This window comes from Conger conger, chromosome 14 (genome assembly GCF_963514075.1).
Source record: "Conger conger chromosome 14, fConCon1.1, whole genome shotgun sequence".
Classification (NCBI taxonomy): Eukaryota; Metazoa; Chordata; class Actinopteri; order Anguilliformes; family Congridae; genus Conger; species Conger conger.
The window spans coordinates 14,170,887-14,622,161 of NC_083773.1; the positions used below are offsets into that span (position 1 = coordinate 14,170,887).

A 451,275-nucleotide genomic window follows, 5' to 3' on the forward strand; every position below is an offset into this window, starting at 1 on the left:
TGCGCTTGGTTGTGTGCTTGGGATTGATGTGGTTTTCACAAACTGGCTTGAGAAAGCTGCAGAGGCATGGAACCGTTCCTTTGTCCCACTTTCTGCAGCCGGCTGCCAGATCATCTTCAACTCTTTAGCTGGATCTTGTCAAGTGGCAGCATAGTGCAGTGGTTAAGTATCTGGGCCAAAAGAGGGCTTTATTTCCCAGGTGGAGCGCTGTTGTTGCTGTACCTGTCAACAAGGCACTTAGCTGGGAAATGAAAAGCCCAGCAGAATCTCCCTGGGAAGGGCTGTCTGCTAAATAAATAATAATGCATCTGCCAGTTAACAGAAGCAGAGGAAACAGCCATTCATCATTATTGTGCAAACCCACTCACCCTCTTTCAGGGTTTACACTTTGCACTCAGCACTAACCTCTCTGCCCCTGCTTACTTAGCAGCTCAAGTGTTTCAGTGTAGCCTATTGCACACACGCGCACACCCACACCCACACACACACACACACACACAAACAAACTGCTGAGACACACCTTGCTCACAAACATACACACCCACATATGCGCACGTAGCCCACTCCTGTGTCAATGCTCCTGTGCCACATTCTACACAATTAGTGTTGGCCAGCACACTGACTGTCTTTCATGGTATACAGCTCGTTAATGCTAATTTCTGTAGGCTGGAGAAAATACACTTGTTATTTTAAGACAGGCCAGAAATGGTCTCAGGGCACAACAGGACAAGAAAAAGATATAATTTTGATGTTGGGAAATTATGGAAGCCAGGTGGATTGGCTGTGTACTGTTCCAAAGTCAACACTTACACTACTAATTGGATCCAGGTGTGATTGAGAATGAGAAGGAGGTGCACCCCCCAGCTCCCTGCAACACGCACACACCAACCCAATGTCAAATTTCTTACCTATAAATAGCTATACTTATAGGCAAGTAATTTGATGCAGAGACACTAAGTTTCAGCAAGTAGAACACACATTTTGGAAAACAAACTTTTGAATTTTAGGGAGCATTACATGGACTTAACTATGTGGTCCTTAATTTGGGCTTGGTTCCTTCCATGCTACTCTGAGAGTCACCCAGCTATGCAGTATGAGTGACAGTGAGCTGAGGTCAGGGGTGGAGTAGCTACCGTCCCCTACTTGGAGGGAATGCACAGCACAGCAGAAATGCATCTCACCTTTAACTGAGGTCTATAAATACACTACTCTTACTGTTCACTGCCATGTGTGTCAACTGGAAGGCTTTGATGAGCTTGGCTTCGGATGGTTTTCAGTAGAGATACGTAATAGACTAACATTTTCGCAGCTGATAATATCTGGTACATAGTAATCTTATGGATGATCTGACTGAATTAGTGTCATTTCATTTCTGTAACATTGCTCATATGTCAGATGAGGCCATTAGCCAACAGCAATATCAACAATGAAAAACTTGATTTATATTGCACCATGTCATTTATATTGCACCTTGTCATATAACTCAAATCACTTTATAAAGCAGCGTTTTAAAAAGACATCAAAATACATATCAGTTCATTGTAAAACCACAAAACAGTCATTTACAATAACACAACAAAGGAAGACAATGAAGTGCCAATCACAACCGTTCTGCTAAGTGATAGGAGGGATAAAAGCAGAGAACATGAGCTGCCAATCACTCCTCTGTTAATTTGCCAAACTTATTATCAGAGTGAAACAACCCAAAATGAATCCCTGAATACCAAGTTTAAGGCAATTCATTCAAGTCCAGCTTTCACCATTCATTTCAGAAATGTCGACTATCAAGGAGCAAAGAAATGGAAAAACCTGACTTGCTTAGGCCAGGCTGGGCAGCCAGCCATAGCACCGAGAGAGTGAAAGAGTGCAGCTCTTAACGAGAGACAGATGAAATGAGCTTTCCCCTTTCTCCTATTGTTCCTGCGTAACCATGGTGTTTGTATTAATATTTCTCTTGCCACCCTGAAACCTTGATAAACTTCCATTCAAGTGCCTCTTTGAGGGGACTGTGGGAATCAGGAAGCAGGGCAGTGAGTGACAAGAACAGAATGCCACTGGACTCCTGATGGAGAGGGAGAAAGGGGAGCCCAGGTTTAAGTTAGCAGGAAGGTGCCATTTCCAAATAATCTCCCAAGTATCGCCACTGACGCACATGATATGCACTTCTCATCTTGATTTCCCACTACCTAATTGGTATATCACTGTTCTGATAGGAATAAGAAAAGGATGGTAAAGAAATTTATTTGAAAAGTTGCAAGTGCAGTTCATTAATTTCCTGAAGCTTTTCTGTGTTATCTGTTTGTTAACTATTTCTGGGTCTTTTTGCTGAACCCACAGCATTACATTTATTTCATCTGCAGATGGTGGTAGCATGTGCTCTCATCGTTCTGTGCATAAAGGCATCCTAAAATCATTTCACTGTGGGTTTTCCTATAGCTTAATGTCACCACATGCTATGTTACATCTATAGTTTTATCAAAATAAATGTAAAAATACATATTTAAATGAAAAGGATTTAAAAACACACAGGGGGCACAGATATTTGGTAACACAACCATTCCTGCTCGTTCTCCAGGATGGATGAGAACTACAGCATCATTCCCCATGGGGTGAACTTCCAGGACCCCATCTTTCCCGACACGCCGGAGAACCACCGCATGTTTGCCAGCCTCTTCCAGTTTTCCAACTGCACCCCAGGGACCCAGGTGCACACATACAGCCCGGAGTGGGAGGCCCAGGAGGACAGCCGGGTAAGAACCACCCACCCCTACAGACCCAACTGACCTCACCAAATTCAACCACTGGTCTGGAAATAAATCAATAAATCAAATAAATAATAATAATAAATAAATAATTCTGTAAAAAATAATAAATAATGAAATGCAGTCAGTCCTTCTCATGAGCAGGGTACAGGATAACAAATAGGTCATCTGTATTCACAGCTTTGTTTAGTTCTGCAGGGTTCCCCTCAAACTGTCATATCGTCCCTTGATCTGGACCTCCCACCAACACATTCATGAGGAGCTGCAGGAAGGCTGTGCTTTCAGGTTTATTTTCAGCTGCCTGTGTGCGGCTGGGGGGTGGGGGGTGAGGGGTGGGGAGCAGTGGTGGTGAAGCGTGTTGCTATGCACGCCTGGTGAGACCTCTATTACTCTCAATCAGGCAGTCTGAGTTCTACTCTGCTATCAGGAGCTGGATCCTGATGGAAACTCCAGCTGTGTTCTGGCTATCACGCCACACCACAAAAAAACATTCCACCGACAGTGGCTTTTGCTCAGGAAAAACCTTCAAAAGGTGGTTTAGAAACTTCACATGCACGTAATGTGTTCTTATTGGCTCCGGACATTAGGATCCTGGTTGGTTGAAAAGACAGGACTGAAAATATTTGGGCAGGGAAGAGCTCCATTGACATTATAAGTTCATTGTGGTGGTGATTATTTTACTATAGCATACCAGATTGTAATAATTTCATAGAACTGATGTTGTTACAGGTACTGGCCATTTCTGTATTGCAGGGCTACATATGCCGGTAGTCCTTATGGATTGTGTTATGTCCTGGTGTAGGGTTTAATTGCTGTTAATTGTCATAGTATTAATTTGCGTGTGTTGTTTAGGGTACAGGTTGGCTGTAATTGTCCTAGTTTAGTGTTGTGTATTTTATGTGTTTTCCCACTTAGGGTTTCGCAAGAAAATACACAGAACAGGAAATCAAGAAGGGTTTGCATCTCAAAAACACCAATTAGTTGAAGCATTTTTGTAAAATCCATACAGTATACATGTCCATACTGTGAGCCACATACCTTGATTTTTGGATCCCTAGTGAATACACTTCTGACCATTTGGTACGCTTCAGTACAGTACTGTTAGTTCTGTATGTAACTGTATTTTTTATGGTTAATTTAAAAAGGCCCAGTGTCCTATTGCATTGTCGTCACTGGAGTCCATGTTGTCGATTTATGCATTTGTATTGAAATAAACAAAATCAACGGCCTATTTTTGCTTTGCACAGTCAGTAACGCTCAAGATTGACGTCAGCTTCTGCTTTCAATCAGAGGTTGACTGCACATGAAAGAACTCCCGTGGTAATAGGACAAGAAAGGGTTGCATTTACATGCAGAAAATGACGGCATTTGTTTTCATAGATTTAATCAGAGGTAACACAGTGCCATGGCAGCAAAACCCTTACTTATAGTTCAACAGCATGCTGAAGTTCAACCCTCGGACAGATGGAGAACATGCTCATGATTACTGCAACAGAATGGACAACTTGATAGACGTATTTTCCATGCGACAACATCAGCTTTACATGTACACCAGAATTACACCAATGAAAATGGAAATGGATCTCCTTAAAGTTGTTTGCCAGACTAGCTTTTAAATCTAAATGATCTTCTACACTTCAAGGAAAGCCGTTACATGTCTGTCAAACTTTGGTAAAATGCAGCTGCAATATTTGGACTGGGTTTGCCTTTCAAGCATCAGAAAAGTAACTTGAGACATGTCTCTGTAATATACAGAATATGCTCATCTTTTTGTATGGGATTTGAACCACTCTAGTCCTTCATATTAGAAATACATTTCCATATATTCCATTATTATCCTTGGGATAGGTGTGTTCGGGGGTTAGCACAGCTACATAATGTCCAAAGCGAATGAACTGAGAATGTAGTTTGTGAAGGTTCTTGTTCTGACATGTAAAAGCACACAGACACTAAAATGAGATGCTGCCACATCTGTTAGATGAAGGTCCCTCACATATTCCTCAGGTGTCTGCTCCTCTTAAACTTTCTGCAGAACCTTCAGTTGAATGTCACACATCCCAGTGAGCGAAAGCCAGAAATCTAGGTTTAGAGACATTTTGACATAGACAGACTAGGTTAATCCAAATATATAGGTTTTACCTGGATTTACAGTAGCCTATATCCTGGTCGGCAAGAAAACTTTCACCTTTCAACCAAATGTAGCCAGGTTTTAACATGAACGCCTAGACAGTGTTTCACCACAAACATGTTCACCAAGATCCTGCTTGACAATGTGTACAAGTTGATTGTTAATCCTTTTCCGTTATGTGCTCCTTAATTCTGTCCCCCTTTATGTCAATATTGTTTTATTAAGTTCAACAGTTACCTCGCTATTCCAATAGACGACATATAACACTGTTACAGAATTAATTCATTTATTTTATATGTTCAATAATATTTTAATATTCTGTACAGTGCACTGTACACTACATGGCACATATGGAAGTACAGAGGACTGTCTTGGAAATACGTACTTAGGCAAATGGGCATTTACAAGTGTGCACATCATCTGTGGGCAGAATAAGATCTTTGGAAAAGATTATGGTTTTGCAACATAGCGCTGTGGTGGCAGCCCACAAAATTTATCTGGACGTTCTGAAAACACGCTGCTGTGAATCGTTACTATGGTTACTAAGGTTAGGGTTAGGGGTCTTTTGCTGTTCACTCATTATTTCCTCATTGACTCTGGATTGTCATGTGTTTATCGTACAGCCCATGTAACCTCCAGCCACAGGCATGCATATTAGAAGGAAAACACTTAACTACCATCTCATAGAAAATATCACCATGCTAATAAGAGACTGTGTGGCCTCTGGTTGGACAGACCAAGGAAGGTTCCAGAGTTCCAGCACATTAGTCTAGGCCCCAGCACTTGTGGTTTTTGCTGCTTATCAAAACCAGCAGGAATGATAAATTACTCAGGAAATAAAAGCTGTTTATACACACGGCAACAAAGAAACATTAAAACATAATTATAAACATAAGCCAGAGCCTCCATTCTAAGCACTTTGCCATTACTTTTCTAGAGAAGTTAACCCTTTACCCACAATCCACTGACACCCTGCTATGCCATCTCTGTCAGCACATCTAGAACGACTCCAGAAAAGCCAGTGAATCACATTTCACAGAGCCATTTTTCTATATATTATACAAATTTACAGAACCTATATTTAGCACTGACCCTCAGTCTAAGCAAAGTCCTTACTTTGGTTTTAAAGCTGTAAACAGTCATTACTACAGTAACAGAACAATCGATAAGCAAACTCACTCAGAGGCTTTTAAGATTTAAAATAATTATCATGAAAAGAGAAGACATCATGAAGGACCTGACGTAATGCCAAATAAATGTTTTAGTCTCATTGCATATCTCCTCCAATAGTGTTCCCGTGTATGTGCCCTCTCTGACTGCACAAAGGTTGAGGGTGTTGCTATGGTGTCATTTGTTCAGTTTATGCAATTCAGAAAAAACTGAGTGCTGTTTTTGAAAAGCTGCAGTTACACTGGCAGCTCCCAGTTAAGCAGTGATCATTTCACAGAACCAGCTTTCAAAATTATAACCAGAGACTTGTTGGGTTGGCCAATACAACCGTTAAAGGACTGCTACCTCCCGTGTTGTGCCTCCACTGCACAGTGGAGCTGGAGTTTCCTTTCCAGGGCACAAGAAGCCTGGGCAAAGTGTATGGAGGCCCTGTGTTGCCCAGGCAGCAGGGCTCCCCTCTCGGCCTCCCTGGCGTGGTCCAAAGGAACGGAGAACCGGTACATTTGGCGTCAGTTTGGCTGCAGGTGTTGCCAGAACTGCCTGACAGAGTCTAAGCCGTGTTTTTCTGTCAGGGTTTGCTCCCTTAGCCTTTTCAATTCCAGAGCATACCTACAAGGCAGCAGGGGGTGTTATTTGACCCATAGGTGGATTACGGGCGATAGAAACATTTGAATTTTATTATTTAGGCCTACCATAGGCCACTTTGATATCTTACAGTGCATCCGGAAAGTATTCACAGCACTTCACTTTTACAGCCTTATTCCAAAATTGATTAAATTCATTTTTTTCCTCCAAATTCTACACACAATACCCCATAATGACAACGTGAAAAAAGTTTTTTTGAGATTTTTGCAAATTTATTAAAAATAAAAAACTAAGAAATCACATGTATATAAGTATTCACAGCCTTTGCCATCAAAATTGAGCTCAGGTGCATCCTGTTTCCACTGATAAACCTTGAGATGTTTCTACAGCTTAATTGGAGTCCACCTGTGGTTTGCACATTCAGTTGATTGGACATGATTTGGAAAGGCACACACCTGTCTATATAAGGTCCCACAGTTGACAGTGCATGTCGGAGCACAAACCAAGCATGAAGTCAAAGGAATTGTCTGTAGACCTCCGAGACAGGATTGTCTCGAGGCACAAATCTGGGGAAGGGTACAGAAACATTTCTGCTGCTTTGAAGGTCCCAATGAGCACAGTGGCCTCCATCATCCGTAAATGGAAGAAGTTCGGAACCACCAGGACTCTTCCTAGAGCTGGCCGTCCATCTAAACTGAGCAATCGGGGGAGAAGGGCCTTAAGTCAGGGAGGTGACCAAGAACCCGATGGTCACTGTCAGAGCTCCAGCGTTCCTCTGTGAAGAGAGGAGAACCTTCCAGAAGGACAACCATCTCTGCAGCAATCCACCAATCAGGCCTGTATGGTAGAGTGGCCAGACGGAAGCCACTCCTTAGTAAAAGGCACATGGCAGCCTGCCTGAAGTTTGCCAAAAAGCACCAGAAGGACTCTCAGACCATGAGAAACAAAATTCCCTGGTCTGATGAGACAAAGATTGAACTCTTTGGCGTGAATGCCAGGCGTCATGTTTGGAGGAAACCAGGCACCGCTCATCACCTGGCCAATACCATCCCTACAGTGAAGCATGGTGGTGGCAGCATCATGCTGTGGGGATGTTTTTCAGCGGCAGGAACTTGGAGACTAGTCAGAATTGAGGGAAAGATGAATCCTGGATGAAAACCTGCTCCAGAGTGCTCTTGACCTCAGACTGGGGCGACGGTTCATCTTTCAGCAGGACAACGACCCTGAGCACACAGCCAAGATATCAAAGGAGTGGCTTCAGGACAACTCTGTGAATGTCCTTGAGTGGCCCAGCCAGAGCCCAGACTTGTTGTCATTATGGGGTGTTGTGTGTAGAATTTTGAGGAAAAAAATGAATTTATTCAATTTTGGAATAAGGCTGTAACATAGCAAAATATGGGACAAGTGAAGCGCTGTGAATACTTTCCGGATGCACTGTATCTGCCTCACTGCATGATTTCTTGTGGTCATAACGAGCTAGGTTTCTGTAACAAAGTGCGATATGAAGACGTGCTCACAGTGGTTTTCTAAAATCAGTTAAGTGGATTCTGTATGTGTGTGATGTAGCGGACACTGCGCTGTATATTTTTATGGGTATGTATGTAGCTACCTGCCGTATGTAGCAAGCTAGCTACAGTTTTGATGGGCAGCCACAGAGGTTTAGGCTGGGGTACTGGTCGGTCATCAACACTGTAGTTTGATAGTGCTTGATGACAGACTGATATTGAGTGCCATGTCAAGATGTGTGAAATGAAATTATGGGTTGGTTCCTGTAGACGGCATTAGTAGAATTTCTAGCTCCAGGTCCGGTAATTCTGTAATGCTAGGTAGCTATTATGCTAGCTAGCTATTTTTAGCGATCTGAATTTCTTTGTTTTGTCATCTCATATGCATGCTGTCCATTTCATTGCATCTGTAGCCATGAAGACCATTCTTGATAGATAGATGTAGCCAAGCAGGCATTTTTTCTACATGTTTATTATAGATATTTGGTAGATATGTAATTTATGTGATAGTTAATGGTTATGTTTTCAGCCCTTTTACAGTCACTACAATAAAATAACCAAAGACAAAATAATATTTTTTTCATGTCATAGGCACAGAAAAATGTAATGAACATTGATAGATTTAAATGCTTATTTCCAACCATTTTATATTTGTCACACATGTTTACAAACACTGTCGCTTGCTGACTGATCTTGCATAAGAGTGTATCCATTCACCACCCCCTGCAGCTGCTGTGCTCGTCTGTGCAAAAGGCCCTGTTTGAGGAGGAGGAACGGGTCAAGACCCTGTCTCAGAAGGTGCGTGTCCTGGAGAAAACCAACAACCACCTGCGGGACAAAGTGAAGAACATGAAGCGGCTCCTGAGGCAGGCCAAGCGCGAGACCAAAGAGCACACCGTGAGCCTCAAGAACTTCCAGGACCCGGCCCTCCTGCAGCCGGACCAGGCCCCCCACCTGCAGCAGGAAACCACCCAGGACGAGAAGAAGCCCCTCAGGAAGACTTTCGCCAAGACGGGGAAGAACTGAGCCTGCTACAGGGACTTAAAATCCAGAGACAGTGCTGGACCCACCGCTAAGCTTGGGAAAGCTGCAGTAATCACATGCAGACACGCTCCACATATGTCAAGTGCAGCAGGCAGTAAGAAAACAGCTAGGCTGAAGGCATGTATCTGGTATCCTGCCATTAGCCATGGGGGTGGGTGAAATAGGTCTTTATTTTACTCTTCTGTTTCTTTTCTGTACATAGGCCCATTAGTCCCATTTTCTCCTCTACCTTAGTATTGATACAATCTGCACTGCAAAAAAAGGTATTTGCACAAAAAAGACATTTATAGTCACTGATATATGCCCCCCCCCCACCCCACCCCTATTTAGATTCCCCCCTCCTCTAAATGTTCCAGTGTATTTACAATTATGCCACTGAGTTTAACCAGTTTAACTGTGTAACTCTATATGTAACATACAGTACATATCTTCTGTCTCCTAGAATTTTGCTTTAAATTACTGTAACGTAGGTCCACATTACTCTAACCCGCAGTTAATCTATAGAAAGTAACAGGAGCTTTTTAATGGGCATGGGCTTGGAATAAAATGTGATTTCCAAGTGGTTTGTCAAGCAAGGCCTCTGCTCCAGTGGCTTATTCTGACACACTGGTAACCTAACTGTACTCCCATTTAAGACATGCATGATGGGAATGTTGCAGTCATCCAACACTGATTTTCCTTGTATGTACTAAGCAGAAATGGCCGAATGGTGTCCCGTACGTATTTCTGCCCTAGCTCAGTGATGTGAGTTGTTGAGACAGTGAAGGCCAGTAATTCACTTCACTGTGGCAACATTACACAAAACCTTGCCAAGAGGAAATGTGAGCTTGCTGACAGGGGCTTCTCAGAGCCTGATGAGATGATGTCTGTTAGCCACATCTTCTTCAATGCATCTTCCCCCCTGGGACAGTTTCCACGGACAAAGCCAGGACTGAAACCTGCAAACCCTGGGCTGTTGTGTATAGTGTTACACCAAATTTCAGGCACGCACTGTTGTCCAATACAGGCCTGTCCTGAGGAAACATCTTACACTGGAACATCACTACAATTCAAATGTCAAGAAAAGTGGCAGCAGTTAAATCATTTATATATATCCTTTTCCGAGGAGGGAGGTTTACAGGCATATGCTACATGACAAATACATTTTTATGTTTGAAAACATATGAGTGCTGAGCACCCAATAAAATGCAACCATTATTCATTGGAAAAATCTTGTTATAGTCATATCTATTTCTGTTTCTGCACGGAACAAATTGCTCATGCTTCAGATCACTATGTTGTATTTTTTACTTTTATTTTATAAGCTTCCCATTTAACAGCAGCATGTGCAGTGTTAATTACTCATAACAATGTTTAGACCTTCTGTATTAGCAGATGAAGTGTATTTATATTACTTGTGATACACAAAATACAGTAGAAAACATAGCATAACAAGCAGAATTTTTGTATTAAAACATCCAAATAAACCTTCATTTTTAACACGTGGTACAATTTTTTTACTCGCTGCATTAGCACATTTTCACATTCCATACTCTTCCAAATGATTCATCTGTTGTCTCAGAAACATAAATGCCAAAAACATATTGGGGCACCCATTCAGGACTAGGTATGCGGTGCCGCTGGCCTGCTGTCTGCCAGACACGAAACCTCAGAGATCAGATGTACAGGCTCCATCTGTCTCTCGGAGATTACTGACCCAGGTCCAACTCTTCCCCAGTGTCCCACACCAAATCAAAAGTAAAAGTAGTGTGCCCCCAAGGCCAAGTGTCACTCTCACCAGCTCAGAGCACAGGTCTAATCTCTGTCCCAGGCCACTGGGCCCCTACCTCTCCCGCACTTTCACACTGACTCTCAACCCAGTGTCAGAGCAAAAGCCAGGCTTGCCTCTGGCTTTCTGACGGAAAAAAGTTTCTTTCTGCATTAGGCCTCAAAAAGAGTATGTAGGCTGTAATTTCTGACTTCGCTTATAATCTCTGCTTTAGATTAGCCTGTTCTCTCATCTGAAGGATTCTTACGAAGCATTCGAGGTTTTGCAAAATGAAAATCATCATTATAAATAGGGAATTAGACCAGGTGTATTAAGAAAAGTTCAAGGTGAATACAGACAACCAATGATGATTAACATTAGTGTTAATGTTCTTGGCCTTTGAGAACCAGTCTTCCTTTACAATATTTCCTGCTCTTCCTCTTTGGTTAATCTTATTTATACAATATGTGTATGAGAGGAGTTGTTTAACCTGCCCTTAAAGCTAAGGACAATAGTCAAAATGAATGTGCTGAGGGCAGCTCAAGAGAAAATGAGTTAAATAGTGCAGTTCACGGAAACAGAGTTAATGAAACAGCTGTTCTCCGTGGGCATTGCTGATCCTTCGCAGACTAAATACACTACGGACTCCTTTTACTGGGAACATTGAGGTCACCGTGCCTTGTGAACACTGTGAACTTCCTCATACAAAGGTTACAGTATTTAACCAATTGCCCCCTTTTGTGATCCCAAATGTTTTTATAGCTGAAAAGAACATCACCAAATTACTTCCAAGCAGTTCTGTATTCCTCTGCGCGGTCAGTAGAGGAGAAAGACCCACATGCTACTTCTGTGGAGGAGGTGATCTATGAAATGCAACTGCAACGCATGCTTAATGTTCCTCATGGGGCAGTCAAGAACAGACGGCCTGGACTTCACCAGCACATGTAACATAGCAGTGCAGATATTCAAATCCATTTTTCATCCTGCATTACTGTGTAAGAGCACAATTCAATTTCTGCAGAGACCATGTGCGGGGAAGTATTTTAAGATGAGGTCACGTACAAAAATTAGGAAAGAGGTCAGCCATGCAAAGGTGCATAAACGTAACAGTTCAGACTGGTGCAGGGTTAATACTACTCAGCTGTACATGGCTCCTAGCTTTTAACAGTGCATTTCAGATAATGCAAGGAAAACAGAAACACAAATGAGAACAGGCAATTCAGGCCAATTATATATTTGCTTAATGACTATTTCTGGACTGGTTCAAATATCGTCCCAGGAATGATATAATTGCACAAAACTTTAATTTAAAATAATCACAACAGAAAAGTTCAGGACTACCGTGTGAAATTGTGCAGTATTCTTGTCATTGGACAGAGTATGTCCACAACATTATCTCAAAATGCAGTCTGCCTGAAACTATACTGCATCTAAATGACCACCAACACACAATGAGCTCATATTCAACAGAACAAACTAGAATGTACAGAAATGTGTTACTGCGTAAAAGCAGACACAGTCAACTGGACAAATAATGCTTCCTGTATGTACTGCATTACATTGTGTAGTCTGAAAGTTGCGATTAATAATCTTTGGCATTTATAACTGTGCCAATATAAAATAAAGCTACTGAGCCCTGACTTTGAGAGCATACAACACAGTAAGATAAATCATCAAAGGTCCGGATTTCTCTGCAAACAGTCATCTACCCTGATGGGTTGAGCTGCAGCACAAACTACTTATATCTGAAATAGTCTTGGCAAATCATTCTTTACATTACATTTTCAGCGCATTTTTTCCAGGAGAGTATGAACCCGATACGTTCCATATGGTAGCACTTCAGATCCTCACAGAGAGGACTTGGGCATGTGTGTGTGTGTGGGGGGGGATAAACTTTAATAACCACATTCATAACATGTTCAAGCTTCCTGATAGCGCAGAACCGTACCCAGCAAACCAGACAGATATGTGTGGGAGAGATTTTCACCTCTCCGCGTACATGTTATCCTCAAAGTGACAAGTGCAAAATAATAACTTTCCTAACACCCTGTCCTGAAAAGGTTCTACATCACACGATTGCTTCTCAGGAATCTGTCATAGCGTATGGCAGCCATCCCAGGATGACGCGTACACTGTGTGAAATTGAGAACACAGACAAGCTGCAAAGCAGATGTCAGACAATATGGCAGCAATGCTGAGGCCTTGCTCAGTGACTTTGGCTAATTGTAGATTTTTCCATATTTTTTAATGAAAGGTGTATACTTTGGGACTGCCGTGTGGTTCATTGTGATAATACACTTGTTTGCATGCTCCATGGTTTTATAGAATCATGACTGTGGCATGTCCCCCATCTCCTCAAGCAACAGTGGATTGAGTCGATTGAGTGACTCTAGTCTGTGTATGCCAGCTGCCTTCTTCAGTAAGTGTGCAACTCACCTGATGGACTGCAGAGGGGTAGAAGACAGTGAGAGTAGGATGCACTTCCGAGGAACCACAGTCTGTGCTCTCCTCGATTGTCGGATAGCGAGCCAGACCAATCCCAAATTGAGACAAAAGAAAATAACACAATACAAAATGTATTTAAGAAATTTTGTATCATATCATTGACTATATCATATCATATTGGTTTAAAACATAACAAGGCTGTCAAAATCCTTTCCGATTGTTTATGGAGTTGTAACAGCCACTTAAATGCAGTGGAATACATACTCAGTCTTTTGACACAGTGAAACAGAAGGCATTTGATGTTTGAGAGTTCAGCCAGCAAATTGAGACTGCTAGAGCAGCTCCATCCAACGACACGTTGACTTGTCTTTCCTCCTACAGCCTTTCATCTTGTTGCGCCTGTCTCTGGCAGTTCTGATTAAGGACATGTAAAATTATAGTCCAAGCAAAGACAAAGTGAAGGCACTCCAACATGGCAGCAGTCAGAAGGATCCAGGCTCTGGTCACATCTGGTTTTGTTAGTAATTGCTCAGATATGTAAGGAGGCTGCCAATATTCTCTTCTGTCTTTTTGTTTCTAATTAATGACAATGTAATTTAGAGGTCTGTGCTTTATTGCTGCCTGCGGCATTCCAATGTCATATTTCCACATTCCTGAATATTAGATATAACCAATGTACAAAAATCCAAGAGTCCAATGGAAAACATGAAATCAGCCTTTTCGTCCAATAAGGCTTCTCTGCACAATTAGAAATAATTAGAATTAGTCTGAGCCAGATATGATGCCATTCACTTTGCTGGGGATACTGCACAATAATTACCAGTATTCATGGTAGTTAAGTTCCAACATGCAGGGCTATAAACTGGGTCAGTCCAGCTGAAGGGACAGCATGGGTGTGTCCCAATGCTCCAAAAAATGGATCCTCCTTTCCATCACTCGTCTCCTCCTCCTATCTGGAAGGAAAGGAAGATTCATTCCTTTCCTATTGGGACACACCCCTTGTTAGGTGTGTGAGCTGTGTGGACCTGTCAGCCACCAGCTCTTTGTTAAGTAGGGCCTCCATGGCATAGCCTACAGTTCCATATGCATTGTTTATGTTTTTTTTTTGTTTTTTTTTTGTTTTTTTGTAGATGGGAGGCACGGATGGTGCAGTGGGTAGCACTGCTGCCTCACAGCAAGGAGGTCCTGGGTTTGAATCCTGGTCACTGGTCCACAGTCCAAAGACATGCAGGTTAGGCTGATTGGAGAGTCTAAATTGCCCATAGGTATGAGTGTGCGAGTGAATGGTATGTGTGCCCTGCGATGGACTGGCAACCTGTCCAGGGTGTATTCCTGCCTTTCACCCAATGTATGCTGGGATAGGCTCCAGCCCCCCTGCGACCCTGTTCAGGATAAGCGGGTGAGGATAATGAATTCATTAATAAATGTTTTGTAGATGAGTGTGTAGTGTATAAATTCACATTTGTATATATTCTGCCATGATTTTCTGGGAATTCCCTGCACTTCTTTGTTGCTACAACCACTCACAGGGTGTTTCTTCAAAGCTGCAAATATGTGTTTCCCTTACTTCCCCTCTGGATGGTACCTGATGCATCACCTCCACTTTGTTATCCAAGAGGTGAGATTGGGGTGTGTATGTGTGTATGTGTGAAGCAACACCCCGTACTTGAGGAATTTTGATTTTGCAAGTCTACATCTGCACAGTGGTTTCTTGATCAAACTGGACTTACAAATTGTGCAGAGGATGAGTGGGGAGTGACAGAACCTCTTTGGCATGAAGAATGTCTGAAGAACATGAACAACATGAACAACATGAACAACATTTGTACAAGCTCTTGCTTCAAGCTGTACAAACAGACAGGACAGACAGTGTATCCAGACAGACAAAGAGGGAAGATTTTGTATGTTTAAAAAATATATATGTACTTCATTTTATTCACAAGCATGAGTACTTGACCAGGAGTACCAAATAATGCATCTTGTCTGACTTCACCAGTCAAATTTTGTCTCACAACAACTCAAAACAACAACAATTTTGAGAACATTAGGAGGTGATTAAAAGTGAAGAGAGGGGTGGTTGCGGTGTTGTGATAGTTTTTGCATTTACAACCTCAAGGCTTCTTTCCACTTCAACATCCAATTAAAAGAGCTGAGTGCCAAGACAAGCAGAGTGGCTGTGTGTTAAATGGGAGCTGCAGGCATTCAAGTCTTAATGAAGGAAGGCTCCTAGCCAGACCACTCAGAGGTTCATTAGTTCATTCCCAGCTGAAGAAAAACTATAAATAAAGATTTAGCTGGTAGACTAGATGTCTGGAAGAGAGTTGCTTTTCCTTTTAGTCTATTACTATCAGTTTTAACACCTTACAAAGTGCTTGCTTCACACCAGCCAAAGTAAAGAAGAAGAAGAAGAGAAGAAGAAGAAAAGGAAGAGAAGGAGGAAGAGGAAGAGGAGGAAGAAGAGAAGAACAAGAACAACAGCCACCTTTAGTTCTCCCCAGGGATCTGCTACAACTTTGTGTATTGTTTTAAGAAACTTTGCAACAGTCTTAAGAATCCTAAGAATTCCTAGTGATGCATTGTTGAAATTAAGAGGAAAGACAAGCAGGTTTACTGTGAGAGAGTGGTAGGCATTTGGGTGGACCTCTAGAGCCAAGGTTATGAATGTAATTATTATAGTCCAGAAATCTTCATGCTGGTAGTTCAGGTGTATGCTGTCAGGGTTCTCCAATTCCACTTTCAACTCTCATCATATCTCTTTCAGAGTGGAAAGAACAATTCCATCGTATACCCCAGAACAGAGTTGGGGGTTTTCCTGTGCTTAATTGCTGCCAGTTGACTAATTATCAGATGGTTACTGTACAGCTTGAAATGATTAACTTTCTTCTCCCTCCATTCCACTGAGTTTTAATGCTTTGTGTTTCTTTCTTAGGTCCATGTGACTCATGCCAACAGTAACAAAAGCAAGAACATGACTTCATCTATTTGTTGTTAGCTGTACCGTAATTGAGTTTTATCATATGTGCAGGCTGGGGGCAAATAATGCTTACTTTGGTGTGTCTTTTTTCTGTCACAGTTGTTTAAAAGAACTCAGCAGCAGAGCAGCTGGAACCATATTATTTTGTTGTGAGCCGGTGAACTGGGGTTGACAGGTCTGAACAAGAGCAGGCCCAGATTGATAATGCTGTGCAGAACCATGCCCAGATCTAATCTGTGCATCAGCCTTAACACCTTGTGCCACTTCTGGTGGAAAACTAAACAACCACACTGCTAAAATGTTCTATAAAATCTGTACATCAGTACAAACACAGCATACTAAAGATCCCAAAACGTGCTTGGATTCCAGTAGAACCAAACACAAATGGTGACATTTTCTCCTCAGTTATTTTTTTTTCCTAAATCACAAAAACATCCACATCACCCTTTGAGCACAGGTTAATAATAAAATAATATGTAATAATAATCCCAAAATAATAATCCATATTGAATAGATTCCATAATGGCAAGTATCATTTATTTCTATTTTGTATTCTAATCTCTTATATCATGCATCTGTTATCAACCTCAGCTGACTGTAATATACTGGCTCATTAATCTAGAAGCTTACTTTATGTCATAGGAGCTCTTCTAATTTCCTAAATTCTACAACAAAAACACCAAGTCAGACAAATCTTTTGCTATTTTTACCTTCTTTTCCATACCTCCGTTTGGAAAATTGTTTTTGGAGAACTGATGTTATTCAAGCAGATTATATCTGGGCTTAGAGCTCATTTGGGAGATGTTCCTCTCTCATTACCTTTGGCCTGCTGTCAGCTTTCTGTTATGTGAACCCCTCAGGCCAGGACTGAACACAAAGCAATGGCAACCAAGGTTCCCACACAAGCTCGCTCCACTTCAGAAGCATAACCACGGAACATGGTGCCAGGCCTGGCCACTTCCAGGTCAGGTCAGTCCATTCCACTGTGGAGAGAGGATGAAATCATCAGCAAACATAATGGACACATGGAATCTGCGGGGTTGATGATTAAACACACCGTCCTCAGAAACCTCCTGCCAGTCCCTGGTGTCCTGCCTACTCTTTCTACTTTTGTCTCCTTGTCCAAAACATCCAAATGAAGAGAAAGCTGTCATCTAAAAAATATTATTTCCCCCGCCAAAGTACACGTTAAACAGAATCCCTAACTCCCTGTTACTCTTGGATCCTCACTGCTTCTTGTGAGTCATCTTAGGCAAGACTTTGGCAAAGGCAAGACGTGGAGCAGGGGCTTCTGGGACCTAGCACCTAGTCTTTGAAAATAGTCTCTTTTATGCAAAGTTACTGTGTAGCTTCCCACCTGGGACTCCACTGCTGTCCATCACAGACCTTCATTGACCACATTCACAGATCCCTCATGGTCCCAGGAGCTCTTCTCCATTATCTCCCAGCACGGGTTTATTGGTCCTTCATGGCATGTAAATTAGCGTTCTGAGGCCTACCTGGCAGCAGCTCTGAAACAGCAACCTATTTTCCCAGACCATCCGACCGCTAGGAACCCGAACAGGTTTAGATATCCTTCCAGTGCCAATCCTTCACCGTCTGTCTCTGTCACATCCATGAACAAGAAACAGACTGCCTTCTGGCAAACTCTCGCCAGTTTCTCACCACCTTGGCCGTTAAAAAAAAACCCCCCAAAGAATCCAGGTTGTTCAGAGGAGGCAGTTAAACACAGCAGAGACAATAAAAAGGGCCATTTATTTTCTCTAGGGCAGATGTGGGATATCAATCATGGACTTTACATATAAAAGGAAGTAAAACAATCAGACAGATCCTTGACACTCAATGCCTCTGTCAAGCAATATGATTTATTTTCTCCAGTATCTTCTAGTGAGAAAAGATGTAAGAAAACAGGGGTATCATCTTTTGGGAGTATATAAAGCATGTTCATCTCTCGGCTTAATGTCACTTAGATGGGTTTTAATGGCCCATTAATCTTCACATTAATCTTTTGATACCATCAATATATTTAGAAAAAGCGCAGACAATCCAATTCCACCACATTCAAATCCTGTGTGTGTGTGTGTGTGTATGTGTGTGTTTAACATGCTACTGGTGGTGATTTCACATCACAGCCTCAGCTCCTGGCATTCCATTCCCTCTTTCCTGGGCTTTGATCAATTGTTCAGAGAAAACATCCTGAAATGTATTCTGAAGGGATTGGCAGAATGTGGGTGAGTAATTACATTTGTCTGCAAACCTGCTTTTTCATTACCTTTCCTGCGTCTCAGACTCATTGGGGAACCTCATCTAACTCTTGGGGGTTTCCTCATCCCAAATCACTTCCATGAAGAGCGGGTTACCAGGCCTTTAACATTCATGAAATGGCTCAAGGTGTCAGAACAGCAGATGGAGACAGATCTGACCTGACAGGACCCAGACTGGATAAACGGGAAACATTGCATTCTGGGCCACAGAGTCCACTTATTCCTTCCCTCCAGGTTCTACTCCTCCATCTCAGCTGTGATTCTGCTTTGACTCCGCAGGCAGACAAAGGCAGCAACTTGCCTTCACAAGGACTTACCCTGAGATCAGTTTATTTGGCATGCTCATGAATTTAGATTTATTTTGGATAGAGCTTGGACCCCCTGTTGTAAAGCTTGCCAAAACGCTCTGGGAAGAAAGGAAAAATACAGAACTCTGTTAACAAGCAAGCTTTTTTTCCCCCATCACGACATTGAACCTTCCAGCATCCTATCAGCATCTAGGATCTGAAAAAAAGACAGCACGGCAACCACGGAAACAATTACTTTGCTCATGTGCTGTATACATTACTGTTGCTCAATAGTGCAGCTATACAGTCCTTCTGGACCATAACCTGGTTTTCATCATGGCGCATTTAACAATACAATCCTACACATACCAACATAAAACAAAAGCTCTTACAGTACAGCTTACCCAATGAGAGAATGACTGAGGAAACATCTTCCAAAACTCTCCCTGCTAGATGTTTCCTTTCTGTGTTGATGTTGTGTGTGCAGAACTCCAAGGGAGCCTAAATTAACTCCACCTGCTCAGCTGCCCCCTGCCATGCCCAAGGGAAGTCCTGCACTTTGTTTTCACAGCATCACGGACAGACCATGCATATCAAAATAAAACAGCGCACCCCAAGAAACCTGCCCAGCCTCAAATTTCAATACCTCATGTTCCATTGAATTACAAGGTTAGTGAAAACCAAGACCCTGTCCTGTTGGACAACTCTAGGGAACACATACTACACATGCAATGCTGACTTCAGGCGTTCAGGAGGTTGGATTCCATGTTATTGTGTGTGAATGACAGGTCTGTGCAGGCATGGCCTGACTCAAGTGATCAGGCTCCTTGGTGGATGAATATTTTAAACTAGACTGTGATTTCCCTGTTGATCAGCAGTGTTGTCAAATTATCTTTTCAGTTGCTATGGTGAGCCAAACAAACAGCAAGAAAAGGCAAATTAAATCACCCATATGTTTTCTAAACCTTTATAATGGAATCCTTGCCAAATGAAAATCCTTGGATGAAAGACTCAACAAATATTAACTTGTTGAGAATGATTTCTTTTGGGTTTTCATTTGGGCTTTTCATGGAAAAGAACCATTTACATATTTCAGTTGCTTCGAGCTGTTTAGTATAATATAAATGCCAGAAAAAATAATTTGAAAAAGAAATGTCTGAGACACAAAGAACTGTGGTTCTATAAAAACAATCTTTTTTTTTGTTTTGGACGCTCTTCTGTGCCAAGCCAGCCCAATTTCCAGAGATAAAAATACACAGTAGATAAATACACAAATATGAATTTACACAGTGAATTATTCACACTGAGTATTCAGCACAATGCATAATGCATTGCTTTTACTGAGACATGAAGAAACTGTAGTAATAATAGTAGTAGTAGGAGTAATAATAGTAGTAATAGTTGTAGTAGTATGCAGTAGTAGTAGTAGTAGTAGTACTGTTACAACTGTGTGAAAGAACACCCCTCTCATCAAAGATTTCAGCAGGCAATAACAAATCTGAGAGTAGATGACCTTTTACCTTAGTTACAGATCTCAATCAAAGGGGATGTATACAGATCAGTTTCATTATGAATATGTTCCCAAGCATGTGTGGGGAAATCACAATATGTCACAGAACCACAACCCAGGGATGGTGCCGCTGCCAGCAGGAAATATGCTATGGCAATCAGAGAACCAATGGTAGGAGTTATCTTCCTATTATCTCCTGTAACTAGTGGAAGTACAAGGACATTGAGTCTATCATGTGCTCAGGCCTGATTATTCATATACACACACACCAGTGCATAAAATATGTAGGCAATACAAGACATGATCAGATTTAAAAATGAGGTGTCCATACAAATAATTCTTAGTCATCCTATGAAAATAAAGTATATTGGCATTTCTTGCTGTGATTTAAGATACATTGTATATGCTGTAAATTAAAAATATTTTTAGCAATTTCCATCCATCCATCCATTATCTGAACCCGCTTATCCTGATCAGGGTTGCAGGGGGGCTGGAGCCTATCCCAGCATACATTGGGCGAAAGGCAGGAATACACCCTGGACAGGTCGCCAGTCTATCTCAGGGCACACACACCATTCACTCACACACTCATACCTACGGGCAATTTAGACTCTCCAATCAGCCTAACGTGCATGTCTTTGGACTGTGGGAGGAAACCGGAGTACCCGGAGGAAACCCACGCAGACACGGGGAGAACATGCAAACTCCGCACAGAGAGGCCCCGGCCGACGGGGATTCGAACCCAGGACCTCTTTGCTGTGAGGCGGCAGTGCTACCCACTGCACCATCCGTGCCGCCTATTTTTAGCAATTTGAGTGACAAAATTAATTACTGGGTTAGCTGGGTAAAAATCAAACTGGGATGCTCCCCCCAACCCCCTGTCTGAATTTGGATTCTGCCCCCTCCCCCCCCCCCCTCACTTTCATCTAAAGTTAGGGGCCCGCGAATGTAACTTAATGCAGTGCCCCACCACTCCTCCACCTGTAGCCGGTTGAGAATACCGCCATTTGTTTCTTGTCTTGAATCAGTGACGACTGGCTGATGACCCCGCACCTTTGTTTCCCACCATCCGCCGAGTAATGTGAACTCAGGACAAACATCTGCGCATCGGCCAGGCAGGCCAGGTCAAGCGCTCGCCCCAGCAGAGGCTCTGACAGACACAACGTGCCCCCATTGCCCCTGAGCTGCTGAGTAACATGGAGACGATAGGCTCCTGACGACAGCTGCAGGGTCACGAGGGGGCTCCCCCCCCTCCCCACCGCGGACCAAACCAAGAGACGCTCTCATTGAGATAACATATGCATAGCCACAGTTACATTAGCGCACCACAACCTGGATTAAACAGTGGGCTTTTCTGTATTTCATTTATATCAAAGGTATGCAGATGCATAGATTCACTATTGACTATATGGACCATTATAGTCAGGAAATTGATAGACTATAAAGCTTGGTGAATTTGAGTTAGAACGATGATTTACTTTACTGGAGTTTTTAAACCAAAGGAGATTCATTTTTAGATCACTTCTGGCTATTACCTTACACCTCCAAAGCCATTCTACCTCTACTAATTTTATTCCCGTTTTCAGAATTCATTTCATGTTCTATTTTAAAAATATTTTTTATTATTATTGTTCTTCTCTCTCACTACCATTGATGAAAACAATCTTGTCTTACGGCCAAGGGTGACCCCGCCTCTGTACTCCTAGCTCAAGATCAAATATATCAGTACACAGCACAAGGAAGACTTTTTTTCCCCCAGAAGCCAAATGACATTCTGAGGCATTCAATCTTTCTGCACCACCCTCAGCGCAACACAGAGTGACAGAGGAGGGAAAGGTCACAGGCTGTGCCATCAGGTGACAGCCAACATTCCCTCTGCAGGAAGAGTTTCACAGGCAGGTGGGAATGTGGCCCCCCTGCCCCTGTTTGGGCTGGACAGGACAGCCAGTCATTCGGATTTCTGACCCCGGTGACCTGAGAAAACTCAAGTCAGACTTTCTTTGAATGTTTAATCAATATAATTAACCAGTTAATGATCGAGTATGACAAGTATGGAACACCATATTTATTTTTTCCATCATACACGATTTAAAAAGAAATTAAGATCATTGTATATGTGCTTTTAAGAGGAAAATGTGATTCAAAACTATTATATTCATGAGCATGTTTTAGTGGGAATGGAGCAACAGCATGAACTAAAAACAACAACAGATGAATCAGAATCGGTTGGATCTTTAACAAGAATATCACATGTTGCACAGATCCATGTTTGCTCAGTTCATCTGTTCATGAATAAGCTGTTTTTCCTCACAGTTTGATTCTGCTGATGGCACAGTGTTTTTCAATAATACCACTTCTCCATGCCCAAACTGAAGGCATGCATTGAGTAAGCTTTAGGCCTGCATTGAATCAGTTGGATTTAGGGCATGTTTCCTTTCCACACAGGTATCCCCTATTCAAAATAAGGAATATACTAAAGTTGGGCTCACCCAGAACACCACATACATAATTGGTTAGCCCTATACATACCTGCTCAATGGCTTTTGCCAGAATAATCCTTAGTGACGTTGCAAGTGCGTTCTTCAATTCTAAGGGAAGCGCTGCACTAAAGTACCCTGAATTGTTACAGGTTATAAGCAGGTGTGTAAAAGGACAGCGCATAACAATGTAAATGTTCTAGCTAAGGTCATGTAGCAAACAGGTCATATAATGCAATTAAAAAAATATACATATATATATTACCTGCAAAACAATGTTAGCTTTTACACAGCAGAACAGTTTAAACACTGTAAATGGCAGTTTAAGAAAAAGACCAGACCAGTACCATGCACTATATCTTTAATATATCCAATGCCAGTGGTGCACATAAATCACTAAATTGCCACACTCAGTCTACCCCTTTCACAAGACTGCATGCTTTTGACAAATGTAATGGTCTGACACTTTGGTTAGATGCTGTCTGAAGGCAATTCTCTTTTATCCTTGCAGTACTGACATAAATTTAGTGTAAGGACAGACTAATGGGCAACTTTATGAATCTGCCCATTAACAATGTATACATTTATTGTGCCTGTGAAATCTTGGTTAAATATGAAATATTGACAAACCTACAAATTCTAGTGTCTTATGCATAAAATTGTCTATCTTTATCATATCTTCAAGAAACCCTTTCTCAAAGCTTTCCAAAAAATATCCAGGAGGTGAAAAGAGGAGTACAACATCCACTGCTACCTGCGTTACCCTGATAGCCCTCTCCATACTGGTTTAAAAATAGAGTGAACTGGGAGTGGCAGTCCTGGAAGTAAGAAAATCTGTTAGCAAGACCACTGCATCCTGCCCAATGGGAAGAGACTGCTTCTGGAATGGGTAGCTCTTCTGCCGTTCCTGCCTTCATATTCCCACCACAGCAAAGAGAGAAGGACACATGTGGTCACATGAGGGTAAGGACGCAGGAGGAGGGGCTAGGAAATTCCTCCGTGGCTGTGTGGGTTCACTGGTGAAGGTGGAGTGGACAGAGAGCTCTATGATTTTGTGGCTGGTTCTCTCATCGGGGAAAGTAATACCTCCTGTGGTCTGATGGGTGGGAGAAGGCTTCTTGTGGCTTCACTGGCTTTCCTGTGTCCTTTAAGTATTGGCTTTCTGCCTCTCTTTGGACACACACTCTCTCCTAACTTCATGCTGAACCACAGCCCTATTTTCTTCTCATTAGAGATTTATCAAAACAAGGGCGTCAGGACCCACTGCTACACACACCACTCCACCCTCGCCTCCAGTTCGACATGTAGCCATTCCCCACGTAGCATAAATAATGTTTCAGCTTTCTCCAAGTCAACAAGTAGACCAACAACGGTGCAGAACCAGCCTCTGCCCCAAGAACGGCACGTGGCACCCAGGCCTATGACAGGAGGTAGTGGCACCTGGGAGCTCACTTGCCAGGAGCTGGACTAGAAAATAGATTCCTTTGTAGAGGAATCAAAAAATGTGAACAGCCAAAACACAGTGGAAAAACAATGCTGTCAAATCTCCTCATCTGAAAACAAGAGCAGGAATGGCCTCTTCCCATAGCTTGTGACTTATGTTTCTTGAAAAGACAACAAAAGGCACAATGCATAGACAAGAAAGTTTTATTTTAGTGGCCATTAACACATTATCAAAATTACAAATTGTTGGCTTTAATGCTCAATAATAATACTCAATAACCCATGATGCATTGCATCCATACATTTGTAGCTCAGAACAGCTTCTACAAAAGAGGATGGTGTGTGTGTGTGTGTGCGTGTGCGCATTTATAACATACAGACCACATCTGAGTAAAACTCACTCAAAAAAACAGAGAAATGATAAACTGAATTTGCCATGTTCTAACCAAATAAAAAAATATCTGAATTGGGAGAAGGCCAGATGGAAAATCATTTTCATTTTAAAACACTTAAGACAGCAGACCACCAGCCCTTCAGAGAAATTATACACCAAGATCCTTTGTAATCCTAGGACAACCTCCAAGTGTACAAACACACTTGTGTACCCATGTGTATGTTCTCATTTCTCAAAGCCTACATTGGTACTCATATCCAAACAACCACATACTTTAGCCTTCAAATGGGGACATTCCTTGTCACCACTAATAGTAAACAGATAGGCCTGTTCAAACTACAGCCAGTAAATGGTTTCAGCTCTTCACTTCCATATTACATGTACTGTAACAAACCTGTGGGGAGAGGAGCAAGGGATAGGTGGGGCCATTTTCAGTGATTAACAGCACAACCCATTGCTGTACATTTTATCAAATAAGATATCGAAGATAGCACATCACTGCAATACACTTCTCCCCAGTGACAGCTACAGAGAAACCAGCTGGGCCCTTCCTTTCCCTTTGCACATGAGCGGAAAGTCTTTAAATGCTTTGGCCAAGCCATGGCTGCACAGTGGAGTCACAGCTGTGATATCATGTCCTTTTTCTCTCACACAGCATGCGGTGCTCTAGAGATGGATCTTCGGGAGAACACTAAGTTAGGACCAGCACCAAGACACACTAGGCTAGGACTAGCACCTAGACACAGTAGTCTACAACCAGCACCTAGACATAGTAGCCTACAACCAGCACCTAGTCACAGTAGGCTAGAATCACCTTCTACATGCACGGAGTACCGACGGGCACATTCTCTGTACTCTCCTCAGTGTACAGGTACCGCAGCTATGGGTATGGCTGGGGTGATTCCAAAAGGCTCGGGAAAATCACTGCACTTCTCACAACCAAATGATACTAATACACATCAACTACAATGAACAGCATCACACTAAAACAGTGCACTAAACACACCATTGAATTGGCCTGTAAATAAGAAGAAAAATCTAAGAATAAGCTTCTAGCATGAAGATTCCTCACTTGACTAGATTTCTGACAACCGGGTATAATTATAAGTGTACTGTATATATATATATATTGAATATATATTCAATTTATATGTAGTAGAAACCAGGATAACTGCACCTCAGAGTCACATATATTGTTTTTTTATTTCAGTTCATAGTGGGTATTATATGAAACAAAGCAGCCCCTCTTTTAGACTACGTGGCAGTGGAGTCCCCCCACCCTACAGTCAGGTGACACACCACCACAGAAAGACCATCTGGTTTTTATGTTACACAATAAACAGGGATAAAATCGAAACCTTCGCTACATTATGACAGTCTTGTGGATACATGCAGATGCTCATAACTGGAACCCTTTTCTGGACTGACACAGAATAAAGAGTCCAAACCATGAATTTGGACAGTTCTGCATTTTGAGGTGTTGGGCTGGCCACTCTGATGACACATCTCTCCAGAGGAAGAGGCCAATCTAAAGGTGTGGTCAATAAGTAGCTTTGGTGATTGTACCATTTCAAAACCCTTAACACGATTTATCAAGAGAGCAGGACACTCAAAATAAAGGACCTAGCACGTGTGTCATGTGTACCACTGGTGAATTGTGCAGGACCCTACCTGAATGCTGAGTGGCTGACAAGACAGAGGCTCAGCTCACCTTAGAGCTTGCCCATTCTGGTTAAAAGGCTGTATTTATAAATGTGGCCTATTGCATTGGGAGACAAAAATGAAGGTGTGAGGAAGTCAGGAACGTGAATCAAATGAAAGGATGAGAGGAGACGATAGGACATAAAAATTATTCTGTTACATTCTTTAATTCAAGCAACATCTGTACAGCTGCAATTATGCAGAGGAAATAAAGAAATAACAATGACAATATATTACTGTAGGGTCCACCCCAATAATAAATATGAACAGTATTCTTAACCTGAAGTTCCAAAGGCTTATGTCATGCAGTAACTTCAATAAACGTGCCAACCTTCCACCTCCTGTACAAGAGGGGTGCAATAAGCACGTCAAGCACTTTCTCCATCACCCATTAATTAAAATTTCGGTGACACCCTGTCACCAGGAAAATATTCAGTACCATCAGAATCATATGGAACAGCATGTGTTACCAGTATGTGGCAAACAGGATGAATCATATTCAGATGCTTCCATGAAGACACACGCATTATTAAACACCAACCCGGAGATTCAGGAAAGTGCCAAAGTGACAAAAAAAAAAAAGAAAAGAAAAGGGGCTGGCAATGACACAAAGGCAAGTTTCTCTCTCTGTCCTCGACTCCGGTGATCGACTGTCATCTTAAAGGCGTTGATTTATGCAATCTGGAATGATTTCACACCGCCATGACAGAATAATGAGTAGGAAGCGGTCACTTCAAACAAACAGACTAGATGACAATGACATGCTCGTGTTTGGGTGATGGAGGGACTGATAGTTAGGCTGCGATGGTTTATAGGCTTCAAAGGGCTACATTGAAAAGTGTCATATTACTTACAGGGAGGGTAATAGCTGAAATGTTTATGGTACTGAGGAGGATAAAATTATGCTTTGCATTTATTTGTCTCTTGCCACATGGAAATATTACAAAAAACTGATAGTCAGGGTGATTCTTTAAAAAGCCCAACGAGTATAGGTTATATATACAGGCAGAGAGAATGCTCATCTTGATTTGAAAAGAAGAGGAAAAATACCAGAACACAACCACTTGATACAGCAACCCTGAAGGCACTGAGCAATGTGTCATACCCGCCTTTCATCTGTGCCTTGCTAAGACAGCATGACGTCATTAATATCTAATCAGAGCTGGAAATAGCTGACCCACAAGCCCATGGAGATGCAACGACACATCCAACACTACATTCAGTGAACCTTTCAGTCTGCCTGCTGCACCCAATTAAAAACACAGGACAGAAGAACGGTTTTAGATTTTCCTACAGGAGTGTTCTTACTCACCTGCATCGAGGATGTTTACGGACACTTGTGAGGGGACTGAACTGCTTACTGCAGGAGAGGACTCCTCTGTAATGTTATTTTGGGGCAGCCTATAGCCTAGTGGCTAGGGTGCTGGACTGGGACCTAGAAGGTTGGTGGTTTAAGCACCAGTGTAGCCTCAATAAGATCTGTGCAGCTGTTGAGCCCTTGAGCAAGGCCCTTAACCCCACATTGCTCCAGCGGGGATTGGCCACTGCTTAATCTAATAAAGTCGCTTTGGAAAAAAGCGTCAGCTAAATAACTGTAATGGAAATGCTTCAGGGAAGAGATACAGGAACCATGTTTGCCAGCTCATCATCTCCAGGGTCTTTGTTTTTGTTTGGAAAAAAAATAAAGTAATAATAAAAACCCCTACATAATTAGATGAAAACAAAACAGATCTACATTTAAAAATGAAAAACATTGTTTGAGCTCCAACTCCAACAGAATTACCCATGATACACCAAGGAGGTAGAAAGTTCCTCTTCCCCCCCCCCCCCCCCGTATCAACGTTCTCCTAGCGACTCCCTCCACTGGCACAGAGTCCCTCCCCACCCTGGATATTTTACACAGCAGCGCACCCTGGTGGGGGCAGCTGGAATATCTCAGTATTCCTGGCCAGACTGGGGTTCTGGGCTGCAGTAAAACAGGGCTGCCATGGCGACGCGGTTCTGCTCAGACCCGGCTGGCTGGGTTGCTGTGGAAAGTGCAGTTCTGGACGCCATCATGTTCAGGGCTCCCACAGTCGGTTTTGGCACAGTCCCCAACACGGTCTGAGGCTGAGGAGACATGACACAACAGAAAAGCAGACCAGGTCAAAAGAAAACATGTTTACCAGTGTCCAATAAAAACATGGAAATAAGTCAGACTATGGCACTGGGGCTAACACTTCACATGCAGTTTTGATGTACTGGGTGGGGCGCAGTCAGGGACACTCACAGGTCTCTTCATCTTCCTCTTCCTCAGGCAGGAGCAGGTTTCCATGGCAGGGGCTGGTGGGCGTGATCTGGCTGGGGCCCTCCTGGCTGGTGCCTAGCTGGAGCCTCCTCATGTGTCTGACCACCGCCGTGGCATTGAAGGCTTGCTGTATAGCCACAGGACACGGTCATTTACACACACTTCCCATACACACGGCAGAACAGACAGCCTCCTGCCGCTTGCTTGCTATCGCCCTCCTTTGGCTGTTAATCTCTATTTGACAGAAATGCGTTCATAATTATGATTCTATTACTCATAATACTTTTTCACACATATTATATGTAATAATGAAGCAGTAACTCATGACAGACAGTGGACTATTGTGATTTTATCACAGCTAAGGGGTGTTGTTCCCCCTTAGCTGTGATAAAATCACAATATACCAAGGCCTGGAGTGAGTTATTGCTTTTTTAAAATGGTTACCAAATACAATACTATAGATATTATAGACACAATTTGATTAAGAGTTTTCATTAACAATTTCACAACTACAATAATTTACAAGAAAATTCCTGCTCACACAGTGCCAGGTGGTTTCTATGCTACAATGTTTGTCCTGTTCTGCTAAACTAGCTAGCTTCTGAAATAGGACACACATACCTTTACTGCACTCATAACTGCAGGCAGGTAAACAGCAGGACTACCCACACACTCTGCTTCCTTGTTGAGTCCCAGTGCTCACGTGCTGAAGCACAGAGGGTGTTTGTTCTGTCAGAGAGCGCTGCTTACCTTCCATTTGCTCTTGGCGAAGTTCTTCTTTATCTGAGCGCTGACGGATTCATGGATGTTCTTGTCCAGGGCAGTGTCCCCGGCAATCCTGTAGGGAAGGGGAGGAGGAAGCATTCAGATAAGGCTGGACACCTGTATGCACACTGCTACACCTTTACACAGCTGCCTGCGAGACATGTCGGCTTCCGTGTGAAGATCAAGTGCTGCTGTATTCTTCCAGATGATCTTTTCAGCCATTCATTTCTATTGTATTTGATTATAATCATCCACTAACTACAACAACTTCCTGCAGCATAACTTTCAGATGAAGGTTTTTTGTCATAATACATTATATGATTGAATAATCCTCAGTAGTTCTGTCTGCAAAATAACTGACATACGGTCAGAAAGCATTTTATGTTCAACGCCTGAGGCACATTGTGATGCTAATGAAAACCAAGTTCTACTCAGCAAAGCATTAATTCTCAGTGTTTAACAGGTGGCCCCATTCCTCCAGGAACAAGTGATATACACACCAGTATATATACATCCAAACTGGATTAGAACGCTTTAGGAGCAGGGCTAGACCCCTATGATCTAAGCGAGCATATGAAATAGTGTTTTAATAACAAGGCATACCAGGGGTGCAGCAGTGACTGGTCACATGTATACCGCTTCCTGGGGTCTTTCTCCATGAGATGAACAATGAAGTCTTTGGCTGCAGACAAGAGTAACTGGTCACAATTCACAAATGTAAACCTTTCAGCTCCCACCGAGATGATTTACAAATATGTACCCTGCATTTCGAAGCGTCAAGTTAGATTTAAATTTGTAACAAGCATCCATCCAAATGTCAGAACTGGCAGCCAGAGCACTCACAGGCCGTAGGCCGGGGCCAGAGCTTCAGAGCTAACCCCTCTGCCTCCATTTTACACTGCTCCAGCATTCTGTTTAGCACCTTCCCTGGGCTCTGCTTATGTTTACAGACAGCAATGCTGCATCTTAATCTGACAGACACACTCAACAGTTTGGCAGGGCTTCCGGGCTGTGCGGCAACAGATGATATTTTTGTACGAAAAAAATAATTTGGTCAGATTTAAATAAATACAGACGGTGAAAACACTGTGTTGGTCTTTCAACTGCAGCACACCAAGAAGGTCTGTGTGGTCATGACAACACACTGGGAAAACACAAAAGCATCGTACCTGAATCTGAGATATCGTCCCAGTATGGAGAGTCAAACTCATACTCTGCCTTTAAGATTTGCTCAAAGAGCTTGGCATCATTTTCATCATAAAATGGAGGATACCCACATAAACTGTGTGGAAAAAAAATAGTCGAGAGAGAGAGAGAGAGAGAGAGGAAGGGAGAGAGAGAGAGAGAGAGAGAGAGAGAGAGAGAGAGAGAGAGAGAGAGGTCATCAGGAGTCACTGGCAACAACTACAGTGAGCTCCATAATGTTTGGGACAAAGACAAAAAAAAATTCTCACAGTATACACCACAAACAATCTGGAGGGGGGCTCCAGAACTAACTTATAGCAACCATAAAGTGGGCTTGAAAGAGGGGCTGAAAGTCATGCTTTGGACTACACCCATTATCCCTGAAAAGATACCCCTTAAGTTACCACGTAATCCAAGGGGTGGTGGGTCAGACGCACAGAATGGAGACTAGCACCCAAACCTACACAGGCAGTGACAGTCACCATGAAAGGCCCGTTAAAGATGGGATATGCCACCATGGATCATAAGCGATGACAATGAAAATGAAACTGGAGCGTGAGGTGTAAGCAACAGCATTAGAGTGCGTGGGAAAGAGAGCAGGAGGAAGGGAGAAACTGCGAGAAGGAAAACAAGAAAGAGAGTGAGTTTTACAGTCTGAGTGAGAGAGAGAGAGAGACAAAAACAGAGAGAGAGCAGACAGACGGTGCTGTGAACCCAGCACATGCTGCTCCAGACTCACAGAATGTACGCGATGACTCCTATGGACCAGCAGTCCACCGCCTTGCTGTACGGCTTCTGAGCCAAGACCTCCGGAGCTGCCAAACACAACCATTAACACTGTTTTCATTTCTCCAATTCTCCTTCACATCAGAGCGCGGAGCAGAAAAACAGCGTAAATCTGCCCCTGCTCAAATAATAACAGCTTATTATGACTTTATGGTACTGGAAGAGACACAAGACCTATTAAAACACACACACAGCTGTGTAGCATACAGTATTACTCTTCTATAAATGGTGTAACTTTAGTTAAATGGAAACATTTAGCACTGATATACAATTGATGGTATTTTAACAAGCATTTTAAGCACTGTGGATTAATTACTGAAAATATATTTTGGTCTACACTGTATTAGTTTCAAACCAAAATCACCATGGCTGTTGTAAGAGTAAGGCGCACTTAATTAACAGCTTAATATGCACATCCCTTGCTCCGTACCCACGTATCCAGGGGTCCCACAGGCTGTGGACATCACACTGCCGGACCCCTCGATCTTGGACAGCCCAAAGTCGCTGATCATGATCTTGGAGTCTTCGTCCATGCTGTAGTACAGCAGATTCTCTGGCTGCAAGGAAAGCACACGACCAGGGTGACTACAGAAAACCACACACAACTGTGAATATTCATACAACGCATCAACAGGAACCGTTCCAGGTCCAACAGTATTGAGGCTGAACCGGCAGTTACAATCATCGGCCTGCATTGTAGGAAGAACACGGTGCTATGGAAACCAGCGTCACTACCCGAGTCTGCATTCCACCTCAGATGAGGGAGACTCTTCTCACAAACTCTATGGAGGACTTAATCATCTCTCCATATAAGGATCAATCTACATATGCTTTACCTCACTTCCTGTAAACAAATGAGCCAATTACGGATTTAAAGTGATAAACGCCATTTCGACCTGCTTCGTACAATATACATTATATCAAGAAAAGCGCTTGATAGAAACAGTCCAGCTTTCAGAGTTGCTGGGAATCCATGTGCAGGAGAAAACCAAGCTAAAAAAAGTCAATGAGAATAACTGCAATGCAGACATGCATGTTATCAGGTGCTCAGACTCCGGTCAGCATGGCCTCACATGCACCACAAAGATGACCGGGACCCACAGGGTCGGTGGTTTGATCCCCGGTCGAGCCACAATAAGATCCGCACAGCCGTTGGGCCCTTGAGCAAGGCCCTTAACCCTGCATTGCTCCAGAGTAGGATTGTCTCCTGCTCAGTCTAAACAACTGTATGTCGCTCAGGATAAGAGCGTAATGTAATATCTAATGGTGCCAGATCACAGCATTGTTAAGACTGCACACGTCTGTCATGGATAATAGTTAAAAATTCACAAAACCTGAGTAAAATAGCTGAACGGTATTGTTTTAAACACAGACTGAACAGCTAGACAACTTCTCTCAGTTAGAAGGCGTATTCCAATTAGCTTCAGACATTTAGAGGCTTAATGGTTCACAATCTCAACCGTTCTTAACCCCTTGAGTCAAACGACTCCATCTCCCTCAAAATTACCACCACTGCAGTTTTACCCTTCCCCTGACAACAAGACTGCCTCCGCACCCCCCTCTGATTGTCCACGACCCTCAATCTGCTCTCCCCTCCTCCCCCCACCTCACCTTCAGGTCTCTGTGCACAATGCCCATATCATGGAGGTACTTCACAGCATCCAGGATCTGTTGAATGAGTTTACTGGCATCCTTCTCCGTGTAGAAGCCCTTCTCCACGATTCTGTCAAAGAGCTCCCCGCCAGACACACTGAAGGAGAAGAAAGACCGCAAGTTCAAATACATAGACCTTCTGGAGAGAGTCTGTAAATCATGTTGACAGACCACCTCTCTGGAGAGTCTGTATTGTAAATCATTAACAAATATAACTCCCTGGAGAGAGTCTATAAATAATCTTCAGACAACTATGTATCTTCTGAGAGCATGTATATTTCCCTAGAGAGTATATATCAGATTCAATCACCTATAACTCACCATCTTCAAACAGCTATACATCAAAGCGCTTCTGCAAATCATGTCCAAACATGTATATTCCTCCACAGAGAGTCGGTAAATCACATTTAAGCACCCCTACCTCTCTGGAGAGAGTGTGTAAACCACATTTAAGCACCTCTACCTCTCTGGGGAGAGTCTGCAAACCACATTTAATTACCTCTACCTCTCTGGAGGGAGTCTGTAAACAACATTTAATCACCTCTACCTCTCTGGAGGGAGTCTGTAAATCACATTTAATCACCTCTACCTCTCTGGAGAGAGTCTGTAAACCACATTTAAGCACCTCTACTTCTCTGGGGAGAGTCTGTAAAGCACATTTAATCACCTCTACCTCTCTGGAGAGAGTCTGCTGGTAGCATGGTCTCTCTCTCTGCCCTTTCTGAAATCCTGTCACTGCCATGGTTCGTGACTCATGTCTGGGCTAAAGAGCTATCGCTGGGAGCGTAACCATGCCTACAGTATCTGCTATAGGCCTTCACTCCTTCAATACTGATGTGTATTGAAGTGCGTAGATGTGGAGTGCATGACTGTCAGTGGATTGTCCCTGAAAGCTATGACAGTTTGATCCATTTAACACTGTGCCCAGGGGTAGAGGATATGCTATGACCAACATCCAGTAACCTGCCTACACTATGACTAATGGTAGGCCTGTGTGTTCAGCTCAGCTCAGATAGCAGCGGGTTCAGATGCATCGTCATGCTAATGCACTGTGGGCATCAACAACAACCCCCTACCCACTCCTGCACGGAGGAACGAGTGAAAGAGAGAAAGAAAGAAACAGTGTGGGAGTGACAGACAGGGTTCCAACACTTACAAATGCAATATTCTCTGACTCATTCTTGACAGCTGAATAAAACGCCATCGATTTATTATTTTTTTTTGTTCAAACTCATTTAGGTAACTTTCTGGCCACTAAAGGTAAAATTATTGAAGAAAAGGACATTTCACAAGTACAATTTTCAAATGACAATTTATTCTAATGTGTGATTCTGATATTGAGTGCCGGCCATTTTATTGCTTTCACATGACTGGGCTTTGTCATTAACCAACAATGGCTGACAGCCTGCATGGGCGGACTCAATGGGCCCACAGGTTAGGCTTAAGCCCCTGACGGCTGTTTGGATCACTGTGGGATTAGCTCATCCCTACAGAGCAGCAGGCACACGCAGGCCATCAGTACCATGAACAAGACATATCTCCAGACTAGCCCCAACTCACCTGATATGTGTACGTATGATAGCGGATAAATTACCTAAAGCTTCTCCTAACATGACATAAATCTCCGATTTCACACAAAGTGAAAGGAAACATTTTTTCAAATTTTAACAATTCATGTTAAAAGGTAGCCTACACATGTTTTAAATGTACATGGCTCATCTTTATAGGTCAGGACTGGTGGATATAAGCAGACACCTTGGGTTTGCATAAATGAGCAGATAAGAAAGGATACGGTTTATATGTCAAAAGCTCAACCTGTAACTAAGGGCATACTCTGGCTAGCTGAGATGCAGTGCTTCACAGGAGAAAAGGAGAGGGGATGCATGTGAGAGAAGAGTACTGAATAATGCAGTATGAAATGATGGAAACTAAACTGATGACGCTCTGACTAAAGTACTTTTCACTCTGAACACTAACAGACTTAAGAAAAGGTCTAACTAAGAGCAAGAGATGCTGAAGTGTGCAGGACTAATGGACACACTTTCCCCATACGCACACAGCCTTACTGCCAGACCTCATCGGACGTCTCCCCCCGCCACCCTACGCACCGAGCATTCTTTGTGATGGGAACACACACCATCTCAGTTTAGTCTAAGACCTTCAGCTCTTCAGGCTGACACGGTTTGTTCAAAGCAGGATTAGTTGTCTGGTCAATACCACTCTAAACTGCTGTGAACGGTTACTTTCTAAGGTTTCTTACTTTAATTATTAAGTAGCACATTCAATCCAATACATCTGTCCTCAAATTGCTACTTTTTTTAAGACCTCCCAGCACCAGTTACAGAAACTAGAGCTACAAAATGTCTACGATAACACAAATAACTTGAGCATTACAGCAATTTTCTCACCGTTTCTACAAACCACAGATTCAGGTTTGACAGCAATGAGATTCCTACAGATACTATACAAGAACACTGGAACACGGATGTGGCAGTTGGACTGAAGTTATTTGACAACGGCAGAGACAGGGAGCGCTGCTTTTATGTAATTACGCAAAAACCGAGTCATTCTTAACATCTTCTCAGCACTTGTGGCTAAAAATATTGGGCCCAGGCTCTTTCTCTGAAGTGCAGTGTGGGGACGGCCATCTGTTCTCAGCCAGCTCCAGAAGAACAGCCATCTGTGAATGCGCTGCATTTCTCTCCCTCAGAATTTATGTACTTAAAGCCACTTTACTCAATGCATCTCTGCAACTCAGAGGCCTCCGTACGGGGCCTAACCCATCACCTCCATTTAAGCATGAGAATGATACAATCTGGCTGTGCCACTTTATGGCACCCGAATGTGTCCAAGGCCATTTCACAATGACATAAATCAGACCTTACCTGTTGCTCAACATTGCAAACACCTGAATAAATTCTCCACAACCTTTGTAGTCAGACTCTACATTGTATTACATCCATATCTTATAGCCTAATGCTGAGCCAGAAAAAAAAAAGTCATATCCATAAAACAATTTAATATTCAACCCTCTATAAAAATTACAGCCTTAGAGCTCTACACCAAGGCATAGGCTATATGTATGCATGTAGTGAGGTTTGACTACTGAGATGAGACACCCAGTTTTCCATATACCCAAGCTGACAGGCTGTGTTGGTATGAATGCAGAGTCTGAGAGAGACAGAGAAGAGAGGGGCAAAACTCACAGCTGCATGATGAGGTAGAGGTGGGATTTGCTCTCAAAAATGTCCTCCAGGGAAACAATGTTGCCATGCTTTATTCTGGAAGAGAAAGAGAGAGATAACAGAATCGGATGAGTGGGTACAGTCACTCTACCAAGTAATAGGAGTGTCCTCTTTCACAGGTGAATCTCATATGGCTACAGGTGAAAAGCGATGGCTGATAACAAATGTTGTTGGCCCAGCTTTAACAATCCCCTGATTCTGGCTCACTTAAGGCCAGTTTACAGTGTTGCCTGACTGAGATCACAGAACGTTCACGGACGTCCTATTGCCGCCCCACATAGAAATACTTTTTACTGTGCTTATAGTTTTTGCTAAGGACAATAAGTGGTTGTTCCGTAATCTAGAGTATAAACCAAGTGCAGCCATTGGTCGCACTGATGTTCTGTCACTGGACTAGGAACGGGCCTCAGCTGGGACAGAAGAGATGCGTTTCTCCTGTATGGAGGGAGACTGGGTTTTCAGAGAGCTGTGAAGGAGGATTCACAAACTGCCACCTCGGCCGGTCCCCGATACCGGTCACTGTGAAGCTACAGCTGAAGTGTCTTTGACGACTTTACACAACGTGAAAGAGAAAGTGCAGTCGCCCTGGGGCACGCCAGCGCTTTTATGAGTCACAAGTTATGAGTCATAACTGAACCCAATAGAGCATTTTTATGGGTAGACCGAGAGAGTGCCTTATTGCTGAACTCCACCTTAGGGAGGCAGCAAAGTTATCACACCTTGAAGGATCAAATTATTCTACATTCTTCTTTCCTTGGACTGTTTATTTTGCCCATTACTGTGAATTTACCCATTACTGTTCATTTACGAAGACTATTTTTATGAGCACATAATACATAACCTGACATCCTAAGCTCAATTTATTTTCAAGGAACAATACAATATCCGGACCATCACACCGTTGTGGCATTTTGTGCCGCAGGAGGTTTGGAGCGAGTTAGATAACACGGTGAGCCGTGATTGGTGGGACGTAAGATTCCGATGCACTTGTGAGCCAGGCGTCTGACTCACGGCTTCCGGAGGCGTCTCTATTCGTCCCACGGAAACGCACGCACACGCACACACACCCGCCCGGCCGTCGACTGAAAGGGGCTCTGCGGACACGCTTCTCCGCGCGTCACTGAATACACCCCCTCCCCACCACCACGATCAGTGCTGTTCACCGCTGGAGTGACTGAGGCACACACAATGCCACACAAGGCCAGGCAGCTGCGTGACTCACGGCCGAACTGAAAGAGTGCGAGACGTGGTGTGAAACTCCTGTGGTCTGACTGTGACTAAGGGCAGAGATTACCTGATAACATTATCACAGGAAGACACCACACAAAAGTACCACCGCCCTCCAGCTCAATCGGCTCATCGTCATCCTGTTCCAACCTCCGTGCTCCAAACAGGGTACCACTAATAACTGCAGGGCGCAGCTAATAGGGGCGGAGAGGCGTCTGCTGGCCATTCCTGCGTGATGTTAAAGCACCAGGCAGTAAAGCACACTGAGAGCTGCTTATTTTGAGACCTCGAAGCAATTTGCAAAGCAGGCAGGGCCCCCAAAGCCTCTCTCAGGAAATGCAATCAATGACGCAATTTCTCTGTAGCTGGGGAAAGGTTAATGGTTCCCACATTCCTATGAAAATTCATTTTCTCATGAAATAAATTTGCTACAGGCCACTCTGAAATACTTTTTCAAGCTGCTGAGAGCAGCCCATTTAGAGTATTCATTGGTTTTTTGCGTGACACATGGTTTTACCATTGAGTGGCAGTGAATCCCATTGTACCACACCCACCCACCACCAGATGTCAGCATTACCATTCCCAAGACAGCCACTCACACCAGGTGGAGAACCAGCTTTAAGTGGTCGCATCACCTCGCCTAAATGTACACGCCCAAAATCAAAAGCAGTATGTGGACCCCACCTGAGATACACAAAGTCCTGACAAGATAACTTTCACAATCTCCAAATAAAAACCTTTTTAAAGCTGGAGCTTAAGCTACAACCAGGGGCGGCCTGTAGCGCAGTGGTTAAGGTAAATGACTGGCACACACAAGGTCGGTAGTTCGATCCCCGGTGTAGCCACAGTAAGATCTGCACTTAGTCTAATCAACTGTACGTTGCTCTGGATAAGAGCGTCTGCCAAATGCCATTAATGTAATGTAATGTATTGCACAACCAAAAGGTTATTGGTTTAAATTCTGGGAGGGTGGGGGAAACAGTGGCTAGGCACTGGACCTTAACATATTCTGTAGAACACTGGGTAAATTGAGTCCCTGTGACAGCCTATACACATCCCTTGGGGAGAGGACATTAGTGCCGTGTAAATGACCATGCTTCAACAACGCTTAGTCTCATGTTACCTCATGTTCCTGAATCGGACACTGTTGTGAATGACACACAGCTCTGGGTGAACTGTAGACAGAAAATGCCCACTGGCTCACAGCAAGGTACTGTAAATGGGAAGTTCACTAGCAGTGCTCCTGGTGTGTGGGTACCTTAGAAACAACTCCAGAGGCACAGCTGGTGATTCCAAATTAGGCAATGGGGGAGAAAAAAAGGGTTAAAAACCTCTCAATTGATTTTTAAATTACATGAGTCACATGAGTGGTTATCCGTATTCAATTATAATCAACCGCTGATCAGAGCTATGCAGAGCGCCCGGATTGCAAAAACATAATTCAAGGATTATGTTTTTGTTATCCACGATTAGAGGACAGCAGATTATAAATGGGAAATGTGGAATATGTAACATCAGTAAGAATAACACTGCCACTTTAAGCCCATCCTAAAAGGCAGAAATGTAGTGAGGAGAAGCAGACGCAGGTGAGTGGAGGATTTCACACCTGGAGCAGGAACTTCTTCTCACTGCAAGGGCTGCAGTAACAGCTCTCTGGGATGCCCCATAGGTACGCAAGCAGTACATGAGTAACAGACAGGAGAGCCCTGGTGAACACAACAGCTCTTACTCCACTTTAATCAAATACCGCACTATCCATCCAGGGCTGAGCAGCCAGGCAGGGAGCCTGTAACGCCCCGTTTTGATGGGTCAGCCACTTTCATCAAAGATAGGGGATATTCTCACAGAGACAGGGAGATAGAGAGAGCAGGAGAGAAAAGGGCGAGGAAGAAGACGTAGATAAAAGTAAGAAAGGGAAAGAAAACAGACAGACAAAGCGAGAAAGAGGGAGGAAAGAGCAGAGAGAGCGAGAAGGAGGGAATGGTGTCATCACACCGAAATAAAAGGTATTCTCACAGAGGAGAGAGGTGTGTCAATGCCTCACAGTTCTCTTGGGGGATAAAAATGCATTAGGTTATTACCGACAGAAGCCCTGTCATTTTCAGTAGAATTGATAGATTTTGTTAGAAGAAATTAAAAGCTTCTTAATTGAATTACGCCTGTGCTAAAATGCATTTGTTTGACATGCATAATGAGCAGTGGCAAATTAAAAGCTCCAGACGACGCTGGCCATTGGCTCTGCACAGGAAAGGCTCACACTCACACTCACACACAGGCACACACACACAGAAATGCAGCCCCAAACCACATTTTGGCCTCTTTTCACAAAGTGAAAGTACCAACAATCTTCGCATTTGGCACTTCCAGTCAGATGTAACCAGGGTGACTAGGCACAAATCTTCCAGGAGGCCATTCCAGAGTGTATGATGCACTTCAGCAGCTGCTGCGTACATTAATTAAGCCTAAAAAGCGAAGGAAATCTAATTAACCATCTTCTGCTCCTCTCCTTACCAACCCCCTCTCATTTCCTCTGCGTTACGAGGGTATTTATAGAGAGCAAAGTGGGGTTCCTCTTTTAGAGAAACTGCATTTGCAATAGGTTAATAATTTCATCATAGTGCAGGAACTTCCAGGGCCGGCGAGAAGGCAAAAGCAATGGCACCCTGAGCAGCCGGCAGTTTGGGGCAGAGGGTAAAGGCATTTGGGTCATGCGTGCGTGCTGAACCTGGGAGCCTGAAAAGGTAGCTAACCGTGTCTCCCTGCTCCTTCAGCACACTGCTGTAGGCTCGGCCTCGCTGTCTGCCGTAACCCTGGCAACAGGGACACTAAAAATAGAAATGGCTCCTTTAGTTCTGACATTTCCGGTACATAATTCCAGAGATTTTAACAAAAGATAAAGACCCTATCATTACTATAATTGCAGTTATTATTTTTTCTTTAGATCACCAAACTCTTCCATGTGCAGAAGGAGGAAGCAAGATGGAAGATACTCATCCGCTTATATGGTGTGTGCATCGACTGTATGTGTGTGCAGTGTGGGAGAGGGAGACAGAATGAAAGAGTGAGCAGGTAGTGAGTGATTGAAATTGAGAGCATGAGAGTGAGACAGAGCAAGAGAATGGGGGGGGCAGAGTGAGGATGTTCATGGGTGTGCGATTGTGTGCGAGAGCAGTCACACTCACTTGTGCAGGACAGCGATCTCGTTCTCGATGCTGTTCTCCTTCCCCTCTAAAGCTTTCTTGGGGATGCACTTGATGGCCACCAGCCTCTGAGTCCTCTTCTCCTCGGCCAGAACTACCTCCGAGAAGGCACCCCTGTAATGCACACAGCAGCCTTGGGTCAGGGGGACACTGCTTATGAGAGTCAGGATAAAGACACGGAATGATAATAATAATAATAATAATAATAATAATAATCAACAACAACACCAACAACAACAACAACAATAATAAAAGTTATTTTATCAAGGGCCCAACAGCTGCATGGATCTTACTATGGTGACACTTGGTTTGAAACACCAACCTTCTGGGGTTTGAAATACCAACCTTCCGGGGTGTATAAGTATGTAGCATGTAACCAACCTTAGTCACTAGTCTAGATGCTATGTAATTATAGGCAGCACAAAGGCTACTGAAGGACTATCAGTCAAGCCCATTGTTAGCAGGGCGAGGATGGGAACAGGAACCATCACAGATATGAGTGAAAAATGCGCAGGTACCAGGGAACTGCTTTCAGCTCAGACAGAAGTGAGACCAATCACAGCACTGGGACTTCCCTAAAACAGGGAGACCCCACAAGCCACCAAAACCTCAATGTCACATCCTATTTTGCAGTCAACCTTACATGAGGGTGGAGGGTGGAGGGGAGTCGCAAGTCAAAGAGAAGTCCTCCGATGCCTGGAACTCAATACAGTGTAGTCATTAAGCTCCATGTACAGTTACTGCCGGAGCCAGGGCTGACAGAACACACAAGTTTGGAAAGGAGGGGGACCACCAGCAAGTCTCTCCTCCGAGGGATAGGGCTATAATTAGCACTCTAAGAATTAACAGGCTTGTTATTTGTTTGTAGCTATCATGCTAAGAGAATGTAACTCTACAAGACAAAATCCCCTCACTTCTACAAATGACCCAGTCAGCGGTCTGATCATACGGCTGCTGATTCTGACGGTATAAACGGGAGTACTGGGGAGAGAATAGGGCCAAAGCTCAATAAGATCCTGACCAAGGCGTTTTTCTGCTAAGGAGCTCATCTTGTCGTCATGGTAGCTCTCTTGACAGAACATCACTGAGAAGTGGCAACTGGTTATTGGTAGAACTCCTTGTGAAACCTGACACAATTTTGGTCAATTTCTATAAGCCATGCATTTACAAACTAGCAGGGTCACTGTCAGAATTGCATTTTTGGCAATAGGCACATAATTAAAATGAGAACTAGTCCTTTTGTCCGTTTTGTTGGTTCACTATACGGAGAGATTTTACAAGGCTGATTTATATTGTGAGAACAGATTCAATAATCATCACTATAGAAATAAAATGTACAGCAATTCCATATATTTTTCACTCTTTCGTAAAAGTAAATAAGTGCAATTTTTTTAAAGGATTAGTGCAATATCAGAAAGCAGCAATACCTTGTGTATTTGCCCAAATATTATGAGGTGTTGCAATATCTTGATTTTTTATTTTATATAATTTGAATATTCTTCAGTATCTTCAATTGTCATAAGAGCAGACACTTCCACCGCGCACACACACACATAAGGAGGTTTGTTTCACAAAGCAGATTTAACAGCCACGACGGCATTGTCTTGGAGCCACCACTACATAATAAATTAATTCACATCGAGCCAAATAAAACTTAATTTATCGAAATGAGTGTGATGTAGACGCAGATTCTCATTTGACACGACAGCTAGGTGAGATTTCACTGCTGTCACAGTCAAACATCAGCACACCTTCATGATGAGGAACAAGCTTTCTATCCATATAAAACATTTATTCTTACAGTAGACACATGGCTGTATGTGGGATGCACCAGAGACCCTCTTTAAAAATCATGGTGTTTAGAGCTCTCATTTTGTGTATTACAAAAGAAATCCCCTGATAAGCGAAAGAAAAAAAAACAAGGTCAACCAGCAACGACCTGATTCAAAAGTAAGATCAACGTGGCATCGGTACAGACAGAAAGGGCAAATGCCAGGAAAAAAAGAACTCAAGATCCCCCATGCAGATTTCACAGCTGCCAAAGCAGTTGTGAAACCAGCCAACTGCTCTCCATCTCCCATACCACATAGAGACATGCCAATAGAAAAGGCCACTCTTGACAAATATCTGTGGTTACCAAAACACCCTACTTTCAACATGAGAAATACAATTACAACAATGAAAGATGTGCCCCTGTGCGTGTGTGTGTGCGCGTGTGTGTGTGTGTGTGTGTGTGTATGGATGCAAGAGGAAGGAGGCGGGGGGTAGAGAGCGGAACAGAGAAAAACAGAAAATAATAAACGCAGGGAGGGGGGCTAGTAAGGGGCAGAGATATTTGCATCACTTCCTGTCTGTTACAGGTCAAGCTGCAATTTATACAATACGTGCCATTTCCGTCCCTCAACTGAACTTTAGCAGAAGTGAGAGAGAGACAGACCAGGGTGATGTTGTGTAGTCTAAAGGCAGTGGAAATTCCCCCAGTGTGTTATCTAGAGTGGGGAGATAAGGGTGGGGCCACTGCAGGCAATGAGCTGGACGTATGACCAGGGGCGTGGGGATTGTGGGTTTCATTCTACCCCAGAGACGCTTAGCAAGAAGTTGAACTCAGTATCCAGGGACTATGCTCAAACATGCAGCACATATTTCACAGATAACCATCCAACCAAGCCAATACTACACCCTTGTTTTTCATTACTTATCTCCGATTTCTGTCCAAAGAGGATAGCAAAGAACTGCTCAATCACTGGCTGTTCCAAATAACTCTTAAAGCAACAAAACATACATACACATACTGTGAACAGAAAACATGTATAAAATCAGATAATTTTTGTCTGTTTAATACCCAGAGGGGAACACGTGTTCTCTTTGAAAACAGAGCCATCTACACGATACTTACAGTGCCGTAGTAGGAACTTGGTACAGAGGGCAAATGGGGCTCTGGGCACAGGTCCAAACAAGAGGGGCTGCTCTTATTCACTCCACGGAAGGGTCCGGAATGGTGCTGCAGCAGCCAGTGACCATGCTGCCCAGCGAGCACATGCTTCTAGATAACAGGCCCTGGCCATGTACGCACATGAGCCTGTGCTGACCAGAATGCTCTCTGGTGACGAACACCTCTGGAGCCTTCTCTCTGCATCCAGGACACATGTTTTCACAGGCCTCGCGAAGAACAGACACCGAACTAGAGCCAAGGTCCAATCACAACAATCCTTTCCCACCTCAAAGGTGGCTTCGACAAGTATTTTTATGGGTTTGAGTAGAGCATGAAGATGGAGGGCACATGTTTGTCAGAGCAGGAAGAGGAGGTTTGGAGGAGTATTTTTAAGGAGTATTTTAATAGAGCAGGCAGAGGGGAGCGTGCGTGGCGTTTTTGGCAGAGCAGGAACGGTGAGCAAACTTCTCTGTTTACTGAGCTGTTCCCAACAGGATACGTCCATCCTGATCAGGAGACAAGAGTATGCGAAGGACTGCCGTTGTCATAACAAGGCTGGAGTAAGATCTGCCAGGCTAATGATCACGCCATACTTACTGCCACAGCAGAGCAAAGTCATGACCACACCAGAGAATCTATAACCTAAAGAACCACTCTGGCACTGCAGTCCTGGTAACAGCATGAGGATGAGGGTTTGTCACACAAGGCCACACAGAATTCAAATAATCTACAGTATAATCAACAAATCAATCACAACAGTATTCTGCTCCATGAATGCCTCCATAGTCATGTGAGTGTGCGTGTTAATACAGTGTCTGTGAGCGCGTGCGATTCAACACTCTACTCTTCCAATTCTCTGGAAATTAATTTCTTTTTTCCAACAGGAGCAAGCCCTGACTGGATGAATGGACTGACAAATCTTCATTGTGGATCTTAAGTCTATCTGCTGCCAAGCATAGCTGATGAACTGGTCTTAGTGCAAATAAAGTCAGTCTTAAGCATTTTAGTCTTGAAATGAGATGCAGAATCCTTTTGGAAAAAATATTTGCTCATGAAATTGTCTTACCTCATTGCCAAATCATGAAATGAGCAAAATGCTCACTTCATTCAACAAAAAGAGTAATGGAAATAAGATTTGAAATCTTGACATACAGCTAAAATACTTCTTAAAACTTTAGGTTTTTGCACTGCTCTGGGTAGCTAGGGGATACCTGCAAATATAGACTGCTGTGTGTGTGTGTGTGTGTGTGTGTGTGCGTGTGCGTGTGTGTGCACATGCACGTGTTTATATGCGTTTTTCCCCACTGTGAAAAACATTCCAGGAATAATTGAGATCAGAAAATGAGACAGTGAAAGGGGAGCACTGTCTTTACAGATAAAAAATAATACTCTCCAGTATTCTAGTAGCTCTATCTGGGATACTGCAAGAATGTGCAATGGAGTTGGTGTTCAGTGGGAACAACTGGAATGCATTCAAGACTTCTCCATTCGAGTCAATTCACCTTCCATCCAGTGTACACAATGCTCAGAGAACCAAAGCGATGAACAGAGAAGTACAATATACAGTTATGTGAAACAAATAGGGTTATCATCTGCAGGAAACAATCGCTTTCCAATCCATTCAGAAATAAATATCACTATGTTGTTCAGTTCTCTCTACATGCACATTAAACAGAATTAATTTCACCAAATCAGTGTTAGGCCATTTGATAAAGAAGCCATTCATTCCACTTATCGCTTCCTTATCAAATCGCCCTCTCGTTTTGAAAACAGCATTATAAAACGAGGCGTTGCCGTGCCTTCGTCTCCCACGGTAACCCCCAGAGGCTCAGTGGTGCCTGCTCTCGCCAGTGATTTTTAATGACTGCAGAGCATCAAAAGAATTTAAAATAACACCAGAGGAAGGGGGAAAATCGTCATTAATGAGTCTAGTCACTCTCCAGAAACAAAAGGCCACACTGTACAGCACTGGACTGAAATGGAGGCAGAGGGACACTCCGTTTATGAAGGTGATATAGAGAGAGAGACAGAGAGACAGAGAAACACAACTGGAATATATGAAAATTATGAAAAAATATGAAAATACTTTTGGAAAAATGCAATGAATAATTTACCCTGCACATCTGTGTTGGAAGAAAAACATGTATGGGTGCTCAAGCCCAATGGGTAGAAAATAACAGAAATTTGCCGCCAACATCTATTAAAAATGTCACCAACATCTATTAAAAATGTCACCAACATCTATTAAGAATGTCATTATTAACATCAGTCTCTTGCGATAGCAAGAGGCATCCTTCCGACAGTAAAGGAAAATAATCTACACAATCTGCAATGACCATTTCCCTTCAGAAACTGCTAATCACTTAGGGGTTTTCTGTCTATCACTAACCATCAACGGATGAAGTAGAAATGGGCATAAGCAAATTTAAACGAGTGTAACCAAATTACCTATGCCACCATGAAAGGCCATGGCTGTTATCATTGCAAAACAAGGCCATTGGCGCAATGAACAGTTTCCTACAAAGTCACTGGCAGATATTTACCCACACATTAAAGTGCCCTCATCCTGGACTACTTACGGTAAACAGAGGAAGTAAGTGCTGATAAACAAATCCATTACATCGCAATCACTTAGCAGAAGCTCTTATACAAAGAGACATACAGAAGAGAACATCGGTAAATATTGCAGCCTATACTTACAGTAAGTGTGCTTAATTACACACAATACACTTGAACATGTACAAGAAATATGGGCTTATTGCTGCAGAATACTTTGTGATGGCAAGATGGGAGAAAAGGCAGGTTCATGGGCAGGTTAGCGTGGCAGGCAGACGACATTCAGGGACATGGCGGACATTGCCCAGGTGGGTGTCCAGATGGCTCTGATCATTTCTCCTCATACGAGCCGAATTAATTCATTCAAGCGGCCATTTCCAACTGCTCCATTAATAGCGGCTTTCACACAGCCAAATGCATCAGTCTGTCTGTATAGTGTGTCTGTCCTCACTGTTCAAACAGAGTGCTCAAGGCAGCAGGAACTAATGCTATGTCATCGAAATGTTATACCAGCATACATTAACATATTGTCTATTTTACAGCAGAGTGCAGACCACTGTACTTTTTCTCCACTCTAGACCAACCAAACTGACTCTCAGACTCTCTTCCCAGCCACCCTCAGTGACCATCAGCTTCTCAACACAAGGAAGCTCTATTCCCAGCACTGGTACTTCTCTTACCAAGCTAGAGAAAACAAAAAAGTACAGAGCAAGCTATTTGATTGTCGGAACATTTGCATGCAATGCCTTTGCTCAGAAAAGATAAGCAAGACTTTCGTAATCAATCGGGAAAGTATTCGGTCTGCGAAAGCCGCATTACTGAACAGAGGCGTATGGTGAGAAATTTCCTATTGGCCACATTCCATGGCAACACGCCTACTGGGGGCAGCTGACAGAGATCTTTCACTGATGTGCCAAACTATGCTTGTCATCTGTTCTAACAAGTCTCCTGAACCTGAACCACTCTCTCACATCCAGTAATCTTCCTCCTCCTTCTTTCCACTCACTCTTCTGCTAGGAGGCTTCATCCTTCCATGTTCTCTGCCTGAGCAAGAGCAGCAGTCTCATTGGTCTGCTCATTACCCATTCAGCAGCGAGGACAAGCCTAGCAGGCTGAGAGCACTCTTCTCTGTCAGGAGGTCACATGACTGCAGAACTCAGTGAAACTACACTACAAAAGACCTTACAGAATAGGTAACGTCCATAGACACTGGAGACCTGCTGTGCTGGAGCAGGTAAAGGGGCAGCAAACAGCATCAGACAGCTCAGAACGAGCCATTCATGAGTGCGATACAGGCCTGTGTCAGAGGCCTGTCTCTAGGGTGTTCCAGCTGGGGTCACGTAAGGACAAGCTGCAGAGCTGGAGAGAGAGAGTCAGAGTCAGTTGGCCATGGGAGCCACACCTCAGAGGTGGAACAGGAGGGTGTGTAATGGAGTCAGATGGCCACGGGGCCTACACCTGCAGGAAGAGGCCTGCAAGCTTTGCAGTTCAAGGCTCTAGCACCTGCCTCTTTACATACACCTTAACCCCCAACAGAATCAACATATATTAAAATATGAACAAGTGCAGGTGTATTGGCACTTTTGAAATAAGACCCATCCACTCAGGTATATTAGCTATATCACATTAACTACAATGGTGAATGCCCTCACAATTTGGAAAGCAGGGCAAAGAGTTGGCCTTACATAATGTGAATTAAAATCAGGTTGGTCAAGAAAGTGGGTCAAGACTTTGCTGAAATTGGCAGGGCATTTCTTTTCACAGTTATTCTCGGCAGTTTGACGGCAGACGCCCTTTAAGCAAACAAGGTGTGGCAGATGTCCTCCACAATGCTCAACCACAACTTTTTCACATCTCCCTCTTCTGCTTCTGAGCAGCCAAAGACACTCAGCATATACTCCTAATGTGCCTGTGGAATTTGGAGGAGAGGAGATGTGATCAGGGGAGAAACACACGGGATGAAAAACAAACCTGGAGGCCTGACTGCCTTCACATCTCATTTAGCAGCCCTTGGAGGACCCGCGACTGTTACCGAAAGGAATAAGGAAACAATTAAGATACGCACGGAAAGCCACTAAGCTAATTCTGAGCCCTGTTATTGCAGAATTGAGATAAATATGCTCACATTCCTCTACTGTCAACTATGCTAAACTATGTTTTGAGTATAAACCCAGCCTTGGGAATCCAAGCGTGGAGTCCCGTGAAAAAAACAACCGTTTATCTTTAAGCCGCATCAGCACTCTAAAAAACTACTGAAAGCCTATTCTTTCACCCTGTTTTATCAATGGCTTAAGTCTCCTAGGTACGTGAAGAGAACCACCCTTTTTCAGGACCAGAACAGAGGCCGACCCTTCCAAATAAACTGCAGGGCAGAGAAAATTGTGGTTTCTTGGTTTCATAACATAACATTTAATTCATTCATTCATTCATTATCCTAACCCGCTTATCCTGAACAGGGTCGCAGGGGGCTGGAGCCTATCCCAGCATACATTGGGCGAAAGGCAGGAATACACCCTGAACAGGTTGCTAGTCCATCGCAGGGCACACACACCATTCACTCACACACTCATACCTACGGGCAATTTAGACTCTCCAATCAGCCTGACCTTGGACTGTGGGAAGAAACCGGAGTACCTGGAGGAAACTCATAGAAACACGGGGAGAACATGCAAACTCCACACAGAGAGGCCCCGGCCAACCGGGATTTGAACCCCGGACCTCCTTGCTGTGAGGCGGCAGTGCTACCCACTGCACCATCCGTGCCGCCATTAACATTTAATATTTTACAATAATTATAATATGTATGAGAAAACCATATTTGTGATTTGTGATTTTCATTCATGATGAATTTCCAATGAATTTCTGATTTAAAGACATCTGTCCCAAGCTCACAGTTCACTTCACACGTCAGTTTTCTCTTGGGCTGAAGGGATGAGAACAGTCTTCAGTTGAGACTGAACATGGACAATGCCATTTGGGAAGACTCAATCTAACACATAATCGCAAATCACTGTTTGCCAAGAGCTTGATTTCAAAACAAATACGGAGTAAAGTGCAGTACAGAAAGCGGAACATCAATAGAAAACCAATTAATTGCTAGATATTTTAGATATAAAGTGACATTTAAACAAAAATGTCAACAGCAAACAAATTAGGCATTCATTCATTTACTGATGTATACAAAAAGGCTACTCTGGCAATTTGGTATAAACTCCATTCTTTATAAAATATTCACAAATTAAACAAAACTTTGGACACTTTGGCTGCTGGGGTGCGGCCATTAGTGTTTGCCAAAGCTGGATTATATAATCAGACAAATAGGCAGTCTTTGTTCTTTCTAAACTATGCCTCAAAAAGTAAGTAGTAGTGCAATAGATGATGCACTAAAGACATATGCAAAGAGGGAAATACTATGTGGGCATTCTCTGTCGTTGCAGAAAACAGTACACAGCTCATTAAGGAAGAGCTGGGTGTACAACAATATAGATAAAGTTGAAAGTATCCCTTCAAATGCACAAAATGAGAAGGGCTCAAAACCAACTGGGAACATGCAGGCATAACCCCTAAATGAAGTCACATGGGAGATGCTGAATGCAGGCAGGGCTGTGGGTCACAGGGGCCCTCAAAGCAGAAGGTTTCCTAAAAACACGAGCTCTGATCGGCACCCTGTGAGCAGTGCTTCAGCACCTCCAAAAACACCAAAAGCAAATCGGTTCCCAAGGACACACTGTGAGGAGATAGTAGGCTTTTGTCCATTTACACAGACATCAATTCCTGATGAGATACACCTGTGAAATAAATGCAACTCTGTGGTGTTGATAATCTTTCAGGTGCTGTGGGAAAATTTTAATCGGCTCATGAAATATAGCTCATATGGCATTAACTGTGTAATTTGTGCAAAGCATTAATATGTGCCCACTTCTACTAATGTACAGAGAGAAGCTGTCTACCAGTGTAAATTTCCACTGAACTGTAGCAACGTGAGCAAATAAGTGTCATAGGGCATGAATACCAGGAAGATAAGAGAATCATAAACATTTGTTTCAAATATCACATTAATGGCATTTGGCAGACGAGAAGATATCATCACGAGCTTGCAGAAAAACAGGAGCCCACCAAACCATGAAGGAGGGGGCTACACAGGATTGATCCCAGAGCTTAGAATTGTTTCTCTTGGTGCATGTGTTGGCTGCTGACTGGAGGGAGACAGGGAATGCCCCACTCTCCCCAGCAACAGAATGTGTATATAAGCTGTAACGATGTATAAGGCATTGCTCTCCGCTTTGGAAGCGCTGGACCCGATATGCATATTGTACAAAGCTGTTGAAACTCTCACTTGTGCAGAGCTGTTCTTGTATTGCAGATTTGTATCAAACAGTACAAATATGAATACAATCACACCTAGAATGAATCCACCTCTGCATAAAACCAAACTGGAAAAAAAACGAAATACAGATACGGGGTCTGAGCAATGACGTGCCTCAAATGGTAAGTAGAGAAATACCAAGCCATTTGGATTAAAAAATGTCAAATAGCAAATCAAATTTCTTAAGAGATTATGACGATTTAAAAATGCAATGAGACCATTTGCTTGAGTGGTTTGGGAAAGTGGATAATCGTAGAAGCGAAGAGCTTGTTTGCTCCTGTTGTATAATAGGCATGAAGCATTACTGTGGTGATTGAGAAGAGTGGGTCCAAAGCCACCACAGCCAGAGCCACAGCCACAGCCACAATCCACTCCCACTGCTCTGTGAGGTCACAGACACAGCAGCAGTATTAGACGTTGATTATGTCTGGGTGGACAGGAGTTTGGTCTAGACACGGTGAACATTTAGTTCTCGATACAAAGCCATCTGCTGACAGGATTGAGCACAAACACATGGGCACACACACGCCAGACCTGGGTCAAATATGTAATTGTCTGATTCAAATACATGTCTATGCTTTACGGAGCTTGGCTGGTGTATTTGAACCTATGAAATACACTCAAAGTACAAATCCCGCCTACTGGGCCTTTTGGTTGGTCAATAGATCACAGAAAAGCATTTAAATAAAAAAGAATTACGTATTTGACCCAGGTCTGACACACACACTAACATTTTCCAAATGAGCTCAGACCCACAGTTGCATCCTGTTACCAAAACACTAAGAGCAGCCTCGATGTCTCAGTAAACAGCCCAACTGCACCAGGTCACTCATGCTACTCTCTCAAATCCCTCTCTCAGAAACACAGACATTACTGGGCTCTGGTTACAAGGCACAGAGAGGTGAAATGAGTGACTGCTCTGGCGACAGGAGTGAAAAGGGGAGATTGGTGAAAGAGAAGGTCACTACTACACAGACGTGTGTACTGACATGCCAGCCAGCCTGTTCATGGATAGCTGGGCAAGGGAACGATGCTCTCCACTTTAGAAAGGAATGCATGTCACCCGAAGGCACAAAAGAAACAAAACGATATGCTCAACATCAATCAGTCGCAAACGGAGAGCAGCGCTGAGAAAATCAATTTTCACATCGCCGCTTTGATTTACGGCGCAGTTCGCGGTGACGACAGGTGAGGGGGACTGTGGGGGGGTATGGAGCTGGCCAAGACCAGGCAGGGAGCTGGGAATGGAGAACGGAAGGCGTTAAATTAGTGGCTGGGACAGGTCTCACTGGATTTACTGTCGGGACAGTGGCCACATCCCTACTGCCATGATGCAGTCATCAGTTCTGTGTGTGTGTGTGTGTGTGCGCGTGTGTGTGTGTGTGTGTGTGCATGTGTGTGGATCCAAACCTCACATCTCAGTGCCACTGTGCTATGCCCATTCCGGAAATGTCTACTAACAAACCGACTTGGTTTGGCTGGTGTGCCTTTCTTAGTTAAAAATTATGAAACGGTCACCTGGAATTCCATCTGTGCGCCAGTGTAAAAAATGCCAACTTATGTAAATATCGCTAATAAGGAGAATTAGCTCCAGGCTGTTATACAAGAGGCAGGCACTGTGTAGGTATAGTGTGAGCCATTCCTCTTAAAAGTAATGAGCAGTATTGTAATGAAGGCATCTCACCGCTCAATTAAAGCAGTTGCCCAGAAAAAGCAGGTGGAATTAAGTGGGCAATCACAGTTTCAGCTGCCAATCAGTAAACAGCGAGCTTCACTGGAATTTCAGCTGCCAATCAGTAAACAGCGAGCTTCACTGGAGTTTCAGCTGCCAATCAGTAAACAGCGAGCTTCACTGGAGTTTCAGCTGCCAATCAGTAAACAGCGAGCATCCCCAGGCTGTAACGGACACAGAGGCTCCGCCCCCCTGCGTCTCCACCACTCTCCCTTCCTCAGTGTTTCCCCATCTGGCCTCAAAGGGGCGGAAACCACAGTGGCGCTCAGGCTGAGCTCAGCAGGGTGGCTGATGGTGGCTGGGTGCTGGGTATGGAAAGGTGGGGTGGGGTGGGGTGGGGCTGAATAATTGATGAGGTGAGACACAAGCATGGTTTTCTCCATACTGAGACAGACAGCTGCTTCCCTCTCCCCCCCCTCACACTCACCCACACAGTCCCTCAGACGGCTTGATTGGCCACAGGAGACAGGTCCAGCACGCACAAGAACCGCACGTAAACTGGAAGGGCCGGTTCTCTTAATTATACATTTTTATGTTCTTCAGTACTCCAGACTGAATGTTGCTTTGTCCTGCTGCGTCCATTCAGAATTAAAACCATTCCATTCTTCACGGTGTATGAAAAAGCAGCCAAGAGTTCAGCTTGGTGTTTAACAACACACACGCTTTCAACCTAACTCCTCATCACAGGACAAGAGCTGTGCGCTTCATTAATGCAGTAAACACATCAACACTGGTCCAAACAACCACTAGAAATCATATGGTAATATTTCTTATAAGGATGTAGAATAGGATTGCTGCTTTGAGATAAAATATCTACTCAGATTGTGTCATAGATGCTGTAGATAAAGTGTTTCGGCCTGGTGCTCGGAGCTAGCATGCTTTGAGGGGATGGTAAACCTGAAACTCAACAAATTTTTACAAAACAATATCCCAGGCAGACAGCCTGAGTTACTGCTCTGAAAATAGCCCATTGATTGCTGGCTGAATGCCAGCTGAGCTGACAAGTACAACATCATTTTTCTCCCTCGACGCTGCCCATCAATCACCTCCACCAGAGTCAGCGCTTTCATCCCCGCACCGCCATTAAATAACAGAGTCCGACTGGGCCGTCCGTCAGGCCATCGATTTCTCAGGATTCCGGTTCCTTCTCCGCCGGGCCGGTCGCACAGCGGGCTGGACAACGGCACGCTTCTCCCCGCCCGCTGTGCGCGGGCAGGCGGGGAGCAGGGCGGGAACCTCGTCATTCACCATTACGGAATTCTCCCCGGACACGCCGCCAGCTGCTGCAGGTTTCCGGGAAAGCGGAGCGGAGGATCACAGCGAGGGCCAGCGTGAGCCCGCCGTCCGGAACCCCGCCGACCGCATGCAAAATGGATTTGGGAGTTAATTTAATCGCCGCTATACACAGTGTGCAGCCAACACATTCACGTCAGGCAACATCCTGTTTCCTTACCGCCTTTTCTTTACCGATACAATATGACACCCGAGATACACGGAGACGGCGATACATGCCAGCGATATACACGCACGCAACACACAGCGCGCTGTTTGCGATGAGTCACTGCTCTCCTTCTGAGATGCATCGCCACCCTGCTCTGCCTGAGACAGGAGTTTGATTTACCGTATGAATGTCTGTGCGTTAGCCCCCCTCAACACAAGTCTTTGGACTCACATCGGCATGGAAAGACTGGATTTTGAATGCACACCGCAATTCTGAGTAGGACAGATCTTTTATGGCTTTTGGTTATCAGCGTCACCGCCGCACGCAGGCGAACAGGCAGAATATTAAGGCTGAAGCTTCACACGAGGTTTAGAGAAACACCTCTACAGTACAGAGCTGCAAGATCCAGCACGTTTCCTGGCCTCATCATCACCTCAAGAGTAACGGCATCTGTACGTAGGAGCCGATGGATCCTCTTTCGAGAATCGCTGTGCCGGTCAAAGTACAGGCAGGTTTAAGTGAGGAAGTACCGGAGAAAACTGACAATCTTCCAATTCCTGATAAGCACAAATTATACAGTTAAAATTTCAGGCCTAATCACTCGGAGTAACATTAGTCTGCGTGTATTCTCCAGAAATGCTTCCTTAAAGTGCTCATTTGTAAGTACTTAAGGGCTCAAGTAGCTCACTCAGGAAGTTGGATCAACTTGTTGAATTGTATTCAGGAGTTAACAGGACAAATATTTACACTACTTCAGAGTGTGCAATGGCTCAGAAAGGAAAAAATGCCTTAATTCATTCTTATCGTATTTTATTACATTACATTACATTACATTAGTGGCATTCGGCGGACGCTCTTATCCAGAGCGACGTACAGTTGATTAGACTAAGCAGGAGACAATCCGCCCCAGGAGCAATGCAGGGTTAAGGGCCTTACCCAAGGGCCCAACGGCTGTGCAGATCTTATTGTGGTTACACCAGAGATTGAACCAACATCCTTGCGGGTCCCAGTCATGTGCCTTAACCACTACACTACAGGCCGCCCTAAAAAAATTTAAACAGAGAAGTTTGCAAGCATGCTTGTGAGTTTACAAATAAGGTAGTTGTGTCAGTATATGTATGAGCTCAAGTGTGTAATCTGTATTTGTGCTTATTTTGGGGGAATGTATTTAAATGGGTAAATTCCCTTGTGTAAATGTATATGCATACATATAGGTGGGCATGTGTATGTTTTTACCTGAATGTTTATTTAAAATTGGTTTTACATTTTACTACATTGTTTACACCCTGGCAAACCAACCAATTATCTTTTGATCAACAAAAGCCTCCATTTGGCATTTAATGAAGGATCAAGCTCTGTGGTCTCTATTAGCAGAAGAAAGGAAAAAACAATGCAGCTTTAATACATAAACATATGCCCAGCACAAGCTGATCAGGCTATTGTGTTGTGCTGTATGCAGCTCAGGATCATTTCCCAGCATTGGTAGTAAACGCAACCACATGAACAGAGTGTGGAACGGTGCCATAGAGGCCCAGGCCCGAGGGAGAGAGAAAACAGCCAGAGCTGGGGCCGGAGGAGCGGGGAAGAGGAGGTGCTAGGGTAAAAGAGAACTGGGAGGGAAACTGTTGTGGCAACTCCACGATATTGTACCTCAGGGAGCAGTGTCTCCCCCATTCTGCCCACTAGCTCCTATACAGCACAATGGAGGCACAGACACAGACACAGGCACAGGCACAGGCACAGGCACAGGCACAGGCACAGGCACAGGCACAGGCACAGGCACAGGCACAGGCACAGGCACACACAGACACAGACACAGACACAGACACAGGAACAGACACACAAAGTCATGGAATTTAAAACACTTGAATCACTTTATTTTTGTTTTTGTTTTTTGGAAAGGCAACATGAAAAGGGGGACAGCTACATCACTGAAAAGCTGATACATTCACCAAATTATTAATAGGAAAAAAAAACAACTTTGTTTCCATAGCGACTATTATAGTCCATATGGAAAGTGTCTTTTCCCGTTGCCAAGACAACCAGCCCACTATAAACTCCAAGCTATGCAATGCAAGGAGCCAGTGCTCTTTCCATAAACAAGCTCAGACAACTCACAGGCTGGGGGAAAAAAACAAAAAAACAACTGATCTCTCTCATCTTTCTCTGTAATCAACTTGAAAAAGAGCTGCCTTTATATATGGCAGAGACGTGGGTCTGAGCCCTGTATATCTTTACAAACTGATCACCATTATGAATTTACCAAAAAGACTAATGCTTTAACACCTTGCACCACCTATGAGGTAGATAGGGAGACGGGGCAGAACAGGAAAGGCTGAGGTCAACATCCTGTCAAAAAGACTTGGCAGCATGGACCATCACATAAGGAAGCCCACCTCACAGCATCGTGAGGGCTATAAACAGAAACCTGAAACCCAGCGCTGTAAATTATCTGCACAGTACACAACCTGCTCTATTAGATGCAAAACAACAGACAGGGAAAATACCCAGAAACACACTGAGGGATCAGCAAACAACCCTTTCCTGCACGCACACACACAAACAAACGCACACGCACGCACATGCCTGAACACATGCAAGCACGCACACACGCTTATGAGGAAGCTTTTAAAAGCTTGTTTTTTTTTTTTTAAGAAGCTTTTAAAAACATAATTCCAGATTCCAGATTACACATGAAAGGACTGTACGTCTACCACATTAAATGAGTCCTCCAGTGCAGCCAAAATGACTTGCGCGAATCTGTCCGGCCTTATAATTACACAAGAGCACGCCAGCCACTAAATGAAAATAAAATGTAAACACATTAATTATTACAGTGGGAGGACAAGGAGCACTGTTCTTCAGAAAGACAAGGATAGACATTACACATAAGCCATTTAAACGGCAAAGCAAGATAATGGGTTTACCCCGATTCCATTAGCAAGACACCGCCGAGAGACTCTACTGGCAACTGAGGACGACTAAATAACAGGGCAGCGATTAGTACCCAGGAACAAATCGGCTGGCATCCCCAATCAGTTTAACCACTCCACCAATAACTCCACATTCCCCACACTTAGACACAACTATGAGGCTGAATTAATACCATTTTAACCATTTCAGCCGAGGCGTGATTTGTACTTTCAGCTGATGACGCTTCCTTTGAGCTTAATTTGTGAGTGCGTTGTAACTCGTTAAGTCAAGAAAAAAAGAGCAGGCCAAGGATTGGCGGTCTTGCGGGAGGGTGGATCACTGTACCTGCTCCAGAAGACGCGATAAGAAGCTGCACTTGATAAGAAGTGGCAGAATGAAAGGGCAGTTCAGTCACCGTGACGCCCAGCGGAAACGCCTTCCTCACCCCTTCAGGAGAACAGGCGTTCCATTGGGCTTTTGTTGATGATTGACTGGAGGGGTCTGGAGCGGCCTTGCAGAACAAGGTAACTGGGATGTGACGAAAAGCGAAAGTAACACCTAACCGCTTCATGTCAACGATTATTATTTACAGGACTGAAAACACCACATATCGTCTTTGCAAGTCAAGGGAAACTAGGACTAGGCTAGACCAGAGCGAATTACAATCTCGTGGGTTTGATTCTGAGGTCAATGCACTCAGAGGATAGGGTGCTGCCACTACACCTTTGCTCAAGGTGATTAACCTGAATTGCTTCAGCAAATACCCAGCAGTAAAGAAAGATATGTAAACATTGTAAGGTATGCAAGTCCCTCGAAGGCATGGTATGCAAACATGGGATAGGTTACCGAAACTGTCAAAACAAACACTAACTTTTTAACTGTGGACCTCATGAACTAAACAAATTATCCCATTCTGTAATCTTCTTTTAAAAAGTAAAGTGCCTTCCATCAACACAGTTGTAATCCCTCTTATGTCAATGCTTTTTAAAACTGAAACCTTTTTCTGCATGGGCTTGTGTGAAGAGAAGACAAAGCACGTGTCTCAACAGTCTGACAAATTAAATACAGTTTGCTTGGAATCCAATTTTGGCTTCCACTCACTTTCAACCAGGATAAACAGGTTTCGGTCCATAAAAACAAACATTATTCAATTGTACATATTTTAAAAAGGCATACAACCATCAAAATAAAAAATTCATTTAAATACTTTTTTTTTAATATAGCACCAAAATGTCCAACATGACTTCCAAACATCAGGCCAAATCTTGTCAGTTTTCAAAATGTCTCGATTCAGTTCTCCACTGATATACTGCTGTCAGAAGCCCAGGGGGCAACTTAGGATAATCACCAAGAGCAGTTTCATTTATTCTTGCGGTTTGCATCATTCATAAATACAGCATTCACTAAGGGCAGAATCTTTCTCTAGCTGCTATGAGAGACAAGACCACCTTCATGGCGCACAATAGTGACAGTACACAAACATTAATGGGCTGGCCAATGATAGGCTCAGCTCCTAAAAACCCCAGTGTGCACAGACCTGGCTGAAGTGAGCTGCTAGCCCAAGCCAAACTTACACGCCCCACAGCCCTGGCTCAGTTATCCCGCTCTACAGGGAGCAGTGTGAAATTCACAAATCCCAACAGAAACACACCGTATCCATGTGCACATTAATCTCAGTGTTACTCCAGCTATGAGGTAATCTGGCTATGGGAAAGACCAGGCCTGGATCCCAATGGCTTTCAACACTCAAGCCCGGCCTAATATGGTTACATATGTAATATGAAATAAGTTAGTATGCCTGAGAGACTAAAATAAAAAACAATTGACAAACATTTCAGCATTTGCTTAATTTTGGATACATGCGCTCATTTTGGATACATGGAAGATAAATGAATAAATTAATTTATTAATGGTCATCTTGAAATGAAAAAGGTGTCTCTCCCGCTCCAGTTCTCCACTGCTGAGACGGATTTCCTGCGTCACATGATGCTAATTCTGCATCACCTCGCTGGATCTGCATGTACATCCCCGGCTCTCGGAGCGGAGCGCTGCTAATGCTAACAATAGTCGGCGACAGCAGGGAAACTCCAACCAGCAGCCTGACACTGAGGAGCGCAAGAGCGCCGGTCTGGTCAGCACAGCTTTTGCACACTACAAAGAATTTAACCAATGGACTGTGCGTTAGCGCGACGGTCAACGGTCACGCCTGGACTCTGTTACTCGACGGTGTCAGCCAAGTGCCGGGGGAGGTGGTTGTTATTGGCCATTTTCGCTCACACTGATGAGTTATTTCCTTCCACCACTGATGCCGTCTTTCGGTCTCGGTCATGCCACATCATCAGCACTGCCTGACGGTAACGATGAGAAAGCACCAGTCGCCACAGTTTGACGGCATCTGGTGAAAACATGCCGGTCCCCACAGTGTAATAATGACCATCACAGATGCACCAGTCCCTAGAGCCTGGCAGAAGGAATGAACAGATGATGGAGGTGATGGATGAACGAGGAGCAAAAGAAAAACAGCCATTTATTTTGGGTTTTGGCACCCAGGCAGAACGCGGAAGTCCATGAAGACCAATTATTCAAAAGGTACTTACGTCCCCAGGACTTCTTTGAAGTCGTAGATGTCCTTAATGTCGGAAGTTTTCTTTTTCCAGGTGATTCCATCATCTCCCAAAGGCATCTTCCCGTCAGTGCGCTCGGTCACAGGAAAACTGCAGGAGAGGAGAGAAGGATCGTTCAGCTAAATGCTTCTTCCCAATGCCCGCACCTCTACTGAGAATACATCTGCAAAATAACAGGAGTGCAACCCATAACAAAGGGGAAAAGAAGAAATAATATTATAAAAAATGATTATTTCCAAACTGATATGATCAGCTATTATATACTGTGCAGCATCTTGAATGCTACTGTGGCCAATATGTTTGTCCCGTAATGATTCTTTTAATGCATTTCTAATTATGTTAATGGACGGGGATTCATCAAACAGGCAGTCACAGTAAATATCAGTCACTACTGATATGGTAATAAGCTGTTACAAATAATGAAATAATCATCATCATTGAATGCAATCTGCCTTCATGGATAGGCTCAATGTTCACTTTAGTGTGGAGTCATACATGGCAATTGTTTGGTATTTGAATTTTTGAGTTTTTCTGAATTACTTCAGTAGATGTTTTTTTTTTCACGGAGGTCAGGAAATGCATTTTCAAAGATAGAGAATATGATCCTTCTGGATTACAGCAACAACCAGAATCAGGTGGCACAGGAATGCAGACCGTCGAGTTTAGTCTTCCCTCCCCTAGAAGGTTAACCGAGAAATACAGTGTGACATGCGTTTCCACCAGCTGTACTTCAGATCTATGCAGGGCAAAACCCTAATCACCACACAGGCCCTATGCAACGCCAAGCCCCGGCAAGGTAACCGCCGGACAATCCAGCATGGACCTCCAATATAGACAAGAGGCTGTTACAGTTTAGTCTCTTTTCAGGGAATGTTGTGCATTTACAACAAACCCTTCAAAAATTATTCCAAGGCGTTTTTTCTAAAAGGCAAAAAGGAACACGGTAATCCCCTACATTCTTCAGAACCCCCTCCCCCAAAGAAATGAAATATGAACTTAAATTTTGATTAAGTTATTACATTTTTGTGAATCTAACACTCCCATCACTCTAAAAATATTTTGTTTACAGCATACTCTGAAGGAGGAAAAATCTGAGCATATTTCACATTTTCAATTCAGCTATTGAAAGCTAGCAGCTGCTTCTTGGCTGTAGGGAAAGAAACTCTACTAAATTTAGTTTCCTTAAAGGGTATCTGCAACAGTATGTGAGAGATATGTCACTCCTCCAAGAGGTGCCAGGTCTCCTGCAAAACTGTGCACCTTCAGGCCTGAAATGGCAGCAGGGTTCCAGGAAAGTGCATTTAAGGAATTTGTATGGGCAGTGCTTCTGGCATGGGTGCAGGTGGAACAGTGATGACATGAGGCATTACTGCTCATTCCAAATTGGGGAGAAATACAATTTGTCTACTTTTGAATTGTTTGCTCAAATCTCCAATGCCTCACACCCTGCAAACAATGGACTTTCCTGCCACCAGCGACCGCCTTTCTGTTCTCCCTTCTGCTCACTTTCTCCGTCCTCCTTCCTCTTTTAGCATGACACATTCATTTTCCATGGGGCTTCTCTGCATGAATTTGGTATAAATATGAAATGCTGTTTGGGGTAAAACTTCTGCCTTAACTGTACAATAAGTACTTCACGTTGTGGTCACGGAAAACAGATATGCTCCTTAAATACACATTAGGAAAGAAGAAAACAACCTATTTTGAAATAAAGGAAAATACATTTGGCCAAAGATGGCTGACCAGTCTCAGGGAACTGGAGTAATGCAAGAGCATATCCAGTCTTCTCTGAGCATTTTCCCTGATCAATTCTGGCAGGGTAGTGCCTCTTGTTCTCTCTGGTTTAGCTATATTAGGGGCTAAATTAGTCTTTGGGATGGGAGGGGTAGACTCAGCAGTTTAAAACTAGTTGGGAAAAGTAGTGTTTTTCACAGACAGAAATAACACTGCTTGCATCAGCCCGTATTCTGGGATTTCTCAGCAATACTACACTGAGGACTGCAGCACGTGATAATAGGGTTACTCAAGCAATGACATAATGGTTTCTTTTTGGAATAGGGTTCTCTCCTTCTTCAACAATGAAAAAAATGTGAAACAAGCAAATCGGCCATGCCTCGCGTCATTGGTTGGTTTGCTTTCAGACGGCATCTGACAGAGTGCTGAGCCGTTAACTCATCCCAGCTTTCCAGAGCCTTGCTCCACTGCATTCCCCCAAACGAGATCCCCCTGCAACCATGCCCAGCCCCCACTACTGAGCCGTTCAACAGAAGGGGATCTGCAGGCTAAAGCTGGATGTGTCCAGATCAAAAATAATTTCTAAAATTATAACTGTAAACTGTAATTTCCATGTCTTTGTCATCCGGCTTCTCCAACAAATGTTCTTCTCTATTAACCTACACAGACAATGAAACATCCAAACATGATTCTGTTGCTTGGGAACACCGTGGGAAGGCTTAGAACGAGCCACAACCGTATGAAAGGAAGAACTGCTGAGTTCAGGTCAGCAGCAGACAAGCCTATTTACCGACAGCCTCCTCATGAGCACACAAACTATCAGCAGGTGAATAAAATTCCCCACAAACTACAAATGACCTCCAGCTGAGTCGTTGTAAATGGGGACTTGTGAACGGTGACGATTCCCTGAATCAGTGCACTCTGATGTGGCAGTGCCACCTCTCTCCTTACGCACAGCTCTCTCTCCCCATTGATAAGAGGTTAGCAGCGCAGCGTCCAGTCGCACATCCTTGGAGGTTTTCTGACACCTTTTTTTTGGTCGTCTGGATTTGCCGCTGACCTTTCCATGGAAACATAAAGGGGAATTATGGCACCTGGAGAAACCAAATTGCAACCCCAGCATAAAGGTGCAGAGTACACAATGTTTGTTTTAGTCACTATGTTGGCAGTACATTCAGTGATTCCAGGAAAGCTCTGTGTGTGTGTGTGTGTGTGTGTGTGTGTGTGTGTGTGTGTGTGTGTGTGTGTGTGTGTGTGTGTGTGTGTGTGTGTGTGAGTACTTGGCTCCTGACCTAGGCTGACATTACAGCCTGGCTTACGTTTCATTTATGAAAGGCAGCAGCTTTGAATGGAACAAGCACAAGCTCAATTAGCAAAGCAGGTAGGACATGGTCTATGCAGATGCCCTGTCAGTTATTACAACGTGTCCTTTACTCTCAACACAGGAAGTCAAATACAGAAGTTGTGACATCCTCATGACTGTCTGTTTAAGCATGGTTGATAGACACAAAGCACTCACATTTGCGCTCTGTGAGATTGAGCCAAACCTGATCCCAGTACAGTAGGACTGCTTGTTTATTGCATGCATTAGGCCATGTCGTCCTTCCAAACTGAAACTGCCTGGACTTCATCTACAGTCCAAGGTTGAGGCTTTCCCTGGGACGAACACTCCTTTTTTTACTCCATTTAATGTTTATGTTACTGAAAGTAATTTACTTTCATATCTTATTAACCTATTAAGGCTAAAAGGGTGAGCTGATGTGGGTCAGCATAACAAAAAACAACCAGAACCTGTGAGTCAGCCTGGTGAATAAAACTCTTGAGCCACCAAAGAATAAAACCAAAGTCGGATAATGTACACCATGTACCTGCTGTTTGACTCAAGATTGACCCACGTCACTAGTAATGCCATGCACATTTACCAGTAGTTTTAAAGATCTGAAGTCTCACGAATCAGGCGTGAGACAAAAATATTGAGGACCAATGTCACACTTGCATGGCTATGTTTGAAAATATCACACATTCCAATGAAAAAACCATGCTGGGTTTCAGATGGTGAATTTAGCACTACTGAAAACCACAAACTAGTGAAATTGATTTTTTTTTCAAATACAGGGAGATTCGTATGGGCTTCACGGTTAGGTTTTTTAAAATTTTTAGTCGCCTAAATTAGGGTCAGTTGTCGAAAATTGGAGCAAAGAATGTCATCATTTTTTAATAGTATGTAAACATAAGCACCAGGGAGGAAATGGACCAAGAAGGATCACAAAGCACAAGGAATGTAGGATTTCCTACAACATAAGCTAACATGATTAGCTCAAAATCTATTGTGCAATACACTGCTGTGCATATTGAAAATATTAGTATATAAAAAGTCCAACAGAAGTGTGCAACTAGCTATTGCCTGTGTGTTGGCAGAGCCATATTCAGGAACAAAAGTTATATTTTCAGTGACCGTTTAGCCTCAGCTAAGAATGTGTTAATTATGGCTGACCATAATTCTCAACCCAAAACTCTTAATGACATGCTTTTAATTTACATTCGTATTAATCTAAGGCATTGGCTAGGTCTTGGAATTTTCAAACCAGAGACTATCCATACAGTGTTCCTACCCAAAACACAGTTCCTTCATTTTCTTTTTCAGTTTCCTTGGCCCACATGAACTGAATTAATTAATTTGTCTTAACTTTTATATACGGTCAAGGGCACATTCTAAGATGAGAGAAATGTTTCGTCTAATAAGGGCTAATACTGCAACCAAGCATACAAAACTGAAATAAAAAAACAGTGGCGCACAGGATGGTGCAAAGATTGTTGAATTTCATAAATCACCACTAAGGGTTTTGTGCACTGCACAAAAAAAATATTTCTTCTCATTTGTGCTCCAAATAAGAGGGTATAATACTTGTAGATCAATGTAAACAAAGTATTCGAAAAGCTTGACTAACACTGTTACTGAATAAGCGCATGCATACATGTCACAAATAAATGACAAATGGATATGAGCACTACAATGATCCACTGCACATGTATCGTGGCAAGCAAAGATGACGGACTGACGGACAGAGGAGCTGACGGACTGAACCAAGTAGAAGTACAACATCAAATAAAAGTAAATTGCACTAGAGAAGAAGAATGAGATTTTTTTCAATGTATTAGCCTAAATGCTATGAGCCTCAATCTTCAAGCTCCATTCTGTTATTTTAAACGTGCAACAAAGAAAAACACAGTCGGAGTGATAGCCTATTTCCATAAAGCAGGAAACCCTGGTCCTGGAGAGCTGCGGGGTGTGCTAGTTATAGTTTTCACCTTAAAGTCAGCAACCGATTCAGACCCAAGAACCAAGGCGAGGTTAATTAACTGTGGTAACTGTGAATAGCCTAACTGCTGTCGTAAGTGCTGAGTGACAACGAAAGCCAGCACACCCTGCAGCTCTCCAGGACCAGGGTTCGCTGTGTCTAACTTTAAAGAGGAAGACTGCACATACAGTACACAAACTATTCAATCAGTTTACATACTGTAGGCCTGTCTTTTTGTATGCCATGTAATCAGCCTTACCAAGATGCTCATCTCACAGAGTGCACATTTAATAGGCCATTACCTGCATGTAAACATGTTTGCATTTTGTTAAACAGGCATGCAGAGCATAAAGGTTGCTTCCACAAAATACCAGCAAAATTGCCGTTGTGGATAGAAATGCCACAATAACCCATTTGAGAAAACATAGAGTATAGCCTAATTCTCAACATGGGCAAGACATTTTTCTCAGCTTTAGCCTAATACAGCAAAGTAAGATGGTTAACAATTAAAACCAACAGAGCTATAAACTAAATAAATAAAAATGAGTATGAGCACATGCAGGCTGAGCACTCAGCAAGACTCTACAAAGAAAATGGTACTACATTTCTATGTTCTACCGACAGCGCCTGTTGACCAGGAAATGCTCACTAGCACCCATTCCCTTTTAGAAATCAAACAATGTATTGGGGAAAATAAAAGATAAGGCAAGCTTGTAATAAACCATGTGTTTAAACACATGGTAGTATTCACTTTGCATGCAGCATTTACTATGTCAAACATACAATGTAAAAATAAGAAGAGCTTATTGAAGAGTACTCACTGATTTCCCATGGCTGCGCAGTGAACAGAAGAAACAAATACTGTGACATCACAGCCAATCAAAGGCTGGGTCTGGTTAATACTAATATAGAACAGTATGACTCAATGGGAGGTTTTGCAGCAAACATACAGCATCTGCCTGCTAAGAGCAAGGAGTCAGGTGCCCCAGCGAGTGCAATCCCCCACCCCACCCCCACCAAACCACTTCATAAATACAGGAAATGGGGACCCTGCTCTAGAAGAGCACTCACTCACCGCACAGAGTGAGCTATAATAGGCAAGACCCTATGCAATTACAGCAATACACATCGTCCTTCAGCAATTTAACCTATCCTATACACATTAGAGTAATGACTGTGAGGTACTAGTAGTGACATATTTATTTAGGGCTAGTGTCTTGTGTTTTCTTCAGTCCGGGTCATTTAGATAAATAATACAAAGTCAATGTCCAATAATTTGAGAGACTTCTGATATCATTGGAGGCTCTGCAATATATGTGAATACCAAAGGGCACTGTGTGAGAGAGTTTCATAACACAGTCACAGCCAGGTGGCTTATCTCTAACCACTTACTGCATGCGTCAATCACTTCAACAAAGATGCCCATTATGACAGTAGGCCTTCTGGTCAGAGTACACTACATACTATTTTGTATACTGGACTAGGAGTCAAACAATGACTCAACAATTACAAATTTGCACATCAAATAGAAGATCATAACCTCCGGAAGCACTGTATTTAAATAAGACAGTTGTTGTCCAATGTTTTGGCAGTCCTCTGTTTTCTACCATGCCTCTCTGACACGGAAAGGGGCAGAAGTCCCTAAAGAATGAGTAACTTCCTCAGACATCTACAAGATATCTTCTTGACTCACAGTGCTGTTTAAGAAAGTGTTACGCCCTCTCAGTACAATATGAGCCACTCATTCCTGCTCATTGCCAAATATAATATGTTTTTAAAATAAGAGAAATAGGCTATTAATGAATACACTACAGTAGGCTATCCATCTGGTTCTGACTAAACTGACTCAAAGGACATACTGTATGTTACTGTATGTGAAGGACACACCAAGGTTTCATCACTGGCTGTAGTCACACAAGTGCTGCTGTGTTTAAGATATAGTTTACAAATTACAGTGCTTTAATACTTACAATTTAGAGGATTTGCAAGGCACCATTTGTGCTTTTTCAGGACAGACACTCACACTGCTTTGCACTGTGATGGGTCTTTGCCCCCCCCCCCAAAAAAAATAAAAAATAATAATAATTATTATTATTATTATAATTATAATTATAATAATAATAATAATAATAATAATAATACATGGGACGTTTCTACCACACACAATATATTATTTGGACTGTTACACATAAAGCTGTGAGGATACGTGTTACACATAACGCCAGCCAACACCAGGCCAGCACTGTCGACATGGTAAAATCTCGATTGAAGCAATCCAACAATACATTGTGGGCTAAGAATATCCTTTTCATTCATCTTATTAATTGATAGACTGAAGACGCCTTCTGGTAGCCAGCGCTGTGGATGATGTGTAAAGTGCCTAGAACACTGACAATGGAAGGAATTCCATGGATTCTGTAGGCTACTGGTGGTGTAACTAGACATTAGCTAACAATGGTTACTTTACACGGCATTTCCTATTCACCCACTTTCAATAGGCCCACCAATCAATCGATCAGTCAAGACAATCAATCAATCAATCAATCAATCAAAACAAATCCTAACGTTGAGCACTAAATCCAAACGATAGGATCTGCCACATGACTATAATCCAGTTTCGTTCCTGTAAGGGAAGGACTTGGAGCCTAGTTAGGTTAACTTTCATGCATATAACTTCAATCAGTCAAACGACTTGTTGTTTTATGTGGAATTAAACGGTTCATTTTTCTTTTTTGGCCAAACTAAAAAAACAAAAACAAAATCCAGCTTTACGTTACGTTCTTAGCTAATAAAACATTTCACCGTGCCCGTTTGCTTCGTTGCTCACCACAGATAAAAAACTGGCCGGAAAATAAATTCCAGATAGACATATCAATTAAGTTATACAGTACAGACTATGCAGATGGCTGTATAGCTAGTTAATAATATTCCTTCGCGTACGTAACCTTACTTGCTTGCTACCTTGCCCACATAATTCACTCGGTTCTGGCTAACATTACCCCATGTGGTAGCTACACTGCATAAAATCCCTACAAATTATTACCTACATGCACAATACAGGCTATTTAATCTGCAAAATGACACGCCGGGGATAATTCGATACGTTCATTCATTTTATGCTGATAGTTGATTAGAGTACTGATTTTCAACGTTAACTGGAAGGCGAGCAAGATTGAAATCTAGATAGTAGTTCAGTTTTGACCACAAAGCTACCTAGTTTGTCCAGAGGTACAGGTTGCATTGTCTGGACCGACTGAAAGGAAAGGCTCATTAATTACCAAACCATACAAATATTTTCGATAAGCACACATTACAGAAACATTAGTTATTGTAGCCAGTCTGCAGCATTAACGTACATCCAAAATTTCACTCAACGAATTAGTTACCCAAACAACTAACCATTTGACATAGCTACCCAGGATCTCCCCAAAAATCCTCACCTGTAATTGCAAGACCTTGAAAGTATCTCCCTCTCTACGTCTCTGCAATCTTCGTTCGCGAAAACTGGCTCCTTTGACAACCCACCAACACTTTCCTGACGTCATATTTATCAGCGGAGGGGTGGCCACCATGCAAAGAGGCGAGTTCCTTGCAGTTCTGGGCCAATCTCTGGGCTCCTTGTGGCACCAGGTAACTGTGGCGCTATTTATGATAGGTCCGTTTTTAACTTTAGCGCCTTTCCCTAGAAAAGGTGTGCACATTCATAGATAACCAAAGCTAAGCAGTAAGCAATGTAAGCATGTAATATAAGCTACATGATACATTTCTGAATCTGCCATATTAAATGTATGTCTTAACAAAGCGAATTTAGATAGCATATATATTTATTTTTGAACACCGTATAATTATGTAACAATATGACTGTCATTTTGTTAGATAACTATATGGTGTTCCGAAACAGCTATTACGAGATTCACATGGTACTTGATATCACAATAGATGTAATATATTCGTTTTAAACGGTACTATTGTAATCTAGCCTATATCTTCTATATTACTAACTGGAATATGTTATCTACTGAGTAAGACAGAATTGAGATAATTTAATAATACAACAAATAATCAAAATAAACTACACATTTAGAGTAAGTTTATACTCTCTGTGTAAAATATTGTCGTACGTTCCACGTGTCATGCATAGGTTCTATTTTACGTGCTGAAAACAAATAGTCTCTATGGGGGTAATGGCTTGTTTAAAAAAACCTCATGAGTTACAGTAAACCACGACAACTTTGGCTGTATTGATTACGCCATCTGGCGATGCAACAGCTGTAAGTAAGGATAGATATTTCCATTCGTTATTTGGTGAACAAGGTTTGAAACGTTTGTGATCAATTCACTGGTGTCGACTGGAGATAAACAATCATCCAATAATTCATTCTTAATTTAATGTAATATTCGTCTGTGTTGACAATCATCTGCTATACATACGGTAGTCTACAATAGGCCTAAGTTCATACAAATAATAATAAATAATAATAAATAATAAATAAATAATAATAATAAATAAATGCTTTTCCTACTTAAAGTAAAATTAGAATTATATTATATAATTATATAAAATGTTGACATGAGCAAGGCATTTTTAAATAATTGTGTAAAAGATGTCCGTTTAAAGAACAGGACATGTTGGTTTGTGTTCAGATAATAATGAGATAGTTCAGATCTTTTTAGTTGAGTCGTTAATTTTGTGAAAAGACAGGAATAATGTTTTGTGAATATCGTTAAATGTATCAAACTGGCCCATCTAGCCAACGTTGACCCACACGGCATTTGTTTCCCGTTTCAGCTATTCTGGCCCTAGATGGCGCTGTGATGAACACGTAAGTTTATTTCCCCCATAATGTCTCTACCGGAGTCTATGGTGAACTTGGTTGCCTGGTTACTACCAAGCAGTAGGCGATCCCTCCTGTTTTGTTTTCTACTGCTGTTGCTGGTCTGTGTATGAACCACACAACTGTGTACGAGCTGTCAGGCTAGTTAGCTATATTCGTGTGTTGCACTATACATAATTACAGAGTGATAGCTAGCTAGGCCAAACAATGAAATCCATAGAGCTAATTGGCTAACGTTTGCAAACATGGGATAACATTTGGCGTCCCCCTTTTAAACAACGACTGATGGTTCTTTTCTGAGCTGGCGCTAACGTAGTCTAGCTACAGCTGTAATACAGTCATCTAATGCATGACTATGGAGAATTATAACTTTATCCGAATCGTTGGGAAAGGTAGCTACGGTGAAGTCAGTCTGGTCAGACACAACGCTGACAGAAAACAGGTAAACCGATTACTGAATTCAACTAATTAGCTAAGTTGCAATCATTTAATTGGCTAGAATTTCGTGGCACACTGCAGAATGTAAGTTATCGACAGAGTCCCTTCACTGTTGGATGTAACCCATTCCACCACGTAGCGAATGTGTAACAAGTTGACGTGAGATTTTCAAATCAGCGTAGGTAACCAACCCAAGCAGCTATGTCCACTAAATTAACACCAAACCAGGTGATGTTCTCAACGTTTTCATTGTTCACGTTTTTGGTGGATGGAAGTTCATTTATGACTTCCCCACAATGACAACCACCGACGTAATAAATGCACAAAACAAAGAACAGTTATGCGTACTAAAACATTCAAACAGAGACATAAAAGTCAGCATTGCTCACTTTGTGTTTTGTTCTGATCTCAGTATGTCATCAAGAAGTTGAACTTGACGACTTCGTTAAAGCGTGAGCGGAGAGCAGCAGAACAAGAGGCACAGCTCTTGTCCCAGTTGCGGCACCCGAACATCGTTACATATAGGGAGTCCTGGGAAGGAGAGGACCGTAGGCTTTACATTGTCATGGGCTTTTGCGAGGGGGGTGACCTCTACCAGAGGCTGAAACAACAGAATGGCGAGCTGCTCCCTGAGAGACAGGTGGTTGAATGGTTTGTCCAAATTTCCATGGCCCTCCAGGTATGTTTGTCTTGTTTTTGTACTAGGTTTAAAACAAAAATTGTAAGTATTATTCAGATGTATTAAATTGCATTATTATGGATCCTGCCTCTTTATTGATTCATAGTATTTGCATGAAAAGCACATCTTGCATCGGGATTTGAAAACCCAGAATATCTTCTTGACCAAGACCAACATAATCAAAGTTGGAGACCTTGGGATTGCACGAGTGTTGGAGAACCACAATGACATGGCAAGCACCCTCATTGGAACACCATATTACATGAGTCCAGAGCTTCTCTCAAACAAACCCTACAACCACAAGGTATTTCTAAAAGTAAAAACATAAAACAGCGACACTGTTGCTCACAGACAGCAATCAGCCTTGGATAAGCAAGAAACCCTTTACATATTCACGCTATTTTGATTTCCACAGTCTGATGTCTGGGCTTTGGGCTGCTGTATGTATGAAATGGCCACTCTAAAGCATGCTTTCAACGCCAAAGACATGAACTCCTTGGTGTATCGTATCATAGAAGGAAAGGTGAGGATTTATTTCACAGCTATGTGGAGGATGCTGCTCAGTAATGTCTGTTTACAGAAAAAAAAGTTTAATTCAAATATTTTTATAGTATTTAGCAGCAGATTGATAAAACAATTTATGTAATTTGATTTGTTCCTTTATCCTTAATTCATTTTCAGCTGCCACAGATGCCAAGTATGTACAACCCCCAGCTTGGAGAGCTCATTAAGAGCATGCTAAGTAAGAAGCCAGAGGAGCGACCGGACGTCAAGCACATCCTCCGACAGCCCTACATCAGGCAGCAGATTTTCATGTTTCTGGAGGCTACAAAGGAGTATGTGATTCAGTGCTTATTTCTACAATGACCAAGTTCTGTTATTCTAGGATTTACAAAACTGAATGAATGAATATTATACAGTAATTGCAGCCCTGTGATCTGTTTCGACAGGAAAAGTGCTAAGTCCAGAAAGAAAGTTCTGAACAACAGGCCCAGTGACTCTGTGGTGCTGGTAAACGTAAAATGTGAGCACCCCTCTCAGTCGCCCTCCGATCATTACAAAAAGGGAAAACCGGTGAGGGGAAGTTTTGATTTCCGCCTTGCAGCTAATAGAGCATAGATACTGTCATGAAAAGGCCAATTAAATGTTTATCAAAGGGGGGTGGGCACTGTAATGTTGTTTATTGTTTTCCTTTTTTCCACAGAGGGAAAAAAAACATCCCCAACGTCACAAAGCCAGCAGCGGCAACACGGAACCCTCTTCTTCTCCAATAGAGTTGGTCACTAAAGCGCCTGCACAGGATTTTCTGAATGGCACAAATGCATCCATAGCAACCATCAGTAATGTCAATATTGATATCGAGCCCCTGGAAGATGAAGGGCAGCAGGAAGTGCCACCTCAGAGCATCAGTAACCAGCCCAAACCAGCAGAGAACAGAGGGAGCAGGAAAGAGTATCCCTCTCCAGCACAGGCCTGGGGAGGTGTGCCAGTGTCCGGTGTCATCGGTAGGGAGGAAAAGAGGGTATTGAATGGCTCTGTGAAGCACAATTGTCCCCTCCCGTCAGGAATGAGACCGGCCGACGAAAGCAAATGGACGGTCGAGAGTCAGCCTCCTCCTGTAAATATGGACAACAAAGATGACACGGTGAACCTGCTCCAGGATGTGGAGAGGGAAAACCAAAACAAAAGCCTTGAACTGAGGGTAGGGACCGACATAACGTCATTGGCAGTGATTAGATGGTGAGCCGTAAGTAATGCATATACTTTTTCCACTTGATTTTTCTTCTCATGTTGTCCTGTCACCTGTCTTCTTTTGAAAGGAAAGCTTGGACTCAACAGAAAAGCTATTGGAACCATTTATTCCTGTCTCAGTTGCGGTAAGATGCAAGTTTTTTTACTGGTTCTTTTGGTTCTTAATTTGGATTGAGTGGAGTACCATCATGTGAACAACACTAAAGAGGTTCTAATTCTCTTTGACTGAGAATGTCAGTCTGTTCAGTCTAAACATACAATACATACAAGACTGCTGTCCGAGTTCTCATGCTGTGTCAGTGTGTGAAATGATGTGATCAGTGGGTCATGATTCTTGACTTGGAATTTAAGGAATCCCCCCATGAAGATCCACTTCCACGTGTCCCAGAGCAGGATGTGCCCCAGCTCCAAGCCCCCTCTTCTACTTCAGAATCGTCCCTGTCCCACCAGCACACACAGAGGGACAGTGAGAAGCCACAGACTGACCAAGATAGGGTGGGTATAGAGTAGAGAGTCACTCCACATGCCTCTCTCAGCAAGTGGAGTGACAGCAAATGCTTTTTAAACAACAGGACTTCCAAGAGAGTGAAGGCACCATGCCATGCCGAGCCAAAAGTTATCATGACAAAGATGTTATCTAACATTGCATTGTAGCTGTTTAACACTGGACTGCATTTGTGTTATTTCTCATTTTACCCCCTCAACCCAAGGTAAAGATGGTGTCTTCCAGACCTTTGCCACCACCCCCTGGAGATTCTTTCACAGCCCATAAGAATAATAAGCACAGGGGCCATGCAGCTGAGACAAAGAGTGTCAGTTCATCATGTGCCTCAGACTGCAGGTCTAAAGACGGCTCCATATCATCATCATCACAGGTCAGCTTATGGTAGTAATGGGAGGCTATTATTTCATGAAACCTGAACCTATAGTAGCTCCACACATGGCATCCAGTCTCCCATAACTAGCATCTGATGCTTGTTTCACAGCTAAGCAAACGGAACAAATTTCAATTTTCACTTAGGTTTTTGTGAATTTTTAAATTTTAATTTAAGATTTTAGTGGAAAAAGTCCTGAGATTGCGTGAGAAAATAAGTTATTTGTTGGGACAGGGAGGCTCTGTTTTCAGAAAGGACATGGTTTAACTTTGGTATGTGTTAAATTTGTGTAAAATGTTGGTTTCAGGATCGTCCCCTGACAGCAAGAGAGCGAAGACGACTGAAACAGAAGGAAGATCACTTCAATTTAGGTAAAACCTAAAGCTTTAACTAAATGGTAAATGGTTGGCATTTATATAGCGCCTTTATCCAAAGCGCTGTACAATTGATGCTTCTCATTCACCCATTCATACACACACTCACACACCAACGGCGATTGGCTGCCATGCAAGGCGCCGACCAGCTCGTCAGGAGCATTAGGGGGTTAGGTGTCTTGCTCAGGGACACTTCAACACAGCCCGGGCGGGGGATTGAACCGGCAACCCTCTGACTGCCAGACGACTGCTCTTACTGCCTGAGCCATGTCGCCAATCTTCTCCAATGAATCAACAGACAAGTAATATCTGAGAATTGGTTCTTGTCATTATGCAATTACACCATGGATCCCACTCTCTCAAAGGTGTCCCTGTTCCAAGTCAAGCCTTTGAGTCAAATGCTATCCCTGTGGAGAGGAAGGAGATAGATTCCCAGAATGCAGCAGTCTGCCCTTCTGTATCTGACACTGCCATCCATGCAAACAAGGTAATCATCACGTCCGGTCTTCACTACACAAGCATATACTGTACCCTGTGGACAGATTATGAAAATACCCCAGGAGGCAGGAGAGGGGTTGCTGCAGTCAGTCAACAGGGAGACTAATGTTATTTGTAATGTAATATTTTAAAAGCAGATTTGTTCATACCCTGGGTGGTTTTTCTCTTTCCAGAAACAGGTAAGGTCACAGTTGCAAGCTCCAGAAGAGGATGAGAGTGGCTCCTCCACTTGCTCCACTGATCACTCTGAAGGGGACTACAAAGAGAGGTAAGACTCCCAGCATTATCAGAATACCTCTGGCCTTACCCCCTGTTCACACAGTGAGCCATTTGGTTGTTGGGTCGCCCATGTGTCCCCTTAGTGGTCTCGTGCAGCTATACACTTTTGCAGAGAAATAACAGCATTAAGCAATGTATACATGAGCTGTATATTTGCCATATAGCCTATCCTTTACATTTCTAGAATTATGTCATGACACTGACAATTATAATTTTTTACTGCTATGCCTAGGTAGCAATATCTATATATTTCAGTAGTTAGCTAATGATCTCTCTGTCTGTCCTTTAAGTTTTTTGCTGCTCCATTGCAATGAGTGAAGCCGGGGTTGGACAATTATTCAGGAAATGAGATCATACCAGTTAGAAAAATAGGAAGCGCAGAACTCTGATTGGTTTGGCTGGCAATGTATGCATGCAACTTTTCTCTGGCAACTTTTGTCACTCAGTTTTCCATTTTCTCGGTTTGCTGGCCGTCACACGGCTTCATAGAAGATGAATGGACTTATGGCAACTGGTTGACCAAACCACTTGCTGTGTGAATGGGGGGGATTATTTAGATTAACAATGAAAAATTCACTGCGATGGACTGGCGACCTGTCCAGGGTGTATTCCTGCCTTTCGCCCAATGTATGCTGGGATAGGCTCCAGCCCCCCTGCGACCCTGTTCAGGATAAGCGGGTTAAGATAATGGATGGATGGATGGATGGATGAAAAATTCACGAAAGCCTATGAAAAATGCAGAATATCTGTGCATATAGAACAGGTGTTTTTTCTCCAGCTATATATATCTAAAAACATTTTCGTTGTAACGTTGTGTGCCATTTCTCTGATTTCTTGAGCTAATTTTTCATATTGTATTTTTTCAAGTATTTTCTAGCACAATAAAAGCACAATAAAAGTTTGTCTTTCTGTCTTAGGAAGAAGAGTAATGAGATGCAAGACCTTGTCCACTTGATGACCCAGACACTACAAATGGATTCCAGAGATCCAGCATGCGAGCCCGACGGCCCTGAATCTGGCTCTACACAAATGCCTGAGTTCAGACTGAATAGGAGGTACAGAGACACCTTGGTTCTGTATGGAAAGGCCAAAGAAGAGCAAGAGGAGTTTCACCTCAGTGAAGTTCCCTCAGGTCTGTAACCCCTTAAGCCTTGATGACCTGCAATACAGGACTTATTAGTCTTAAGGGAGCTCTAATTCTAATAATTAACAAACCTAATGATGTGTACATTACAGGAGGTGAACAAGTGTGAAATCATGGCAGTGACAATGGCTCTACTATTAAAGCATTTCATACAAACAATAAATTCAAGTATGTCTCTACTTACCCAGAGTACTATCTATCCATCCAGATGATGTGACTAATTTCCTAGATTTTACAATTTTTACTGCTACAGACCACTCGTTTTCTGGGAATCAGTGCGCCGAAAATGTACATTTGAAAAACTCAACAGTCTCTTCCCAAATATAATGCAGCTGTTACTCGTGAACATCAACAGAGCTCAAAAATGCACATTTTTATTCTACTACTGGAACTTACCAACTGTGTTCGTGCATATGTTTCTTCCGAATCAAACCAGTATTCAGGGGCAAAGTGTCCATGTCTTCTTCGTAGTTCGACATTGCAAGCTAAAGGAGTTCCTATATTGTCTTGGCAGTTTAACTAACTAATGCAGCAAACAGCTGGCTAAAACACTGATGAAAATGATGATTCTCTGTAGTCCAGGCATCTTGGGGATTGTGTGTCCAGTCATGAGCAGGAAACTCCTGCTGCTAGGGAGAGGCCAGAGGATTGGAAAGTATATTATTATACAAGTGCTACTATGTCTGTTCCTGTTCCTTCAGATCTTACTCCTGGGTCTGCCAAGATAAGGAGAGCAATTGAACGCTTAAGAACTGATGTTGTGAGAGGTCTGGGGATTAAGCTTCTGGACAGAGTAATGGACATCATGGAAGAAGACGATGAAGACAAGAGAGAGGTGAGTACAACCACCCCTGTGGTCTGTCAGCAATATTGAGGCACTGTGAATTAGTCGGAGAGTCACTCATGACGCTTCCTCTAAGGAACTGAAAAGGGTGAGTTGCAGAAAAGGCTTTGTTTCGACAGTGCAGTTTCAAGTGATGCAAAACATAGCCGACAATAATCTGACCTTTCCCTTTTAGTATAAATGGCAAATAATCAAATGGAATCTTGGTATTTTCAGTTCAAATTTGGACCATTCTTATGTGGTACTAACTTTGATACACACCTGATACCTAGCCATGTAATTTGTGTCACTCCTCCAATGTGCACGAAAAGATTGGATTAGAAAAACATAACATTTTAACATTAATGCCTACTGCCTAAACAAAGCTAAATTAAATCAAAATTTAGGCGGTTTCAATGTCACAAGATTCGGTGGAAGATTTACACACCAAGCACAAGTTATTTTACGGTATTCTTTCTACATTCCATGTGCACTTGTTCCTTGTGTCGGAGAAATCTTGTGGCAGCCAACCCTTGAGTTACATTGTGTGAAGCCAAGACCAATTGGATTGATAACACGTTCAGGGCCAGTTTTACAGCCACAGATTAAGTCTAATCTGAGATTCTCCATCAATTTAGTCCAGGACTAAACTTAATCTGCATCTTTCAGCCTTTACTGTAGCTGTCTATTCCTAGAGCTGGCCGTGCTGAGAACCGAGTACTTTTAGTTTGCACTTTGTTAAAAAATAGGTATCGGAGACCAAATATTCAAGGTCTTGGTAGTAGTGTTTCTATGCATCATGTGCAAAGTAGGAACATTTCTTAATTCCCTCCCCTGCAGCTTCTACTCCGGGAACAAATGGGAGAGGAAAAGTACCAGGCCTACGCTGTCATGGTGCGGCAGTTAAAATTCTTGGAAGATGTTGCTTTCAAAGAATAAGGAGTCTGAAGAAAGAATCTAAAATTACAGCGATGCAACCTGGCAGTGCCTTTATATGACTGGTGTGTATGGAAAGGACCAAATTCACACACGGCTAAAATGGAATCCCTCTGAATGTGCAGTTTCTCATTTCATGCAATTGTGTCTTATAGATTTCTTTGTTATATATTAGAAATGACAGTACACTTTGAATATTGTTGTAGATACATAGAATATATCTGATAGTCTATATTTACAAATGAGAGTAGTGTGATTAATCTGATTTCACATTAAAATGAAATATCTATAACTCCAGAAAACCTGTAGTACTTGAAGTAAAGGATTGGTAGAATAGCTTGATGTATGTCAACACAAATGCAGGAAAATACTGTATTGGACACATTCTGTTCAATATGTGCTGTTACCATCTGTATCAAAAAGATTACCCTATTATTATCATGTTTTGGATTTTCTTTTCAGTTGCAAGAAATACTTCTTTAAAAGCATTTCATGTGTTGGGTCAACCTGCTATGAACACACTCATCCACAGTGGAATCAGTGCAATAAATAGATTGGTATGAAGAAAAAAAACACAGCAGTGCTCTGTGGTTTTCGTTGGTGGAATTTATTAGACACATGGATTAAAAAAAACATTTTGGTGAAAGAAAACGGTGAATGATTATCCAGGTGTAGCCGTTATTTCCCTGTGTGTTGGACTTGCAGGGTAATAAAGCCGGTTTCCTTGGGATAAACACCATTAAACTGAACGGAGTAATGCACTACTTGTGCTTCCGCGGCTTCTTGGTGTTTTCCTGAGTCTTCTCTCGCCCATCTCCCGGTGATTCTGGCAATACAGGCTGCCAAGTCAAAGGATTTCTCCGGTACATGGGCCAAGGTGGCAGAGTGAGCTACCACAAGATGAAAAATAAAGAGAATTAGATATACATATTAGCTATGTAACAGAACTGAGTGATAGCCACTGATGATAACTGAACGACACAGCATCCTTAAGGCAAGCCTGAAAGAGAGGCATTATGCAGACCGTATCAGTGAGGGTGAGGTAAAAAACAGACTCCTGCAAATAAATCAATTTACTCACCAAAGAAGAAAGGGCAAAACCTGCCAGTACTATGTACACAGTCCAGCCAAACTGTTCAATGATCAGGCCATAAATAAATCCAATAATCTGGAAAACAAAGTGGTATGAGTTAGTAGTTGACAAGATAAGACAGTAGCCATTTTGTAAAAATGTGCTCTACTTACTGCAGAAACGAGTATAATCCCTTGGAAAATCTGTTCTGCTAGTTTCTGTCCTTTGTAGTCCTTTAAAAAAAGAACATTCAATGGTAAGTTGCTTTGTTCAGATGCCTCTGCCAAATGCCAAAACTGAAATTTTGTACCTTTTTAAACATTCCATTTTTTTAATGTTATTTTTTTAGTGTATGTTTCTAGTTGGCCTGTACAGTTATGTTAAATGAAGCATGTTTTAAATAGGTACAGAAGTTTATGATGCCAGCTTTACAATGACTGGTGTAGGGGACATTCGGGGGTTTGAGGGGGTTGATACACTTCAAACTCCAAAACAGGTGTACAGCAATGTTATGTCTGCAGAAATTGAAGAAATTAGTTTTATAGCATATATATTCGGTATTACTTTCGGTATAAACATTCATAAGAATCCATAAGCATAACAGAAAATTAACTATCCGCATAAGACGGGTAGCTACTACTAGCCTCTATCATAAAGAGGGGCCCCACAAGTTCTACAGCTGAGCTCATAAGGGACACAGCTTTTTCTGGAATAAAATTGACATTTCATCTTAAATGCTATAGCCAAACCTTATAGGGCAGATTTTCACAGTTGTACACAAACACGGGCTACAACCTAGCTACTACTAAACTTATGTAAATCATGCCAAATTAAATAGAATGTATCTTGTACACAAGGACATGTATCTATAACCCTCATTACAACACCATGTTGATAAAATCGTAGGGCAAAATTACTACAAAATTAGGTAATCTTAATGCTCTTCTATAGCTAGATATCGAGAATTAACCATCAGCACATTTAGCGATGTTATTAGGTTGTTCATATGCCATTTTTTCTTACAAATCTTAGCTATGTAGCCATTTCTTCCATGGAATATCGAGTTTATTTCCGAATTCGCCGGAAAACTAGCCATCACTACCAACTAATGAATAAATGGAACCATTTGAACAAAAGAAAACAGAAAAATCTTACACTAAGCTTGACCTACCACCCGAGTTAAAATATGGGCAGATGTGCAGCTGATAACTCAGCTTTCAAGAGAGAAAACTAGCCTAGCTCCATCTCTTTCCCACGCATTGTGCTGCCTACAATAGAATAACAGACACAGCCTATTTGTCAAACAGTTAAAGCGAAACGCCGCACAGTTTCACTTCTTACCATGTGTGTAGGAATGGAATTGAATATAGACAACATCATTTTTCCAAAGGCAAGAAACCGCTAGATATTAAGATGAAACCAACTGGCTAAAGCAATGGGAAATGAAAACTGTCTTCCGGTTTGCGTTCAAGGACCCTGAAATTACTGGCTATAATTGTCCTGAACACAATACAATATAAATGGCAAATGGCAAGTTTATTAAAGTCATAATTTAAGTCATGACATGTTATAATAAAACATATAAAACTGAAAGACCATTATGATACAATTTAAATAATATCGCTCGTAAAAAAAAATCTAGGCATTTAGGAAACCGCACATTTGGTGGGCCATTGAAGCATAGCTAGCTAGCTATAGTTAGCTAAAAGAAACTCGATTGTTGATGTCGAGTTGGCACTTTGGCTTTGAAGTTAGCTAGCGGACTTGTGAGTATCTTAGCGTTTTTAATAGGTTGCGCCCTTGTAATATAAAATGTTGGATATTGCACAACATACAGCATTGGCTGTTTAATAGTATGCATGCTGTGAGCCTACCAGATCCCTAAGTTTGACATAGACTGCGAAGAGAAGCAACTTAACTGGCGTGTTGGTATTGATGAACTGCAATAAGACGTACTGTTAAATGAAGGGAAGCCATAAATATGTGTATGTATTATTATCATTGTATTATACAGGTACCTAGGCTTGTATATGGGGCAAGATGACCGTACGAAGAGGTAAGAATATATGTATTGTAGTGTAATAGTGCTCTCCCTTATCTTTCACGACTCCGACCGATAGTTAACGGATGTACTGGATAGAAAGGTGCTGGGCGTAGAACATGTATTCATAGGTAGACACATACTGTGTCATATACGTGTTCCGTTATTCAGATGGGTATTATTAATTAATCGTTTTCAATGACAAACTGCTTACGGGGTTTGCGAAATGCTCAATCCCCAGACTATTGTACAACACTACCGTGGGGTATTAACTGACTGGGTAGTCTTTCCCGACTGAAAGAGGGTATTAAGATTTCTACAAGCGCGTTCGCGGGATTGATATAACTTTGTTTAATTTTATGTGGCCATGTGCCCCTCCTTAAAAACATTTATTGGTCCACATATTGTGAAATTATTTAATTGCTTCTTAATGTTAGCTGTATTCCTCAGAATCTCATAATTTTTTATACACATTCCTTACTTTTCCTAAAAAGTAAAACTGAAGCTGGAGTTCCAGATTCCAAATGGTTATTGAGAAATAAATTATCAATAATCATCCTAAATGGGCACCTATTCCTAAGACATCATTTCCAGATGTCTGTATGGGTATAATATGGATAAGAATCTCATTCGTTTTGTGAGATTTCCAGGGCAACCAAAATACATGATTCATACCTTAAAAGTAAGTCATCACTGAAAAGCAATGGTTATGTATACTGGTTTACATTCTCAGCACAATAAAATCATGTGGGCATATTTGTTTTCCTCATGCTTTCATCATGTTTTCATCATTTAATGTTGATATTGTTTGTGGGAATGGATATCACCCTTGTGTAACACCTTCATGTTAAATGATAAATATACGTTTTATGCTGTTATAATGTGTACTTGAATGTGATAATCTGGCCTCTCTAAAATACACAACGCTTTATGTATAATGCATTGGAGATGGAACAAAACCTCAATGTGCAAGATTATATTACCCATGGTTTATAGTTGTAAAATGTCGCTCCCCTTTCCTCTGTCCAAGGAATGTACTGCATTGAGAGATGTTCCATAATTAGGATTAAGAAAAATGTATGAAGGGGAATGATATGAAACAGGTGCCTTCTTTTATTTTTGAATGTGTCATGAGTGTACAATTATGCCCACATATGACTTTTCATTCTTAAATATTTTTGTTGTGTTTTGTTTCCATGTGTACTAAATTAACATTTGGGACAAAATTGTACAAATTTTGTGTTCATTCTGGATAGTTACTATAAATTAACTCAGATTTTGATGTCATGATGTCATTTGTTAATTATAATACACAAAGACTACCTGAAGGAAGCATGTGGGAATAGCAAATGTAAACTTGTTAAAAACCTAAATCCTTTTGAGAGACCCTGCAGGGTTTCCATTTTAATGGTGTACCATCTTTGGTGGATTACTTCTACTCATTGTTTTCAGAATCTGACTATACGTATCAGACAACACCTATTTTTTCAGAGTGCTCCTACTGTTTTCTGTTTGGCAGTGAAAGTTATCTTTCTGACATTTTTATTGAATTCTGTGCATTTTCTCTCCTTTTATCTGCAGTCAACATTGTAATTCTGGTGCTGATTGCCATCGCATTTCTTATAATTGTACACCGAAATCTTCTGAGCCTGAGTGACTTCTTAAAGAGTGAAAGCACAGGTAGTGCCATTTCCTATCTGTAACTCCCAAAGAAATTTCTGGAAATTTCTAACCTCTTATGTATGGCATTGAATTTTACCATTTTTCTTTCTCCAGATGCATTACCTGGTGTGTTGCACCCTTTTGACCCTGACTTTTCCATCGATTCTCCACGAAAATCTGAAGTTGCCAGAACTGGCGAAGAAATTCCTGTCGTGATCACGGCACCAGAGGAGAGACTGGGTGCTGTGGTAGCAGCTATGAACAGCGTATACCGTAACAGCAAAGCCAACATTGTTTTCAATATTGTGACCATGAATAACACAGAAGATCACCTAAAGTAAGTGTCACCAGCACAGCACCGCAAGGTTTAAGTATCTGAGGTTTAGTGCATGAACGCTGATGCAGTGCATCACACTAATGCAATTTGCATACATTTATTTTCAGAACTTGGCTCAGCAAAACTCACTTGAGTGAAGTCAAATATAAAATTATTCAGTTTGAGCCAAGCATTGTGAATGGAAAAATATCAAAGGATCCTCAGAAGGTTGACACTGTGAAGCTGGTAAGATTGCTATTTTCGCCTGCTATTGTTTGAGGCCTACATTCAAAACCACTCATTCTTTTTGAAAGTAAATTTTAAAAGTTCATTTTTTTGTATTTTTTTATTTCCCCCCCCCAGCTGACATTTGCGAGATTTTATATGCCCATGTTCGTTCCGGATGCAGAGAAAGCAATCTATCTAGATGATGATGTCATTGTGCAAGGTACAGTCATGTAGGATTATACTGAGAGTGGCCAAATATGCACAATGGGACTGGCATAAATCTATCTGAGACACAAATATATTATACATGTATAAATGTCAGTATATGCATATATTATGTATACACAATATATATATATACCTGTATATACTTTCATACTTAAATGAAAGGTTGTTTGATCAGGTGTCAGTTAGGCCACACTGCATGGTTTATGTTTTTGTGTGTTCCTCAGGTGACATCCAGGAACTATTTGACACTAACCTCAAGGCAGGGCATGCAGCTGCATTCTCTGATGATTGTGACTCTGCATCCTCCAAAGGTATCATTCGAGGGGCTGGAAATCAGGTAATAAATGAGAGGACTTGCTTTACAAATTTTATGTGCACTCAGCAATCCGATAGGAATATGGAGTCAAAATGCTGCAGTACTGATGGTGAGCCTGAAGGGGCCTCGAATGGACAGTTTTTGTCATAGAATTTCTTTTTTTTTTTTTCTCTCTTTTTTATTATTATTATTATTATTTTTTTATCTGCAGAACAACTACATTGGCTTCTTGGATTTCAAAAAGGAAGCAATTAAAAAGCTTGCTATGCGGGCCAACACATGCTCTTTCAACCCAGGGGTCTTTGTGGCCAATCTGACTGAGTGGAAACACCAGAACATCACCAGCCAGCTGGAGAGATGGATGGAACGGAACTTGGAGTGAGTCATCGCGATGTGACTTTTGCCTTTTAGCAGACAGGAGATGTACCAGTTTTTCTCTTTGGAATCCACCCCTACCTGAACCAGCTATGCCCTGCATTAAAATATTATACTTCTTTAACTTCAGTCTTTAACATAAGTCTAAGTTGTTGTAGGAATTTTAATGTATTTCTGTAAGAAAACTCTCAGAGACAGAGACAGTAAAATAATTCAATCTTTACTATGCATAGGGTCCAAGTTACATGCAAAAACAAGGACAAAGGTTCCAGGACCTTTGTCTGGATATATGTAGGCACAGAGCGCAACAAATGTATGCCCCTTCATTAGTATTCATTAATATTTCTGATAATCAATATTCAAAGACAATCCACTGCTCTTCTCTTTACTATAGATTGTTTATTCATATCTCCCCCTTCAAGGTATGTCATGCAGATGCATGTTCTCAAAACATTCCAGCATGACGTATTCGCAGGGGCCTGTGCAATTAACTGCGCGTCTGAGAATAATCTATTTTATCTTGTTTTAACTCCCTATTTCTAGGAAGATAATCCCCATGGTAGCTTCCGTCATGAGGTATTATGTTTTTGGTTCTGCAGGCACTCGGGCACCAAGACAAGATAATCCAGAACACACAGTTAATGGCTGTGGCCTTGCGGGCCCATGGTACAGACAGGGAGAGACGTCTCCACTCACAGTTACAGAAAATAATATTGAGTAGCACAAAGCAAGTTATGATACTTTAATAGGTGTGTATGCTCTGGATCATTCCAGCATAAGCAACCAATAATAGTATAAGAAATTAGTAAAGGATAAGCAATTAATAATATGATAAGCAATTAATAATGAAATAATCACATGAATATATAATTTCAACAACATAAGTAGGCGTACAACTAAATGCAAGCAGCACACTTCACAAACTCTGTTTGGTGTGTTTTAGTGATTGTTGAACTTGCCAAACTGTCTCTGACAAAGAAGAAAATTCTTGCTTGATTTATTTGTCTCAGTTGAGGATGAATGTTAAATGAATCTCGGCTATCATTGTGCTTCTTTCCTCTAGGGAAGACCTCTACAGCAGGGCTCTGGCTGACAGTGTCACCACGCCTCCCTTGTTGATTGTTTTCTACAAGCGTCACTCCAGCATTGATCCAATGTGGCACGTCCGGCACCTTGGTATGTAAAATTGGACTGCACTGGAACTGATGTTAATGCCATGATGAAAATAATCTGGTGTAAACCGATTTCTATACTGCATGTTTGAGAATACATGCATGCCTCTTTTTTCCAGGATTCAGCGGAGCTGGAAATCGATACTCCCCCCAGTATGTCAAAGCTGCCAAACTTCTACATTGGAATGGACATTACAAGCCCTGGGGCAGGACTTCGTCTTTCTCTGATATTTGGGACAAGTGGTACATTCCCGATCCAACTGGAAGGTTTCACCCCATCCGAAAACATACAGAAGACAAGTAAACCTTTGGACTATAAGCTACACGGTTTCTCTTTTCCTCAGCCTATTGTTGAATTCTGAGGAAGGTTTACTTGATTCAAGAACATTACACCATGTGAAATTCACAGATTCTTGTGTAGGATTATCACACATTTTCTCAGTTTACTGGTGCAGTACCGATCATATAACTGAAGGTGACCTACTACTGTGCCCCAGGGAAATAGTTTTTTCTGTGGATTTCACAGGTTTAGAAGTACTCCATCAAAATGTTGACCCTTCTGCTCATCAGAAACTTAAGGGACAAGGAACAAAAACAGCAGGGTGGAATTTAAATAAGAAATCTGCTTGTTTAATTTAGCCATTATAGTTGTGGAGCTTCTGATTAGCTAGGAGGGTCAAGGGCCTTTTTAATTCCAGCCTGTTGCCTAATGTCTTGCACTTTATATTTTTACATATGTGGTGTTCATAGCCGGACCAAGTTTAATGCAGTTGCTGTCGTATTGCCAACATTTTACAAAGAACTAAAATCATGCATGAGATTTAATTTAAGCTTTTGTTATTGCATTTTGGCAGCTGCTTTGGTGTTAATGCGGTCACTGATTATTATTATTATTTTTTTTTTTTTATCATGAAGATATAAGGATCTTGACCACTTGAGCTTTTTCACTTGGGAGTTGTTGAACATGTTTTTTCAGGGAAATGTTCCCACTTTGCTAATGCGCACAGTTGTATGTTAAAAAAACCCAGAGAATATTTTGCATACTACAGGTATTTCTGACCATTGATTTAATATAAAAGATCTAATTTTATTATCCATATGAAACTGCATTATGCATATGCATGGTGTAAATTCTTTCCTAGAATTTTCAGGAAAGACCGCCTTTGAGGAGTGATTTTCTCTATTCTCTGGAACCATTCCTGGGAAATCCTGTCTCTGACATGACCCGGAGGTAACCTTTTTTTAAAAGCTAAATGTATGTGCATATGCTGTAAATGAAGTGCTACTGAAAATGTCTGTCGTTTATATATTATATTGCTTGCTTTTTGCCAGAAAATAATGTAGTATTTTCCAAACTATTGCAGTATCCATACGGGCTCAAACACGTTTTACACGGGAACTGGGAACACGGGAAATATCCTCAGAAATCTAAATGTAGCCTAATGCTATGCTATTGGATATGAGGAGAAAGGGGGAAAGGTGGCTGCTTAAAAGGCAGAGGGCATGATCTGCCTTTTACATGTACATTTTACATGTACTGTACATGCAGCAAAAAGGAAACGGGACATACATTTGTCAGGGTATCACCAAACTGCAGCCTGCTCATAATGCATGGTGGACATGTAGTCTGCCCCTTTACCAATGTATGAATTGACATTTCAGCCACTCAAAGGTTTTTTTTAAAGGATTTCCCTGTAATGTCAGAAGCTGCAATTAACAAGGTCTAATTTGGTTGCATGTGGAAGCAGCTCCTCCTGTAAATAATTTATTAGATCTTGTATTTTTTGGAATTGTACTCTTCAGGGTCAGTCTATATGTATTGGCAAAACAAAACCAATGTAAGGATGCTTCTAAGTCTGCCTTGTTGAACTAAAGTTGAATAAAGACCTGAGTACATGAATCATTTTGCACACTGGTGATGTAATTCCAGCTGGGACCTAAAAACAGATGGCACAAAATCTTTGGATTCAAATTACCATGAAAAGTATTTGGTTCCTGATTTCCTTAATTTCGTATTTGTCACACTGAATGGTTTCATATCTTTAGACAAAATGTAATATTAGAAGAAGGGAGCCCATGTATTTCCATTGATGGAAAAAATGCACCCATATGTCAAAGTAATTGTCCCCCTTAGTTAGTCAACTAAATTTAACTGATAATCAGATTAAGCTGATTGAATACAGCCAGGCTGGATTGCAGCCATCTGGGTTGAATCTAAACCTCACTCATGTTGAACTTTACCATCAGAGTGAAGTAGTGACCACAACGTTTCTACAAGTGCACTACTAAATTAATGTATTTATTCATTCATTATCCTAACCCATTTATCCTGAACAGGGTCACAGGGGGGCTGGAGCCTGTCCCAGCATACATTTGGCAAAAGGCCTGAATACACCCTGAACAGGTTGCCAGTCCATCGCAGGGCACACACACCATTCACTCACACACTCATACCTATGGGCAATTTAGACTCTCCAATCAGCCTAACGTGCATGTCTTTGGACTGTGGGAGGAAACCGGAGTACCCGGAGGAAACCCACGCAGACACGGGGAGAACATGCAAACTCCACACAGAGAGGCCCCGGCCGACAGGGTTTTGAACCCAGGACCTCCTTGCTGTGAGGCGGCAGTGCTACCCACTGCACCATCCGTGCTGCCCAGTGTAAATTCTCAAAGAAAAAAGTTGTCAATGTATCAGCCTGGAAAGGGTTAAAAGCCCTAAGGCTCTGGAACTCTACAGTCACAGAGTCATTATCTCCAAATGGGTAGCACTTGGAACAGTGGTGAATCTTCCCATGCTGCCAAAATCCTATTAAATACAAGGGTGTCGTGAACAGCCAAAGAAAGGTAGTCCTCTCTAGCCTCAGCTAGGATTCATGATTCCACAATTAAGAAACATCAATTCCTCATCTCATGTCTGCAAAAAAGCACCTGGATGATCTACAATCCCTTTGGAATAATATCCTATAGACAGATGAGTCAATAGTGGAACTTTTTGGAGGACACAGATCCCATTGTGTCTGGAATAAAGCAAATACAGTAAACACAGCAACATTAAAATGTGGTGGTAGTGTGATGATGTGGGGATGTTTTACTGCCTCGGGACCTGGAAGACCTGCCAAATGGAACCATGAATTCTGCTATGTATCAGAAAAGTAAGTCTTCAGTCCTATGTTCCATAATATTTTCATTTCAAAATGTGTTTTGTGTTTACTCAGGTTCCCTTTGTGTAATATTACATTTTGTCTAAAAATCTGAAGCCATTCAGTGTGGCAAACAAAATAGAGGAAATCATGAAGGGGGAAATGATAGTTTAGGAAGGAGTGGATTATCATTTTTGCTAATTTCCCTTATTTATGCATTATTGCAGCATATACATGCAAACTGTAATGCAGGTCAGTTCAATAACGTTTTAATTGTAACGTTACATTAAGTACTTATTTACATTTAAGTCTTCAAAAATTCAAAACAAAGCTGCAGCAAGCAGAACTAGCTTTTGTTAAACTTCCGCTTCCGTTTGCAGTTAGGAAAGGGTTAATTTTTTCAGTTAGCAAGCTAGGCTAAGTTTATACGCAACATTTTAATCAACAAAATGTTATTTCCTAGCTTCTTGTTACATGTTTATTATCATTCCAACTAGAAGGCAAGTTACATGTGTGGGTCTTGTTCTTTTGAGATGTATGATTAGCATTCGTTAGATATTCTATTTATTCTATTCGGGGAAGGCAGACTGCTTTCTGTATTACTGCTTGCTGTATTGTCTTTACGCTTGCTAGGTAGCCAGTAGCCAGCTGTACCTACACAGTCTACAGATGCCGAACGGATGCTGAGCGGAAAGATTAGCTAACCGTTGCTAGCTAATTGGCTGCTCTCCAGACTGGATAGTTGTTGCTAGCAATCTGACGCGGTCAATAGCTAACCAGAAGACTGGTGCGGTATCCACGGGTGAACTGTAAGACAGCTGGCATTAGACACTGTCTAACGCTAGCTTGCAGTATTTTGAATTTAATACAACACTGCAGCGTTAGATTAGCTAGCAATCAAATGATAAGAAATCATGTCCTCAGTAACGGTTTAGATGGTCAGCAACAGCATCTTTTCGGGGCCGTCACTGGCGTTTTGACAGCTGGATTTCTACATGAAATTGAAGCTAACGTTAGCTAACCACGTTCACAGCGTTGCTCGAGTCAAAATACAGCTACCAACAAAGATAGATGGGTAGATGTACGTTTAATGTGTTTTATGCTTGAATATATATATATATATATATATATATATATATATATATATATATATATATATATCAGATGACCGACCAACGTTAGACACAGAACAAAATACAGTAGCAATATCTGTTCGCCTGTGTTCTAGATTGGGCTAGGATGGAATCAAGCTGAGTTGTTATTTTACATTAATTTTGAAGTTGGATGTCTGTCTTGAATATGGTTGGTGCGTGCAGTACCTCTTTAACTGACTCATTAATTCATTCCCGTGAAGGTAACTTTGCTGTTGTCCTATGGGTTCAAAAAGGCGAAGAGCTACTTCCCCTTCCAGTAGTGTAAGTGGGGGTGACTTTGACGATGGTCAGACCTCCTCATCTACAGCTGGAAGCACTCGAAAGAGGAGAAGAATTTCCAACATTCCCCCTGTTGATCCAGTAAGTGGATTTACAAGTCTTGTTCCACCTTTATAGAGAGACAGTGAGCGCAGCAAGCAGAACGAGGTGCGTCTCATCTTCGTCAGTTTTACATATACAATCACTGCCCTTGTCTGGTGCATATGAGCTCAAGATGGTTCGTTTTCAATGTCTATAAATTAATACAAATCAAAACCGCCACAGAATTCCGATTTCCTGATGTGTCCCGACTTAAAATGCGCATAGGCCGCTGGTTCTTCCAACTTTTTCATCCAAATTATAAATACTTTTTAAAGTCGCGACGTAATTAGAAATGTACCTAGTACCTTTCAGGAAGCCCTCAATACACATTCTAGCATAGCCTCGTGGACTACTGATTTATTCCGTTTCCCCACTTCATACACATCTGTCGACCTTGGTATAAGAAACACTGGTATAGATAATGAAGAAGTAGCCTATGTCTCCATCCCCCTATTTGCCACCTGGTACTTATGGCCTGTTTCAATCTTAGTTGGACTTAATGCCATCATAATTAACAAAACATGTCTGCCTGCTACAGAATGCTAAATGGTCAACTTGTTCATTTAGCAGAAAAATCTTTCTTTTTATTTGCTTGCATTTGCCTTTGTGGCAGGAGTCCACACTTGCTACTCGACAGAGCATTTGATAATTACAATGAAGGCATGGAAAGCCTATCATGCTCATTCATAAGAAATAATAAACCTTTTTGTTTTGTGTAACGCAAACATCAATTTGTGAAATTAGTTTGGACATATGAATGAATGATTGGTTGTGTTGTACCGTGCCCAAGTTGGGAAAACTGGAACTTGTACTCGAGATGTTTATGCATACATGAAACTAGTTGCAGTAAAATGTAAAGAGGCAGTGTTTTATCAAGTGTCCTGTTTGTATCACTCCACATGCCTCCTGCCTTGTGGACTCACTGAATGCCTATCTATACCACTGCAACTGATCCAGTTGATTTTATGTGTTCTAAGATTGCAGTGTGCCATGAGCTGTATAACACAATCCGAGACTATAAGGACGACCATGGAAGGCTTCTCTGCGAGCTCTTCATCAGGGCCCCAAAGAGAAGGTGCTATACTCGCGGGTTGTAACATATTCCGTTTATTTATTTATTTATTGCTGTGAAATTATAGCAATTATTGTTCCTTAATAAAATGAGTGTTCATTGTTAGTGCCATGTTGTCTTCTCATGAAGGAACCAACCAGACTACTATGAAGTGGTGGCTCAGCCTATAGACATGATGAAAATCCAGCAGAAGTTGAAAATGGAGGAGTATGAGGATGTGGAGCAGCTCACAATTGACTTTCAACTCTTGTTCAACAATGCAAAGACTTACTACAAGGTAGCAGGTCCCACATGTATATGCAGTGTATCGCTGTGTTAAGCAAGTTTGGAAAATGACATGCTGTGAAATTTAGAATAAAACATACAAGTTTGGTTTTCTCACGATAGGTTGTGTCACTTTACTTTCATAACTTAGGTGAATAAATTTGAGCTGCATGATCAACCTTTTCCCAGCATTGAAAGGAGCATGTAAAAATCTTTGCGGAGGGAAAATGCAGAAAAGAAGATATGCTTTTTTCTGTAGGCTGAGAGCCCAGAGTACAAGGCTGCTTGCAAGCTGTGGGACCTCTACTTGCGCACAAAGAATGAGTTTGTGCAAAGAGCGGATTACGAGGAGGACGAGGAGGATGGGGAAGACATGCAGGAAGCTCCTGTGGCCTCCACTGAAGAGGAGGTGAGTACCTCCTCACTTATGACCTTTCACTGATCTGTGCCTTTCTGCTGTAACACTTTGTGAGGAAACATCCAGATAGATTGTGTACGCATGTGTTTCAATGCACTCTCGAGTGGCTTATTTCTTGACCCTGCTTGATTGACAGCCTCCACTCAGCTGTCTGAAGGAGGTTCTGGAGCAGTTTCTGGAGGCTGTGGTGACCTTTACCGAACCCTCTGGCCGTCTGGTCAGCGAACTTTTTCAGAAGCTGCCCTCCAAAGTGGTGAGAGCTATACCCATCTATACCCATCTATACCAAGCCTCACTGGATGTAATTTTGTTTATACTGCTCCATGTGATTACAAATACATTTTTATTAAATATTTTAAAGGTTTTAATTAATATTTGTGTTTCTTTTTTCAGCAATACCCAGACTATTATGCCATAATAAAGGAGCCGATAGATCTGAAAACCATTGCTCAGAGGATACAGGTATAGTGGAATTTTATCATGTAGCATACTGTAATTGGTTTATCACTTTAGCATTGGCACATGCACACACGAACACACACATAATCTTTTGCGCGTACACACACAAGTACATTTGCTGTTACCTATTACTTTATGTGGGAGTTATGGTTTCCATTTACCTGGAGCAGTATCGGGCCATTCAGATAACTAGTCACATTTCAGTGAAAATGTCTAGATATTCACTGCAGTTCACCATCATAAAACGGACCTCACATGTCAATCTTTGTGTGGCCTCAAAGCACCAAAAATTCAAAAAATTAAACTGCAATCCAAATATATAATCCCATGGGGAGTTGTTCATTTGTGCACAGTTTCATTGAGAAATACTTTTTTCTGTGTATATGAACTAACCTTCGTGTGCTGAATTGCCTCTCATAGTGTGTCTGTATTAGGGCTGAAGCTATTGATTTTTTTTTTTTTCATTCTGAATAATCAATATCAAAATGTGTATTCCTTTGAAACAACACTGAACAATTTCTTGATGCAGTCAAGGCTCTGAACAGTACTCTGTTTCAGTCCCCCAAACATTGTCTAGGATTGGCTGCCATGCCAAAATTCTAATTGATTTTTTAAAAACTCCATTCGTTAGATTATGTTGCAGACCCGTTCAGTGTTAGTATCTGTGGCAAATTGTTTTTCTAGATGGGCTACTACAAAAGTGTCAATGCCATGGCCAAGGACATAGACCTTCTGGTGAAAAATGCCAAAACATACAATGAGCCTGGGTCACAGGTTTTTAAGGTACTGTATATTTTTGTTGTTGTTGTAGTTGTTTATGTTGTGGTTGTTTATGTTAGTGTAATATTTTATTTATTTTGAGTTGTTATATTTGGAAAATAACAGGCTTTAAAAATGAAACCGATAATAAAAAAATTCAAAAATGTGAATTTTTTTCAAGAATTCATCAGCTTTTGTGCCTCCTAATATCACTCCACGATATGGAAATCCTGCGGCTTTCATTGGTCATTGCTCAGATGACTATGATTAGACTACTTTTTCACTTAATTTGCAGAATCAGTTGGGTATTAAGTCCAGTGACTCACTGCTGCATGTAAACATCATCATATCGGCCAGCCATTATAACCTTTTAGCCTCAGGCCAATACCTAGAAGTTAATTTTATAAATTGAGGATACATTTTCATTCAATACCAATGTGACCCTAGTATTATTTTTCATCCCTCACTATTCTGAATGGTATAATTGGCCATTTTTATGCAAATGTCTCAATTTTCCTCACTTTGCAAAGGATGCAAACACCATTAAGAAGATTTTCCTTCAGAGGAAGATGGACATTGAGTATGCCGAGCCCACTAAATCCAGTATCAGAATCAGGTATTTCTGTCCATCCTGCATTGGCTGAAACATCATATTCAGTTATTTTATCATACATGACCTGCCATATTCATATGTGTACATACATTAATTCTGAGACATACAGTATTGTGCAAAAGTCTAATGCTTTATTTTATTTACTTTAGCATTTAGCCTTTGTCTGAATCTCAGAAAATAATGCAGGCAACATATTTTATACAAAATTATACAAATACCTGCACAACTATGAACAATATAAAATCTTTCAGTTGCTTCTTGCTCCCCCAAACATTGTCCAGAGGGTATTGCATGATATGATTGTTTGTATTTATCAACATTCATGATGCCTTCAATCAAAATCGAATGACCCCAAACTTGCACTGATCCTCCACCATGATTGGCTGATGCCGTATGTACAAATACTGATGATATTATATGTGTGTAGACTGTAATTTTCTGCATTATTGTCTTACACTGAAAAAAGATTGCACTAAAACACTGATTTGACAGGAAATTGAATTGCCGAACGGGTGGTCTCTGACTTCTGCACAGTACTGTTGATTGGGAAAAAAAATAAATAGAGAAGCAAATTTTTTGGTTGGAGTAGGAGGTGATGCTGTGTCTCTTGTGATTGCTTGTGTGCATGTGTGTGTCAGGAATCGAAGGTCAGCACAGGGAGAACGCTTCCCATCCATCGCCCTGGCACTCCAGTACGGCTCAGAGAGTGACGAGGACGCCCTGCTTTCTGGTATGTCCAGCTGCAGTGCATTATGGGAATCACCAGTACAGTGGAGCTCAGTGGTCATAAATGTCGTGCACCTGAAATTGGTGTGTAATGGTTGGAAAGATAAGACGTTAAGCTCCTTTGTGTGATTTCAGGGGCCGTCCGCTATGATGAAGGAGAGACAGAGGCCGAGTGTGTGCACTCCAGTATGGACATGAGCAACCCCATCTTCCAGATGTACGAGGCGGTGCGGGGAGGGAGGAACAGCCAGGGACAGCTTATCGCCGAGCCCTTCCTGCAGCTGCCGTCCCGGAAGGACTATCCCGACTACTTCCACCAGATCAAGCATCCCATCTCCCTGCAGCAGATTCGGTAGGGCCAGCTACTCACCGGTTCATTGTTATGTTTTCACATGCTTTGAATTACTGGAATGCTGGTCATCCCAGGTAAGCTTCAGGAAGAGATTTTCAGGGAGGGTTTGACAAGAATGGCTCATCTACATAATTTTCAGGGTTAGAGCTGACGTTATTTATTTTATTTTAAAATGGATGCTCTTCATTATTCCAGAAAAATCATCAAGCTGTGTTCAAGAGCATCAATGAATAGAGTAATAACATGAAGAACAGTTCAGCTGGATTTCTACCATAATGGGGCCCTTTTCCCTCTTTCCCTCATGCCGTCAGTCATTGCCAGCTCACAGGAGCAGCATGTCTTTATTCTGTTGGAAGGGTGGATGTACCTATGTGTCGCCCATGCAGCTCTGTAACAGTGGGTGCTATGGTGACTTGTGACTTGAGTTTATTGGATTGGATCTTCTCTCGCTCTCTGCAGGAACAAGATGAAGAACAATGAGTACGAAAGCGTGGAGCAGATAGAGGGCGACCTCATCCTGATGTTTGAGAATGCCAAGCGCTACAATGTGCCCCACTCTCCTATCTATAAGCGCGTTATGAAGCTTCAGCAGATTCTACAGGTTAGCACCCTATAAAACCTATAAAAGGCTCCATTGCGCTGCGTGGTAAATTCTCATTACTGTCACTGCATCGACAGAGGATCGAAGCTGGGCTCCAGATAAAATGTGCAGATTCATATGTTCTTTTATTTCTGCATGACAGAATCATGGAGAGGCTCTCAGATGTTTCATCTTGTGTTTCCTTTCACCAAAATGTGGCATATGGTGTCACATTTCCCTTGTTGATTTTGTGTACTCAAGGTTGGTGCAGTTGCCAGCAGAAACATGTTATCTATAAAGACTTGACTGTTTACCGCTAACATTTCTAGCTTAGCACCACATTAGATATCACCAGACAAATGAGTCAACTGCATGTTGCACAGATCAGATTGGATTAGCTCAATGATTAGTAATGTTATTTACTAAAGAGGAAAACAAAAAAGATTTATCTTTGATCGTTTGGATTACTGACATACAACCCTAATGCTTACAAAAAACGATCTTGGGTGAATACTGGGAAAACTGGGTCACGGTTTCTGGACATGTGGGCCACAAACCTGAAAATCAGGAAACCAATGCTATGGATCATTTCCAGAGTTTTATTCAATTGGGTAGTAACCATTTACAAAATTAGCACTTTGTGTCGTACAGTCGGTGTGCTGAAAGGAGTGGGATGTTTCAGAGGTAACAACAAGATTGCATTAGTATCTGGTTTTTTGTTATATATTATTGAGAGGTAGAAAATGTTTACACATTCATCCGCACATGTATGTATATGTTTGGACTTGTGGCTGACTGGCATTTGGAATTGGATCTGATAACTGCTAGCACTGAAACATTTATGAGACTTGCTCTCTCCCAGTTCTTCCCTGTGTAATGATATTCAGTGGTAGCCTCTCTTCCTGTGTGCTTGGGGAAACCGTACTAGCTCCCGGTAGTCTCTCCTTTTCATGCTCTTACTGAAGGGTTGCATGTAAGATGGCATCTGGAAAATAGGCTGTCTTCTTGATCCTTATTATCCTAATATACATTAGGTGAATGAATGTTTTTCCTGAAATGCATTTCCTTTTTTTGGAATGCTCCTGAATACAGTCTGTCTATGGAAATTAACATCGGCGATTGCGCCATTGTACAGTTAAGGGTGCTTAATGTTAACATCTGTTTGCGGTTAATTATGCTTATTGTGGAGGTTCATCCTACCTCAGCTTGTTAAATATTCATGCAAGCTCTATGTGGGAAAACGTGCAGCTGCTCCGTTAAGTTGCTTAATATAAATGTGGTGTCAGAAATGTGTGTCTGTGCCTCTGAACTTCTCATCGTTAATATGTGTGTGTGTATGCGAAAGTGAGAGCAGAAACTCCTGAGAGAGAGAGAGAGAGAGAGAGAGAGAGTGTGTGTGTGAAGGAGATACAGAACAGTGGGAACTCCTGTGAGAGAGAAAGCGAGAGTGTGTGTGTGTGTGCGAGCGCGTCTGTTTGTGCCAGTGAGTTGAGCTGTTGCTTTGGTGGTAGGTGTTTTTACAGTTATAGAGGATTGAGGAAGGTGTTTGTGTGTGTGCCGGTTAATATTAATGCCTTTGTCTGAGTGCAGCCGGAGGAGCTGGTTGATATGACTGTGTCTGTGTGTGTCTCAGATGAAGAGGAAGGAGCTGCTGCATAGGGAAGAGGAGGACGGGGACAGCATGCTGTCATCCACTATGTCAGACACCGGCAGTGGGAAGAGGAAGAGGTACTTCATCATCCTTTCATACTCACAGACTCCCAAAAGAGACGGCTGTCTGCCTACGCTGCCTGTCTGAGACCACAAAACCAGGACATGAAGAACATTTTCTTTTCTTTTTTTCTTACTGATACTTTACTTATATCTGGAAGTTTTGACGTACTCAGTACATATTTGCACTTGGAAGAAGTTGTGCTGTGAATTCTAGCCGTCACGAAAAACATTAGTAACAATCATCATTTGTGGCAATATGAAATGCTGAATGAGTGAGAATGGTCATGTTTACAATTAGATTAAGCAGTAAATGATATTATTTAAATAATACTCATATTATTTAAGGATGAAGTGTGAACTTTGTTTGCTCCAGCCACAAGAAGAACAGTAAGAAGCGGAGGATGAAGCTGCTGTTCTCGGCAGTGACGGAGGCCCGCGAGCCCCTCACTGGACGCAGGCTCTGCGACCTCTTCATGGTCAAGCCTTCCAAGAAGGACTACCCCGACTACTACAAGATCATCCTGGAGCCCGTGGACCTCAGGACCATCGACCACAACATCCGCTCCGACAAGTACTTGAGCGAGGACTCCATGGTGGAGGACATGAGGCTGATGTTCCGCAACGCGCGCCACTACAATGAGGAGGGTTCCCAGGTATGCGCCCGATCACGGACAGGGACGATTGTCTTAGTCATACCGTGCCAAAAGTGTGGCTTTCTATTTGTTGCTCTATTTTATTTTACAACCATAGTGGCCAATTAAAGAGTAATGTTCATTGTCAGGTGTATAATGATGCTAACATCCTGGAGAGGATCTTGAAGGACAAGAAGAGGGATCTGGGGCCTGTGCCTGACGACGACGACGTGGCTTCACCCAAGCTGAAAATAAGTATGTGTCGCTTTGGCAACGGCAGGCTTTTTCTGCCAGTGTGCTTGTTATGAATGCTGTTGATAAGCAGATGCCAGTTTTGTCTGCTTTTGGATACTCTCAAGATTGATTTAAACTGTCAGCGTGACAGCTGAAAGCACTAAGAAAGCACATTGCATGCTGAACTTTACTTTCATGAAATCATAATCTCTGTGTTTCCAGGGAAGAGTGGCATCTCCCTGAAAAAGTCCAAGTACCTGACCCCTCTGCAGCAGAAGCTGAACGAGCTGTACGAGGCGGTGAAAAACTACACGGACAAGCGTGGCCGTCGCCTCAGCACCATCTTCCTCCGCCTGCCCTCCCGTGCCGAGCTGCCCGACTATTACATCACCATCAAGAAGCCCATCGACATGGAGAAGGTCAAGAGCCACATGATGGCCAACAAGTACCAGGACGTGGACTCCCTGGTTGAGGACTTTGTGATGATGTTCAACAACGCCTGCACCTACAACGAACCTGAGTCCCTGATCTACAAGGACGCCCTGGTGCTGCACAAGGTCCTGCTGGAGACCCGGAGGGACCTGGAGGGCGGGGAGGACACCCATGTGCCCAACGTCACCCTCCTCATCCGGGAGCTTGTCCACAACCTCTTCGTTTCGGTGCTGAGCCATCAGGACGACGAGGGCCGTTGCTACAGCGACTCGCTGGCCGAGATCCCCGCCCAGGACCCGGCCAGCCCCGCCAAGGCACCGCTCAACTTCGAGATTATCAGGGCCAACGTGGACAACGGTCGGTACAAGAGACTGGACGTCTTCCAGGAGAACATGTTCGAGGTGCTGGAGAAAGCCAGGCGGCTGCATAGGTGAGTCGTTCAGAGGAGAGCTCGTCTTCTCCAGCTGTTCTTTACCACCAAGTTTCTCCGGCTGGGGTTTATAATGGTAATTATGGGGTTAAGGGAAGTTGTAATTTAATTTCAGACTAGTGCATATCTTCTGGGGATATCTATCAGGAAGATATTATTTATAATTTATATGCTGCCCCCTTTTTGAAGGGGAAGCTGGTGAATAAAAGGCCTTGATGTTTGAAATCCAGTTGAGTTTGAATGCAGTTTTTTCTTGCTCTCCTCTCTCCTCTGGTGTCTTTCATCCAGTGTGTAGTTTAAACCCTTCAGGTGAAACAGATGACTGAAAAGCCAGTTCAGAGCTGACTGATTGTGGTTTTAAACCCGGTTGTGTTTTTCCTCTGGCAGGACGGACTCTGAGATCTTCGAGGATGCGGTGGAGTTGCAGCAGTTCTTCATCAGGATCCGAGACGAGCTGTGCAAGAACGGGGAGATCCTGCTCTCCCCCGCCCTCAGCTACACCACCAAGCACCTCCACAGCGACGTGGAGAAGGAGAAGAAGGAGAAGCTCCCCAAGGAGATGGAGGAGGACAAGCTGAAGAGGGAAGAGGAGAAGAAAGGTATTCTTTCACTATCACTTCATCCGTAGCTTCGGCTCTCAGTGCCAAGCAAGGAGTCCGAGTGACAACACTGTGCAGTAACGGACACAAACAGAATGGATGCTGGGAAGGAATAAATGTTGTCATTATAATGATGTAGTTCATTAGTAAGAACACACGGCACCTCCACTGATTTGCTACAGAGGCTGAGAAGAGCGAGGACCCAGCAGGATCGGCCTGGCAGGCAGGGCTCCAGCGCACGTACAGCCAGGACTGCAGCTTTAAGGACAGCATGTACCACGTGGGCGACTACGTGTACGTGGAGCCCGCAGAGCAGAACCTGCAGCCACACATTGTCTGCATTGAGCGTCTGTGGCAGGACGATGCTGGTAAGAACTCCTCCTCACTCTCTATGTGAGCTCCCTGGATAAGGCTTTTTAGTAAGTATTTAGGACTATGGTCGATGTGAACTGAATTGCCTGTTATTCTCATGCAGGTGAGAAATGGATGTATGGCTGCTGGTTCTACAGGCCCAATGAAACCTTCCACTTGGCCACACGCAAGTTCCTGGAGAAAGAAGTGTTCAAGAGTGATTACTACAACAAAGTTCCCGTTAGCAAGATACTCGGCAAATGTGTGGTTATGTTTGTGAAGGTAAATGCGCTGTATTCACAATGTTGAGTCAGGGAGTCATTGGGAAAAGCTCTTCAGAGATATTTATGATTAAGAGTGATTGTATTCTTATTACAGCTCATGACTGGTGTTCATCTTTGCTTGCAGGAGTACTTCAAGCTGCAGCCAGAGGGCTTCAGACCAGAGGACGTCTACGTCTGCGAGTCGCGCTACTCGGCTAAGGCCAAGTCTTTCAAGAAGATCAAGATGTGGACCATGCCCCTAAGCTCAGTCAGGTTTGCTCCTCGTGACATGCCTCTGCCAGTGGTCCGGGTGGCCTCCATGTTTGCCAACGCTACCAAGAACGAGCAGGAGAAGCCAGCGGAGACGTCTGAAGAGGGCAGGGGAGCGGAGGCTATCGCCATCATCGACAAGGTCAGCCAGCCTGCCTGAGCCAAAGGCCTGGTAGCCCATATACAGTTCATTTTTGCAATATGGTAGCAACACCACTATGGCAGACAATGACACTGGTGGTATATAATATGCTATTCTCATTGGTTAAAACTCACATTGGGATCTTGCACTATATTCAGATAGGGGTAGTTATTAACGTGCGCTGCCTCGTGTTCGTGTGGCTTTAGGAGAAGGAAGACGTGCCTGTGGACATAAGCAATGGGGAGCCAGGATGCCAGTACTACGAACAGCTCCGCTACAATGACGCCTGGATGAAAGTGGGTGACTGTGTCTACGTCCGGTCACATGGTCTAGTGCGTCACAGAGTGGGCAGGTGAGGCAGAGAGAAGTGGCTTTGAAATCAGTTCTCCTCCGGTTATTAGCATGGTTTAATTAACAGGAAATTGTATTACTTTGCTTTTCACTAGAAATGTTAAACTTGTGTAGGAATTGCTCATTGTTTGAAAGATGTACATGTCTGAATGGTAAGATGACACTTCCTGTTATTACAAAAATGTGCTTTATTTACAGAAGCCGTTTCACCTCATACAGGATCAGCTCTTACCGCTAATAGAAATATACACATTACCATTCATGAATCACTCTTTAATGTTAATTAAAGTCTTAAGTGCACGAGTGCTTTTCTCACTTTTTTACACAGATGCTACTATTTTTCTACGGTATTGTGCTTCATTGGCACTGAGGTAATTTTCTGATTGGACGGCAGGCTGAGTGGAGCAAGTAACATAAACGGTTCCTTTTGGCAGGATTGAGAAGATGTGGGTGCGAGATGGAGCAGCCTACTTCTTTGGGCCTATCTTCATTCACCCAGAGGAGACTGAGCACGAGCCCACCAAGATGTTCTACAAGAAGGAGGTGTTCCTCAGCAATCTGGAGGAAGCCTGCCCCATGAGCTGTGTCATAGGTACTCACCCCTTTACCTGACTTTACACAACCAGCCATGTGATCTTATACATATTTACACACTCCTTTCTGTGACCACAGTATTTTTGTTACAGGTACTGACCTGCAAAGCCTGTCTCACCAGTCCATACATCTTTAATAGGAACTCACCCCTCCCAAACCTGCCTGTGAAATTCTGTGCATGCAAATTAAGTTGCTAAACTGACTTTCCTGATTTAATTTTTTTCTAGCTTGATATGTAGTTGGAAGTAACATTTTGTCTGACTTAATAGTCCTCAATCTACCAAATAACTAGTAGCAAATTTAGGCATAAAAAGTCATCATGAAGATTGGCTTTATACAAATGCTGGTACTCATTTCTTCAACTGTTTTCCCCTTCATTTAATGTGACCTCCTTCCCCTGCCTGCTTCCATTGTGGCTACAGGGAAATGTGCAGTGTCCTCCTTCAAGGACTACCTGTCCTGCCGGCCCACAGAGGTGTCTGAGGATGATGTTCTGCTGTGCGAGAGTCGCTACATTGAGAGCGAGAAGCAGATGAAGAAATTCAAGGGCCTGAAGCGCTTTTCACTCTCCGCCAAGGTTGTTGACGACGAGATCTACTACTTCAGGTCAGATGACTGTACAGCTCACAAGTTGTGTCTCAGGGGAAAATGGCCTGAATGCAGGTTTGCCTGCAGTCTCCTTGTTAACAGTGCTGCCAGTTCAGCTGGCGTGGTAGGCTTCTAACAAATGGACTGTACTGTGGGTAGTTCACGCCAAATCCTCAAATTTTTCAAAACCAGTTTTCAAAAAAAGTTTTCTTGCTGCATTCATGAATGGTCACCTTGCAAACTGTCTTCTAAAATGGATGAATGGGTGCTGTCTTTAGTGAAGTCTGACAAAACAAGGTCAGACTATGGATTGATTAAATAGTTTACTGCCAAACCTCATTTTTAATTATGCTCATCCTATTGTTTCATAGAAGAGCCATAGATATCCAAACTACAATTAGGATTATGTTCCATTAATGGTGATGACTGCCCTACATCATTGCTTTATGTATTCAAGTTATCTAGCAGACTATTCAAGGGATGCAAGGGTACCATAAAATGGAGGTATGGACACTATAAGCCTTTCTCTTCTGGTCAGAAATCATACTGAAACCTGCACAACCTTCCTAGAAATCCTACAGGATTCATTAAATAGTATATACATTAACCTGGGATAAGTACTGTAGGAATCTTTCCTTGTTTGTGATATTTGTGGCATTTTAACGACTTATGAATCACGAGGCAGGTCGAAAACCTGGCAGTCAGTTGGGCATACTGCTCACCTCCACACAGTTACACTATGGGACATGGAGTGCAGAGATTGGCGAAAGGCTTCAGCCCAACGTTCCTTCAGCAGCTTTGTGTCATTGGGCTGGGACGGAAACGGGTCCTCTTCCCCTCTGTTACGGTCAGGAAGCTGATCGTGCCACAGAAGGAGCCATCGCCCCTGCTGGACCGCAAGATCGAGGAGCTGGAGGCCAAGTTTGCTCTGATGGGAGAGGATGAGCTGGACGAGCTGGGGGAAGAGGACGGGGAGGCTGGGGACGCATCATCGGCCCAGCTGCAGACCCCTCTGGCCAGCGACATGGACCTCATGCCCTTCACTCCTCCACAGGTCACATCTCTGTGGAAATGAGCATAAATCAGATTACTAGGCATATTATTATGACTGTTATTAGTTCTGCTTGGTATTTTTAGTTCTGCTTTCTCACTTTTTGTTCTACCTTTATGCTTATTCATTATGTGACTGTATTACTATATTACTGCGCAGTAATTTTACATTTATTTTCAGCAACTATGACATAATATGCTGTCAGATTGAAAGTCTTCAGAAAGTCTGCTTTGATTATTAATTTGAAAATGACTATAAAAATCATTTTTTACCTTTATTTTATAGACTCATGACTGTAGGTTTAATATGGATTAACCTGTCCTTCTTTGGCGCTTTGCAGTCAACTCCAAAGTCAATGAAGGGATTGTCCAAGAAGGAGGGCTCAAAGAGGAAAATCAACATGAGCGGCTACATCCTGTTCAGCAGCGAAATGCGGGCGGTGATCAAAGCCCAGCACCCCGACTTCTCCTTCGGAGAGCTGAGCCGCCTGGTGGGGACGGAGTGGAGGAACCTGGAGGCCACCAAGAAGGCAGATTACGAAGGTGAGGGGGAGCGATGACTCTGCGCTCTCACACCGGTCTGGGCTGCGTTTCTGTGGTTCCACCTGTTAACTGTGAAATCTGGGATTTCACTGTGAAAATTGAGACAATTTATTCAGTTTTCAATAGGGGCTCAAAACAAGAATATAGCAGCGGTCATTTTGATTGGTTGAAAAGGTATGATTTGGTTGACATGGCACTCTTGGGACTGAAAATGTTAAAGAGAAATGCTACTAGATTTGACTTAAAACCTTTGGTCAGGGTAATAACAGAGCTCAGCGTGTGTTGGTCGCGTCGTGCTGAATGGATGAAGGTGGAGGTGGAGGTGTTCACAGTGTCTGTTCTGTGTGTTGCAGAGAGGGCAGCCAAGGTGGCGGAACAGCAGGAGCGTGAGAGGGCGGCCCAGCAGCTGCAGCAGGGCTCTTCCCCGAGAGCAGGTACCCCAGTAGGGGCGCTCATGGGGGTGGTGCCTCCCCCGACCCATATGGGGATGCTTAACCACAACATGACGCCTGTGTCAGGTAACCCCTCACAGATGCAGACTGACTTTGTGGTGACACTGGAGCTGGAGTACGAAGCACAACTGCTCAAATATCCCATGTTTCTTCTGAAAATTATAGAACCACAGCCATGTCCTCATCTATTTTCCCATAACTGCATCCATGGAAACAAACTTTCACCCAAAATAAAAAATGCCCAATTTAACATGCAAACTGCTTATAATTTTGAATGTTTCTTTTTTTCTTGTTACATTCAATCAGTGCTTGTACATAATCAAATCATTAACTGCATGCCTGTCTCAATAATCATTGGTGTATAATCAGGTCTTTGTTGACTCTTTCCTCAAACTCGCTTATACTCCTGATCTATATGTTTTGTATTGATTGCTGTTTGAAGTGCGTGCCTTTAATTGGTAATGCATGGTAGTAGTAGCTAGTTGCATGACAGTGATGCATGGATGTGTTGTGTTGTTATCCCTCCAAGGCATGATGGGGGCCTGTGGTCTACCTATGCTGCCCTTGCAGGGCCCTGTTGATGGCATATTCGGTATGGGCAGCATGCCACCTCATCACATGGGGGTGCCTGCATTGCCCCACCACCTGCCGCCAGGTGTAGCTGGGTTCCCTGGCATGCCATACCTGGGTAAGGACACTTCCACCACCACCACCACTCTTCTTGACACGCCCATGCAGTTGCTTCTTGTCTGCCACTCTCACCCACTGGAGGGGCTACCTGTACCATAGGCTCAGGTAATTTATCAGACCCACCCAGACCACGTCATGGCTGGGTGGTCACAAAGTCCCAGCAACTGTGCTGTTTGAGTATAGTTATGTCTGGAAATTATACTTCCCAAAATGTTCGCAAACTCAAATGATTACTCATTTTGACACTGAAACTATTAATTTGAACCTAGTGTATGAACTAATAAAATATATCAGAAAACACTTACTTAATCTTTAAAAAATACATCAGTAACATCGCTTTCAATATAATGATCTGCTTCATCTTTTAAGTAAACAATGGCAAAATTTTACCGTACTGTTGTTATTCCACTGAACTTGAACTATTAGCATGCTTCACCACATTTGAGTATTTGTTGATTTTCAAAACTGGTGTGCTTTAAAGGGTGCATTCAGCATGCGCAAGTCAGTTCAAATTGGTACATCACCACAAAATATACACAGACTTTAAAGAAGTATGTCAGCAATTCCCCTACATCACAATTTGGATTATCGGCCCACATCTTCTTTAGCTGCTGACAGTTGACCACAGTCCGGGGGTTAAACTCAGCTGCCCACAGCCCTGCACTGGGTCTCTGTGGCACTCCATATCTGACTGGCTACTGCTGTTCCCACCACAGGTGCGATGGGACAGGGTTTGAATGGCAGCACTGGAACCGGAGGCCCATATGGGCAACAGGTGAGGTCCTCCCCCATACAAACAGAGAATAAACTGCTCAGTTCATTGTGCATGAACTGCTAACGATGATATGTGGCATTCTCCTGCAGATGGGTGTGCTGGGGCAAGGGCAGCAGGCCCCGCCACCCTACCCAGGGCAGGCTCAGGCATGCCAGCCAGCTCTCCAGCAGCCCTCGACCCCCATGTTTGTGGCCCCACCGCCCAGGTCCCAGCGTCTCCTGCACTCTGAGGCCTATCTGAAGTACATCGAGGGCCTGAATGCGGAGTCTTCCACTGTCAGCAAGTGGGACCAGACCCTGTTAGGTGTGTCAGTATTCAACAGATCTCCCAACATCTAAGTGGCTGAAATACCCAACATGAAAATTGTTTAGTGTCAAAGAATCATTGTGAGATTATAGACACATTTTGAATGCTTAACAAATGAAAATAACATTTTGTTTTCCTCTTGAGGATTTGGAACATAGGTAAGTTAAATTTAGGCATTTACGTTACCACATACGTGACCATAAACATTGGATATTGTTTTGATTTTTAATTTTGCTTATGTACTGGAAATTGGTTACACTTCACAGAGAAGTTAGAAAAACTGTCACTGTAGTGTGGCTCTTTATATATGCTTCCATAGCCCGTAGAAAAGACGTGCGCCTGACAAAGGAACAGGAGAGCCGGCTGCCATCCCATTGGTTGAAGAGCAAGGGTGCCCACACCACCATGGCAGATGCACTTTGGCGACTTCGAGATCTGATGCTACGAGACACACTCAACATCCGCCATGCTAATAATCTGCAGAATGTTTAGACGCTGTTCTGAGGCATTTTAAATGTTTGGGGCGCGTCGACATCACAAAAATCAGTAATGCTTCAACGTACATGATGTGTGTCAGCAGCAATGTGTCAAAATATGCTCAGTGTCAGTGTTCCGTTTGTTTTGTATTGTTGAATTTACTGCCTTTGTAAAAATACTTGTTATTGGTGTTATCCATTTTTTATATTAAATGTAAGAAAACCCCATATGAGTTCTTGTCTGTGTATCCCACTTTCAGTTTTTTTCTCGGAACCAATATCCGCATATTAATTGTAAATAATAATGCATTTACAGTAGTCGTGATATAAAATATCAAACCTGTTGCATTCAGAGACGAATGTTATAGCCTATAGATAAAACTGTGTAGCGTGGATAAAATACTGTAGTTATGAAACACTTGTTAAACGTAAAAAGCACATAACGACATGTGCTTGAAGTTGGTATGTTCCTATTCCTATTGAGTTATGAATGAATCATGACATAGCACTGTAGCGTGTCACTCCCATTATAGCTTAGCATCAGTTTACGCCATTCGCGCCTGCGGACTTGGGTTATGATCACGCCGTTAAATTGAGAAGATCAAAACATTGAAAGCACCTTTAGTAACGCCAGTCTATTCCAAAGGTAAGTCATCACTTTCAGTGTGGAAAAATATATAGCGGTATATACGGAAGCAATACTGTAACTTCGTATAGCTGTGATGGTCAACGATATAGGTCGTTAAGTTTTTTTTTAACGTTTTCGTTCCATAGAATGGCTAACGTTAACTAAAATACTTGCTAGCTAGCGGCTCTGAGCTTTATGCACCAAACGATCTGGCACGTTGGGCCGTTCTAATGTTGCACAGTGCTAGCTAGTTAGTTACACGTAATGAGGAAACTTTATATCGTTAGCTAACTGTCATTGTACTTGACTTAGCTAACAATTACTGGCTGTAAATATACCTGGTCAGTTCTGCCATTTTTCGGTTTGATCAATACAATACAATTAAAATCGTGATTTGGGCAAGTGAATCTGTCCTTTGAAAAGTTAGCGCGGGTTCCTTGCAGTCAGCACGCGATACCGATAGTACTAAGTTATAATGTGTTTTGGGTTGGTCATTTGGGCCAGTAGTTGATTTTTCGAAGGAATTGGTGGTTCTGGTTAGTTTTAAAAAGCCTTTGCGAAAAGAACCAGCTAAATTAACAAACTAGCAAGCTAAAGGATTTTAATCTAGCTAGCTGTGCAAGAAGGCAAAAGCTAAAGTCCCGCCTCCTATACTTTGTGATTGGACCTAAGTGCTACTTGCAGTATGGTATCGTATTATATTGGACTACAAAAGTGCTTTTTTGAATTTCAAAGCAATTTCATGGGAAGTAGCTAGCTAACTACTTGTTCTGTTGGTGAATTGGAAGTATCAACGAAGGTAATTGTGGATTCTCACAGCAGCAACCAGTATGTTTTACATCTTAGTTGAGCATGTGGTAGCATTAGCTAGCCATTTAGTAACGCTAGACTGACTTGCTAAACTAAAGATAGCGAGATTGCGGTTTACTATGCTGATTGCTGGTTAACTCCCAGGTGTTATTTCCCACTGTTAGCAAGATTAAAATGCTTTAAAACAGGCTAGCGCGAAACATTGCTAGATCTTTATCGTCGTTATTGTGTTCTGTAACGTAAGATATTGTAACTAAGATCACTCGTGGACGTGATTCATGCGAGTGTATTTTGTGTGATGAGAAATTAGCTAGCCTAGCTAAGTAACTTTTAGCTGTGTTCTTAGTTTCCATTATTCACGAGCTGTCACTAGGCAATATTTGTAACGTGAGTTAGCTAACTTTAAACGTTGTTAGCATTGCACCGGGGCTATAAAATGTCATGCCGATGAGTAAAGCCCATGTGTCACGCCCACATAACCAGCAAACTAACGTGCGGTAACTTTGCCAGCTAGTTCGTGCTTGTCTTCTACTGTTGTTATGCGTATGTTTTCATAAATTGTGTGTTTGTTGACTTGACAATGTATATACCTTCTGTAAACCACTATAACTATATTAAGGACTGACAATAGTCTTCGTCTTTTAAAGGGCCATGGACCTGAATGATACCAACCTGCAAACTCTGACCGAGTTTCTCCGGAAAACTCTTGATCCGAATCCCTCTGTCAGACGACCAGGTATGTGAAAGTAAGGGTCGGTTGAATGCATTTGGATGGACTGAAATGTAGAAGTAGGATCTCAGAAGTGTATACTAGACCAGAATTAAGGTCTGGTCTATGAAATTGCTGTGCAATATTCCTTTGTAATAGTTTGCCTAATGTGTGGTTTGTGTGTGTGTGTATTGTCCTTTTAAGCGGAGAAGTTTCTTGAGTCTGTGGAAGGCAATCAGAACTACCCAATCCTGCTACTCAAACTGCTGGAACAATCCCAGGATAATGTGATCAGAGTCTGTGCTGCAGTCACTTTCAAGAACTACATCAAGAGGAACTGGCGCATTGTGAGTTTGGCAGGGGTGGACATCAGTTTTTGATTATGATTAGCCATGTCTGGAGGCTGGGAGTGTAGAGTGGGAAATGGGGATGGGACTGACTGGATTTTTTTGTTTGTTTTTCCCCTCTGGCTAATTCTTCTCATTCACCTTTTTCCTAGATTGAAGATGAACCAAACAAAATCTCAGATGTGGACAGATCTACCATCAAAGCCAACATTGTAAATTTGATGTTGACAAGCCCAGAGCAGATTCAGAAACAGGTACATAGGCTGTGAGCTTTACTCATCCTCGCTGCACAGCCCCACCCGCCTGTAATTTGGGAAGTGGCCATTTTGAGATTCCATACCTTCTCACTGTCCCCATTGTACTGCAGCTGAGTGATGCCATCAGCATTATTGGCCGTGAGGACTTCCCTCAGAAGTGGCCGGAGCTCCTGAAGGATATGGTGACGCGCTTTCAGAGTGGAGATTTCCATGTAATCAATGGTGTCCTGCGCACTGCTCACTCACTCTTTAAGAGGTATGTGACAACACGAGGGATCTCTGTTGATATTACAGATTACTATTAATGACTAATACTCTGAATATATTCCTTTTGATTAATGGATGCATTTATATGTATGCCTTTTTACAGACATGCATATTTGATTTTGATTGTGTAGGTACAAAACTTCACTGTTCAAAAGTATACTTGAGTTGGTGTGATAATGGCTTTTTTGTAGGGGGTATTGTTTGCTCTGGAATATCAGCAGAGCAAAAGTCTCTCTGGTTGATTTGAGATTTCTTTTTCTCTCAGGTATCGACATGAGTTTAAGTCTAATGAGCTTTGGTTGGAGATTAAACTGGTGCTGGACACATTTGCCCAACCTTTGACTGTGCTCTTTAAGGTAAATTTCTCCACCTTGAATCCCAGCCCATAGATAAAAATAATTGCCACAGTGACAGGATGCTAATGCGAATGCTTGTTTTTTAAGGCTACAATTGAACTGTGTCAGAACCACGCTTCGGACGTCAATGCCCTGAAGGTCCTCTTCTCCTCCCTTACACTCATCGCCAAGCTTTTCTACAGCCTCAATTTCCAGGTGTGTCCTTTTGTGCTTTGACCAGCAGGACTCTGGACTGTGTATCCGAACAGTATTCTTGGATATTCTGGGTCTCTAACCCTTTTCACAGTGTCAGAAGAGTGGCTGTTTATTAGTTACTGGTAGCTCCACAATTGTGGTCCGTGCTTTTCAATACAATCCATCTTCAAATGGCTGCCTTGATCATCCATTTCACTGGCAATGTGCAGTTTATGTAGGTGAATCACTGACAGTTGTCACACATAGTTGCAATGTGACCTTAGAGCACATAAAATATTGCACTATAAATATGAAGCTGCTAATTATGGATTACCAATACTTCCCATTTGAATGGTTTAAGCAACATTAGAAATTTCAGTGCATATTCAAATGGACTATTCTGCTGCTTAAAATTTCATACATTATTTTTATTTCCCCTTCTCGATCAGGATCTTCCAGAGTTTTTTGAAGATAACATGGAAACCTGGATGACACATTTCCACAGCTTGCTGACTTTGGACAACAAGCTCCTCCAAACAGACGTGAGCAAAAGCAGTGCTTGATTTTAAAATGGTTTCCTTGAATTTGTATGGTACTCAGCTGGGCGCAGTGTCTGAGCCGTGCCCGTGTCTGCGCATCCCACAGGATGAGGAGGAGGCTGGCCTCCTGGAGCTGCTCAAGTCTCAGATCTGCGACAATGCGGCCCTATACGCACAGAAGTACGACGAGGAGTTCCAGCCCTACCTGCCCCGCTTCGTCACCGCCATCTGGAACCTGCTGGTCACCACAGGGCAGGAGGTCAAATACGACCTGGTATGGCTGGGTCCTCTTCTCTTTCCTTTTTTTCATATCACTCTGGCTTCCTCAACATTCCTCAAGGGTTTGAGTAGCACATTGTGACGAGAACCCTTTTTCACCCTTAGTAGAGATGTTTTTATGTGTCTAAATTGTGAAATATTATTGATGCATATGTTTTTTTAATATTGTCATGATATGCAGAATATCAGTATGGTGCTATGATGGGTCTTCTAATGGATGTTTTTCTGCTTCCGGTATAGCTAGTGAGCAATGCAATTCAGTTCCTGGCGTCTGTTTGTGAGAGGCCGCACTACAAGAACCTGTTTGAGGACCAGAGTATTTTGACCAGCATTTGTGAGAAGGTCATCGTTCCCAACATGGAGTTCAGAAGTGAGTGAACAGGGGAAAGCACAATGGATTGGTCGTGTGCAGGTCATTGATGTGGAAAGACTGCAGTCGATGCCAGAACAAGGATTGGGGGCAGGATGATTAATGGGCTTTTGTATAAGCTGAGCATTTGGCAACTATAAATAACTTGGTTTTCAAACTCATAAGGTATTATGTAGTTTGACACATCGGGATGCACGACCGTATTTAGTTATCAGATTCTAAAATGGTGTTGTCAATGCTTGCTCTTGGTGTAGCGGCCTGTTGCCAGCTGACCTGGTTACTTTCACAGGTGCTGATGAGGAGGCTTTTGAAGATAACCCAGAGGAGTACATCAGGAGAGACCTGGAGGGCTCAGGTATCAACCACTCACTCCACTCAGCAATGTGCTAACCAAACAGTAGCGATCATTCATTACATGCATGCACATTACTGTAGTCTTTGCTCAATCAACTCAGTGTTTTCAAATCCTCCTGGAAAGTATCAAGTAGCAGAGCCTTCAAGTCCTCATACGTTTTTAAGATAACTGTGCCACTGGTTGATGTCAGGCATACTGTGCCAGTGTTGAATTTAAATGAGGAAAACAGTGCCCACCACCGCCCCTCCACAGACATAGACACACGCCGCAGGGCCGCCTGTGACCTCGTGCGGGGCCTCTGCAAGTTCTTCGAGGGCCCAGTCACCACCATCTTCTCTGGCTATGTCAGCTCCATGCTAGCCGAGTACGGCAAGAACCCCGGCCTCAACTGGAAGCACAAGGACGCTGCCATCTTTCTTGTGACATCACTGGCTTCCAAGGCACAGACACAGAAGGTAGATGTAGTTGTGTAGGAACTGTGAACTCTGAATGGTGGGAAAATGGCATGCTGGGGTTTTGGCATGGGCTGTGTTAATTCCCAATGCACTACTCCCATTGTTCAAATGCGGAAAGGCACTTGGTCTGTGAAATAGAATTTTCTGAATGCTATTTATTCGTACTGCACACAAACTTCCCCTTTAATTTTTCAGCATGGAATAACTCAAGCCAATGAACTGGTGAACGTCACAGAGTTCTTTGTGAACCACATTCTCACCGACCTGAAGTCACGAAACAGTAAAGTTGCATTTTCCCTCATGTCTTTTCACAGATTTTGTGTGAGCGTGCTGATTCTTCACTCATGACCTTGTTTCCCTTCTTTCAGTTAACGAGTTTCCAGTATTGAAGACTGATGCTATTAAATATGTCATGATCTTCAGGAGTCAGGTAAGATGGTTCCTCTTCCTTCCCACCACTGTCTGTCTTCCTCTCCTGCCTCTGCCCCTGACTCCTGTCCTCCTCCGGTTTCCTCTCAGCTCCCGAAAGAGCACCTCCTCCAGGCTGTCCCACTGCTGTTGGCTCACCTGGAGGCGGAGAGCACAGTGGAGCACACCTACGCTGCTCACGCCCTGGAGAGGCTGTTCACCATGAGAGGCCCCGACTCCACTACCCTGTGTGTACTGTGTTCATCACTATACCCAACACACTGCTCTGAGCACTGTCAATCACCCACTGTACCCAACACCTCTACATACAGTATTCTATCAATCACATACTGTACCCCACACCTCTACATACAGTATTATATCAATCACGTACTGTACCCCACATCTCTACATACAGTATTCTATCAATCACGTACTGTACCCCACATTTCTATACAGAGTATTCTTTGAATCACCTTCTGTACCAAACACCTCTGCACTAATTAGTCGATCAATCCCATATCATACCCAACCACTTTACCAATCACCTGCTGTAGATTACTGTTCTACAGTATATATCATCTAGTTTACCCAGCCTCTCTCCACTGTACCCAGCACCTCTTCACTGAATTACTCTGCCACACACCTACAGTATTGTCCTCTCCAGGTTCAGACTGCATGCTGTGATAAACACTGCAGTTGGTCAGTCCCATTGAGTGAGTGTAGGCTCTGACATGCATGTCAGTGATGTAGATTTGTCAGGGCGATGGATATTTGAAGCTGTCTCTGTACTCGTGTCTGCAGTATCACACCTGGGGAGATGGCCCCTTTTACAGAACCGCTGCTCAACAACCTGTTCAAGGCCCTGGCGCTGCCTGGCTCCACAGAGAACGAGTACATCATGAAAGGTGCCCTACTTTCCTTTCTTTTTCTCCCCACTTTGAATTTTGCAGTTGTCTCAGTTTCCACCATACCAGTTGTACCCGGGTGTGTTTCTGCAGTGAATTGCTGTATGGGACAAGCCAAAGGACGCTATAAGAATAGCCAGTTGCACTTTAAGCTGGTCTTGCTGGGTTTTCCCCTGAATTGTGTCTGTGTGGGGAAGTGAACATGTGACCTCACACCACAATGTCGCCGCTCTATTCTGCAGCAATCATGCGAAGCTTCTCCCTCCTTCAAGACGCCGTAGTTCCATACGTGCCCACTCTGATTGGTCAGCTCACTCACAAGCTCCTCCTTGTTAGCAAGGTAGGCCACTTTCCATCCTGGCTACTTTTCCATAGTGTTTAACCACCCATGCATAGTTTTGGTACGGCCTGCAGTTGCTGATGTGTAATTACTGGGATAGGAGTGGCTGTATTTCATGTGTGTGTGTTTGCCTTTCTTTCAGAACCCCAGCAAGCCTCACTTTAACCACTACCTGTTTGAGTCCCTGTGCCTGTCCGTGAGGATCACCTGTAAGGCCAACCCAGCTACAGCGGGCAGTTTTGAGGAGGCCCTGTTCCCCGTTTTCACCGAGATCCTGCAGAACGACGTGCAGGGTAGGCAGGGGCCCCACACTCCTCGGAAGCCCATGAAATGTTCTCAGATTTAAAGAAAAATCATAATAATAATAATAATGATGATAAAATTACAAAAATCGAGTCATAGGCTTGACTTGTTGAAAATGTGTTGGTAGCTTTATAACTGCACAAAGAACCTGACCATACGGTCTTCTCTCCCTCTCCCGCTGTAGAGTTTGTGCCGTACGTGTTCCAGGTGATGTCCCTGTTGCTGGAGATCCACACCGGCTCCACCACCTCCACCTACATGGCCCTGTTCCCCCACCTCCTGCAGCCCGTGCTGTGGGAGCGCACGGGCAACATCCCCCCGCTGGTGCGCCTCCTGCAGGCCTACCTGCTGAAAGGAGGCGCCGCCATCGCTAGCTCCGCCGCGGACAAGATAGTGAGTGTCTGCGAGAGGGGTCTAAACTGCACAGCAGCTTGTGTCTCTCCAGGGCTAATGAAAAGCAGGTCAGCGCCACTAATGGCTGCGAGTTTCCCTTAGGGACAAGGATGTGAAGTTGTACTTAATTTAGTCAACCGATTTCCAGTCCGTACAGTACCCTGCCTATGACTGTGCATTGGAAGTGCTATATGAACGCCTGCTCTGTGGTGTAGGGAAGCTGTATGTAGCTGACCTGTGTTATCACAGGTAGGACGCCACTTTTAAATGCAGGGTTGTGTTTTGACCTCAAAAGGTAAAATGTTGACATCTCTAACCTGGATCAGCATGGTTGTTTTGTACTCGTATTGGGGTTTGTAAAGTGTCACAGGGACTTGTACTGCTTGGCTGACTTTCCCTCACTGCATGGTCTCCCACCTACAGCCAGGTCTGCTGGGGGTGTTCCAGAAGCTTCTTGCTTCCAAAGCCAATGACCACCAGGGGTTCTACCTGCTCAACAGCATCATCGAACACATGCCCCCGTGAGTTACCTGGAGCTCCTCCCACTGAATGCATCGCCCTACACTGATGTGCACATGGCACCTGTCCCTGTTAAGGATAGTGCTGCTTTCCTGCCCTGGCTTCAGTGTTTCACTGATTGTGGGTTTCAGGCTTTCAGTACTATTTTGAGTGCAAATGTGGACCAGGGACGAAGGGAAAACTGGTCTGCTCGCTGACTCGTGTTTTCTTCTGTGTTCAGAGAATCCATCACTCAGTACAGGAAGCAGATCTTCATTCTGCTGTTCCAAAGGCTGCAGAGCTCCAAAACCACCAAGTTCATCAAGGGTGAGTTCAGCTACAATACACATGCTTGCATGTATACAAACTATTTGCACACGCATGCTTTCATTTAGCCTCATGTATTACCTGATTGGTCCACAGGTTTCCTGGTCTTCATCAGTCTGTACTGTGTGAAGTATGGAGCTATCGCCTTGCAGGAGATATTTGACAGCATACAGCCAAAGTAAGTCCCTTTGGTCAAACTTGATGTAACAATTTCAAAATTCCTTTCCATTTTTTCTCAACACCAACTTAGCAATACATCAATGTACAGCATAATGATTTCATATTAGGCACAGATTTGAGAATGGAAAGGAAAGAGGCCTCTGGTGCTGTAGCCGGGGTCTGACTTCCTGTTCGTTTGTGCAGGATGTTCGGCATGGTGCTGGAGAAGATCGTCATTCCAGAGGTTCAGAAGGTGTCGGGCCAGGTGGACCGGAAGATCTGTGCTGTTGGCATCACCAAGATTTTGACGGAATGCCCATCAATGATGGACACAGAATACACCAAGCTCTGGTGAGGGAGCGTCTGCAGACAGATTTGACACTGGAACTTTTCACATTTTAGTGTAAGGATATGAGTCCAGTCATTGTAGGAACTTCAGTTGATATTTAAGGGATTGACGGCTACTTTCTCAGTTTCATTTTCATTTTTTCCTGGCCAAATACAACTCAAAAATAATTTTGAGACTAGTTAAGAGTTTCTCGCAGTATAATCCATGCAAATGATTCATGACTTCTGTACTTTTAATTGAAGTGCCATCTGTTTATGGATGCTGCAGATCAACACAAACCTACATCCACAGGTTTGGTGTCCTAGTGTTAGTCACTGCTGGCCTCTTGGGTAAAGGGGAAGATGTAAGAGTTCATAGGCTCCCAGTCCATGCTTGTAATGTAATAATTGATCTTGGTCATTGCTATTGTAAAGAAACAGGATTACAGGACGTGGCGTTAATGGTTGGGTCTCATTATTGGTAATTGGTGTGCAGGCCTCCCCTACTGCAGGCTCTGATTGGTCTATTTGAGTTGCCTGAAGATGACAGCACCCCTGACGATGAGCATTTCATCGACATCGAGGAAACCGCAGGATACCAGACTGCCTTCTCTCAGCTGGCCTTTGCCGGGAAGAAGGAGCACGACCCCATCGGTGACACCATCACTAATCCCAAAATCATGCTAGCACAGTCCCTGCACAAGCTGTCCACGGCCTGCCCAGGACGGGTAAGTTGCCTGTAGGGAAAAAAAACCCAAGTTTGCATGTCTGCCTCCTGAGTACATCTGGACATCAGTGACTGATTTACCGCACATACTACGGTTTCCCAAGTGGTCCACCTCAGACGCAGTTTACCCAGACTCCAGCTTAGCAATGGCTGTTTTGTTCTTGTTTTACACCGTGAAATCCAAATTTGTCAACAACTTAGTTTAACAAGCCTGGAGTGAGGTGAGTTAAGTGTGTTTTTCCCCCCTTTATCTGATAGGTCCCCTCCATGTTGGGCACCAGCCTAAATGCAGAGGCTCTGCAGTTCCTGCAGGGATACCTCCAGGCAGCCAGTGTGCAGCTGGTGTAATCGAGGAGATGCTCCAACGCTCATGACTAAGCACCGTCACTGGGATCCCAGGATGGATTGGATACAAATGGACTACGGAGAGGAACAAAAAAAATATGGCAACTATCAACTGATCATCGGCAGAGTATCTGTCCTTCAGGACCTGGACTTGTACCGAGAGCTTCCACTTCCTGAGCACATGGGGGAAATCGTGCTTTCAGTGGATCTGCATAATGGCCCATCAGTCTTTTCCTTTGCAGCATGAAATAAGCCATGCACAAACATTATGTACTTACTGTTTTCAGCATTAAATAAAAACAATTGAACATGGATGGAGGGACCAAACAATTGGAAATCATTTACTTGTCTGTGGCCACCTGTTAAATCCATTGGAAGCAGCCTTTCCCCTCCTTTGAACTTTGAATAGCTTTGTAGTTGATGTCACTTCTGTGCTTTATATTTTTATGTGGTTGTCAATTTGTCTAAATAAATAACATTTAATAGAAAAGGCAGAGAACTTTTCATACAAGGAAACCAACACCAGTGTTAAAATAGTTCAATTTTGGATTTGTACCATTTTGTTCTAATTGATTTATACACAATTCTTTGGAAAACATGCCTTGAGTCAGTAAATTGGGTGTTTGTACATTAAGCACAAGAATCAGATACCAATTTGCAATGTTGACTTGAATACTACAGAAATCTGTTTTTTGGTAGGTGTAAGAATTCTGGCATTGTATTCTGCAGCAGTCATTGATCCTCAAGGTACTCACAACTGAGTTGTGCCATTGTGTGATCACTAACAAATAAGCAGAGAAATCTAAAATCCGGTTACTAGCTTGCCTTATTGCTTAGCCTACAATGGTCTAGTTTTTCCAATTGGGATCACACCATTTAAAATAAATGCATTCACTTCAGCACCACAATCTCCACAGCATAGAAAGCAAAAGGTATGCACATCAGTAGTCAAAACATTACTTGAATTTCCAGCACTTATTTATTGTCATGGCTCTGGGATCCACACATTTCCAAAACACCACCTAGATAATGTACAGTACTACAAGTGCTCCATTTATAAACAGTGACTGCTAAACACTGAAACACTTTCACAATCATGTGAACTGGATTATTGTACACAAGGCTAAGTTTACATTAGAAGAGCATGTTTTGTATCAATGAGTAGCTGTATCTAAAACATTCATGAATGCACAATACAGAATACTATTAACACCATTGGGATCGCTAGGCAAATGCTAGATGCTCTAGACAGCAGGATCACACCATGCATTCCAACTTTAAAAGGGGACAATTCCAAAGTGGCAGTCCACCACAGTCTACATAAATTACAACTCTGGGTCACAGGAGTCTGGTCTTCAGTCAGATGAAGAGCTTCATCCTGGCTTGTCCCGTCAGGGGTGTTGGGAGACACCAGCAGGCCGCACGGCTTCCTGCCTATACTTTGGACAAGAAAAAGGAGGAGTAGAATTCAATTACACCACTTCAAAATCCACAACATTCATAGCAAGCACTGGTGGGCTAGTGCCACCTCAGTTGGTGTATCAGACAATTTTGGCTTAAAGTCAGGCAGTCAACACTGTCGATCTGCTGGGGAAAAAAGTTCAGTCATCATTACCACCATCAAATAAGAGTTCATCAATAGCCATATCAAATCTGGACCTCAAATGCAAATCTAGCCTTGGCTCCTTTTTCTCTCAGGTAATCGGCTGAATAATGTGCACAGCTGATCAGCCAGACTGTTTTCAGACCTGACTCCCATGTACAGGGAGGGTTGAAAACCAGTTCAGACAGAGGACAGTGATTAGAAGTTCCCTGATCTAGAGGCTAATCTATACCTACAGCCCCCCCACTTATTAACATAGCATAAAATAAAGTTTTATACTTGCATGTCACATGAGATTCCTCTGGTGTGCACCAAAGCGCCACCTTCGATCACTCCGACTCTGCCACTAAGGGAAGAAATGTGTAAATGACTAGATTCCACCACAAGGCCAACATTGATTTTCCACGCAGTTCAGTTGGTGCATCAGACACGTTTGGCTTAAATCAAGACAGTCAACAGGGTCGATCTGCTGGGGAAAAAAGCTTAGTCATCACAAGCACCAACCTCATGCCAAGGGATTTTTGATGCTGGTTTTGCACTTAATCATGAACTCCCATATTCCCTATGCGTAACGGATGTGGAAGATACTTACAATGCCAATGGACGTAGAGGGGTCACAACTGGCTAGCTTCACAGCACTCCTGAGGGTGGTAAAAACAAAGTGGTTGGCAAATAGCTTGCAGACACACACCGAGCACATTCTTCAGATGGTGCATCAGACAGGTTTGGCTTTTAAAGTCATGCAGTCAACATTGTCGATCTGCTGGGGAAAAAAGATTAGTCATCACAAGCACCGATCAAACATGCCAATAGCTCAGTAATTCCTCTGTTCTCACCTTGATTTGCAGAGGGAGGTAACCTCAAGTGCCTATTCCAGCCATGTACCACCGAAGTTTGATTTTTACATAGCTCTGTGGGTGAAACGAGATCAACGTTAGTTCAGAACGTTCACCACCAGCAGCATGCGCGCATGGTTACGGCTGGTGTTTCAGATATTTTGGCTTAATTTTCAGAGCAGTCAACAGGGTCGATCTGTTGGGGAAAAAAGATCAGTCATCACGAACACCAGGCATTTATATATCGAGTCAGGTTAAAGAGCAAAGCCATGCAATAAGGGCAACGACCATTGAGGGATTATTCCCAATATTAAATCCACTTAAGTGCGATAACGCAAAATGTAACCCGGATACACCAAATATAATGTGGTACAAAAAATTCAGGGAAAGACGATCAGTCATACTATTCGTTTTAATAACGGTTAATGGGCAGCATTAGACCTACCAACATGGACGCCAAAACTTGTTCCGTGATGGCCGCCATGGTGGCTTCCCCATCTGCACCACACACCAGATGCTCATAATCGGCTCTGTAAAACAGAAAACTTGGGTTATTTGTACAGCTTTGTGCTGATGGATGTTAAACAATATTGCCGATGTATGCATAAACACCGCGCCTGCTATCCGACACATTTGCCAACCTAACGTTAGCTACCGAACGACCGCAGACACGTGGCTAAACATTGTAACATTGGTGGAAAACATCCTTTAGCAAAGTCAGTAGTAGTTCTTCCTTAGACACATTTCATAAACTTCAGCAAAATCTGTTGAAAGAGTACCTATATTTTTAATGTAGTAGTTCTAGAACGTACCATTCTCAACTACTTGCAAGCTAGATTTCCCAAATCGTATAAAATAAATTCACAAAACTTGTACATTTAGCGAGAATGCAAAATAATAAATGCTACCATATTTACATAATATTAGTGCTCTTGGTCTAAATATATATGGCACACATAAACTGTCTGCAATGCCTTCTCCTGATACCCACCTCAGACACTCACTCGCGTGGAAAAGAGAAAGGAAACTCATGTGCGCCCGCTTAAAAAGTCAGAACGGGATGCTGCGCAGAAGCAATGCCAGAATGCATTGTGGTAAATGCAGTTCATTGGTTGTATCCTCAATCAGGGTTCCACTTAAGTCTGCCATACAGTAGCCCGATGCTGACTCTGGCCATGCTTCTTGTGTAATGTAATGGTCAAAGAATGACAAGAATTACTACTAATGTGTGTCACTTTTATTTAATTTATTATTATTATTATTATTTTTATTATTATTGTTATTATTATTATTTTTATTTTTTTATTATTATTATTTTTTCTGGAGGGGACAAATCAGTTTTCCATTTTTCTTAGTCCCCAACACTCTCAGGAGGAAATTCCACAGGCCCTTGTCTAAAACTGCTAAAAAGAACTTGTCCATAAGACAGCCATGGGGTGGCAGTATAACCCATGGAAAGGTATTTGTCTATTCTGCTGTACTGAGGGGATGGCTCGGAAATCCAAGAAGAGCAGGAGTATCGGAGCGAAGGGAGTGAGAGAGCAGTGAAGCAGCGACAGCTCAGCTGACTTGAGTGATGAGAAAAATCAGCAGGTGAGGTTAAACTGTGTTGTAAGATTTGTTTGAGAGGGAGGGATCATTCTAATTAATCCAATAAAGTTGACCAGGCGAGGGGCAGGCGAGCAAAGTTCTCAAGCTAAAAGAGGTAGGGGGAATAAAAGCCAACAATGCTGTGAGGGTTGGAGATACAACAGAGGGTAAAGGGAGTAAAGGAGTGATTGCAAGAGTGCAAATTAGTGTTAGCAATGAACAGCAGACTGTGCGAGGGGTACTGGTACTGAGAGTTTAGAGAATGAAGACAATGAAATATGTTAGAAGGGACAGAGAATGATGTGATGTGATGAGGGAGAGGTTGTTTGTCTTTTATTTGGGAGGGGGGGCTTGTGTCAGAGCTTATGTCTCAAGACTGAGATGTTACAATTGGCAGAAATTCAGTCACTTGGCAACTACATGTAAATATCAATGAAGATGTGCATGATGCGGGGAAACCATACATATAGGAAATGTGGTAAAAAGACTAAGTGTTGTGATTGTTGGGGAAATCGTAGTCTGGGAGCTGTGAGGTTATGAGAGGAGAAATCAAAGTACAGGATATAAGAATGGAGAGAATCATTTCTTATGCTGAAGGTGATCAGGGACCAGTCAGACAGCCACAAGTAATGTACTAACAGCTTATGTAAGAATGTCAGAGAAGGAGCTTCATGACAGGGTGTGTAATAGCTGATAACATTTATGGAGTAATTAATAGCACAGCTGATGTAGAATCAAGATTCAGTTGATAGCTACATTGCAGAGGACTGCAACATACCCTTCTAATTGGGAGTGGCATAAGTTCATGGTAGCAACTAAATTTAGCCTCCTTGTCATATGCCGTGTGCCACATACAGTGCACTCTGTAAATATTTGGACAGTGGTGCAATTTCTGTTCTTTTGTCACTGTGCTCCAGCATATTGGATTTGAAATAAAACAATGAATATGAGGTTAAAGTGCCGACTGACACCTTTCTTTTTTTCTTAAGGATGTTCCAAACACCTTGTTTGGGTAAGCCTACTGTCATTTTTCAGCTTCATAATGAATTCCTTTACTTTCATTGGAAAGTCCACCACAAACATGAGCTAACAATTTGAAAAAGAACAGAAATGGCATCTGACTGAGAAGGCGCGGAGAGAACAAAAGTTGGCTGTTATAATACACTTTAATCAATGTAATATCTGTTCTTACCTTCAAATATAAATCACAGATAAGTAACAAATCAGCTAGCTGGCATTGTTAAACCTAAGCCGCATGGAATGTATATTTAAAATCATTCAACAGTAACTGTTTGCTGCAAAAATAGTTTACTGTGAACTTGAACACACGTGAGCTTGAACTTGAACACACCTCTGGTCTACACCTAATTGTCAGTTGGCAATGGAGATGTTAAAGAATACATGGAAAACACTTTCCTTTGAAACTAAAGTGCATTTAATGCCTCCTCCCGACTTTCTGCTATTAGCGGCTCATGCTGTGGTGACAGACAGTGAGTGAAGTCTCAGGGTGAGCTGTCTGAACTTGCCAACTTCAGGTCAGAACTTTCCCTTTCTGCCACACATGAGCAGAAGCACGTACACACCTACAACTATTACAGAGTCTGCTTTCAGCTCATTGTTAACTGTAAGATTTTTTTTGTGCTGTCTCTGTTGACAGATTCATCTGCTAAATGAATTGCCTATGATACAATACATACTAAATATTCAAACACATTCAACATAAATCTAACTTGTCATATATTGTATTTGGGCACTTTCAATAACACCATTATGTTACAAACAATATAGCAGATGTCTTCAAGATGTGTAAAATGGTGATGGAGTTATCATATCAATCTTATCCAGAAAGGGCCGGTGTGTGTGCAGGTTGTTGTTTTAGCACAGGACTAAGACAGCTGATTCTATTCATCAAGATCTTGATTAAAGACCACGATTAGTTCATTAGTATAATCAGCTGTGTTACTGCTGGGTTAAAACAAAAACCTGCACCCACGCCGGCCCTTTTGGGATAAGATTGGACACCTCCGCTCTATGTTTTTCAGCAATGGCACCTTCAGTCAGCAACAGGATATCCACCTGCCAAAGTAAACATTGGAGGATGACTATGTCCAGTAAAGATTACAATCTCAGAGGCACTTGAACTAGGTCTTGAGCTTGTTAAACTCTGCTATTGTAACATTTGTCACCCCCTTCTCCCTTACTCAGTCGTGCGTCCGATGTTGAGTGTGTGAAATGCGTGGTCAGGTCAGGTTATGTGAAACAGACAGTGGCATTGCTACAGAGCCGGCAGTTGCTACAGCTTATGGTGTGTCAGCTGTGCTGATCAGTAGATCTGACCGAAGCAGCAGCTCTTATTTGATCACTGCTGGTGCTGTATTTTACAGGTGTTTTTATAAAGTGAGGCAACGCCTTTGGCGGTGCCTGGGAGGAAAGCCTACGTCATTGGGCAGGTATGAGTTTCCTTGCTGTCTGTGCAAGGCGTGCCGAAAAATAAACCTCTCTTTGTCATCCCAGGCGAAGGCATGCAATATGAAGGTGTGCCGCGCAGAACTGATGTCATTCAGACGATGGAAGACCCAGAGATGGAAATTCTGACAGATGAATGACCTCATCTGTACACACCCCTGGATGGCTCACTGTGAGTGACCTCGCCTGTGCACAGCTACCTGACCTTTCTCTGTGAAAGACAACACCTGTCTGCACCTACGAGACCGGAAATGAGCTGACATGTGCCTGAGTTTTTATCATCAGCCTTTCTGCTGTTTGTGTCCCCATCAGTACTTCAGAGCCAGCACAGCAGGGCATGTTTATACACAGTGTCTGTGTGGGGTTATATGGAGTGTGAGAAGGGTCCAGTGACAGGGGAACATGTCATGTCTGTTTGTGATATTTCTCCACTAGGGGGTGGTCCTGGATTGACTAAAGATCTCTCTCACACGCACTGCCAGTCTGTCTCTCTGTTGGGCTTGAGGTTACTTGCCGCCTTAGGATCAGCATGTCGTGTCATAAGCATTTAGTCAGCAATGCCTCCACTTTAAAGTCAGACATTTAAACAGTCTATCTGTGCTTGTGTATGAGAATGGGGGTGACCGGGCATGAGTCAGCCAGAGAGGCAAAGCTAATTTGTTATTTAGGTTAATGTGTAAACCAATGAGTCAATGTCTTTATATACAAATCCCATTTAAGAGCATCATGCTTATGTAGAAATTGGCCCTTTCCATGCTTGAGGCACATTCATATATGCACACACACACACACACACACACACACACACAAATGTTTACACAAGCACATTCATACATGCACACACGCATGCACTCATGGAAACATCCTCAGATGTTCTTTTGGAAAAAGATGGCACAGGAATGAAACATATGAATAAGTAATATCCTTTATTTAATTTTCAGTCAGCCAGGGGGAGGGGGAAAGGGGCATTGCTTTATAAAGAAATAAGAATAAGGAAGAGCGTCAGATATTTATACATTTCTTTTCTAAGACAGGTTCAGAGTAACATACAGTTACATCTCTGTAATGCTACATGCATTAAAAGACAGAATGCCATACAGAAAAAACTGTTCAGAAAGTCAACATGTAGAAACAAAGTAAGAGCCTTTACAAAACAAAAATTAGACTTATAAACAACATTGTAGAAGGGTTGAGGAAAGTGTGTTGTGTGAGCTGTGATTTCCTGGAAATAGAAGGGTGGCTTTACAGAAATTATTTATTTTGTAATTTTTTTCAATTTGGCTATAATGCAAATGTAATGCTTTAAAAGAAAATGTAAAAAAAAATCTCCTGTATTGTGCTTTCCATTTGTAACATGACATTTATAACTAACTATCCCTACAACCATTCTGAAAAAACAGTAGACCTTGCTAAGGCCTTATGTACTGACAAATGTACGGTTCATGTTTACTGACAACCAGACTGTCTCCAGGTGGGGCTCCCATATAATGTGTAGCATTTTGTGATATAAAGTAAGATTTACTCTTATAAAGTGCCCTTAAAAGAAAACAATGAAGCAACCACCCACAAAAAAGCTGTGACCAATCACAAGTTCCCTTTGTTCAAAGGCTCAATGTTGTTTCTTTATTTAGTAACATAGGCAGAGACACAGAAACAGAGTTGATTTTGTGTAGACTCACAGCACACCTTCAAAGGGATGGTTTTCTTTTTGAAAATAATTTATTTTTCCACTGCAAAAATGTATGAGTTTGCCCAACATGGTTTAAGGTGACATCACTTAATGTTTGAACCCTGCAGACCCACCTCACAGTGGCTATGTGGTTCTGGTATGGACTCACCACCACAAATGCTTGTCCACTGATGAAACATCAGTTGCCACAGGTGACCTTTGGGAGCATGGTAGGAGTGGTTATCGTCTGACTGTGTCACAACTTCAGTCTCATTAGTCTTGATTTTTCTATTCCTGTAACTAGTTGGGAGGGACAGGTGGTGTGGGAGTGGAAGGTTCTTCTTGCTTATGGTCTTGTCTGTACCATTTGTCAATTTATCCAATTACAGCTCAGTGAAAGTCATTCTATATTTGGAAAACTTTTTTTTCTTTTTGGAAAGAAAAATTCACAAGATGAGAGTTTGTCATTTTGATAATTAGAGTAGCTCTGATGATGTCACAGAGCCGTTTCCCCTGAACTGGCCTTGTAAAAAGGTCTGTGAAAGATGACACTGTTTTCCAATGAATATCAGCAGTTTCCAAAACTGTCAGGTTCCCATGACACACCTGACAAACAAGCACATGCTAAGAGGTTTTTGTGACAGATATTGTGACCAAATTGTTTTGTTGAAAGATTATAATCCATTGCAATGAAGAGGCAATGGAACAGTTTGTACACAGATGCCTGTGAGAGGTGAGTATGTGTGGCCTTTGTCGGTCATATTTTTACACTCCGAACAATATGCCGGAAGAGTGCAAAAGTATCAAGCCAAACTGATATAGCACTGAAGTGCACAAGCTCAACACCCCTCTTAAAAAAGATCATGGAAACTGTGAGTGGTGGCTGGTGGAACTAGGTGTGGGCCCGAGGAATTGAACATCCTTAAAATATCCCCATTGTTGGAAAGAAAGCTGACTCAATATGTCAATATACTAGGGTAATCCTGTTATTTAGAGATAGTAATCTGGAGATTTTCCCTGTCAATTGCTGTCATCTTCTTGATGGCATACTTTCCACTGAATAAACATCCCAGAAGACAGCTGGGTTAAATTCACTAGGACTATCACAGGCGGTGAGTGTCATGTTTAGAGGTGGACAGGTAGACAGGTGAGCAGGTAGGCTTTTCATGAGGTGGAGTTCATTAAACCACTGTCAGTCCATTTGCTCTTTTTTCCAAACCCTGCCCTGGAAAATGTTGCATGTGGATGTAAGAGTGTAAGACATGTGCTGGTCTTCATGTTCCTGCCTAGAATTTGGGCATGCTTGAGCATATATTACTATTATTGTTATGCATTTGTTGGCATACAGCCACTGTGTGTGTGTGTGTGTGTGTGTGTGTGTGTGTGCGCATGTGTACATGCATATATGTTTTGTCTATGTGTGTCTGTGTGTGTGTGTGTGTGTGTGCACGCAGGTGTACATGCGTGTATGTTTTGTCTATGTGTGCAGGTGAATGTATCTTTTCACAACTTCCCCTTCCCTGGGTCTGCCCCCCATAGCTTCACCCCAGCCCTCTCAACCTCATGCACAGGTGCCCTTGGTGATCGGTCACTACTGGGGAGAAAGCACACCTAACTGATGCATGTGATAGACCACTCCACCGCCACTCTCCCCTTGACTGACTGAAAGAAAGACTCTTTGGCTCTTCACAGTGTACAATGAACAGAATGACAGAGACAACAGTCTTCAACAAGCTAATTATTGTAGCAAATGATACATAGACTATCCTAGTCTAGACGTGCTTTAAAATAAAGCTATGTATTTAAATGCAAACCTACACGATTAGTGTAATGCACTTTCCTATTCAATTACCATTCTTTACAAAATATTTTAAAAATATATATTATGCTTCTTATTTCTACTTCTTTCCCCACCCCAGGTCCACGTGAATGATATGATTCCTTTTGAGGAAACACTCTTGTGTACGTATACGTGAAAGTGACTTATTTGAAGTTGATTTCAGTGCTTTATTTCTGGTTACTTGACTGTGGTGGGTAAATTTTTGGCTCTGAGGTGAAATATTTTTAAATAAAAAAATCAGAGAAAGAGAGACCTCCTACCTGTATGTGTGTGTATACAAGACACACACAGACAGTTTATGAGGCTATTTTATCCTGTTTATCCTGAATCCGATGCAGCATTTTAATTATGTAAACTGGAGTTTGTAAAAAAAAAAAAAAAAAAAAAAAAGTAACACCATGACAAGTGAATTAGAAAATAAAAAATGGACACTTTAAATTTGTACAGAAATGAAAAAAGATTATGCCAAAGTGGTGTTCTCACATGTGGGGAATAGACCAAGACTGGACAGAAAAAAACAGTCAAAAATCAAATGTTTCTCCCTAAATATACCCCTCTGTTCAGATATGATTGAAACAAATGAAGTAACAGATAAAGAAAGCACAGATATAGATTTTTCTTTTCTGCTTTTCTTTAGAAAATAAACAGACTTATTTAGCTTATTACTGCATATGTACACATACTAGAGTGTATGTATGTGTGTATTTCAATGCATTTTCTCTCTGTATATTTATATTTACAGTGGGGTGAAAAAAGTTGGGTACCCCTGGTTTAAATGGTTTAATGTTACAATGAATCTGTACGTGATTGAAAGCAAACCTGAACCTGAATAGTTTAACTCTAAATGTTAAACATGAGCCCTTTCTGCAAATTTTAAAGCAAGATTGCTTATTATTTTACTGTATAAAAAAAGGAAAATGGTCATGTGCAAGTTTGGAAACCCTTTTAGATTATTCTTTGTTACTTTTTAAAAAGATGATTACTAAGGCCCAGACCCAGGTGATTTATTCGTTAGGGCTTTAATAAGTCAGGTGAGTATAATTCCAGGGGTAAACTTTCCATTTGGAAGTAACTCCATGCCTTCTAATGTAGCCAACTGCAGTGGCTATTTCCACTGTCAGAAACAATCATTAGAAAATGGAAGATAAATGGAACAGTTTGCTAGTTTCTGGATGTGATGCTCTGACTTATGGTAGAACCTATGCACTTGTAAGTCGCTTTGGATTAAAAGCGTCTGCCAAATGACTAAAATGTAAATGTAAAAGTTGATGTCAAGGCAAGGTCTGGAAGACCAAGACAAATGTCAGATAGAATGGCCTGCTGAGAAATGCTCAGAAGAACCCACACATGACTGCAAAAAGTTGCAAACACAGGTCTAGCTGTCAACAGGACAACAAGACAACGTACTTTAAACAACAACAATCTACATGGCAGGGTTGCCAGAAAGAACAACCTCAACACAAATTGAAGTGTCTGAAGTATGCAAAAGAAAACACTGAGGAGCCTGAGGCCTTTTGAACCATGCGCTTGGGACTGACGAATATTGAGTGGAAGGAAGAATGGATACCACCAAATATCAAGAAATTCTAGAGGCTAATGTTCAAAGGTCAGTCCAGACATTGAAGTTGAAGAGAGGTTGGGTATTCCAGCAACAATGATCCAAACCATACCTTAAAATCAACCATGAAGTACCTCCAGGAAAGACGGATGAAGGTTTTGGAATGGCCACCACAGTCCCCAGACTTGAATATTATTTAAAATCTGTGGAGAGATCTCAAACATGCCATACATGCAAGGAGGCCAAATAATATTTCTGAGCAAGATGTGTTCAGCGAGGAAGGATGAGAAAAATTGCAAAAGCGAGAATTGAAAGAGTTTACAAGTTCCTATAGTTGCCCAAGGAGTTACAAAGTACTAACTGACACTGGGCCTTTTTTTTTTATTTTGGAACTTAAGAAAAAGTAATCTTGCTTTAAAATTTGAAGAAATGTATCATGTTTAACATTGTACCATTTAGAGGTTTGCTTCTGTTCACTTAATTATTTGGATATTAACAGTACAGGCTTTTTGACCAGGGGTGCCCACATTTTTGCACACTACTATAACACACACAAATACACCATGTGTATACATATACGTGCATATAACTAAGGCCAGTTTGAAGGAAATAAATCTCTATGAAGTAATCAGCAAATTTCTTCTAACTCAGTCTGTTCAATAGTGCCTAAATCTACATCATGTGACTGGTCAAGACAGGGTGTTCTGACCATGTCTCTCTCTGTGACTCACTGACACGCCCATTCTGTTCTGTTTTCTTGTCCCACAAGTCCAGTATTGTCCCTGCCTTTCTCCATGCCTTATCCCCATGATTGGGCTGCTGTCAGACTGCACAACGGTCACAACACTGCCCTCCTTGACAAAATGGAGGGATCACATGATTCACCCAAAGCTCCTGTCAATCACTGCGTTCATCACTGAGTTGCACGGTCTTCACTGAAGCCAGCAGATATTAATATTGAGAGCCTGGTTTACATGTCAATGGCTTAATTAGAAGCTTTTCATGCCATGCAATTAAAGCTCCTGACGTTTGTGTTATTCCTTCTTCTTCTTTTTTTTTACCAGTGTTCTTCAGTCAAGCCTCCCCTCTCTTGCTTCAGTTCCCTCTTTTACCACAGGACATTCTGGCTCAGATTCTGTCCCGGTAGCGGCTGGATGGATTTCTCTCACCCTGGCTCATGTGGTTCTCCTGCCCACCACCTGGCCGGGCGTCCAGTGGAAACATGCAGTTCTGACCCAGCATCTTCTGGGCCACCTCCAGGTGGTTTGCACCCCGCTGATGGCCGGCGTTGACACTGAACTTGGGGCTGGTGTTTCTAAGAAGACGCTTGGAAGGGCTGGTGTCAGCACCATCATGCAGATGCTCTTCATCGTCTGTGTCAGCGTCAATATACTTGCTGATCGATGCATCGTGGAAGGTGAAGATGGCAGGTGTCAGTCTCTCCGGGGATCTGGGCGGGGTCCTGCTGCTGGCCGTGGTGTAGACAGATGCCTCTGGGCTCAGGAGGGAGTGGTCAGAGAAGGCGGCGATGTCAGAGAGACCGATGTTTCCTCCCCCTTGCCCAGAGGAGGACTGGCTGGCTGCCACTCCCCGGAGCTTAGCCTTAAAGGCGCGCGACTTCAGCAGGTTGCTGAATCGTGAGGAGCCCCCAGGCTTGTTGCCAGTCTCCAAGGTGGAGCCTTGCTTTGAAGTATCACATGCAGTCAACATGGGCTCATGCTCCAGGGTGGTCTCCAGTGCGGGACTGGTACTGACCCGCCCAGGGTGGCTGGTGGCCGGGCTGTGTGTGTAGCGGGTGCTTTCGGGGAAGTCTGTGGCACAGCTGATGAAGCTGTCTAAACTGGACATGCTCCTCATGTCTGTTACGCCCCCGGGTGTGGCTAGCAGTGGGCCTGTAGGCCCCGGCATGCTGTCCATCTCTATCTCTTCCATCTTGTTTGTTGCCTTGGAGGGGTCTTTGCTGTTGAGGTTTGGATGGGACTGAGACTTGGACATCTTATTGTAAATCTCCTCCAGTGTTTGCACATTGAGTTGCTGCGGGCTCGAGAGCTGGGCCTTGCTTGGTGAGACTGGCTCCTTTGCATCTATAGTGCTGGCCTCCAAGGCCACCTGCTTTGCCGCCCACTTCCAACGGGAGGGGGACAGGTGGTTGTCCTGAACCTTCCCCGCACTCTCAGTGTTTTCACCGCTTTTTGCCACCACCACGTCCATGAGCTCCACGCTGCGGACAAATGCATCCTTTATGTTCATGGACACGATGCTGCCATTCCTTTTGGCCCTTTCCAAGGCCTCCCTTCGCTTGATGGCTTTCTCCTGTCTCTTCTGCTCCTTGTAGAATTCAGAGAAGTTGTTGACAATGATGGGGATGGGCAGGGCGATCACCAGTACCCCGGCAATACAGCACAGTCCCCCCACAATCTTCCCCAGAAGGGTCTTTGGGTAGATGTCCCCGTAGCCCACTGTGGTCATGGTAATAGTGGCCCACCAAAAAGAGGCTGGGATGCTCTTGAACTTGGTGCCATCCTCGTCCTTCTCAGCAAAGAAGACTAGGCTGGAGAAGATCATGATGCCCATGGCTAGGAAGAGGATGAGGAGCCCCAGCTCGTTGTAGCTCCGCCGCAGGGTGAACCCCAGGGACTGCAGGCCCGTGGAGTGGCGAGCGAGCTTGAGAATCCTGAGTATCCTCATGATGCGGAAGATCTGCACCACCCGCCGCACGTTCTGGAACTGCAGCACGCTCTTGTTGGATTCGGTCAGGAAGATGGTGACGTAGTAGGGCAAGATGGCCAGCAGGTCGATGACGTTCAGGGGGCCCTTGAAGAACTTCCACTTGTTGGGCGAGGAGAGGAAGCGCAGCAGGTACTCCATGGTGAACCAGGCGATGCACACTGCCTCCACATGGGCTAGCTGGGGGTTGTCTGCACTCTGCCCAAACTCGTCTGTGTCCTGCAGCTCCGGAAGTGTGTTCAGGGACAAGGCAATGGTCGACAGCACAATGAACAGGATGGAGATGATGGCCAGGACCTGTAAGGCAAAGCAAATTAGAGATGGGGCATTGTTATTACAGTCACACAGGCCACACATATCATATATAATATATACCATGAATAACATATGTATGCACACAGCCATGTATTTTAAAATTTATTGAATGTAGAGTTGATGCTGCATGATACCCTTGACAAATTGAATTATGATGTGAAACAGTGGCTCAATAGATATAAATACATGTGCAGTTTGTCTGTGGACAGGCGTGCACAATCATATGGATGGCCATTTGTTTGTGTGCATTTGTATATAGTGAGTGCATACTGAAAATAGAGATCACATACATTAGTTTAAATGACATTGAGGATGTTCTATTGCATCTTTTGTGGAGCTGATCATTGTGGAGCTGTATTTGAAATGATTAATTCATGACCCACTTATCAGAGCTTCTGCCTTCTCAATATCAATGAAGACACAATCACTAAATTGGCAGATTAGTACAAGCTGACATACAAAAACCCTGAAATGATCAATATAATTGAGTAACAAACATATATTAGAAAATGAGGTGGCATGGATGTAGAAATTATTTCACTCCAGAGTTGTTTTCATTAAGACTTAACCCTTTCCACTTTACACCCCCAAGAGGGCAATTTCCACTAGTCCTATAAAAGTGTCAATATCTCAAAAACTATTTACTGTCCACACATGTTTGACAACTTAAATTAAATAAGAAACTTGTACCATTCAGATATTTGAGACAGAACAAATTGTCAGAGCTTGTATATAGAGTGTACACAAAATATACACCAAAATATAAGAAATTACAAAGCTTCATATGCTTCTATAGTTTAGAACTGAATATCTCCATTTCTAAGTCAAGGACCAACCTAACTACTTTATATTTGTGCACAAACTTGATGTCAACTTGTTTACAAAATTTGGTAAAGATATCAACAAACATTCAAATTCAACATGAGTTGTCCAAAAACTACACTCAAGAGTCCCCAAATCTATCCAAATACAAAGCATCTGCATATCAGTTTGTCCAGACACATGAATGATCAGAAAGGCTTATTTTTCTATTAAAACTGATTATTCTTTTATGCAAAATGTAAATAGAATTAACCTTTTATAAAGCATGCCCAAAGTACCCAAAACATCCCCAAAAACAATTTCTCATCCTAATGCTTTCTAATCAACCTGCCTCACAATTAAAATGGAACTTTATTTCAAAATTAGATTAACCAGAGCCCTGTTAGCCTTGTTAGCCAGTACAATTACAGGTTTAAATATATACATTCCTGTACAAGAAGCTTACCGTGTTTTATAGTAATTTCGTACTGAAATGAAGTTTCGTACTACAATAGGAAGTAATTCAAGACTGCATTCACGTAGGTATAGTCCTGGCCAAAATATCATTTTCTCAAAAACGGCTGAACGAATTACAAAATAAGCTTCAACTTTAGTCAGAAAATAGTCTTCATAATCAGGTGGGATATTTGAGTTTTATTGCCCTGCTTTGCAAATAAGATAAGCATACAACCTGATGTTCTTTTTTATTATGACACAGTTTTTTTACGACATAAATATGAATGCAAGAATAATTTGAGACCTGGATGACTCAACCACAAGGGGACAAAGTGAATAGGGTTTTGATTGATACATTCAATTATCAGCTATGAATCAAAATGAAAATCATAACAATGGCAGGCCTAATGCTTCTGAGAGAAATAAACCAGGTGTTGAAACAATAACTATCACTGCAACGATTTCGCTATATTCATGGTGGTAAAGCTGCTGCACCTCCCCATCTGATACTGGGAGTAATTATTCATTTCAGAGGTCTGTGCAGGCCCCTGATGTGCTCAAGCACATGAGACATGATTAAAGCACACCAGCATAGTACGTTTTCTTCTCTGTGCAACAGAGCTCTCAGTAATTCTGTTTCTGTGTCTGGTGAGTGACAGAAAGGAACTGATTGGACTTATTTGCGGAGCTGGGGAGGGGACTGCTGTTGCTGGTGTTGCTGTTGGTAATAATGGTCAGATCGTTGTTGACGAGAATAGTAGGAGTTGGTGACTCTGATTGCAGACAGTCTTCCATCCCAGAGATTGTGATATGATGCATTGTGATATGATGAAATGTATCATGTATCACTGTTTCAATGCTACCTCAACCCCAGGCAAAGAGAACAGATTTGCAAGTTTGGGATGCCATTAGGGATATAATCATCTATTGATGATTGTGTCCACTGCAGTGAAAGACCACAAAGTAGAAACTGGACTTCATATGTAAATATGGGGCTCATTTCACAACATGAGATGTGCAAGATGCCACAGATTTATCCTGCTCATTTGGAGTATTTCACATAGAAATCACAATTGCAATTCACACATCATGTAGACAATCAGTAAATCAGTAAAAAGGCTAGTTCATAAAATAATGCCTTAAGTATACTTTTCCCATACCATTTCCCATACTCTGTAAACTACTTCTAAACTTTGTATCCTAATTTGGTGGACTTTAATGATGCTTTTCCCATCCCAAATCCTAAGCAGGGAACTTAAAAGTACACTTTCACTTTACTTCCAGAACTAAACTTTGATCACAGTTCTAAAATACTTAAAGTATATGTCGAGTAATTAGTTTTGATTATTGACTTTGAGACCCAAAGTTACTTTATTAGAGGAACACACACTATCCTGTTCCCCCCCCCAACCCCACTGCCTAACATTCCACATACTGAACCAAAAAGACCGTTTGATTTAAAAAAATGAACTAATTAAATTCATTCATTCAATCATTATCCTAACCCGCTTATCCGAACAGGGTCGCAGGGGGGCTGGAGCCTATCCCAGGATACATTGGGCGAAAGGCAGGAATACACCCTGGACAGGTCACCAGTCCATCGCAGGGCACACACACCATTCACTCACACACTCATACACTCATACCTACGGGCATTTAGACTCTCCAATCAGCCTAACCTGCATGTCTTTGGACTGTGGGAGGAAACCAGAGTACCCGGAGGAAACCCACGCAAACACGGGGAGAACATGCAAACTCCACACAGAGAGGCCCCGGCCAACGGGGATTCGACCCCGGGACCTACTTGCTGTGAGGCAGCAGTGCTACCCACTGCACCATCTGTGCCACCACAAATTAAATTGAATCCATTAATTTAACATGTTGGATCAGTGAAGGGTTTTAACAGTTGATGCGCTTGTGTTTGGTATTCAGAGTGCCGAACATTACACAAGGGTGTTGATTGTTAAAATAGCTGGATTTGAAAACTGACCATATTTCACCTTAATCTTCACTTCCCCGACATATAGCATGTTAGGATACAACATTTAGGAGTAGTTCATTACTGGTATATGTAAAATGTAGTCCAGGAAATGGGAAAATGTAGTTAAAATTATATTTGATGGACTTAAGTAGGTCTATACTTCAAACTTTTATGCACTGCTGTACTACTGCACAATCAAAGGAGACAGCATAGTTGCAAGGAAGAAATTTGCTTGTGCGAATCACAAAACGATTTTGTGAAACAAGGCCCAGGACAGGATGTTTGGCCAGACAAAGGAGAGGATGGCCGCTGTCAATCCCACACAAGGTCGCCGTCAAGTCACCGTTCCCGGCTGCAGGATTACGCCCCTGCACTGCTCAGCATGCATTATCTTTAATTAATCCTGGCATGAGCCTGGAAAGCCAGCCATGGCCTTCGAGACAGGACGGAGGAGAGAGTCCAGCCAGCAGGGTCACAGTGCCTGCTAGCTGTGTAAGACATGCATGGAGTGGATGAAAGGGTTCCACTGGAACATTGACCTATACTGGTTGGGAAAAATCTGGGACTGAGCAGTGTGTTTCTAACACTGAGAGAGAGAGGATCAATGGGAAGCTCAGGAACATAGTGGCTTGCTGAAGATGTAGGAGTCTGTGGGAGGGAATCTTATCTGAAGCCTCAGTAAAGAATTCAGCTTCAGTGTAGCTGAGAGGAGACCAGATGGACGGTGCAGGACAGAGCACTGTGGTCTACCCCTCTGTATTCATATAAACCTGCTAGGATTCGAACAAGCAGAGAGTTGACAGTCTGTCCTCCTTTTGTATTGATGCTTTGTTCCAGGCATGTCCAGTCTGAAAAGCATCGATGTGGGTGCAGTTGTTTGTTTTAGCCCAGCCCAAGACACCTGATTTTACATATAGGTCTTGATTGACCCGCATCAGCCCTTTTAAGACACACTGCTTTAGAAAGTAGAGATGACAACAGAGATAAAAGGTGAGAGGCACAGCACAGAGACACAGCTGAGAAGGCCAAAGAGCTGGATTTAATCTGCATTAAATAGGCTGGATAAGGAAATTCATATTAAGTGATAAATTATTTTTAAATGTGTCATGTAATGGTGGTTTCAAGATTCCCTTACATTTACTGCTCATCATCAATTATTGCTTGCCTTCACAATCTCTGCTCACTTTTACTCATACAGGACGGTCAACTGTAAAAACATTTCAGGGTCAACAGCCAGGGAGCTGCAGGTGAAAACACATCAACTGGTGTGCGCACTTTTTTACAGGAAACAGGTGTGCACAAGAACGTACAGTTATTTAAACTCTTCTTAAATTGATGCATCTCTTTCCTTCTTGGAGGTTTCATCTAAGCTGCCCTGTATTCTGTTCTAAACTCATTTTATTGTGGTTAAAAGGCAGCTAGGGAAGAAAGCTCAAACCCTGGGTAATTCATAGGATGGATAATTCAAGCGCTGCATTTATCAAAATGAAGTACTTTGTGTTCCCTTATGGAAATGTCCCAGTCCACGGCACTAATAAAGGCAGCTCAAACTCCAACTGGACATGTGTGTTAGTGCAGCGATGCTAGAGAACGCTGAGTTCTCTCAAAGCTGACAGAGCATCCCAGACTGTAGCCCCCTTATGGCCCAACAGCTTCTGAAGGGAGAGACAGCCCAGGCCTCCAGCCCCCCTCTTCAATACAACGCACATTTATGTTGAGAAATAGTCATTCAATTTCATCATCTTTTGAAGCTGCCTGAGACTCATATTTGAAGCAGCCCCAGTTACTCTGTGATGCAAAAGCTCATTTGGCTGTTGACCTGTATAGATCAGCATAGAGGTTTTTTAATGCAGAGGTACAGAATTTGACAGGTGTGTCATAATCAAAAATATGTCTGTGTGTGGGGGTGTACATGCTGCATGTGTGTATGCACAATGTTACATCATTGCCCTCATTACGTACAGATTTTGGGTCAATTATAACGCATACATTTACAGCAGTGTCTCTAAGTGAGTCTATAATGTTTAGCTGCATATTTTTTGCTCTGTTGCACGCATGTGGAAAATGATTAGCTTACAACACAATGTTCCATTAAAACATCAGTCAGAACACATTGCTTCCATTTTAACTGATCAAAGCAAGCACTAACAGGACATATGCTCATCAGATCATGGTGAGATATATTCTGGCACAGAGACGTGACTGAACTGCATTTAATGACTTGCATCATTTACCACTGGCGGTTGTGCAGTTAGACACCGCAGGTGCGTCTGTGGCTGTCGGAGACCAATTGAGGCATGACCAGCTGTCTTCAAGTACTTTATCCATTCTGGGCATGCAGCCAGTGACAGCGGAAAAACACCTGTACCCAGCACCTTCACCTTCGAAACACCACTAACAAGCATGCTGAACACAGAGAAACCCCACTAACCAATGTGTAGACCAGAGAAAAACTCCATGAGCCATTGTGTAAACCACAAAGAAACGCCACTAACCAGCATACAAACCTCAGAGAAACACCACACACCAGTAAACAAACAGCAGAGAAACAGCAATAACCAATATGTAGACCATACAGAAACAGCATTCATCTATATGTGGACCACAGAGAAATACTGCTACTCAGCACATCCACAACAGAAACCTTACTACCTAGCTACATATGTTCATTCATTTAACTCAGTCCTCCTTTGTTCTATGAAGCCCCCAGAGACACTAATCGGAATAACTGAGCATAGAGACATGCCAAGCCCAATCACCATTAAGTCAACCTAAAGCATCAGAAAACTCACAGCCATGCAAGGCAATTTCAGGACAAAGCCAGACCCATCTTTGGAGCCCACAAGCTCCAACCAGCAATCCATGTTACTCACAGAGCTAATAAATCACTGGCAAGCCAACACCCTTCAGTAAACTTCACTACACTGGCCTAATGCATGTTTATGCGTGTGCATTTAGGGACTGGAGTGGGTGTAACAGTGCCTTTAGTGTCTGTGTCTTGAAGCCATGTACTATTTACAGGTGAAACCTCACACACTATAGAAGTTGCTCTGGCTGAGTACCAGAATTATGGAGCCCCAGTTGCTGGGAGATTGGGGGCAGTCAGGAGTAATGACCAGGAGTGATGGGGCTGTTAGGCTCTGAGCTAATGGAGCCTGAGGATCTATAACGCACCTTCTGACCCCTATACACACCACGCCTCTTCTCCTTCCCCTGATCTTGGAACCTTGGTAATTAGACTGGAATGTCACCCTCTCCACCCTAATATTCAACATCTCAGGTCCTGTGAGCTATACGCCTGTCGCTGAAGATGCAGAGACAGGTGGGGTGCACACAGCCCTTGTGTGGCTGAGTGTGAAGGGGGAGTCGGCAGGACAGGTACCCCAGTTTCACAGCTTCTTTCAAGTACACTCCTGAGACGTCAGTGTCAGGAGATCAGTGCACAAAGCGATCCTTGCCTCTGCATGCAACCGTGGAGGAGTTTGAAAGACACATTCCATATCAGTCCATTTCTCCCTGTACTGTTCCTGGGCGTGGAGTCCTACATCGTGCTGTAAGACCCACATGGTGGGCCCCTGGAGCCCTGCGGCTGGGGATCTTTCAGGGGCAAGTCCAGCGGTAATGAAAGACGAGAGTGAGTCACGGGGAGGGTCTGCTCGCCATGGAGTATCGCGTAATGGGCGGACGGCTTGATTTAGCGCAGCTCTCTCAGGAGCCAAGCAAGGAACTGTGTCAAAAGCATCCTTTGGACTGCCTTTTTGGGGAGTTTCAGACCACAGGCGCCAAGGAGATAAGGGAAAGATGTACGAGTGGTTTAAGGTCAGTTAGGCTATAAGGACCATTAAAAACTCATGAGAAAAGAATGTTCGCCAAAACATTTGTGACCTATCTCATGACCCCATAGCTGGTCACTTCCAAGGGGAAAGACTCTGGACAATACCACAGTGCCCTCCTTTGGGCACTGCTTTCATTACGCCAGTGACTGCTCTCCTGGATGAAAACTTCAAAACTGTTGTTGAGATGGTCAATAGACCCGGTAAAACCTTGTAAACATTGCCCATGTGATCCTTGTAGTATTGCATTATGTCTTATGTAGTAATAACATGAATTGCATGTAAAATGGATACTCAGGAGGGAGGTTTCATGATAACTGCACCATAACAAGACATTAGGATAATCAGTTTGGTATGGATCCAGTAAAATCAAGGAATCGGATGAGATACATTCCATACCAAATGGAGTTTAATAAACCATCGTTTCAGGAACTCAAGGTAAAACTGGACAGTGGAATGTCCTCTCTGGTAATCCTTTAATAGTCTATTTACCCTTACTTAGCAACCCCCAAGGGTGGGGGTCTAAATTCCAGATTTGACAACCCCTCCAGGCTAATTTATGGCACTGCCGCCTGGATCAAACACATGATTTGGCATAAAAACAAGGGAGACAGACCAATCAGGGAAGATCGCACTCCACTTCCTACACTGTGCAGACTTTGTATATGCGTGTAGCCAAAGCAGGCTGGGTAAGACTATTTACTCTATACTTCTATTTTCAATTAGTCTATTCTGTAATTGGCTATTGGAATTATAAAGCTAATAACCTACCTGTCTGTGAATAAACTATTTTATTTGTAACTTGCGTGATCTCCATGACTCTAATTCATCTTGTACCTTTTTCAGCCTAAATTACAACTGAATACTCAGGGGGAAATGGTGGCTAAAGACCGACTGATCAGAGGCTTGGTACATTCGTGGTAGTTCTAAGCTGAGAGGCCGTCAAGATCGGCCCATAAAAGGATTGGTGGTGCATGGCTCTTGTAATTTGGTGCGAAGGGAACCCATGGGCGTTACGACGCTGGTTCCTGTCAAATTAGCTCTAAGGAGCCCATTTAATGTACGCCGACCTGGGCTCGCAACTATCATGTCAGTGTAGTGCATGTAGTGTGTTGGCTAGACCCTCAGCCTCTGAGTTCTCCGCCAAACTGAGATTTCAGCAATAAATGCTAATCGTGGGAGCATATATTGAGTAATGGTGGCGCCGGTAAGAGTCGAGTGTAGCCACTCCCGAGGTTCGCGTATGTTTCAAAACCAAATTTCTAAATTATATTTTAAATGGAGTCAGATAAACGAGTAAAACTATAGTAACCACTAAGCTTACAATATAGCCCCATTTGTGCACGGAGAATAATGAGAATTTTACTGATCCGTTTCAGGCCAGCCGTAAGCGGGATATGGGGCAGGTCAATCCATATCTGACCCGTGGCAACGGACCCAGTATATTCTTAAACGTAATTGTGCTCTGTTCTTGGACAGAGGATAATCATTAAAATCTCTTATTTACTTCACAACAGCCAAGGGAAAAACTCATCGTCCCTTCACCTCCTGCTATGCCCTCATTGGTCTAGCTGTGAGGGTTCTACAAATTAATAAATTAATTTACACCAGATGAGGTCCCGGTAAAAAGGGAGACAACTGAGAGATATAGGCAAAAGAGAGAGGGAGTGAGGGAAAGACCAAAGAAACAAGAGGGATAGTGTTTGTGTGATGTGTGTGCGTCTGTGTGTCAGTGATGGGCGATAACAAGTAATACCATAGCTAGTATGCCAATACCGATACTTTTAAAAGTGTTCTTGTGTACCTAAAAAGAGCAAATGTTTGTGATTTCTAGAGTTTAATAGTTGTTTACAAGAGTTTAATAGTTAGCAAGCAGCGGCGCGCAATAGGAAGTAACTTAAATATACGGGCAAAAATCAGTCCCCTAAAAATCAGACAAAAAATATTGGTGAGTACTGGCCCAATATGTGAAATCAACAACGTACCAGGTACCAGGAAGTGAAAGTAGGGGACTGTCCATCAGGTGGCAGCCATAGCCCTTCATGCAGGTATGGCCACAGCTGTGATTCATTGCAATCACCCCCAGCACGGCATCGCAGTACGAAAAATCGCTTAAAATAATAATATTGCTATATTTGTAATGTGTTGTGTGACTGTCTGTGACTGTGTGTTTCTCCACATGCCTGTGTGCGTGAGGAGTGGAGGGAGAGGGTGGCAAGGATCAGCAGTTCCTTTCCTACACAATTATTTGCTACACCATTTAATTTTTTTCACCTTTTCAGTCTCAACTTTTCTTAGAAAATAAATATTTAAATGACTGGTTAAAGAAAACATTTGCTATTATGGTAGGATCTGAAAAGTGAAACATTGGGATCTTGTGTGTGCCTGCGCATATGTAGGTATGTGGTGTGTGTGTGGGCGGGAGGGGGGGAGGGGGGGGGGCATTAAGAATGTTTGTCACTGGTTTAGGACAGCACAGGATAACTATAATAGGATTGAGTTTCTATATAAAGCCTGCTAAGACAGGAAGTTTTATTATGTCTGCTGGCTGGTCTGCGGCATGGATGTTTACTAATTTACCCAGAACCCCACAAACTGCCACCTCGCTTCATGTACCTGGCCTGCGAGGGAATTCTATGCACTCAAATCACCACAACACAAAACACACTACTGGAAGGCGTGGGAAAAAGAGAGCGGTGATAATCCTATTGTGTGCATTAGGGCTGTGATGGTGTAGAACCTGCACAGCTAGACCAATGAGGGAATAGCTGGAGGTGAAGGGACGACGTGTTCTTTCCTGGCTGTTGAATGAAAGATTTTAATTAACAAACTCCGCACACGAACAGAGCACAATTATGTTTAGGAATATACTGGGTCTGTTGCCACGGGTCGGATATGGATTGACCTGCCCCATATCCCGCTTACAACTGGCCTGAAACAGATCAGTAATATTCCTAATATTCTCCGTTCGTAAACGGGGCCGTTTTGAAAGCTTAGTGGTTACTCTCGTTCCACTCGTTGATCTGACTCCATTTAAGATATATAATTTAGAAATTTGGGTGTGCAACTTACGCGAACCTCGGGAGTGATTACACTCGACTCGTACCTGCGCCACTATTACTCAATATATGTTCTCGCGATTTAACATTATTGCTGAATATTTCAGTTCGGTGTAGAACTCAGAGGCTGAGGGTCCAGTCAACACAATACATGCAACACTGTCATGATAGTTGCGAGCCCAGGTCGGCGCAGCATTAACTGGGCTCCTTAGAGCTAATTAGACAGAAACCGGCGTATTAACGCCCATGGGTTCCCTTCGCGTCCAATCACAAGAGCCATGCCTAACCGACCCTTTACGTTGGCCGAAACTTGCTGGCCTCACAGCTTAGAACTATCACAGGGGTACCAAGCTCTCAGTTCGGTGTAGAACTCAGAGGCTGAGGGTCCAGTCAACACAATACATGCAACACAGTCATGATAGTTGTGAGCCCAGGTCGGCGTAGCATTAACTGGGCTCCTTAGAGATAGTTCGACAGAAACCGGCGCATTAACGCCCATGGGTTCCCTTCACATCAAACCACAAAAGCCTTGCATAGCCGACCCTTTACGGTGGCAGAAACTTGCTGGCCTCACAGCTTAGAACTATCACCTGTACCACGGGACTGCCGATCGGTCAGTCCTTGGTCCCCATTGTCCCCCTCAATATTCAGTTGTAATTTAGGCTGAAAAGGTACAAGATGAATTAGAGTCATGGAGATCACGCAAGTTACAAACAAAATAATTTATTTCCAGACGGGTAGGCAGTTAGCGTAGATTAAAACAGTCAATTACAGTCAATAGACAAATTAAAGATAAATAGAATAGAGTGAAATCTTACCCAGCCTGCTTTCGCTACACACATATACAAAGTATGCACAGTGTGGGAAATCGAGTGCGATCTTCCCGATACTTACATACACGCATACCTACATAAGACATGTTGTGTGGGAAGTCGAATACGATCTTCCACTGCTACACATACATACATACATACCCAAGACATGTTGTGTGGGAAGTCGAATACGATCTTCCCCGATTGGTCTGTCTCCCTTGCTTTTATGCCAAATCACACGTTTGAAACCAGGCGGCAGTGCCATAAATCAACCTGGAGGGGTGGTCAAATCTGGAATTTAGACCCCCACCGTTGGGGGTTGTTGAGTAGGGAAAATAAGATGATTACCAGGAGAGGACGTGTAGGTTTTCCCTTGAGTTATTGAAACTATGGTTAATTAAAATCCATTTGGTATGAAATGTATCTCATCTGATTCGTTGACTTTACTGGATCACATCCATACCAAACAGATTATCCTAATGTTTTGTTATGGTGCAGTTATCATGAAACTTCCCTCCTGATTATCCATTTTACATGCAATTCCTGTTACCATTACATAAGACTTAATGCAATAATACAAGGATCACATGGGCAATGTTTTCAAGGTGTTACCGGGTCTATTTACCATCTAAACAACAGTTTTGAGGTTTTCATTCAAGAGAGTAGTCCCTGGGGTAATGACAGCAGTGCCCAAAGGAGGGCACTGTGGTACTGCCCGGAGTCTTTCCCCCTGGAAGTGACCAGGTGTGGGGCCATAAGATGTTAGGCACATTCCTTTCCCGGGAGTTTTAATGGCCCACATGGCCTAATTGCCCGGGAACCGCTCATCCACCCACCATATATCTCTCCTTTATCATCTTGGTGTCACTGGTCTGGAACTCCTCAAAAGGTACTACAAACAGTATTGTCCTTTGTCCCTTTTGACACGCCCCAGAACCCCCACCTCACAAATGGCAGAGTCAACCCCCAGCTCACAGGCTCTTCACAGATGGCAGCCCCATCATATCTATGAATGCTGTAGTTGGGAGTTTTCATGATAACTGCATTATGCTGTAAATATGTCTTTGTGCCTCTCATGGTAATATACCTTTTGGATAAACCTGATTTGGGTGAATGAAAGGAAAGGAGACATCCCAGACTGTTTGGTTTCTTCTCCTTATCTCCGAAATCCAGTTCTCATCCATCTATAATTTACAGCCAGGCCCACCCGGCAGGGGGCTAAAACACCTGGCTTCTACAGAGACTTTTTGTCCAGTTTCCCCTCGGCTCCTGAATGGTTGTGATATCAAAAGGTAGACTGTTACAAAAACTAGACCATTACACCAGTCGCACTGAACCAATCAGAATAACACCAAACATCACTATATTCTGACCTGGGATTATCATGAAACATCTTTATACCATCTCCAATATTCCTGTTCTGGAATGTGAGAAAATCCTTCTCTAGCTCTCCCCCACAGGCATGTGTGCCAATGGTGGGGGCTAACAATGTAGGAGGGGGGAAGTCAGCAAGCTGACCAGCGCATGAGACCAAATGTTCCTTATGACCGGCTTACAGATTCCCCCCTATGGCCCCGAGGGACAAACAACACAGTTCCAAGGGGTCACTGTGAAAGCCGTGGCTGTACATGTAATTCCTTGCGGATGCTTGGGGTCTCAATCCCGACAGTGTTGGCACCTGCAGGGGGCTGAGCACCGAAACAGCAGGGCTAGAAGATTTTAGGGAGTGGAATGAGGCTGGTGATGACGGACTCTCAGAACACCCAGTCCCACCAGTCCCACCATATGTAGGCATCCTGGGCAGAGCTGGTAGAGGAGCTGGCCCTGGACGACCCGTTGCACCAGGTCCATTAGGTCAGTCAGAGACCACGCACACTGTCCAGAAATAGTGTCCTTCCACCACAGAGAGACGTCCATCTCCAGCGGAATTCTCCTCAGAACGCAGATCTGACCCATTACGAAGTCCTCAATCACTTCCAGTCAATCAAGTGACTCGCTGGAAAGGTCAGACCTTCATGCGTGAAGGAGCTCATCTCGCTGATGACGTACTACTGTGGGTGAGACACCTGGACGATCTCAGCATGGCCAGACAAAAACTGAACACCAATACATTTGGCACAAAATGGGAAAATATTGTTAGACATATAATAATGACAAGATGTTTCATGATAACCAGTGCGAGTAGTCAATATGGTCTTCATGTCCCTTATAGAGATATGCACCAATACGGTGATCTAATTTAAATACCTGATTCTTCACTACTACGCAGGTTGAGCGTATGGTAGTGGAATTTAGATAGACCTGTCTTAGGTGAATCAAAGGAAAAGAAACCAAGAATCCAATATAAACAGTACAACTATTTATAGTAAACATACAAACAATACATAAACACATTAATGAGGTGGATAAAGAATATTTATCTTTGTTCTGACACAATCCACCTATGCCAGCCTAAGGCCTCAATGAATTCCCTTACGACATGACTAGGGTTCTTGTGCAGACAAAAGTCCAGAATATCTTGCTGGCAGCAGCAAACCACCCCTTGGCATATGTTCTGCAGGCTAAGACACGCTCGATGGTATGGGTCTGATGGACAAGTGAACAGCTAATAGAATGGAGCGCCTGCGCTTCAGATCTAACAGCCGTGAATATATTTTTTGTAAACTATGAATGATATGTTTGAGACCAGTGATCATCTGGTTTACCAAACTTGATGAAATTTAGGATAATGAATTATCCTATAAGTATTTGGAATTCAGGAACTAAATTATCGAGCTGTGCCTGTAGCCATGCATACTACTATATTGCAGTATATCGCATGCAGAACAGAATACTGGGACGGTTAAAACTAACATATACCAAACACAAGATGTATAACGCAGCCATTTGCTTCAAAATATAAACATTTATGCAGGGTGAATGTCTGCACAAATCCATACGTCCAATCAAAGAATTAATTAAAAACAATAAAAATATACACATTTATGCAGGGTGAATGGCTGCATAAATCCGTAATCAAATGAAAGAATGAATCAAAAACAATAAAAATATACATTTATGCAGGGTGAATGTCTGCATAAATCTGTAATCAAATTAAAGAATTGATCAAAAACAACATCAAAACAAAACAATTCATACACTCTCTCAAGATAAACCATTGAGAGTGCAGGTTCACTGCTCTTACAACAAGAAACACCACACATGACAAACACTTAGGGAAGGAGAGACAAGACGCACAAAGGGAGCAGTGAGAGCTGTGAGGGGGGGGCAGTGAGGAACTGAGAAGTTTGAAACTGTGGGGGGAGTAGAATGACCCATAAATCAGTCCTTGCCAGAAAATGACCCCCCTTGTTAGGTTTTATGCCCAGAGGTGTAAATAAGAGGAGGAATTGCTTCTTCTCTTTTACTCTGAAATTTGCTTAAACATTTTTCATTTGGAACACCTTCCAAAATATAAGCCAATTCAGTGTTACTGGGCTATACAGACCTCTCCTGTGGTACACACCTCACCATATAGGCACAGATGCCACAAGTCACTGTAAATCAGTGAAAACTTTAAAGGGTTCCTTTCATGGCATTAACTGGTTTATCTAAGGTCTAGAAAATATTCTAATATATATATTTTGTGTTAGTGGGAGAAACCACACAAACATACAATTAGATTTAGGTACACACATGCTTCAGTTACTCTAACTGGCATCCAAGTAAGTATATTAGTATTATTAACTAACAATTCTTAAATGACATGCACAGACATGCAGTATACCGTATATAACAATATAAATTCTCTGCATTCACAGTGGTGCAACTAGAGCACACAAAGTGAAGCAGAGGAAACTAATATGGTACACCAAGATGCACTATACATTTGGCCTATGCCTAAATAATTTAATTTATCCAATAGGACAAATTATATAATCAGGGATTTCATCCTGTTTTACAACAGATGTATCCCCACTAGGGCAAACGCCTATGTGACATCTATTATAGAACATTCAGTAGATTTAATTTTACATATGTCTATAACAAATATTTCACAAACTATTGCCTATGCATTTAATTATAAGTATACAAATGTTGCCAATACAGGTAGCACATGCCAGAGGACTCGGTTTCCAGCAGCTCAGAAAGACAGAAATTCTGTGAGGCGACACCCGATCCCCGTCTCAGAGGTCTAGACATAGGCACCACGTGCAGAATATTCCCCAACCTTGTAGCAGCGCATCAGAGGGGTGGAGACTTATATCTGCTGTGGCACCCAGCGGCCCTATGACGTAACATCGGGCCTAGTATACAGAGATATCGCAACCACTGATACAGGCCTCAATCACTGAGACTTCAAACTGCTGCTCCCTACGGACGGATACCCGATAGTTTCAAGTCTTGTTATAAACACCATACTTGTTATAACCACCACAATCAAAGGGCTTGAGAAGTATACCCGCCGTGGAACACAGACAACCTGGGAACCTAGAACATGCCCCTGATTCAGCACCCAGTTGCAACTTATAACAATTTCTGCAATTATCATGGAGAAACTTGCCACCGTTAACGGAGCTCAAGCTTACTCCAAAATTAATATTATATATGCGCATCCTAACAGACCGCACACATATATGTATTATTATACAACTTTCCAAGCTTACCAGCACATAAACCACTCATCTCTACATACAGATCTAAACACTTTTACCTTCTCTGTGACATGCTTGTTTGCAAACATGTTGCTACCGAAGCCTACTTGCTCTGTAAGCTATTAGCCACCGCAACACAGCGCCGTTACAAAACATGCACATCAACATTTCTCTCTCTTTACCTCCTCCAATAATTACGTTACATACCCTGAGAGGTAGTAACCTGCAAATATGACTGGATTTTACGGTCCCAGCCCTGTATAGGATATGTCGATTCCCTAAACAGTGTACATGCAGTAAAATAACACAACTCTCCCAAACATATGTCGATATGAAAGAAATTGTGCTACTCACCACACCAAGGACCGCAAAACCAGATGGAAGAAAAAACCATACACCCGCGGTAACGGGTATCATGCCGGAATGCAACAACACCACCAGTAAGGACAAACTTCAGACACCTCACCCATTGTAAGCCTCGGCAGACGAATCTTACATGGATGAAGTTTGATCACATAATGAAATTAGATCACGTCGGGGTCACCACTTGTAGAACCTGCACAGCTAGACCAATGAGGGAATAGCTGGAGGTGAAGGGACGACGTGTTCTTTCCTGGCTGTTGAATGAAAGATTTTAATTAACAAACTCCGCACACGAACAGAGCACAATTATGTTTAGGAATATACTGGGTCTGTTGCCACGGGTCGGATATGGATTGACCTGCCCCATATCCCGCTTACAACTGGCCTGAAACAGATCAGTAATATTCCTAATATTCTCCGTTCGTAAACGGGGCCGTTTTGAAAGCTTAGTGGTTACTCTCGTTCCACTCGTTGATCTGACTCCATTTAAGATATATAATTTAGAAATTTGGGTGTGCAACTTACGCGAACCTCGGGAGTGATTACACTCGACTCGTACCTGCGCCACTATTACTCAATATATGTTCTCGCGATTTAACATTATTGCTGAATATTTCAGTTCGGTGTAGAACTCAGAGGCTGAGGGTCCAGTCAACACAATACATGCAACACTGTCATGATAGTTGCGAGCCCAGGTCGGCGCAGCATTAACTGGGCTCCTTAGAGCTAATTAGACAGAAACCGGCGTATTAACGCCCATGGGTTCCCTTCGCGTCCAATCACAAGAGCCATGCCTAACCGACCCTTTACGTTGGCCGAAACTTGCTGGCCTCACAGCTTAGAACTATCACAGGGGTACCAAGCTCTCAGTTCGGTGTAGAACTCAGAGGCTGAGGGTCCAGTCAACACAATACATGCAACACAGTCATGATAGTTGTGAGCCCAGGTCGGCGTAGCATTAACTGGGCTCCTTAGAGATAGTTCGACAGAAACCGGCGCATTAACGCCCATGGGTTCCCTTCACATCAAACCACAAAAGCCTTGCATAGCCGACCCTTTACGGTGGCAGAAACTTGCTGGCCTCACAGCTTAGAACTATCACCTGTACCACGGGACTGCCGATCGGTCAGTCCTTGGTCCCCATTGTCCCCCTCAATATTCAGTTGTAATTTAGGCTGAAAAGGTACAAGATGAATTAGAGTCATGGAGATCACGCAAGTTACAAACAAAATAATTTATTTCCAGACGGGTAGGCAGTTAGCGTAGATTAAAACAGTCAATTACAGTCAATAGACAAATTAAAGATAAATAGAATAGAGTGAAATCTTACCCAGCCTGCTTTCGCTACACACATATACAAAGTATGCACAGTGTGGGAAATCGAGTGCGATCTTCCCGATACTTACATACACGCATACCTACATAAGACATGTTGTGTGGGAAGTCGAATACGATCTTCCACTGCTACACATACATACATACATACCCAAGACATGTTGTGTGGGAAGTCGAATACGATCTTCCCCGATTGGTCTGTCTCCCTTGCTTTTATGCCAAATCACACGTTTGAAACCAGGCGGCAGTGCCATAAATCAACCTGGAGGGGTGGTCAAATCTGGAATTTAGACCCCCACCGTTGGGGGTTGTTGAGTAGGGAAAATAAGATGATTACCAGGAGAGGACGTGTAGGTTTTCCCTTGAGTTATTGAAACTATGGTTAATTAAAATCCATTTGGTATGAAATGTATCTCATCTGATTCGTTGACTTTACTGGATCACATCCATACCAAACAGATTATCCTAATGTTTTGTTATGGTGCAGTTATCATGAAACTTCCCTCCTGATTATCCATTTTACATGCAATTCCTGTTACCATTACATAAGACTTAATGCAATAATACAAGGATCACATGGGCAATGTTTTCAAGGTGTTACCGGGTCTATTTACCATCTAAACAACAGTTTTGAGGTTTTCATTCAAGAGAGTAGTCCCTGGGGTAATGACAGCAGTGCCCAAAGGAGGGCACTGTGGTACTGCCCGGAGTCTTTCCCCCTGGAAGTGACCAGGTGTGGGGCCATAAGATGTTAGGCACATTCCTTTCCCGGGAGTTTTAATGGCCCACATGGCCTAATTGCCCGGGAACCGCTCATCCACCCACCATATATCTCTCCTTTATCATCTTGGTGTCACTGGTCTGGAACTCCTCAAAAGGTACTACAAACAGTATTGTCCTTTGTCCCTTTTGACACGCCCCAGAACCCCCACCTCACAAATGGCAGAGTCAACCCCCAGCTCACAGGCTCTTCACAGATGGCAGCCCCATCATATCTATGAATGCTGTAGTTGGGAGTTTTCATGATAACTGCATTATGCTGTAAATATGTCTTTGTGCCTCTCATGGTAATATACCTTTTGGATAAACCTGATTTGGGTGAATGAAAGGAAAGGAGACATCCCAGACTGTTTGGTTTCTTCTCCTTATCTCCGAAATCCAGTTCTCATCCATCTATAATTTACAGCCAGGCCCACCCGGCAGGGGGCTAAAACACCTGGCTTCTACAGAGACTTTTTGTCCAGTTTCCCCTCGGCTCCTGAATGGTTGTGATATCAAAAGGTAGACTGTTACAAAAACTAGACCATTACACCAGTCGCACTGAACCAATCAGAATAACACCAAACATCACTATATTCTGACCTGGGATTATCATGAAACATCTTTATACCATCTCCAATATTCCTGTTCTGGAATGTGAGAAAATCCTTCTCTAGCTCTCCCCCACAGGCATGTGTGCCAATGGTGGGGGCTAACAATGTAGGAGGGGGGAAGTCAGCAAGCTGACCAGCGCATGAGACCAAATGTTCCTTATGACCGGCTTACAATGGAAAGGTGTATTTTTGCACTTAAGTAATTACATTGTCCCCATAGTGTTCCTAAAAGGTTAATGGTACACGGACTGACATTAAATGGTGAAGGTTTTCACTTGAACATGACAGCAGAGACTAGCATGCACTCAATCATAAGGACAATTGTCGTCTACAGCTCAGCATTTTCCTGGCCACGCTGCAAGGACAGAGACTACAGTCAGAGCTGTCTCGTGTCCTGCCCTGACACCTCACTCTCTCATCCTGACCCACATGCCCTGCCTCCTCGGAGGGCGTAATTGGACCATTAGCACATCTAAAGCACAGGAAACCTTTTCACAAGCCAGCTGCCACTTGGAAAACACATTACCATCAAGACAGACAGGGAGAGAAGTTGTGGTGGGGGGGGGGGGGGAAGCGAGAAAGCGAGAGGAAAAAGTGAAAAAGACAGGAGAGATTAAAGGAGTCAGAGAGAAAAATTGAGAGAGTGTGCAAGAAGTGTGTGAGAGAGAGAGAGAGAGAGAGAGAGAGATGAATAAAAGCACAGAGCCAAAGAGACAGAGAACGGTGAGAGAACCAAGAGAGTGATGGTAAAAAAGGTAAAACTTGAATATCTGAAATCAGAATTCTGTGAAATCAATGTACAAAGTATAAAAAAAACTCCACTACCAGCACTGAACAAAATATTGAAATTCAATTTTGGAAACATTAAAATCACCCAACCCTTGCCATTAGCCATAGCCATAGCCATAACCGAATGTAGGGAAAACACCCCCAGCCAGCTGAAAATAAAGCTCATTGCACTAACACCAGGGCGGCCTGTAGAATAGTGGTTAAGGTACATGACTGGGACCCGCAAGGTCAGTGGTTTGATCCCCAGTGTAGCCACTATAAGTTCCGCACAGCCGTTGGGTCCTTGAGCAAGGCCCTTAACCCTGCATTGCTCCAGGGGAGGATTGTCTTCTACTTAGTCTAATCAACTGCAAGTCGCTCCGGATAAAAATGCCATTAATGTAATGCAATATTATGTCACAACACCAACTAAATTATATTATCTATTAGAAAAACAATAAGGCAGGCCCTTATTAACAGTTAAATATACAGTATAACATGCATGGACAATATAAAGGCACCGTGAACACAATTTAGCCATAGAGACCAGCCAGCACCAGCAGACTTCCCAAAGAAGAAAGTTGGCTCACAGAACTGCTGAGCCAACTTCCTGTTCTTGTTCTTCATGGAGAGAGGAGGAGAGAGAGATTGAGAAGAAAGAAAGAGGGACATTCTGATTTTCAGGATGGGGAATTGCCTTCAGTGTTCATATCTTTGTGAGCCTGCTGGGGCCACACGGCTGAAACTGAGAGCCTTGAGTCAGCAGGGCCCAGAGAGGGATGGGCTCCTGACACAAACAGCCTCCTGGAACACCCGATTCTCTGGAAGGCTGCTTCAGTTCTACTGCCAGACAATGGAACTTATGTTACACAAGGTAACACAATAAAGGCTGTTCCTCATTCTTAACCTTGTCATTTAGTAAGGACATGGCATCAATAATTAAAAAATCTAATAATGGAATAATGGAGCAACAGAAAAAAAGAGGTGGTTACCCAGGAGTGTTCAGATTATGACACAGCAGGAGAGAAAGAGTGTTTCCTGCATATCACATCATGGACCGTAAGAACATGAGATGTGATCTTGAATTATTTTTCTCTTCTACTGCAAAAATGCATCCTGCTCCATGGTCACCTTAGATTATTTATAAAAGGGTGGATGGGGTGTCCATGTTCTGTGAGCATTCATGATTTATATTGTATTTCGATTCTTGTACTGCAATGCTGAAAACCAATATGAATACAATGTCTTTTTACATTTATATCTGAAAAACACTCAGTCACAGTCATGCGTTTACATATTGTAAGAGAAAAGTACTCCCTGTAGGCTGTAGGAAGATATATTGTATGAAATGTACATATAAAATAACATTTCTGTTGTTAAAAAACAACCTCTCACCAGAGAAATGACATTTCATTCACTGTAAGTGCCTTGTTTTTGAATGCCTCACTTGGCACTCATAATGCTTCTCTGCGCTGATGTCCCGATCAAGCAACTGCACAATATAATTGCACAATATGCAATGTCCCTGAGTGGAGTCAGGAAGAGGCACAGGATGCCAAGATAGGAGAAAATCACTTCAGACAATCATGGTTGTACAGGAGGACAGTTCATCCCCCTGTTTGGCTCATTTTCTCAAAATGCTTATCATGTCACAGGCCTCTTCTCTTCCCGGTTTCTGATAGGTCAGGTGAGATGGGTGGGTGTGTGTCAGATGCATTGTGATCCAGTGACCCTCTCTTGGACTGGACTGGATTACTTAAGCAATGCTCCACAGTTCCGGTGGTAATAGGGCTAACTGAGGCAGTCATTGATTAACTGTCTGGAGGAGGATCAGGGCCAGGAACCCACTCTCTCACTGCGTAGGCCCACCCAAGCACTGAAACGCAGTGGAGCCAGAGGCACAGAGGAACTGCAGTCAGCTTACTGCATCTTACAGCATGTATCCTTATCCTCAGACCAGTTTCCAAACGCATGTCATGAAATTGCTTACATTAATGGTATCTTCTAAAATCATTTTTGTCGAATAAATAAAAAATCCACTAATTTAGAATCAAATATAAAAAAAATTAATATGTGAGGCACATAACATAACACACTAAGGACACATTTAGAGAGCACTACAGACTCCCTGTACTTAGCCCTTATTAATCCTCTATTGGAATAAACAAAGTCAGGAAAAAGCCTCTTACATTCACTGCCAACACACACAAATGTGGTGAAAAAAAAAGAAACGTGTTAGGACTTAAAAGTAATGTAAATACCAAGAATGTGGAAAAGTTCTTCCTGGAAAAACACTATCCATCAAACTTAAAATCAATCTAAAATCAAAACACAGCCACTAATAAAGTATGTTATCGTACAGCAATCTGGAATACTGTTTTTTATTTAATAGCAACTGTTTTTATATGAAGGATTTTGATTTAATCCAGGCATGTAATTAACCAACAATTTACTTTATGCATTATACTTGGATGAGCAGGTTCCCATCTTGGTGTTTGAAATGCCTGTCGGTTGGTCAGTGCTCCAGATTCACAGTGCACATGACACACTCATTTCAGCTTCTTCATTCAGTTCTGGCCCTGTCCTCCAGGTGCCATTGAATACATAGAGCTGAAAGGCCTGAGGTTAAATGTCCTTGCTGTCTTGCAAACTCTCTCATGCGCTTACACACTGGCTTTCTTGCTCCGTCTGCTCCAGCAGGCTTTCTGGTGCGCTCAATTATGGTTCTCTTGCTACTTGCAGTCTTGTACTTAAATATATATATATATATATATATTTACAAGCATTGTATTTAGTATTTCAGTTGTTTTGCAGATACCGGTACCCCAAAGATTCTTAAATATTTTTCATTTTACCAGCTGCTGAAGAAATGCAGCCAATATGCATTGTCGGTTAAACTGCATGCTCAAGCAAACAGCCAAGTCACGATCACAGCTCCACTGCCCCACACCCCTCGAGGTGTCCACTGCCCTGATTGTGCTGAGCTGACTCTTTGATTGCGAACTTTGTGTTCCTGGAACATCTGACATGAGGTGATAATGAGGTGTGGACAGATGCTATTAGTAAGTGATGTTTGTCATTTTAAAAAGTTCACTTTGGAAGCCCTCACCACTCTGAAGCACTTTAGGACTTGTAAGCACGCAGCCTAAACACAGTTTTGAGTGCACCCTTTTCTCATAATGATGTTCCTCACACACACACACACACACACACACACACACACTTCTGTCTTAAGAATGTGCAGAGGGACTGCAGACTGCTCCATATATCAAGCTTCCCGAAGTGATCCATGGGCCAGCGCATCTCCTCTTCACTGTTGCAAAGCTCAGGGGGCTGTGAGCACTCACAGTCCAAGCAGGGAACCGTTTCCCAAGCTTAGCTATCACACTATCGCTCAGTGACCTCCAGCCCCCAGGGGTCTCCACACCCGGCCCGTAGCTGTGAACACATAATCAAAAGATCAAACCTCGCTATCTGCGCGAGGGCTGCCGCTGGCCGTCGTCATGGCAACCACCTCACGGCCCGCCAGGTGGCGATTACGGGAGTCGCTGGTCCGGAGCCGGTCTGTCAGACCTCCTCCACTCTCATCCCTCTTCCCCCTCTTTCCTCTTGCTATTAATCTATCTTGCTCAGTTCTTTTCCTGTTTATCGCCACTTCTCTCTGAATTCCCGTCCTGTTTATCTCTCTCCTGCTCATTTAAATCACTATCTCATGCTAGCACATTTCAGTCTCTGTCATGCTGATAATGTTAGGAGCAATATGTCAGTTACTATCAGGTGCTCCTATAGAAAAAAAACAGAATCAAACGCAGCACTGTATGAACAGCCAATTACCATCCAGATTAGGCTTCCCATGGTTGTTCAATATAAAGTCATAAGCAGCAGTGATGCAGATTGCTATAATGGTTTGGTACCAACTTCTCTGATGCTGTGGGTGACCATGGCAATGCGAGAGGACCCCAATTACCACATATCTTAAGATTCCCAACTATACCTGTTATTGGATTTGCAGTGAACTTCCTTATTTTATTTTCACATGGGTGAGCAAGGGACTAGAAACATTAAAACCCGTCATCAATAAATTATCAATCCAGTTACCACCTTAGACCTGCATATGCACAGTGCAAACACACACACAGACACACACACACCACACGCACACCCATGACACGGCTGCTAAACCATGCCAACACTTATTACATCTCATCCTGTGAAAGAGGTGGCCCTCATCAGCAGCACATTTTCTCACTTAAATAATTGATGTTTTGTAGATAACAGCGCTGCAGAGACACTGGGGCTCAGTCTCTATATTTAAATCACACCCCTGCCTGCACAGGTATAAATAGAACAGGAAGGCTCTCTTCTGTGTGGCCTGGGAACCTGCCCCAGAGTGGTGCCAGTGGGGCTGCCGCAAGGCACTGCCCATGAACAGGGTCTTCTCTCCCCCTGTAGAACCTCCTATAGGTCTGCCTGTGTGTGTATGTGTTTGTGTGTCTGTGTGTGTGTGTGTGTGTGTGTGTGTGTGTGGGTCTGAGTGGGTGTGTCTGTGTATGTGCGTGTGTGTCTGTGTGTGTCTGTGTGTGTGGGGGTCTGTGTGTCTGTGTCTGTGTGTGAGTCTGTGTGTGTGTGTGTCTGTGTGTGTGTTTGTGTGTGTGTGTGTGTGTGTCGGCGCGCGTGTGTATGCATGTGCGTGCGCCGTTGGATCCCGAATGTTGTCAGGGCTCAGAGATACAGATGGTCCCTTGGCAGGACGGAAGAGGAACAACCTGTAAAACTGGCCTATTTTTTTCAAACACTCAATGAAAATTTCAACAGATCCTTTTTAATTAATTATCAATTGAAGAAGCACAATCTTAGAGAGGAAGAAAAAGTCTTCCTGTCAGTCAAATTATTTTCTACAGTACACCTTCCAACCCAAAGAGATTCATTAGGAAATTATTTATTCTATTACATTTTTTATATTTTTATGTTTTTAATTGTGCTGTAGGCACAGAGATCGGAAAAGTAACAGCATTGGAAAACACTGTAATGGAAAAGGGAAAAGTTGCCAAAAAAATCATCTTGCAGAACCATTTTAAACAACATAGCCTTTTGTATAATTAATGGAAAAAAATTTAGATAACGGTGTCAAAACATCTATGATTGATGGAGCCATCAGGCTCTTAATATACATAGATGAGGCAAAACACTATGACCACTCGAAGATGAAGCGAATAACGACTATTTCCTAACAATGGCGCATGTCAAGGCCTGAGATATATTAGACGGTAAGCAAACCATTGGTTCTCAGAGACAATGCGTCGGATGCGGGAGAAATGTGCAGGCTGAAACCTGAACAACTTTGACAAGGGCTAAATCGTCATGGACGACTCCACCTTGCAACATAAAGGACTTAAAGGATCTGCTGCTAACATCTAACATACCACAGGGTCCCTTCAGAGGTCTTGTAGAGTCCATGCCTCGGCAGATCAAAGCTGTCTTGGTGGCATGCAGAGGACCAACAGCATATTAGGCATAATGTTTTGGCTCATTTGGTGAAAACAACAATATCCCACAGTCACAGGTAAATTAATACAGTATTTTACTACAAACCGGCATAAATGCCACTTCCAGTTTATGGTGATATATCCGTGCAGCCAACCAGCAATCTTGCAAATAATGAGGATAGGGTAGTGCTGTCGTCACTCCCAAGAAAGCGAGGAAACTGCAGTATTCGGGAGAAGCAAGAGGCAGTTATTGGCTGTACAGTGTACAAACACACATACCTGTCTGCATGGCTGTAAATAGTGCTGCATGTGAAAATATTGTCCAACCTGCACAAGGCAGAGCTCATGAGTTTTCCCCACACCTCTAATAAATTTAGCAAAACATGAATAATTGCCCCTGGTGCACCCAGTCAGTGCATACAGTACACTGGTCATCTATAGCTGGATGGGACATGCAAATGTCCCTCAACTGCCACCTAATGAAGTGCAGTGGAGCTTAACTGTGGAAAATTTGCTTTTTTCAGAGCAGAAAACCCAGTCAGATACTGTGGCTGATGCTGGCCTATTTACTATTTAAGTGAGCTGTAGAAAGATGCAAAAAAGGAGAGCCCCAACGTGCTTCAAGCTGGTCACCTAAACGAGGACTACAAGGTGCTCAACAGCCAGGACAATAAAGCTATAAAGACTCCTTACCTAGATAACATCATGGGGACAAGCGTTCCATATGTCGGACTAGTCCCCATGAAGCTGTACGGAGTCTTTAGAGCTGTAGGAAGAGTTGGTGTGCTAGGCAACCATTTAGCTCTCATTTAGTGCTAAAACAACAAAGCGTGTTATCATTACCGATCACTGTAGCTCTCAAATGTGTTTCCTACAAAGAGGAAGTACTAACCACAACAAACGTCATCCTTCTGTTCTTTCCAAAATGTGTGATGTCACATGGTCAGGCTCTGATTCCAGGAAGTGCAATAGTGAAACTTGTCTTGTCATACTGACTGAGCCAGCTTTGACTGAACCAGCTTGGCTCCTGCTGTGCAGTGGAAGCAGTGTTTTTGAGGTGCATTTTAAGGTATAAATGGAACCCAGCAGTGTCCCACCAGACTCCTACACTCCTCATTGCTTGGCAGACACAAGCCCTTCTTCTGTTTCTCTGTATCTGAGCCAAAAGGCCACAGAAGAGATGTCCTTCTCAAACTGTCCTCCTCAAAGACAGAATCTGATACAACCAGGGGCGTGTGCAGGAACTGTAAATCAACCTCTTGTGAGGGGGCGGCTTGCAAAAAAATGCTATAGTGACAGAAACACTATTTACTTGCTTATAATAAGAATTCATAAAAGCAGAAGACTAATAAGAAGAAAAGAAAAAAGAAAATGAAAAAATTACATTATCCCTCAGCAAGAAAAGGGGACACTGTATATAGAATAGAACAACGGGTCACATTGCCTCATTTCGAAGACAGGAAGGAATACTTCCTCTACAGAATATATCTCTCCCTCTTTGTTCCACATACATTTAATTATGTCACAGCCTGTAGCCAAGTTTGAAGAACGTTATATAATGTAAAGACATTAGTGACAAATTGAATCAAATGTTTTTTAATGCTCACAACTCGGAGCAAAGAAGTATAAACACAAATCAATTTTAATAGTCCTTCGTATTTATGAAGAGGTTTTATAACTGGACATATGTGTCTGAATGCCACAGGAAAAGCAGTGGTCTGTGGCCTAGGTGATGACAGGGGAAAACAGGCCAAGGTCAAAAACCAGGGGGTCAGTCCAATAAGGCAGAGGTACCGATATCCACAACAACCAAAGAAGAGTCCAGGGAAGCAGGCAGGGGTCAAAACCGGAAATCCAGATAAACAAGGGCAAGGGCAAGGGCAAGGGCAAGGGCAAGGGCAAGGGCAAGGGGGCTAGAACTGGGGGAAATAATAAAGGGCTCGGGACAAGATGAACAAGCAGGATGCAACTGAAAAGGACAGGTATAAATACACAGGGGAATGAGACAAACTAGGCGGGGCATGGGAGTGAGGGCGGTCTAACAAATAAACATCAGGTGAGACACATGAAAGGGTAATAGCACAATAACGAGCAGCGAACACTTCGCTGAAACTAAGAAGGTAATCAGTGATAGAATAGGGAGGCGGAGTTACAGAACAGAATTGAAACTGGAGACGCGTTAGAAAGTTACTTAAGTGATTTAAATTACAAATACCCAAAACTAATGAATGTTAGTTTGTTAGTTTGACAAACATATTAGTGTGTTTGTATAATTAGTACTGTACAACTTCTATGTTAGTTGGGATTAGTATATTAGTGCTATATACAAACATGAAATGGAGAGAAAGCAGGAAGTAAGGAATGCAAGATTGGAAGGAAGGTTGAACCCCCGGAACTACCGTAAACACCCGAATAGTGGGGCACGCAGACAGGGGAGTGACTGAGCAAGTAAACATTCAGACTCAGACATCACAGGGGAAGACGAGTTCAAAGACTAATGAATAGAAACAGAACACCAGACATGAATATGAAAAATTATAAATTACAAGAATAATGATAAACTAACAGACGGAACACAGGAACATAACACCAGTGCTTTTCCTGTGTGGCTCTTATCCTGTACAACACGACTGAATACCTCCCTCCTTCCCAGTAAAGTCATGCATGCCGTATCCTAACAAAACAGCAAACTAGGCAGAGGGCCAAAGGGCTGGCACAGGGCCAGAGAGAGGCCGTGGCACCCTGCCTGTGGATGGCCACGCCCACAGCATGCCACAGGTGCATAAAGAAGTGAAGGGGGGCGATTAGCGAATGGAATGAATCCCTAAATTACCACACAGGATGTGTGTAATGGGATGAGAGAGAGATAGAAAGAGAGTTAGAGAGTGAGTTAGGGAGAGAGTCAGCCAGTCAGTCAGTCAGTTTGGACACTTGTCAGCTGTGGTGTATCTTGCGGGTGCTGGACGCTGACTGGAAGCCCCTCTCTCAGAGCCATAAACAGATGTCAGGGGGAGCATGACACACTGCGCACTGGGCACATAAATCCAGCGGCGTGTAAACGCTGCGCCACTCAGGCACGACGCACTCAGCCGTCGCCTTCCTTACATGGAGACGGCAGACCCTGCCTGGTACGCTGCCCTCGAGGAGGCCGTCCGTCCCTCCCACTCCCCCTCCGTCTCCAAAAGGTCCTTCAGTAAACTGCTCTACTGCCACTGATGAGACCCAACCAGCCACAACACTTCATTCTGCTAAGGGAACCAATCAATGATGTTAATCTTTTCCTTCGTGGTCTCCTCCCTCCTCCTTCTCCCGTTGTTTGGCCCACACACCCCCGGTCTGTCCTCACGTCACTGGGAGAAGCACACGTACTACCCCGCGTTTTATGGAGAGATGACATTACGTGTGGAAACACAGCTGTTTAACTGATACAATAAGAAAGCTGACCGCCCCCGTCAGCGCCACCGGTATTTCCACAAGCTTACGTTTCAACCCAGGACATCCGTCATTGAAATAAACTACAGCTGAATTTGTTTAACATTGGTGACTCTCCTGGTTGCAGAGAATGAACCTCGTGAGAAATGCCTATCTAACTTTAATAGTTTCCTGCCAGTCCCAGGGGTAAACAGTATACTCATGCTCACAATCATTGAATCATTTAAACCCTCCAGAATTCATGGAAGTCTTCCTCAAAGAGGAGATCGTTTTTTTAATCAGTCAACAGATTCCTCCCCAGGAATTTTTTGTACTTATACGTATATGTACCCATTAGCATATTCTTCATTGGTATTTATAATAAAGTATACACGGATAAGGATTTGGCTGAAAATCTGCTGATTCTGCATTACCTTCCCTTGAATCCTCAACATGTTCTTTGCATTCATAGTCAGATTTTGCGCATTACTAAGGCGAACAAAGAGAAATGAATGGCTCACTTTCTCCCATCTGGGACATCTGGACCAAAGTAATAGTAATTAAAGATAATTTGATTTAGTTGATTTGATTTTTTTGCCATCATTTCTCCTCCTGGGGCAAAAAGACATAAAAGAAATAGAGTGAATTGCAGTTAGTTAGCCTAGCAAGCTTTTCTGTTATTTTTATAAACAACAGGGCCTGAGTGGTCCTCTTGCAATCATGTGCTTTATTAATGTGTCCTTATACTATGTTTCCTGACCTTGTAATAGTACTGAGGACAACAATTTCCACACAATGCTGTCAAAAGTCTTTGGGAAAAAGAGCATCATCAAAATGAAGTGTTCACCTTTCAAAAGTATTACTTGCTGTGATTGTGTATCATGTTAGTATTGATCCAACCTACCACCATGAAGGCTGCAGATGGCTACCTGTTATTATGGCAATGACACTAGTCTTCCATCAGCCCTGGGCTTAAGGGGGCCCAAGGGTCACGAGACAGGAAGCCTGGAATTTAATGAGACACAACGGAGAAGGATTTCTTGTTCTTTCCTCATTCCTCCACATCCGTGTTGGTGAATCCTGGAGTTTCATACATTGCTGTCATCTGACCGCATTCCAGCACCCCTCTGCTTTACATGTTGCACAACATCAGGATATGCTCTGCCACAAATTGTGGAATTCCCCCACCTCTGACATCATCTGGTCCAAAAGATTTCTGCTTCCTCCACTGCCCAATCCCCGATCCCCCTGCTTCCAGCACCATCCAGCCTGTGAACTGCTCCAGAACCCCCCCGGGACCCACAAATACAGTGTGGAAATACAATGCTGAGGGAGCCACAATTTCAGCACCTCACTGCCGTCAACCCACGGCCTCAATTCTCAATCACATCTGGCCTCGTTTCACTTTGGATTCTTCGTTTCACTGTCGGATAAAACAGGCAATCAATAATACCCTGGCACAGATGGCAATGATAACAGGTATAACTGTTTATTAAAATATCATTTCTTTTTAAAAGGTGAGGGAGTGAGACCTCCCCTTGATGCTCACCCAGTGGTCAGCTCAGTCTGACCCAGAGCGACAGTGCCTCACTGAAAACACTGGCATATCCCGGTTGCCCACTCACACTTTTCCTTGGAGCGGAAGAGAGCAGAGCTGTGCTACCTAACATGATTCTTCCTAACTGAATAAATTTCTCTCTATTATCTCTTACGTGTTCATCTCTATAGAATGATACTGATGGATTGGCACAGATTATGGCACAATGCAATAAGCACCAATCTCACAGGGCCACCCTAGTCTCTGAGGCCAATGTCTCTCTGTTTATCAGTTTTTGTTTAAAATTGAATCAACCATACGTAGATCTGATGAGTGAAGAATGCCCATGCCACTCCTGTCAATATCGCATAAAATGTATTTTTAAAGGAAGTTTATTATATAAAAGAATGCAAAGAGCTGATTTTTAAACGTTAACTGAACCAGACATTTTGCTGCTCTTCTGCATTGACCTAGAAAAGACTTTCCCGTGCTTTCTCTATCTCTCTCACATGTACAAATACAAATACACACACACACACACACACACACACACACACACACACAAACTCAAAATGTCTGACATTATATTGATCCTTTTCACTGTAGTGCTATCTTCAGGTTACACCTTGGCTCACGGGAGCACAGAGTTCCTGCTTTATTGTGCCTCTCCACAATTGGCCATTTCATCACAGATGCATTCTCCCAAGCCGCAACCAATCAGTCCACTGTGTACCTCCAGTGTAAAACCATGCAGGGGTCTGATATCACGCCAGATTTCATAATCATGATTATAATAATACAGCAAAAAAATATGAAAGAGCCTAGAATCAGGCTGCAAACTAAAACCATAGTAACGTAATAGCTTCAAACTATAAAACAAACTATGAGACATGGCAGGGTCTTATGTATCAGCACAATCTTGAGTTTCTTCCTTCCTGTTTGTGGGATTACAGGTCAGAAATGAGGGCCCACTTCCCTCTTCAAAGAGCACTCTGCCTGTCTCTGCCAGGCCCTGCCTGGCCGCTCTTTCAGGCCTCATCCTCAGATGTCAGTCAGACATCTATTTTATGCTCCATTTGATTTTACACCTTTGGGATTTGTTGGGAAGAGATGAGATTTAATGTTTCCACGTCCGTCTGTGCTGATCAATGAGAAATGTGCACACATCAAATGTGTGTGCATGTGCGTGCGCATGTGTGTGTGTGTGTGTACATGTGTTTGTGTGTGTGTGGGTGTTTGTATATAGCAGGGAGTGTGTCAAAGCACAGCGTATGCTGATACATCTCCCAGGTACAGGGCCTTCTGGTATTATTTAACCATCACAACACTGACTTCATAACATTTTTTTCTCACACAGTATTGTGCAAAAGTGTTATGCACATTCCGTAAGTAAAGATGCTTTAAAATAAATAAAATAAAATTTTCTATATGTGTGTGCGTGGGTGTGTGTGTACATGTGGTGGGAGGGAGGGTATTGATTCATAAATCCGACTGGGCTCTGCTGACCATTCACATGTGCTTGGAGACATGCACCGATCTCCATAGCAACCATTCTCTCTTCCCACTGTCCCTCCAGGCACAGCGGAATTCAGTCAGTTGGACCAATGACAGCCCCCCAGCTACTGATTTACTGTGCCTGGTGCAGAACCAGAACCAGAACTGCACACGACTGCATTTTCACTACATCCATATCCCTCGCAGGAAAACTGCCATCTGACTAGTACGACACCACAGACCTCATAAACCTTCCAGTCTCAGACAATGGCACTGAATGGTTCCATTGGGTTACACAATGAGAGCATGTGCAGGAGGTATGATGGATCCTTGTATGCATTTCCCTAAATGTCAGCCTAGCTGGCAGCGACATGAATAGCTGCATTCCCTGTATGGGTTCAGGCAGTGGGGTTCATGCTGTTCCAGCCCACACTCTGCACATAGTCCAGGCTGCCTGTGACCTCTCTGTATATATTGCTACATACGTATACTAACAGGATTGAATATAATCCTTAGAACACTAAGTTTCACAGCCTTGCTAGAAGACCCTCAATTACCCCCATTACTAGCCAGCTACTTCTCCTCCTCCCTCTATTGGATGCCAGTCATCAAGGGGCGGGGCTAATTATTTAAATTTAATTTACAAATTTTATATATTAAATAAATATTTAATTTCAACTTTAAGATACAGATAAATATTTATTTTCTGCTAAATATTTTAAATATAGATTTGTGGTAAAAAAAACATTTAAAGATTAAATCTTAAATCTTGGTTTCAGAAAACTAAACTAAACTAAATTACATATTTGTACTTTACTAAATATTTGCTTCTGAAACAGAGATATAATTATTTATTTATTTATTTAGAAAATCAGATTTAACATTTAAATTATATATTTAGTCTTTATATTTTGAGATTTATCGCAGAATATTAACTAAAAACTTTTAAATTATTATGTCTGCTCAATCTGACAAAACAATATTTTGTGTAGTCTGTAAGTATTCTGACATTTTTTGTTGTTTTCGCTCTATACGCCAACAATCAAACAGTTAAAATAAAACAATCACTATGTGGTTAAAGTGCAGTCTTTCAGCTTTAATGTGAGGGTACATCCATAGTGGGTGAACTCATAGATCATACCCCCTATTGTAGGGGACCAAATATAATTGGACAAATTACCACAAACTGAAATCAAGGCATCATATTCAATATTTTGTTGCAAATTCAAAATACATGAAAGTCAAAATACATAAATATGATATGTCCTCTCAGCTCAGGTATCCTGGAGGTTCTGGCAGTCTCCGATTAGCACCCACATGACCACACATAATATAAAATCCCTCTTTGTTTTACTGCAGTGTGCAAAAACCCAACTGTTGAACATTTTTATCCGGTGCATCATGTATATGCAACCTACCATCAAATAAACTCTATAACTGTTGACCTGAACTAAAGAGGAACACAAAATGAGTACAGGAGCATCCATTATTACACAATGACAGCCATGCTGCCATACAAAACCATCCTCACTTCAGTGTGGGCTTGAAAAACAGTTAAAAATCACATTTTTGTTCATTCTTTATATCTCATGGTCACATTAGTAGAAGTTTTGACTAGTGAGCCAACAGAAGTCACGGTGTGCTTGTATTCATAAATGGTGTAGGCTTCTCCGAAATGGAAAGCGTGGCATGTATGTAATATCCAGCATCTGTTTCAAGTCATTACTGCCGGTTGGTTGGTTTAGAGCACAATCAGCGCTCTGTTATTCTTGAATGCCAGCGAACAGACCAGTTAATGGGGGTAACACGAGTGGGAGAAAAATAGAGGAAATTATTTTGTATTCATTTATTCCTTATCTGCTTCCACACTGTGTCCCATTCAACAGAGCAGCACATGAAAGACTCACAAGGCAATTATTCAGATTGGACGATGCATTCATGAAAACGGGTGTAGATTCTATGGCACGGCACAGCGTGAAATGTGGCCACCAAATCAATCCTGTTGTTTTGCCTTTGAAACGGAGGGTACTGAGCAAAGCTGTCCTTGAGACACCACTGCAGCGTGGACCACAGTCCTGTATTGCCCAGGAACTGCTACCAGAGGGAATATTCTGGCCATTTATGAATGGCTTGAATATCACATAAACATAACTATGTCACTATGATCTTATACCATCTTGCTCGCATTATGTAAATGGATCTCTCTCTCTTCTCTTTCCTCTCTCTGTCTCTCTCTTCTCTTTCCTCTCTCCCCCTCTCTCTTCTCTCTCTCTCTCTCTCTCTCTCTCTCTTCCTCTCTCTCTCTCTCTCTTATCTCTCTCTCTCTCTCTCTCTCTCTCTCTCTCTCTCTCTCTCTCTCTCTGCCGTGGCGTGCAGGTTGACTACTGAGGCTCCCCCCAGCTCACTAATGATCAGGTCAGCAGAAGACAGCCCATACTGAATAATAAATGTGACTTACTCCCCTTTGACAGGTAGGGCTTAGGGACACATCCTCAAATGGTGGGGCAGTGCTTTGCCAAGTTGAGCATAACTGATAGATTGTTTTGACTAAGCCGGGTATTGAGTCAATGAAGTCCATTCGAAACGAGTGCAAATTGGGAGAGTGATGAGAGACAGGGCATACAGAAGGAGAGGTGTCGATTACAGCAGCTATTCCAGTTAGTCAGTCACTGCCCACCAAGCCTAGTGAGGTATGTGTGTGAGCATGAATGAGTGCGTGTAGAAAAAGTGTCGGAAGCATCTAAGGCTATGTGAGTTCTGACCTGCTTTGCCCTGCCCTAGTCGGCTTAAGAAGCAGGGTTCTCCCCTTCAGTAGTGAGTTTTTATGGAATGTATCTCCCTAGCAACGTGAGAACACACACCTGAGCAAACTGTTGTTGCCCAGGCCCTGCCAACTGTCCACTTCAGCATGTTCCCCAAAGTGGGTCAACCTGCTCCTGCCCTGCCATCACTGTCTGCCTTACACTGCATTTTAACATCGGATCTCAATACTAGCTATTCAAGTGCCCAACACATCTAAGCATAACACAGTAAGACATTTAAGTCATTAGTTACTTATACTCTTCTCCCTGGTGAACCACAGAATAACACTACAATGACTCTTATTGTATAATAAATATAATAATCAAAATAATATATTTGTTTTAGCTGATGTCCTTATTCCAGATGGAAAGAAAAAGTTTTGGATATACAGACCTCAAACAATAATATGTTTGATCACTTGTTTAAAAAGTTCCAATATTCAAATGTTATCCATTATTCATTTCCTGAAAAGGGAACCTTATCCCAAACAACTAAAATAAATATTTTATTTACAAATTATTTGTTGAGGCAGTTGGATATGTTGCTCGGGTAATTTGGGTTAAGTAATGTTGCTGAAAGGCTACTGATCCAGCAGCATGAGTTCTGCTTGTGAACAGAATGCACTCTGCCTTACTACTTCATCAATGTGATGACTAAACAAGCAAGAACATCTTGTGCTGAAAAAGTCCATTTGTGAATAGCAATGATTCCTAATCATCCCACGGGCTTTCCACTTCCTCCAACTTACAATTAAGGTACTCTGGGTTTTGTGTAAGGAATGAGAGGCCATTTCTGGGATATGGGGTGATTAAGCTCAATGCGGGCACTTTTTATTACCGATGGAGATTATTTTAATTCATGCTGAATACTGGGCTACTTCAGAAAGCTGCACGACTCGCTAGAAGCTGATTGTGATCTGTCCTTATTCCCCTGAGGATGACTGTCCGGCAGTTTATGTATGAAATCAACCAGACCAGTAACATTACACCAGCATCAATGAAGAAAGTCATTTATAGACCAGCTGAAACTAATACTTGAATACCCATTGGAAATATAACTCCTGAACAGCACTTTAAAAATGTTTCCTTCATTGAACATCTTTAGAAATGTATAGTTTGGATTTGCTATTTTTATGTGACTCCAACGGCAGATATATTATTATTATTATTATCATTATTATTATTATTTTGAAAGCAAATATGTCCTCAGTCCACACCCAGAGATCTAATTTACAGGACATACTGTCTACAGGCCAGTCCATTTCTGGGGCTATTGATGTCAACTGAGAGAACTAAGAGAGAACAGGGTTTATTTGGAGGTCAAATATTTTCTATGTGTGCCAAAATGTTTATTATATTGTTCCATCATTGCAGAATTAATGGTAAATGGTTGGCATTTATCCAAAGCGCTGTACAATTGATGCTTCTCATTCACGCATTCATACACACACTTACACACCAACGGCGATTGGCTGCCAAGCAAGTCGCCGACCACCTCGTCAGGTGCATTTGGGGGTTAGGTGTCTTGCTCAGGAACACTTCAACACAGGCTGGGGCGGGGGATCGAACCTGCAACCCTCCAACTGCCAGACGGCTGCTCTTACTGCCTGAGCCATGTCGCCCCCTGATTAGAAACAAAATTCCTAGAAGTCCTCAATTCTTCTACATTGAGTTGTTCGGAATTAATGTACCTGACTATGTTCAAGCTAATTGAAAGTCAGCATGAAGCTTGGAAAATATGACATGACATCTTGCTGGAAAACTGCTAAACTATTTAATCCTTTTAATATGACAGGCAATATGACATATCAGGCCTTGGTGATAATTTGATGAATTTGTTTGATCTGCAGGGTTGTCCATTGGGATTTCTGTAGTGCTCCATTCCTGTCCCCAGTTGCTAATCAGTGATTGATATCAAACACATGCTAGAAAATCAATATAGTAAATCTTCTTCTGGCAAACAGGTACGGCAACAAAAACAATAATGACAGAAAGCTGCTCTAGTTGTGCGACTGTTTTTCATTTGGTACAGTTTTTTTTCCAGCCCTTTCACAGGAGAGGGCTGTCTCTACCAGGAGAGAGCTTTCTGGCCAATGATCCACTGGCTGTTTCCCAGTCCGCGGCTGTGGTTCGGGGGAAGACAAGATTTGGACACTGCTGCTCACACATTGGTTTGTGTCACTTTGCTTTTCACAGTTCATTTAACTATCCCCAAATATAAAGATTGTATTCATACATACTTTAAGGATGATTTTGTAGGACCCACAATTTTTGTGGGATGTTGAGTTAAGGCTGAGGAGGTGAGAAACTATTTCAACAGATAATTGGAGAGTTAATAAAAGTGAGGCCAGCCAGAAGTGACAACCCATATGTAATCTGCCCAGTAACACATCTCACAGCACCAGTGATGTAGATGGTGTGGAGCAGGCAGGGGAGGGGAGGGACTTTCTATGTTTCTATGTACACTCTATTTACTGTGAGGCTGAGATAGACAGGGGGGTGGGGAGGGTATGTGTTCTCTTATGCTCCCATCTGTCTGCCACACTCTCTCAAAGCCCAGCGAGATATATGGGCATTGAACAAGCGAGGCAGAGAAGAATTTGTGTGGTGGATTTATAGACATTTGATGAGTGCCCTAGAACTGTGGGGAGCAGCTGCAGGGAGTGACGTCAACACGCTCCACTCCCAAGCCCACAGTCCCAACACTCCCAACCACAAGCAGCCCTGACGCCCCACGTGAAGACAGGGCAGCGGGGCAGAAGCCTTTACACAGTGACACGTTCAGTCCACCGGAAACCTTCAACCAGCAGACATTAATGTGGAGTGAACACTTCCTGAGTTAGTGCTGACGGGTGTTTTCCCCCTGCTGTGCTGGGACACTTCTCCTGCCGAACGGCTCCCTGGATTCAGTAACTCATTCCCAGACTTTCCCTCTCCACTTCCAGGGAGGGATTGATGGAGATGAATAAGAATGGCTGTCATATAGTGTCTCAGGGGATTGGTCATTCCTCTGTGATCAGACGTACCCTGAAAAGAGCGATGACTGACTGATAGGTGATGAATTTTACTCTCATGGGGAGGGAGTGTGTGGACTGGTGACCTGCTTCTGAAGCCAGGCGTTGCAGTTCTGACTTAATTTAAAAACAAACAGTTTTGTTCAGGCGTGGAGCAGGAATAAGCCCCAGGGATGCCTTTGCAAATGCGGACCTCAATGGCCTTGCTGAATGCAGGTCCTGAGCCGACCAGCATTCAACTGGATCTGAAAGCCACCTGTAAACACAGAGCAGACTACTTCCCACTGCCCTTCACATTCACAGAGCATGCCCTGTGAAGACTGTGAAGAAGTGTGTGTGCCCAGGCAGTGAAACGACTATACATAATGAATGCATAAAATTCAAGATAAACATTTAGTCTAGACTTTTAGCCATTTTCAGAAATTACCGACCCATTTGCAATTTATGAATAAAACAGTTAAAAAAATTAAGCTTAATTTATTCATGCGAAAAAAGGCTGTAATTGGCGATTAGATAGTTCCCTTCATATTTGTGTTTTCCCTCTTGTTTGATTAGTGATAGACACCCCATGTCTTTTTTTATAGAAAGGGTCCATGGGAAATGTAGTTTTTTTATGTATATCTCTGTTTTAAAGAGGTTACAGTTTGTTAATAATGAAAACTACAAAGACCAAAACGGAACTTGTCTGATTGCACACATGAGCTTGAGCAATGGGATGAAGAGCCCTGCTGTTATATTTTAGGTTATTACTCCAAAGACTATAGCTGCACCAGATGACATCTGCAGCTATAGATATACTAGATTGCACCGTCTCTCACCATTGTGAAGTCAAGCTTTATTAATGTGCAATTAAAAATTCATTGGCACTGAAAAATAAATGAAGAGGAATGTGCATATGGCAACGGCTTATTTTAGTGATGCTGCCCTTCAATTAGGCGGGAGAAAACAAGCGTGTAGCCATGATTAAAGTGTGTCCAGCTGCTTCCATCATCCCTGGCTCTGGGAGGGATGCTAAATAGAATTTGCTCTATTGTCATGTAAATTAATAAAATCTGCAGTGCCCACCTTGGCTTCACAATACATGCGTACATACAGCACCAGTCAAATGTTTAGACTTTCTGCTTTTTCCTATTAATGTTTTCTTTTCTGTTTGTATTTTTGTACAGATTGGTTTCATCATATAGTCATTATGGTACTTTTTATATGTAGTCTCGCATTTCAATGTTTGAGACAAATTAACATAATGTAAAAAAAGTGTTTTGTATTTCATATTGTATTTCATATTCATATTCATATTTCATATTGTTTGCATGCCATGACTTCCTGAAGTCTGTGACTTATCAACAGAGTCTGGATATCATATTTTCAGGTTGTCGTACAAGTGATACAAAAATCTCTTTGCATTTGAATGGATCTCTATGGGAACAGGGGGTAGGACTACATTCAGCTACACCATAACAGTATGGAATACATTTGTTGACTAAATGGCTCAAGGGTCCAAGGTATCAGATGAGCCTCAAACCATCATGCTGCTGCCAGATATGCTGTAGATATTACAAAGGACATTTCTCCTGACAAATTGTCCTGTTCAACTCAATGAAAAAATTCTTCAGGAGAAATAACCCTAGAAGTATCTACTGTATATCTAGTAGCAGCACAGTTGTTTGAGGCTGGTTTAATACCTCGGACCCTTGATGACTTAAAGTCATTTAGCCAACAAATGTGTTCCATACTCTATCAGGATAATTTACAGCTGAACCTAGTCCCACCCTCCAATTCCCATACAGATCCATTTAGATGCAAAGTATTATAGTACCGCTTGTACTTGTCTGTCTCTCACACACATACATGCACAATATTTTGCAATGTAGGTAAGATCATTTCACATAAACACAATGTTCTTGCAAGCTCAATAAATCAGAATTGATGGTGAATCCATGGTGATTCATCACTGAAATGTGAATGTATTACAGCTCTGTACACACTGAACCTCCAAATATGCCCGCAGTCCATTAGAATGCCAGAATATCACTAAGAAACGCCATTTAAATTTTAAAATAATAAGAAAGGGGCAAGAGGGAGCCAAATGCAGCCAAAAGTCTACTTTGGGATAATGAATGTGACATTTTCTTGGCATTTAGTTCAAGGTGTGAGTTGCAGTCTTGAAGGCATCTCACCATATAACATGTGACATTACCTCACCAGCTAATACCACAGGAAGTGTGCCATACAAGTAACCTTTCCTTTAACCACAGGCACTGTGGAACTACAGTGATGGGTACCATGGACCACAGACACTGTGTAACTACTGTGATCAGAACTATGGACCACAGACACTGTGTAACTACAGTGACTGGAACCAAGGGCCACAGGCACTGTGTAACTATAGTGATCAGAACCACAGACCACAGACACTGTGTAACTACAGGGACTGGAACCAAGGGCCACAGGCACTGTGTAACTACAGTGATCAGAACTATGGACCACAGACACTGTGTAACTACAGTGATCAGAACTATGGACCACAGACACTGTGTAACTATAGTGATGCGAACCACAGACCACAGACACTGTAACTACAGCGATCAGAACCACAGACCACAGACACTGTGGAACTACAGTGATCAGAACCACAGACCACAGACACTGTGTAACTACAGTGATCAGAACCACAGACCACAGACACTGTGTAACTAAAGTGATGGGAACCACAGACCACAGACACTGTGTAACTACAGTGATCAGAACCACAGACCACAGACACTGTGTAACTAAAGTGATGGGAACCACAGACCACAGACACTGTGTAACTACAGTGATCAGAACCACAGACCACAGACACTGTGTAACTAAAGTGATGGGAACCACAGACCACAGACACTGTGTAACTACAGTGATCAGAATAACGGACCACACACACTGTGTAACTACAGTGATGGGAACCACAGACCAGAGAAACTGTGTAACTACGGTGATGGGAACCACAGACCACACACACTGTGTAGCTACAGTAACTGGAATCATGGACCACAGACACTGCATGTGGGAGTGCAAAGTTTGTACCAAGAACTCTGCACCTGGAACCATCAAAAAAGTGTACCTACCTTAGAACCACCGAGGATAGATACTGATCTCAGTGAAATCAATATTTCTATGTACACTGCTCGTGTTGCATCTCCTCAAGTAGGTGTTTACTGGGCACCTTGCTTTTTTAGCTATACACACTGATGTTGCCAAGTAACTGTTCCATTGATTTTGTACACCACCTGTCCCTCTAGATCTACTACTGTCCATCAAATCAATGAAGTCCATCTAAATGTCTGACGCTCTAAATCCAAGATAAAATGATGGTATTCATGAAAATAAAAAAAATCCTTCTTGTGTTTAAAATAAGAGCAGCTTTCATTTTGTTGTTTATCCACTGATTATTAAATGGCTGCAGTAATGCATTTAGAATCCATTGAGTTGGAATGCGGTTTTACACCCTCCTTTTAAGCTAATTAGGTATTGATATATGTGCTGCTACAACTGAGGGAAGAGTGCATTTTTGTTGGATCAGCTTGGCAGAGAAAATGTTTACTGACAAAACCATCAAGTAGGTTAATATTTCTGCTAGAACAGCAATAAGACATTTTTGAATAGAATATCTTTTCACCCCTTGACTATTTGAATTACGGTAAATACAAGTGTGTTTCAGGAACTAAGTGGTATAATGCAAAAATAGTCTAATAAAACTGTTTAAACACTTTCAGTGAAAGCTCCACATTGCTTGCACCATGTTAGTCTGTGTGTTTCTATCTTCCACCCTACACACTATACACTACACATTGTAATTTGGAAATTATGGAATCTGTCCAAAACTAAAATTAGTGACTATCCCTGCATTACAGGGGTCAGCTACTTTATTTCTTCACATGCAACTAAGTGTGGTAAATTGTGATAAAATGCTAGATTAATACAGTACATATAATAACATTAAACTGCTGGAGCAATTCAAATACCATAAAACTAATTAATTAAAAATATAATATCTGTAACATTCTCAAGACCACAAATGACTACTTGTACGTCAACACAGAGTTGGATGTGCTATGCATTCAGATCTCTGTCATATAAAGACTCCCCTTATGGATGTACTGTAACATTTAATCAATATAGAAAAACACCAGAAATATTGAGATTAAATCTCCTTCCTAATCAACTAAAGTGCCTCAGACACCATTACAATTCACTCTAAGGTTGCTGAAATGACACAACGTGCCAATATACTTCCAAACTTCCTGTAAGCAGCCCCATACACTAGGGCACGAGGCCTCATAAAAGCAGTTGTGTGGTTTTACCGTTTACACACAGTACGCTGAAAGGGACTGACACCTCATGCAGATATACTTCCTGTGGAAAGCTAAGAGAAGACCACGTTCTGTGGAGTCTCACTGAGACGGTATTCATGGAAAAGCCCTTCCATCCGATACCCCACAACCCCATTTCCCTATTGCACCCTCTTTTTCCTGGAGAAAAATATTGTTTAAACAAACAGTGTATGACCATAAGTATGCTTTTCCAAATTATTATTTCAGTGATTTTTGTGTGGTTTTCTAACATCTGAAGAGCAAAGCGTTCACATGACACATTTATATTTAGAACTGTGAGGCGCTCCATCAGGACGTTGCTGTCTGATATAAAGCACACACTCATATCACATTGCTTCTACTACTATCATTTCTTGTTTGTTGCCAAAGCATTGTTGGTGTTGCTTTCAAGCAACATCCTCTATAATGCATAATATCTTTCATGACTTAATTCTCTGTTCTGAGGAACACACTGGGACATCTCCTTTGTTGAAAATGGCACATCCTTGATTCATTAATTGATTCAAAAGCATCAATTCAAAGCATCAAGTAAATGATTTGACCTGCTTCCCCCCATACAGTGTTGTTTTGTAAGTATTTTGACCATGACACACATATTGTTGTTTTGGATTTGTAATGAAACAATGTATTTCGTTAAAGTATAGACTGTAATCCATATATCAGACAATCTGTGTAGGGGTTACAGCCCATTTTATGCGCAGGGTGTGGTAACATTTGGAACAAATGGCTTCACAGGTGTTTGTGATTATTCAGGTGTGTTTAATTGCTTCCTTAGCAACCAATAACAAACTCCAAATCCAATCAAAAGCCTAGAATCAAAACTAGATACTGAAAGCTTGAGTATACCTACACCAAGGTAGCGATTATGCAGTTTATACATGATAAGACTTGTTTACTCTATTTTGTTACACTTCAGTGACAACAATAATTCCACAGCATGCAATTACCTTCTCATTAATACAAATGCATCTCTGCTCACACAGCTATCTTTCACCACTGAAACAACAATATTTACTTACTTGCAACTGCAATGAACAATGGTTTGGTAGTTAACATTTTCTTATTTTTAAACATCCAGTACATACCATTAGACCTAAATATCTGTGCTGCTACTGCTAGATGCATATACACCATCGTTTTTAAGTTATAGCGAGTATAGGGAAAAATTAAATTTTTGTTATGACAATCTCCAGCAGCCAAAACAATTATATTCATAAACGATTTTTAATTTGCATTTCTGCATTTGCAACAAATGCATTTTAGCATTTTATATTTTTCACTCAGTTTAAACATGCCAACAAAACGTTTAATGGTTATTAATTAATAGGTTTTAATATTCGTTGTTGTTGGTATTGTTATGCGACAGCCAAATGTATGGCATATGTCGTTGTTTTCCCACGATATCCAATCACCGTGTAAAAAGGTTGATGCTGTGCTGGCAAACTGCCGTAAATTGCTTGACCTCGGGCAGAGTACACGGAGTTAATGCGCCAGTTCTCCGCGATCCACTTAAATCGAGCTTAAACTCTCAAATCCTATGATAGACTCAACATGTTCAAAAGCAAATACAAATGTGAACTGATTAATTAACAGACCAACGTGGCGCATATAAAGTAATTTTACTTCTTAACTACAAGGTACCCATATCCACATACTCACTTTCGCTGCAAGTGATGAACTTGGCTTCTCCAGGAGATCCCAAAGTTTCCTTCGCTTCTCCGTACAACACGAGGCGTCAAATTCCTCTCCTTCTCTGTCCCTCAAAGTCTCGGCTTCGCGTTTAAGCTCCTCGTTCATTTGTTCTTTTTTCTGATGATAGCGAGCTTGGCAACAGGACTCCAGGTAAATCTCGTCGATTCCCCAGAAGTCCAGTTCTTGACTGAAAGACAAAGCACACATTTCCTCCATCATGTGTAACTTTCCGGTGCGGTAAAAATTGAGAATTGAAGTGAATGCCCCCGGGTGTCTGTCAAAGAAGTATTCGTTCTGCTCCAAATTGTAATCGTCGCATATCTCCATTATGGAATCATGAGTATTGCAGTCTCGCAGTTTACCCAATCTGGTTCGGGGTAACCTGTCCAGCGTTCTCCATAGAGCCTCGTGCACAAGACCACCGACATTGAGCCTCACACGGCGGGAACACGCCTTGCTTCGGAGAATCTCCACCGGCTCAGGGGGAAGCGAGCAAGCCGACCGAGATCCGGATTTATTCATCCCTGCGGAAGAGTTCATCCACTTTCTTTCGATTGGCAAAATTCTCTCAGTCCTGAAGACAAACCGCGGGCGTTGAGTTAGCGTCTACATTTGGATCTGTGTTTCTCCATTCTTGCGACTGAGAGGGAAGAAAAGATTGGAAAATATCAGCAACACTTAAAATGGATACCGGACCAAGATGACCTGCATTGAGAAAGAACATTTCTCAGGCAATGTCAGTCGGTTTATCCAATAATCGGAGGAGCAAATAGATAATTTAATCTGCTCCAACAATAATCCAGCAGCTTTCCCTGCGACCAGTGGGGTGGGGGAAGTCTAATGAGAGAATTCGGCTCCAGTAGCGAGCGCTGTCCAGTGAAGCAGTGCTGAAAACACCGTCACTATTGGAAACAATCAATTCGTTGCACTGTCCTTTCTGTTGCAGTGCTGAAATAAGTTAACTTCTGAAAATACTTCAATTGAAGTCATTCATTTTATCAGAGAACACAGCAATCCTTTTGTACTGTAAGATGTTCTCGGAAATGGGATATTTCCCAAAGAGACAATAGTCCAACTAGGCATGGTTTGTTTAAGAGTAAGAACATCTCGAAGAACCGTTCAAGTCTCAGTTCAATATGTGTTTCTGTATGAAAGAACGATTCGGAATGAAACGTGTTATATTCGTTCAAGCAGTGAATATTGTTGGCTTACACCATTTTCAAAAAGCCATTAGGGACCAAATAATTGAATCTCATACGAAAGCGACAGAGCTCATAAAGTGTCGATTTGTTAAGTGTCTGTTAGCTACTTGCTGTCTGTTAGCTATCTGTTTGTCACAACAAATGGGTAATGTATTATATGCACAGAAGTAGCTACGTACAAAGTGAAAAGCAAGTTACATCAACGTTAAATATACACACATAGACCAAGCATCCTGTATAGAAGACATAACATAGGCGATGCACTTAGGCTAATGTAAAATGTATTTGCATTGTCAGTGTTTTCTTTTCAAGCGACAGTAGTGTGAATTCCTCGCTGGCACAGTCAGACCAACCGTATAATATGAAGACAAACACATGTATTAACACCAGTGTACTGTGTATTGTAGTAGCTACACACATTATTTAGCAAACAGCATTGCGTTATCTGGCTTAACACACGTCAAGAAAAAGGCTTCCTGATCATGCCTGATATATATCAACTGTCCTCTCCACCAGGCTCAGTCAGGGAGAGGAAATTAAAAACACTTAAACGGAGATAAATGGGGGGACGCGTCATTGGTTTATTCTTCCTCTCACTCCTCTTCCTCAGACCCTGCATCTTAAGTAATCACTTTGGTTCCAGACATGTTTCAGGAGAAGATAAAACCTTACAAATAACCAGTCAGTTATTCGGACTGTGTTTCTTTTCAACTGGAGATAACTGCAAAAAGATCAACAAGTAGCCGTCGTTGTGAATCCGCACGGTTTTTGTTGTACCTGACTCTTGTATCTTCCCGTGAAGGAAGACATAGCAGCGGGGTTCTGAGGAGGGGTACCTCGCGGCAGCTCCACCATCCGGCTCCTGCACACTGGCGGGCGGCGTTTTTAACCCTTGCTGTCCAGGGTCGAGGGACTGGCTGTGCAGCTCTCACCTCCAGCTTAGATTGAGATACATATCTCCACTGATACCCGCATTACCACTCCGCGGATATCAAGATTCAGTCAAAGCCTCACACCATCCCTTAACGTTTTTCAGAGTAGGTAACTAACCTTAAACTGGATTGAAACATCAATATAGCGTATACATTTCTTATAGGCAAAACAAGCTTATTTATTTAATCACAGTTTTTATGCAGCTTGATTTGAGTAATTACATTATAAGTCGATTGAGGACTCTATGCGTGTTTCATCTTTGTAGAAAAAGCAGCTGGAACGACATTCGTAATGTAAATAATAAAACATTAAGAATTGATTATGAACGTGGATAAATGAGTTATATTTAACACCAGCTACTTATAAGTTAGAGAAACTCCGTATTTCCCACATAGTAGCCAAACCCCAGAGGCGACAGAACCGATAGCCTACAAGTCCTGACCTACAGGACCTGAGCTTGTAGCCTAATCATGACCAGAATTATAGCGCGCGCATGCAGCGCTCACAAAGAAAACAATAATTCTGACGAAACTGTTCTCGATCCCTCTGTCCAAGAACAGAATAACATTGTTTTGTGTGTACAGTACATGTATGTCTCTGATCTCGCCCAACTCCACTCATACCGTATAACCCGTTAATCACATAATTCACTCCGACGAAGGCAGCATACCGTGCACGCCCCCATCCCCCATTAGATGGCATTGTAGGAATTAATGACATGGAATTGTTTTTAAAAAGCATATCAAGCACTCCGCCCATCACTGCAAAGTATCTGTCCTCCAGTAAAAACTTTAGTTAAAAAAACAAATGCCCATATGATTAATATAGCTGTGAAGGCGCCTGTACTCGGTCATCTTCCACAAACCCGTAGAGGAACGAGACATTGTTACACCATAGCCTGCTTTGTTTCGAATAAAATACTTAATTTGGGAGAAAAGAAAAGGCATGGCTTTTATGAAAAGACCGATGGTTAATTACACAGGTCCAAGTCAGAAGTAAAATCCCGTCGCTTACCCATAAACATGTCCGGGACTCCGAGCGGGAACAAAAAGTCCAGATTTAAAGCAACCATCGTGCCCTCGGAAGTGGAGGTGTTCGATGAAGAATGAAGCGCCCGTTGGAAATAAAATCGTCTGACGTGTAAAAAAGTGGGTCAGAAGCGATGCTGTTGTTCCCATTGCCTTGAGTATAAAAGAACAGGACATAAATCTAAAGCCTCCAGTCATGTCCCTTGAGCTAGCCATTGTTTAACACTATCCGAAAACACCGGGTCTGCACAATTAATGAGCAGTCAGAAAGTGTTTAAACTACTGACTGCGGACTCGTTATTTAGAACGGGTCCTTCTTCAAACACATGCACTAGATAGCCTAGTTATTTGGCATCAGTGCTGGCAAAATGCAATTAAAATAGCAACTATTTTAAAGCAGTTGCTTTAATGCTATTCCGTGGTAGAATACAAATAAATGAGTAATAAAACATACAGACATGAAGTACAATAACAAAATAAATGTATACTCGTTTGAAACACAATAACTATCGTAAAATATATTGCAAAACAGACAAACGTGTCTGTTTATCTTCTCCACAATTAGTTCCCATTTGTGGTCATTGATTTCTGATAATGTGCACTTTAATCTCATTCTCTTTAAAAAAAAAAAACTTTAAAAAAACGTTAATAAATAAAAGTTAAAAAATATATTGTCTCAGAAATGTACCTGTGGCGTAGATTTCCTAATAATGAATAAAACACACTATGTAGAAAAGTAAAACAAACAATATTTATTATTTAATGAATGACAAAATATAAAAATAAGTACAAAATATATTATAAATATGGACATGTTTTTATTTATACAGATGAAAAAGCTGTTCAGCATAAAATGTTGATGTAAATCAACTCTGATAAAGTAGCCAACTTATAACTGTTAATAGTTAGAGTTGTTACAGTTGATTTAGCACTGACATGTTTGGCATGCAGAGTTGCTGGGCCCTAAAGTGTGCATCTTAGTTTGTAGCGTATTTCCAAATCTCCTTCTGGTTGTAGCACCCCAAATCCATAGCGACTGGCATTGACTTTTGGCATGGTAGAGTCTTGGTCACACAACTCCAGGTTCATCTGGGTTAGCACCGTCAACAAAAACCTGGACATCACAGGGGTGGGAGTGGGGGGAAAGTGAGATCATTTAATAACCTTCATGCATCGCTTGACTGTCACAAAACAAAGGCTAAGTCTAAACTTGGTATTTCACTTCCTTTCCACTGAACAATATCATTTCATTCAAACCAATATCATGCACAGGAAAAGCACAGCAGCAATTTATTAAGTAGTTATTTGAATCAAGTGATCAGAAAGAAATACCCTAATGCCAATTCATTACAGAAATAAAGTAACCCGGGACCATGAATTATGGCTCAAATGAGCTCCTCTTTTCATTTATTTTAATGGCTTTTGCTTCTAACTCAGGCAACCAGCCAGTATCCTTCAATAAGCTAATCGATTACTCCCTGCCAACACTAAAGCCCCTTCCAGAGGCTTTTGGTGACCTAAGAGTTGCCTGTTCTGCGATCACGTGGCGAGTGTGGAATGCTTACCGTTTGATGCTGCCGATGGCGAAGAGGCGGCCCACGCACTCGTTCTTCCCTGCGCCCCACGGCATGGTGTAGTACTTCAGCCGCTTCCCGCCCTTGTAGAAATCCCTTCTCTCGCTGCCGTTGGAATTCAAGAACCTGTCGTACTTGAATTTCTGCAACGGGAGACAGACGAGAAACATTCTGTTAGACGAATGTTAATTACACGCAAGTTTTCTACGTGGTTCGACAGGCTAGTGTTTCCCTGGCGTGCAACCAGTCACGCTAACATGCTGGCTGAAAGCTTAAGAGGTTGTTTCACAATCGGCGACCATAACGATTAGTTACGACTCCAGACCATTTCTGTCTGTGTGTACATTGGGGAAGTGTGATGGAGGACGAGCTCACACAGCAGTCTAACAGCTTCCCACGTCTATTATCTTTGTTTCTATTACAGCACACAGTTAATCATACAGCATTCAAATCTGGGTTTAACCTTTCCATAGGTAATCTGAGGCTGATGAGAACAGTGCCCACATACATGTCTACACTTTGTTATTATGTAACTGTACAAACCATTTGCATTGTTTTTAAGCCACTGCACTTGACTAAAATAACAATAGGTTTACAATGACATATGCGCCGACTAGCCCGGGGGGGGGTTGAGGTGGCAGGGAACGGCACAATAGCTTTAGCTGACGGGGGAAGGCTGAGTTCACAACCTTCGGCAAAGCCACAATCCTGTCCTGTTGTTGATCAGCCTCAGCTAAGGCATCAGTGCCCAGCGGTGGAGGCAGGTCTCACCTCGGGTTCCTGGTGGATTTCGGGGTCCATCTGGGGGCTGATGTAGGGGAACAGGCACATCCGGTCCCCCTTCCTGATGTCGTACTCCTGGCCGTCGGCCATGCGTAGCGTCTTGTTGTTCAGCACCTCTCGCGTGATGAAAGGGGCCGCGGTGAGCCTCAGGGTCTCGCTGAGTGCACTGTCTGTCACACAGTAACATAGGAACAGTCAGCTTAATCAGGGGGATAGACCCTTCAGTCCATCCAGGCTCATCAAACCAGCAGAGACTGTGAGGTCTTTAGCCTCTTCATTTATGTTGGGCATTTGGGACCAGCTTTGTTTTCTGTATTTTTGAGAGATTCATCCCAAAGTTGCATATAACACCATATCACACAGTAGCAGGTTACAGAGTAGACCGATAGTATGCCACAGCTTTTAGAGGATTAGGCAGAACCGGAACACTGCATGTTCAAATCCAAGATAGAGAACTGCTGCCAAGCCTTGAGCATGTTACCAAACATGTTCCTTTTCCTTTCCTTCTTCCTTTTCATAAGACTGCTGGTGTTCCATAAAAACGAGGGCTTTAAATCACTGTGAATGTTCCTTGTTAAATACTTTACTGTCAGCCTGCAGGAAGCAGACAAACGTGGCCGAGGAATGATTTGCAGAAGAGACGTATCTGGTTTTAATTAAAGGTCAGCTCTTATTCGCTGAGTGGATCAGGTTATGTGGCTCAGAGGTCAACTCCCTTATTGGGCACCTGCACATTGAAAAGCTGCTTCCGTGCCCTGGAGGACTAACACACACTTTTCCATTTAGTCACTCAGTCCAAAAAAAACCTAAAGACTAAATACTTTTCATTCATGACCTCCTGCAACCCGTGGTGACCAAAATATTTCCATGGAATGCAACTACACTAAACAACACGGGAAGTCTCTTAACTCTTAACAGTTCACGACAGCAAACAGTAACTTGGTGTGAAGACAAATAGGAAGCACATAGTGTCAAGCATCACATAGTGTCAAGCATCAAGTGTAAGTATAAAACATTTCTTCTCCTAGTTCTGCAGTAATGCTAATTTGGCTTTGGGGACATGCACAGGCCACCAAACACTCACCAAACACTGGGGTGTTCTGTAACTTGTCGAATGGGAGGTGCTGTGGTGAATCTGCTAGCACAGAGAGGCTGTCAAACTCCTTTTTCACAGCAGACATGGCCTCAGGGTTGGTCAACAGGAAGCCGAGCAGCCAGAAAGCAGCAGGACCAACATTACCCTGGAGGAAGCAGGGACCAGATTCACATCAGCAACAGAAAGCAGAAGTAAAAGGCAGATGATGCCTTGCAGTTTTACTAATATAATATTCAACTTGCATCATCTAAATATCTGATCCTGAGTCATATTTCTCTGTTGTACCTGAGTGAGGAACTGACTAATGGTTGGGCAAGACCCCCAACCCTCAGCATTGCAGTTTCCTTTAATGTGTAACCAAAGTGTGTGCAACACTTGAGTACATTTAGGTGTGTGCAGCGTGGAACGGAGCTGGGTGTGGAGGGAGCTCTGTTTTCTTTTCATTTTTTCATTTTATATCGACTTTTTGACCTAAAATACCACAATAATTGCATTTTACATTTACCGTCATGACAACAGCTTTCATTATCACATTATTTTGTGTATAACATATTAGTTTTCTCACTTACAACTCAACAAGCAAATTACTAAGCCAACATTGTACCCATGTGGCCCATAGCGGTACTGCAGCCCAGTGAGAGAGTACCTAGTGGCGGCTCTGGGAAATGGGCTGGTGGGATTTAGTGAATGTGATTAGCGTGGAAGCAGCACTGTATGAGACAGGCTGCCATCCTCTATTCAGGGGATGCATGGGGAAGTGATCCAGGGGACACACCAGCACCAAGGACATTCCTTCCGGCCTGGGAAAGGCCCTCTGAGAGCCCTTATGGCGCAGAGAACAGTCTCATACATGAACCCCGCCACGACCACAGCCTGATTCCTCATTCCTATACCTCACAACACTCTTCAGCTAGCCCTTACTGATAACGCCATGTACCGGTATTTATTGCTTCACATGTCACGTTACATTATGTTAAATTACATAAGGTAATATGAATGCGTCACTTTTTTATTTGTGGGTGTTTCATATTCTGTGCTGAGAAATTGATTCACATTTGTTTCTTCGGGGTGTTTAAGGGTAAGTACGCTAAAACTCAAGTGTGTAATTCGTAACATCTGTTCCTAACATAAATTACATAAAGTGCTCTGGCCTGAGTGAAGTTAGACAAACAGAGGATTGCTTGCGTGTTCCCGCCTGGTGATTTATTTTCAGATATGCTTTCGTAATGAGTTACAGTATGATGCACAGCAACGAGGAAGCCACATACTGCATCTGCACTGACACACGACGGAGTGATGACATTTGCATTGGAATGTCACCACAGCAATGAAGTCAACCAACTCCAGGGATTCCCTTAGGGCGGCACGCAATAGGAATAATGCCCCACCTTGTTAATTTATTTATTTTATTTCTGGGTGTCATGGCAACAAAACCCGCACCCAAAGTTCCAAAATGAATGCAAAGTGCGGCTGACCTGCGTGGCCCAGAGCTGAAGCAACGCGGCCCGTTTCTGCGTCTCCACGTCCACGCCCTCCTCCCGCAGGTGCCGCAGGTAGTTCTGCAGCCAGCGGTCTTCAGTCTTCCCCCTGGGCAGGGCCGCGGACAGTAGGCCCCACAGCCGCTGACGCACAGACCCGGAGATCCCCTTCTCCTCTGTGGCGGGGGAAACGGGCAGCGGTGAGACAGGTTGGGACTGGAAATAGATAAAGTCCGAACACCTCCGCAATCCTGCGTAAAGCACGCGAGGGGAGGATACGGTCACGGCCGCGAGACTGATGGTAAACACGGATAAGCCGTGAATACTGAGACAGACGGAAGGATTGGGTAACAAGAGTGATGGTGACACCAGGGAAAGACAAAGGAAATGTAAGGGAGAAAGTGGCAGGTGAAAGGGAGATGCCGTGCATGCAGGCAGAGTGTTATGTGTGACACGAGAGGGTGGGGCGCAGGCAGGTTTTAATACTGTTTTGTGTCTTCACTCATGGGTTGGCATGATTATTGAGCTTAATCTTGAACATACTCTTGAGAACGCTTAATAATTAAGTGCTTATCATGCCTATACATCAATACACTGTGATCATGGTGCGAGGTGTGTGTAATTGATATGTTTTTAATATACTGTTGCATCACTGAAAGCTGAATGCTCACAGCCAACATGGGAGCATCCAACCGAATAAGCCCATGTTGTGGATAAGGTCAATTCGTTCTTAAACAGAGTGCTGAAATATTCTGTTACATAATGTTCCTTGGGTATGTTAAAGCTGCTGTTCTAATAAGAGTCAGGTTGGCATCAGACCTTTTACACTCTTCTCCAAAGAAGGGGAACTACAGGGGGATCCTACACAGTAAAAAAATATATTATGTTAAGTGAACTTGAGAAGACAAGTTGTCAACTCTTCTCAAGTTCACTTAAACGTAAAATTTGAATGCAGCACAGACACTAACTTTTTTAAATGAAACACTTTTTTTTTTTTACAGCAGTACACAATGTCACCATGAAAATTGTACAGTCTGACGCACTTCCCTAGCACCTAGTCTGAATATCACCCATTTCAAATGGGATTTTGATGGCTTAACAACAAAAACAAGTAGATATGGTAAGACTATCAGCCAGAGAGCTACTCTGTCACCTGAGTTCAGCGTGTTTCGTGCCATTTTCGTCAGGAGGGCGTCAAACTTTCGGAACTCCTGGTAGACTGCAGACGAGTCTCTGTTGCGGTCGTTCTGCTCTGCTCCAAACAGCGTTAGGTATCCAGCCCTGTTCAAAGAGGTGGGGGAGTGCTTGTCATTTCAGGACGAGATGATAACCTGGGCTACACTGAAGCAATGGCACAGTATTGTCATTAATGGAATTCACATTAGTGCCTCTTCTTGTTGCTGTTTAAGTATACTGTATGGACAGTTGACTATCCCATAAATTTGTACCTTTACCTGTACCTTTTGTAATGAATGGAATACATTCATATTGACAAGATTTTTTCCTATTCCATTTCCAGTTAAACAGTACTTTGGAGCAGCCCTAACCCTGATACCCTGATGTGTGGGCCCAAAAATAATGTTCACATCAATAAATAATTAAATAAATCAATACAGCAAAAATAGCATTTTGTTTTGTATTTGGACTCCAGTTAAGTGTCATTCCCCATCATTAGGTAAACACCATTTCCTCTATTTACATGGAGTGTCTGGAGGTTTTAAACTGTTTATCCGGCGTGAGGGAACCCCAGGCCTCAGACTGACTGAATGAATGCTGTACCTAAATAGCAGGCTGTAGCAGAAGTTGAAGAGCCCGTCACGTTTCCAGTTCTCCCGGTCCTGGGGAGTCTCAGATTGCAGCAGGGCCTGGAGATTCCCCTCCATAACACTATTGAGGCAGGTAAGACCCTCTCCTTGGAAGTGCCTGTAGGCACAGAGGCGACAGGGCACGGGAACAACATTGATTTATTAACTGCGGCTCTATGATGCATGTCTTCCCATGCGTCACCGATTGAACATGCTAATGAATACGTCACCATTGGATGTTTGTGTACGGTTTCTATGGATATGTTATCAGATTATTATTTTCCTTTCAATTGTAAGGTTTGAGTCATTTTATTTGATCCAGGCAGGACATTATTCTGAGCTTTAGCTTTGTAACACGTACAGCACGACAAATACCCAAAGGTGTATTTGCATTTATAAAACAAAAGAGATGTTTCCGTGACTTCATTTTATGTTCATGAATATTTCCTGACTCAATTAATTTATTTATCACCAATACTCTCCTAATTATCTAAAGTCAATACTAATCTGCCAATTGACAGCTTATTAAAGCACTCCCCAAAAGCAACTCCAGCCACATATTTCCTCTTTAAAAATGATTAGCAAAAGTACAAAATAACCTGTGTTGCGTGATGTCTAACCACTGGATATAAAAAGGTTTTTTACTGTTTACCTATAATCCAGCCTCCTGGTTGAATCATCATCCCACACAGTATCCATTATGAATTGAGAGTCAGATTCATTCAGATAATATCTTGACTGTGATAAAGCACTGTGGCACAACTGTTGTAACGCAGTCCCTGCAAACACTATTCATCCTCCACTGGTGCAGTCCCAGCCACTCTAAAGCCTTGTTGAGCACAAAAACATTCCTTCTCATGAACAGAGTCTCAGATAACAAAACAAATGGGCCTGGCATTTTCAAGGTAGAGTGCACTTGTTTGACACCTACAGTATGCTGAGAACACAAGAGGATTAAAATCTAGCTTGCTTCATTTTTAACACAGTACATCTGTAGGCATCCCTGTGGAGTTCAATCGTTACACAAAAATCACAAAATCTAAAAGAAACATCACTACATCTGCAGACCACTCTAACCCCAGTGTGACAGATGGACTTTTATAAGGGAAGATGTAAGGGGCATTCATACAGGCAGTGCTGCAAAGAGTCAAAACCCACAAAAACCACATTCATAATAGAGCAAGCTCTTTAGACAGAATGTTATGCTTGTGCACATGTAAGACGGAATCCACGATACCCCCAATAATATAATATTAAAAATTAAGAACTGACAAAATCTGGACAGAAAATAATGTAAGTGGATTGCTTGCCACACTTGCTGCTTCAAGTAATAATACTTCACTTACCGCCTCATTAAGGCCTTCTCCGTGGAAGCGTTGTGATTGGGGAGCGACAAACTGAAGATCCTTCGCATCAGCACCTCGGCATAGCGAGTGAAGTCCAGTGTGACCGAGTCCTCCAGGACTGCATCGTACGAGTTTGGGTCCAGCAACACCGTCACATAGAGTCCAGCAACACGTACCTAGTAGACAAAGTTATTGGTTAATAATAATAGATAAATGTTCTGTCCAAGACAGGACCAAACCCAAAGAGCATCTGCCTGATTTTTACTTCAAGAATTTTACAAATGTGAATAAAAAAGGATGTGTGCATACGTCCTGTAGTGGCCTCAATCATGCAGAGTGAGTCTTCTAACTGACACAAGCTTCTCTCTGGACCCAATTCTTACCGTGAAGATGTCGCCATGTTTCAGCTTCATTCGCGTTAAAAACTTTGAGGCATCTCTTCCGAATTCAAGCGCGTGACCCAGCCACGGAATGACTCCTTTATCCAAAGGAGGTTCTTTCTTCGATCTGCATTTAAAAATCGTCCAATAGTTTTCAAAACACATTTGTCAAGAACATGTTTATTAACTTAAAATGAATTGCAGTTTTGGCTCGGATGTAGAACACCATGATAACACGAGCAAGACGGATATGGAATAAATATTTTAACTTTTATTTCAACAATGTACACAAATACATTACTTTTATTTGAAGTGTGGATATTTTTGTCCTTAGAAAAGCAAACAATCTGTACATATTTACAAAAAGTGGGGAGAACCATATGTTTAGAGAAACCAATCCTATGGGAAGACAGACGCAAACAATGACAACATATCAATATAAACACGAAAGAGTTAACATGGAGGCTAATTTAATAACACTATTGTGTGTCATGGCATAGCACTGTTTTATGCATAAAACTGTAAGATAACGTAAGCCAACAGTGGCATAGTATAGCAGTGATTTATTCCACAGCAAATAACGTAGGCTATAGTAGCTACTAACCCATTTTTGCGAGGGAATTTACTGAACTAGCTACTGTGCCATGTACAATCCAAGTAGATTGCCCTAGATGCGAAAATGCATAGCCTATCATCATTATGCTTATTATTATTATTATTATTATTATTATTATTATTATTATTATTATTATTATTATTATTTATTAGAGCCGAAATGTAATCCGAATCCTTGGATTATGTGTTCAGAGACACGACTGCGATCAATGTTTTAGTCACACAGATCGGTCAATTTTAGTGACGGTAGGTAGCCAAATTAAAAAAGAATGATCCCAAAACGAAACTACAGGTGACCATAGGCTTCGTATAGGATACATAACAGTAAAAAGGCAAATCTGCCTAATTGTTCCAGAGACACATTTAGTTATTCCAAAATGATAACGGCTGGATAACTTCAGATGACAGATGAATTATCATATTAGGCGACATACCTTGACCGATTAGAAAGCATCCAGAAGATTATAAGAACTCCATGGAAAAGAAGAAGAGTTGTCCAGATCATTTCGTTGTACTCAGCTCAGCTGCACCGATGAATGCGTGTTACGCTTTTGAAGACCGGGTACCTGTCAAGTTTCTCAATTCTGTTTAGGGATAATTATAGACTACAGAAGGGCAGGGGCAGCGTCATTTAGAGGGGCGGGACACACGTGCACAGTATTTGCAGAGCATCACCAATGATATAAATAGGCTAATCCCTGTTATTTAGCGGGAGGTAAAAACTATTCCAAAATGAAATATTTTCCCATTACGTCTGATATTTAGCGGAGGACAATAGACTATATATCTAGACTCACAATGCCGATAACGCACTCTGCTCCGAAACCTAAAATAAAAACTACAGGTAGACCTTCTGGGGAAAGGGTGAATTCACTTAATTTGGGAAGTACATCTCATGTACATCAACTTTTTCTTCCCAACTTTCTCCTTAAATGTTACGATCATGATCACGTAACTCATTGGAAGTAGGCAGGATACAGGTTATTGAAGATAATACAACACAATAAAGAAAAAACTTGTTTTATATAATGTATAACGTTTTAAAATTCCCCAAAAAATGTCCCAAATTACCTTCACGTGTATGGTAATTTCAGATACATGGTTTCAGGTAATTTGGGACATTAAAAAAGTACTCTGCACAAAGAAAGATTATATAACATTGACTGAGTGCTTGTAAATAAATGGATAAGAGGCAGAATGATGGAGGGATTTTATTAATGTTTAAATACTTTGTGTGTGTGTGTGTGTGTGTGTGTGTGTGTGTGTGTGTGTGTGAGAGAGTGAGTGAGTGAGTGAGTGAGAGAGAGAGAGAGAGAGAGAGAGGAAAGTAATTACCTTGGCAGAGTAATTACAAAATAATTTGCTATACATTGCAATTTGGCCTATATATATATATATATATATATATGAATAGCTAACATGAGGATTGTAAAAATGTGGAACATTATAGGTATCTTAATAAAACTGGTGATGAGGGCACTCTGAAACTGAATTCACAAAAAGTGTCCCACATTACCTGAATTCACTATAGGCTGTTTAGATAGGCCTAATGTTTTCTCACTTTACTCATTGCATCTCGATTAAGTTGAAGTACAATAATATTGTCCTGTTACTATGGCATGACCCTACTTTCGTATCTAGAACCCCATATAAGAAAATGGAAACAAAATAGTTCACAATTTCTGTTAGAATAGTAATCTCCTGTAATTATTATTTCACCCCACCGCTCAGATTTTTCAGAGATTTCATGATTTAAGTCATGCTTAAGTTAAAGGAAAAAACACAAAACTAACTATGAATAAACCATTTTATTCAATAAAGCTATATTTATTAAACTTTCAATTATGTAAATATGAACAAATCAAGGCCCTGAAATCCTTTCAGACAACTTTAACTTGAACTTACTCTTAAAGGTACGATTCATTAGTTTAACTAGTGCAACATAGAATCCAAATACTCACACCAAAACAAGAATAATTACATAAGAACTAATTATGTAACCTTACATAAGAAGAACAATTTCTGATCATCCTAACTGACATGATTCATTGATGACAGCAACAAATCTATTTTTCTCTGAGGACATACGCCTGTAAGTAAAACAAAACAGATTTTTCTTGGCATACACAATAACCAGTGGAGAACATAAAAATGGTGTCTCATGTGAACCTGTTAGAGATAACGGATCTGAAATATCTGTGTTAGCTCTTTCTTACATTTACTTCAACACCACTCATGAAAAAGTAAATGTCTTAAAACAGTACACTTTCAGACCACCCACCAATAAAGTTAAAACATGGTGCAACTATTCATGCTCTTTTGTGGCCCCTGCCGTGTCGTTGGCTCCTCGTGGTTCCCGGACATCTTCGGGGGTCTCCCCAAAAATCGCTCCAGTTCGTTTGAGGAGGTACACACCAGCATGTAGTCCCCCTATATTCACCCACACAGTGAGGGCCTTCCTCCAAAGTCCCCCCATCCTCGACAAAGCCTACAAAAAACAAAAATCCCTTTCAAAAATAAACCTACATCTGCCCATGTTGCAAACTCAGAGGTAACAAAACACAAAGAGTATTTATGCCACATGTTCCCGTTGAAAAGCAGGACATCATATGAAAGCTGTAAAGGGGTCAATAATACACAACTCAGTAATTTGTTAAAATCATGAAATGCAATTCAAACATTGACAGATGCATATTATACATTGTTTGAGCCAAACCAATATGGAACATAACACAACCTAAGACTTGAACCAGGCAAGACCAGTCTTCACCACAAGTGACCGCTTAATTAAAGGTACTGTTCGCTAACCAGGAATATTTCTTCTTACCTTGGTAAAGCATTTCTTATCTTGAGTCAACAGCACAGCCTTTCCTGTTCCAGGTCTGGAGACACGTGCCATCTCTCTCAAACAAGCAGGGTACAGATCCCAGTTCTTCTTCCTTGATCCCATTCTATGGTAAACGGACACACACTCGTAAAAAGTGAAGAGCAGATTTGAACAGAAATGAATGCTATATTTAAGTAATGTATAGGGCAAGTGTAAGCAAGATGTCTCTGTGGCCTGAAAGTCTACTATTGCATATGTCACACTAGATGGTTTCAGATCTTAAGAATAAATATTTTCCGTATTCAATTCAATATTAACACAATACAACACAAAAAAAAAAAAAATATATATATATATATATATATATATATATTAAATGAAAAAGGTATTATACACCCATATCACCCATATAAAAAAGTAATTGAGATATCTTCAATCACGAGAACATGCCACACAGAATGGTGTCTATAGAGTGAGCTCCATAAAGACATTTTTCATTGATTTGGCTCCATACTCAGTGTTCTCCTTCTCAATGATGTTCCAAAAAGTTTGCTTTGGTAAGCCCTACATAATGCCTACAGAATGTCTCTTGACAGTTTTTTGGACTCTAAAGGCAATCAAAAGGCTAGGATCTAGACTAGATACTGAAAGCTTTCTTATACCTGCACTAAGGAAGCGAGTGAACACACCTGACTGCTCAGAAAGACCTGTGAAGGCATTAATCCCAACTACTACAGTGCCCTAAAATGGGGGACTATATACTGTAATTTGTGAAACAAAAATGTATAAAATACCCTTTAATAAAAGCTGAAAATCTGAGCTTTAACCACAAGTGAATTGTTCAATTTCTTACCAAATTTTTTGGAGTACAGAGCAAAATAAAAAAAAAAAAAAAAAAGAAAAGGCTCTGAGCTCACTGCATACCAATGACATGTAAATTTTTGCACACAACATTTTCATGAGGGTGATACATTGCAGTACCTCTTTCCAAAGGGCATATCTGTGATGATGATATCTGCAGAGCTGGTCCTCATGGGTAAACGGCACAAGTCCCACTGCAGAGTGTCAATGGATAGACCCCAGGCCGTGCTGCATGCACATGTAAAAACATCTTAAACAGATCTCTCCTCACCAGGCATCTGGGTCAACATTTCAAACAAACCATTTAGATATCATTTTTATTCACAAGATGGTGTCCCAGTCTTACCTGCCCTTGATTTGTCTCTTCTTGTGGATATGGCCAATGTTATTGACCGTGCGGCTCACTGCCATGTCGTTGTTGTCTCCTGCCAGGTAGAAAGACTGCTGCCATTCCATGGCTCCCTGGTACATACAAAGGAAAGATCAACTTACGGAAAAGTAACACAGGCTACTGAGTGGAAGAGAGATACTCACAGTCATTCACAGGGATACTACGCCATCTTGCCCCAGTTTCAAGATGACAGCTTAAAAGGTATAAACCCTTATATGACCACAACAGTGAGCTCTATAATGTAATGGGGATATATACGTATATATATATATATATTTTTGTAGTCAGTTATATAAGATTTAAAACCAAGATCCATTTAAAAGTGATTTGAGCAAGGCCAAAAACGTACCTCTAATGGTATAGCTCCAGTCCCACACATCGGGTCAATTATAACATCAGAAACCTGAGGCTTGCAAAGTCTGTATTAAATGACACATAATGACACATAAAAATGACAGTAAACATATATTTTGCTATCCATTTCCACTGACGTGAAAAAATATGCAAAAATGATTAAACCATGCTGAGTTGTATGCAGTTGGAACCTAAGCTATTTGTCTTCAGATTCAGTGTTACATGACTTCCTAACCAAAGTGTGCAGTTAAATACTTTCCAAACCGAAGTTTGCCTGTAAAACAAATAATTTGTGGTTGCCACAACAACCACACCGTGTCTCCATACCAGGTGTCTGGAAATGTTTTGTAGAAACAGCAAATGAAAGTTGGCCTCAGTGTGATGAATATGGGGATATGGGTGTGGGCAGAATGGTACAGGCGTGGCACTGCGACCTGAGCATGCCATAGGCCAGGGTGGAGCGCAGGGTGGTGGGTCCGAAGTGTGTGATGTTCCTCCTGTGGAGACTCTCCTCCGTCAGAGCGATGCCAATCACCACCTCGCTGTCGTGGATGTTCAAGAGCACCTGGATTACATGGAAGGAAAAACAAACGTGAAGTAGACCCGTGTTTGAGCCAAGGAAAACAGGCTACTTCTCATGAAATGAATCACGTGACATTCCCAGATCCACACCTGTCACGCTATACTTAAGTTCCTATGGGTATACTGAGCCCTTACTCCCCATAATTTTTCATTCATGACATGTACAAATCGGTTCTGTACAGTTCTAACATGAAACATATTTCAACAAGGAGACCAGAGAATGAATATGCAGGCCCTTCGCTACACTACATGTAATGGAGATATGTGTATTGTGGGTTTTTAATTGCAGTTTGCAGTCTAGGGCAGCCTGTAACCTAGTGGCTAAGGCAGATGACTGGGACCCGGAAGGTTGGTGGTCCAAGCCCCCAGTGTAGTCATAATAAGACTCTGATATCTGTCGGCCCATAATGCCAGGGGGAGGTTGTCCCCTGCTTAGTTTAATTAACTGTAAGTCGCTTTGGATAAAACCGTCCGCTAAATAACTAATTTAATGTCATGTTTTACCTATCGCACGTCACAACAAAAGACACAACAAGCCTGTCAACACAGCCATTACCTCTATGTCAAACTTGGTCATGTCTGCCTTCCACTGGAAGAAGTCTTGCACGGCCCCACCAAAGTCCCGCGCAGCGTCATTGGAGGTGAAGTTGTGCTTGTCCCCTGCCCTATTGCACGTCACTCTGAACTTGACTGGCAGGTCTGCAGCCCCTTCCTCCCGTCCCTCTGCATCCTGGTCCAATCCGCCTGGGGCCTCGTTATCCAGGGCAGTGTCGCCCTCAGGCTCTCTGCTGCCATCTGCTGGTGATACAGGTTCCAGTCTGAGGCTCTCCATTTCCTTGGCGACCGCTTCTACCTGGTCTTTGCCGCTGTCCCCGCTGGCCCCGCTGGCCTTCCCCTTGGGAACATTTCCCCCTTTACGGCGCCACCTCTTCTTCTTCACGTCGTTGTTCAGCCTCCACACTTCCAGGGGATTTTTCCACGAGAGTTTGGAAGCAAGATTCTGGAAGTCTTCCAACGTTTCCTCCTGCAGGTAATGGGGACAACCATAAACCTCTCACTCATCACTGCATATGCATAATATGATGGAAACATTGATGAAGGTTATTATTATCATTATTAACAGCAATATCATAATAATATTACTGCTAGTTGCATTATAACAACTTGCAAAATAACATGTAACATCATAAGTTCCAGAATCAGTGTATCTAGGCACGACCTCATGACATCCTGGATATACAGGCTATTATTTAAAAAATGTATGTTTATATAGCCTATTTTTTAAGTAAAACGTAAAACAGACCTTTGTGTCTTTAAACTCATAGTTGGTATAGTGTTCCACCACCACAAATAAGTTGTCAACGGATTTCAGAAGATGCACCTACAAAGAAAAGAGAACGGTTCAGTGTATAGTGAGACTATTCTTGTAGCAGTGAAACTGCTAAACAAGTGACTGATTAAAACAAGCAAACAGATGTTCTTAGGAACCAAAACAATCCATCTGACACATACAGACATAAGACGGTGAGCATATTGTTAAGCAATATCAAATATAAAAAGCTACCAACACTCCTTTCTAAAATAATATTAGCAATCATGTCGTCATTGTTGTCTGGAGGATAGTCACTGTTCAGGGAAAGCACAACATAACACAATGTGATTTCACCATATCTGCAATTACTGAAAAACTTGATGCATTGTTATGATGCAAGTTTTATACATGATTATGCCAAAGTCTTAATCATTGCAGCAATAGAGATAAAATGCTGAACAGAAGAGGTAATTGTGATCGACTCTTACTCGAGGCAGATCTTCAGTAGTTATTTCGAAGTATATCCTTCCACGGTCCTTGCCAATTCTTACATCCGCTCCAATTTTTTCATTGACTTCCTCTGCAGCAGTTTGTTCGAACCCCGTAGGAACGGTTGCTCCAATAGTGACAATAAAGGCATGTGAAAGTTGCTCTGCAGAATTTCCCAGGCGCTGGGGTTCACTACCTTCTTGTATTGCTGACATAACGGATTAGAAGTACTTCGCTTTCCCCGAATAAAATTGGTCTATTATTGCCCAATAACTGGTAGCCTAAACAAGAGGAGAAATTGACAGATAGTATTAAAAAACAGCTACTTATTTTGATGGTATCATTCATTATAGTGACAGCTATATTTCGGTGGCTAAACGAACAGTTGACATCCAAACATTTTTTCTAATTTCCAGATAGCGTTAGCTAGATATTTTTCACTAGCTCTGGTAAGTTATTATTGGTAAAAATACTAGATAAATTATTCGCTGCCCAATTCTTACCCGGTGTGTGAATTGTGAAACCGAATCACACAGGTTCTTGTGCTACGTTAAGTTCTAATTTAGCTAGCTCGTTAGCGGATGCAACTCGCTTGATAATGAGCTTCTTTCTCACCTTCAAATCCAAACGTGGTAGTCTAAGTAACTCATAAGGCGTATGTATCTTCCATTTGCTAACACGAACACGACAATTGGGTCTAATCCGCATGCAATATGCACGGCTGCTACTGTCACAAGCTAGCAACAAGCGCACATTGCTTCCCAATATCACCTCTCATGTGGATAACAAACCATTTCCGGGTTAGCTAGTAGCTAAATTGTCTAACTTCTAATGTCGTTAAAAGTGTATACTTGCGGATTGATTATACTCACTTGAAATCAAATATCACGTTGAAGATATCGTTAACGATTTATACCTATACATATTTTCCTTTTTTTAACCAAAGTGGTTTATACAGTGCCCGTTTTGCAGCTTGCCTTGCAAGCTACACATTGGCTGACTTGGCTGTTTGGATATCTGTGCTGCACTAAAGTTAACATTGTCTGTGGTTTATAATTTACATGCTCTCTCCGAAACAGCAGTACTAAACGGAAATTCGCATTGGAAGATACGTACGCAGAATATCGTATTTTTTAGAATGCGGAATTGCGTCGCTGTTGAATGAACGGTGGGGGGCGCGTAGAGCATGCATATTATGCATAGCTAAGACCAATATCCGTCCGGCTGTTTCTCTTGGTGCTGTCTGCAGGCCATCGGCTTTCCACACTGTATCCACGTGTAATTAATTGTTATTCAGATGTTTTGTCAGAAACATCAAACATGACTTCATGTGAGGCTAACCATCGGATGTACAGTAAGTCACTATTACAGCAATTGCCTCAAAAATACCATAGATTAACTCCAACAGAAAATAGTAGCCTTATTAAACATTCTACCTAGGCCAGTGTTTGACGTGGGTCAGGACCCAAAGAGTCTGTAGTCCATTGGGGTTTGCAAGTAGCAGGCTATGTATATTTGACGGGCCCCTGAAAAGCATTTCCAGTGTGCGTAACGGTATTAAAAGGTAGCCTATTTCAAATGTGTGTCCCGATATTAAGAATGGCAAGAACCTGTAGAGCCTGCCTCCAATTACTATACAGCAGAGGTGGGCAATGAGGGCTGTATCAGTTTCTGGTTTTCATGCCAACTGCTGGTCTTAATTACTTATTCTAATATTTATGTCATCTGACATTTTAGCTACATTTCTTGATGAAGGCAATAATGACAGTCAACGACGGTTCTTGTGTCCCTGTACGATATGATTTCACTGTGATCTAATCTGAGAGAACTAGTGTTGCTGTATATGGCCAATTAGCTCTTTTAGCCAGAGTAATTGCTGGAAACAAAAACCTGCATACACACTGGCCCTCCAGGACTGGAATTGCCCCCCGTGCTATACAGTCTGCCAGGGCTTTGTCATCACGATCTCAAAACAGGAGGAGGCAACTGACATTGTTAAAGCCCCAGCTGGAATTACAAACTGTAAACAAATATGTCATTCTGGAACTAAAGCTGTGTGGTCCTTTCCTGGACAGATACCATAAAAGTTAATTTAATAGCTAGCTACTATTATCCCCTACAGTGTACAGTAGCATTATTTATTTATTTATTTGTTTGTTTATTTATTTATTTATTTATTCATTCATTCGGAGAGCAGTACTGCAGGTCACAATAAACATTCTGTTTTTCAATAACTTGGCGAACAAGAAGGTAGTGGCAACATAGTTTTCATATATTTTGGAATGTAGCCTATTGTCTTATTTTGTGTTTTTGATTTTGTATCTGCAGATTCTGGTGGCACATCAGGCATGTGTGTTATTTCCTGTTTGGTCCTAATTTAATTCTAGAGGATATGATCAGGCATTTTGATATGCATTGATAAAGGGAACAAAAATGTATATAAAATGTAGAAACACTATTTTCCACCAAATCACACAGGTAGATATTGTCAGTGCAGCTCTAAGTTTCACTGATCTCAAATTCAAAACTACAGGGTAGCTAAATGCCAGTACATAGACAGAACCTTTGGGGGACAACACTTTTATTTGAGAACTTGAGACTTTATATTGAAGTGATTTAGCATACTAAGCTCCTTGGCTGCCCAATGCTTTAAAAATATTAATAGAATAAAACTCCTCCTTTTTTTGTTTTTGATCTGGTTAAAAGTCTTGCGGTGTAATTTTGCATCCACTGATAGCAAGTTACGGGTTGCCATTTAGGTATGAATGGATTTTCATAGAATGATCTTGATGTTTAATGTTTGAATGATTTTCTGCCCCTACACTACAAAATGTATCTTAAATCATAGATTGCAATGCCTTTAACCCCTTAAGTATCACCCCTTTTCTTGACAGAAAAGTGTCATAGTCAAAATAAAACTATTACTATTCTTGAATCCTTTGGACTACAGGCATAATCCTGGTCTCTTCTTGTTTTCCAAGAGTCAGAATTACTCCAAATATTACTGAAACAAAGTTACAGAAGCTCAAACACAATAAAAGTAGAAGGGTTTTTTTTTTTTCACTGAAAATATTTTCTGTGTTTGACTGGATACAGATTATTGTAGCTGTGGCTTGCGCACTTAGAAACACAATGGAGCCAACTCACAGCACTGGACAAATCCACTTCCAAATTTGAGGACAATATCAGCAAAAATTTGCATTCTGCATTGTTTTTTACTTGAGTTTCAGTACTCAGTACTTTTACTTTTTGTTCCATGTTGTAAGCAACTATTTGCCAAAGGTGATGACATTTAAACATACTAGGAAAATCTAAGTTAGAAAACAAATATTTTACAGTACCACACACTGCAGAACATTTTTAAGTATACAAAAATATACCTTGAGAACGGCATCATTCAAGTTCTAGCAGAGTTCCTACTTTGCAGGAGTAATTTTGAATTGGCATAGTATAGTTAAATGTAAAATGTGGCCTGGAGAGGAAGTTATTGGTACCAAGTTACCAAGTTCCTTATACAAATATGCATTGTGTTAGAATCCATTCACTGTGAGACAGAATATATTTATTTTAAAAGAGAAATTGTGTGGAACTGTGGAGGACATTGACTCACTCTCACACATCAGAAAGAAATCCAAACCAGTTTTTATCAGCATTCAGACAGCAGACCACTGGTGATGGTGCGATAGTCTGTTCCATTCCAGGACATTTTATCTCTCCTGCTAGATCTTTAATCCCAGTTACAACAGACATCAGCACTTCTTAAACTAAATGAGAAATCAAAGGAAAGTTATTTTGATAAAATTTGCATTTGAGGGATCAGACAAAAAAAGAAATGTCTGTTTAATGAGAATACATACATACGTTCATGATTGTGACACAAAAATAATGAGAATTTTCACAGTGTGGGGGCATTGTATGAATTGTGTTGTTTCTTTGTGACAGATCTCATGAGGAATATATACTCAGTGAGCACTTTATTAGGCATTTATTAGAGTTATTTTTTTAGACTTGCTGTAGCCTATCCACTTAGAGGTTTAATACGTTGTGTATTCAGATATGCTCTTCTGCATACCACTTTTGTAATGCATGATTATTTGCATTACTGTCACCTTCCTGTCAGCTTCGACCAGTCAACGTGTTTCTGCTTGCAGAACTGCTGCTCACTGAATGTTTTTTCTTGTTTGCACCATTCTCTGCGAATTCTAGAGACTGTTCTGCGTGAAAATTCCAGGAGATCAGCTGTTTCTGAGCTACTCAAACCACCCTGTCTGGCACTAACATTCATTCCACGGTCAAAGCCACTTCACATTTCATCCCCATTCAGATATTTGGTCTGAAACAGCTGAACCTCTTGACCTCATCTGCATGCTTTTATGCATTTAGTTACTGCCACATGATTAGCTGATTAGATATTTGCATTAACACACTGGTGTACAGGTCTACCTAATAAAGTGATCACTGAGTGAATTTGTGTTTTAGATAAAATGTGCTTAACTGATGCTTTGCATTGTTTTTAATGCCTACCCTCTGCTCACACAGTGTTGTGTAGCTGGTACTACCTGGATCCTTCCCTAGAGGAGCGAACGTGAGGTTTTGCAAATCCCATAATAGCCGGAGTTACCTTGGGCTGTATGGGCCAATCACAACATTTTATGGATTCAGGGGAGAGTCTGTGATAGTGCATTCTGTAATGACAACACCTGTATTGGGGATAATGAGAAGTCACCCATCTTACCCTCCCTTCTGGCCTGCAGAATACAGTCCTGCATAAATGCCATCATTATTAGTGGTTAATGAATTGACTTAATTAATTGTCCCTTTCTGATCATTGATCAACAATCCAGAAGCACAGTTTTGTTAATAAGAATAAAGGTCTGAGATTTGCCTCAATTTCTTAGTACTAATGCAGAAAATATGTATTGCTTGTTAATATGCTGTCTGAGAGCCAACATTGCTCAAAATATTTCCACAGCAATTGCTTCTACAATCTGAAATGACTTGTCTCATGAAATACTTATGCTTGTATTAAAAATGATTTCAACTGAAACCCTGCATTGTGGTCCCCTGAGTAGGCATATACACTAATTTAAAAAGTTAAACTTTAGCCACAGGGGTTGTGCATGATGACAGTATCTGTAGACCTTGCGAAGACCTGCAGAAATTATGTGACACTATATAATCTTTGGCTTGGTATACTACAGATAACTAGCTTGCTGCAAGCCTGGCTTTTTTGCCAGATGGCTTTTCTGCAAGTTATAAATCAGACTGAAGTAAAAATTGTTACGCTCTCTTATCATTACAAGTGTGAACTAGCCAATTGGAAATAGACTTTCAAATAACTTTATGATGAAGTGGCATAACACAAGCGCATTATGCAGGTGACTCATGCATTCAGGAATTCCCTTCATTTATCATTTTATGCCGCGCCGAAGCACAAAGTTATCCTCAGATCTCCACCCGCCCACTCACTGCTTGGCCTCCATTGATTTTCTCAGAGTTTATTCACCTCTTTTTCTACCAGCACACCTCTGCTCATCTCCTCCTGTGAAATAACGAGCCCTCTGCTTGAGCTGTGCATGAGTGCCAGAAGGACAGATCCGTCAGCAAACCTCAGCATATGGCCCTGAAAATGATCCAGCATTAACCCAGGTAGTGTTGTGCCAAGCTGTTGTGCACAACCTGCTTCCAGGACAGCCATTACTGCTGTGCAGCATAATGCACAGGAAAATGACTCAGTATTTTGTAAATATATGATATCATAAAAAGAGGATTGGAACATGAATTGCATTACTATTCAACCCCTTTGCTACTGCAAATAATACATAAACCAGCTCAGGTATAAATTTACATGTGCAATATAGTATATCACTGATTGTAATTGGTTCTGTTATATTTAAAAGTGTTCTGGCCTTAAGACTGTCTGATGGTAATACATTTAAAATGAAATGAATGCTGTAATGGAAAGATGGGGATTTGTTTGTTATTTAATGTATCCAATGTGAGGCATATACTGCATATTGCTGCTATTAACCTTTTGCTGCTAATGCAGAATTCAATTTAAATATATCGACAGTATTTCATCAATAGTTCTGTAGACAATGGACCTTTATATCATTTCAGTGAAAAGTAAAATGCAGTGTCTTTGTGCCAGCCGCTGATTTAAGTATTTTTAATGGTGTATTTGTTTTGCTCTCAAAGCTGTACAGTCAATTTTGCCTTCTAAAAACAAACCACCCACATCCCTGCCATACCAACCAGTAGGACCAGCTGATCGGTGAAGGTATTGAAAGCTCCACTCTTTTCAACTCCAAAAGATGAAAAAAAAGTTTTGCTGGACTTGATTAAGAACTGTGAATGTTATTCAGAACAAGATATTTTTCTTGTCTTTTTGTCTTGACTTGCGCAAGCTTTGGGTTTGGGATGATGAGAACTTGCTGTTGGAAAGAGCTGAAACAGAAAAAAAATTATAATATAAACAGAATAATAACAACAAGCCTGACTGGGTCACATGACCTGGGTTCTGTGGTCCAGATGGGATTGTTTGTTGCTCTCAGTTGGGAAGGGGCCTGAAGGAATTGCCTGTGAGGCTGACCACACATGGCTTTCCCCTGCTCAATGTTTAATCTTAAACACCCCAGCGCCTCAGCTGCCAGACTGCGCACACACTCCCATTCTCACCCCATTTCTCAAAAAAGAAGGAAGTAAGACATACAGAGTGCTCACCACAGCCTATGTTATTTATTTGACACAGTTCTTTGTGAAAAGAAAGCCTCTCTTTAATTGGTCATGTTATGTTTGTAATTACAGGAAACTGCCGGAAGCTTGGAAGTGAATGTTAGCTACTGAGATATATAACTGGACATTTAAAGGCTCTATCTAGAATTTAAAGTAAATTTAAAGAAACACTAGACAGTAACAACAGTAACACTAACTACTATGTACAATCAAACACATTACTAGTTTTTGATTTGTCATTGTGCCATGGTGACCACAATAACTTTTAGTTTTAGTTAGATTTTTAGTTTCAATAACAATTGATTTCACCTGTCATTCAACACTTATCCCCTACAGCAAACTATGACTAGCCACTATGTGAACCAGTATAAACCAGTCTTCATACCAGCTCAGTTAATCATAGCTCACTTTTGAGTACAGATAATCCGACAAGGGAGAAAAAATAGAGCCTTGTCATCTAACCTTGTTTCAAAGCTTTAGAAAACAGTTCATCTATCTGCAAAGATCCACTCCTACTTATTAAATTTGGCTGGATTGTCTGGCACTGTTTGATTTGTAAAGAAGGATGTTGAAAGAGCTTTTGCTTTCTCTCCCTCTCTCTGATGAGGAACGAAGGCTGCCTCATGCCTCATTCTGCAGGATTTATTTATCTACAGGGGTCTGTAATTAATAATTAAAGACGTGCATTTACATGCTTAGAAAATGGACCTACAGTAGTGTGTAAAAATGTCCCTGGTCAACAAAAGCCTTTTTACAATTAATATCTAAGTGAACAGAAGCGAACCTGACCTCTAAATTGTACAACACTAAACATGACACATTTCTTCAAATTTGTAAGCAAAATTACTTTTTATTTTCATTTTTTACAGTTTCAAAATAATAAAAAATGCTGTTGTGTGGGTTCTTCTGAGCATTTCTCACCAGGTATCGGGCCATTCTACCTGAAATCTTTTTTGGTCTTCCAGACCTTGCCTTGACTTCAACTGTTTCTTTTATCTTCCATTTCCAGGTTTAAATATTGAGAGTTTTTGTAGCCTTCTCCTTCTTGGTGGAAATTAACTATCTTTAATCCTTGGACAACTGTTTAGAGGAACCCATGGTTGTTATCACCAGACAGAACAGCCAACAGTAGTTGGATGCATTATAGGCATGGTGTTACTTCAGAATAAAAAGTTACGCCCTGGAATTATACTCACCTGATTAATTGAAGCCCTAACAAGTAAATCTCCTGGGTCTGGGCCTTAGTAATCATCATTAAAAAAAAAAAAAAAAAAAGAATAATCCAAAAGGGTTCCCAAAACTTTTCGCAGGCCCCTTGCAACGAACAGGCATTTTGCACAGGCATTGAAATGAATTTAATATTTTTTAAATTTGCGTAGTGGTTAATTAAGGTACATGACTGGAACCCGCAAGGTCGGTTTTTTGATCCCCGGTGTAGCCATAATAAGATCCACACAGCTGTTGGGTCCTTGAGCAAGGCCCTTAACCCTGCATTGCTCCATGGGAGGATTGTCTCCTGCTTAGTCTAATCAACTGTACGTTGTTCTGGATAAGTGTGTCAGCCAAATGACATGTAATATTTAACTCTGTACCATTTAGCGTTAACGTTTGCTTTTGATAACATACAGATTAATTATAACAGGCATTTAAACCACGAGTGCCCACATTTTTGCACCCCACTGTATTTGCATCATTTATGGTCTAAGTGAGGGTGAAAACCAGACTCTGGGATGAAGGCAGTGTGCACAGTTGCAAGCTGTCTAGAATATGGATCAGTCAGCAGTGTTGGGCTTGTGGGCTCTTGTTGGTGCCAAGGAGAGTGTTTCTATGGTTATTCCTGCTTCAAATAATTACCTTCTGGAAAGGCACATGTATAGTCTCAGATTATTTTTTTCTGCAACATTCTAATGAATATAATGTGTAAATATTTCAATGAGCTTGATCAGATTATGTTGCCAATTAATTTCAATGTCTTTTTACAATTGTATTTACATAAAACACTGAACAAATGCTTTTTTTAGAGGATAGCATGCACATTGAGCCCCCTTTTGCCTAGCAATGTGATCACTGCAAATACAAATGCCTTGGTATACCTACATCTTGGGACTTTAAACCCCTAGAAATTGCCCTCTTAGTTTAAAGCATCAACTAAACTTAAACTAGTTAGCGAAAAAACACTGACAATAAAGTGTGGGCAAGATTCCCTTAAAGGCCAAACAATGAGTATAACTGCCTGATGCAAACATATGGATAGCCTGCACAACCAAAGACCCTATGCAGCTACAGCGCAGAACAATGTCATTATCCTAATTCATCAATATCACCGTGCAAAGGGGTCAGCCAGGGGTCACCCCTCAGATGAGGGGCGACAATCTCCCTTTGTGCTGTGGTCACTTCACCTCCTGAGGTCAGCCATTAGCACAATTAAACTCCACGAGACTCCATCTCTGCTGCCATACTCGCTGATCGTCAGGGCTGAGTGCGGCTTGAAGGCTGGATAAAGGAACTCTTTGCTGCTTCTCCTTTAACGCTCTCCTCTCCATTTCTTGCTGCGGACTTGGCACCAGCCTGAGAAGATGGAACTGCTGGAGAGGATGTTCTTCAAGGACAGCACATTCACGGACACGAGAGGCCTCTCAAAGGGATGGTGTACAATGAAAGACATCCCCTGGTGAGGGATTTGCTCTTTTTGAACGCATGGTGCTGACGGTCTATGGGGAATCTGCTTCTTCAGTTTATCCTTTGAACACAGCATTGCTCACAAAGGATGCACCATATACACTTTCTGCCTCTGCAGGATTGAATTCAGGAACCGCAAATATCAGAATCTCATTTGAGGAAAAACAGCAAAATAAATAATTAAAATAAAAATTTCAAATACATTTGCAACAATCTGCATTTCAAGAAATTAGCAATTAGGCAGTCTATGGCCTAGCACAGAGGGCCTTTAAACTGTTTCTGAAACCTGCTTTTAATGATATCATAGTTTTCTCTGGCCAGGGGAAAAATATTGAAAACAGTAATTTATCTCCATATCATTCTTTACGTGCTCAGTATTGTACAAGTGTCCCACATTTAACCACAGGTGTCCTCAGAACTTTATCAATGCACTAGTGCTAACTGCTATCCTCCTTCAGTACCCAAATATCCTTACCACAATGCAGGAATAGGGGAACATCCCAGATGTGAACTGTAAAAAAAAAAATATGGAGGCCAATAATTATTTTTTTGTGCATGTATAAGTTTGGTATTGACAATTGAGGTAACTATAGCAGTGTGTGTGTGTGTGTGTGTGTGTGTGTTTTGTGTGTTTTCTGATATCAATCAATGATATCAATATCTAACATACTCAGCTTACATATTTGTTGTTAACATTAATAAGCACAACAACATTTTAGTAGTTTAATATATAATGTTTGTAATGGTAATAGGGTGATAGTTCTGCTTGAGGATGCTGCTGTCATTCCTGCTCTTAGCATTTTCTCTTTCACAGAGCTTGGACACGAATGCCCTGTACAGTATGACTTATTTTAATGGAATGGCATTTGCGAAATGTCAAGATTGTTTGGGATTAGTGTCTATTCCTACATCAAAGATACTGCATAGCGAATTGAGGCAATAGCACATTTTCATTAAACAATTCGACAATTTCATGAAATACTTAATAATGTGCAAAAAATGCTTTCCTTTGATTTGGTTTGATATAATATACATTAATAAGTTCTACAATACAAAAGATAGATATATATATCCCTTGCTTTTAAAGTCTGTTTACATAAGCAGTCATGCTGTCTGCTCATTGGGGCACATTCACAACAATGCATTATTAATATTGGATATTTATGGAGCTTGAGATATTTTCTAGAATTATATTGCAGCCTATACCGATAAAATGTTCAGTTACAACAAGACAAAAGAGAGCTCATCGATAGTTAACCTCACAACCATCCCCATAACTGCAAAGCTCATAGTGTGTAAAAGACTTGCACTGTGTGCCAGTTTTGGGGAAAAGGTCAGTCTTGTTCTTCACACTGGCTTTTATACTGATATGGTTGATTAGGTTTTCGTTTGAAAATGGAATAAGTAACCCAACAAACGCCACTGTTCTCACTAACTGACTGACTGGCTTACTAACAAACTGTCTGAATCAGTGTGAAGCTCCTGCAATATCTGTATTTTACCACTAGAGGATGAACAGTACCTATTCTGCATATGGTTTCCATTTTGCAGCTTATTTTTAAATGATTGTTTTTTTAAATTTTGCTCATTTGTTGCATATGACACACCACTTACCAAAGGCATGTTATGATAATGAATAATAATCTAAATCAAAACTAAAGCAAACAAAATTAGCACTATGCCAAGATAACTAACCAACAAACAATTCTAGAAAGGAAGTAATCCCTGTAGAAACTGTTCTGGATCTCTAAATAATGATATATATACATATGTAAAGGAAAGACATAATGGAGAATAGAGAGAGAAATATGTCTTTCCTTTCCCCCCATTCTGACGAGGTTGCCCTCATTTATGCAGTGGAGGGATTTTTCAGATACCAAATCCCCCTCTATTGAGCCAGCACTCCTTTCTCAGCGCTATTCAGACCCTCTCTGCCGCGGTGCGCACACTGAATCCCCGGGCCTGACATTGAGTCCCGGCATTGGCGGACGCCAGCAGCAGCTCCTGCTCGGCCCTTTAGAGTGAAATAGTGAGGGGCCCGGGACAATGGCTCTTTGTGCCTCAGAAACAGTGAAGTCATAGTTTCCCAGGATTCTTTCTCCCTGAGATGCCTAGCAATGAGCACAGAAAGGAGGCAGTGGCGCTTCTGCTGACTTTTTTGTTGCGAGACAAAAGGCAGAAATCCTTTCCGACCGAGCGTCGCAGAAGGGCCACCTAGGGGCCTTGGCTGGGCCCCGTGGGCCCTGTGCCCAGCTGACCACCATCACAGGTGACATGGAGTGGGTTACTTTATAGGCAACAAGCTCTCTCATTGCACAAGAATGCACATTGATCACGTTCGCCCCAATTAACATAATGGCCAGAAGGGAAATTTTGTGTATGAAAAACATCTCACACTGAGTGGTCATTGAAGAAGTAATTCATTTTTTCATCATATATTTCTCCCATCCAAAAAAAAAGTTTAAAAATAATAATAATAATAATAAGGTAACACTTAAAAAAATGTCTAATATCTCCACAGACGGACATGAAGTAACAGACATCACTGACATGTGGATCAACAAAGAGGTAAAAAAAACAACCACAGGACCCACAATCTGTCATAAGCCATTTAGAATTCCAGAGGGTGTTCTCTCGTGAACCCAGCTGTAATTTCCTCCTGGGCAGGACTTCATCATCCAGAAAATTCCCTGAGACAGCAAAATGCTGCGAGACAGCTGCTAGGCCGTTCCCGTGTCGGTTATCTCCAGGAAAGAGGCATGCACGTAGAGACTTCCCCAGATTAGTGCAATTGCATGTTGAGTGTAACAGAGAAACATGCTGTCCTCTGCACAACAGACTGATTATTCCCTTGAGGGTGACATGTAATCTTTTTTAATTGTAATGTAATGCTAAGGATCACTTTCGTTAAACATTTCACAAATCTAGCAAATGTTTATGAGTATATTACAACCTGCTGGGATAACTTGGGCATGCTGCACATGGTGCACTCATTAATTTGAAAAATAAAACATAAAGGTCTTATGAATTCCTATAAAAGAGGAAGTGTCCCCACAGCTCTAATCTATGGGGCTGTAAAAACCAGCCTTTGTTAAAGGTATTGCTGGGTTAGGTGGCTCCCATCAATAAAATACATGCAGGAAAAGTGGCTGTATCCTCTAACCTTAGAAATCCCAAACAAATAATATGCTGTAAAACCATTAAAATAAATGTAATTAGTGGGCACTGCTACAAAACATAAAGCCGCAAACTGTAATTATATATCACAGACAGGGTTAATTGGGGCTAAATTTACCTGCAGGTCACAGTGAGGGTTCCCCTCCAGTGTGAGTATCATATGACAGTGTGATGGCTGGCATCGAATCACCCTCAGGCAAGTTACACCACACTGCTTCACACCCTGCTGATAGGAGCTGTCATCAGTTTTCAGATACTGGAACTGCCTGGAGTGGTACCCTAAATGTTGCTTTTAATGACAACGCATGCGACCCATGATTACAGCTGCCATTTTGTATTTAACACTTGGGACGTGAGATCTATGTTATAGACAGAACCCAGTCTGATGTAATGGTCAAATCATAGATATCATATTATTGTATAGAAATTGTTTTGGGGAAATTGCAAATAATTTAAGGTGGCAGTTATTTTCGTTGTACATTTGCCAACATGTTTTGCTTCATCTACCTTTGGAAACGTTATTGCCATTTACCTCTTATATCAGGAATACTGGTAGAAAGCAGGACACATTCCATAAATATATTTCCAGTGAGGAAAGTGATATATGGATTTTATGCCGATTGTTTTTTGCTGACGCATGGCTTAGAAATCTGGTGCTAAAACTTCAAACAATCAAAATTCTGAATCTTTGCCGAGGTGTAATTCCCCAAATCAAAATGAACCATCTGGGGATCTTCCACACGTTATGCTGCTAGTTGTATTGTTTCTTTGAAAGTAGAAGCACTAGGCTAGCTGAGAGTAATCTCTGTGAGCGCTCCTTGTGTCTGATATAGATGCCGTTCCATGGGAACGCCATCAACACTCACTGAAGCTTGCCAAGAGGATGGTGGAAATCCACAGTGAATTGTGGGCATGTGGAGAAAAGAAACAATAAAAAGCAAAACGAGGAAAAACAAAACAAACCATAAATAAACAAAAGAAAAAGAGCCACAAGACCTCACAGTCTGTGCAACTCAACTTTACAGTGGATACTGTGTGTTTCCAATTACAATCTGAGTGATGTCTATGTGTGCAAACAGTTGTAATCATCATCATTGCCATCTTCGTCATTATGTCAATCATTATGTCCCTAAGTTTCAGTATTTAATTACAGCTATAATTTCCAATACCGATGCAACATCAAGTTTATAGGAACAAACACAACTAACCTATTTACTACTGATCAAAAAGAATATAACAATGAGTGCAAATGCTTTTTGAAGGTGAGAGCATGGCCCTGTGTGTTCAGATTTCATCTGGGCCTCAGTCTCAACACTGATCCTGACAGACAGCCCACACAGGAGATACTGCATGCACCAAGCTAAGTCCCCCAGGAGTGGTCACTCCACATGCCGAGGCATTGGAGAATCCAATGCAAAGGCTGTTCACCCCACTCTCCCCAAGGCATCCACAAGTGCATATCAATCTAACATGGTCGCTCACAGCCTTGTATGTGCATTTGAAGTGTTTCTCCGACCACTGCATGTCTGAACTAATTTAATGTGCAGGGGTGAGCTAAATGAACGCAAAGGAATTCCCTCTCACCCAGGGAAGCATATCTGAGAGAACACCCCATCTGGCTTTGAATGCTGATGGGGTCCACTGCCATGGAAGTAATGTGCGTTTGTATGGCTGGGGGTGATGCAGATGGGAGGGGGGAGGGGGGTAACTACGGTAACAAACAGCATGGATAGTACTTATTATATTTAATTTTAGATTTGTTGTCAGTGAGGAGAACTTCTGTTCTGCTCTGTCATCACCAGCTGCCTTTTGTTTTTTCAAAATGGTCCCGGAGTCATGGTGAACTTACTGACACCTTGAGTGGAGCATGGAAAGGTGCAGAGAAGCAAAATAGCCAATGCTAGTCATTAAGCCCCATGGTGGATGGTGTTGGCTGTAATGTTGTATTTGTGTCCCGGGGGGGGGGGGGGGGGGGGGGAATTTCACCCCTCCGGACTGACCTTTGACAGTCTTTTCAGAGCCTCATTTTAAGAAGACTGTGAGACTGTGAGTGAATAGTTTGGGACGGTTGTGCCACGCTGAATGGAAATGTATCCCTCCTCATGTACATGCGTTAGGCATTGTTATTAGTTTTTTTATTGTTTGCTTGATGTACTGCAAACTCCATCGCAGCAACAAAGCTGGGTGGTAGAAGGAGGCACTGGGAGATAAATAATAGACACACTCATTGTTTTTGACATTTGTCCCTGACATTTGTCCCTTACAGAACGCAGTGTCATTTTGAGTTACGGGTTGAAAAACAGGTTCTGCACATGCCATGTGGCTTTGGCCAATGAGAGTGCTGATGCTGTGAGTGAGTTATGTATGCAGGTTTGAGGGCAGTCGCAGGACGATTTCTTCCGCTGTGTTGTAACAGAATGATTTTTACTAGGTTACTTCAAAAAGAATGAACGACACATACAGTGATGTCCAAAAGTCTGAGACCACCAGTGAAAATGCCTCTATTTTGCATTGTTTTCTAATTTTAGACAAACCTTTTAATTACAAATTATATTATCGACATTACAATTGGAGTGAAAAGTTGAAAAATGTACATTAATTTCAGAATTTCTTAGTATTGTAGTTTCCCCTTTCGCTTTAAAGGCAACATGCACTCGAGCTGGCATGGACTCCACAAATTTGAGCAAAACCTGATGATTCAGGTTATTACTTGAATTATTGACAATGTTCCAAAAGAACATCTTGTGATGTTACTGAATACTTTGCTTTTGTCAGTATTCAAGTGTCCCCATAAATATTCAATGCGGTTGAGGTCAGGTGATTGTGGATTGTGCAGCATTTATTTCTCTTCCTTGGTCTTCAAGCAGTACTTGCAAAGTTTTGAAGTAACTTTAATTTGTTTAAAAAAAAATTTCATCCTAAAACTTTCTGTTCATTTTCAGCATTACATGAAAAAAATTCCCCCAGATTTTCAATGTGGTCTCAGACTTTTGGATCCCACTGTACCTCAGATACCATTGAATCCTACAGACATTTAATGACATTGTTTTTCCAATTTCAAATATCTTACTAAACAACAATGTGTATTTTCTTATGATATGTTGGGACAACATATACAGTGTATTGGTTTCTGTCATATGAAACAGGTCATCACCTGATTTGGCCACATATTTGGCCTAGGTACGCCAGAGCAAAACTGTGACTCATTCAGGATGGGTCCAACCAAACCAAATCAATACATAATAAACATCAGAATTACTGTATTATTATGACGGCAAAATATACTGGTAAAAGAAGGCTACAAAACGGTGTTTTCTCCCACTAGCAAAGGCGAGCAAACACTTGCATACAGGGTATTACTTTCAATGTTCCAATGTGTTTTCTCTATGAAATTCTCGAAAATCCTTCAGATATTTGTCTCACAATTCCAAAACATTTTCCTTACTTGCCTGGTCCCATTCACAGCCACGAGGCTGTAATTATAAAATATAAGGGGGGTTGAGGGGGTCCTCTTGCAGTGGGAGGAGTCCAATGTGACGTCTGCCTCAATTCATTTCATCCTGCAGGGAAAAATTCTTCAGTGCGCGGAGCTATTCTAATGATGCACGTCTTCTGCTTGCGTACAGCTGCTCAATTATGGATATGAGGACATAATTTAATGTAAGACTTAAGAATGGAACTACAGACGAAGCTTCAGCTTTTACAATCCATCTATTTTCTTGGATGAATATAAGGATTTTTTTCTCCTAGTTCGTACGTTGGATGGCATGCTATTACAAGAAAGGAGGAGCCGTCGTTACCCTACTGTAGCACTTCACGCTAACGTAGACGCCTAAAAGACCTATGCAGGTGAGCGTGAGTGAATCTTCAAAGTTTTGCTTGAAACAATAGACCAGCTGATTACTTTACACCATAGCTTAATTTCACGTAGCGAAAGAATACATTGACGATTTGGAGCTTGTGGTTCCTTGCGGGGCAATCACAATCTTAAACGCGGTGAAACTGAAGGACAGAAAAAATACGAACAGATAAAAATAAAACCCTTCACCCTGCCACGTTTGAACGAGCAGAAGATTTCTAACACCCGAAGACTGGACTGGACCATACCGTTCATACCTCAGGAAACATGTCATCTCAAACTAAATTCAAGAAGGACAAGGAGATCATAGGAGAGTATGAGACGCAAGTGAAAGGTGGGTTTCCTTTAATAAAAACTTGAATTAAGCTTAGCTTCCCACGAAATGAGCTATGCTGTTTTGAAAAAGGGTTGTTTATTCCATTTAGCAGCATTTAAACGTGTGGAAGAGACAATATCAATTATGCAGTTGATTACCAGGGAGTAGGTTTTAGAACATTACTGCATATAATTTCATTAGCAACGAAACATTTGCGCACGATATTATTTCGCAAGCTTGTGGATTGCATTCATAGGAAGGCACACATATGTATCAATATCGAGGGATAGTGGCTGATAATCGCTTGTCAACCCGTAGGTTAGCCACACCACTTGGCCTTACCCTTTACTGGAGCCGCTTTGAATAGTTAAGATGTATCCATAGTCTAGCGTAAAAACAAGCGTCTCAACGTGTAATTTGGTGGCCCCGCGGTAATTAGGCTACTTGAAAAAAAGACGCATGTTAATATACGTTGTGTAGAAATTATTATTAATAAACGTGGAAGCAAGGTGAGAAACTCGTGCCAGCTTCTGTGGTATATGCGATAATTATTCGAGCAGTTATCCATTTTTAGAGATAGGACAGTAACCTAACGTATCATTTGACGTATTGCGGGATCTTTAGTGTCCTTGTACTGTTGAAGTAGTCTATTTTGTGTCCGTTCTGGAATCCAACATTGCAGCACACGATGTTGCTGGGTAGAAGGATTTTTGTACTGAAAGTCTGCCAGGCTCAGCGCGCATATGGGTGGACCTCCATAGCAAGCTCATATAATTGTTACCATTGTTACGGTCTGCGGCCCTTGTTGCCTGAAAGAAAACCAATAGAAACCGGGACAATCGTGAACTTAACCGGAAATATGAAACGTAAAATGGACAGCGTAGCCTACCGCTGTCAGTTCACAAGACACAATGTGAAAGCAACAAAACTTAGCCATCCAAGTACTATAAACCACCCAAGCTTCACCTTTACCAGAAAGCTAAAGTACACGAAAGGTTACAATTTACTATGCTTACCTATATACAGACACAATGTCTCTGGCAGAACGATGCGGTTCCAATTCCTGTTTTAATGTAGTTCCGTAGCCTGTAATGAGCTCGGTAAATATATACAGCTGGTTATTTAGCGAGTTAATTGGAATTATGCATCTTGCTGAAGGTTATAGTTGCAGTGCTCCACCTGATATTTGAACTTGGGGCTTTGTAGTTGCATATCTATTCCAGAGTCACGCACTGTGTGATGCAGGCAGAAACCTCTGCTTGTATTTGTCCACATGACAAATACACCACTGCACCTTTTCATACTGCTCTTGTGTAGACACTAGAGTCTAGCTGAGTAATGTCTGTTTGGCAACGTGGGGGTCCTGTAACAACAGCTCAGACTCTGGCTGGGTGGGGAGGAGCCTCTGGGGCCGAGATGTACAGGGCTGTCCCGGCGGCCTGTGGAGATGAACATCTGTCCAAAGTGGGAGTGCTTTTTCATGGCTGATCTCCCCAGAGATGGAGAGCACTTTGAGAAATGGGCTGCCTGACCCTATGGCTCATCCCCATGAAAGGTATCCATGTGGGCTCCCTGAGGCAAGGCTCGATTGTGTCTGGACTGGGATGTGATTTGTGTGGTATCCTGCATTGTTTTTTAAAAAGGGAAATAAAGGTGACAGAAATAAAAATTAGAATGCGGACCTTGTTCAGAAACTGTGACTATGTAGGTGGCTCTTATTCACGCCTTGTCACCACCTAGCGGTGTGGCATTTACGTATGAGTTTGTGGAAGCTGCTCATTCAGCCTGCAAGTTTAGTGTTTGGCAGTTTATCGATAATACCTGTGCGATAGCCACTACCAGAATCATGTGGATCAACTGAATGTGGAGCATTTCTGTGCATTTTTACCCAAGTACAAAAAGCCAAGTAATGTGACAGAAATCAGACCAATTTGGAAAATCATTTTTGCCAACCACTGCAACTTTTCAGTTTGCAGGCAAAATTGATTTTGACTCTGTAGAATGTCACTACACTGAGAGCTGGTATTTTAACTTGATACTGTGTGCCACAATGACAGTATTATCCCGGCCAATTTACGAAATTACAACCATGGCAAATCACTCTCTCCACAAATATGAATGGGTTATGATCTCATGTGTTCTATTTATTTATGTATTACATTTATTGTACAGTTATGCTTCTAGGAAAATCATTATGATGTATTTATAAGACACCACCCCTCCCCGGCACTCAGAGAGCACTTCATTAGGTATTCATTAGACTTATTTTTTAGACTTAAGTCTTCTGCTACTGTAGCCCATCCACTTAGAGGTTTGATGCGTTGTGTGTTCAGAGATTTTCTGCATACCACTGTTGTAATGAGTGATTATTTGCGGTACTATCATCTTCCTGTCAGCTTCAACCAGTCTGGCCCTTCTCCTCTGACCTCTCTCATCTGCAAACTCAAGAGTTTGTTGTCTGTGAAATCAGCAGTTTCTGAGATACTCAAACCACCCTGTCTGACACCAACAATCATTCCATGGTCAAAGTCACTTAGATCATATTTATTCCCCAGTCTGGTCTGAAAAACAGCTGAACCTCTTAACCTGCTCTGTATGCTTTTATGCATTTAGTTGCTGCCGCATGATTGGTTGATTCAATATTTGCATTAACAAGCTGGTGTACAGGTCTACCTAGTAAAATGCTCACTGAGTGTATTTTGCACAAACGGAGTTATACTGAGATAAACTCTGCACAGGAAGACATTTGAAGGTTAGAAATTACAGGAAGATTTGTAGTTCCTAGTAGAGCACCATACCATGCATTCATTATTGTTCTGTGAAATAACTGTCAGTGGAAGACTGGAAGCTTTGCCCGCATTAGCCTGAATGCATATTGTTGCATAAATGCCAGTGAACTGTGGGCCATTCAGAAATAGCTGTGCATGCTGTGCAGAACCTCAGTAATGATCTTGGTTTGAGCTTGACGGAATTACCGTGCATTTCAGATTCTCTTACTGCTTTATTCATCCGGCCCAAAAGGCTGGTGATAAAACATGGAAATATAAAAATGTTCCTCCATCTTCTTGTCTAGGAATGGTACCCCACCACACCTGCAGTGGTTTTTTGGAGGAATGAAGCCAAAGTCATGGTCTAAATATTTGTGTTGCACAATGTTTTAATTTCTTGTGCCAAATAAGACCTCATTAAATGCGCAACCACTTTCAGATTAGTGGGGGCAGCCTCTTGCTGTGGTTTTCCTGTATTCTGTTAATGTTGCCTGTTTGAACCCCTAGACCCATAGTAATTTTCCATCCTTGTTTTTTGGCATTTCATTGGTAAGATGTGTCACACATTTTTGAAGGCTTATATACAATAAGCCAGACTGAAGATCTGCAGGGCGCTTCAAGTGTACGGAATTATTTTACATTTCTCAGGGGGTGGTAATCAAAAGTCTGCCCTTTCTGGTGTGCACTGTGGGCATTTCACAGCTGTCATTGGTTGGACTAAGGCTGTTAAATGTTGCATGGCTTTACCCCACGTTATTTGAAAGGACAGCAATGTCGGGTCCAGGTACACCTGCTTACTCCTTATGCTGGGATCAGACTACACAGTATTTTTGTCTTTCACGATGGTCACCATGTCTGATTAGGCAATGATAGTGCCGTAAAAAAGAGTGGCGATGCTACAAGTATGACCCCGACCAATCATTGTATGGTGCCGTCATCATGTCATGTGCTGTCATCCCGTTCATGTGTGAGTTCATAGGTTGTCGGGGAGGAGGGTCAAGAAATTGTCAATAATGGCTACAGAAGTGCTATGTCTGATGCTGGTGGTCTTGTGCTCTGCTATTTCCCGCCAACATTTCTCTTTTTTGACTCCCTTTTTTGAGCGCCATCCCTCTTTCTCTTCGCCATGTTTACCTGTGTGCACCAGAGAGCACTCTGTCAGCCTATTGCTCAACGTCAAGGAACACATCGTTGACCATCATCAAAAGTGTCAAAATAGGCAGGAAAATATAAAAAATTCTGAAATGCTAGACTATTCGTCTGGTGTCGTGGGGCGTCCCAGATGCCACATCGCTGATCTTTGATTATTTCACACTACAATGGGTAAAGACGCCCGTTTGTCATTCCCGACATTCATATTCGGGCTTGACACTGGAAATTTGTTGGCGGCAACAAAATTGTGTCAAAATCTGCAGAATTTGTGTAGTCTGATCCTAGCATTATACACTCACAAACCCACACCATCTGTCTTGTCATATATACATACAAGATTATACCCCTGGTAAATAACTGGATATACCAGTTTGTGGAGTTTCCACAGGCTGACCAAACGATCTGTCCAAGTTTGGTTAATTTGGTTATAAGAAAATTTTGACGAATGGAAATCTTTAAAGTTTTTAGGAGAGCGTAGAAGCAAATTCAGCATTCTTTCCTTTTGCCTGTGCTAGAACATTCTGCTCGAGGCCTCACAGAGCACATTTCATTACAATGCATTGCTATATTACATAACTCTGTATTTCAAAACATAATTTAAAGTTGTTTTAATACAAAGCATTAATGTAAACAAATACTGACATATAATTAGGAATGTAGCGGCCTGTAGCATAGTGGTTAAGATAAAATGACTGGGACACCCAAGGTCGGTGGTTCTAATCCCCGTGTAGCCACAATAAGATCCGCACAGCCGTTGGGCCCTTGAGCAAGGCCCTTAACCCTGCATTGCTCCAGGGGAGGATTGTCTCCTGCTTAGTCTAAAAAACTGTACGTCGCTCTGGATAAGAGCGTCTGCCAAATGCCAATAATGTAATGTAATGTAATGTTGTGTTAGAATCCATAAGGCAATTGCAGTTGCTGTACTCCTAGCAGCTGAATTTTAGTTCACATTGCAGTTTTGTTTTGAAGTTGGTCATGTATTTTTTGAATGGCCTCACTCTGGTCTTATCCTGAGAGGAAGCCAGTGAGGATCATAGCGAAATCACAGTAAAATCTCTCTCAACGGGAAACATTGGCATGCTGTCAGGATCACACTAAGAAAAGACTTATTTGACTTTGAAAGAATGGGTGGGAAGGGATCGGTGCATTCTTAAAGCACACGGTAAAAAACACTGTAAATAATGTAAGCTGGCAGCATGAATAATAAACGGACGGAGATGGTGGTTAAGGCTTTGGGGGGTTGGGAAGGGAGAAAAAATGACTGGAAAGGCTCTGGCACTATGGGAAGAAGCCATGATTTTTTTGGGTTGCAATGTGTGAGGCAGTGGTCTATTTTCTTTGGTGAGGGAATTGACCCATATCTCTTTAAATACATTCACTTGCATCAAGCCCTCTGGTGGCCCCTCTGTGCCAGAATTGTGTCACTTAATAGGGGCAACATTTGCTCAGGAGGCAAGAGTGGTCATCTGGCAGTTGGAAGGTAGCTAGTTGTGTCAAAGTGTCCATGAGCCTAACCCCCAATAGCTCCCGACAAGCTGGTCAGCGCCTTGCATGGCAGCCGATTGCCATTGGTGTGTATGTGTGACTAGGTGAATGAGAGGCAGCATGCAGTCCATTTACCAATAGACAACCACAGGGCGGCTTCAATGGGTGGTGACTGACAACCAGATTGATTTCTGCCATAGTTGAAATCTATATGACACAGTGGACACAGTGAATGTTGCTCCATGTTGGGGAGATAGCATCTCACTGGTGACAACAAGGTGGGGCCGTGTGGAAGAAACCATTGATGAAATGTTTTTTTTAAACGTAACTCACTGCCAATCATCCCTCCTTGAGGAAGGCTAACATCAGTGCTCCTCTACCTCTTACACAGCAGTGTTAACCTGATAAGTGGGAGAGCCCTGCTTGATAAGGGCATGGAAAGATGACGGAGGGCTTGTTTTCTGACAGGAGCTGTAGGGGTGTTGTGGGCCGTAGATCAGCCACTGTAAGTTTGTGATTACAATGTAGCTTGCTTGATAGGAAGTCAAGCAGGCCTAAATGGTCTGAACACCAGTGACGGTGTTTAACACCCTCATCATTGCTACAGGCTGGTGTGAAACAGCCTTCGAATCGCGCGTGTGTATGTGTGAGCGCGAGGATGTGTGAATTCTCACTCTCATGCTTTGACTCCAGAGACTCAGTGTGTATAAACTCTCGCTCTTAAAGCTGAAGGCTAAGCTCATTATAATTGCGACTTGGATCCTTTAAGGCTCCTGTGCCAGCCTGGCCTGCATCAGTCAGCCGCCACGCTGCTCTGCTGACTGCGGCCCTTTTGTGCATTCAGCCGTCAGTTCTGCTGTTTGCATCGAGGGACGCCATGGGCACAGAGCTGTCATTTCATAAAACGGCCCTCTGTAAGGAGACAAGGACCTAAACAAGAACGAAGGGAGAATAATGCTAATTCATGGAGAATCGCTCTCTGCTCGCCCTCCGCTGTTGAAATATGTGGAGCCACCAATGCTGAGGGGATTATGGGATTGAAACTCGGCGCCTTTTCTTCAGTGGGCTGGATAACTGCGAGTGTGACACATTTAGAGCAGTGTGAAGGCAGTGTAAAGGCAGTGCGATGGCTTTCTGTTTGGAAATGACACATCTCACAATGTGTGTGTTTTGAAATCTCTCCTCTCGTCTTCATACTTCCTATCATTCAGATTGTTCATTAATCCCCTTCGCTGACAGTCCTAAAAACAGTAACTGCCATTGGCTATACATGCAAACCACTTCTTCAGGTCAATGATTTTCTGCCTGTCTTTACTAAAATATTGTACTGTAGGTAAATGATCTTGCTGTCCTTGCTAGGGCAATAATATTCTAGTCCAAAGCTTTGTGTGTCAGTCATTTTTGTAGCCTCTAGTGCTGCTTGTTTGGTCTTAAGCCTATGTAATTTAAGGCTATTTATTTATCTTAATTTTAACATCTTACATTTTAGCCAACTGCATTTATAATGCTTAAGACAGATTTGAAAAAGACAATCCAAGGGTACAGTAACATTGCCCTCAAAGGGTTTTCTACTGAAAAATAACCTGAGTACCTTCAGCTCTGCTGCTGTTTCCATAGCAGCCTGTTTCTCTTCCCAGCTAGCGTCTCCCAAATCCATTCCTGCTCGCCTAGAGAGCATTTTTGCCTGACAACCTTCACCACAGAAAGGCTTTATGGGTGTACGAGTATATCTGCACCAAGGATCATGGGACATATTATGACATAAGGCATGCCTATTTAAACAGGAATTTATGGCATCGTCTCTCACCTCTAGCAAATATGACACAGCACTTATGCAGTCAGTCGGATCATTTTGCTTTATAGCACTTATCAGCTTCAGAACCTTCAGAAATCCATAAATCTGTTGACATTTGGAGGTTGCGGCCTCTCTTCATTCATTGTCTGCCTAACGTTTACATTTACATTTCAGTCTTTTAGCAGATGTTTTTGATCCTCCTGGTCACCACCCATTGTTTTCCAGTATTTGCAGTTGTAATGCAGCAGTACAGACAGAGTTGGTGAGACCAGTGCAAGTTCACAATGGGACATATGGGCAGTCCTGAGCGAGCGAGGGAGAGAAAGCCTGAACCTACGTCCTCTGCCCTGGCCTGCTTTCTCCTTCCGGCGGAGGGGAACATCCATTTTCAGCTTACCCCGTTCAAATGAGAAACCCCAAGGTTCCGGCACTCTACAGTTCCCCTCTGTTCTTTGTTTTTCTCCATTTAAATGCAAATCAGCCAATTCGTCAGCTGAAACAGCTTGAACATAGATGGGAAAACACAGCCACTGCCATCTTAACAAGTCCCATCTCCGTTCACCATTCAAATTCTGCCTGCCCTCCAACTGCTCTCTCAGCTTGTGCCAATTCACATTCACACGGTGATGACAACTTTTTGCCTCTGAAGGAAGGAAAACATTTATTTTATACTGCTTGCACAGAAGTCCCATTTAGGATATTTTGTGTTTTTAAAATAGATCAACACAGATCTATACAACTTTTAATGACAAAATATCCCTCAGATGCATGTACATGTCCATGTCCTGGAATATTTACAGTTTACACTAGATTAGGGTGTACCACCTTATCCGAAAAAGTATGGGTGAATCATTTTGTTTCAGCCCAGAACTATGACACCTGAGTTGCTAATTATCTAATTGTAATAGTCTTTGATATGTGTAATCAGAGGCCTTTATTCTGGGCTAGAACAAAAACCTGCACCCACAGCAGCGGTTTTCAGAAATGTTTGGACACCCCTGCACTAGATTCACCTCTGCAATCGATTCACTCAAACCAACACCATTACATTGTGAAAAGAGCATAGGCAGTTTGTAAAGATCTCCACAGATCTCCCAAAAGGCACATGGTCTTCTGATGAAATCAGAAGATAGTGAGGGGTTCCAAATGCAACAGAACCAGTTTTGTATGTTTTTTTTTTTCTTAACGCTCTTTCGTCATAAATCAAGTTCAGCGAACTAGAGATTTTTTTTTTTCAGCTTCATAGTAAACACTAACTGTAGAGACTGGGAATCTACCATCTACTACTGTCAGCTGTTTTCATCTTACACACATGGCAGGAGAGGGAATGTAGTAGACATAAAAATCAGCTCTGCCTGTGCTGGCCGCTACGAGTGCCCTGAGCCTCAGCCCAGATTTCAGAGCAGCACTCCCCTGCTCACAGCGCCGGTGAGTCAGTCCGTCAGCCCATCAGTCAGCTCGTCAACACCCAGGCAGGCTGTGACAGCCCAGAGCAGGGTAAAGCACACACACGCGTAGGGACAGGGAGAAAGCGGAGCAGCTTATCCAATCGAGTGTAATCCAGCTGCCTAGCGACACCGCTGCTACATCCTCTACGTGCGGCATTCTTTTATTTTGACGCATAGCCCCAGGGGGGTGGGGTGCATAGGGCTCTGGGCATACGAGCATGGCACGCCGACCTACTCTCTCAATGTGGGGGCAGGGGGAGAAAACACCGGCTACAGATGTCTCCTCAACATTTCCTAATGCCACTCTCTCAGGTCATTAAGGAAATACAGAAATATAGTTCAGCGAAAGGCAGGAAAAACATGTGATAATGGGAGTGATTTATCCCTATGGAATAAGCGTGGAGTGAGCAAAGTTCATTCACACAACGGCCCAGGGGACGACAGACCGTGTGTAATTGGAGAAATCCTGAGACGCTGCCTTCAGAGCAGTACAGAGCTATTGAGCTGTTGCAAGTTTGACGAGGAGATGAACTGAATCATGGAATCCAGATTCCCATGTAGATGAAGAGATTGGCATGGGTAAAACGAGCAGAGATCAGCTTGCAATTATAATAGCAAGACATCAACAAGGTGACAGGTGTTTTGATTAATACTTTCTGTACACCCTGACACTGCATTGTACTGATGGAAACAGGGAAGAGAATGTAAATACATTGCAGTGTAAATACATCTTAATAGTATTAGTTATTTCAGTAGTTCATTGGCATTTATAAATACTATTGGGGTGGGATGGCAAAATTTTTTTGGGGGGGGGGTGGGTGAATGGTGGCAGAAGAGGTGGTCTAAAGGACACGACAGACTAAATGATTTATTTTATAGCCATTTCACTTTATGTATACGTGTGGAAAATGTGTATTTGCCAACTCAATATCATTCAGTGTTTATGTCCTGTAGACCCCAATCCATCACCGCTGCCTACATCAATCTCCCTAGTGCAGCAAGCCAGCATTTCACCCGTCTGTCAGCAAGGAAACTCTGATCCTTCCTTCCCTTTTTACACTGACATGTGCCAACACAGCCACACCAACCAAAGAATACACACGTACACAATCACACACACACACAATCACACCCACTCTTTATCTCTCTCCCTCTCCCTCTCTCTCTCTCTCTCTCTCTCTCGCTAACAGGCATGCACACATTTAATTAATGTCTGTTTCTTTCAGATCTTAGTTCCACGTTGTTCTGTTAAATGTGAGAGCAGGTGTACAGTGGATGTGTCTGAACTTTCTAATCTAAATTGGTAAAATAAGGCCATTGCCTCATTTCGAGTGCTGGGTTTGTAGCCTCGCCCCTGGTCCAATCTCTCTTAGCCACTTACTGTTGGGGCTATATGGTAGTTGCTGTGGTAGCGTCTTTCGAGCTGCTCTTTTTTATTAGATCTGTCCATGTTTGATCTCCTGGCTCTCTCCGCCTCTCCCTGACCTGCTGTAACTTGCGGGGTGATGCTGGCGGTCTTCCACAGCGTGTGAAGACTCAGCCTCCTGAGGAGTGTGCCTCTCCATTTCCCTCAGGCTCTCAGCAGAGACCGCACCATCACAGGGCCTTTGCAAGTCATTGTAACCTTGTGCAGGCTTTTTTGCAGCACTTGATTTAATCGCTGCGTCAGTGTAGCCACGTGGTATCTTTATTATTTGACTATACCAGGGGTCGGCAACCCTGGTCCTGGAGAGCCACAGGGTGTGCTGGCTTTCGTTGTTACTTGGCATTAATTGATCAATGAAAGCCGTTGATTACACAGTTAACTCACCTCACCTGGTTTCTTGGGTCTGAATCGGTTGCTTATTTTAAGGTGGAGACGAAAGCCAGCACACCCTGCGGCTCTCCAGGACCAGGGTTGCCGACCCCTGGACTATACAGTTTCATGCAGATTTTGCTTTCAGCTTTGAGGTTTTCAGTTTTACATCACCAATTTTCTACATTAAAAACCAGCTTTGTTGTGAAGCCAGAATGTAGAAAGACATCCATCCATCCATTATCTGAACCCGCTTATCCTGAACAGGGTCGCAGGGTGGCTGGAGCCTATCCCAGCATACATTGGGCGAAAGGCAGGAATACACCCAGGTCGCCAGTCCATCGCAGGACACACACACCATTCACTCACACACTCATACCTACGGGCAATTTAGACTATCCAATCAGCCTAAAATGCATGTCTTTGGACTGTGGGAGGAAGCCGGAGTACCCGGAGGAAACCCACGCGAACACGGGGAGAACATGCAAACTCCACACAGAGAGGCCCCGGCCGACGGGGATTCGAACCCAGGACCTCCTTGCTGTGAGGTGGCAGTGCTACCCACTGCACCATCCGTGCCGCCCCTGTAGAAAGACAGATATTAATAATTTTAAATTGGCAATTTGATCCAGCAGGTGCTCCTCACAGTTTGATAATGCTTTATTAGTTATTCAAAATGTAAATGGGCTGTGGTGCTGTAGTGATTCAACACTTGACTTGATATCTTTCTGGAAAATAAGTAGGCCTAGTTGTTATTTAGTGTGCATGAAAAATGAATTGAAACCAACTGAGGTAGGCTGCACTCTTGGTAACTGCCTTGGATTGTCTTTTTGATGTTTCAAACTTAGGTTTTTGTTTTTCTAGTCCATGGAATTCATTTTTACTCTGGCGAGAAAAAAAAAACATCTCAGGTCTTTACACCTGCCCATTTTGATCGCATCCAACACGCCGACTACGAGAGCGAACTGTTCGCTTACCATCTAATATATCCCAGACATTGACATAGGCCGTTATTATGAGATAATCAACGTTATTCACTTCATCTGTGGGTGGTCATAAGGCTTTGGTGCATTGGTGTACTGTACCATACCGTCAGTGCACTTAAGAGCTCATGTCATAGTCTAGTTTTGAGTTGGGTTGTGACCTTGTTTGAGATAACTGAGAATGAATAGCCTAAATCTAACATCTTTGTGCACCATAAAAAAATGTGTTCCAGATACAGTGTATAAGCTTAATAATAATATAATTACATACAGTACATCTCATGGGTCTGATGTCACTGCCAAGTATTCTTCTATTGTATGGGCACAGGGTCAAGTTTAGTATAGCTGTAACAGAGTAATACAACTGGCCATTCAGCTGATGGAAGCCAGATTCTCAAGAAAGCACCTACAAACCTCTGTGTGTTACCTCGCTTGCTGTCTGGGATCCATTTACTCCAGTAGATTTCAATGCAGTAATATAATATAATATAATATCATTTAATATAATACAACAGTGTAATATTCCATCCAATCCAGGATAGTGAACCTTCTATCATGTGGTGAAGGACTGATGTTTCAATCCCCTGTACAGCACAGTCAGAGTAAGAGTTGCTGCTGCTGTCTGTGGTTATCGACGTGTGAGTGCACGTTTACAGGAAGTGGGCCTTGCTGCAGTCAGAAATGCTTTTTCACACAATTGAGATCAGGTTTCTGCCGTTCAGCCTCTTAAATCAAACTAACTGCAACCATTCCGCAGGCACAGTGAAAGGAGCAGACAAAGCTAAGGTCTGATGAGCACTGGACACTGATGTGTAGAACATGAGTCTTCATACAGTATGGACTTCTGACTGAAGCAGCACACTGAGAACATCCATATTGTGATATGTTACTATTGCTTAAATCAAATAGGACATATTGTCGAGGACCCGGCCCTAGGCCCCCCTGATGAGAGATTGACGGGGGATGGGTTAGGAAGGAATGCATTGTTAACCCCTCGCACACGCCATCGAGGTGGTAGCAAGATAAATGTACAACCGTATATGGACACTGAGTCTGAAGTCAGAGGACTTTTAGAGAGCAAGGCTTAAGGTCTGACTGAGGCCAAGCGTAGAATGTGTTCTAGCAATATGCTCAGGGGATTTTGATCAAATTGATTTTGTTGGCTTATTTAGAAATCCTGTCATTGAAAATTTGTCTTAATTTATGATATGAACACCGAAACAATATTATATACATATACAACCCTTTACAAAGCTGGTGTATTTGGTTAATCTTGCCTGAAACATATAATTCAAATGACCTTTCAAATCATCCATAACTCGTTGGCCATGTTCACACCCTTGAGTGTATGACGTGTATGACGTGTATTACTGTATGTCGAAATTGTAAAATGCTTGAAGTGAGCACTGCTCTCTTTAAACCCTTCCCTTTTTATTAACAGAAATAAAAAATGGAATTTCTAGTCTGCATGACATTCATTTTTGTATTACCAAACAGTCATAGGTTTGGTCAGTTAACAGATAACATCTGCAAAGTGATAAAATTTCCCTCAGAATGAATAAAGTATCTATCTATCTATCTATCTATCTATCTATCTATCTAATGTATGAATAATGTATGAATTGGGTAAGTAACTATAGCGGTAGATTTAAGGTTGTATTAAGTTGGTCTGCCGAGCATCGGCCGGCCCATTGTAGCATCGTTGTTGTGAATGCAAGTGTAGTTTGGAGGAAGTGGTTTGGGATGTTGAATGGTCTTGTAACTTGAAGGTTGTATCTTTGATTCCCACAGTGGTACTGCTCTAACCTTCAGTAAGGTACTTCACCTGAATTGCTTCAGAAGTACTTCGCTGTATGTAACTGACTTTAGCAGACACACTTATACAAGTAATATAACAGTTTACAGCTTTTTGCACTGGCAACAGATATTTCAGCTGTGTTTTCTTTTCTTCTGTGGTTAACAGCTTAGTTTGAGAGCTATTGAAGACACTTTGAGACTATTTGAATGTCAGTATTTTTAGCTTACTAAACTTTGACAGTGAACTTTGTATTTGTGCTTCACATTGACTACAGTTTGTATCACTGAACATCTGCTGCTCTTTCCTTACCTTGTGCCTTTCTTGTCTCTCTATGCAAACTACAGCTTTTGTACATTGCTGTGTCACTGGTAAAAAAAAACTTTCAAATGTTCTCTCTTATTTGAAAAGGTACAAGAGATAAGATTGTTTTTGAATAGGCATGCATGTGGTATGATGATTACCTCTCTCATCTTTTTTGATCCTGTTAAGGCGCTATTGTAATGTACGAGTGGGTCTCCTGCTCTAGTGTAATGTTCTAACCATGCCATATTGCTAGTACAGGGAGATGCATTGTGGGCCAGCGGGAGTTCTGTTCCAGACTCCGCCTGTCCAAACTACAGAATAAGTGTCCTCCTTCGTCTCCGTGTCTATGAGATGAAGCAGGGAACCACTGCAGAAAAATAAACCGAGGCTGACATCATCTTGGAGAGAACGTGTGCCTCACCACACGCTCCCAAATTGACAAATGAAGTTGTAGCACATGCACAAAAATTGGAAAGTAGGGGGTAAAATGCACATATTGGGAAATGGCTTCTAAAAGCTCTTAGGGCGGTTTAGGATACTTATAAAAGAAAGCAAGATTAAGATGAACTAGCCTACATTGCTCCCTCTATGCAGGCTTAAAACAGACACACAGGCTGCATTTAGAAACTGCACAGCTGCATTGTAGAAGTGCTGTGAAAAAGTGTGACTTTAAGGAAGAACTATCAACCTGAAGGATGAGGTGCTGCTAATGTTAATGTTTAGTCTGTGCAGGCTCAGAACATGATGTATTATTATTTTTATTATTACACTGACCGTGTGGAGGAATATGATTTTGTTTTTCAACAGTGGCTCAGTTGTCCGTGGTCAAAAAGACTAGGTTGAAAAGGCTATGTTACAGCTGTTCAGGGTGAATTAAGAACCATTTATACCTTTTTTCATAGTAAATTAATAATGTTTTAATTAACAATTAAGTTAAAAAGTTATGTTATGCTCTCTTGGTGGATGGGGTAGGCCAGTCGTTTGAGACATTTATATAGAATGTAACTCTTGCTCTGATGTAGTGTCCTCTCCTGTAGTATCTGAGAGCTCACAGCACTGTAATCAACTGAAGAAGAATGGGCCTCACCCTCCCACACCTAAAACTACACCCTCCAATAAACAAACACATGAATGAATGAATGACATAAAAAAAAAGATAAAAACTGCCTCTCACTGAGAGTGAACAGTCTGGCATTGTTGGGAGGCACAATGTTAAGATGAGTTCTCTGGCCACAAAGATTCTTTGGCCAAAGGGACGAGAGACTGCTTGCTTTGAAACTATTCCATGATGTATTGTCACCGAAGGCTAAATGGCTAAACCGAAGCAGTAACTTTTGTAAAAGTAGACTACCAACTGTAGTCCTAAATGTTGAAAGTAAAAATAATATGCCATTGAAATCCAGAAGAATGTATGTGAAGGTAAAGCCATTAATAGTCTCCTAATTACCTCTGGACCTACGGAATTAACTGTTTTCCACAGCAGTGTAGCATGTGTTCCAATGGCTCTTAGCAATTAATGAAAAGACTTAGTCGTTTGGACACTGATTAGATCACAGCTGGCCTAGAACACTTCGCCGCCAGGGGACAGATGAATTTAAAGTTCCCATTACACGTGAAAGTTCTCATGAGCCTGTTTCCATTTCCTTCAGATACTGTTGATTGTGAGCTATATATCTCAACCCTGGCACAAACCTTGAGTTTTACAGGGCGTTGCTGCAAAAGAGCATGTGTGCTCAGTCAATCTACCCTGTATAAATAAAGGTTAATAAATAATATATTTTTGTTTTCAGCGAAACAAAAAAAAATCTGTCAGGGCTATGGATACAGAGTATAGCTTCAATAGTAATGTGACCCTGATAATGGGCTTGTGTTGGGCTGTATTCTGGAAGTGAACAGTACTGAGTGAATAAAGAATTTGCCAGGTTGGCTTTCATAATGGGAAAATGACTTGGATGAAATGGCTGTTGGTTTACGGCACTTAGCATAAACACATGCTAGTGCTATATTCTAAGGTTTGAGTATTGGCCTTGATTATGTTATCAGAGGGAAGTCCTTGGCCTACTGTCATGTTAGTTCCTCTCAACGACGCATATGGTGTTCAGAGCTGTTGTCACTGAGATACACTTCTTTATTCAATAACAGCTCTCCGGCACTGTGTGGACTGCAGGGTTTAGAGTAGTCACTGGCTCATTAAAATAGTCCACACACATCAGCTGCACTGTGCTTGGCATACAGTAGCTCACAGGACGAAGGCCAATTCCAAATTATGAAACCCAAGTGGCTGTCCCCAAATGTTCCCCAAGTGGCTGTCCACTAAACGGTCGACTGCAGACCTGGTTACTTTCAGACATAAAGTCGAGGTTTGCGAATGAATTATCAGAACAATATGTCTCCCCACTGTAAGCACCCATTGCTGGCTGTTTCTTTTACCTGGTGAACTTTGGGAGCCCCCTGCACTGTATGGTCTGAATTGACACATTAATGCAGGTCTGCAGGGAGCATTCCTCCCCCCTCTGTCTGAAGTGGGTAGCCAGGTCGCGGTGCTTAAGGTGCATTCCTGCAGACCCACATATGGAAGTGTTTATTTGAGCAGGCGCCTGCTCTCTCATTACCCCACCTATCTCTTACCCTGCTCCCCCTGTCCGTTCTGGAGAGGGACGTGCGTGAATAATGAATGAGGCTGAAAGTTCAGATTATTTTCTTTAAGGCAGGGCAGATTAAAGGCCAATTCCGGGAGGCACACAGGCATACATCAGCAGCTTTCTGTGGAAATAGCAGCTCATGAATTGTTCATTGATGTCATGATGTTTACCGCAAGCGATGGTAAAAATAGGATAAAAAAGCTTTCCTCACTTTTCTCACTTCAGTTATTTATGCATATTAGATTCCAAGGAAAAAGTAAGAATAAATAAGGTTAATAAGGTTAGATTTCCGCCCTGGACCCATTCCCTTTCCAATATAATATTTGTAAATATGAGTGATGGATAATACTGATTAGTAATGTTTGTACAAATACACACAATTGAACATCTTAACTGCAACATGTGTATCTGTATCTGCATAGTGGTTGGTGTGTACTGACAGACATTGACCTGTATGTCAATATCATGCACATTGGCTTGAGGGGCTTGAGGGCCATTAGTGTAACATGCTTGATCTGGTATGCTTCATTGATTAACCTGTGTTAATGGATGCCACATGAAACTTAACCTGTCAACTGTAAGTCACCCTGGGTAGTACGATAAATACCATCCAAAAATCTGAGCTGTAACATCAGTGGGACCCCTGCCACTCATATAGTCAAATAAAGAAGGCATTACTTGCTTATACCCATACTTCTATGCATGCTATACCATAATGCCCGTTGTCTGCTACCAGGCAGTTTTGTATAGCTGTGCTCCATCTGGAGATGCAGAGACAGAGCATTACATACATTACATTATTGGCATTTGGCAGACGCTCTTATCCAGAGCGACATACAGTTGATTAGACTAAGCAGGAGACAATCCTCCCCTGGAGCAATGCAGGGTTAAGGGCCTTGCTCAAGGGCCCAACGGCCCAACGGCTGTGCAGATCTTATTGTGGCTACACCAGGATTAGAACCAGAGCATTTTGGAGAGACTCTGTAATTGATCTGGTAACAGGTGAGTCACGGTGGACAGGTGTGCATGCACAGCTGCTTTTCTCTGTGGGAAGCGTCGCATCAAAGGTGCACGCCAGGTTACTGCCAAGACGGGTGCTATCTTTGTTGTTCACACTGAAAAGCTCACCCCTGTGCTGTTGATCTGACGAGGCTATCGCTTGAATTGTGCACTCAGCAATGTATATACCAGCAGCTGGGCCTCAGCCAGGTCGGGATGGAGTGTGGCGGGTGCAGTCTCCCCTGTTGCGCCCGTCTCCGAGAGAGAGCTCGTGAAGAGCAGTGTGCTGGAGCTCAGGCAGCAGGACCGAGCGCACACGGCCCTCTCCTCTCCTCTCGACCTCTAACGACTCTCCCCTCCTCCACTGGCTCTCCTCTCCTCCCGCCCTCCCTCCGTCGTTCAGCAGAGAGCTCATCTTTCCGTCAACGCTTTTCACCACCGGACTGGAGGAGTCCCCTTCCCAGGTTTCCTCTGTCTCTAGCAGACCAGCTTGCCCTCTCCTGAAACTCCTAGCCTGGAATGAGGGCTCTCTTTAACATGAGTGCTCCCTCTTACATTAAAAACTGCCTATGCTCACGCTGAGAAAGGGGGGTGGGGGTTTGCATGGGACACCCGTTTTTCCACAAATACCGTATGATGTAATAAGGTAATTTTAATGTGAGAAAAAACTGTTTTCGTATGAATTCATATGAATTCAGCCACAAATTGCTCCACATTTTTCTCTTGCCTCCAAAACAATATGCCTCTGAATGCCTCTCTTGTTTTGTGGGGATGTGCTCCTCCCCTTTATTTATAGCCGTAGAGGGTCAGGGAAGCGCAGGGCAGCCATCCCGGATCCGGCTCTTTAATGACAGGCTGCGTGCTGCTCGACGAGCCGCAGTTTACAGGAGGAACAGCGGAGGGCTAAAAACGTCATGTCACTGTGATGAGAAAGCCCCCAATGTGCCTCCCACCCCCCTGGAGTGAGTGCTTCCCAGCGGACCGATGCGTGTGCGTGCGTGTTGCCGGGGAGACGCGGCGGTCTCGCGCCCGGGCCTCCGAGCAGGCATCTGGAGACGGCCGACTGTTTGCTTTAAAAGGGTGCATCTCACGGGCCGGGGGCATCGAGTTTCCCCGAAGCTCCCTGCTCGTGTTACACAAGGAAACTGTAATAATCCTGCAGGAAAATCAATGCTGCAGATGGGCGTCTGGAAACCTTCCCTTGCACGGTGCGCGGCTCAAAGGGTGTCTTGCGCTGACATTTTCAGAGAAGAATGATTATTTTCTTTTGTTTTGTTAAACGCAGCCATTTATTTAAGAATCATATTACATAATATTTGGAAATTATAACTGTCAGGTTAGATTATATGTATGCAAATTGAATGACTGAAAATGGTCATTTGAGCCTGTATTATGAAATGGTGTATTTACCTCAAATAATATAATATTTTGTCACAGAGATTACATAATTGGTCATTAGCCTACTTACAAATTAGCAATTGGCCTAATTGCTTAGTAGAAAAACATCATAGTTTTCCATGATTAAATTGAATTGTAGAATTTGCCTGGCATGCCTTTTAAAAATCTACCCCATTAACATTCATAAATGCAGAAAATGGTGACCATATAAGGCACCATCGGTTGTATGGACTGACACCGCTGATATGAGCACAATGCCACTTCATTTTAATCCCTGTGAAAGCAATGAGCTTTTGAGCACAGCTAGGCGCAGAGTGCTTGGCACGCCGCAATGTTTCCGATGAAGAGGAGGATTAGAGAGGCTGAAAGGGAACTGGCTGAGCCCAGAAGAGGGGTGCTGAGACAAAGGGAAATTAACACAGCCCAGGGTTAGCACCGAGGGCTAATGACAAGCACTTTTATATTCAAATCAATATTAGAGATCCACAAGACCCACACATGTGCTTTTAAGATGAATGGTTTTGGTTCTATTCAGCAATATGGCTTTTACACTCAGTGAACACTTTATTAGGCAGACCTGTACACCAGCTTGTTAATGCAAATATTTCATCAGCCAATCATGTGGTAGCAACTAAATGCATAAAAGCATGCAGACATGGTCAAGAGGTTCAGCTGCTTTTCAGGATTGAAATGTGATCTACGTGACTTTGATTGTAGAATGATTGTTGGTGCCAGACAGGCTGGTTTGAGTATCTCAGAAATAGCTGATCTCCTTGGATTTTCATGCACAACAGTCTCTAGACTTTGCAGAGAATGGTGCGAAAATGGTGCGAAATAACCACAATACAACAGTGGTATGCAGAAGGGCATCTCTGTACAAACCTCTTCAGCAGAAGAATAAATCTAAAAAATAGGTCTAATAAATACCTAATAAAGTGCTCACTGAGAATTCTCTCAGATGGCACGGGATGCACCTTGAGGTTTAGACCTGGCCCCCTACTTGTAAATTTGTGCTGTGCCATAGCTTGTTTTTCTTTTTCACAGATACCATCATTTTGTATCAATGGCCATCTGAGGTGTTCAGTTTTCATATTCATTTCCTGGTTCATGAACCCAGTCTAGTTTATTTTGATACATGGTTGGAATGCAAAGGGTTCTGGGTGTTGTGTTGTCAGACATTTTGTGAATATCCTCTTTGTTTCTGGGGGTGTTGTCGGGGATTAGGTGTGTTGGATTTGGCTGGAGGCAGGCACTTTGTCTTTATGTGTGTTGTTGTCCCATACTAGCATGCTATAGGCCTCAGGATGCTGTCACCAAGGATACTGTCACCAAGGAAGTTAATTCCTTTTGATGCTGTTTGCTTTCCACTTTTCAGGCCCAGATGTGAAGAAAAAAAAGAAAGAAAGTTTCCCAATTTAACCTATTCACGTTGTGGCAGCTGTTTCTGAGGCAGATTAGTTATTCTGTACCCTGATTGGCTGATTCCTTGACATTCTTACTCTATTTTTGTCCATTCATGCAGCAGGGCACACAGGAACATGAGGAGCATGTTTTATGGACTTGCCATACCCCCAAAATATACCTGTATTTACAAAGCCATTCCTCTCTATTTGGTTAAAGGCTGAACACATGCATGCTTGTGAGGCTGGAGTGATGTGTTTAAATGTAATGTTCTGGCTCCATTGATCGTTCGCTCAGATTATCCAGGTTTACTGGGCCATAAACCTTGGTCTGCTGAGGCCATCATGCTAAGAATTACTGCACTTGCTTCAAAATAGGGCTACTAATCACAGCTTTAAAAGTCATTGATTGCCCTCTCTACAGACCTACTTAATCCTGTGTTATGTACTTTGAAATTTACTTAATTGTTAAGGACTAAAAGGCTCAAAAAGTCTCAAGTCCATGCTTTGATTATTTACCGAACATGGGGTGTCCATAAAATAATCAATAATCTGATTGCAGAGAGTCACAACCTGTTCACATTTCTGGAGTCATTTTAATTGTATTGCACTGGCTCACCAGTAGGGATTTACAGGACGGCTATGCATACACATTTGAAAAATAACTGCAGTTGGAAACCTAATGGTTTCTTTTCCACAGATGTGAATGCCATCGTAATTGTGTTACTGTTTTTAGCTCTCCGTGAATACAAAAGATGGCATTTTCATTTCAGAACAGACAATATTCCATGGAAAGTTTTTGCATCGATATTTACACTGACTCATCTAGCTCTTTGTGTACATATTTGTGGCTTAACCCAGTGCTATTGACACTGAAGACCTATAGTAATTCAACTGGGACTCCCATAGTGGGAAGCCATTTTAGAGCTGTCTCACCGGGGGTGGCTGATCATTTATATCATTATATTGTAGAATTCTATGAGCGCCCTGATAATAAACATATGATGCGTATGGTAATGTGCTGGTGTCTTGCATCGACATTGCTGCATGTCTTCTGCTCGCAGAGTCTATTTCACATTTCTTCCACCTCCACCCCCGCATTGAAATGGTTTTGCAACATCTTCTGCTTCGCTTTTGATCCTTGACAATGATAGTGTGATGCAATACCATGCACAGTTCCTTTTCGCTCAGCCTATGTCTAATGCAATGTTTGATGTCTGAATCACCCCATTTTTCCATTGTACCAAAATGAAGAAATTAAACCAGAAATACTGCAATGTGTTCCATGGCCATTCAAAGAAACTAGAAATATAATACGACATATTATCCTGCTTTATCTGATTCCTGGAGTGTAGCTAAAAAAAGAAGACCAGTTTGGCCTGCAAAATATATAGAGGTGCCATAGTTCTGAAGTGGAAGAGAAGGCATTTTCCTGCATATGGTGGCTTTCCCCTCCCCTTCTCTCCTCGAATCCCAAACAACTACTCCCTCCCTCGCCTCAAACCTCAACACTCCTACTGAAAACCCCAAACCACCACCCCGTCCCCCTCCTCCTGCTCCTGCCTCGTGCTCAGGTCCTACAGCGTTAATGAAAAGACATTAATGCATCCACGGGAGGTTAATGTATTCCTTTTCAACTTAATTGGCTCCAGGAGGCATTATGTAACCTCCTGAATCACAGCGTTGTGCTTTACTGTGCTGCCAGGTCATAGGGAAGGGTTCATACCGGTATGGTGAAGACCGTAAATCACCATCATAACAAAGCAATGATCCTGCATAATTACGCATTTTTAATGTGATACGGTCTTCATAACGTTCAGTGTTGTTTTTTTTTGGTGTACATGTGATCTTAATTCAATTAATTTAATATTTTAGATTGGGTTAATATACTGTATAATACTTATAGGGTTGGTTCAGGGATGCAGATTAAGCTTGTCCTGGACAAGACTGCAGAGTGCACACTAGCCAAGGGCAGTTGCTAGTAAAAAAATGGATCTACCTTTATTGTTTTTCTAAGTACCACTTAATTATATTCAAACATTCTCTCATTTTATTTAGCTAGCTATCTTTTGCTGACGTACAGTAAGACAATCATGAAACTGAATGTGATAGATCAAGCCCAGTTCAAAGCAAGCCAATCATGTGATAGTTCATCAAAAATATATATTGTTTCCCATAAGCCTTTGCGAAGCACAATTACAAAAAGATAAATATATCACTGATAATAGAAGCAACCGTTTTTTTTTTATTTGTCACCTCTTACAACATTAACATGTCAGACATTTGCTCTACTGCCAAACTAAAATAAATGAAAAACATTGGTTTGTAAAGATGGGGGAGATGAAAGGTATGCAAATGAAAGGTATTATTAGCATGAGCAAAGATCGTCTCTCGGTTCATCTATACAACTCATGTCAATTTTTTGTCACCGAAGCACAAACTCTCGCTTCTGCTCCTAACTGCTGCAGCAGGGATAACCACCATCAACACCACCACCAGACACAATCAGAAACCTGTCTAATTTTGGCAGTTTCGCTCTCGCCTGCTGCTCTTCTTTTTTTGCTTTCCTCTTCTGACTCCCGCTTTTGTGCTTATATTTCAATGACTCCATAGCTAATGTTAGCTAACGTAATAGACAGCAAAGTCCAGGTCATCTGACTGAGCTTTTCACAGTAGTAAGACAAAATGTGCAGGCTTTCACACTATAAGTAGCACATTTAAATGACCATTGAGCAATGATTAAACCACCATGGAATAGATCTGTTTGGTTTGGGTGCACTACAAGGCCGTTAGTAAGCTGGTGTTATTGTACGGTTTTTCATACTATCTGTCATCTCAAGTAATACTCTGAAGGCTGCTAAGGGCCCGCTAGAAAGATTCTGAATCCTATTAAGGGAGTGTTAAGATCATCGTCGCGGGCCCCCCCCCTTGCTCCGGGCCCCAGTGTTGTGCTTTGGAGGTGTTTGTCGCTGCTATTCCTCTCTTGACCGTTATAAGTTCGAAATGACATATTGTTCCTTTAAGTGAATGAACATTGCTAGATTGTTGAAATCATGTTACTTGAATGTAAAGAGAGGTGAATCGAAAGATGTTTGGAGTTCACACATGATAATGTGCCCAGTGTAGTAGAGACAGCTACTGAAATGGCATCCCCCACAAATATCATTGTCCCTGTGCACCCACAGAGCAGTAGTCAATGGTGAAATGGTAATGAGCAAAAATTCTAGGGAAGCTGATTAGCTAAAACCACCCTTTTTATGGTCGGAGTGTAAAGGAAAGAATAAATGTGTTCCATCAGCAAACATGGGAATCTCGTTGCCTCTGAGGTTAGAGGTTACTACTGATCTGCCACTGAAGTTGGAATTAGGAGGACAGAAGCCATGTTCACATGACTAGCTTGTTTGCGACTGTAGTACCACTGGGATCTTGGAGAAAGGTTCTGTGGCTCATGCTTACATTAGCTATTTTAACATAGTTGTTTTTTGTAATTATTACATTAGTTTTTGTCCTCATTCAGTTTTACATTCTAGTTGAAATTGAGTTGAAAAAGGTTCCTAATGAGGAATGCCTTTGAAGTTGTCCCAACTTTTACTGGTGTGTTTTTCAGCTCATCAGATTTGTTTGTTTTATAAAGCAAATATTATTTGGGAAAAAAAGGGCTTTTACTCATAGACCTGTCAGTTTGGCTGTATAGCTCACGTGATAACCTGTATATCTTGAAATATCTATTGGCCATAGATTACCCCTGCTCTTTGACAAGTACAGCCTGTCAGTTAAACACAGCAAATGTGTTAGACTATGTCTGCTTCCAGGTGAGAATAAAAAAAACCTTTCGGAGTATGGTGTACACACATGAGAATAATTCATGAAGGGAAAGCCTGCACAAAAGGATGCAATGGAAATGTCTTTCATCTTTCATCTGTTGACCATTTTCCTGGTGGCTGTAGGAAACCAGAGAGGAAGATGAAAACACCTTCGATGAAGTGAGATTTATTATGTTGGGGAGTAACATTAGGTTCTGGATTAACTTATCTTCTGAAACCCTGGCCCTGGCCTGATTTTCCCCTTTCCCGGTCGGTCATGCTTGTCCAATTATCTCTAACGTCCTGCAGCTGCAGCAATGGGTTCGGTGGAGGTCGAAGGTCGGGGTTCTCCCATTTCCTGCCATTGTTCTTCATGGTTCCCCCTCTTTTTCAGGCGGGAAGGCTGCCTGCCATACGCCGTCATTCTCAGGGCTCTGTGATTGAGTTATCACATAGAGCAGGTGTCCTGGGCAAAAACAAATAATGATCTGAAATGATTAATTCACACCCTGCTCTATGAAAGGCTTTATCTCTATCTCCATCGTTCTGCTTTCTCTGATAATCCTCCTGATATCATGTCTGCTCAGACCTCACTGATGTGTTCAAACTTTGTTATTGTTATCCCATGTTATTGCATACACGTTGATACACTGTGTAAAAACCGCTGCATCTGTGTTACCAATTTCTGCAATAAGAAAAATATGTCTCTACATCCTACAAACCTATTGCAGGCACAATAACTTGTTTTAAGGTTTCATAATATGATAAAATAAAACTCAGCAAATGGACATTTTAATCGCTCATTGGGTTTGAATACAACGGTGGCTGATGTGAAGGAACCGTTGCCATCATTGATATGGTATGCCATTATATAACTGGCAGAAAGGGCTATGCTACCAATGTTTGTTTGAGACAACCGTTTCTTTGTGCTTCACACTGTGCCTCTTATTCCATTTTATTAGCGCTTGGCTTATTGTGACGGAACAAACAACAAAACAAAGACTCTTCCTCACCCGCAGGAGTTCACCCTGACCTCAGATCTCATGTTTTATTCAGTGGGGCATTTATACACAACCGTAAAACGCTATGCCCAGGTAAATACTCCTCACAGATAGTGTATAGATGTATTTACAGTATATCTAAAATAGCCCCATCTGAAGTGACTGTCTCCTGCTGATGCACCACTCCCCCACCCTGCTGTCCATGTTCTCTGACTGTGTGGAGCCTCCAGGGAGGCCTCTTCCCTCTGGGCAGACCTGTGAATGTGTGGAGACGGAATCACAACTGTGTCCTGACAACCACCCGAAAGGATCTGTTTCCACCCAGCACCGGAGCTCAGCAGCTGTTTTAGTGATGCGTTATTCCTCTCTACAGACACGCCTTTCAGAAATAAACAAGTGTATTTCTTCAGGACGGAGAGAACCCTTGTTGATTGATGCGTGTCACAAAGCCCTATCTGTCTCGCGTGGGTAAATGCACAATGGATGAGTCCAACCATGCCCAAAGCTTTTACAGAATTCTTGAATAGCACAGCTCCACCAATTCTATTTTCTGCCACTCTCTTTTGTAACATGCAGTCATTACTGGATTGGCAGTAGCATTTTGAAAGTATTTCAGACATTTAAGGTGTTAAATGCTTAATTATTAGCTGTAAGGGGGGGGGAATACATTTGATTGATGGGCTAATTATTGTTGAGATGCGTATAATATGCTACATGATGCTAATTTGGCTGCGTAAATGAAAGGTCATCATATTACAGAACTAATGGTGTCTGCTCTCAGCGATGGCTTGTTCATTGTTAATAATAACGGTGCCCTTTTACTGAGAGTTGATTGGGGACTGATTGTGTTCATCTTTGTACAGATGAGCATTACTTACACACTGTGTTTGTAATGTAAAGAACATGACAATTGGTGCAATATTCTGGCAATGAAACCGACAGTAGCTAAACTGATTCCTACCACATATCCCTTTGGATGAAGCACTGGGGACTAGCATGTTGTTTGGGGTTAATCTTAGAAAGGTCAGATCTTTGGCAACCTGGTGTAGAGGTCTTTAATTGAATAAATGCCTTGTGATTACAAGTTAAGTCAGTGATGTTCACTCACAGAATTGGTGCAGACGCCTTGGGGGATGTCGCAAATGTCATGAAATTGACCTACTCTGTGTCTGGTCGCCTAAAAAAAGAAAATCATTTGCAGCTTTAATGTCTAGTTAAACAGGTTTGCTTTTCTAGCCTTCATCATATTTGCAGCTCAGTTGGTCTGATTTTCCCAATAAAAGACATTTAGTGCTCAGTGTTATGCTGAATAGAGAGAGGGAAAATTATTTTGGCAATGTAATACTCATGCAAGACCCAACATGGTCTGAGAGATAATTGGTACTTAATTGTTACCCTGGTCGTAAAAGTGGTAGGCGATGGAAAAGATGCATGCATGCAGCCACATGCATGTGCTTCATGAAGCAATACATTTATCGCTTCTTAAAAGTAACCAGTTTGGCTGAAGAGCTAAAGACAACGAATGATGGATGCATTTGTGATTTATGACTGTCATCGTGGAAAAGCTGTGAGCATTTCTCAGTGACACACTGTCAGACATGAGCACTGTGGCACTCCAAAGTTAGTTTCTGCAGTCACATTCTGTCTCTGGAACCAGTGTGCTTCTGTGCTTCTCTCTGTGCAGACGCCCAGCAGGTCTCCAAAAAACGTTCTGTTATCCTTTTCTGACCATTGGGCATGAGTGATGCCTCACTCCATAGCTGTTCCCCCTCCCTCATCCACACTCCCATCATCACACTGAGGGGCAGGGACCAGTATCAGTGTGGAAACGAGGAAGTGAAAGCAGTGAAATTCATGGTCTGCGCAATTCCTATACTTCTCAAAGCAAAAAGTAAAGGCCAAAGACAAGGAAGCTATGTTGAATTGAAGGCTCCGCATAAGGCACCTCCCCACCCCACATGCTGAGATAATGCATCGTTTCCCAACACACTAATTCAGCAAATACACCAGGAACAAGGGCTGGTAATGGTCATTTACATAATTGATTTAATCATTCAAATTTCCTAAGCAGGTCATGCATTACATTTCTTAATTGCTACATTCTAAAAAGAAAACAGCCACAAACAGTAATCAAGTATTTAATACAGAAAGCAAGGGATGCAGTCTCTGCCTAGTTTTGTGCTTGATCAAAGGCCAGGTTACTTTGTGGCTGGAGGCCAGCATAGCAAGCGTAACTGCAGAGTGCTGACTGCGTCTGCATGACCGTCTCTCAGCTTTCAGAAAGCACCTCCGGGGTTCAGGGTTCGAGCTTTGGGAGAACGCGTCACGCTCGGAATGCAAAATATTCCCAGGTTCTGTGTGTATCGGGGAGAGGGGAGTAGGCTCCTTTAGTGTGTGACCTATTTACCAACCCGTCTGTCAGATCCACTGCTGCTGCCGTTTGCTTCTGACCTCTTTTTTACGGGCGTATTGAAGTGTCCTTTCTGCCATTCATGGGGATCGTGTCAGATTCTCAGGGCGGTCCTCTTGGCCCTGTGTTTGTGTTACTGGATATGTGTTGCAGGGTTGGAGAAGTGAAATAAAACGGGCTGAAAGCCAGACTGGGCTGAGGCAGTTTCTGGGGCTGTGCAGAACGTCTTCACTAGTTGTCTCCACTCAGCCCCTGAACGGCTGTGGCCAGTGGGGGGGCGGGGGGATATTTGAGGTATTGGTCCGTAGGCCTGTGTGGTACTGGGAGTAACGCAGAGACCACATCCACATGGAAGTGCTGGGATGGTTACCAAGAGATGGCGGCCTGCTGATCAAATGATAGCCAGATGGGACTGGCTGGAAGATAAATGCTCTTTCTGGCTCTACAGGTTTTGGTTAATTTGTTAAACCAATATCAGAGGCTGCTGTAATGTCTGGTCCATGCAGGACTGTGTAAAAACATTCCATCTATGGCCTGTTTAGTAGTCCTCAGTAGCTCCTGCCTCATTCAAACCTTCCCCCTCCATATAGTTTGATATGCCATCTGTAATATACAGCTACAGGCAAAATGGACTGAAACAAAATGGATACTAAAGTAAAAAAACACTTTCTGTTTAGTACCCAGTGAAATTAGTTGAGCCAGCAGCAGTGAAAGACCTTCGCTGTGATATTGAGCCATGAATTTATCTTTCATGCACCTGTACAATAAGAGAAGCTATGCTAAATATATCTGAGCTAAAGACAAGGTCACTGTGGCAAGTATAAAGTACTTCAGATCTTGCTGTCTATGCTGTCATCATGCCTTTTAGTTATTTAAGCCTGTTGATAACCGTACCTGACCTAGGATCTAAGGCAGGGAGAACTGCCTCACAACCGGCTTTGATAGTGCCGTGTAGGGGCTTTGATGTAGCATATGCAAATGGTTTCAAACAGCATACAAAACCCAGCATGCACCAGAGACATCATTAAGCTTCTACTGCAGCTTGCTGTTTGGAACGTGTGTCGTTTCTGTCACGGTGTGTGCTCTTCAGGCTCTTTTGGTGACAGCACTCAGTCAGAGAGCTGTCATTGATCTTTTTATCCTTTTTTTTCCTTTGCACATTCAAACACAAATGGCATATTTGGGTTGGTAGAATCTCTCTAAGTGTGCATAACCTAGTTTTTGTCGATGGCTCCAGTAGAATATCTTGTGAAAAAAAAACAAAAAAAAAAACTGTGTGTCAGTTTTTCTTTTTAGTTTGAGTTCCTGTAAAATAGGTTGCTCCTGAGTTCAAAGAAAGGAACATTGTTTTGCTTTATTAAAAACAAAGCAGAAGCTCTGAGACTTGTGGAGAGAGTGAGGAGAGTGTTGTGTTTCTGTAATGGCGTCTGGTTCCTCCGCAGCCTCTGTGACCGGCAGTGGGCTGCAGCACCTACCCGTTGACATATGAGCTGGTGATTATACGTCTGCCGTTTGGGAGGGTCCTCCGTTTGCTGTGCGGTTTGGCAGCGAGTCTCAGTGCTGTAGCCTCTGTCTTTTCCACTGTGCTGTTCTGTACTCGGAGTGGAGAGAGAACACGTCCCTGCAGTCATTTGAAAAAGAGGTTGTGACCTTTGGGTCAAGCACAATGCGTCATAAGCCTTTTGGAGCTGGTATGTGCCTCATATTTCCAAGCCTGCTGTTTCACAAAAAAAAAAAAAGAATTTACTTAAAAGCCATGAGGCGTTTATAATTTCTGTCAGTTATAGATTAAGAAAAGCACATTATTGTGTCTGTACATATAACTGCATGCGACAGTATTATGTTAGAGAAACAGATGGCTGAAAGTGATAGTGAATTTTATGGCTCTTTCCACTGTTTAAATTAATTTGCCAGGGAAGCTAATACAGAATTATGGCATTCTTAGAGACCCTCAGAAACACTGGCTGTCATAGCTAGCGATGGATTATTTGGAGTGGTTTTCATTGTATGCTTTTTGGATATGAATGCTGATGGTTCCTGAGGTTACCATACTATGTGCTTGTTTCATAGAATCCTTCAAGGGTACTTGAGATCTCTCATTTTCTCTGTCTGTCCTCTCTCTCTCCCTCATTCTCTCTGTCATTCCCCTCTCTCTCTCGTATTATGACTACAGTGTGCACGACCGTGTTTATTGTTGGCAGTGCCTGAACCTCAGGCTCTGTGCTGGGTGGGTGTGCTGGGCCCATGCTGATATGTGCTGTTTGTAAATGTGGTAAAAGAGAGATGGTCAGCCAGAGACAGGACCACTGCCGCAGGGGTGGCGGACACATAACTCTGGAGGGCATTAATAATATAGTGCCCCAGCCCTGCTCTCTGTATATATCACCGAGAGTTTCCATTATAATATGACATCTCACAAGATCTAAATTCAGTCTAAATTCACTGTAATGTAATTATTGGCTTAATTTGGTTACTTGACTGCTTGTCAACATCCACAAGAGGTGAGGGATTGCTCACATTTCATTAGAGGTTTCATTGCGCTGTACTTTAGACACTGCAGCACTGTTGGTGGTGCTTCTTTAGGCTGCACTTGAGCTCAAAAGGACCGTTTCCTCGAAAACGGACATCGCGTTCTTCACACGACAAATGGCGAATGCTGACGCGCGTCTTTCCGTCTCCCGCAGAGATCCGTAACCAGCTGGTGGAGCAGTTCAAATGCCTGGAGCAGCAGTCCGAGTCCCGCATCCAGCTGCTGCAAGACCTGCAGGAGTTCTTCCGCCGCAAGGCCGAGATCCAGCTGGAGTACTCCCGCAGCCTGGAGAAGCTGGCCGAGCGCTTCTCCTCCAAGATCCGCAGCTCCCGGGAGCACCACCAGTTCAAGTGAGGAAACCTGGGAAATCCGCTGGGAACGGGAGGAGGGAGGGAGGGAGGGAGGGAGAGAGGGAGGGAGGGAGGGAGGTGAAGGTGGTGGTGCGAGGAGAGCCCGGAGACCGTGTCTGTAAACCGCACCGCTGCTCTGCTTCAACTGGGTCAAAGTTATTATCCAGTGTGTGTGCGCTGCACGCGTCGAGGTGCTCCACTCCCCCCCCTTCCTGCTATTCCTGCACTCTGGTCACCTACCCATCTGGGCGCACCCTGGAAGAAGTGGAGCAGTGCAATATGAGCTGTTTCAGTGTGCCAAATTACACCAGAAGGAAAGTTGTTAAACCAGGAAGTGTGGTGTGGAGGAAATAGTTATGCCTCTAGCATTGTGGGACATTTTGCAGTGAAAAATATGTCATTATTTTACCTGGAATTATTATATATGGAAATTGTAAGGGAAGTTATTTGCAACGGAAGTCTGTTAGGGTTTGAATACGGCCCCCGGGGGAGTGTAAAACCAGTATTTCCGCAAACTGCTTAAAAGCGTAATGATTATTTGTGAATAGATCTGAGAGCACACTGTCCTTAGCGAGGGTTACTTCACTTGTCTCCCGTGGACACAGGGTGGCACAGCGATGGCCCAGGCAATGCGAAGCCCCCAGAGCGGGCATTGCCTTCCATCAATGGCTCTTTCTCTGTGGTGGAGTCTGTCAGCTCACTCATTTCAGCAGCTGCACCACGCACAGCATGGGGGTTCATTACCATACAGCCAGACTTTGTCTGTTTTTCAAAAGAAAGTTGTGGCCTGCAGCTTTTAACAGAATTTAAATATATATATTTCTCAACAGAAAATATGTGTATGTGTTTTGGGTAACACTTCATTTGAAGTGCGTATGCATAATGCTTACGACACCTACATAAATAATACATGCCACCTGACATGAACATACATAACTATTCATCAATGTTGTTCCGTGTCAAACTGATGACTGTCACTTGACATAAAGGATGAAAGTGACATAATGACCCTTTATGACAGTTGACACCAAGTGGAACAGACATTCATGAATAGTTATATCCGGCGTCATGTCATGTTTATGTAGGTGTAATGTATGGATTATGCATACCCCCTTCCATTAAAGTGTTGCCGTATTTTGTTTATAAACCAGGAATAAACACACTTCCAGTGTGGAGTTGGGCTGTGGCTCTGTGGAAACAGATAGTGCAGTCTCTGCTTGAGTCTGAGGCTTGGCTGTGACCTGCTTTGTGTGTGAGTGCAGGCAGCACTCAGGGCCCTGGCTGTCCGGTGCGCAGTGGCTGAGGGGCAGGCGCTGGGACTGGCCTCTAATTGAGCCCAGATGTTGGAGAGTCGGCTGTCTGCAGCAGAGCTCTCGGGCGCACTGCGCAAAGCCATGTTCTACAGATGTTTTGGCACAATGCTTCTGCACGACACGGATGCAGATGTACCCGCTCACACATGCAGACATACACACACACTCACACACACACACACACACACACGCATATGCACACACACACACACACACACATATGCAGACATACACACACACACACACACACACACACACACACACACACACACACACACACACACACACACACATATGCAGACATACACACACACATACACACACACAGATACAGACATACCCACACACACACACACACACACACACATGCACACACACACACACACACATGCAGACATACACACACACACATATGCAGACATACACACACACACACACACACACACACACTCACGTATGCATGGTTAAGTCACAATTCCTACAGAACCATAATGCAGTTTGCATGTGTTCTAACGCTACGTGGATTTTGGTCGTGCACAGACTGTGTGAGCTGGCTCCAGATCAACACACCGGTGAAATGTGACCCAGTGGTGGCACTTTCATTACCACTTTACGGGAACCATGTTGCCATTTTCTATAAACTGCATTAACTTCAGTAAGGAAGATGGTAAAGCTGTCTCGTGCTGTTATATTTGACTGCAAGACTATAAAAATACTAATTTATAAATGAACTGCGTTTAGGCCTTAGTGAGGTTTTATTACTGTTTTTTACAATGACTTCGACCCTAATCTCACAAGCTTGTACTCAATTTTCAAAACCTTAGACACACACAACACTCAAAATGGTAAACACTTGTAACACAGCCCGTTCACCTGTTGAAAACATGCATTGTGCATTCATATCTTTGAAGAAATCTTGACTTCCTCATTGGTTCAAATTCCTCATTTTTCATGAAATACTATAGGAACATTTGTTTAGATCGCCCACACAAAAGATACCTACAGATTCACTGTTTAGTTGTTGTACAATACTTTACTATAGCTTTTTCTGTGTTCTATGTAAAGGGAATAGTGAACAATAGAAGAGAGTGGAATAATTTTTTAAAAATCTGAATACTGTAAAAATATATATATAATTATATTATATATATTTATATATATATTATATATTATATTATTATATATATTTAATTATATAATTATACATACTGTGGGTTTGTTTCACAGCTTTTTTTTTTTTTTTAACAAGCATTTTTAAAATACTTTTTAGAACTTTTTTTTAGAACTTTTGACAGTTAGCACAAGAGCAGTGTACATGGACCAAACTGAATTATTTTTTCATTGTTTTTACAAAACATCAGTCTGAACCACCAAAAACTATACATTTCTACAGTCCAATTTGACACTAACAGAAAATAATGCATCGACTGTAATGCCACTGGTTGTTAGTGTTTTTTAGATCACTGTTCTTGATTGACGCAAAAAATTCTAGAGCTTTTCCTTTGAGACATGCTCGCAGTGGTTTGGTAGTTTTGATCCATTTTGTGAATGAAATGAACTGACAAGCTGCATGTTGGTGCAGAGAGTTGTATGAAGAGTTTTTTGCAATTGTAAAAAACTGTAATCATAGCAACAAAATTATACGTGCAAAGTGGGAAGAAATCCTGAACTGCAGTGAAATAAACTGTCCTCTACCAGGACAACCCCCCATCTCTAAGATGAGAAACAAGGCCACCTCTCTGAAGGAGTACTTGTCGCCTGCCATTCCACTGACCACCTCTACTTCCTCTTCCTCCTCCTCTCATTCCTTGATCTCTATTCTAACATGGATCATCTGGCTGCTCCATGTTGTCGCTATGTTGTTGCAGGTGGATACACATCCTTACTCCTGCTCTTACCACTATGTAAAATCAATCATCAGTCATTTGAGCACCAGCTCAAACATGCATGTCAAAAAAGGTTGAAAACCCCTGTGACCAAAGATGGTGATGCAATATTACATTCAATGATAATGTGGTAAAATTTATCCTGTTCCAAAGTAATTGGTATCAATCGATTTATTTATCCTAAAACATTCATAATCTAAACATGGAATGTTTGTGCAAGTAATCTGTTTCCATAAAACTATGCTTTAGGAGTGATGTTACAGTTACTTATCATTTTGAGTGGTTGAATACATTGGTAGTTAGTTGCCTTGTAATGAATGAAAAGACAGTATTTTCAAATGTAATGTATGTATTTCATTTTGAAATGCTAATGCTTTGAAAGTTAAGTTGAGTCTTTGTGAACTAATGATTTGGTTCAGTGATCAAATGATTTTTGGTTTATATATATTGTATCCAAGCAACTGAAAAAAGTGTTTAGAGTTTTGAAAAATGCACATTTTGATTATCCGTTTTGAGTTTTGTGTCAGCAGTTTTGAAAAATGACCCCAAGGTTCTGAAATTAGTGTCAAAGTGATTGTAAAAAACCGGAATGTTTAATATTGAAGCCTTCACTGTAAATCTTTTGGTCACTTTTAATGGCTGAATGGGTCATAATGATGAAAAATGTCCTCGTTCTAGTGATTCGGTTTATTTGACATGTCCTGTGTATTGATTAGTGTGACACATTAGCTTGAGTGGAACATCATTGGTCATCTAATGAGCAGCATAGATTCTGTCTGCTTGATCTTTGTTCAGTCTGTCTTCTGTAGCTGCCTCTCTCTCTCTTTCTCTCTCTCTCTCCCTCTCTATACAATGAGATTTTTTATTATTTTTTCAATGGCTGATCTCTGAGACTTCAGTCTCTACCTCGAACCTCCGAACCAGCTCTACCATTCGTCCCCTCTATGTGTATACTGTACGTATCTCCAAAATCCCAATGCAAGAAAAGAGTGTCAACAAACCCAAATGGACAGAAAATAAGAGCCTGCAGAAGATTTTGTGGCAAAAAAATATTCCTTTGGTGATGAATAAGAAAAATAGAAGCAGCTGGTATAATCCTGGAGAGAAAGCTCACCTGTGAGAAGGAGATAAACAAGGGCCCGTGTTGATGATTAGCATTAGCATCCAGACTGGCTCATTAAAGAGCTTTCCGTATCTCTGTGCGGCACATGGGCTCTGGCTGCGCTCTGCACAGTCACAGCTGCTCCGTCTCTATCCCTTCATCAGCACCGCTCCCCACCCCTCTTCACCTTATTTAGCTCTTCTCCCTCAGAAACACTGCAGCCTGCAGATGAGTCCTTCAGCATCGCTTCAAAAACCTTTCGCTTTTATTTGCCTTTTCATGGATAAGCCGTGATATTTTAGATCGTGTGTATGGGTGTGATGCTTTAAAACAACTTTGCTTGAAGGAAATAAACTCATCGATGCATTTAATCTTGCCAATATGTTTTGGAACGGTACATAATTAATTTCTCAAATATGCCTGAGCTTTTGATTAAATGTGTTTGTCTTGGAAGTTTTTTTCCACATATTTGGGACATTTGCACCTAAAGACGTTGATAACTCTTCCACATTATCCAATAAAAAATGTTTCTGTAAGGGCAGGTTTCATGTGACTTTTCAAAAGCCTTATTCAGGTAAACAGCGCATATTGTGCGTGCGTGCGTGTGAATGAGGCATGTAGTTAACATGGTCATCACCATATGCCCGAAGTCCTTTTCAGTAATTATTCAGCGGCTCATGAATATGTGAGCGTTTACTTTCTAATGACTGTAAGCAGAATGTTATGAGTTATTAATGGCTCCCTTGCCTGAGCCCACAGGACAGAAGGGAGAGCTGGCAGCAGTCTGCTTGTTCCTGCGCTGCTGTAATGAGTGCGTCGCTGGGTCAGCACAGCTGGATGGAGCTGCAGAATAGCAGGCCTTCACTGTTCTTGTAATGTTTCAGGGCCTGCTGTATGCCTCGCTGACTCAGAATTGAGGTCCACAAGGTTCACTGCACTGCTGTTGTGCATGAGGCTTTACCTGAGCTGACCGTCCGCTGTGGACTGGATGAATGGTTTGGAGTTGTAAATGCAATCCGCACAATTGTACAGTGATGTGACGCGGTGAATGCTTGACCTGTACGCCAACTTTCAATGCAAATATGTAATCAGCCAGTCTTGTGGCAGCAACTCAGTGCATAAAAGCATGCAGGCATGGACTAGAGCTTCTTTTTTTCAGCTTGGTTTTTGTTCAAATCAAACACCAGAATGGGAAAGAAATCTAAGTGACTTTGACCGTGGAATGATTGTTGGTGCCAGACAGGGTCAACAGTCTTTACAGTTTACAGAGAATGGTGTGAAAAACAAAAAGCATCCAATGAGTGGCAGTTCCGTGGGCAAAACATCTTGTTAATGATAGAGGTCAGAGGAAAGTGGCCAGACTGCCTCAAGCTGACAGGAAGGTGACAGTAACTCAAATAACCACACGTGACAACAGTGGTATGCAGAAGAGCATCTCTGAACACCCAACCTGTCAAACCTCTAAGTGGGTGGGCTACAGCAGCAGACGACCAATACATCAAAAAAATGAATAAAGAATAAAGTGGTCACTGAGTGTATGCTATTATAAAGTAATGACCCTGGGCTGGTTTACAGGTTTACAGGTGAACAGCCAGGTGTCAGATACTCTAGGTCTGATCATTAAGTTCACAGGCATTCTAAGTGATGCCCTGGTTCAGTGGTGTCCACACGGCCTGGGATGTTTGAGTGAGGCAGGGCTGCACCCTCCTCCTCTTTCTCCTAATCCCTGGCTTCCCTTGGAGCAGGAACTGGGCTGATTTGGTACCGTACGTCTGGTTACCATCAAACTGTGACAGCATCTCCAAAATAAAGAGGCACTGAAGTTGTCCCAGATGCTGGAGCCAGCTTGGCAGCGCTGTGAAGCGGAGCCTGAAATGCATGTGTATGAACCCTCCTAGCTGGCAGCTATGGAATGGCACACCCCACCCCCCACCACTTTAATCCCCCTTCCCTCCCCTTCCATTCGCTCCCCCTTTCATGCTGGTTCAAAGATAAGCAGGGCCCCGTCACCATGGGGCTCTTTCAAAGGACTTTCACCAGACCCCAAGTCTCTGTACGAATCAAGAAATGTATGTGCTTCCTATTGTAGGTCTCTGACTTATTTTAATGATGTTTCTGATTCAGTAAATTGGTACTGTGAAGTCACAGCATTCGTTACCGAGGCAATACGCTCTTTATCTTTTCCTCTATCTTCTATCTCTCTCTTTCTCCTTCCAGCTCTCTCAACAGCTCTTTCCCTCTCTCAGTCTGAATTGATAAGATGTGCCAGAGAGGCTTAATGGGAGAGATGGCTGTGATAACACAGGGACCAGGAGGGACAGATGCTGGGGAGCTGAATTTGTGGGAAAGGGAACAGGCTCCCTGTTGGTTGGTGAGACCCCCAGAGCTTTTGTGTCCACCATGTCCTATTAATAAGGCCCAAGTGTGTGATGACTGTGTAATGTGGGTGCAGAAACATGTAGAATGGATAATTTTTAAGTTTTCAATGATTCACCCGCCAGCAGATGCCATATTGAGGGCTGGCGACAGCATCTTCACGGCTGTGGTGGACTGAGCAGTGTTCATGTTGCGTGACACTTTTGGTGTGTTCTCACTAAGACTCGTGAGCCACCTGTATCCTGCTCACTCCACAAAATGGCTTCAGGCCCACTTTAAGTAGAACACACAGAGCATAAGAGTCCAATGCAAGCACTGCCAGAATAAGACCCATAAGCAACATTTATTTAAGTCACACAAAAATAGTTTGCTGTGTGCTAGGGAAAACAGCTGTGCAGGCTGGAAATAAGTCTGTATTTTGTGCATTTTACACAAATATTTCGCAACCTGCCATTTTAATTGCCTTTATTGTCTGACATGCTATGTGGCCATTTTGCAACCTGGGATTCAAGGACAGTATGTTCTCTGGGATCATTGGCTCTCTGCTGTAGCTCATTAGTGTGTTCTGTTCACTGTTGAGTTTGTGCATTTGCGCTCATTTTTGCGCTCTCTACAGAGTGACCAACAATGCAGGGCAGTACGTATTTGGGTCTGGTTGTAAAACGTGTTGGGAGTTTTTGGGCAACGCAGAACTGCGCTTTAGCTGCAGGTCAGTGCGCCACCTTCCTGCAGTTGTGTAAATCTACAGATACATATTTGATAGGAGGCTGCATAGGCCGAGCGATGTCTCGTCAGCGCTACAGACGGGGGTGGGAGACTGCCGAAAAGCTGTAAATCTGGTCTGGCTGAGATGGGTACTGAACAGGCCAGGGAAACCCTAGAGCTGTTGTGATATAGGAGGTGATTTAGTCTTGGCTCCCTCCCGGGGAATTTTCAGGCCAGAGGTTGTGTCCCCCGCGACCCTTCATACATAAACACTTGTTAAGTGCCAAGCATCTTTAATTTTTAAAAGCCACTAGTGTGCAACGCTGAAGGGCTGGCAAATGTTGAGAAAAGTATTATTGCACGGGCTGGATTTTGTTTAATGGGAATGATTGCTAAAACAGCTTTCAGAGAAAAAGTGAAGGAAGAAGGAAAAGGAGGCAGTATACCTATTTCCTTTTCTTTTTCTTTCAGTTCTGATTTACAAATGAATAGGGCAAGTTTGGCTTTCAAAAACAGTCCGTTGTTATGACACAATGTTTGAGTTAATTTTGAGGATTGGTTGAATCTGCCAAACTGTTTTGCATTTAGCTGTATGTAAAAGTTGAGGACATCTGTTGATTGAATCCAGGGCTTGATCTGCTTGAGTCTTCTGCCCGCAGTAAAAGTTGTGGATATGGCAGAAAAGTAGAGGCTGCCTATATGAGTTTGAGTGTTTTTGTGTGTGTGTACCATCTGTCCTCTAGTTTCTCTGCTTGTTGTATATCTCTGTGAGTTGTGCTGGTATTAGCATCACTGGTATGAGCGTGTGAGTGCCCGTGTGTGCGTGCGTTCACACAAGTGTGTGCATGTGAGCGTGGGTGTGGTGTGTGTGTGTGTGTGTGTTTGTGTGTGTGTGCACGTGAGGTGGGTGGGGTATTGGAGAGAGAGCTGGCAGATTTCAGATTAATTAGAGGTGATTACCATTTCGGAAAACATTTGAGCAGCGCCACAGAGAAGATCCTTTGATGTTCAGACCCATCCTTTTTCTGGAGTAATTGCATGCCGGGTGCTTCTCCCCCTGGAGCTCCAGAGTACGCTCTTCTTTCCTGAGTGAGATGATTGATTTGCATTGAGTTTGGATTCAGGTGGGGGTCTGAGATACACTTCAAATGAAAGGGATGGTGAAAGCTGTTCATGTTCAGCGGAAGATATTGCCTTTGGTGATTATGGTTTCCAGCCTTAAGGAATTATAAAATCGATATTGTATCAGACGCGAGCATGTCAAGGGAAATGAACAGCATCTGGCCCTCATTATTGCCATCACAAGACTGAAATGTGCTGTGCCTAATCTCTCAGAAGCCAATTTAAGTCTTTCTCATCTCCTTCCGGTTTGTGTCTCTGAATGGGGAAATCGGCCAGGAGCTTCATTTCTTTCTCAGGGCAAATATGAGAATGTACAGTCCTATATTCTTGTATTTTTCATGTGTTTAACATCTGAATCCTGCAGTCAAAGCTCATAGGATAGTAACTAGAAGCTTATAGCTCCAAAATATATTTAAGATAAATGAACATTGTTTGGGTTGGTATAGAACACATTTATAATTATGTTCTTGGTGTTGCTTGCTTTCTGTGGTGCATTATTGGATGCTAACCTGTGTAATAATTTGGATGCCACAGTTGCACAGATATTTCCCTTCAAACAAGTGTTTTGGTATATAAAATGGAAACCATTGTATAGTGGAGCAGTAGAGGTATACTTTGCTGTATTGAGCCCGATTGAACACTTCTAAATTGTGTCTTCACCTCCTTCTCCAACCTCCCCAGGAAGGAGCAGCACCTCCTGTCTTCGGTCAACTGCTGGTACCTGGTTCTGAACCAGACGCGCAGGGAGAGCCGGGACCATGCCACGCTTAACGACATCTACACCAACAATGTCATCGTGCGTCTTTCCCAGATTAGCGAGGACGTCATCAGGCTCTTCAAGAAGGTCAGTCTTTATCTCTTATTCTGCCCAAAACTGCCATTGTCTGCCGAGATAACTTTCACTTAGCAGAAATTCTATTTTTACATGTATTTTACTTAGAAGTAGCCTTTATCCAGGCCCAGTTGTACAAGGTACATTGTACCCAATTATACTACTAGGTACCTTCTGGAAAGATGCGCTCTGTCATGCTCACAGGTGAAGTACACTGAGCATGCCCCTCACTGCTGCTTGTGATTACAGTGAATATGTGAATGTATTTAAGGACGTTTCTGTCCGCCGTCTGGGAGTGTGTGTGCATTTGGACGTGTGTTGGTGTGTGTGTGTGTGTGTGTGCGCGCTGAGGGCGTCTCGCATGGTCACAGGCTGCTCTTCAGTTGGCTGGTGATGGTGTGGAATTTCACGTGTGAGCAAGCATTACAGAGGGGCATGCTAGGGAGGATTTGGAATGCAGTCAGCACATTGCAGGCATTACTGAGGCCTTAACCAAACACACCCTGGGGTTTCCACCTGCCTGCCTACCTGAAGGTGATCTCCCAGCCAGCCAGCCTACGCCTCTCCCAGGCCTCGCCTCCCTGCCAGCGGAAATCGTGCGGGTGGACAAATCATATGCAACAGGGCAGAAAGCATACAGGCTAAAAACAATACAGGACACACTGTGTTATACAGGAGCCATTGTGCCATGGCTGAGCTGTGAGTGGTTGCTTTTGACCCTGGAGCTGGGGTTAGAGTTCATGCAAGAAAAGAACAGGCTCTTTGTGGAGATCTGGGCCTTTCTGCCACCTACTGGAAAGGACTGTCGTTACATTGGGGGAGCTGCACAGTCCACCAGGAATGAAGTCAGTGAGTAGGTGAATGAGGGTTTGTAGTAGCTAAACAGAAAGTTAATAATAAGATTGCATGATTGCATGATTGCCTGCTATTATTTTTCCTCTGTAAAAATGTGATGCCTCTGGAAGTGCAAGGCTGTATGTAATTAGCATTTGTCTTTGTTTATCATTTATCGCATGTATTAATGTTGGAAACATAAATTGAGATAATTAAATTCAAGGTTTATATTGGATACCGCTAACACTTGCTGCACGAAAAGGCCTTTATGAATCCTAACTACCTCAGTTCGTCAACCTGGCTTGCCAGATGGTGGATGTGATCCTGTTTTGGTGCGCTCCGTGTGAAGTGATCTTGGGCGTGTGGGCTGAGTGTCTGGTATGATAATGATCAGCCTTTTCTTCCCGTGGGAAGGTGGCAAAGGTCTGTTATTTGGCTCTGAAAAATAGTGTCTTTGAAGGCTAACTCGGTCTGTATTTTCAGGTGCTGCTTTTAACTGCATTAGCTGCTCATTAAAATGGCCCAGCACTGACAGATTCCATCATACAGGACACACACACACACACATGCACACACACACATACACACGCACTGATGTAAGATGATGCAGAAGTTACACAGGAAAGAAAACATGCAGCGCACGGCATTGTGTTGAATCTGTAATGTCCTTTGTGGCTACAGACTGTGGTGTTGCAGCGAAAGCCCTCGTGTTTTCCACAGAAGAAAACGCCCTCTCTCCTCTCTGCTCTGGCAGTGCAGTAGAGTGCAACGTACCGACTGCAGCAGTCATGCATACAAATACCATTCACTCTCTGCCAAATACCAAATACCATTCTCTCTCTGCCAAATACCAAATACCATTCTCTCTCCCACACAAGTGGCTTCCACTCATCGCATTCACTCACATACAGTTTCATATTCGGATGAAGAGTCACCGTTGACGGCCCTGAAAAGGGGTGGGAGGGAGGGGGAGGGGAGGGGAGGGAGAGAAAAAGAGATGGAAAGAAAGAGAGAGATGCGAGACTAGATGGGAAAAGGGCTGTTGGGAGTGTTTGGCAGTGTTTGGCCTGCAGCTGTACTCTGTGTCTCTGGGGAAGCGTTGCTGGGGTGCACTGGGGGGTTTTGGGAGGTATTGCACTGCACTGCACTCTGTAGTGCTTTACCACAGGCCCCCATATGACCTGCCAATTTGGCCTCATCAACTCTGAGATCAAAGTGATCTGGATCAACTGCCTGCCCGATAAATGGGGGGGCACTGTGTATACCAGTTCCTTATATTGTTTCATTTCTACTGGTTTTGTTTTGTGACACTCAACTACTTTTCTTATAATTCTGTGGTTTCTGTGTACTTGCGATTGTTCGTAATCTGAAGCTAAGCTTTTAACAAAACTGGCTCTACCGAATGCCTGTGGGCAGTATTGATCTGTATATATTAGAGTCCAGTGTGATGTATGTGCGGAGAGGGGCGCGGGAGAGAGGCTAATGAATTCCTGGAGTCACGGCGAAAATGCAGGCTGCGCGACAGCAGAATGAGCTACTGCATCTTCAACAGTTCAAGTGAAGTTAGTCGTGGGTGTTGAAAATATGGTGAGTAGGTAGTTATTTTTTAGCACTAACAGCAGAAAGGTGAGATTTGTCACTGTTCACATTGGGGCTGTGAAATACAGAGGAACACCGGAGACAGTGCTCTGTGTGCTGAAATAGATTTCACTCAGGTTCATTACCGTTCCCCTTTGCAACCCTCCACCCACAGAAGTGACTCCAGCGCTGCTTCGAGCGACACCTCTGCTAGGTTTTTATTCATTATCATGCATTAAGTAATTAAGTTTTGTAAACAAGTTATATCTTATTCTCTGAAAATATAACATACTTTTGAATAAAACTCAATATTTACTGTTGCCAGCTGGGAGAGGAGTATATAAGCCCTTGTATTCTTCATCTGCATGTCAGATTAACATCTGGGAAACACTCTCAGAAATAAAGGTATGAAAACTGCAATGCTTGTTGCTGGGGCAGTACCATATAGGTACATAAAATTGTACCCCAAGCCAGCAATATGAAATTTGCACTTCTTTTGCTTGGAAAAAGTACTAATTTGTACCCAAAGAGAACATTACTTCCCTATCTTAAACACATTAGACTGAAGTTGCCTAAGAACTCTCATTTGAGGCAGGGGTTAGTTGGTTACTCTGTCTGGTGAGTCATTTTATGGTGAAGCTCACCAGAAGTTCCTCTGTAAGGAAGTGAGTTATTTGACATTTGCAAGCCCCATTGCAAAACATAGAACTAGAATAATGGCAGGAAAAATGGAAGGTAAACTGGACCATTTAGGTGTGTAGAGAACTGCACATGAGCAAAAAATGTCAGTGAGTGTGGTGCTGATAAACTGACCTGCAGACATGTTCATGCAGGAGGAATATTAGAACTACCATAGGTCTGTGTGTCTGAGCTGCGTAGCCCATGTGTGAGTCTAGCAGAAAATGCAATGCGTTTGCCAGACTGCCTTCCAAATAAATGTGAAGTATACTGCAAAAATAAGCTCCTTTATTTTTATTTATTTATTTTGTTTGGATGTGACCTCTAATAACTGCGATAAGATCAGCCTTAGTGTCTGGTCTGAGCCTCATTGTTCTCCCTGAAGCTTTTTATCTCCCTTTTCCAAGGGCTTTCTTGGCAGCCGAGTCCTGATCTGACCCTTTGGGTGACTGAATGTTCTAGAATATTTATTCTGAATTGAAGAAATATTTTAAATCTGCAGCATTGTTATTTTGAGGACCAGAGCTCTGTTGTCTTGCCCTAAAGAACACAGTGGCGAGCATTGTGTTGTTTTTGCTTGTACCTACCCTGGAGAGACTTGTGTTAGTCAGTGTTAGTTTCACTTGGACATAGAGGGTTGTACTTCAGCTGTAGTTAGCAAATATGCTTTTGCTTCAAAAAGAAAAAAAAATCTTATTGGACGATTAGGCAGTGATGAATACAAAGGGTTTCATGATGAACTGTTTAATATCCCATTATCTCATTCGAAGTGTGTTATCACTAATGTAAACAGTGATGTTCTGCTTTCTATTATTTGAGGATCTGAAGAGCTTACTTGATGTGAATGAGTTTTGCATATCCAGTCTTTTACAGGGATATCTTACTCTTAATTTTATTTGGGAAGCAGCCAGCTTCCCATGATGCTCTGCTCATGTGGAGATGGCCATATGTATGAGCTGGCCTAGGGGCAGTAATGTGTCAACTTTATTTTCTGGCTTTGCTCTGAAACCTCTCCACTCTGTTTTCAGAGCAAAGATATCGGCATACAGATGCACGAGGAACTGGTGAAAGTGACAAACGAACTCTACACTGTAAGTAAACCCATCTTATTTCATTACCCTCTTATATGTGACATAGCTTTCCTGTAAACCACCAACAAATAAAAACCATATTTTCTTGTGGCAGACAAACTCTGCACTCTGTAAATCAATCTTCACTCTTTCCCTTCTCTGTGTTGGCAGTCAGAATCTATTTCACACAGTACAGTCCTGATCCTCATGTTTCTCTCTCAAACACCCTGGTCTTAGTCGCTGCCTGAGCCTGCTGGTGGATGTGTCTATGCCAGCGAGGCACACTGCTGTGCTGAGTTTGATTGGACCATGGTAATACTGCTGAGGATGGAATGCAATGCTGCAGTGTCCAACTGGGCCAAGTTAAGCCCAAATTAGTACCACATCGGATCCTGTTCTGTGCCAGTGCCTGCCTCAATGCTTTTCTCCTGCTGCCTGTGTATGACCTGTATCTATCCCTCTCACACTCTTCATTCATCTCTCTCTCAATCTCTCACTCTCTCTCTTTCTCTCTCTCTATCTCTCTCTCTGTCTCACTCTCTCAGTTCAGCTGAATTAAGTTTTAAGGCTTTCGATTATTATGCCGTCGCATGCAGTCTCTCACTCCTTATCTCCTTGTTCCACGACTCTCTTCCTATTTGTCCTCATTTGCTCTCTCCCTCTCGCTCTTGTTTCTGCCTGTCTCTCTCTCTCTCTCTCTCTCTCTCTCTCTCTCTCTCTGGCACCCTCTCTCTCTCTCTCTCTCTCTCTCTCTCTCTCTCTCTCTCTCTCTCTCCCTCTGGCACCCTCTCTCCCTGCGTAGGGCACAGGTGGTTTGATGCAGCAGCACAGTGCAGTTCTCTGTGGCCAGTCAGGCACAGTGCGCAGAGCAGGGCTGATACGCTTAATCAGCATGGAGCTCCCGCATAAGCTCCTCTCTGTCTGACCAGAGCGGGAGGGAAGGGCAAAACTCACACACTTTTTATCCTCTCTCTGAGATACTTTCTGTCAAGGAGACGCTGTACCCAAAGCTGGCTGGCCTCCAATCCACCACAGCACTCCTCTCCCCCCAGAGTACGCGCTGTCACAGAGGAGGGATTACTTATTCATTGAGTGTCACAAGCAGCGCGCCATCAAAGGACAACCTTTGGCAAAGATACCCATCTCCGTACATCCATCCATCTGTCCACCCAGTGGCTACAGATATGTGTGCTGTCATTAATTTACTGGCCCGTTCTGTGTGAATTGCCTTACAGTACATTGACTATGCCATGCTGGTTAGTGGTCAAGATCGCACGTGTAGCCTTATGTGTACCAGTTATTGAGCACTGAGTTTGAAGTTTGAAGTTTGAAATCTTGAGTTTGAATTTCTTATTCTATGGATATCTCACTAAATATGCTTCCCTGTATGCCATCTTTGCTTTGGTATGACTGAAATAGACACAGTTTTACTCAACTGAATACACAACCTTCATTCAGTCAGCTCAGAATGAGCTCTCTGAGCAGAGATAACAAGGATAGAGTAAAATTAACATAAATCTACTTCAAATGTACTGTTACTGTACTGTTAGAGGCATCATACAGTTTGACATTACTATACAATTCAAAAGCTACAATTTAGCTATCCTGCAGCTATGGGAGTGGAACACAATTGAAATACATGCAACAGGAAAGAGACCAGCCCAAAATGAGCTAAGCCATGGTTTGTTGTTCAAAGCATATTTCACATATGTATATATTTACAGCAGTAGTGAAAGTGAGGGCTTGAGATGCGGAGTTACATCATTGTTAGTAGACATACAGAATGGTAAAATCTTTAGAACAAAGTTTCAATGAAAAACATCAATAAAAAAAAACATATTTCATTCCCTGCTGGTTTGCGGCTGATGACATTGATTTGAAGACGGGGATAATGACTTTGGCTCAAATTATGAACGGAAGCTGGGAGAGGAAACGTGAGCGCAGAGACCTGCAATCTGTTTGCCACATCAGGAGGCCAATCACTCACCCTGCTTTACTGCGTTTCTACACCTGTCTCGCTATCCTCATCCTCATATTTAACTCATCAGTGCAGAAGTTATTCAGTGATAATAATGTCTGCTGTGCCTCTGTTTGTAGAATGAGGCTTTGAAGTTGCTTTGTATCTCCTGCTGTAATGGATTATTGAAATGTGCCACTCTTCAAATCCCAAGCCTCAGATTGTTACTTCTGTTGCCTGGGGATTCTCGTCCTACAGCATATACAGTATTGTGTTCCAACCAAGTCTTTAGTTACATTATTGGATCAGTTAGTATGTGAAATGTGTGCTCTGCAGTGTTTGTATGGATGAAACTGTTGAATATTTACTGTTGAATTCTTAATTCTTGTCCTTTGCCTTTTCCCTTACACATTTTATTTTATTTTCTTTAATTTTCTTAAATTCCTTGACACTTTTTGTTTGCTTTCATTGTTTTCATTTTATCAACAATTTGGACATTTGTTTAATGTATCCATTTTCTATCTCATAACTGCTTTTGCTTATTCAGTTCTTGTCTATCTTGGCCAGTGCTATTTGCTGTGGCCATTTTGTGCTTGGCTCAAAGCATTACTTCTTGCAGCTCTTTTTGGTAATGGGCACCATTGTCAATAAAAGAGCTATAATCTATAAAAATGAAATTGAAGTCTGCACTTGCAATCAATCCTCATTTTTCTATTCAATTAGTTCCCGTTGCGCAAGAGATTTCTGTCATCTTGGTCATGAATTGCCGTTGCCAAGAAACCCTTCTTGCCTTTGTGAAAAAAGTAGTGGAATGGAAACTAGTATATGAAATCTAGTGTACTTTTTGTGTTTCTTGAAATAGTCCTGTATTCTTCTGTAATTCTTTAAATGATGGGTGAAATGTATTACCTAAATTACCTAAATATTGCAATAGTCAGAAGGTTAATTTGACCACTCTTCCTTTGCTGGTCTACAGAACAGCAAAAATCTACTGTACTGTGTATAACATATACTGTATACTGTATGAATATAAACTCGGAGAAGAGTGTGTTAATGGTGTTGAAAAGATATCCAGTCCCACGTGGCATTTGTGTTTGTAGTGTTTATATTAATTATAGCGCCAACACGCCCGGTATGACCGTTTTCCCCCAGACAGCTGGGAAACGGGCTGGTGTTAGTGTTGGCTGAGTGTGCCTTATCCTCGGGGCGTTTCCCAGAGGCTGGCTCGGGCACTTAACACCAGCGTTAATGGCGAAGTCACAAAGGCTCGCCACGTCTGCCTAATGTCCCACGCCGATCCGCACACGCAGATGAACCTCTAACCAGGAGCATTCAGACTCACCACTGCGCTGTGTGCTTCCATAACTGAGTAATGATCTGAGGTAATTTCATTTGAAGGCAGAAACTCACCTTAATGTGGGGCAGGGAAAGCAGAGATGATAACAACACTCACTAAATGAAATGAAATGGCAGCCCCCCCCCCCCCCCCCCCCCCCCCCCCGAGCAGAATGCCTCACCATACACACAGTTGTTCCGCACATTTATCCATGGATTTAGCAAATTGCTTCTGTATAATGTTTGTTTCCGAATGGGGATCTGGGAGAAGCAGAATGCTCTATCAGTGGTTACGAGGGTGGGGCACGGTGCTTGTTTGTGTGTGTCTGTGTGTGTCTGTGTGTGTCTGTGTGTGTCTGTGTGTGTCTGTGTGTGTTTGTGTGTGTCTGTGTGTGTCTGTGTGTGTGGGGGGGGGTTGCACACGAGGTCAGAGAAAGGTCAGAAAAGGTAAAGCACCCATCTAGCCATCTTATGTCATTATTAATTCATTGTAGGAGGCCATTGTTGCAGGCTGCATAAAGTGACCATGGTACGAGCTGAATGAATCCACTCCACGGGCGCTGGTACTTTAGGCAGTGAGAACAATGGGGATGCTATAGCTGTAGTGGAGAGAACACTAACACTCACCATCGCATGAAACGGCCGAGCGTTTTGGCTGCGCGTTCTCTCAGATCCAAACACAAATGCAGATGTCAGGTTTAGCTGTGGCAGCCTCAGGCTCAGAGACTCAACCAGCCTTTCAGTCAAAATATGAGCAACTGGCATCTGCTGTGAGTGAAGCTGAACACCCCCAACCCCCCCTACCTCCAACTGTTCCCCCATCCCTGACGCTCACAGGGGTGGAGGGGAACTGTGGCGAGACTGAAGAGCTACACGGCATCTATTTGATATTATTTGGAAAGAAAAATCATGACCACCACATCATAATATCAAAGTAAAACTAAGCATAAAATATTCAATTAAGCATGGAATAACCCTGAGCTAGAAAATATGCTACTTTGTAGAAATTTGTGTTTTTCTATTGGTGATTTTCCTTACCGCTGGGTAAGGGTGCCGACTAAACAACATGACGATGGCAATTATTATCAGTATTTCAAATGTACTTTATGAAGCGTGTTTTGATTGGAGTGTAGTGTGTTTGGTTCCTGGGGGAAGGGTGCTCTGTTATATCCACCTCATTGAGTATGCAGACAGCTCCCGGGATGTGAGGGGCACTCAGGACACTGGGGGGCGAGGTGGGGGTGGTTTAGGGAGGCCAGCTCTCTGCCTGGCCCTCGGGAGAGTCCCCCGCTCCCTGCATACTGAACGCTCATGCATATTAACACGTCCCAGCGCTGTGCCCTCGGTCAGAATACTGATGTGCTTCTTTTCCGCAGGACTTAACACGGGCCCTAATGAATTAAAAACGGCCACTTACTAAACACGCATCGCATTACCAGGCAGGAGCTAACACGGTCTCACTGCTGGTCTGGCAGGCAGGGGCAGAGGAAGAGGGCTCTCTTTAAGCATGACCAGGCTTCTTAAGCACCCCTCTGTGTCATCCTGCCTCGACATCCAACAAACAGGCACTGAAATCTCATGCTCTCAGCTGGACTTCGAAAGAGACCTTGTTGCTTGTGCTTTTGTGTGTGCCTTTGGGTGCTCTCTGACTTATGTGTCCTATGACCCCCGACCCCAGGTGATGAAGACATACCACATGTACCACACGGAGAGCATCAGCGCCGAGAGCAAGCTGAAGGACGCGGAGAAACAGGAGGAGAAGCAGTTCAGCAAGTCCGGCGACATCAGCATCAGCGTGCTCCGGCACGAGGAGCGGCCGCAGCGCCGCAGCTCCGTCCGCAAGATGGAGAAGATGAAGGAGAAGGTGAGCGAGCGGCACGGCCATACTCACCTTCCGCTCAGCCCCCGTACCATCCATCCAAAGCGGCCATACTCACCTTCTGCTCAGCCCCCGTACCATCCATCCAAAGCGGCTGTATTCACCATCTGCTCAGCCCCCGTACCATCCATCCAGAGCAGCTGTATTCACCTTCTGCTCAGCCCCCGTACCATCCATCCAGAGCGGCCATACTCACCTTCTGCTCAGCCCCCGTACCATCCATCCAGAGCGGCTGTATTCACTATCCGCTCATTCCCCTGTGAGCGGGATCCAGAGCGGCAGTATTCACTATCCGCTCACTCCCCTGTAAGAAGGATCCAGAGCGGCTGTATTCACTATCCACTCACTCTCCTGTGAGCAGGATCCAGAGCGTCTGTATTCACTATCCACTCACTCCCCTTTGAGCAGGATCCAGAGCGGCTGTATTCACTATCCACTCACTCCCCTGTGAGCAGGATCCAGAGTGGCTGTATTCACTGTCTGCTCGCTCTGCCGTACTGAAAGCAGGATCCAGAGCGGCTTCATTCCCCATTATATATTTAGTGCCCTATAAACAAGTTATTTATGAGCTAAATGAGCTAACAAATTTTTGTCAATAATTTTGGAACCTTATCATCCTAAGGTCTCGGTGGGCTGGGAAGGGATGTTTTTAAGCGTTTTATTTTTGAGTTCAGAGTGGGTCCCAGGAGCATGCTGCTCTTGTACAGTCCCTGTGGGATTCAGGGGAAAGCTGTGTTTCTCACTGAGGAGCGGGGAGAGCTTGCTTCTGCAAGGCTGCCTCCTCATTGGCCGTCGCTCTTCTGGGGCTGCTGCTCTCATAGCTGAGGGCCGATATGGCAGCCTGCTCCGTCATTATAGCCAGCGGCTGTCAAAGGGGGAACTCCTCTTTATGCCTATCCACACGGTGGTGAATATTGAGGTTTTTAAAATGGCCGCCGAGCTCCCGCGGCTCTGGCGTGCGATGACGCACGCTGGGCGTCTATTCCAGGTCAGTGACCGGGCTGTTAGCGAGAGAACAGAGCGGCGTCTGCTACGGCGTTTACTAACCCCACTGATTAATGCACCGTACAGTCACCCTCCTAACGCAGCCCGCTATAGCACTCATTATAGCGTCACCATAGCGCTTCTGTATGCTAATGAGCTAATGGTATCTAAGAGGCAGCCGGTGCAGGCTTTGCCAACACCTCCCCCTGCCACAGCTCAGAGAACTGCCAGGGTAAAGCTGCACAAGTCACTCTATTTATAGCTCTGCTGTAGCTATGGATGGTTGTGCATTAAAGCATGGCAACCTGAGTGTTAGAGTCTGTGGCACCTATACTAGCGCTGCTGTATGTATATGCAAATATTATATCCTGGAGTGAACGTGTTGTGTTAATATGCTTTTACAGCACCAGAGTGTAAATACAAATTGCATATAAATATTTGATATGTTTACCATCTGGCCCATATTGGTTCAAGCTCACGGATGAAGTCTATTTTTGGAAAGATATTTTTCAGTTGTCAGTTTTTGAAATTAAGTTTATTGATTTTTAATTGCCTTTATAATGTTTAGTCAATACAATGACGCATCAGTCAATTAACATCAATGTTTAATGAGAGAACAGCTGATCAGTTTGAGTAGTTATTCTTTTTGATAAAAAATGTATATTTACCAGCTGGGCCCCTGGAGCAGATGGGACATGCTTACATAACCATGGCAACAGAAACTGTAGTCCATCTTCAGCCTACTGTATCCTGTCTGGCACCTTGTCTGCCTTTTGAACCATAGCTGGCCAGAAAGTAGGCTAATTTGATTAATTCTAACTGAATAATACTGTGTTACAAGTCGGTGTGTAGTCTGCAGTGGGGTTGTGTGTATAGGTGTTTGAATGGGCTTCTTTGTGTGTGTGAGTCTGTGTGTGTGAAGCAGACTCGATGTTTGGTCACCACAATCAACACAAGTTCTGTAAGACCTAAATGAGATTTGTGATGGGTATCGGTGTAATTCAACTCAGACGTCATGCATAACTATGAGCTAAGTGACACATCTCAGTTCTGTTCATATATTGTTCTTTTGTTTTTTTGTTTCTCCCCCAGAGGCAAGCCAAGTACTCTGAAAACAAGCTGAAATGCACAAAAGCCCGGAATGACTATTTACTGAACCTGGCAGCTACAAACGCAGTGGTGGCGAAATATTACATCCACGATGTCTCCGACATGATAGATGTAAGTATGGGGCACGCTGGTTTTCATACGTCCGCTGGGCTGGGTCCTGTGATCTTGGTTTTCTCTGATAAACACATGATCTTCCACCATTATTGGCTGTTTATTAGCAGATTAGTGGCTGCAGTGAAATATATTTTTCTGCAGACTAAATCCATTTATATTCCTGAATGTGTGGAATAAACATATGTATGGTATAGTAGGTAATGTAGTGATATATCAGAAATTTTGTCTTAAATCCATCTATTTAAGCATTACCACACAACACATCCTGTAATATGATTTTCGCTGATATGCTTGTTGAAAATCCCCTGTAGATGTGATCGGAGCAGGCTTCTTGGGCCTTCATGTAGCGTTTATCTCTGAACAGACGCACTGCCCTTAGGGATTCCGCAGAGAGACGGAGAGTCCAGCCTCAGTGTCTGTCACCGTCTCGCACACAGCCGAGCCAAGGACAACACGCTCTGGTGCTGACACACGGCCCAGGAGGGAGAGGGGTGGGGGCTTTGAGCCGGAATGGCGGGAGTGGACACACAGTCCTCCTCTCTGGGGAGGGAAAATGGGAAAGGACAACAGAAAGAAATAGTCTGACGGAGAAAGAGAGTGACTAAGATATAGATTGAAAGATCGGCTGGCAGAGAGATAGAGAGTGACAGAGATATAGACAGAAAGATAGAGAGTGACAGAGATATAGACAGAAAGATAGGGCAGGGGGCACAAGAGATTAAGTGGAAGCTACAGAAGGAGGAGTGAACAGTCGAGGGCCTGGTCTTGTGCAAACATATCTCCTGCAAAATAGATCCTGGAAGGTCTCTGAGTGGCCAGGGACTGCAGCACATACAATACAGCGCCACCCGCAGGCCAAACCCGAGAGTTACAACACAGCCCGACTGGGACGGTGCATGGGGCTGTGGCGTTGTGCATCTGTTGGAGACAGAGCGAGGTCACACCCAAACTAAGTGTGAGAAGAAAGTGAAATGGGTCTTTGTAGTGCATAGCTGCTGTATACACTGCACATACACACGGAGGATGTGGTCAGTGTGAATTGGGTCATGGTTATCTGCTGCTGTTATTCTCAGCCTGTTATGGACATTGCTGCCTGGATACTGGGTGTTTATTGTAAGCCTGTTGGTGAGGTGATGTGTGCTTCAAAGCAAATAGTAGTTCATTGATATGAACTGAACTGAAACTGAGATTATACTGGTCTCTACTCTATTTATACCAAAAAGGTTTCATACCAGTAAAAAAAAACGGTTAGACTTTTTGAATATTTAATTGTAGAATCAATTAAATATGGGAATATCAAACACTTCAATGCACATCCTTCATTGGCAGTGAAAGACAGTCATACCCTGACCTTGCACACATTCATTAGCCTGATCTGTAAAGCTGTGCGCTGATATCTGTGGAACAAAAGAAAAGCGCAGAGTGTAAGTGAGCTTTAGAAACGATCTCGTCTCTGGAGGAAACCCTGTTTGATGTGTGCGTACCCAGTATAGTGTGTTCGCTGTGTTAACTGGGGCAGAGTGATGTAAAGAGCAAAACGTGGCACACCGCTCTGCTCTGACCGGTTGTTGTGGCCACTGTTGCCTCAGTTGCAGTCTGGGAGATGTGAAGTGTTTTTTGGACGTGGGTTTCTACAGTACAAGTAAAACAGGCCTGTTTGCTCTGCCCAACAGTCAATACTGAACCCTTTATGTATGTCAATGTGCTTGTTTTAAGAGAAAGGTAGTTGAGTCTCCCGTACTTATTATTATTGTGCTTATAGAATATGAGTAACCACAAATATGTAGAATTATGAGCTGCATAATCTGATTCAACTTGTGGAAAATAGTCATATTGTTATACATGGCATGCTTAATTTCCCATTAAAGCCAGCACTATACTGAATCAGATTTATTTCATAATACGTATAAACGACCAGAGATGAAGAAATAGCATTGTAACATTTGTTGCAAACTTTAAGTCAAGTTTAGTTCTATTTGACTTCATTGGCATTCGTTTCCTCATTAAAGTCCATTTAGTGAATTGTAGTTCATGTAAGACCCTCCAGCGATGCAAAATGAATTATAATTCTAATTAGGATAGTTTGTACTGTTTTATGGTTCAACCAATTAGCCCTGTTACCTGTGTCTACTGTGCCGATGCTCCTAATTTTAGGTAGTCATCCTTTTCTGCTTTCACTATTTGCTATGATGAAATCTACTTGTGAATGCCGTGCTGACAATGAAACAATGTGTGGATACACAATAAATGAAAATAACATTACATAATGAATTTCTGCGTCTGAATACTAATCTTGCTTCCTCAGAAATGAAAACAAACAGCACTGGTGAAATGTGTGGTTTTTCAGCCTACTTCTCTGAATGTCCACCGGCTTTGCGTAGACGCTTAAGACCGCAGTTCCGTTAAGAGACGTCCGGCTTGCTTCCGTCTCCAGTGCTGTGACCTGGGTTACCATGCCAGCCTGGCCCGTACCTTGCGGACGTACCTGTCGGCAGAGTACAACCTGGAGACGTCTCGCCATGAGGGCCTGGACGTGATCGAGAACGCCGTGGACAACCTGGACTCCCGCAGCGACAAGCACAAGATCATGGACATACACAACCAGGTGTTCTGCCCGCCCATGCGCTTCGAGTACCTGCCCCACATGGGAGATGAGGTGAGGCTGCCGCCACGGCCCCGGTTTGACCCTTATTGCTCTTCATCCAGAGGGTTGTGGGTTTTAGCCTCACGGGTGACAATGCTATTCTTACATCCTTTCAATTGCTCTGATAAAACAATGCATTTGTGTTTCCTTTTTAACTCAAAAAAGAGTGACAATATGTGAAACTTTTTCTTGAATGTCACAGAAAAATGAAAGGTTGTTTCTTGTAACAGCAGTCATTACTCTGTAATCATTCTGTCTACAATAACCTGAAGGTAGCATATTAATGGAAGAAAATGAAATTGTTTTGAAAACACAGTGAGTGCCTTTGTTATGCGCAGCATTGGGATTTGTGGCTTTGAGAATTCATGGCTGTGAAATATCACTTCCTACTCCCAGTCATAGCACATATCATGCTCAATGCCAAGCTCTTGAGGCATCTCACATAACACTTTATATATTTCATTAATCTCTGTATCATAATCAATGTTCAGTCACAGGTATTGATTTCTACATGATGTATTTAGGTTCTAATTCACAGCGATTCTGAAAAGTTTCACAGCGATTCTGAAAAGTTGCCCAGCAGATAAGAAGTTGGTGCTGTGAATGAGAAAGACACTGGCGTGGTGTAGAGGTGGAACGCACATGGTGCCTTACAGGTGTGTGTCTGTGCTGTCTCCGCCCAGGTGTGCCAGGTGAGCGCCCAGCAGCCCGTGCAGACAGAGCTCCTGATGCGCTACCACCAGCTGCAGTCCCGCCTGGCCACGCTGAAGATCGAGAACGAGGAGGTGAGGGTCCAGGGCGACCGCCTGTGCACACTGTCTGAGCTGCTCTGTACCCAAGCAGCCCAGGAAAACGGTTAGACCTGTCAACAGTGCAGAATGAGCCTCATCCGATCCGCGGCTAGCAGCCTGTAGTCACCATAGCAACATCATGCCACCTGCACTTACGTATGTTAGGCTGTGTGTGATGTTTGTGAACTTTTTGTAACGCACATTTCCGATGCCTCTAGACTAGGGCTGCACGATATATAAATATTATATTTACATCATCGAGAAACACATCGCAAAAGACTGTGATGAATAGTATTTATTTCAATTATGTTCTGTTAAATTGATTGGTTGTTCATGTGCAGTTTGTTCAATAAAAGCATGTTGTAAATTATGTATTTAAAAAATATCTTTTCAGTAGGCATTGGCCATTCATTGTCTGGGGTCTATGTTAGCAGTACCTATAGCAGAAAGACATGTCATTGAAATATTCAACATCGTTATTGTATATTTTCCTCATATTGTGGAGCCCTACTCTTGACTAGACTGTGCATTGCTGCTGCTGGCATTCTAGCAACCTTTTCCACAGTCCGAATAGTTTAATTGTAAGGCTATATTTACCTGTCTAAGGTTTATTTTCTACGCTATATGGTAACTGTAATACATTAGTGGAAATTTTTCAAAATGTGAGATTACAATTACTGTGACACGAATGAACACTTTTTTTTATTTCACAGAAGAATAGCAGTTGCAGACAGTACAGAATACAAAAATAATAGCTAACACTTGTTTTGAATGTTGAGCGAGTTGCTACTCTCTCCTCTGTGAATTTGCATCTTAAGCAGATGCAGTGTGAGACGGAAGAGGCAGTGCAAGGCCCTGCTTGTGCTGCATCTCCTCCAGCCTCTCCCCTTAGCGTCTTTCCTGCCATTTTGTTTTCTGGACATCTTTGTTCTACACTGCTGTCCGTGAATAGCTTTCCCCTAATGTAAGCCTTCCCAGAAAGCCAGTTTCTCACTCAGAAGCACAGCAGTTCTGTAACTAAAGCAGTGGTGTGACCTTCCCAGGGCGGTGAAGCCAATCATTGTTGGGAACACACTGCGGACAACAAGCGGGGCTACAGCTGCTGCCACCTTTGACCTGTTTGGCTACTTAACAAAATAATCTGTGAAAACAAATCTGTCAACTGCATCCTCAGCTCTGTTGCTGTTATTGGAATCAGATTCTCCAATCATCTCCAAATTAGTAAAAAAAAAAACATAAATCTTTGCTGAGTCCCTGGTTCAGATTTGTTTTGTCATCCGGGAGACCCAGGAGGACAGTGGCTCTCCTGACTCCTACAGCAGGCCTGCTGTATTTGGCCGAGGGGTGATAGGATTCATGGCCTGTATTGATGATCCCCATCTCATCCATATCATGGCCCGTCTCATAACGGGGTGGTAATGGATGACCCGCATCGACTCACGAGTCTGCTGCATTAATCTGCTCGCTGCACAAGAAGTGCCCGGAGCCATTTCAGCCAGCCTCCATTTTAGGCTGTTAGTCTGAGTGATGTCTGACCTACACTGGTCATGATCCTTTAGACCAGACACTGGCTGCCATGGAGTCTGATAAAAAACACTTAAAGGTCAAATATTGGTTTAAACGTCAGTCTATCACAGGAATAGATCTAATATACGGTGTTTCTCCCTCACTCACTTCCACTCCACTGTGCAAATTATACATGTTCCTGAAGGCAGGCTCAGTATTTTCAGATTTTCAAATACTAGGCCAAAGGATGAGTGAAGATAGTCACTTTATTTCTCATCCCTGTACAGAGATTTAAATAACAGGTTATAGCAGTTTGAACCATTCGATTTCTTACCATAAGCAGATTAGTGTACTGAGTGGGACACAGCTGGTTTAAGGGATATGGAAGTCAAATCAGACTTTCTGGATTCATTCAAACAGACTTTTAAGTGTAATTAAGCCTGAGAAATCCCAGAAATAGTAAATGTTTTGGTGCATGTGGTTTGGGTGGGAGCTTTTTGACCAAGCAGAAATAATCTATGAGGCCAATCATTCTGTGAAGACTAATTCTCACTGGCAGGAACATCTTCTCGTCTTGCTTAGATATCTCTCAATAAAGGAATCAGTGGCCCCTATTGAGATATAAATGGTAAATGGTTGGAATTTATGTAGCGCCTTTATCCAAAGCGCTGTACAATTGATGCTTCTCATTCACCCATTCATACACCGACGGCAATTGGCTGCCATGCAAGGCACCGACCAGCTCGTCAGGAGCATTTGGGGGTTAGGTGTCTTGCTCAGGGACACTTCGACACAGCCCGGGCGGGGGATCGAACCGGCAACCCTCTGACTGCCAGACGACTGCTCTTACTGCCTGAGCCATGTCGCCCCAACAAAAGATATGGTTCTGCATTATTCCCGACAGTTTGACCTAACTGCGTATGCACCCTAAAGTGGGCTCAGTGAGAGTGATTGAATGCGGTCTGTGTCTGCGTGTTTCCGCCACCAGGTGAGGAAGACTCTGGACGCCACCATGCAGACGCTGCAGGACATGCTGACGGTGGAGGACTTCGACGTGTCCGACGCGTTCCAGCACAGCCGCTCCACCGAGTCCATAAAGTCAGCCGCCTCCGAGACGTACATGAGCAAGATCAACGTCGCCAAGAGGAGGGCCAACCAGCAGGAGACCGAGGTCTTCTACTTCACGGTGAGGGCATGAGCCCCAGAGAAGTCAGTGTATGCTGCATTGTGACTTTACCAGACAGTGTCTGCCCTTACAGGCACAAAGACAGTGCAACCCTGTCAACCAATCTTTTATGTTTGTTTTCAAACAGATTGAATCAGTGCTGTTTGCACTCTAGATAAGATCCACACCACAGTCAGTACACATTGGTAAATTTGCACCTGGTGCTTTTGTTCATCATTGCCATTCCCTGTATTGACAGAAATTCAAGGAGTTCCTGAATGGCAGTAATCTCATCATTAAGCTGCAGGCTAAACACGACCTCCTCAAGCAGACACTGGGAGAAGGTAAGGGCCTGTCAGCTCTGTAACGCTCCCACATTCAGACCTGCAGCCTGTCAGCTCTGTAACGCTCCCACACTCAGACCTGCAGCCTGTCAGCGCTGTAACGCTCCCACACTCAGACCTGCCCCTGATGGTTTTCGGCCAAAACAAAAACCAGTGGGCCTTGCCTGTCCGTTTCCAATCACAGACTGAGGTATTATAGTACGGAGGCTTCTGTCCCATTTTGAAATGAGTTATTAGTGTACGCAGAGCTTATGTAAGAAGCAGTGTGCAGCAGGACAGAGGCTGCACTGGCTGCTCTCCAAACACAACACTCCTGTGAGGAGCCCATAGGCCCGTGGGACAGCGTTACCTCTCTCAGATCGTCCCGTTCCCTGCCTGATGTATTCGGGGGAGTGCAGGCGCAGTTTATTGTTTCTGACAGTCGGCAATAGAGAGAGAGAGAGCACGTCAGGCCCCGTCTGCACCTCCCCAATCCCCCTCCGCCGGGACTCCTTCACGTCTCCATCAGACGCCGTGCCCGGCCAATCGGCACGCAGCGCAGCAGCTGTCGGTTGGTGGGGCACTAATCTAATGGAGGGGGGGCCTCGACCTGACCAGCTGAGTCCAGCGGCACGGATCTGAGCCCCAACAGGGCATCCCCCCACACGGCCAATTACAGCCCAGTAATCATCAGCCGTGAAGTCCCAGAAGCCTCTCCTCTGTCATCACGCCCTCGCGCGGCCCCTGTCGTAGTCTATTGACCGGACCGCTGGCGTGTGCCGCGGGCATTACCCTCATCTATTATTCAGCCAATCAATTAAGCTGCTGCTGCTGTCGGTTAGCCTGCCCCGCTCAAGCTATCGTACAGATGTGCTTTGTGCGTGTCTGTGATTTGAGAAGCAGCTGTGCAGTGATGTGTACTTGTAGAAGACACCTGAATACTAGGTGTGTTTGAAATGAATAGTTTGAACAGTGAAGTGTTTTGATCTCTCGGTTTATCATTTTTTTGACACTGTTTGTCAAGGGAGGAAGAGTGCATTTTGTTAAGGCTCCTGTATGGTGCAAATTTCGACTGTTGTGGGCATTGACATACAGTAGTAATGTTGAGCTTGATGTATATGGTGTCTGTCGTTTGTATTGCTCTATTAATGGTAGAGGCTTCTGTGCTATGGAAGTTTGGTACAGAATGACTAAATGTGTCACATCCCATGGACAAAGGAAACATGCACTGAATCCCGCTGCTACAAGCGAAATAGAAGAGTTCATTGGGTTGGTTGCCATGTCTGGTAATTTCTCACTTAGTTGACAGAAAGATGGCAGAAATTCACTGTTGTTTCTTCACATGAATGCACCAGAGACCACATGTATTCCCTTCTGCCAAAATTACATATTGAAAAATGGTCTTCACAAAGTGCAGTTTGGAAAAATAGCGAGTGCTGTAGTTTTGATGAGCACGCGGGCCTGCAAGATGAATACAATATAATTATACTGCACCTAATGCAAAACGGTCCTCTTTTATGAAAATCCTCTCGTGTGGCGCTCTCACTGTGTGGTCAGAGAGATACCAGGCCCTCCCCCGTGCCCCCCCCAGGCCAGACGGAGCCGTCTGTTGTGCCGGGCCTTATCTTCCTCGCCCTCGATGTTTGCTGTCGACCAGCGGCCGCCGCCTCCCGCTTTAATGTGCGCTAGGTAACTGCGTTAGCCCCTTTCTCAGCAGCAGGCCTGGGACAATAGACCCAGTCATCTGAAGCAGACATCGCTCAGTGTCAACAGAGCCGTCCCCCCTCCATTTCGCTGGCCCCTCTTTCTGTCCTCCCCAGAGCCCGCTCCCCCGCCGGGGCCGTCCGGAGGTTTCTACGGCGACGGCTCAGCGCCTTTTGTCTCCGGAGCGGCCCTGGCACCACACCATCCATCTCTCTCTCTTCTCCTCTCTCTCTCTCAGTAGCGGCACTTTTTCTCATTAAGGCCCTGATGGTGTCTCAGACACCGGGGCTGTGGTGGGCAGCCCATGCAGTCATACTCTTAATGACTCATTTGTCTTTCTCTCTTTTCCAGGAGAAAGGGCGGAATGTGGGACAACAAGGTGAGATCGCTTAAACAGCACACAGCTTCCTTTCTTTTACCCTGGAAGAATCTGAATACACCAAAGGAATTATCATCATCATCATTATTGTTATTAAACCGCACACAGGCAGTGGAACTGTGCCACGGTGCTGTGTGGATAATTATCCTGATCTACAGAGTGAAAACGTATGGGCCCTGTCATTTCTGTTGACTGATAGTTCTGCCTGTAGGTCAAATGGAGTGCCATTTCAGCAGTATGTCAGTGTGAGAGATTAGTTATATCTTCAAACATCATTTATTCTCCTAATTTGGAATGCCTAATCATTACAATGTCCTCTGTAAATATGGGACAGCATAGACAAGTTCACATTCTCCTCTGAAACTGTTACACAGTTACTGTGTTTGAAACTTTTCTGCTCACCGGCAGTCATTGTGTCAGAGGTGTACACGTTACACATAGCTGTAGCACCTGTCCCTTCCTGGGCAATGCTATGGCCAGTTATGCATTTACCTCTAGGCTTGCTGGTCATAGTGAAACACAGTGCTTTAGCAGGACTAACCACTCAAGCACTCTTAGAGTTGTCTTGACAGACATTTTCCCTTCGGCAGTATTTGTCTGTCCTCACATGACTGTATCATACAGTGACGTGCATGCTACGGCAGGTATGGGCAAAGGGCCTGTGTGTGCCATTTGACATGACAGTGCCTTGCAAAGCAACTGACCTCAGCTGGCCCAGAGTTGCCGATGCAGGTATTGTATTTAAGGGCTATACAACAACATATTGGACTTCATTGCTTTGATTTTCTTTTATGATGGTCCATTAACTCACTCTTGCACAGCTGAAAGTGGGGGGAAAGTCACAAAACAGCTGACTATGTAGAATGGTAAAGCAGACTGTATACATATGCAAATACCATGAAATAAAAGCTGATATTGATCTTTTGATCTCAAATCCAAATGGCTTACATATGTTGCAAAAATAACAAATTTCAGGTTCAGATCAGGTTTATGCCAAAGGACTGGGCATTCTCCATAGACAGGTCACAGAATGGTGGAATATAGATGCCAAACACTATGTAGTCATGCCATCAAAATGAACATAAACAAAATAAATATAAACAAAACATAAACATTCAAATCAAGGGTGGCTGTTTGAGAGACGTTGGTATATTTTGCAGATGTTAAAACAGCCTAATGTTGATGATCAGAACTGAAAAGCCCAGATTTATTTGGTTGAAATCAGACCCAGGGGTGACTTGACTCTAGTCGGTCTCCAGTATTTATATAGGGAAAAGCAGCAAGCATTTTAGCACCAGGAAGCAATTATAGTTAATTAACAAAAATAGTAGCTGTCTGTGCATTACTGATTAATACTGCTCATTGGTGTAGTGAGCTGCAGTTTAATGCTGAACAGGCTTTTTACTGTCTTGTAACTTGCTTCCAAATAACTACTGCAACATGACAATTCAGACAACTCGCTTACATTTATTACCTACCTATTGGTTAGAAGTAGTGTTAAATTTATATTGCTATCCATTATGCACCATTAATTTCAATTACATTTACTGTAACTCGCTGACAGAATTTTGGTATGCAGATCAGGGCAGTATTTGCACTTAATCTGGAATTGGTTATTATAGGTTACTTATAGGTCAAGTCCATCAAATATAATAGCACATATAACTTCAAATAACCAGTATTTTCTGCCAAAGCCATTTAATATGAACATGAAATACTGTTTGTAATTTTATATGTGTTTATAGAGTGAGACAGATGGGGAGGGAGAGTAAGATCTGTTGGCTGTTAGATTAGCTTCATCTCTAGTTATCTCTAGCTTTATGTGTAGTGTCTGAATAGCGAGTGCATGTTCTGCTGTTTGACTGTACTCTGTGTGTCCCTCCCCCGTCCCCCCATGGTCTCTCCAGGCCCCCCACTCTCCCCCCTAAGCCACAGAAAATGCGGAAGCCTAGGCCCCGCTCCGTGTACACCCATAAGCTGTTTAACGGCAATATGGAGAGCTTCATCCAGGTACCCCGGTGTCTGCGGTGTGTGTGTGAGAGGGATTGGTGGCTCCGGCCCGCTCTGTTCTCCTCTCTGCCTCATCCTGTACCCTCTAATTAACCTCCGCCTGACTCCGCCCCTTCCTTTCCATCCGCTCCCATGATGCGTTCAGCGAGGGTGGCGGTCAGGGCGCAGGGACGTGTTCACGGATTTGTTGTTTAACTCGGATATTTTACAAGAATATGTGACAGATTTAATTTAAGGGATGCTCAGGGCTATTATCTGAAAACAGCATTATGAACGTCTCGTGTAACCTAACGCTTGTTTCATTTCCTACACAGAAAATGTCATATCTCAATAGACACTAGCCTGTGCAACATATTTCATTGGAAAAGGGAAACACGAGTCAAAAGGGAGATTGTTTATGCCAGGAATTGCCTACAGAAAGGTCCCCCTAGGACTGTGTCACAATGATCTACAGTGAGCCTTCGCAATGAGCTGAGCATAAACACAAATATGATCTGACAGTTTTAATCGTGTATCATGCCAAACATGACAAACAAAGCTCATGCAACATGCATACAGGCACCCACTCACAAGCCTGCACACGCACGCTCACATACAAATCGACTCACTCACACAAATGAGTTATGACTTATGGAATGCATCATAACCAACATAAGACAAACACAACCTGCGAAGAAACAACTGCACGCACTGCATGATGATTTGTGACATTACTCTTAACATTTTCACTCAGTAAGGCAAGCTGCTTGGCTCTGCTCCAGCGAGCAGTGGCTGAAACAGAGCGCTGTAGTAAGATGGAGAGATTGAATGAGAGGCAGAGACTCAGGGAGAAAGGGAGTGAAGGAGAGAGGAGGATGTGACCTCTCATGTCTGCCAGAGAGAGAAAGCCATCCAGTATTGCTGCTGCAGGAGAGGAGGAGTTTGTACTGCGGATATAGCAGCCTACGGGGAGAGAGAGAGAGAGTACAGGGAGAACCCTCCTCTGCAACACCCCCCTGGCCCCCTGGCCTCCCTGGGCACCTCCTGCCCCCCTGCCCCCTCCCTCGCTTCTCTAACTGTTGCTCTTCTTGCTCTGTTCCTCTGCTTCCTGCTGCCGCTATCTGTCCCAGGGGAAGACGGAACGCTCGAACCCGCAACCAGGTATCACCTGACCGCAGTGGAGACCGGGGACGGTTCAGGGGCGGGGTTTCACACGGACCGGGGAACTTGAACACACTAATTTACTAATAGTCTTTGTTTCTTCTGCTCCCGCACGCATCCACACTAACTCCACACTGCACATCAAACCTGCACTAGTGCTGTGGCCGGTGTGTGTGTGTGTGTGTGTGTGTGTGTGTGTGTGTGTGTGTGTGTGTGTGTGTGTGTGTGTGTGTGTGTGTGTGTGTGTGTGTGTGTGTGTGTGTGTGTGTGTGTGCTTTTATTTCTCGTGTGTATCAAATGGTTGTGTTCATGTACTTCAGGAATGTACAAATTAATTAAATTAATCATGTTGGCCTGATGGGGGCGGCACGGATGGTGCAGTGGGTAGCACTGCCGCCTCACAGCAAGGAGGTCCTGGGTTTGAATCCCGGTCGGCTGGGGCCTCTGTGTGGAGTTTGCATGTTCTCCCCGTGTCTGTGTGGGTTTCCTCCGGGTACTCCGGTTTCCTCCCACAGTCCAAAGACATGCAGGTTAGGCTGATTGGAGAGTCTAAAAATTGCCCATAGGTATGAATGGTGTGTGTGCCCTGCGATGGACTGGCGACCTGTCCAGGGTGTATTCCTGCCTTTCACCCAGGCAGGAATAATGTCTGCTGGGACCCTGTTCAGGACAAGCGGGTTAAGATAATTGATGGATGGATGGATAGATGGATGGATGTTGGCCTGATGCTGCACCAGCATTACTTGTACTGTGTTTAGTCGGTGTGAGTGTCCCTTTCATACATCTCTAACTGCGCTTGGCTGATTATTGCTAATTATCTCTGTTTCAATTTCCATTCCAGGATTCAGGTCAGCCCATACCACTTGTGGTGGAGAGCTGCGTTCGATACATAAATCTTTATGGTGAGTAGAGTGCTGTTGATGTAGCATCTCAGCTTTCACAAGGCTTAATCATCGGATGAAAGCGAAGAAAACAACAACATTAACCTTGTGATCTCTGGGAAGAATTATTGCAAATCGTGATGGAAAACCCTTGCTTTGTACAGCAGTGAGGCGCCACTTACATATCGATCCTTCAGAAAACTAACATTAACTTTGGATGACAGTGTAGGATTAGTGTTGTGGCCAGTCAAGCCTTTTCCTGATGAAAGCCCTTGAGGGGTTTGATATATCCGAGAAGCTAAGCGCATTTTCACTGCATAATCAGCAGTATCAAGTGAAGTCTTATGGAAGTGGCTGTGGGAACCATTAGAGGGTCTAAACTTTGTTTGAATATTCTGTTATGTTCAAGGACATACATACACAGGGTATAACAGTCCTTTGTCAAGAAGTTTACACAATCTCTGTCCAGATTCATACTGTAAATGTGTGCTTGAGGGTGAAATTGATGTTGAAATCCACCCGTTAACCTTGTTCAGAGTTGTACTCTTGAGATGAACACTAAGAAGATTGGGAAATTGTGATGCCCGGTGCATGTGCTTGCTTGCACATCGGACGCTGATGGGCTTAAACGTTTGCACGCCTGGACCTGCACTGTTGGAAGTCAATTACACAAAGCAGAAAGGGCATGCGGGCAGCCCGTAATGGGAGGATTCACACCGGGACACTCTGACCTTACTTCACTAAAGACGTTAAAAGCACTACATTTCCAGCAGGCACACCTTGCATGTGTGACTTTGTAGAAGGCACTGTGTCCATTAAGCTTTTACATTTCCCTGGAAGGAATGAAATCTCAGAAAGTGATTAGCAGATGCTAACACGGTCCATGTGCCAGACTCGAGGGGCCCTCTTTTAGGGGCTCTCCTTGGGACTCTATTACAGTTCCGGCCCTCTGCAGTGCTCCCAGGCCCTGTTCTTGTTTCCGCCGTTTCGTCGGAAGGGGGGTATTTTTGACGCTCATGCCTTTCTCCCCCCCCCCCCCCCCCCCAGGTTTGCAGCAGCAGGGAATATTCCGGGTCCCAGGATCTCAGGTTGAAGTCAATGATATTAAAAACTCTTTTGAACGAGGTTAGTCTCTGAATGTCCCTCAATTTCCCCCCACAAATGACTTTTAAATTAACTTTTATTTCCCAGTAAACATCCTGCAGTTCGGCTTGTAATAACATTGGAAGTACAGGCATTGTCACAGACTGTAATAAATTGTGTAACCTTTTTTCTTTTCCCAGACTGCCTTGTTCAGTATGTTTGTATTACATTGGTTTTCTTTATATTTCTTATTGAATAAGGTTAGCACTTAAGAATTTCATACAGCCTGGGATGTCAGTTACTTGATGTTGATTGGTCACCTCGGTAGGAGGTGTAGTGTGAAATAGGATGTTAGACTTTAATCAATGAGTGCTGCAATCATTTTGCACCACAGAAAACCTGCTACAACTTTTAAAGCATGTGATGTAACCTAAAGTGGATACATTAAAGAGCAGAGATGTTGTATTAAAATCTGTTTTCACATTGCCATTGTTTAATCCCCAGGTGAGGATCCCCTCATCGATGACCAGAGTGATCACGACATCAACTCGGTGGCCGGCGTTCTGAAGCTGTACTTCCGAGGGCTGGAGAATCCGCTCTTTCCCAAAGAGCGCTTCCTGGACATGATTTCCACCATCAGTGAGTCACCGTGCACCCTTGCTCTGAATTTCGTCCCATAAATACTGTGAATTATGTAATAAAGCTCTATGTAATGAGCTGAACTGGGTTGATTTGAGTAGCACCGTGTCCATACTCATGTTAAGTCAACAAGCAGCCATTAACTGCAGCACAACTGTGAAACCTAATCGCGTGCTTGTGGAAGTGGCTCTCATTTCGCTGGCGTACCTCTGCCTCTGTGTGAGACGCGACCCCCAAGCCCCCGGAGAGGAAGTGCTTCTCACGTTTTGCTTATCACCACGGGTCTGCCACAGCGTTGAAATATGTCACATCCCGCGAGAGCCGCAGGGTATCGGAGACCTGCTCTGGTACAGATGGTCAGCACAACACATGGAAACCATCAGGCTGGGGCTGCCCTGTGTGTGGCTGGAGTGAAATTAAACTGGGGAGTGGAGAAACGCAGCACATCAGTCTTTTGGACTGGAGGATCAAGTTTGCTGGAGTTTTTCCGCTGTTCCCAATGATTAGCCGTGCCCTGTCATTGCATTCATTACGGCAACACAGCTGGTATGGGTGGGGCAGTCACTTATTAATGATATTCCTGAGATAGAATCAATTATAGATAATATAGATTTGTATTCATCCTTTTTTCCCTCTTTCAGAACTTGAATCGTCTGCTGAGAGAGCTCATCATATCCAACAGATTGTTGTAACTCTTCCTCGTACCATCATCATCGTCATGAGATACCTGTTTGCCTTCCTCAACCAGTGAGTTTACAGCAGAATAAAGCTGATTGCAGCTTTGTGTAACAGTAGCTTGGAAATAAGTGCCAGTCTTAGAGTTAAATATGTGTGTAAAATACTTTGTGTTGCTGTTTGGAGTTATAAGGATACTGTACATTTTTGGTACACATTTCTTCCTTCCATGTCAGAAACGTTTTACTGAAGTTTAAAGCATGAGCATAAAGACAAACTTAAGTAAGTAGAGAAATATGGCAGCATTTGGTCCAGAATTGCTGGAACTTCTCCGGAACAGTTCTTATTTATAAGAATGTGTCAGCAGGGCTCAGCTGTTTATGGACATGGTAACGCATCCTTTTCAGAAGTAATATACCTGTCCTTTTCACTGGAGCGCTATTGATGCTGCTTTGGCTGGGCTCTCTGGCAGAACAATAGATTTAATGCCACATCCTGAGTTTCATTCCTCTTTTCCTTTCCCGTTGACATTTGGAGATTTCCCAGCCTGTTTCTTAATAGATCTTGGTCATGCCTTAAGATTTGACCATAAGTTCCCTTAAAAGGTTAGGGATAGTACATGTGTTAGGGATGTGCTTATTAAACTGCAACATGCTGTGGGCCCAGCACTGGCCCTTGGGGCACACTCTCATTACAGAGGATATTCTGTGTCCTGTTTAGTTCTTCCCTCCTCTGTGTGGGAGTGATGGGAGAGCGAGGTTTTTGAACTCCAAAGGAGGTGGTGCTGTCATAACTGATCTGACAGCTGAATGAATCATGAGGTTTTGCTTTGGAGAGCACATGATTGATGCACCCTATACGGGGTGTGTGAAGATGCACTGTTTTTGTGGTTACTTCTTAATTAACTTAGAATCCAAGCTGATGTACTGGCAGGTGAATGAGTTATGAGTCATTTTTAAGGTGTTGACTAACCTCCCCGCCCCGTCCCACCCTGCAGCTTGTCCCAGTACAGCGATGAAAACATGATGGACCCCTACAACCTGGCCATCTGCTTTGGCCCCACCCTCATGCCCATACCGGATGGGCAGGACCCCGTGGCCTGCCAGGCGCATGTCAATGAGGTCATCAAGACCATCATCGTGCACAACGAGGTCATCTTCCCCAGCCACCGCGAGCTGGAGGGGCCGGTCTATGAGAAGTGCATGACTGGAGGGGAGGAGTACTGGTGAGCGGGCGGAGCCTCTTTTGGAATGGGGGCGTTTCATTGGCCGTTTGCCCGCAGATGCTTCTTGGTTCAAGTTCTATTCCCGCCTTACTGTTATAGTTTAGTTTGTATGCAAATTAATTTTTCTTGCTCCCGGAGGCTACAACATGGGCACAGATTGCTAGCTGTCACCCTCACAGCCTCTCATTCTGTACCTGGGAAAAGCCCAGGTTCTCTGTGCAGTGCGGGAGGGCCATAGTCAGCAGGGTACTCCCTGTATATTGGGCTCCTGGAGGATGCCTAACCCAGCTGTGCTGTTTAACACCCTAGTCTGCAGTGCCCTGCTAACTGAAGCAGGATGGGCCCTGCAATGCGGCAGGCTGGTGACTGATTGTGCATTCAGTAAATGGGTCATGAAGGGTAAATAGAGGATACAGTAATTCCTAAAAAAAAAAAGTAGGAAAGTAGGACAAAGAAATTAAGCATGTCACAGCCCCTGACCTCACTTCCTGTCTGTGCTCTTCAGTGACAGCCCCCACAGTGAACCAGGCACCATCGATGAGGTGGATAACGGCACAGAGCCACACACCAGCGATGACGGTGAGTGTGAGGCACAGGCCCAGTCTCTTGCTTTGGGGTTGCTGGGAGATGTAGCTTTCCTCTTGACCTTTTGGAAATCAGTTAAGAGCCAGGGTGGGATCCCCATTCTTGCTCTCTGGAACAATACTTTGAATCAATGCCCAGCCTTTTAAAGGTAGTACAACTTTTCTGTTACCCTTCTTTGAGCTCAGACATTGTCATTGCACTCTGCATCCAAGTTAAGTTAAACCATATTGACTTATGCTGAAGAAAAGCATAGCTTTTTTCATGTTTGTCATATGGAATCTTAAATATGACTGAACTGTGCTCTTATTTCAGTAATTTAAGTTCAAAACAGGTGTGTGGAATTAAAGAACTAAGTAAGAGTCTCACATTGGACATATTTTATTTTATGGATAATAATGTCACCATTGCTCCCATGCTGAGTATTGTTTTTTAATATAAAGCACTCTCTTAAACTGCAGTTCTGTACTCATGAACACTGCCAGTTCCCCCAGCAGTATTTCTGAGCACCGCAGCAATGTGCGTCTGGCTCTTTGTAATTGAAATCATGTGCAATAACAACCATTAGCTGCCGGTCCTGCTCAGTTGATATATGGAGTATTTAATGTATTAAATGAGCTGCTTATCTTTAGAACAGCGCACAGGGCACAGTTTACAACATGTCCCCTGCTCCCTCCATATGCAAAGTTGATATTGATTGTCGGTATCAATCACCAGCTCTGGTCTGTGTTGTAAAAGGCGGATAAGGTGAGGTGTGCGTGTGTGTTTGTGTGTGTGTGAGTGTGTGTGTGCGTGTGTGTGCATATGTGTGTGTGTGTGTCCGTGTGTGCGTGTGTGTGTTTGCGTGTGTGAGTGTGCGTGTGTGTGTGCATGTGTGCGTTTGTGTGTGTGTGTGTCCGTGTGTGCGTGTTTGCGTGTGTGAGTGTGCGGGTGCGTTTGCGTGTGTGCGTGTGTGTGTGCGCGTGTGTGTGCGCGCTCTCGGCTGGCAGTAATATGGATTTTCCATGTTCGTGTGACGACTCGTGAGTCAGACACAGCACACCGAGCACCAGCTACGCATATGGTGGTGCCCGTCAGCGACGAGTGACCTTATTGGCTGTGCGTATTTGAGAGAGCTTTCAGGCAGATCTGGGATTTGTTTTGACATTTCAGAACTGCTTAGAAACAGATTCTGGTTGAAGCTGTAGACTGGTCATATGCTCATTCATATCCTACTCTCACACTCGTGCCCTCTAGCGTATGTTTCTATGCATGCATACTTTAACTCTCCTGTCCTCTTCCACACACACACACACACACACACACACACACACACACTCCTGCTCGGGTTAGTTTGCGTCGTGACCTGCATGCTGTAATTGTGGTTCTCTCTCCCTGTCTGTCTTTGTTGTTTAATTAAGTGTTTAATTTCAAGGTGCTTTATTGGTATGACCTAATGTAGTGTTGTCTGAGCGAAAGAGGCGAGTAGCAAGCACAGACAATAAGTAATTATACAGTTACAGCTAAGCTATGGATTGAAGGAAATTGCTTCTTGGAGGTGGGCATATTCACTTTAATATAGACTAGTAATACAATAAATGTAGTATCACCATCATATTATGAAATCGTTATAACAGCTTTAACATATGAAATCTCTGTCCCTTTCTCTTTTCCTCTCCCTCTCTCGCCCATTCTCATTGCTTCCGGTCTCTTTGTTCACTGTTCGCCAACATGACCCATGAGGCCCTCCTTTGTTGTGTATTTTCCTGTTTCTCCTCTGAACATTGACAGATTGATTTCAGTAACCGCACACCGGAAACCCAACGGGTTCATAGTAACACTGCCAATAAAATACAACCACTCAGCTATCAGCTGGATCTGCACAACACAAATCACTGGCTAGTTTTGCTCCATTCTGGGAGATGGGCTTGCTTTTCCATTTTACATAAAATGGAAATTAAATTAATTTTTTTTCAAGGAGAGCTCTTCGCGTTTGTCCTGTTTGTTTGGAGAGACTTTGGCAGGCGTACATCAGAGTTTTTGAAGAAAGCAAACAGCTATACTATCCAAAGCAAAGGTGTGCAGTGAAAGCTAATGAGTTGGTGTTGTTTGGTTTTGCTGTGGCGAACCGCAGAAACCCCAGCCACGATCCCTGCTGGCTCCCAGCCTGACATTTCCCACAATACACAGGGACATGATGGATCGTCACACAGCTGAGGGCAGAAAAATATAAGTGTGGCTTGACATTAAAATAATAAGAAAAGTCCTATGTCAGATTTCCGTGGGTGTGTGATGAGAATGGGTGACGTTTTGTTTCTCTCGCTGACAGTAATTTCACCCCTGACTGGAGCCCTTAATGGAAGCTATTGGGCTTTCTGGTTGACTTGGAGGGACCCCGCTGTGAGACTATTCATTTTGCACATATGCTTAACCCCCCGACCCGCCCAATATACAGACAACACAGCCCTGGCCCTGTCCCTGGCAGACCTGCTCACCTTCCTGTCTCTCATCACAGAGGAGACCGTTCCTCCGTCCAAATCTACAGATTGGAATGACAACCTGCCAATTACTTTGCGGACTGTGATGTCCTCTGCATTTTAGGGGTCGCTTTTGGAATGAGCTTTTCCTCTGACTGCAGTGTGTATTTCTCTGCTACAAAATCAGACCACCCCCCCCCCCCTCCTCTCTTCTCTCTGGGAGAAAACTGGCAGCCTGGCCTCCTCTGCTCCCCTGAGCCTGGGGCCTGGAGGGCAGGAGGATCACAGCCTCTCTGAAGCACGGGCGGCCATTTTGATGTCCCCATGAAAAGGGATTTGTATGAACATATATTCACTTGCAAGTTCTTTTTTCTGTGATCGCACCACATACAGCAGGAGTGACCCTTCTGGAGTGTGAAACACGAGCTCGCTGTGCCCCAGGCTGAGGGAGGGAGGAGGAGGGGGCAGGTGGGGCGCATTTGTGGGGATGCGGGGGTCTTTATCTCCCCCGGGGAGCTGGGCACGCTCGACCCTTATTAATAATTCGCATGAGAGGCAGGACCCGAGAGGCCGGTGTCTGGTGCCCTGGAACAGGAGCACATCCGCGCACGGGAACTGGGGAGACGTGCTAATGAACTCATCAGAGAACAGGACAGCGTTAATCAACTCTTCTACTGACATCTGCGTCATCGCTGCCTCTCCTCCTTTCTCTCCCTCCCTCTTTCAGACCCCTTCCACCCATCCCCACCCCACTTCACCCCACTCCCTCTCTCTCTCTCTTTAAGACCCCTTCCACCCATCCCCACCCCAATCTCTCTCTCTCTCTTTCAACCCCTTCCACCCATCTCCACCCCTCCCCACCCCACTCTTTCCCTCTTTGGTTACATGACTCTCTGCCTTCAGATGAATTTAAATAAATTGAGATTACAGACTAAAGCCCCTTTTTGTCTCTAATCTTAGAGCAACAGTCTTTGATGTCAGAATGACAGGACACACACCAGAGCCAGCGTGTGTGCCTCGCAGTCATTACTGTATGAGGGAAAGCAGCTGAAATGGGTTTTATTGATTCCAGCGCGTGATTATATTTAGCGGTCTGTGATGTGGAGATAATGAACGCGCGCTCTGCCAGATGAAAGGGACAGGCGGAGGCTCGCGCACGCCTTCTGACGCTCCGCTTCGCCCGCAGAGGTGGAGCAGATCGAGGCCATCGCCAAGTTCGACTACGCCGGCCGCACGCCGCGGGAGCTGTCCTTCAAGAAGGGCGCGTCACTGCTGCTGTACCACCGCGCCTCCGAGGACTGGTGGGAGGGCCGGCACAACGGCGTGGACGGCCTCATCCCGCACCAGTACATCGTGGTGCAGGACATGTGAGTCCCCCGGAGCCGAGACGTTCCTACAGACACTCTGCCTCCACAGAGCCACTCTACAGTCACTCTGACTCCACAGAGCCGCTCTACAATCACTCTGACTCCACAGAGCCGCTCTACAGACACTTTGACTCCACAGAGCCGCTCTACAGTCACTCTGACTCGACAGAGCCACTCTACAGTCACTCTGACTCCACAGAGCCGCTCTACAGTCACTCTGACTCCACAGAGCCGCTCTACAGTCACTCTGACTCCACAGAGCCGCTCTACAGTCACTCTGACTCCACAGAGCCGCTCTACAGACACTCTGACTCCACAGAGCCGCTCTACAGTCACTGACTCCACAGAGCCACTCTACAGTCACTCTGACTCCACAGAGCCGCTCTATAGTCACTCTGACTCCACAGAGCCACTCTACAGTCACTCTGACTCCACAGAGCCACTCTACAGTCACTGACTCCACAGAGCCGCTCTACAGACACTCTGCCTCCACAGAGCCACTCTACAGTCACTCTGACTCCACAGAGCCGCTCTACAGTCACTCTGTCTCCATAGAGCCGCTCTACAGACACTGACTCCACAGAGCCACTCTACAGTCACTCTGTCTCCATAGAGCCACTCTACAGACACTGACTCCACAGAGCCACTCTACAGTCACTCTGCCTCCACAGAGCCACTCTACAGTCACTCTGCCTCCACAGAGCCACTCTACAGTCACTCTGACTCCACAGAGCCACTCTACAGTCACTCTGACTCACTCACTCACTCACTCAATCTAACTCACTCACCCAGTCTAACTCACTCACCCAGGCAAACTCACTCAACTCAGTCTAACTCACTCACTCTGACTCCACTCACTCAGTCTAACCCACTCACTCAGTCTAACCCACTCACTCTGACTCAACTCACTCAGTCTAACTCACTCACCCAGTCTAACTCACTCACCCAGGCTAACTCACTCAACTCAGTCCAACTCACTCACTCTGGCTCCACTCACTCAATCTAACTCACTCACTCAGTCTAACTCACTCACTCTGAATCCTCTCACTCAATCTAATTCACTCACTCAGTCTAACCCACTCACTCAATCTAACTCACTCACTCTGAATCCTCTCACTCAATCTAACTCACTCACTCAGTCTAACCCACTCACTCTGAATCCTCTCACTCAATCTAACTCACTCACTCAGTCTAACCCACTCACTCAGTCTAACCCACTCACTCACTCTGAATCCTCTCTAGTGATATGGGAGAGAGGAATATTTCCTGGAGGACAAAGAGTGAACATTTTATTAGTTTAAAATAAATCCTCCCTCCTTCCGTCTTTTGTTCAGTTCAGATTCAGATTTATTTTTGGCATGACTGTACTCTGTAAGGTTTGGCCAAAGCAAATAATGTGTTCAAACTGAAATATTATCAGACTAACAGCAATTGCAAGCAGCAATGACGTGAATAGTAAGTGTTCTCCTGTAATATTGATGATTTTAGCACATCAGTGTTTTCTCTTTGTTAGGTACATGCGCTGTCTTGTTGAATTTGCCCTCTCAGTATCAGGTTATGTCAAGCTGCTACGTGTTTCTATCACCATGGTGCCATCCTTTCCTCCCCTAAAATTTCACTATCTCTTTCTCTCCCTCTCTCTCTCTCAGGGACGATGCGTTTTCAGACAGCCTCAGTCAGAAGGCGGACAGCGAGGCAAGCAGTGGGCCGCTCCTTGATGATAAGGCCTCATCCAAGAATGACATCCATTCTCCCTGTGAGCCTGAGTACACCTTCAGTGGTGTCATGGGAAGGTGAGTCCTCCAGTGTGTGCCACCTATGCGTCTCACTCTGTCACTTTTCATACGGGAGGGACATTGAACCCACTGCTGTAAGAGAGCAGTCTAGTATTCTTAAAACTGAGTGGACAACCACCTCGGTTGAAGCAAAGCATCCTAAAGTATCATTACGCAAACACTGAAAATTCAGGCTCATGATTATGTGCAACACTTGTTTAAGGCTCAGAAACACAGAGCTCCACTTTTTCAACATATCATCATCCTCCAGCCTTTATGAGGCAGGAATTAACCTTCAAATTCTGAAGCTCTGTTCTGAGAACACCTCAAGAATGTGCATATTATTCAGTTTCTCTTGACTGACACTGGTCACTGTCGTACAGGTAGTTTAGTTCAAAGATGTACTGTTGAGTAATTCGCGGTTTGGCTCGATGTTTGGGCAGGGTGAGGTTACGGTCAGACGGGGCCGCCATACCACGTCGTCGGAGCGGGGCTGACACCCACAGCCCGCCCAGGGGCCCCGATACCCCCCCGCGAGCCGCCGCCTGCCCCAGCAGCCCCCACAAGATGCCGGGGAGCAGGGCCCGCATGGAGAGCCCGGAGAAACGGCGGCTGGGCACGTTCGGCAGCGTGGGCAGCATCAACTACCCCGAGAGGAAGGTGTACCCCGAGGGCCACCCGCTCCGACCCACCCCCGGGGCCACACGCCACAGCAGCCTGGGGGACCACAAGTCTCTGGAGGCCGAGGCCCTGGCAGAGGTGAGCCTGCAGCACCCCGAAAACCAATCACACGCACCACTGCCTGTTCATCCATGTGCACCCCAACTCCCCAACCCGTTCTCTCAGAATCAATGGCTCTGCATATCGTTGCCATGGTTTTTACTACAGCACCAAAAAAATCATGAATGCTAAATAGACTTCCTATCATCCAACAACAATTTTTATGAATTATCTCTGAAACGATCATAATGCCAATGTTTCAGATCCAATAAAAGAGAACTTGTGTTAACACAATATTCTTTGCAGAATCCCACGTGTATGTAATGTTGTTCCTACTGTCTGACTAATCAGACATTCATACAGTGACTCCTGAATGTGATGTTCCTCGGCAACACTACTGGGGTTTATTCCCTGTCCTGTTATATAGTACAGTCTTATTATATTGTATTATATTCTCCCTGAAATTCTCCCCACACTGCTGCCAGCTACACAGTGCATTACCCTCCATCCACATGGTGTACAGTCACTTTCTCAGGAGACATTTGCGCTGTAATTAACTGCATGTCACAGGGAACTAAATAACCTCACATAATAGCCCCACCTGCCTCACTTTCATGTTTCATGCGCAAAATAAATGTGTTGCGCTCCCCGACACGTTTTGAAATGAGGGGCATTTTTATAGCCGCGGCGTTCATGTGAGCGTGATTCCGCCGGCCGTATTTCAGCGGCGGCCGGCGAGCGCGTCGCATGTCTGGGAAGACGAGCGGATGAAAGCTCTATCTGGAGCTCCTAATTGCTTTGTTCACCCCGTGTCAGCGTGTGATTAATGTGATATTGTGGCGTGGGGGGCTCGTTCCGCCTTTTCCCCGGCTCTGTTCGGGCCCGGCCGTCTCTAGAGGACGGACGGACGGATAGAGACGGGAACGCCGCGTTATTGTTTTTGAAATGAAGAGACGCTCGCACGAATGCCGGAGATGATCTTCGGCGGCCTGATAACTCCGCTGCGCGCAGGAAATTGATATAAGAAGAGACTGTGGATATGAACAGGGACAGGAAGCAGAGTCTTGGCTCAGCTGTGTGTGAGGAATGATGCATGGCTGTACGTTTGACCAGGGGAAGCTGCCACGCCCATAGACAACATTGAGAAAGCATAAATCTCATACAGTATCTCCATATTGAGTGCTGTTGGGTTCATAATTGGTCTGTATTTTTGCATATTATATCCATTTACAGGGCTGGCTGTGTACTGAAGCAAATCAGGTTGATTGCCACGCTCAGTGTGATTATCTCACTTTTTCAGCCTGAAGCCTGTTTGCTAGTTCCTTACAAACCGCATGACTCATCACACAGTGGAGCGTAGGTATAATTTAAGGGGTTCTTAAGGGGCCGTCATTCATCCTTCTGAGTGACAAAGCTGTTGAAATCCAGTACTGTTCCTCCCCCAACCCCTTGAAATCAGACCAGTGTCACTGTCTGGAACAATGTTTTCTTTATTTACTCAGTAATGCAGGATATATCAAGTTTCAGAAATGAGCTAACCCTTTCAGACTCAAGAGTGCCAACTAGCGTAACTCAACAAGCGTAACTACCATAAAATCCCAAGAGATATGGCACTCTCGAACTTACACTTTTTCAGCCCAACAAAATGACTGCTGTACTATTGTTTTGAGCACCCTATTGGGTGGTGCCTCTTAATATTGGGTTTGGGAGTAAAAGAGTGAAAGTCTTACAGGAGAGAAGTGCAGCTCAGTGTCTGTGACTAACCCCTTGGCCCTGTTCCTCGTGCGACGCGCAGGACATCGAGAAGACGATGACCACGGCCCTGCACGAGCTGCGGGAGCTGGAGCGGCAGAACACGGCCAAGCAGGCGCCGGACGTGGTGCTGGACACGCTGGAGCCCACCAAGAACCCGGCCAGCTCGGAGCCGGCCAGCCCGCTGCACACCATGGCGATCCGCGACCCCGAGGCCGCCATGAGGCGCAGCAGCAGCTCCACCTCCGAGATGATGACCACCTTCAAACCGCCGCTGTCCGCCCGCCTGGCGGGGTCCCAGCTCCGGGCCCCGCCCGCCCGGCCCCCGCGGCCCGCCCCCGCCCAGCACCGCTGCAGCTCGTCCAGCTCGTCCGGCGTGGGCAGCCCCGCGGGCACGCCCTCCGAGAAGGGCTTCCCCACCAACTCCTCCTCCTCCTCCTCCGACAAGTCCGGCACCATGTAGCCCCCCCCCCGGGCCCCCCGCCCGCACGCCGCTACGCTAACCTTCATTTCAGCGCGCCTCGCTTTTCTCTTCAGTTAGCCTTTTTTTTTTTTTTTATCCCAGAAGTTTTGAAGACGGAGTTGCGTTGCGAAGGTTAGCTGTCAGGGTGCAGACGGCCTGCCGTGTGCTGGGGCAGGGATGAATCGTGAAGCACTGCTCTCTGCTGAGAAGAGAATTACTGGAAGAAGGAAGAAAACACACTCCAGTAAATAGTCGTTGAAAAGTTTAACCACTTTATCTGTTCCAGTTTTTTTTTTCTTTTTACCTCAGAAAATAAGTCATTTGTGGAACCCAGGTTGTTTTGCCAGTCCCTCGCTAAGAGACGAGCAGACTACAGACAAAGCAATACTATACAAATTTGGCATTAATTTCTATCCTGCACTGGTCGTCCAAACTTTTGACTGGAGCCCTGCTCTCGTGGGCCCGGTCCTGCTCTCGTGGGCCCTGCTCCCGTGGGCCCGGTCGGGTTTGATGAGAGAGTGACTGGGGTGCTTCACCTCCACCACTGGGCTGTGCTTACAGCCGCCAAACTGTCTCAGGGCTGGAGGACCAATGCATCCCATCAGCCCTCGAGTTGTACATAGATACTTGAAATGGTATTCCCTTTTGTTAGTAGTATAAGGGATATTCATCCAAAATAACAACATAGTAAAATCAGTATACGTATATGAGATGCAGAAATTGGAAACCAATATACCAGCTAATAGTAAAACCCTGTGGTAAAAATATGTAGTTGAACTTATATTTGAGTAGATACATTTTTGTAAGTGGTAACCTTGTACAGACTGGAATGGAACAGGCAAGGAGATGAGAATGGTAAAGATCCATGTGCATACACGTCAGTCAAAAAAAAATTCAGAAAGAGTTCTGGAAAGTAATTAAAATGTTGCACTGGTGTAAGTTTTTAAAGCAGAAATCCATGGAATAACTTACCAAGACTTGTGAAAAAAAAGACATTCTTACACTCTTGCATTTTTTTTTTTGATGGTCACATGCTCCTGTGACATATACACAAGAAGGGTGAGACTGAGGAGCCATTTTGTTGCCTGAAGCAGAGGCATCAGTATTTCATAAGCTCAGTGATCTGTATTAAGTCCACCCGTAGACAGTCAGTTCTAAATATGTATGTAGAAAGTATGTAGTTCATATTAATATTTCACATAAAGAGTGACTTCATAAAGGCATTCATAAAGCACACTTAATGCTTTCAAGTAGATACTTTGTAGAGAGTTGTTCTAAGCAAAGGTAGTCCATTTGGCTGAGCTGTTAAAGAGCAGTGGCTTGTTCTTTGACTAAGCCTGTTTTTCAATTTTCTGTGAAGCATACAGAGCTACTGTAGCATGCAGAGCTAGGACCCATTCCAGTAAGAAATACGGCTGCCCTGCAATGTGCCTGTCTGACCCCGATTCACTATGTAGATGCGCACCTCACCAAGACATCTGTCAGTACGCATCCATCCATTTAACAGGATTTTATATCACACACTGCCATCCTCTTGCCTGCTCTAAACTGGTATAAATATTGCTTGTATTGCTGCAAAATATGCTGGAAAGTACTGTTACAGTTTTTATGATTATTATTTTAATATTAAATGTGATAACACAGAGAAAATTCTTATCCATTTTTTTTTTAGCATCTGAACAGTTAAAACAGTGTCTTTACAAGATAATAGCACAGTTGTCTGACTTGTTTTCTTTCATGTCCGAATATAACCTTTGCTCAGTTCAGAAAGGCCCTCCTAGTTTTACATACCTCACTTTCTCTTTCTTTTTTTAGCAAACAATGTATAGTGTGCACAAATGTATAAAATTATGATTTGTAAAAGGTATTGAATCGTACAGTAGCAGTCTGGTTTGTCCCCAAAACACTCTGGTACTCTAACTCTTAAGGATTGGTGCTTGTTTGAAAAACTGTGAGCATGTTTTTTCTTGTTGATCTGACCATTGTCGGTGTGTGGATCGGAGATCAACAGGTTTAACAAAGCTTTGACACCTTTTTCATACAGCAGTTTGGTAACAGCTGTTTGCGGTGCCTTTCCTCTTAAGACGCACAAGTACTGTACTGGACACCTTCGCTTCTGAGAGGAGGGTCAGTTGTGTGCTTTTCATTTTCACCGATGGATACCATTTTAGTTACACATTCTAGATGTAACTTAAAACTAATAGAGGGAGATGTGTGTGAGACGAGAATTCAAGCAAATTGATTCTCCAGCATGGGTCTCAGTAAGCATTGATTTGATTATCATTTGAAACATAACTGTTAAATGTTAATTTTGTTAACATAAGATAAAGCAAGAAATTATTCTTCAGCTCCCTTGGGCTCCAATCAGCCTTCCGTGGTCTTTTTGGATCCGGCTGTCACCATTCTAATGTTTACTGTACTGACCCCTGCTGTTGATAAAGGGTCTTACAGGGAAGAATGCCACTGCTTTCAACAAACTGTGTTTTCGCTCCCTCTGGTGACTGATATTAGTATATATCATTTTGCTCCTCATATATAAATGTCAGGAGATGATTGATGATATCCCAAAGGGTGATGATGTTGGTGACTCACCACTTCATTAATGGTTGACATTTATATAGCGTTTTTATCCAAAGCGCTGTACAATTGATACACACACTCACACACCAACGGCGATTGGCTGCCATGCCAGTCATTATTCTCATCATCACCAGATTATTATTATTATGATAATTATTATTATATTGACCAGTCATCTTTATAGACATTTTGTCATTTCAGATTTTTTACATTATATCTGGATAGTAATCTGAGTGTCCTCTCCCCTTGCTTTTTCACATTAGAAAACGCTGATAAATATGTATGTAAAAGCACAGAGAACAAATGATTCTGAACAAAAGTCTAATAGACCTAATGAATATAAACTATACTGTGTCAATTTCATTTTGAATTTTGATAATCTATTGCCTTCTAGATTTTGTTTATGAAACTTATTTTAAAGTGCCTTTTGTGCACATAATCTGTGTTGGATGGACTCGTATAGTTACTTTTTTAATCTATCTATGATTGATATTAAATATTTCCCGTTGTCATCAAGGTGCTAATGTAGTCCGTTCATGAATTTCATTTCTTCTCCAGGGCATATGATACAAGGGGCACTGGTGTTCATAGCGCAGTATAAACTCCCAATACAATTTTATTCAATGCTACCCAGGAACAAAAATGCAAAATAAGGCTTACATTCACCAAAAAGAAGATAAAGATTACTGTAATACATAAATACATAAACCTCTGCTCATCTACAGAGCAGAGTTATGCTGCTAATGCAAATTCATCTCAGTGAACATACCCAGAAATCTGAGCTTCAGGAAATAAAAGTCCTCCTCAGTATTTTGTTCCAATCACCTAGATTAACACAATTCTTCAGCCAGAAGGTAGAACTAATTTCTGAAATCATAGGTGGAGGAAAAGCAGGGCAAGACTTTTACTTTCTGACCCCAGGACTTTCTACCTCTGCCAACAATGCCCCAAAGGTTTGCAATTATAAATTGGCACGAGAAAGTAAAACACAAATGCAAATATTTAAAACGATGCATCCCTTTTTTGAGAATACAAGCCTTACTGCATGTGCTTACTGGCTACAGCTGATCTATGTAAGAGAATGAGAATTCTCTTTCCAAGATGATTGAAGTGGTAGTAAATTAAAAACCTTAAAGGCAGCACTTCTCAACAGTGATTACACTGCTGCTAGACGGTTGTAACGTGTCTATGCATTTGTTCCAGCCACTTAAACATCTCATTCAAAATATATTTGCCATCCTGTTGATTGAACCAATTTAACTTTGCCTCCCAGGGGTGAGTTTAGTTGTGGTTCACTGAGCAATGGTGCTTATGGGAGTTGTAGTTCATAGGCAGTCTTTTTCCTTCTTTTACACTGGACCTTCCATCAGCAGCTCTGTGAAGTCTTGAATAGGCCTGAAGGTATGGCTAATGACATAAAACCTGCTGGAAAATGACCTTGATGACTGCTTTCCTGGACAGGAGTCAATTAGCACTGATTTAACATCACACATACACAGTTACTGAATTGGCCTTTTACTGACCATTTAAAGAATATGCTTCGATTATGGCAAAATATACTATATTACAACATATATCAGTTGTCAGAACTATATATGAAATTGCATGTGAAGTGGCATTTGATATATTTTGCAATATATCAATTCAGAGTATATTGAAGTACATTCTTCAGCCTGATTTGAACTTGTACATATGTATTCCATATAAACATTCCCCTAAGATGTCTCCCTTGTCTAACTTTTAAAGGGACGGGAGGTAGAAGTATTTAAATGACTATTTTTAACAGATAAACTACTCAGCCTCCAGAACGTAAATTTACGTGCTGTTGTATAATGTAAGGACAGGACAAGAGTGTACTTCATTTCAAGCCTTAACTGCACATTCATTTTGGTCTGACCTCTGCCTGTGAGGTCAGCTGTGTGCTGTGAAAGGGATGTGGATCCATTACTGAAGCTCTCCTTTCCTCCTTGCAGAAAACATTGCAGTATGTTATGTGCCATGAATTGTTTTAGAAATGCTCTTATCGCACGGTACAAGGCACTAGTGCACTGTTCTTCTCTCAACTGTACCATAGAGGAGTTGTTTTTTTTAATTTATGGAATGTATACTAAAACGGGACTGTTGTATTTATAGGAGATCATTAAAAAAAATATAAAAAGAAACACTTATCAGCTGTTACAAGCTTCTCACAGAACTCTTCATTGGAGAAACCGAACCGGCTGACCCATCTGTGATGTTGGATGTGAACTGTAGTCTTCTATCTTCTCTAATTCTGTCTGGTAACGCTGTTTGTTAATGAGTGTGATTGGTTCAATCCCCTGTGATGTAATGTACACCAAGCCACTGGTTGGATGTTGAAAATCCTAATGTCCAAATAAAAGCAACTTAATTTGTATCCTCTGAATGTGATGTGTGTTAAGAATTCTGCCAGAAAATGGTTGCCAAGCATTAGGAAGTTGGGTGCCACACACAGTTCTAGTTATGGTTTATATATGACCCCCTCCCACACTTTTCCCACAAGAATACTGTCCTCAGTGTGTACGTATGTTTAAGCAGGAGACATACAGTAAAGCATACAAGTAGGTTTCCAGTTCAGAGACTGTAATTCTACTGTAGACAGCAGTCGTTAAAAGTCTTTGATGCATTCTGCCAATCCAGTTATTTTGGGATTTCACATGGCTGTAAGAGAAAAGCTCCAGAGAGTGGAGAGAAACTTCTAAGAGGAAGGTAACAGAGCATCTCTTTTCTTCTTCCCCTTGTGTCGAGTCCTCCAGGGGGGCAGAAAACAGTGTCATGCAGCCTCATGTCAGCTGACGTGCCTAACTGGAGTGTTCCTGTGATGCTGCACTAGGGATTCCTCACTCAAAATCTCTCTGGAACTTGTGTTTTCAGTGGTTTTATTAGCCCATTGGAAATGGCTTCACTTGATGTGATGGAGCTATCAGCAGTGGAGGGCAGGGTATGGCCTGAGCCTTGAGGCCTGGTTTAACAGGGTATGGACTGCCTCTGCGGTGTGCCCTTACCCTGATTTTGGCATTATTTTAGGAGAATCAGAAGAAACCTAAAACATATAGCTAAACATGCAGATAACCATGATTTGAGCTGGATCCAATGTAATTATCATTTTTTTGTTAGAAGGTGATATACTTCGGTGAGTCCATTTTAACTGGTAACATATTTCATGAGTATTCATTGAAATATTGCATTAAATGTAAATCAAGATGCTAAATTCTCATAGTCTTTTCCTCATATAATAATATGTATTATAATAATGATTGGTTATTGATGTGTAGATCTAGGCACAGATTCTGTGAGTGCTTACAGATCCAGCTCTGTTTGAGAGCCATGCAAATTGGTGGTAAATTACAACAGTTCCATTCCCAGCCACAAGATGGCAAAACTCCACGAAGAAAGTTAAAATACACGAGCAGAGATGTCCATTATCCAAAAACAGTCAGTGTGCGTGCCAGTTTCTGCTGTAGCCCAGCACTGAGACACCTGATTCTACTTATCGTGGTTTTGACAGAAGACTATGATTAGTTATTTAACGGAATCACGTGTCGTAGTGCTGGGCTAAACCAGAAAGCCTTTTCAGAGATCTGACACCCCTGCATCAGCCAGCATGCCATGATCACCTTTTTATTTTAGTTGTGTTTTTATATATTGTGTTAATCTTTATTTATACATGGTAGGTTGACGGGGCACATGCTCTTTTGCAGCAATGCCCTGTGAATGGCCCCTGAAGTGCCTATCTCTGGGTTTTAAAATTGGGATTAAAATATTCTTGTTAGAAACTTCTTAGGGTACTCTTCATTTGTGAGATAAAAGCTTACTGAGCTTTTTCTACCGCACAGAGTGTTCCCTGTCTGATTTTTGTTCCCAGTTACATAGTTGTTTTGGAAAAGGGTCTTTGATTAATTCTGGGTCCCTGACCACTGGTTGAGAAAAAGGTACTCACTGATCTATAGTGCTGATATACCAATGGCAAATATGTTCTGAGGTGGCAGTATCTCAAAATGTGAAATGAAGTTAATGAGTTTGTTTAATTGTGTGAGCATGTGACAAAGCACTATATAGTCTGGCATCACTTTGTTTAGCAGTCTTGCATGGGGCTTCAGAATTGATAAACATGTTCTGTCAAAATGTTATATTTACTAATGTAGTTAATATTGGATTAAACAATTAAACAACACTGAGAAGGTATAATGCAGATATGAACATTAATAATGACCTTTAATAGTTAAATAGGCACCAAAAAGTTTAAATGCGCAAATACTGTGTAGGAATTATCATATCCTTTTGCTTTATTTGCTGAATGGCTTGCAAAAAAAGCTAATACATATTTTATGCAGGAATTTGTTTAAACTACAGTGGCTGTGCGGAAGAACATTAATTTATTTGTTGCACTTAAGAGTTTCCTAACAAGGGAATTGTCATGCAGTTCTAATATTATGATCGAGTACTCGACTGTTTCTCCACTCCCATAAGCAGTGTGTGACATTCAGGGTGTTTATATACTGCGTGCAGGCCTTCTGTGGAAGCCAGCCTGGCTGCAGTTCGCTGAGACCGAGAGTCTCTTCTGCTCCCTCCCAGTGAAAGAAATGGCCAGACTCACGCATACATGCACCCTTCAGCTATTTGTTTGTTTATTTATTCACATTTATTTTAGGAATGAGTATTTTCCGTTTTTTGATGGCATTGGGATATGAGCCTGTTGCCTGTTTGTCGCTTTTGATCTGACACAGGAACCAAGCTATCTGTGTGTGCATTTTCACCTGAATCAGAGTCAGTGGGCCTGCTCAACTGCTCTGAAAAACAGGATGAATGAATACACGCCCAAGGGAAATTGTTTATGGGCTGCAATAATTAAATCTTTAAAAAGAGCATCACTACACTCAAGGGGACACTAGCGTTTTAGGATCCTGCAATAATAACCCAAAAGCAGTGGGAAATGTGACTCACTGCTGAGCCAAAAAGGACCTGAGAGAATTTCAATTACGGCTCAATATGCTGAAATGATTGTGCTGAAACAGAAGGGAACTCATGCAATGCACGCACGTCAACGTCGTGATAAATCATCGACTGAACATGCAGAGTTCAACAGCTTCATTGTCTGAGCTGCTCTTCTCATCCCCTCATAGCAAACACACGTTACTGATGTCTGCTGCTAAGGGAGTGAGGGGGAACTTCTCAAAGGTGCTCTCTCCAGCCACAGAAAACTAAATAAAACAAAAGCTTTTAATATTACCTGAAGGTTAATCTAAAAATACCAGGAAGTGCAATACACACAGGCACAGGAAAGAGGCATCTTTCATGAGAGCAGACTGAAGGTGATGGTGGGAGAGAATGTGACACCTGTTACAGACTCAGAATGTGCTGTCCAGTGAGGTCCAGTCTGTCCAGTCAAAAGCCGTTCATAATGCAGCATGGGGGCTGTGGTTACACTGCTAGGAGAAAATGGCCGCCTGTTTGAGGTTGACAAACCAACCCATCTGCACCCCACACCTGTTTCAGGAGGATCTGGTGAGGGTTTTTACTTAAGATGGAGAACATGTTGATCAGAATTTTATGATGCATCTCCAATGGCCTGATTCTGGAGCCTTTCTCTCAGAACCATTAATTAGCAAGTACACATGATATTTCATTAGACAGTTTTCTGGGTAATTTTCTGTTTTAACAGGTGGAATTATTTCAGTTTTCCCCAGTGTCTGATACTCACTCTTCTTATTCATACATTTTTGTGAAATGGAAATATGCTGCAAACTATTGTTTTAAGATTGGCAGGAGGGGAACAACTGAATAATTCACCTAGAGCAAAATATCCCTATTTACATTTCTCTCTTGCACAGTTATGCGCCTTGAATTCTTTCTGACAATTTCTTTTTTTTTTTTTCCAGGAATGCATATAATCCCTTTTGTATTTATGAGTCTGTCTAAAACTTTTAAACAGATGAGCATCGTGTTGAACTATTTCTGCTATAATTTGTAACACTTGGTTTTAGGGCCATGAACCCTACACACAATCACCGCTCGTTTTACTTAATCATAAAAACTCCACTGCCACTCATTGAAGCAATCTATGTTTTCTGTGGGGATCTTGCCAAATTGTGACTAGTTTAGTGGAAGAGAGGAGACAAGAAGGTGACAGCAGCCCCGGTGAGGCACAGCCTCGGGAGGGCTGGACGAATCTAATTTACGCTTTGCCCTTGTCACGCATGTTTGAACACGGTCCCAGTGCAGCAGGTGCAATAGGTCAGCAGACTGCCATGAGCCCTGTCTCGGCATACTCTGCATGTTGATGAAGGGCTGCCCTTCCACTCCGGTACACATGCCCTGTGTGTCTGGATGCAGAGGTATCCATTTGTCAATGGCCATCAAAGTCACAGAGAGCTTTATCTCAGACTTTCCAAAGGTCTAGCATCAACCTGTCGATGCAGGCTGTGTTTAAGGTCTGCTCGTGTGCTGTTTACTTCAATGTCACTGTGGGTAAACATTTGAACAGATCAATGATTCATAGGTGAATCATATAGCAACACATCACCATTTGATATTCAGCTTTCGTTTCCATTTGAAGTGTTACCCAGCTGTATTATTCCGGTGTCATTGTTCATAAAAGATTCCAGCTGGAAGTTTCCCCCATGAAAATCCAGCTTTTTGACATTGCTTTTTTATTCTCACAGATACATCTTTGTCTGAGGTTTAGTTGGAAGCAAGGGAAATGAAGAGGCTGACTTTTTGTCGTGCTGTTTTGACATTTAAACTTAATCAGAACGCCATGGATATCTCTTCAAAGTACATTCCATGTTTTTTATTCTTTTTTTTATGGATGTCTTCCGTAAATGCGAGACTTCTGTTTTCTTTAACGCTCATCCAGATGCACCACATCTTTATAGCAATGGTCTGTTCCCAGGTCCTGGGAAAATTTGCAGAACCACAAAACTTCTTTATGGTTATTGTGAACAACAGCTCAGGAACATTTTTAGCTATTCAGTACTGATCCTGTACAAACTATTTTACTTTAACTTTATTTGTGTTTGTGTTAATTTCCATGTGTACAAATGTGTCATTCATACTGCACTATATACACTCATATAAGTCTATTTATTAGACGTATTTTCTAGACTTATTAAGTCTTCTGCTGCTGTAACCTATCCACTTAGAGGTTTGATGTGTTGTGTGTTCAGAGATGCTCTTCTGCATACCACTGTTGTAATGCATGGTTATATGCGTTACTTCTTTATATTGCATTTGGCCCTTTGACCTCTCTCTAACAATGCTTTTCAGCCCGCAGAAAATCCAGGTGTACCGGTCTACCTAATAAAATTATCACTGAGTATGTGTGTGCCACTTACCTTATTCTGTATGTGTACAAGTGTGTGTTTTTCTTAGTATGTATGTGAGTGCATATGTCTATATGTCTTTTTTCCTTTTAATATACCCACATAGTAGTGGCTGACTGTAATAGCTGACTATGCTACTGTCATCACCTACAAATGAAAAATAGACCAGTGTCTGTAATCAGAGGGGCAGACAGCAGCCTGTGTTCATTTTATAATGCCCACACATGCACAAACACAACCACGTACCTCCCAAACGCACAGTCTGGGGTCTCCCGATGGCATATGCAACTGAGGCTCTTGTTTTTACTGCAGGTATATCTTCAGTGTAGTGTTGCTCAGGCAAAGGCATTCACTTGCTGCACAGTCTGTGTTGTGCTAGCTCTGAGCTCAGTAATACACATACTGCAAGGCACAGGCAAGAACACATGCTTCAGTTGCTGTGCTTATGGTGTATGGATGTAGGTGGCATCGCGATGACTTGGCAGGCCCAACTGAACATTCCCAATCTGGGAAGAAAAATTGAAAAAATGGAGGGAGCTCCAAAAACAGAAAAATATGTTGCATTTCTCAAAGTATCACATCAAAGTTCACATCATTGTGATGAACGCCGATAACCTATTTACGCAAGATGCCTTGAAATATAAATCATGTCAACATGAGTGTGTTAATCCACAAAAGTGAAGGTCACATAGTTTCTCTTCCTTGTCAAGAGAGCAGAATGGGGTGCCACCAGACCCTTTCCCCTGTGTTACTGACTCATGCTCACACAATATAGAGCAAGCATACGTGAATGCCACAGTATGAATGCAATCAATCAACTTGCTTTCCACTCAGACCGCTTGCTGGTGCCTCGCATGAAAGTGCCAGGCAGAAGGCATTATTTCAGGTTAACAGTCAGAGGGGATAATCATTATTGGAAATGTTATATAAACCACGAACAAGATGGACCACCAAATCCAGTTATATTATTGATTCCTACAGAATATTGTTTTGGCTGCAGATTCTATGAGTCATGGCATGAGTGCAGTGAATCATGGGATTGGTTCAGTTCGACATATTTAGACAATTTATCACAGATCTTGACAAGCATCTGCCGAACACACCTAAATTATTTGTATTTCTGCTACAGATAGGAATTTATTTTCCCTTGTTCTGACTGATAAATTATATTCGATCTGTCTTTGTAAATACTTAATATTCCTATAAAACACCACCACTCCTCCTATGACCAATACTGACCAATATTACTTCCAAGTCTGTGGGTAAGGTTCATGATTTTTCAATATATATTTAACTTTTGGAGAACCAAATAATCTACAGTGGCCATTTCTATAAATCCGCAACAATAACAGGAGTAAAAGGGAAACTGCAATCACATCCTGTTTCATCCTCATTAGCACAAATGATAGAGTTAATGAAGCAATTAAAAGTCAATGAGCTGAAACAGGCACCCAGCTGACCTTCCTCTTGAGGGCCTGCTGAACACAGTGAGGGGGGGGAGATAGACATGGACACCAAGTGCTCTAAAGGAAATAATAAAAACACTGAGGCCTCTGCCCTGGTTATGGCTCTCAGGTAGGGGGAAGTAGGTTGTGGAGCTGATTTTGAGTAATGCCCGTGGAATAGTCAGTCTAGCTCTGTGCTGGTGAGTGCTTGATCAGCCTGTATGACCATGCACACCGTTTGGGGTGGGGTGTGTGTGTGTGTGTGTGTGTGTGTGTGTGGTGGGGGTGGAGGGTTATGAAGTGAGATCCAGGTACATTTTTCCCCCTCTTTTTTCAACAACATGGTCCACATTACCAGGTCCGATTCCAAGACAATCAGCTTGATACTTTTTGCATAACACTGCTTTTTATGCAAATACATGAATTTTAAGTCTCCTCTGACGATATATTCACAAATACTTAGCAATGCAAAATAAGAAGAGGGGTGAAAAGTAGGGAATTAAAAATGATTGCAAAAAGAAGGTGCAATTTTATTGACAAGTGATGGCATATACGCAAATTTACTGTTCTCTTGAGCAGAGATTTACAATTTAAGAGTAATCCTTTTGTTTAACAAGGAATTAATTTGTACAACACATTCAGTCTATATTAGTATTCACTCCTTAATTCCGTATTATTTATAATTCCCCAGTATACAGTAGCTCATTGTTTCTGACTGGCATTGTGGAACTGTGGGAAAGCGCTTAGGGAACCAGGCTTGAAGCAAAGGTGTGCAGGTTTGAATAATAGACATTACACTGCTGTTGTACCCTTCAGAAAACTGTTAGCATTAGTACAGCCCCAGCTGTATGTAAATGTAACCTCCACAAATAATCTAAAATAAGAGCACCTTAAATATCCCCTTTGTGGTACAAATCAACCATCATTTGATAGTTTCTGGAACAGCATTAGGAAAGTATGACTCAGCTCACAGAGAAAGCTTCCCAGAATGCTGTGTCTGCAGATAGAAACTATAAAAAACAGATAAAAAAAGTGTGGTATACAGCAGATTCTTTTTGCCCAAAAAATTGCTTCTTTTTAAACCTCTGGAAAGCAATAAATTAAACCCACACATGCATCTCTATGGTGAGACAGATATAGTTATGGAAAGTGACTTCAGTGTGCACCCCCAGTGTTTTAGGTTGTGTTCACATGCAACAGGAAGGACTTCAATTTCAAGACCGAAGAAACAGTTTTCCTCGGCCGCGGACTGAATGCGCGCCTTTCTGTCCGTGGATGCTGAAGGACAGCAGCATCGCATGGTGAGTGTGAATGTTCCCCATAATCCCACATAACGTTTTTCTACTTTCTTCTCCCAAGTTTGTTTTCTTTGTTCAGAAAATAGCCCTTAGTGTATGTATATGAAAGTGAATGTATACACTGCACATTGAAGCACAGGGGAGTTTCTCTGTCTTGATTATCATGTGAATTTACCCCCTCAATTCTCTGGTGGTGACATCATAAAGACATCATATATGGAGCAGCAATACTTTCAGATCAGAAAGTTATTATTCTTTCTTAAATTTCACTTTCATGTCCTGAGTGTTTCCCACAATGAGCATGATGAGCCATGCTGTTTCCCATGTTCACATGTGTATCATATCTCATGGTCATTTTACATCAAAGCGGGAAGATGATTTTCCCACACACACACACACACACACACACACACACGCACACACACACGCACATGCACATGCATGCTATGTATATACTGTGAGCTCCATATTGTTTGGCTCGAAGACATATTTTTTATAGATTTGGCTACCTGTATGCCTCAATTTCTAGATGTGTAATCAAACAATTCACATGTTTTTAAAGTGTACATTCTCAGCTTTTATTTAATGGTGTTTATACACTTTGGTTTCACCATATGGACTGGCAAAATTACAGCACTTCTCAAACATAGAACCCCCATTTCAGGGTGATGGTGATGTTCTTCTGGGCCTATACTGTAGCCATCTTCGGCTCCTGCTTGTTTTGGGGACTAGTAATATTCAATTTTCTCTTCAGCATATGAAACAAATGTTCAATTGGATTCAGATCGGATGAGTGACTTGGCCAGTCAAGAATTTTCCTGTTTTTTGCTTTGAAGCTGTGATCACACTTTTCTCTTGCCATCACTCTAATGCAAGTTAATCCTAGTCTCTTCTGTCCACAAGTGATCTTTTTTCCAGAACGCTGATGGCTCTTTTAAGTACTTCTTAGCAAACTGTAACTTGGCCATCCTGATTTTGCATCTCACTAGTGATTTGTGGCTTGTAGTGTAGCCTCTGTAGGTTTGTGTGTGAAGCCTGCTGCAAACAGCAATCACTGACCCATATATGTCTACCTCCTGAAAAGTGTTTCTGGTCTGTCAGAGATGTGTTTGGGGGTTTTTCTTCAGTATGGTGAGTGCTCTCTTCCTTCTTAATGTTGCGTTACACAGTTGATTTTTATAAGGTGTTGCCAATGTATCTGGCTGTTTTAATCATATCTCCCAGCCTCATAAGTAGTCCTTGACTTTATTTGGCACAACTCTGGTCCTCATGTTGAGGGAATACTGAAAGCTCTATCACACAAAGGAAGCTACTGAACACACCTGGCTACACACCTAGAACTTATGGTGCTCTGAAAAGGGAAACTACATATAAAAAGTGTTGCAATTTCTTCATGGTGAAATATAAACCTTTATATATACTAACAAAATGGGGGAAACTGTATAGATTCCGTACTGGTTATGAAAAGTCTCAAACATAGCTTTTTGTTTGCTTAGGCCACTGTATTGGGACTCTTGAGGCATCTGAGTGTTTACGTAGTAAAAGAGATTTAATTCCTTTATTTATTTACTCACTGCATCAACCTTCATATAACTGAATATCTGAGTTATAGTTCAATGTTATTAGACACAAAATAAGAATATGTGTGTTTTAATTGGTGGGTTCCATCTTTCAGCTGCCAAAATCTAATCAGAATGGTTATTTGTCCTATTTTTGTAGTCTTCAACTGATCAACATATTTTCTGTACCTTAATGACTGACTAGGGACATTTTTGACTGCAACATCAAATAATTTATTTTTAGTAGACAACAGACAGACAACAGACATTCAACACATTTCATGGTTTCAAAACACTCACTATAAATGTACTATTTGGAATTTTGAACAGTACAGTCCTAATTTCAATGAAAAGTTACCATAAAAAAAGTTTAATTTTGATAGACCATGTCATGTGTAGCTATTAGTTCAAAATGAATGGTGTTGACATTTCTGAACACACAAATACAGCGCTGGGGCCTAATATTTTGACTTGATTGGTACAGCTCTTCTCTACATGTTTGCATGACTATGGCATAAGTGAGGTCATTCAATTTTGAACAATATTTGACCTGGTATATGACCACTATGGAATTCAGAAAGGTGCATGGGGAGACAGATTAGTATCTGTTCATTATATGGCACTGCAAATGGTCTGTTAATGAATCAGTCCCTTCCCCCATGGAAGAGATTGAGGATTTGGTATTTCGCAAAATCAAATTAGGAGGACCAAATAAATGACATTTAAGAAATGAACAAAATATATGAACCCCGTCAGTCACTTGAGAGCCAGACATGACTTTGGTTACCGTATACAGTATGTACATTTAAACTGGTTCATGTTTATTTGTCCATTTCACAAAGGCTTAGCCCTGAAGCTAAACGGAATGCAAGTGTCACAGGATTAGAATGTAATATGAAAATCAAGATACATTTGAATAATACAAATGTCCAAATGAGAAGTACAGGAAATGACAGGTTTTGTCACTTCTCATCATATTCCTGGATGTAATTCAGTGCCTAAAAATGTTCTTCATTAAACTGTCAGCACTGCATTGCGTTTTACAGTAATTGCGATGTGCAGTCAGTTAACTGCCTTGAACTCACACAGGGCCATTTTGGCTGAATGTTCCCCCACTTGTCAGAGCGCATTCAGCTGTCTTGGCACAGTCTAGTGTGGGTTCACTGTGGGCTAAACCATCCCCAGATGTGTACTATCATACTGTATGTTTACTGTCTACTTATGTTCAAACATAAAAAATACTAAATACAAACATTCACGGCAGTTATGCTTATATAGAATATTCAGAGTAACCAGGGGCACAGCCTATTATGTTTTTAGTTCTTAGTTTAATATAACTAAAACATTTACTGAAATTGACCATGTCTCATTTCTGACCCCTATAGCTTTGCTTGAATTTTTCCCTACACCAGGTGAAATCAAGCAGTCTGTGCCATCTGTACATGTACACACCATTATCTGAACCCACTTATCCTGAACAGGGTCGCAGGGGGGCTGGAGCCTATACCAGCATACATTGGGCGAAAGGCAGGAATACACCCTGGACAGGTCGTCAGTCCATTGCAGGGCACACACACTATTCACTCACACACTCATACCCACAGGTAATTTAGACTCTCCAATCTTTTCTCTAACCTGCATGTCTTTGGACTGTTGGAGGAAACTGGAGTACCCGGAGGAAACCGACACAAACACGGGGAGAGCATGCAAACTCCACACAGAGAGGCCCCGGCCGACCGGGATTCGAACCCAGGACCTCCTTGCTGTGAGGCGGCAGTGCTACCCACTGCGCCGTGCCGCTGCTCCTGAACATTGTTGGTTTAAATCTTGCATGGGGCAGCCTACAGTTATATCTATATCATAGATTGACATTATTCAGGTTCTTTCTCCCAATGCAGAATTCAAGAAAGCAGCCCTCTGGCTATATACACCATTAAGTGCAGATTCCAAATAGCTCTCGGTTACTATCACTCAACTCTTTCCATGTTCTAAGCAAGATTACGAGCTCCATATCAGTGTTGAAAGAAAGCCAAAGCAAGCAAGAACTAACTCAATTGCACTTGTTACATGGGATATTTATATTGTGCTCACTTCTCTTGTCCAACACAAACTTGACAAGGAGTGGAAAATGTGCTTTATTTCTGTAGACTTGCACATAAGAAAAAATGTCTGGTGGGATAATAAAAATAATAATAATAATATTAATACGTTATTTGTATGCATAAAGCGCATTTCATGCAAGTTATTTGCAGTCCAATGTGCTTCACAGATACAAAGTGAGATTATCTTGCATCATTTTTTACTGTATTATAACTACCACATTATTCTTTAGAAATGTAATTTGGAATTTAGTATCTTTTTATTTAGTCTTTGGAACATAGCAGCTTTGTGGCAGCTCAATTCCATCAGTCCACTTTTAATATTTTTATGAGATTTTCACTTTTGCGATTGTATCAGTGGTTGTCTTATGTGTAGTGCTCCAAATGCTATTTAATTTGATCAACTTGTGGGAAGAGAGTTGGGACTACGAGACTTATCTGTGTTATGGATGACAACAATCAGATAGTTGTCACTCTTACATACACACAAATTATGGATCCAGTTACTGCTTGACTGAAGTTCAAAATGTAGATTCATTTTCATGGATTTCAGCAGCAATGCTGACAGTGGAACATCTTTTTCTAGCATTTTAATGCAGTTAAATTGTTGTCAAATTAATTTAATTCAATTCTCCTTGTTTAATCCGTCTTCACTGTCCCAGTTGGGAAATTATCTTAGCTGCACAGTTAAAATAAATGTAGTAAAATTCAAATAATAATATGATAAATCAGACACAGCAAGGAGAAGGCAGCCTGCCCTTGGGACAGTGGTATATCACACATGTTCAGCACTAATTACTGGAACAGCTTTGTGGACAAATGCCAGTTTAGCCATATTGCTTTTAAATTGCATTGGCCGGTTCTGTACAGTTGGGCAGATGTCAGAGGCTGAAATGAAGGAAGCTTTCAATTAGATTTTGTGTTATTCGTATGTACTGCATGTAGTTACCATATAATTTTGGAGCCCATATGAATCAATGAATATATACATAAGTGATAGAAATATCAGTTGGCATATACACTCACGGCGGCACGGATGGTGCAGTTGGTAACACTGCCGCCTCACAGCAAGGAGGTCCTGGGTTCGAATCCCCGTCGGCCGGGGCCTCTCTGTGTGGAGTTTGCATGTTCTCCCCGTGTCTGGGTTTCCTCCGGGTACTGCGGTTTCCTCCCACAGTCCAAAGACATGCAGGTTAGGCTGATTGGAGAGTCTAAAAATTGCCCATAGGTATGAATGGTGTGTGTGCCCTGCGATAGACTGGCGACCTGTCCAGGGTGTATTCCTGCCTTTCTCCCAATGTATGCTGGGATAGGCTCCAGCCCCCCTGCAACCCTGTTCAGGATAAGCGGGTTAGGATGATGAATTTACATTTTTACATTTTAGTCATTTGGCAGACGCTTTTAATCCAAAGCGACTTACAAGTGCATAGGTTCTACCACAAGTCAAAGCATCACATCCAGAACTAGGAAAATACACCTGGACTGCTGTTCTAAACATATAGTCGTCATCATAAGTGCAATTTTTTTTTTGGGGGGGGGGTTTAGACAGGGATAGGGGTATCAGAAGGGGGGGACGGGGTAAATCAGGAGGGAGGACTAAGGTAGAGTTTGAAGAGGTGTGTTTTGAGTCTGCGTTGAAATAGGGGGAGGGATTCTGCTGTCCTGACAGTGGTAGGCAAGTCATTCCACCACTGAGGAACCAGAACGGAAAACAGGCGTGAACGTGCAGCTCGACCGCCAGGTGCCCGTAGAGAGGGAACCGTAAGGCGACCAGAGCTGGCAGACCGGAGTGGTCTAGCTGGGGAGTAGGGAGTGATCAGGGATTGTATGTAATGTGGGGCAGTCCCCTTAGCAGCCTGAAATGCCAACACTAGGGCCTTGAATCGGATGCGTGCGGCAATAGGAAGCCAGTGGAGGCTAATGAGAAGCGGGGTGACATGAGCCGATCTGGGCTGACTGGTGATCAAGCGGGCTGCAGCATTCTGGACCAGCTGGAGGGGCTTGATGGCGCACGCTGGGAGACCGGCTAGGAGGGAGTTGCAGTAATCCAGGCGGGAAATGATGAGCGCCTGGACTAGGAGCTGGGTGGCTTTCTCCGTCAGGAGATGACGGATGCGGCGTATATTATACAGAAAGAACCTGCAGGTTCTGGCAGTGGAGGATACTTGTGGAGCCAGGGAGAGGCAGTTATCAAGAGTCACCCCAAGATTCTTTGCCGTACGGGAGGAGGAAACTACAAAGTCCTCCACAGTCAGTGAGAGGTCGATTGACGGAGAGGACTTAGCAGGGATGTAGAGAAGCTCAGTTTTGGCAAGGTTGAGCTTCAGGTGATGGGAAGTCATCCACGCAGAGATATCAGCCAAGCAGGCAGAGATCTGTGTGGTGATTTGGGTGTCGGGGGGGAAGGAAATTAAGAGTTGGGTGTCATCAGCGTAGGAGTGATAAGAGAAGCCGTGGGAAGAGATAACAGAACCAAGGGACATGGTGTATAGCGAGAAGAGGAGAGGCCCAAGAACCGAGCCCTGCGGGACTCCAGTTCGTAGGGGTTGAGGGTCGGAGAGTGCGCCCCTCCAAGTCACCTGGTAGGAGCGACCAGAGAGGTAGGAGGAAAACCAAGCGAGTGCAGAACCTGTGACACCCATCCCAGACAGCGATGAGAGCAGAATCTCATGGTTGACTGTATCGAAGGCGGCTGACAGGTCGAGGAAGATGAGGACAGAGGAGAGGGATTTTGCTTTAGCAGAGTGGAGTGCCTCAGTGACCGCGAGCAGGGCGGTTTCAGTGGAGTGGCCACTCTTGAAGCCAGACTGGTTGGGGTCATGGAGATTGTTGTGGAGAAGATAAGTGGACAGTTGGGAGGAGACCGCCTGTTCCAGGATTTTAGCGAGAAAGGGAAGAAGAGAGACAGGCCGGTAGTTGTTCAGGGCAGAGGGGTCAAGAGTAGGTTTTTTGAGGAGGGGAGTGACTCTGGCCCTCTTCAGGGAAGAGGGCATGGTGCCGGAAGAGAGGGAGGTGTTGATTAGAGAGGAGAGAAAAGGGAGAATGTCCTCAGATATAGATTGTAGGAGGGGAGAGGGGATGGGGTCAAGAGGACAGGTGGTCGGGCGGTGGGAAGTAAGGAGTTTCAGTGTGTCGGCGTCAGAGAGGGGAGAAAAGGAGGTTGTTGGGGAGGGTAGGAGGGTCAGCAGGGGTGGAGGGTTGGGAGAAGGAATTGCGAATAGCATCGACCTTCTTTTCAAAGAAGGAGACAAAGTCATCAGGTGTGAGTGATGAGGGGGGTGGGGGGGGAGGGGGGGCCAGAAGAGAGGAGAAAGTTGAAAACAGTTTGCGGGGATTAGAGGAGGCCGCGTTAATTTTCGAGTGAAAGAAGGAGGATTTAGCTAGAGAGACAGAGGAATGGAAAGATGATAAGAGGGCATGGAAGGAAGCCATATCACTGGGGAGACAGGACCTTTTCCATTTTCTCTCCGCCGCCCGCAGTTCGGTTCGGACAGCTCGTAGAGTATCAGAAAGCCAAGGACTGGGGGGGGAGGCCCGAGCTAGTTTGGTGGTGAGGGGACACAGAGAGTCAAAGGAAGATGAGAGGGAGGACATGAGAGTTGTAGCCGCATCATCGGTAGACAGTCGAGAGAAAGACTCCGCAGATGGTAGGGAGGAGAGGATTGTAGATGAGAGGGTGGAGGAAGACAGGTGGCGTAGGTTCCGTCGACAGGTGACAGTGGATGGTGGGAGAGATGGATGGGTGTTAGAGGAGAGTGGAAGAGAGAAAGAGATGAAGGAGTGGTCATGAATGAATATACACTCACTGAGCACTTTATTAGTTAGACCTGTACAACAGCTTGTTAATGTAAATACTTAATCCGCCAATCATGTGGCAGCAACAAATGCATAAAAGTATGCACACGTGGTCAAGAGGTTCGATCTCAGAATGGTGAAATGTGATCTAAGTGTATCATAATAATAATAATAATAATAATAATAATAATAATAATAAGCTTTATTTATTTAGCACCTTTCAGTCAATAGAATGATTGTCAATGCCAGACAGGGTGGTTTGGGTATCTCAGAAACTGCTTAATGCAGTCCCCCATAGTGCCATCGGTTAAATTATGCAGGGATGAGAATACCAAGGCACATTGCCAATTTGGTACATTGGAAGTGAGAAACTATTTCACAGATTTCTCAGTATGAGAAATTACTGTACTTTCAATAGAGCAAAGTGATTGCTAATCTTAGCCATCTAAATGCGTCTGCTGCAGACAAGTAATTAGATTTGCAGTACTACATAAAAGCCGGTCAGACAGTTCAGTCTCTGATAAAAGTAGTCTTGTTTCAGAAGAGTACCGGCCATGTTTATCAAATGTTTAAATGGATTGTAATCTTGTATGTCAAATATGTGTATTGAGATCTAATCATTAGGACATGCCTTATGATTAACCACTTGTAAGATGTCTAACACCATCATGTCATACTGCAGGGCATACTGTTCATGTCAGACTCTGTCATTGAACTACGTACAGACTGGATACTCACTTTTTCACCTTTTGTGCTTAAACTACTGTAGACACGTCTCCTTGAATATATTTGAATACAAATCATGCATGATCACAGGACATTCAACCCATTGAAACATTCATGTGTTTAGTCTGTGTCATTTGACCTGAGAGAAAGGCTAGGCAAGCAAAACATTTTAGCAACAGCATGGCATCATTGGCATTGCGTCATCTCAGCTGAATGTTCAGCCCCGCACAAAAAACAATGGCTAATGCTGCTAAAAACCATGCCAGTCTGCACTGTTTCTCCAGCTTTCAGGGATGATATCATGACAATATAAATACATAGTGGAACATTAATGTTTTTTGAAATAATAAAAAAGTAGTAATATATAACATAAATTGGGTGTAATGTCAAGCTATGAACTCAAATGGAACAAAATCTCACCTTTTCCTTGGAAAGAAGTTCAGGCAGTCTGACAATGTTTCTGATGAACAGTAACCTCCATGGTGGTGTGTAGGGATGCTTGATTGAGCGTTCCCTGATTGTGCATTCTTCCCACATTTCCAAACTCATCCTCAGGTCTGAAGGGAATAGGCTTATGATTGGCTCCCCCGCCTCTACTGGCTGTTTATGCATGGATGGAGCCTTCTCAAGCATCCTAGGTGCAACGATATGGAGGAACACCAAGGCCATGATAATTGCGTGTGTGCATGTGTGTCTGTGTGTGTGTATGTGAATGCGGAAGACAGAGGGAGACTAGTGTATACATATACTGTATGTGGGTGGTCCTGAAAAAGTTGGCTTCGTAGCACAATGATAAGCAACATCAAAAGCTGTTTATTTTAAACAGATTTGGCAGCTTTATAAACAATGTTACAACAACAACATTTTGAAAGAGAAAATCAAAAATCAGGGAACCAATGAAAAATACTCTGAGGATGTTGTTAGTGTAGTGTCACTTTTTTGTTTTGATTGGTGACTCCCTTACCAGAAAACTGCCTAACCTCTGTCCACCCAGTCAGTATATTACTTCTGACTGCAGATATTCAATCAGACAACATAATGGAATAAATAAGCCGTGAATGAAATGATTGCATCTGACATGTACAGTACGAGTCCTCTTGAATAAAATATATTCATACCAGATGATAGTAGTGTTGTCTATTTTGTAGGAATGGATAAGGCTACCATTTATTTTTTACACATTTGATCTTCTGTTCTTTAAGTGCGGATTGCTGGATGCTGTGATGTATTTTACAGAGGTATTGTCCTGAATTATGTCCTTACAGAGAGACACATTGAGATCAGTCACTCGCAGAGAGACATATATTTATGTCTTGAAAATATATCCTTTTGCTGAGGCAAATGAAAACAATGAAGTATAATCTAGTCTAATGTTTGACCTTGGGCTCTGTTTAGTAGTTGGCAAATGCAATGGCAAGCACTGGTGCAGATGAAAAAGATGTGTGTCCAAATCAGCTTTCATTTTTTAATGTGCCACACAAATCAAGGCGGTTTAAACCACTTCTCTTTGTAATAACCTCAAGTTGCGACACAGCTGACTGTAATAGACTTAGCAGTACAATGCCCCTCATTTCCCTGATTAATTTGTGTTGGTTCTGGTTATTCCATATCCATGTGACATGTTAGTGTTATTGTTTTAGCTCCTGCGATATTTATTCAACTATCATTCCATATCTGCCATGGTATCGTTACTCTGCATGAGAGTGTCTGCAGTAGAAACACATACATTGCTGGGAAAGAGTCTGATGTTTGCATAGCCAAATGGTCATTTTGTTGGTTTGGAGATGATCTCCGAGCATTGTTATCGCACAGGTCTACTCTTTGGTTCTGTCAAAAACAGGAAGATCTGTGGACCTCAATAGCCGGGCCAATCAGATTAGCACAGTGAATCGGGCACTGGATCAGAGGCAAAATGCAGAGGCTGCAGGCCTCCACAAAGCTTTCAAGCTGAATGTCTGGCGTCTTTGAATTACAGTTAGGCTCAGGTCTGTGACACCACGTCTGACTTTACTTTGATTGATAATCAAATGAGATTTTTGGAATTTAATAAAAATTATTTGAAAAATGCATTTTTAGAAGAAAGGAAGCTTTTAGAGCAAAATGCATGCTGAATTCAGGGAGTATGTTGCAAGTAATGGCCTATGATCACAGTGCACGTATTGACTAAGCCATCCTAAAACATTCTCTATAAAAATCTAATTAGAAAAATTGCAAGAGATACATGTGCACACATCCAGAAACAATGTAAGCACAAAACATGACAAACTGGTCATACTGATGGCTTTGGGGAATTAAATGTAGACCTACGTCAAATAAATTGTGTCACTATGACCAATGCATGTATCTAATGACATAATACTGACATACATTAATGCATAAAAAATGAATACATGGAGCACATTTTGAGAACTTATAGATGGAATAGAATTTATGGGATTGAATGGGTGTGCCCACTCTGCCCAGAGCTGGTATACAGTAAAATGTCCAAATTGAAGTAAACTCTAAGAAAGGTTTATATGAGTCTACTCTGGTCAAAGTGGACTTATATAAACGCTTAGCACAGACAATTTTATTGTGGATTATGGGAAGCCATCTGCACACATTTACAGTCCGTGCGAATGAAAGTGTCAAATGTGTGAGTAATGGGTGAGTGCTGTGAGCCATTCCTGACAAGTAGTATGCCAAAAAACATTCTTCTGGACCCAGGAACAACAGACAATATTTTACACAGATTTACACTATTGGGTACCATATAACCAATATGAACAATTCTTTATTATTAATAACTATTTAGTGATTGGCAGGAAAAAAGTAAAGAAAAACAGAACAAATAATACATTAATAATACCAAAATTCTATATGTTGATCCATTCAGACTTCCTAACAACTGTGTAAGATTGGAAATATGAATCACTGAGAGAATCTTAAACAAACATTGTATAAACCCAACGTATTAACAGACAAGCTAACCAACTCAGTGACTGCAGATTTACGGTATATTGACTTTATCAGTCCCCATAGAGCTGACATCCAATATATCCTGAAATATTTGACATGGGAAAGTAAACCTGACAAGAACTTAAGGTAATTCACACTGGTGTGAAAGTGCCTTGCTGTTGCATTCTGGGTAATGTTTCAGGGTACTCCCGGCCTGCCCAGGGCAGCCGCAGCTGGTGTACTGTACCTGTGGTGTGAACATAGAGAGAACACTGAGCTGGTGTACTGTACCTGTGGTGTGAACATAGAGAGAACACTGAGCTGGTGTACTGTACCTGTGGTGTGAACATAGAGAGAACACTGAGCTGGTGTACTGTGCCTGTGGTGTGAACATAGAGAGAACACTGAGCTGGTGTACTGTACCTGTGGTGTGAACATAGAGAGAACACTGAGCTGGTGTACTGTACCTGTGGTGTGAACATAGAGAGAACACTGAGCTGGTGTACTGTGCCTGTGGTGTGAACATAGAGAGAACACTGAGCTGAGAGTGGTACAGACCACAAAAGGTGAAATGACAAAAATGTAACTTGCATAATTGTTTAAGCCCCCTGTATAGACAGTACCTGACTGAAATGAAACAACTGGCTCTTGGCATATTTGATACCTTTTTTATGACTCACCCTATGAGCCCAGTGGCTGCTCTTACTCATATCAGCCTTCATATTCTAATTTCACCAATTAGCAAGAGTCTGGATTCTCCATACAAAAACCTCCACATGTCCATCTTGCACCAGAACCTCCACAACACATCAAATTAGATTTTTTTTTGTCTAGAATATTAATATAATGTGCTTTCTAATTTATTTAGTTTTGGTAATTTACATGTGAGGTAATCCCCAAAAAAGGATTTACTTCAAATAAAATAGGTTATATTATAAATACTTCTTTCATTTCTCTCCATTAAATGTTGTTTTTTTGGTTATTTCTTTGTCAGAGAAAATAGATAATCATACAAAAAAGGACCAATATCTAAGCCTCATCAGAACATATAAAGGCTGACTTAATGCAATGTTCCTATTTTTTCCAGTTGGGAACAAGACCATTCTTTTTTTACCAAGACTGAATTAAAGGCTGTGATTAATAGTTATCTCAAAAACAACAAAGATAGCATCCCTGTCCCCACAAGATCAAATAGGTTTCCTTTCATTTTTAAATAAAAAAAGCACTGGAAAGCATATCTGTGGCAGTACAGCCTACTGAAAAGTGGCATGTGATTTCATTTAAATAAAAATTTGATGAATTTTGTATTATCTTTGTCTGAAAGAAAGAAAGTTACTTGCCCAATATAAGTGGTGCAGAACATCTGTTGATGCACCCCTGTGGAAAAGGTGTGTCTAGACCTAACTCTTAGCATGGGGCTTACAGGGCTTCTTACAGAATAAGGGCAAAACGTTCACCCTCTGGAGTACGGGACATACTGTAGAGGGTTAATAAATAATAAATGAAATACAGGTCTTTTTCTAGAAGGTTATCAACAAACCCACATACCACACCAAATAAGTATTTTATTGAGAGGGTAGGATCACTGGTAAACTATTAGAAATATACACTTAGTGAGCACTTTATTAGGTATTTATTAGACTTATTTTTTAACCTAATTAAGTATGCTGCTGTAGCCTGTCCACTTAGAGGTCTGACATTGTGTGTTCAGAGATGCTCTTCTGCATACCACTGTTGTAATGTATGTGTTATGATCCTGATTTCTGTCAGTTAGTTTATTTGGTAAAATTATTTATTATTTTTCATATTCGTGTCTGGTTTTCTGTTTACATTCATTAGTCTTTGCACTCGGCTTCCCCTGTAATGTCTGAGTCTGAATGCTTCTGATCACGAGTCACTCCCCTGTCTGCGTGCTTTACTATTAGGTTTCCCACAATTCCTTCTGTCTCGCTGTTCTTACTTCTTGCTTTCTCTCAATTTCATGTTTGTAGATAGCACGAATATACTAATCCCAACTAACATATAATTTGTACAGTACTAATTATATTAACACACTAATATGTTCATCAGACTAACAAAATTCACTAGTTTTGGGTCTTTGTAATTTAATCACGTAACTAACTTACTAACTTATCTCCAGTTTCAGTTCTGTTCTGTAACTCCGCCTCCCTGTTCTATCATTGATTACTTGCTTAGTTTCAGCGACGTGTTCGCACCTGTCTCTCATTATCACTACATCTCCTAATTCTGTGCAATTGTCTACTCCCTAGTTCGGAGCCATTTGTATTACAGGTGTGTCTTTGTGAATCGAGTCCGCGTTGTCGTTTCCCCCTCCTTATTGCCCTTTGATGTGTCTCAGCTGATGTTTATTTGTTAGACCGCCCTTACTCCCATGCCCCACCTAGGTTGTCTCATTCCTCTGTGTATTTATACCTGTCCTTTTCAGTTGCACCGTGCTAGTTTGTCTTGTCCTTTTTTTTGAGTCCCGAGCCCTTGAATTCTTTCCCGCAGTTCTAGCCTCCTTGTTCCCGAGCCCTTGGCCTTGTGACATTCTGTCCCTGTGCTTTTTGTTTTCTGGATTTCTGTTTATGACATCTGCCTGCTTCTCTGGACTCTTGTTTGTGGAACTCTGTACCTCTGCCTTGTTTGGATTGACCTCCCGGTTTTAGAATTTTGCCTGTTTTGGATTACGCTCTGTCTGCCCCTTCATCTGCCTTCATTAAACCTGCCTTTTTTTTTTTTCAACATCCCGGTAACTGCTATTGGTTACTCTGGTCATTTGTGTTGTCACATTATTGGCATTTGGTAGACGCTCTTATCCAGAGTGACATACAGTTCATTAGACTAAGCAGGAGATAATCCTACACCAGGATTAGAACCACCTACCATGCGTGTCCCAGTCATTTACCTTAACCACTACACTACAGGCCAGTTAACTTCCTGTCACCTTTGACCAGTTTTCTCCTAAGACCCCTCTCATTAACAAGGTGTTTTTGCCCGCAGAACTGCTGCTCACTAGATGTTTTTGGTTTTTTGCATCATTCTCTGCAAACTCTAGAGACTGTTGCGTGTGGGAATCCCAGGAGATCAGCTGTTTCTGAGATACTCAAACTACCCTATCTGCCACCAACGATCATTCCATGGTCAAAGCCACTTACACATTTTTCCGTCTTCTGATCATTGATGTGAACATTAACTGAAGCTCCTGACGCGTATTTGCATGATTGTATGCATTGCACTGCTGCCACACAATTGGCTGATTAGATAATTGCATTAATAAGTAGGTGTACAGTGCTCAGTGAGTGTTTATGTTTGTACCTGTGCTGTATTTGGCACACAGTTTCATGATTTTTGCGATTTAAAAAATAATGTCTATGCACTATGAACAACATGCTAATTTGTATATTTTAAACAGGGCACCCCTTTACAATTACATTACAAATCTAAGTCTAAGTAAAATGTTAAATAAATAAAGTATGTCACGACCAGATTCTGGAAAGGCAAAATTGGAAAATAATCAACTAATGGAATAACTAGATATAAGCAACATGGATTTACAGAAAATAAGCAACATTATCAGCAAAAGAGCAAAACACCTACAACGTTTTTTTCCAGTGAATGTACAGAAATACAATGCATCCCAATCCGGTTCTCTATAAAAGAGCAGCCCTTCATAAATTGGCCAAAGTGCAGTGTTATATGATTGTTATGGGTCATTACCTGTCTCAAACCTGGAAATAGTCACAGATTTGTCTTGGAAAACCAGAAGGGCTTTTAATTCATTAACCTGTTGGGGAAAATACACACTATTTTTATAGCCGTTATTGATGGCCTGCTTCTGTTTTTGTACATTTTTTGCCATGCAGTACAGTATGTTTAGGTATATTTTTTGTTCATGTTTGAAATATTCCCATGGTGTTTGCTGTTTTGACAACTTTAGTCTTTTAAGAACAACAAAATCATTCCAATATAAACCATGCCACTTTCAAATGCTGTGAAACTACGCAAAGGGGGATTCTGATGATTTTGAAATCACTTACATGTCGGATACCTAGTGTTTAATGTTTTTGACCAGGAGAGAGAGACAATATAATTGGATACGACCCATGTTCATGGGTTCTTTTTAACCCTTTCCCCTTTGCCTCCTTAGAGGGCAATTTCCACCTATTTTGTCCTATATAAATGTCAATATCTCAAAAATGATTTAATACGCACATGGTTGAAAATGTAAACGAAAGAAGAGGCTTGTACTATTCAGAAATTTGAGATATAACCAATCTATGTCAGAGCATGTATATACAGTGTACATAAAAGTTACATTAAAAAAACTACAAAATTATATTTTTATGATTTAGTACTGTATTGATTCACTGAATTTCTCAATTTCTAAGTCAAGGTTAAACCCAGAACTACTTTATTTGTGCACAAACCTTCATGTGTGTTTTATTCACATATATAAGAGTATGTTTTTATAAAGCATGCACAGTGTCCAAAAAGCTCTTCAAAAAGGATTGCACACCCTAATGCTTTCTAACCAACCTGCATCACATTTAAAATGGAACTTTATTTAAAAATTAGGTTAACCAGAGCCCCGTTATCCAGTACAATTACATGATGTCTGCTGTACCACCAAACTTCAACCCATGCATGCACTAAAATAAACTGTCTTCTGATATCGATGTGTCCTACAGGCATGTATGCAGAATAGCTGGTTAAATACGCCTAGGTTAAGCTGAGAACATAGTTTACAGTGATGTAGCCCATCCATGTGGTGAAAGCTTAGTGTATTCTATACAGATTTATGTTGGACAAAGATTTGTCTGCAAAAAACTTCTGTAATGTAAATATTTTTGTTCTTATATTGGAACGTGATTTTCTGGCATAAAGAAATGGTATCAAGGATTTTAGAATATGCATTTTATTGTCTGAGTATGCGGCAAGATGAGGGCTGTAAACCTTGAACGTGGCGAGGAGGGGTTTTATTGCCATGTTTTACAAATAAGAGGCTGATAAGCATCTAAACTACTGTTCTGCCTAGAGCAGAGTATTTTTAACAATGTGGCATTTGCCATTTTGCTGTTTTATTGCGTTGCAGTTTATATTATTATTGAAATATGAATGATATTTATGTATGGCCTTGTTAAAAAGACGGATCGTTTGATAATATATCCGATTATATAGCCGATTTCAACAACATAAGGTCACTGTAATTAATTTGTGTGTTTTTCAGTCCTTAAATGAGCCCAACCCCACTTCTACACATTTACTGAACATTATTAGGGCAGTATTTAGAGAGCTGAACATTGAATGTTATACTGCTGGATTCAAAAAATAAGCATTTTACTTGATCGTCACTGCCCCCCGCCCCACCCCCCACATTCATCCAATGCATACAAATGAATTGAATTCTGCTTGAGATTCAGAGATTTTTACCACATAACAGGCAGAAGTGGGAGAATTCAGGCTTTTTGCCACACACTGTTGTCACAACATTATTTTTAGGTGGTCTACACAGCCATGAATCAGCTTCACAAATGTGCTTCCTTTTCCCCCTCGCATTTTTGGCAAAATGTCAACAAAATTAGCTGCTATTGATTAGTTTGTAGAATCAAACACTGGGGGATCACATCTGCTGAAGAGTGCTTAAAGGTAAGAAGGCAAACAGGGCAATCACCTTGCTATGGCCTTCACAAACATAGCCTATTGTGCTGGAGCTTCTATATAGATAATGTACTGATGCAAATGTTAATGCTCTGTGCTAATGACCCCCATTTGACCACAGAAACATTTTTCCTTCAAGGTTTCCCTTTTATTGAACAAAAAATAAAAACACAATGCAGGAATTGGCATAAACAAACCCTGAACAGCTGACAACCTCTACAAAATGGTCACTCCTCAAAATGTGAATTATTTGTTGAGTGGAATAGTAACCGGAGTTACTGTACGTGGAGAGGTATGATGATGAGGACCCTATGCTAAAACACTTATCCATGCAGTGTATTTGTTTATATTATTCTAAACCATTGTCATTAAACTTGATGAATTGCATTGCGTCAACTGCATCTGACAAGTCTCATCTAAGTAGCATGACTGCAATGATTTTGATGCATAGATCTGTAGATGGAAAGTTCAGTGGATTGGATGAGCATTTATTTGGCATTGTTCTGTTTACATTCGGTTCATGTTTATCATGTATGCCTGAACAACAGATGGGGGAAATTCATACTAAATGAATTTCCTGCAAAAACATCATTTTGAATGCTGCGATGGAAAGATACATTTCATGTTTTGCAGAAGAAGCACTAACCCTGATAAAAGGGTGTGTGGATGTGGTATTGCAGAGATAATATTAAAAGTATAGCTGGCATAGCTGGGTTTTACAGCAGGGATCAGTAGGACTATTGCCTTATAACCCATTATTCAACTGTAGTTACACATTGCAAACAAGTGCACCTTTTAAAAATCCTTCTCACGCACTACTGACCAATATACAGTTTAGGAACTACTGCATAGCTAGATTAATCCACATCTCCTGCCATCCACATGTTGTTCCATTCAGCAACATTATCCCAACATTTAGATTACTGATGGCCAATTCTGCAAGACCAGAATAAAATTCCATACTGCTTGACTGTATGAACAGTAACGACCACCACGGGTGCTTCCCAGTACCCGAAACAAACTACAGTAAATCCTCAAATTGTGTCCGGGGTTCTATTTGAAGCCGGGCCTCGGATAATAGCCGGGGGCGTGGCCGATTTGGACAAATAAAAGCCGGCCCCCAAATACAAGCCGGGGTAATATTGCCTACCAGTAGGGCTATCAGTCCATGAGCACTAGAAGATATTGTTTCAATTTAACTCAATGAAATAAAAGAGCTCTTCTTAATATTTTATATTGTTGGTAGGCTGGTTTAATACTGTTGCCAATGAAAAGTCGTTGTCCTACACCATGGGTCTCCAACATGTTGCTCTCAAGCTACCAGTCGCTTGCCGCCCCCTTCTAAGTAGCTTGCCAAAGGCTGAAGCAGTATACATTTAAACACAATTGTTGCCGCGAGGCATCCAGCCTACAAATTTAATAAAAAGTAAATCAGGCAAAATTAAAAACTCAAATTAGGCTACTTGGCTACGCAATAAGGTTTCCATGTATTTACAGCACAGCGCACATTCAATGAATGAATGAAAGCGGCTGCCTTGGCTCGCAATAAACAGACGGGTGGAAATCCCGACACTCTACAACTACATAAAACTTAACAGTGAACCATCAAATACCCCCCAGATTTCAGTGCCCATCAGTCCCAACATTTAGCAATAGAATCAAACAGTCCAAAAGTAAATTAAATCCCAAACCAAAGCGAAAATCTTTTGATAGCCTGCTGCTCCAAACGAAACACGTCTCACAATAAAACGAAAAAAAAAAGATCCTTATTAACTTGCTGTTATCTACGCTAATTTGTTATTGTTCATGAAGGCGTGTCTGGCAAGTTGTTATTTTATGGATTCTGGACTTGCATGTGATTCATTGTGTTTGAGAATATTTGTAATAAACTAAGTCTGTTAAGACTGACACTATGACTTACCAAACGGTGTTTCCTGATTAGCCTACACTAATTGATTTCTGAACGGTTACAGGAAGTGTTGAACAGTGTTGGCCCACTTTAAGTGTAGCCTTTTACTTTATTTCTAAGAATAAAATTCTACAACAGAAGCCAATAAGAAATAAAGGCCTGCCTCGAATACAAGCCTGCCCCAAATAAAGGCCTGTGGTTTGTGCAGCCTAAGTAAATAAAAAACCCCGGACACAATTTGAGGATTTACGGTATACCCCTTTTCTCCTCTCGTCTCCTTCTCAAATTTAGGGGGTAGTGGAGGAGAATGCATTTTCTTAGTATTGGAACGCACCCCTGAGTGCTGAGACAGGAACCGGCCCACTGCGCAAGCGGAAGTTTCGCACATTTTGTGACTATGCGCGGTTTCGATTAAAACAAAGCTACAGGAACTGAAGTGAGCAACAATAGCCAGCTTGGGTTTGCTAAAATATTCAAACGAAAGTAGTGTTGCATAAAATATGACAAGCCGTTCTAAAATGTCAGTGTTAACGGAACCAGAGTTTCCACCACATCTTATGTGCCTTAAAGTAAGTGCAAGCTTTACCTAGTTTGGGTAACTAGCGTGAGCTAAATGCCGGTGCATGCTTGCAAATACTAGCTTTTCAACCAAGCAATACAGCCACTTGAAGTGATAGCAGGCTTATTTTTACTTTTACTAGCTAGCTAAGTTTGCTGTATTTAGCCTGCTAGCACATTTCGTAGCGTTTGGTAACTTCCAGCTAATTTAAAACAACTGTCCCCGTAGTTCACTGGTAACGGTGTAATATGAAATTGGTTAGCGAAAGTTAGCTGAGCTATTTGTAACGTTAAGTATAATAGTATTTTGCATTTATGTAACATTATATCTAACGTTAACTGTGTGACTGCAAAATGGCTAATCTTACTTACAAGATAACTCGACAACTTTGTTAATTGAATGAACAGATAGCTAGCTAAGTTAGCCAGTATGCGTAAAAATTGTCTAACTTAGCTAGCGTTATAAACCGCTGGTTTGCTACCTATCTAGTTGACGTTGCCAGCTTACTGTAGGACTATTCCTTCCTGTGTAGAACGTAGAAGCTCTACTACGATGTCCCATATGCTTTGACTACCTCAACATTTCTATGATGACTAAATGCTCTCATAACTGTAAGTAGATATTATTTCATTAAAATTCTTAATTTCCTTATGTTGCATAAACTTAATGAGTAATTGGAATTGCCCCTGTTCTAATAATTTCAATGCTTCGGAATCATTTGTATTTTTGTGTTTACAGTTTGTTCCTTATGCATAAGGAAGTTTCTCTCATGTAAGCTGCAGTGTCCAGTGTGTAATCTAGTAAGTACATTGTACATTTTTTTGCACGCCTTCTTTTATTTTGTGGCCTTTGTACGATGATAGACTTATGAAGCAGACTCAAAGCATACATTTAGATATTCTTTTGAGTTTATAGTATAATTATGCATTTTGTCTGTGCTAAGTCATATTCAAGGCCATGAAGCAGCACAGGATAAACAGAATAAATGTGAAGCTATATGCTAGAATGTTCCTTAATAGTCCTAATGACAGTTGATTTGTCTTGCATCAGTTTCTCTTGATTTTTTTTGTGTTAATATTTTATTTTTTGACATCTGTTATCCATTTGTTGTCAACCTTATTTCCAATATTTCTATTTTTTCGTTTGGTTTTCTCAAAGAGAATGTTTTAAATTAGAATTGCCTGTGAACCACGAGGGACAGCTTTTCTTTGACTGGGACAGCTATTTTACACTTTGTAATAGATTCATAATGGTGGAAGCTTCAGCTGGAACAACAGACATTGTGGCACACATCTCACTGGGGGCTTCTGTGTTATTTCAGCCAATGACAGAACTGGATCTCAGAAACAATAGGATCCTGGATGATCTGGTCATGAGCTTTCAGGAAGCAAGGTATAGTATGACGCAAACCTACATCCTGATTTTAGATCAAAGAAAAATATAACCACAACAAAAATATCTTGTATGTTTGAAAGGAATCCCAGGTGGTAGCTATCTGTGTCAAAATGTTAACACTGGAAAAATGTGGTTGAATGTGTTGGAAAATCAGGCATTCATACGGCTTTACTGTGTGTGTACTTACTGTAGGTTGTCTGGCTGAATGCTATGCTGTGCACATTCATTTAGCAGATTTTTCTGCTTGGTTAATCTAGTAAACATTTCAGTCTACCAATAGATATACATGGTAAAATGTCAATGACGAGGTAACCACTAAAGTAAACACTTTTTTAAAGCCATAAGATTAATTCAAGTTAGTGGGGTGGGATCAGTTACTATACAGGTTTATTTTATTAGGTGTGGTATAAATACAAGTAATTAATCCTTGTCTTTCTGAAGATTAATTTATGTTGACCCAATGGTTGTGTGTCACCATAAGCAAGGTTTGTCTGGTTGAAGGGAGAAAAAAAATACACTCACTGAGCTATCTGTTCCGAACAGCCAATCATGTGTCTGCAGTGCATAAAATCATGCAGATACGGGTCAGAAGCTTCAGTTAATGTTCACATAAACCATCAGAATGGGGGAAAAAATGTGATCTCTGTGATTTGGACCGTGGCATGACTGTTGGTTCCAGATGGTATGCTTTGAGTATTTCTGTAACTGCTGATCTCCTGGGATGTTCATGGACAGCAGTCTAGAATGAATGCAAAAAAAAAAAAAAAAAAAAAACCAGTGAGTGGTCAGGCTGATTCAAGTTGACAGAAAGGCTAAGGTAACTCACATAACCCTTCTGTACGGTTGTGGTGAGCACATCTCAGAATGCACAACACGTTGAACCTTGAGATTCATCAAACCGTGGCCTGGTTTGATGAATCTCGGTTTCTGCTGAGGCATACAGATGGTAGGGTCAGAATTTGGCGCCTTCAGCATGAATCCATGCACCCAACCAGCCTTGTGCCCACAGTCCAGGCTGTTGGCGGTGGTGTAATGGTGTGGGGAATGTTTTCTTGGCACACTTTGAGCCTGTTAATACTAATCAATCATCGCTTGAATGCCACAGCCTGTTTGAGTATATTTGTTGACCATGTGCATCCCTTCATAGCCACAATGTACCCATCCTCTATTACTTCCAGCATGATAATGCACCATGTCACAAAGCAAAAGAAGTCCGTAGTCTCAAACTGGTTTCATGAACATGACAAATGAGTTCAATGTTCTTCAGTGGCCTTCCCAGTCACCAGATCTGCTTCTAATAGAACACCTTTGGGATGTGGTAGAACGTGAGATTCACAGCATGAATGTGCCGCTGACAAATCTGCAGAAATTGCGTGATGCAATCACGCCAACATAGAACAGAATCTCAAAGGAATGTTTTCAAAGTCTCGTGAAATCCATGCCACAAAGAATTGAGGCTGTTTTCAGGGCAAAGTGAGGCCCCAGTATTAGTATTGTTCCTAATAAAGTGCTCAGTGAGTGTAGATGGTAAATTAAAAAATTGAGCCAGGTTTGTGCTCTTAAAACCTGTAACACTGGGAAAGGCTGGAGATGTTTTCTAAATACAGCACATCATTGTATGTGAAGATAATTTTTCCAGGGATTGGAACTACACTGGTCCTCCAGGAAGCTAAAACTAATGTTAAAGATTAAAAGTGAAGAGGATCATTATGTTTTTCAGGACAATGTTATTACCATTTTTGTTTGCCCTCTGGTGACCAAATGCTTGAACCCTTTTAAACTTAACCTCTCACACTTCTAAGATGTGGATTTCCTCGAGCAATAAAATTGGGATTTCAGCTTGGTGAAAATTAGTCTCCTCCTTATTTATCATTAAAGGTAAGGCTCGGAGGAAATTCTCAACCTTGAGAAATAATTGTTTTTACTTTGCCGAATTAATTTTGAATCGCTGGTGGTCTTGCCTACTATACTGATTGTATAGTTAAGCAGTATTCCTGGCCCAAGTCAATAACAGGCTAGAACATGTTACTCTTGTTAATGTTTTTTTAAACACAATATTTGTTCAGTTATTGCCCTGTGAGTCTTTTCCCGAATTTCAGGTAGTATTCTGGTCTGTGATTAAAATAATGAATTGTATACTTTGTGGCAGTTTGGATGGCTTGCTGCATTGTATCTGCTCAGGTTCAGTATTGTAGAGACAGGTTGCATTGTATCGTAGATGAAGGACATTCAGAGACTGGGCTAGGGCAGCTTTTGTTGCCTTCTGGTTTAATTTCCTGCACATTAGTTCTGATGATGCGCTGCTGTTGTCAGTGCAGCCAAAGGACACCCATACCATGTGAATATGTGACTGCGTGACCTGCAAATGCCGTCTTTTCCTGCTGAACTGGGCAGATAGCTACTAAGAATTTCTGCCCAGTGTGCAGTGCCTCCTGTCCTTTTCCCCTTTGTGTAGGACTGGAGACAGGGTATCCCTGATTCAAGGATTACAGATCTAATGCAATGTATATGTTAGCTTTCCCAACAATAAGTCATTTGGGTCATCTCCGGCTCTGAAAGGCTGGATGGTAAATCTACTAGGAAATTAGTCTGAGATGCCATGGGAGTTCAGATTGTCCAGGGCATTTAAATCACTCCTTCCAAGGAGAAGCCGGGCCAAAGCCAGGTCAGGGCCCATGTTTCTAAATCATCTCTGAGTGCTGATCAGGGGGCACTTTTGCTTTTTGTTTCTTAATGAGTAATGTTAAAGGGAAATGACACCCCTGTTGTTTATTTTAATTTTATTTTAGTCTTTTTCTAAAAAAAAAAAAAACTAAAAAAAAGTAGCTGTCCTGATTAAATTGAGCCCTCCGCCAAATCGGCAGAGATAAAGCCGGCAAAGATGAGTTATGGTCTTACGAACACGCCACAGATGACTGCGGCAGATCTGGTATAATTAAAGAGAAAACCAATTGGGGCAGTGATTGTTATTGTGTTCTATAATTATCATTGCTGTCTATAGTATATGCCAGCCATTGGTGTACATCATTATGGTGCATACTTCTGCCAGATTTCCCCCTGGCACAGATTGTTTTGACCAGACGCTAAGAGAGACTTACTGTAATCAGTTGATCTGTTAAATGAGCTTAATGTTCTTTCGCGGTGGAATTTCTCTTTAAGATATTATGGGAAGCCTGATAAAAGATCTGCACTGTTACTTTAGTATGTGACGGGGATGTTGTTGTACAAATACATATGAGATCTTGACGGATAGTGGGAATTGTAGTTTTGTTAACTGGGGCAGCAGAGAGCATGAAATTTGTTCTTCAAGAATGATACTGATCTGCAGCTGATTTTTCAGTGGCAGAGAGGATACAATGCTTTCTTTATCCTGTCAGCTTTTGTAATTCGTAAGAATAATAATTGATATAATGGCAGCAGGAAATGTAGTGAGCGAACAAATATCTCTAATAATGTGTTTTCCTTGTGCATTGGCACCAAAAATAACATTTGCACAAAGTTCCAGTGGTATGATTTATTAGGGACTTATGACAGGCTGGAAAAACATTTCTGTCATTCAAGTGATTAATCGCAGTTGGATTAATCACAGTGATGTAACTTTCAAGTGAATAAGGACACTGATGTCATTCTTAAGCCGATAAATAGTCATTTGGGAATTTCAAACCACCCCACCAAAAAAACTCAGCATGCCAGCGTTAGACCTCTGGAGGGCGTAATATACAATTTTGACATCCTGAGATTGGGGTGGCGAGATATTTTATCAGTTGTATTTTTCCCTTCATATCAGTCCGATCCTGAGAAAGCCAAGGAGCCGCTAAGTGAACTGGATGTGGACGGATCCCCAGATGCGATTCCTCTTGCTTAACTGTTCCTTGCAATGGCAGCATTAGCATTTACATAAAGCCCCTGAAGTTTGACAAGCAGACGTTTGAACTTGTGAACTGTACTGTACATAAAGGGGTGATTTGTTTCACGCTGTTTACTTTGATGAATATGAGGCCTGTTTTTTCGTTCATTTTGATCTGCTTATTTATACACGACTTCCGCTTCCAGCCATGAGATTGAAAACAAATGGACGTGTCCAGTATGTGTGCTGTGAATGGCCAGTTTCCTCTGCCCCCGAGATGAAAGGCTTTCTAATTGTGTCTGTTGAGTAATGTGCATGTTTATCCTTCGCTGTGTATGTTTAAGGGGGGCTGACTCTTGTCATCATATTCCCATTGTCCCTGAGGATCTGGCTGCTGGATAAGATAGTGGTGTGTGTGTGCTGGCACACTGCTTTTGAGCATTTCCTCCATAACCTGCATGGGAGGCTGATGAATGTCCGTCTCCTAAATGACTTTTCCACATTTCATATTGTCCACTCTTTCAAATTCATAGAGAATAAAACCTGACAGATAGTGTTGTAGATCGTAGAAACTGAGGCGCACCAAGAAAGGCACGGAGTTCGCTGCAATTTGACAGGTAGCTTAAATCTCATTTTCTTTTGCAATTAAAGAGTTTAATGTTTTTTTAAAAACTGATATGGCCTGTAGTATAACCAATTTTTTTAGAAAGAGTTTGTACCATCATCACCTGATCATTACTGGTCATGAACTAAAAATCCCTGAGCCAGGAAAAACCCTGGTGTGCATGCATGCGTTTTTCCTCAGAATTGTACACACAACACCCCATAATAACAACATGAAGTTTTTTGGAAATATTAGCAAATTTATTAAAAATAAAAAACAAAGAAATCGCATGTACATAAGTATTCACAGCCTTTGCCATGAAGCTCAAAATTGAGCTCAGGTGCATCCTGTTTCCACTGATCAACCTTGAGATGTTTCTACAGCTTAATTGGAGTCCACCTGTGGTAAATTCAGTTGATTGGACATGATTTGGAAAGGCACACACCTGTCTATATAAGGTCCCACAGTTGACAGTGCATGTCGGAGCACAAACCAAACATGAAGTCAAAGGAATTGTCTGTAGACCTCCGAGACAGGATTGTCTCGAGGCACAAATCTGGGGATGGGTACAGAAACATTCCTGCTGCTTTGAAGGTCCCAATGAGCACAGTGGCCTCCATCATCCGTAAATGGAAGAAGTTCGGAACCACCAGGACTCTTCCTAGAGCTGGCCGCCTGTCTAAACTGAGCAATCGGAGGAGAAGGGCCTTAGTCAGGGAGGTGACCAAGAACCCGATAGTCACTCTGTCAGAGCTCCACCGTTCCTCTGTGGAGAGAGGAGAACCTTCCAGAAGGACAACCATCTCTGGAGCAATCCACTAATCAGCCCTGTATGGTAGAGTGGCCAGACGGAAGCCACGGAAGCCACCAAAGGTGCATCAACAAAGTATTGAGCAAAGGCTGTGAATACTTATGTACATGTGATTTCTTAGTTTTTTATTTTTAATAAATTTGCAAAAATTTCAAAAAACGTCTTTCATGTTGTCAATTATGGGGTGTTGTGTGTAGAATTTTGAGGAAAAAAATGAATTTATTCCATTTTGGAATAAGGCTGTAACATAACAAAATGTGGGAAAAGTGAAGCGCTGTGAATACTTTCCGGATGCACTGTATTTATGGCAGGGATTGAGTGAGGCAGTTTACAGGGAAGTACATAAGTATTTGGATGGTGGTACAATGTCGGATTTTTTGGCTCTGTAGTCCAACACATTGGATTTTGAATTAAACAATGAATATGAGGTTAAAATGCTGACTGCCACATTTAATTTGAGGGTATGTATATCGATATCAGATGATCCATGAAGGAATTGCATCCATTTTCATACACTGCCCCCCCCCCCCCCCCCCGCCACCACCACCATTTTAGGGGACCAAAAGTAATAGGACAGTTTGCTTCTCCGCTGTATCTGATTAGACATGTCTAATCGCTAGACATGTCACAATCATTACCTTAGTGCAGGTATAAGAGAGCTTTCTGTATCAAGTCTTGATTCTAGGCTTTTGTTGGCCTTTGAAGTCTGTTATTGGCATTTTGTTAACATGAGGACCAAAATTGTAACAGTCAAAGAAGCCATTATGGGGCTGCGAAATAAGAAAAAAACTGTCAACAGTCAAAAAAATAGGCCAAACAATGTGTTTACCTGAATAATCTTTTTGGAACATCATTAAATCTGCTCACTAATTGCAAAGGGGCTGGTAGGTCAATGAAGATCTCAACAGTAAATGGCTGAAGAATTCTTACCATATTGAAGAAAAACTCCAAAACACCTGTCAGATCAGAAACACCCTTCAGCAGGCAGATGTGGATGTGTCAGTGACTACTGCTGAAGATTTTACAACCAGAAACACTACACTGCGGGATACACTGCAAGATGCAAAGAACTAGTCAGCTGCAAAAACAGGCATACCGGTTATTGCAGGTTACAGTTTACCTAAATGAGCCTGCAGAGTTCTGGAAAAAGGTATTCTGGGTAGGTGAGACCAATATGAACTTGAAACAGAGTGATGGCAAGAGGAATTAATTCAGAATGAATTGAGCACAGAAGCATTGCATCTGCTCAAGTTCAAATACCTCCTAATTCATTGGATGGTGTTTCATCCCACTGAAAGGCAATGATCCCAAACATACACAAGTGCTCTCTTTCTTCTGAATGATGTTCTAAACAGTTTGTTTCTATAATCCTCTTGCTTGGCTTATGTCTGTTTTTCCCCATATTTATCAACCTCATAATGGCTTCCTTGACTTTGGAAAAACTCTGGTTCTCATGTTGACAAATGCCAATAGCAGACACCAGGCAATCAAAATCCTAGAATCTGGACTACATACTGTAAGCTTTCTTTTACCTGCACTGAATAAATTATTGAATACACCTGACTAATCCGAAACAGCTAAGAAGCAAACTGTCCAATTACATTTGTTCCTCTAAAATGGGGGACCTATGTATTAAAAGGGATGTCATTCTAATGCTGATCAGATAGAGGTTAAAACCCTTAAATTAAAGGTGACACTCTGCGCATTAACCTCATATTCATAGTTTAATTTCAAATCCAATGTGCTGGAGTACAGAGCCAAAAGAACAGAAATTCACAGAAATATCACCGTCTAAATACTTTGCCTACCTCACTGTACAGTAGGTGTACTGGATTATACTTCCTTCCTTACTTAATACATATGGCTACTTCCTCAGTAGCATTTTGGCATTTTTGTGCAAGGTAAAAAAATAAAATAATAATAATAATAATTTGGGACAATTTACACCTTATGGCTTATGGGACACCTGTCCACACACTGTAACAGGATGAGCCACACAGTAGCCCAGCATCTCTTTTTGTTGAGTGCATGCATTTTATAAATTAGTGACCATGTGTGTGCATTTGCCCTAAAGTGCAGGCAAAACCAAAGCATTTTGTTATGGAAAGTACAACATAGCACACCTCATTAAGTCCATTTTATGCCTCAGTAATGGCTGTAGAGCTACCAGTCTTTATTTGTTTACTCTCGGTTTCTGTGGTGGGGAATATGGATAGCCTCCCTCTCTCCCTCTCTCCTTGATTGAACCAGAACTGTTTATTTGAGGCAGCTCTGATTGCAGTCAGCGTCTCGCTGAGCTCTCAGAAGGACCTCTGGTGTTATTCCAGTTCCAACAGTGCAAGGATTTGTAATTTAGAGGAAGTTACAAATCCGCACACACAGAAGAATGGTACTTGTAATATTGTTGTTGGGTATTTCAGGTTTGCCGTGCTCCAGTTGTTTTATGTTTCACTTTCTTTTTGCCTGTTTATTCTAGGCAGCAATTGCTACAGACAAACTTGTACCCTCCCACTGTTTCCCCGAAAGCCCTTCGCCCAAATGCCAAAAGGAAAGCATCGAATGCAAGTCGGCCAATGGTAGAGAGTACCATTATGAAACATTTTCTCCAAAAGGGGAATTCCCCTTCCTCATCCTTCTCCTCCTCTTCCTCATCACCGTCCCTTGCAAAAAGGACCAGACGACAGCCTCCATGTAACAATAAGACCTTGAGACCGAACCCTTTGGAGATGATTCGCGCTGTGAAAGTGGAGCTGGTGCAGTTACCTCCACAAATGGCAAGGACGCTGAAGGGAGAAAGGGTGAAGAGGACTGTGAAGCAGGAGAAAGTTGAGGTCCCTACTGAACACACCATGTCTGTTAAGGAGGAGATGGTTGAGGTCCCTGCACAACAGACTAGGACAGTGCCAGAGCCCGTGACTAGGACTGTAAAGGAGGAGAGAGTGGCGGTCCCTAAGCAGGTGACTAGGATTGTGAAAAAGGAAATGGTAGAGGAACCTGCAATGGAGTCATCACCCGGTGTGACCTGCAGTTCTGAGTCTCCTTCCACCTCCCAGAGTATGAAAGCTGTTGTGAAAGGTGACTTCTGTTTTTTCAGCTAGAAAAAAACCCAAAAACTAATATAGCTCACAATTAAGCTGGTTCTTCAGTTATTCTTGGAGTCCTTGCTATTAGTGCATGTTTGCACATTTATTATTTATCTCGGCTGCAGTCTATTTAAGAAGGTATCTGAGATTTTTAAAAAATAAAGACACTTAGTAGTATTGCAGTTTTGCTAGCTGCAGATAGCAGGCTGTTATTAACATAGAAACAATTTATAGACAACTATAGAATTTCCCTTATTGTATTTATTTATGTGTTTATTTTGAGGTGCAGATTTGAATATGTCCCAGTGGGATTGACTGGAAGTGTGTGTGTGTTTGTGTTGCAGTGGAGTGTCCGGTTTGCTTGGTAGGCATCCCAGAGCACCAGATAAACGGGCACCTGGACAACTGTCTGATCAGAGATGAGAAAAAGGAGAGCTTGCGGAGGTATGGCAGGAGTGTTTTTTTTTTCCTTTTTTACTCATCTTTGCAGGTATTTTAGGACTCACCGGTCAGATGCATCAAAAGAAAGGCTGTGCCTTGGTGACACTTGCTTCCCAGCTGTTTCCTGAGCAGTCCTACCCATAGATGTTTGAGAGTCCAAATACAGTTCCCAATGGGAATGAAGCTGTAGTCCGGACAATATTATTCTCTTTGTGCAAAGGCTTGAAAAGGCACAACTTCCTGAGCTGTGGCAAGAGTAAACATTCCTGGCCTTTTGGCAGAGGCCTGCGGCTCATTATGATACGGGAGAAATTGCTGCTACAATGTACAGATTTACAGAAATTGTCCTCCTCATAGTACTAGTCCAACTTAAAGCCTACAATTCGAGCACCTATTTTTGTCCAGTACCTTTTGTCTGTAGCCTGCTCATAGGTACTTTCTGTATTCTGAATGTAATGAAAGGGGAGAATGTTTAAACACAAGAAAGGGTTTCTAGAAGTTTCTCCCTCTATTGTCCATGGCTGGCAGGCCATTAAAGCAGAACTCATCAATTTCTCCAACTGCTAATAGGAAGCCTAGTAGTAATTTAGTGACACAAATTAAATAGACTATTTACAGCTCAACTGTATATGTCTTAGAAGAAAACCATTCTGCCTTGATCTGGTTTCAGCCAGTTGTGGACCCTGTCCCTGAAAGAACCTGCAGTTCTTGCCTATGATGAAGCAGTGACAGTGTACCATTTCACTCTGGGCTGATGTTGAGGACTAGTGGAACTGTAGGAGCAAGCCAGCTTTGCGCACCTTCATTTTTCAAGTGCAACTGAGCATTTCTCCCTGTGCAGAGACATCCAGCAATTCTGCTGGGATCATGATTGACAGTGTTTCAACTTCTGTAACTCAGTCTTGTGAGGATGATTGATGTGTTTTTTTGTATATGCGATTAAAGCTTTCCCTGAGGATTTCTTTTCTGAAAATGATTCACTACAAATTCCAGTCAGATGGGCAAATACAGGATTCATCCTAATTATTGTGCAACCAGCTTCTTATTTATCATGACGTGCATTCAATATTGGAGCCTTAGCTCAAAACTCTTTTACTGTGGCTTTGCATGTGTGTGGTCCTTGTGCGTAAGGAACTTACTGTAGTTGCTGGTCATAAGTTCTGATTTATAAAGGCGTCTTATTTCTAAATGAAACTGAGTTAATCTTGGAGAAATATGAAATCAAACTGAAGTGTTGTGCATATTCCAGTAAATAATGACTTCTGTGGTTCAGAGGACTTTTTTCCCCCTAGGGTTTCAGCCTTTAAAATTATGAGCCAGCCCACTGAAATCCCAGTCTTGAGTTGTGTAATAAGATAAGTTTGGCCCTTTTTTGACCACATCCTCTGTAAATGTTGCTGTGTGTGTGTGTGTGTGTGTGTGTGTGTGGGGGGGGGGGGGGTGGGGGTGGGGGGGGTTTAACTCTTCTGTGCAGGCACGACTGTTTATTGTCAGACTGTGTCCGTTTTATATCACACAAATTCAGGAATTCAGAACATAATTATCTTTTGGATTTATTTGTTCAATGTCTTTGCTGTTTATATAAGCTCTTATTAGTTCAAGTAAATTCTGCAATTAGAAAAATCAAGCATGTGCATTTGAGGACACAAGTCTTGCGCTGACCTTTGACATGAAGTGTCTTTTTGCAGTGCTTGTGGCTAGAGGCACACTTTTTGTCTTTTTCTGCTGCTGCCAGTATGAATGGACTGCTTTGTCTCTGTATAATGCTCCTGTTCATTTCAGCTGGCAGAGTTTTAACCTGTCTGATGCATAGAGGATGAATGCGCTCAGATTTTTCTCCTGCTGCTCATTTTATGGTATTGTGGAGTGGTTTGATTTGTGGACCTGGAAGGACAGAATGTGTCAGAATTAGTTCATGCTTTCTTTCCTGTCCCTCAGCCTCGTACAGCACTGTGCCTCGAGCAAAGAACACTGTTTGCAGATTGGGTTGGGAAAAAAAAACAACTTTGATTGTAATGTTGTTCTTTCTTTGCTTGACTTCTTTGATCTGTTAATCGTTGCAAATGCTCAAGGGAGGGTCAGCCTCAGAGAAGAAAAAAACAGCGTGTGCCTAATATAGGGTGCTGGGGAACATTGGTCTGCTGATTTCTGCCTGCTCTGTGGAAAATGTTGATCGTTTTTCATCCTGATTTTGAATTCAGCATGGTGGCAGACCAAAGAGAAACTGGCAAATTACGTGTCTTTACTGGTAGATCAGCGGAGGCGTGCATTCGTGCCTTACGCGCTTTATTGGGGGCGACCTTTAGCCCTGGCTGTTGAACGGTTGAGTCAGAAACGGTCCGTGTCTGTGCATACCGGCCCGGAGTTAAATAATCGGTTGTGCATCTTTATCGTTCCTGGGCTGAGCTTGATGGTTTCCTTCTCTGGTTCAGGCTGCTGACCTGTGTCTGAGCGCTGGATGTCTGGAGTAGCTTGGCTGTCTGCCCTGTGTAGTTAAGTGCATTGTTACGGGAAGGGGTGTGATGTTCGGAAGGAAACACTCCTGCAAGCCTCCTCTTGCTCCTTCCTTCTGGACAGTGTCTGCTCATATACTCAATTGAAATTATGAGTGACTAGAAATTAATACCAATTGTGACTTCTACTATTGTGATGAAGACTACTAACCATGACTTCTGTTCTTCTGTTATTTTTCTGCTCCTGTGTCTTGTTTTCAGCTCATATATAAGAGTAGCAATAAAGGCTTTAAGCCTTATGGTGGTAAGGATAATAATAATGAATAATATTCGTGATTCAGATTATTCTCAGACCGAATGTGAACAGCACATGTGAAAGTGAAGAGTAATGTCAACAGAAATGCAGTAAGATGTGAGGCAACAGTTGAAAGCATGTCAAATCCTCAAACTTCTCCTGTTCCCTTCCCTGTTCTTTTTTTTTTTTCCATTTTTATTTATTTTTATTTCAGCTCGACTAAAAAGAGGAAGCCACTTGCCAAGCTGGTGTACAATCTACTGACCATTCAGGATCTTAGGAAGAAACTGCGGGATCTCAGCCTACCCACCCAGGGTTCCCGAGACCAGCTGGTCAGGAGGCACCAGGAATATGTGCTCATGTACAATGCTGAATGCGACTCCTTCAGCCCCAAATCAGGTTTGAAGGCCCTTTATACTTGTGTTCAAAAACCAGGTTAGAGCGGTTCAACTATCTTTTTTTTCTTTTTAGGGATGTTGCATTTCTCTCGTCTAAAAGTACAAAAACTACTTTTGTGAAGTTTTCCAAGTTTTTTGTCAGATTTTATAACTTCTGAGAATCTAATATGAAATCATACTTGCCATGTAGTAGAGTACATGGTTTTCCTGATGGATTGTATTTTCATTGGTTTTATACACGGTTCATATTTTTGCGCTCCCAGTGAGCATCTGTCACATCAAGGATGGTTAGATGGACTGGAGCCAACCTGAGCAAAATACATTTTTAAGAGACTCCTGAGAAATATTCTATGAACTCCATCCATTTTTATCACAAAGATTGAAGGAGAAAGTATTCCAAGATTATTTGTGGAAACTTTAACGTCTTTAAAATATGGTCCTGTGATACTCGTATTATTCAAACTTTCCAGATTTCAGATATTCCAGATGGTTATTTGAGTCTTCATGTACCGCAAAATGGCCATAATGGTCATTTAAGGGTTGTAATGTAACCCTTTGAACAAATTATAGAAGTTGTGCGATGTCAAGAATGTCAGTGATTTGTAGCACACTATAGCCCTGCTCGATGTTCATGAAACATCATTCCCCATCACAAAACTTCCAATCCTTTTTAGGCCAGTTCACCCTAGCTCAGCCTCGTGTGATTTGCTGTTGAATTTATAAATGCAAATATTAGAATGGGCATACTGTTGGAATATGTTGAAGATTCCTCAAATACTGCAGCTGGATAGCAAAGTCTGAGGTATGAAATAAACATGCAGAATGTAATTTACTGTCTGGCGCAGTATAATATGAAGTTGAATAGTTATAACTGGTGCCAGCAACAAAGTGAACATTCATTTACAAGTGAACTTTGGTGCACTGATAAGGGTTTTTGCATTACTTGGTATTTAGTTTCGATCTTGGTACCAATGTTTTTAGCCCTCTGGAAACCGTTTTTGATATTTTTGAATTCACCAAATGGACAATAGATTGACCAATAAACTGTTCATAAGAATAGTGATTCGAAAATATTGAGCAGTTTGAATAATGAAACCAAAATATACACTCACTAAGCACTTTATTAAGAACACTGTACTAGTGCTCTCAAAGCAGATATCTGTGGCATGGATTCCACAAGATGTTGAAAACATTCCTTTGAAATTCCTTTGAAGAGCACTGAAGAACTTGAAACCAGTTTGCGACTTTTTTTGCTTTGTGACATGGTGCATTATCATGATGGAAGTAGCCATTAGAGGATGGGCCATGAAGGGATGCACATGGTCAACAACAATACTCAAATAGCCTGTGGCGATGATTGACTGGTATTAATGGGCCCAAAATGTGCCCAAAATGTGCCAAGAAATCATTCCCCACACCATTACACCACCACCAGAAGCCTGGACTGTTTACACAAGGCAGGTTGGGTCCATGGATACATGGACATATGATTCATCAGACAACGCTATGTTTTTCCAGTCTTCAACTGTCCTGTTTTGGTGAGCCTGTGCCCACTGCAGCCTCAGCTTTCTGTTCTTGGCTGACATAAGTGGAACCCGATGTGGTCTTCTGCTGTTGTAGCCCGTCTGCATTAGGGTTCAACGTGTTGTGCATTCTGAGATACTAGTTGTACAGAATGGTTATGTGCCTTACCATGGCCTTTCTATCAGCTCAAATCAGTCTGCCCATTCTCCGTTGACCAACAATCATGCCATGGTCAAAATCACTGAGATCTAATTTCTTCCCATTCTGATGGTTGACGTGAATATTAACTGAAGCTCCTGACCTGTATCTGCATGATTTTATGCATTGTACTCCTGCCACATGTTTGGCTGATAATCACATGAATACTGTTCCTAATAAAGTGCTCAGTGAGTGTATATTTCTATCTTGTATAAATTACAGTAGGAGTGTCCTCTAACTGGAGTGCATACTTGCCTCAGTCCTTGAAATATGCCATATGAAGGCTCCAAGGGTCTTTACATACTGATTTGTGCTGTACAAACTAAAGATTGTAACTAACAAATGCATACATGTATGATACTAATTAAAGGTAGGTCACTGCTATTTCTGCTTTTACTGAAAATGATCCTAAGTACACAGCTGCTCTGGATTTGCAAGTAGACTCTCCTGCTGTCAGTTGTGTATATGCCAGCTGCCGTTTGAGAAATATTACTCCTCTGCAATAAGCCCTCCAGACTTGTGCAAAGGTTCTTCATGGGTTTTTCAAGGGTTCTCATAAAGTATATGTATGAATGTATGACTAATTCATATACGTATGAATGAAATCACTATCTTATTTTCAAGTGGCGTTTTTGCAAACATATTCCTTTAAAATGTGTTTCTCAGTGACTTTTAAAGCATGGAAACCTGTCTCTAAAGTAGAAGCTCATCAGTGTCATTGATGGTACTGTTTGGTTTTTGGAACAAATATCAACAAACCAAAAGTCATGTATTTTGCTCTGGGTTATTCCATCTAGCACTTCCTGGTGGTTTGCAAGGGCTGTCACAGTTTTAAAAGATCTGTGCTGATACACCTTGATGGAGAGCCGGTTGATGCTAACATTAGGACTGATCAGTTTAATTTCCTGTTTTTTGAGGCTTCTGTCAAATGCAAACATTTCACCTAAAACATTTTTTGTGACTAATATTAATTTGACAGCCTGCTCTTTTGGTATGTATTCTGTACACTTGACTGCTTTAAGTAGTATTCACCTAAATTGCTCTATAGTTGGACATACCTTTTGCTGAAATGTATGCCTTTGGGTAAAATGTATAGGTGTTTTTATGTTTTTGTTTTTTTGATGAAATGAAAGGAAAATCGAGCCTTTTGTTCTGTGGGCCCAAGGTTCTGTCATTATGATTTTTTTCTATAGTTCTGTATATCTTATGTAGTGTGATCTAATTTTCCTGGATTTTAATGAAACTTGGCATAATTGCATCACTCACTGGACCTCAAGCAGAACCCGATCACATTTTCTTGGGTACAGGGTCAAAGGTCAAAGGTTTGATTCACTTCAAGTTACTCTTCATTTTCATGAAACTTTGCAGAAGTATTCCTCTCACTGTTTCGCAGAACCCAATTTATCATCAAGGTCCAATTTCACATGTGAAGGTCAGTGCAGACTCTTTTCAGAAGCTAGTTGTGTTATTATTTGTGCTTGTATTTCGACGGGATCGAAGACCTCCATTTGCTAGATAACAGTTGTGCAGGAATGGTTTCAGGTAGCATTCCCCAGGAACTGGAATCAATCAGAGCTCCAATCAGGTCACATTACTTTGAAATGCTTTGAAAGGGTCCCAGGAACTCCTTCAGAGTTTTCACCCAATTATTTTCAGAAGTAACTCCCTTCCTTGCGTTACTGGAAATTGTCAAAAAAGCCAAAAAAAAAAAAAAAAAAAGATGGAAATGCAATTTTTCACAATTTTCTTCTTGGAATAAGTTTACCAATCGTAGGAATAATACTTTTAAATGGAAAAACATTTAGCAGTTTTCTTGACAGAAGACGATAATACATTATATTTGCGGGAAAATTTTCCTCGAGCTCTAGATCATTGCGAAGTTGGAGGGAGAAGGCTGTCAGTGGCCTGCTCCAGCCACGCTTCCTCCAGCTGGCTGGGCCAGTGCTCCACACTCCTGGATGCTCGGCCGTATGACACAACTGTTAATGCCCAGAGAATACCCAGTGCCACAGAAAAGAGGCTGACTGCCATTTGGATTTTCCTTTCTGTGTATTTTTTGACATTGTGTGCTGCCCTCTTGCCCCCCCATAAGCCACAGCAGCCAAAGAGCCTTGGGAGAGAGGTGCCAGGTGTTGGGTTTCGAGTCCAAATCAGCTGCATTTCCTTGAATGGCCTCATGCACTTCCTCGTGCTTCTGATATCTCCTCAGAAAGCCACATAACTTTATTCCCCTCAAGGGGCTGTTAATCCCGGGAGATGAGGAACAGCATCAGTCGTTTTGATATGAACTGTGTAAAATTTCCCTCTCAGAAGGAATATCTTGAGTGGCTTGTTTTTCCTCCATCTCTCTTTCATGCATCTCAAAATCGGAGGGAAATCAATATGCAGTGTGGGACATGACGTGGCTTGTCAAGCAGTGTTCGTTAACAAAAAAAAACAAAACATAACATGACTTTTGAGGCCCCTATCAGTAAGGCTGAAACAATATTGCCATGAAAAACACTTCATCAGGACTGTGGAAAGGAATTACAATTTTCTGGATTGGTAGAGCTTGAATGGTCCACTGGATTTTGTTTGCATTTCTACTGAATATTTGTCTTCTAAGTGGATACTGACTGTGTTACTACCGTTCACAGTGTTTACAGGTGTACCCAATCTTTATAATGAGTTTGCATATTTGGTCATTTAAGTATTTACCCAGCAGCAAATGAGGTATATTGATTTGGTGCCAGTGCTACTGGGAGTTTCTTTTGTGGAATTCAAACCCAGCTCCACAGCCAGAGCCCAGTGCTGACAGGAGTGCTCTAAACTGAGATTACTGCTTAAGATTGGTAGTTAAGAGTCGAATCTATGGAAGTCCTTAAACCCCTGTTGCCTATGATTGGTTTATGTAGGGAGAGCAAACTATATTTGACTACATAACCTGAGGATTTAAAAAATGAAATCCTACACTGTTCTATACTGCAGAGATTTCCAACTTTGATTGGAAGGCAGTTACATTGCAGTGCCTAAAACAAAATGGATGGATAAAGGCATACTGGCAGCTGGCCTCTGTTTGTCTTCAAAATAAGTAATTATTGTTCACTCTCTGGCACAACAATCTATAAATGCTTTCTATTTTGGTCTTGCTATTATTGATGAAATGTTCTTTGTGTGAAAGTTAGAATTACTGCTTTTTTTCTTTTTTTCCCTTTCTTCCTAACCTTTCTGGTGTATTTACAACCTCTGTTGCTGCAGAACAGTGGCTAATTGCTTCCCCCGTAGGTATCAAGGATATACTGTTCTGTCAGCCAGGCAGTAGCACAGTGTGGAATTTGCTGAGATGGTTTAGCCCGGCTGTGGCATACACAGTTCTTGAAAATGACAGTTTATAGGTTTATTAAATTAAATGAGTCAAAGGTAAAAAAAAATTTGATGCATCTTTGTGCTTCTTTTTCTGTCACATTGTATATTACTTGATAGTTACCACTAATTATTAGATGAATGTATCCAGATATAACCAAGGATCTCAATGGGAAATTCTCCATTTCAGCAAGCAAACAATTATTGCTACATTCTGGGTTTGCTTAATTCATAGATTATTCCCGCATTTTCATCCTCATTGCATCTTCTTTAAAAAGTTAAGTCCCAATATTCAGACTTGGGTGGTCATTTTTGTAAATGTAAGTGTAGTTTGTCTTGTGAATGTTTGAAGGAACAATAATATTACTTGTCTGTCTAAAGACAAGTCTTGAATTTTTCTATTGCATTGTTTTTTTTTACCAGACAGTCCCTTTGGAAAAATCAATGGTGATATACTGCATGGAATGACAACCAGGGTATTTAACTGAACACATATTGAACATTGAGATGCATTAATTTTTGTGTGGGAATTATACTTTTTGCATTGTTTTTGTCAACAGCCCAAGATATAGCAAAAGAAGTGGAGGTAAATGAAAAGATGAGAGCCCAGCTGCAAAGTAAATCTAAACGTGTAAGTACCGTGCATTAAAGATCTACTGTACATGTCCGATTCACTGCGCTTTAAAAGCTGCACAAATTGATTTTTTATGTTTTTGGTCTTCATTTTGATTACATTTTTGATTGCAGGTGATGGTGTTTTCAAAGAACCAAACGGAAGAAGAAATTGACAAATTGCATTTAAATTATCGTAAGTCATGGTCCTTGCCGAACACCATTACTGATCAACTCCAACATTCTGCCACAGATGTAAGAGTAGGGACACAGCACTTAGTGTCTGCTTGTCAAAAGAATATTGGATTGCATTACAAGCACTGCCTCTCCTCCTGTCCTGGAGAAATGTGTCACTTTTCAGTTCAGCAGACCGTCTAGTTCATAACGCCCCTTTCAGGAGCTGTAAACAAACGACTAAACTCCCTGTTCTGCTGTATTCATGAACATCTGCGGCGATAAGCTCAGATTACTGAGAAATGTCTTTGTGATACCCTCAGGACTTCTGGGGGAAGGAAGACCGAGAACAGCACTTTCAGAATTGCTTTAGGCAATTTGAGGTGTGTGTGTGTGTTTTGTGTGTGCTTGACCTTTCCGTGGAGAGTGAGCAGAATATTAATAATGGAGCAGACTGAAATAAATACGGAAGCTTGCAGCCATATAAGTACAAAGATAAATCTACCTGGACTGTCTTGTCAACGTTTGAAGGAATCTTTATCCTTCTGTGTTTTTTCTGTAAGCCCTTTCAAAATGGTCGCACTCATGAATAAGTATTTTGAGGCGAACTGTATTTGTGTCCTCACTGTGCTGAGTCAGACCTTTGTGTGGGATAGATTAATGGCTTGTGCCTAATACATCTTGATGCGTAGCAGTGTCACCTTGGCACGGTGATCTTGTAGTCTAATCACTGCCTCCGGGTCACCTTGCCATGAATAGCATCACAGTGTGCACGTCATGGTTTCTGCAAGTGTGAACTAGGATTGTGAAGAGAGAGGAGCTCCTGTTCATTCTGCTGGTTGCATTCTTTTTTTCTTTTTTTTTTTACAACTTCTGCAGTTTTCAGTGCTGCGTGTATTTATAGATCAGACTATGTTGTGAGTCTGGAGGACGACTGTGAAAGGAACAAAATGCTTCTAAAGCCATTGCGAGTATTGTTCAGTCACTGCTAATGGGTATTAGAACCTGAATGGAAAGGTTTCCATTTATTTGGATATGTCGCCCCTAACAGACACACTCATTTATATTATGCATCACCCTTGAAGGGAGCTGCTAATTTAAAGAGCTTGGCAAGAAGCACAAGCAAAGAGGCAAGGCTACGATTTTCTTCTCAGAAATAGATAAATGTTTGGTTAAGCCAATGTTATTAGTATTTGGACTGGCCACACCCGACTTTTAATTCTACACATCTGTTGTGTAGTGTGTGCTTTTTTCTGTCTGTTAACGATGTACCACTCAGTATTTTTGCTACATTGTTGCTGCTACATATATCTTGAACCCCTTCTGATGTGATATAACGGTGAAATCTGGGTGTAGAACTCTGCAAAGCTACTAAACCACAACCACGAGGAGCTCAGTGGTCCATTATGTTCACCGTTTCTATTCAGTTGTGCTTAATATGCCCTCTATCCAGAGATAAATGAACTGACGCAGGAACTGTGTAATCAACAGGTACAGGTAGGATGGGAACTTTGTTAAAGGAGTGTTGGGATGTGTTAACTTTAAAGGGACTGCTTTTTGGCTATATATAGCAGGACTTCTACGGCTTTGATTAATCATCCATGGGAGGATGACTCACTCTTGTTGCTCAGAGCTGTGAATGGGAGGAATGGAGAGAGGGAAGGAATGAGGACAAATGAGAGTGTGAGAGAGGGAGCTCTCCCTGTTCACATCATGGTTTTTTAATGGGTCCAAGTCCCTGATGAACAACCATGCTAGGCAATTGTGGAAGGCTGGTAGACTTAGAGGAGTAACATGGTGGTTTGTCACACTTTCCAGATTTTTTATATGCAATTTTCACAAGAGGGCATTGAAGAAACTTGATAAAAGTATTAAACATGTCTGTTCTTTTAACTGTATCATCCTATTTTCACCCGGTTGAGAATATTTTCCTCGTGCTTCAGGAGGACAACCACCTCCCTATCCCTGCCCTATAACTTGTGACCCATAGGTTGCGCCGCTGTCCTCCAAGACAAGACAATGCTAATATTTGACTAATGTTAGGTTCACTTAAATTAGAGTGCCTTTTAAGGACTATTGGACTATTTCTGGTTATATTAATTTAGCTTGTTACTTAGCTAGCTAGTTTGCTTTCAAAAGGTGACATTATCGATAACGTTAGCTGGCTAGTTTACTTTCATAAGGACGTTGTAGTTGTGCTTTTATCTTAACTTGACAAGGCAAAAATTAACTTGGCAAAAATTAATCGTCCTTACCATAGCTATCGATAGTTGATATAGTTAATTAGCTTGTGCAAATTCAGTCTTCCAAGATGAGTGTATCATGGAGGTAACAAACAACAACGTGTGGAAAGTGGGGGTACGGTCTGTCAATCATAGCTAATTTACAGTTCTCATTACCACTTTGGGTGAACTTTTATTGTGGGAAATTTAGGCTTAGAAAAATTTTAATGACTGAATAATAATACAAATATGCACATTTGTTTTATTGTTGCCTAAAGACAACTGGCAAGTGTCACATTCAACCACCATGTTTGAATGAAGTTTTTTTTGAAGACTCTGAACAGGTCATCAACCTAAACTTCTTAGGGGAGAGGATCCTCTGTCATTTTAGTTTTTAAAAATATAAGAATTGTGTGTATTAGTTCTGTTGCCCTTCAGACAAGCTGCTGAATGTGGTGCATCTGCAGCTAAGGTGATGCAGTCTCAGGTTTTTTTTCATTATATTATTTTTTTAAATTGGTGTCCCGTCTCCCTGGAGCTTTCCTTTTGTCTTTGTCTTTGATTCTTCCTTACCTGCAAGACAGTGAGCATACCTTTGTATATGCCCAACATTGGTACAAAGAAAAAAAATAGAATTTCTAAAAATTAAATCTGTCTATCTCTTTATCAAGCCAGGTACAGCCATATCCCAGGCTTGTAGGTATGTCCTTAAGCAGGCTTCTATCCACTACATTCCAGAAAATCCACAATAACAATCTTTTTGAACCTGGGAAGCTAGGGCTTGGGTGAGGGAGTAATGGGATCAGTACAAAATTGCAAAATGCCGATATCTGAAATTAAGATGCCATCTTGGCCAAATCCCATTGCTTTAGCATGAAAATTGTGGCCTGTTTTTGAAATGAGGACTTGATAATAGTAAAGCTATTACTGCCTTAAGCAATCCACTTGTAAATACTGGTAGCATATGCCAGTATATATGTTGTTTATTTTCACATACTGCATTGATAGTGAAACATCCAAGCAGGTGTATATTTTTGCAAATGTATCCCATACATTTGGTGTAGACCTGATCATTGACGGGGCCATAATGTGTAGATAAAAGTAACGCTCCTCATCTCTCTATTTCGCTCAAAATACAGAACAAAGAAAGTGGAGAAAGCGACACCCGCCTCAACATATTCTCCTAGCTAATATTGTGCTAACAAGCTGCGTTTCACCTTGTGCCATTATTCAACACCTTAAAAACGGGGCCCTTTTGAAGTTTTGGAGTGCTCTTCAACATCCTTGAAGCAGCAGATATGATGTTTGATTGAAATATGCCTGTGGTTCTTATGAAGGTAAGAAATATTTCTCCTTCAATTAATTTTAAAAACGACTGTGGGCACAGCTGCGACAGGAGCTTTTACTCGGCGGTTGGTAGCCACCACTGTGGAAGAATGCTTGGGAAAACACTCGCCTATCTCGATTTCTGAAAGCGAAGCCAATTTTAGCTTTGTATGGTTTTAATCTGTCACACTTTGAGCCCCTAATGGAGCTTCTTAAGTGAAATGTTTTGCCTATGCTTGAGATCCCTCCCTGCCGTAGCCAGTGCTTTGCATTGGGGTTATATGTGAGAATGGACGTGCTGTAATTAGACCTGTATGTCTCCTTCTCCTGCATGTGCTAGATGTTAAGCATCTGTCTTGCAGCAGAGTACGTACTGTACATGTAGTTCTGTGTGGTCTGCTAGTTTCTACCTGAGGGCGAATGACATGATCTTCTGTAAAATTTGTCAGTAAGTGTAGGCTTTTGGACCGCACAGGTTGTTGCGGTTACCATGTAAACAGTAGCACAGCCCCGTGTTGGTTTGTTGTTTTTTGTTTGCCAGGTTTGCCTTCCTCGGCCTCTGTTTAGGTGGCTGAGTTTTCCTCTGTTGTAATCGGCGAGTCCTCATGAACAGCTTTAGGATTTACACGTCCAAACAGCGCAGTATGAAACATTGGCAAATGAGCCTGGTGACAGCTTGTTATCAGGGCATAGTGACGGCTTGTTATCGAGCATTTTCCTTATTTGACTCGCCGTGCTTTTCCTACATTGTCAATTAATGCCCTTGAAATTACACATTTCCTCCATTAGCTTACATTGTGCTGCGAGTGCTTATTTTTTGCTTGTTATTGTGAACTTTTTTGTGTTTGGTTGCCATAGCAGCAGGACTTAAAAAAGGACTCAAATAAAATATGAGATTTTGTCTGCTTGATTTTGTTTGCTGTCCTAGGGAATCAGACGGTCCAACCACCGTCCGGCCCCCACCCCTCAAGTGCGATTACTTTTTTTTGTGTTTTATTATTCTTTTTTTTTACTCTGCATGATTTTTAATCGCCTCATCTCTTCTGAAATCAGAGCATTTTGAATGGCATCCTAATGAGCTTTTGTTGTGATACAAGGGCTCCCAAAGACTGGTCCCCACATCTGGGGAATAAGTGGAGTGGCAGATTCAATCTTCCTCCTGTCTCAGCGAAGAGCTGAGCCCATGCAAAGTGGGAGATCTCCATCACCACCTGCCTTTTGATGGCTGACATCTGTGTACATCTATATGCATGCTGCAGCCACAGGCAGCTGGTGACTGATGGCTATCTGCTGTATGACATCGCTGGCGGGAAAAGTGGGCCGGGGGTGCGGAGCAGTGATAGCTGATGATTAGGAAGATGATTTCAGCACCTGTGAATACATCACTTGGCTTCTGGAAGGTGTCCCCTGTGACTCAGCTCAGTGGGCAGTTTTGTACTGTCGGTGGGAAACTGCTTTGAGAATGGGACATTACTTCTCTGTGCTGAGGGCTTTGTTCTGAAACAAAAAAACATTTGTGCATAAAAATTGTGCATTTCATAATGAAATACAAGGAATTTACAAGGAACAAAAAGCTTGGTATCGATTAGGTTTCTCACTAGGTTGGGTTTAGATTAGGTCTTCAGTAACTGTAGTTGCTAGTCTAAAATTTGTCCTTGTATTGCATTGCTTTTATACAGTGCTCACTGTTTCAGCCTGGCTCCGCCTACAACACAATATAAAAATTTTAAAAAAAGTTTGTCCATCTCATTTTCATAAAGTATTCTCTAACCAATAAGGTCCTGTGGGGCATTCATCTTTAGTTGTTGCCTATCTGACTAATGCAAGTTTGAAAATGAGAGGTTAAAAAGTAAATGGACGAATATGTGTGCGGCAACAATTTTCTGGTTTGATATATTGATTGGCATTTATATGACATTGTGGTACCTCTAAAGAGGTACTTTGATATCACGATTGGTGTGGGAGTGGAAAGCTCCCATTAGAGGAAACATTAGAGGACAGCGCCAAGATGCAGTTCTCCCTGCTTTTTCTGCCAAATTATATTATTTCAGAAATGTTTAAATAACTGCATGGATTAAAAGGTTTCATTATAAAGTAGCCATACAAACATGTTTACAGCTAAAAATGTGTGATCTAGAGTGTAATTACTATTTAACCAGGTTCAATTTGCTTTTGTTTTTAAAAAGTTTTTGTTTTCCTCGTTACTCAACATCATTATCGAATTGGACTCCGTGGACCACTTGCTGGATTTACAATCAAGACCATTTTTGTGTTGAATATTTAAAGGGCCTCTAGAGATGAGGGTATTATGGTAATGGATGTAAGCTATCTTATATCCCATGCACAGATGCTTATTTTATTTTATTGGCATATAAACTGTAACGTAAACTTAACGTTTTCCGAACACCAAGTTAGCTCACCATGTTCCGAACAGAGCAACTTTGATGACAAATAACAAAAAAATTACTTCCAGATTGTGCGTGCGTGCGTGCGTGCGTGCGTGCGCGCGTCAAGTATAATTCCTTTCGTTTTCAGAAAAACTAGGAGTCACATACACAATCCATTTCAGCATACAGTAACATGGTAATAGTGCTCCACTGTGACATTGTGGTGGGGAAGCTGTTGCTAACGAGAGACTACGAACCAGGCAAGCTTATACGCCAGTGTTTGGACCATCGTGAGCTTTTCGAACACAGGGATGTTGTGCAATTATTTGTCGTTTTCTGTATAATTATTGGTCCAATTCAAGTGTTTTAGTGTCTGAGATGGTCAATAAGCAACCATAATCATAAACCACATTTCTCAGTAGAAAAATACCGTTAAAACGGACGTTAACTCCTGGTGGAAGCGGCCGTTTCCCTGTGTTCTGTTTGGGGCATGGTGAGTTTACGTGAAATAAAAAACCCAATAAGGAAATGCTGGCCTGGGGCTTGCATATCAACAAACCCATAGACCCGTTAGCAGGAACTGGTTCTGTTTATTCTGGCCTTGTGTCTGAAGGCTAGTCTGTAATTCCCTTGTGTTCTTGGGCTTAAATCCACACTAACAAACCCAAATGCAGCATATTGAGTCATGGTTGTTATTAAAGAAAAATGCAATGTGTACTGCATTATGCCCGATTACCCCCCGTCGCAGAAGCACCGGAAAATTAGATTCTTTCCAGACTGCCAGGAATGCTGGTTTCAGTGTGAGATAGTTCACTCACCCAATAGATACTGCTTTTGTTTATAGGAGGTGTGTGAGGCTCTTTCTGAGCAGTAGGTGCATGCCCCTTTCTGAATTCTCCCAGTTGCTTGAGTGATATTGGAGTAAATGGTCAAATATCGCAGGGTTAGACTGCCACGCGTCTAATTTATTTAAAGCTAGTTTTGGTACGTATTGTGCATTGTGAGGTTTGTCATGCTCCTGTGGGCAATCCTACTATGAAGTGGGAGGGAGAGCGCAGCAGCAACTCTGAACAACGTTTTATAATAACAGCTGATAAGGACTGGAATCTTCATCCCTGAGCTCCCTACAATCTTCATCTTCACGCTTCGTTTCTCTCAGCAATTGGTGACATGGTTGAAGTGCTTCAGCCTAGCCTGTTATTGATCTTTTAGCGTGTGTGTTACTGCGTGAGCAGTGCAGACAGTACATGTCTGTTCTTCCTCAGCTCTTGAAGTGCAGAATGATTATGGCTGAGATCGCAAGTGATCACCATATCATTATGCCATTTACACTGCATGTGCAAGCTGGTGTACGCTCAGACAATAAGTCCTTGTCTGAACATCAGGTCTCTTTAGCGGGAGCACATACAACTGAACATGCCGAGCAGTTGGGAATAGGAATTGGCTGTATTTGATGAAATTACTTATCATGACATGAATCATTGCAATGTAATGTTACTAGGTATAGATTTGGGCTATTTTTGTCTAAAAGAAATGCGCGGAAATTATATTCACATGGAATGTGATTGAGTTTTGGTTCACTTTACTGCAAACAGTGCTGAGCAATGAAATTACATGTGTTTCCATTCCTTTCTCTGCAGTGGTAATGGTTGAATGATTTAATCTTCATGACTGTAATCATAATTACACAACTTTTTCTTTTAAGTTCAAATTTATTTTTACAATTCTTTTGAGACTGTGCATAGTCATGCTTATTGCATTTAAAAGAAAACCATGTTGTACTGATTACAAAGATTTAATGTTGTGTTTTTCCTACTGCCAAACAATATCCATCTGCTTTGGTTATAAGCTTGGTTGCTTCATTTTATTTATCTCTTACACACCTAATCTAATAGCTTTGTCTGGATCTTCTGTAGTGTAAGCCTTTTGTTCTGCCTACTGGCATCATTATTCCTTTTAGATGTAACATCTGTTTTTTCAGATGTAGGCTGTTCTTCAATTTGGACAAATCTAGAATGTCTAAACAATGAGCTGTAAAGCTCTTGGAAAGGCCTTTGTTTTATTTGTCATGTTTCTTGTGAAGGCTAACATGGCCTCGTATCAGACTTTCCTGGTTCCTCAGGAAAGAAGCATTCTGCTAATAGTTGCAAGGCATACGTTAGTGAATGTGCTGTATTTTCTTTTCGAACTATGCCAAAGTATTCTTTAAAAAATGTTTTTTTTTTTTTTTTTAATGCTGCATGACATACACCTGAGATGTGGTTCATACCAAGCCATCTCTTTGTGGGGTATGTCTTTGGTAGAAGTAGTTTATGAAAGCATGTACATATTAAGCTCTGAGGATGCAACTGTGGCATTATATTTGGAAACGTTGCTGTTTGAGTTTTTCAGCGCGCATTTTCGGTGCATTGAGCATCAGGGTGAGCTGCAGTGGATATGGAGGAAATGCATGAAATCTCAAACCATGTAGATAGATAGTACCTTTTGGAAACGTACCTTAATTTCATTTTTGTGTGAACCGCCCCTTTAATCATTGAGGTCTGTTCAAGCTAATCAGATGACTTCAGAAATCAAATAAAGATGTACTGTCAAATGCCAAGGCCTAATTTTGAATAATAAATTCCATCTTCCAGAGGTGGCAAGGGGAGAGCAAGGAGAGGGAGGGAGAGTGCAAGGGGGAGGGTCACAGGCAGGGGGAAAGGGAGATTATCTTAATACACTTCCTTCTTCCACACACACACACACACACACACACACACACACACACACACACAGTCTCGCCTTGCCGTTTTGCATCCCTTATTGTATTTTACTGTTGTGTTGACTTACTGTTTTTGTTTCATTTATGTTTTTTTAATTTTTTTTTTATATATATGCCGAGTGTCGGGTATATAGCTGTGAAAGGGTTGGGAAAAGTGCTATAGAAATGTAGCTATTATTACTATTATTATATTATTATGCCTCAAAGGCCTATATAATCATTTGGTTACCAACTGTCCGTTTTGAAAAACCACCGAGCTTAGAAAAGAATATGTAGAATACTCATTTTTGGTGGTATTGTCATGATATTTGGACCAGGATTTGATAGACCTTAAGGCACTAGCTCCATTGTGTTTCTAAGCTGACCAGGCACAGCCAGAAGGGTTTGTATGCACAAAAAAAAAAAAAACTTGTCCAACAAAAAACTTCCATCGTGTTTGGCTTTTTGTTGCTTTGTTTCAGTAATATTTAGATTACTTATGAGTCAACTTAATGACTCTAAACTCTTGGACAATAAACTCCCAAGGCTAACAGTACCTTTCAGAAGATACCAGGATTATGCCTGTTTTTATTTTGGGTATATCATTTTCAGGCTTGTGTTTAAAGAAACAGATGGGGCTACAGATGGGGTTAAACAACCACATTCATATTTAATGAACAGTGTTTTTATTTTACAGCATTTTGCAGACAGTTCTAAGCTGAAAAAGAGCACATTTTTGTTGCAGTTCTGTACAGCCTGTCACACCAAGTTTTTTTGCCACACATCGGAGAATGCATTGTGTACACTGTTACCTGTAACCATATGTTTAACACACTGTCCTGGTTGATGTTTTTTTTAATCATATAAAGGTAGTGTGTGCCCTGTAATGCCAGATAGCCCCTTTGCAGAAGCACAGTAAAATAGATTTTTCCAGTCAGTCTGAGGAATGTTGGTTTCAGGGCACACAGTGGAGTTGCCCGGGAGACCATGCCTTTGTTTATGGGAGGTGTGTGTATCACACCGTCTGAGAGCATCAGCTCTTTTTCAGGCTCTTCGTGACTCCAGTGGAATCTTAATGAATCATTTTTAGAGGCAAGCTAAAAATAAAAATGCATGTGCATGTATATTATCTGCCTTCAAGGGCTTCAGATGAAACAAGCACACTGCAGATAAAGGTGTAAGTTCTTATTTTTGTTACTTTGTTTAGAACTTTGTTTTTTTTATTTTTTTTATTGTGCTTTGCACTGATTTGAATCAGACTATATGGAGGCTGACTGGATGGACAGCCACAAAACCGATGTAGAGCTTTGTTGTATTTCATGGCCTATTATACAGTATGTTGGTGGATACTTAACAGAACGAGGTGCTAACTGAAGTGTGGTTAACTGTGCTGCACATGTCCCTGCTCGACCTGTTTGTGCCAACCATTGCTAAGATATGCTTTTCAGAGAATTTCCAGAACGTCTCCTCACTCAGCTGTTTAGACTCTCCCCTTTTAATTAGCTAAATGCTAGGTGTTTGGCTTGTTATTTCACTTTGAGCTTCTGACTGCCTAATGCACAAACGCATCTTATCCCTCCCTCAGGCAAATGCCCATGTACTGTATTCAACTTTGGTTGGATGGTGAATCTTTAATCTGCCACTGTTATACCTTTTAAATTTTATGGTTCTGAAGTCTCCAGAGGTACCAGGGCTTACCACACTTGGGCTGATTTATCCACCTTATGAGTAAGATTCTGTGACCTTTTTTGTCTTCCAGGGAAGCAGCACAGTGTTGAGTTTTCTCGCCTCATTGACCAAGTCAAAGGTCACTGGGAGGCATCCAAGAAGGCTTGTGTCAAAGAGGAGGTGCCGGAAGGAGCAGGTGAAGAGTGTCCCGCAGGTATAGCTGAGCGCTTCAACATACCGAACAGGGCAGTGGGGTCAGAGCTTCAGTTCCTGCTTCAGCTGTTGTTACTCTCCAATTTGGCATGAAATTCTGGGTCTTGTAAGCCATTTCACATTCAGAAACAGTTGCTTTTATGGGTAATGAGGGCTTTTGTATTATCAGTATATGGCTCTGTGTATGTCACATTATCAGAGCTCTCCTGTGAATCAGGAGACAGATTTTAAGTGGCATTCTTAGAATTTACTTTAATGGTGTTCCCTGGAATCTTTCTTGCATTTTTTAAAACTGGTTTGGCATTTATAAAATACCATTTTAAAACTTGTGTAAATGGAGTATTATATTTTGTGTATATAGTCTGCATGTCCATAAATTTTAGTTTTACTTTAGATTACAGTAAGTATAATTTACTTTTTCATTACGTTCCCATGCTTTCTGCAATTACAAATTGTAATGGGTGACATTGAGTTCCACTGGGTGTAAATGGTTTGTAGAACATTCAAATGGTTTAAAGTAAAATGCTTTCAGCCATTTCACAGAAGGCAAATGCAGGAAAATAACACACTGCAAAATGGTGGGTTTGTATACATAATCGTAACCTTCTAATTATTTTTTTTCATAGTACTGTAAAAAGCCCATGGTTTGTTGTTGTTTTTAAGTTGTGCACATTTTTGATATTTTATTCCAAACTGAATTGTAGTTTTATGTGTTATTATTTTCAAATAATGTGTAAATGCAGATGAGCTTGGTGACACAGCCCCGTGCGTGTTGAGGGTCGTCTCTGAAGATCGAGCAGAGGACAGGGACCCCCCGCCACCCCTCAGCCCTACCTTCAGTGACGTCTCAGTCAGCAGGTACGAGCGTGTCTTCCTCCTTCATCAGTCTTTGGCATCATCCTCATCCTCATCAGCACCAATCCTCAATATTTTTTTGGCAGCGACATTACCGTATGCCTGTGTCATCCAAAGTACAGATTTATGTTTATTGATTGTAATACCTTCAGTACATACAGGAATTATGATATGAAAGGAGAATAAAGTTTTGGACAGTTTCACAGATTTGTGTAACATTTTTGTAAAGTACAGAACATGGTGCATGTTTTTCAGTGATGCCTCTAGAATATGATGTTTAGGGGTTATTCATTGGCCATTGCCTGGCCTTGTTTGCATAACCAAATGCAGTCTGACATTGAGACTGTGACATTACTGAATCAGGCAGCACATCATTAAACATACTGCCGTGTTTATGTTTGTTGACAAATTACATTAAACTGCTCGGTGAGATAAAGCTAACATTTTTGTAATTACAAAGATGCGTTTTATGGAGCAAAACCTTTGCAGTAAAATGTTGTTCAGTGGACCCCTGGAGAAGGATGCACTAAAGACGCCTGTGACTGTGTTAATGGCTTCCCAGTGACTTTGAAACGGGCTTCAAAGAGGCCTTTAATCCCCCAAGATTTTTTCTGCTCCGGTCTCCTTGGATTTATGAATAATCAAGGATGAAGTCAAATTACCTGTGCTACCAAACGAGGCAGTGTTATTTGGTTCTGGGAGCTGAATTTGTAGCCTTTTTTTGGATTCTACTTCCGCATTGGATTCACGGTTTTCCTGTGTTAGAGCACCACATTCAGGGACAGATGCTAAATAGTACACTCAAAATTGAAAAATGAATGAATCAAAATGTATTTGTAGTGCTTTATATGTTTAAATGCATTATTGGTACTCAAATAAAAATTGGTATTGGTAATTTTTTTTTATAAATTTTTTTTTAACGAATCCCCAGTTTGACTTAATACGTTGGTTATTTCTTTACTGTTAGTCATTTTTAGCTCTCTGCAGTTCAGATTTTGTGCTGGTTCCCATTGATTGACTGTGTCAGCAGGCACTAGAGATAACGCATGGAAAGATTTCCTTAGTTGATAGTACTGTAAATGGCAGGTATGGGGTCTGTTCCCTGGGCGATACTAAACTGGGCATTTGTTTCCTCTGTGCGTATAATCTGTTTTTGTATACCCAGTCCTTTATCTCTAATGGTGGTATTGAAATAATAATGTGTGGGCTTTTATTCTGAATGGATGCATCGAATAATAAAATTCAATATTAGTCTTCCAAAAACAAACTGGTAATGAGACCTCACTGCCGTACTCAGCCTGCCATGTTTGCCAAGGATCGTGGCCTCCAGCCAAACATTATTTTTCGGATCATTTTTTGGAAAAGTGCCTAATCTTTTCACAGATGGATCTGAGGCTTGGAAAACACTCAACAGTTTGATATTTTGTTGTGTAACAAGAAAAGACTTAATGGCTTTAGGGTATATTTATATATGTGTATATACATTGGTTGGTTGAGGAATCAGAGCCCTTGAAGTGAGAGTTTGATAATAGAATGTCCTTCTGTTCACATCAGCAGCCGGCATTGCGGACTTTACTTACATCTTAAAACTTTACAAAGGCCCAGAGAGATCTATTTTTTTATGAATACAACTTTACATCTGCACATTACCATGATGACATAACCTAGAAGTCAACATATTATCCAGAATATGCTAATCCCTTTTCCATTATAGATTCATACTATATGCTTATTTGTGTATTTTGTTTACTTGTCAGAGTCTGCGTGCAGTTTTAATTTTAAGAAGCTAATACATCTCCAGTCTCTGCGAAGCATTACAGATAAAGCAGCACATTGCATATACAGTACGTCCGCGTTGATTTAAATTATCTGAGTAAGACCGTTGATAATGAAATGAGGGCAAGGAGATGTTTTTTTGGGAATCTGTCCAATTTCATAAAACCGATTATTTTTAAGTCGGGGAAAAATGTGTGTTTGTAATGTAAAATGCTGTATGCTGGCCCTCCAGCAATACACTAAGTGCTTTTGAAAAAACATTTTTCCATTCTTTGGAATTTTTGATAAATAGTGAATACAACTTAAGTCATGAAACTGAAAATATGAAAATGAAATATAATAATTAAGCAGATAACTAGCAGGCACTGGAATGTCCTAGTGAGTGCTGGGTTCACCCTAGGTTCACCCTTCCACGGTTTTATCCACGTTAATATATCCATATTACACTTTGCCAAATCCAGCGTGACAGATTGGTTGTTTGATTTGGTCCTTGCGTTGAACGGAGTGAGTCTCATTCCTGAGAAAGCTGCTCTAAAGTCCCAGTGTTGAGAAAATGACCCCGCATCTCATTTCCCTTTGATTACGCTTGCGCTAAAGGATTTGCAGTTTGTCTTGAGGAGAGGGAGTTATGAACTGCCAAAGCCGTAACCTTTTCCCCTCCTGATCTTCTGAAGTGGTCTTGAAGACTTGTTGAGAGACGAATGCCAGCATGTTTGACTAAGATGAAGAGCAGTCTTCTCCCATGCCAAAATGTGCTTCATGTTTGTCTAATACATGGTGCTCGTTTAGAAGCCATACATTTATATGATCTGGATTAATATTAAGGGTATCATTGATTGACTCTTCTTCAGATGTATTCATTGTGAATGAGCGTCTTGATTTCCAGGCAGGGGATGAGGGCTTCAGTTCTTTCTATTCCATAAGTGGCCATTCTTGTAGCTGTCATTGACTGGTGCTGATCATCAATCCTTTTTGAAAGTGTAATGTGCAGAACACTTCCCCACACTCCACTGAACAGTGCTCAGGTGTTATTTATGTCTACTGAATGTTTTAATTTAGGGAACAAGTATGAAACTTGCTGATTGCTTGAAACTGCACACCTCATTGCCTGAACATGAAGCTGTAAATATCTTTTTGGATTATATTTTCAATCATGGCTATATTTGTATATTTTATCTGCTGCGCTTCCTACTGTAGCCGATGTCTTGTTTTCTATTTAATGATAAAATGTCCTTCTCTTGGCTATGATTTTAGCCCTTTTAACACAAATTCTTTCCATAACATTTTGTCCTAACATGCACATGATATTTTACTCATTGTACATCCAGTGTACCTTGCAGTACCCCTGTTTTGACAGCTTGGTAAAGCTGGGAATCTGTGCCAGTAGGTTGGCTGTTTTATAGGGTTAGAATACTGAATATACGCATAGAGCAGTCAGCTGTATTCTGTTTGGCACATAGTAAATTGTGTTTCTTGTGTCGGATTGTATTTCTTCTCCCACTTCTGGTAGTCTGCAATGCTAAAGAGATAAAGATGAAGGCTAATCAGTATTCAGTCTGTTCCTCTGCTCCCTCCCTCCCTCCCCTCCTCTCTGTCTCCAGTGTTCTTCTCTACAGTAATCCTAATTGATTGCCTGATCATCTCTACTTGCTCCTATAGCTTCCTGTGTAACACATTATCCTCTCACAGGTCCATATTACTGTAGCAGCATCATTGTGTTGATGGCACCACTTGAGTGTGCCCCTGCATTAGCACTGATGGCAGGCAGCAGTAGCTCTCAGCGTAGCTCCTTTTTTAGACTGAAACAGTGTGCGCTTTTGCGCTAAGCCCTTTGTGTGCTGAAGCTGATGGGAGAGCCTGTGAAGTGGGACTCTGTTTCCCCGCTCCACCCCAGCCTTCCCCCGAGGCCGTGTTACAGAGCTCACACGCCCGGTTAGGTCGTGGCCGGAGACCTGCCGTGTGGGAGTCCTCCCTCGCGTCTCCTCTTGTGCTTTTCATTACGGAAGCGCCGCCGTGTGATCCTCTCAAAGCCCGGGCCTGTCCACCAGCTCCCCGTCCCTCTCCTGGCTACGCACCACGTACCCCGCGGCCCATACGCTGTCTGCAAGCTCCTAAAATCCGTCTACAGACGAGCCCTCGGAAAACAATGATTTCCACGTGTGCCGTTTGAGCTCCTGCCCTCTGCTTTGCCTCCACTTGGCTCCACTGAGGGGCGCCAGCTCTGCTCACCCGGGTCTCTGTGCTGTTCGGGCCTTTATTCTCCCAGTGCAGGGCGAGGGAGGTGACCGGTCTCCATATGTTCTGTTACGGCTTCCTTTGTCCGGGTCTGCTCTTTCAGTTTTGGGTCCATGCCATGTGCCTGTTAATTCTCTGCTGTATGTATTGCTGTTCGTATGTGCATTTTTCATAATGATTTACTGATCCAGTTCCTCAGATGCTCTCTACTGTTGATGAAGAATCTCCTTCATGTGTAGTTGTTGGGCATGTGTGGCAGTTATTGGGGAAAAAGTAAAGTAGGCACAAAAAAAGTAGAGGCACAGTTCTAATGACTTGAAGAAGATTACGGAGTAATATAATAGACTGTTGAGTCAATTTGCGCACATGCTCACGTGTGCTTGTATGCTGGTGTTCTTGCATGGATGTTATGGATTTGTTCTCAACCTTGATTGCATTGCCATGCTACACATGCCCATGTATTGACCCCACAAGTGGTCTGTCTGGTCCTGAGTGACACTCCAGTATTTTAGCTCAGGAGTGGGTGCTGCGCATGTCGCTGGGATATGATTATGTTATGTTCAATGCGATGTGGAGTGGTAAGATCCTCTCATATTGCTCAGTGGTAGATCCTCTCATAATGCTCAGTGGTAAGGCCCTCTCATAATGCTCAGTGGTAAGGCCCTCTCATAATGCTCAGTGGTAAGATCCTCTCATAATGCTCAGTGGTAGATCCTCTCATAATGCTCAGTGGTAAGACCCTCTCATAATGCTCAGTGGTAAATCCTCTCATAATGCTCAGTGGTAAGACCCTCTCATAATGCTCAGTGGTAAGACCCTCTCATAATGCTCAGTGGTAGATCCTCTCATAATGCTCAGTGGTAAATCCTCTCATAATGCTCAGTGGTAAGGCCCTCTCATAATGCTCAGTGGTAAGGCCCTCTCATAACGCTCAGTGGTAAGAACCTCTCATAATGCTCAGTGGTAAGGCCCTCTCATAATGCTCAGTGGTAAGACCCTCTCATAATGCTCAGCGGTAAGACCCTCTCATAATGCTCAGTGGTAAGGCCCTCTCATAATGCTCAGTGGTAGATCCTCTCATAATGCTCAGTGGTAAATCCTCTCATAATGCTCAGTGGTAAGGCCCTCTCATAATGCTCAGTGGTAAGGCCCTCTCATAACGCTCAGTGGTAAGAACCTCTCATAATGCTCAGTGGTAAGGCCCTCTCATAATGCTCAGTGGTAAGACCCTCTCATAATGCTCAGTGGTAGATCCTCTCATAATGCTCAGTGGTAAGGCCCTCTCATAATGCTCAGTGGTAAGACCCTCTCATAATGCTCAGTGGTAAGACCCTCTCATAATGCTCAGTGGTAAGACCCTCTCATAATGCTCAGTGGTAAGGCCCTCTCATAATGCTCAGTGGTAAGGCCCTCTCATAATGCTCAGTGGTAAGAACCTCTCATAATGCTCAGTGGTAAGGCCCTCTCATAATGCTCAGTGGTAAGGCCCTCTCATAATGCTCAGTAGTAAGGCCCTCTCATAATGCTCAGTGGTAAGAACCTCTCATAATGCTCAGTGGTAAGGCCCTCTCATAATGCTCAGTGGTAAGACCCTCTCATAATGCTCAGTGGTAAGACCCTCTCATAATGCTCAGTGGTAAGACCCTCTCATAATGCTCAGTGGTAAATCCTCTCATAATGCTCAGTGGTAAGAACCTCTCATAATGCTCAGTGGTAAGACCCTCTCATAATGCTCAGTGGTAAGACCCTCTCATAATGCTCAGTGGTAGATCCTCTCATAATGCTCAGTGGTAAGGCCCTCTCATAATGCTCAGTGGTAAGACCCTCTCATAATGCTCAGTGGTAAGGCCCTCTCATAATGCTCAGTGGTAAGGCCCTCTCATAACGCTCAGTGGTAAGAACCTCTCATAATGTTCAGTGGTAAGGCCCTCTCATAATGCTCAGTGGTAAGGCCCTCTCATAATGCTCAGTGGTAAGACCCTCTCATAATGCTCAGTGGTAAGACCCTCTCATAATGCTCAGTGGTAAGAACCTCTCATAATGCTCAGTGGTAAGGCCCTCTCATAATGCTCAGTGGTAAGGCCCTCTCATAATGCTCAGTGGTAAGGCCCTCTCATAATGCTCAGTGGTAAGAACCTCTCATAATGCTCAGTGGTAAGGCCCTCTCATAATGCTCAGTGGTAAGACCCTCTCATAATGCTCAGTGGTAAGACCCTCTCATAATGCTCAGTGGTAGATCCTCTCATAATGCTCAGTGGTAAATCCTCTCATAATGCTCAGTGGTAAGAACCTCTCATAATGCTCAGTGGTAAGACCCTCTCATAATGCTCAGTGGTAAGACCCTCTCATAATGCTCAGTGGTAGATCCTCTCATAATGCTCAGTGGTAAGGCCCTCTCATAATGCTCAGTGGTAGATCCTCTCATAATGCTCAGTGGTAAGGCCCTCTCATAATGCTCAGTGGTAGATCCTCTCATAATGCTCAGTGGTAAGGCCCTCTCATAATGCTCAGTGGTAAGACCCTCTCATAATGCTCAGTGGTAAGACCCTCTCATAATGCTCTGTTTTGGTGATTGGAGTTGAATGGCTGGCCCAGCAGGGTTTTGGCGTACTCTTGCAGGGGCAGTCCGATGAACTCAGCTGCTTGTTGCTCTGCTTGGGGTGGCCTTAGCTGGCGTTAGAGCAGGCCAACACTCCATTTCACTTACTTTGCTGAAATGAAATAAAAGCAAGGGTGATTTAAACGCTTATAAACTGTGTTTTTTGTTGCCTTTTTTTCCAGCTCCATTTCAGATGTGTTCAGTGTTGAGGCTGACAGGAACACAAGTAAGTTATTTCTTCATTTTGACTAATGCTCACTAATTAGCCTTGTTTTACATGAACTACTTTTCATTCATCTGAATCTGTTTAGGCACATTCCATGCAAGTCCTCTCAGCCCACAAAATCTCCAGCAAATCGGCCAAATTTAATTGACTCAAATATCCTGTTGCAACAACAGTTTGGATGACTATGATTACAGATTTTAAGGAAAAGAATGTGGGGTGATGTTGCCCTTTTCTCTAAACATACTGTAAACATCAGTAAGTCCACTGCAGGAGAGGCTGTAGAGTTTCTGTTTCCAAACCATCTGAATCCATGCTCAAATAGAGCTGAGTCATCTGTTTTCTCAACAGTCTGAAGTCCATCCTGTTACCGTGGAGATCAAGCAAATTCAACAGCCCCGCACTGTGGAACTGACCAGGTACATGTGAGGCTAATCCAGCGAGCAGAAACTCAAAGCGCTTCTCAGTCTGACTCAATGTTTGCCTCTTAAAACTCTGAGATGCTTTTAAACGGGCATGATTTATATATTTTTATTTACACATTCACTTGTACAGCTTGGTGTTTACTGAGATATTTTGCTCCAGGGCATGACAACAATGGATAAACTGACAATTTGACCTAAAACCTCCAGGTTATAAACCTAGTTCTTTAAAAATATGCCACAGGCTGCCCTGTATGAATGTGCATGTAGGTAGTTTAGGATTCTTAAAATTAGGCCACATGGATAAGCTGGAAGGTGGTGACCGGCCTCTCCTGATCTTATTCTGCTTATCTGGAGTCCGAATGAGTCGTGCAGGTGTTGAAGTGGAAATTCTGATCCTGGCACATGCAGTTGAGCTGGAGAGAGAAAACAGATTTCTCACCCTCCTTTTCTTCTGGAATTGAACTGCATTGTCAGTGTGTGAACTTAAAAGGGCTTAAAGTGAAACCACATGTTGTTTTTAGATTTCTTTTTTTTTTTTTTTTTTTTTTCTGCAGATGACATTTGAAAAGTTCAATCTTATTAGAAATAAATTGTATTATTTGTAAAACTCTTAGCGCGGGTGTTTTTATTTCTTTTTGGACAGCGTCTCTTCTGGTTTTGGTATTTGTGGTAAACTCTTATTTTGAAGTAGGAGCTGAGTTGGAAGGTCCCCACAGGCTGATAGTGCTGAGACCCAGATTTGTTTAGCTGGGCACTCCTCTGTGCCTTTCCATAACATCTGGACTCAATATACAGTATAGCTTTCTTACGGTTTCCATGGAATCCCTCGGGTTGCTGGTCTTTGATGTCCGGGGCACCTCCAGCTCTGTGCAGGGCAGCTGGGATGTGTGGGTCAGCCTGTAGCAGCCTCATCCGGACCCATCATCCTTCTTGGGCGGCAGTAACCCCTCGGGTTCATGGTATCCCCAACATGCTCAGCTCTCGATCTTTACTGGATGACTGCATCCAAGTTATGGCCCGCTACCATTTTGTGTTGTTGGAGGTTATGGGCTCAACAGCTGGCCAGTGGGGGCCCAGCAGCTGCCACAAAGGCGTGTGTCAGGAGTGATTTTACAGGGCTTCAGTTTGGCCGCGGTCCATACTCATGACCGTGGCGATACAGAACTGTGAGAACTACCTTTCTAGTTTGACGCGTTCAGCTTGCATACTTCTGACATCACGGGTATTGTCGCATAACAGTTATATATATATATATAACTATATATAAACTCTCTAATGAACATGATACCATCTGCACAGGTAGGCATTACCAGGTTTCTTCAAACTCCTCAATCCTTCATCAACCAATTAGCAGTCCTTTTATGTGCCACTGATTACTTCTCTTGGATTTCTTGGATCTGATTACTTGGAGACTGAAGTACAAATTACTGAAGTCTCCAAGAGATAAAAGCGCTGTAATTTGTATCATTTTTGGGAGATGATGAATTTCGAGCCCATTTAGCAACTGCAGTTTTTTTTTTATATTGCTGCCAGGATGTGCGTTGCCAGGATATATGTCGTGTTCTGTCTGTAGTTATCCGATTGGTTGTCATGGACACATTTTTCATTGGATGCTGGAAATAGCTTGTGTTGTGTTTGATGATCATTTTTATTTGATCAGTGGGAAATTTGAATTTGGTGCGAGAGCCCTTGGATGAAATTGTTCTGCTCCAGAAATCAATTTTAAAATGGGCAAACACATGAGTCATCACTGATCGAGATGGCAACAACAGTCTGGTTCAAGTAATTACATTTTTTTTTTTTTTTTTTTTTTTTTTTTTGGGGTCCAGTCTTAAATCCGACCAATCTTCCCCACTGCTCAGTGCATTCACTTTATAACACCAAACAATGCAGGGTCATGCACATGACTTCCATCTACAGTGAACATATGCTAAATGTTTTTGGTGCATGGGTGTCTTTGGGAAATAAGTGAGTGTTGAGCTGGGATGGTTATCAGTCATGTGCCCTTCTGGTGTCCAATGAAAGGAAGGCCTCAATTGGTCTCACAATGTTTTGACAGCTTGTTTGCTCTCTCTGGGTGATACGGAAGGTCAGTCATGTCCATAGTGATGGTTTTCATCATCGAGGTCAAGGCTGGCAGCAGACTAAATTTATTACAATGAACAAGTCATATCGAAGTCAAGTATCCTTCAGTATGCCCTTGGGTCAGTTGCATTTCCAGACTTTCTTTTTCTCATGAAAACGCAGATGTTTGGTTCCCGTATATCATCGAATGGATGCTCTTTGCACTTTGCCAGTTTGTTTCCTGCCCACAACATCACTTTTAGTGCTGCTCAGCGAGACATATTGTTCTATAATTCATGTCATGTGCTGTGACGTTGCCCGTGTACATCTGTATTCCAGGGCTTTAATTAACTGTCTCTCCACCTCCACTCAGAGCTAAAGATGTCAGGCTGACTGAGCCCTGTCTTGACCCAAAGTCCCTGTTCAAGGTGACTCCTGGAGCAGAAATCAAATGCCCTTCCTACAGCCCTGCCCCTCTTCTGTAGAAGCTGAAAATCTATTATTTACCGTTCCCTGTATGGACAGCAGCAGGAGATGGAAACATGGTAATGTTGCACTCATATTGCACTCATATTTCTGAGATATGATGACCTAGTGCTGCCCCTCTGCTCTGCTTATGATCGTGTTAGTGCACACAGCTGTTGACTAATAAAGTCAAGAGGGACTAGAGTTCCACATATTGTCGTTTCTTAATGCTGTGAGCAGCTCGTTTGAACGCTGATTTAATTAAAAGGACGTTATGATTTTTTCAAATTTTCCATAGACGTGCAGTACAATCATCATTTGTTCCTTTAAGATGCGAAAGAAATTGAGCAACAAAGCTGGCCCTGGGGTGTATGAAAATCCGGTGGTTATTTGTGTGCGAGTCATGCCATCAGAAATGCTTATTGCGTAAATCTTCGGCAGTCCTGCATTCCTGAGTTTTTCTTCTGATTCCACTTCAGGGATCTTCTCTCTGCTTGGGTGAGATGAGAGGGCTCCAGGTCTCATTCAGCTGCGGCAGAAAAACACGTTTAACCATAAACGTGTGCAAAGAGCTTTTTTCATGCGATGCCACAGGCCGTAAAATGTTCCATATGTGTAGCTGGGGTCTGTAGCTGAGATGCTGTGCTATCGTTGTGTTTCCACGGAAGGGAAATTTTGCTGTGTTAGAAAAGATAAACCAACATGAAGACCAGGGAGCTGTCTTTTGGAGAAAAGCAAGCTATTTTTGAAGCTTAGAAAAGGGGGAAATCGATCAACAGACATCGAACACGACGACCAAGGAAAACAACAGCAGTTGATGACAGAAACATTGTGAGAGCTGTGAAGAAAAACCCCAAAACATCAGTCAGTGACATTACAAGCAATCTCCACAGGGCAGGTGTGAAAGTATCTCAATCAGCCTTTTGAAGAAAAGCAATATAGAGGCTATGCCGCAAGATGCAAACCACTCATCAGTTGTAAGAATTGGAAGGCAAGATTGCAATTTGCGAAGAAGTACAGATGAACCTCAAAGGTTCTGGTACAAAGTTTTATGGACTGATGAGACCAAAATTAACCTGTACCAAAGTGATGGAAAGGAGTGTGGAGGTTTATTGCTGATAGAACTCACGATAGTAGCAAAAACATTCTGTCTGCCAAATTACAGAGAAATGCATCCAAAATAATTGGGAGAAACTTGCAAGACAATGACCCAGAACACACCCCCAACAGAACAAAGGGCTTCATTGGGGAGAAAAAGTGGAAGGTTGGAGACTGGGCAAGTCGATCACCAGACCTTAAACCAACTGAGCATGCATTATTATGCATTATTATGCAAATATTAACTTTGATTTACTTTCATTTACTTACATACTCTCTGTTCCACCTGTCTCACCTAAAAATTGTGTGGTCTGATACCAAAGGTGTGCTGTATTCTAAGTAGTTTAATGCATGAAGGTGTAAATACCTGGAAATAAACCTGAAATTCTGGACTCTTGTCTCGTGTCTATCGGTTTCTCAACCCCAAATATTCAGTGTATTGCAAAAACAAAGGAATTGGCCTTGCTGTTCCAATATATTTGGAGGTGACTGTATGTGACACTGTAGCTAACCCCCATTGTCTGCACTGACTGACCAATGTGGTGTGGTTATATTTCATCTATCTACGGTAACCCTGCCAAATGACTAAATGACTAAACCCCCACTGTTTTCCCACTGATGTGGGAATGTTCCCTTGGTCAAATTACCATTCTTCTCATGTCAGAGTCACTCTTGCACTTTTTTTTTTTTGTGTAATAGAAGAATTTCATGCATCAGATTTCATTTTCCGTCACCCCTGGAGGGGGAGTGGGGGTGATGGCCTTCATTTATAATGTATATGCTGGAAACGGTAGTTATGGATCCTGAAGAATTCAGTTCTACTGTAGCTAAAAAAGACGGCCAGTGGATGTCACTCTTCATTTTGGCAGGGCTTGGAAACAGCACTGATGTATTACTATAATATTAATAATAACAATAATAATAATAGTAAAAGGAACAATAATATTATTGTGCTTATTAAAGACCCTGCTGTAGGAATATGAGCCAGGGCGCTGCCCTCATTGACTCCATTGGTAGGATAGGCTTGAAATCTAGTCACCCCCTTTTCTTCCTCCTCCTCCTCCTTCTCTTCCAATTGGAATACTTAATTAAAATGTAAAAGCTAATAAAGCTTCTCGTGTGTTCTGGCACAGTATGCAGCTCCCTAGTTTGACAAGCAGTCGGAACTGTCTGTTATCCAGCGCAGAAGAGACTTGAGAGAAATTCTTCCTCAGCCAAAACATCCATAGACAAATACACAGAGGGTTCACCGGGATGTAATGAAAACACCTGGGTTTGGGGCTGCCCTCTCTGTCCCGCGGCCAGCGAGCCGCGCTCGACGCGCGGCCCAGGAAACCTGGCAACCGCTGGATATGCGTGCGGACGCGCTCACCTGAGCGTGGAGCCGCGGCCCCCCGACACGTGCAGGACTGAGCAGGGCAGCGCTGGGCTGTGTGTCTGCATGCGTCTGCTGCTGCTCCAACAGCCTCCTGTCCTCCTGGCTGTTTCTCCAGCCTGTTTTCATCTCTTTGTTACAGGGTGGGGTTTCACACAGTGCCCTGTGACATCACTGCTTTCATAAACAAACATAAAGCCTGGACACCTACAGCTCTGCTTGTTTACAGAAGGCTCTCTCACAGAATGTCACTGCTTCAGAGCCAAAGCACGGTATGAATGATTCTCACAGAAATTATGACGCATTCATTTGCCGAAGACATTTATTCATATTTTTGTAAGGAGCAACCGTTAAACGTCGAATAAACACCAACAGCTTTTGGAAAAGGTTAATGGACCATGGCTAAATGTAAATAAATTTGGCATTTGTGAGCATGGACGTTTGTGTGCAACATTGGCAGTAGTTATTGTTACTGTGATTACAAAAAATGCTGTAAACTAGTAACTTAATCGTTGTTGACATAAGATTTATTTTCCAACATGTCTGAAGTAGTGTGCTTTATTAATGATTCAGTGGAATCAACATCTTACATTTTTCAATAAGTAAATATATTTCCCCAAAAAACTGGTTTATTGGCACCCCTAGCTAATACTTTGTGCCAACAGCCACAAGTCTTCCTATAATTTGTGATGGGTTAGAGAACACGTATAGAGGGATTTTTTACCATTCCTCCATGCAGGACTTTTCAGTCATTGGTATCCTTGGGTTTGCACTTCAGTTCAGACCTCAGGTTTTTGATTGGATTGAAGTCTGGTGACTGAGATGGATGCATTTCTCTTTTGTTGCCAAACATATTGATGGGGTGTATGGCCAGCACATTTCAATTTTGGTCTCATCTCACCATAGAACTGTCTTCCAGTCATAATTCTAATGAGGTTTTGCAAACTCCATATGCTTGTTTTTTTCTCTTCTTCTCTTCTTCTCATTGTGCTCAATAAGACCAGTCTTTGTCCCACCCTAAGTCGTACGTGTAGAAAATGGTAATCTTCAAACTATTGACTCGGGAGCTGAGAACTGGAAACCCCCATCCCCATATTCACCCAGTTCTTTTCCCTTTTATGGACTGTCCTTTAGTTTTAAATGGCCGTGTCTACTCATGTTCTTTTTCATGAGCTTTATCTGTTCGGGCCTTTATATGGGCTGTAGTTTGACAGCTCTCATCTCAGCAACAGGTCACACACTCAGGAGACAAAGCATTCTCAGAACAGTTGGTGGTAAGTGATGTTGGTGGCATATCATGATGAAGTAGGACCAAATGTTCCATTGCTTTTAACACTTGTACTCATTAGGTTTTTTTGTTGTAGTTGTTTGTTCTTCCAGAAAAATGGATTTAAATGTGTGCCCATTAGTTCTCTTTATCAAAGCCCCTTAAACAAATTAGCAATACAGACTGGTATTTAGCTTTGTCATTATGGTGTGAGATTAGTTGTTTAATGGCACCTAGAACAACTAATTTAATAAGTAATTGAGCATTGACTTTAGATGTGCGTCAGATTTGTTTAAAGGGGGAAATGTTAAAATGGGTTTTGTTTATTCTAGCACAAACACACCTCCATCAGCACCTTCCCTGCAGAGAGAAGATGCAGTAGATTAAATGTGGGGGTATCAAAAGAAGGTTATATGTCCAGTACTAACAGCTGGATATCTGGCGGAAAGGCTTGAGAAGAAGGGCGTTATTGTATGTTTTTGGTTCTGGAGGAAAGGAGATGATTCATACTGAAAATGAGCTTCACTGTCTGGGTTGTGGCATAGGGCCAGTTGTGCCACTCTGGTTGAGTAGGCACACTCTTCTTTCAGTTTAAAGTTATTCACATGCTACTGAGAGGAAAAAGTGTGGTCCTGCAATATATCAGGCAGGGTGGAAATTGGATAAAACACAACTCCTTCCCTAAAAGCTTCCTCCTGATTACTTCTGTATCACAGAACCATCTGTTGTAACAAATTGAGTTGTCCGATGGTGAAGTGAAAAAGGTGACCCTGGGTTTGGCAGATTACGGACCCAAGAACCAGCTGCCTTTGGTGTAAATTAATTTAACAAAAAATAATAATAATACTGAGACACACTTCAGGGAAAAGGATGGGTCCTGACATCAAAGGGATCTGTGGCACTGCCAAAATGTTTTCAGAAATGGTAATCACCTCTAATTAATCTGAAACCTGCCAGCTCTCTCTTTATTTCTCTCATGTTCTCTCCATCTCTCTGTCCTCTTTCTCGCTCACTCTTGTCCTCTCTAACTCTGTCCTTTCTCTTCCTTTCTCTCTCTCATATTAAAACAATATGTTAAACCCACAGGATGTAGCCGTTACATCAGAAGGCATTCTCCCATAGAAATAATAATGCTTGTTTGTCAGCAATATCTCATGTGGCATCTCCACATGGTCTGAAGGACCACCACTGAGTCACATCAGAAGCAAGCTTAGAGTGTCTGTCCTACTTCCTCTAAGGCATGGGCTTCCGTCCATGATGCTAGTGCTTCTCTGGGAACTCTGGGAACTGCGATTAGGAATGACCTCAGTGTGTGGGGTTGCAGTACAACTTTGAAAGTGAACAGTGGATGGGAAGATTGTTTCTGTTAGCGACAGTGATCAGAGTGTTCCTGTCGAATTTGGAAATAAAGTCACTCAGGTCTTTGAGGGGTGTAACTATGGGAAACTAGTTGGGAAACATTTCATTAAGTTTTTTTTTTGTTTGTTTTTGTATATATGGAAGAATTGCGATTGCTCTCTGTATTAAAACTGACTCTTGAATGTGTTTCAGAATGGATGGCAAAGGAAAGATCCCCAGCTCCAAGGACCAAGTCTTCACTACAGTTTTTGTGGGAAAATGCAAGTGCCTGCTAGCTTGAGAACTTTGTAAGAAATCATATTTGGAACTGGAAATGTGTCCAGTTTCCCCCCCTCTTTCTCAACCGGGTCATTTGTAATTTTGCTTTGTTCATGTACTTGATTAATCCTATTAAACGTTTAGGACATTTTTCTCATTCTTGTGCATTAATTATCTAGATAGGCAGAGGAGAGATAAGAAATCCCTGTCTAGCAGTCTTTAATTGCAACTTATTCAAACTACAGTCTAGTGTGCTATTATTGTAAACTGTGTACAATTAGGCAAATTTCAGTCTAATGTGAAACACATCCACATACCTCTCACTTTCATGAAGATTTCCACTGAAAGTGAGGCTGTCATGTCCAGCTGAATCAGATTACACTAATGCAGAAGTATGCACATGTAATAAATTTAAAATGGAAAAGTCTTGGCTCATAAGACCCTGTACGGGATGTGCAGGTTTCAATGTGCATCCAATTATACAGCTATATGATCTGTAACTGGGAGCCTGGGGCAGCGGTGTGTAGCAGAATCCAGGGCTCAGGAGCGCTTACAAGGGCTTTAAGAATAGAGAATAATTAACTGCATTTGTGTAGCACTTCATTAGATCTACTTGTGATTTAGGGAGAGGAACAGATAGGTGAGAAGGGATTGCCCTTCAACTGCTACTGCTTTCTGGGAAGGCTCGGTTTAATCAAGTGTGTGTGGACCGCTGGCCAGCAAGTCACAGGTGGTATATTAAAGTGTCAGGCTTTTTGTGTTGTGTCTGGAGCTTGCCCTCATCTGTGTGCTTGTGCATGTATGTGCATGTATACCGTTTGTGGAGCGGTGTTTGGGAATAGAGTGCTTTTTTATACCGACATGTCCTGGATCTTATTGAAACCAGGGGGGGCGGTAGCCCCATTGCTAGCCCCCAACTTCATTAATCTTTCAGATCTTTCACATTTTACACAGCATAGTCACAGCAAAATATTTGTGAAAAAATAAATGCCAAAATAGGAACAAACGTCTAAAGTTCCAAGACTCCAGCTATCGGGTAACTTGAAGCCAGCAGCTGTGCTTTGCACAGGAACGTGTAGGCTGCCTCATGTTGGAGTGGGTTTGAGTGCTGCCAGTGTCGGCGTGCCCTTCAGAACTCACCTCACCCCTGTGGGCTGGAGTCTGAAGGTCTCCCACACTTTAAGGCTGCTGTCCTGCATCCGTGGGTGAGAGAAACCCAGGCATGCAGAGTTTACCCATCACTTCTAATTTCACATCAGGTCACTTATGCATAACCAGCCCTGTGATTCAGTTTGCTTTTCCATGGAAGTGTAAGGAGGGCAAGTAATTCAATATGGTCGGTCAAACAAGGGGGCTGTAACAAACAGGAAAAATTTCAGCAGTGTCCTATGTGAATTAGGCCAGAAAGTATGGCTGCACACAAAAGATCTGGTTTAAATAAAAAGCAGAAACCAAGGAGCCACCGCACTCCGGGCTCTGTCCCTCTTTATTCTCGCTGAGCAGTTACTCTGGAACTGACGCTACTATTTTTATTCTGCCCCTCATGGAGAACCGTTTTTCTGGTGGGTGTTCAGATGCAAAATTGGTGGCGGGACATCATCCAGGATAATTATGGAGATGCTACCTATCGTCAGTGATTGAAGGAGACCAGTTTCTCTCCACCGCTGAGGGCTGTTGAGACTTTGGATGGTCGCTGTCACTGTTGTTTCCTCCTCGTACTCGTAGTGTTTGAGAATTGCGTGCTTTGTTTGGTGCTTTTTTTTTCCGTCCCGTTCCACACCTGCCGTCTGGCCCCCTGCCGGGCAGCGGCCTTTGTGTTTATGCACCAATTCAAAAATCAGGCCTCTACAGGAGCTGGGGAAGTGATTGTAATTGTTCCTTTCTTTTTTCTTTGAAAATATGCAAATAATGATGTGTGCGAAATGATTAGGTGCTGGAAGACGGCTGTAATATAAAGCAGAGACTGCGACTCGCTCTGCTCGCCTCCGTTTCGGTCTGCTCCAGTCTCTGCACTCCTGGGACCTGTTGGAGATGTGCTCCCTCAATAGGAGTCCTCCCTGCAGGCAGCGAAGGGGGCCCTCTGCCAATGTGGATTTCACGCTGGGGTATACAGGAGATTCCCCTCTACGCCCGCCCCCTGCCATCCTCGAGCCAGCATCTGGTTCTGGGCCTGCCTGTCTCCCGCTGTGCTGATCCGTATTACGCCCGCCTGCAGCAGAGCTTTGCACACGCACCATGCCACACTGCTCTCACACCAGTAGCCAGGGCCCCTGCTTTACCAGGGAACAGGCTGAGGGTCCTTGGGAAATCTCCCAACACTCTGTATTCACTGTATAAACTTCCTAACAGGCCTTTAGACACAGTCTTAAAAGTATCCCATTTCAAAAAACGTTCCCTCCAGAATGACTGCTAAGAGCAATTTTAGGATTTACCAAGTACATCTGCTGGCAGACCAGCCCCACATTTGTATTCTGCTGCTGATATGGGACTCATGTTTAAAGATGTTTATTGCCCCCCTCTGAAATGGTTTATTATCAGAGAAAGTGTTTTTGAGACAGGCAGGCGGGAATGCAGACAGGCTGGCCCAATAACAAACAGGAGTTCAGTAATGATTTGCTCTTTGTTTTTTAGTTTTGGCTGATGGGGCCACTCGTCTGGGCTCCTAGCTCTGTGATGTGTGTGGACAGCACTCTGCCAGGTGCTGAAAGCTCCAGTGAGTCGTCTCTACAACGTGGATGCGCACCCAGCAGCCACAGAGAGGTGAAGGTGGCTGCAGAGAAGCCTCCACCTCCCTCACTTTTTGCATATGGATCTTGTGTCACATCCTCCCTAATGCTATGCAAAGACACAGCAGGATCATACAGCTCATCTCTGGCTGCACTGGCCATGTCCGTCTTGACTTGCTGAGGCAAAGCTACTGGCGATGGAAGTAATGACGTTAGCATTAGTCATTCTTGGTAGCAGGAGCAGTTGTGAACACTGAAGTTAGTTTTTTTTATGGTCATGCACTACAGCAAGGATAATCAAATCTGGCCCTTAAATCCAAATCCTGCCCTGGTTTTATCTTCTCCCGCCTAATTAAATGAACAATTAGTGCTACTGATTGCCCAGACTCTCTTCACACTGGACTCCCAGGTAAAGGGAGGGTAGAAAACCAGCAGTTCAGCCCTCGATTCGCGTGATTTGATCATCCCTGCACTACTGTATATCTGTGGATAATGTATTGTAATATACCATAGATTTGCTTTGCATACCAATAACAGTAAGAAAGGGAGTGCTCAGTTCAAAGTGCTTCATAATGGGGTTAAAAAGAAAATACATTAACTATGACAAATGCCTACAAAGTCTAATAAGTCGATAACAACGATAAACAATACATATGAAATCAACTCCAATTATATAAAACCATCTGAAACAAGTGAGCTGTAATCTGAGATCTCGGAAGGAATTTGCTCGTATTTCTGCAGGACCCCTGGGAGATGGAAATGTCAGACCTACTCAAAAGGGCTAAGTAAGAGCAGCTTTCATCACCGCTCCTCGGCAGGGTTACTCTGGACTGTAATTGATTGTCCCTAACAAGCACCCCATGTCCCACAATGATGCTCCTCTGCCTTGGACAAATAAATGCTGTATTGTCCTTTTTTGTTGTTGTTGCTCTCGCCATTATTGTTAACTGTTGCTCTTAAAGAATGCGCTTCCAAGAGGTCACGGCTGTCTGCTGGTGACCCGGTCGCCCCTCTGCACGGCGAGGCCGGGTGAACTTACGGCGAAGCGTTGGCTCGCCGAGCCCGGTGCGAGTCACCGTGGACGACGGTCTCCGTGGAGCGGAATGTCCTTGGCGTGAACCCTTCCCTCTCAGCACCGGCGGTGTCCGCTGTGGTGTCTGGAGCGAACGTCAGGAGGGGGATGATTCAGGAGTCGCTGGAAAAGCCCTGCGGCTACTGGCCGGGCAGACGCTGTTGCTTGGGTCTCGCGGGGGTGTATGACGGAGGAAGAGGAGGTCCGCTGGGTAAGGATGATGCGGCCTCCTTATTTCACGTCAGAAGGGTATCACTCAGGTCGTTTCTCTGGAACTTTCTTGCATGTTCTCCGCGGTCTCGTTTCTCAATCAGAAGGTCTTGTGGTTCCCCCTGCTCTCAGCCCCTTTTCTTTGGCCTGTACTGCCCTGCTCCTGTGGACCAGCTCCAGAAAGTCTGGGTGACTGTAAATGCTCTAAAAAAACAAAAGGACACCAGATGACGGCTGCTCCTCCATTAATCCTTTAGCCTTCCCGTCAAAGGTTTCCAGATGATTCATTGAGCTCTGCCTCCTCTTTATCATTTTCTAATCATGCTTCATGAAGCCAAAGCCTGCAACCAGGATTGCTGCAGTCCCTATGTGGCACAATTGTTCTTAACAATGGAAGATACAGATAAGGTTGGGGTTCGATGGCTCACTCATCATTGCCACTAAATACTGTACGAATTCCCAAAGAGGCAGATACAGTGGTGTCAGAATTCAGACCACTTCACTTTTTCCACTTTTTGCCCATCCATCTACACTCTATATTTATATATTGACAAAGTAAAAACTATGTTTAAATCTCCTATTTACATAAGTATTCAGACACTTTGCTGTGGCACACCAAATTGTGTTCTTATAATTCATACTGCATGTCAGGACCAAAACCAAGCCATGAAGTTTCTGTAGATCTCCACAATAGAATTGTAGCAAGGCATAGATCAGGGCAAGGGTAGCTTTGAATGTTCCCAGGAGCACAGTGGCCTCAAAGTTTGGAACCACCAGGACTCTTCCTCAAGTTGGTCATTTGGCCTGAGTCACAGGTGAGTAATTGGGCAGGGCGGTGAGCTAGAACCCAGTGGTCACTCAAACACAGCTTGGGAAGTCCTCTGCAGAGATGGGAGAACCTGCCAGAAGGACGACCATCTCAGCAGCACTCCATCACTCTGGCCTTTATGGTAGAGTGGCTAGATGGAAGGTTTGAGTAAAATGCATAAGACAGCCTGCTTGGAGTTTGTTAACTGACATTTAAAGGACTCTGCGAGCATGAGGAAATATATTCACTGGTCAGATGAGACAAAAATCCTTTGGGCAGAACTCCAAGCACTATGTCTGGCGAACACCAGGCACTGCTCATCACCTGGCTAATGCCATCCATGGTGATGGCAGCATCATGCTATGCAGGTACTTCTCAGTGGCAGGGACAGGGAGACCGGTCAGAATTGAGGGAAAGATGAATGCAGCGAAATGTATAGAGTTCCTTGAAGAAAACGGAGTGCACATGACCTCAGACTGGGGTGACGGTTCACCTTCCAGCAGGCAATGACTCTGGGACCAGTCTCTGACTCTCCTTGAGTGGCTCAACCAAAGCCCAGACTTAAACCCCGTAGAACATCTGTGGAGATACCAGAAGATGGCAGTTCACAGAATTGGATAAAATGCCCAAATCCATGTGTACAAAGCTTATAAAGCAAATGTGCTTCCTCAAAGTGTTGAATTAAGGGTAAATGAAATCAAAGAAAGATTTCAGTTTAAAATTTTTAATGAATTAGCAAATTCCTTCATTTCTTGCAGACTTCTACTGGACTAATTAGAGAAACCCATGTTTTTATTTGACAAATTCCTTCCTTGTTTGAAGCACCCAATTTTGCCTCCGTTGCTTGAATCTTGACTATATTTGTCTCCCAACCTGTTCACCAAGGACATGGATGTGACAAGCTGCGCATGTTCTGGGCTGCTGTTCCCCGTCATTGAGTTCAGCCAGTGTTAGCACGGATCTGAATTCCTCTCTGAGGGCCATTGGATGCCGGTCTGAGCTCGAAATTCCACACCAACACACTGCACTACATGATTGAAGCACAGGTTTGTGTCCTCATTATTAGCCCCTCTCTCTGAAAGCTTTGTCATGTCATTAGCATGTATGTAGCTGTAATTAGAGAATGAGTACATATTACTCTAAGTAATTACAGTCACAGCAAGCAGTAATAGCCTTTAAAGAAGCGTGTGTTTCCTGATATCTGCTGTGCAGGAAATTGTCAACATAGAGAGTAATAACCTTGAGAGAGTGGCAGTGGTTTGGCAAGGTAAAATGGATTCCAGTAGCTTTGAAACATCAGGTTTTCTGTTGTTTTTGCAATTGTCACATCTTTCATCTTATAAATGTAATCTTTGACTAACTGTCAGGATCATTTAGACAGGTTGTTGACGAGAGTCGGTGAAGTAATGCGAACCATTTGAATTGTGAAATTTGCGGAGCAATAGGTTAATTAGCACTTACCAAAACCCTAATTACAGCATTGCTTCCTTAGATAGGTTTTCATAAGCCTTTTCACATGCGATTAGGTTTGATGCAAGTACGTGACCCACTAGTGATACGACGAGGTGAGCAATAATTTGAGATGTTTGCATTTCCAGCTACGGTTCATTGGGTGGTTCAGAGACGAGGGGGTTTGGATCGATGGGCTGAACTGTCTCGCCACCGCTGACTGAATTCAAAGGCCCCGTTTATTTAGTCTGCACAGATCTGCTGATCTCTTCTCAAGAAAGGTACTATAGGTACCTTGCTGTCTCTTCTCTGGAAAAAAACTGCCCCATTGTCTAGCCAGCCCAGCGATCTGAAAACCAAATGGAAAATGTCCCATTTATCCTATAAATCACAATCTTGCAGGTCAGAATGAGGTAAATGGCGTGCAGATGTACTACAGTCTAAATAAGCTGCAAAGAGGTCATTCAGCTACGTTGGTCAAGTGGTTGATTGTATGCAGTAAATCTCTATGAGCGTTTGGGTGCAGCTACATTCTTTCCTACGCTTGATGTACGTGTCATTACTCACATCTCCCGACTGGATGTCCATGTGTTATTCTCTTCCTATGGTATGATTCTCTGTCACTGATTCTCTGTCATTTACATTCATGATTTAACACACACCGCTGTCCAGACTGTCCTACACAGACTGCATTTTTCACATACAGTTCATTTATTCAGCGGGGTATTTGTTCTGCACACAGCAGGTACCTTGCTCAAGGGTATAGTTAGACTACGCTGAAATCCAATCAACAGAGTTTTACTCAATCATAAAATGAAGAGGCTCCCACTGCTGCAGCCGAGAGACTCAGGGTTCAAACAAAAGTCTCTGCGCTGTAGGGAAAGGACTAAACCAGAAAATAGTCTTATTATATTCTCCCTCTATTGCTGTTGCCCTGGGTGACATGCTTCGCATCTGTAATGTGCAACGGGGAAGTTGCCCCGATCACAAGGCGAGTGCTCTGTTTGAGGATAGTAGGAGGAGTTCAGTGCAGTATGTTGGGTTTAGACACACTGACCGTGGGGTCCCCTGCTCCCTGCACTCTTGCTCTGATGTGTGGTAACTCTACTCCATACAGCAACACGAAGCATGTGCAGTCCCAGGCCACTTCATTTGCAGGTGAGAAGTCAGCAGTCTGGCATTAGCTGCCCTGGTCACCACCCCGTGCTTAACAATGCTGTGGGAACCCGAGGACCTCCATGAACACCGTTAGGGTGAGCACTGTCCTGTGCTGTCTTGAGTAAGAGAAGTATGTTGAAGTAATTGCTGGGTGTCTGTCTGATCCAGGTTCTCCCAGCCCTTTGAGAGAGACTATTTTCAGCTCACTAATTCCCACCATTGCCCCAATACCCTTCAAATTATTGTTTGAAGTGCACAACGGTTGGAAAAGTCAATACATAGACTCAATCACCTTGCAATGTTATTTTTTTATTATTGATTTTCAGCAACACTTTAACTGAGCAACACCCCCCAGTTCTTCTGTCATAGTTCACCCACCCCTCTGCACCAAAACATCAGTTAACCACAACTGGCCAACCCCCAGCACCACATTCCTCACAATAGTGATAATAATGCCATTTTTTGTAAAATGTTGGGGCAGTTATAGTTCTTTTGGGTATTTGGATCCACCTCAGGGCACATTTTTCATTATTTTGTGAATGATCTTAAATGATTAGCAAAGACTAAGGCCTGTAATATATTTCATATCTCAGTGTATACTTTGTCACATGGACATTAGGATATTTTGTAGAACAATCAGCTGTTATTAAAGCCGATTGAATAAAGCGGTGTAACTCGATAACGCTCTGAAAGGTCCAAAGAGAATTTAAAACAACATATTAGCAGTGACATTTGGGTTAATCTACTTTCCCTTTTGGATTCAGTAAGCTTTATGTTATTTGTGTTCAGGTTGTGTGAAAGATGGCGATTGCTCCTCCCTCAGCAGATAAAGCATGTTTCTGGAGTGGCAGGGGGAATGTGTGCTGCTGGTGTCACGGGGTTGCTGACGTCAGCCGCATAGGAAACCGCTGCCGTGCAATCTGTCATCGCCCGGCTACTGCGGCGAGAGTTACGAGTTCCCACCTGCACCCAGCTTCTGTCCAGATGATTTGTGCTGGTTTTGATGTTGAAAGCGGTTGCGTCTCCAAGATCCTCCCCACTGAGCCAATCGAATTTAATGGTTTCAGCTTCTTTTTCATTGCTGTTGGAAATAAAGCAGAGGATCTTTTGTTTTCGTTTTTTTACTTCTTTTTTCCATTCCAATTTAGCAACCTCTCTGGAAGCGGGGCTGCACAACAGACCTAATATGGTAACAGTGTGTGCTCACAATGACTGAATGGTCAAGCTAGCCCAATGCACCATGGGAAGCGAACCCTTCATTTGTATCCTCTTTTTAGGTTGCCCCAAAATATTTAATCAAAGGCTCATTAGTGTATGATGTAATGCACTGATTACTCTGTGCCTCAAGGAAACTGATTAAATTATCAGTCAGCCACCATCAAGTGGTCCTGCATGGTAAATTAGTTATGAGATATGTAGTGATGCATTCTGTTCTGTGTCCCTGCTACAGAGAACAGTAATGAGATGTCTTAAGCAGTGTCCATGATGTATAGTACTGTACAAAAAAACCACCCTTTATTTTATTTACTTTCTAGTGAAACCAGCAATGACGTGCACGTTATTTATTTTTTAATGTCAGAAAATAATGCAGCAAACATATTTCACATTAAATTAAACCACTACATCCTCAGCTATGTTCAATATGAAATCAATCATTCAGTATTTACCATGCCCAGCCTTTAATACAGCTTCCATTCTTTTCAAGAGATTTGCTTAGAGTTTTTCCAAACCAATGTTCAGTCTTAGAAATTAGTTGCATTTTCTGCTTCTCTCAATCCAAGTAATCCCAAACACATTTAGTGATGTTGAGGTCTGGACTCTTGGGGTGGCCAGTCCATTGTTCTGAGAACATGAGCAGCTTGATTTTCTTAGCAGTGTGATTGGAGTCATTATCTTGCTGTAAAATAAATTTGCTCTCAATCACACATTGCCCAGAGGGCAATATTATATATTTTTTATATATAAATTATGAATAAAATATACTGGATTATTGCTTGGCACTAGAATAAAAACCATTTGCACTGAATAGCTGATTCAACTGGAAATGAGATAAAATAAAGGGTGGTTTCTGACTTTTGAACAGTACTGTACTTGTGCACTGTGGTTTCCTGGTTCACACATGGGTGGTGTCTTTATGTTTTTGTTATAATCAGTTTAGTTCAGTTCATCAAGATGTCCCCTTTTACCATTTCCCTTTTCCTATGAGATTTCCTGCTTTGGCTGAAGGTTAAGAATGTTTACATTTCAAGACTTGTGTGTACATTGCAAAATAGTCAAATGCACATTTGGATAATGTAGAATGTATTACTTGTCCAGCAAAGTTGACTCACAAACAACTCACAAATAATAGAATGTTTCTAAGTCTTGGTAGTAGACTCACCCCTATTAATAAACTATTAATACATAAGTTATAACTAATTTGGAATAAAATGCACAACTTAGTGACTCTCATTAATTAACATTGATTAAGTCTAAGTAACATTTCACTTCCAATTGTATTCCTAGTATCGCCAACTCATCTGAGCACAGATGAGACTGTAATTGTGACAAATTATTAAATTGATGCATTGTATTCAAAATGGCCAACTGATTAAAGGATTATATTATCACTGATTTCACTGATTAAGCATGCTGTGTCCGTGTGGGGGGATGTGCCCATTAGCATGGTTATAGATCTCAGTATGAAATAGGAGATGCCCTCACATTTTGTGCGTGAGTGTCTCTCCTCGGCTAGGTGGCCATTAGTATGGTTATGAGAGGGGGAAGGGATGCTTTTGGTACAGTAAGTGGTAGAGTGGATTGCTACAGCATTTATGTACGTTCCACCTATGTCTTTTTGTATTGAGCTTCAGTATGTTTACATTTTGCAATGTTCTAGCCCTCAGTTCACTGTTATCCTACTTTCATCATAGACCTATTGACCATCCCATTTAAAATGTTTTCTGACTGGAAACCTACATAAGGGTAGTTTTAATATCGGTAACCTAGTTTTCTAATAGGCTGCACACCCTGTAGATGCTGGTCTCCAACATATGCCAGGGCTTACATACACTTGCATGTCCGGGCTATTCATTTAAGATTCATGGTATTTTTAGATGGCCATATAGAGGAACATACTGTGGGAAAGAAACTTGGCCAGGATAACGAGATGGTGAATATGTGTTCTGCTGCTGGTGGCAAGGTGAATTACTCCCCCAGGCATCAAATTATATCAACAAATGAATCAAGCAATAAAACCCCCTAGCCTTTGCAATAACTGCCATGCGAGTTTTAATTACCACTGTGATTCAGGATATTAATTTATGTCTCATCCTAAATGTGGTTTGCCACTCTGGCTCTGGGACATTTTTTAGGCTTGGTCCAGAGGGATGACCGCCTATTACTGGCCTGCGACAAAAGCAGCCTTCTCTTCACATTTCTTAGAAAACATGTTTAAATAATTTCTCAATTTATTTAAAAACATCCTGCCTGCTCTCACTTAGGTTCCTCTCACTTTGAGAAGATACATTGTCTTAGTACAGGAAAGAGTAAAATATGTCTTGTGCACAAAATAATATAATCATGCACAATTCTTCTACATTTTAAGCTTCTTCAAAATGCAGATGCCTAAGACACAAGGGGCAGTTCACCTGATATTGTCCCTTTCAGATTTAAGTCCTGCATGGGCATGGAGACCTTTCTCTACTTTGCTGCTTTTCTACGGAACAAACTTCCAAGGAACCTAAAATAAATCAGTGCTGCAGGCAGGTTCAAATCCTTACAAAAAATATGGCTCAGCAGAGTTATTTTTTACTCTGTATTTGCTGTAATATAATTTTTATTTTATGCGACAGCTGAATTTTTGTATTGATCCTTTAGTTCCTTACTGAGTTGTATGCAGTGTTGTCATGACAGGTTGTCATGATTGGTATATGATATATACTTTTTTGCAATTGTAAATTATTATAGAATATGACGTTGTTGAACTATGAGTGCATGTCAAAACTATTTATTTTATTGTTATTTGTTTTAGAATATGTATTTCCATTTGTAAGTGGAAATCATTTTGAAGGTGTATCCCTCTCAATTCCCATTTCTTAATAGTCATATACTGCCTGGTCGTATCTGCCATCTGGATATATTAGTTATCTTATTCCAGACACTGAAGGTAAGAAGAGGACAAAATAAACTTTTCAGGATTGAGGGTTTGCTCTGTAGGAATTTTATTCAGGATTATTAATGTGAGGGCCTGACAGGGGTCTCTAGATGCCTATGAATCCATAGAGTCAGAAAAGCAGGGTATCTTGAGGTCTTGCTGTAGTTCTGCTTTTAAAAACTCCATAGGGGTTTCCTGTCCAGTGGCCTTCACTCATGGGAAATGTGTTTTCCATCTGCTCATGAGGATAATATTGCCCCATCAAGGGAGACCTGTTCTGCCTGGGCTGCTGAGAGTGAATTCAAGTACCATAATGCCAATTGGCACGCTACCACACCAAAATCCCAATTGGCCTGAAAGTGCATTATAGAGACTCTCTCCGCTACATCTGAGTTACTGTATTAGAGTCGGCCACGCAGTGGAATTTTAATCTCAGATTAAATATTATTATTAAAGGGTTTTTTCTTAATTAAGGGGTCACCTGCCAAGGTTTTTTGTAGAGAGAAAGAAAAGGCAGGGAGGAATTGTCCAAACTTTGGTGAATGTTATCAGTGAAATGTCACAGTTCTGCTGACTGGAACTGAGTAGAATTCAAATTGCAGGGTATTGTATTCATAGTGTCCGAAGCTTTTGACTCATTCACAGAGTTCCCTTACACAGCTCCCTCTTTGAGCTGAAAGTGCACATCAGCGCTTAGGCTGGGTAGTGACATATTTAAGACTGATTTAAAACTGTCTCCTGGCTCCTCTGCATATTCAGACATGAAGTATGGTGAAGTTTTCCTTGCGCCTCCCAATGGACTTTGTGCACAGGCCTGACTTAATACTCATCCTTCACTGTCACAGCATTGTTATTTGCACACGTTTTTCTCTGCAATGTATGTTCTTTTAATTGTGCTACCTCTTGCAAGAGAGATATACACGTAATGTATTTAGCGGTTCCTTGCTCCCTGTGATTTTAGCCGTTATATTTTATGTGTTCTGTTTCCTTGTAAAAGTTTTGATATAGATTATTTTAACACAAAAACGCATTTGCCTATAGTTAATACAATAGGTATTTTATCATGCATCATTGTTACATTATGATTTTGTGGAAACTGCTGGCAGCGGGTTTTCCGTCTGCTGAAGGCTTAGAGATTCAGTTGTGCAGCAGTCGGTGTGATAGATGGGGTGTGGGCCGATACAGTCACACGGCTGGTCAAATCCTGCAATGTTTCTCATTAATCCGTTCATTTCATGGATTGTTATTTGTACATATTTCGCTTTGACATAAAGCAAGAGACAGAGTACTGCGTTTACTGTTTACAAAGGGTGGGGAGGTGGAGTCTGAGTTGGTCCAGATGCATTATTGGCAAAGAAAACCGTAAATAGTCCTTAAAATAGACACAAGTAAAGGCCTGTAAGATATCTATTATAAAACAAAGGGCATGTGGCTGTGCCAAAAGGAACACAAAACAAAAAAGTTTCCTGCTGCTGCTAAGCCCTATAGAGGGCAATTTACATTACCAAAGCCAGCAGTAGACCTATCTATTTAAAGTTTATAACTGTACTTGACATGTACTGCATTAGGTGCCCAGCTCAGCAAGACAACGCTCTGCAGAAATGATGGAGCGTGTTGCAGTGGTGCTATAGGGTGCTGTAAATTGTGGAAAAAAACAGAAACCTGGACAGGAGAAATTGATTAAAGAAGACACAGTGCCTACTCCTACCTCTTCATTCTTTCTTTTTATGTTTTCTTTTTTTATTTCTTGCTCTTGCTTGAGCCTAAGCCCTGTAGCTCCCTCCTACATTATATACTTTTATACAATAATTACTTATGCCTCATTTAGAAACAAAGGCAATATAGGCAGTTTGAGACATTACTGCTAAACAAATATAAATGTTCTTCCAGTCAGCTGAACACGTGCTGGTGGGTCACACTCAATCACGTTAAAAGGTAAACAGTGTTGATAAGTCTTGTTCTCTCACGTGCGGTTACAGCAGGTCAGTGTACAGCTGGTGAATCATGCTGCTGTAACTGGGCTCATAAAATAAACGCTAATGAGGACATTGCCACTGTGTCCAGCTACTGGCTGGCACCATGACGGCCTGCGAGAGGGGAGAGAGAGGGGAGAGAGAGGGGAGAGATGAATATGCATGGTGCAGGACCGGAGCTCTCTTTTCCAGCAGTATAAATGCAGGGCACACCTGGACACTGGGTTTGCGCTGCCCGGTTATGCAGAGGCATGGCCTGTCACACACCACTGGCCACATGTCATGTCAGACAGTGCGGCTCCGCTTGTTACTTCGTAGGAATTTAGTAGTAACGTCTGCTTCGCTTTGGTAAATAATGTCAAGTCGTCTGTTTCAACTGGGAAAAAATACTCTGGAGAAAATCTAGCTATTGTAAAAAAAAGTTTTAATAAAAATAAAAAAGACCAAAATTTAAAGAGCAAAACATTGTACTGCAGTGAGCCATACTTGAATGAAGCCCCTCTCGCATTATTGTATTTTATGTTTCCTTCACTTTAAATGTCTCTACGAGGCATTTACTTTCAGATGTTAATGGTGGTAAGAGGCTCATCTCTTATTGAAGATTCTGCCAATCAATGTCATCTGCTTGTGTGACGACATTAATTAAGATGAAAGTGGCAATGTGGAATTAAAGCCTCTGTATTTAGCATAGAATCCATAGAAATATTGACCCCTACAATATACGTCTACTCAGTGAGCACTTTAGTAGGTAGACCTGCACACCTGCTTGTTAATGCAAATATCTAATCAGCCAATCATGTGGCTGCAACTAAATGCATAAACGCATGCCGATGTGGTCAAGAGGTTCAACTGTTTTTCAGACCAAATATCAGAATGGGGTAGAAATTTGATCAAAGTGACTTTGCCTATGGAATGGTTGTTGGTGCCAGACAGGGTGGTTTGAGTATATCAGAAACTGATGATCTCCTGGGATTTTCATGCACAACAGTATCTAGAGTTTGCAGAGAATGGTGGAAACAAAAAACATCCAGTGAGCAGCAGTTCTGCAGGCAAATACAAGTTGTTAAAGAGAGAAGTCAGAGGAGAATTGCCAGACTGGTCAAAGCTGACAGGAAGGTGACAGTAACGCAAATAACCACGCATTACAACAGTGGTATGCAGAAGAGCATCTCTGAATACACAACCCGTCAAAGTGTAAGTGGATAGGCTACAGCAGCAGCAAACTTAAAATAAAATACATTTAAAAAGTCTAATTGATACCTAATAAAGTGCTCATTGAGTATATATGGCAGAATTAATGAAAGTCACCTTTTTAGTCCAGTATGACACATTTTTCTTCATTAGCAGAGTAGAGAGCATAACTACAGTATAAGGAAAATCTATAGGACAGAATGATTATTTTTTTAGTCCAGTCTGACGCATTTGTGTATATTAGCAGTGCTGCAAGTATGATACAGTATTTAAAGATAAATTTGTTTGATATTCTGCAAGCTTGCAAGGTAATGTTACTGGTAATCTTATTCTCATTTGACTCAAGGAAGCCAACTAAGACCAGGCTGGCTCAGTCCTCCTGCAATCCTATTCCATTCCACCAACAGCTTTAGTTCCATCATAATTCACTTTTTCTCTTGATTCCATCATAAATCATTTCTGAAAGAATTATTTGATAACATATGACATTAAGTAATACATTAATCAGAGTTTATAAACCCCAACATAAAATATAATATTTATTTTAGAATGGTCTTTAATAGATTGCGTGATATAATAAAGGTCAACAGAGTAAACACAATTAAATCAATCAGCAAATTCATCTTTCAGCAATTCCAGATGAATGTGATTAACTACTAACTAGAGTTCATATTTTTGCTTGACTTTAATGTTTATGCATTTACTAATCTAATGTAAATAGATAATTTGTATAATTGTGTTTGACCTCTGTGTTTTGTCCTTTCAGAGAAGGTTTATAGAGGTTTTGATAGAGTACCCTTCCTTATTTACTTAGTTAGTTTACCTCATATACGATGTAAATTTGAATTTCATTGTGGTCAGGATAAATGCTCATTGCTCATGCAAAAGTTATTCCACGGGTGACTGCAAAGCAAGGCACTAAGAATGAGGGGCTTAGCCTACTCATGTTTATGCTGCTGCCTTGCTATTTTGAGTTTTTTATTTCTTTGCCAGTATTCTAACTCAATCAGGGAAACTTTGTTTCGGAGAGCGCCATCTCCTTGTCTTGTATGGCTGGGGTGCCTAACTGAAGCCAGACATGGATTTCTGTGGCTCTGAGAAATCTGTGAGCACTGCATTGCATTTATTTGCGTACGTGTGTGTCTATGTTTGTGTGTCTATGTTTGTGTGTCTGTGTGTGTGTGTGTGTGTGTGTGTGTGTGCGTGTGTCTATGTTTGTGTGTCTATGTGTGTCTGTGTGTGTCTGTGTGTGTGCATGGATGCATCAGTGTGTCTGTGTGTGTTTATTCTATTTTATATTTATTCTTGCTGTAACTATTTGCCGGGAAGTCATTTATTAATCACGTGCTCTGCATCTTGCTGTCTCCCAAACCACATCATTCCCTATCAACTCTGCATCGGCTCCTTTATTGCATTTTTGTCCATTTCTTGGTCCTGGTGTCTCCCATTGTTTCCCGTATTGGAGTGGAGTAATCAGAGAGGGGATCAGTGGAATGCACTTTTGATGATAAATCCAAGTGCAGGATGACAAAGCCAAGCACAGTGAAATAACAAATATGGCTTATAATGAGGGCTCGGTGTACTGGCTGTACAAGCAGACAACATAATAAAAGAGAAGGACTATAGCTTTTTAATAAGGGATGGGGAGAGTGATTATGGGAACAGGTAAGAGCTTCATATGCTACACCAATCTTTACCCCACAGTGTTGCCATTTTACTTAAACCATCATCATTGCGCCTTCCAATAGTGCGGGAGCAGCAAAGGATGCCTTATTTGCTCCAAAGACCATCCCCCCAGCCACTTCTGCTTATTCTGCTATTCACCTGCTGAGTCGTCCAGGCTCTCTTTGTATGTAGTGGGGGCAAGGAGTCGGATTTGTGTGCTGAGACCAGGACAATCCTGGCACCTGAAAACCTCCCTCTATCCAACACTATAGGCAGTTATGCAGGGGTGCTGACAGAAAGGCTGGCCACCCCATCCCTGCACTATTACAGGATAGTGTTCTGAGGGCCCATATCAGTTAGGGCCCTTGGAATTATCCTAGTCCCCACCCACACCATACTGCACTGCTGCATGTGTGTATGGCTTTGCAGGGATTATGCATATTATGTTTTACAGTAAGAGTAGCAGCCCAAAGAGGAATCGTACAATGAAGAAAAAAATAACTCATTACAAATAAATTAATGCATACAGTTCAAATACCATCATACCTATTATTCAAATTAGTAGATAGCATTTATTTACTTGAAAAACAGTGAGTGTCAAAGCTAAAAAAATAAACTATTTTCAAAAACTATTTGAATTAAAATGGTTTAAATTACTCAATTATAGCATACAGCTGCTTAAATATTATCCTGGAAGAACTAAAAATAATGATTTTAAGGGGTTAATAAAGCTCACAATTTCAGGTTCATACTGAAGGAAATATTTCTCTTTATGCCTAATTTGGAATTGAAATGAAATCATTTATACCGGTCCTCATTTGAATCTTCCACAGCCATGAGGTCATTTCAAGACAAATTCATTACTGGGGAGCCAGGCATAATTACCATTTTAAAATATGATTGTATATATTTCAAACTTATTAGTATGTACATATTTCCAGATAATTATCTTTTATGATATGTATTAAAATATCTTCGCATTCATTTTTTAAGAAATTTAACCAAGTAGTTGCTTTAGGTGAGTATATGTATTATATTACTTTTACTATTTGGAAATGTTGGTTTAATAAATAGCATTTTTAATGGTATTGCCTTTAAAAATTATACCTCCCCACATATAATTTGTGAAGTAGAATTCAATTTTCACAATGTAATAAACCATTTATACATTTCTAAATTTGATATCTAAAAGTGTAATTGAATTTTAAATATGTATGCAATTTAAAAGAAGAAAAAATGTGTTGACCTGCATAAACTGCACAGTGATCCTCTCCACTGTGACACGTGCAGTCATATTTCAGACATTTCTGATTTAACCTGGTCCTTGATATGTCAGTAGCATAAATAGAACCAGCAATACATCTGGTTTGAACCAAATAGCAAGTGCATGTAAGCCATCAATAGCTTATTGATATGATAACCCTGCATTCCAAGATTAAATTGTTTATGTCCTTCATCTCCTGCTGCAGAATCCCATCAATTTGAGAAACCATGGAGTTATTCAAAAGAGGTCAGTTTGGACACACCTGTATTCTTCTCATACAATCATTTTTTTAATACAATTAGACTATATACAGTGAGCTCTATACTGTCTAGGACAAAGGCACATTTTTCCATGATTTCACTCTGTACTCAACAAACAATTCACTTGTGGTTAAAGTGCAGTACACACTTGATCTGCCATTTCTGTTCCTTTGTTTCGATCCAATGTTTTTTTTATACTGCAATAAATCTTCTCATCTGACAGTTATGAACAGTCCTTATGAACAGGCTATTTTTTATGGGACATCCACATAGACTCGATGATAAGGTTCAGAAAGACGGGCCAGGTGCCAAGCCCAACTATTATGGTTATAAACAAAGTGGTCATAAACAACTGGGCTTCCAACAAGCAGGTTGCTGGGCTGAAAACTGCTGTACATCCTTTAGCATGGTTAGCTATCCCAAAAACTTTCAGTAAATTTCCATTTGTTATGTAAGCTTACTCCTGGCCGAGTGCAACTGCCAAGCAAATAGTTAATGTAATGTATGAGCTGTGAGCTCAGACTGGAAAGCAATCTTTTCACATGGATGAGAAGTTGTTATTCTACGAATCACGTAGTTTTTCCCTGATTAAATTCATTTTTAACTTTTAAATGTAGAGAAAAGTGCCTCTTTTTTTTTTTTTTTTTTTTGCACATTTGAGTTTTGTTATTAATAGAATTTTGTAAAAAAAAAAAAAAAAAAAATTGCTGAACTTGAACATTTAGTGTGGGTGTAAGAATAACAGATTTCTGTGCCTTTGTCACTGTTCTGTGATCCCAGCTTACAGAAGCCAGTATTCCGTTAAAAAAGAATATATATCTGTGGGATTCACCTGGACAAATAGAGTACATCAGTAAACTCGAAATACAAATCAGTCTGGAATGGAGGCTATTTTCATACCCTGATATGTTTGTTAGTTTAGTGTTTTAGGGACATCAAAATTCTCCAATTTAAAGAATTTGAATCCTTTGATATTTTGCATTAGCAAATTATTGTCTATTTCTATATTGCATTTATCCTTGCTATGATTCTTCTTCTTCTTCTTCTTCTTCTTCTTCTTCTTCTTCTTCTTCTTCTTCTTCTTCTTCTTCTTCTTCTTCTTCTTCTTCTTCTTATTGTTGTTGGTAGTAAGTATTGTTCAAAGTAATTAAAAAAATAAAATGGCTGATCTGCTGCACAATTTCCAATAGATTTAATTCAACAGTTTCATTTATCATTCTTTTGTATTCTATGTTGGCTTTGTGAACATTATCTCCTTTTCAGTGACCTGCCATCGTTGAATTCTTTAAGGAGTAATCACTTACGCTAATTCTGGTTTTATGCAGTAGCATGTTCAGGTGGCCTGTCCATCTGTGTCTCTGAGATTCTGCTGTCTCTTTTGCCAAGAGCTCATCTTGTATTGTTTAGCTGAGGGAAAGCACAGACCTGTCAATGGCTACAGAATGGCTTCTGGCGTTCAATGGCTGTTCTGATTTTGAAGCTGTTATCAGTAGCAGATCCGTTTCCCTGACTGAAATACTTCACAGACAGGTCAAGTTTGATGAAAATGTCTGACTAAAAATACAGATATGAAAGGTGTTTGAAATAAAAACCAGGACCTTGATCTTGGCATCAGTATCAGAGATGAGAAACGGGGGAAGGGAGTCTTCCAGCGAAAGATAAACATTAGAGCCCCACCTCACTGTGTACTGGATTGACTCAGGTAGCAGGAAATCTGATTTAAGCAGACTGACAGCTAACCAATTTCCCTGTGGGTACTTAGTGTCAACATGTGGGTTTCTGCTTCACAAAGATCCAAAACATAATCTGGTAGCAGAAAAGTTTTGTAATTCAGTTCTGAAACCTTGTCAACAAAGAGTGGGCTTTGACACTGCTGGCAATAAGGGGAAATAGATTGCACTGCTGGTGTTTGTGCCCACAAAGGAGAAAGAAAATACAATGTGTAGAAACAGTCAATGGCATCAGGTTAAATGTATGAATATCCATTAATGATCATGGCAGCAGAGAATGAATGGAGAGAGAAGTTGAAGATACATCTGCCAAGGAGGATCTAATTCTAGGGGAGTTTAATCTGTGTACATTCTGGAAAGCACATTGCACCAGACCAGGAAAGAAATATTCTAACAATGACTATTTTTATTTGGTCAAATTCTAAAACACTGAAAGATTTCATATTCATAAGAATTTTCAATTTCACATTTTACGAGACAAACTAATCAAAATGTGCTATAAGAAAGAATATATTTTTCTGAACATTGACGCACACAACTTCTTGAAAGATGGGTGATAATTTTACTGGTGTCTGAAAACATTACAGTATTTCAACCTAGTTATGTACGTCACCTTTACAGAGGTGTTACTATAAAACAGCTTAACGGACTCAGTCTTAAAGCAAAAATCTAGCACGGTAGGTAACAATTAAGCTATTTTTCATCTCATAGGATAACGGAAGACATTGTGCAGCTGATGTCCTTATGTGCACTTTTAGCTTTTTATGGGTGCTCATGTTTATGAGTTAAACGGATTCATCTGTGGCAACCAAGATGCAGGAGCTGGAAATGGTTATTGCGGTTTCAAAGCTAAGGGACCTCAACAAACCTCTGCCAGCAGTACCGTACCGCTGTACTTGCTTTTAGCTTTACCTGTAGTTCTAGGTTTAAAAGGTTGCCATTTTCACAAAATATACTGATAGATAAAATCAATGACAACAACTGAACCCCTGCAATTTGTTAAACAAGATTCAGACTGAGAATGACGATTTGAGAAAAGAAATAAGCAACCATGTAAACATATTTCATGAATTTGCTTTGTTGTTTGGCAAATAGGATCAGTGCACAAGACATAAAAGCTTAATGAAGCACATTGCCACATTATGTAAACATTGGGCAATATCAGTGTTCCAGTTCTCCAAAAAAGCACCTCTAGAAAGTCTCTTTGTTGCTTGAGTGAATGCATAAAAAAAATATGTAGGCCAACATATTGTCAGTATAGTTACCAAAAGGCTTTGATGGCTATTATAAACAACCTGGAATGTGATTGTTCCTTTGATGTAATCATATTTCAATTTGTTTCAATCCACTCTGAATTCCAGTACCTAACATGAAAAGAAGCCCTCCTTCCCTTTCCTCGAACCCTTTGGCAGTGACATAGATGGAAAAAGGGGGAGAAGGAAAGAAAAAGAAAAACTAAATTTACCTGAATACGCAACAGGCTCAGAAGTAAGAGAGTGAGAGTGAGTGAAACATATAAAACAGGCACCTTTACAAATGGAAGAAGAAAGGAGAAGAAAAATCAGAGATTACAATTGTCTCAATAACAAATTTTATGTTGCCCTTGAATTTTACTTTTTGGCATTTTCTGTCGACAGAAATGTCGGTCATTTTTCATAGATTATACTGTACTACCAGAAGGTCTGTGTGTAACTCCAACAGTGACAATGACTGCTGAATCATAAGGAATAGTGGCTGTTACTAATGTTGGTATGGATGTTTGAGGGAAAGGCAACTGTGGTTGAAAGCACATATTCCACAATCAGGATGTCCATGCATTGGTTCAGGATGGGCAGAAGCCAAACATTAAATCATATGACTGCAAATATCAATGTGGAGCTTCAGCAGATACAGTACTTTCCGTTCGGACCGTCCACTGAGAAACTTTACAGATAGGGAAATTATGGCTGGTGTTTCCTTTATTGCATAATTTATTATACCATTTTATGTAACTACATGCAAAAAAATATTATCTTTTTGTTCAGTAACCTGAATTGTGGGAGGATTTCCTCAGCACCCCTGCACCTTCCCTCAATCATGCTGACAAGGTAACTCAAATAAACACACTTGGAAGGGGAACTACAGGGCCAACCAACCTTGGGAGGCCTCTTCCTGCCATTGTTGCAAAGAAACAGTTGGATGCATTCCATATCTTAAACAGAACAGACTGCAACAAAGCATTCCAACAGATACAACGTGATTAAAGTGTGAAATCCTCCCTACAGCTGATTGAGCTGAGTGTGCGCAGAGGCGAGTGTGTATGTGTGTATGTATGTGTGTGTGCATGCATGTCTGTGTGTGGGTGTGTGTCTGCACAAGCCTGTGTGTGCTTGCATGTCTGTGCTTGTGTGTGGGTGTGTGTGTGTGTGTGTCTGCTTGCATGTCTGTGCGTAAGTGTGTGTGGGTGTGTGCGTGTGGGTGGAGGGGGTAGAAGGAAAATGGAATGGCAGAAATACAGTACAGTAAGTGGGATGCGGTGTGGCCTACTGACCCAAGCTTGACGTTAAGTAATTTACTGCACTTTGCGGCTTGCTGGAATTTCTCCCAGCCTGGTGTGATGTGTTAAACGAACCCTTCCAAAGCCCCTCTGAGGAGTTCCAGTTTTAGCTGTGAGTGGACTGGAATGTGCACCCAAGTGCTTCCTTGACACTTGAGGCTCACGTGGAACATGGGAATATTGTGTAACTGTTATGATAAATGTACACCTTTGCCACCAAAGGCATCACCAGGCCCTTCATGTCAGCACAATTACATAACATAACTTTGTAATAAATGTTTCAAACACATTTTAAATTTATGTCGCTTAACACAAAAAAACGGCTACTTGTGGGAGCTCCAATAAAAAGAAAGAATTTGCCAGACTTCCTCTAGAAAAATCACAGTGCATGCAGAGTGCCTGCATGGAGAAGGATGTTGGAAAATATAATCGATAGTTTGAAAATGATACCACACTAGCCCATAAAAACTGTAGGCGCACGATACTACCTTGCTTTTTACACTTACATTAAGAGTCTTAATATAACACAAATACATTAATGTGTTCATTGGGGGGTCTTTATAGTTCATAGAATATTGAATATATTTGGATTTGTGTGACTAACTAATGTTAAATGCCTGCAATTCTGATGACAACCACCAGTACCAAAACTGTTAAAACTGTAACATCTATGTTTCTGCACAATGGAGAATTGTTATGTCTATGATTACAAGTTACTTGTGTGCCATAATTTGTCAAGTAACTAGATAGATAGTTATTCATTAGTCTGAGCTAAATCTGTATGAAACTGACATATCTGTGCTCTTTGAACATATATCACACCACAAGCCAAACAGCAGCAGTTCCCTTGCCAACCCCATAGAGCAGAATGCCAGTACTGCTTTAGATGTTGTATGTCGCTCTGGATAAGAGCGTCTGCTAAATGCCACGTAATGTAATGTAATGTAATGTGGATAACCACAGCCCTGTCCACATACATGGTAATAGTACTACCAAGTTGCAGAGAACGGCTGTATTTCAGCTCTGCTGCAGAGAAATGTACCTTGTCTTCTGGTTTTATTGTTGGGTGTTACCAGTCCCAAACAAATTAATTTTGTCTTACTCATTTAGTTTTTTACACTACACTTGATTTATACATGCAGTGAGCACTTCATATTTATTATACTTATTTTCTCTTTTTCTTTTATTAGACTTCTGCTGCTGTAGCCTATCCACTTAGAGGTTTGACGCATTGTGCTGATCTCTCTCATTAACAACATGTTTCTGTCTGCAGAACTGCTGCTCACTGGATGTTTTGTTTTGTTTTTTGCACCATTCTTTGCAAACTCTAGAGACTAGTGTGCGTGAAAATCCCAGGGGATCAGCAGTTTCTGAGATACTCAAACCACACAGTCTGCCACCAACAATCATTCCACGGTCAAAGTCACTTGGATCACATTTGTTCCCCATTCTGATGGTTGATGTGAACATTAACTGAAGCTTCTGACTCCTATCTACATGACTGTATGCATTGCACTGCTGCCACACAATTGGCTGATTAGATAATGAATAAGTAGGTGTAATATATAGACACTCACCGAGCACTTTATTAGGAACATTTTTACTTTATTAAACCTAATAAAGTAGGTTAATGATTTAGTACTAATATTTGTTTACAGTACTATAACCAATACATAAACATCAATTTTCGTGTGAAAAAGGCTATTTTTACTGGATTTCCTCAGCCTCAGAAAACAAGAAAGGCTCAGGCAGACATTTCAAATGATTTATGTCACACAGTTCAGTGTTCTTGAAACCAAGCGATTCTAAAGGGGAATGATTTTTCCACCGTGGGGTGTTGGAGGGTTGCACACGTATGGAGGTCACTGAAGGACAGTCCTTCACAGAATCCATTGGTATTTGTCATTAATATGATTATTATCATTTTTCTTATTTAGCAGGTGCCCATATCTGCGGCACCTTCTAGAGCATAAGTATGGAGCATTGACCAAGGAGCATAACATAACCTGCAAAAGCCACTCAATTGCAATCGGTTCAAATTCCAAACCTGGCAGATTGCCTTTCCCAGAGGGATGTATAGATTTTAATATATATACGGTCAGGTCCATAAATATTGGGACATCGACACAATTATCCTCTTTTTGGCTCTATACACCACCACAATGGATTTGAAATGAAACGAACAAGATATGCTTTAACTGCAGACTTTCAGCTTTAATTTGAGGGTATTTACATCCAAATCGAGTAAACGGTGTAGGAATTACAACAGTTTCTATATGTGCTGCCCACTTTTTAAGGGACCAAAAGTAATGGGACAATTGGCTGCTCAACTGTTCCATGGCCAGGTGTGTGTTATTCCCTCATTATCTCATTTATAAGGAGCAGATAAAAGGTCTCAAGTTAATTTCAAGTGTGCTATTTGCATTTGGAATCTGTTGCTGTCAACTCTCAATATGAGATCCAAAGAGCTGTCACTATCAGTATGAGTATGGAGAAGGAAAGGAACTGCTCATGATCCAAAACATACCACCTCATCAGTGAAGCATGGTGTCATGGCGTGGGCAAGTATGGCTGCCGATGGAACTGGTTCCCTTGTATTTATTGATGATATGACTGCTGACAAAAGCAGCAGGATGAATTCTGAAGTGTTTCGGGCAATATTATCTGCTCATATTCAGCCAAATGCTTCAGAAATCATTGGACGGTGCTTCACAGTGCAGATGGACAATGACCCGAAGCATACTGTGAAAGCAACCAAAGAGTTTTTTAAGGCAAAGAAGTGGAATGTTATGCAATCACCTGACCTGAATCCGATTGAACATGCATTTCACTTGCTGAAGACAAAACTGAAGGGAAAATGCCCCAAGAACAACCAGGAACTGAAGACAGTTGCAGTAGAGGCTTGGCAGAGCATCACCAGGGATGAAACCCAGCGTCTGGTGATGTCTATGCGTTCCAGACTTCAGGCTGTAATTGACTGCAAAGGATTTGCAACCAAGTATTAAAAAGTGAAAGTTTGATTTATGATTGTTAGTTTGTCCCATTACTTTTTGTCCCTTAAAAAGTGTGAGGCACATATACAAACTGTTGTAATTCCTACACCGTTCACCTGATTTGGATGTAAATACCCTCAAATTAAAGCTGAAAGTCTGCAGTTAAGGCACATCTTGTTCGTTTCATTTCAAATCCATTGTGGTGAGAAAAAGATGAGAATTGTGTCGATGTCCCAATATTTATGGACCTGACTGTATATATATATATATGTGCCACGGTAATCACCATGTAGATGATCGTACTGTACCACATTCATATGCTCAGTCTAGTTTTCCCAGTCTTTCAAACCATATTGCTCACAGTACCATGGCCCAGGTCCTGTCCATTATTTCTCATTACTTCCTCCTATGCAGTCAGCCATAAGTGCTTCGCACTGGAAGCTGCCCTCTCAAGGGTGCAAAGGGGGGTCAAAGGCAACTGTGTTAATTATGACAAGTGGTAATCACATGCTTAATGCGGTCTGCTGGGTAACGCTGCCGTTTGGAGCAGTGTCTAGTGCAGCAGGCGATGTTATGGCAACGAGACTCCATGGGAATGAGTCAAGACACTCAATGTCAAACATTCTACAGTACAAGTACACTGTTGCTTGCAGTTTTTCAGAGAAACGTCATTTCATAGCCGTCGCACTGTAATCACAGTCCACCAAATATGTTAATATGAATTATTTGACATTTTATAACTAATTTGAATGCACCATGGCATATTCAATGTGCAATGTGTGCACCCCTGGTCAAAAAGCCTTTTACAATTAATATCTAAGTGAACAGAAGCAAGCCTGACCTCTAAATGGTACAACATTAAACATGACACATTTCTTCAAATCTTAAAGCAAAATTAAAATGGGTCTGGGCCTGAGTAATCACCTTTTTAAAGTAACAAAGAATAATCCAAAACTTTTGCATAGGGCCCTTTTCCTTGTTTATATAAACAGTTAAAAAAAAACTCTGTACCATTTACAGATCAGGCTTGCTTTTGATCACATACAGATTCATTGTAACAGACATTTAAACAAGGGGTGCCCAAATTGTCACACCCCACTGTAGCAAGTCATGCTTCCAGCATAGTGGTTCTCTGTATATCTCCCAGGGTTTCTGTCCAGTCTTCTGTCTCTTCCAAATACTTTTTTTAATTAATTCTGTTTTTAATGGTGCAATTTTCATTCACTATGGCAACTGGATATACCATTTGAAAATGTTAAAACTCACTGTTCTATCTGTATAACCTATTTTAAGAAGCCATTGCTTTAGTGACAGCAGTTCCTAAGTTTGTAATATGTGGGTGCCAAAACAAGCGTGGGGGGAACCTTACCTTCTCTGCATTTTGGAAATTCATATACTACACAAAATTAGGTAATGTCAGTGTCCTTTTCAGGGCAAGGATCCAGCGAACCAAATGCATAATAAGTAAGGGATAATGTACAGCGAGCTGATCATTATTGCAAAATAAACCCAGACAGGGTGATGCAGGGTCTTGAATCACCCTGAAGGGGATTATTTAGCAATAATGACATTATCCCTCTTATTACATGGCTACTTACTAAAGAAATCAATAATTTGACACAAAATATTAATTAAAAAAATATTTTATTGCTTCTGCTAAAAAGATTCTATGGTTGGAACTGTGTCCATAGCAATATAAACTCTGAGGCCTTCTTAAGATTAGCCTACTTGGCATTCATGTTCATTCATATTAAACTGAACATTTCCATTGTTGAAGTGAGACAAGGCGCATGGACATTTCTGTCCTCATTCATCTCTGTTTACTTCTTGCCAATGTTACAACTGGTAATAATACCACTATTATCACTACTGCTTATCACTTAAGTTAGTAAGTAGCGACAGAGAACGAGGAGATGCGCTCACCAGATCTGCTGCCGTTGCCTGGATCGGAGGACAGGATCTGTAATGACTCCTCAGGCTGCCCTCACATCTGTGCACATTATCTCCCTCCCCTCTAGACCAGCCTGGGAGAGGAGCTGGACAGATGTGCTCCTCACGCTGCCATTGGTGTGTGTCCTTTTCGGCTCAGTCCCCTTGCTGTGTTCAGAGACAGCACCTCTGAACAAATATGTAGCCGAAATGGGGGGTGGTGTTGTCCATTTCGCCACTGCACACTTCTACAAAAGTATTTGAATGCTATTACCTATGTTTTGTATAGGCTCTCTGGAACAAGACGGGACCACGTATTAACTTCTCTGACCAATATCGGTAATCCTGTTATACAGTAAAGGCATGATCCCCATCCGTGAGCAAAAAGAAATACAGTATAACTTCGGCTGATCCTAGAACCAGCTGGTGGTATAGTTTTGAAATAATAACTGAGAAGCATTTTAGCTAATGACATTATGGTTCTAATGGTGTATTGCTTGTTAGGCTTTCATAAAACACAGCATTTGTTTGCCTGTATAACAAAATGTTCAGAATTTTCAATACACATTCTGATAACTGTTATGCTTCAGCAAAACTGTTCTTGAGATTTTATGGCCAAAAAGGTTGACGTTTTACTTAAATAGAGGACTTCCTTTGAGGGACTTCAAAGGAATATCTTGTCTCTCTAGCCTCTCAAGTGAATATTTCAGGGCATTTCAGGGAGACACAGGCCATTTTCATCACCATTTTATATCAGTGATCATCTTAAGAAATTCTAAAAATATTGTATTATTATTCAGTATGCTTATAAATGAGGAGCAAGCCTGCTTTTGAATAATAAATAGCATGTGAAATTGTGAAATGTGTTTGACTTGTTGATGGGGGTTGGGTATTTGATGAAAACGTCAATCAATAGACCTCAATGAATATACTTTTCTTCTTGACCTGTCGCTATCTGAGGAGAGCGGAGAGGTAGGGGGAGGGTGACAGTGCAAACACTTATTTTTCCCTTTTTTCTAAGTGTTGTATACTTTAGTAAAGCAAAATACAGTATTCTACACGTCATAAGACCCACAATACCATTTATAGTGTCCTTTTGGATTCTCCAAATGTCCTTTTTGGAAAACTGCCAAGACATAGCTTAGAAATAAAAAAACAATACTAAATGGTCATTTTTGGTGATATTGTCATTTAGTAATAATTTGTGTAATTCTGACTCTTGGAAAACAAACCCTAAAGGGTTACCTTAAAGAACACACCGGGATTATGCCTGTAGTCAATGGTTCAACAATAGTAACCATGTAATTGTGGGTATGCAATTTTCAAGCTTGTGTTAAGAAAAGGGGTTCTTAACGGGTTAAACTATACAAATGAACATCATGAATGCATTTTTATTTTAGTTACTGTTACTGTAATTATTTTTGAATTACAGTAACAATTAGGAGTAAAATCTATGGTAGCTGCATTTCACGATGCCGTTCAGTTTTCCTCCTTTTACCCCCTTAGGCTTATTATAGTGATATCTGTGATTACTGTGATATCGACGTAATAGGCCTACATACTGGGGGACAGTTTACAATAATCGAATCGATTTTAGAATTTTTATTCGTAGATATTAAAAATGATTAGGCACACAGATCTGCAGCATACTAGCATGGTCAATTTGACAAAGTTGAAATCCATTGTCGGCTATAAAGGTGTATAGGGCCAGGCCAACCCATGCAAATACACCATATCCACGTGAAACCTACGTGTAGGCATTGCTTAACAGGTGCACACAAAAATTGGTCGTTTTCAATATTCTGTCCTTGCCCGCTGGTATTTCTTATCGCCTACGTATCTTCGCAGTGTAGCCTATCTGTAATAAACATATTTTATGAGAGCTATTTTTTATTGTCTATTATAATGATATTTGGTCCGTAAATACATTAATCTAACAATGTTTGAAACAAAGCTTGTTTGAGGTTTTCCAGCCAGACATTTCAGGTTAGGCTTATTATTCTTCCCTCTTCCCACAATCGCGCGTTTATCCGGTACATAGGGCCACCGAGTGGTAGCAATGTGTCACGCAACTACGCTCACAATATGTTGCAAAGATATACTAGCAGTATAAATACCAAGATGTGGGGCATTTATCGCGCGCGGACATAGAAGGAGGCTGGTTCCTGTATTTGCTGGACTGATGCCTAGGATGCAACTGCGTGAGCAGTTTACCTTCAGCACGTTTTCAAAATATGTAAAGTGAAATAACTAGTTAACCAATATGTAACAGTGTAAGGATGGAGTTTCTTTGTGCACGAAAAAATGCAGGTATGTATGTTGTTATTATCTAGACATATGTACATTATTTATCGTTCATACTTTTGATTGTTTTATCATCTTTGACGATAAGTATGTTATAATGGAAGGTGTATCTTAATTCAATGCGTGTGTGGCGTGTTTTGTTACCTTTTGTATATTTTGTGATTTTCATGTAGGCTATTTATGTTTATATTTTTATTTTAAAAAAATGTTATGCTGTTCATGAGAAGGCTGTCGCTATATAATTTGTAAACCAGTGTGCGCTTTTTTCTTCCAGCCTTACTCAGGCGTCAGCCTGCACTGGCAGAGAAGATGACTCCGTTCAAGTCGGAATAAAATATTGGCACTTTATTCAAATGTAGGAGGGGAATTCAGTGATCGGACAATATTTCCTGACACCTGTTAAGTTCCAAAAGAAGACATAACCGTGTAAAAACATCAATGTTTGAGCGGTGAAACCCGTCAGCAACGCCGCGGGGATAAGGTCTTATGAACACTGGAACGTGATCGCGATGGATCACTTTTTGTCTATAAACGAATCCTTAAGTAACACAACTTTTGGCAACGGAACTGGAGGCAATGGAACCCTGAACCCTTTGAAACGCAACGAAGAAGTGGCCAAAGTAGAGGTGACAGTACTAGCCCTGGTGTTGTTTCTGGCTCTGGCTGGCAACTTGTGCGTCTTACTCGCTATCCACACGACCAAGCACAGCCAGTCTCGAATGTACTATTTTATGAAGCACCTCAGTATAGCGGATCTAGTGGTGGCAATATTTCAGGTCTTGCCACAACTCATTTGGGATATCACATTTAGGTTTTACGGACCAGACATTCTGTGCAGGTTGGTGAAGTACATGCAAATCGTTGGAATGTTTGCCTCAACCTACATGCTTGTTTTGATGTCAATAGACAGGTGCTTAGCGATCTGCCAGCCACTGCGCTCCTTGCATAGGAGAAAGGACCGCTTCTTTGTGATTTCCTCCTGGGTACTCAGCCTCGTGTTCAGCATCCCTCAGATGTTTATCTTCTCAATGACGGAGGTTGGATCCGGGGTGTATGACTGCTGGGGGGACTTCGTGCTGCCCTGGGGTATTAAAGCGTACGTGACGTGGATTAGTCTCTCCATCTACATCATTCCAGTGACCGTACTGAGTATTTGCTATGGACTGATAAGCTTTAAAATATGGCAAAACTTTAAACTGAAAACCAAGAGAGAGCAGTGCATTACGCTCACACCTATGACTTCAAAAGGAACCGAGCTTTCGCGGGTGAGCAGTGTAAATCTAATCTCCAAAGCAAAGATCACAACTGTGAAAATGACTTTTGTGATAGTCCTGGCATATATCGTTTGCTGGACACCATTTTTCTTCGTACAGATGTGGTCAGCTTGGGATCCTAACGCACCCAGAGAAGGTAGGTACCCTCTCAGTCATCGTGAGGTATTTGGTTAATTAATACCCCATCAGTATGCAGACTGGCTACAGGTAACTCCCGTTAATATACATGTAAACGTAATAAAGCTTGTAATTGACTACGAAATATAAACAGCAACATTTAATACGACTTTAATCGACAATGGTCATATTTTAAATGAATGATCAGCAGACATAAATCAATTCCAAGCATTATTACATTTCAACCTGAAGCGAGCGTACAAGTAGTCTACTTTAGATACTCCTGCATGTGTGTGTGTGTGTGTGTGTAAGAGTAAGAGAGAGCGAGAGAGAGAGAGAGAGAGAGAGAGAGAGAGAGAGAGAGAGAGAGACAGAGAGAGAGACGATCTCAAGAGCTATTTTATTGTTGTTTGAACAGAATGTTGGCAGCCTATTCGTTTTACACTGACTTTTGTCACAATTTCTATTATTGTGGCGTAAAAATATCAATTGTGTCTGCTTTTTGGGTTATTATTTTGCCTTACAAAAACGCGTCATTCTCCAGATATTGGCGACACCACTACGCACAGCAGCAACACTTTTTAACAAGTTGTGATTACTCAATTATCTTACATGGGCGTACTCTATTCATGATAGCTACATTTGTTGTGTTTTTATGCTGTTGTTTTTTGATGGATTTTATTTTGATTGGATTTAATTCAAAGAGTCCTTTTCCTCTGAAAATGAGGACATAATATCGCTTTATCCACCGTTTTGTTGAAAAACATTGCTTCAAAACAAAGAACGTCTTTTTTATTATTTTTTTAAGAAGGAAAGAACGATCACGCAACAGCTAATGAATCTCCACACAGTTGGTACCAGGCGAATTAATTCAGGTGTTCAAGAGCTGTTTGAAATTAATACGCCGAATAGTGCCTAAAGGCTAATTCGTCCATGTTTACCTCGTTGTAGCCTGTCCAGCGTATAACTTGCAGCAGTATCCAGTTGTGTATGAATTACCTTGAGTTAATCATTCTTCAAATTATTCATGACTGCTGCATACAGAGTAGATGTTGTTACTAATTAGGCACGTCGAAGTGCGCTGCATTTCCGTGCCTTGCTTCAACGCACTTCAGTCCGAACGACACAATGTCTTTTGGCAGTGCAAGACCGTATGATTGCGTTTACAGCTCTGCATTCATGTCTTTTAATTGTTAAACATTATATGTTAATTCAACCGTGCACAAAGGAAGACTACTCCATATTTTAATAAGGTCACCAAATAAAGTTCGTACGTCTACCCGGAATGCATGCATTCGAGGGGTAGTATAATACAACAGTATAATAATTAGCTGTGTGATATTAGTAACAGTAAGTAGCCTGAATTAGGCGTTTTAGAGAATGGCAATTGCTGTTTTTCTAATCCTCTGTGTGCGCCATATAGCCCATGTGAGAGTATGCTACGACTTCATCTCCAGCATATATTCCACTGATACAAATCCTACCACGATCTTCCTGCCAAGATACTGTACTTTTTAATGTCGCCAAACATCTATTGAGGCTACCCAAAGCCCTCAATATATGTTACGGGCCTACTGCATTCCCAAGCTTGCTTAAATGAGAAGAGCATCAAGGAGGAAGCACATTTTCAGCACCAAATCACAAAGTAAATATACAATTACATCAAAGCATATCCTTTTTCCATTGCAAGCATCCATTGTTGCCATTGGAGCACTGTAATTTCCTCTCAGGAGTGTTGTATATTAAACTTTTTTTTTTTTAATCTAAAGTATCAAAATCAGAAGTTTGAATACTTCAAGAGACTATGCAAATCTTTACGCTCTCAAGTACTGAGGTAAATTACCAAGCATCTTGCATGCTATGGGAAAACATGTGTACGAGCCAGAGGCCCAATACACTGTAAACTGTATCTTCAGTTCTAAAGTTAGTCTAGAGTTTCATTTACTAAATTTTCATTTACTAAATTTTAGGCGTGAGTAAATGGAAATATCTTTACTGAAGTTGAGCTCATTAGATTGTTTGAGATTTTTAGTGATTGCAATTTGGCTGGTCCTATTTGTCCAAGTTGGATGCTTAACAAACAGTTTGTGAGATTTGTTTAAAATAGGTTTGTTTGCTTGTTTGTGCTTGCACATAGGAGAACAGGTGTATGTGAGCATGTCTGTGTTTGTGTGTGATAATTCAAGCTCATACTGTCTCGCTTTGGGTTATACTGACTTCTAAAACACAACATCAAACCTCTGGGCAGGCTGCCAGGCAGTATTCTGGAGTGTCATAGAAACATTGAGTACCAAACGGATGTGGCATTGGGTCTGACTGTAGTAAGCCTTTGGTACAGTATGAGGTTGTTTGTACACATAGCTGCTAGTCCTTCCCCTGCTAATGTGTAAGAGACACACCCGTAAAGCTAACTGAGAATATATTGTGCATGTGAACATTAATCAGAAAATAAGACAGGAAATATATTGTGTCCTAATCTGTGAGTAAGAAAATAGTGTGTGCATTTATGTTACCTGTTACATCTTGAATAAAGATGGTAGAACACCTAGCTCTCCAGCATGCCCAAGCAAAATGGGGTGCCTCTTAGCAAAGACACTATTTACGTGTCAGTTGTAATTCATTCTGACTCATCATGAGCCACTCTGCCTCTGTTTAACATATGAGTCTGTGTGCACCGGTTGACCTTTACTGAGGGCAGGAAGGAGGCATTAAAGTAGCCTGGTCTGGAACACCATGGCTTTGGTAGCAGTCTGGACTCCACTTCAGTCCTCTCTCATCTGCACACATCATGCCACAGCAGGGGACTGCGTGAGCCTTTTTTCCACCTCTGGAAACAGGGGGAATGAAGGGCGAGAGGGAATTTATGTGTTTATGGCCAGGAACTCAACTTAAAATGTTTTTAGTTTTTTTTTTTCAGAAGAGTTTGTGGGGACCATTGTAATTGTGCCATAACGTAATGCACAACAGATTATTTTGCTTCAATCATTCCATCCTGTGAAGGAAAGAAGATGACCCGGGCTAAATGTTTTCAGATGCAGTGTGCTTCTCTTTCTGCCTGTGCATTCAGGACAGACCCAAAAGTAACATGGAGGCCCATCTGCGATTGGTTAGTGTGTGCTGAAGTGCGGTGACAGTCGCGCCAGCTTCCAGATGCAGTTAGGATGGAGCCAGGATCATTTAAACACCTGTACCATACTGTATATTACCATATAGCAGCTGCACAGAGACTCATTTCTCATATGCTGAACCGGCAGTGAATTCAACATTGTTACCGCTCATTTACTTCCTGGAATTCCCTTGCTCAGGGGATCCAGAGTGTAGGGGTTATCTTTAATGAGAGCCAATTGATAAAAATATCCCCCACCCTTGCATAAAACTGCAAGTAAAGCAGGAATAAAAGAAATCAAAACAGTTTGCTTCCTTCCTTCTTCCAAAGCAAGGTAAACTCAGCATAATAGCAATCTTAAAATAGTAAATAAATTCAGTGCTCTTAACTGAAGCCCCATGTGCCCCATCTGAGATTTAGGAGAGCTTTTAGGGAGAGCACACACAGAGCTACACATAGCTGCGCATGAATACACACAGAAACGTACACACATGTACTCACGCACGCACATACACACACACACACACACAAATGCAGAACACACACACGTACCCTGATACATCCCCTCAGTTGTTATTTCATTCTGGGGCTGCCATTTCAATGACCTTCATTTGTCATTAAATTCAAAACTTTCATACTGGTTTTACCCACATTATGGCTTCTCAGGGGGAGTGTATTGGTTTCATTGCCTCAGTAATGTGTGCGGCAGTGGGTCAGGAACCAAATCCGTCTGAAGGGATGAGTAAGGGTCCTGCTGTCCATCATCTGAACCTTGTGTTCACACACACACCTTGAGGGTCCAAAGCTGGCTGCTTGTCTGTTTATCCTGGCAATTTTCACAAAAGAGCCAGCTGATGCACTGCCCAATCCCCCTGGAACACCAATTTCCGCACTACGTGCCTCCCTCCATGTCACAAGCGAAGACACTCAGTCTGATGTGCGATAAGCCCAAGAGCTCAAAGGAACTGCTCATGACTTGATGTGAAACACAGCTAGAGTGTTTCATGTTGTGTGTGTAGCACATGCTTTGTGGCAGTGAACAATGTTGCACAGGAACATTTACAAAAGCTAAGACATGATACTAGGAGCATTTCGACCATGATATTAAATCTCCCTAATGAATGTTCTTAAGAGACTCAATTAAGTTTAGCTGTTAGTGATATCTATTCATTATTAATCCAAACTGTTAAGGACATGAGGATATCTGAATTGAAGCCAGTAGTCTACAGTCCCATGTACGTGGGAAAAAAACAATGCGGTATTTTGCAGGATTTCCATGGGAAATGCCATTGTCATTTCATTTTTAACATCCTGGTTTTTTGTACAGTATGTGAATGTTCTTTGTCTGAACTGAGAACAGCAGTCTGAGCCTAATTTACTAAGACATTTAGGACATGAAAAACCTTTTTGCACATGGATAACTAAAAACAAAACCAATGATTGGTGCAAAAAAGTACCATGGCAAATTATTGAGCTAAAAAGTTTTGCCTAAGCTAAAGGTCTCAGGCAGGCCTTCTATGTGCAGTACTTTCAGAAAAGCACAAAAGTCTGTTTCAAATATAATACTTAATAACTTAAAGGCTGTCATATTTGCTCTACACAGATGTGCTGTGTAGAGCAAGTGGCTGTATTTTTCAAGCATTTTCACTGTCGTCAGTCTAATGTGAAGGCCTACACTGCAACCAGTCACACATCCCAGCTACAAGTGTGATATTTAAACCCTTTAACAAATTAGCCATGGTTTAGCAGTGCAGTGGCTGGTATTTTCTGGTTATTGCCAGTGTACTTTGAGTTCAGCTTCTTGGGTGTGTGTTAGCTTTCTGAAGAATATAATAATTGTACTGCTTGCTAGCAAAAGGACAATTATATTTGTCTTTTAGCACTGAAAAATGATAGAATAATGATGTAACTCTGTTAGAATGTAAACATAGTGGAGATAAGATATAAGAACTAAACATAATAAGATTTAGGTTTGTCTGATGTGACCTACATTTCCAAATTGAAATGGTGCTCCTTAACATAATTGGGAATCCGAGCTGCCTGAGATGGCCTTTCCATGAAATCAACCTTTTGTCTGGGAAAGTCATTCCCTTTGTCCGGTTAAAGTCGATTGAGTAGACACTGTTTACACCAGCGTGTGCTTCTCCCTCTTTAGAAAGACTTGTACAATTAAAAACGCCTTCATATTAAATTACATTGAGACATTCGGGCTTCATAAATCTTGAGTTTTATTACTGAAGGGTAAATGCACACCTTATCGGGTGTTGTAAGTTCATGTGGATCCGCTGGCTGGCCTCTGTCATTTTTGTTTATGTAACTCCAGCAGCAGAACAGTCCTTGAACCCATTCAGGCTGATCCGAAAGGAGTCGTTGGACAAAGGCAAAAGTAAAGACTAGAAATCAACAAGAGAGGCTAAATACAGAACAGCAGCCAGTTCTGTTAATCTTGAAGTAATTCACCAAATGTCAGCTCACCAGTGGAGTCTGCAGAGCATAAATATCACCCCTCACGCAAGAATGGGGGACTACCGTATTTAACACATCACAGCTGACACATGAACTAATCACATTATGGATTCATTGTGTGTGTGTGTGTGTGTGTGTGTGTGTGCGATGTAGCATGCTAGGGAAAAATGCCCTTTTTAACATTTCACAGGTGAGCATCGTCTGATGAAACAGATCCCAGTAAAAACAATGATAGCTATACTTGAGTTTAACTTTCGTATTTATTTGCAAAGAAATTTCAGAATGTGAGAAAGCTTACCGGCTTTCTGATTTGCATCAGACACAGTAAGACTCTTATACACACTTTTCCAGAAGGGGGGGCTTTACCAAAACAAAAAGACATGAAGCTGGCCACGAACATTTATCAGTATTTTGTCTTCTGAATACCCCTTGTTGACCTTGCTGTAAGATCAGAATGTGCTAGCTGAGAAGCAGAGACATTAAGATCAAAGGCTGTCTGTCTGCTGGGAGAGAGACAGAGAAAGACTCATAGTAAGCACTTAATTCAGAAAGTGGTCTAATAGTAATAAGGATTATCACTAAAAGGTTATTTGTAATCACTTGATTGTCTTTGTGTTAACACACAAGAATCAATTAAGAAAATTACCCTTACATTTCCCTCCTTTTATCATTTCATGAAAACAAAAACAATTTTCTGATCACATCTACTCAGTCTGGTAATAATTGATTTAAAATAACATAACGTGGATGACAAAAATGGTCAGCTATGTGCTATGTGCAGTGCAGAGCTCCAGTATCACAGGGGAAATCGAAAAACCAGTTTTTTTCCCAGGAAAATAAATTTTCCCAGCTTTCTTTTCTCTGAACAGCTAAGCGTCGCTTCTGGATACTGGCAGATGCACGCACATAGCAAGTGACCAATTGATGATTCTTATAAGCAAAACCTTGTAGAGAAACAAAATCACAAGTTGTAGATAAAAAGAAGATCCGATAAACATTGTAATCATGTATGAATCAATTAGGTGATTATGCAACTAACAATGTACTGATTATGGGTGTAACTGTCAAGAACCTGGGCAGGGGGAACCAATTACAGAACTGAACAGACAACAAGAAACAGGTGAGAGGCAAGCGAGAAAGACAGGAAGGAAATCTTTATCAGGAGTGGGAGGTGGAGACACTAAATGAAGAACAGGGGGGATGAATGAGTGGGGATGCAGGGGAAGACAGACACAGAGGGAAAGAAGGACTGAAAACCATAAGAACGATACAGAAAATCACAGAACCTGAGAGTAACATCATTAATGTTTTACTGATTATTTTAACACACATAAAAATCTGTATTATCAATAATATTGTAAATGATTATTAATATAAAATATTAAAAAAAAGGAAAAACAAAAAAACAAAATCCCATCTAAATGGAGAATCAGGTCATCGGGGCGGTTATACATCTGGTCTCTATCGTATACGTAAGTGCCAGTGTATGAGAGTATTTTATGGAAGGTCAGGGAGTTGTTTGAGGAGAAATGCGTTATCATACTCAGGGTCATGACGCGGAGATATAGGTACTGGCTGACAACAGCCAGCAGATCATGCAGAGGGCCACTGGCTGGCGCTGGGAGAGCTGACTCGAGCCTGTTGATGCAGAGATCTCAGAACATTGGTTAGCTGAACACAGTAACTTACCATTCGAGTGTCTGCTAGGTCCTTGTCTAGCATCAACCCAGGGGGGTAACATCCAGTTCTCATCGGCCATTTTTCACAAATAATGTATGCATAACTTGAAAAAAACACTGGGAAATTAAAGATACCATTCCCCTTTTTGACACATGATCTTGTCCATGCGCCAATTTAGCATAGTAGGAAAACCATGGGGCCTTGCCAGACCGTGGACCCGGCAGGTGCCGTCCCTGTGTGGGCAGACTGAGAGTTGTGTTGGGAGGGGCTGAGGCAGTGGCCTTCGCAGCAGAATTTCCTTGAGAGATAGCATTTGGCTGGCCTGTGTGAGTGGTAAATTTACATATTGCAACAGATGTAGGCAAAAGAATGGCCTCTAGGAGGCTCTGCACCAAATGTCCATATTGAATAGCTTTTCCTGAAGAAGTAAGAAAACCTCTGCGTTCCCAAAGTGTTCCGAAATCGCACTACCTCCAAAAGCATATCTGCTGTCAGTGAAAATATTTACAGTTTTACCTTGGGACAAATAGCAGGCACATTTGAGAGCAAAAAAAAAGTTCAGCAGCCTGGGCAAACAAGTGACCCAGAAGTGGGGCTGATGAGAAATGAGCAGTTTTCTGCTTTAGCAGAATTTCAGCTGCTGCATGAGGGACCAAAATGCCACGATCGATGTAGAAGCCGTCACAGCAGAAGCAACTGCTGAAATTGATCGCAGACAAGGGGGGAGACCCCTGGCGACAGCATCAAGTCTCTGAGAATAATATGCAACAGGCCTGTTTCTATCATGTTTTTGCAGAAGAACAGAAGTCATATAACCAGCCTTCTCATTCACAGTCAAAATAAATGGTTTGTTAATGTCAGGAAGGCCCGAAGTCAGGGCTGATGTCAGTTCTCATTTTAATTTCTGAAAATACATGTCAGCAGTCTCTGTCCATGTAACCTTATTGTTAGCAGAGAGATTTAGGATGTGGGCCAAGTAGTCAGGGATCCAATGTCTACAATAACCTGTCATGCCTAGAAAATATCATTTTATTTTGTTTTTTTTTACTTTGGAGTTTAGGAAAATCGAGAATCGCCTGGATTCTGTCAGTTCCCAAAGACTTTCCTGCTTTAGAAATGTTGTGGCCTAGATACATAACTTCAATCAGGGTGAACTGGAGTTTTTCTCGTTTGACCTTGCGGCCCTGTTACTAGGAATTTTAGCAGATTGAGCGAATCTTGAATTTGAAATGTCAACAACATACTGATTTAGTATTTGGAACTGTTTTGAATTCTCTTACAGAGCAGCAGAGAATACCCTTGTGGTAGTCTAGACCAGGTGTATTGTTTTGTCTTAAACGTAAAAGCAAACCAGTACTGGGAATCAATATCAAGCGGCATCCTGAAAAAATAAAAAACATTAGCTAGATTGATCACAGTGAAATGTTTTGCATTGCCCGGGACTTGGGCCAAACTAGTAGTTTAGGTTAGGTACAACTGGAGTACAGTGTTTACACCTCCTTTTTTTTCTACAGACGGAATTGTATTGCACAGAGAGTTAGGGCAGGGAACCACAATACCAGCTTTGAACAACGCATGAAAAACAGGGCCAATTCCTTCCTCAGCCTCTAGGCGGAGGGGATATTTGCATTTACATAGCCTGTACTCTGACTTAACTTGAAGTAGAGTAGCCCCAGTCATGAGCCCCACATCATATTTGGGCATGGCCCACAATTGAGTGGGAATTGCACTCAGTTTGGGTCTGACACATGCAAATGTGAGTGTCACAAGGCAATGCATGAAAGCTGTCAGAGAATCTGGAAACTGGTGTGCAGTAACACACAGAGAGGGAGAATATTTTGTGAGTTCTCCTGTCTCTTCCCAGTCTAAATGGTAAATGGTTGGCATTTATATAGCGCCTTTATCCGAAGCGCTGTACAATTGATGCTTCTTATTCACCCATTCATACACACACTCACACGCCAATGGTGATTGGCTGCCATGCAAGGCGCCGACCAGCTCGTCAGGAGCATTTTTAGGGGTTAGGTGTCTTGCTCAGGGACACTTCGACACAGCCCGGGCGGGGATCGAACCGGCAACCCTCCGACTGCCAGATGACTGCTCTTACTGCCTGAGCCATGTCACCCCAGTCTGTAGTCCAAATATAATTTAACCCAGGGTCCTGTGTCCTCCCATTTTTTTGTTTGAGACTTTACACAGAGACACATGGGGTGTGCTTCCCAAAATGATTCAAAATGGCTGTTGTGCTGAGCTCAGTTGTACAGACAATGCAAAAATCTTGTCCTACCAAAAACAATTTTGTACACAATTTTGTTTCACCATACCATTTCTCCTCATTTCAAAATCTCTATCCCTTCCCTACATGCAGTTTTCTTTTAATTCTCACTGGATTTTCACCAGTGCCTCATTTCGTCTGAGCAAGGCACTCAAACCCCTTTTTCTTCTGTTCAGTACATCTTTTACATCAATCTTCTACACATTCTCAATCTCTCTGCTACATCCTAGTTCCTCCATCACTGGCATATTTACCTGGCCTTAGCTGTGCCTGGGCATCTGTCCAGATCCCACGCATAGAAGTACATTTCAAAGTTTTCTACACTGTTAATTCTACCAATTGTTAAACCGTCATTTGTGCATTCTACAACCAATCCTAATATCTCTGCCAAGCAGGTTTACCAGACATACAGGAGAGAATATAAATGCATATTTTAAAATGATAGCAGAACCCGCATTGTTATCCTGAACCAGTAAAGGAATGATAAACTTTTCTGTTGTATTACCTCCTCCGGCATCTTGACTGACCATAGTTTTTCCACAAGGTGGAAGCTTTGATCCCCACAATTTTGCTGTTATTACAGAATGACCAGCCCCCATATTTACAATAAAGTCTCATGCTCGCCTATTTACTTCTAACGACCTGATACGTAATGAATTTGCAGACGTTCGATTTAGAAAACCCGTGGACTCACCACCCCGTGCATGCACCCTGCAATCCAGTTTGGCTGCCAGGATTCGGGAAAACACCAGCGCCCTGTGGCATCCAGCCATTCCATCCGGGGCAGGCACCAGGGTTTTGGATCATGACATTACCCTGGGGACATTTCCCAAAGTCCATTATCCTTTTGCTGAAGCCAGCTCTTTCCGCAAACCGTCCATGAAGCAGTTAGTCAGCTGGGTTCCGTATGGGGTGAGACTGGCATGTTATCTCCAGGTTTCCCCATTCCGCTGTGTGCATCCTATTTTTCTGTAACATCATTAACAGTTTCACCAAACTTTCCTCCACCCACCACCTCCACACACATGGCCTGCAACTCTGACAGCTTCCAGAGACGAGTTGCAGGACCGTCAGACCCTGGTCTTCCTGACCCACTCTGGGGTTTGGGCATTCTGTGCAGTTCGCCCGTGGTGGAAATTACCTTTCCCGTGGAATCTGGGCTTGCTGAGGCTGTTGCCTGACTCCGCTATCCGCAGCCCCACTGCTGGAAAGTGGGGGTCTCGCAGCACTGGACTCTGCTCCTCAGTGGTTGGGTGCAGGCGCAGCTGTGCCGGGTGTTGCTGATAGTGGTCTGGTGGACATGCAGGGTGTTCTGTATAGGGAAGAACCACATTAGCAATCCCATCCTCATCGCCAAACTGCTAGGGAGAAATGCCGTTTTTAACATTTCACAGGTGAGCATCGTCTGATGAAACAGATCCCAGTAAAAACAACGATAGCTATACTTGAGTTTAACTTTCGTATTTATTTGCAAAGAAATGACAGAAAGTGAGAAAGCTTACCGGCTTTCAGATTTGCATCAGACACAGTAAGACTCTTATACACACTTTTCCAGAAGGGGGGGGGGCTTTACCAAAACAAAAAGACATGAAGCTGGCCACAAACATTTATCAGTATTTTGTCTTCTGAATACCCCATGTTCACCTTGCTGTAAGATCAGAATGTGCTAGCTGAGAAGCAGAGACATTAAGGTCAAAGGCTGTCTGTCTGCTGGGAGAGAGACAGAGAAAGACTCATAGTAAGCACTTAATTCAGAAAGTGGTCTAATAGTAATAAGGATTATCACCAAAAGGTTATTTGTAATCACATGATTGTCTTGTATGTTAACACACAAGAATCAATTAAGAAAATTACCCTTACAAGCAGTACTAACTTGTTTGCTTTCAAAGAGTAGTGCAATGACAATTATTGTGTATGACTAAATGTAGCATTATGGCACATGCTGTATGAGGTATGATTGCAACAACAACATATTTTGTTCTCATTGAGGTAGTGGAGTAAGTTACGTATTAAAAAGAAATATTTAATTTGTATTTATTAGGCTTATTTATTTTACTTCTACTGCTGTAGCCTATCCACTTAGAGTTATGTTGTATTGTGTGTTCAGAGATATTCTTCTGCGTAACACTGTTGTAATCTGTGGTTATTTGCGTTACTGTCACCTTCCTGTACACTTTGACCAGTCTGGCTATTCTCCTCTGACGTCTTTCATTAACAAGGCATTTCTGCCTGCAGAACTGCTGCTCACTGGAATTTTTTTTCTTTGCAAACTCTAGAGACTAGTACGCATGAAAATCCCAGGAGATCAGCAGTTTCTGAGATACTGAAACCACTCTGTCTGCCACCAACAATCATTCCATGGTCAAAGTCACTTAGATCACATTTTTTCCCCATTCTGATGGTTAATGTGAACATTAACTGAAGCTCCTGACACGTATCTACATGACTGTATGCATTGCACTGCTGCCACACAATTGGCTGATTAGATAATCGCATGAATAAGTAGGTGTAATAAAGTAAAAATGTTCCTGATAAAGTGCTTGGTGAGTTTATGTCAGGTAAATTTTTCTACTGATTTCAAGTCTATTGAGAAGTCGGTGCAACTGTGGGGTATATGCTAAGTCATTATGCTTTACTTTTGGCTGTCCTTTTTATAAAATGATAAACTGAATGGTAAATCAAACTATCCCCCCCCCCCACTCTCTGCCCCCCAGAGATGCCCTTCATTATCTCTATGCTGCTGGCCAGCCTGAACAGCTGCTGTAACCCCTGGATCTACATGTTTTTCGCTGGCCACCTGTTCCATGACCTGAGGCAGCATTTCCTGTGCTGCCCCGGGCCCTACCTGAAGTCGTACCAGGGCCACTGCGAGCGCGAGTCCAGCCGCAAGAGCAACTCCTCCACCTTCGCCATGAAGAGTACCAGCAGCCAGAAGAGCATCACACAGACCTCCTTCACATGAGCCTCGCTACGGCCTGCGTACCCCCCCTTCCCGGTCCCCGAGCCGGCTTCCAGAACCTTCTCCTCCCCCTCCCTCCCTAAAGTGACCTCCACCACATAAACCTCACAAACACCACACACCTTCGCTTCTTCACCAAATTATTTCACCACACGAAGCTCTTCTAGCACCATATCTCCTCATTGCTTCACCAAAAAGACTTCTTTCACCACACGGAGCTCTTCTAGCACCGTACCTCCTCACTGCTTCAGCAAACAGACTTCCACCAGAGACCCTGCAGCCTGCAGTCTAAAGCCTGGCCTTCTGTCACTACTCTTTAAGCCTACTGTGCTTCAGCTGTCCATCTCTGTGCCACCCTCTCTCATCTTCCTGTGTGAAGGCTCACTCTCTAATATCACACTACTTTTTATATATACCATCTAGAAAATAATAATGAGAAATATATTTCATATATTTGTGTACATAGCTGTTGTACATGGTGTAGATGGCTAAATTGTTTATGAAACCATTATGAAGAACACAAACTTAGCTAGGTCTCGTTCGAAATATAGTTATATATAGCACAGTAAACTATTCATTATTTGGCTGTGTTTTTGTAGATTTATTTCTGGAAGTGTTAAAAAGGTGGGCACACAAATAACATGAATATTCAGACATTACACAATGCTTTACTCAAGGAGCAGGTCACATATTGTTGCTGTTGTATTGACCATGGGTTTGTGTACCAGTGTAGAGGGAAACATTCATGATGATAGTGGTCATCTGAAAAATAGGAAAATATTTAAATAAAGGAAAATGGCTGCTGCTGTCCAGATTTGAAGGTACTTCATTTGTAACTGCAGTCTGTAGTTGGATCTTCTTGTTCCTGTTGTCCATGGATTAGATCATATGGATTTACCACTTTTAATGTACATTTTAGGATACATTTCACTGCAGGGTCATTGCAAGATAAAATTGTTTACCGCATTTTTTATGTTTTCTTGTCTTTATATTAAACAGTCAAAAGGTTTCATTTTCCTTTTATTCAAACAGTTCTTTGGGTGTGGATATAAAAATTGTAATTAAAAAAAAGAAATATATGTAGAACATAATTCCACAATATAGCCTTTTTTACATTCAGTATGGCCACCATAAGCCATTAAAACATAATTGCATACAGAAAACATACATCAAGCCATATGCAATTGTATGATAATTGAAAAACATACATATGAAATACATGAGAAAAAGAAACAGGCATTTGTTGAATAGGAATATAGTGATGCATCCATTATAAAAACATAAATTACAGTAGAACATAGACCAGGTGGCTGCCATGTACTGAAGGCAAATTTGCAGCTTTTATGGTAATATTGTGATTCCATTATTCCCATGGGGTAACTTGAACTTTTCAACTTCCTTTGTGAATATCAATTGTGGCAGTTGTATTGTCTTTACATAGGTCAGATAGCCTTTAAGCCATATACATATAGCAGCTATTTATTGAAAATAAATAGTATGTTATGTTAAGAATAAATGAATTAACTATTTAATATTAAAACTGAGGCGACTCGAAAGTAATTGCATGCTTCTATGTGTGTGTCTGTCTCCATCTGTCTGACCATCCATGGAAGTTTACCAGGTCCTCACAATATGCTTCTCTTGATACCGCCTAGTGGTTAAAAGCAGTATTGACACTGAGGAGAGGAGAAGAAGGACTGAAACTGAAGATTATTTTTTCCTGACACATTTCTTCATCAGTCATTCTCTTCAATCAATATTTCATGTCTGTTTTGAGAGCAGTGCATGTTGTGGATTAGTATGGCAGCAGACAGCTCATTTTTCAGCTGATCGCTTTGTCTTTGTTTTCACATACTTGGCTAGGTGCAACCACAACCGCCCATGAAATATTCTGATATCAGGCCAAGCCGAGTGCTATCCATGCAGGTTATCTAGAGCCATTGACACTGGCTTATTTTTTAAAAGCATTTTCATTGTCTAACATGGCAGAACAACCCTTTGCTTACTGAATGAATAAATAATTAATAATTGACACATTGACCCATCAGGATTCAACACATTAAGCGATATCATAGTCGTGTGAAGTGAAGCTAGTGGGGACCTGCCCACCACTCTGAACTTGGTGGTAAATCAAAATATTTCTCTGCGGAAAAAGTGAGCAGCCTTTCAGAGCAGACGTACACGCTGACTGGATGTGCAGAGGCTCGGGCAGGTAAGTGTAGGCAGTGGTACCAGAACCCCCTGGCCCACCCTTCCCCCCAAAAAACTAAGCCTCCCTAAACCTCCTTGCGCAGAGCCACCCGGATGTTGCTGCAGATTTTGCCCAGCGATTCGAACAGAGGGTCGCAGAAGGTGTGGATGCAGATGGCGTACATGCGGCTCAGGCACTGGTTCTCGATCAGGCAGCACTTGATGCAGGGCATGACGGCCCAGATGTGGCAGAAGGAGATGCAGGCGAACAGGAAGCCCCACAGCAGGGAGACGGGGACTCCGAAAATGGCCGACAGTATGCGGTAGCACCAGTACTTGGACACGGTGAAGGTGGTGTAGCTGGCCTTCCACACCCCGTCCAGGCTGTGGGTGCTGTCTGGCTCAGCGATCACATCCTCAAAGTCTACCTGGGGAAAGAGTGGGCCCACAGAGTGTCAATGAAGGGGGAATATTACAGTAAGGAACAATTCCATATTTACTCACCTACTGTATGTGGTCCCCCTTTAACTATTTAGTATTTATGTATTCACACAGTTGTGTCATGAGATTCTCTCAATGAAGGAGCATATTAATGGACATATTCAACATATACAGTAGATTCACAAAACAATATTGTCTCAATATTCTATCTGTTCTAATATTTGTCAGTAAAATGTTTTCTATTATGAAATGTACACCAAAGGTGTGTTCTAAGTACATACAGTAATCCAAATCGTTCCAGAAATGGAGGACACAAAGGTTGGATGCACATTTACATTTATATTGCATGGGTCACCCAGTGTCATAGGAGAGAAATGGAGGAAATGTCATTGGTTAGGTATGAGCTCCTAATTTCCATATTAAAGGAAAGGCCATGCTCAACTAACAACAAAGAAACAGAAAAAGACAGTAGCTCTGAGAATCAGGGTCAGAGAGATTATACTACAGCTTCTAAATGCCATACTCCTGCTGTGATTAACTAAACACCTGGTTTCTAAGCAATTATAGCTCCCCTTTCCTGGCAGGTTCATGATATGTACTGGAAATGACATTTGTTAATATATACAGTATAGTAAGAGCAATGGTGTGAAGAAATCATACATGTAAAGTCTGTTGTACAACTTGCCCATATGAAAGTACAGAACATCAGCTATACAAACCCCAGAGATATGGATCCAATGGCTAAGAAACTGGACACTTGCTATTTTCGAGAAATATTATCAAAATTAGACAAATGTGCAGGTCTTAGCTAAGGAATTTAATGGGGGAAATGTGTAATATAATTTGCAAAAGAGGCCAAATATAACAGGTCACTGAAAATTTGATAGAGGAAAGCCAAAGTAGAAAAAGATTAATGAATGTTCGTATTAATTCTGAGGTTGTAATGAGATTGCATTATCAAATAGCAACTATTAAATGAGTAACCAGTCGAGATTCCAGTTAATAAAGATTAGAATTCTTCTTTTAATCACTTTAAACGGTTCCTACAATCCACATAATTAAAATAAAAGTTTAGGCCCATGTAAAAAGTCATTTTCACAGCGTAATTAAAAATGCAATCCAAAGAAAAGCAAAAGCAAACTAACTGTTCTGACCTCAACTTCCACAAATAAACACAGTATCTCACTGAGGCACCAGAGTAGGCTCGGAGCTATTTTTGGCTGCATAGCTGCCACTCGCTACAGCACAATATCATGTAGAGGATGCATGAGTGGCCTCCTGAAGAGTCAGTAACACCGGAGCAGCCAGTGGCCAGGGCTTCAGGCCATACCTTGACCACATCCTCGTTGATCAGCTTGGGGTCCCGGTTGACCAGGTCGATCTCTTTGATCTTGCTGTCCCTGTAGATCTTGGCGTCAGTGGCGTTGTACTGCTCCGCCATGGCTGCAGTGCCAGGGGCCTCGGGCGGGGGTGACGGAGGGGTTCCGTTCGCAGCGAGAGCGAGACCAGTCTGCCTGCGCCCCTCAGACCACTGATCCTCTCCTGCTCACCCGATGCCACGTCTGAAATGCCAACCGACAGCTGGCGTCGACAGCCTGGACCCCTCCTGTCAGAACACGGGCCAGCTCCCCTGCCACCCCGCCCTGGGCCCACGCTCTGCGCATAACTCACAGTCAGAAAGTGTTTCTTAAAACGGGAGCCCGGGCCCTGTGTCACATTTCACACCGTGCTGCCAGGTCAGCCGTGCCAGGGTTGCGGGGCGACATGATTTTCCACCCCGAGGTGATGCTGTAGGCCATTGACAAAGCTGGCCTATATAATTCCATCATGGAGTTTGAATTAAAAAAACATATCATTCCTTCCTGCCACCTGTAGGAGTCACTGTGTCTGGTTAAACGAGGAGTCGTTTTTGGTGCTGAAATTGTGTATGCAGTGACAGAACCATTCGCTGTAGCTGCGGGGGAAGAGCTTCCACTGAACTCTCTAACTGAATGATTGCATTTGCTTGCATGAGCAGCAACTGATTTTTATCAGTAAATCAGAGAAACTGTTCGACTGCAGGTCATATATGACCAAATGTATTCCTGGAACACCACTGGGTCTCTGGATTTCATTTGTTATCTTATGGGACCTTTTGATTTACATCATTGTTTTGATTTCAATCTTAATGACCTGTTTCCCCAAGAAGCTCTGAGTTGAACCTGGTCATCCCTACTGTGTATATATATTCAACAGCTTGGAGCAGTGAATTCATTAAAATGACAGGTGTTGAAAAACAGCATGTGTTGATCAGGGTCAGATGGAACTGTCTGAATATTTAAGAACATATGTTTTCATGCCCATGTAAACATTTACAATGAAATAATATAGTTGATACCATTCATTATTTTCTATTTTCATGGTATGCAAGTTCTAGTAATGGGAACCAATATAACACTAATATGTATATAGCTGAATGCCTAAATGGAATATTTTTCACCTCAGGATGTTTGTTTAAGTGCAATTCTGGAAAGTAAATAATTTTCTGGCTATAGATAAAGACAGATATTTGTTTTTCATGAAAATAGCAGCAGTATAATTTGCTGGGTTGAAACCAAGCACGGTTGAAACCAAGCATATCAGTCTTGTTACAGGTTACAAGTTGCTTATTGAAAGAGAAGGGTGGATGGTCACACTGTCAAAATGAATTCATTTTAGTTTGGGTGCTGTTTGAGGATGACATTGGGTGTCCTTGTGTCTTTGCTCATTAAAGTGCCAAAGAATTGCCTTGATATACAACATCAATATTTCCCTCTAGCTGAAATAAATGTCATAAAATTTGATCCCACCCCTAAAATAACCGCTCTCCTTTTCTTTCACAAATAGACTGTTTTTAAGTTGGGTTTCTTGGCCACTTCAACGTTTCTTTAAAAATGCCCAGATAGTAAACAGCAGAAATTAGGCCGTGGGGTCTATCTGCTGTGAGATCAGGATGTGACCTCTGTCACACATACTATGCAGTGGTCATCTGCTGGAGTGGTGGATTGGGATGAAATGGTGGCTGGGGGCAGGAGCCAAACTAATTACAGGAAATAGAGGAGGGGAGGGTGAGCCTTGGTCCCCGGGGGGGGACAGAAATAGACGGCGGTACATATTGGGCATGGTGTGATACGTCGCAGCCCTATTTACTTTTACAGGCTGAGGCACAGAGCCCACAATGTCCTCGAATGGCACGCCTCGAACCCAGGGGAATTTGTCCACCAAGAGGGGCCATCCAATATTTTTCTTCTGCATTCCTCTGGATAAAAACAATTTAAGGACTTTTTCTGCTGTTAAATGTTGTTTTCATTGTGTACATATTTTCACAAAATTCCACATTAATGGATACCGATACTGAGACTGGCAGATAGTTCATGGAAAAATAAACATTTGCTTTCAGTCAAATTTAGGGTAAAATCACAATGTTGTAATGCTTAAACTGGCCTCCTTGGTATAATAATAATATTAAGATTTGAGAAACATGAAGTGGGATGATAAACATAACCAGATAAAAACACTAAGCTTAGCCTTCCTGCTGTATGAACAGTACTTATTATTTGAAGCACTTGTAGGCATTGCTGCATCAAATTCATGTTTGTAGGCGTTATTGCGTCAAATTCAATTCATTCAAGTCTGGCTGTTCGTGAAATTGTGCAATCTTGTTTTGGGAAGAGATTTGTATCTAATTCTTCAGGACTGTTGTGAATGTTTTTCTCATTGGAGGGAGGCTATAAAACACATTTTATCTTTAGTTTCATGGTTGGCCCCTTTCAAAGCGGTTTCCAATAAAATGCGGAAGCACTAAGAATGCACCGTCAAATCAGATCGCCTCCTTGAACACAACTGCAGTTACAAAGAATAGTTAATTACTTAAATATGACACCAATTGCATTACAATACAAAAATGTGTCATGAGGCTTAACTTTCTATAATTTTGTCTTGTAGTTACTGAAAACAAAGCCTGAACTCACTTGATAAAATACATACATCAACATGGTGGATTGAGTGGGGGAATCTGCCAGAGACCATTTCTGAGGATGACACTTTTCTTACTGAAACACTGGTCTGGCCTCTGAAAATGTACTTGTCACCCAAGTATATCATTCCTCCAGCATCTGCTACATTCCCATGCCAAACTCTAATGAGCGCAACTGAGAGTCGGGCTGGTTGAGGGACTCCTCTCTGTGTTCCAGTCACAGAGACTAGATCCATAACATGACATTGCTGACAGATGTTCCTGAGGCATAGGTCAACAATGACCTATCTGCTCAAAAGAACAAAACAGCCATTGTACGATCTGTGAATCCACTGAATTGCAACAGAAAAACAAATAACTAAGGGTAATTATACTAACTAATATTTGTAATGTATTGAAGGACCAGCAGTGGGGATCATTTTTTTGTGTTTGTCTGGGTGTCTAACTGAGCCTATCAGTCTCGGAGTTCATGTCTTAGTCTCGGAGTTCATGTCTTAGTCTCAGATTTCATGTCTTAGTCTCAGAGTTCATGTCAGTCTCAGAGGTCATGCCTTAGTCTACTGTTAGAGAAATATGTATGATAAGGAAATACATCATCTTTGCTGGATTTAGGTTATTTGCATAAATGGGCAAATCTGCAGTATTAAAATGTCTGATCTTATCTGCATTTGATGAATGACATATTGTAATATTTGCTTTTGCTATCAAGGCAATTTAAAAATCAAATTCGTTCATGACAGGCTTTTTTTTTTTTTTACCAGAAAGTTGTCTGCAAAACCTTGGCAGCAATAAAGAGTCAGCCTATATCTGATGTATGTGCAATGAGCTTATCCACTGATAAATCGGAAGAGAACACTAAGCAGCCAGTCAAATAAAGCAACTTTATTGCTTTGTGTTCAGTATCATGACTTTAAATACACACCTGAAGAAGAATTCAGACAGCAACGCCCTTTGGATCATTTATTAAGAATCACAGCTAATGTGCTTCGTTTCATCAGAGCAAAAACACAGCGACCATCATCGTATTCAGGCAATGGATACTAAACGCCATTTTTCAATATATTAGAAAACAATGTAACATGTTTTGTCATAATGTGTCATAATGGTAGACTATCACTCCATATCATTATCACTTTATAAGTCCTTCATATAATAAGTTCACATAAGTTAAATAGTTAACCTCAGCAGCTGCTGACAGTACCTGCAGGATCTCCCCTATGCCATGGGTCAGCTTTATTCTAGGGGTGGCAGCAGGTCCTTTCATTGTAACTGTAGCTTGGCACTGGGCTTTTCTGGGGAGGAATTCTGTTGATGACCCCCTCCCCGTACTCTGTGTACACTGACGATGAGGGAATCGTGACTCCTGAAGGGGGTGGTTGTGGATCAGTCCCGTGCCACTCGAATGGTGATAGCCCCACAGCACTTCCCCATGCTGCTGAACAGAGGAGCAACAGCGATGTCCAGAACGCTGGCCCAGATGGTCTGGACCCAGTGCATGTTGATGAGGAGGAGCTGGACACAGGGCATGATCAACCTTTACAAACAAACGAGACAGAGAGCTCAGAGGATGCTGAAATAGCTGAGGATACTTTTTATTTTGCTCTCACTACTTCTTTTTCTGAATTACTGTTGTGAATGCAGAAGCACCTCCGCTGGACCTAGCCTGCGCTGATATTCTAATTCATTCACAGTATGCAATTCTCTGTTTTCATATGTGAGAAAATAACAGAAAATGATTTCCAACTACCTTTCGATTTCCAAACTCTCACACTTACGGTCTGTTTTGATAATGCAAAAATAACTCTCCACAGGATGTGATTTTACAAATAAAATATTCTCAACCTCAGTGCAACGTTTTGGGCACAGTGCCTCATCCTGGCTTCTGTTACTTAAGGCAAAGTACAAATAAATAATTTACTGCGAGAAGATAAAGCCATCCTAATCTCTCTCTCTCTCTCTCTCTCTCTCTCTCTCTCTCTCATACACACATCTCAGTACAAAATAATGTATTGTATCCCTATGAACATCTCTGCATGCTGTCTCGTATGCTCACCGTTGCAGGTTGACATCCAGACATTCCAGAATTTACCAAACTTTTTTCCAGTCACTCACAGGCTACATCCATTTTGTACACTGCCTTTCACCACAAAGAGGAGAATTTGCTGGGAAAAGTAAGATAATTAATTGTCCCTTTCCCAAAAGGTCACTGCATCTGGCCCTGCATCACTCCGTGGGCCGTTTCCCCGGTGGTGACGTACATTACAATACATTATGGGCATTTGGCAGACGCTCTTATCCAGAGCGACGTACAGTTGATTAGACTAAGCAGGAGACAGTCCTCCCCTGGAGCAATGCAGGGTTAAGGGGCTTGCTCAAGGGCCCAATGGCTGTGCGGATCTTATTGTGGCTACTACACCGGGATTAGAACCACCAACCTTGCGTGTCCCAGTCATTTACCTTAACCACTGCGCTACGTACCATATGTGTATGCAGCTGAGGAGGGCGAAGAGCACGCCGGCGATCAGCGCCAGAGGCACGGCGAGCAGCAGGGAGATCAGCCTGTAGAACCACACCCTGGAGACCTCGAACAGCGCGTGACTCCACAGCCACACCTTATCGAAGCTACGCACCGAGGGCGGCTCTGCGATCACGTCCTCGAAGGTCACCTTGAGGCGGCGGGGAAGGGCTACTGTGGCATTACATTACATCATACAGTCATTTAACAGACGCTCTTATCCAGAGCCAAGTACAATAAAGTGCAGATCAGTACGCTGAAAACCCTAGAGGGAAGTACTGTTCCAAGTGCCAGAGTGGTAGCATAGATTAAAAACTTGAACCCTAGTAGAATAATCAGATAACTGACCGAGTAGTAATATGGTCAGTACTGTAGGGCTTCAGTGTGCTGCATGTGTGGGAGGATGATGATCAGCTCATGTTAACAACGGCTTGCTCAGCAAATTGAATGGCCTTGATGAAATACGTCTTCTGCCATTATTTAATGTCACGCATGAGAGCTTCTGCTGCTGCTTCCTACGAGTATGTGAGCACGTATAATCATTCATCTCCAGCGCTGAGGTCCACATATTCACATAGACATCAAGGTTCATGCAGTCTGCAGCATGTCAAAGCAATGCTGGTTATGTTTTCAGAAACACTTTTATTTGCTAATCAATATCATCTCCATGAACCCAGTTGATGGCCAGTGGCAGCATACGTAAATCACTGTTTATAATCTCTTCATGTTGTTGTTTATATACCATTTCATGCTGCTACTGTATATGGTGCTTAACAATTTAATATTTAAGAGTCCTTTGTCCTTTAACCCTCCCCCACCCACTAAACACAAAAAAAACAACAAACAACTAACAAAACAAATTGTTTCTTCAACAGACTTGTTTATGTTAGCCAATCATCTGCATTCTGTTCATCATCCTAAAATCCGGAAATTAGTTGTTGTACCCTGTAGGGGACATGGGTCTCTGGCCTTAATCTACTATGCTGAAACCTTCTCTGCAAGGGACATTCAATGAAAATCAAGTCTTTTTTTTTTACTGCAACATGTTTTTTGTCATCCAAGTTGTATAATGAAATAAAATACTTGAGCTTGGTCTCTGCTGGATCTCAGTAGGTTGCAATATCAAATGGTCTGTACCATGGGGAGAGAGAGCAGTCAAGACCAGAAAAAAGCTGATACCCTTAAACTGCCTACAGAGGTCAGCATCTCCACATAATGGCTTGAATCTTAGTCAAATGAGATTTCCTTGCACTGTATCAAATCTGATTCATTTTGACATTTTATTTATCAGCATGGAATATATGGAATTAATCTTTCAGCATGTGAAAACCCTTATCTTACGAACTATGAGTCACACAAGACAGCGTCTACACTATCAACACCACCATAGTCATACCCTACTGACATTTTCCTGACAATACAAGTTCCATTAGCATATCACAACTGAACTATTCGCATTTGCCTCATATATTGGCAAAACATTTCCCCACAAAGCCAGGGCAATGTAATTTCACATGGGGTGAAAACTGCCACTCTACCCGGTTGTGTACCACAGAAACATAGCAGTTACTTACCTTGAGACACTGGTTGACTCCTTTGGGGTCCCGGTCCTGCTGCAGGGGCCTTGTGGTCCCTTGACTGGAGCGGCCACCATCTTGTGACCCGATCTCCGACTGCAGCTCAGACCGAACCTCAGACCGCTCCTCCTCAGACTGCTCCTCGATCTCCTCCAGGTCGATCCTGGTCACCTCCTGGGAATCCTCCTTGATCATGGTGCCCGTCTGTGGAGCATGAACCTCCTCATGCTGTCAATTCAACGGGCAAAGCCCCCTCCCCGGCTAACCTCTCCGCCCCACCCGGTGGCACAAGTGACCAATCGTGCTCTTCGATCAGTCGATTGGTAGGATAAATTAAGAAAGTGACCACTGCTGAAGGAATTTCCAAATTGACTTTCGCAAGAATCATCATTTCCGACACTCTAAGACCAGCATGTTAAATAAGGGAGTCATTATCACACACGTGTGGAATGTAGCTGGCCCATGCTGCTCTAAAGTGTGGGGCAAGTCGGAGTTGTGGGAAAATGAAAGATAACGAGACACACTTTTGAACACTAACAGTCGAGAGGAACATGTGCAGTTTTATTCCAATATTACCATTCAAAAAAAAAAAAAAAAGGTGTGTACCATGTGATGATCTAAATTCCAATGACAGTGGATTTTTGGAAGCTTTGATTTTATTAATAAAATTAAATGTATGATACAACGCAAACAATAGTATTGTTTCAGACAGAAAAACTACTGAGAATTCACTGTTCTGCCTCAAATATAATGTATATATATATATATATATATATATATATATATATATATATATATATGTATATATATATATATATATATATATATATGTATATATATATATATATATATATATATATTATTTGCAGCATGGCTTAATTTTCTTTCAAGGTAGTTATATTTGAATAAATTAATTGGATTATAATCTTTAATATGATCATTCTGGTGACCTTATGCTTTCCCTGATGGGTGATTTCTTTATAGACAGCTTTAGGAGTTAGATACACTGAAAAAATATCTAGTACCTATAACTGGTACAAATAATTGCAGAGCTGCTTTCTATGCTTTGTGACACACACACGCACATGCACACACACACACACACACACACACACACACACACACACGCACGCACACACACACACACTCACACACACACACACACACACACACACACACACACACTGGGTCAAAGTGAAATACTGTATTAATGGTTCAGCAGCATCCTCTACTGGCTGCAGTGGAAGCTTGCATTCTAATTGTTATCACTTTAGAATTTCAGCACTTCAGGCTACTCCTACTGTATGTGAAACTGGATCCTTGGGCACTGACCAAGTTAAATACTTTATGTGATTTGAATAGTTTCCTTATTGAGCTGGATATTGGCATGATTAGATATAGCCTCTGTTGTTATGGTGACAAGATGTAATGACAGCATGTTACAACACACTGTGTATGGGTAAGACATGAGCAGTCAAATCATACTGGTATACACTCAGACCACAATTTACAGTAAAAAGATGATGGAGTCACAGTAATCAAAATAATGTTCAATAAAGTTAAACAAATGTTATTTTCTTAGTTCAGTAGATAAAGTATAATACTGTACTATTCTGTTACTCTAGATTGCTATAATGATGGCCATTAATGAGAATCAAACTCGCTCAGCCATTTGAAGACATGTCACTGACATGCCAAATGTTGCATTTTTTTCCTTGTTTGATCTGATCTTCATTCTGTCTTTATTCCTGTTAACTAATCTTATCTCCTGTTCCCTTCAGGCTGCGCGCATTGTGACGGTGTCAGGCAGGACTGCAGGAGCAGGAGGGAGGGGGAGGGATGCTCAGGGTGGGGATGAGGAAAATGTCACGTCTTTGACGTTTTTCTCTCACGTATTTCTCTCATGTCTTTCTCCCGTGTCTTTCTCTCGTGATACACTGGCTTTCACAATGTGCTTTTAGAGGGAAAAACATTTTCTCAAAGCATCAGACCCATTAGCCAGGCTTATCCCAACAGCTATTAATAATTAATGCCCCCATCCCACGTTACCTGTATGAAAAATGTTTTTCAAAAGATGGGATAGTATGTCAAGCAAACATCAAACCAAGAGGCTCCACCCTCAACTTGTGCACACTTTTCCAGGGCTTTATTTTCGCAAAGCACTTCATTAGGTGCACTCTGTAGTTACTAGAAGGGAGAAAGAGAGCTTAGTGTTCATTCATCTTTGCTTATAGGGCTTTGTGAACCAGACAAAAACTATATATATATATATATATATATATATGGTGGGGATAAGGAAAATCAGCTGAACTTATGAATTTCTTAATATAGTAAATAAAATCGATTTTCTTTTTCATTGTGATTTTTATTAAACTTTTTTCAAAAACATAAACCAAATATAAAATGATACTTACCCAAAATGAAAATTACATAGAGAGAAAATGAAAATGACACAAATCCCCAAAATGTTCATAAACATTAGAAAAAAATGGCTTTTAAAGAAAGACACATAGTCACACATTCTACTTAAATACAGACCGCATGGTTCAACTCAAGCTCCTCCCTGACTCCCAGAGGGTGTAGGGTCAATGAACAATCCCAAGATGGATGTCCACTGCCTCCCTGGAGGGTTCTCAGTCATAAATCTTCAGAGACCTTGGGCTGAGCTGCACAGTCATGCCCAAGCAGGAGAGTGTGAGGTGGGAGGAGGAGAGTGTAAACGGGGGGCATGTGTGCCTGCTCTGGTCCTTCCCGTCTGTGAAGAAGGAGGCACGCCTTTTCTCATGCCTTTTCATCCTCATCGAGGGCTGTGGTGCCAAGGCCAGTCAGCTGACTATGAAACAGGAGAGCTGAGGACACAGGGCCTGAATAAGCAGACATGTAGCTACACTGCTCCATCTTATTGAAGGAATCAATCTTCAATCTTCTTTCAGCATGAATGTTATTGCATGTGCTGATCTGACTGTTCACCATTATTTTATTTTTGATGTCTTTTATATGCATACTGGTTTCTGTGTGACATGAGCCATTTTGGGGGCTCTCCTCTGACAGACTGTGCCCTGAAGAGGCACGTTCATGCGCAGTGGAGGCAGACTGAATCCAGGAATCCACAGTCCCTCGGGATGGCTGCTCTTTCTGTCACATAATCAGAGCTGACCATTTCGCCCATTTCGCCAGTGCGAGAGTGCTCTCACAACCAAGTGCGGAATGCGAAACAGCTTTGCGTGGTCTCTCATTGGGTCTAAATGCATTGGCTTGAGCCAGAATTGCACCGGTCTCATGCGTAGCAATCCCAACGGAATTAGTGGAGAGCTTTGTCCCTTAAGGTGGTGCTGCTTACTGCGCTAGTTTCTACTAAGCGAGTAAGCGATTTATGCACCTTGTCTGTGCACCCGGACTGTCTCTCCTTTTCAGGATCTGACAGAGTTGTGCTGAGACCGAACCCTGCGTTTACCCCGAAGGTTATCGCCACGTCCTTTGGCTCACAGGTATTGGACCTGGTGGCTTTTAAGCCCCCTCCCGATGACGATGAGGAGGATGCTATGCTTCATAAACCTTGCCCAGTGCGTGCTCTGTTGATATACGTACGACGTTCGCAGCCTATTCCACAATCAGATCCAGAGATTTTCCCATTGGCTTACTGACGCAATCAACTGGGCGTATGAGTGTATGGGCTTGCCCCCTCTGTCGGGGGTTCGTGCCCACTCTACTCGAGGCATGGCAGCTTCTCGGGCACTTTTTAAAGGGGTCAGTGTGCAGGACAGTTGTACAGTGTATGTTTCTATCTGCTAGATGCATCGACACCGTCGGTTGCATATGCAGTCCTGAGCTCAGCGTCCAATCGGACGTAGCTGCTGCTCAAACACATTGTGTGCGACGCCTCTCTGCGGTGGCTAGAAGCGTGCATGTTTATATTGACCATCTCCTGGCTTGGGTATTCGGTAGCTGGTTTACATGAACCGAGCACTGGGGATGGTTGTGGCTCCTCGGTTTATACAGTCCCCCATTTTTTCATGCATGAAAAAGGGCTGGCTATTGAGAGGAGCCCCCTCTTGATTGGCTATCACTGTTGTTCTGCATCAGGGGGCTGATGTTGACAACAGGGCGTGGGCTATAGGGTTCCCATAGAGCTTAAATTGAAGCTAATAAGGAAATAGAACTTCTGGGCACAGCGCTACCCATTGTTCTATGAGTTATTAGCCAGCTTTAAGCTTCACAGGCCCTGTCTCTTTCCTTTGCTGAAAATTTGTCTCGAAGAATGAACGACGGCCTGCGATGCCACAACAACGGGCACCACTGTACCCGGAGGTTTTCTGTGCTATAGCTCAGAGCTCAGTTCTATTCTGTACCAGTTGAACAGGCTAGAATAAGGTTACTATGACCTGGGAAATAAGGAACTCTGGGGTGGCCACCCCAAATTAGTTGGTTCAGGTTAAACTGAAAAATGATAGTATAATGACAGTGTGCAAAAGAAACTGGTGTGATTGCATATTGAATCTTGGCAGTGGTGGTGGTTTGGATGAAAATTGGGATGCATTTATTCACTTACAGTTTGCTAAAATAGTTGGAGATGTAGATAATGGTGAAATAAGCAAAACAAGAGAAATGGCATTCAAGCTGAAGGAAAGGAGATTGGATAAGATGAAGATGGACAGGCTCTTTGACTGAAACAGGATAGGTCTTGGGTTCAATGAAGAGGAGGTTGACATTTTAATTTTGTCTTTTGAGAAATCTATTTACTAATACTGGCGCTCTTACTGGAGTGAGTTCACTGATAGGTGACATGGAATCTCCAAAAGCTCAGTGGCTCAAGGTCTTGGTCTAATATCTAATATGAAAGAAAGCACATTTCACAGCATAGCAAAAGCCTACACCCTGAACATCCAAAAACAAGCACATATGCATCCATACATCTCTCTCTCTCTCTCTCTCTCTCTCTCTATATATATATATATATATATATATATATATATATATATATATATATATATATATATCGATTCAATAATGCTTTATTGGCATGAATGTGTATTAACAATATTGACAATTAAATATGAACAATAAAACAATTAGCAATGATACATAAGACATATTACACTGGAATAAAATATAGATATTAAATAAATAAATAACCAACTCTCTCATGTGCTCTAACCTCACTGAAGCAGGTCAAATCCAGCATCCACTGGTCTGTGCTAATCAGACTGCCAAGACACTAATTGCTGTGTAACAGGATCCTCTTCCAGCCACAGGCAAAGAGATGGGAACACCTGGCAGATGGCAACATTACAATTTAGAACAATTACTCCATGTTTTAACATGGCCATTAAAGAATAAAGTCCTCAGAACAAGAACGTCAGGTACTGGTGGAACAGTCAGGGTGGTGATGTACGCACACGGGTAAATAAGGGAAATTAGAGGCTAAAATAGACCCTGTCCTCCCACCTTCCCCCATGTAAAACAGCTTTATAAGTGGATTAGTGATGCACTACAGACCATCCTGTGCTGCCCATTTCCCCCATATGGCCCATCCAGCTGTTTCTGTGGCAACGGTAACCTGGATTGCAGAAACTGCCTGTCTCTCCAATCTGCCAGCGCTGGCACACAAGCCCCAGCACCGTGTTTAACAGGGTCACTCAGCACAGACTATTCATCCTGCAGCCCGCCTGCACGCCGTTCACAAGTCCTTCTATTCCCCTCTACTTTTCCTTTTTTCTCTCTTTAATCATTTTCCTTTCATCTTTAGCACAATGTGCCTGCCTGCCTGCCTGCCTTTCAGATGCTACCCTTTAAAAAAAAGATGTGGTTGTGTTTTGATCAGGGAAGAGGTGGCTGTACCATGAATCCTTAATCATAGCACGTGTTCCTCTGGCCCTTTTCACCCACGACCTCATTTTGTTTATTCATTATTGGAGGCAGTGAATGAGGGCTCCTCGCCCTCTCCTGTTCTTTCATTAGCCTGGGCGGTTCGGGGATGAATAGCCAAGCCTTGTCTAGCTGCCTTTAACTCTTGCTTGACTGCTGCCTTCCACTCTTGCTTGAAAGTGTCATTTAAAAAAGCCTAAAGTATTTAAATCAGTATTTAATCAGTATTTAATCAGTTTAGTTGGATTGATTAAACCCACATGAAGTCAACAGCCCTATCACTGGTGATCTGTAATCCCCATGGTGCCCTGAAAATAAGCCTTCAATCACTTACCGCTGAGAGTCAGTATTACATTTAAACACCTATTGTCCAGAAAATAATATCAAAATTAAGTGAGAAATTTAACAAGATTTTAACATAACTTTGAAATAGAATTTGTAACCCACAACTAGACACTCCTGCTTTAGGTCACATGAAGCCCCAGAGAAACACAGGTTGGATTTCATTCCAGGTCATTGGTGCATCACTGCATCAAGGACCAAAGGTTTGGAAGAATCAACCCCTGACCCCTAAAAATGTGCCCTTTGAAGCCTTGACCGTTTGGTGTGGTTGACCAGTCTGAAAAAGTCAATACCGTTATCTCTCATGGATAAGAAATATCCCCAGAAAACAAAATCATGAAGTGATACTTGTGCCCTTTCAGCACCTATTTATGGATTTTAATTGAATGCACAGTTCATTAGCATGTTAAGCTGCATGACAACACAATAGGTGTCTGCTGTGCTACCCGTTGCTGCTGTGTCCCCAGACAGAGATGCCATAATTAACATGCCGGAAGGTCATTATTGACTCATTATTATAAGCATTATAATGCATTAAAACCAGACAGGTCAGAGATTCAGTCGCACAAATCAAAGATCCAACAGAACGACACCTTATTGCCATGCAAGTTGCCTGTGCGTTTCTGTCTCATACCACTTCCATAACAATCTCACCCTGCATTAAGAGGACTATCATAAACATTCATTCAGAGTTGATACATATACAACACAGTACATATTTAACAGATGTTTTGAGGGTATGTCAACCTTATTTTGGTTGCTATTTTATCTGTATGTACATTATTTTGCCAATGGATGCTCAACTGATGGAGTAGCAGGACCCTTATGGGGCGTTTCCTAGGATATGTAGACCGCTATGCATAACTCCATGTGGAATTAGACTGCCCAGGCTATTGAAAAGTTGGAATTCATACAAAAAAAGACTAACTTGGTCACATTACAGAAATGGTTCTTGTTGGGAGGCTGGGGATTATTATGTAACATGTTAGATCGACCCAACATGATTTGTAAAGAACATGAGTTTCTAGTCTGCACTAAAGGTGTAATTAAATTAAATAAACATAAAAAGATATTTATAAGCGGAAAAGGGAGCCAAATATTGCCAGTGCTTACGAGTACAAAATATAAATATAATAACAAATCATATGATATAAAATCTGTTTTGAAAGTCATTTGCATTTCTTTATTGGAAAACAAAATGTACAAGCCAGCACTATGCTGGATAGACATGCACTATCTGCAACACTTGTTCAATCATTTAGCATCGTTAAAAATACAGTGAAATAAAACATTTACAAACAATGAAAAATTTCATACTGTACGTTCCAGAGTTGTATACATTTAAACAAATAAGTGCAAACATCAGAAACATATTTTTAGAAGTGCAAACCTCTCTTCTAGTGTCAAATTCAGTATTTATTTCCTTGCACTGTTTATAGTTTAATAACAAATAACTTTTCATGACAAATGGTAGCAAACAGTAGCAAAAACACCCACAAAATGAGAAAATACATAGTTCTGCCAGTTCATATTAATGCTCTTCAAAAGAATGTTCATCTTAAAATATTGCTGTCAATGGATTTGATATGTAATTACATGTTATAATACATGTTCCAGTTTTAGTATGATAGTTTGTATCAATAAAATAAAATTACAGACACCTCCTTATTTTTTGAATGATGAGAATTTGAACTTCAAAATAATAATAATAATAATAATAATAATAATAATAAGAATAATAATAAGAATAATAATAATAATAATGAATATTTTTGTTATAGTTATTACCAGTATAATAATGAATAAAAAACATGAAAAATGTCCTACAAGTAATATATGTTACATTTTAATAACTGCTTGATTACATCAACAAATAACGAGAGATCCATATTGTTTCCATCAAATATTCTCTTGCCCATATGTCTTTTCTAAGAGCAGATGGTGTATAATGGCAGAGGCAATAGAAAAATAACAGATGTAATTTTTGCATGTAAACCTCATAGTACCCTTCTGGTGGAATGTTACCATTGCTGCTTCAGTGAGAAGAACTCGCCTCTAGTAACACTGTATGGCAATCTGTTGCAACTTGCACCCTGTATAGAAGAATAATGTTGCAAGCAGAATAAGACTTGACTGGCACCTTGAAGCCATGAGGCATTCTATTGATAGTGATGCTTGAGGAAGGCTAACTGAACTCCTCTGGGATCTGCCCGGGAATGCGGACACCCTGGTCCAGAGTGTTTCTGGGGCTGGACTGGACGCAGCTGGAGCGTGTCTCTGCTGTGCAGCTGGTCCGCTGCAGGAACTGGAGGAAGTTCTCCTGGATGGAGCCCTCGTGGCTGGAGTTCCCCAGCTCCAGGGGCCGCGTGGAGTAGCACCTCCTCAGCTTGCACAGCTCCTCACGGATTTGTCGGTTTAGGAGCCCGTAGAAGAAGGGGTTGACGGCGAAAGAGGAGTAGGCCAGCCAGGTGACCACCTCCTCCACATCTCCTGGGCTCTGGGGCGAATCCCCAAGTGAAAGGTGCAGGTGGAAGGTAAAGTACGGCAGCCAGCACAACAGGAACTGGCCTACGATGAGGACGAGGGTGAGGGCCGCTTTGCCTCCTCCAAAGATCCTCTCTGGGGACAGCCTCTGCGGCAGCGTCCGGGTGGTGATGATGGTGGTCTGGCTGTTGATGGAGTCGGAGCGGTGCTTGGGACTCGAGGCCCAGGTAGGCACAGGGACGTGCTGTCTGGCCGCCATCCGGGCCACCTTGTAGACATTGCAGTAAACCACGAATATCACGATGGAGGGAACCAGAAAGCACACCACACTGAAGAGGACGGCAAAGACCTTCCGCAGGCTGCTGTGGCTCCAGTGCAGGGAGCAGTGGGCGGCGCTGATGGAGCTCTGGTTCCCGTACGGGGGCCAGCCGAACAGGGTGACCAGCGCCAGCAGGATGGACTTGACCCATATGAAGATCATCACAGCGATGGCCAGGTTGAGCGTCATCTTCACCTCGTACCTCATGGGGTGCACGATGTAGTAGTACCTCTCCACGCTGATGGCGATGATGGTGAAGATGGAGGCGCAGATGAGGAAGACTGTGAGGAAGATGTAGACCTGGCACTCCAGCACTGTGAAGACCACGGCGCTGAAGAAGGGAGAGCCCGTTACGATGGCCAGGGGCATCAGGAGCACGGCACAGAGCAGGTCCACCACACACAGGTGGCACACAAACGCAAACTTCCTCAAGTGCGGGGCCTTTACGATGGCCACCATCACTGCCGTGTTGGCCAGGAGGGCCACCGCATTCAGGCCCACCATGAAGAACATCCCCACCAGGTCCTTGAGCTGGGAGGCTGTGAAAACCCCCAGCGGCAGGGTAGGAGTCGTGGGTTTGGGCCCCAGCAGGCCAGATGTGATGTTGTGCAAAGTACGGTTGCTCACAAGGTTCAACATGGGACCTGACCCACCCATTGCTCACAGGGAACTCTCCAGTGGTAGCATGCTGGACTCTTTCTGTCTTTCAATGTAAATAATCACATTCCAGAGCTTTATATTATGTATTCCTGCAAATAAATAATAACAAGCATTATTTTAGGGGTATGAGAAAACGACTCACAATCTAGCATATAAGACTTGTTTTGCTCATGTTGGGTGGCTGGTTTCAATAAATGACTTTGGCTATTTTCACTGAAAATGTTTTGTTTTTGTTTTTTTTCATTACTACTTGAAGTTATTCACATTATTGGGCTATTGGGACTGGACTTTTCCTAATTTCAAAGTGAGATCCTTGGCTTTCAGTCAGCTACAACTAAAAAGTCTCATATCTGTTGGCATCACAAAAGTTTCATATGAATGCCTAAACATGTCTGCACCCCAGTTTCTGTAACTGCATCTCTGAGCTCCCTGTAGTATTTATTGGATTCTTATCAAATAATTAGGTCAGACATCTTTTAAATCCCTTTCAGTCAATACACTTAACTCTTTGACAACAAGGAAAGAAAATTGATGTTATTTACAAACCACAAGAATAACAAAACCTTTATGACTATTTCTGAGAGGTATATAATAACTACTTGTGCACAGAACAAATTGGCTGTTTTATGAATTGTGCTAAGGATGTGTTCGGGAAGAGGAAACCCCATTTCCGCCCACCGCTGTGTTGCTGGTGAAAAACAAGCATGCCCATAAATCACCTCAGAAGACCTCCGCCCCATGTGAACTGGAGATAAGACAGGAAAACAATAAATATAGTTCTGCAAAACCCACTTCATTCTCACACGTGCCGACCCCAGCCAGTAAAATAGCAGTTTACCAGAATAACCCAGTAGTCCCCTAGTTTTTAGGAGATGTACTTTAAATTCTTAAAAATGCTATGTACTATGAAAAGCCCTGCAGACTACATTGATCAGAATAAATGGAATTGAACTATTTAGGGAAATGGTTTGCTATCTGGTGCATCTTTTAATTTTTTTATTTTAATGAAGTAAAATGATTTAAACCCCCACCCTCAAAATGGACTTTCCAGCTAAATGCAGATCCAAATCTGAATCTTTTAGAATGAAAATCTATTGCACAAACTAATGCAGAGACAGTGTATAGTTATGTAAGGTTGTCCTCATTTTCAGGGCACTATGCTTCCCATCATGCACAGAAAAGTGCCTCATTTAAAAAAAACACATTTGGAAAAGAATTCACAATAATCCCCAGAGATTATCCCATAACACTGTCTGCCTGTGACACGGCCTGGAACTGCAGTCAGTAATTAATTTAATGTAGCTAATTTAATATGAATAAATTAAAGCAATCAATTTGCATGGTGCATTTGAAAAGCCATCTTTGTGGGCAGGCCTATTCATAGAACATTAGAACACATCATGACTAGAACAGGCCATTCAGCTCATCTAAACTGTCCATTTAAATACAGACGAGAGAGTATGCATCACTGCATGGAGTCTGGGTCTGCTCTGCTAAGTATGAATAAGTAAATAATGTCTTAGTTCTTTCAGTCTGTTACTAAAATGTGATTCATTAATGTAATTCCTGGACCCAATGTGTACCCACATGTCATACCCACCCCCTGCAGACAGTATTCAAAATTTTGTCTGACAAAACCACTGTGTAACAATCTCCTTGTTTTAAAAAATATATTACACAACATACATAAAATCCAAATGGGGCGGCATTGGATGGTGCAGTGGGTAGCACTGCCGCCTCACAGCAAGGAGGTCCTGGGTTTGAATCCCTGTCGGCCGGGGCCTCTCTGTGTGGAGTTTGCATGTTCTCCCTGTGTTTGCGTGGGTTTCCTCCCAGTCCAAAGACATGCAGGTTAGGCTGATTGGAGAGTCTAAATTGCCCATAGGTATGAGTGTGTGAGTGAATGGTGTGTGTGCCCTGCGATGGACTGGCGACCTGTCCAGGGTGTATTCCTGCCTTTTGCCCAATGTATGCTGGGATAGGCTCCAGCCCCCCTGCGACCCTGTTCAGGATAAGCGGGTTAGGATAATGAATGAATGAACATACAATCCAATGAGTGCAATAAAAAAAATGTAAGACTCCATACTGATATGGATGCAATAACTGTTTTTAAATACATGTACGGTTGAAATATATTTTATTGGACAGTTTAAGAAGTATCCCTGCCAGAAGCATGAAGACTACGGAAATGTCCTCTGTGATGTCTGCACGCAGGAGCGTCCTTATCTCCCACTGGGCTTATGCGTTTCCCTCCCTCGCATCCACTCCCACTCAAGGCCGAGTATCTACAGACGACAGGGAACCATCAACAAAAGCATCCGCACAGCCGCAGTGGCGGGTACCGTAGGCGCGTGTTGTATGTTCTGACCCAAAGTGCCAGTGAATTGCTCTGTTTTTATTGGCTGGAGTTCAGTGACCCTCTGTGATTGATCACACGATGGGGAACAAACACGGTTTGTGTGCCGGGGTCTCCTGTGGAGCTCCCTCCCATTCCCTGCCCCCACACCACAATCTCTCCATCCGCTCCACTATGACCGCATCCACCTCTACTCATCTCCCTTTCTCCATCCTTACAACACAATTGGAACATTTTTGTTCTTCAACGATCAAATTTCCCAAGCGTATCCTAAAGGTACAGTAATATTCTCTTAGGGTACAAAGGAGTATGTTTTTTCCAAGCAAATAAGTCACAAATTCATTATACATTGCTGGCTTGGGGTACAATTGTCCAGCAACAAGCATTTGTACCTTTTTAGGCACGTTTCATACTTTTATTTCTGAGAGTGTATTTACTTGTTGAGCATTTTTCAACTATGTCCCAATAAGTCCAGATCCCTCTCTTGTATGTCTTATTTTCAGTTATTCACCCACAAAGCACTTGTGTACTTGAAACATTAGACTAGAATCCACTGGCTGCACATACTACAAGATGCCTCAATTGAATTATGGCAAATTGTCTCAAACGGTGTGATGTGTTTTACCATAAGAATGATTACAATGCTTTCTAACACATAAATGTATGGACTAGTGATAAGAGGAGCTTTGGATTTGCTCAGTTGATTCAATTCTTTCTCAGTCTACACTTTTCACAGATATAAGAACATGACACATCATTTGCTGCCACACAACTGTTTAATCATGATCATGAACCTGCCAATCTCCACAGCCTGTTAAGCATTACTGTGGCATCTTAAAGCACAAACACACACAGGACTTTTAAATTACTCGGCAAGCAGAGATAGCGAACACCGCCAACTGCTTTTCTTCACCTCAATATCACCCTGCCTTTGTGCAGGTCCTCTTTCAAGTGAGCTCTGAGCAGATTTCAGAATTACTTTAGTTTGCTCCAGTCCCAAGGTTAACTGCTGTCAGACTTTAAAGAAATTCTGAACTGATGTTTTTATATTGAAATATAAGTGGAGGACACAGGTCTTGTGTGTCTGATGTCTGAATGGTTCAGTACTAGCTCGTGATTTTGGAAACTGCATCTCAAGGGCAGGTTTAGTACCCTCTAGTTCTCTCCTCATACAGTTCTAAAAATAAAGAAAATGGAAAAAGATTGACTACATTTGAGCTCTTGCTCAGGTTACCTTTGCGGTTGAAATCCAGGTTACTAAGAGAAGCGGGGCTACAGTTGGGCAGGTGGAGCTGATAGAATCTGACTCCTACTCACCTACAGCAGGGGACCAGCTGCAACATCTTTGGCGTTCAGCCACTTTCCTCTCCAGCGGAGGTCCAGTCAACAGAGGAGCAGCTTCATTCTTGGCCTCGGGAAAACCCAGTTGGGCAGTACCAGGGCTTCGGCGCTGTCACAGAATCTAGCAGACCTGGTTCTGGATGGGATGGGAGCGGCGTATCCGTGCCACCATTGGGACCTTGCAGGAACGTTCTGGACCGGCGGACGGGGTCTTCACAGGGCAGGACAGCCTCAGAGGGATGACGGCATCTTCGGCAGAGCGTGGCTCACAGCGACGCTAGTGATTCCCCGCCAGCAGAAGTGATGCTCCCTCGCCCGCCCTCTCTCCCCAGCCCTGTGTATGGCAGTGACTGTCACACATTGTGTGCCTTGACTTTTTTTCCCTCTCTTCTTTGGAATACACACACACGCTCCTCTGTCCCCTGAGAGACAGGCATCCCCAGGGTCCTACTGCACACAGGCCCTGCGGTGCGCATCAGAGTACTACCCGCACGTGGCCTCCGCCGCTTCTCTTTCTGTATGCACATTTGGGAATGCAGAAAATAAATTGCCGATATTTTGATGTGGTTACTGTTTTTGAAAATATTTAACTTGTATGAACGGTCAGTTTCAAATCAAAGTCGAAGTCCAAGCCAACCTTTCAGGCGGAAGTATTTTTGGATGATAATCGTGATTGAGTACTGAAGAATACCCATATTCGCAGACATATTGAGTGTACATGGCTTGGTTAAATGAAGGTGTATGATGAATCAGTGATGCATTGTGTACACTTGTGTCACTGCGGCTGTTGTTGGCCGTGCAAGGGCAAACAGCTTCGTGTGTAGGGAACAGATGCTGTACTTCCAGGCCCACACACAGGGATTAGACAAACTCATACGCGCACATGCACACACACGCACACACACACGCACACACACAGCTCACTCAACATGAAACAGTCTCAGTCTCATTCTCTCACTCTGCTGCAGAAGTTATTTTTTATTCATTGAATCTGCATCACGGATACAAGCAAAAAGCTCGAAACAGAAAACAGCAAACAGCAAACAGAATGCATGAGTAGTTTACTTCCATTAGGGCTCTATACTGACATCTCCTGGTAGAGTCGCAGTACTACTGCATTTTCAAAAAAAGGCCACAGTTAAACATCCACAGCAACAAATCTCTATTGAGCACAGTTATACATTTAGCTGCATCTGCACAGAATTCACACTGAACCGCAAAGTGAAATGTCAGATGCACATAAACCGCAGAACCTCAGGGTTCCCCTTACAGAACATAACAGAACTGTTCAACCAAGAACGCTCTTTACAAACATGCACATGCTTTCTCCCCCAGCACGTGCACTACACAGGCATTCTATGAACTCACACCACTGCAATAGCACCCACTCTGGTGCCAAAACAGTGGACAGCACTTCTTCAGTTTGTATATTGAGTATGAGACGGGCGAAAAAAGCAAGTAACACTAGTGCAAACGACATTATGGCTAGACAGCTTGTCTCATACAATATTAGACACCAGTGCAAAATGTAGTGTAAGCCTAACCAAATATATTTGAGCAGAGGCACCTTGTTACAATCAATAGTCTAAATTAGTCCTAAATTGTGTTATCATTAATAAATTAAATGTAAACATTTAAGCAGACACATTATTGTTTAATCTACTATTAGTCCACAGCACTTCAAAAAGGGAAATGTTCTCCTGTAAAATGTACCTGGCTACTGTAAAGAAAGGAATTTGGAAGAACACGATATCCAGGCATTGGTGCATGATCAGTACTATTCTGAACACAGTCTGTGATTGTTATAGCATGGGGATGTTTTGAGCGGATCTTCACAAGGTGGATAGTGTAAAACATAACAACGGTTACAACTGAAAGAACAGCAAGAGGCCATGCTGCAAGCAGTATCTGAGCAGGTATGAAAGACCTGGACTATTCAATGAGAAAGACTATTAAATGAGAATTGGACAGAAACACAAGTGGAGAATAATAAAGTATATACCAGTGCCTATAAACTGACAACGGGAGAGTGAATCTTCCTGAACACCCTATTGGGAGAAGCCACTAGCCAAGACTTAATTAACCAATCACAGAACACATCCAAATGCTTTGCTCAGTTTAAACCACTGGGTAGTGATAATACGGCATCTATCCTTGTGTAAGAGGTTCATAAACTCTCACCCTCCCATTACAATTAAGAACACACAAAGTTCTATGTTACACACATTCTACACACACCAAGCCAAAGTTTTAGGCAGAAGTACAGTAAAATGGCTGAGCAAGGTGAAGTCTGAAGGTATAGAAAACAGTTCGGAAACAACAAAATGCCACCAAAGTGCAAGAGAAGACCTGCAGAAGATAAAGTGCAGCTACAAGCAGTAAAGTGCAGAGGGGAAAAAAGATGAGGATAGCTCTTTGACGAGAGCCATCAGGGACCACTGAGAGGTCTGTAACTGCTTTGCCCTTGACGATCTGCAGCGGTTAGAACTTTAGCTCGAGCAGATACCGGATCCGGCACTGAGACTCTTTGTAGACGAGGTATTCGCTGTTGTGGAAGTAGCTCTCTTCATACTGGGACTGCTGAATAGCCGCCCCCTGTGGAACAGTTATTTCCTTACCATCCAGGGTAATGGTGATGTCCTTGGAGGGGTCTGAAATTCAACAAGAGGCATTTATGAAACCCTTTCAGAAATAACATTTTTCCATTATTTCAACAAAAAAAAAACCCATCAGGGTCGCTCAATATGTTTCTAGTGCTTTTCTTCACATAAAATAGGTTTTATGAGAAAAAAAGGTTTTACATGAATAGATGGAGGAGATAACCGAAGGCAATTAACATTCCGATGAATGGTTATGGTCTCCTGTCTATAGACAGTGATTAGTCCTTTAGGTGTGATTGTCCTAGCCATGAACAGCGATTGACTGTGGTGTGCTGACAAAAGGCAGTGATTGGCTGGACTTTCATTGATCAACCAACTTCTCTCTCCGGGACACGGAAACAAATGTGTCAGTACTTTTGAGACCACACCTGCGTTCAAACAGCAGTCTCACCTGGTTCCATTTTTCCACGAGCGACCACACTGTCGCAGCCCTTTGGCGCTTTCCGAAGGGAGGAGTCATCTTTTGTGATGGTGTGCTCCTTGCCAAGGGCGACTTCATTGAGAAACATCACTCCAGTGCGATTTGATGTACTCACTGGCAGGACAAAAAGAAAATAAGTGCTAACTTGTTTAAATCATCTGTTTTATGCAGTTTTAATATTGTATCTGGGACTGGAAGAATCAGCAGCAGAAAGAGTACGTGTTGCTCGCTGGCTATTTCTGCTCTGCAGGAATGGAAGAGCATGCTGAGGGCAGAAACTGTTGAACAGTATTTATCCTCCTCATTTCCTTCAGGTTGTTCTGTAGTGAAGTGGTGCTGTCTGTGTGACTCACCGTAGCCTGCAGACTTGCAGTTCTCAGAGGCGAAGTAGATGCCCTTGCCCACGCGGCCTCCAGAGTGGGGCATGATCCTCAGCCCGCTCTTCAAGATGGCCGCCACCACCGCCACGTTGGTGCCGTGCCACAGCAAGCGCCGGTTCCCCAGCTCCTCGTGCTCAGTGAAGCGCTCCGCCTAGAGAGTAACACACACACACATAAGCTCTCTCTCACACACACACACACACACACACACACACTCTCTCTCTCACACACAGACACATAAACTCTCACATATACACCATACACCACACACACACACACACACACACACACACTCTCTCTCTCTCACACACAGACACATAAACTCTCACATACACACACACACTCTCTCTCTCTCTCTCTCTCTCACACACACAGACACATAAACTCTCTCACACACATACATACACACACACTCTCTCTCTCACACAGACACATAAACTCTCACATACACACACACACACACTCTCTCTCTCACACAGACACATAAACTCTCACATACACACACACACACTCTCTCTCTCACACACACACAGAGACACAAACTCTCGCACACACACACACACACACACACACACACACACTCTCACACACAGACACATAAACTCTCACATACACACACACACACACACACTCTCTCTCTCACACACAAAGACACATAAACTCTCACACACAGACACAAACTCTCACATACACACACACACACTCTCACACACAGACACATAAACTCTCACACAAATACAAACTCTCTCACACACACACACACACATACTCTCGCACATATACAAACTCTCACACACATAAACTCTCTCACACACACACACACACACATACATATATACATACATTCTCTCACACATACACACACATAAACTCTCTCTCACACACACACACACACACAGGAATAGCAATACAACTTAACAAATTCCTGCATCTGGGCTGTTTGTCTTGTTTGGCTTGTCTAGTACTTACATAATACATTTTAAATGTATGAAAAGTATGAGACAACCGCTGAAAGCTCTTCTCACCTCTTTGTCTCTGTTTACTTCCCACACATCGATAATGGAAGGCCCGCCTTTATTTGCTGTTGCCTTCAGGTACTGGTTTATTACCTTTTATGAAAAGAAAAAAAAAACATGAAAAAACATAAATATTGCACCCCCCACAATAACACAACAATGTAGTTCAGAAGTGTATTTTGCAGTACCTTGAATTCTTCTCGGCCTTTCTCAAGTAAAGTGAGATCACACTTCAGGGACAGATAGTCCTGATCCAGTGGGTGAGGAACTTCCTCCACCATCTCCTCCTTAGCCTTCTCGCTCTCAGCTTTGAGGCTCTGGGCAAGTTCAATATCAGCCAATACCTGCCAGAGGAAATAAGTCATGGTTAGGCCCATCACCTACAGCCAGAATGCTAAGGTTTCATTTCCCAGACAGCAGCAAAGCAGCAACAACTCAGAATTTGATACTCTACAAATAAATAAAAATGTACTTTAATAAAAGAGCATATGAATCAACCCTCCAAATAGATAAATACAAATCAAAAGCCTGCCACTGAATCAATACCACAAACTGTGCGTTGATTTTGAGCAATTAAAACAAAAATCATTATATTACTTCTTAACAGAGCAGACTGTGTGCCTCACCATCAGCATCTCCTTCTTCTGCTCCACGATTCTGGCATCATTGATGACCGGGGGGCGGTTGCGGCCAAAGTTGTGGGGGATGGTAGTGAAGAACTTGGAGGAGAGCTCTTCCAGGGGCTTCCTGTTGTTCCTGGCCTTCATGGCCTCCTCAATCTCCTCCAGGACCTCGAAGCCCTTGGCAATCTGCAGTTTACTCAGCTTTCCCAGGGGCATCTTCTTAACATCTACAAGATCACCATCGCAATAAATAAATAAATAAATGACACACAGGACCAACACCAGGTCAGTCAGGTCCACTTTTATGCTGTAAGAAAAAATCTATTTACATGTTCCTGCTCAGCAAGATATACTAAGGAAAGATATACAGTCGTGTGCAAAGATTTTGGCACCCCTGGTCAAAAAGCCTTTTACACTGAATATCTGAAAGTGAACCTGACCTCTAAATGGTACAACCTTAAACATGACCCAATTCTTCATATTTTAAAGCAAGATTACTTTTTATTTACTTTTATTTTAATAATTTTTAAAAAAGGAAAAAGGCCCTGTGCTGTCAGTTAGTACTTTGTAACTCCTCCTCGAGCAACTATAAATCACCTGGGTCTGGGCCTTAGTACTCATCATCCTAAAAAGTAACAAAGAATAAAACTTTTTTATCATTTATTACTTTTCCTTTTTTTTTGTAAAAAGAAAATGAAAATAAAATAAAATCTTGCAGAAAGGTCTCATGTTTAACTCTGTACCATTTAGAGTTCAGGTTTGCTTTCAATCACATACAGATTCATTGTAACAGACATTTAAACCAGGGATGCCCAACTTTTTTGAACTCCACTGTATGTGAGCTGAAAAAATGAGACTAGAGACATTGATAAAAGCTGAATTTTACACTCAGCGAATAGGACCAAATTGATAGTTTGCATGGTAGAACATTCATTATAATGTTACAATAATGCAATCCAATAATTCTAAAATAATCTGCTAAATTAATTAACTTATGCAATGGCTCTCACTCAAAGTCCTAGAGCTGAAGACAAATCCTGTAGGAGTATCAGGAGTACAGGGGAGTCATACTACACTCCAAAGAAGATTTGAAGAACTATAGTCTTAGCAACAAGAAAACTACAAGACCCATAAATAGAGCCCAGTTTAAATCAGAGATAGCATCCATTTTATGAAAGTTTCTTGCACTTGAAATTGTAATTACCTACCTGTTTTATCCTGTTCTAGCTGTTTAGATGTAACATCTATCGTTTAAATGTTACATCTAAACAGCTGGTAACATGGGTCACCATAATGTGAAATGGTCATCAGTTTTTATCATCTACCTTTTCTGACATATGTATGAGTACTTAGCTCTATACCAAGATGACAAGCTCTGCTGTATGGATAGGCTTTGTCAGACAAGCTTTGCTGGTTTCTCAAGATGAAGGAGTTAGCTGCCTCTTCTCATCAGACATTAATTTACTGAGCTCATGTATAAAGAGTTTGAAAGTGTGCCATAATCTGCTTTTGACAAATATTTATTCAAATAGTTTAGTCAAACAAGATAACTAACACTCACATTGAGTCAAAAATGCACACCGCTCAAATTATTTTTAAGTTATGGACCACTTATTTGTTTTATTCATTTTAAGCCATGTTTTAAATTTTTTTTTTTTTTTTTAAGATTCTTCTTCTTTAAATCTAATTTGTCAAATGTGCAATTTTGTTGTTACAGCCTGATTTGCATACACAGTAGGCAGTCCTATTCTGACAGACATATAGGTTACATTTCACGGGTTATCCCTCCGTTTACACACCTAGAGTAAGTCTGCAACCTATGACCCTATTACATTGATTTACACTAACAGAAGGAACTGTGGAGCAAGATAACATGCAACTGTCCCAAAGAAAATACTTTTGAGTTAAACTTTGTACCGGCATTGTGTTGCATTATAGAATTGGATTTTCTTTAAAGGTCATAGGCAGAACAGTTAGTTTACTGATTAGTTTAAAACCTTTGTTTATTGTTTCCTTTTTCAGCCAAGGTAAGGCCCAGGGAAACCTGTTTTATCTCGTAACACCACAGCACAATGGCAACCCGTTTACACAGAACTGCATGGCAAACCACACCCACAATGACAGCTGTTCCTGCTCCTACATCTGAAATGCTTTAACAAATTTACTAACCGCTGTCAAATACGGACACACGGGCCAATGAAACGTCACCCAAAACACACTTGCATTACCTGCCGCACCATGAATAAATGCAGTTTAAAGGCAGACACTCACCCAGGTTCATTCCCTCCATAGCCTCTTTGAACATGTCAGTGCTGAAGATGAGCTCGATAAGCCTCTTTGTCGATCTGTCCAGAGTGCAAGAGAGAACCTTCTTCTCCACCTCTCCATCAACCTTGTCCACCTACAGCAGTTGGTAAAAGTGAATGCTATAGCCTCACTAGCATATCTAATTTAAATTAAATGATAATAATATATTACCCAGAGCATACCCATGACCAGGGATAAGTGTGCACCGCGCAAATATATTGAACAATAAACAGCTTACCTAGCCAAACAAAACTAGCAAAGGTATCATCCTACATTTTATATTTAGATTATATTTTTAAGACACAGCCTTTTGGACATTAGCAAAGTGCACAAAGTCCAATCGGTGCTAGAGGTCTCATTTCTTATCTAACATCAATGGAATAGCACCTGGAGTTAGTGGGGGTAAATTTTCCACACTTGCGGACATGGAAAAGGGAGGTAAATGCTTGTGTAAATATCATGCAGGCAAAATGGAAGTTATATATGTTATATATGTGAGCTACACAGTTCCCCTCACCTTGACCTCTGCTTCCTCATCCCCATCGACCTCGATCAGGGTGTATTTGCCAGAATGAGAGACAAAGTTGGCCCTGTCGCTCCAGTTGTTCTTAGTCTTGTCCTTGAACTTTTTCTCAAAGTCACTCACTGCTTTATCGGAACTGGTGTAGGGAGAGGACATTTTAGACTGACCCACCTCTCCCTGAAAAAAATGCAGTGAGTGGAGAATTAGGTTTCTGAATTTATTCTGCAAAAAGTACATTTGACAATCTGTGTTTCGGGGCTTGGAAACAGGATGAAAAATGATTCGATTATTTCCATAAATGGCTTTAATAGCAGCACTTGTATTTCTTTTTTGAATCACAATTAAGAATAAAATCATTACAATGGAAAGTAATTTTTCCTTTTTTCAAGCCAGAAGTTATAACCATCCCACCGCTTCTTCACATCCGCATGCATTTAATTATTTGTGAGTGAGTCACCTACCACTCTGCCCCATCTTGTCCAGCAATAATACTTTTTTCCATTTTGTAAAACCTGAATGATGTAGAACTTGTTGTTGTTATGCCCAATATTGGTCTGGTTGAGCATACAGTCATAATCTTCCAGCACCTGTGGAAACATAAAACATCCTCTTTAATATCAATTCACTGTGCTGTCCCCAAGTCTTCAGACAATGACAAACACTACCTCATTGGTTATTCTTTATGTGCTTTTCCATGAACATTGACAGACCTTTAAACTGTGCTTCTGTCACACACAGCTTTATTTCAAAATGCATATTAGATATCGGACTCTGACTGGGATAATGCAAACCCCATCATGAAACATGGACCTTTTGAAACATTCAAAAACATTGCCATTCTATGGAAAATATCTACTATTTTCTGTGTAACATTTGCAAATTTGACTTTAGAACCATGTTCACTTTATACTGCTTTGGAAGTGGTGAACAGCTGAGAGTTGGTCAGTCCTGTCCTTTACAGAGAGTTGTATGCGACCATTCTAAAAATGTAACATACTTTATTTTGAGCCCAGTGAAAAGATGAACCACCTCTCGAATACCTCCACCTCCACTTCTGATGTTAAAATTTCACTTAGAATTGGCTTCAAATAAAACTCCATCCAGTCAAGCCAAATCTCACCTCTGCGCTAATTCCACAGTGCACATCTGCCTTCCTCTTGCCTTTGTCCTGTGGGGCTGCCGCCTTCAAGGCCTCTTTGACAGACCTGAATGCATCCTCTGGAGCCTCCGGCTCTTCCTTCTTGATTTTCTTCCCTGCAGCTTTACTGGCTGGAGCGGCCCTTTTCTTTGGTGCCATGGTCAACTGCTCTGTAGACATGACACACATTGCGAAGTGTTAATATGAATTCATACATTACACACAAATGCACTCCAACATATTCAAAAAACATTTGAATGTCTTGGAGAAAAAGTTGTGTAAAAGACCTGATCAGTGGAGCACTGGGCGTATACCTATGCCAATGATTATTTGTTTAATTGTCCATATGTATTGAGCACTGTGCATTATTGTTATACTTATCTTCCCCCTGTTTAATGCTTATAATTCAGTCAAAGTCCACAAAGCACTTATGGGTAAGGTTTGTGCCACGTAGCCACCAGTTGAGGAACCTAAAGTGTGCCATGCCCCAGAGACCACTTTATTGGGTACATCTTTCTAGAACAAATACTACGAAATTATTAAATGAACGTACATTTCTCAACAATTAAATTTGAGTGAAAAATGTTTAGGCTGATAATATAATTTATAATTAAAAAGTTTGTATTAAATTTGTTTGTCTGGTGGTCTCAGGGCGGCACGGATGGTGCAGTGGGTAGCACTGCCGCCTCACAGCAAGGAGGTCCTGGGTTCGAATCCCCGTCGGCCGGGGCCTCTCTGTGCGGAGTTTGCATGTTCTCCCCGTGTCTGCGTGGGTTTCCACCGGGTACTCCGGTTTCCTCCCACAGTCCAAAGACATGCATGTTAGGCTGATTGGAGAGTCTAAATTGCCCGTAGGTGTGAGTGAATGGTGTGTGTGCCCTGCGATGGACTGGCGACCTGTCCAGGGTGTATTCCTGCCTTTCGCCCAATGTATGCTGGGATAGGCTCCAGCCCCCCTGCGACCCTGATCAGGATAAGCGGGTTCAGATAATGGATGGATGGATGGATGGATGGTGGTCTCAGACTTTTGGACCCCAGTGGGTATATATACATGTGTGCTAAATAATAAAAATAAAATAAAAAAAAAATAAAAATAATAATAATAATAATTTCAAACCAAAGAACAAAAACGTAGACACAATCGATGTATTATAATAGCCCGAACAAATATTAAGTCATAATTAAGATTTATTCTGCAACTGCAAGGATACAATTTTGTAGGCTGTGCTTATTTAGCTAGGTATTTTTCCATATCATGGTGATAGTTGCAATCTTTGAATGCGTCTGTTTTCCCCGCAGAACATAAGTGAGAGCGTATACAGAGAACTGTGCACGGAACAATAACACTTCCTGGTTCGGAGCTGGTTCTGAGGCATCAGTAGACCTGCCCAGGCATGCCACATTGATGACGTTTTTTTATAGAGATGTTACAGTAAACTAGCAACTTGCATGTTAGCGACTGCTACAATACTAGTCATAATGAAACATTAACTATGTTAATACAGCAGAGAAGTATTACTAGCAGGTTGCCAAAAAAGCTCGTAAAGTACACGACAATACGTTGCCCCAGATAAAAATGTAGGCTACTGTAGCACTGAAGTCGCAACCTGAAACAAGGCTAACATGGCTAACTTAAGCGTCATAGGCTACAGAGCCAAATACTTTTTTGCGCAATAATGCCCCTTGAAGCTAAGCAACATGTACAGTATATCAATAACGTTATAGCATTTATGTTTGATATGCAATTTAGCTAAATCAACGAATGGAACAGATACGAAACCAAATATTCACTCTGCCGTTTAAAACAACGACATATGAACTAGTTAGCTAGTCAGATAGAAGTAGAAATGTTAGTTAAGTATTTTTGAAAAGATACTTACTTTTTAATAGGAGCTCACCAACGCAGTGCAAGCAGTCACAGTGAACTACAGTGGTGCCTTTCCCAGTTTTGTTTATGTGGGCGGTGCAAGATGTTTCCCGGAAAATGATCTAAGCGTTCGGCTTAGATCGATAGAAAATTCACGACCGATTTCAGAGATCCCCTCCCCACCTCTTCTCATTCCAAGCCTTCGTCATCCGCATTAATTACAGCACCATCACTGTTGTTGTTGGTGAAACTATTCAATTTGTACATTTTATTTTTACAAATATTGGTCAAATACTCTTAATGATAAAAAATTATAATGATTCAAATTATTATTCTTGATCCATAGGTTATATTGTGCAATTGTTTATGGTCAAATGGGACACTGCAACTTTTCTGTTTTAAGTTTTTATCAGTGTCCTGTATATTATTCTCATTTACTAGCATTGCATATTATTGTAATGTTCGTTCATTAAGTAAATTGAGGAAAGCCGTATTGACATTTTTCGTTAGCTGAGACAAACCAGCACTTTTCTTTTCAACTACTCGTAACTAATTTAGCCTAGTAAAATGCATGAGTGGAACTAAGTGGTCCAAACTAGGTTTCTTAGGGATTGAATTGACGTTGGGTATATTTCCGATTCAAACGTGTCTAACCAATTACAATTCCCTATATTGTGTTTCCGGAAATCTGTCCAATGGAAAAGCTTACATTGTCAGGAAGGCGTGCCTAAAATATCATCAACCTATCAAAACCGTCAATGTGGGCGTGGTTGTAGGGCCCAGCATCTATGCATGTGGGAAATTTACCCACGTGGGATGCTATCGGCGCTAGCCATATTAGTTTGGAGTGAACGGCATGTGTACATAACGTTAGTGGAACAAAACTATACGCGTTAGCTGTGTTCTAATATACGTGAGCCGTAATAGTAGTGCTCACTATGTCATCTTTCTTTATAAAGAAAAAGGTGAACGCCAGTGTTCCCAAAACGAACGAGAAAGCTGCTGTATTGAAAAGGAAGGTAAGCTTAATTTCAGCTGGATGCCTTGGTTGAGCATATAAAAATATGAACGTTAAGTGGTGTGTTTGTTTTTTATTCTGAGATTTGGCACTGAAGATTGTATAGCGTATAGTCAACTGGTAAACTATTTAAACCTTAACTAACAAGCCTAACCAGCAGTTTGCCAGGTCCATAGATAACGACGTCATGCCACGGTGTTCCTGTTTTCAGGCTGATGGAGAGTCCAGAAATAAAGGACGTTCGAAAAAGTTGAATTCAAGGTTGAATGAAGAAATATCCAGCGACTCTGAGCCAGAAAGGTAAGCCAAGAATCTATATGTTTTTATAATATCTAGAAAATCAGTAGCGGGATTGTGTAGGTTCATAACTTGTGTAGGTTCATAACTAGACTTAAATGGTTTATGCCTGGAATGTAGAAGATGTTTGTTAAAAAAATAAAATAAAATAAAAATCCTGACTGAAGTTTCTGTAAATATTTCTGGAAAGTCATTTGAAGGTTTCTCTCTCGCACAGTCTTTATTTCTGAGTCTTGAGGCATCAGATAAAACTTACCATATTGTGCGTGTTTTTCTCAATGTTTCAGTCCTCAGGTCAGTCGGAGAAGGAAAGGCAATGTGGAGGAAGAATTTGACGAGACTGCCCAAGAGAAGAAGCTCCGTTTGGCTAAACTTTACCTTGATCAGCTAAAGGAAGAAGGTGAGACGCATCTATAACAGTGACACTGGCTTTGAACTCTTATCCGTGGAATCAGTGCATCCCAATACAACTAAATTAACATCTTTTGTTTGTCTTTTAGATTTGCTATTACATGAGTTTCTGAATGGCATGATTTGCATAACTGTTTTAAAGTTTGATGAAGTGACAGGTTTTCTTTGTCTTATAGAGGAAAATAAGGCAGAGGAGTCTTTTGAGACCGATTTGGTTGCTGGAAGACTTCAGGAAGAAGTGGTAACTGCCAATGATTAAATGCTGTTGCTGTATTATAATGTCTCCTATCTGTTGTACTTAAGAGAATTATGTGAAACAAATGAACTTGTTTTCCACAGCTCGAACAGAAAGGGAAACTTCAGCGTTTGGTGGCGAAAGACGTAAGTGGTTTCTGCTTGTTTCCCTTCTTTAATTGCTTTAACCTCCTAAGACCTGGCGTACACATGCATGGACTCCACATTTTGGGCTGTACAACCATAATACTTAATTCTTAAGACCGAGAGTCCACATATGTGGACATCATTTTTCTCAAAAACTACATCATGTCAAAAGATGATGCTTAGTTTTTATACTTATAATAAGCCCAATAAGCAAAGAGAAATTAAAAATGCATACCAAAAAAGAATGCGGGTCTTATGAGGTTAATGGCCCTTGTTACTTTAGTTGGTCAAGAGTTTCCATGATTCTTTTATGCTGTCCTCCAGCTTTTCCCACCTGAGGCTGCTGACCTGCGTCTGTTACGTGGCCACAAGCTTCCTGTGACCTGTTTGGTCATCTCTCCTGATGACAAGCATATCTTCTCTGCTGCCAAGGACTGTGCCATTATCAAGTGTAAGCCTCTGCGACAAGTTAAACCTTATCACCGTGGTTCTATATTAGTTTTCGCAATGTTTTCATTTATCAAGAATAAACCATTTTTTGAAGGGTACTCACTAGATTCAACGTTATGTATGGAATCATGAGTTCATCGTTCTCAGTTATTCCCTCTTGAATAACAGTTGAAAATGTGCCAGTGCATAGTATCCCAATAAGCCACGACAGGGGCAGGATTACAGTGTTTTACTTCAGCTCACACAGTAATCCTTTGTGATACAGGCCCCAGGTCAGAGTTGAGCTGCTTTCATCTTCCCAGTCCCTAAGAATGGGTTGTGTTGCTTCCACAGGGGATGTAGAGACGGGTAAAAAACTACACACGATCGCTGGAGGGAGGAAGGGGACGGAGGACCGGCATGTGGGTCACACCGATCACATCCTGTGCATGGCCATATCGTCCGACGGCAAGTACCTGGTGAGCTACACTGCGACTTGGTGCCTGTGGTGAAATGGGCAAAACCTTGTGGTTTTATACTGTAAAACTCTGCTCTCATATCGAAGTGTAAAAGCACTGCATGCCGGTGAAATTCAGCATACTTTGGTTTTCCATGTCCAAAATCAGTTGATGGGTGGATTTAGGTTCCTGACTTTGTGTCAGTATAGGTTTTAGCCTTACTGATGGTTTCCAAGTTGGATGTGTCTTTATTGTGCTTATTGTTCATTATTTTTCCTTTTTAAAGGCCACTGGAGACATGAATAAACTGATCATGATATGGGAAGCGTCAACATGTAAACACCTGTACAAGTTTACAGGGCACAGGGGACCAGTGTCGGTGAGACCCTGTTTTCACTCAATAACTTCTGTTAACTTGATCTGTTGAGTTTACATGCTCATCTGTGAACATCATTGTGAATGACTGTGTTTGGTGTCAATTGTGTAAAGATGCGTGCCTTCAGAATTATGAAGTACTGGTTGACAATTTAGTGACAAAGTAAAAAGTACGAAAACCCTTTTTTTTTCTTCTTTTTTTTTTTTATGTGTCTTAGTAGTGTCTGTTTCTCTATTCACAGGGCTTGTCATTTAGAAAAGGCACACATGACCTGTACAGTGCTTCACATGACCGCTCTGTCAAGGTCTGGAACGTGGATGAGAATGCCTATGTTGAGACACTGTGAGTATGGTGGCTGAACTCATGTCAAGCATTTAAGTAAAGAAGTGCAGACTGTGTCCTCACTGAAGGGGGTGTTTGAGCACCCCTGTACCCCAGTCAGCAGTGGTTGTGTATAGTTGCCTGATGTCTGCCACTCTAGTAGGGCTGCTAGAACCATTATTTTTCTGTTTGTGAATTTATGCTCAAATGCATTGCCCTGGTTTATAATTGCAGGGGCATCTTCCCTTACCACTGTATGGAAACTGACCACTGATTGTTTTGACCCGTTCCAGAATATTAATGTATTTTTCTGTGATCTGGGCCTTGTTCCTGTCGTTTTCAGAGTCTGGTCTGCTATCGGTTTTGAGGAATATCTGTTGTGGTGCATTTACTCAGGTCCTCATGCAGTTTGAGCCTGATCAGGCAGATCAGATCAGAGTTTCTTTTTGGGGAACACTTTGTCCGTTTCTATTTTTCATACCTGTACTCAGGTTTGCTGTGTCTTGTCTGTACTTCTGTGTCTCTGGTCAGGTTATCTTTTTCTATGTTGGTTTTCTGGGCTATAAGTGATGTGAATGAAGGTGTGCTGTGTGTCGTCTCGCACGGTGTGTCTGTCTGTGGTCTCGTGTGTGTGTGTGTGTGCGTGTGTGTGCGTGCGCGTGCGCGTGCGGTCTCGGGTGTACTGTGTATGCATGTGGTCTGCAGCACGGCGTGTGAGGTCCCGACCTTGTGTCCCTGCAGGTTCGGCCATCAGGACGTGATCACGGGTCTGGACTGCCTGAGCCGGGAACGCTGTGTGACCGCGGGCGGTCGGGACAGGTCGGTCAGAGTGTGGAAGATCGCAGAGGAGTCGCAGCTGGTGTTCCATGGCCACGAGTGAGTTTCCATCACGTCTCTCAGGACCCCACACTAGGCAATGGGTGTGGAGTTGGCCTGTTTGCGTTAATTGCTGTGTTCTTGAATACTGTGTTACTCATTTTCAGTCCATACTGAAATATTGCATTCGTTGATTTATATCCCTATTATTGCTTTATTTTCTATTGTAAAATTCAAGGGAATGGTAGCCTAGCATTTCAGTCAATAAAGGTTTTCCTGAATGCTGCGAGCACTGCCATGGCTTCAGGTAGTTTTATTTCATGAAAAGAATGTGTTCACAATTTCACTTGGCACAAACTGTTATGTCTACAGTTCACAGCATGTATTTGGCTGTGGTTCTGTGATGGTAATATGGACGGATATGAAAATACAGGGCTCGGTATTTTCATAATTTATTCTTTCTTATTGTAATTAATTTAGGTAATCATTTGAACACTGATGTGGATTTGAAGGTAATAATTAATGTGGGGAAAATATCATTTTATGATTTAAACCCACAGTTTACTGAAAAGTTTTCCTCAAATGTCCTTTGAGAGCAGAATAAGTTTATTTTTATTCATTTATTAAAAATATGCACATGAAATTTGCCCCAGGAAATGTTATGTTTGTTTTTCAGGGGTTCCATTGACTGCATTCAGCTCATAAACGAGGAGCACATGATCACTGGAGCGGATGACGGGTGAGGAGTGGGCCTTTGCTCTTGTTTTGGCAGTAGCAGGCGTTTTTCTCGTGTTTTGGTGAAAGGCACTGACCCCGGTGACCGCTGTGCTTCTTGCCCAGGTCTGTGGCCCTGTGGAGCGTTAACCGGAAGAAGCCACTCAGCACGGTGAAGCAGGCGCACGGTTGCCATGGGGACCCAGGCTTGGAGCAGCCCCACTGGATCTCAGCAGTGGCAGGACTGCAGAACACAGACACCGTGGCATCAGGTGCTTCCAGCTGTGAGCTTCTCTCTCTCCCCCTCTCTCTGTGTCTACAGACCGAGCTGCTCTCTGCTCCAATGCTCCTGCCTCTCCTTGCTTTCATTTTGTGTGATCTCTGCTTGAATTATATGGTGCTTTGTGCACCGTTTTGATTCCGTTTTGTAAGTTGGAGCAGACGTGTGGTTGGTGCTTGAGCTGAATTGGTATTAATATTATTGCGCGGCTTCCCTCCTTTTGAGCAAAGCCATGTGGATGTGCAGTAATGCCACTCAGCAACACAGACGGAAAATAACTTACATCCTTGTGTGTGTTCTAGTCATTCGAGTGTTCAAACTGTATTTTGTAAGCGTATCATTGGGATACTAGATTTTGTAATAAATGTTTTTGATCAGTTGTCATGGGCATCATGTATTAATTTGATTCTGCAGGTTCCCATAATTCCAAGGTGCAGCTGTGGCGGTGTGGCGAGGGATATCGCGGTCTGCACCCCCTCTTCAGCGTCCCTGTGGTGAGTCCACTGCAGCGGCACTCTAATCCCTCGAGCGTGTCCGTGCATGCAGTCAGTGAATAAAGATGATGTCACTGTCCCCCTTCTGCAAATCTGCAGGCTGCCACTGATAGAAATGTGTGTCCAGCCATTTTTGTTTTACGGTTACGGTCAACTTGATCTTATTTTTGGGGAAAAATATTAAATTTATTGTATGAACATGAGATGCATGCATAAGTGAATGTAGCCTGCAGTATTAAGATGTACGTGACGTCTTATCTCCCCTCCACAGACAGGTTTTGTGAACAGCCTGAAATTCTCCAGCTCTGGAAGTTTCCTGGTGGCAGGTGTTGGGCAGGAGCACAGGTAAAGTCTGGCTCAGATGGCTGTCAGGTTCAGTCTTTTCACAGGATATAATGGTGTCAGTGTCTGGATGATGTACCCGTGTTTCTGCAGTGAGTGACAGGGCCCTGGGGCTACAGTACCTGGCTGTTTGCTTGTGAAGCCCTGGTGTGGTATCTCAGTGGAATGCCATGCAATGGAGTTATTTTCACTTTAAAAATAATAATATTGTTAATTCGTAAGGCAATTGGGGGCATGTGCAAAACATTTTTTGAAAAACATCCCGTCCTGTTGTGCTTCCATAAAAATCCTGCCGCCCTGTTTCTGGGTTATGCCTATTCCCACATTATGCTATTTTAGTGTGCTTCTCCACCCCTTCGACCCAAACCCTGCTCTTGCACTTTGCCCAAGGCAATAAAATACGATGCCGTATCTGCACATCATCTAAATCCTCCACAAAAAGGTACTCTCTCCTTTTTTTGGCTTTTCATGGTGTTATACAGTATGTGCTGTATGTGCAGGCTGATTTTCGTACGAGCGTCATTACCCGACAGGAAATAATTGGTACTTAGGAAGTGGTGAGGTGCAGATAAGCAGCTCCTTATGAATACCGTGTCCAAGGCCCGGGGCGGTTTGTCGTGAGCATGATCACTCCGGTGGAATTGCATCTTGGGGTTCTTTTCTCCCCCTCGCATGGCTGTCCTTTGAAGTGCAAATATCTTTCAGGGGTGAAGTCTTCTGAAGTGGAGAGTGAAAGTGCGTTTGTCTGCACTCCGTAGTGGAGGACAGGAGTGTAGGGAAGTCATTGTTGAAAACCAGACTTGCAGTGCATTAATAATTCTGTCTGAGATGGTGGCCATTTCGTCACCATCAAAGTACACCACAATGCCAATTTACTTTTTATTTCAAAATAATTCTCAATTCCTTCACTGCACACTTATTCTGACTTCAAGAAATGGTGAGCTCTCATCTTTCTATTCTTTGCCAAAATAATTTGTTATTTAGCTGATGCTTTTATCCAAAAGAGATTTCCAGCATTTCAGACTAAGCTGAATGCTTAGACTAAACATTGCATCTATGAAGATCTCGTCTGGGGGCTTGAACCACCAATCTTCCGGGTCCCAACAACACGTTTCTGCCCGCAGAACTGTTGCTCCCTGGATGTTTTTTGTTTTTCGCACCATTCTCTGCAAACTCTAGAGAATCCCAGGACATCAGCAGCTTCCATGATACAATGCTGGGGCGTGGCTCAGGCAGTAAGAGCAGTCGTCTGGCAGTTGGGAGGGTTGCCGGTTCGATCCCCCGCCCGGGCTGTGTCGAAGTGTCCCTGAGCAAGACGCCTAACCCCCAAATGCTCCAGACGAGCTGGTTGGTGCCTTGTATGGCAGCCAATCGCCGTCGGTGTGTGAGTGTGTGTATGAATGGGTGAATGAGAAGCATTAATTGTACAGCGCTTTGGATAAAGGCGCTATATAAATTCCAACCATTTACCATTTACTCAAACCACCCTGTCTGCCACCAACAAACATTCCAGTCAAAGTCACTTGGATCACATTTCTTCCCCATTCTGATATTTGGTCTCAAAAACAGCTGACCATGTCTGCATGCTCTTGTGCATTTAGTTGCTGCCACATGACTGGCTGATTCAATATTTGCATTAACAAGCTGGTGTACAGGTCTACCTAATGAAATGATCACTGAGTGTATATAACAAGGAAGCATTCTTGTGCTGCCCAGATTTGATTAATTCTTAATTAGTTGGTAATCGATCATTCTGCCTAAGTAAACTGAATTGTGATATATATATTTTTTGTCTTTCATTAAACAAATTCTCTGTAGAAGGTGCATGACCTGATTGTCATCATTCTGTCATCACTTAGCTCTCTGTCTTCAGAGCTCAAACACAAGATGGCACTGTTACATTGCATGTCTATGGGCAGGATGAAAACCTTCCTCATGACCTAGAGTCATTTTGTCTTCTTGGTGGTCACTTGTCTGTTTGAATGTGCCTAACTCTCCTGAAAGTGAGCATTGTTCACTGTACAAAACTTGGGAAGTGTGACGCATCAGTGAAGAAAAATAGCTTGTAATCAGAAAAAATTAGATTTGAACCACTTTGCTTTTGCTCTCTTGAGTAAGCCACTTGATTGTAAATGTGTTTGTTAAATGTAAATGTATGTAAATGTGTGTCATAGATGTGAAAAGGTCTAAGCTGCCCTGCATATGGGTGCCTGCCTCGTATATGAATGTTAGAACTGATGGAACACATTGGCTTTGTTTGATTGACAGGCTGGGCAGATGGTGGAGGATCAAAGAAGCTAAGAATGGCCTTTATATAATTCCCTTGAAGAAAAGGGACTCGGACCAGGAGGCTGCAAGCGGTGAATAGTAGATGTTGGAGTCTCGCATGCCCGAGAGGTTTTGTAAATGAGTTTCTGAAGCATCACATGCTAAATTTCTAATTTTTGTTGATTAAAATCTATTAGTTTTCAGCAATGTTTGTTTCCTTCTTCCTTTCCTGTCTCAGTTTTCTGAAAATGTTGCCTGTTGGTATTAATAGCTAGAGAGCTGTGCTGGATCTTTAGTTATTAGACCAGACAGTGGATGCAGTGTTTGAGTTTGATGAAAAATATATTTAACAGAAAAATCTGCAAGTACCTGAAACAGGTAATATGTGGCAGGACCTAAAACAAGCAGCTCAAGCACAAAAAATGACTAATTTGTCTGAATGAAAGCAGTCCTCCACAGTGTTACGTTTAACCTTCAACCCCAAATTTTTAATATTCACAATATTAAACATTTCAAGTAAAGTTCTGCTTTACAGTACAGCGAGGTACTTAATATGAATTGAGTTGATTGTGATGTACTTCACCTAAAATGCCTGTATTTTATTTAAGCACTGTCTGATCCTCATTTTGAATTCCCTAGTGTTGAATGTTTCATTCCTATTTTTAATTCCCTAGTGGTGAAGATACTTGCCCTTCAGTTCTGTTCACTTTTAAGGCCCTGACGCTCAAAGCTGACCGTGTAGTTTGAGCGTCATACATTGCTTAGATTAAGGTGAGTTAACCAGATGTCCGCAGTTTCCCCATTTCAAGCATTTCAGGGATGCGTGGACATTTCCATTTCAACTCTCAATAAGGTATGAATAAGACGTGTTACTGGAGTATGCTGCGTTAGTCCATAAATGGGCATAATGAAAACGACCGGGACGCCGGGGGCGGCCTGTAGCGTAATGTTTAAGGTGCAGGTCTGGAATACGCAAGGTCGGTGGTTCTAATCCCGGTGTAGCCACAATAAGATCCGCACAGCCGTTGGGCCCTTGAGCAAGGCCCTTAACCCTGCATTGCTCCAGGGGAGGATTGTCTCCTGCTTTGTCTAATCAACTGTACGTCGCTCTGGATAAGAGCGTCTGCCAAATGCCAATAATGTAATGTAATGACCCGTTTGTTTCTTCCCACAACCCTCAGCCTTCCCGTTTCCTTTTTTGAATTGCAAATACAGACTATCACGAGCGCCTGGAATGGAGAGTTATTTCTTTTCAGGGAGGTGCAGAATGTATGTGCATGTAGTATCAGCTGTAGTCTTTGTGGCGTGTTTGTATGAATCTATATATACGGGCGATGTTAGACGACTCAGAGATTTGACAGTCAGCCTTGGTTA

At 42.2% G+C, this 451,275-nt stretch overlaps 18 protein-coding genes, 3 long non-coding RNA genes and 4 other non-coding genes across 42 annotated transcripts in view; 10 read left to right on the forward strand and 15 right to left on the reverse strand.

Moving 5' to 3' along the window:
* ccdc3b (coiled-coil domain containing 3b) overlaps positions 1 to 10,673 on the forward strand; it is a 15,996-nt gene extending 5,323 nt beyond the window's left edge. Inside the window, exons 2-3 of the mRNA XM_061218570.1 lie at positions 2,576 to 2,750; positions 8,880 to 10,673. Of these exons, the coding sequence (XP_061074554.1) occupies positions 2,576 to 2,750; positions 8,880 to 9,176 (472 nt within the window). The 3' untranslated portion in view covers positions 9,177 to 10,673. The remainder of the gene's footprint in view (positions 1 to 2,575; positions 2,751 to 8,879) is intronic.
* A 17,592-nt stretch (positions 10,674 to 28,265) lies between these two features.
* camk1b (calcium/calmodulin-dependent protein kinase Ib) lies at positions 28,266 to 67,911 on the reverse strand. The gene is made up of 12 exons (XM_061219252.1): positions 67,822 to 67,911; positions 59,322 to 59,438; positions 40,767 to 40,898; positions 36,319 to 36,393; positions 33,071 to 33,209; positions 31,890 to 32,016; positions 31,413 to 31,488; positions 30,658 to 30,770; positions 30,092 to 30,170; positions 29,474 to 29,561; positions 28,706 to 28,850; positions 28,266 to 28,545 (listed from the first exon to the last, which is right to left on the reverse strand). The coding sequence occupies exons 2-12, from the start codon at positions 59,405 to 59,407 to the stop codon at positions 28,442 to 28,444; spliced, it is 1,164 nt and encodes a 387-aa protein (XP_061075236.1). The 5' UTR covers positions 59,408 to 59,438; positions 67,822 to 67,911; the 3' UTR covers positions 28,266 to 28,441.
* Positions 67,912 to 69,329: 1,418 nt separating this feature from the next.
* Positions 69,330 to 77,509, forward strand: LOC133110491 (serine/threonine-protein kinase Nek4-like). The gene is made up of 16 exons (XM_061220649.1): positions 69,330 to 69,658; positions 70,067 to 70,333; positions 70,440 to 70,637; positions 70,749 to 70,856; positions 71,015 to 71,169; positions 71,284 to 71,407; positions 71,538 to 72,035; positions 72,154 to 72,210; positions 72,437 to 72,580; positions 72,796 to 72,960; positions 73,268 to 73,331; positions 73,700 to 73,821; positions 74,006 to 74,100; positions 75,029 to 75,243; positions 75,957 to 76,090; positions 76,919 to 77,509. The coding sequence occupies exons 1-16, from the start codon at positions 69,566 to 69,568 to the stop codon at positions 77,015 to 77,017; spliced, it is 2,538 nt and encodes an 845-aa protein (XP_061076633.1). The 5' UTR covers positions 69,330 to 69,565; the 3' UTR covers positions 77,018 to 77,509.
* Positions 77,510 to 77,602: 93 nt separating this feature from the next.
* Positions 77,603 to 79,580, reverse strand: spcs1 (signal peptidase complex subunit 1). The gene is made up of 4 exons (XM_061220723.1): positions 79,428 to 79,580; positions 78,260 to 78,319; positions 78,096 to 78,182; positions 77,603 to 77,904 (listed from the first exon to the last, which is right to left on the reverse strand). The coding sequence occupies exons 1-4, from the start codon at positions 79,464 to 79,466 to the stop codon at positions 77,776 to 77,778; spliced, it is 315 nt and encodes a 104-aa protein (XP_061076707.1). The 5' UTR covers positions 79,467 to 79,580; the 3' UTR covers positions 77,603 to 77,775.
* Positions 79,581 to 79,725: 145 nt separating this feature from the next.
* On the forward strand, positions 79,726 to 86,324 carry glt8d1 (glycosyltransferase 8 domain containing 1). Its single transcript, XM_061220644.1, has 10 exons — positions 79,726 to 79,852; positions 80,101 to 80,142; positions 81,709 to 81,807; positions 81,904 to 82,126; positions 82,234 to 82,351; positions 82,469 to 82,553; positions 82,786 to 82,898; positions 83,089 to 83,255; positions 84,316 to 84,428; positions 84,544 to 86,324. The coding sequence occupies exons 2-10, from the start codon at positions 80,127 to 80,129 to the stop codon at positions 84,726 to 84,728; spliced, it is 1,119 nt and encodes a 372-aa protein (XP_061076628.1). The 5' UTR covers positions 79,726 to 79,852; positions 80,101 to 80,126; the 3' UTR covers positions 84,729 to 86,324.
* A 1,170-nt stretch (positions 86,325 to 87,494) lies between these two features.
* Positions 87,495 to 105,441, forward strand: pbrm1 (polybromo 1). Of its 8 annotated transcripts, none has more exons than XM_061220638.1 (30): positions 87,495 to 87,579; positions 88,922 to 89,081; positions 90,059 to 90,156; positions 90,283 to 90,430; positions 90,677 to 90,826; positions 90,972 to 91,088; positions 91,229 to 91,297; positions 91,979 to 92,077; positions 92,584 to 92,669; positions 93,305 to 93,396; positions 93,528 to 93,744; positions 94,204 to 94,345; positions 95,958 to 96,052; positions 96,411 to 96,690; positions 96,819 to 96,924; positions 97,126 to 97,765; positions 98,153 to 98,364; positions 98,547 to 98,732; positions 98,840 to 98,997; positions 99,124 to 99,390; positions 99,597 to 99,742; positions 100,176 to 100,333; positions 100,758 to 100,941; positions 101,776 to 101,977; positions 102,315 to 102,516; positions 102,870 to 103,034; positions 103,498 to 103,656; positions 104,375 to 104,433; positions 104,523 to 104,736; positions 105,059 to 105,441. In XM_061220638.1, exons 2-30 carry the CDS (start codon positions 88,941 to 88,943, stop codon positions 105,229 to 105,231), a joined length of 4,965 nt encoding a protein of 1,654 aa, XP_061076622.1. In that variant the 5' UTR covers positions 87,495 to 87,579; positions 88,922 to 88,940; the 3' UTR covers positions 105,232 to 105,441. The 8 variants fall into 8 exon arrangements, 7 of the variants coding, with proteins under 7 accessions (XP_061076622.1, XP_061076620.1, XP_061076623.1 ...); XM_061220636.1 differs by lacking the exon at positions 87,495 to 87,579 and adding an exon at positions 87,945 to 88,067; XM_061220639.1 differs by lacking the exon at positions 87,495 to 87,579 and adding an exon at positions 87,945 to 88,067 and having other exon boundaries at positions 102,870 to 102,950.
* A 290-nt stretch (positions 105,442 to 105,731) lies between these two features.
* On the forward strand, positions 105,732 to 115,810 carry LOC133109853 (exportin-2-like). 5 transcript variants are annotated; one of them, XM_061219548.1, is made up of 25 exons: positions 105,732 to 105,861; positions 107,301 to 107,389; positions 107,567 to 107,709; positions 107,862 to 107,963; positions 108,077 to 108,222; positions 108,499 to 108,589; positions 108,677 to 108,784; positions 109,213 to 109,305; positions 109,409 to 109,576; positions 109,822 to 109,951; positions 110,241 to 110,306; positions 110,559 to 110,761; positions 110,957 to 111,041; positions 111,130 to 111,191; positions 111,281 to 111,417; positions 111,974 to 112,077; positions 112,320 to 112,417; positions 112,560 to 112,710; positions 112,905 to 113,113; positions 113,537 to 113,634; positions 113,853 to 113,938; positions 114,035 to 114,116; positions 114,302 to 114,448; positions 114,921 to 115,152; positions 115,410 to 115,810. In XM_061219548.1, exons 2-25 carry the CDS (start codon positions 107,305 to 107,307, stop codon positions 115,497 to 115,499), a joined length of 2,916 nt encoding a protein of 971 aa, XP_061075532.1. In that variant the 5' UTR covers positions 105,732 to 105,861; positions 107,301 to 107,304; the 3' UTR covers positions 115,500 to 115,810. The 5 variants fall into 5 exon arrangements, with proteins under 5 accessions (XP_061075532.1, XP_061075533.1, XP_061075536.1 ...); XM_061219549.1 differs by lacking the exon at positions 105,732 to 105,861 and adding an exon at positions 106,495 to 106,642; XM_061219552.1 differs by lacking the exon at positions 105,732 to 105,861 and adding an exon at positions 106,654 to 106,671.
* A 646-nt stretch (positions 115,811 to 116,456) lies between these two features.
* On the reverse strand, positions 116,457 to 118,996 carry LOC133110320 (uncharacterized). The gene is made up of 6 exons (XR_009704843.1): positions 118,927 to 118,996; positions 118,381 to 118,465; positions 117,936 to 118,010; positions 117,692 to 117,740; positions 117,379 to 117,445; positions 116,457 to 116,926 (listed from the first exon to the last, which is right to left on the reverse strand). It is a non-coding gene; the product is annotated as an uncharacterized LOC133110320 (long non-coding RNA).
* On the reverse strand, positions 117,029 to 117,118 carry LOC133110806 (small nucleolar SNORD12/SNORD106). Its single transcript, XR_009704939.1, has one exon. It is a non-coding gene; the product is annotated as a small nucleolar SNORD12/SNORD106 (small nucleolar RNA).
* LOC133110804 (small nucleolar SNORD12/SNORD106) lies at positions 117,514 to 117,603 on the reverse strand. The gene has a single exon (XR_009704937.1). It is a non-coding gene; the product is annotated as a small nucleolar SNORD12/SNORD106 (small nucleolar RNA).
* Positions 117,806 to 117,898, reverse strand: LOC133110808 (small nucleolar SNORD12/SNORD106). Its single transcript, XR_009704941.1, has one exon. It is a non-coding gene; the product is annotated as a small nucleolar SNORD12/SNORD106 (small nucleolar RNA).
* LOC133110807 (small nucleolar SNORD12/SNORD106) lies at positions 118,079 to 118,169 on the reverse strand. The gene has a single exon (XR_009704940.1). It is a non-coding gene; the product is annotated as a small nucleolar SNORD12/SNORD106 (small nucleolar RNA).
* Positions 118,997 to 119,468: 472 nt separating the features above from the next.
* LOC133110597 (uncharacterized) lies at positions 119,469 to 122,794 on the forward strand. The gene is made up of 3 exons (XR_009704870.1): positions 119,469 to 119,528; positions 120,992 to 121,060; positions 122,040 to 122,794. It is a non-coding gene; the product is annotated as an uncharacterized LOC133110597 (long non-coding RNA).
* Positions 122,795 to 128,186: 5,392 nt separating this feature from the next.
* LOC133110158 (potassium voltage-gated channel subfamily B member 1-like) lies at positions 128,187 to 173,845 on the reverse strand. Its single transcript, XM_061220055.1, has 2 exons — positions 173,288 to 173,845; positions 128,187 to 130,082 (listed from the first exon to the last, which is right to left on the reverse strand). The coding sequence occupies exons 1-2, from the start codon at positions 173,840 to 173,842 to the stop codon at positions 128,187 to 128,189; spliced, it is 2,451 nt and encodes an 816-aa protein (XP_061076039.1). The 5' UTR covers positions 173,843 to 173,845.
* A 3,367-nt stretch (positions 173,846 to 177,212) lies between these two features.
* Positions 177,213 to 186,135, reverse strand: LOC133109966 (prostacyclin synthase-like). The gene is made up of 10 exons (XM_061219759.1): positions 185,995 to 186,135; positions 184,949 to 185,072; positions 184,566 to 184,741; positions 183,194 to 183,337; positions 182,568 to 182,695; positions 181,412 to 181,590; positions 179,925 to 180,081; positions 178,829 to 179,010; positions 178,049 to 178,200; positions 177,213 to 177,597 (listed from the first exon to the last, which is right to left on the reverse strand). The coding sequence occupies exons 1-10, from the start codon at positions 186,063 to 186,065 to the stop codon at positions 177,447 to 177,449; spliced, it is 1,464 nt and encodes a 487-aa protein (XP_061075743.1). The 5' UTR covers positions 186,066 to 186,135; the 3' UTR covers positions 177,213 to 177,446.
* Positions 186,136 to 187,349: 1,214 nt separating this feature from the next.
* On the reverse strand, positions 187,350 to 193,432 carry thumpd3 (THUMP domain containing 3). 3 transcript variants are annotated; one of them, XM_061219968.1, is made up of 10 exons: positions 193,249 to 193,432; positions 192,376 to 192,657; positions 191,879 to 191,956; positions 191,132 to 191,599; positions 190,428 to 190,558; positions 189,989 to 190,058; positions 189,595 to 189,710; positions 189,369 to 189,476; positions 188,388 to 188,511; positions 187,350 to 188,048 (listed from the first exon to the last, which is right to left on the reverse strand). In XM_061219968.1, the coding sequence occupies exons 2-10, from the start codon at positions 192,589 to 192,591 to the stop codon at positions 187,866 to 187,868; spliced, it is 1,494 nt and encodes a 497-aa protein (XP_061075952.1). In that variant the 5' UTR covers positions 192,592 to 192,657; positions 193,249 to 193,432; the 3' UTR covers positions 187,350 to 187,865. The 3 variants fall into 3 exon arrangements, with proteins under 3 accessions (XP_061075952.1, XP_061075951.1, XP_061075953.1); XM_061219967.1 differs by lacking the exon at positions 193,249 to 193,432 and adding an exon at positions 192,992 to 193,161; XM_061219969.1 differs by lacking the exon at positions 193,249 to 193,432 and adding an exon at positions 192,880 to 193,161.
* Positions 193,433 to 201,603: 8,171 nt separating this feature from the next.
* On the reverse strand, positions 201,604 to 210,210 carry LOC133109645 (uncharacterized). The gene is made up of 3 exons (XR_009704776.1): positions 210,159 to 210,210; positions 202,266 to 202,301; positions 201,604 to 201,902 (listed from the first exon to the last, which is right to left on the reverse strand). It is a non-coding gene; the product is annotated as an uncharacterized LOC133109645 (long non-coding RNA).
* On the forward strand, positions 208,598 to 285,357 carry srgap3 (SLIT-ROBO Rho GTPase activating protein 3). Of its 2 annotated transcripts, none has more exons than XM_061219093.1 (22): positions 208,598 to 209,160; positions 239,007 to 239,202; positions 248,388 to 248,550; positions 252,657 to 252,719; positions 257,669 to 257,854; positions 259,946 to 260,074; positions 262,512 to 262,733; positions 263,405 to 263,506; positions 266,007 to 266,204; positions 266,443 to 266,527; positions 268,562 to 268,589; positions 270,497 to 270,599; positions 272,581 to 272,641; positions 273,668 to 273,745; positions 274,208 to 274,342; positions 274,984 to 275,089; positions 276,015 to 276,242; positions 276,748 to 276,821; positions 280,467 to 280,647; positions 282,297 to 282,440; positions 282,866 to 283,181; positions 284,938 to 285,357. In XM_061219093.1, the coding sequence occupies exons 1-22, from the start codon at positions 209,094 to 209,096 to the stop codon at positions 285,355 to 285,357; spliced, it is 3,285 nt and encodes a 1,094-aa protein (XP_061075077.1). In that variant the 5' UTR covers positions 208,598 to 209,093. The 2 variants fall into 2 exon arrangements, with proteins under 2 accessions (XP_061075077.1, XP_061075078.1); XM_061219094.1 differs by lacking the exon at positions 270,497 to 270,599 and adding an exon at positions 271,709 to 271,739.
* A 31,715-nt stretch (positions 285,358 to 317,072) lies between these two features.
* rad18 (RAD18 E3 ubiquitin protein ligase) lies at positions 317,073 to 363,149 on the forward strand. Of its 2 annotated transcripts, none has more exons than XM_061220543.1 (14): positions 317,073 to 317,275; positions 317,798 to 317,876; positions 318,004 to 318,065; positions 318,587 to 318,657; positions 326,399 to 326,997; positions 327,350 to 327,449; positions 330,409 to 330,593; positions 336,217 to 336,287; positions 336,404 to 336,464; positions 346,877 to 346,999; positions 347,742 to 347,856; positions 354,646 to 354,689; positions 355,038 to 355,105; positions 362,932 to 363,149. In XM_061220543.1, exons 1-13 carry the CDS (start codon positions 317,207 to 317,209, stop codon positions 355,040 to 355,042), a joined length of 1,584 nt encoding a protein of 527 aa, XP_061076527.1. In that variant the 5' UTR covers positions 317,073 to 317,206; the 3' UTR covers positions 355,043 to 355,105; positions 362,932 to 363,149. The 2 variants fall into 2 exon arrangements, with proteins under 2 accessions (XP_061076527.1, XP_061076528.1); XM_061220544.1 differs by lacking the exon at positions 362,932 to 363,149 and adding an exon at positions 357,549 to 357,633.
* A 29,096-nt stretch (positions 363,150 to 392,245) lies between these two features.
* On the forward strand, positions 392,246 to 407,837 carry oxtra (oxytocin receptor a). 2 transcript variants are annotated; one of them, XM_061219680.1, is made up of 4 exons: positions 392,246 to 392,406; positions 392,675 to 393,665; positions 393,774 to 393,810; positions 406,033 to 407,837. In XM_061219680.1, exons 2-4 carry the CDS (start codon positions 392,910 to 392,912, stop codon positions 406,278 to 406,280), a joined length of 1,041 nt encoding a protein of 346 aa, XP_061075664.1. In that variant the 5' UTR covers positions 392,246 to 392,406; positions 392,675 to 392,909; the 3' UTR covers positions 406,281 to 407,837. The 2 variants fall into 2 exon arrangements, with proteins under 2 accessions (XP_061075664.1, XP_061075663.1); XM_061219679.1 differs by having other exon boundaries at positions 392,675 to 393,810.
* Positions 406,864 to 410,491, reverse strand: cav3 (caveolin 3). The gene is made up of 2 exons (XM_061219681.1): positions 410,239 to 410,491; positions 406,864 to 408,895 (listed from the first exon to the last, which is right to left on the reverse strand). Exons 1-2 carry the CDS (start codon positions 410,347 to 410,349, stop codon positions 408,554 to 408,556), a joined length of 453 nt encoding a protein of 150 aa, XP_061075665.1. The 5' UTR covers positions 410,350 to 410,491; the 3' UTR covers positions 406,864 to 408,553.
* A 3,794-nt stretch (positions 410,492 to 414,285) lies between these two features.
* On the reverse strand, positions 414,286 to 417,189 carry LOC133110160 (caveolin-2-like). Its single transcript, XM_061220059.1, has 3 exons — positions 416,992 to 417,189; positions 415,381 to 415,568; positions 414,286 to 414,436 (listed from the first exon to the last, which is right to left on the reverse strand). The coding sequence occupies exons 1-3, from the start codon at positions 417,187 to 417,189 to the stop codon at positions 414,286 to 414,288; spliced, it is 537 nt and encodes a 178-aa protein (XP_061076043.1).
* A 7,168-nt stretch (positions 417,190 to 424,357) lies between these two features.
* On the reverse strand, positions 424,358 to 430,643 carry gpr61l (G protein-coupled receptor 61-like). The gene is made up of 2 exons (XM_061220612.1): positions 430,338 to 430,643; positions 424,358 to 426,753 (listed from the first exon to the last, which is right to left on the reverse strand). Exon 2 carries the CDS (start codon positions 426,659 to 426,661, stop codon positions 425,387 to 425,389), a length of 1,275 nt encoding a protein of 424 aa, XP_061076596.1. The 5' UTR covers positions 426,662 to 426,753; positions 430,338 to 430,643; the 3' UTR covers positions 424,358 to 425,386.
* Positions 430,644 to 431,310: 667 nt separating this feature from the next.
* Positions 431,311 to 441,803, reverse strand: parp3 (poly (ADP-ribose) polymerase family, member 3). Its single transcript, XM_061219698.1, has 11 exons — positions 441,310 to 441,803; positions 439,412 to 439,599; positions 438,753 to 438,878; positions 438,286 to 438,468; positions 437,733 to 437,862; positions 435,465 to 435,688; positions 435,027 to 435,182; positions 434,848 to 434,931; positions 433,796 to 433,973; positions 433,413 to 433,556; positions 431,311 to 433,012 (listed from the first exon to the last, which is right to left on the reverse strand). Exons 2-11 carry the CDS (start codon positions 439,586 to 439,588, stop codon positions 432,843 to 432,845), a joined length of 1,572 nt encoding a protein of 523 aa, XP_061075682.1. The 5' UTR covers positions 439,589 to 439,599; positions 441,310 to 441,803; the 3' UTR covers positions 431,311 to 432,842.
* A 283-nt stretch (positions 441,804 to 442,086) lies between these two features.
* Positions 442,087 to 450,108, forward strand: rrp9 (ribosomal RNA processing 9, U3 small nucleolar RNA binding protein). 2 transcript variants are annotated; one of them, XM_061220380.1, is made up of 15 exons: positions 442,087 to 442,315; positions 442,526 to 442,614; positions 442,899 to 443,011; positions 443,199 to 443,263; positions 443,362 to 443,403; positions 443,728 to 443,854; positions 444,187 to 444,311; positions 444,577 to 444,669; positions 444,908 to 445,008; positions 445,729 to 445,863; positions 446,480 to 446,542; positions 446,644 to 446,801; positions 447,212 to 447,291; positions 447,563 to 447,636; positions 449,902 to 450,108. In XM_061220380.1, the coding sequence occupies exons 1-15, from the start codon at positions 442,235 to 442,237 to the stop codon at positions 449,999 to 450,001; spliced, it is 1,446 nt and encodes a 481-aa protein (XP_061076364.1). In that variant the 5' UTR covers positions 442,087 to 442,234; the 3' UTR covers positions 450,002 to 450,108. The 2 variants fall into 2 exon arrangements, with proteins under 2 accessions (XP_061076364.1, XP_061076365.1); XM_061220381.1 differs by having other exon boundaries at positions 442,089 to 442,315; positions 446,644 to 446,789.
* Positions 450,109 to 451,275: the final 1,167 nt, after the last annotated feature.

Excerpts from the sequence above, each read along its gene's own strand:
- thumpd3 (XM_061219968.1), bottom strand. The coding sequence starts at position 192,591 with ATGTCAGCAATACAAGAAGGTAGTGAACCCCAGCGCCTGGGAAATTCT. Across the intron at positions 189,477-189,594 it reads AAGAGACAAATCAAGGGCAG|CACGGCCTGGGGTCTATCCA; the intron begins GTAAGACTGGGA and ends ATGTGCATGCAG. Across the intron at positions 188,049-188,387 it reads ATAAGAAATGCTTTACCAAG|GCTTTGTCGAGGATGGGGGG; the intron begins GTAAGAAGAAAT and ends TGTTTTTTGTAG.
- camk1b (XM_061219252.1), bottom strand. The coding sequence starts at position 59,407 with ATGCCTTTGGGAGATGATGGAATCACCTGGAAAAAGAAAACTTCCGAC. Across the intron at positions 30,771-31,412 it reads GGAGTCATCGCGTACATTCT|TTTATGTGGGTATCCTCCAT; the intron begins GTGAGTCTGGAG and ends TTTTCCACACAG. Across the intron at positions 28,546-28,705 it reads AGAGGAAGATGAAGAGACCT|CCTCAGACCGTGTTGGGGAC; the intron begins GTGAGTGTCCCT and ends ATGTCTCCTCAG.
- gpr61l (XM_061220612.1), bottom strand. The coding sequence starts at position 426,661 with ATGGGTGGGTCAGGTCCCATGTTGAACCTTGTGAGCAACCGTACTTTG.
- LOC133110491 (XM_061220649.1), top strand. The coding sequence starts at position 69,566 with ATGACTATGGAGAATTATAACTTTATCCGAATCGTTGGGAAAGGTAGC. Across the intron at positions 72,036-72,153 it reads ACAAAAGCCTTGAACTGAGG|GAAAGCTTGGACTCAACAGA; the intron begins GTAGGGACCGAC and ends TTCTTTTGAAAG. Across the intron at positions 75,244-75,956 it reads CCTCAGTGAAGTTCCCTCAG|ATCTTACTCCTGGGTCTGCC; the intron begins GTCTGTAACCCC and ends CTGTTCCTTCAG.
- rad18 (XM_061220543.1), top strand. The coding sequence starts at position 317,207 with ATGACAAGCCGTTCTAAAATGTCAGTGTTAACGGAACCAGAGTTTCCA. Across the intron at positions 330,594-336,216 it reads CTCCTTCAGCCCCAAATCAG|CCCAAGATATAGCAAAAGAA; the intron begins GTTTGAAGGCCC and ends TTTTGTCAACAG. Across the intron at positions 347,000-347,741 it reads AGGTGAAGAGTGTCCCGCAG|ATGAGCTTGGTGACACAGCC; the intron begins GTATAGCTGAGC and ends GTGTAAATGCAG.
- LOC133110160 (XM_061220059.1), bottom strand. The coding sequence starts at position 417,189 with ATGATCAAGGAGGATTCCCAGGAGGTGACCAGGATCGACCTGGAGGAG. Across the intron at positions 415,569-416,991 it reads GAGTCAACCAGTGTCTCAAG|GTGACCTTCGAGGACGTGAT; the intron begins GTAAGTAACTGC and ends CGCCGCCTCAAG. Across the intron at positions 414,437-415,380 it reads CTCAGCTGCATACACATATG|GTTGATCATGCCCTGTGTCC; the intron begins GTACGTAGCGCA and ends TTGTTTGTAAAG.
- rrp9 (XM_061220380.1), top strand. The coding sequence starts at position 442,235 with ATGTCATCTTTCTTTATAAAGAAAAAGGTGAACGCCAGTGTTCCCAAA. Across the intron at positions 443,264-443,361 it reads GAAGACTTCAGGAAGAAGTG|CTCGAACAGAAAGGGAAACT; the intron begins GTAACTGCCAAT and ends TGTTTTCCACAG. Across the intron at positions 444,312-444,576 it reads CGTCCGACGGCAAGTACCTG|GCCACTGGAGACATGAATAA; the intron begins GTGAGCTACACT and ends TCCTTTTTAAAG.
- glt8d1 (XM_061220644.1), top strand. Across the intron at positions 81,808-81,903 it reads CTTAAAGAGTGAAAGCACAG|ATGCATTACCTGGTGTGTTG; the intron begins GTAGTGCCATTT and ends TTCTTTCTCCAG. Across the intron at positions 83,256-84,315 it reads TGGATGGAACGGAACTTGGA|GGAAGACCTCTACAGCAGGG; the intron begins GTGAGTCATCGC and ends TCTTTCCTCTAG.
- LOC133109966 (XM_061219759.1), bottom strand. The coding sequence starts at position 186,065 with ATGATCTGGACAACTCTTCTTCTTTTCCATGGAGTTCTTATAATCTTC. Across the intron at positions 181,591-182,567 it reads ACGAAACACGCTGAACTCAG|AGGAGAAGGGGATCTCCGGG; the intron begins GTGACAGAGTAG and ends CCCCCGCCACAG. Across the intron at positions 179,011-179,924 it reads ACAGAACACCCCAGTGTTTG|ACAGTGCACTCAGCGAGACC; the intron begins GTGAGTGTTTGG and ends ACTGTGTGACAG.
- LOC133110158 (XM_061220055.1), bottom strand. The coding sequence starts at position 173,842 with ATGAATAAATCCGGATCTCGGTCGGCTTGCTCGCTTCCCCCTGAGCCG. Across the intron at positions 130,083-173,287 it reads GTTCATCACTTGCAGCGAAA|GTCCTGGCCATCATCTCCAT; the intron begins GTGAGTATGTGG and ends TTTGCCTTACAG.
- parp3 (XM_061219698.1), bottom strand. The coding sequence starts at position 439,588 with ATGGCACCAAAGAAAAGGGCCGCTCCAGCCAGTAAAGCTGCAGGGAAG. Across the intron at positions 438,469-438,752 it reads GGACAAGATGGGGCAGAGTG|GGAGAGGTGGGTCAGTCTAA; the intron begins GTAGGTGACTCA and ends CATTTTTTTCAG. Across the intron at positions 433,013-433,412 it reads TCGTGGAAAAATGGAACCAG|ACCCCTCCAAGGACATCACC; the intron begins GTGAGACTGCTG and ends GTTGAATTTCAG.
- oxtra (XM_061219679.1), top strand. The coding sequence starts at position 392,910 with ATGGATCACTTTTTGTCTATAAACGAATCCTTAAGTAACACAACTTTT. Across the intron at positions 393,811-406,032 it reads TCCTAACGCACCCAGAGAAG|AGATGCCCTTCATTATCTCT; the intron begins GTAGGTACCCTC and ends TCTGCCCCCCAG.
- pbrm1 (XM_061220638.1), top strand. The coding sequence starts at position 88,941 with ATGGGTTCAAAAAGGCGAAGAGCTACTTCCCCTTCCAGTAGTGTAAGT. Across the intron at positions 94,346-95,957 it reads AGCTTCAGCAGATTCTACAG|ATGAAGAGGAAGGAGCTGCT; the intron begins GTTAGCACCCTA and ends TGTGTGTCTCAG. Across the intron at positions 104,434-104,522 it reads GAGGCCCATATGGGCAACAG|ATGGGTGTGCTGGGGCAAGG; the intron begins GTGAGGTCCTCC and ends ATTCTCCTGCAG.
- spcs1 (XM_061220723.1), bottom strand. The coding sequence starts at position 79,466 with ATGATGTTGTCTATATTCAATTCCATTCCTACACACATG. Across the intron at positions 78,320-79,427 it reads ATTCCATTCCTACACACATG|GACTACAAAGGACAGAAACT; the intron begins GTAAGAAGTGAA and ends CTTTTTTTAAAG. Across the intron at positions 78,183-78,259 it reads GGATTATACTCGTTTCTGCA|ATTATTGGATTTATTTATGG; the intron begins GTAAGTAGAGCA and ends TTTGTTTTCCAG.
- LOC133109853 (XM_061219547.1), top strand. The coding sequence starts at position 107,095 with ATGCCGATGAGTAAAGCCCATGTGTCACGCCCACATAACCAGCAAACT. Across the intron at positions 107,151-107,300 it reads AACCAGCAAACTAACGTGCG|GGCCATGGACCTGAATGATA; the intron begins GTAACTTTGCCA and ends CGTCTTTTAAAG. Across the intron at positions 107,964-108,076 it reads CAGAGCAGATTCAGAAACAG|CTGAGTGATGCCATCAGCAT; the intron begins GTACATAGGCTG and ends ATTGTACTGCAG.
- srgap3 (XM_061219093.1), top strand. The coding sequence starts at position 209,094 with ATGTCATCTCAAACTAAATTCAAGAAGGACAAGGAGATCATAGGAGAG. Across the intron at positions 239,203-248,387 it reads CGGGAGCACCACCAGTTCAA|GAAGGAGCAGCACCTCCTGT; the intron begins GTGAGGAAACCT and ends CAACCTCCCCAG. Across the intron at positions 272,642-273,667 it reads TCGATACATAAATCTTTATG|GTTTGCAGCAGCAGGGAATA; the intron begins GTGAGTAGAGTG and ends CCCCCCCCCCAG.
- cav3 (XM_061219681.1), bottom strand. The coding sequence starts at position 410,349 with ATGGCGGAGCAGTACAACGCCACTGACGCCAAGATCTACAGGGACAGC. Across the intron at positions 408,896-410,238 it reads TCAACGAGGATGTGGTCAAG|GTAGACTTTGAGGATGTGAT; the intron begins GTATGGCCTGAA and ends CTCTTTCCCCAG.